We start from the raw sequence: 553,753 nt of genomic DNA, 5'->3' as shown, positions 1-553,753 counted from the left end.
TGGTAAAACATCAAAAACATCCGGGTGTCCCCTGGGCAACGTCCTTGCAGACGGCCAATTCTCTCACTCCAGAAGCAACTCCGGTTGCTCCTGACACACACAAAAAAATTGGACACAGTATTCCAGGTGTGGTCTGACCAAGGCAGAATAGAGGGGGAGGCATGACTTCCCTGGATCTAGACACTATACTCCTATTGATGCAGGCCAGAATCCCGTTGGCTTTTTTAGCAGCCGCATCACATTGTTGACTCATGTTTAACTTGTTGTCTACGAGGACTCCAAGGTCTTTTTCGCACGTACTGCTGTCGAGCCAGGTGTCCCCCATCCTATATCTTTGCATTCCATTTTTTCTGCCAAAGTGAAGTATCTTGCATTTGTCCCTGTTGACCTTCATTTTGTTAGTTTCGGCCCCTCTAATCTGTCAAGATCGTTTTGAATTCTGCTCCTGTCTTCTGGAGTGTTAGCTATTCCTCCCAGTTTGGTGTCATCTGCAAACTTAATGATCGTGCCTTCTAACCCTTCGACTAAGTTGTTAATAAAGATGTTGAACAGAACCGGGCCCAGGATGAAACCCTGCGGCACTCCACTTGTCACTTCTTTCCATGATGAAGACGACGCATTGGTGAGCACCCTTTGGGTTCGTTCACTTAACCAATTACAGATCCACCTAACCATAGTTTTATCTAGCCCACATTTTACTAGTTTGTTTGCCAGAAGGTCGTGGGGGAATTGTCGAAGGCCTTACTGAAATCCAGGTACGCTACATCCACGGCGTTCCCTGCTTGTAACTCTATCTTGTAACTCTATCGAAAAAAGAGATCAGTCTGGCATGACTTGTTTTTGATAAATCCGTGTTGACTATTAGCGATGACCTCATTTGTCATGTTTGCAATGTTTGCAGACCACTTCCTTAACTATATTTTCCAGAATCTTGCCTGGTATCGATGTGAGGCTGACCGGATGGTAATTGTTTGGGCCGTTCTTTTTTCCCTTCTTGAAGATAGAGACCACATTTGCCCTCCTCCAATCTGCTGGGACTTCTGTTCTCCAAGAACTCTCGAAGATAATTGCCAGTGGTTCTGAAATAACTTCTGCTAGTTCCTTGGATGTAGTTGATCTGGTCCTGGGGACTTGAATTCATTTAGAGCAGCCAGGTGAAAGCGGTTTGTGGTTTGCTCTTCTCTACACTCGCATGTTGTGGACTCCCCTTTGTAGCCCCATTTCTTAAGATTGTTTCTGCATCATGTGGTACCAGAGCGCAGTCTGTTCAGTGCCTTCCAAGTTGCCCAGTTTTCTGTGTGCCCAGGAGGGAGCTTCTCATCTGGTATCAACTACTGATTTAGGTTCCGGGTTTTAACCTGCCACTTTTGGACACTCACTTGCTGCAGTGTTCCTGCAAGTATCTCTGTAGATCTTAGGAAGCTATTTCTTTATTTAAGGCATTGGCATGCTGGCTGATATCTGTACAGAGGATGAGCCAGAGATGTCAATGCCTTGGTCCTTTCATTACTGGGGCACAGACATCCTGTGACAATGCAGCATGTCTCATTAAGAGTCACATTCCTTGTTTTGACATGGTGAGATGTATTTCACATCGGGTATGCGTATTCAGCAGCAGAGTAGCAAAGTGCAAGGGCAGATGTCTTCACTGTATCTGGTTGTGATCCCTAGGTTGTGCCAGTCAGCTTTCGTATATTATTTCTAGCACCCACTTTTTGCTTGATAATCAAACAGTGCTTATTGTAAGTTCAGGGTAACTACCAGGTATTTTGGTGTGCTGCCATACTCCAGTGGGAATCCTTCCCAGGTAATCCTCAGGGCTTGAGATGTTTGTCTATCCTTAAGATGAAAAGCACAGATCTGTGTTTTAGATGGATTAGGAATCAGCTGGTTTTCCCTGTAATAGACAGTAAGAGCACCTAAAGCTTTGAAGAGCTTCTGTTAAACCATTTCAAATGAGCGGTGATGGCATGATGGTCAACATAGATGAAACTCTCTGTCCCTTCTGGCAGTGGCTGATCATTTGTGTAAATGTTAAACATTGATGGAGCAAGCACGCTCCCCTGAGGCAGACCTTCTGTTTTCGTCATCTGCTTCTCTGACTCTGGACCTTAACAAAAAAGCTCCTCCAAAAAAGCACCATAGCAGATTTCCTATGAAGTGGGTAAGGTGGTACTCCTTTGTGATATTATAATTTTTTTCTCAGGAGAAGGCAATGATTTACAGTATCATAAGCTGCTGACAGGTCTATGAAGACAGCTCCTGTAATCTGCTACCTTTCAAAACCATCTTCTATATGCTTAGTCAGGTTCAATACTTGCGATGTGCAGCTTTTCCCTTCCTTGAAACCAGCTTACTGTGGAATCATACATGGATCATATTATAATGCAGCTTAAGTTGGATAAATAGTTACTGGTTATATCTCACAATAGCTCAGATGTAGCATAATATTTCCTGAGCAGTAACTCCGGCCTATTTGCCATTAAGTTGTAGATGTTAGTCAAATTTCATTTGAATGCACAGTTCACATATTGAAGATCATTCTGGAATTTCCCCCTGCTTCAGTTAATGTACATGGCCACTATTTACAAGTTATGCTTCACCCGTTTTCTCTTTTCTGGCCAGTGGAGCGGTATATACTTATCCACATTGGTGGCTTCCCTGTACTGTGAGGGGACTAGATTCTACCACAATCCAGTCATGACACAGTTAACTTCAGTTGTCCATTCCCTACGTCTGAACACTAGTGGAACTGCTCATTTGAGAAAAACCCTCTCAGTTTCAGCAGTAAGTAGCACTTAGTAGTTGTGCTCTCAGAGCACATGTAAGAATTCATACTTGTTCTTCTGAGAGATTGTTAACAGCATTGCATATTATGCACATTGAACCCAATAACCCATAGGCACACAAGGACAATTTTATTACATAAATGGCAATCAAATCAACATGACTGCAGTGGTGATCTGAAAATATTATAATAAGGTTTCAAAAGTAGTAAACAACAGGTCCAAATAGAGTGTCCAGTTGCTTCACAATGAAAGGGTTGATGGATTACTTTTTTGGAAAAAAATGATGGGAAATGTTGTGATGTTGGTTAGAATATGGAAGAATAGAGATTTCATTGAAGCTTTTGGAGGAGAACAAGGTAACCAAAGTCCTTAGGACTAGAACCAGGACTTGAGAATAAACTAATGAGATCTTCTGTCCTAATTGGCAGATTCTTGAGAAGGAGTGTAAGAGAGGGGGGAAATCAGTATAAAAAGGAGTTAGCCAGCAGGAAGCATTCAATAGCTAAGACGGGGAGCTTCTAGCAGATGAATAATCTTGATGCCCAGCTGTCTTATACGGATTTTGGGTGGAAAAACCTCCCAACTGAGGCAGATCCTAAGGCAAATGAACCAACAGCATGTGTATGTGTTCATCTTGCTTTCCTGAAATATATTACAGGGTAATTAACAAAAAATGTCTGCATCAATTACTTATCCCACCAGAGGCAAGCTCCATGCCAATACGGCTATTATTTAAATGCAGAAGGTCCATATCTTCTTGTCTAGGATGTATTTAGAAGTAATGTCTGAATCACTGCTCCCCACATGCTGGGAATAGTCAACACTGAATGTTTATTTAGTATTTGCTTTTGAAACTTTACCCTGATATCTCCTGCACATCCAGATAAAGATTTCCTTTTTTAATTCACTATTTAGCACCTCCCCCAAGCATTATTTTCTTTTTAAATAGATTCTAGCTTAACCGGCAATTTTAACACACACACACACACACTTGCATTCTTGACAATGTGTCAAGAAAGACAGGCAGCATACCCATTAGATTTTTATTTAATGGTACAGATATTTATTCTTTTTAAATTCTTCCTGTTCTAGCCTTACCAAAAAAATCTGTTGTAATTTATCCTGTTTACGAAGGAAATTTTGAAAACTGCTATCGCACACTTTAGAATATACAGTGAATTTCCAGCACCAATATAGCATCAACCCTCTATTGCTAACAGGTGGACATAGAGTTGGTTTTGGTTGCCTGATCTGTAAAGCATTGTGACCTTAGCAACACCCTAAAAAGATGGGTTGTAACAACACAAACTGGAACTACGTTATCATAACTCACTGACATGATGCCAGCCAGTAGACAGAGATTGCTTTATATTTTTGATTTTATATCCACTTCTCGCCCAGGACAAACCCCTAGGTGGCTTACAGTGAATTACAAAAAGCACAGCTTTCATAGTAAAAGAAGAAATTTTGCAAAATTACCTTAAAAACTGTGCATGTAGTCACTTACTTTTGGATCAGCATAAGGCTTGCATTTTTAACTGGAGGAAACAGCAGATGCTTCCTGTTAAACTGTAAAGGGTTGCAGTTTAGCCTTTTGTTTTTTCTCTATAATGCAAAGCACAAGTGCACATATTGAGCGACTGACACCAGAATCACAACTATTTGCAGTTACTGATATCACTCCAAGAATTGAGAGGTCAAATAAGAGAGAAAATGTTTTATTCAAACAATTCAGTAATACTGACAGATTTCAGAACAATTTACACTCATACATAAGTGTCCATATAGTTTCCAAGAACAGCTGTATACCAAACTTAATCTGTTGCTGTTATATTTTTTTGCTTGACTACATAAGCCACTTCTAAATAACAGACCACAGCCATGAGTAAGCAAGGTATTGAGATGCTGCTTAAGTTCCAACTTAACATTTGCACACCTCAGAAGGCTCCCAGGAACAATGGGAGGAGAAACAGGACATTGTTCCCAAGAATTTACTATTCTAAAGCAGCTTTGAAAGTTCACTCTCTCAACTGATTATACCACACCATTGTGAACAAGTCCAGGCCAGCAGCTATTTGTTTAGCATACAGCTCAAAAATAACAAGAAATTCTTGTCACAATTCAAACAGGCAGTGTGGAATACAGTTCCATTTCTAGTTACTAGCAAGGAGCTTAATACATAGAAAATAAAGGCTCAGACAATAGCTTTGCTTGCTTTCACTTGTAGCTTAATTGGAATCACTGATCTCTTCAATTCACCACCATATACAGCAGCATCAGGTCTTTTCTTTAAAAAAAAATAATCTTTTTTTTATCAAAAGCAGAAGTCCCCCTAAATGTTCCTTGTGCTTCAGAATTTATCTGTGACAATTCCAAGATTTAAGCAATTAACTACCTGTTTGCCACAAACCATGGTTCTCTGTGCTAATGGGAGGAGGCCATAGCAATCAGGGAACCCTTCTGAATAACATTGTCTCCTACTACCAAAGCTCAGCAAGAGCAGTGATATTTCCTGGAGGAATGAGCTGAGACTAAAAAGAGTTATGGCACAATGACTTTTGCCGCTTTCAGCCACCACTGAGTCTAAGCTCATTAGCATCCCATGGTAGGCAGCACCTTCATCATCATTAGCCAGAGATTTCAGGTCATGTAGCGAGTAATGGCTCTCAGAGCATAAAGCAGTTCTGCCTGCATCCGGGCTTCTATAAGAAGCAAATTGACATGAACCTTTGAAAGAAAAAAGGAAAGAAACACAACTGAGAATGAAGTACATTTTTCATTCAAATCGCTTTAAGCCATGCATAATGTCAGCTACGAGTCAGGACATGCAGCCATGACCATGACCACACAGGCCCAATGCTGCTGATGCACCCTGGGCCACTCAGCCATCTTGTGAAGGGGGTAAGTGTATGAACTGCAATCCCCTGTGAGTACGGACACAGTGGACACAGGCATGTCGTAACTTGCCCTTATGGCATCTCATTGAGGCCAGAAGCAACAGCTTAGCTGTGACTACTTATGAATCAGTTCTGCATCTATAACTCAGACAATAGCAGTTCTCCAAAGATGTAGGCTCAGAAGGAACTAATTTCTTCTGAGCTGACAAATAGTTAATGTTTCCTTTTAAAGGGAGTTTGAGGGAAATCTAATTCATAGCATCCTCCTGCCATACACAGAAAGGCGTGTGGGGAAAACTGTCAGCATATGTCAGCCATGTGAAAGAGTCCGGGAATATAACATGGAAACACTGTGTGCAGCCCTTCTTCCTGAGATCCAAAAATGAGCTAGACATGGACTTGCATTGCAATTGCAAAGTATAGTAGCTAAGCCTTATACTTTAGTGGTCAGGAGCAATGTTAACATATAAAACAAACAAACCTCGAATTACTAATTGTAGAGAAGTATAACATTATTTTTTTCTTCTTGTACTCTGTGAATGCACACTAATGGAGAGACTGCGCTTGCGCGGGCTCCAACGAAAAACTCTTCCAAGCTAAAGTTTGAATTTTTGGCGGTAGCCACGCCCCTCTCCCCGCAGGGCATAAAAGGCAGCCCTGGGCGTCCGCTCTCCAGTTCCTTTTTTTCCGCCACAAGGCACACTTCGAACTCTTCGTTCTTATATCTACGTTGCACATTGACCACGGCTACCGTGTCAACTCGATCCGGGAAGGTGGCCCCCTCCTCGACATCAAGCTCTCTGGCCTCCGTTGCTTCAGTCCGTTCCCACGTGGGATCCCCTCCATCGACCTCGGTGGTGAAGATCGCCTTCAAAAGGGCTCAAGAGGAATCTCGTCGAGCTCAATCTAACTCAGCAGCAGTTCCTCCAACACCAGGCAAATCCATGAGGGCCCCCTCTAAACAACCGCCAGCTAAAAGGCGGATGACTCAATGCTCCTCCTCCTCAGCCTCCTCGAGGAGAGACGTCCCTTCTTCCTCGGCGACTTCGTCAAGGAAGTCTTCGCCGATTGCACTGGCCCAACAGCCTCAAGATATCTCTCAGTCCTCCCTCAGCCCTTGTCTGAAGGTGAATTACTGGTCTCACCCGACCACACCACCCAAACAGTGGTCAGGGTACCGATGCCTGAACCTACCGTACCGCATCGTCATTCTCGACAACAACTTTTCCCCCCAACCTTGACTCCAGAACAGGGAAGACAAACGGCCCACTTAGCCCGAGCGGCTCAAACCTCGGTCTCTAAAGACACTCAGCCACCAACCGCTCCTGCTCTTGAGGCTATGCCTCCTCCAGAGACTGCTTTCATCTCCCCCTCAGTCCCCTCAAGGGGCTGAGGACGATGAGATCAATATCGACCGACAAGATTCTGTCCTCTCCACCTCGGTGATGTCCTTGGACCTCGATCTATCTCCTCCTCACGATGCCTATGAGGTCGACTCTCCTTCACCAACAGATAACATCCGTGCTTTCTCTGATCAGATGGTCAGAATGGCTGGTGCCCTAGCAATGGAAATCAAACAAACTTCCAAAGCAGTGTCCAACCCTGTCTTCAAGAGGGTCCAGGCCCAAGCTCCTCCGGCTACGCTCTTGCCTTTCTTGCCGTATCTGCTGGATGTGATCCAGGCGTCTTGGAAAACACCATCTTCAATACCTCCCACCTCGAAAAGGCTCGAGGCTTGGCACCGTACCGGCGACGATGGCTTAGAATGGCTCAAGCACCATCCCGACCCTAATTCTATGGTCGTCAAAGCTTCTCAATCCTCCGGTCGTCAATCCAACACCCCAGCCAATAGAGAGGGCAAGAGGTTCGATGCTGTCGGTCGAAAACTTTACTCTGGAGCCCTCCTACTCTGTAGGAGGGCTAACTATGGGGCCTGTATGGGCGTCTACCAGCAAATCCTCTGGGAGAAAGCCCAACCCTTCTTTGCGAAGCTCTCTGACGAAGATCGGTCGGTCCTTACCACACTTCAGCAAGAGGCTAACTCTTTAGCTCATCATCAAATCCAAATGGCTAAGCATACTGGCGAGACTGCCGGCAAGATGATTGCCCATGCGGTCGCTATCCGTCGTCACTCCTGGCTGAGGTTGTCGGGGTTATCCTCCTCTTCTAGACAGGTCATTGAGGACTTACCTTTCAATGCGTTGGGCCTATTCAATGCAGGCACTGACGACAAGCTTAAATCCAACCATGATTTTAACATCTTAGCTTCGAAGTGTGGAGTCGAGCAACCTCACACCCAGCGTACTTGGTGGTTTCTTCACTGGTTTCGACACTTCCCCCCGCAGTCCTTCCGGCATCAACCCTTCAGGCGGCCCTCGGGCTCGAACAACCAAAACCACCACCAACCCCGTTGCTCCGCTCAACCTCAGAAGCAGCGCGGTCGGGCCACTCCTGCCGCCGCGCAGTCCCATTGTCGTACCTGACGCCACCCTACCCTGCCAGGCCTCCTTTTTCAATACCAGTGCAGCAGTCACACTGTCCCCGCAATACTCTACTCTACCACCTCCACCTCTTCGCCGATCGTTTAGCTCCCTTCTACCACCAGTGGGAGTCTATCACTACGGATGCTTGGGTTCTCCGAATTGTCCAAGAGGGCTATGCCTTAGAATTCGACGGGCCAGGTCCTCCTCTCCAACCCCTCTCAAGAGATCCTCGCCGAAATCGACTCCCTCCTCACCAAAGGGGCTATTCGGCTTTCTCCATCCGAACAGGACCCTCAAAGCTTCTTTTCCAGATACTTCACGGTCCCGAAGAGAGGCGGACGACTTCGTCCCATCTTAGACTTACGGGCCTTAAACCTCTTCATCCGCCCAACCAAATTCAGAATGGTGTCCATCGCATCCATCCTCCCAATGCTGCAGCGGGGAGATTATTTTGTGTCCATAGACTTGCACGACACATATTTCCGAGTGGCAATACGAAAGGCCCACAGACGCTTTTTCTGTTTCAAGGTCCTCGATCGGACCTACCAGTTTACCGTTTTGCCCTTTGGCCTCGTCACGGCGCCGAGGGTCTTCACCAAGGTCATTGCTGTAGTTGCCGCACACCTCAGACTGCAAGGCGTCACGGTCTTCCCATATTTGGACGACTGGCTTCTTGTCGGGCCTGACCCAGCCCTTCTGGAACACCACATCGATCTCATCCTCCAGCTTCTAAACTCTCTCGGCCTTTAACTCAATCCCGAGAAGTCTCACCTTACCCCATCGAAGAAAATCCGCTTTATCGGCGCCCTCTTCGCCTCCATCATCCAAACTGTCTCCCTTCCATCCAACAGATTCCTCGCCCTCCATCATCAAATCGCACTCTGCGAATGCAACTGGAGAGTTCGGGCCCGATCCATCCAGGTTCTCCTAGGTCACATGGCCTCTACGGTACTGGTCACTCCCTACGCCAGGCTACGCCTCCGTCCCCTGCAGAGGTGGTTTATAGATGTTTTCAAGCCATCCTACCACCACAACTTGAAGTTCCTCTCGATACCGCTTCATGTCCGTCAAGTCTCTCCTCTGGTGGAAGTCTCGGTCCAATGTGTGCAAGGGTCTGCCATTCCATCCAGCCTGCCCTACAGCAACCATAACTACGGACTCCTCCAACTATGCCTGGGGAGCTCACGTGGACAACCTAATGGTCCAAGACCTCTGGTCCCCCCACGAAAGGGACAACCACATAAACTTCCTAGAACTCCTTGCCATTTTCAAAGCCCTGAAGGCTTTTTCCCACTTGATCCGTCAAAAGTCTGTCCTCATCCAAACGGACAACACAGTAGCAGTCTTTTACATCAACAAACAGGGCGGCACAGGCTCGAGGAAACTGATGCTCCTCTCCTCCCACATATGGACCTGGTGCATAGCCCGCAAAATTCAACTGTTCGCACTTCACCTCCCGGGCGTCCAGAATGGCCTGGCAGATGCCCTGAGTAGAATGACACGCTCCTCTCACGAGTGGAGGCTCGACCCAGATACCCTCCACACTCTCTTCCGCGACTGGGGATGGCCTGCTCTAGACTTCTTTGCCTCTCCTCAGAACGCACAACTGCCTCGGTAAGGAGCGAGACTTCCTCCGGCCTCCTTCCCCGGTTGCCTCGGAGAAGCCTTTCTCCTAGACTGGTCGTCGGAGCCGCTTTACCTTTCCTCCCTTTCCTCTGATACCGAGGGTCCTAGAGAAACTTCGCTTGGCCTTGGCCACGGCAATCCTGATAGCCCCGGCCTGGCCACGGCAACCGTGGTACCCGGCCCTCCTTCACCTTTGCAAAGGGACTTTTCGCCCTCTTCCGCTTCTGCCGCACCTTCTATCCAGGGAGAACAGTCAAATCCTCCATCCCAATCTCCCCTCTCTACATCTTACTGCATGGAGGATTCTCGCTTGAGCTCCCCCCCACCGAATCTCCAAGAGGTTCTCCAGGCAGCTCACAAACCAGCCACAATCAAGGCCTATGCCTATAAGATTTATCGCTTTTGTGCCTTTATTCGGTCCTGAGGCATCAACGCCTTTCCGACCTCGGTACCGGTGGTCCTGGACTTCCTGATGACCCTCACGGAGCAAAAGCTCTGTTGCTTCTATGAGGTCCTACCTGGCTGCACTGTCTTGGTGTTTTCAGCGCCACGGACATCCGTCCCTGTTCACGAACCACCTCGTTAAGACCTTCCTGAAGGGCTACAACAATCTTTGTCCCCCGTCTCAACCGTCAGCGCCAGGTTGGAACCTCGAACTCGTGCTCTCCCAGCTCACAACCTCCCCGTTCAAGCCACTGGCATCGACTGACCTTCACCTGCTTTCGTGGAAGGTGGCCTTGATAGCTATAACCTCGGCACGCAGGCCCTCAGAGCTGGCGGCTCTGAGGGTGGACGAACCATACCTTTGCTTCCACCACGACCTTGTGGTCCTTCGCCCAGATATCACCTTTCTCCCTAAGGTGGTCTCGGCCTTTCATCTCAACCAGGACAATTGTCCTCCCTGCCTTCTTTCCCAACCCCTCTTCTCCCTTTGAATGGAGACTTCACCTCCTGTACGTGAGGAGAGCGCTCCTTTTCTATAGGAACCGTACTAGAATGGTATGGAAAACCCCGAGACTCTTTGTCGCCTACGCTCCAGATAAGCTGGGCAACCCAATCTCCTCCCAAAGACTCTCCCACTGGATTGCGCAAGCCATTGAACTCGCTTATGAACTAGCTAAGCATCCTCCTCCGTCTATACGCCCTAGGTCAACTAGAGACCTTTCCCCATCGACTGCCTTTTTCAGGGGTATCCCTCTTGACTATTTGCAAGGCAGCCATTTGGTTGAACCCTTTGACGTTCATCTCTCACTATAGGATAGACTGTAAGGGACTCGGCCTTTGCCAGATCGGTCTTATCCTGATGTTTATCCTGAGGGTTGTTTCCTGGTCTCCCTATGCAACACTTACCTGTCAATGTACCCGTATGTGTTTGTTTATGTGGGATCAGGGGCGTTAACTACCAGTTTAATGGGAAAAGGTCTAAGGTTTTTTCCAAATGTTTTGGCTCATATGGAAATTCTATGTCACAATGTTTTTTGTATTTGCACTACGTTTTTATGTCTTACAAAGTGTTTACCGCTTGGTCCTCTTCTAGGATATGATGCACTGTGCCTTTCTCCTCCATGGAGACGTTCTTCCTTACTTTGCACGATTGCTCGAGCTGACTTGTTGCTCGTTGATCGAGAATTTTCTCTTGACATGTTTATATTTTTCTATGTTCTCTACTCTGGTCTATGTTGACCGTCTGTTTGTGTCCTAATAAAGATGAGTTTGAACATTCACCTTGTTGTCAGGTTTGCCTTGTCCCACCATCCGGAACCTTAGCGTGCTAGTCTCCATTAGTGTGCATTCACAGAGTACACTCGAAGAAACATGGTTACAGGTAAGCAACCTGTCCTTATAAGCTGTAAGATTACTGAAAGTGATAGGATCACAATTTAAACAAAATGCCCTAGGGCATTGTTTTGTGTAATTGTCAATTTCAGCAAGTCGCAGCACATGTAGGCAGGGCATACCTTCTCAGAGTGCTTGAACTGCCTCCAGAAGCTGTCATACATTCTACTTGTGGTTCTCTCAGGAGCACATACCACAGTTTTGATATAAATTTTAAAGCTGCGGTCCAGTAGCTGGTTAATTTCACCATAATCATAATCATCATATCTGGAATCAATGGGAATAAACACATTTAATTTTTGTACCATCACCACTTACGTTCCTATCAAAGTCAACACTTTAGCAATTACCATATGATTGATTATAGTAGATACCTGATATATAGCCATGTGATAGTAGCTTTCTGATTACCTTCCTGTCTTCTTTTCTCTGCACAATACAAGCCACTGTACTTCTAGTGATCTACATATCTCTTCTAACCTTTTCTGTCTTGTCACCTTTTCATTTTATCTTATCCCAATGCACTCAACCAACTACAGATTCCTTAATTGTTTCTTCAGGTCAAAAGAATCATCCCTCATGTAACTTGCATCTTATTTGTTAAAGTGCTAGCTTTTCTAGGTCATGAGGCACATCTATTGAGCCGTTCGTTTTTCAAAACTGAGCAAGTATAACCCTTTATCTTGGAAAACTCCGTAGGGAGTTCCTCTGTTCTAGCTCATATATATAAAAATAATGCCTGCCACCGTTCAGAAGAATAAAATATGGCACAGGATCTTAGTAAAGATGTAATCCAATAATCTGTGACCAGTGTGACGTTTAGTAGTTACGAGACTGTAAGATAAGACTGGTAAGGCTCCATGTTTAAGACAAGCAGCCGTGCCAGGACCCCAGGGGATCTCCCTAGATTCCTGTCCTTTCCAGGTCAAGAGGTGCATCAAATACAGCAGATGTAGTTTCCAAGTACTTCAATGAGCATCCCTTGAGAAACCCTTCAGTTGAAATTGTGGGGCTTTTTGGGGAGAGGTTGGCACTGTCCGACATAACTGCAACAGAGCTCCGTCCCTGTAATTACATCTGATGTTAATAGCAATCTGGATCCTGCATCAAGTCAGTCATATAAAGATACTAAAGTAAGACCAACCTTATTCCAAACATACAGTGGATATAATTCCAGATTGCTCTTCTAAGCATTGAGGTATCCACATCTTTATGCATGGCCATAGTGTTGTAAGTCAAGTTATAGGCGATTTGAAATTTTTCATCAATCAGCTGTCCAACATCTGGGTAGAGACGGTTTACCAGGGAATAGCCATGGTCCTCCCATGAATAGTCCTTAAAGACAAAATAGGCAACTGAGTCCAAGTTCCAAAGCAGAAGGCATGACATTATAAGAGCAATCTCAGAATAACTATAAATCATTTCTAGTTTGGAAAAGAGTGTGTCTTGGGCTGGCATAGCTTAGCTGCAACTCCTAGCAAAATTGCCACTCCCATCTGCCGCCCTAAAGCGGACATGAGGAGCCAGGTTTGTTAAAAAAGGCAATGGGGGTCTTATTCCGCTGCTGCTTTGCCCACCCTGATTTAAGGCATGGTCTAATATATGCAGAACAAAAGTCAAGGCCTCAGTCTCGGCTAAGCACACTTCGTGTGTTATGTGTGCTGTCACTTATTCAAATCTGATTAGCTGCAACTAAGATCTTACCTGAACATGGAAAGTAGGCACATGTGTCCCATGCCTGGAAAAGTCTTTATAACCATAGCTAGTATCCTCAAAGTGGCGAGACACATCTCTTGTTGCTGCCAATTCTTCATCCTCTGTTAAAAATATAAACTATATTCAGAAACACTGAAAATCTAGAAGCACACCCCTGTATTATAATTGATACCATATGAAAGCGATATGGAAAAAAAACATTTTAAAAAGAAAGAATTGAAAAATTTATTCTGAAACTTCATCAGAATGCATTTTAGGAGATAGCATTGTAAATTGCTCTTTATTCTGAGTCTTATAAAAAGGTTGCTTCTAACTGGAGCTGGCAATTCATTACATAGTTGCATCTTAAGTATTTTGGATGGCTGTAATTCATCAAAATATTGCTTCTCTTAATAAGAGATGACAAAACAAACAGGGAAGCATATCATGCTTTAGAAAGTAATCTCAAAATATGAGAAAAGAGCTAGAGGATCACTGGTTAATTGTGCCCATCCTTATTTCTGGTAATAGCATCTTTGCCGTATATTTTAAGCTCTTTTTCTACCATCAGAAAGGCTAGAAATGAGCATCAGTATTTTGAGGGCATTAATCGGACTTTGGCATCACATGCCAGCCCACAGATTGCCTGCCATAGTTCTAGTGGACAAGTCCTTGCATGCGGAAAGGAAATAAACATGTTCTTTACATGACATTAAACTGTTCAAACAAAAGAATCTTAAAATCTTCTAAGAGTTAAGAATTATTATTCCATCTGTAGAAAACACTATCAAATAACAGCAATGTGTTCCATCTAATTTTCACCATAAGATAAAATTTTACTGCAAGATAAGAGGTATAAACAGAATTTAAGATAGGATTAATGACAGAACGATAGCTGGGGATGAGAGAACAATAGTATCAAGCACTGTTTTGTCTAATTATATAGATGTGCTATGTGAAAACAATTCTTGGCACTTACTTGAATACTGGTTTGAGAGCAAATCGGATAGATACAGCAACAAGGTTGTCAGATTTGCAGCCCAAACTAACAGAATAACCTCATGAGGGACCATAAAGTCCCTGTCTCATAAGAGTGTCACAGGTATAGATCCAAGTATAAATTTCACCTGTAATGTTTTCCCTAGTATGAGTGAGAAGAGAAATGGAAAAGAAGCATATACTGCAAAAACTGTATTACTCACAGACAAACAACACTATCACACAGAAAACTGCCTGTTTACTTTAGCTTGCAGGGAGGGGGGAGCCAAAGCCTTTTCTTATGCTGTTAGATGACAGTGGTGAGACCAGGACAATTTAATGGAGGAACTGTTTTCACATGTTTTGCTTTTACAAAGCCATTTATACATATCCAAGCACAGAACTGACTGACTTTTAATTCAGTTTTTCAGTTCTGAAGGAGACTAACAGTTTGTAATAGTTTACAGTGATCAGGAAATGATCAGCATTAGAAGATTTCATTTCATCATAGAAAAGTCTTTCCAGTTGGGGTGGATTAAATCAGTAATGCTATGAGAAATCAAGAAATACATGAATGTTTTTCATATAAGTAGACCAAGTATGTCCTAACCTGAACAACCCACCAACATGCTTTCCCTCTTCTCCTTCTCAAACCGAGTGGCCTTTTCTTCTTGACTGGCTGTAGTTTCATCTCTGGATTCCTGCAGTTGCTTCATTTTTTCCATAAGTGCTTCTACTTCACACAAAGGCTCTGTGGTCTTAAAAGATAAACAACATTCTAAAACACTGGGCAAACATTGGGATGCTGCTTTATTCTTGCCTCACTGCTCATATTATTGTATTCATTGAAAAAAGTGCAGAATAAAGATAAGCCATAAGGATAAGTGAATTATCAAACCAAAATCAAAATACAGATTTGAGGTGTTTCTGTCTTAATGGCCTTTACTATGAAGATTGAAAGTGGCAAGGTTTCCATTGCTAGTTTCATAAATGATCACAAGGTTCAGAGATGATTAAGATGGTAAATTTAAATAGAGTAATTTCTTGCAAGATTAGATGCACAATACATGGATTTTAAAAGTGAAATTGCTGCCTGTTTCATTGATGTTAGGAAGCTTCAAAATTGCAGAATTTTTCCTTGACTTTTTAGCTGTCATGATATGGTGCAAAATTAAGGGTACAATACTGAATTGCCTGCATTTTCTCAATTTTATATATCTCTGATAGCCTTACACATGCATTCAATTGCCTTTTTCAACTCAATTTTCCTCATTTTTGGTGCATGAGATGCAGTCAGACCCAAGCAAAATAATATATATTTCCAGGCGCACATGCTTTACATTAAAACATAGGAATGCACATGTGTCAGTCCACTCATGCACATTCCTTAATGTCTCCTATGCCTTCCTACAAGCCTACTTTTTCTACTGTCTAGAAAGATTTTAGAGTACTTAATCGTAAATATGCCTGAATATCTTAACAGCTCTTCAAGAAATTTAACCCTCTAAATCAAGTTTTCAGAATTACTGGCGAAGTCAGTAGGTTTTCAAGAAATGCATGCTCTGAAACATTCTCCAAACATTGCTAACAAAAGCCAATCACATTTAAAGTTGGTATTAGGGGCTTAGAAAAAAAAAACCCATACATTTTCTTGCTATGTGACCCATTTATCTCAGCCTGCAAGCTGGTATAAAAAAATATCAGGAACAAATGCTCTAAGTCTATACACAGTCTCACTTACATTTCTTGGTTATAGACCAAATATATTTTAAGTAACGTTATTGATTAAACACAGTATAATCTAAGTGTATATTATAGGGGCCTCTGCCTGCTCAAACAGTATACTCTACAACCCTCAATGGCAGTTTCATTGGTAGTTCACATAGCAAATATATTTCAGTTTCAGCTTGTCCTTCTCCAATGATCATCACTATTGTATATGCAAAAAATGATGCATGAATTGTTTTCCTTTGTTTACATTATATTTTTCAAAAAACTCATCTGTGCTTTCTAGTAAACAAAAAAGCAAACAGCCACCCATGCTCGACAATTGTACAAATATATTCCAGTGTTGAGAAAGATAAACATGTAAAGACATTTTAAATACTTACTGTACAATTTGCAGCTGGACCCTGTGCCTCATATGCACCATGGTTTCCATTTGTAATGTCACAAATGCAATAATCACTAACAGAAGGAGGCCTGAATGTGTGACCACCATCACAATGAATTTCTGGATTGATCCCACAACCAAAGGTGAAAGAGGCGAGTGAATGATAGTGTGTAAGGAGAACTACAGCATGGATCAGCTCTGCTAATGACCAGCTATGTTCATCAGTCTTCAGAAGATGCTTCAGGGAGGAAAAAATTAAAGATTTTAAAATTCCATAAGAAATTTTGCTTTGCTTAAAGTAATCTTACACATTTGATTATATTATCAAGAGATTTCCCAGCAAGAGACTAGCCTTTTGAAATGCATTCTAATTACTATTTCCTTTTAGAGCCCACTAAAATGAAGAATACTTTGTAGTTTTGCATTATTTGGCTACTGTAAGAACTACATATGTTATAGTTCACCCTCTTTCAAAGGTCCAGGAGGTGGGGTGGGTTTACATCATTTTAAAACAAAACTGAATAGTAGCTGCCAGCAACCAAGTGTCCTAAACACTAAGCAGAGGCCTTTGAAGCAATGAGTTCTAATTAACTTGAACAGATTTAAAGTCAAATATCCAGAGACAAATTAGTCATATGTACAATAGTATGTCAGGAAGCCAATGGGGAAAAGGCATCCAAGAAGGCATAGCTCTGGCAATACAGATAGAGCTGACTTGGTCTTTTTTAGTTTGGTATCATTAGTGCTAATAAAAAACAAAGAAAACACACAGGTTTTAATAGCTTTTTGCTTTGACAAATGGAAGACAAACCAGATGTTTAATTCTACAGTCGAGAAAAGGACAGCTTTATGTATTTTGGAAGCAGAGTGACCAATATCACTATCAAGACACTACATGCCAAGGGCATGAATCATTGTTTCATAAAACTTGTCCACTGAGAGCTACATGTCACAAATTGTCTAGCTTACACTATGCCATGCTCAACAAAAAGGGCATTACAGTAGTGATCAGCATTTTCCAGTAAGAATAGTTTGTGTTTCTATGAAGATGTCAGAAATGTTTTAGCCTCTTATGACACAACACAACATGAATATACATCCAGGTTACAATGTGGGTGTGCTAGCAGCTGTTACAGAATCATGTAGTGGGGATGTTCCGACCAATCTATACCTTCAGTGCCTTATTTTTATGGTCTCTGTGCCTCCAGCCTTTTCCTTCTGCTACCACTGTCCAAGCTAGTATACTTACATAGGCATAGTATTAAAAAACAACTCCTCGCTTAAATGTACAGATGGAAAGGCAATGGATTTTCAACTCAAACCCAAACTTTTTTAGTACAGGAATACAATACTGTATATATGTACCTCAATATGTTCTTTGGTAATAAGCCATGGTCTGTGTGCCAGGATTTTATTCAATTCACCCAAATTCTGAAGTTTTTGAGGTGCATTCTCTAGACCATTCAGCCACTTAGGATCCCCACCAACATTCAGAAAGTAATTGACATGGAGGTTGACCAAGTAGGAGCACTGATGCCTAGCTGCAGCCTGGGCAAGAAAGCAACAACACACATTTAAGTACAACAGAATATAGAGCAATCTCCTGCAGTGAAACTTCTTGATCAAAATGACAAATATACAGGCACATACTCTGCTCAGGAATTGAAAAAGTATGCACATAAATGTTATCTTCTACAATTATAAAGAAATGTTTCTATTTAGTAGTTTTTGCATGTGCTCGAAATTCAATGATTACTATGACACACGCAACACAACACAATGATCTGATTTAGAATCACAATAATCTAAGAATTTTGGCTTGCTCTTTATGAGATGCATGCTGCCCTATAATTCTTAAAGCAAATGGGAGTAGCTAAAGCAACTAATCTTCTATTCAGAGTTTATTATGAAGCTTCAATGCAGCGTAACTCACCACTCCCAATTTGTTTTTCCCCTGCCAAGTTAGAGTAATAGAAATGTAATATAAGCAACTATAGATCACTCCCCTGGCTTGTAGGTAGAGACACAAACCAGAGTTCAGTAAGAAGAAACATTGTAATACACACTGGATGGAAAGCCTGTTGTTTTGTTTTGGAAATCTGTAACAAAGCCAATGGAACATCCAGGTAGAAAATACAGCACTTTGGGGGCACGAACAACATATATAAATTACTTGGAGATTCATAATTTGGTCTCATTTTCATATTTTGCTTAGGAGCATACGAGAATGGCAGTGCTTGGGGGAAGGTGAACTTCTCCTTGTGCTGCACTTCCCCAAATGGTCTGGATCCATTATACATGCACTGATGACAGACTTCAGTTCTGTGGTTTCTTTTTAAATATGCTATTTGTTTGGGCAAATATCTGAAATTATCATACTGTTACTTTCTGGAGTATGCCAATAGTTATGTATGCATATGTATCTGATCTAGCATAGCCTTTCCCAACATAGTGCCCTCCAAATTTTGGCCAAAGCTTCCAGCTATACTACAAATTAAGGAACCCTGTAACTTTATTTTTTTTCCCTAACAGCAGTCATACTAATTACCTGGTAAAATGTAAAAGGTGTAAAAATAGTAACAAGCCCCAGTGATACCACATGTTCTATAGTTCAACATACCATGATACCTATGTAGTGTCGATAGTGAAGAGGCAGCGGACCATCCATCTGCAACAGATAATGCTGAGTTTTCAGAAAGCTCTCCAGATATTGAGGATGGAAAACCATGATCAAGGTAATGTTGTCCAAATGCCCTAAAGTTGTGAAAGACTCTGCAAACAGAGCATGCATTTGGGGATCTTCAGCACTCATTTGGAGAATCTGTTTGAATTTGAAAGAGAAGAGTAGCAGTATTCTCTAAGCAGTAAAGACATGAAAATCATCCTGCATATTTGATAATAGCTAATAATCCCAAATTAATCCTTATGTTTTCTACATGGATTTGGGCGGACGGAAAAAACAGCTGCTACTCATAACTGTATACGATTTTAGTGCTTTCTTAAATACGACAAATGTGTTCCCACAGGCGTGTCAGCCTTTAAAAAGATTTAAATTGAGATAAATATATAAGGAACAACCATTTAGTGAAAGGCAGTGTGGAAGTTTATTAAAATGTCGCTGCAGCCCGCAAAAAACTATGAGCTATTTGGATAGCTGGCTGGACTGAGACTAATGTTGGGAGAATGTCAGACTTGGTCTCTTATGAACACCAAAATCTTGCCTCGGTCAATGGGTGATGGCAGATTGCCCCATCTATTCTCTTTGAAGTAAAGGGATGCTGCTTAATTAACTGTATGTGTATCTACAATGTAGGAACATGTCAACCTATACTTTAAACAGCTGATATGTAAACATTTTATTCTCACACTCTAACAGAAAATGTTCCATTACATTTCACATAACTTTATTGTTTTCTAATTTATTACCAAACTCAGTATGTTTTGCTGAGCACATCATGGTGTGTGACACTTTGTAGATCAACATCTTTCTTCAGCCAAAATGAGATTTTGAATATTTTCCACCCAACCCCAGCCTATAATATGTACTAGCAAAACAAATATCTCCACACACCTCCATTTCTGGGATGAATCTGCTTGGTCCTTGCCCCAGTGGTCTAGGGATCCTAATGCCAAGTTCCTAGAAAAGAAAATAACATTATCTGGACTTTTATCTATAAACATTTAAGCTGTGGTTTCAGAGGAAAAAGAAGAATTCACCATTGAAACAAACAGAACTCTCCTTGTTTCCAAAGTGCAGTCTAGCAATTTTCTCTCCGTGCTTCATAACAAGCAACTTGTTTACAGTATAACCATACTGCTGCCATTAAAAACAATGAGACCTGGTTCACTGAAACCCAGTTTTGCATAAAGGACTTGGCAAAGTGTCCAGAACAAGGAGTTCAGTACACAGCTGCTAGCAGAGTTATGTCAGCAATACTGCAGGCTTTTGAAGTACATCTGCACATCCGCAAACCACAACCATGAAATCTCTCTGTATCTTTCAGGAAGCAACAGAGCTGTAATCTTATCTAAGGTTTGAGGGGGTGAAGGGAGTGGGGCGCTTTAACCACAAAAGTACATGCAAAACACTTCTAAGTCTGTCAATTTTTAAATGACAAAGAACAAGTAAATAATTTGTCAGATAAATTTGGAATCAACTTGAACCACCATTTACCACAAAGCTTTCACTTAAATAATTGACATGCTTCAGTGCACAGCTACAGGCCGTTGATAGTGGAAATCAGGGTGGGAGAACCACAGTATGTGGATAAAATTGGTGAACTCACCATATGACTTTGCAAGGAATGCCATAAAACCCCACCTGTGTACACCTAACAGTATGACCCAGGGCCAAGTCACAGCTCTGGGCCATATGTATGCATTATGAATCCACCATAAAAAACACAAGATGATTCAATTATTTTGTAATGTGAGATGGCAGCATTAAGTAACTACCTTTATTGTTTCTTCTATCCACCCTCACCCCCTAGTTTACTTTGCCAGGAAAAACAAGATAATTAGGGCCGGCCATTTCTCAAGTTACATATGGGATGGGGTGATGACACACATCAGGGAAAAAATACTTTGTTAAGGTCTGCAAACATCTTTATGTTTCGGGAAGCAGGTTGTAGCAGCGTTCAGCAACTAAACACCTGAGGCAAATTTTCCCATTCAGAGATAACCAGCCCAATACTGTAGTAATAAAGTTTGCCAAAGATTTGGGAGGGAAAAGTGGAGCTATTTTGACCCATTTACCGAGAAAAGCTTTCCATGCCAATTATATGGGAAATTGGTATTTGCAATATAATCTAAGATCACTAGTTAGGAATCAGATGGAATAGATTAAAGATATTTCTTTAAAACTACAATTGTCAGAACTAAGAGCCATCTAAATATCAAGATCAACAGGAAAAACCAAATCTTTTTAGGGTGTATTTGTAATTTCCAACTGCAGAACTGAATTCTATGCATGAGTGCAAAAACAACCTGCTAATGTTCTAATGCAGATCTTTAATACACAGGTAATTCAGAGGCCTGCTGTGTGTTTTTGAAATAAGAAAAAAAAAAACAGCAAAGCCCGTATATTTAATAGCCATATCTGAGGAGTATAACATGGCAACACTTTGCATAAAAATATAATTCTTTGTACGTACCCTGAAATGATTCTTATGCCTGATTAAGTGGACTTACTCCCAGGTAACGTGCTTTAAAATTGCTAGAAAAACTTTGTCTACCCAGGCAAATAGCAACTTACAGCTTTAAAAGAGCTTCATGATTATATTGCAAAAACCTGATCCCAGTACAAACTAAACTAAGAATTGTAGTATTAAAATATAGGTAGTTATTTTCTTAATTTTTAACAACTTAGGATTCAATAAAGAAACAGCCTATATTTACATTAAATTCGAACACCTTTGGGTTTTACTACTTGTTCAGCTTTTGACACTATAATGCCAACAGAAATAAGATAAAACCATGTCTACATCAAATGTTGTCCTTATATGACCATCATTATTCTGATTTGGTGCCCAGCGAGAATAAGCCGATTTTGAGGGAAGGTTGAGAAGGTGGCTATGGCTGTATCACGACGGTTTGGTGCCAGGTGGATAATGGTGCTCAAATTTCTGTTACCTAGTTAAGGCTTCTTCTAGAGAACTGGGAAAGCCACAGCCATCTACCCAACTTCTGCAGCTATTCCCATTATGTGCTAAATGATGCAGCATTATTATACACCCAAGTACGGAGAGTACACTGTAGGTGGCTGGTATACCTAGGCAAGTTACCAAGGCCCAATTGCCCCTCCAAACGCACTACTATTTCTATCACCCTCTCCAACAAGCTTATCCAGCACTGTTAGCAGCACTCTTTGTATGGCAGCCAAGCTGTTTCTCCACACCCATCAGCATCAGATGCTCCTGGGCATCAAGATTTTTAGTGTGACAACCTGCCACCAATTCTCAATTGAAAAATGTACCAGCAACCAGATAAACCGGGAGAAAGAAGAACAGTGGAAAAACTAGAAGAGAAAATTCTGTAGGCACAACAATTGATATTATATCAATTGAGTTGGAAGAGAGGTGGCAAACATCTATGCTAGATGTCCTTGTGACTTCAGGCCGAAAACAATAGCAATATTGCTCTCCTGATTACTATACAGAAACACAGAAACCTGGTACTTCCTCTGGTTATAGGTAATATATGCATGTATTCTACTTTTTTTGCAATTTTGAAGCAGGCTGTTGGTGGCCTTGTATCTTTTGATGTTTTTATGCAATGCCCGTTTGTCTAATATATATCCTCTCTCACACTGAACAAAAGCTCTATAACAAACATGAAGAGTATGGAATAAGTCAATGTCTGGTTGGCATGAGATGAGTAACATTTTGCAGGATCACAGGTTTAGATTCAACTACCTCAGTTTCCCTATTCTGATCTTATGTCGCCATGTACATTTTAAACACTTCTTTTTGGTTTTCTTTATAAAGTGCTTTTCAAATCCTATGATTTCCAGTACTATTTGTACACTGGTGACATACAGCTCTCTATCTCTACCACTCAAATTTCCCTTTTAATTCCATTTCCCCCCACATCTCAAACTAGGGTTGCAAATATTTCTACTTAGATGCCTTGATGTAATTTGAAATTCAATATGTCTACATTTAGACTTGTTATTTTCCTTCAAAGTTCTCTTCTTTTCACACAGTGTCCTTTCCCAGTGTCACCATCCATCTTGCTGGAGAAACACAAACCTTAGTGCAACTTGAAATCTATGTCAGTTCCCTGGATTCCAGTTGATGTGCTTAAAAATATACCAAATAAAGCCAGGCTATAGTCCTAATCTATATGACTAGAAGATGGGAAGAAAACCCTAAGCCACAGATTCCTATCACTTGAATAGAAAGACTAGGCATATCATGTTTACAAAGCCCAGCTCAGAGGATGTCACCTAATTTAGCCCCAAATTTTCAGGGGGGACAGGTTACCACCAAGCAATGAATCAAAATGTGGCCTCCCACACTCATGCTGCTCTTTCCTTTGCCATGAATACCATAGTTGACTTGCCAGTTCAATCAAGTGGAGTCCAGCTCTCCAACTGAGCTTTTTTGGTGGTTGCCAATACATAACTGTAAATTGAAAGCTGTTCTAAGCAACAAGGTTTGTTTCAAGGCCTTCACTGGGGTGGGCAAATTGCCTGCAGACCACATGCAGTCCTTGAGCCCCCTAAGTGTGGTCCATGGGGCCTCCCAGATGCTCTTCAAAGCCCCTAGACCTTCTCATATTTAAAAAAACCAGACTGATAGGTTGAGATACTGTTTTTAACCTTGATGTTGTAAATGAGAAGGTCTCTGTACACCTATTTTCTCCTAAAGATAAATCCTGTCATAAATTGAGATTCTTATCACTGACTACTTGAGATTTCCTATAGTTACCTGATGTAAACAGTACAGTGACACAACAGTAATATTTTCTGTGCAGTACACTCATGGCCCATTTGCTAAACATATCCTTCTCTAACTCCCAAGGTTTTACCATCTCAGATATAATAGTATGAGTGTTCCATGAACACCTACTGTTCTCCATGAATTTGGGAGATCTAATCATATTTAATTTTAAGGGCAGGTAAAATAAGAACAGATTATAAAATTAAGGATAACAACAGCTTATTTATTTATTTTTCAAACTTATATGCTGCCACTCCCCTAGGGCTCGGGACGGCTTACAAGAACCGGCTAAAATCAACAATTTAATAACATCTTAAAAAGATAATCTAGATAAAAGATAATCTAGAACTACCTAGAACATAGTGTCCACAAACCACAGAATCTCTCTATGAATCATGTCAAGAATTTGCTTATGTAACAATAATTCATGTTTTCTTAATTTAAAGTACCCAGGGACCAAAGAATAGCAGGCTACACAGGCTTCTGGTCCTGTATATAACATAAATTATAAAATGATGCATTTTTGCTACTCAAGCATATGAAACAGCAAAACTGACCATATTCTTTATTGTACCATTCAGGGGTTGTAAACATTTTTAATATTTAATGTAGCCTTGGTCCTTGGGTATTTTGCTTTGTTTCCTGGCCAATATACAAACAGTGCTAGATTTCATCTATGACCACAGAGTGATAAGCTCCATACAAACATCAAAGCTTAATTTCAAAGAATTAATTTTATTAATGAGACATAAGAGGGCAAAAAGAAAGATTAAACAGATCTGTATACAATACACTATGAAAAAATTAATCACAGTAGATGTCTCACATTTCAGTATAAAACCATATAATGTTTATTATTTAGTTATGAGGGTGGAATTTGTAACTTCCAAGCCAATCTCATTACAGTAGAGTCTCACTTATCCAACACTCGCTTATCCAACATTCCGGATTATCCAACGCATTTCTGTAGTCAATGTTTTCAATACATCATGATATTTTGATGCTAAATTCGTAAATACAGTAATTACTACATAGCATTACTGCGTATTGAACTACTTTTTCTGTCAAATTTGTTGTATAACATGATGTTTTGGTGCTTAATTTGTAAAATCATAACCTAATTTGATATTTAATAGGCTTTTCCTTAATCCCTGCTTATTATCCAACATATTCGCTTATCCAACGTTCTGCCAGCCCGTTTATGTTGGATAAGTGAGACTCTACTGTATTACTGGAAGAAAATAACTCACTAACCATGAAACTATTAATGCTTGATACTAATTATATAATGATTGGGATCCTATTCCAGGTTATAAATTTAATTTCAGCTGGAAATAATAACACTTTTACCTCTTGAGAGCCTCTTTACTTTGAGATGCTTCCCTTATATACTCTTTCAGATTTTAAAGTCCCCCTGGGGGAAAAGAGCAGTATATAAATTAAATAATAAATAAATTCAATAATAAATAAATGTAAGTTTTGGCAATACTTGTTCTCAGAAGGCACTTGCAGCTCTTGCATATGAATTTAAATGTGCAACTATGTTCGATGTAAAAGCAAGATGTAAAAATATATACTGTCAATGTCAATATATTTTTAACTGAAATTCAAAGGGATATTAAATATACTGTCTGGTTCTCAAAACATCTTTATAAATATTCTCACCTCTGCATAAGTAAAGCACCAAGATCATTGAGATATGTGCAAACTTAATTATATAGGTAAATATGCACAAGACAAAAATATTTAAGTGTAACCAATAGTTAATAAGCTATTTTTTTTGGATGAAATGAAGTTCTAGATTTGACTTCTTCACCAATGTATTAACTGTCATAGCAGATATACTGCAGTTCTTCCCACAATACATAGCTAGCACTTACTGAAAAGGCAGTTTTGAGAAAACTCCAGACACAATGCTAATTTATAGGAGCTGGTGTTAGATGGAATCTTTTATGCCTGAAATGCCTGTATTACAACTTTTTGTACTTCTCCAACCCACATACATTGCAAAATCAGTGTCAACTTTGTGCAAAAGCTACTTGAATTGTTCCAAGATAAAGCAAATTGTTTACAGCTGCAGAATGCTTTAAGGGAACTAACAGTGCCATCTATGAACAAACTATACTAAATGTTTTCAGGGAATGAAATAAACATGAGACCAACCACAGCAATGTATGGTATGCAGTTCTCTCAACAAATTCGGGTTACAGAATGATACCATTTTGCATTTAGATTTGGGAGATCATCCAGTCCCACCCCTACTAAATGCAGGAGGCAATCACAGCATCCCTGACTAATAAACTTTTATGTTTATAGTTTCAGTAAGCACCAGTTCATGAGCTTCCCACTGTCAAACAGGTCCCACCTCCAATGTTTAGGGAAAACTTGTTTCCCTGTGTTTCCACACAGCTAGTTTAATAGTTTGTTCCTGAAAGAAAGTGAACGTTCAAATGGACTGAAGTACTGACACTAATCCTGAAATGCATCAAAGAAATTCAAAAGGTTAAAGTGCTGGGTCTTTTGCTGAGTTTGCCTTGCCCTTTAGCCTGTGTGAAATTATTTTTTCCGCAGTTTTTAAATGATTCAAGATCTTCTAAGTCTTAACTTCTCATCAGTTTATTGAGTTGATCAGACCTGCATACTGCAGCATAGATTGTTTCCAAAAGCTCCAAGCACCACCAACATGGCAAACCAGAAGGTTTGGGTTTAAAAGTAAATCTAAGTGCTTTCATAATGCCTCCAGTAACATCCTGAAGAACTTTCACAGTAAGCAGAGCCTTTTAATGGAAAATGCTTTTCTCAGCTCCGTTTAAAAGCAAGTACCGTGTTTCCCCGAAAATAAGACAGTGTCTTATATTAAGTTTTGCTCCCAAAGATGCTCTAGGTCTTATTTTCAGGGGATGTCTTACTTTTCCATGAAGAAGAATTCACATTTATTGATGAACAAAAAATGAACATTTCTTATATCCTGTACAGTAGTTGTCATCACAAACCAGCATAATCAGACAAACTCTGAATCCTATCAAGAATTTCTTGTTACTACCATTATTTCCATGTACAACAATCTATGGTATGTACATTTACCAAACCTGCATGCTCTGGTGTTCTGTTTGGCTAGCATGCTTCCAAACACAAACGGTTCTAGGTCTTACTTTCGGGGGAGGCCTTATATTTAGCAATTCAGCAAAACCTCTACTAGGTCTTATTTTCTGGGGATGTCTTATTTTAGGGGAAACAGGGTAGCTGAGAAGCTGAAGCGACAAGAGACACCTTAAGATGATAATGTGCAAAGGAGCTGCCTGTTGCTACAAAAAAAGGAAGTGAGGGGGAGGAATCAGCAGCATCATTAATCAGTCAGTCAGGTATTGTATTTGATTAAAAGCCATTACAAAACCTGTAGCATCCAATAGATACATATTAAATGTATACTGTATATACGAATCCTCTAAAACCCAAAACAATATATACTGTACATACATCTGCATCCATACAAAACATCAGATTGCTGAATCCCTTGCACAGCCTAAAGCAACATTTTTCAAGTAAGTCGCATGAATACTTTTAGCAGCTTTAGTGAATAAGGTAGCTATATGGGTAAGAATAATATTATTGGGTTGTTATGAGTTTTCCGGGCTGTATGGCCATGTTTCAGAAGCATTCTTTCTTGACATTTCGCCTGCATCTATGGCAGGCATCATCAGAGGCTGTGAAGTGTTGGAAACTAGTCAAGTGGGGTTTATATATCTGTGGAATGTCAAAGGTGGGAGAAAGAACGCTTGTCTGTTTGAGGCAGGTGTAAATGTTTCAACTGGTCACCTTGATTAGCACTGAATAGCCTTTCAGCTTCAAGGACTGGCTGCTTACTGCCTGTGGGAATCCTTTGTTGGGAGTTGTTAGCTGGCCCTGATTGATTCATGTCTGGAATTCCTCTGTTTTCTGAGTGTTGTTTTTTTATGTACTGTCCTAATTTTAGAGTTTTTAATACTTGTAGCCAGATTTTGTTCATTTTCATGGTTTCCTCCTTTCTGTTGAAATTGTCTACATGCTTGTGGATTTCAATGGCTTCCCTGTGTAGTCTGACATGGCGGTTGTTAAGAGTGGACTAAGCATTTCTGTGTTCTCAAATATGCTGTGAACAAAATCTTGCTACCAGTATTTAAAAAAAAAACCTCTAAAATCAGGACAGTAAATAAAGAACACCACTCAGAAAACCGAGGAATTCCAGAATTCAGGGTCTGCTGACACCTCCCAGCAAAGGATTCCCCCAGACAGGAAGCAGACAGACCTTGAAGCTGAAAGGCTATTCAATGGCAGTCAAGGTGGCCAATTGCAACATTCACATCTGCCGCAAACAGACAAGAGCTCTTTCTCCCACCCTGAATATTCCACGGATATATAAATCCCATTTTCCTCGTTTACAACATATCTCACAACCTCTAAGGAGTCCTGCCATTGATGCGGGCAAAACGACAGGAGAGAATGCTTCTGGAACATGGCCATACAGCCTGAAAGATTCACAGCAACCCAGTGATTCCGGCCATGCAAGCTTCGACAATACAATATTATTATTATTATTATTATTATTATTATTATTATTATTATTATTATTATTATTATTATTATTATTATTACCACCACCGTCTTCTTTTGCTCTTGATCGGATTCTAAGTGAGTCTGAACTTTCCTGGATGAAAGCTAATGCTCAAACACCAGTTTTGCCAGAAGTGAGTCCCTCAGCTCAGAGGTTCTTTATTAACGCCTAAACAAGGAGACTGGGGTTGAGCTGATGGGATAAACAGCAAATAAACAAAACCAGGCAGGCGGATCCAGACCCCTCCACCGCTCTCCTGTTTACCTCGAGGCTCCCACCGCGGCGGCTGTTGCTGTTGCCGCATCCAAGAGCCCTCCTGGGTCCGTATCCCCGGCTGAGCCCCGGCCCGCCTGCCAGCTTCATGCCCACCGGGAAGAAGGGCGCCCGCCAGCGTGAGACCCGCCTCTCCTCTCCGCGCCTCGGAAACAAACAAGCGCCCCGGGCGGCGCGGCGTCCTGGGCGCCACCCGAAGCCCCGCCCCTCGCCCGCCGCCGACCAATGGCGAGCCAGAGTCAGGGCACGCCCACTGGAGGTGTCTGGGGCCTCAGTAAGATCCCCACCAATAAAGTCCCATCCGTAGGCCCCTTAAAAGCCCATCACTCCTTATCCCACATACTTGGGAGACAACTAAACTGGATGAACTTAAAATAATTGTACTATTACACACGGACAGTCAGGGGTGAGACGGGATTTAGAACAGTCTTATTCAAATGCAATGAATGAGATTAGAAACCATGTTATAAGGAAGGAAAAACCTTCATCTCTGGAAAGACCCAATGCTTATGGAAGCTGAAGTGATTTTGGATCACAGGGCAAATGTATGTATAGTATCCCTTATCCAAAATGCTTGGGACTCATAAAAGTGTTATGGAGCCCCCGCTGATGCAATGGGTTAAACCGCTGAGCTGCAGAACTTGCTGACCGAAAGGTCGGTGGTTTGAATCTGTGGAGCAGCGTGAGCTCCCGCTGTTAGCCCCAGCTTCTGCCAACTTAGCAGTTCAAAAATATGCTAATGTGAGTAGATCAATAGGTACCACTCCGGCGGGAAGGTAACGGCGCTCCATGCAGTCATGAAGGCCACATGTCCTTGGAGGCATTTAGGGACAACGTTCGCTCTTTGGGCACGACTAGACTTAATGTCAGGGAAAAACCTTTACCTAACCCATAAAGTGTTTTTGATTTTGGAATACCTGTACTTGCATATACATACATAATAAGATACCTTGGAGATGAGACCCAAGTCTAAACACGAAATGTGTTGATGCTTCATATACACCTTATAGCCTAAAGGTAATTTTATGCACAATATTTTCAATAATGATGGGCATGAAAGGAGGTCTGTGTACACTGAATCATCAGAGAGCAGAGATGTCACTATCTAAGCTACCCTGTAGACAGGTTTGGATGTTGGGAGTCTTTTGGAATCCTGAATAAGGGAGACTCAATCTGTAATTCAACATCCAGTGCCAACTCTTCCAGTTTCTAAACCACATTGAGAGCATGAACAAAGGATCTGAAAAAGCACTTGAGATGTTGTTTTGAAACCAGGCTCTGTCCTGTATAATCTTGCCTCTGCTGGTTGAGCTGGTCATGAAGTAAGTTGCTACAGGCTCAGCCTCCATCATTCCGGAATTTAACAGTACTCCAAAATCCAAAACTGTCTATGTGCATGGCTGAGAGATAGCAACACCTTTGCTTTTTGGTTCAACGGACACAAACTTTGTTTCATGCACAAAATTATTAATATTATATATAATTACCATCAGGCTATTTGTATAAGGTGCATAGACACTGTACATACATTTGCCCTATGATCTAAAATCATTTCAGCTTTTACAACCATTGGACATTTCCAGAGATGAGGTGAGGCCAGGGGGCTTTTCATTTTGTACTTTCAATTGTTTCCTTGTTTGGGGCCCAAATAATTTATTACTTCCATCTTCTCATTGCTAAGGAGTAAGGGCATTTCTGCATCATGTTGTACTTTGACACCAGGAAGGAAAAGGATATAAAATTGCTCAGTTTCCCGCCCATATGCAGGATTCTTTGATTGCAACACAATAAATGATTGTGTTGGTTCAGAGTAAGAGTTGCAAAGTGAAGACGACCCCGTTTTTCAGACAGCACACAGGTCACTATAGGTCTAAACAAGCCTCCCTTGATGCATCCAGACATGAAACTAAAAAGCATTGTGATGGTAAGAAAAATGCAGAGAAGTTACAAATGGAAGTAACTTCATCTGGATCTCTCAGCATCCAACATAGGAACATATTCATCTGATTTTAAAAGTCAGGATAATGTGTACACATTTTATTTCAGACACTGCTACTGATTGCTAACACTAAACTCTCAGAGTTTACATTAGTAAATCAGAGTACCTGAGCTACTTTCCTTTCTGGAAAAAACCAATTTATTGGGATAAGTCTGATCTTAATAACTAAGTTATCTTAAAGATTAAATGTGATGGCATGCCCAAGCCTTTGGGAAAACTATGGTGTCTAGCTTTACTCAGGGGCTATCTGTATACTTTCTATTAAGATCAAGACCCTTAACATACAGAGGCACTTTAGGCAAGATGAAAGTTAACCAAAATGAGTTTACTGAAAACAAGATGAATGAAGGGTTAACTTCCCTCGGAGTTATTCAAAGATAGCTTAAAATATTACATTACAAAAGGAGATTTTGGGAATCCATGAAAATCTTTTGCTCTTGATGTAAAGCGATGGACTTGGTCTTCTACTTTGTGACACCAAACTGAGAGGGATAGCTAACACTCCAGAAGACTCCAGAGTTTTGCTTGCTCTCTAAAGAATGCATGAACTCTGTGTGGGGATTTCTGTACAGCTGGTCCATCGTGTTTACAAGGCATATCTCCCCTAAGGGAGGGAAACTGCTGAAACTGCAAAAACATGTTAGTGCTCATGGTTATGACAGGATGATGGGTATCTAGTCTGCTTGTCATTAAAACTGTTTCAGATGGGTAGCATTTCTCTCAGAAAACGATCTAAATCATTATCATTGATATACATTCACATCTAACCCATGCATATAATTAGTAGGAAAAGAGACCTTAACTACGTTGTTGGAACAACGTACACATGTAAATATGATGTGTTAAGACTGCTTTACACATTATCCTATCTAACACAAATGAATCAACATGTATCTTAGAAATATGTGGGGAAGGCATATATTTAGCTGCTGTGAATTTTGTCTATTTGCAGAACTCTACTAAAAACACCTGTTTATTGTTCTGATTCTTTAATACAAAACACAACAGTGAAGCAGTCCTTTTATCACATCCACAACTGCATTTAGAATGGCCTCCTTCAACTCTGGAAACAAGTGTGGCCAAAAAATCACACACACCCTCTCTCTTGTTACTGACTTCTAATTGTGTAATAGCAACAACAACATGTTTTTTAAACAGCTGCAATGAAGAGAACTTGGTAGGTGTGGACTGAAATTCATTTCTGCTATTGAAAATGAATGTTAAGCTGTAATCCTAAAGCATATGTCTTTTGCCTGAACTCTAGTTGAGGCATCGTCAGATTCTTGAAAAAACAAAACTAAAGCAAAATAGATGAAAGGTCAGATATTTACTTATGTTTGTTGGGCATTGCCACTACAACCTTTTTATAGAACTACTGTAACTTCTGTCATGGAATTAACGCCATTTTTCTCTAGCAAACTTTGCTGGTACATAACTCATTACATTAATTTGACTAATTACCATGTGCTTTCTTCCCCTGCTGTTTCATGCATTTACCTCCTGAACTCATTTCCTCTGGTGCTATGCTCACAGAACTACTGCAGTTTAAGCACACACACACATTTGACATATATGTAACTCTTTCCTATTTAGACAAAGCAAAGCAAAATTATTAACACAGAATAAGAGGAAATATACCCTAGACAAGCGAGGAATTGTGCAGCCTTGCAGATACTGTTGAATTTAAAGTTCCCACAACCATAACCAATTATGAAAAATGCTAGAAGCTGTAATCCAACATCTGGAGGACATTTCGCTATTCCAACCCGTCCTACATGCAATTATATTTGCTTACAGGATACAAGGATCACAGGCCTTCTTAGTAGCAGCTCCTGAACATCAGAATTTCCTCCCTAGAGGATCAACTGTATTCCGGTTTTTGAATAGCCACTGCCTATCCTGAAGAGCTAGCTCCACATAACATTTTAAAATTGCTTACTTAAATTCTTGCAAAAAAAAAAAAAACTAGAGAAGGAGGAAGAGATGCACTAGCATGTTATGCTTTTGTGACAAATTTCACTGGCTCACTCTACAACAAGACCCAAAAATTTTGGGGCTTTTTTAGGGCTTACAGAAAGTGAGGCAAGGAGAACTGAGAAAACAGTTTAAACAGGTCATACTCAAGTCTCTAATTTTGCCAAGAACAAAGACATGAGCCTAGCAACAGTTTTTACCCAATCAGATCAGACAAACAGGTACAAGACCTGGCTTCTCAAAACCTCAGAGCGGCCAGCCTCCTCAAGTAATTTCTAATTTTGTTTCATGTAAAAAAAACCTGACTGAAGTTTTATTTGCTGAATTGAGACACATATTAACAAGTCTTTGCACATTAGACTCCTCTACTTGTTGAATCAAAACAGCAGATGGTGGTGTCTTTAAAAAATCAAATGGAGTGTTGAAGTGAGAATTGTTACATTATAAGACACCCTTATAATATTCTTTGTGTATTTCTAAGAATCACCTTGGTTCAGATATGACTGCTTTATCTGAATGTTTCTATTATAAAATGCCTCATGTTTAACAGATATCACTACAGTATATTCCTGTGTGTAGTTTCCAAAATATTACATCATACTTTTATTGAAGAAAGAAAAATCTGATACTAAGTTTAAAGACGTTCTAAGAAAATTAGGAGTTTCAGAAGCAGATTATATTTATTCATCTGGATATAAGCTTTTAAGATGAGGTTCTTCATTATAACTTACCTTATATCATCATTTCTAATCTAATTGCATTTTAACAGGACTGTTCAGAATCTTGTCTAACCCTGATTACTCATGCATAATAGTACAACTATTTTAAGTTTATTTAGTCCAAAACATGTTTACAGAATAAAGCCAAAACAAGTTTTAAAAGGAATACCACTATCAGTATAAAGCTTTAAATAAACCCCATGAACCCTAGACAGCTTTAAGGAAGATATTTTTAAATAGTTCAACTCAACCATCTTAAAATAGAGTCTAGACCATACAGTATGTATACTGTTTGTATTTTAGTATAATATCTTCTCTTCTTCCATAGGTAAAGATTTCCCCTGACGTTAAGTCCAGTCGTGACTGCCTCGGGGGGTTGGTTCTCATCTCCATTTCTAAGCCGAAGAGCTGGCATTGTCCATAGATACCTCCAAGGTCATGTGGCCGGCATGACTGCATGGAGCGCCGTTACCTTCCCGCCAGAGCGGTACCTATTGATCTACTCACATTTGCATGTTTTCGAACTGCTAGGTTAGCAGGAGCTGGGGCTAACAGCGGGCGCTCATTCCGCTCCCGGGATTTGAACCTGCGACCTTTTGGTCCACAAGTTCAGCAGCTCAGCGCTTTAACACACTGTGCCATCAGGGGCCCCTCTTCTTCCATAGTATGCAATAAAAAGAGATGCTACACTTTGTTTCCAAAATGAAATTGATATAGCATTGATTTATCTAGCATTGTAGGGAGACGCGGTGGCGCAGTGGGTTAAACCCTTTTGCTGGTTGGACTGCTGACCTGAAGGTTCGGTTGCTGACCTGAAGGTTGCCGGTTTGAATCCATGAGATGGGATGAGCTCCCATATGTCAGCTCTAGCTTGTGGGGACATGAGAGAAGCCTCCCATAGGATGGCAACACATCCGGCCATTCCCTGGACAACGTCGCTGTAGACAGCCAATTATCTCATACCAGAAGCGACTTGCAGTATGTTATCAAGTCACTTCTGACACAATTTTAAAAAAATCTGGCATTGTATTGTGTGGATATGTGAAACTATGGAAACTAGTGAACTCTTATTTTCAATTAGACCAGTGCTTCTTAAATTGTGCTATCCAATCCCAAATCGCCCTTAGCTTAATGTTGGAGTCGCAAAAAAATTGGGAGCAATAACTATTTTCTGAATGTCATCTAGTGGCTGTTTTAGATGTTTACATGAAAATGCTGAGCAGTGTTTACAGTGGATTCTGTAGAAGATGCTTCAGCTGTACTTCATAAAAAGGAAAATCAGTCTGTTTAGCAAGTCTTGTAATGTTGATTTGTCATCAGTAATGTTGATATATGTTTGGTGTGTATGTGTGTATATATATATATATAAAGCTATAACTATAACCTCAGTGTCATGTAAAAATTTCTCAGGCCAAAAGGGGTCCCAAATGGAAAAGTGTAAGAAGCCTGGAACTAGACAAACCATGGAGGTACTGAGAAGAGTGTTTAGGTTATACCGAAGGCACTAAGTCAGTGGTTCTTAACCTGTGAGTCCCCAAATGTTTTGGCCTTCAACTCCCAGAAATCCTAACAGCTGGTAAACTGGATGGGATTTCTGGGAGTTGTAGGCCAAAACACTTGGGGCCCCACAGGTTGAGAACCACTGCACCAAGTAAATAAGTGAAACTGGCTAAGTTAAACTGTGCATATACATTCAATGGATATGGGGGCTGTACTATGTTTTCACAACACTCTCATACCATGTAGAAAAAAGAAAGAAAAAAGAATGTCCTTATGTAAAGGAATAGGTGCAATTAGCAACTGTTCACAAAGAAGCACACCGGGGATGTGTGCTTGGGCCAAAGTTGTGGAATGGAACATTTCTCAGTGCTGTACTTTTCCATGCAAAATTTTCCGTACCACATTACAACATATATATGTTTATCATACTTTTATGTACTGCAATCAGCTATGTGAGATGGGCTAAATATAGGATATGAAGTTTTGGTAATTCTTCTAATTTGACAAGTATTGACAAAGTGTAGTGCTCAAAGAAGCAGACAAATGAACACACTGCTAAATTTATTTCTATTTCACAGAAATCTCTTTTTTCTCAGTCAGTGCAAGTAGAAATAGTCAAGACATAATGTGATAAGTTGCAACCGAATCAGTTTTTTTCTCAAATTGAACTGGAACTACTAAGTAGTGTACAAACTGAATCTCATCCAAAAATGGGTTTATTTATTTCGTGTCAAAAGCATTGCATAACAAATACATTTTAAAATGATGGGGGAAAAAAGGAAATCACAAGCAACTAAATAGTTTTAGACCAAAAACGGGCAACAGCAACCGCATTGTCTGTAGCTTTAAACAACTCCTCCTCCGTGCATGAGGCAGGACATTGTGGGCAAGCATACATGTGAGGAGGTGTTTGTTCTGCTCCACAGTCACACAAGGTGGAGGATTCCTCCAGGTAGTGCCACCTTGCCAATTTGTCTTTAGATCTGCCCACTCCACTTCTGAGTCTGTTCAGGGACTTCCAAGTTGCCCATTCTTGGTTTGCCCCTGGAGGAAGAACCTCATGGGGGGCCATCCAGTTAGAATTGCCAGGTTTAGCTGCCCAGAGAGACATCCTTGCTGCTGCTGGAGGAACATCAAGAGGAGTGGTGGTTCTCAGGAAGCCCTTCCTTGATTTGAGTCTGGTGGGAGGAGGGTGATAGTCATGCAGTGGGTGGCTTTCACAATGTTCAACCTTTTCTCTCTCACCGTTAGCAGCAACTTCCCGTCGCACGTCAGGAAGGGCAATGCCAGCTAACTTGTAGAGTTTATCAACGGGTGCAGGTTTAAGGCATTCCGTGATGATTCTGCATGTTTCATTCAGTGTTATGTCCACCTGCTTTGCATGGGCAGACTTGTGCCAAACAGGACAGGCATACTCTGCAGTTGAGTAAGACAAGGCCAGGGCTGATGTTCTTATTACTTGTGGGTCTGCACCCCATGAGCTGCCAGTCAGTTTCCGCAGGATGTTGTTGCGTGCAACTACTTTGTGCTTGGTGTTCATGCAGTGTTTCCTATATGTTAATGTTCGATCTAAGGTGACACCAAGATATTTAGGATAGAAACAGTGTTTGAGTTCTTGGCCTTCCCAAGTAACTTTCAGTTTCCTGTTGGCTTCACGGTTACGTAGGTGGAAAGCACACACTTGTGTCTCGGCAGGGTTAGGATTCAGGTGGTTCTCTTTGTAGTAGGTGGAGAGATCTTTCAAGGCATTAGTGAGTTGCTTTTCAACTGTTTCAAAATCTTTCGCTTGTGTTGTGAGGCCAAGGTCATCAGCATATACAAAACTCTTTGTGATTGGTGGTTGTGGCTGGTCGTTCGTGGAGATGTTAAATAAGGTCGGTGCAAGAATGCTGCCTTGGGGTTAACCATTCTTTTGCCTCCTCCATCTGCTTTTCTGGCCCTGAAACTCCACATAGAAGCTGCGGTTTTCTAGGAAGGTCTGGACAGTTTTTGTAAAATCAAAGTCCCGGGTAATATGGTAAACTTTATGCAGCATTTTTCTATGTTGCACCGTGTCATAGGCTGCCGTAAGGTCCACAAAAACTGTTCCCGTAATGCAGCCTTTCTCATAGCCTTCCTCGATATGCTCAGTCAGATGAAGAATTTGACCTGTACAGTTTTTCCCTGGTCTGAAACCTGCTTGTTGTGGAATAAGCTTGGGTTCGATAACAGGTCCTAGTCGATTTAATAGCACCCTCTCATAGACTTTATATAGATGACATAAGAGGGAGATTGGTCAATAGTTCCTAGCATTGGAGGTATCTTTACCAGGTTTTAAAATGGCAATGATCTTAGTTTTCCTCCATGCTCTGGGAATCTGTTTGTGTGCCAAGCATTGATTGTAGAATTTCAAAAGCCAGTTTTCAGCTTTGGGGCCCAAGTGTTTGATTTGCTCCATCATCAGGTCATCTAGGCCAGGTGCTTTACCAGTTTTACATCGCTTGATGGCTTCTCTGAGTTCTTTCAGGTTTAGAGGAGAAGACAACTGGTGGGTTTCAAGTTCTGGCACCCTGTTGATTTTCATCTTTATTCTACTGTGGTTGTTTTCCCATTCTGAATTAGCTGGTGAGCTATCTGGTCTGGTGTCACGTTTGCGTGTCCATGGTTGACCACAGGATCACTATCCAGGCATCTCAGCAGTTGCCAGGCTTTTCAGCTACTCTTGGACATGTCAAGATTCTCAAGCAGCTCTATCCAACGGTCTTTCTTAGCATTAGCTAAGGCTGTAGATAGTTTTTGACCTGCTGCTATAGTCCCATCACTGTATGGATTCTCTTGAAATAGTCTGAGATATTCCTGTAGCTGATTTAGCGATTCTTCGTTTAGGCCTGGTAGGTAGCTTGTGCGACAGCCTCTAGGGATTGAGAGCCTTGAGGATCTTTTCACAGCTTCTACAAGCAGGTCATAATTTTCTATAGAAGGTTCTATATCAGAAATAGCAGCTTCCATGGTCTCTGTAAACTTTGTCCAGTTAGCTTTATTGAAGTTATATCTTCTGCGGAATGGGACACTTTTTGGTAAAATGGGTAAAATGTTGATTTAAGATGTATCAGGTACAGCTCTCTTAAGGCGCGTGACTTTGGAAAAATTGTGTTCCTTTAGGTCTAGTCATTTTTGTTAAAGATAGGAAAAGTATAAACTATTGTATTAAGCTATCAAAATCTAATATAATAATGTCCATATAAAGTCTTGAATGTATTTAAACACAGTATTTAAACCACTAAATCATATAACATTATTTAGGGCGATAGCACATTTTACACTTTAACTTTTTCAAGAAAAGCCACCTCACTGGTTTACTTTAATTCAACACTGGCGACAGAAATTGTAACCTCATTTGCCCATGCCAGCCTGATACTATAAAGAATTAGGAATACTTGTGACATCACATATTTTCTACAAATGGATTACTCCAAACTCGTAGTAAAAAGCACTCCATCAACTATTCCAAAAATTGTATTTTATGGCAACAAAAGGATTAATTTCTGTTTACCATTGCAGTGTTGTAATGGGTTAAACCCTTGTGCTGGCAGAACTGCTGTCTTGAAGGTTGGCTTGCTGACCTGAAGGTTGCCAGTTTGAATCTCGGGAGAGCGTGAATGTGTCAACTCTAGCTCCATGTGAGGACATGTGAGAAGCCTCCCACAAGATGGTAAAACATCAAACATCCAGGCGTCCCCTGGGCAACATCCTTGCAGACGGCCAATTCCCTCATACCAGAAGCGACTTGCAATTTCTCAAGTTGCTCCTAACACACAAAATAAATCAAACTGCCATCTCTGTTGAAAGCTAGTAATTTTCTGCTACCTGAAATTTAATAACTGTGTTTAATATGAAGATATGGCCGGCTTAGCTTGCCAGGCTACCACTCTCTCCTACTTTAAACTGTACTTTTGGTTTTGTGATCTCTATTCTAGAAGTAACCTCCCATATCATATTATGTAAACTTAGACAAGGGAGTCAGTGGGCTGGATCCCAACTTGGTCACATTTAGGCTAAACTGATATGAGACTTAAGTCAGTTTAACTCCTTTGCCTATCAGACACACAGATTGTTAAAAAAATGTTGACACAGCTTTATGGAAAATTTCTTCCTGGAACTACTTCTTTGGCTTTGCTACTAAAATGAGCAGGCCCAAATATTAGTGAACAGAAACACTGGGCATTTTGTTAGGGTTTTAATGAACAGCATAAGGAGCCACAAAGCTTAAACATGTTCAGCTTGAAGAATACAAAGGAGTAGTGATGAGGCAAACATCAGATATTTTTCTAATCCTATAAACATGTAGCATTTATGACTCCCAGACATTGTTTCTGTACTATACAGCCTCATAACCTTCTTGACAGAAAAATCACATATCCACCTCCACCTGTTGTTTGCTAACTATTGCCAAAACCATCATGCTTTTAAGACCTCCTACATAGGCAAGCTGTCTAGTGACAACTTGTCAAGGACAATTAAATGACTAAGTATCACAGAACTACTTTAGATATGATGTTTACTAAAATATTTACAATAGTTTTTTCTACTCTACAAAAAAGTAACATTTTGTCCCCAAGAAGAAAATTAATGCTTCTGCCCCCCAACAAAAATCAAACATTAAATATGAAGTATATTAAAACAAAACCAACATACACAGATGACAACTTATGCAGGAATTAGGATGAAATCTATCTACAGAAAATCGTTCATGATTACTTCATCACAGTCAAATCATGCATGACTTGCATATGAGGCTAAGTTGCTACATGGAAATAGATTTCTATTCAGGTACATAATGCGTATCAACAAGTAGTCCTAAGAGGTGCCATGCTATCTCATATTCAGCATCCATTTTTATCCTAAGTACTACACCATCACCTCCAGGAGCCCAAACCAAGTATAAACATTGCCTGTGATGAAGTAAACACAATTACTACTGTTAGGTTTTGAAGAGTTTCATTGTACCAGATGGGACTAAGTTGCAAACACAGAGCTTAACCTTTTAAAAAAAGAAAATTCCATATTAAGCATATGCAACTTAAAATATTTATATATGGACAGAATTATCCTGTGGAGTCCACACTCAGATACATAAAATAATTTATAAAGAATATGAAGATTTAAAGCTTATTTGTACTAAAGCTAAAAATGGGATAAAAACCAATTTTAGAGTAGCTATGTGGTGAGTTATTTTGAGGTTGCTAGCTATAAGCACAATTGCAAACGTGTGGCTTAAATGAAGGCTCCTATGCATGTTGATTCTCTAAATTGGTGTTTTTCTAGGTATAGGTTACAACTGCAGACAGGTTACAAATAGTATAAAAAGTGTGTTGTCGAAGGCTTTCATGGCCAGGATAACAGGGTTGTTGTATGTTTTCCGGGCTGTATGGCCATGTTCCAGAAGTATTATCTCCTGATGTTTCTCCCACATCTATGGCAGGCATCCTCAGAGGCTGTGAGGTATAAAAAGCTCCCTTGAAGGATATTTATACAATGAGTGTTTAAAATAGGTTAATGAAAGCTACTTTAATAGAAAGTATTTCTAAATATTATCCAAGTCTGGAAAAGACTGACATATTGCATCTACTGAAACACATGAGCTCAATTCAAGAGTCCGGTATCTTGTTGGTATCGATATAGTTGCACATTTCACAAAGAGAAATTTTATCATGAGAAGTAATTTTTGCTAGAGCCTTCTGAAATTGTTTGTCATCTGGTAACGCTGTCCCACCACTTGATGGCTATTTGTTTAAAAAGTTCCAAAGCCTCTTAGAGCTCACAATTAAATACTTGGATGCTGCACAACTGTTAAATATCATATGGGAATACATAATTCTCCAGGTTTGCACCTCACAATAACTGAATGTGAGACAAATTGCTTGAATGTCATCCTTGCTCTTTAAATTTTTTTTTTGCCTCATACATGTTTTAGATCACTTCAATACCATGCCATATTCCAAATTCTTGTCTGAAGTAGGGTAATTAGAAGAAACACTGGATTTAGCACATCTTCCTTAAAAAAATTAGTACTCTAAAGACTTCAGATCCCTTCTGATCTTGGAATCCCTGCAGGGTCAGCCTGGGTTAGTTCTTGGATGGGACACTGCCAACTACCGTGTGCTGTAGGCTATATTTCAGAGAGAGGAACAGGCAAAACCACTTCTGAGTATTCCTTGCATAAGAAAACCCTATGAAATTCATGGGGCTGCCATAAGTCAACAGGTGACTTGAGATCACATACACAGGGAGTTGCTTTGGTACTATTGCATCATATTTAATATGCCAAAACAGTCACTAAAAACAGCAGCACAAGCCTGAGAGCAGAGAACAATTGAAGTTAAAGAGGAAACTGCCTCCTACTTAGTGGGTTATCTGCCAAACAGAGGAAGTTTTAGACTTTGACAAATTAAAAGTCTCCACAGGAGGTCTCAATTGTTTATTATTAGTTTAAAGTGTAGTGCATCTATAAAGGTTTGGCTGCCCTTCTAAAAGAAGGTGAGTTAACTGTAGCACATTTTGAATTGTACAGTATGTTAATAGACAAGAAGCATACTAGTTTTCAGTGCAAAAATACAAAAGACAGAAGCCTAGAGTTTATTATAAGCTTTTCTAATGGGATCAGCTGCACTAATATTTTTTTCCTTGTGAGTGAAGAAAAGGGAGGTGGCTATAAACATACTTAAAAGTCCGGTTAATGATTCTCCAGATCCTCATGTTGTTTGTAGCCATTACCACTTAAATTTCTCAGTATTAATGTCCAAAAGCCTTAATTTGAGCAATGCTTTTTAATATGTGGTGCCCTCCCAACTTCAGGGTTCCTAGACTGTCTTATTGCTGTTGGTAATGGACTGGATGAAGGTGAATAAACTAAAGCCTAATCCAGACATGATAGTCAGTCAAGAAGCAGATCAGGAACAGGGATTGAGAGTGGTTAACTCTCCTTAAAATCTGAGTTTTGTAGTTTAGGTGTATTCCTGGATTCATTTCTCAGTTTGGAAGCCCAGTTTTCAGAAATGACCAGCCATCTATCAGCTAGTGATCAGCTGTATCATTCCTTCAGTTATAAAAAGGTAAAGGTTTCCCCTGACGTTAAGTCCAGTCATGTCTGACTCTGGGGGTTGGTGCTCATCTCCATTTCTAAGCCGAAGAGCCAACGTTGTCCGTAGACACCTCCAGGGCCATGTGGCCGGCATGCCTTCAGCTATAGATTTGGCCATAGTAGCAAACCATGCATTCTATATGGGGCTGCCTTTGATATCTGTTCAGAAACCTGATCAGGGTGCTTATACAGGTAAATATAAGTTCCCTGTAAGAACAGGTCCAGTGGTCAATTTTGAGGAAAATGCAAAGAGCTGATTGTGGTATAAAAAGGTATAGCTTGTGTCCAGAGGGCCTGAAATATCTTATCTCACTATATGAGCTTAACCAATTCTAAGATATTCAAGAGAGGACTTTCTCCTGGTTCTACCACCATCACAGGTGCACTTGGCGAGAACATGGGAGAGAGCCTTCTCTCTGGCTGCTCTCAAAACTACTGAATTCAGAAATTTCTTGAAAGGTAGATCATACAGACTTTTGAAGATGCCACAGACTATCAATAGACATCAGCTGCACAGTTTTCACTTAGAATCAAAACAGGTTAACCCATGCCTAGTAGAATGTCTTTGTGTGTGAGAAACATGCTTATCTACTTCTGTTTAGAAGTGGCTTATTTAATCTTGTATTTTGATGTGCTGCAGGTGTAACAATGTCTCCTATTAAGCAAAATGCAAATATTTTTTTAAAAAAAACTCTATATTGAACATAATGAAAATATACTGCATTACTTTAAGAAGGAAATTATCCAAAATAACTATGTTAAAGCCCAAACAACTTCCTCCAACACAGGCAACCTGTAATATAAACATACCCTCCAACTGGTCCAATTGGCCAGGATAGTCCTGATTAAACCTTCGTTTTCCCTCTCTTTTCAGTTGCTTTTAAAACGCCCCAGTTTCTCTCTATTTCTCCTGCTTTGATCCATGACTTACTTCAAACATTGCACACTGCATTAAGAATGCTGCAAAAGTAGCTTAAAGTCAATTAACTCAGCAGGAAGGAAAGGACAGGAGGGGGTGGAGTCTTGTCCTTCTCTGTAGACTTGGGCAAAGCAAAGATCTGAAATCTCTCGTAGTGTATGTGTTTATCCTCACTAAGAGCTCTTGCCAAGTTTGATAACATTCTCATATTGCTTGGCCGGACATGTTTCAGTTTTCATTTGTGAAATGACTGAAGGTGCTTATACAGGAGGAGTGAAATGATTGCCCTTTTGTGTCACCTCTTTTTTTCTTTGGTTGATATACTCATCCCCTTTTTGCTTCCTCCCTACTTGCAGAGGTCACTCTCTTTTCTTCCAAAAGTTAGTTAAGTCATTAATGTTCCTTTGTTAAGGAAAGGTAGGTTAATGGGTTTTCTGTCTCAGAATGCCTGGCACCCAAACATGAAAGCTAGCCTTAGGGGGCATTCATCTTTATCTCCTTTTGTATCCCAGGGAAATCTCCTGAAACAGTAAACTAAATATCGTCAATATTTTTCCAGTTTTCTACCACAAGCTCATATTGCACGGGCTACACTGCACTCTGCTTGATATAAATACCACATATTCTCACACTCACAACACTGGAGCATAACTAAAAAGAGTATACTCTCAATCCAAACCAAATCAACTTTTGAAGACACATAGCTGTAAACAACCCATGAAATATGTACTACTGTCAAAAGAAACATTCATTCCCCTTACAGCTAACCCACTCAAATAATTTGCAGAAACTGTAATCATGTTTGTCTGAATATGAGACATTGCATGAAAGGTTTCACTGAAAAGCACAGAGATTCTATCTTATTTTTAGAGGATAAACAGATTCCAGGGGTGTGATTTGCTGCAGCCAATCACAAAGCTAAGGTACAATGCTGCAATTTCTCTATGTCTTATTACAGCAAAGGGAGTCTTGTTTTTCATCCTTTGTCTGGAAACTTCATGATGAATGGCTGCTTCAGGGAAAGATCAAGCTGTGTAGTTGAGATTATGAAAGGCAGATGGAACAAACAAACAGCAAGGGTAATACAGCCATGCTCCTTAAGTTCAGCCACATTTCAGAAAAAAGCACTCTCCTACTGTTCATTTCACTCTAAACCTAAATATTCATGACCAGGCTGGATAGGATAGCCACAGGCTTATCTGCAGCATCAAGTCCTGCATTTTATTTTTTAAAAATATGGTGTTTACAATTTCAAATGCAGTCAGGGCAAGAAGGAACCCTTTCTCTACGCAAGGGGCTTGGTTCCCCCCAAGATGAACAAACTCTCAAAATTATGACTCTATGGCCAGAACAGACCTCTTCAAGGAAGAATAAAATGTCAAAATCAAACAGCTATGATGGTAAAATTGCAGATGTGGAGGATCCAGCACTCTTTTCTAATGATGATGCATTATCAGGACAACCTCCACCCCTGCCACTACAACAAACTTTGCAAAGGGCAGTAGGCTCTTGATTATGGATGGCCACACCGGATCTACGTAGTATACTCCTCTTGAGACATCAAGAAGTAGTAGTAGGAAGAAGTTATAATATATGTTACATAGGTACTCATCTGTAATAGCCTCTACCAAAACAGAGATATATCATTACAATTAATCTTATCAATAGTTTATATTTACATTTAAAGTAATTCCCTTCATATCATTTGCACTGAATACATGTGTACAATTGTGACACGTTAAAAACATACTTATTTCACAATTGTTCTGTCAGGTGTTTTGTAGTAAATGAAGCAATTTCCAAAATGTTCTCATACTTATTATGCTCTTATTGTGAACACACTTTTCTAATATTTGCATAAAATTTAATTTCATACGAAATTATTTTTATGTTAGTTATTTTATCCTACTTCTCAGCCTTCCAGAGGACCTTATAAAACTTATATATAGACTGATATAAAAATTCAGGATGGTTAAGTGACTAAAAATCAATTTATTAAAAACAAAACTTTTTATCTGCAGCATATTTATAGCACATTTTGATTATCTGGAATTAAAAGCAAACTTCTCCAAGTCAGCAGGTATACACACACACATATATATATTTCCAGTTTCTTCTGAAAAAGAGGAAAAACCAATATACATAAAATTTAGCATGTCATTTCTAAAAGCATTTGGCTAATTGATGCCTGAGTTGCTTCAACAGATTTTGTGCCAAAGGAGTTCCTTGAGGAATGGACTGAAGAGAACAACAAGAACCTTGTATAACAAGTACAAACAAGTTTATATCCTTCACAGTTTCTAAATTTAATTAAGTGTTGACATTAAGTGTGGTAGAAATACTACAAATTATGTTTCATATTCTAAATTTCAAGAGGAAAAGCGAAACCATTTTACTCACTTATATAGCTCCCTTGTGTACATCAATCTACAGTTTACAAACAAGCAGAAAACAATGAGGATATTAAAATACTTACAATTCCTACATGTAACTTCTATTTCATAGAAATAAAGATTAAGGCAGGCTTATGAACAGCTTCTCAGTGTGAATTTAGAACGGATTTAAAAGTGAAGATAAATAACTAAAATAGAGCTCTCTTTGTAATATTTATATGTCAAATCAACCCACAAAGGATTTGTAAACAGTCTAAAGGTTGCAACCTCCTGTTGCTAGATTTTACATAACTGAACACCAATGATATATTCAATGCCATTTTAACCGAATAACCTACAGATGCTGATCCCTAATGACATATCTGCCCTTCTGTTGGCTGTTGTATACTGGGAACTGACTGTAGTTAGGGACCTGAAAGGTTTGAAAATCATTGGACTTTACTTTGGAAATACATTCAAGAGTAGCCATGTTCGCCATGTAGCAAAATACATTTCTTTTTTTAAAAAAGCAGTGATAATAACTCCAAATTGGCTAGCCCCAAAACACAAACTATTTAAGCTTTCAAAATTTCATCAGGAAAATAGAGTTCACCTAGAAGGCAGGAACAGTTGCATCTCAAAGGAAACTACTTTTACATAGCTAGGTAAAGGTAAAGGTTTCCCTTGACGTTAAGTCCAGTCATGTCTGACTCTGGGGGTTGGTGCTTATCTCCATTTCTAAGCCGAAGAGCCGGCGTTGTCCGTAGACACCTTCAAGGTCATGTGGCCAGCATGACTGCATGGAGCGCCGTTATCTTCCCGCCGGAGCTAATGAAGTTTAATTTTATTCCATGATTTTTCTTATGCTTTGACCCTGGTCCCCAAATGGCCAAGAAAAGAAGAGGCCTCTGCCAACATTGAGATCCCTCAATGCTCTCTTAACTTGTGACAGCTGCTTGGCATGTGATTCTTAACATTGCCACCTTTTCTCTCCTATAGCATTTTTACCATGGGTTGCTTTGAGTCTTTCAGGCTGTATGGCCATGTTCCAGAAGTTTTCTCTACTGACATTTCGTCCACATCTGTGGCAGGCATCCTCAGAGGAGAGAAAACTTCTGGAATATGACCATACAGCCCAAAAGACTCACAGCAACTCAGTGATTCTGGCCATGAAAGCCTTCAACAATATGTTTTTACCGTGTCTTTTAAAAAGCTAGTGAAGTTTTGAAAGCATGCAATGTATCCTGTGCTTTAAAGCTGGTCCAAAAAAGGCACCACTGCTTTATGGACTTCAGATTTTGTTGTAATTTGCTGAATGGCCAACATAGGATCTCTTGAATATGATTCCTGGATTTGAAGATACCCAGTTTAGGAACCTTAAAACAAAAGGGGGTCAAAATGACTGGGACGTAACTCTTTTTTACTTCCCACAAAGATGAACACTTTCACTGGACTGCAACTGGCACATTTTATTTATACAGCAACTACAAGTGTACTCTGAAGTAATGCCATAAGGAATCCTTGAGAAATGTAAGGTTCTCTGTCTATGAAAGTGACAACTAGCTTCGCACAAGGCAGGGATAAATAGATCTTAAGGGAAGCTACTTTTCTGTTGCTGATGAAGTGGAAATGTTATTTACTGTCTTTTATTGTCCTTTGTCCCTAGTCCCCAAATAATCCCTCAGTACCATTTTTTCCTCTTAACAGAATAAGCCTGAGACTCTAACATGCCTGTCACCTTTTTTAAAAAAAACTGTATGAGTTTCAACATCTTTGCCTGATAAAGAAGTGAGTGAAGCTTTGAAAGTTTGCATAATGTATTTTATGTTCTATGGGATTTTGAATGTTATTGTATTTTTGGACCCATCTTGAAATTTACTGTCAAATAATGTTTCTAAGAGACAAGAGATAGAAGAGAGGCAAACAAAACTGGCTGGAACATATGGAAGGGGATTACTAGAAAGGGTTAAAAGAAGTTGAAAGCCTATTACATATCACTTGCTGCTTTGGGTCCAAAATAGGATATAATACATTTATATCCGCTGGATAATGGAGGAAACAGGGAGTTTCAGAAAAACATCTACTTCTGCTTTATTGACTATTCTAAAGCCTTCGACTGTGTGGATCATAATAAACTATGGCATGTTCTTGGTGGTATGGGGATACCAAGTTACCTTGTTGTCTCCTGAGAAATCTATATAAAGACCAAGTAGCCACAGTAAGAACAGATCACGGAACAACAGACTGGTTCAAGATTGGGAAAGGAGTACGGCAGGGCTGCATACTTTCACCCTCCCTATTCAACTTGTACGCAGAACACATCATGCGACATGCGGGGCTTGAAAAATCCAAGGCCAGAGTTAAAATTGCTGGAAGAAACATTAACAACCTTAGGTATGCAGATGATACCACTCTGATGGCTGAAAGTGATGAAGAGCTGAGGAGCCTTATCACCAAGGTGAAAGAAGAAAGTGCAAAAGCTGGGTTGCAGTTAAACATCAAGAAAACCAAGATCATGGCAACTACACCTATGGATAACTGGCAAATAGAAGGAGAAAACGTGGAGGCAGTGACAGACTTTATATTTCTAGGTGTGAAGATCACTGCAGATGCAGACTGTAGCCAGGAAATCAGAAGACGTTTACTTCTTGGGAGGAGAGCAATGGCCAACCTTGACAAAATAGTGAAAAGCAGAGACATCACACTGGCAACGAAGGTCCGCATAGTCAAAGCAATGGTATTCCCCATAGTAACCTATGGATGCGAGAGCTGGACCATAAGGAAGGCTGAGCGAAGGAAGATAGACGTGTTTGAACTCTGGTGCTGGAGGAAATTCCTGAGAGTGCCTTGGACCGCATGAAGATCCAACCAGTCCATCCTCCAGGAAATAATGCCCGGTTGCTCACTGGAGGGAAGGATATTAGAGGCAAAGATGAAGTATTTTGACCACATCATGAGGAGACAGGAAAGCTTGGAAAAGATCACAATGCTGGGGAAAATGGAAAGAAAAAGGAAGAGAGGCCGACCAAGGGCAAGATGGATGGACGGTATCCTTGAAGTGACTGGCTTGACCTTGAAGGAACTGGGGGCGGTGACGGCCGACAGGGAGCTCTGGCGTGGACTGGTCCATGAGGTCACAAAGAGTCGGAGACGACTAAACGACTGAGCAGCAGCATATTTACATCTAAATAGTCAAGTTATAGGCCCTTCCATTTTCATTCTTCCAAAAATTTTAACAATATTTTAGCATCTAAGTCTTACTGTAAAGATTATTTTGGCCGAAACTCCATTGTTAGTTCTAGTTAGAATACCTTTATTGAATAAAAGAAAATTTAGTAAGCATTTATGTATGTTTCACTGAATCAATTGATTTACTTTTGCTGGACTAGCAGTTGGATTTGGGCCTGTATCACTAGGGAGACTTAGATTCTTTCCTGTCCTCTCTGTGCCGAACAACACAACACATTCCAGCTGGAAAAATCAGTTGATGTTAAAAGGTCACAGAGTATTTTCTGCTGCCACTGTATAAAATAAGAGTTAGAGGGCTTTTCTAGGTCATTAGTCATGACACTTCATTTTAAAGAACAGACTTGAAGGCACCTCTCTGCCACAACTTTCCTTATAAAAAGTTACTGGACAAGCCCTTCTTCACAACCAAGGATTTAACATCTCCCATCAAAATGTGTCCTTGTTGCTTTTTTGTTGGCCTTTATGGAAAATTCAACTCAGACAACACTTCTATTTTGGGTACTAAAAGCAAAAGATGTGAAACAACTTTATTGAAATGAAATGTTCTGCTGAGAAACATGCTATATTGTGTGAGAAGGAGATTTCTTTAATGCACACTTAGGTCATATATTCTACAAAACCAAGGAATTAATACTTTCCTTAACGTGGGGGGGGGGGGGCACCAGCTCCCTTTGAGGTTCTTTTTCCACGGTGTTTCACTTGGCAGCAACCATTCCATTTAGCTCTTCGGCCTACCCTATGTACTCATGCATAAGTCTAAAGATTTTAGTCAAAAAATAACCCAAAAATCTTGGATCAAATTATCTCTGTCAGGGGATGATGGATAGCAGAGTGAAATCCAAAAATTCACCATCCTTCACTCCAGACTGTCTCCCGGTGTGGAAAAACAGCACTGGACAAACACACTCCAGCAGACGAAGATTCGGTTGGAAATCCAACGGCAATAAACTTTTATTTACATTTCTATATACAAACAGAGCAAATCAGTCCTTCTCTCCATGAGTGCTTGCCGAAGCGACTCATGCACACACAGCACACTGCTCTACTGCTCAGGAAACTCCTCTGCATTCCACAGGAACAAGAAAGAAAGTCCCGATCAAAACAAACTTGACCCCATTGGTCCTGTGATACATCAATCATAGCAGACTCTCATTAACTCCATAACTGCTGAAATGCCTTGCTGAAAAACTAACACATAAGGCATTTCTAATAACCCAGATTGATTTTAACATTTCACAATACACAATACCCTGACAATCTCTGGATCAACATGAGTACTGGACCTTAACTCTTATCAGAACAGGAAACATCCCTTTCTCTGAATAGTGATGAATGGCAAGAGCTTAGTCCATCCCAGTAGAACTAAAAAAGAAGTGTGACTTTTGCATTTACTCTTTTCACTGAAGTGTTGCTTCTGGCCTTTTTACATATCTGGGTGGGGAAATGACAAAGGGCAGCTGGCTTCCTAATTCAGCTTGGTGTAAATGACCCTTGACTTATCCATGGGTCACATCAAATCCGTAATTTTGCCCCCCCCCCCCCCAAATTTGCCCTTGACTTATACATGGGGTTGACTTATACATGAGTATATATGGTATATCCAGTTCAGCAGTCATCACAAGAATTGTAACCTATGCTATATTTGCTTTTTGCTTTTTCTCACTTTTTATTGTTTTACATTGCAAGCCAGAAGGCAGGAATTGTCTTTTATTGATTTGTAGACCATTCTGGTTAAAGAGTTGGATGCATTTACTTCAGATAACAGGTGTTCAGTGTACTATAGTACATAAATCCACCTTATTAAACCACTTACTTTTGCATTATAGTTACAGATGATACATATACCTCACAATATCTTTTTGTTAATGTTAGCAGGTCTGCTTGGAAAACAAAGCCATGTCTAGCAGAGGAAATATCCATTTTGCCAAATACCCAATTGCTAGACTATTTTTTCTTTTGTCATCTCACACTTGACCTCATTGTCAATCTTTCAACTTCATTTTAGACTTTAGATTTTTCACTCCCAACAGTAGTAGACCACACTTACACTTATTCCTATATTTAAACCCACTTTCTACAACTGCGGACAGCTATAGAGCTCAAAAAAGTAAAGCTGGCTATGACATGTTACAACTAAATATTTGCTTTCACTACCTGAATATACTGTACATATGAAAACATTCCTATATGTTTAATTATCCACTTTCCACAATACTAACTTGTTCACTTTCATAATGTACCAAAATGATACCAAACCACCTCGTACTCATCATAACTCCTCACTCTTTGTATTGCAATATACAAACTTTTTGAACTATTCCAAAGCATAAAATTGTTTTATTTTAATACTAGTCTCAGTATGAGAGGCAATGTGGTATAGTGGTTTGGGTATTGAAATACACCTCTGAAGATATGACACACTTCTGCGGCCTTCCCAATGGGCTCAGTCTTAGGACCTTATCACACACACACACACACACACACACACCCGTGCTGTATCACCAGAAAGCATGGTGAAACGGCAGGTATGCACTGCTCCAATTCAGCGATTCTTATCGGGGAAGTGTCGTCCAACTGGGGCAGAATGCTTAAATTGGTAAGTGTGATAGGTCCTAAGTGAAAGATTCACAAAAATAACACAACTTCTGAGTCATGTTGTCTGCTCTCAACCTTAGAATTGAAGACAAAACTGCTCTGAACAAATCTTGCCAACTAATCAGTCACCAGAAGTCAGAAGCAACTTGAAGCAATGAAGTCTCACCATAATACTGATATGAGTTATTTTATTTTTTTAAAAAATCAGAAATGAACCACAGACAGAAAAATTGCTCCTAGCTGCATATCAATGGCAACTTCGGTTGCAGTAGTTGCTTATAAAAGTTTGACAACTTCATACATCACCCTCTTAGTTATATATCCGTTAAGCCTGAACCAAATTCATCTAATGGAACACTTCATTAAAAAGAATGAAGTTACAGTGCCCCCCAGTGAAGGGTAAGGTGAAGTATGAGAAGCTTACTAAAAAAAAAAGTGCCTGATGTTTTAACACACAACTGATGGACCTTCCTTTTCAGCAGGTATCATCATGCCCAGGCATTTGCCTCACCAAATTTGGCAAAGTCCCAAATTTAAGTAAAAGAAATATTTGACCCTCACAACATCACACTGGGTGGAGCTCAAAGAACCTATTTTCACTTCCACATAGCACAATTTAAATTCAAATATCATATCTATGTACAGTTCTCATCAATAAAGCGCTAAAGCAGAGGCTGGATGGCCATCTGTTGGGGGTGCTTTGAATGCGATTTCCTGCTTCTTGGCAGGGGGTTGGACTGGATGGCCCATGAGGTCTCTTCCAACTCTACTATTCTATGATTCTATAAACTAATTTAGCCCAACATATCTATCAGATCATTAGATATCCAACAAAAAGATATGCTCAGTGCTTATTTATATTCTTAATTTGCTCAACAACAAAGGTTCACTGCTCAGATTTGTCACTGTTGTGTGCCTTCAAGTTGTTTACAATTTATGACAACACTAATGGGTTTTCTTGGAAAGATTTGTTCAGAGAAGATTTGCCTGCTTCCAAACAAACCTGTGTGAGACTTGCCCAAGGTCATCCAGTGGGCTTTTATGGTTGAGTAAGGATTCAAATCCTGGCCTCTAGAGTTGTATTCTAACACTCAGTACAGAAAGGTTAAAAGTACTATTAAATGCAGTGCAATTATGGACAAACACTACAAGCAAATGCATAAAAAAACCATAAAACTTAAAATGCCTCTGAGAAATTTTTGAGTATTTAAATGTATTTAAAATGTTCAACATCTAAAAATAAAAAAATTAAAAAGTCATTTGTTTTGAACTGCTGTCAAACTCCTATAAATAGTTCTGTAACGTTTCATTGCAGAATGTCAGTTTTGAGAGTGCCTCTGTTCCCTCTGTCTTAAAAAAACAAATATATTACATTTGTATTGTTTTTATTGTTTATTTGTTCAGTTGTTATACTACAGTTACAATAAAAATATTGCATTGTTTTTATTTTTATTGTATTTGTTAGAATTACAAATAAAATAAAATAATGTATTTTATTGTAAAAAAAAAAAAAGCCTCGGAGAAAATAAAAGTTTTTTACTTGACACCAAACCGATAACAGTGTAGGCCTGAGAAATATATCCCTGAGGGCACCACAGCTAAGAACACCTCAAAACAAGCCAAACTGTATTCTAGACATAAATCATATTACAGTATACAATTCTAAGATGCAGCCCAATTTTGGAACTCCGATTTCAGGAAAAAAGATTCCAAGACACACACACCTTTTTGAAACTTCAATATTAGATAAAAGAATTTTCTTTAAATGCTTAGAATATTTTTTTTGCATTTCCTTTGCCTTCCCAACAGTCTAACTACCAAGAGAGGAGAAGGGGTGGGGGGAACAGCTCTTCCAGACCCCACCATTTTGTTCTTGGCCAGTCCAGCTGAGCTAATCATCACTTCCTTTTTCTACTGCCTTCCCAGCAGGCCCACAGATTTAGTGAAAAGGATTCACGCAGAGAACATGAACATGGTGCAAAGAAACCCAAAAATCATGGTGTCTGCATGAATACTTTTCATTATGTCTGGCTGGAGAGACAGCAGAAGCAGAAAGTGGCCTTAGCTCAGCTAGACTGCCTGAGGACAAAGTGGTGGAGGATGGCAGAGCCATTTCTCCTCCTCTTCTTCTGTACAAGTGCATTTTCCCCCTGTTTTAGAGGCCCTCAAAATCCGCAGATCTAAGATGGTATCAACTGTACGATGCAGATGTATGATGGAGAAAAAAGTGTGTCTTACAATAGATACTGTTCTCCAGATTCTAAAGACTGGATGCAATGCACCTGTCTTTCCCTTCATACAGCGTCAAAATTACAACCCTCTTTAAATCCCAAACAGTTTTTTATATTACAGGCAATCTTTCCCAGATAAATTGGAGTGTGGGGATGATACGGTTTTTACACACCATCTTAAGCCTGCCACTTTAATCGCACCAGGCTTATTAAACATGGGTCCAAAGCTAGACTCTTCAGAAACACAGTGCTCAGAGAATAACACCATGTAACAAAATTTGAAAAATGTTCTGTTCCTGGTTTTAAAGTGTTGTTTCTGTTTAATTGTGTGGTACTTACTTTGAAAATAGTTGTTATACTCATGAAACCTCATTTTTGTGGCTGCCACAAACTAGGTTGAATTGGTTGAGACTCTATATGAGAGATTCATTGAAAAACTATAGCAAAATGTTCTGTAGAACGTCCTGCAAAAACAACGTTTTTTTAGTTTAATAAACATTTCCATGTTTTTATGACAGAACCATTAGGAAATTTCATTTATAGCCCAGGAACAAAAATCAGGTTACATAGTGTAATCTCAGCCCACAACATAATTTCAAAAAGTCAAAGACAAAGGAATATCCCTAGGATACACTAGCAATTGCCAGATTTGGAATTGGAGGGAGGCAATGTGGGAGCAAGAAGGAAGCTCTGGTGTACCTGAAATATAAGTCTATTTCATGGAATCACTTGAGATTTCTGGTAGCCTTCAATTTAGACTACAGTTCAGATCCAAACCGATAATGCTTCAGCATCTGGTGTTTAAGACACTCAAGGTGCCTGTTTAATACAACAGGACATTCTGGTATATGATGGGTTAACCATTTTAATATTTCCTGATACTTTGTTCCTAGTTTTAGCAGTATATATCTCATATCAATCTGTATTTGAATGAATGGCTCAGAAATTCTTTATTGATCAATGTAATCAGAAGAGAAATTATCTTTTGATTTGAAGAGGAAACAAAACTTCCCTTCAAATGCTCACAAATGACATACTTCAACAGAACAGCTCTGAAACCAGGTACTACAGAGGAACTATTTTATATTTTCAAAGTAATATGGTTAAGGCATCCTTTTTCCCCAAGTGAGAGCAACAATTAGTATAAATCAACAAAATGATCGTGTTTTGGGCAATTAATGAAAGAGAAGACTGCAAAGCCAACTGAGATTCTAAGTGAAGATACAATAGTTCCAATTAGCTACATAAAAAGAAGTGAAATAAACTGGGGTTTTGTTTCTGAGACACTGCACTGTTGTGCCAATGAACATCAAGGGAGACCCAGGAGCCACAAAAATCAGTAAGGGCCATACCTGTCTTACCAAGAATATAATTCATTTGTTTATGTGAACTGCTGAAACCTTTTTTAAAAGCACTGCATGTAAACTAGGTGACGGAAAATAGCAAGTGCTTAGTTCAGGAAATCACAGATAAATGGTTATATGGCTAACTGAAAAGCAATACTGCATGTTCAATGTGAGAGTATATCAGTTAGGATACTAGATGCACCTGGTAATTTTCACAGCTATTTTACTGCTTTGCACTTAGATGAATATGTACAAACTACCATCCAGTTAATTGTGTACTTTTCTTATCACAATTGCTATGGTGATTGTGTACCCTCCACTGTCTTTCCTCCTGCCTCTCTTTCATTCAGTGGAAAGAAGTGTATTTAGGTTGTTCTGCATGACTAAACCTCTATCCACAATCAAGGAACTAGGCAGCCTTGCAAGATGGGGTCAAACTCTGCCCACAGACAACTAACAGACACCTCAGTCTTTAATTATTTTAATTCAAAAGACGGCATTTGATTTTTTTTAAAATGTCAGAATGCCCCCACCAATCTAGATCAGAACCGTAGCAGAGGACAGAGACAACGCTCCATAGACTGCTAGGATCTGGATCAAGATCTCCATGCTTTCTGTAGTGAAACTTAAGGGGTTGGGAGAAACCAGGGATTGGAACTGTGGCCCCATCAACACTGTCATATAATGCAATGTCAAAATGGAGTTTAACAGTACTAAACTGCATTCTATGAGTCTACATTGCTGTTAAACTGCATAATGAAACGGCATTATATGGCAGTGTAGATGGGGCCTGTGGCATTCTAGAAGCTAAACTGCATTTCCCACCAGCTCTTGTAAATGTCAAAGAAAGTTAAGGAGTTAAGTTCAATAACCTCTGATGAGAATCTAAATTCTAATCCTCATTAACTGATTTTAACAATGTGCATTGTGTGTGTTATAAGCAGGGCCGTCGCCAGAAAAAAATTTCGCGAGGGGTTTTGAAAATTTCAGGGGGGGGTTGAACCCCTAGCACACACCCCTCCCCGCTACAAACCTGTCAATATCTGCTTGAGATAGTGCCTGGAGGGACTCTTAATGTTTTGCATCTCATAGACTTAGCATGGGGATTTGGTTAACCAATTAAAATTCATGAGTAAACGAGATTTTTTTCATAACTTGAAAAATTTCGGGGGGGGGGGTTGAACCCCTAAACCCCCCCCCCCCTCGCTACAGGCCTGGTTATAAGGTATCTCCAAACCTATAAATTTGATTTAAACTGTGTGTCAGGGTAAATGGTATTTCCTGACCGTGCTGTCCATTGAAAAAAATCTATTGAATTAGGGAATCTACTGACAAGTAGAGGGCACTACTTTCATGCTTTGCTGAAAAATGGCACAGGACATTTTGGTCCCAATATGTTGTTGTTGTTTAAAGTACTGCAGCAAAAACAATTGTTTTGGGTTATTTTCTGTTCTGCTTTTTTTTTTAAATGTAAAACACCTCCAGTACAAGACAGCTGTATGAAACCTAGTGATATTGTTTACAGCTGTTCAAAAGCCAGCTCTAGTTCTGTACTGATTCTAAGTCTGTATGTGTAACAAAATGTCATTCTCAGGGATAAAAATGTTCCATTTGATGCATGAAGGTTAAAGTATCATTTCATTTGGCTGGAGTTACACAGAGCTTCCTACTTTGTTCCACGAAAACAGAAATCGTCCATGCAAACTTCACACTGGGTGGGAGGAGGAAGAGAACAAGAACTGACTAAGCCTTTTTGCACTGGATAGCCAGCTGCTGTGTAAACACACATTTCATTATCAGTTGGCAGCAGGTCAACCAACAGACAGCAAGATACAAGGCAACAGAAACTTGTGTTGAATTAATATCACCCCAGGTGCAGAATATGTTAGCACAGACAAAGTCTGTAAACCTAGAAAGGAGACAAGAAGAACATAAACCAATGTTTCCTACCCTCTTAGCTTCAGCAACTATGTAAAAAGTAAACTTTAGGATTGTCTCATCTTCTAATAGTACTTGCATCTATTTCTATCGGTAACAATTAATTCTTTCCTGGATTGAAGCTCAAATATTTAAGGATTTCTTAAGTGAAAATTTAACTAAGAGTAATATTGTAATCAGAATATAGGTTATTTACTGATCATTCCTATACAACTTTAAATAAATAAGTTCAATTACATGCAGGAGAGTTTACCTCCAGATGCCTGTGCATAAGATTGCACCTTTGAACACCTATGTATTTTAGTTACATAGGCTTGCTATATTTTAATAACTAGATTATTAAAAATAGAAGCACAGAAAATTCTTAAATCATATTTACAGAAGCCATACACATATGAAGCATTTGAAGAAATGGTAACACCAGCCTCCATAAAATGAGGCTTGTTAAGCCTACATAAACATTGATATAGGTTTACTTTAAGTATATAACTTAATTTTTATAATTTTTAATTAAATGTTTTAATGCTTTCTTTAGGTTATTGTCGTATGCACTGTTTCATGCTTTGGGATTTATATTACAGAAGCAGTTTAGCAACAAAATAGCCACCTTTCATAATACTGGTTACTCCAAAAATCCATATGGGCAGCTGAGATTGTGATATCTTTGCTTGTTGATGACTCCGTTTATACAAACTTCAATTGATGCACTCAAACTTAGTAAAACATTGTGAATAAAATTACCATCATACTTCATGTATAAAGTGTATATGAAACAAATGAATATCATGTTTCATGAATTTCATGCATAAGCATTTATTCCAAAATCTGGGGAAAAAATCTAAAATATGGAACACTTCTGGTCCCGAGCATTTCAGACAAGGGATACTCAATCTATAATTTAAGAACAAACATACCCTAATTCCATTGAAAAAACTTTATAAAAATAAATCAGGGGGATAACTTACAGCTTTAACACTTTAAACAAAACTTTATTCTGCACAAAACCACATAAAAGATAAGAATTTATTGACAACTAATGTTAAGTTCCTGGAAATCTTTTGTTTTGAAAGAAAACATCTCTTTAGCCAAGTAGTCTTTAGCCAAAATGTGAAACAGCATCTGAAGGAAGAAACCATTCCTTACAAAACCATATTGGAAATGTTGACAGTTTCTTCACGCTGAATGTAGAATGTTTCATTTGGAGAGTCAATGCACCATACTAAGCAGAATACTTTTGAGTTGGCAGAATGGTTGGAAAATTCTGTTCTCAGTTTACACATACTCTTCTTCACAGCATTTCTGCTCTTGCCATCCTAAGAAGAGAGTATTGCTTAAATGCTAACTAAGAATATTTTATTTGTAGCATTTAAAGAGTACTGTCAAAATAAAAATATAGCATAGATGTTGCTCACCAAGGCAATTTGCTGTAAAATATAAAGGCAGATGCAGAAGCAGGCTGGACATTTCTGCCTAAAGACCTTCAGAGTACCTTCGAGCATGCTCAGAGCAGCACCTCTTCTCTGCACAATTCTTTTTCCCAGGAAAGACTTGTGGGGTATATTGGGAGGGGGGCTGTAATTTGCTCAGAAAGAAGAGGTACAGAGGGTCACAAGCTGGGAAATGGGAGCTTAAACTTTTAGCTCTGCCTGCAAACCTACAGACCACTGGCTAATTTCCAGTTTACCTAGCAATGCCTGTTGGGTGCTGGATTTTCCCCAAATGAATGTCAATTTAGCTGCACTGTGTCTTTATCCAGCGCAGCACTCTCTCTTCTCAAGAAAGAATCCATGCTCAAGTTCACTTCACACAGAGGCCCAAGTCAAACAATGCTTTCTCCTTGAACTTTCCCCTATAGCTGGGTACATGACTGCCTCGTTCACCAGGCACACCTATCCCACCAGACATCCACACATGGGTGTAACACAGTAATGGGTTGCATACACAGAAAACCCAAAGTACATTAAAAACCCTTTCTGGATTAGACCAAAACCCTATTTAGCCCAGTCGGAAGTCTACAGGAATTCCACAAAAAAGTTTCAGTTTTCCCTCCCTGCTTTGTGGTTCGCTTTTCACTCCCTCACTGCTTCGTGGTTTTTTTCTGAGTGGTGGCGCATGTGTAAAAGGTGCTAGTTTCCCTTTTGCGCATGCGCCCTCCCTCTCATCGGCACCCAGCCGGTCCACTCTGGATGCCGACAAGAGGGAGGCACATGCTCAAAAGGGAAACTGGCAGGCGCCGGAGAGAAGGCCACTAAGAAGAAGCGCAGGAAGAAGGCTTGTGAAGGGTAGAAAGGCCACCTAACTACTAGTATAATGTGTAAGTATGTATTAAAATAAATATAATGCCCCTACTTCGCGGATTTTCACTTATTGCGGATGGTCCTGGAACGTAACCCCCACAATAAGTGAGGGAACACTGTATAATCACAATAGCACCACCCTGCTTGTGTTTTCTAGCAACTATTAGAGAGGCCCACAATTTCCAACAGTGATTAATATTCAGTCATGATTACCATGAGTTATTTAGAGCCTTATCCTTCCTTGATTTAAGAAACTCAAGACCTACCACTCCAATTGAAAATAGAAACTGCACAATCTTTATTTTTCAAATGTATATGGCCAGTTCAAATATTACTTCCAGAGATGTTACCATTAATGAACAGGACTTTGTATCAATGTATGGTATGATTACAACCAAAATGATCAAGAGGAAAGGTTGAAATACAGTAGAGTCTCACTTATCCAACATAAATGGGCTAGCAGAATGTTGGATAAGCGAATATGTTGGATAATAAGGAGGGATTAAGGAAAAACCTATTACACATCAAATTAAGTTATGATTTTACAAATTAAGCACTAAAACATAATGTTTAACAACAAATTTGACAGAAAAAGTAGTTCAATAGGCAGTAATGCTATGTAGTAATTACTGTATTTACGAATTTAGCACCAAAATATCACGATGTATTGAAAACGTTGACTACAAAAATGCGTTGGATAATCCAGAACGTTGGATAAGCGAGTGTTGGATAAGTGAGACTCTACTGTACTGGGGACTTAGCTGGAGAAAAAGGCAAGTATGACCAGATCTGACAAAGTTGTATAAAATTCTCTACATCACATATGTCTTTACCTAACTATTTCTGTTCCTAATACATAAATGGTACAAAAATAGTTTCCCTCTCGATCTCTCTCACACACACTTTCTCAATACTAAAACTGAAGCGCATCCAATGATGTTGAAAGTTAAATTTGTAGGCTGTTAATCTTTAGAAAAATATGAGTAAAGAAATCATAATTTAAAAGGTAGCATGGTACAGAGAAAATGTACAGGGGGATTCTTTCTTGCATAAAACAAAAACTTGGTATCCATCACTGAAACTGAATGGTGGAAGATTCAGATGAAAGGAAGCACTCTTTCAAGAGGTTCCAAGTTAAACAATGGGATTTGAAATCACATACATTTGGCTAATAATTTAGATCATTTTTAAAAGGAACTGGACAAATTAATGAATAAGGGGACTATCAGCAGCTACTAATCATAATTGATATAAATGCTTTCAAATGTTAGTATCAGTAAAGTCGGGAACATGTGTGGAAAAGTGGCTACTTCCTACTCATCAGGCTTTCTATTGACTATTTGTGTAAAATTGTCATTTTGGTCCAATCTAACATGATCCTGCTTATGTTGTTCTTAAAAATGTGATTATCAGGGCAGACAAAAGGAATAACCTTCACACAATGTAGCCAAAGTGAAATTTGATCACTGAAGATGTGGTGATGGCCATCAGTTAGATGGACTTAAAAGACTGAGTACTTGACAGAGAATATGACAAATGATTACTCATGTGGTAATATCTCTAGTACCAAAGGTATGCCTCTGAATTTCAGGACCAGACAACCCAAAAATGGCCTTCTGCTGGGCTTGCTGCAGCCATCTAGTTGGCTGTCAAAGAAACAGAATGCTTATTTTTTTTAACTTGTAATTCTTATTGGTTAGATCAGGCTAATACAAGCCAGTGAAATTAGCTGAACCCCAATATAAGGCATTAATCTAAAAAATGCCCCTACACGCATCAATCGCTAATCTAAAACAGCTTCAATTTTCATGTCTCCACTGGGTAACAATAGCATGCTTTTAATTTTTAGAAAGTGAAGGACATTATAAAACATAAGCATTCTGCTCCAAATTCACGCAGTATAGAATACATTTTGAGATAATTCTTATCATTAGCAGACACTGCAGGTCTTCGCACTTCATATCTGTCCTTTATCAGGGCAGAAGGTAACATGAAACAAAAGGCTTCCATCCTTACTTGTTATCCCATTTAAGGCCAGGCGAGTGAGATAGGCTTCACACTGTTCGCTAGTTGCCTCAAAGTTTTCAAGGACACTATAACTTGTGTACAACTAGCTGTTACATTTATGATAAATTGTATAAATGCTTAGAGAACATTGTTAAGAAGGAGTTGAAGCGATTATTTTTATTATTATTATTAATGTTTATTTATTCATTTTTCTCTCCATAAGGAGACTCAAAGTGGTTAACATTAAAAGCATTAAAATACAATTTAAAATATACAAATATTAAAACAGTATTAATCATTAGTATTAAAGACAATTCAGATTAAATCCATAAAAACATAAAACCACAGCAGCTCCTGACATGTTTTTAAAAATCGTCTTCTTTAAAAGCTTGCCTGACTAAAAAGATTTGAGCCTGCTGCCGGAAGGACAGCAGGGAGGGGGCCATTCTGGCTTCCCTGGGTAGGGAGTTCCGGAGTCAAGGGGTAGCCACTGAGAAGGCCTGCTCTCTTGTTCCCACCAACCAAGCTTAAGATGGAGGTGGGTCCAAGAGAAGTGCCTCTCCTGAAGATCTTAAAGTTCGGGCAGGTTCATACAAGGGGATGAGGTCAGCCCCACGTAAAGCGCATTACAGCAATCCAGACGGGATGTAACTAAGGCATGTACCACCGTGGCCAGATTTAACTTCTCAAGGAATGAGCAGTTGGCACACAAGTTTTAATTGTGCAAAAGCCCTCCTGGCCATTGCCGACACCTGGGCCTCCAGGTTCAGTACCGAGTCCAGGAGGACCCCCAAATGGCAGACCTTTGTCTTCAGGGGGAATGTAACCCCATCCAGCACTGACTGAATCCCTATTCCATGATCTACCTTCTGACTGACCAGGAGTACCTCTGTCTTGTCTGGATTAAGTTTCAATTTGTTTGTTCTCATCCAGTCTATTACTGATGACAGACACTGGTTTAAGGTCAGGACAGCCTCCTTGGCATTTGGTGGAAAGAAGTAGTAGAGTTGGTTGTTTGCCCAAGCTTTTGATGAGTAAACAATAAAAGTCAACATGGCCTGATTTAAGGATGAAGCATGAAGATCTTGGACGAATGGAATTAATTACAGTATATATATGTTTTTAAGGTTTTTATAATGTATTTTAACACTGTTATTAATGGATCTATATGTATTGCTTTGCTTTTTTTCGTGTCAGGAGCAACCTGAGTTGCTTCTGGTGTGAGAGAATTGGCCGTCTGCAAGGACGTTGCCCAGGGGATGCCCAGATGTTTTGATGTTTTTACCATCCTTGTGGGAGGCTTCTCTCATGTCCCCTGCTTTTATGATTGTATTCTTTGGGCATTAAATTTTGCCAATTTTTGCATGTGGGAACCCCACAGGTAAACAACCAGGAGTTTGAACAGTAGTCCCCCAGCACCACCTTCTGAGTACAGCCCACTACTATTGTCACAGGCAGGGAAATCTTCCCAAAATGGCAGTGGCATTTAAAATAAGAAGCAAACTGGGAAACACAGTTAAACAATTAGGATTAATTTAATCAAAACATCTAACATATCTCGTGAGGAAAAAAAAATCATTTTTCCACTTTTCATGGCTTTAAAAGAACAAGAGCCATGAAAGACTGTTGTGAAGGGGGAATGGACGCGGCTGTGACTATACACACACACACAAACAAATGAAACTGGAGTAACCTGCTCTAGGAACAACTAATCTGACCCTTATACATACCTTGGGTTGCCCATGAGCATTTAGTATTTACGCTGCAAGGACAAAATTCCAGCCCCAACATGTAACAGCAGAACAAGGAATAAAATTATTGTAATACCTAATTTTGTATCTTCAGGATATTTACTGTATTGGTCAGAATTCCTATTAGAATTTCTACATGGGATCCAAGGTGGTTCACAAGAAATTAAAGCAAAGTACGCCTAACATCTTTTTATACAAAAGTTTATGGCTCTAATACAATGGCAAAGCACAGGACTTACATTTCAACCACTCACCCTCAGAGCCTGTTGAGGTAGATTAAATTCACTTTTTATAAGCTTGTCTTGAAAACATGAAGCACTATTTCCGAATAGTTAGTAGTATGGATTGGTTCATTCAAATGAGACAATTCAGGCCAAAAATGTTTCATGTGGCAAATAAGAAGTTTTTTTTTCAACCAATTTACATTTGAAATAAATTAACATATGTGTTTTCAACAACAGCAATAATAATAATACAATTCTTAGCCACCTGTCCCGATGGATCAAAAGACCACTACTTTATCTAAATATACTTCACATGGTATATATTATTCTGCATATTAATTCTAAACAGATTATGACTTCAATCTTAAACCCACTTACCTAGAAGTAATTCTACAGGATTTACTTTAAAGCAGATATATACAGGATTAAGCTGCAAATGCAGCACTCTGCAGTTATACTGCATTTGGTGAGTATCAACTTTTATTCCTACTTTTAAAAGATCTGTAAATCCCTTGGCCATCAAGTAATTTATGAGCACTGCTTATCTCATACGAAGATACACATTCCAGATGAAGTGAATCTGCATCCAAATGCACTGTGATATTCTTACACTAAATACAAAAAGTAAATCCCATTGTCGCTCAGTTTCAAAGGGGAAAAGGCCAAGGGTTTAACACCAAAGCAGAACTTCTGCCTTTATACCATTCCTATATTCAAATTGCTGGTATCACTAGTCAAATCATATCACTGAGAAAAAGCTGAGAAAGATCTCTGACATAGCAAGCAAGGATATAAAGCAGAGGGTTGTGCAATCTGTTTCAGCTGGCCCTCCATATCCATGGACTATATTATCCACAGCTTGAAAATATTTTTTTAAAGTTCCAAAAGCAAATCTTGATTTTACCGCTTTATATAAGGGACACCGTTTTACTACACCATTGTATGCATATAATGGGATGAGCATCCACAGATGTTGGCATCCACAGGGGTCCTGAAACCAAACTCCAGTTGATACTGAAGCCCCTTCAACACAGCTAAACAAAAACCCCACATTTTCTGCTTTGAACTGGAACTCAGTGTGGACTCAGATAACTCAGTTCAAAGCAGATACTGTGGGATTTTCTGCCTTGATGTTCTGGGTTATATAGCTGTGTGAAAGGGCCCTAAGGCAGCTAGGATCACTAGGGGTGTGTGCATCTACACTGTAGAATTAATGTAACGTGACACAATTTTAACTGCTATCCTATGGAACTTTGGGATTTGTAGTTTGATGAGGCACCAGCACTCTTTGGCAGAGAAGGCCAAAGACACTTTAAAACAACAAGTCCCAGGATTCCATTCCATTGAGCCATGGCAGTTAAAGAGGGATCAAACTGCATTAATTCTACAGCGTTGTAACTTTGGGCCTCACTCGAAAGTAGCTATTTTAAAAATAAAAGCAAGTATCTTGTCCTCTTTGGATAACAATCTTGTTAAGCAAGCACAGAGCTTGCATCCTCAGGTCATGCTAAGTACTCTATAGTCGCTCAAAAATATGGCCCAAGGAAATCCCAATATTGGGACAGAAGAGATCTTCCAGAGATACTGAAAACGAGGATCAACCAATGTATGGATCTTCATTCCATCAGGCCCAGAGATTTTCCTGAGTGTAACCACCCCCTGTATCTAATTAAAGTGCCCTCTGAATGTCTCCTGTTCCCACCCACATTCCCTTGGAAGCCAATCTCATGACTTCTCAACACCTAGTACGGTCAAAATGTTCTAGTAATCTCTAAAACTTGCTTAATGTTTTGCAAAAATATTAGCTGGCCTATCTGAAACATAAGAGTTGGAAGGGACCCCAAGGGCCATCCAGTCCAACCTCCTGCCATGCAGGAAAACACAATCAAAGCACCCCTGACAGAAGGGCCATCCAGCCTTTGCTTAAACGCCTTCAGAGAAGGACACTTTAGCAGCAGCTAAAATGGTGTCAAACAGCTCTTACCATTCAGAAGTCCTTCCTAATGTTTAGGTGGAATCTTTCCCTGCAATTTGAATCTGTGGGTGCGTTTATATTATAGAATTAATGTAGTTTGGCACAACTTTAGCTGCTAAAAACTTAAATGCTATGGAATCCAGAGTTGCAGTTTTAGCAGGTCTTTCACCTTTTCTGCTGAAGAGTGCTGGTGCCTCACTAAACTGTAATTCCCAAAATTCCAGAGCATTGAGGCATGGCAGTTAAAGTGGAGGTTTTTTTCACATCAGGAGCGACTTGAGAAACTGCAAGTTTCTTCTGGTGTGAGAAAATTGGCCGCTACCCAGGGGATTCCCGTATATTTGATGTTTTACTATCCTGTGGGAGGCTTCTCTCATGTCCCCACATGGGAAGCTGGAGCTGAAAGACAGGAGCTCACCCTGCTCCCCAGATTCCAACCGCCAGCCTTTCAGTCAGCAGTCCTGCTGGCACAAGGGTTTAACCCAATGCGCCACTGGGGGCTATTAACGGGAGATCAAACTGCATTGATTCTATAGAGTAAATACATCCAGAGTCTCTGGACAAGCAAAAACAAAAACAAAAAACTCATGCTTATTCCATCTTTAAAATGACATTCTTTCAAATATTTAAACAAGATTAAACTTCTTCACCTTCTTTCTCCAAGCTAAACATACCAGTTTCTTTTGTAGGGTTTGGTTTCTACGCCATTCATAGAATCATAGAAGGTGTTTGAGATCTGGTCGGGGGGGGGGGGGGGGACTGTGATTTTAACCTGGAATGTTTGGTGGATTTTAACTGAATGTTTTAATACTGTTTGTGATTAATTCTATTTAATGTTTCTATATTTATATATTTTAAATTGGATACCAATGCTTTTATGTCAAACCGCTTTGTGTCCCTTTGGGGAGAATAATTTATTTATCATGGCAGAAGCAAACTGAGGATACAGTTATAATGTATTTTAAAAACACACAAATTCGATTTGGAGAGATAAAGTGGGATACAAATAAACATAAAAATGAGTTGCTGTGAGTTTTCTGGGCTGTATGGCCATGTTCTAGAAGCAGTCTCTCCTGACATTTCACCCACATCTATTGCTGGCATCCTCAGAGGTTGTGTGGTGCTGGAAAATAGGCAAGTGAGGTTTATAAATCTGTGGAATGTCCAGAGTGGGAGAAAGAACTTTTCTGCCAGAGGCAAGTGTGAATGTTGCAATTGGCCACCTTGAATAGAATAGCCTTGCAGCTTCAAAGCCTGGCTGCTTCCTACCTGGGGAATCCTTTATTGGGAGGTGATTAGCTAGCTGGCCCTGATTGTTTCTTGTCTGGAATTCCCCTGTTTTTGAGTGTTGTTCTTTATTTATTGTCCTGATTTCCAAGTATTTTTAAATAGTGGTAGCTAGATTTTGTTCATTTTCATGATTTCCTCCTTTCTATTGAAATGTTTGTCCATTCAAGGGCCATTCAATGCTAATAAAGGTGGTTAAGTGAAACATTCACAACAGACTACTTTCCAACATACCGCACAACCTCTGAGGATGCCTGCCATAGATATACAGTAGAGTCTCACTTATCCAACATAAACGGGCTGGCAGAACATTGGATAAGCGAATATGTTGGATAATAAGGAGAGATTAAGAAAAAGCCTCAAAATAACATCAAAATAGGTTGTGATTTTACAAATTAAGCACCAAAACATCATGTTATACAACAAATTTGACAGAAAAAGTAGTTCATTACACTTTAATGCTATGTAGTAATTACTGTATTTACGAATTTAGCACCAAAATATCACGATATATTGAAAACATTTGACTACAAAAATGTGTTGGATAATCCAGAACGTTGGATAAGTGAGTGTTGGGTAAGTGAGACTTTACTGTACCTCCATGGAGGGAGAAAGAATTTGTCTGTTGGAAGCAAGTGTGAATGTGCAATTGGCCACCCTGATTAGAACTGGATAGCCTTTCAGCTTCAAAGCCTGGCTGCTTCCTGCTTGGGGAGGGGGTTTCCTTTGTTGGGAGGTGTTAGCTGGCCCTGATTGTTTCGTGTATGAAATTGCTCTGTTTTCAGAGTGTTGTTCTTTACCAGTATTTTTATAAACCTCAAAAAAAATCAGGAGGTGTTAGCTGGCCCTGATTGTTTCCCACCCTGAACATTCCACAAATATATAAACCTCACTGGCCTAGTTCCCAACGTACCTTATAACCTCTGAGGATGCCTGCCATAGATGTGGGAGAGAAGGCTTCTAGGGCAGGCATGGGCGAAGCTGGGGGGCTCCAGGGGTTTTGGACTTCAACTCCCACCATTCCTCACAGTCTCAGGCCCTTTCCTTTCCCCCCTCAGCCGCTTAAGCGGCTGAGGGGGGAAAGGAAGGGGCCTGAGGCTGTGAAGAATGGTGGGAGTTGAAGTCCAAAACACTTGGAGGCCCCTAGCTTTGCCTATGCCTGTTCCAGAACATAGCCTTACAGGCCGAAACACTCACAGCAACCCAATATGACTATGTTTGCCCCTCCTCCCTTTTATTTATGTACGGCCTCCAGTTCCTGTACCTGGACGCTGCCGAGGATGGCCTGGCTCTTCTCCCGGACGTCCCTGAAGGGGCAGCGCTTGGAGAGCATGAGGAGCCGGGCCAGCATGGCGTTGAGGCGGGGCCCCGGGGCCGAGGGAGCGGACCCTCCCGGGCTGCCCTCCTTCTGCTCCTGCTCGTGCCCCGCTTTGGCCACCGCCTCGCTGGCCTTGAGGACGGCGAGCCTGAGGCTGTCGAGGGCGGCCTCCCTGTCGGCTGCGTCCCGGCTCCGGAGCCCGTCCCACCTCGCCTCAGCCATGATCGATCCGCTCTGGAGTCACTGCTCGGGCATGGCAACCCCCCTCCTCGTCTTCTCCCTCCTCAGAGAAAGAGAAACAGCGAGGAAGGCCTCAGTCCCCTCTCCACCCGCTTCATTCCAGTCAGAAACGGCGGCTCTGGGAATAAACAACAACAGGAGGCGCCTCCAAGCTGCCCCGGCCTCCACTTTTCCCCTCACGAAGGAGGGGACGGGAAAGCGGCCTTGGCCCGCCTCTTCCTCTCCCCGCCCCTCTCACACAGATGGGCGGCCCTGCCCACTCGTGCGGACGGCCAGGAGCCGTCCCGCTTTAGGCTCCCCCCCCCCTACACACACACACTTACGTAAAACAATTCCCCACAAGCTACTTTCAGTGGGACAATTAATTCTATGAACAGAAAGATGGAGTAGCCACGGGGAGCTCTCTCTGCCCAGTCATGGCAAATTTCTAGATGGGGCACTTTGAAAAACAAGTCCTAGAAACTGCACCAAAAAAGCCTACTACAGTAGAGTCTCACTTATCCAACACTCGCTTATCCAACGTTCTGGATTATCCAACGCATTTTTGTAGTCAATGTTTTCAATATATCATGATATTTTGGTGCTAAATTCATAAATACAGTAATTACTACATAAAGGTAAAAGGTATAGTTTTTCCCCTGATGTTAAGTCCAGTCGTGACCGACTGGGGGTTGGTGCTCATCTCCATTTCTAAGCCGAAGAGCCGGCGTTGTCCGTAGACACCTCCAAGGTCATGTGGCTGGCATGACTGCATGGAGCGCCATTACCTTCCCACTGGAGCGGTACCTATTGATCTACTCACATTTGCATGTTTTCGAACTGCTAGGTTGGCAAGAGCTGGGGCTAACAGCATACGCTCATTCCGCTCCCGGGATTTGAACCTGGGACCTTTCAGTCTGCAAGTTTAGTGCTTTAACACACTGCGCCACCACCAAAGGCCCCCAATTACTACATAGCATTACTGCATATTAAACTACTTTTTCTGTCAAATTTGTTGTTAAACATGATGTTTTGGTGCTTAATTTGTAAAATCATAACCTAATTTGATGTGTAATAGGCTTTTCCTTAATCCCTCCTTATTATCCAACATATTCACTTATCCAACGTTCTGCAAGCCCGTTTATGTTGGATAAATGAGACTCTATATGGTTCAGATATGTGGGTGATACCTTCACCATTTGGAACCATGGAGAAGAAGAACTCAACAAGTTCCTGGACCACCTCAGCAGCATCCACCCAAACATCCAATTCACCAAGGAAAAAGAAAATGAAGGAAAACTGCCATTTCTAGACGTCCTACTCATCCGCAAACCCAATCAACAATTGGGCCACACAGTTTATGGAAAACCACGGATAGATACCTTCATAAAAACTCCAACCATCACACAGCTCAAAAAAGAAGCACAAAACAAAGCCCTATCAGACTGTGCACAAAGAACCTGCAAACCTCACCTCCACCAAAGGGAACTGAACCACCTAAACTGGGCTCTACAGGCCAATGGAGACTCCACACAGACATTAGAAGAGCTGTAAGACCAAGAACCCCCAGAGGAAAGGTGTTCTTACCATACATCAAGGGAATCACTGACAGCATAGGCAAGCTGATGACGAAACACAACCTACGAACTATCTACGAGCCCACTAAGAAAATCCAACAAATGCTATGTTCAGCAAAAGACAAGAGGGATCCTCTCACCTCTGCAGGAGTCTATCGTATACCATGTAGCTGTGGACAAGTCTACATAGGGACCACCAAACGCATGAATCAAGGAACATGAAAGGCACTGCAGACTATAACTCAACCAGAGAAATCAGTCATAGAAGAGCACTTGATGAACTAACCTGGACACAGAATATTATTTGAGAACACAGAAATGCTGGACAACAACCACCATGTCAGACTACACAGAGAAGCCATTGAAATCCACAAGCATGTGAGCAATTTCAGCAGAAAGGAGGAAACCATGAAAATGAACAAAATCTGGCTACCAGTATTTTAAAAAACTCTAAAATCAGAACAGTAAATAAAGAACACCACTCTGAAAACAAAGGTATTCCAGACATGAAACAATCAGGGACGGCTAACACCGCCCAACAAAAGATTTCTCCCAGGCAGGAAGAAGCCAGCCTTGTAAGCTACAGGGCTATTAATTGCTAATCAAGGTTCCCATCTACTGTTTTGATTTTAGAGTTTTGTAATACTGGTAGCCAGATTTTGTTCATTTTCATGGCTTCTTCCTTTCTGTTGAAGTTGTCCACATGCTTGTGGATTTCAATGGCTTCTCTGTGTAGTCTGACATGATAGTTGTTGGAATGGTCCAGCATTTCTGTGTTCTCAAATAATATACTGTGTCCAGGCTGGTTCATCAAGTGCTCTGCTATGGCTGATTTCTCTGGTTGAATTAGTCTGCAGTGCCTTTCATGTTCTTTGACTCATGTTTGGGCGCTGCATTTGGTGATCCCTATGTATACTTGTCCACAGCTGCATGGTATCCGGTAGACTCCTGCAGAGGAGAGAGGATCCCTCTTGTCCTTCGCTGACCGTAGCATTTGCTGGATTTTCTTTGTGGGTCTGTAGATAGTAGGCTTGTCCGATCGATGGAAAAAATGTTTCAATTCTCGTTTCTAAAGTAGGGGGTGCCGGTGCTTTGATATAGAAATTATTTCTGAATTTTTCACCCAAAATTTTCGGATATTTCCGAAAATTTGTAATGTTTCTAAAATGTTTCTAAAATGGCGGACGCGCATGCGCAATCGCCAAAAAACAGGAAATCGGGGGGGGGACTTTTCTGGGGGTCTCCTGCCTTCATTTCTTGAGCTATTCTCATCAAATTTGGTACAGTGGGGGAACACATTCCACACTCTTTGCTCAACAAATTGCAGAATGTTTCCTGTCTCCTATGATTTTTGGTGAATTTTTATAACTTTTTATAATACACTATTTTTCAATATATGAAGAAACCTGTTCCTGGTTTGAAAGTCTTATTTCCTGTTCAATTGGGTTCTTATCACTGTAAAAGTCCCTCTTCTACTTGTGTAGACTTTGGATTAGAAACGCAGCACACGCCAAGCAATGCCTTGGCAGGAGTGCCACTGTCCTTTGGAAACTATAAATTGCCTTTGAACCTTTTGATCAATGGTGCCACTGGCTGACCTTGTGATTGCAAAAATGAAACTCTGGCTGAAGACTTTGGATTAGAAATGCAGCACACTCCAAGCAATGCCTTGACAGGATTGGCAACGTCCTTTGGAAACTATAAATTGCTGTGGAACCTCTATTGAATCAAATCAATGTCTGACTTTGTGACTGCAGAAATAAAACTCAGCCCAAGGCTTGGGAATAGAAATGGAGCGTGAGGGAAGCAATGCCTTGGCAGGAGTGCCCACGTCCTTTGGAAACTATAAATTGCTGTGGACCCTCTATTGAATCAAATCAATGTCTGACTTTGTGATTGCAGAAATAAAACTCAGCCCAAGGCTTGGGAATAGAAATGGAGCGTGAGGGAAGCAATGCCTTGGCGGGTGCCCCACGTCCTTTGGAAACTATTTCTTCCAATGTACCCTTTAGGTTTGAAAACAATGTGTGTCTTTGTGATTGCTGCAATAACACTCAGCCCGGGGGCTTGGGATTACAAACGGAGCGGGAGGGAAGCAATGCACTTGCAGGAACGCAGACGTCCTTTGGAAACTATTATTTTCAAGTTCCCCCCCCCCCCCCCTTTCAAGATTGCAAAGAAGGGCTGATGTGGTGATTGCTAAATTCCAAAAAAGAAAACAGAAAGGCAAAGGGACTCCCTCTGGAGTAGAAAAGTAAAGCACCCCAAGCTCTGCACTTGCAGGAACGCAGACGTCCTTTGGAAAAAAAAATTCCCTAAAGCCACAGCAAGGACTCTGCAACAAGCCCCAAGCCAATTTCCCCCCAAAAAAACACAATATCAAACCAGCAGTCACTTAGCCCTTTCTCCCCCAAGCAAGAGGGCAGCTTCCCAGCGTGCGCGAAACACCCTCTCTCCTTGGTATCCTAGCCCAGAATGGCTTGGCTCGGTTGCGGAGGGGATTTTTATAGAGATCCTCCACGTGGATGCGGAGGACACTAGCCCCCATCTTTTTCAGCCATCGTGGAAGTCTCTGATTGGCCAGGGAGCGATAGCCATGTTAGGCTGCGCTAGGCTCCCATTCATGTTAGGTTGCAGAAACAAAAAAAAATTTTTTTTTTTAATATTAAAAAAAAAATTTGGAAGGAAAAAATTTAACGAAAATTTTAAGAAACAATTAGAGAATGGGCCAATGATGGTTCGAATTACATTGCCAGTTGCGCCCAGGGAAAACGTTTCAATACTCGTTTCAAAAAACGAGAACAATCCGAAATAATTACAAAACGAGAATCATAACGAAAATTTGGACAACCCTAGTAGATAGTTTGTAGGTTGTGCTTCTTCATCAGTTTGCCTATGCGGTCAGTGGTTCCCTTGATGTATGGTAAGAACACCTTTCTCTGGGTGGATCTTTGTCTTGACTCTCATGGCTTGTTCTTGGCCTTGCAGCTCTTCTGATGTCTGTGGTGGAGTATCCATTGGCCTGTAGAGCCCAGTTTAGGTGGTTGAGTTCACCTTGGAGGAGGTGAGGTTCACAGATTCTTTGTGCACGGTCTGTCAGGGCTTTGATTGTGCTCCTTTTTTGACTTGGGTGATGGTTGGAGTTTTTATGAAGGTATCTATCTGTGTGCGTAGGTTTTCTGTAAACTGTGTGGCCCAATTGTTGATTGGGTTTGCGGATGACCAGAACATCTAGAAAACTCTGAGGGTAGAGGACAGCTAATGACTGAACAAAGGATGCCCCCAGGCAAGAGACAAAAACCTTTCCAATGCTAATTAGGGTGATTAACTGAAACATTAATGCTGGCTTCCCAGTGACAAAGGACTCTTGCCACACCCTGGACTCTACACAGATATATATTCTTTCCTTTCCTTACTTAGTTTATCCATACCTCACAACCTCTGAGGATGCCTGCCATAGATGTGGGCGAAACATCAGGAGAGAATACTTCTGGAACATGGCCACACAGCCCAAAAGACATACAACAAATGGAATGTTGGTGAGCAGGAAAAGAGATTCAAACATGGGTTGAAAGCTAACCTTAAAAACTGTGGCATAGACACTGAGAACTGGGAAACTCTGGCCCTTGAGTGCTCTAGCTGGCAGTCAGCTGTGACCAGTAGTGCCATGGAATTTGAAGAGGCACAAATGGAAGGCGAAAGGATGAACCGTGCCAAGATGAAGGCGCATCAAGCCAATCCTGACCGGGACTGCCTTCCACCTGGAAAGTGATGTCCTCACTGTGAAAGAACATGCGGGTCAAGTACAGGGCTCCACAGTCACCTATGTATCCACTGCCAAGACACTACACTTGGAAGATCATCATGCTCGGACAAGCAATTGTCTAAGTAGTAAGTAAAGTAAGTAAACCTCCGCCTCCCAAAGAGGAATACAGGCAGTCCCCCGGTTACAAACATTTGTAAAAATGGCTCATAGTTAAGAACGGGGATGAGGCAACAGGAAGTGAGAGAAATCTCCCTCTCAGAAGGGAAATTCACTCCTGGAAGAGATATTATCATGAGGAAAAAGGGTCTCTACAGAAGTTTTCTTGTCAATCCTTGTTTCTACAACAAACCATTTTTTTTTCCAAAATCCAATTTTCACAGAGACAGAAAGTGAAGGGATCTCTCCTGAACAGGGGCACAGACAGGAAACCAACACCACAGGGGTATTCACCCTTCCTTATGCTATCGAAATACAAAATATAGTTTTATTTTCAGATGATAAAATAGCCCCAAACAGTGCATTACATGAGCATTTTATTATTATTGTGTGCCTTCAAGTTGCTTTCAGCTTATGGTAACCAGATGAACCGTTCATGGAGTTTCCTGGGAAGACCTTTTCAGAGGATTGCTTTTTTTTTTAAGCGGGGAAACTGGGGCTTCTCCAAGGTCACCCAGAGAGTTTCTATGGCCAAGAAAAGATTGCAATACTAGCTTCCCAGAGTCCAAGGGTATGTCCACACAGTAGAAATAATGCTGTTTGAACCCACTTTAGTTGTCAGGGCTAAATGCTATAGAGTTACGGTTTGGTGAAGTAACCACACTATTTGGCAGAGGAGGCTAATCATCTGCTAAAACTACATCTCCCAGAATTGCATAGCAGTGAGTCCTGGCACCTGAAGTGGTTTCAAACAGCATTCATTCTACGGTGTAGATCAGGCATGGGTAAGATCAGGCCAGTAGGCTGTTAGGAATTGTGGGAGTTGGAGTCCAAAACACTGGGAGGGCCAAAGTTTGCCCATGCCTGGTGTAGATGCACCCTTAGTCCCACACTCAAGTCACTGCACCACACCAACTCTTTCATTTCAGTGAAGTGGTAGGCAATCAATAACAGAGGACTATTCTGTATAATATGCAAATGGTATTTAATTCACTTTTGCTGGTATTGCAGCAGGAAATTAACATGATGGTTCTTGTCTTCAGACTGTGACACCATTCATTCCAGTCTTTTGCAGTATATATAGCTAAAATAGTAAAAATAAGGCTGGAACTGCATTACATGGTCAGTACAGACCCATATAAAGCACTTCACCAGTGTATGTGAAGGGGTTTTACTATACTTTGAATTATTTCCCTGTGCAAAAACCATGGTTAGGCCATTTCTGCTGAAATTGGGGGGAGGGGGTAATAATTGGTAGAGGTGCCTTTTCTTCTGTACTACTCAGATTGAACCCACTACAGAACAGGCTTGAACGTTCAGGTTCACCATCATAAACATACTCCAGCTCTGCCTGTGGATCTATGTCTGCATGTTTGCCATTATAAACAAAGCACACATAACACTGACCAGTCAGTTAAGGTGTGTTGTAACTTATAGGAAATGTAGGAGGAAGTGAGGTTTACAGTACACAAGGCATACTTTGCAAATACTCACAGATGCTCCAAAAGAGCATAACCACAAAGCTGTAGCTGGAAATACACTATCAAGTAATATGGTTTGAAATGCATGATATGGGTCTACACTGACCATATAATGTAGTTCAAACTGCATTATTTGACAGTGTAAATCCAGTCCCTACTTGTCATCAGATTTGGCTGCTGCATTCCAGATTATAAAGAGGCCAGTTTGCTCATGTTTGAAGACAGAAGGCAATAACAAGAGTGGGGTAATCCCCATTTTGCAAATGTCCAGAGGCCAGATGTCAGAGGGCCATGCTCCAAGATGTTATCAACTTACCAGTAAAATTTTCCACCCAGTGCTTCTGACATTAACCTGTTTACTCTATTTTATTGGAGCAGCAAATTACTGTGTAGCAGATCTGGTAGTGGTGGTAGGGAGGGAGACATTGTGTTCCCAGATAACAATTCTGCATCAGTGAAATGGTATTTTACTGCAGTAGTTTAAAACTTTAGTTGAACTTTTAGAAATAGAGTTTATGAATGGAAGGTAGTGGGAACAAAATTACTGAGAGAATGTAAACACAGCAAACATAAAAACCAATAAAAACATAACAATTAAAAGTCCGAACAAATTCACATTTCAAGTCGGAGGACTTCCAGCCCACTCCCACTGACCTGAATAAAAAAGCAAGAACAGCCAGAATTTCTTAGCTGCAAATTAACAATTCTGTAGCCTTGCCTTCAGATCAGCTATTGCTTATTAAATTTCATTAATAATCCCCTTAATGCATATATGGTAGTACAGTATCGTTGATGACAGTGTAAGAAATATTTGGTGCCTGTTTCAGTTAGTGTTTAGCTGTAGCAAAGTTACAGTGTGAATGCCATCTAAGTAACTATAAAGTGAAAAGAGAGCCAGGAGTGCTTTGGGTTTTAAAGAAAAGCAATGACACTGGCATACAAATGAAAGAATAGAGATTCAGGGCCCTTCCACGCAGCCATATAACCCAGAATATCAAGGCAGAAAATCCCACAATATCTGCTTTGAACTGGGTTATCTGAGTCCACACTGCCATATATTCCCCTTCAAAGCAGAAAATGTGGGCTTTTATTCAGCTGTGTGGAAGGGGCCACAGAAAACTTTCCTGAAGCAAGCTAGCTTGCATCATTCTATGAATTTGCCAGATGCACTCCAGAAATTGAGGAACTTTAGCATGCTGAGGAAGCCCCGGGTTTTAGCTGAAAAACACAATAATTCAGGAACCTACTAAAACCTGTACAAAGGAACCTTTCAATGCATGCACACTTTGTATTCTGCAGGACTCACCTATAGTGCATAAAAATTAACTCTTAATTCTACACCTACAGTGTAGAATTACTGCAGTCTGACACCATTTTAACTGCCATGGCTAAATGCTATGGAATATTGAGAGTAGCAGTTTTGCAAGTCTTTAGCCTTCTCTGCCAAAATGTTCTAGTGCATCACCAGAACCACAGCCAGGAAGGGGGGGGGGGGGGGGTTGAAATTTATTTTAGTGAATCATGAAGAGTACTGTAGTTCCATAACGCAAAATAATTTAGAAATTGGGCTCCATAGGTAAACTTCAGTGGACACTCAAGACAGATAAACTTCAGTGGACACTCATGGGGATTTGGTTAATCAGTTAAAATTCATGAGTAAACCAGGTTTTTTTTTAAACCTGAAATTTGGGGGGTTGGTTTGAATCCCCTCCCCTCCCTGCTACTGCCTGTGCCTCACTAAACTAAAATTCACATTATGATATAACATTGAGTCACAGAAGACAAAGTGGCATCAAAATGCATTAATTCTACACTGTAAATGCACCCATAAAAAGTTGAAGAAATTTCAAGCGAACTTCCCAGATTACATGCCTTTTAAGATCATAGTGATGCTAAGGTAAAGGTAAGGTAAAGGTTTTTCCCTGACGTTAAGTCCAGTCGTGACCGACTCTGGGGGTTGGTGCTCATCTCCATTTCTAAGCTGAAGAGCCGGCGTTGTTCATAGCCATGTGGCCAAGGTCATGTGGCCGGCATGACTGCATGGAGCGCCGTTTCCTTCCCGCCGGAGCGGTACCTATTTATCTACTCACATTTGCATGTTTTCGAACTGCTAGGTTGGCAGGAGCTAGGGCTAACAGCAGGCGCTCATTCCGCTCCCAGGATTTGAACCTGGGACCTTTCAGTCTGCAAGTTCAGCAGCTCAGCGCTTTAACACACTGTGCCACCAGGGTAGATAAAAGGGAAAATGTTTGCTATTCAGAGCACCTTGAATTGTGTTTGGGGGGAAATTTACTCCCTTATACCATATTCCTAAATATACAAAGCATTTCAGAATAAAATCTCTGTAAATTACACTAGTTCAACAGGATATTGTCTTATAAAGTTGTAGTGGACAGAAAAGAAATCCCTTTAAATTGAAAGTTTACAAAATAAATAGTTAAGGTTTGCTTAAGAAAAAACACACACATTAGAATTGGCCTATATGTGTAGCTTCTGGGTTCCAGTGATAACAATCACTTGAATTAAGACATCTATCTGCATGTAAGTGGTAGGACTAAACTAGTTAAAAGGCAAATTTGTTCCCTTTGGTGATTTCTAAGGCCCCTTCCACACAACTGTATAAAATCCACATTGAACTGGATTATATGCAGTGTGGACTCAAATTATCCAGTTCAAAGCAGATATTGTGGATTATCTATTTTGATGGTATGGGTTATATGGCTGTGTGAAGGGCCCTTAATTTTACAAATGATTCAATAGTCCATCCACACTGAGGTAATGATAATAGCTTTTGTGCTTCTATAATTATGTAATAAGATGGTGTATACATTCAAATTTCATTGCAGTATAACTACAAAGTGACTGAAATAATTATTTTTTACATTACGGACAAGGTCAAACAAAATTAAGCAAACACTAACCATACTAACATTTATTAACCTGTTGGTTTTAACTCTTCTGCTTAGAGCCTAGCCTTCCTGGTAAGTACTCATCTGCATGCTTCTTTCTTGTTATGGTTGAAACTATTTTATGATTTGTTTTTCTTCTTCTGTTTCCCTTGTGAACTAATGGAAAGTCAGAGGGGAGGAGGAGGAAGCTATTATATTTTTAAATTTCTAAAAGCATAAAGTGTTTTGTAAACAAGAAGAAATAAATGATAAATCCTTTGGTCTTTTATATAACAAAGACGGATAAATTATGAACCCCAAATATCATTGGACTTCAACTCTCAGAAGCCCCAATGTGCATGACAGTGGTAAGGAATTGTGGGAGTTATAGCTGGATAACTTCAGCACCATGTTACTCTTAATTTAGAAGCTAAGAAGCATATTTGTTTCCTTCAGAAGTGCTTACAACATTTCCATAAATTCTTCCCAGTAGTTATGCAACAATTGAATAGCAAAATGATATGCAGAGAGGAGGGAAATAGCTGTTGTTGTTTTTTTAAATAGAAGGTAAAGGTAAAGATTTTCCCCTGACATTAAGTCTAGTCATGTCCGACTCTGGGAGGATAGTACTCATTTCCATTTCTAAGCCGAAGAGTCGGCGTTGTCTGTAGACACCTCAAAGGTCATGTGGCCAGCATGACTGCATGGAGCTCTGCTACCTTCCCAGCAAAGCGGAACCTATTGATTTACTCACATTTGCATGTTTTCAAACTGCTAGGTTGGCAGAAGCTGGGCCAAACAGCGGGAGCTCACCCTGCTCTCCGAATTCGAACCTCTGACCTTTCGGTCAGCAAGTTCAGCAGCTCAGTGGTTTAACCCTCTGACCCACCAGGGCCCTCATTTATTTTCATAACTGTACTATATATCAGAGTCCAATTGCTGTATTTCCCAAACAACTCCCATAGAATAATCTCACAAGGTTGCATTGTGGAGAATGGCTTCTTTTTCAAACTACTTCAGCTTTGTCCTAAGCTACTTTACCCTCTACTTTAATATGTTTCTGTATTCTGGTGGTGCTCTAGTGAATACAGTCTGAGGCCCCTTCTACACTGCCATATGATCCAGATTATCAAATCAGATAATCCACATTATCTGCTTTGAACTGGATTATTTAAGTCTATACTTCCATATAATCCAGTTCAAATCCAATCATCTGGATTTTATATGGCAGTGTAGAAGGGGCCTATAATGTTATTTGGAAGTCTAGTAGTGCTAAACTTGCCTTCTTTTTTTCCTGTGAAATAACCCCTCTGGGCAAAGTAAATATATTTTCCAGATTCTCTTTATTATCAGCTAAGAAGAATGATAGAAACTGATTCAAATACTAATCTCAGCTAGAACAGAACTTTTGTATGTGCAAGTCTCCTTGGTTTAATGGATCTACTATATTTGGAACTAACAATTAAATGTAGCGCCAGGAATCTTAAGAGGTTAAAACAGCACATTCCAGTACAGTGTGCAAGAAAACATTTCCTTCATATCCATTTTCTTCAAACTGAGGCAAATGTCCTAAATCAGTGAGACACCATTCCAAACAGGCAGATCATTTCTCAACAGGATTGTTGTGGTTAATGTAAAACTGAGTTGTAACTTAAGATGCTTCCCTTCCTCCAACTGATTTGTGATGATATATATTATGTTTTATTGCAGAGTTTTGTGCGGGTTGTAAAGTTGGGGGCAAGGAAACAGTGTGGGAATATACAGTTGTTTTTCTCTAACAACTAACACTTCCATCAGGAAGGGTTTTCAAAGAAACCGTCAAATTGGTGTGCAGATGTACAGCCAACTGCTCTGGGTGGAAAAGAACAAGAGAAATGTTTTAGATTCCAATCTGTCCTTGCGAAATGCTTGCCTGCCAGTTGCATAGGCTTTCCAGGACCACAGCCAGAAGAGCAGGGAGTTTCCCAATAGCGCTGCCCATATTGCAACTATTAGCATGGGCTGTTTTTGATTTTTGGAAGGAGGACAGAAACTGTGAATAATTCATTGGACTGAAGGCTGAAATATGGACAAACAAATTTTGTCCGCACCCTAGAAAGCCATTTCTCAGGACTCACATAATTTGATTTCCTTAAAGTTAAGATATGGCCACAATTTCAAACACTTTTTTAAAAGAGTCAACCTTTTAAGAGGAAAGGATTATAATTATGTATGTATTTTATAGAAATATGTTTTAATATGTGTATTCTGTGGTGTGTTTTTAAATGATTATATGTTTTGATTATGTGTTTTAGCAATGATGTAACCAGCCCTGAGCCATGAGAAGAGGTCAGTAAGGAATAAATTATTATTATTATTATTATTATTATTATTATTATTATGAGTACCTATTGTGAAACATGATATTTTAATATTATGAGCAGAATATTTAACTTCAGTGTGTTGTCGAAGGCTTTCATGGCCGGGATCACAGGGTTGTTGTATGTCTTTCGGGCTGTGTGGCCATGTTCCAGAAGCATTCTCTCCTGACGTTTCGCCCACATCTGGGCGAAACGTCAGGAGAGAATGCTTCTGGAACATGGCCACACAGCCCGAAAGACATACAACAACCCCATTTAACTTCAGGTTTGAGGAATTTATGGCACTTTCAATTGTTCACTAATTTATCCAACTAGACATTGAGGCCCCTTCTACACTGCCATATAAAATCCAGATTATCTACGTTGAACTGGATTATATGGCAGTGTGGACTCAGATAATCCAGTTCAAAGCAGTTAATGTGAATTATCTGTTTTGATGTTCCATATTATATGTTGGTGGAGAAGGGACCTGGGTCCCCACTGCCAGATAATCTGGGATCAGATCCTGGGCTATAGGGGCAGTGTGGAAGGGACCTGAGGCCCTTCCACACAGCTGAATAAAATCTCACATTTTCTGCTTTGAACTGGAATATATGGCAGTGTGGGTTCAGATAACCAGATTCAAAGCAGATATTGGGGGATTTTCTGCCTTGATGTTCTGGGATATATGGCTGTGTGGAAGGGCCCCAAGTGAGTCATTCCACACAGCATTATATCTCAGAATATCAAGGTAGAAAATCCCACAATATCTTCTTTGAATCTGGATTAACAGAATCCACACTGCCATATATTCCAGTTCAAAGCAGAAAATGTGGGATTTTATTCAGCTGTGTGGAAGGGGCCTTTGACAGACATGACTCAGTGCTGTGGGATCCTGGAAGCTGTAGTGTGGCAAGGTCTTCAGCCTCCTCTGCCCAAGAAAGCTGGTGTCCAACAAAACTATAAATCCCATGATCCCATAGCATTGAGCCATGGCAGTTAAAGTGGTGTCAAACTGCACTAATTCAACAATATAGGTCAGGCATGTTAGTAATTGTGGGAGTTGAAGTCCAAAACACCTGGAGGGCCAAAGTTTGCCCATGCTTGGTGTAGATGCATCCTCAGGGGGCCTTGCATGCATGTTTGGATGGTTTGCTGAAAGATGTAAGCCAAAATGTGAAAACCAAGATTCCTTGGTGGTGCAATTAACAAGAACTGTAAATTTCATAGAGTAGCCTGGTAGCCAATATGTAGATCTCAATCATCTGATATAGAGGATCTGAAAAGAGAAGAAGAGGAAAGGTTGTGGAAAGCTTTCATGGCCGGAATCACTGGGCTGCAGTGAGTTTTCTGGGCTGTATGGCCATGTTCTAGAAGCATTCTCTTCTGATGTTTCACCCATATCTATGGCAGGCAGTGTCAGAGGTTGTGAGGTCTGTTGGAAAACTAGGCAAGTGGTGTTTGTATATTTGTGGAATGTCCAGGGTTGGAGAAAGAATTCTTGTCTGCTGCTTGGAAGGTGCAATTGGCCACCTTGATTAGCATTGAATGGCCTTGCAGCTTCAAAATCTGGCTTCTTCCTGGCTGGGGGGGGGGGAATCCTTTGTTGGGAGGTGTTAGCTGGCCCTGATTGTTTCCTGTCAGGAATTCCCCTGTTTTCAGACCGTTGTTTTTTATTTACTGTCCTGATTTTGGAGTATTTTTAAATACTGGTAGCCAGAGTTTGTTCATTTTCATTGTTTCTTCCTTTCTGTTGAAATTGTCCACATGCTTGTGGATTTCAGTAGCAGCCTGGCAGCCAATATGTAGATCTCATTCATCGAGAAGAAGAAGAGGAAGGGTTCTTTCGGGCGGAAGTTGGCTGGGTGGCTTCACGGAGGCGGGTCAACGTCCGGGTCACAGGTGAGGCTGGGAGGGCTGGGCGGGAGCCTCCGAGAGCGGGCGGGGAGGCGGTCTGTTCAAAACGGCCCTGGAAGGAAAGGAAAGAAAAGGAAAGGACGCTGCAGTAAGTCGGACGCTTCCTAAAGGCTACTGTGGGGGCTTGGAGGCTGTCGGAGGATGTAATAACACATTTTTCTAAGTCTCTATCTCTCAGATGGGAGTCCCTCCTTCGCTTGGTAATGTTCAAAGAAGTATCAATATTGGTCTATTGCAGGGTAAGAAGGGGGCAAAGGGAAACACGTGGCAGCACCTTTAAGACTCAATGCTCTTTTTTATTTTCACAGGCCCCTTCCACACTGCCCTATATCCCCGGATCTGATCCCAGATTATTTGGCAGTGTAGACTCACATAATCCTACTGGTTGCTAGGAATTGTGGGAGTTGAATTCCAGAACACCTGGAGGGCCAAAGTTTGCCCATGCCTGTTATAAAGCGATATCTCCCAGGATCCCATAGCATTGAGCCATGGCAGTTAAAGTGGGATCAAACTTCATTCTAAAATATAGATGCCATGGCTTTCTTTATTGAGTCCGGGCTTCTGGGGCACACCAACACAGGTACTTAAACCCTGGGGAAGGGGGGGCATTGTTCATTTTTTAAATTGTGCCAGAAGCGAATTGAGAACATACTGTAAGTTGCTTCTGGTGTAAGAGAATTGACCATCTACAGCAGTGGTTCTCAACCTGTGTGGCCCCAGATGTTTTGGCTTTCAACTCCAGAAATCCTAACAGCTGGTAAACTGACTGGGATTTCTGGGAGTTGTAGGCCAAAACACCTGGGATCCCACAGGTTGAGAACCACTGGTCTACAGAGACATTGCCCAGGGGACGCCTGGATTTGTTACCACCCTGCGGGAGGCTTCTCTCATGTCCCCACATGGAAGCTGGGCCTGACAGATGCGAACTCACCTGTCTCATGGATTCAAATTGCCGACCTTCAGATCTTCAGGTTAGCAGTTCAGCTGGCACAAGGGTTTAATCAGACACATGGTGTTTACATGAGATACACAGCTGATTTGAGTTAACACAGTCTGGAAACGCATTAAGAAATGTCATAGGTTGCCCCAAAGTTTCCTTGAGGCTGGATCTGCACTGCCATATAATCCAGTTTCTGAATCCAGATTATGTGCTTTGAACTGGATTATGTGAGTCTACAGTGCCATATAATCTAGTTCAAAGCAGATAATCTGGATTCAGAAACTGGATTATATGGCAGTGTAGATGGGCCCCGAGACGCTGGAGCAAAGTCAGCCTTTGTCCTCATGTAATGAGACATGATCACCACCTTCTTACTGGCTTTTCGTTCACAAATTAAAACCTTTCTGTGGAGCCTGGCCTTCCTAGATGAATGATAATGGGCACTGCCAGTCTGATAAATATTTTGATAATATTTGAAAAATAACTTCAGTGGCCGAAGATTATAGATATCTTTAAATGGTGCTTGCAGTAAGTTTTTAAATTGTTTTATTTGATAAGTTAATTTTTTTATATATCGGATATGATGTTTTGGCTGATTATGTATTGTGGTTGGATGTATTTGTATGAATTTTATACATTGTATGCCACTTTGAATCCCACCCACGGGAGAAAAGCGGGATAGAAATGAATAAATAATAATAATAAATAATAATAATAAACAATTGTGCTGCTCCCAGTACTATTTATATGTCCCCCCACATTCTCTTGGGCTGGGATGGCACAGGCACATAAGATGGCAATTGCCATTTCCTCTCCTTTTCTCATTGTAGTGATGAGCCCCAGCCTCAAAATATCAGGCTGACTCAAATGATGTTGACTGGAATGTAAGTTGGATCAGAGAAGGAGGGGGAAAGGAGGGGGAAAGGAGGGGGCAATTCATCCTTCCACCCCATATCACTCCCTCTTCTGTGTTTCGCTGACACCACAGTCAATGTCATTCCAGTTGGTCAGCAATGTCCACCAGTCATTTTGCACTTGATACTTCTTGTCATGATGAAAGGAAGAAGGAGATGGTGAGGGATACTGTCCAGCAGTATCAAAGTGGGTTTGGTGCCACTGAGTGGTCATGATCCCTTCCTGCTGCTGCAGTCCTAGGGCTGTTCTGGAATTTTCATACTCCAGATTTGTCCTAGGATAAATTGTCCATGTAGTTATGACCCTGGAATGCAGTCTTCCTCTTTTTATATGGCCGTCTACCTTATTAAGCATTATTGTTTTCTTCTTCTTCTAGTGAGTCCCATCTTCCCATTATGTGTCCAAAATAGGACAGTCTCAGTTTAGACATCTTGGCTTCTAGTGAGAAGTCTATTTGTCCATCTTTTTTAGCAGTACACAGTATTTGTAGAACTCTCCTCTAGAACCACATTTCAAAGGAGTTGATTTTCCTCCTGTCAGTTTTCTTCACTGTCCAGCTTTTTTTCACAATAATTGGAAATGCAGTGGCATATACAATCCTAATTTTAGTATCCAATGATATACGTATCTTTACATCTCAGGATCTTGACTGGTTCTTTCATGGCTGACCTTCCAAGGTATAGATTTGACTGCAATCGACATTATGGTGAATATCAAGGCAAATCTTGAAATATTTGAGTGTCTTTATCATCTACTTTAAAGTTAAGAGGGACAGTGAATGCTTCGGTAAAACGCATATTTACACAATTGTGCATATCATACCCCTAAAAATTTAAAGCTTATAAATAAGAAACACTGGTGGTTCCAAGGCAAATTCGGCTGCAGAGGCAAAAAGGCAAAAGAAAGGACAAGGATGTCATGAACTAATGCGCTCATTTATTTGCTCAACACATGACTTTTAAAATGTCAAGGTTTTCTCTGGCTTGGCTTGATTTTTTACTGGGTTGAAGATACATTGCATACTCCAGTCCTATAACAGAGAAATTTGCTACAATGACACAGTACAGTATTTTTTACTTCCCTACTGATGTTGTATAAACAGAGGAATCAAAGCTTGGTTTGTCTGTGTTTCAGTATGAAGCATATTTATTTAGACATGTTGGGTCAACATTACTACAAATAATAAAAGCATAGATTTTATGCCTATGCCTGATGATTATCCAGAAAAAGCAAAAACCAGCATTCTTCTCATATTAATTTTCTTCCCCTCTTGACTAATTTTCTGAAATTTCCCATAAATACACACATGGTTCTTGCTGAAATTTTGGATTCTGCTTTTACTGTTTTCTTAATAAATGCTGATTTTAATCAAATACATTTTTACACACATGCCCATTTTTATTACTGTAATGCTTATTTGTTGGGTGCATAAAGACTGGACGTTCCACAGAATATTTGGGATGGCAGCAGTTCATGGATGTGTGGATACATTGAAGCAGTGACTCCAAAAAAGTAGCAGATAAAAAGAATCATTCACTGAGTTAATATGAAGAATGGGTCCATTTGTAGTCTAAAAAAATTAATTTATGGTAGGCCCTCCATTTTCACAGGGGTTGGGGACACAGGTCCACTGTGGAAATGGAAAAACCATGATTTAAAAAAACCCTATAAATATGAAGATATAGTCAACCTGAGGAAAAAAATATTGCCAGGAAGACCTATAAATGCCTAAAAAAGTATTTTCTCTGGGAATCACTAGGTTTTCCAAGGCTACTTTATGGCCAAGTTGACAGTAGTGTTGTCCTGGAAGCCCTAAAGATTATATTTGATGCATCAGCTTGTTTAAATACTTTTATGTCTTCAATTGAAGAAAATAAATATTAATCATTGACAAAATATTACTGTGACCTAGCCTTCCAAATCAAGACTGCTTCTTTTGTCTTCCCAGGTGAGTGGGGCACTGGATCCTCTGTTATGGAGGTGAGTAATGCAACTTCAGCAGTCCAAATAACTCTCTAGTTCTAAAATAGTATCTTAAGAAGTAAAAATGTTTAAGCCTTTTTATAGTTAGGAAAAATGTATTTAGAACAATTGTGCTGCAGATACTGTTTTTATGGTTAACCTTAAAAATAATCTTTGGGAATCTTAAGGGGTGATTCTTTTGAATTTAAGTGAGACCACTTTCATTTACACTGTTTAACAGACAGAACTGAAAGTGGTTGTTTAAGTCTCTTTTGTTGAATAGAATGATATTATTATATGGAGTTTTCAGTGAAGTTGGGTAGATGTAATAATTCTGGCCTTTCTTCTTTGTAACTTGAGATACCAAAGATTTATGCATTCTGCTTTTTCCTCTTACAGTGCTGTTTAAAAACTATCCCAATACTGCAAACCACTATAATTACAATACTCAGGCTCTAGGTTAATTTTAACCAGGCAGAATACCTGCTTTTCTAAATTAGCAAAACAATTCTAGATGGTCCTCTAGAATTTGAATGAGCACATGGGTGTATTAACATACAGCTCCACGTTGAAACATTTTGCTTTCTGTATACAAATGTGTATTTTGCTAATACACAACAAGGAGATGCAGATGTTTGCAAAATAAGCAGTCACAAAATTGTGTCAACAAAGCCATGTCAAGGGAGTATTTCCACTCATGGTAGACTATCTTGATACTTTTGCAGCCATCGCACTCAGCACTGCATATCACTGAGGAAACACTACTTTGCACACAGTCACAATTAGCAGCCCGATTTTACCCAGGAATAAGCCTATTAAAAAGATGATGCTCCTTGTCTTAATTTTGCCAATAGATTTGTAGGTCAGGTTTATGTGTAGAAAGAAAACCACTAGAGAAAGTAGTATATTCAGACTCACGTAGAACTTATGAACAGCCTTGTGTATCTTTTGTCAGTCTTTTGATAGTGCATCAAAGCATAGCTACATTGGCAGTTTTCTTCAACCTCCAGTTAATATAAGATCTGGCCTTGAGTTAAAGAAGAAAACTATTCCAAAAGACATTCCTGCACCGAACAACCAAGGTAAAGTACCACATACTTAAATATATCTCATGGTTAAGTAAAGGTAAAAGTTTTCCCCTAACATTAAGTCTAGTCATGTCCAACTCTGGGGGTTGGTGCTCATTTCCATTTCTAAGCCGAAAAGCCAGCGTTGTCAGTAGACACCTCCAAGGTCATGTGGCCGGCATGACTGCATGGAGGGCTATTAACTTCCCGTTGGAGCGGTACCTATTGATCTACTTACATTTGCATGTTTTCTGCTAGGTTGGCAGAAGCTGGGGCAACAGCAGGAGCTCACACCGCTTCCTGGACTCGAACTGCTGACCTTTCGGTCAGCAAGCTCAGCAGTTTAACCCACTGCGCCATCGGGAGCTCCCTTGGTTAAATATATATTAATACTAAAAATATTTGGTTTGTGACTGATTGTGAAATATAGTACTAGGCTGAGAACTGGGCTGAGCTCTCAGATTTAAGGAAGAGAGCCTGACAGACCTTGCTGGCTTGAGTTATAGATCTTATAGTAAACAGGTTCTCTGAAAGTGAGAGCCATCTCACTTGTATTTAGGCTACAGCTATATAAATTTGAAAGTGAAAGTTGATACTCACCAAAAAATAGCTTGCACTGACAAATATTTAGAACTAAAACCATGATTTGAGTTTCCAAACAAATAGGTAAAGCATGGTTTCAAGTTGCTTGTCTGTTTCTACACTCTCTGCTCATGGTGCCAGTCTTTGGGTAGCATTTAATGCAAAAACAATACACATTTATAAACGTATTTATCACAACAAACAGATGTTTCTCTTCCTGGTTAGCCAGGCACTCACAATTTTCTTAACTATGATTTCAACTGTTGTCTGAAGTGAAACTGCTTATCTTCTATAAGAAAAAGAAGCAGGTAAACAAGCTTGTTTGATAGGCTGGCACACCCTTAGAAGTTACTTGTAGTAGCGCAATACTCAAACACTTACTGCTTGGAATTCTGATTCCTCAAAATGCTGGCAACAACTTCATCATTGTTTTGGCTGCTGAGAGATTTAGCTTTAACAATATATTGCGGGTGGGGGCACACAGAATTTCCAGCCCTTTAAAACCACGAAGGATTGGATGGCACTGCTTAATTTTTAAAAAGAAAGATCTAAGGGGCCCTTCCAGACAGGTCCTATATCCCAGGATCTGATCCCAGGTTTTAAACTAGATTATATAAATCCACACTGCAAGATAATCTGGGATAAGCAGAAAACCTGGGATCAGATCCTGAGATATAGGACCTATCTGGAAGGGCCCTAAATGATGCCAGTTTTTTGTGAATAGCAGAAAACAAAAGATTCACCTTGTTAAAGGATAATACTGAGCTGAAAGATGCATAAAAATGAAGAGATACATGTCAAAATAGAGTAACAAAGCTATGAAAACAAATAAAATAATCTGGTACATGCTGGGATTTAGATATATGGAAAAGCAAGGCCAAAGCAACTTAACTGAAGAATATTGAACTTAGCACAGTTGATTCCATCACACAAAAACCATGCAGTTGAGGCCCAATAGCGTGTGTGTGTGTTTATACACAAACACACCTGCCTGCATTTTGAGGTTCTCCTTGGTGGTATGGTTGAGAGGACTGTTACTGTAAGGCAGTGGTTCTCAACCTGTAGGTCTACAACCAGAAATCCCAGGCAGTTTTCTGGGAGTTGAAGGCCAAGACATCTGGGGGCCCACAGGTTGAGAACCACTGCTGTAAGGGCTTAGAAATCCACATTTTCCACCATACACTGCATCAGTTGTGCCTAGTTAGATCTAATATTACAGTGTGACTTCTGGTTTTGATGGGGAGCTATTTAATATTTATATATCTGATGCATACATTTCTTCTGACATCTCTTTCTGCAATCTCAACTGCTGGATAAAGCTGACTGATTCTCTTGTAATGCAACAAGTTCCAACAAGGACATTTCTGCTGTGTGGCTCCCTGCAGTAAATTTCTTGATGTCCTGGTTTAACTTGGCATAAGAATAATTTTCTTGTGGCGCAAAAGGAACTGTTAATTTTTTACAAAATGATCAATGATTAAATTATCTGTTCACCAGCTCTAGTGACAGCCCTCAGGACTCTACAAGAAAAGATCCACCGCCTTGAACTGGAACGGTCCCAGGCTGAAGATGACTTGAATGCCCTGTCCAGAGAAGCTGCCCAATACAAAAGAGCCATGCAGCATGAATCAAATGAAAAGGATAAAACACACGGAAAAGTGATGCAAGAGAGGAAAGGTAGCTTCCATTAGCACTGATTTATCTATTTCATGTCAAAAGCATTGCATAAATAAGTACTGTAAGTTTAAAACTGATAAAAAGGGATCACAAGCAGCTAAATAGTTTTGGACCAAAAATGGGCAACAGCGATTGCATTGTCTGTTGCTTTAAACAGTTCTTCCTCTGATTAGCACTGATGAAATCCTGACTCCATTCATATTAAAGAAGTGTTGCTTTTATATATTCTGTTTGCTTTCCCCTCTAATGTGTAATCAGAGCCTGTAATAAATAGGGCCTAAAGATTTCTTTCCTATAAGATCTGTCTATAACTGCTTTATTAGTTACTCTAATTTGCATTTTGTGCTTTTGAGATATTGTACGAAATGTGCAATAATTTGCAGCTTATTCTTATGTTTTCTTTTTTCATTCTTTAATAAAACAAATTTGGATTCTATTATTCATTTTGATAATATAGACTTCAAAGAAGCTGTAAGAATATTTGTAGATTTTATTAAGTACTTTTATGAGTTCCTGATGTTTTAAAGCAGCTGAAACATTTTATGTACCTCAATTGCTAATAAACAGTAAATATAGCCAATGTGAAGGAGACTGAGGCTCCATCTACATTATAGAATTAATGCAGTTTGACAACTCTTGAACTGCCATGGCTCAATGCTATAGAATTCTGGGATTTGTAGTTTGGTGAAGCACCAGTACTCTTTAGCTGACCCTGCAAAACTACAACTCCCATGATTCATAGCATGAGCCTTAGCAGTAAAATAGGTATCAAACTGTATTGATTCTATAGTGTAGATGCACCCTGAGCCTGTGGATCAGGATCTAGCTGTAGTGAAAGTGATAAAGATGCCATATTTGTTGTAACAGAAATGTTGTGCAATATGTTGTGAATTAAAGGATAAACCTATAAGGCAAATTGGGCGTTGTGTTTACTTCTCTGTGACCTTTCTTTTTCTCCCCTCCAGATGTGAGCATTCAGTTAGGGGCAGCGCAAACACGTTGCTCCTTGCTGGAAAAACAACTAGATTACATGAGGAGAATGGTGGTCAGCGCAGAGTTGGAAAAGAAGCAGGTGCTGGAGCAGCAAGTATGCATGTGTTTAATATTCCATATTCCTATGCGTTTTTTCACTCATTTATTGTCCTGTTTCAGAAACACTCTGCCCCAGTTTTGTTAGTGTCATTTTTCATATTTAATTTTGCTTGTCCAAACTGGTAGAACATAAATCATTCAATTACTGTTTCTAGTAGTTCCTGAAGATTCCATAATAATTCATCTGTTTGCTAAATTTACTCCATCACCATATTGCAGATGACAAATATTATCTCTTGCTTCTTGAGCAGATATCAATGGGAATGACTGGACAAATTTGCTGGCTAAATTTCTTGAGACCAGAATTTAATAATACAATTTAATCTTTAAAGTGCTATAGGAGACGCTTTGGTAGAAAATGGGTTTAAATAAAAAATAAGTAGATTGAGACCAGAATTTTCAAGTTCCCCTTTCTAGGACATTTATTGTACTTAAATGGGAAGATTATGGAACCAAATAATGAACAAAATTACGATCAAAATAATTATGAACAAAATCTGCCTGCCAGTATTAAAAAATTATAAAATCAGGACAGTTAATAAAGAACAACATCCAGAAACAGGGGAATTCCAGACAGGAAACAAACAGGGCCAGCTAACACCTCCCAACAAAGAATTCCGCCATGCAGGAAGCAGCCAGGTTTTGAAGTTGCAAGACTATTCTTGAAGCTGCAGCCTGGTGAACACTATATTACCCACTACCACGGGGAACCTCCAAAAGGCTAAACAGGGGGCTGCACAAACACAGCAAGGACCAAGTACAGAGAGCACAATAATCCCAAATAAACAGCTCAGGGGAAGGTCACAAGGGCTTACATGTCTTACACTAATGCACAGAGCATGGGAAATAAGCAAGACGAACTCCAACTTTTAGCACAGCACCACACGTACAATGTCATAGGCATCACTGAAACCTGGTGTGATGACTCCCATCACTGGAATGTAGCCATTGAGGGCTATAACCTCTTTCACAGAAATAGAACAAAGGGCAGAGGAGGGGGAGTAGCTTTATATGTCAAAAACAGTTACGTTGCAGAAGAAATGCAAGACTGTAATCCGGGAAACCTACTACAGACCTCCGATTCAGGATTAAGGACTTGATGAAGTCTTCTGTCAACAGCTGACCAAACAGGCACAAAGAAGAGATACAGTAGTCATGGGCGATTTCAACTATCCTGATATCTGCTGGAAAACAAACTCGGCCTAGAGTACAAAGTCCAACAAATGCCTCACTTGCCTTGCAGACAGTTTTATGGTCCAGAAGGTAGAAGAGGCAACAAGGGAACTGGCTACTCTTGATCTAATCTTAACAAATGTGGAAGACCTGATCAATACAGTCGAAGTGGTCGGATCCTTAGGGGCAAGTGACCATGTGCTTCCTGCAGTTTGTGATACGAAGGAAGGCTGAAACAAAGACAAATCAAACACGCATTCTGGACTTTAAGAGAGCTGACTTCCAAAAAATGAAGGAAATACTGAGCGGCATTCCATGGATGCCAATATTAAAAGACAAGGGAGTTAAGGATGGATTGGAGTTTTTTAAAAGTGAAATACTCAAGGTGCAAATGCAAACAGTGCCAACCAAGAAAAAAAATATGACAAGTGCAAAGAACCCAGAATGGATGTCCAAAGAACTTCTAATCGGGCTAAGTCTCAAAAGAGACATACACAAGAAGTGGAAAAGGGGAGAAATCACCAAAGAAGAATTCAAACATATAGCCAACTCCTGTAGGGAAAATGTTCGCAAAGCTAAAGCACAAAATGAGCTCAGGCTTGCCAGGGACATTAAAAACAACAAAAAAAGGCTTTTTTGCTTACGTTGGTAGAAAAAGGAAGAACAAGGAGGCAATAGTGCCTCTGCGAGGAGAAGATGGGTTGATGGTGACAGGGGACAGGGATAAGGCAGAACTATTGAATGCCTTCTTTACCTCAGTCTTTTCACAAAAAGGAAGCCATCTTCAACCTTAGCAACATGGAATGGACGAAGGATTTGGGGAAATCCAACCCCAAATAGGGAAACAAGTTGTCCAGGAACATCTGGCCGCTCTAAACGAATTCAAGTCCCCAGGGCCAGATCAGCTACATCCAAGAGTATTAAAGGAACTAGCTGAGGTTATTTCAGAACCACTGGCAATTATCTTGGAGAATTCTTTGAGAACAGAAGTCCCAGCAGATTGGAGGAGGGCAAATGTGGTCCCTATCTTCAAGAAGGGAAAAAAGGATGACCCAAACAATTACCGTCTGGTTAGCCTCACGTCGATACCAGGCAAGATTCTGGAAAAGATCATTAAGGAAGTGGTCTGCGAACATTTAGAAGCAAATGCGGTCATTGCTAATAGTCAACATGGATTCACCAAAAACAAGTCATGCCAGACTAATCTGATCTCTTTTTTCGACAGAGTTACGAGTTGGGTCAATAGTAGATGTAGCATACCTGGATTTCAGTAAGGCCTTCAACAAAGTCCCCCACGACCTTCTGGCAAACAAACTAGTAAAATGTGGGCTAGACAAAACTACGGTTAGGTGGATCTGTCATTGGCTAAGCGAACGAACCCAAAGGGTGCTCACCAATGCGTCTTCTTCGTCTTGGAATGAAGTCACGAGTGGAGTGCCACAGGGTTGTGTCCTGGGCCCTGTTTTGTTCAACATCTTTATTAACGACTTAGATGAAGGGTTAAAAGGCACAATCATCAAGTTTGCAGATGACACCAAACTGGGATGGATAACCAACACTCCAGAAGACAGGAGCAGAATTCAAAACGATCTTGACAGACTAGAGAGATGGGCCGAAACTAACAAAATGAAGTTCAACAGGGACAAATGCAAGATACTTCACTTCAGCAGAAAAAATGGAATGCAAAGATACAGAATGGGGGACGCCTGGCTCGACAGCAGTACATGTGAAAAAGATCTTGGAGTTCTTGTAGACAACAAGTTAAACATGAGCCTACAATGTGATGCGGCAGCTAAGAAAGCCAACGGGATTCTGGCCTGCATAAATAGGGGAATAGCGTCTAGATCCAGGGAAGATCCATGCTACCCCTCTATTCTGCCATGGTCAGACCACACCTGGAATACTGTGTCCAGTTCTGGGCACCACAGTTGAAGGGAGATGTTGACAAGCTGGAAAGCGTCCAGAGGAGGGTGACTAAAACGATTAAGGGTTTGGAGAACAAGCCCTATTGAGGAGCAGCTTAAAGACCTGGGCATGGTTAGCCTGCATAAGAGAAGGCTGAGAGGAGACATGATAGCCATGTATAAATACGTGAGGGGAAGTCATAGGGAGGAGGGAGTAAGCTTGTTTTCTGCTGCCCTGCAGACTAGGATGCGGAACAGCTGCTTCAAACTACAGGAAAGGAGATTCCACCTGAACATCAGGAAGAACTTCCTCACTGTGAGAGCTGTTCGGCCTTGGAGCTCTCTGCTCCAGAGTGTGGTGGAGGCTCCTTCTTTGGAGGCTTTTAAGCAGAGGCTGGATGGCCATCTGTCAGGGGTGCTTTGAATGCGATTTCCTGCTTCTTGCAGGGGGTTGGACTGGATGGCCCATGAGGTCTCTTCCAACTCTACTATTCTATGATTCTATGATTCTATTCAATGCTAATCAAGGTGGCCAGTTGCAACATTCATACTTGCCTCAAACAGACAAGCGTTCTGTCTCCCACCCTGGACATTCCACAGATATATACTCCACTTGCCTAGTTTCCAACAGACCTCACAACCTCTGAGGATGCCTGCCATAGATGTGGGCGAAATGTCAGGAGAGAATGCTTCTGGAACATGGCCATACAGCCTGGAAAATTCACAGCAACCCAATTTTCCCTAGTTACAGCCTCTACAAATCAGTTCAAAACTGGCATTTCTGATCCTGATCCAGAGATGATGAAATGCAACAGGGTTTTATATACAAGATGTTTTGAATAACTAGTGTATAATACTTGAATTAATGCCTGGATATTAAGTAAAATAAACATGAATATCTAGATCACAACGTGCATTTCAATCTTCATGGGTACCTCCCATGGAAAGTTCAGTGATCAGCTAGGTGAAATCTATATTTGGTCTTTGACATCCTCCACTTCTTTCTCTACCATCATTTGGTTCATCTATGCGAAGTTGTCTTCAGTGGCAGCTGTCAAGTACAGAAAATAAATTTCTGGGATCTTTCTTTTTTATATGAAGCTTGTGCACATTTTTAAGAATGAACAGTTTCATAGTGGATCACAGTGGTGCTTCTTGCTTAAGAATCAGCATCTGTTGTCTTTGTTGGGATTAAACTTGCTGATCTTTGAAAGTGGAAGAAGGCTTCTTTTCAGTCGTCAAACATGTGCACATTTTTCAGATCCAGCTTCAGAAGGAAAAGGACCAGGATCAAGTGGAGTTATGTGCAAAACTCGACAAGCTTGAAATCCTGGAAAAAGAATGCTGGAGACTTACTAGCACTCAGAAAACGGCAGAAGTAAGTATAATTCTTGCTCCACATTTGCGGGTTTAACTTCTGTGGATTTGATTACTCACCGTTTTGTTGCATAGGTTCTTTCTAGATATCTTTGGATCCTCCAGCGCAACTCCTTGTGTTCTGCTGGAGAACCTAAAGATTTCAAGAGAGAAAATTCCTCAGACATTTGTAGGTCATCCAGCATGATTCTATGGTCAACCTCCAGTAGAAATTGACCATAGAATCACCCTGGAGGACCTAGAGATTCCTCAGGTAAATAATATAGTTGTTTTTTATTTTTTTAAATCCTCTTTTTTCCATTTTCCAGGGGCCTTGCACCTCTAACTCCTGTGAAAGTGGAGGGCCTCCTATAATTACACTAACAATTCATGAGTTGGATTTCTATAACATTTGTAAGACTGGCAGAAGCAGCTATTTAGGTGTTTCTATGTTAAAAGTGAAGAGTGCAGTGTTTTTTGTTCCTGCTTTATACCACAACCTTGGTGCTTATATTGGAAAGCTGTAGTTCCCATTTTCAAAATAATGTCAGTTTTGTCCTCCTAAATGTGATTTAGTTCAATGTATCTTTTGTGTGTTCTTTTTTTTCCCAAAGGAAAAGATCAAACACTTGGAGCAGAAGCTTCAGGAAGAGCAACATCAGCGTAAGCTAATACAAGATAAAGCAGCGCAGGTGAGCAAGGAGGAAAATCTGGTTGCAAAGATAAAAAAGAAGGTTCACATCTCTGCTTTAGATCTACATTATCCAGCCACAATACCGAAGATCAATTGTGCCACAACATACCACTGTATAATTCTCTGATACAATTTTATGGTATGCTTTCAGCCCAAGTATAGTCAAAATCTAGGGTTCATTTTCATCCATGTTTTCAGGTATCCACCATGTGCCTTGGAACATATCCCCCATAAATATGAAGATATACTGTACTCTATTGTATGTGTGTTACTCTGTACCAAATTTGAAGGGAACATATCTCATTTCTGCATTCCTGCCCTGCTTGGTTTTCAGAGCCTCTATGTGTTTTTGTAATGTTCAAAGCCTGTAGAAATTAAATTAGCAATATCGTGCACATTTTCCAAAATACCTGTGCTCTTATCAGTATGGAAGCAACAACCCTTCTCATAAAATGTCTTTGATGCTAAATTTCAAACGTATTTAAGCTTATCTACCATCTCAGAGTGGGCCAAGTTGGCAAAGTTGGCTTAATGCTTATTAATTAGAAAAGACAATTGTTATGTGAGATCTGGTTTTCATAATACTATTGATGTTTGAGTTGTTAATTTGGATATTACTTGGCTGTGAGTATAACACTAGCTTTGTCTAGAGTCTGTGATCATAGTCTCATAAGTTACTGTTTTTTCACCATCAAAATAAGTAGGTGCCAATTATGATCAGTGAATGTGGTTATTCTAAATCCTGTCATAAGTTCAGGGGGCATTGTTGGTATTCAAAGCTAGCAAAAATGCACTGTGGATTTTAATTGAATTAATAAATATCTGATTTTACCTGAGCTGAAGAAGTATATCAACTTGATAAAATATTCTCAATGATCATACAGCAGTAAATCTGCTGGGAAAGACCCAATCACTGCTACTCCATATAGAGATTTGTATTATTTCAATTCCTGCACAGCTGCAGATGGTGTCAGGGCACAGGTCCTATCACACAGAGGCTGCACATCATATATATGACTTGGAAATATAATCGTTTGGAGACTGTAACTGCTAGAATCTCAGAGGAGTAAAGTAAAATTTCTCGTGTTCTGTATGGGTCTGCAAAATTTGTCCCATAAAGCTACATTCTGTATCAAACATTCTTGGTCTAATACACTTGGGAATAGTTTTGTCTTTGCTAGCTTTTTAGGTTAATATATTCTAATGGGATATTATTCATATTCCTGGCCAGGCAAGGTCTTTGTATAGATGTAGTAGCTTTATTGGCCCCAGTTCCCCATCTGTAAATTGATAGATATGGAGCTGTAGAAAAGTATGGCACTGGATAAAAACACCATTAATGCAGTTTGCACCTGAAACGTTCTGTGTAATGGAGGAGATTGCCTATGTCAGCAATGTTGTAAATGTTTGCAATTGCAGGCTGATGGAGATATGCATTATGTGCGAAACAGATGTTGCTAATGAATTCAAACATGTAGAAGTCTGACAGTTTTGTCCTGTGCTAGCAAACATTAAAGTGCATAGTATTTAACCCATTGAAGAAATGAGACTTTTAGACTGATCTTTTTTCAAAATAATAGTTGTACATTACTTGAGATGATATGAAATATTTCTCCCAGTGATCTTGTATATCATTCTGAAGAGATTAGATGCCTGTTACTGATTCTCTTGTGATCAGTTTTTTATGGACATGGAAGGATCTGTTGGTTCTCTTAGTTGTGGATTGAGATATTAGCCTGAATAAGGTCTGCCTTTTTTAAACTTCAGCTGCAAACAGGACTTGAAATGAACAGAATTCTCTTGTCTTCAATTTCGCCACAAAAAGATACAAAAAAGAAGTGCAAGAAGAAGAAAGTTGTAAAGGTGAATTTTAAAAATATATCTTAAAGTTAGGGAAGTAGTATCTTTGTCTTTTATTCATGCAACCATTTCAATAGTACTCCTAAGGTGACTGAGGCCATATCCACATGAGCAAATAGTTGTTTTTTTAGACCCCTTTCTGAGATTTTGATATAGGGCAAGATACAAATATTTTAATGAGTGCAAGAAATCTGTATCTAACCTCAGATTTGTATCCAGTATTCCACAGAGGCCCTTCAGTCTGTCTAGGAAGGCTTTCCTCTCCTTTTTTCATAGAGGACTTTGTATCCTCCAAAAAGGTGCTCCTGGAGATTTGAAAATCCTCAGGAAAGTCTTCATATGTGATGTATGGCATTGAAGTAAAAGAAAAGAATAGTCAAATATTCTTTTGGTGGGAACGAGGGACAGGGCCTTCTCGGTGGTGGCTCCCCGGCTGTGGAACACCCTCCCCAAAGATATACGGCAAGCCCCAACCCTTTTGAGTTTTAGAAAAGCCTTAAAAACATGGCTATGTGCTCAGGCTTTTAACGAATAAATGACAAAGACGACCCAGACTGATGTATGGATAAAGCATGAGGATATTGGATGAAAGGATTTTAACCATATGTTTTATATTTTATACTGTATTTAACTATTTGTAATAGATTTTATATGCTGTTTGTTTTACTGATGTGTCGGCATTGAATTGTTGCCAATTGTACGCCGCCCTGAGTCCCTTCGGGTGAGAAGGGCGGGATAGAAATATTGGAAATAAATAAATAAAATAAATAAATATGCAGTAAAGATAGCTGAAGGAATAGCATTAAGATATTTCCCCATTATTTGTGGGTAACTATTGTTGTTAACAAATAAAGTTTATTTACCATATATGCTTGAGTATAAGCCAAGTTTTTCAGCCCCTTTTTTTAGGGCTGAAAAAGCCCCCCTCGTTTTATACTCGAGCGAGGGACCTGGCCAGCTTTTATTCGAGTCGGCTTATACTCGAGTATATAGGTAATCAGAGTTGGACAGTCTTATCTTAAATTACAGTTTTATGTAAATATTTAAAAACATTTAACCTACTGGTGTCTCAATTAATGTGATTTTATTGGTATCTATTTTTAATTTTTGAAATTTACCAGTATCTGCTGCATTTCTCACCCTCATTTTATACTCCAATCAATAAGTTTTCCCAGTTTTGTGATAAAATTAGGGCCTCGGCTTATATTCAGGTTGGCTTATACTTGAGCATATACGGGTAGTAGTTTCTTCCAGATAAGTGTTTTTTTTTAAAAAAATTAAGCGTTAAGAGATATTCACTTTCCTTTAATTGCACTGAAAAGCTCTCCAGTGTTCAAATGATAAAATATAGACTTTATCTCCAGATCAATATCAGCAAAGATATTTTACTATGATTGTTCTCAAGCTTTTTTTTTTAACTCAAAATGAGGCACATAATAGCATTTACTAACAGATTCAAGGGTGGTTTTCCATAGTTTCCCAGACAGTACAATATAATAGTCAGTATTGACATTGGTGGTATAATGGCAAGTTGGGGACCCCTACACTTTCTATTTCTTGAAAAACAGTAATAAATCTAGTTTTAATTTTCAGAATAATCCAGATTCGCCGAAAACCCATGGCTCACAGCCATCACCACAGACTGGAGTGCTACCTTTCGTTGCCGGGAAGGTAAGCTCTCTGTCTTTTTAAATGACATTTCCTTTAAGTTACTGTTTGTTTAAGAGACTTTCTAATGCACTACTTTTCCTACAAGTCTGCCAGCTCAAGTCACTCTGTTGTTGCAAATGTTCAAAGTGTCCTGCATATGATGAAATATCGTAGTCCATGCGTGACTTCACATTATTCCGAACAAGCTGAAAAGAGGGTTTCAAGGAGGGCTGTTCTGGGCAGACCATCATCTTGCACCACATCTTCTTCAGCGACAGACAGTCTTTCTGATCTTCTCTTGGTCATGCAAGATGAGCTGGGACAAATGAGCTTGTACGTATTTATTTGTCTGTTGGTATGTATAAGTAGCTGGGAATCTATAGGTTTAGAACACACTTTTGAAAGCTGAGAACCATTTATGTGGTTTGAAAAAAGGCACTTTCACAAACATTGCTAAGAATAAATAATATACTTCTGTATTCATCTGCATATTAATACAACATAACAAGCAGAGTACCTCACCTCCCATAAGAAAGGTTTCATGTAGGATGGTTCTATTCGAGGAAAAAAGCATGCAAGTCCAAACTAGCTCTTTGGATCCCAGCCATATTGTTTTGAGTAAGACTTGTTTAAACACCCTACAACTTAGAGGCAAGTTGGGGAAAATTAAATTGCTTGGTGTTTTTTACAGAGCATTTTTACTGCTTTTTGTACAAATGTTTTGCAGGTCTAATTGCTGCTTGCAGTTTTTTTGTAACAGGGCCATTTTCTAGTTGTGTTTGCCACAGAAATAGATCTCAGTACAGTAGAGTCTCACTTATCCAACATAAACGGGCTGGCAGAACGTTGGATAAGCGAATATGTTGGATAATAAGGAGAGATGAAGAAAAAGCCTATTAAACATCAAAATAGGTTATGATTTTACAAATTAAGCACCAAAACATCATGTTACACAACAAACTTGATGGAAAAAGTAGTTCATTACACATTAATGCTATGTAGTAATTACTGTATTTACTAATTTAGCACCAAAATATCACAATGCATTGAAAACATTGACTACAAATATGTGTTGGATAATCTAGAATGTTGGATAAGTGAGACTTTACTGTACTTAGTTTGGTCTCTCAAGTCCCAATGTCAAAAATATCTTGTTAGAAGTACTTGAAATATAAGACTTACAAGATATATTAATAGTTAACTTCTTACTGTGATTAGAGGCATGCTGCATTTAGTCCTAACCGACTACCAAATGTATGCCAAAGTTGAGAAGGTTTCTGCTTCTTGTAGTAGAATCTTGAGTTTCAGCAACTTTACATGACACCTTATTAATTGTTTGTTTTTCAAATGTTTTATTAAAAACATGTCATTTGAAAACGGGTTACTCAAATAATACCCATATAAAGATTACCGTGATTTACCACATTTGTGGGTTTGATTTTTGCAGATTTGATTATTCAGAGATTTGATTAAAGTGTTTTCTCTAGGATTCTCTATGTAGTGTGCTAAGGGAAGGCATGATGTAAGGAGGGAGTGCTATTGCATAGCTGCACTTTAACCATCCCTTGCTTTTTCATACCTGAGGCCCCTTCTACACTGCCATATAATCCAGATTATCAAAGCAAATAATCTGGGTTTTATATGGCAATGTAACTGGAGCCTGGTTAATATTTTCTGATGATGAACAGATGAGAGTAGCCATAGGAAAGACAATGGGTTGATTGATTAAAATTCTGATTATTTTTTTGTTTTCAACAGTGAACATCAAGAATTGTTAAAGCAAATACAAGAAACCCAAGATCAAGACATGCGGGAAGACTTGGAACGTGAACTGGATTGTCTTGTAAAGCATATGGAAATCAAAGGAGAACAAATTTCAAAGCTGAAAAAACACCAAGAACATGTAAGGAAATAGTTCGGAGATAAAGCAAAGGAGTGTACAGTTGGTGCACAATGCCTTGTAGTTTTAAAAAGCTTTTATTCCAATTGTATGAATGGTGCAAAAAGAGCACAATTAAACCTGGTTTTGTAGAGAATGCCTCTTTATCTTTCATATATTTTGCTTCATCCTATTGTGGGAAGAGTTTATATTGTTTTGTTTTGTTATTTAGGTTTTCAAGATGAGGCGGAGTGCTCAAAAGCTGAAGAGAAAAGTAGCTAATGCTGCATCAAACTCAGATGAATTAAAAGGAACCAAAAAGACGGCTGTCACTTTAAGACTTGGAGCCCGCAGTTCTTGTTCTGTAAATAGGAATACAAGTTCTCTTCAGCTCTTAAAATGTGCTCAGAAGCTTCAGTCAGTATTGAAGAAAGATGATATCGTGTGGGAACCATAGCGCTGGAAACTGTATTCACTGCAGACTGTTGACTGGGAATTGATTGTTGAAGTTTGACTCAACCAGATCGCTGGTTGACTCATTAGAGTACCAATTAAACTATAAGATGAATATAGTTTAAAATATAGTTGTGATTATTTTAATGATATGTGTCCACCACTTTTAATTAAAGAACCTATCAATTGATTTAGAGTAATATTGTTTTTTTCCCTTTTAACTTGATAAATAAGATTCATATAATTTTTTCCACATGGCATTATAACTAATTTAGAGTTATGTATAATTTTATTTTTAACAACTTAAAAGGTAAAAGGTAAAGGTTTCCCCTGACGTTAAGTCCAGTCATGACCGACTCTGGAGGTTGATACTCATCTCCATTTCTAAGCCAAAGAGCCGGCATTGTCCATAGACATGTGGCCAGCATGACTGCATGGAGCGCCGTTACCTTCCCGCCGGATCTACTCACATTGATCTACTCACATTTGCATGTTTTCAAACTGCTAGGTTGGCAGGAGCTGGGGCTAACAGCAGGCGCTCATTCCGCTCCTGGGATGTAAGTTGTTTTAACAACTTACATTTCAGTAAAAGAGAAATCCATCCAGATTTAAAACAACTAAAGGGCATTAATTTGACCCATTCCCAGTGCAGAAATGCACAGATAAGGCACCTGCTAAATCTCCAACAAAAGAGCCCATCACCAGTCAAGTAAGTAGTCAGTGCTACTGTCAAAGAGCCTTTTCCTTTAGGAAGTTCCTCATGATGTGTAATCATAACTTCCCCCCTTTCAACTTAAATCTGTTAGTCTAGGTCTTGTCCTCTGGAACAACAAAAAATAAACATCTAACTCAGGAGAGCCACTAAGATATTTAAAAATGGCTATACTGTATTATATCACTTCTTGGTCTTCCTTTCTTTAGGGTAAATATACCCATCTGCCCCAACTAATTTTCATAATGTCCCTTTACTTTCTTGGTGACCTTCTCTATGCATTTCAATGTGTTTTCCTTCTTAAATTGTGGTACCCCAAACTGGAAACAGTACTCCCAAGTGAGATCTGACTCAGGGCGCATCTACACTGAATTAATGCAGTTTGACACCACTTTAACTGCCATGGATGGAATCCTGGGATTTGTAGTTTGGTGAGGCTTCAGTACTCTGGCAGAGAATGCTTGTGACCTCATAAAACGACAAGTCCTCATGACTCCATAGCACTGAGCCAAGGTAGTTAAAGTGATGTCAAACCTTATTAATTCTACAGTGTAGATGTTGTTGTTTATTCATTCAGTCGTTTCCGACTCTTTGTGACCTCATGGACCAGTCCACTCCAGAGCTTCCTGTCGGCCGTCACCGCCCCTAGTTCCTTCAAGGTCAGGCCAGTCATTTCAAGGACACCATCCATCCATCTTGCCCTTGGTCGGCCCCTCTTCCTTTTTTCTTCCATGCAAAGGATTGTTACCTTGATGCCGTGCTGGGGCTTGCGCGCCTTGATGATGCCATGAGCTAAACCGTGAAGGGGCACCCAAGACGGGAAGGTCATGGCAGAGAGGTCAGACTAAATACAGTCCCTGGGGAAGGTAATGGCAACCCACCCCAGTATTCTTGCCATGAAAACTAAATGGATCAGGACAACAGTGTAGATGTATTCTCAGAGATGTAATATCCAAAAGTTTAGAAGCCATGAAAAATTATCTTTTTTTTAGGGTGGGTCCAGAAAAATGGAAACCCCCTCAAATGAAAAAAAAAGCACAAAAATAAACATTTCCCATCTTACTGTGAATTTTGTTTCATTTTGACAAATATATTATGGTTTGTTATTGTTTATATTTTGAATTAGATACATATGGGGCACCAAAATCTTTTAAGTAGGGCCTCCAAATGTCTTAATCCAGCCCTGCCTCTGTAAGTTAAACTCCTTTTTATGTGCTTGTTCCCAGTCTAATTAGAAGTGTTTTAGCAGGGAGGGGTAGGAAGTAGGGCTGGAAAAATACAGACTTTCAGTGTTGAGTAGAAGTAGCATGTCAGCAGTAAGCAATGTATTAAAGATAATGCTGGGAAAGAATGGGATTCAATTTTAACTTATCCTACTGTAGCTGTGTGTTTGCCTACAATAGGCAAGGCAAATAGCAATTGCCTATCATATCCTTTGCTGAACACATACATACAGAAAATTGGGAGAAAGGGGGACAGTAAATAAACCTTCCTCCAAGCTATCCCACAGCATCTTGCATGCCTCTATAAGTTTGGACACCAAAATGGAAATTGTAGGAAAGGTGGCAGCTGGTGAAAGAAATTGTTTTTATCCATGGTCTCTGGAAAGCTCAAAATATTACTTATGCAAGCCTTACTTGACTGATTTGTTTCGTTTCAGACGCACATATTGTAAATCACTAATGAAAGGTTTGCTGAAACATCAAATAGTTCTTTGTGCAGAATAAGGACCGAACCCTGTCATTTATATATTATTTCTACCTCTGGTACCTGCTAAGAAATAATAGCAAAGAACACACTGACTTTGTCAGCTGAGGTATATCTGCATTTATTTTTATTCTTTGGTAGAATGTACTTACCATGTCAGAAGAGAATTGCAAATACAGTTATAATATATAGAAAAACCACAAAGTTAAAAAACTTGGCATTATGCTAAATGTCCATTGACCAGAAGCTGGCCACTTGGAGTGAGAAGGTCCTCCATTGTGCATGTGGCAGGGCTCAGGCTGCATTGTAGTAAGTGGTCTGTGGTTTTTTCTTCTCCACACTCACATGTCGTGGACTCCACTTTGTAGCCCCATTTCCTCATAATTTACTCATTATGGATAAAATGGATCTGTTTTATCTATTAGTGAGAACTATGGTACAGTGGACTCTTGGTTGTATCTGATGGAGTTTGATTGCAGGACTCCCTATGGATTTCAAAATATATTGATGCCGATTCTATACAAACGCATAGTAAAATGGTATCCTTTATAGGAAATGGGGGAAAAAAATCAAGGTTTGTCTTTTGTTTGTTTTTTAATAGTACTTTCAAGTTATTGATGGTTGAATCAGTAAATATAGAGAGCTGACTATATTCTTCAATAGATTCTCTATCTGTATGCTTGTGTGTGAGTGTGTATATACACACTGTAGTTCCTATGGTTACATTCAAGCTCACACAAGCATTGTGAGGAGCACTTCCATTGCTACATTGGCCTTTGATTACTTTTGCTATAGAAACCTGTGAGAGATGCGATTTGCTGGTAGAGTCCCTGATAACATAACAGGGCTTTTCTCTGCTGTTTACCTTCTGCATTTGGGAGACTGTGACCTTGCTGTCCTTGCCAGGTATTGTATTGCTCTTAAGTTGTATGATCTAAGCGAAAACATTTAAAATAGATTGCATCCAACTTGCTTGTTGTTTATCACATAATTATGTGTTACATGTAATCCATTAGATCTGTTCTCTTGTTTGCCAATTTATGCAAAAACTGCTGCAAATAAAAGGGTATTTTAAAGAACTTTACTAATTGTTATGTTGCATATAAGCTTGTACATTGCTTTGCCAAAGCTAAAATTAACTCAAACTTGTATTGATCACTATGGAGGTAAACAGAGGAAGCTGACAAGTTGGTTAAAAGCTTTATATCTGAACTTTAAAAGTTCCTGTTTGGTGTCTTGGCAATTGAATTAGACTCGATAAGAATTTCCTAAATTAGATACAACCAGATACAATAATCCTTTGTCTCCTTTCACAGTTTCTTTTCTTCTCCCTTCATAATAACAAGCACTTCACTAGTATGTGCTTTAAGCGGATAGACAAGTTTATAATGTCATTAATCATGTTGCCTCTGAAATTTTAGACACTACATTTGCAGCTCTGATCCTAATCTCATTACTAATTCAACTTGTTCAATCATGCCTGTGGCCTTTAAAGGAGGCAATAAAACCGATCAGCTATAATTACAGAAAATAATTGAGGTCTAGACCTTGGAAATAAACTAGAATAGATTTGTGTAGTGCTGCAAGTAACAGCTTGTATGTTTAGTTAACAGCAACTGAGTGAAAAATTCGTTTTCTGGGGGGAGATTTCCTGATTTGCCTTTGAGCAGAATGCAGATGAACAGTTACTCCAATTTAATTATGTGCACTTAAAAAAACCCTTTATATTATCTCTTGTATTTGAGCATAACTTGGGTTGTGTCATTTTATCTAAGACAGTGGTTCTCAACCTGTAGATCTCTAGGTCTTTTGGCCTACAACTTCCAGAAATCCCAGCCAGTTAACCAGCTGTTAGGATTTTTGGGAGTTGAACGCCGGGCTGTGGCGCAGCTGTTGAGCAGCTGCCTTAAATCACTCTGACCATGAGGTCATGAGTTCGAGGCCAGCCCGTGGCGGGGTGAGCACCCGTCAATTAAAAATAAAAAATAGCCCCTGCTCGTTGCTGACCTAGCAACCCGAAAGATAGTTGCATCTATCAAGTAGGAGATAAGGTACCACTTATATAGTGGGGAGGCAAGATTAACTAATTTACGACCTGGAATGAGGAAGTGCCGTCAGTGTGGATGATGAAGCAGCTGCTCCCCCCTGTGGCCAGAATCGAACATCCCCTCAGAAGAACGTTAACTTGCCTCTGTGTGTGTCTCTCTGTCTCTGTTTGATGTGTTTATGGGCATTGAATGTTTGCCCTATGTGTGTATAATGTGATCCGCCCTGAGTCCCCTTCGGGGTGAGAAGGGCGGAATATAAATACTGTAAATAAATAAAAATAAAATAAAACATCTGGGGACTCCAGGTTGAGAACCACTGATCTAAGAGATGGGCATGAACCTTTACCAAGCTACAAAGACGTCCACCATGGTTTGGGCAGTTTGCTAGTGTGACAGGAAATGGGCCTCAATCTGTAAGACAACAATGAAAACTCCCTGATGTGGTTACTTACTTTGGTATGTTAAACCCAGCATAAGAAGATTTCTTGGCTGCTCAAAAAAGATGGGGAATTGGGTCTCACTGTAAAATATATGAAAGTTACCATGAGGAAAATACTAGATTATGGAATCTTATTCTAAAAGTAGAAGTGAGTGAGAATCACATCCTAGAGCCACTGCTAAGTGATGGCCCTGAAATATTTTGATCAGTTTATCTATGAAGTTTCCCTTCATTTACCACAATAATGATGAGGAGTGATACCCAGAAAACAACAATGTGAGGAACAGTGAAGATCATTTAACTAGAATTGGGAAGGTTCAGCTCTCTTGTGTGATGATATAAGAAGCCCAAACAGAAGGAATAACTTGATATTCACCTGGCGTTTTAGGGAAATGGTGTGACATGGATCTCCTCTAGTTTTTTTAACGACGTAATACATGCACAGATTGGAAGGCAACCCAAGATATGTTCTTAAGTTGAATTTGTAAATAAGTCGGAACAGGTACATTTTTAAAGTGTAACCCCAGCCAAATATGGGTAGCATAGGGAAGGGTTGACACCCCTGTGGTGTTTGTTTTGCTGTATTTGCCCTTGTTCAGAAGATTTCACCTCACTTTCTGTCCCTATGATAATTGGATTTTGAAAATTTTGGCTTGTTGTGGAAACAAGGACTGGTGATAAAGCTTCAGTGGAGACACCTTTTCCCCATGATAACTTCCAGGAGTTAATTTCCTTTTCGAGGGGGAGATTTCTCTCACTTCCTGTTATTTTATCCCTGTTCTTAACTATGTGTCATTTGTAATTCAGATGTTTATAACTCAGGGACTGGCTATAATGTGGCTTTCCAGCACTGGATACACTGCCTTTTTTTAGTTTCAGAAGAACAGCACAAAACAGATGAGTGAACCTCTGATATGAGCGGAATGTGTAGGTCTGTCCTAACTTCAGGAATATCACAGTTACCAAAGTCTCTGACAAAGAAGCCTCTATTTACATCCATCTTGCCACAATTTATTCCTCATTCCCTGTCTACCTGGGTATTTTTAGCAGCATTGGCATTGGCAATATTGTGAAGGAGGACTGGAGAAACAGATTTTCAACTGCGCAACTAAATCCTGCTGTAGTTGTGTATGCCTGTCTATGACAGGCAAAGCAAAACACTAGATAACTACTTAAATGTGTAAGAGCAAACCAAAGAGAAAAGGGTAGAGCTAATACATCTGCCTCACTGGACATCCCCAGCATGTTAAAGAAAGAATAAATGTGCACGTTTGTCCAGTAAAATGGAAATCACAAGGAAGGTGGAAGCTGATAAAAGGAAAAATCTTTACTGGATGGGGTTGTTGTATGTTTTCCGGGCTGTATGGCCATGTTCCAGAAGTATTCTCTCCTGACATTTTGCCCACATCTATGGCAGGCATCCTCAGAGGTTGTGAGGTATGGAGAAACTAAGCAAGGAAGGTTTATATATCTGTGGAAAGTCCAGGGTGAGAGAAGTACTCTTGTCAGTTGGAGGCCAGTGTGAATGTTGTAGTTAATCACCTTAATTAGCATTGAATAGCTTCATCTCCTGGCTTCTTGCTGCCTGGGGGAATCCTTTGTTCAGAGTCATTATCTGCCCCTGATTGATTCATGGAACTCCTCTGTTTTCAGAGTGTTGTTTCTTATTTACTGTTCTGGTTTTTTAGTTTTTTTATTTTAAAAAACTAAAACCACTCAAAAAAACTAGAATTAATGCAGTTTAGCACCACTCTAAATGCCTTGGCTCAATGGTATGGTATCATGGGATTTGTAGTTTGGTGCGGTATCAGCACTCTGGTAGAGGCTAAGACTGTAAAAGTACAACTCCCATGAGTTCATAGCACTGAATCCATAGCAGTTAGAGTAGTGTCTAACTGCATTAATTCTGCAATGCAGATGGCCCTTGGTTTGGAATGGGCGCTGGCTCCTTGACTCCCATTTTTAATATCCACCAAGGGGCATATTTCTTTTATATCCATGTCTCATAGTGCGGTTTCTGCTTAAGCATCCTGACTCATGAATACCTCCCTCCATTAACTTCTCTCAGTTGCCCCATTAAATATGTCCCAAGCTTGCATGTAGAGCCCTGCCGAGCAGCTATATATTTCTCTGTTAAATAAACCTGTTACTCACGGTACGTGGAGCCTGCGCCTGATAGTCAAGATGCAGCAGGGGATGCATAACCAGATTTACTACCACTGTAAAACTGGATTATGTGTGCAGCCGATTCTCAATTGTACCTTAATTTTCCTTTTTATTAGCACTTTGCCCTTGTCTCTGACTGAGCTGTAATCTTCTCATCCAAGTATTAAATGCTGGTGTTAGCAGCAAATATTGTTTGGCACATTAGAGGACATTCTAATGCAGAGTTGGGAGGCTGGACCATGGCAAAGGCAAACATGCATTATGAGGTTAGATACTCTATGTTTGCTGAAGTTAGCAACTCCCATGAAAGTGAAAAACTGGAAACTAATATAGAATTGCATTGGGAGATCTAGAGCAATGGTGTCACACTTGTTGCTCTCCAGGTGTTTCGAACGTCAACTCCCGGAATGCCATGGCCATTGGACAAGCTGGTACAGGCTGCTGGGAGTTGGAGGCCCAAACATTTGGAGGACCATATGTTTGACACTTTTGCTCTAGAGCAGTGTTTCTCAACCTGGGGTCCCCAGATGTTTTAGCTGGTAAACTGGCTGGGATTTCTGGGAGTTGTAGCCCAAAACACCTGGGGACCCATAGGTTGAGAACCACTACTCTAGAGAGTCCTCGGAGGTGTTCTCTGTAGAAATCTAGGTCCTCCAGCATAAGTTCACCATAGAGTCATATTGGGGGAGTCTAAATATTCATTGAGAGAAAAATAATAATCCAATTCATGAATAATCAAATCTGCAAAAGTCAAAACTATAAATATGGAGGGACAACTTTGTGTTGAAGTTCTGCATTTATGTGTTGAATTCAGACACATAAATATCTTGAAGCAAGCCTCCTTTTTATCCTTCATGCCACAAAAAAAGCCAAAATTGGGGGTTGAGGAATTTGCCACATAAAATAAATAGCCCTTCATAGGAAAGTTCCCAGTGTATAACCCCTCACTCTACAGAGAAATTGCAATTCGGTTCTGGTGTGAGAGAATTGGCCGTCTGCAAGGACGTTGCCCAGGGGATGCCTGGATGTTTTGATGTTTTTACCATCCTTGTTGGAGGCTTCTCTTGATGAGGAACTGAAAAATATGGATTTTTAGACATATAGTATGCACATTAGAAGCAGTGAAATGTAGAAAAATCAGACTCTCTGTGTGTTAGATTTTAGGGATGCACAAGCTGACAGGACAAGCTGTGAGAAGGGGGGCCTGTTTTCTATACATTCCAGTGTGAATTGGTTCCTAGTACAGCTTGACAGGCCAAGAGTGGCCTCTTGATGGATCTCTCTTGGGATCTGTGACTTGCTACAGGCTTTTTAGAGTGCTTAGATAGAAAAATGCTGATTGTGCATATTTATGCCCATGTATGTAAACATGTGAAGTGACATACTGATGACGAGATGTATGTAGAAGCATGTTCTTTGTCTGAAAATGTATAAAAGGCAAGTCAACGCCTTGATCGGAGCTCTGGTTTTTCTTTTGGAAGAAATTCCACTTCCAGAGTCTTCAGCTGAATAAATTAAAATCCTTTCCAGCCTCAACAAAAGGATCTCTCTTGGTGTTATCTCTCCCGTCATCTACAACACACTCATGACCCTGCATGGAGCTGGAGCTGATAAAGGGAGCTCATCTGCACTCTCCCCAGTTTGGATTTGAACCGGCCTGAGAATGTTTGTGAGCTTGCTTAAGAACTACATGGTAAATAAGTTAGACTGAAATGCTCGATTACATGTTGTAATGAGTGTTAAGCTCCTCTTGTATTTCCTTTCTATGGCACCAGGTTAAATGGACGAAATTTACAAGATCTCTTCAACTGAGAGGGTCCAGCAGTTGGAAAAGGAACTAGCATCACAGCTGGCTGAACTGAAGACTGAAATAGAGGGAAATGGGGTTCTGCAGGGATCACTGGACTGGTAAAGATAATTTCTCCCCATGGAAAAATCAGGCTGCAGTGTAAATGAATGAGATTGCTCCAATGTATGCCTCTTCTATACATATGACTGTTGTTTAAGGTGAATTGTATGAATATGGGTTGCACCATTAGATACCAATCAAGCATTGAGCATGCACTGATTTTTCCATTTCGTTTTCTCCATGCAGTTTTCTGCGGTTCCACCTGGTACACAGGTGGAGTATCCTTTATTCAAAATGCTCAGAACAAGTGTTTTGGATTTTGGACTCCTCCCCCCACCCATTTTGGAATATCTGTATTAGCATAAATGTGCATAATGAGATATCTTAGAAATAGGACCCAAGTCTAAATCTGAAATTAATTGATGAACCATATACTCTTTATATACGTAGTCTGAAGGTAATTTTATGCACCGTATTTTTAATAATTTTGCAGATGAAACAAATTTGGGTATGTTGAAATATCAGAAAGGGACTCTCTCAACTGTCCATGTGGACAGTTTTGGATTTTGGAGTATTTCGGATTTGGACATTCTAGATAAGAGATGCCTAACCTGTATTATATTGTATGATTGTCATTGTTGTGACTCAGCAACAACCTCAGAGCGAAGGGGGTGATGGTGATGAGGATTTTGGGATTCAAGGTGGGTTTCAGGATGATTCTGATTATGTGGGGAATTATGGGATTCAGATACAGTCGGGTTCAGAGATGCAGCCTGTTGTTGAAGAGAACCAGATGCAGCCTGTCACTGATGAAAACCAAGGAAGCGTTCCCATGGGAAATAATGAAGATGATGTGTCTCAGGTTCAGGTGCAAGATAACATTAATAAAGGCACCAACCTTGAATGCCAGGCCGAGGCCGAGTGTGAGGCCCCATTGCTTTCTCAAGCTTCTCGTTTACAGTTTAAAGGAATGCTGCGTCAAAGCCTTAGATTAGCTAATAAGAAGGAGGCTAGTGAAGGGGAAAAGAATGCTTTCATGATTTGCTTTTAAAAACAGTTTGCTGAGAGGCAACTCTTTGTCAAAGCAAATCATCACTTCAACAGAGAACTTGGTCTGTGTTTCCGGGCCGTCTTTGCCTTGGATATATTCTTGTTCCTAGATCTTTGTAACTCGTTGAATGGACTACTGTTTTTATCTATGGGGTTTTGGATTTGGATTTCTGGATTCTATTTTGCAACTATTATTGGAACTGTATTTCTGCCTGCTTTGCTACAATATATATATGCTGCTTTTGCTTAATGAACTACAAAAGACTATCATCTGTGTGCTGCTTGGTGTCTACAGCAAGGTGAAGCTATTCTGAGGTGCGACAGTCATTCAGTCTGTAATCCAACATTTTTACCCCATCTTGTAACATGGCATCCACTGATGCAGTGGTTTTCAACATGGGGTCCCCAGATGTTTTTGGCCTTCAACTCCCTGAAATCTCAGCCAGTTTACCAGTTGTTAGGATTTCTGGGAGTTGAAGGCCAAAAACATCTGGGGGCCCGAAGGTTGAGAACCACTGCACTACTGAGTCTCAAAATCAGATATGATCTTGTTATCTTTATCCATGGCAACCCATTCGTGCCATTTCTCCCCTTTCAATTATCCACCCAGTTTCTCCAACTCCTCTTTCTTCAAAGAGTGCCATTGGCACAACCACCTTCTGCAAGGTCATGCCCCAATTATAAGTGGATCTAGATTGCCTAGGTTTGAAATTTTTGTTTTTCTGATTACAGCTCCCATTAATTCTTCCAGAAGGTTATGAAATTGTAATTTAGAAAAGTAACTCTTCAAAGCTTGCATCATGGTTGTGCCTGAATGCCTCCTAAAATAGTAGTATATTCATAACGTGTCCTTTCATTAAGCAATGGATTGTCAGATCAGCAGTTTTTTTTACAAGCCCTTCGGCATGTTCGTTCAGCTGGTTCATATCCTAGTGTTTTATGTTGACAGTGTTTAGCAAGTCAGATGACCCGGTGGTTGCTATGAGCAGAGAGTGAAACAAACCAGCAGTTATCAGCAAAGGCAGAATGTCCACATGCCTTGAGCTGAATGGTTGATAAGGATGGGGATATTGCTGCTTTAAGCAACATTAATTTATTGAGTTTTTCCAGTGGCAGACTAATATATGTTATTCCCCAGCCCCAATTCTCGGCAGCCACACACACTTGCAGTGGCATCACAAACCACATTGGGTGACAACCATCAGAGGGGGAGATGCCAAAATGACTAGTGTCTATATCAGGCATGGGTAAACTTAGGCCCTCCAGGTGTTTTGGACTTCAACTCTCACAATTCCTTACAGCCTACCGCCTATTAGGACTTGTGGGAGTTGAAGTCCAAAATACCTGGAGGGCCCAAGTTTGCCCAAGTTTATACAATTTTTGTGCAGTGTAGAAATTTCTTTTTAAAATAAAATATCCTTCTAATTATAACCACAAAAACATTTTCCGTAATCCTAGTTATGATAATATATCATAATAATAATAACACTTTATTTATACTCTGCCTTCCTCCCCGGGGGGACTCAGAGTGGATTACAACATATAAGCAAACCCAGGCAAACATTCAGTGCCTTGTTACAAATGAAAATACAGTAAAACACAAATACACAGACAATGGCAAAGGCCTTTCATCTCTGGCTCTGGAGGTGGCGCCTTTCTCAATTTTCAAGCTGAGGAGCCTGCATTGTTGTAGACACCTCCTGGTCATATGGCCGGCAAGACTGCTTGGAGCATCTTTTTGCCTTTTTCCGCAGAAGCGGTACCTATTTATCTACCCACATGTTTTAAAACTGCTAGGTTGGCAGGAGCGAGTGCTCATCCTGTCTCGCAGATTCAAACTGCTAATCTTCAGGTCAGTAGTTCAGCAGCACAAGGGTTTAACCCCCTGAGCCACTGAGGTCGCAGTAATTATTAATATATCTATATACAGAACTTAGAAGGCAGTAATTCTCCTGATTTAATTTTTGAACTTTCTAATGTGCATGCACTCAAATCAGAGCACACTTGATTTAATTGTTGAATTTTGAAAAATAGTACCTAATTTTTTCCATATTTTCTGGTATTTTAACTACAATATTAGGATATGGTCTGGCATGTGAAGAGGTCCATGAGTGTGGCACTATGAGCTACCACGTTGAGTGGCCCCAACCCAACTTGGATCTAGATCAGGCCTGGGCCAACTTGGTCCCTCCCTCCAGGTGTTTTGGACTTCAACTCCCACCCTTCCTCACAGCCTCAGGCCCTTTCCTTTCCCCCCTCAGCCACTTAAGCCTGATCTAGATAATCATTTTCCCCATTTCCTTTGGTGCTGCTTCTATACTTATATAATTCCAGTTTCTTTCATCTTTTGTAGCTCTGTTCGCCTTCCAAAAGATATTGATTATTTCAGAAGAGAAAGGGAGTTGGCATTGAAGAAGTGTTTACAGGTGAGTACTGAAAAGTGCTCGTGTGAAAACATCCCAGAACAGTAATGAGGGGATTGGAAAAAGGGGCTCAGATCCTATTGACAAAAGGGAGCTCACCCCGCTCCCTGGATTTGAACCACCGACATTTCGGTCAGCAGTCCTGCCGGCACATGGGTTTAACCCATTGCACCACCAGGGGCTCTTACTCAATGCTGGGTCTATGTGTTGTTGGATTATAGCTCCCATCAGCCTTAGCCTGTGTGGGATTTGCATTCCGTTGATATCTGCAGGGCTAAATTTTCCCCCACTCTACATTAAGGGAAAGGAGCTTCAAAGGAAGCCTGGGTGCAGATATAACCCCAGTGTTGCCCCTGGTAGCAACATGGGATGAAACAGCGTGTCTCATGGCCATCTTGAAGTCCTCTTGGTGCCAGAGACTACAAAACCCATCACCCCCTGATATGCTCATAGATCGATTGGGTCTGCTAACCATCTCAGCCTGAAGGTAAAGGAGGCAACCTCCACTGACATGAGTGTGCAGAAAAATGGAAAGGAAACAAACAAACTGGAAGAAGAAAGATTTCCAGGCAGATTTACACCTGCTTTGTCTGTAGCCAACAATGTCAGGCCTGAAAGGAGCATTTCCTTCTTCCATGGCATCTCTACCATCATTGCAGTGCTCTGCACACTCACCCTGCCATACGGGTGCAATAAAATTAATAGGATTCATGTCCAATCTGTATGAGAAGGGATGATCTGGTGAAGAAAACATGGCCATAAACTTTAAGCTCTATTTGGTCTCTTTGTATGAATCCCCTGACTACAGATAAGTCTAGACAGTGAAAGAGATGTTATATTTTCCTGATCTCAGTCAAAGTAAAACTGAATTTGAATTGGAAAGTGAATTTGACACGACTCAACTGCTGTGTCAATGGGATCCTGAGTGTTGTAATTTTGGGTTGCTGTGAATTTTCTGGGCTGTATGGTCATGTTTTAGAAGAATTCTTTCCTGACATTTCACCCACATCTATGGCAGGCATCCTTAGAGGTTGTGAGGTCTGTTGGATACTAGGCCAGTGGGGTTTATATATCTGTGGAATGTTCAAGGTGGGAGAAAGAACTATTGTCTGTTTGGAGGTATTAGCTGGCCCTTTGAGTCATGTTTGGAATTCCTCTGTTTTCTGAGTGGTATTCTTAATTTTGTTCTCATGTTCACATTTTACAGGTTGCAGAGGCAAAGCCACTTGTAATTCAGGCTGATGTCCTGCAGAGGGAGACAGAGTGCTGTCTAAAAAGAGAACATACCCCAGAAAACTTACCTTTATTACTACACCAGGTAATGTTGGTCTCTTTGACATTTGAAGAATCGTGTAGTATTTGTCAGCATGCATTTTCTGTCATTTGGAATCTTTAAATTAGGTTTCCTGTTCACTGTGGGATCATTATTTTATGTCTGTGCCTTTTGGATCAGTGATTGGAAAGATCTTTTCAGTTTAATGTGATAATAGTGCAGAGAAGAACCTGTTTAAATATAGCAGAAGGTGTGGGCCTTGGTACTTGCTGACCTTAGTTGTTCAGCTGATTGCTTTGCAGGTTGTCAAGGATAAATAATGTATATATCCTGACAAATGTCAGTGTTTGGGATATCATCGAATGATGGAGTTGTAGCTTGATGAGACTTCAGCAGTCTTTGGCAGAGGGGGTGAGGGGGGGAACGAAGGGGCCTGAGGCTGTTAGGAATGGTGAGAGTTGAAGTCCAAAACACCTGGAGGGCCCAAGTTTTAGAAAAAGATTTAAACATTTTTAGGCTGGAGAGCTGGATTAACGGGTCCTTAGCTTGTGATGAAATTCTCTTTTTTTAAAAAAAATGTGAAATAAGAAAGGAAACTTTAAAGTATCAATGCAAAAAATGAGGACACATCCAGATATTATTTTTATGATGTCACTTTATGTTCTGCAAGCAATGTTTGTTGCTTTAATCTCCTTAACCTTCCGGTGAAGTTTTTTACAGACAGAATTACACAATTGGTCCAAAGCAAATATTTGTACATGCTCAGATGGAAGAGATTTTGTCAGCACAGCAGTGTGGTTGAGCAACTCTATCCCTTCTACCAGGTATGAAAATCTCAGAGCCACACAACGTTAAATACAAGAATATGTGTTTTTGTTCAAGAGCTCATAGAATCATAGAATCATAGAATTGGGAGAGACCTCACGGATCATCCAGTCCAACCCCCTGCCAAGAAGCAGGAAAATTGCATTCAAAGCACCCCCGACAGATGGCCATCCAGCTTCTCCTTAAAAGCTTCCAAAGAAGGAGCCTCCACCACACTCCGGGGCAGAGAGTTCCACTGCTGAACAGCTCTCTCTCACAGTGAGGAAGTTCTTCCTAATGTTCATATGGAATCTCTTTTCCTGTAGTTTGAAGCCATTGTTCTGCATCCTAGTCTCCAGGGCAGCAGAAAACAAAAAGCTCCCTCCTCCTTATGACTTCCCCTCACATATTTATCCTTGGCCAGCATGTCTCCTCTCAGCCTTCTCTTCTGCATGCTAAACCTACCCAACTGTGAACATGATTCCATTTCCTTTAAATTTAGGGGCATAGCTTGTAATGATAAGTAAAAGTTTTCTTTCGATTTAACAGAACTTAGATTTATAATCCTAATGGTGACATAATGTACTTCATAAGCAATCATGATGGTCTAGGATTGAACCTGGACCATCTTTTTCCTTTCTGGGCAGGAAGTTCTTCCCTTGTTCACAGAGAGCTAAGATTTTCCTTGATGTACTTCTTTTCTATGTACAGGGATTATTTTGATACATAAATATTAAAAGATTGTACAGCCATACACTGTCCCCCTCCATACACACACTGAAAGCCTGAACTGTTGAAAGCAATGTAAGTGCTGCCCTATGTACCTGCTGTTGGAAATAGCAACCTCCCAAGCCTCTCACTATTTATTTGTTATTGTAGATATTTGCTATCCTGTATTCCATGTAAATGTTGATTTGCCAGTTTGTACCTGTTTGGTGTGGGAGGGGCTTCAGACATGTGGTTGTATTGAGCATGTTCAAACTCAGGACTCCTTTTTGTATTCAGTCTTGCATCCGACCTCAGTGGAGGTGAATGCATGTGTGTGGTTGGCCTTCAATGAAAGCAGGTTGCTGTTTGGACTTCAGCAGAGAAGTCTGTTTAGAGACTTTAATGGGTACAGTATGACGAGTGGACCTCAGTGAGTACAAGTATACTAAAGACTATGAACTATTGATTAAGAAAGATACACTGTGTTCACAACACAGAGAGAAGCTACATTCTATCTGTAAGCGAACTTTAATAAGAAATGCACCTGTATGGTGAGTTAATACAAGATGTTTGTGAGTAAACAAGGTATGTTATTTTTCAAAGAACACTCCTTTTTTATCTGTGAGTGCATAGTTTGAACCAAGAGGTTTCAAGGGAGTGTATATCTTTTAGATATGGGAAAGGGAGGCCAGAATTAATTCGACCTAGGGAGAGGAGGAGATTTCTTGTAGATTTAAAACAGTCTCCTGACATGGTAAACTTGGATACCCAGGCTGGTGGTTCCTCTGGACTAAAGGTGGTGCTGTTGAATGCCAGGTCTGTAAATGGAAAAACTGCAATCATCTAAGACCTTATCTTGGACAAACAAGCAGACCTGGCATGCATAATGGAGACCTGGTTGGATGAGGCGAGTGGGGTCAATCTCACCCAACTCTGTCCTCCTGGGTACTCTGTGCAGATACGGAGGATGGAGAGGCGGTGTCGCAGTGGTCTATAAGGATTCCATCCCCCTGAACAGGTGCCCCATCCTGCAGTCAACCTTGTTTGAATGTGTCCATCTGAGGGTGGGTGACCGGGAAAAATTAGGGATTCTGTTAGTGTATCGACCACCCCGCTGCACTACAGTCTCCCTACCTGAGCTAGAGGGGGTGGTCTTGAGCCTGGCATTGGAGTCCCAGTGGCTTTTGGTGCTGGGGGACTTCAATGTCCATGCTGAGACCATCCTGACTGGCGCAGTTCATGACTTCATGGCCACCATGGCAACCATGGGGCTGTCCCAATTGGTATCTGGTCCCACCCACAGAGCGGGGCACATATTTGACTTGGTTTTCTGCCAGGGATGGGAGGAAGGTGGCGGTGTGGAGGAGCTTACCATCGCTCCTTTGCCATGGACCGACCATCACCTGATCAGGTTTAGGCTGACTGCGCTGCCTAACCTCCGCAGGAGTGGAGGACCTATTAAAATGGTCTGCCCCAGGAGGCTTATGGATCCAGATGGATTCCTGACGGCTCTTGGGGAGTTTCCCACCGCCTCGGTTGATGATCCTGTCAATGCTCTGGTCTCTCTCTGGAATGGGGAGGTGGCCAGGGCAATAGACATGATCTCTCCGGAACGTTCCCTCTCAAGTACGAGCTAAACCATCTCCTTGGTTCACCGAGGAGTTGGCAGCGATGAAGCGAAAGAAGAGGGAACTAGAGTGCGTGTGGCATTTGAAGCAGAACGAATCAGACCAAACACGGCTGTGTTCTTATCTAAGGACATATACCGCAGCAATAGATGCTGCAAAGAATGTTTTCTTTGCAGCTAATATTGCGTCCTCAAAGAACCGTCCAGCGAAGCTCTTTCGAGTTGTCAGAGATTTGTTAAATCCCATCCCTCAAGATGGGATCCCTGACAGCTCGGCAGCCTGCTGTGAAGCATTTGCTCGGTTCTTCGTAGACAAAGTCGCTCTGATCCGCTCCGGTTTTGACACCATATTAACGGCAGTCTCCGAGGATGTAACACGAGCACCTGCTTGTCCCATTTTAATGGATTCTTTTCAATTGGTTGAGCTCGAGGATGTGGACAAGGTGCTTGGAGAGGCAAGGGCTACCACATGCATCCTAGACCCCTGCCCATCCTGGCTGGTGAGAGAAGCCAGAGGGGGATTGGCTGAGTGAGTGGTGGTGGTGAATGCCTCCCTTTGGGAAGGCATACTTCCAGCGAGCCTTAAATTGGCTGTGATCAAACCGCTGTTGAAGAAGCCATCACTGGACCTCACTCAATTGGACAGCTATCGGCCTATTTCCAATCTCCCCTTTTTGGGCAAGGTCGTGGAACGTGTGGTGGCCGTGCAACTGCAGGCATTCTTGGTTGACATTGATTTTCTAGATCCGGCACAGTCTGGCTTCAGGCCGGGACATGGTACCGAGACAGCCTTGGTCGCCTTAGTAGATGATCTATGCCGGGAACTGGACAGGGGGAGTGTGTCCCTGCTGGTTCTGCTGGACCTCTCAGTGGCCTTCTATACCGTCGATCACGGTATCCTTCTGGAAGCCTTGCTGGGATGGGTCTTGGAGGCAATGTTTTGCAGTGGCTTCAGTCCTTCCTGGAGGGTTGTTCCCAGATGGTGTCATTGGGGGACGCCTACTTGGCCCCACAACCATTGTCTTGTGCAGTCCCGCAGGGGTCAATACTGTCCCCCATGCTATTTAACATCTACATGAAGCCAATGAGAGAGATCATCCAGAGTTTCAGGGTGCGGTATCATCTGTACGCAGATGATGTCCAGCTCTGTCACTCCTTCCCTTCTGTCACTAAGGAGGCTGTTCAGGTCCTGAACCAGTGTCTGGCCGCTGTGTCGGACTGGATGAGGGCCAACAAATTGAAATTGAATCCAGACAAGACAGAGGTCCTCCTGGTCAGTCGTAAGGCCGAACAGGGTATAGGAAGGGGTTTGTTGGAAGGGGTCGCACTCCCCCTGAAGACACAGGTTCGCAGTCTGGGGGTTCTCCTGGACTCATCGCTGAGCCTGGAGCCACAGGTTTCAGTGGTGGCAAGGGGAGCATTTGCACAACTAAGACTTGTGCACCAGCTGCGCCCGTACCTTGGGAAGTCTGACTTGGCCACGGTGGTCCATGCTCTGGTTACATCCCACCTGGATTACTGCAATGCGCTCTACGTGGGGCTGCCTTTGAAGATGCCCCAGAAGCTTCAATTAGTACAACGGGCGGCAGCCAGATTAATAACCACGGCGGCATATAGGAAGCGTACTACTTCCCTGTTAAGCCAGCTCCACTGGTTGGCGATATGCTACCGAGCCCAATTCAAAGTGCTGGTTCTGGCCTACAAAGCCCTAAATGGTTCTGGTCCAACTTACCTGTCCGAACGTATCTCCCCTTACAAGCTTATGAGAACTTTAAGATCATCTGGGGAAGCCCTGCTCTTGATCCCACTCGCCTCACAAGTGCGTCTGGTGGGGACGAGAGACAGGGCCTTCTCAGTGGTGGCTCCTCAGCTGTGGCACTCCTTCCCCAGTGACATCCGGCAGGCTCCATCCCTTCTGGGGTTCAGAAAGAAACTGAAGACCTGGCTATGCGCGCAAGCGTACAAAGAGTAAGTTTCCACAGGCTTCGACTTGGTCTGGAATAAGGTTCTTGTACAAGGTCTGGTGGACGAATGGCATAAGCACCTTGCACTGTTTTAAACTTTTTATATTGTATATGATAACTGTTTTAATTGTTTTAATGTTATATTTATTGTATTATGGTGTATCGGCATTAATTGCCAGTTTTGTAAGCCGCCCTGAGTCCCCTCGGGTGAGAAGGGCGGGGTAGAAATGATGGAAATAAATAAATAAATAAAACTGCAACTGCAAAGAAACAACCATTCTCTACTAACAAAATATATTTTTGTAGTGGCATGTCTTTATTCTTTGAAGTTTAAAGACATGATTCTTCAGTTTAACAGCTGAGTTAACTGGGTACCATTACATAAATGTTTATGAATATCACTTGTTCAAATACTTGACTTCTAACAAGGTCACACTTTTCTTGACTAGTGGTTTTCAAAAGGTGGTCTCCACATGTTAATGGAGATTCACATTTGCCAAACGGATGTGACATCATTTTTACCTTTTCAATAAGGTTATGGTGTAGTTATTTCCAATAGGTTATGGGATTTCCAATAGTAACTGATCTCTAACATTGAGGCCCTTTCCACACTGCAATATAAAATCCAGATGGTCTGCTTTGGATTGTCATATATAGCAGTGTAGGCTCATATAATCCAGTTCAAAGCATATAATGTCAATTATCTGCTTTGATTATCTGGATTATATGGCGGTGTAGAAGGGGCCTCAGAATCACCAGGGAAGGCACTGAAACAACAGATGTAAATTATACATATTGTTGGTAGCTGTGTTTTATAGTGCTTAGCCACCCATGCTATAAAAACTCATGATGTCTCCAAAGATTTTTTTAAAGATGAAGCTCTCTCAAAATAATTTCTTAAAAGCTCAGATTTTAGTTTTATAATTTAATTGTCCCCATGAATGTCAACTCCTACTCTTCAGATCCTCTCATTTGGAGAGGAAGGCTAAACTGTATTGCCTTCGTGTTCTAGCTTATTAATTCATTTTTCTGGGAAAACAACGCCTCTCCTTTCTCGCTCCTGCTCTCTCCCTAGAAACAAGTGGCTCACATCATGCAAGAGTACAGTGATGCTGTTCAAAGAGCTCAGAGGCTGTCAAGTGCCAGGGAGAACTTCCTGACGGGAAAGGAAAATCCTACCAATTTAGTGACCCAAGAAGACCTGACCATTTACACACAATGGCTAATATGCCACCTGCACTCACTTAAGGCCGTTCACAACTACCTCCGGGTAAGATGATGGGTACAGATTGTGAAACAGAAGACGGAAACTCTTAACATAACATGTGTAAGCTGAAATCATGGCCACCTAGGAAATGGACAATTTTTTTGCTTTCATCAGCAATATTTATTGGGCCTTTTCTCAGGTTTGTCAAGCTCTTACTAAGAAAGCTGTAAATCTCAGATGTTAAGTGGGTTCATGGGAAGGCAGTTCTCCCTATTTGCAGTATAGCAGACAGATCAGAAACAGGTGGCTCCCATGTCCAAGGAGCGCAAAATAAGATTTGAATGTTAGGCTGCACTTTAAAGAAGCTTTCTGGGATTCTGAACTATGTGTTCCAAACAATTTCAGCATCTTGGATAGTTCCTGGGGAAAAGGCAGGGGGTGGAGAAAGGAAGAGGAAGAAGAACAGTGAACTTTAGTCCTTCTTCCCCTTCTTGAAATAGAAAAGCAGGAGCGTGAGTGAATCTGGATCTCTGGCCCAAGTAAAATGTGGAAAGCCCAATTTTCGTAGGGAGCCAGAGACATCCAAAGAAAACTGATTTCCCCATCTATCATCATCTGGCCCATAAAAGGTGGCTGTGCAGGGGAAAATCTTCTCTCTGTTGTGACTCAGCAACAGCATAGCCTGCAGAGCGAGAGTGAGGATGAAGAAGGGGATTCTGGGTTTCAGATACAAGAGCCAGATGATGGGATGCAAGATGAATTTCAGGATGATGGCATGGGGATGGGAATTATGCAGGCTGATTCAGAGGCTTGAGAAATGCAGCTTGAGCAGAATGAACTCTTGACTCAGCCGGCCATAGATAACAGCCAGGATGACATTCCCATGGGAATTAATGAGCCGGAGATGTCTCAAGCCCCAGTTCAGGTGAGATAACGAGGTACCCGACCTTGAAGGGGCACCATCATTATCTAGGGCTGATTGTTTGTTATAAAAAGGAATGTCTCAGCCTTGTTGGAGTGTAAGGTTGGCTGGGAAGTGAGAGGGCCTCTGAAGGAAAGAGAAATGCATTCTTGGGTTACTTTTAAAACTGTGTTTTGAGACAGATTTTTGTCAAAGCAAATTCTCGCTTCATCTGAGTGGATGTTCCTGCTTCCTGCCTTAGAGAAGTCTCCTGTTCCTGGATCTTTATCATCTTTGGGTCTATGTTCTTTTGGATTTATTGTTTACTGTTTTGCCTATGGACTATTGGATTCATTGGCTCTGGTTTGGCTTACAAACTATTGGATTTTTATTGACTCTTTTACAGCAACTTTGGAAACTTAGATATGCCTGCTTTGATTTATATATATTTGCTTTTGCTCAATAAAACTACAAAAGACTTCCTTCTGTGTGTGACTTGGTGTCCATAGCAAGGTGAACTATTCTGCGGTGCGACACTCTCCTGCCTCCTTTCTGATATTGCTGTGTGTGGGGGTTTAATTACAAATAATTCAGTCAGAGTAATGTTACCAGCTACAAAACAGATAATGACCTCACGGCTCCAGATATACCTCTATATCACCTCACCCACATGTGGCATCATCAGAACCTTCTGTAGGAAACAAGCAGTGATATTCTTAACTTGTTTCATGAAAATAAAGAGTTGTCAATATTTTCTGGAAGTAGCAAAGCCAAAGCTTCTCCTATAAATGTCAAAACTCCAAAACATGCAGAATGTGAATCCCCATGATTTGAAATTTTGAAAGAAGGCCTGAAATCCCCATCCATTCCCATTAGTATAACCTCTATTTTCATGAGAGATATGTTATTGGACATCACATGGATATAAGAAATCCCAGATAATAGCAAACTATTGCAATGAAGGATTTCTGCCCAAACTGTTGTAGATCAACCTGTGTTACCTATGTTAGTGCCTGACATCAATGAGGTTTCTGGGCCTGGGCCTGTGTCTGATTGCAATGGGGTTGATGGTCTTGACCTTGCCTTAGAGCCAGAGGCTTCTTCAGAACAGAGAATAGAGTCACAAGGCCAAATTTTTGAAAGGGGCCGCTTTTTTGAGGGAGATTCTTGAGATACAGATGCAGCTGCAGAGGGTAATGAGCTGGCAGATAGGAGGCAAGACTTTTGTAAACAGAGAATTCCCAGCTTCTTTGTCAGCAGTTTGTCTTAGAGAAAAAAAGAGCAGAAAAATTATCTGCTGAGAAAGTGAAAGAAATGTATTTTTCTCAGGGGAGGAGGTTTTTTAAGGCAAAGGGAAAAGTCTGTTACTTCATTCGGGTCAATGTTGGTACTTCAAGTCAGTCATTCCTGTTCATGCTTTAAGTTTCCTATATGGGTTATGATTCATGGTTCCTGTCATGCCAAGTTTTGCTCTTTGAATCCAAGTGTATTCTTTCCTGGCTCCAGTTTACCAAGTTCGTGCCTTGTGTTTTTGGATTTTACAACCTTATACCTTGTGATTTATTCCTGCACCCTGGAAGTGGTGGACTATTGCTGATATTTTGAAGAAACCTTTTGAGACTTTACCTTTTAATCCTTTTTATTGCTTGGCTTTTATATATATTCTTCAATAAACTGCTTGCTGATATATTCACTAGGTGTAGTGTCTTATGGTCAGAGAGATGTAGTTCTAGAATACAACACGAATAATGCCATACAGTTGCCCTGGGAGAACTACAAAATGCTTAGAAAGGACATATGTTGATGAACATAAATAAATTAAACCAGATATTGGCCCCATTGATATGGGGATAGCACTGTACTACAGTTGCCATAGGTTTTTTTCATGGATTGGGGGTGGGGAACATAAGAGTTAGGCTTGCTCGGTTCCTCAGTGGCACTTGGTACTTGTTCTTTGATCCTTTCTGTGCTTTCAAGACAAGCAATGCCTGTGACATATCTGTGTTCATATCTTGTAGGCACTCCAGTACCTGCCTGTCTCTCACAGGACAGAAGTGTCTGTTGACAGACAACAATCCTGGAATGAGGAGGATGCTTTCAAGACTTTCAACAAAACGGAATTCTTATCGTCCAATATTCAGCTCTTTGTCAGGCCTTGCACATCTGTGCCACATGGTAAGAAATAATTTAATTTACATGCCTTACTCACCTGGATGCACTCCAGCTGCATTGAACTACAATCCTCACCACCCTCAATGGCCATTCAAGTAAAAAAAAATGGTGTCAGTGGAGGTCCAGGCCATTTAGAGAGTATTCTTTTGTGCCAGGCGGTCATTTTCATCACAATAACTCTGTAATTGTTGTGCAAGGTCTTTGTATTTTTCTAGTTACAATTTCTACTCTAAGCAGAGCTTGGAAAAATACCTTTTGGATTGCCACTCCTAGAATTGTCCAATCAACACCCCACGTCTCATGCTACCTTGGGGATTCTGGGCTGTGTAGTCCAAAAGGTAACTTTTTGGAAATCTCTATTGTACAAAACTGCAGTACTGGTTCTGGGGAAAGTGGGTTTGCCCCACTTATCTCCTCTCCTCCCTTTGGCTAAATGGTGGGTGCTGTGCAGTTTGTGTCTGTGTGATATTACAACTAATTTGACTTTTGGTGACTTTTAGTGCAGGAACTCTCTCTCTTCCTTGAAAAGAAGCTAAGGTCATTTCAGGATAGTAGCTGTAGGGGAATATGTAGACTACTCTGTCTGCATCTGGCTATTAACTTTGCAGGGAAAATGGGTTTTTATGGGGACAGAGAGCTAATCAAGATGATTTGTTGCTTTGCTGTTTGCTTTCAGTAACACGTTATCCAGAACCATTTGTTTTAAAGATATTAAATAAAGTCTATCTTCATCTGCTATATAGATCTAAGCTGGATTGATTAAACAGGAAAAATGATTAAGTAAAACATTAAAGGCAATGATAGAGCAAAGTGTAAGATAGGAACACAGATGGCCCATTACTGCCAAGTAATAAGGTAATAAATTAGATTACATATAACTCTACAAACCCTCATGAGCTTTATTGAACTTTAGCAAGTTGTTGCATAGTGATTAAAATTCTTAGTGTGTCAATAAAGGGTTGTGCAAAAGGACATTTGTGACAGTTAATTATATAGTATATATAAGGGTTTTGAAGTGTAACTTGAAAAAGCCTCTCTGCAGAAGTTTATGTGGGGGGAAAAAGGTCCAGCACACCATCAGGTGGGAGGGTGAGGAGTGCCAGGTCAAGGACAGGGTACAGTGATGGCGGCTAAAGTTTGGTGTTTTGGATGGCTTCCTTAAAGCCCCAAGATAAAGTGCTGCCTACATGTGCTTGTAGGATGCTGTCCTATTAACCGTTGTGGAAAATTATTCCTCTTCTGCTGTTTTGACATAAAGGTAAAGGTAAAAGTTTTCCCCTGACATTAAATTTAGTCATGTCCAGCTCTGGGGGTTGGTGCCCATCTCCATTTCTAAGCCGAGGAGCCGGCGTTGTCCGTAGACACCCCCAAGGTCATGTGGCCGGTATGACTACATGGAGCGCTGTTACCCTCCTGTCGGAGTGGTACCTATTGATCTACTCACATGTGCATGGTTTCAAACTGCTAGGTTGGCAGAATAATAATAATAATAATAATAATAATAATAATAATAATAATAATAATAATAATACTTTATTTATACCCCGCCGCCATCTCCCCAGCGGGGACTCGGGGCGGCTAACATGGGGCCATGCCCAGAGCAATACAGTATAATAAAATATAAAAACAGCATGTCATAGCATAATTAAAAGTAATACAATAGATAATAATAAACACCACATCAAGGAATCAAGAAACAGTAAAACAAGAGCAGGCCGCATGAACACAAAGATGGAGTGAGAGGGACAGAGGGGTACTCCAATGTGGACAGGGACATATGAAAGTGGGGCAGTTTAGAGGATAGATGTTCGGGGGGGATGAACACAGAAATATATAACAGAAATTACTCACCGAAAGCACAGCGAAAGAGCCATGTTTTCAGGTCTTTCCTAAAAGCTAACAAAGTGGGAGCTTGCCTGATTTCAGTAGGCAGTGAGTTCCATAGTCGGGGGGCCGCAGCAGAAAAGGCCCTCTCCCTTGTACTCACAAGGCGGGCCTGGGATATAGACAGTGGTGATAAAAGGGCCTCCCCGGATGATCGTAAAGATCGGGCAGGTTTATGGAGGGAGATACGGTCACGGAGGTAGGTGGGTCCCAAACCGTTTAGGGCTTTATAGATGATGGTCTGCACCTTGAATTGGGACCGGAAGATGAACGGCAGCCAGTGGAGCTCCTTAAACAAGGGAGTGGATCTCTCCCTGTAACTTGCCCCCGTTATTAATCTGGCAGCCGAGCGTTGGACCAATTGTAATTTCCGGGCCGTCTTCAAGGGAAGCCCCACGTAGAGCGCATTACAGTAGTCCAGTCTAGAGGTAACTAAGGCATGGACCACCGTGATCAAGTCAGACTGCACGAGGTATGGTCGCAGTTGGTGCACAAGTTTGAGTTGTGCAAAGGCCCTCCCGGCCACTACCGACACCTGTGCTTCAAGCGTCAACGCTGAATCCAGGAGGACCCCCAAACTGCGGACCTGTGGTTTCAGGAGGAGTGCAACCCCATCCAGCACAGGTTGCCACAGGTTGCTGGGGCTAACAGCAGGAGCTCACCCTGCTCCCTGGATTTGAACCACCGACCTTTCAGTCAGCAAGTTCAGCAGCTCAGCAGTTTAATCCGCTGTGCCATCAGGGGCTCGCTTGACATGTATTGCTTTTTATAAATATGGAGATCTGTAAACCAAAGGTTGGGAAACCAAGCCTTACGTTTAGCTTGGAGGGGAAAAGGCAGAGGTGTAATATAATAACCCTTTAAATATCTGAGGGAAGTTATGTATATGATAGAGTCTGCATGTTTTCTGATGCTGCAGAGAACATGAACAAATGGATTCAAATTACAAGAAAAAAGATTCCACCTAAACATTAGAAAGTACTCTCAGCTCTTCCTTTTACTAGAATACTTTCTAGTGAGCTCCCATCTGTCAGCCCCAGTTTCCCATGCAGAGACTTGAGAGAAGCCTCCCACAGGATGGTAACACATCTGGGCATCTCCTGAGCAACATCTCTGTAAACGGCTGACTCTCTTACACCAAAAGCAACTTGCTTGCTTCTGACACGATAAAAAAATTGACAGTACTGTACTTTTTTTTTTTTACTGTGTGAGCTGCTCAACAATTTTTGTAAACAGAGATTGAATAACTATTTTTCCAGAGTTCTTTAATTGGGTCTTTCTCCATGGCAGGGCGTTGGACTAGATGGCGCTTGTGGTCTCTTCCAAGTTTATGATTCTATGGTCTTTAGTGAAAGCTGTGTTTGCACTTCCTAGTTCACTACCTGCAAAACCCTCTCCAAAGTGACCCCAATTCCATGAAGAGAAACAAACTGGAGTGGCAGTTGTATTTCATTTTATCAGTGTAAAGGAGGCAATGCATGCCAGATGCTTCAAGCTTAGCTCAGGATAGTACGTCCATCACACACAAGTTTGTCCTCTCGCAGACTTGGAATGGTTTGAGATGCCATGGAATGGGAAGGTGTTTTACTCTGCCTGGTAGTGGGACTGTCCTTGAACAGATGTCTGATGCCCAAAGCACCCATAGCTGTTTTTAAAAACATGTTTCAGGAACTTATGCCTCCTATGGCTTCACCGTGTGTAATTATTCTTGTGGTGTTTGCATGATTCTGCCCTCTTCCAGGACACTCATCAAAGGAAGCTGCCTCTGCACTTCCCCAACACAATGCAGAAATTGAAGACCTGAAGCCCCAACTCAGACTTTTGCTTTCTCAGTTTGGTATCAGCTATGATGTAGAAGACCTCAGGCATTCTGCTAGTGAGATGGAACTTCTTTCCATGGTAATTTAAATTTCATATTATTTATGCCAACAAAATGCAATAGTGTTTGTGAATCGTGTTCAGTGCTACCTGTAAGGCCTGAATTGACTCTCCGTTTTCTAACACTTAGCATATGATCAGATTCCCATCTTGCATACTTGCATACTATACCAAAGACAAGTACTTCGTTCACTACCAATCCCAAGCAGTAATATTTTTGTTTCTAGTTGTATAGTAAGAGCAGTAATAAATATCTCTAGAGAAAGAAATCTTTTGATAGGATACGAACTTGCTTTATATGATTGACTGACTGTTTTGTCTTCTACATGCTGTTTTGACTTACTGTCACTGCAAATCAGTCCAAAACTGTCAAGTACTTCAACATCAATAAATATTAACAAACTTCTCTTTTGGTAAGGACAATCTAAGAGTTTTGATCTAAATCCAATTGCTAGTTCTAATTATTGTTTTTTTCCCCAGTGAAAGTATAGCTGAGTGATAAATCAACACCCATTAATTTAGTTCAAGGGTGGACAAAGTGTGTCCCTCTAGATGTTGTTGATCTGTAACTCCATATGGCTCTTGCTGATAGAAGTACAATCTGACAACATATGGAGAGTTGCACAATTACTCCCCCACCCTTGATTTAAATTAGATTCAGGCTTCAAGTACAATTAATATTAGTTTTAAATCAACAATTGTCTGCTAAGTAGAAATTATAAGTGTAAATAGCATTTTCTGCCTTCACAGTAATGATGCTACATGAAATAAATAGATTCTGTTTCAGAAACTCTTATATAAACATGGATTAACACTTCCAGTGTCCAGTGGGCATGTGTGTTCTGATTTCTGTAATCTGATGAGCTTTTTTTTTGAGGCACTTAGGTCTTGCAAAAGTTTAGAAGCATTTTCAGTGAGCAACAGACCATGAGAACTTTTCCTGTTTATGATGCTGCAAATCCAGGACTGGAGAGCTGGGGTATGAATCCTAAAATGGCATTGAAAAAGAGAGCCAACTGGATTCCTTTTAAAAAGGTAAAAACAACAGAGTCTGGTGTGTTGATGCATTTCTGTGATCACACTTTAGGAAACTGTCAATAGACTTCCCACTTCCCAAATTTCAGTGACAAATGATTGAGTTCTTCATCTTAAGCTGAAGACTGGAAGGCACAGAGAAACAATAAGACAATACCAATCAGCTGTATAGTGGGAAGATGGGAAAATGCCCACCTAGTCATTTTTTTTGCAAAGTATTCAAGTACACTTGCATTTGAAATCTACAGGCTGCAAGGTTTCCTGTCCTATCTCCCCGCATAACTCCTTTTTGAACACACAACAATCTACCAGCAGAAGACTGATAATCTTCACTAAGGATGGGTATCTTGTTGACATTCAAATGTTGTTGGGTTGCAGTTCTCATTATTTTTCATTTTTCACTATTGTCTATGTTGCCTGGGGCTGATTGGAGTTGTAGTCTTCACCAGGAGGGCCACTAGTTCCCCCACTATTGGTTGCCACTGACCACCGTTGCTGGATTGGGGTCAGGAATGTACTTTCCATGGCATTCTTGTGTGTTTCAGTTCCACATGCATAAGGTCCTTTGTACTAGTTATTCAAGGAGCTGGTGCAAGGCTGACATCCAGACTTTTGTGGGTTAGGCAGCTGCACAAGAAGCCATTGCAATACTTTTATTCAATGGGGTTATCCGGTACAACTGCATTATCTTGAGTAATGTTCATATATGCATGTGCCATTTTCTTTTACATGTCTGTCCTTTGTGTTTGCAGATTAAAGCTAAACAAGATCCATGGCAACAAAAACTACTAATGAAATTGAAACAATGGAAAAAGGTGGATGAAATGCTGCTCATTCAGTCAAACCTTTTAAAGGTAAACAGGACCAAAACAGTTTACAATGTTCAACCATATCTAAGGATGCATTTCTACTGACCAGTGTAGTCCAGTGTAAATCTTGACCAGACCAGGATTTATCAGGTATGTACCAAATCTAGAGTCCGCTTGCTTCTCGTCTTCTTCCTTCATGAATGTCCCATTCTGGTGGCAACATAGGAATGATCCATCTTTTCCCCCTGCACTGGTGTGTGCAGGGAAAAGGTAAGGGCACTAGTGTCAACTATGGACAGTGGATCAGTCTGAATTAGACCTGATACTGCTGTTTAGACCAGGAATGGGAAACTTTCGACCCTCCAGGTGTTTTGGACTTGAACTCCCACAACAACCTACTGGCTGTTAGGAAGTTGAAGTCCAAAACACCTGGACGGCCGAAGTTTGTCCATGCCTGGTTTAGACTGACCCCATGCTTTGGGATATGCCAAGGTTTTCAGTCAAGTTGGTTTTAAAAAAAAACACTGCTGTACTTACCAGAAGTTGATATGTGTCATGAAGACAGACAGCAATCTATTCAGGGTGAGCCTGAGGTTTTGGACTTGTGCAGACCAACTCTAATATAATTGACTGAAAAAGAATCGTACAGCCACTTACAGTACTCTGAAAAATCTCTTCACTCAGGACTTGGGTTTTTTTCATGTCAGGAGTGACTTGAGAAACTTTAAGTTGCTTCTGTTGTGAGAGAATTGGCCATCTGCAAGGACATTGCCCAGGGGATGCCCAGATATTTGATGTTTTACCATTCTTGTGGGAGTCTTCTCTCATGTCCCCACATTGTGAGCTGGAGCTGACAGGGGGAGCTCACTAGCTCTCCCCGGATTTGAACCACCGACCTGTTGGTCAGCAAGTTCTGTCGGCACAAAGGTTTTAACCCATTGTGCCTCTGAGAACTCTGGTGACTTGGTGAGACATCCTTTTCAAATTTTCTATGTCTCTCATATCATGTTTTAGCAATATTGAAATTCTCTATTAAAGCTTTCATTGGCTTTAAAGCTTTTAAAATAAATAAATAAATAAAAACACTACTAAATTAAACCCAACTCAAATTACTGAGACTTGGTTCCTTGAAAACCAATAGAGAGCTAAAATTAAGCCTAAGTCCCATTCATTGTGGTCATTCATTGTGGTGAACAGACTATGGATGTCTGTCTCCAGTCTATTGTCTTTGGTATAAAAAGCAAACACTTCTCTATTACTTGTGTTAATGTTTTACCTTCAGTAATCTGTTTATAGACATTCCCATACTGGAGTTACTTTCTGGAAGCTGTTTCCCCATTTTATTATCCCATTTCTTTTTGGGTGTTGTCCTCCAAAGTAGAAGGCAGTGCTAGACAATCTGTGACCCTTCTCCTAATTTCAAAGGCTTTCTGGAAGTGTTCTCTTCAAACCTCTAATGATAATCTCACTCCATGGGCAGCCTACTGGTTAGGAAGAGAAGGGAAACGTGTGTGTGTGTAAGAAAGAAAGAGACTCTTCTTACTTGTGGTTGTGGTTGCACCCACTACAAATGTCAGTATTGTCTGCTAGAAGATTGCTGACCCAAAAAGTTTAACAGAAAAAATAGGGAAAAATGGTGCCTTCACCTGGGAAATGCACAAAATGTAGAGGCTTGGGCCTTACCAAAATAGAATAAGCTTTGGGAAAATGAGATCCTAAATAAAATACAGTGTTTTCAGTTTTCTATCTAGGGCTATTTCACCATGCTTCCTGATGTCATGAGAGGGTAAACTTGCCAGATTACATATGAAACAATGTAGTCTCTGATATGAACTCTTTTTTTGGTGAACCATGATACATTGTTGTAACCAATTAGGTTTCCAATTTGGAGTGGGTCATGGAGACTCTCCAAGAGCAAGCGGCAGCAGTACTACAACCGAAGCAAAGTACATCAGCTTTTATGACTTTTAATTCACATCAATATGATCAAATCTGGGAAAATGTTTATCACAATCCGGAATTCCACCAGGTAACAGCAAGGGGAGTTTCATTTGAAATTTGTGTGGGTCCCTGTAGGATTTCTACATGCTACTTTGAGAATGAATTTTCTGAAATGGAAATGGGAACTGCAATGCAGGGTAAAGTTCTGATATTGTCATTGAGATGTTTAGTGAACTGTATGAAACCACTGTCCTCTATTATCTTGAAGTTACTGCAGTTTGTTCCACAGTTGTCTGAAGTGATAAAAAGCATTGGCTGATCCTGAATGCATATCTTTTAACAACCAAGAGTTGTGAAACAATGCAGATTACTATCTGTAAGTTTTTTTACTCAATGACTATTGAGTATCAGGTTTGGGGCCAGGCCATCAATCTTGAAAAGTCACTCTTTGAGATCACAATGTTAAATATTCCCTTTGCATATACTGTAATTCATGATGTTATTGATAATGCATGTAAAACTTATACCCAACTGACCTGTTTTCTAAGAGATTTCCTTCTGCTTTCCTTTTTTTGGTTCTTTGATTGTTTTGACAGAGTAAGAGATTCTTAGTCCTTTTAAAAGGTTATCTCAGTGTATGAAAATGTTAATACTTTGAGTTAAATCCATGAAAAATTCACAAAACTGTTCCCCAGCTCAGATAGTTTTACATTTATATATCACTGAAACATGAAAAGCTTGTGTTAAGGAAATGTTGGGCCATAATACTTAATCCTTAAATATGGGTAGGAACTACAAGCAAATGGCGATGATGAAAATCCTGCCACTGCAACTAATGATCAAGGGATGGAAAATAGCTGTCTGAAGAAGGGCTCTAGATTTTCAGGAAAGAAGAAAGACACAAGGTGAAACTAATATTGTTGGTTCTTTTTTCATTGTGCTTGTCTTTTATGCTTAAAAGTGTATGTGTAGCATGTGTAGACAGAAAAATATATACGGCAAAATGTATGAGTACAGCATGCTACTTATCTAATAAGAACAGCAGAAACTCAGGGTTCCTCAGTGGCATATTTTGCTTGTTGATATAGATACATATCTTTAGGGTAATGAAGAACATACCTAGGAATGTCACTCAATGTGATAGTCCCCATCTGATGAGAGTTTATCTTGGGGCTTTATCACATGAGGCAAGTAAATCACAATTTCAACAGGATAACAGTGGGACTTATGACATCGTTCCTCTTCTGTTGTTCTTTCAGTGGGAGACTGCTGGAATGTTTTCCTTTAACAAAAGCAGGTTAACATCAGATTATCTGTGTTTGTAAAAGAAAGACTTTCCATATTGGCTTCCACTAAGAGAATCACAGAAAAGGAACGGCTTCATGTAATGAGGTCCAGGCAAAGACACTGCTGTAATTGCGGTTTACCTACTTTGTGTGATAAACTCCTTGGTCTGCGAACACCCATGCTATAAAAGCTTATGTAATGAGAATGCATTCACTTTTACTTTTCTAAGGTTAAAATTAGATATTAAAATAATACTTTAATAGCTGTCTGGCTCCCCTCCCACACTGGGATTTCCTCAGAGTGCTCCAGAAGTCACACTTGTTGATTCTGACTGTGTTTACATACAAGAAAGCCAAGTGACCAACCACAAAACAAAGCATGCTAAAATACAAGATGCATTATTAGGAAAACCATGTGCTATAACAGACAGTAACTTTCCATCACCAGAAAGAGCTCCTATTTCTTTCACTTTGTCTAGTATAGTGGTTCTCAGCCTGTTGGTCCCCATGTGTTTTGGCCTACAACTTCCAGAAATCCCAGACAGTTTACCAGCTGTTAGGATTTCTGGGAGTTGAAGACCAAAACCCCTGGGGACCCACAGGTTGAGAACCACTGGGCTAGTATATGAATCATTCTTTCTCATATCCTAATGCCTACCGGGAAGTGAGCTGTATGTCTCACCTGCTTCAGGAATTTAGGGGAAATAGTTATGGATAGAGACAGGAAAGAACAGGGCGGGAAATGAGGGAGTGTTACATGCTGTGAAAAGATAAAGGTACTTTCTCTGAATTGAAATATCTTAACCATAACTGGGATGTGTAGACAGGGCCGTAGCCAGAAAAAAATTTCAGGAGGGGTTTTGAAAATTTCGGGGGGGGGGGGGGGGTTGAACCCCTAGCACACACCTCTCCCCGCTACAAACCTGTCAATATCTGCTTGAAATAGTGCCTGGAGGAACTCTTAATGTTTTGTGTCTCATAGACTTAGCATGGGAATTTGGTTAACCAGTTAAAATTCATGAGCAAACCAGGTTTTTTTTTAATAATCTGAAAATTTTGGGGGGGGGGGGGGTTGAACCCCTAAAACCGCCCCCTCGCTACAGGCCTGTGTGTAGAGATTTAGTGCCTTAAATGAGTGCATTGTATTTATATGTGATTGAATATTGTTGTTGTTGTGAGGTTTTCTTGGCAAGATTTGAGCAGAAGAAGTTTCTCTTACTTTCTTTTGGTCTCCCAGTGTCCTAATGCATCATCTTACCAACTAGATCAACAACATAGATGTTCCTTATTTACCGCTTACCACCTAAAATGTGACTGAATCAATATATTTCCTCTTCCTTTGTAAATTTGATGCTGGTGCAGAGTTTTCTGTGTAAGTAACCTCAGTAGGGAGTTCACATCTAGAAAACAAATATAAAGAGATTATTTAATTTAGATGTGTCTTAAAATCTGTTTGAGGAGCAGTGATTAATTAAATTTCTCCTTCTTGGAAAAAACAATATATAGTTATACAACCACTTTGCGGCTGCTGGGGCTAGATGAGGACGTGGAGGCCAGTGCCAAGGACCTTGTCTCAAGAAAAGGAGCCTATTTATCTCTCCTTTATTTGCAGCACTTGAGGATTCGGGAACTGCAGGTAAAAAAAAAGGAAGGAAATCTTGAAAACTTACGATTCAAGGTTATATTGCCTTCCTACTTGTGGTGGTTGTTATGGTTGTTTTAATTTATACATGTTATTGCTGTCCAATTTGTACCAGAGAATTTGCTTGGGAATCCTCAACTACTTCAGATCCATAGAAAGAACACTAACAATCAACACTTCAGGCCTTGCCTTGAATGCTGGCCATTTGGCTTCCACAGCTGAAGACTCCTGTTGGGTAAATGCAGCCAAGGGGGGCATTGGTGCCTTTGGTGGGCTTGACTCACACTCCTATGTGCATTATACGCCAGCAGACTATAAGGTGAGATAATTTGTCACAGAACATCTGCTTAGTATACACAGTGTATTAAAGTACAAGACCACATCAAGGTCTTTATGGGAATTCTCAGTCTTATTTCAAAGGGAATGGGCTTGGCTCTATTTGTGACATGCTCTGTTTAATCAAGCTGACAAAGTATGGTGTGAAAATTCAAGGCTGTTTTCTTTGGGGAAGTTCATCTGGCTGCTCCTTATCCAATTCTAAGCTGCCCTTTCTTAACTGCTAGGCAAGAATATAAAACACAAGCACTACAAAATTCCCTTCCCCAACCCATATTTTTGGAATATAGTAAAGGTAAAGGTTTTCCCCTGACATCAGGTCTAGTTTTGTCCAACTCTGGGGGATGGTGTATCTCAATTTCTAAGCTGAAGAGCCGGTGTTGTCCGTGGACACCTCCAAGGTCATGTGGCCGGCATGACTGAATGGAGTGCCGTTACCTTCCCCCCGGAGCAGGACCTATTGATCTACTCACATTTGCATGTGTTTGAACTGCTAGGTTGGCAGAAGCTGGGGCTAACAGCAGGAGCTCACTCCACTCCCCAGATTCAAACCACCGACCTTTCATTCAGCAAGTTCAGCAGCTCAGCAGTTTAACCCACTACGCTATTGGGGGCTCTATAATTTGGAATATAGACAGTGGAAATGCTTTGCCCTTGTACCTTAATGGTCCAGCAATCCCAATAGGGCTTGATCTTTAGAAATTATACTTTGAATTGCAGCATGATTTTACAGATTAAGCAAGTCTGTAGCATTCTAATTTTACATTGAATTAGAAACGTCTTTCACTGAGGACAAAGAGAGCTGAAGAACGAAAGGAGTCCATACGTGCATGCAAAGCATATCAGAACACCGTTGCATGGGGTGCCAATTTGCAGCCCCTTTTCCCCAAATTGAAGATGGGGTTTTCTAACCTTTAGAGATTAGGAACCCAACAGTAATACAGGATTACTATAATGTCAAAACTTTAGAAGGCCCTTGTAAATAATCTGAATGAGGAGAGTTTTGCTCAATATATAATTCAAAACAAGCAACTTCCAAAACAAGGAGTTCCAGCAGGTACGCTGACTTGAGATTTTACACTGTTTTCTTACATCTCTTTTTGTCCGAATCTTTGTGTAAATTACACTATGGGTAACATGATTTTTGTTCCTGGGTTATAAATATCATTTCTTAATTGGCTCTATCATAAAAACATGGAGAAGGTTTATTAAACTGCAAAATTGTTGTTTTTGTGAGACATCCAGCAGCACATTTTGCAATAGTTTTAATGATTAATTTTAAACTTACATCTTATATTTAATCTCTGTTTTGTGTATTTTAATATGTAATTTGTAGAAATATGTTTCAATATGTGTATTTTAAAGACTGTTTCAGGTGAATATGTGTTTTAACAATACTAAAACCCATCATGAGGAGAGGCGGGCAAGAAATACTACTACTTCTACTTCCTCCTCCTCCTCCTCCTCCTCCTCCTCCTCCTCCTCCTCCTCCCCCTCCCCTCCCCCTCCCTCTCCTCCTCCTCCTCCTCCTCCTCCTCCTCCTCCTCTTCTTCTTCTTCTTCTTCTTCTTCTTCTTCTTCTTCTTCTTCTTCTTCTTCTAGTTTTTCAACGAATATCTCATAAAGCAATGGTTCTCAGCCTATGGGTCCCCAGATGTTTTGGCCTTCAACTCACCAAAATCCTTATAAACTGGTTGGGATTTCTGGGAGTTGTAAGCCAAAACATCTGGGGACCCACAGGTTGAGAACCATTGTCATAGAGTCTCAACCAATTCAACATAGTTTGTGGCAGCCACAAAAACAAATTTTCTGCAGTATAACAAATCCTTTCAAAGTAAGTACCACACAATTAAATAGGGATAACACTTTTAAACCAGGAACCAATTTTTCCCCTAAATTTTGTTGCATGCCCTTTTTACCAAAGTCCCAGTAGCTGACACCCTCACACTAATCAAACAAAACTTCCCAGAAGACATCACAGCCCTGTTTCACCATTGCCTCACCACTAGCTACTTTCAGTGGGACACTGGATTCTATGAACAGAAGGATGGAGTGGCCATGGGGAGCCCTCTCAGCCCAGTAGTAGCAAATTTCTATATGGAATACTTTGAAAAACAGGCCCTAGAAACAGCACCAAAAAAGCCAACTGTTTGGTTCAGATACGTAGATGACACCTTCACGATTTGGAGCCATGGAGAGGAAGAACTCAGCAAGTTCCTGGACCATCTTAACAGCATCCACCCAAACATCCAATTCACCATGGAAAAAGAAAAGGAAGGAAAACTGCCATTTCTAGATGTTCTGGTCATCCGCAAACCCAATCAACAATTGGGCCACACAGTTTACAGAAAACCTACACACACAGATAGATACCTTCATAAAAACTCCAACCATCACCCAAGTCAAAAAAGGAGCACAATCAAAGCCCTGACAGACCGTGCACAAAGAATCTGCGAACCTCACCTCCTCCAAGGTGAACTCAACCACCTAAACTGGGCTCTACAGGCCAATGGATACTCCACCACAGACATCAGAAGAGCTGCAAGGCCAAGAACAAGCCATGAGAGTCAAGACAAAGATCCACCCAGAGGAAAGGTGTTCTTACCATACATCAAGGGAACTACTGACCGCATAGGGAAGCTGATGAAGAAGCACAACCTACAAACCATCTACAGACCCACGAAGAAAATTCAACAAATGCTACGGTCAGCGAAGGACAAGAGGGATCCTCTCTCTTCTGCAGGAGTCTACCGGATACCATGCAGCTGTGGACAAGTCTACATAGGGACCACCAAACGCAGCGCCCAAACAAGAGTCAAAGAACATGAAAGGCACTGCAGACTAATTCAACCAGAGAAATCAGCCATAGCAGAGCATTTGATGAACCAGCCTGGACACAGAATACTATTTGAGAACACAAAAATGCTGGACCATTCTAACAACTATCATGTCAGACTACACAGAGAAGCCATTGAAATCCACAAGCATGTGGACAACTTCAACAGAAAGGAAGAAACCATGAAAATGAACAAAATCTGGCTACCAGTATTAAAAAACTCAAGAATCAGAACAGTAAATAAAAAGCAATACTCTGAAAACAGAGGATTTCCAGACATGAATCAACCTAGGGCAGTTAACGACTCTAAACAAAGGATGCCCCAGAGGCAGGAAGAAGACAGCAGATAAGCTTTTCAATGTTAAGTGATTAACTACACACATTCACACTGACCTCTCTCACCCTAGACTTTCCACAGATATATATTTACCTCTTTGCTTAGTTTTCTCCATACCTCACAACCTCTGAGGATGCCTGCCATAGATGTGGGCGAAACGTCAGGAGAGAATGCTTCTGGAACATGGCCACACAGCCCGAAAGACACACAACAACCCTGTGATCCTGGCCATGAAAGCCTTCGACAACACTTTGTTGCATGCTGTTACTGAAGAGGAGACAGGTTGCTACTCATGCACTGAAAAGAGTACCCTTTTCCTTCCATGGATGCAACTCTCATTCTGTAAATGTGGCCTCTTTCTGCTTACATGAAGAGGTTGGATGCCACTCAAAATTTCCCTGTACATTTGTGTATAAGGGTATTATGTCTACAATGTAAAAGCAATTCAGATACAAGTGTGTTCACATAAAAATAAGCAAGAAGTACTTTCACTATAACATTTACATTTCCTACATTTTGTCTTTCCATATTTGGTTATCATTCACATGTTGGCGATGTGGCAACTATAATATCTTTTCAAAAGTGTTGTTCTGTTGTGTTTTGATTTCCTGTTTTACAGACCCAAACCTGCACCCAAACCCTCCATTAGGCTCATCTTCAAACTCCTCCACTCACTATCAGTCAAGATCATTGAATTGTTTCTCATCACTAACAGAACCTTCTCCCAAATTTCTGGAGATTTGCCAAGAAGATGTGAAAAATACAAACATGTTTTAGTTAGTAGTACACTTTGTAGCCAGCTTTTATTTCTCTCTTAAAAATATGTTTTGTAGGTTCACAGTGTACAGTTCATGGAGTTTGCAGAAGTAGAAAATCATGACGACTTTTACACAGTAGAAGACTTGTACATTCACACACAGGACCAAAGGGGGGCTTTTGTAATATATGATGTAGCCCTCCAAGACCTGAAAGAGCTAGAAGAACAGCTTTTGCTTGTGGCAACCCAGTACATCGAAAGGGAAAGAGGTAAGGTGGTGGTACATTTATTATTTCTGTAATCTCTTCACTGCAACAGTGTAGAAAATGACACAGTCCAAATGTGGTCAATGGATCGAATAAGTCTATTCTCAGACCACCAATGGGATTCAGGTAGGGCTGCCAGATGTAATAAGGGCTGGGCTCCTGCACCCTTAACAGTTAACGTACAAGAGGGAATTCCAGCAAGTATTGATCACTTATCATGCAAGTGGCACCTGCGAAATGTCTTCTTCTACACAACCAATAAATGTACAGGACCCCTGTTCTATATTTCATCTGGCAACCCTAGATTGAAGGCACACATAAAGGTCACACACAGAAAACACATCTGAGATACCACACTTACAGGTGAAATGCTACCCTTCGAATCCCTTGCCACTCCCCCTCGCCTTCATGGGTGCTTCTTGTTGCAACCCGCAACTCACAGATTGGTCCTGGCTACCATCACTTACAAGAAACACTTGTTCTCTTTTCCTGTTCTGAAAGGAGGCAATTTGAATTGGCAAGATACAGTTTCAGATGGAGGTGTTGGTGGGATCTGCAGATGTCATGTTAGGGACTCCAGCTATCATCCAGACTTTGGTGAAACACTTGAAGAAACTTCTATGTGTGTTGGCTACTATTGGGCTGTGTGAAGCAGAGAGACCTTCTGCCAAATTAAAACACAGACCTTGGAGAAAGAAAGCCTACCCAGATCAATTGAGGATCCTCAGCAGTAGGTTTTGTGGCTGCTTGAATATTTGTTTCCTTGGCAATATCTGTTGTGCAATTTTTTTTATTTCCAAGGCCAGAAATCCAGCAGTAATTCCAACAAGAATTCAGGGTGGCCACATGGGTCAGTGGATCGGTTTGCAGTGCTGCTTGACCTTTGGACTTGTGAAACAGGATTCTTGGAAAATAAACGGCAGGTATACATACGTGTGAGCAGCATGTGTATGTGTGGGTGTTTGTGTGTGTATTATTGGGTATAATTGTATGTAGAACTGTACATATCTACATAGGCAAAAAGCTGTTGTTAGCATTTCACAATGGAATTTAATTCAACATCACAAAAAAACCCAGAAGGGTAGGGACTAAGTGCACAGCTTGAGGGCCACTTGGACCTAATGTTATTTATAGAGGCACAGGTGAGATCAATTGCCTGTTGTGCCTTTGATCACCTTTGGTTGATCTGCCAAGTGCATCCCTTTCTGGGCAAGACAGGCTATGGTCAGTTGCACTTGATGCTGGACAGAAGAGTCTTCATCCAATTTGCTGTCCTTTTTACATTTGTGAAGAAGCAAACTGTTCTGTTTCTTTGCAGATTTTTTCCTCCAAAGCTCTCCTCAAATTTCTATATATTTTTAAATTGAGCAATTAAAGCCAAAAGGTGGTTAGGATGTATGCCAAGGCTCTTTGCCTGCTGTACTTTTGTCAAGACCTTTATTTATTTTTAAAGTAGGGCTTTAAATGACAAGCCCCTTGAATTTTGACAGGAAGCATACTTGCAGCCATTGCAAAACTACATGGCAACATTCTCTGGAAATATGGCGTTTGTTATTGAGACCCAAAGATCTAAAGTCTGGAGACCATGTTCTGTGAAGAGCGTCTTAAATATGTGGAAGGAAGAGGGAGCAGGCTTTGTTGTTTGTTTTTTTCTTTTTGCTGCCTTGGAAACTAGGACTCAGAGCAAATGACAGGAAAGGAGATTTGAACATTAGGAAGATCTTCCTGACTGTAAGAGTTGTTCAGCAGGGGAACTCTTTGCCTCGGAGTGTGGTGGAAGCTCCTCCCTTGGAAGTTTTTTAACAGAGGCTGGATGGCCATCAGTTGGGGGTGCTTTGATTGGGCTTTTCCTGAATGGCAGGGAGTTGGACTGGATGGCCCTTGGAAGATCTCTTCCATGTCTATGATTTTAAGAGCTCTCAGACTGAGGATTGTCAACATCCCCCCTAAACTGCAAATCCCAGAATTCCATAAGGTATTCCATAATTACCATGATTACCATGATATTAAAGTGGAATAATAGTGCTATGACATTGTAATGTGATGAGGCTCTGAGTGTAGGACTGGTTCAGATATGACAAAATCTGTGTGAGTGTGTTTAACCTTTTTTTAAAAAAACTCTAAGCAACTATTTGGGCTATGGACCTGTATAGACATTTAATATAAAGAAAATGCTGGGCAAAGAACTGGCAAACTCCCAAAGTATTTATTTCAAACTTCCTAAGTATTTCTTTCATCCTGAAATAATGTTATCATTATTATATAAAATTAATAGGAAGTGGTATAAAAAATACAAAGAAATAAACTTTTCTTTGTTTTAAACATCTTTTCAGCTCCTGGATAGTTACTTTGAAGCATACCAACATGCTTTAGTTTTGGAAGAAAGATTTACTTTGGCCCAAGCAATAACCGATGTCATGTCTAGACGCTCTCGAATTGATTTCCACCTTGGATATTTTGTGAACCTCTATAAGGACGAGTGTGCTTGCCTAAGGCTTCACACACAGCTGGTGAGGGATATATTGAACCAGCAGGTGAGCAGACTTGGAGTTATGCGCAGGACAACAAACGCTCATTGCAACCGAGGTTGTACCAGGTCAGAGCTTGGTAAAGTTTATTTGGGGGAACTGAAGTTCGCAAGCTGTCCCAGTCAGCATGGCCAGTTGGGTGGGCCTTTGACAATGTTGTGTGACATGGGTAATTTTGGTACCAGTTCTCCAAGGAACTATTCAGCCATACATGTTACGATTGTAATTGAAAAACGTAATGGTCCAAGTTGCATATTATTATATGTGAATCTAATTTTCAAAACATGTACATTGTGTAAAAATATTTACCTCATTCTTGACCATTGTGCCAGCACATCACCTGTATCTACAATACTTGTAATGCCATTGATACATTATTTAAGCACGTGTCCTAAAAAATTGCAGCAATCTCTATATTTTGTAGAAAATTTTTGCCTGTTGATTTTCAGATAGATACGCAGCGTGATTATAACCATAAGATTTGGCGTGATGGACCCAAAGGTGGCATCCAAGAATTTGGTTTCCCCCCATATGTTGTTCCAAAACAATTAATTGCAGTTAATAACAGCCAGTGAGTAATATTTGTTTCTCTGCCAATATAATATAATTATAGTGACTCTATTTTAGGAAGCTCATTAAGTTCAGGTAGCTGAGTAGTTCGTAAGCAATAAGCTGCAGCATTTCTATTTCTCATGCCTAACTAAAAATTTAAAAACTAATTATTTTCCCAACACAAACATAGAAACAGGTATGCATGTAATTATTTGTATCTTACACCAGTACATATGCATGCATAATATCTGGGTTGACAATTATTCATTTCTGGTTGATAAAAATAAAGTCTCTGTAATACCAAAATTTGGGTGTTCTTTTAAAAAAAATCTACAATGACATGATTAGTCCAATTAAAAACATCACAGTTATTTCGCTGTATATGAAGTGAAGGATACCTAATAACTTTTATTTTATTCTTTGGGTTTCCTTGTTCATTATTGCTATCATTGCCATGGTGGCACAATAGGTTTGTGCTGGCTGAACTGCTGACCCTGAAGGTTGGGTTGCTGACCTGAAGGTTTCCGGTTCGAATCCATGAGACAGGGTGAGCTCCCGTCTGTCAACTCTAGCTTGTGGGGACATGAGAAAAGCCTCTCAACAGGATGATAACACATCTGCGCATCCCCTGGGTACTTTCTCTGTAGATGGCCAATTCTCTCACACCAGACTTGCCTTAAGTCGCTTCTGACATGATAAAAAATTTCTATCTTGACTATGAAGATCCTCTTGACTTTTTTTAAAAAAACAAGAGCTCCCCTCTATTTCATCATCATAAGTTTTCATCATTCTTTTATCTTTCCCCTTCTTTTTAAAGCACAGCTTTGAAGCACATCTATTTGTTGGAGTTTCACCCATCCCTTGGCCTGATATCTTTAATCCCAAAAGCTTTGGGTCATATCTTCCAAGAGTTCCAGCAAATCTGTAGGCCAAAGACAGCCCAAGAGGCAATTCAACTGGACAAGCAAGTACTTCATCTTGCTCTGGATACATGGCTGACCCTGGAAAGTCCTGGGTCTTTCTATGGCTCTCAAACACAGAAGGAAGTATGCTTGTCTTGCTCTTCAAAATTTTATGGTGAATTAATATTGTTTTGAAATAAATAACACATACTGCTATGTAATTTATATTTAATCTAGGTTAGCTTCACCATTTAGCATAGTTAGATTTCAGTTGTCACAGGAGAGCAACATTTAATGGATCTCTAACTGGGATACTTGAAAGTGATCTTTCATACAAAAAAGAAAGAAAGAAAGAAAGAAAGAAAGAAAGAAAGAAAGAAAGAAAGAAAGAAAGAAAGAAAAGAAAGAAAGAAAGAAAGAAACTGATTTCTGTAGTATGCAAAAAACTCTCCTCCTTGCCAGAACTATTTCACCTCTATTTTGCTATAAAAGCAAAAAAGAAAAAAGGACCTAGCACCGATGGGAATTGCTGCCCAACATGTTCACTACCCTTGCTCAGAAGTCATGTTACCACAAAGTACTTCCTGTTGCAGAACTCAATCAGTGTAGTAAGTGTTTCTTCACTGGTACTATTGGTTTAACATTTACACAAATGACCAGCCACTGCCAGAAGGGACAGAGAGTTTCATCTATGCTGATGATTGTGCCATCACCGTTCAAACAGGGAGCTTTGAAATGATTGAACAGAAGCACTCCAAAGCGTTAGGTTCTCTTACTGCTTGTTACATGAAAACCAGCTGATTCCTAATCCATCTAAAACACAGATGTGTGCTTTTCATTTTAAGTACAGACAAGCATCTCAAGCCCTGAGGATTATCTGGGAAGGAATCCCACTAGAGCATTGCAACACACCAAAATACCTGGGAGTCACTCTAGACTGTGCTCTGACTTACAAGAAGCACTGCCTGACTATTAAGCACAAAGTTAGTGGTAGAAATAATACCATATGAAAGCTGACTGGCACAACTTGGGGATCACAACCAGACACAGTGAAAACATCTATCCTTGCACTTTGCTACTCTGCTGCTGTGTATGCATACCCAGTGTGGAATACATTTCACCACCTTAAAACAGTGAATGTGGCTCTTAATGAGACGTGCCGCATCATCATAGATTTCTGGGCCCTACACCACTGGAACATTATCCTTCTTAGGCAGTATTGCATCACCTGACATCCATTGGGAAGTTGCAGCCTGTAATGAAAGGACCAAGGCATTGACATCCCTGGCCCAACCTCTGTTCAGATATCAGCCAGCAAGCCAATGCCTTTAATCAAGAAACAGCTTCCTAAGATCCACAGAGATATTCACAGGAACACCACAGCAAGCGAGAGTCCAAAAGTGGCAGGCTAAAACCTGGAACCTCAATGCATGGCTGATACAGATGAGAAACTCCCTCCTGGACACAGAAGACTGGGCGATGTGGAAGGCGCTGAACAGACTGCGCTCTGGCACCACGAGATGAAAAGCCAATCTTAGGAAATGAGGCTACAAAGTGGAGTCTGCGACTTGAGTGTGGAGAAGAGCAAACCACAGGCCACTTACTACAATGTGGTCTGAGTCCTGCCATATGCGCAATGGAGGACCTTCTCACAGCGATACCAGAGGCACTTGAAGTGGCTAACTTCTGGTCAAAGGAAATCTAGTATAATGACAAGTTTTTAACTTTGCTTTCATGGATAATTTGATTCCCTACTTTATGTTCCACTGTTAGTTCAAGTTTGGTCTCAGGCACATAACCGGGCTTTTTCTTTTGCTGCAGTTATTTAATTAAATGCCCAATTTCAGTTCTTTTCCTCCTCCTCCCTGCTGTCCTTCCACTCAAAATAAAGCAAAAACTGACCAGATTAGCAGGCATTTGGCCTTAAGGATGTTGACAAACTTGTTTTTCTAGCCAATTCTTCTTTACTACTGTATTTGTTTTTTATATTACCTGCTGTCTTCTGCTTGCTGCTCATTTGGTTTTAATTTTTTTAACGTTTTGTCAAGCTTTTCAGCAGAAATACATGACATCCAATTGTGTTTTATTTTAATATATATGGAACAACAGTAGAAAACAAATTCAAGCAGGTATTTCTTTATAACAGGTGCTATTGTGAGTTACATAAAAATGTTTCCAGACCTAATATTTTTCACTGATATTTTAATATAAAGCATGAAAAGGTATAAAGGATGATGTGACAAAAAGGCCCGTTTTATATATTGATAAAATAAAATGTAGTCTGACTTTCACAGAAGTATTTCCAGGTTAAGATGTAACAGTGTGACCAATTTAATGGCTGTCATAAAATCAACAACACAATTTATTGCATTCTTTGTACTGAAAGTTTATAAGTAAATGTTTCCTTGGTAGCTATTTTCAGGGGTTCTGGTTGAAGATCCGTCTCTTGTAAGGGAGATTGCTGTTTCAGCACTGAAGTCAGTAGCAAAGGAGGAACAGAATAAAGGGAATAAAGAAAAACAAATGTTAATTCTGAACATCTTCTCAAGGCTTCTTGAACTTCTAGTCCTCCGCCATCGATTGGCAGAGGCAGCAATGGAGAGTGCACAGATGGGCAGGTTAGTATTGGGGATGTAGTGTATTCTGTTGAACCCTTTATGATGGGATGGAGAAACCGTGCCCTTTTGTTGTGGATTTCATCACCCGTCACTTGTTAGTGGTCTGCATCAGGACTTATGGGACCATCCGGAGGCCCAGCCATTCCCGACTGCCGCTCTATGAGAGGCAAGCTAGGGCTTGCCCTAAACTATTTTCATGTTGGAGGGGGGGATGGGGAATACATTACTATATAGCAGAGGTCCTCAAACTTTTTAAGCCGAGGGCCGGTCCACAATCCTTCAGATTGTTGAGGGGCCGGATTATCATTTGAAAAAAAAAAATACAAACAAATTCCGATGCACACTGCACATGTCTTATCTGTAGTGCAAAAACAACAACAACAACAACAACAACAACAACAAGAACAATGAAAGAACAATACAATATTTAAAAATAAAAACAATTTTAACCAACATACATTGATCAGGATTTCAATGGGAAGTGTGGTCCTGCTTCTGGCCAATGAGATAGTCAAGTTAATTATGGTTGTTGTTGTTGTTGTTGTTGTTGTTGTTGTTGTGTGCCTACAAGTCATTTCAGACTTTGGGTGACCCTAAGTCTAAAATTTATTATTTATTTATTTACTGCATTTATTTACTACATTTGTATCACACCCTTCTGACCCCAAAGGGGACTCAGAGTGGCTTACAAATTATATGTACATACAATATATTATATTATTAGCATAGCACAATATTAGCATTATATATTACTATATTGAACTATACTACTATACTGTAATATTATTAGTAATATTATATGTAATATAGAATATATAATTAATATTATTATATGGTATTATTATTAGTGTTATATTGTATTACATTATAATATTATTATCAATATTACAATTAATATTATACTATAAAACTGAAGGCGGGGGCCAGGTAAATGACCTCGGAGGGCCGCATCCGGCCCCCGGGCCTTAGTTTGGGGACCCCTGCTATATAGTATGACCAAGGGCAAGATGGATGGTATCTTTGAAGTGACTGGCTTGACCTTGAAGAAACTGGGGGCAGCGACGGCCAACAGGAAGCTCTGAGGTAGGCTGGTCCATGAGGTCACGAAGAGTCAGAAGCGACTGAACGAATAAACAACAACAAACGAGTTCCTTATCCCCATATCTATGGTTTTACTTACCCATGTTCCAAAAAACATCCCCCTCTCCCGAATGTGTTTGTGGGTCTCTCAGGTCCTCCAGTGCAATCCTATGGTATATTTCCCTCCCAAGTGTAGTCAAAATATAGGCTTCATATAACCACAGAGGTTTTTGAAACATGTCTCCTGCAGACACAGGACTCATACTGGATGTTAATATCTGGGTTCCCTGCAACATTAGAACTCTTGTTAATGTGGATCTCTGCTCTCTTGAGTCATTCCAAGTCACTAATGACCAATATGGCTTCTTCAGCTATTACCCACTTGGTAGGGATATCTATTCCCTTCCCTCCATCATTTATCCAGGCACTATATAAAACTCCATTATCTGTACATGAATGGAGAAAATCACATCCCTCTAGTTGTACTGGGATTCCAAGTGACAATGAAAAGATTTGTTGTCTAACAATGATTGGAGGACCACATGATCACCAGCTCAAACAGTATAGCAAACAATTATTGGTTAAGGAAACAACAATAATGTATACATATTAAACGTGCTAAATAAAGTAAGGGCAGAGGGCTTCTGACACTAATGGTGGTCAGATAATTGTTGCAAAGTTAATTAATTAAGCACATAATCCAATTTTAGTCATGATTAGAATGGGCTCATTGAATCAGTGGAAATTACCTATGAGTTGATTCTTCATTCAATGATTGATTGAATAGAGATGCTCTAGTTGGGACTTGTTGTCAGGAATCTTGAATGCCATGTTAGGAGAAAGACAGAATATGAATTGAATATGTACAGTGCATACATATATGTGTCCTGAGTTTAAAAGTCATACTAAGGTATAATGATATATATATCTTAAGACGTATTCTTTTTTCTTTCAGACTGTACAAGGAATTTGCAGGAGAAATGGGTTTTGACGAGTTCCATCTGTACTTAAGACCTGTGTATTTTGAATTTGCAACTCACAATGAAAAAACAGATCAGCTTGCAGCAACATTTATTACTTCTCTTGAACACCAGGACAGTAGTGTTGATAGGTAAGACAGGGCTTTGTGGGTATTTCAGTAATGTTGTATATCACCATGTTTGACATGTCGTGCTCCAGATTAACTTGTAGTGCACTATATACCGTTTTGTATAGAACCGGGATGGCCAAAGTCCAGTTGTGGGCTATGTGCCCCTCTGGGCCAAATTAAGTCCAGGAAATGCCTTTTAAAAATACGAATAGGAAAGTGGCTTCCTGTCTCTTTCCTGGGCCTATAATGGCCCAGGATATCCCCAAAACATAGTGAAAATGACCTCACTGCCTCCATCCAGGATGTTTGGAAGTGTGTGAAGACAAACATTTAACAAAGGTTTTTGCAGAGATGCAAAACCCTCTAAGGCAGTGGTTCTCAACCTGTGAATCCCCAGGTGTTTTGACCTACAACTCCCAGAAATCCCAGCCAGTTTACCAGCTGTTAGGATTTCTGGGAATTGAAAGCCAAAACATCTGGGGACCCACAGGTTGAGAACCACTGCTCCAAGGTCTCCTGGATGTAGCCTCCTAGCCCTCCACAGTGGCTCAACCATTGTGAGCTACTTGCAATCAGTCTTACTATTTTTCAGTTAGTCTTACATTTTTTCTGATTTCAGACATTGATATAAAGAAACCGTAGACTATATTTTCATGTTTTCAAAAGTAATAATATTAAACCCAATATCATTGTTGTAATTTCACAACAGGATGCAATTAAGGAAAATTGTAGAAAAAGTATACAGTTAGAAAGTGTGCTGTGCGTAGAAAAAGAGTGCAGTGCCAGATTCAAAGGCAGTAGACTATCTCTGTATTTCCTAGGTGGCAATATACCATATGTTCATGCTGATACCTGAATATTTATTCCAGTTTAGTTATTACCTTGCTGAGGCTGGAGCTGCCAATTCTGGCCTTATGAGTAATCTTAAGAGGACAGGATATGAATGCTTTACACACATGTGAACACAGTAGAAACGGTTGCTGCTGGCACCTTTCCCAGGCAGCCTTCCAGGTCTCAGTTGTTGGGAGATACACACAGCACTTAGATGTGCTCTACCCACATGCTATGTCAGGTCATGGTGACTCTGAACTTTCCATCTGTTCTTGATAAATTCAAGGGCCTTGCCTGCCTCTACTTGACTCCTTGTACTAAAGGCAGAAATAAAGTCTGTTTGCCAAGATCTGTGATTTTCAGGTTGGGAAGGGTTGCTTTTGTACAGTGTGTGATCTTTTACAGGTACACATCAAAAAATTGCAGCAGTGTACAGAAATAGATGTTTTAATTTATACCAGTCATCTCAAACTGCTCCTCTTTGTAAAAGATAAGCCATGTTGCGCCTTTTAAAATTACTGCTTATATAGTTAGCATTTTCAAGTATTTTTATTCACAACTCCCCAGTTATATGATTGGATGTTTTTTTAAAGAATGAAATCTGTAATCCTTTGCAGTAAGGAAATAAACAGATGATAGACTGAAAGCCAGTAAAATGTTTTCTTTTAATTGCCAGATGGGATACGTTTGCATTTGTGTTTTAATAGCTAAGAAGCATTTCTCTCTCTTACAGATATATTCCGTCCACTTTAATGTTAAGCATCCAGGACATTGACAATCAAATTGGCAAATTTAGTTTTCGCACAAGAGAAAGCATTTTTCAGGTGCCTGAATTGTTTTTTCTCCATTCAACTTGAACACTGTCTTAAGTATTATATTTTAGCACACCCTTTGCTTTGAGTTTTGTTTTTGTTCATCCAGATGTGTATGGGAACAAGCAGTATTTCCGTTATTGTAGAAAAACTGCAACTTGACAACTGCATAGTAGCAGTGGGATGTATTGTACATGCAGCTGATGAGAAGTGCAAGCTAGAGAAGACACAGGCTGGACTTAACAGTGGGAATAGCACTTCAGGCCTATGATCTTTGGTGTCCAGCATGAGTTCAGTCAATCACTGATTTTGCTGTTTTGTCTCTGTACTGCTTGATGGATTTCACATTGCAAATACTCCATTGTTATATCAGTAAATGACCTTCTTAGGACTTCATTGCATGAAACCACCTTCCCACAGCATTTGTGCAATCACTGATCCTGAAAACTTTATGGGACAGACACACTTGTTATCACTACTCTCTGGACTGTTGCAGCTGTGGCACTTTGATGCTCTTTGGTCCCATGGCCATCGTTGTATAGCTGAATGATTTTCAAAACTTATTTTTGCAGTTTCTGCTAAGTTTAGTTATTTGTGTTTTTTTTAAAAAAAAATCTCTTTTAATTACTGTGACTGTGGAGCAGAACAGATAACTCCACATCTGCATGCTTGTCCGCAGTGTCCTGCCTCGTGTACAGAGGACAAATTGTTTGAGGCTACAGACAATGCGATCACTGTTGCCCGTTTTTGGTCAAAAGATATTTAGCCACGTGTGCTCCTTGTATTTCTATCCATTTTATATTAATTTATGCAATGCTTTTGATACGAAATATATAAACTATAAGTGGGCGAGAGGGGGATAGCATAATAGGATAATCCTCCCCCTGATATCACTTCTGTGCTTAGGAGGAGATCATCACACATGTTGGGGCACTGTGGCGTGATCAGGGGACAGGTTTGTTGCAAGGAGCTGATGGAACAGTAATGGGTAGCACATGACATTGTACAATAAAGTCCTTACCCGCTGTTTAGGGGTAGTCCACTGACCATTTCATGGGGTCCTCTAGGACATACACACATGTATATGCCTATTCTTTGTAGGCTCTGTTCAGAAAGTTACAATTATATTTTGAACTAAGAATTAACTGTGGGCTGAACTATTTCACATAATTCTAATTCCTTGTCATATATGTTAAAACTTTTTATTGCTTTGTATTGTACTTAATTATCATTCTAGATTCCATATGGAACAGGATCATCTCTCTGAATTAACACAAAAATATTATATTCTTTGTCAAGCTTATCAATGACAAACACACAAGAATTGTGAAACTTCCCATAGTGGTTGTGTAATAGCTTGTCTTTTTTTGCTTATTCTTCAGATCTTACTGAATCCTTGTGGAATGGAAAATTTGCAGATTGCTCTCGCTTGCCAAATCACTCATAAAAACTTACTCCTTGTGGCTATTCAACAGGCTGCATTTTGCCCTATGGTGCAACCCACACGAAGTATGGGCATAAAGGTTAGAATTTATTCTTTCATCTCACCTGAGGGAAGCAAACAGCACAAAATATGTAGTTACCTGTAACTAAAAGCAGCATGGGCTGCTGATGAGGTATGGAAAGATTTCTGAATGAAAACTAAATGTTATAGACTATTGCTTCATTCTTGAATATATAAAGGAAAGTTTTACCGCTATCCTCTCAATAGGAAGATCTCTATCTCTAATTAGAGACTTGTAGCCCCCATTTTCTTTATTTCAATTGGGAATGAAACATTGTGCAAAATGTTTTCTTCCCTAACACGAAAATATTGAGGTCTTGTTTATATTGCACAATTATAGCTGTCTGAATCCACTTTACTTGCTATGCCTGGATCTTACAGAATACTGAGAGGAACTACTAAAGTTCTATGACAAAGAATTCAAAATATCTTAACCTACTTGAGACACCCCTTATTTATCATCACAACAACCTTGTGAAGTAGGTTGTGTCAAGAGAGAGAGAGAGAGAGAGAGAGAGAAAGATTGATTGTCTTCAGGTTACCTACTAGTGTCCTTCCTGTGTGAATGGGGATTTAAGGCAGAGTTTGAGTCTATTTACCATTAGAAAGAGCTTTCTGGTGGTAAGAGCTGATTGGCAGTGAAATACGCTGCCTTGGAGCATGTTGGAGTTTCCTTCTCTGGAGGTTTTAAGCAGGGGCTGGATGGCCATCTGTTGGGAGTGTTTTGATTGTGCATCCCTGCATGGCAGTAGGGTGGGGATGGATGGCCCTTGCCGCTCCATGATTCTTACTACTCAGATAATGGATACAGAGACAGGCTGAATCAGTTTGTATAAAATATATTCATATGGTGATGAATGTGTTAATTTGAAGTTTATATATACAGCAGTGAATATATGACATGAACAATTTACATTGAAGCGACCTTTATGTGTTTTAAAACGTAGCGGTCAAAAATAAAGCCAGCTAGCTATTTAATCATGGCTTGCATAATTAGATAGATACATGGTTATCTTTCTGTCTATTACAGTTATAAGTAGAGTTCATTATCTGTTTTAGGTAATAAACCTGTGTAAAAAGAAAGTATATACATCTGTTTCAGGAAGGAGCTCTAAGTCTGAGAAGTCAGAGCAGTTCAGCAACTGGAAAGAATTCTACAGCTGGAAATGAACTAGAAGATCAGTTGCTTGCTACTACACCACTGAGTTCATATTTCACTCGACATATTATCGCTGGACACTATAATTTAAGGAGGTAATTTTAAAAACTCAGTACTTTTACTCTCTTAGCAGTAATTAAATAATAATAATAATAATAATAATAATAACATTATTCTTATATCCCACCACCATTTCTCCAAAGGGACTCGAGATGGCTCACAAGCGGGACCAAGCCCAATAACAAAGATTGCAACAAAAAACACATTTAAAAACATAGCAAACATATTGCAATTTAATTAAACAATTAAAAACAGCAGAGTATAAAACAACATTAAAATGAATCAAAGCAAACCTAAATAATCAGAGTCAGGAATAAGGCGGGCAAGGGCAGAAATTAGAGCTGGGCATAGGCTTGTGCAAAAAGCAGATTATAGGGCCAGGGCTGGAGGTAAAGGTCAATCAAACAGTTGGGCTGCTATGGTTGTAGATAATTATATTAACTACAGGAAGCACACTGATCAATCCAAGCTTGGACTGCACTGATACATATTTGATTGCCTCCATGTCCCATAGTATCTAATTTACTGATAATTCAACTTGTTTGTGTGGAAGAAATTTGGACTTCTGGTGAATTAAATGTCCATTGGTTTCTAAGCACAGCAAGTGGCTTTGGGGAGGTTGTGAAGCTAAGACACTGCAAATAAAAGGAAAAAACTTTAATGAAAATCATCATGCCTTTCAAAGAAAAGATGGAAATATTAGATTTTAAGGAGCTTGTTTAGTGGCAAAGTGAAGGCTAGCAAATGTAGCCCTCTTGCAGTGCCTTCCCTATGCCTTCCTTCAGTTCTACCCGGCATAATCCGTGTTGAGGAATTATGAGAACTACCGTCTACAAATATCTGAGGGGCCACATTTGACTTCTGCAGCAAATGTAATTTCTATACCAAAAACTCAGAATAAGGCAACAGTTCTAAACACCAATACTAATGATTTAAAGCTAGTGAAATGGAATTACTGTCTAAATCAATGTCAGAGACTTCATACCAGGCAAGGGCAAACTTCGGCCCTCCAGGTGTTTTGAACTTCAGCTTCCATAGGAGTTGAAGTTCAAGACGCCTGGAGAGCTGAAGTTTGCCCATGCTTGCTCTATACACGCAAAATCACAGCCCATGGAAATCACGACTTTCATACATTCAGAGAATTTTTGTTCTGTCTTAGCTGTTGTAAGTCACCTTGACTCCTAAATTGGGAAAAGGCCAGGATATAAATACATATGATAAAGTAATAGTGGTGGTGGTGGTGATGTTCCTGTAATACATTTCCATCATAATGCTGCAGGGTGTAGATTAATTCAGTAAGCTGAGCCAGTTATGCGGAGTCTTTTTCAGTTTATCATACCCCTCCCTTCTGGTTGATAAGCTGAATGGCAATTTAACTTACCACCTTAGTTAATCACATCTGTCTCTTGCCTTTACTGTTTTCTGCTGCAGGGCAGTGGTAGTAGAAGGCCTACACCATCGACACTGCCTTCAGATGTTTTTAGCTGCCGTCTAAGAACATCTGAGGGGCCACAGTGGATTTCCCCAGAAATAGTGAGATGCAAAGTCTTGGTTGTGTAGTTTCTATACAGAAAACGTAGAATAAGGCAACAGTTGTTAGCCTAAATATGAATTATTTAACTGTACTGAAATGGCATTACTTTCTAAAACAGTACTCAGTAATACTGTCCAAGATTCTACCTATTGCACAACATCCTAAAATACCCACTACCTGTTTGCCACCTCCCTTAATTCCTACATCCCAAACGTAGCCACATGCATGTTTTCATTATGCACAGCTTCTGAGATGAGAAATGTGACAAACTCTTAGCTTTAATCAGGGCAGAGCTCAATTGTACAAAGGAAACCTAATTGTGGAACAAATATTTGCTATTCACTCGTGCAGCTTGTCTCTTAACAGACTAGCACCAGTATTTCTGTCTCAAGGACAGTCATTCATTTATTCTCCAGGAACCACGAAGCTTTTGTTTCCATCCAGTTGGAGAAACAGGGTCCACGGGATGTGATGCTAAATGCATTCATTCAAAAGAAGCACATCTTGGGAAGCAGGATGCAGAATACAGTAAGTCCATCAGGAATGTTTTTCTTTTAGAAATTACATTGTTTTTAGAATAATTTCTGTGGAATAATTTCAGTCTTCTAAGCTGTTAAAAACAAGAATGGGAATTGTGTGGACTGCAACTCCCAGCATCCTTGGCCTGTATTGCCAACACTCAGTGACATCTGAATATCTGCACAAATCTCTTTTTGTGAAATCTAGAGGGCGAACAAAACTTCCACTTTCAAAATAATTGTATCATTATACCTGTGTAAAACTTATCAAGAACAAATGTGTGCATGTTTGTGTGGTTTATTTTTTTTAATCGTGTCAGAAGCGACTTGAGAACATACTGCAAGTCGCTTCTGGTGTGAGAAAATTAGCCGTCAACAGAGACGTTGCCCAGGGAGACTTCCAGATGTGTTACCATCCTGCTGAGAGGCTTCACTCATGTCCCCGCAAGCTTGCGGATTTGAACCATCAACTTTCAGGTCAGCAACCCAACCTTCAGGTTAGCTGTTCAGCCGGCACAAGGGTTTAACCCATTGCGCCACTGTGGTTTAAATTAACAGAACAGTAATGAAATTTGTATAAATTTCCAGTGCTCAAATCACTACATCACACTGGCTCTCTCTATATAAAAGTACTTTGGACTACATCCAGTGTTAGTCCTAACTAGAGTAGACCTATTTAAATGAATTAGAGTTATCAGCTGTAACTCCTGTAAGTTCCACTGATTTGAACGTATGTACTCTTATTGAATTCTCTTCCCTGAATGGCACCAATGTGGTTTTGTACATCTATGTTTCATTTTTATACTTTATCTGATTTACATTTGTATAAATTGCTTCAAAATATTATTTAAAGAACAACATTTGTTGTAGGATGAAGCTGAAAAAGTCAAAAGAGAAGTTATTGTTGAATACTGCCATAAGTAAGTATACTGTATGAAAAATATACAATGTGATCTCCCCAAGAATTTTGTATACAAAACCCTTTTCTCCCATTCTTAGTTTAAGCTAAGACCTGACAGTCCACTGGATCAGGAGTGAGGCAATGTACTTTATTTAGTACTGGAGAAACATCCCCACTCCACTTGCCCAGGAGATGCACAGTTTCAAAGCAGCTAGCATATGGAGGCAAAGAAAACAAACCAATAAGTTTTTCAAAAAACATAAGTTTAACATTCGATATCTTAAAGCAGAGCTTCTTAAACATTTCCACTTGCAACCCCTTTTGGCTTGAGAATTTTTTTGGTGACCCTGGGATATAGGTATATAAAATAGGTATGAAAATCAAACATTTACTGATAACAAAATCAGCATTTTCAAGGCTTCTTAAACAGACCAAATTTCCTTTTTATGAAGTACTAGCTTAAGTATCTGGCAATGTCTGAGCTAGGTCTTTTGAACTGATAAATATTATAAAAATAGTCATTGTTAGTTTTTGAATTTTATGAATGCTCCCATTAGAAAATGCATAAAGATATGGGTAAATTACAACTCCCATCACCATCTGTCATTGCCTTCAAACCACACCAGTTGTTAAAGTTGGTCATGATTGGTATTTGTGCCAAGTTTGGCCTAGATCCATCACCGGTGGGATTCACAGTGCTCTCTGTAAGTGGGAGCCATCCTGGAAAATACATGCGTAGTACATACAAACATATTTTCACTTTTATGTATGAAGAATATTCTGCAGAGTCCACTGTAAACACTGCAAACAGATTCATGTAAGTGTCTAAACAACCACTAGGTAATGTTCAGAAAACATTTACTGTTGCCAGTTTTTTCCAGAGCCCCACATTGAGCGAAGGGGACCTATTTGGCAACTAGACTCACAGTTTAAGGAATGGTGTCTTAAAGTATTGTAACAGATCAATGGGGTGGGGAGAGCAGTCACTAATCTAATCCAATCTGGCTAATTGGATGCCATCTGAAAAGCAAGAGGTTGTATTTGCATTAAGATGAAAATTTATCAAGAAAGCTGCTGTATGACTAAAGTAATATTTTAGGGAATAAAAAATGCAGTTATAGCTGTCAGACAAGCACCCTTTATTCTGGAGTTGAGTTTGTGTATGGGTGTGTGTGTGAGAGTGTGTGTGTGTGCATTACAAAGAAAATGGAGGAAGCGAAAGGGTGACTGAGAGGTTATCTGGACTAGAGAGCAGAACCTGAGGTGCTTCCAGACAGGCCCTATATCCCAGGATCTGATCCCAGGTTTTCTGCTTTAAACTGGATTATATGCCAGATAATCTGGGATAAACAGAAAACCTGGGATCAGATTCTGAGATATAGGGCCTGTCTGGAAGGGCCCATGGAAATATAATATCTCTGGCATATTGAGAACAAGTTTAGCAGTGAAGGTGTTTTCATCTTGGAAACACTTACAGGTATCAGTTTTCAAATGAGTGTGATCGTAATTCATACATAAAGAAAAGAATTATTTTCATTTCAAAATGTATCTACATATGATGAATGCAAAAATGTGAGATTATTTTGCTAATATTTAGTATGTATATCAGGCTTTACCATTTTACATTTCAGAGAGAACAATAATTGAGCAGGGCAGGCACTTTTCTTTTCTAAAATTCTAACTGTGTAGGATGTGATTAACTGTGAAGGCATTGTTTTAAATGTTTTTATTGTCTTAATGTATATATAATTCTATTTTAAATGTTGATTTTAACCGTACATTGTTTTAAGACATTGAATAGTTGCCTACATGTAAAGCTGCCTTGACTCCCTTCTGGGGTTGAGAAAGGTGGGGTGGAAATGTTGTAAATAAATAAAATCTTGCTAATGTTGCATTTTGGAATAATTTAGGTTGAATCATCGTATATCACAGTACTCTCTTCGAAGTCAGATCATTGCCTATTACAATAGCATAAGAGCTATGCTGAATGATTTCCCCAGTGTGAGAGCAAAATACTTCATTATAGGGTTGCCACATGAGAAGAAAGGAGAGGCAGAATTAAAAGGAAAGCTTGGAGATGACCCCAGGTTTGTAACCAATTTAAGCTGTTTCTGATTCCACACTTGTTTGTTTTGTAAATTGGAAAGAAGAGGATTAGTCTTGCTAACCATTGGTTTATTCTGGTATTTATGTTATTTTGTTACTATCAATACATATTATATAATTATACAGGTTGAGAACTTCAAAACCCAGAACATTTTGCCACCAGCCACCCACTTCCACCTTTGGGGAAAGGGGGCAAGTTACATGTCCAGTGTCAGCTGAGTTTTTCTTCCTTGCTCTGCCATTGTCAGAAATTTGATCGGGGAAAGAGAAGTGAGGCAAGAAGGGAGAACTCTGGGTCTCACGTCCCTGTGAAAAGTGGACTTCCCAGATACTAATCCCCTTTCCCCTATCCCTCAATCACTACATATATTTATATACAAATGCATTTATTCCACCCTACCAACCCCCTGCCAACAAAATAATAATAATGTTTGATCACAGATATTTTGGATGAGGGAGACTCAATCTGTATCTTTATTCCCTTTATATCCTGTGTTTTTCTTTCAAGTCATTCCACATGTTTCTGTCTTCTACTCTTTTGCCATTTGGCCTTTGTAACAATCCCAAAAAAGGATGATCCACCCTTATGTCACGCCCTGGCAGCGGAGCACTGGAAACCAATACACAGAGGCCAATAACAGTCTAATATCTTTATTAAGTAATTAATAAATTAGAACAAAAATAAGCAGAATATATAGTTCAGCTTTAGACCTTTCAGGGAAGGTCAAATATAGTCCAGCAAAATATTGTCCAGTATATAATATTAGAGTTCAAAGTTATAATCCAAACCAAAACACACTCAAACTTCCAAGCAGTTTGAGTGGGGAAAATGTCCAAGATTTTCTAGAGTTCAGAGTAAGTCCAAGGCAAGGAATTGAAGACAAGACTGGATTCTTGACACAAAGATGCAAGGCTGGAAACACAGCAAGGTGAGACAAGAAACACGACAAGGCAAGGCACGATGAGACTGGAAGTTAGCGGACTTAAAACGCAGTCCACACTTGGCTGGAGCCGAAGTTAATCCTTCAACTGACTTGTTGACTCCGCAAGGACTAGTCAGTGCGGGGAACTTTTAAAGAACTTCAAATCTTCCTTCAAAGCAGGTGTCCAGTGCTCCTTTTCCCAAGGGAAAAGAGCTGCACCAACATCTTCATCCAGATGCGATCCTCCCTGAAAATTCTCAGGGGAAACGAGCTAATTAACACTCTGTCTGGCTGCTAATCGGGCGCTTTTCCGTGTTTGCGCTTTTTCTGAGCGGCTAGCCTCCCAAAACTCCCTTCTCGCGAAGGGGGGAGAGGTGCTGGGAATAGGTGCCTGTTCAAGGTCTTTTTTAATGAGCTCCGGCCTAAAATTGTCAACAAAAGGCATCAGCCTCTTGCTGAAACGGCAGAAATCCCATGTCTTCATCGCTGTGATCCATAATGGCGCCAGGGTCAGGACCCGGAGGGCCATGGGACATCACACCATAAGATGTTGCTTTATGAGTGGGGTGTGAAACTCGGCCTCCTCTTTCTTATTCCAAGACCATAACTGCCATAACTGGAAAGGACCATACGCAGAGCTTTTTCTATTTCTGCCCCTGCCTTATGGAATGCCTTGCCGCCCTATATGAGAGCCATGCGTGAGTTAGGGCCTTTTACCCTAGCACTCAAGACCTGGCTCTTTACTAGAGCTTTTGATCTATGTTAATTTTATCAATATTTGTATGTATGTATGTATTTTTATCCTTTACAATTTTATCTTGTAAATCGCCTAGAGCATCGTGGATAGAGGGCGATTAATAAGTAATTAAATGATGATGATGATGATGATGATGATACATGTTTTCAGAGACCAAGGATTATGTGAGAAATTGTTGCTTGTGTTTGTTGTCAGTGATAAACCAGAGATTTATGAGCTGGGCTCTTATGAGCCTTAAGAACCAAATATGTCTCTAATAGGATGGTCATAGGGGAGGTCAATTCTTTCTCTCCCTTTTTGCCATAACAATATTGATTTTTCTATGGAAAACTCAAGAGCTAGTTATGGTTATTTCAGAAGTCACCTGTTGAAGTACATGCTGTCCCCAAGTTACAAACAAGACAGGTTTATGAACAAGATAGGTTTACATGAGAGAAGCATCCCAGCTAACACATCCGGGCATCTCCTGGGCAACATCTCTATCGACAGCCACTTCTCTCACACCAGAAATGACTGTTCTCAAGTTGTTCCTGAGACACACAAAAAAATATTTGGATAGCATAAGGAAGGGTTAACACTCCTGCAGCATTTTTTTTTGCTGTCTGTTCCCCTGTTCAGAATATTTCACCTCAGTTTCTGTCTCTGTGATAATTGGAATTTGAAAAATTTGTCTTGTTGTGGATTGGTGAAAAAAGCTTCAATTGAGACACTTTTCCCCCATGATAACAGCTTTTCCAGGAGCGAATTTCCCTTCCGAGCGGTAGATTTCTCTCACTTCCTGTTGTCTCACCCTCATTCTTAACTATGAGCCATTTGTAAGTCAGATGTTTGTAACCTGGGGACTGCCTGTAATAATCATTTCTATGTTTACTCAGTTTCTACTCTTCTGCAGCATCAGATCTCCCCAGAACTTTGCTATTTTTATTCTTATGATGTGGGGCAGTTAGGCTCATCTGTGGTACACAAATTATCATGACAGGAATAGGAATAATTGTCATATTAATCTATCTATATTACTGGGTTGCTAACCTGAAGGCTGCCAGGTTCGAATCCCACCCGGGGAGAGCGCAGATGAGCTCCCTCTATCAGCTCCAGCTCCATGCGGGGACGTGAGAGAAGCCTCCCACAAGGATGGTAAAAACATCAAAATACATCCGGGCGTCCCCTGGGCAACGTCCTTGCAGACGGCCAATTCTCTCACTCCAGAAGCAACTCAAGTTGCTCCTGACACGAAAAAAAAAATCTGTATTACTCATATGTATTGCTTACAGAAAATGAGAAATAGTTGAGTGTGCAACAATGGCAGTCATATGAACCTTGGGTGCCACAGAACTGTGTGATTTGATTATTACCCATGTCATTCATCTTCCTCATGTGACAATTCAGGTCATTCCAGCCACGGCCCCGCTGCTTGCTGTCCTCTGATGGACGATCCTTCTTGAATCTGTGGTTCATTCCTCACCCATCAGAAGTTCTATCTCTCTTCAGAATGCTACCACAGAAGGTCAGTATACTTAAAGCAAAGGTGAGCAAAGTGTGGACCTCCAAATGTTCTTGGACTGCAACAAGTCTCATAAGTCCTAGTAAGTATAGTCAGTGTTGAGGAACACTGGGACTTAAAGTCCAACAACATCTGGAGGGCTATACATTCATCATCCTGATGAATAGTTTTGTTTCCTGAGCTATATAGATTTATCTGGTAATGGTTTCTTGAAGGCACACAATGAAGATATATTCAATGCTGTATGATTGAAACTGCATAAAGGTGTGGGTAAATTATAACGCACAACTGAATGTATAAGCAAGATCAGTGGTTCTCAACCTGTGGGTTCCCAGATGTTTTGGTTTTCAACTCCCAGAAATCCTAACAGCTGGTAAACTGGCTGGGATTTCTGGGAGTTGTAGGCCAAAACACCTGGGGACCCACAGGTTGAGAACCACTGAGAAAAATGTAGGTGCAATCATTTCAATACCTGTAGTGGAAAATATAAGTGATGCCTCCAATGATGGATGATAAATGTTGAAGATTACCTTTAATGGTGATGACAATAAACCAGACATTTTTGCAGATTCTTAGGACTGATTGATCAGTTGATTCATATCAGTAAGTTCCTGTTGAATATCCTTTATCTGAAATGCTTGAGACTGCAACTGTTCAGTATTTCAGATTTTTAAATACTTGCATATACTCAATGAGATCCTGGAAGTGGGGCCCAAATCTAAACATCAAAATGTGTTTATGTTTCTACACATATCCTGAAGATAACCTTATACATAGTATTTTAAAATAATTTTGTGCATGAGACAAATTTTATATACATTGACCTATATGAAAGCGAAAGTGTCACTATCTCAGCTACTCACATGGATAATTTCGGATTTTGGAATTCCAGATAGGGGATTCTTAGTCTGTACCCTCCTTTTTGGCCAAAATATTTCCAATTGGATTTTCAGTTAAAACCCCATACAAAGGTAGACTAGGTTGAATCTAAAGGTCACATGTGAAGAAAACCGCTTACACAATGAGCATGGCTGCCTCTTTCCGTGTTTCCCCAATCACTTTCTGCAGATCTAGGGGATTCTTCTGAACAGTATGGGCTGTAGCGAAGCAGGTTAAAGCAGGAGTGGAGACCCACCACAAATCAGGCTGCTTTACTTTGGTTAGTTCAGTTGCAGATAGTTCTTCTCTTCTGATGTATCCTCCTGTATGATTCAATATAATTAGGTAGATGTTGGCATGTGTGTAGGGGAAAATCTCTCAAACCAGTAAGTTTTTGACTTGTTTTGATGTTTTGTACTTGCTTTTAAAAAAGAAAAATCTCCCTTTTTTGTAAACTTTTTTCCATAGACTGGGTACAGAGCCCTGAAGCAAACCCTTCAACTTGTGGCAGCTTTTCACGACATTATTTCATACATTTTCAGCTTTGTTCAGCTAGGAAGTCCACCAGACTGCTTTGATTACTTCTGTTCTTCTGACCATCTTAGCGCAGACTGGGGAGGAACTGGATGGATTGGTTAGTAGTGTCTTCCTTGTTTTTGGAACTGGTTCTATTCTATTCTATTCTATTGCAAGATTTCAGATGAACAATTGAAACCAATATTTTTGAGGAAAGGAGGACAAAACAAAGCATGTTTACATTTTAAGTCAGGTATTGACCAGGTATGCCTCAGTTAGCTGTGTTCCTAAGCATTACTTCTTTATCAGAAAATTTGGTACTAAAAGCAGCAATGACAAGGAGAAAATAGAGATAGGTTCCTATCCCACAGAAAAAGAAGAACAGAGAGCAGTTCAACATGTTTCAGCAAACATGTGAAATGAAACAACTAGTCAGGTAAATCTTGCATAAGTACCATATACTTTTTTAACTCTCTAGATTAACATGCTGAGGGAACTGGTAAAATGAGCTAACCTGCTTTCCCCTAGAACAGATGGGTCAAGGTAATCAAGGGCCACATCAGCCTTATGGTTGCATTCAAAGGGTTGTTGAATCCATGGATGGAGAATCTGTGGATACAGAGGCCAACAATTTTTTTTCATACTGGTTAGTGCTCCTTAGTGTTATACATCAGCCAGAGTTCACCTTGCCCTTATCACCAATCAGGACTCCAAAAGCAGTCATAAAACAGTTTATTGAAGAAAGTACATATCAAAAGGGAAAATCACCAAAAGGGATAAGAAAGACAAAATCCAACATGTAATCAGAAAAGAAAGTCAATAAATAAACAGCCCAACCAAGCTGGTGAGGAGTAAAACGCTTTAAAGGTAATAATCAAAATAATCCAAAAGGTACAGGAAAACAAGAGTCTCAACATGAGTGTAAATCCAGGGTAACAAGAATCAAAACATGAACATGAATCCAGAAAAACCAAGAACTTAAGCTAAAACATGAACTGGAAATAGGACTTGAGATCCTCGCTAACTAGCAGTGTTGCCTGATCTGAAGTCTCAAAGAGACTCTAATTTAAGGGCCGCAAAACATGAAGGCATTTCGTTGACTTTGACTTTCTGGCTTGTGAGACTTTCTCTGCTCTTCCTTCTCAATGAGCCTTTTGGATTTCCTGAGCTTGATGTTTTTCTCCCTAAGATCCAGCCTGATACCCCTGTCGAATACACCTGCTCTCTCAGGTGAGCTATCTTGGCCTTCCAGGCTTTTATCAGGAATTGCTAACCATTCACTGTCTCTCCCTGTCTGCTGGACAGTTTCACTTTCAAGCCCCATCTCACAGACAGAATTTTGATCTGAAATCCCCCCATTTCCCTCAGTGAAAGAACCATCCACTGCTCTCTCAGGCCCTCCAGGCTCTGGAATCCCAATCCCACCATCTTCATCAGTCTGAATAACAACACCTAGTTTTTATCCAACTTGGGTCCCGAGATGTTATTGAATGACCGCTCCCATCACTTTGTATTATGACATGCAGACTGGGGATAATGGGATTTGCAACCTAACAGCATTTGTGTCTCTGAGGTTGGGAAAAAGTTAAAGGACATTTTAAAGTCAGATATCATACCCACAACCCTTGCATCTAAATTCAAACCCCACTATCCTGACTAAACAGAACAAGTTGCAGCCTCCCAGATGTTACTGTATCATGCCTCCCATCAGCTCTAGTCATGATGAGGAATACAAGAGTTGTAGTCCAATGTTCGGAGGGCCACATAAAATGACGTGGCAGGCTGGATTTGGCTTGTGGCCTTGAGTTTGACACATCTGCTCTAGAATACCTGGAGGACTAATGGTTTCTTCTGGCAAACTTGTTCTACCCTACTTGCCTCTTGTTGGGTTCCAGACCATATCACCGAATTGTATTGATGAACAGTGATTTAGACCAGGGATGGAGGATGCCAGGATATTTAATCGATTGTTCTTGTTGGGATGCTAGGAAATGAGCTGCAAGAACTACAGAAGAAAATAGATTATCTCCACAACCCCACAGATCCTAAGAAAGTTGCTCAGATGTTGAGCATGCACAGAGAACTTTTGCTTCTGCAGTTTGATGCAGCTGTTCGGCATTCAATGCGGTAAGATATCAACGCTCAGAAAGTCAGGTCCTTCCTAATCAGCAGGTGTCTTACAGCTATGTGTTTTTGAGGGGAGGAAAGAAAATTGGTAGTGCCCTATGGTATAATACTTAAAGGGCTGACAGAATTAGGCAAATGCCTCAGGTGTTAGCCTCCCTCCCAACCATTTCCCTCAGTTCAGTGCAAGAGCTATGTTTGTCCAATGGCAATATCAAAATAAGATTCAGCTGCTAGTCGAGTTAGTTGCTGTATATTGGAAAGGCACCTTGATCTTTGCTTTTAGAACCAAGACACTGACATGGGCATGAACGTGCCCATTCTTGTGTCTTTCGGTGACCTTTTAAAATAGCATTTGAAGGGAAAACTTGCATGTCTCTTCTATGGGGAGACAATCATTTCCTAAATGCACATGGACAAGGAAATTGGTAAAACTGAACTAGTGAGAGTAGAACAAGGATTAGAATTATGACAAGAAAATCATGACAAACTGATCTAACTCTTGTAAATGTTAATACTATAGATGACTTCACACTCCCACTTCATTTCAATAACTTTTGTTGCTACAGGAGAAGATTATGAATCATGCAGTCTTTAGGATTCCTATTATCATTCCCCTGAAATGTCAGCCAAAAAACAAGTCATTTTCAGGCAAATTAAAGAGTAAGAATTCTTTTATAGTAACATTGTGTATTTTTCAAGGTGCTCCCTGTCCAGAAAGAGTAAAAACTTAATAAATAGAAACCCAAACAGACCAAAATGGCAACCATGATAATACCATATGGAACTCTGGAACTATAGAGAAACTGAAAATTGGCTAGTTCAATTCACCAGATTCGTAAACCTGCCCAACAATTATGTAGAAGGATGTGTATTTAAATATCATAGGAAAATAAGGTTTCCAGCAAAATGCTTCTATCAACAAAGCAAAGCCTTTGTCAGTCAGAATGAGTAAAATAAATGTTCAGCTCCCTTAAAAAAGTAATATCTCATCAAAGCACAATTCCTGTGTCACTTGCAGGCAAAGTTTTTCATAAATAAAACATTTAACGGAGCTCTTTGAATGGCAGATCAAATACAATATAAGTATTTGCCTTTAAAATGTGATTTATTTATTCTTCTGGCCACTTTTCAGTGAAGCCTTTTTATCCTCTGGGAACATTTGTGCCTATCAGAATATTACGGACAACATTTACCATGGATTGCCTCTTCTAAGTAATGCCGTAGTTGGAAGTCTCTTTGCTTCCCAGTTCCAGCTGCCACAGCCATTAGATCCACATGGCCGCAGAGTGAGTAAAATGGATTTTTAAAGTTATAGATAGAAAATTCTTCCAATCATATGACCTTATTTATTTAGAATGCAGTAGCTTTAACCTATTTTGTGTTTGTGCATCATACAAGATTCATTGGGAGATAGGTTTGGCTGTTCTCTTTCTGGCTGTTGGGGGGGAGGTGACGGCAGCTTTATATGGCAAGCCTATGCCCCCTCTTTTACACTGTCATCATAAGCCCAGATCATGACTCTCACTGCAACTCACAAATGTGGCCGTGTGTGTGCAAAATTGTAATTTCTGCTTATAGTTGGTTATTACTCACTACTAAAATGGGAGCGTCTGTGTGCAGAGGACAACATTGAATGCTAGAAAGAGATGATGCAATCTCTAAAAGGCAGATATGTTTACTTTTGTTGAGCAATGCCATTTCACACAGTTATGGAATAATAATAATAATAATAATAATATTTCTGACAAGTTTCTGGGCTCAATTCAAGGTGCAGGTTACCTATAAAGCCCTACACGCTTCGGGTCCAACCTATCTTTGTGACCGCATCTCTTTCTATGAACCGGAGCAAGCTCTGAAATTGACAGGGGAGACCCTTCTCTTGGTCCCACCACTGTCTCAAGTGCTGTTGGTGGGGACGAGAGAGAGGGCCTTCTCTGTGGTGGTCCCCTGGCTCTGGAATACCCCCAAAAGAGATTAGATTAACCCCACCCTTCAATCTTTCCGTTCCAACCTGAAAACATGGATGTTCAAAGAGGCCTTTGACCTTGAGTAGGCTGAATGGGCCCCTATGAAGTTGACACTTAGCACTTTATGAACTGATGGCTGTTAGTTTTAATTACTATTGCTTTAAAATTGTATTATTTTGATTTTAAGCTAAATGTGTTGACAGGTGTTGTTGTTATAATTTTACATGACTTGTTTTGTACTTTTTTTACCTGTTGTATGTTATATGTGCACCCCAGAGTGCCTTGTAATCCGCCCTGGGGAGATGGTAAAAAGGTAAAGATAAAGGCTTAGAAATGGAGATGAGCACCAACCCCCAGAGTCAGACATGACTGGACTTAACGTCAGGGAAACTTTTACCTTTACCTTTTTAAAGGTTTCCCCTGATGTTAAGTCCAGTCGTGTCCGACTCTGGGGGTTGATGGTTATCTCCATTTCTAAGCCGAAGAGCCAGCGTTGTCCATAGACACCTCCAAGGTCATGTGGCCAGCATGACTGCATGGAGCACCGTTACCTTCCCGCTGGAGCGGTACCTATTGATCTACTCGCATTGGCATGTTTTCGAACTGCTAGGTTGGCAGAAGCTGGAGCTAACAGCGGCCGCTTACGCCGCTCCCGGGGTTTGAACCTGGGACCTTTCGGTCTGCAAGTTCAGCAGCTCAGTGCTTTAATACACTTCGCCACCCAGGCTCCAGGGGAGATGGTAGCAGGATATAAATAAATATCCTGGGGAGATGGTAGCAGGATATAAATAAAGTTTTATTTATTATATATCATTATTTCAGTCTGATGTGGTCCAGTCCATAGTTTTTGCTGATTGAACACATTGGTTTACAACAGAGGCAGGCAAAGTGCAGCCCACAGGGACATGTAGTCCCTAGACTCTACTTCTGCATTCTCAGAAGCTCCTTTTTACAATCCCCATTTTTTTAAATACATGTATGAAAAGCGCAGAAAGTCCCCAAATGCATGAAACACTTGCACCCCCACACAGCTGCATTCCAGCACCTGAAAGATGTCTATTTCTTCCAGAGATCTTCTCAAAATGACTATAAGAAATGATACCACATCACTCCAGCCATTTTGGGAAGGACTCTGGCTAAGGTGCAGGTATTGAGAGTACTGTCAGGGGAAATGCCACACTGGGGTGGTGGAGCAGGACGGGGGCACGGTTGCTGGACCTTCATGCGGTCACCATCTGCATAGGGACAAAACTCAATAGCAATATCAAAAAGGTATTACTCCTTCAGAATCTCTTCATTCCTTTAAAATGAATCTTTAATTCCTCCTGAATCTCCATATGCTCTTCCTTGTTGATGTTTGTCCATGTAGTGCCATGTTGGTGCTAAAGACAAAACAACAGATTGTCCTCTCCATCCACCACTAGACAAGCTGCATAATCCCTAAAGACAGTCAGGCTACTTTTATCCATGGCAGAGAAAAGCCAATAACATCTGGGAATTTATCACATATGGCAGGCAAATTGTAATTACAGCAAGACAACATTGTCTTTTTCTTTGACTTATCACGTGACATCACTTTTTTCTCACTACTCTCCAGTGGGAGACAGTTGGAAGGCTTTTATTTTACAAAAGGAAGCAATTAATTGATTATCTATGTCTGTAAAAGGAGCACCTTCCTGTGGTCTCCTTCTGGATGAGCACTGGGAAAGACATAGTGGCATGTGATAAGTCCAAAGCAAAGATGCTGTTGTACTGCTGTAATTGTGATTTGCCTGTCTTGTGTGATTAAAGCTTCTGTTCTCATTGCTGCCAGTCAGACAATAATAATGCCAAATGAAACAACTGCCCATTTGCTTACCCTTTTTATGACAATTTGTGAAATTGCGGTTTCACTCTGCCTAATGGTTGGCCAGCCCTTGAGAGGAGCAAACATTCTGGTTAGCAAAACTTTATTTATAAACACACACACACACACACACACACGTTCTTGGAGAAATTACTGTTTTTCTGATATTACAATTCTTTATTTTAGGCAGATATGTTATTTCCATGGAGAACCTTTCAAGCAAATAGCAGCTCATTCCCTGTTGTTATTGACAATCTAAATCCCATAGATTACTGCATGCAGGTATGAGCATCCATGGGTTTTAGTATCGAGGGTGTGTGTGTGTGCTGCAACCAAATCTCAGTATTTTAACTCAGATCCTTGTTCCTGTATTAGAATCACCCTCTTAAATAAATACCGTATAAACTCAAGTATAAGATGAGTTTTTAGCCCTTTTTAGGTATCTATAGTATCTATAGCTTATACTCAAGTGAGGGTCCTGGCCAGCTTATATTTGGGTTGGCTTATACTCAAGTATATAGGTAATCAGAGTTAGACAATCTTATCTTATTAAAGTCTTATTACTATTATCTTAAATTGCAGTTTTATGTAAATATCCAAAAACATTTAACGGACTGATGCCTCAATTAATGTAATTTTATTGGTATCTATTTTTATTTTGAAATTTACCAGTAGCTGCTGCATTTCCCACCTTCATCTTGTACTCGAGTCAATAAGTTTTCTCAGTTTTTGTTGGTAAAATTAGGTGCCTCGGCTTATATTCAAGTTGGCTTATACTCAAATATATACAGCATTTTATTAGTTTCTTCTCTTTCTCTCGGAGCTTGGGACCAATTAGGTACAGATAATGTAACTGTCTCCAATGAGTTACCTTTGGAGCACGAATGAGGTGTAAGAAAGTTATATTTAAAAACGAATATGAAAATTTGGGTAGAGGTTACTGGTAGAGGGAACAGGAATGTCTGTCTCATTTTAATTGACTTTTAAATACACGTTAAAAGCATTTTGTTAAGAACGTTCATTGTTATGCTATTCTCTATCTCTTTTTTAAAGTACAGTAGAGTCTCACTTATCCAACATTCTGGATTATCCAATGCATTTTTGTAGTCAATGTTTTCAAAACACAGTGATATTTTGGTGCTAAATTTGTAAATACAGTAATTACTGCGTATTGAACTACTTTTTCTGTCAAATTTGTTGTATAACATGATGTTTTGGTGCTTAATTTGTAAAATCATAACCTAATTTGATGTTTATTAGGCTTTTCCTTAATCCCTCCTTATTATCCAACATATTTGCTTATCCAACGTTCTGCCGGCCCATTTATGTTGGCTAAGTGAGACTCTACTGTAGTAGTTTAATGAGTAACGCAGGTTACTTGTTAAATACTGTAGTACAGAAGAACAATAAATTCTGTTCTAGTCCCTTGGACATGTAAGGATGAACTTTAATTTTGAAAAAAATCATCTGAGATTTTCTTTCTAGGGGCATCTTAAGCAATTAAGTTTTCTATTTTTCTTAGTTATGTCTGTGTGGACTGAATTATGAGGAACGAAAAACTGCTCATGGGGAGCTGGTTGGGATGCAATTCATAATAGAAGATGTCCTCTTGAATAATTATGAAACGCCAAGTGACCTGAGCAGCCAGCAAACATCTTTCAAAAAGGTAAAATTGATAAGATACAGCTTATCATATTTTTAATGTTTAATACATTAGTATGTATAGCCATAGACATTTAAGGAATTCAGTTTAGCTAATATGTTTCACTTTCTTAATTTTGTTTCACTCCTATGTTTTTTACCCAAGAGAGTTAAACCACAAATTCAACAAAATCTCTTGTTGGAATGTATCATAATAGAACACTGTGGGTAGATCACATAGTTCCCCAGTGGGTCTACTCACTTTGTCTATTTGTGACCTTTTTCTGTCCAAGAAATGTTTATGTGATTCTAAGTATATGCATATATAAATAGGTATAAAAATAAAACATTTACTGTACTTCAAAAAATCAGCATTTGCAAGGCTTTCTAAACAGGCTGAATTTTCTTTTTGTGGAGTAGCTGAAGCATTTTCTGCAGAATCCACTGTAAACACTCCACATTGTTGATATCAGATTTGTGTAAATTGGTTGCATTCAGAAACTTTTCATTGTTGCCATTTTTTTCTGGCCCCAACAGTGAGTTAAGGTGACCCCATTTGAGGTCAGGACCCTCAGTTTAAGAAGCACTGCTCTATATGAGGTTAACAACTGGATTTAATCCAAGGTCGTTGTAGTGGTTAAACCACTGGAATATGACTGAAGAGGTTAGGGTTCAAGTTTAGATGTGGTTATTCACTAGAAAATGACCTTCGGATAGTCACAATCTTTCAGCCTAAGCTATTTCACACAGAGCAATTTTGGTGGTAAAAATGGAGCAGAGGACCGTATATCCTACCATTAACTCCTTACAGGAAAGGATTGGATATACATATAATGAGTTAATAAACAAACACAAATCTTGTTGCATTTTCCAAGTCTGTAATTTGCAGCTCTGTCAACAAGTACTGTCTTTAAGGCTATTTCCAAAAATATCTCTGATATTGCATTTTGCAATAATACCTTCAGCTAGATTTGGCAACAATTGCTGAAGCAAGTGGAAAACCCTCAGAAGCACCTTTGGAGCTGCTCAATTCAATGGCCTCATGTGCCCCACAGAAATCTTATCTAATTCTATGGAAGCAGCTTGAAACATTGAAAGCAGAATGGGGAAGACTTAAATTGAAAGTCGAGGATATTAATACAATTGCTCTATATAAACAGTTTTCCGAGCTATATAGGTAAGTTACATTCTGTTGTGAAAATTGCAGTAAAAATATAAAACCACAAAAGTGCAGATGACAATAAATAAATAAAACAATCCTCAGCACTTTTTCGTGTGAGAGGGAGGGTTAAAAAAAGTCTTTCTTTTTCTTATCTGGGATTTCTTTGTCACAGTGTAAGAAGCAAAAACCAAATGCAGAATGCTGAACTGATAAAACAAAGAAACCAGGATTAGATATTTAAATAATACAATGCTTTGTTGTTGTGTGCCTCAGTGTTATTTATGACTTATGATGCTTCGAGGCAAACCTATCACAGGGTTTTCAGATTTTTTAAGAAGAGGTTGAGAGTGTGTGTTTTGCTCAAGATCATGTAGTGAGTTTTAATGTCTTAGTGGGGATTTGAATGTTGGTCTCCCAGTGTCTAATCCAACACTCAAACCACTATTCCATGCTGTGATGCATACAGAAAGCATTAACATCAGGTGACCTGTCTGGTTTCAGCCATGAAGGGCATCATCACATGGGGCTTTTGTCCCATCCTAGGATGCTTTCAGCACAGAGCCGATACAGCCTATCACATGGCATAGTGCTAGTTACATCAGGGCTTTGTGCCGGCTTCATGTTGAAAACATGTTGGGAGGAAGAATTCACAGGTGACTGCCCATGTTCTGATTGAGTGAGCTGGGGACAGTGATGGGGAAAGCCAGACTGCGATGGCTTTCCCCGTGTGATTGGGAAGGAGGCGATGTGGGTGATGCAGGGCACAGGGCGACAGTTTCCTCCATTGCCCCATGGATTTGCCGCGCTGCCCCACAGATTCTTCCTCTGTCGCCTGACTTCAGGACTTCAATGTGATGAGGTCATAAATCTACAGACCCTCAGAAAATATGAACAGACCTTTCTGACATAAATGGAATGGGTGATACTGGTGAGCTGATTCAGGGACTGCTTGAAGGCACCGAACAATAATGACAACATATACATTCCTAGATGCTCTTTTTCTGAACTGCATTAAAATAAAAGTGGATTTCAAATGTGTAGGTGCATTCTGGTTCACTTCTAGGTTTCCACTGCTGAACATGATGAATTCATGCCAATATTGTACCTGGACTAATTCCTCCCACATCCCTACCTTGACATGGTAATATTTTGTATGTGGAGGAATATTTTCAAAAGAAGAAGCATTTAATTTTGCAAGCCTCCTTCTGTAGCCTTAGGTGCAACAAGCTAAGCTTCCCCACTGCTGTGTGAGAGACATTGGAGTACACTTTGGTGTCAATGCAGTTTAGTGCTACAGAGTTAAAATTCTCATTAACAAAGCTGTACTGAATTATATATTTGTGCAAATGATTATGACAAATTAGACTGGAGGACACAATGCCTGTGTCTCTGCATTTTTCTAGTGTTGAAGTTTTGTGTCCAGCTATGAGACGCAGAGGCATAGAAGTTGAATTTGAAGGATTTGGAGCCACATCCCAGTCTGTGTACCCCCTTAAAGAAGCCTCACAAGTTGAGATAAAAACATACCAGGTAAAGTGTGCCTAAGAAAAACAGAGCAGAAGATATCAAAGTTTCATCTTTGCCTTCAAATATAGTATCCTACAGTACCCATTTCTTGTCAGATGTATTATGTTTGAATTTGGCACATGTAAATTTAAAATGATTATGTTCTTACTATTATTAATATTATTGGGAGAATCCTATTTTCCCCCCGATTGCTAAATGAGAAGATAGAAAAACCATTAAATGTTATTTTCTGCTTTTTTAATACTAGCTGCAAAAACTCCTGGAAAGTCTAGAAGTACATATGATTCATGATGTACAAAAGAAAGTCAACAAAGAGATAACATTGGTTATATCTGAAAAAGCAAGACACGAGAGAAACCTCCCTACTGGTAATAACTTGAACATATTTAATATGCAGGTTATCATGCCTCTACCTCTAAGGTTTGCTTAGAAGAGAAGGAAAGGGGGCTGAAGGACTAGCGGGAGTCATATGCCCTGGTGTCTGAAGTCTCTTTCACATGTACATAATTACAGCACTATGATTCCACTTCAACTGCTATGACTGGTTCCTATGGAATTTGGGGTGGTGAGGTTGAGGGTGGACCATTTCAAATTCTCCAGGATGCCAGGGGATTTTGCAGTAGTAAGAAAAGAAGAATCACAGGCCCCCTTGGAATCAGCTGTACTTTGGTTCCAAGACTGCTGTGGATACCATTATGTACAATGGAAAAGTAAAAGAGTGCCTTTTATATAAAATGGCTAAATCAAGGTTTGCTTTTTGTAATATTTTTAAAAAATATTTTTGAGCTGTGAATTCTGAAATTTTTGTGTGTGTTGGGTTAGGGGTGGGGGTATCGCAGAGGCTGATATTCCAACTTCCACAATGACCAAAGCCCTCCCCTCACCATTTAGCAGAATAATTACAGGATACCTTAAACCTACACCTGTTGATAAACTCTACAAGCTAGCTGGCATTGTCCCCCACCCTCGATGTGTAACGGGAAGTTGCTGCTAACTGGGAGAAATAAGGTTGAACACTGTGAAAACCATCCACTGCATGGCTATCAGCCTCCTCCCAGTAGACTCAAATCAAGGAAAAGCTTCATGAGAACCCCCGTTCCTCTAAATATTTCCCCAGCAACAGCAAGAGTGTCCCTCTGGACAGCTAAGCCAGGCAATCCCAACTGGATGGCCCTCCAGGAGGGTCTGCCTACGGAGGCAAGCGAAGAATGGTCAACTTGGAAGTCCCTGAACAGACTCAGAAGCGGAGCGGGAAGATCAAAGACAACCTGGCAAGATGGCGCTACGTAGAAGAATCTTCCACCTTGTGTGACTGTGGAGCAGAACAAACAACTCCACATCTGTGTGCTTGCCCACAATGCCCTGCCTCATGCACAGAGGAAGAATTGTTTAAAGCTACAAACAATGCAGTCGCTGTTGTTCGCTTTTGGTCTAAAACTATCTGCTTGTGATCTCTTTATCAGTTTTAAACTTATTTATTATGCAATGCTTATTACACAAGATAAATAAATACACCATTTAGCCCCTGTAGACCCCCTCCCCTAATGGGACTAGACAAGTATCTGGACAGATCCAAAATGATCACCCTATATACTCATATAAAAGTATAGAAATGTTAATAGAAAAAACAACCCCTTCCCCAAACTGGGTCTCCTTTTCCGCAAGCCTATGTGACTCTACTGTACCTTAACAGAAAAGGAACTACCCACTTCTCTGCATGAGTGGCAGAAGTCAAGAGCTTAGTCCATCCCAGTCAAACCTAAAAGAAACACCAACCACCCCTGCTCTCTTCACTTTTTTGAATGCCTGGGCAAGGAAATGGTGGCAGTGGCTAATGGTGGCTGTGGCCAATGGTGGCTGACTTCCTGAGACAAATATTGCCATTTCCCCTTCCCATGGATTGAACCTCAACTTACCCATAAGTTATATCAAAATCTTCTCTCAATGTATCTGAGATTAACTTCTACATGTGCATATACAGCACACCATCTGCTGAGATCTTGGGAAATCATATTGTTGGTCTACAGTACACAACCTTGATCATTGAGTAGTTAACAGCCACAGATTTTTTTATTTACATTCAAAACTAGGTGAATGAGGTGTATGGGGAACAGTGTATGAGAAAGGAAGATTGCCACAATGCAGTTATTATCACTAGAAACCTTTCCCCTCACCATGCCTAGGTGTGTGTGTGTGTGTGTATTTTTATTATGATTATTGTTGGAAAGGATTATGCTTCATATCTCATATTTTTCAGTCTCAAAGAAATGTACATAATGATGGGATAACTGATAGAATAAAGGTAACAAGAGGGACTAGGCAGAGATGCCCTATGTCACCAATATTATTTGCAGTCACAATAGAATTATTGGTAAACGTAATTAGAAATGACAATAAATTAATAGGGATAGGAAAAGATTCAGATAAAATTAGCTTGTTTGCCGATGACACAACTTTGACTTTAAAAGGAATAGCAGATAAAATGGAAGTAATAGGGGAGCATATAAGGAAGTTTGGAGAAATAACAGGGCTGAAAATAAATTGGAAAAAATCAGAAATGATACTATTTAATTACACAAAGCAAGAAGCGGAAGATTTCAAAAATCGGAGGGAGATCAAAATAACTCTAAAAGAAAATATAAAATATCTAGGAATAGTAGTAACTAAGGACCCAAGTGAAATGGAAAGGAAAAACTTAAAGGCATTGAGGAAAGAGACAGAAAAAAGATTGAATGAATATAACAACATACATTTGTCCTGTTTTGGCAGAATTGCCTTATTCAAAATGAAATTATTACCTAAAGTAAATTTCTTATTTAGAATGATACCCCTCAAAATATCAGAAATTGAACTGAACAAATGGCAACAATTTACAAACAATTTTTTTAATAATGGGAAAAAATAGAATAAAATGCTATTGGTACAAACCACAAAAGGAAGGAGGACTAGGATTACCCAAAATCAAAAGTTATTATGAAGCAAACCAGTTGAGACATGTGGTAGAAGGGATGCTAAATAAAGTGGATATAGACTGGATGGAAACAATTACTAAAGATATAAAAATGAGACTAGAAAAAATATTTTTAAGGAATATTCAAAAAAGGAAATAAACCAAATGGGAAATGTATTATTAAAAAACGTATTAATAACATGGAATAAATATAAATGCCACCTCATTAAAGAGAATTCCAAAATAATGCCAGTGATAAGGGAGAAGAAATTCCCTAAAAACTTAAAAAATGTGTTTGAAAAGGAAGAAATTAGACAAAAGTGGAAGTTGGAGGGAACAAATAAAGGAGAAAAACAACATAAAGGGAATCCTAGGTGACTTAAATATATCATGGCTTCATTGGGCCCAACTAGATCAATGGTTCCAAAATTGGCAAAGAAAGAGGTCGGCTGGAAGAGAACCAACAAAATTTGAAAATATACCGTAGCATTAAAACAACAGACTAAAGAGGGAAATGAATATCCGAAAGGGATAACCAGTATGATATATAAAATATTAATAGAGATTAAAGGGGGGAGGAAAGGGATATTAACATGGGAAATATGGGAGGAAGAACTGGGAATAAAAGTAGGAGAAAGAAATTGGGAAAAAATATGGAAAGCAAGGCATCTCAAAAAATTATCAATTAGAATAAAAGGAAACTACTACAAGATAGTATGGAAGTGGTATTTGACCTCAATAGAGATACATAATATAGATAAGAGCTGTTCAGAAAAATTTTGGAGGGGTTGGCAAGAAAGGGGGACATATATTCATATGTGGTGGGAATGTAAGTATGTACAGAGTTTTTGGGGAAAGGTCATAGTAGAAATAGAGTATCATGAAGAAAAAAATCAATACAAACCCAGCGACTATACTGTTATCTATTTATAAAACATGTGAATGGAAAGAAAATGAAAAGAATTTGATAACAATGTTGCTAACAAGGTTATTAATAGCAAGAAATTAGAAATTAAAATAGAAAATTGGTACAAGTAAATTTGGAAATTAGCAATAAATGATAAATTAACATGCAATTTGAATGTTAAAAAAGGCCTAAGGAAGAAAAATGATTTAAAAAGTATATGGAAGAAATTTATCGAAGAAACATTAAGGAGAGAAGATGGGAATCAACCCCCACCAGAAGAAATGAGGTTCTGGTTGAACTATAAAGAAATGGATTCCGGTGATGGGGAGCACAATGGGTAGAAAGGAAAAAATAATAATTATATGAATTGTAAAGATTTTTCTTTTCTTTGTAACAAAATGAACAGTAATGTAATAAAAAAATATTTTTTTTAAAAAAAGAAATGTACACACACACAACATAATAAGCATGGGCATGGTATAGTAGCTTGTTATGAAATCAAGGTAACATAACTTTTCGTGGTGAACATGTTTGCCCTGGGTTTTTTTTTCCAGAACTCTGGAAGCATCATAGCATGCAAGAAATCTTCTCTGTCACAAGACCAGAAATAGTTGAGTCATTTATACAAAGACTAATGGAAAATCACCAAGAATCAGAAGCAGAGGTACATAGACCATCAATTCCAATGGGTGGAAAGCTTCTAAGATTTGGGGGAATAAAGCATGGGAGCTGAAAAATATTCAGAGCATATAATCCCAGGGTCATTAACCATGGAGGAAGCATGAGAAGCAATTAGATTTCCTTATGTGCATTTAATTGACTGGGCCACTTTAATTTTTCTCCCCAGATTTCCTTTCAGAAAGACCACTTACAAAAGTGCCTCACAGCTCTCGGATGTGATGTCATGGCCAGGGAACGCAGCAACTTTGAAAACTACTCCATGTTTTATGAAAATATACTCCACCGGCAGCATCAGCTCCTCTATAAAAAAGAACAAGTATTTCTCATACTCTCCCTTCTTATGGGGTGAAAGGGGCAGTGTGTTGTACTTTTTGTTTGTCCTGGGATCGGTTCCCTTGTGATTGTTGAATTGAGTGAGTCAAGGGATGTCTGCTAGTAATTTTTAAGGGAGAGCCTACTTAAAATATGTTGTTTGATTCTATTTCAGGAAATGGCTACAACAGAGGACAAGGGGGTAAATGCTGAGCTGAATCTCAGTCAGGTGAGTGGAAGCATTAAGTTTATTATTTTTATTCAGATAACTCCAGATAAACCACAGTGGTGGTGTGTGTGTTGGTCAACAGCTGTAGAGATCATTGTTTGAATTCCCACTCGGCTGTAGAAGCCCATGGGTGACCTTGGGCAAATCACGCAATCTCATCCTCAGAGGAAGGCTACGACAAACCACCTTTGAACAAACCTTGCCCACAAACCCCATGCCTTGGGATGCATACGTTGAAGACACACAACGACCACAGCACCAGAGTTGTCCCTCAGAAATCTTAACTTGTCTTTTTGAGAAACTGAATGATGAAAAGATTTATTAATAGGCTTGTTTGCATAATCTCTCATTCTAACAGGTAGCAGAGATGAATCATGACATGATTATGGAGATAACGGCTCTGAGAGCCAAAACCGCAGATCTCCAAGAAGAAAATCATAGCCTCAGAGAGAAGATAAGAAAGGAAGTACAGGAGGATTATGAAGCATTAGTGCAAAGCATGTTTATGACGTGTGTGCATCTCAAAGTACGTATAGAAGATACACCTGAATGTAAAATATGGAGAATGTCACCTTACTTACTACATGGATGGAACAACTTCATCCCTGGAGTTGATGTGGACCCCAAAACTGGGGGTCTGTTGCCCCTGACTTCCAAAAAGCCCTTCCTCTGACAAAAAAATGGTAAAGTGCCTCTCCTGAAATTCATATTATCAAAGCCATTAAGTATTTAAATATTAAGATTTATTAAAAACTTTAAACAAACACCAAAATACCAATCGCTTAGCATTTAAAGTCCAGTCCTTATCAGTTTGTAAATGCCTGGTGGCAGAGAAATGTGTTCTATTTGTGGTTTGTGTCTGGAAAAGCTATAATTCAGAAAAGTATGGCATATCTAACCATGAACTGCAACCCCATTTGTTTTTGGATTTTATATAGTCTATAATGTTATTTATATAACATTTCTATACCTTTCATTTAACTGCTGAATGAAACTGACTTACCTCCACAGCAGAGAAATTCCTCTGATAGATCTGTGCCAATCTCAATGTTTCATTTAGGCCCTGAATTTATACAGAAAGTGGTTAGGTACCAACTTATATAAAATACATTGATATAGGAATTAATCACATCAACAGTTATGAGATTTTATATTTGCTTATTAAATCTGAAAAATCTTACAGAATTTTATGTCTCTTGTAAACATTTGTATTACTTCAAGCAATGGCTGCACATTTTGGCTCTTGGTTTTGGTTTCAGGGAAAAGTGGATGAATATCGCTTAAGCCTGAGCCAACGCATGTTTGAAATCATCAGTGAAGTGAGAAGAGATGGAGTAGACAAGATGATTGCCCTGAAGAAAAAGTTTGGCTCCACTAAAGATAACAGTGCACTCAAAGAACGCTTGGCTCAGGTAAATTCATGTGTCACAAAGTTGCTTTGATGGTTTTCTAAAGAAGTTTATAGACAAATTAAAAACTCTAGTAACAAAAGGCAGTGCAATCCAATGCAAGCAAGGCACTTGTGGCTGCATTCCTGTCCAGACTCTCTGGACACCACTGGGTTCAGTAGGACTTACTACTGAGTAGATATTTGAAATAGGAGCCCAATGGGTAAGATAGAGCATCCCTAAAGACTACCTTTTTAGGGCTGAAAAAGCCCCCTGGCTTATACTTGAGTGAGGGTCCTGGTCAGCCTATATCTGGGTCGGCTTATACTCGAGTATATAGGTAATCAGAGTTGGACAGTCTTATCTTAGAATACAGTTTTATGTAAATGTTCAAAAATATTTAACTTACTGATGCTTCAATTAATATAATTTTATTGGTTTTTATTTTTATTTTTGAAATTGACCAGTAGCTGCTGCATTTCCCACCCTCGTCTTATACTTGAGTCAATACATTTTCCCAGGATTTTTTGTTGCCTCGGCTTATATTCGGGTTGGCTTAGATTCAGGTATATACAGTAACTGCAGAGGCAAATTTGAACCAGCGCTCTTTGCCACTTCACTACACCAGTGCTTAACACTCATAAAGTCATTTAAAGGTCAGCACTTACAATACAAATCAAACATTACAATAGTTGTCATGGCCAAAGACCAAAGGGTCTTGAGAGAAGCAATGCCTCAGACTTCATGGAAAAACAGAATCTATAAATGGTAAAACATAGTACAGAGGGAGGAAAACTAACCCAGAACTGAGAAAACAGAATTGTGTGTATCATTGTCATCAGTGCAAATACAGCATTTTCAAATCTATTCTCCAGAGAATGATCATCCAGATTCACAGGTTTAGATGACTCTGAACAGAATAATATGTCAACAGCTTCTAAAAGGAGCTTAGTGTAGTTGAAGTGCCTGTAACAGGGCTTGAATTTCTTCCAAGTATAGAGGCTGATGCCAATTCTTAAAATTACACTATCCCCCCCCCCCCAAATGTGAGTAGGTCAGTTTTTTTAAAAAATAGAAATGATGTGCTCTCATTAGCAGGAACAGTTACAGGAGTTACGGGATGAAAATGGCCAGCTGCAAATGTTGGTATTGAAACTGAGGGCCATGAATTACTGGAAGCAAACGGTGCACAAAGCGCACTTGTCAGCCACAGTGAGAGAAGCAGAGAAGGTGAGATCTTTGCAAACCTCCTATCAGTATGTTAGAAGAAAGGGCTTTCCCACAACGCACAAATGTAGCACTGTGATTCTCTTTCGACCACCATGGCATCATGCTATGGAATTATTAGATATACTGCTTTGCTTTTGTTTTAAATGTTGTATTCCTTCAAGAGGAGCCTCTGGTAGCGCAGCGGGTTAAACTGCTGAGCTGCTGAACTTGTGGACCAAAAGGTTGGCGGTTCAAATCCGGGGAGCGGGGTGAGCTCCCGCTGTTAGCCCCAGCTTCTGCCAGCCTTGTAGTTCGAAAACATGCAAATGTGAGTAGATCAGTAGGTACTGCTCCGTCGGGAAGGTTATGGCGCTCCATGCAGTCATATCAGTCACTTGGCCTTGGAAATGTCTATGACAACGCCGGCTCTTTGGCTTAGAAATGGAGATGAGCACCAACCCCCAGAGGCAGACACAATAAGACTTCATGTCAGGGGAAAACATTTACCTTTACCTATTCCTTCAAGTCATTTCCAACTTAGGGTGACTCTTTCACAGGATTTTCATGTCTGGATTTGTTCAAAGAGGTTTGCTTTTGCCTTCCTGTCAAGGATGCTTTGGTTGTGCTTTTCCTGCCTGTCAGAAGGTTGGACTGGAGGGTCCATATTGTTTCTTCCAGTTCTAGGCTGAGAGAGTGGGACTTGCCCAATGTCATTCTATGAGTTTTAATGTCTGAGCAACAGGATGAATTCTAATCCAATATTTAAATTTCACCACACTGGATTTCATTTGTAGTTTAGGGAGAGGAAGATGAAATTGCTTGCTAGAGCATTCTAGTTCTTTTCCACTCTAAAAATTACAAGATCCCACAGAATGCAATCATGACAGTTAAGCTTGATTCAGTGGGCTTCAACTGCGTAGTGTGATGGGATCCTATCTCATTCTAAATCATGAAAGATTCTTGTTTTTAAATTTTAATGGCTAGTATACTGAAATGGTCCAATTCCAATGAACATGTGCATGCATAGCGAACTGCGTGGATTTAGAACAGGCATTAGCAAACCTTGGCCCTCCAGGTGTTTTGGACTGCAACTCCCACCATTCCTAACAGCCTCGGGCCCTTTCCTTTCCCCCATCAGCCGCTTAAGCAGCTGAGGGGAGGGGGGGGAGGAAAGGGCCTGAGGCTGTTAGGAATTGTGGGAGTTGGAGTCCAAAACACCTGGAGGGCCAAAGTTTGCCCATGCCTGATCTAGAAGGTAGCAATGTCAGTTATGTACACACATTTTTAAACAGTGAGCCCCTTTTGCTCCACGATAAATGACATAAACCTTGTAAGACGCTTGCTCATAAGTAACCCTTTGTGGAGAGAAAAAGCGGGGTATAAATCATAACAATAGTAGTAATAATTATTGCAAATTGCTTTTATTTTGCACTTCACAGTCTACTAAATCCATTGCATTCACAGGTGGACAATAAAAATAAAAAAGAATACTTGAAACTGAAGATGATGGCAGAAAAAGAGGCAGTTCTATTTCGTCAGCAACTCAGGTCTGCAAGAAAAGCCTTGGCACAGTCTCAAGCAGAGAATAAAAAACTGAATGGACAGCTAGACAAACAGGTACAGATATGGCTCTGCTACTTCACTGCTTACACAGGAAATCATTTTTTCTCTTTGTTGTGTTGAATTCAGTGCAGTTTTCTCAACTTTTAAGGACCATTTTCCTGTATGTCAGAGGCCCCAATCTTGCATGGCTCAATATAGCATAGTAGTTCTGTTGAGCCATTTACTACTATTCTAATATATGGTTTGAAGGTCCACCCAACCCTTCAGCAAGTCTAGGTTGGGAGGCACTTTGGTTGCCACAAAGGAAGGAGAGGAATACCAACCTCTTCAGCGAAGAAAAGTGGATCTATGTATCTGTGTATGCTGTTAACAATAGTCTAGCCAGAATGGATTCGTTCTTGCTATATGCCATTCCTGTTTATGGCACAGTCAGATAACTCCCTCTGTTTGAAAGGTTCAGGAGTGTGTGTCAGTCCTTGTGTATCTGAAGCATCTGTGTAATTCTTCATGTAAACAAAGTGGCAGCATCCACATACATTAGGTCCGTATGACTTGTCTTGAGGGAACCCCCAAATTTTCAGAAAAGGGGAGGAGTGTGAACATTGCAGTGAGGAATAGTATTAGGAAGTAGATTGCAACATGATCTGTGTGATTTCATGCACAGGGACATTTGCTACAGAAAGTAGAACAGAAAATGAATCAAGAGGTCAGCAGATGGCAGCAGGTTAATTTGATGAAGACAGAAAACTTGGAGAAGATGCTAGAAAACCTTGCCGAGAAAGAAGTGAAACTGCAGAGCTTGACAGAAGAAGCAGAGAAATCCACTAAGATACAACAACTTCAAGGGAAAAGGGTTAAGAAAGAAATCCAGCAAGTAAGATTATAAATACATCTGTTAATGGTAAATAACTGAGTGTGTACCATGGTTTTATATACTAATAATAAGCGTCCACAAGCAATCCCAACTGCAAAACATAAAAATAGATAAATATTACTTAAAACATAGGGAGTTCTCATTCCTTCTCTTATCAGCACTGAGAACGCTCACGAAGGTTGATGCTGCACATCACACCATCTTTTATTTATTACATTCAGCCCTCCACATGGAGCCCCTGGTTGCACAATGGGTTAAGCTCTTGTGCCGGCAGGACTGCTGACTGAAAAGTCAGCGGTTTGAATCCGGAAAGCGGGGTGAGCTCCCGTCTGTCGGCTCTAGCTTCCCATGCAGGGACATGAGAGAAGCCTCCCACAGGATGGTAAAAGATCAAACATCCGGGCATCCCTTGAACAACATCCTTGCAGACAGCCAATTCTTTCACACCAGAAGCGACTTGCAGTTTCTCAAGTTGCTCCTGACATGAAAAATAAAGCCCTACACATTTGCTGTGGTTAGGGGCATAGCAGGCTTGTGAAAGTAAAAAAAAACCCATAAATAAATTGCTTTTTTTAAACTTGAGAGAACAACTTTATGAATTTCTATATCTTCCGTCATGATTGATGCAAGTTGACCATAAAGTCACACTGGAAGACCCAGAGATTCCTAAAAAGAACATAGCAAATTCTGTGAAAGTCAAAACTGCAAATGTGGAGGAACTGTCTTATTTAGGAAAAAATATTTATTGTATGAAGAGGTTTGCCAAGAGTATATGTGACTACAAGTACTCACTTAATTTTTTTGTTTTGGTTGGTTCTTAAAAGATGTAAGTCTAAATTGCTAATTTCAACTCGGAAAGACCTATTAAATCAACAAGAACATGGTTAGTGAACACTTACGTGAATTCCATTGATTCGAATTCCATAGTCCTCTAGCTAGGATTAACAATTAGGCTGTACCATATATTTTTGCAACAAAATATTTTTTTCACAAGGAACAGAAACTCAGTTTGATTTTTTTTTAGTAATGGTGATATTATGGCTTAAGTGAGATTAAAATGTGAAAATATAAATGTTTCAAGTTTTCTATCGTTTTAAAATCAGGGTAGGCAAAAAGTATTTGTGTTGGGTTGATGTTCTAAATTATCATGAACATGGAAGGAGATGTAAAACATAGAATGGTGGGGTTGGAAAAAAGATATATGCTTCCTAACTGAATAACATGTCTTCAATTCCATCTCCAAAAATCTTTTTTCAGGTTCTAATGTTACCTAGCTGCTTCCATGGCCATACTTTTATTTTATTTTTTAAAAATGACCCGGGGTCCTTTATAGCAGTTGCCTGAATGTACAAACTTGTCACTGCTGTATATTTATGGCTTGCTATGCAAACACTGAAAGAATCCTCCAAATTCTTATTTATTGGGAAGCAGCTGCTATGGTCACTGGGGTCTGTTCCAGGTTGAGAAGAGTCTTACTGCTGTCCTCACACTCCACTTCTCACACAAACAATCACCAACATGAGGGGGAAATGCAACAGGGACCCTGCTTCTGTCTGTCACACTGGAGATCACTCAGAGAAGATCCTCTTGATAGTTGCTGCTTCCTGGTATTTAGGAATTGGAGGGATCGGACTCGGATTCACTGCCTAGCACTGTAAGATAGGATTCAAGGTGATATTTACAGCAGGCCTGCATAACCTGTGGCCCACCAGGTGTTTTGAACTTCAGCTCCCAGAATTACTAACCATTGGACATACTGGCTAGGGCTTCTGGGAGTTGGAGTCCCAAAACCAAACGGGATGTGCAGACATGATTTACAGCTCCATGATGCTTACAGAAGCACAAATTCTAAACAGGATTCTGGCAATTAATTTTAATATATGAAATCTTGAAATTATGTTGTTGATTAAGATGTTATTATCTTTTTAGATAAGAAGTCAGTTAACACAGGAGCGCAGTTTAAAGCTGAATGCTTACCAACGGGTAGAAGAGTTGCAGTCTCAACTTTATGACGTGGAAGCTACAACATCCCAGAGAAATTCACCTGGAGGTATAATTGCAATTTGAATTCTATCTGACCCCACCTCTGGATGACATGCTATCATGTGGATGTTTGACATAGGAATAAAGAATAAAAAGCAGCCCCACTCTTGAGGCAGGATGGGTGAGGGATCAGGCATACCACTACAGTAGATATGAGGGTACAAAGTGAAGAGTTTGTTAGACTCCTGTCATTTGGAAGATAACTTGGCACTTATCCTCAATTTTACTGACAATAAAACCCTTCTCTGTCCCAGGTAAGATGTGCCCAGTTCAGAAACAGTTTAGGTGTGCACAGAAAAGATCTGCTTTATAGGTTTTCAGCTGGAACAATTCTGTAGAGAACATTGGAAAAGGTATTGGGCCTTCTTAATTCCTCGTTTAAAGGAGGGTGGGGAGAGATGAAAGAATAACTTGTTTATGGAAAACCTGAGAGATAGTTTTAATAGCAGTGTTTGAAATAAAACATTTGCTTTGCTATAAAAAATGGGTGGCCAGCATATAAATCATGAAAGTGTCACAACCATAGTTGAACAGATGCACACTGAATAGATGTACATTTAATGCAGAAGAGTTTGACCCATACTGCTGGAATCTTCTTTTAGGCTTTCCCAGATACAAGGAAGAGCCATGCCTGTAAAATGTTTGTTATGACCCATACAACTCTGGTCTCCATTCCCTGAAGGGTTGTATTGTCCCATATGAACCTGCCTAGGCTTTGGGGTATTTGGGTGAGGCCTCCCTCTGAGGGCCATCGCGCTGGAAGGAATGTTTGGCGGGATTGCGAAGCAGAGCCTTTCTTGGTGATTCCTCTCAAGTTTTGAAATACCCTTTCAAGGGAGGCTGGACTAGCTCCTTCTTTCTTGTATTTCCATCAATAGGTGAATATATAATATCCCATGTTTCTCCCATTATAGGCCAAGGTGTCCCAGGACAGGCTTTGGAGAACTATTCATAAGAAAGGGTCTTTTAATTGTGAACTGTTCTATTCAGGGCTTTTTAGTGGCTATGTTCTTCATTCTGTAAGTGAGTGGTATGTGTGTTTATAAAGATGCATTTCAAGAAGCCAGTGAATTCACATTGAGCATCTGAACTGAGGCAAGCAAGGATGTTGTTCTATTTGAGAATTAACTATTTTTGTGAGGTCAAATAAATGGCATGATTGGAATTCAAAGGTAGATTTAAGTATCTGCTGCTAAAGCAGATATATAATCCCATAAAGCACAAAACAACCTGTTTACTTACAGAAACATACAGGGTAACATTTCTGCCTTTTCTCATCTCTAAACCACCTCTTCCTCGTGCCTTATGGCTGGCTTGGAGCCATGCCATCAAAGAGTTAAAATAATGACTTAGCTAGTCAGTGGGGTCACAAAGAGGACTAATTAAAGGAGGTGGAAATGGCAGTGAGCGGCTTCCAAAGAGCAACAGGGGAACAGACCCTCGTCATTGTTGCCACTGTTACATTTCTGGATGCCATGTTAGAATTACCAGTACAAAGGAGTGAACCCAGGACTTCCAGCATGCACTGAAACAGATCTTCTTATGGCAAGCTGGTAAAGAGTTAGCTGGAAAACCTTAATACTAGGGAACATGGCTTCCACTTGTGCACATTTCAATATAAGCTAATGAGGGCAATGAGTGACTGCCCCACTTCAACAAACAATTGTGATTCGATCTTGACACTAATCATGACACTAATGAGCTTAGCAGTAGCATGAACCCTGTAGCTACACAGATAGCAGCGCTGAGTATTTCAGATAATTTGCAGCGCTCAGGTACTGGCCTGTTGTTTTCTGTGTTAGCAAAGCTCCATGTTGACATTTGCTCTAATCAGTTTAATTGCGTCTAGTTTTTTAAAATCGGCGTGAAAAACTGGGAATGATGTGATATACTACTCAACCTCTTAAATCACCCCAGGAGTCATATTACGTAGTATTTTACAGTTGAGTCAGAGTTTCAAGTGGATCCAATTTGTTAAATTAATCCTGATTTGGATGGATCCAATAATGAAATCAACAGGATCCAATTTACTGAATTAACCTTATGAGATTAACCTCCACCCCATTAAAACAGCCATAAACCTAGAGCAATCATGTTACAAGAACATTTTTTCAATTACTTAAGAATTAATTAAGCCATAGAACACTTCTAAATTGATAGTACGTTTAGCAAAATATTTTACGTTGATGAAAAAAACCCTAAACCAATCAAGAAAGAAAAAATGTGTACATGTAGATGTGTGCATGCGCCTTCAAGTCGCCTGTTGATTTATAACAATGTCATGGATTTCATGGCGTTTCCTTAGTCAAGGAATAGACAGAGTACTTTTTGCCCCTAATAAAGATATGACCACAGAGCATTGTTCTCTCTTTAGATTGTGGACACTATAGGAGCTTGCTATGAATGATCTATTTGTTTAATATGAGTATCATGAATGAAACAAGTTCAGACCAATGTACAGATTGTGCAAATAAAATGGATTTAGAGAAGAATATATCTTTAATATACTTCGATAAATAGGAGACATGCATTGATATATTTGTGAAAATGTATTTAGTGATGCTTTTTGTAACAACATATTTGTGTGAAAAATAATTCCCTGCTCGTTTTTTCTTTTAAAATATGCATAATAATAATAATAATTTCAAAGATGTAAAGTTAGAACTCAGAATATATGTTTCAGCTATTAAGCCTGAACACCAACCTTCACATTAATTGATTAATTGAAATTAACAAGTAATATTAGGCCATGGTTCGATGTTCAGTCATTATTATTTTGTATGGAATTATTCTAACAAAATATTAGGAGTGTACCCATTTATTTATTTATGTTTCCCTTCTCTCTGAATTTGAAGATCCTTGATATACAACTTTAAATACATACAGTAGAGTCTCACTTATCCAATACTCGCCTATCCAATGTTCTGGATTATCCAACGCATTTTTGTAGTCAATGTTTTCAATACATCGTGATATTTTGGTACTAAATTTGTAAATACAGTAATTACTACATAGCATTACTGCGTATTGAACTACTTTTTCTGCCAAATTTGTTGTATAACATGATGTTTTGGTGCTTAATTTGTAAAATCATAACCTAATTTGATGTTTAATAGGCTTTTCCTTAATCTCTCCTTATTATCCAACATATTAGCTTATCCAACATTCTGCCAGCCCGTTTATGTTGGATAAGTGAGACTCTACTCTATTTGATACACTTTAGAGTTTTTAATCATCTACTTTAAGTTTTGGTAATCTGCTACAAAAAACGATATTGAGGGATCTGTGGTGAAAAAAAAGCTAAGAACCGCTGCATTGCCCTCCTTAGGACAGAGTGTGGTTTCTGATTATAATTCCTGTAGCCAAAACATTTGAACATGACCTCAGGACTGAATAAAATAAAACCTATTATTTATAATCATTCTTCTAGCAATCTCATTTTGGGGGGAAATATCATATACAAGGAAGTATTCTGCTAAAATGTTGCTGACCTTTAGTATTTTTAGGATTTGTGTGGATCCTTCTTACAGATTATCAAATTTATATTCATGTTTTCACAGCAACACGAAGAAAGTCTGCTAATCTTTTACGCAGTAACAGTAGCATATGCCACAATTTTTCAGGTAACAAAGAATATTACTAGTATCAACTTTAATTCTTTAGTATTACAGTATAATGGGTTGAAATCCTGTTGGTGAGTTATACAAACTCTTCCAACCCAATTTCACGGCCGGAATCACAGGATCGTTGTGTGTTTTCCGGGCTTTATGGCCATGTTCCAGAAGTATTTTCTCCTGACATTTCGCCCACATCTATGGCAGGCACCCTCAGAGATTGTGAGGTATGTAGCCCGGAAAACACATAACAGCCCTGAGACCCATTGATCACAGTAGCTACTTCTAATTATGTGGGGATAAGTAGGGGTCGCAGTGGCTCAGCGGGTTAAACCACTAAGTTGGAGAACTTGCTGACCGGAAAGTCGGCAGTTTGAATCTGTGGGACGGGGTGAGCTCCCGTTGTTAGAACCAGCTTCTGCTAACCTAGTAGTTCGAAAATATACAAATGCGAGTATCAGTAGGTACTGCTTTGACGGGAAGGTAACAGCACTCCATGCAGTAATGCCAACCACGTGACTTAGGAGGCATCTATGGACAACGGCAGCTCTTCAGCTTAGAAATTGAGATGAGCACCACCCCCCAGAGTCAGACTCGACTAGACTTAATGTCAAGGGGAAACCTTTACCTTTACCTACAGCCCCTGAGTATCCCACAAAGAAAGGGCACATAGATTCAGTAAATGCAATTAGTGGTGTGAACAAATAACTAATTCATTTGTGGCCTAAACCATTAGGTTTCCACATTAATGCTAACGGCCAGCTAATTTTAAAACATTAAAATTTGTTAAGATAGATGGCTCTTCCTTTGGTAGATAAGGTAAACTGGAAAGGCCAAAGGGCAATTAGGAATTGAGAGAAAGCATTATGTGGTTTTGTTGCTAGGCGGAAAAACCCAGCTGAAGAACAGGAATCAGTTGAAGAGTTGCAACCAGGGAACAATTGGTTTTTTCCTTTCCTCATTTTTGTCTCAATTCCCATTTGGAATGTTACTGTTCACTCACCTCCTCCCTCAATGGAGCACACACTTGTTAAGAGTGAGACAAAGGATATAGATAACAAAATTCAAATTTCATCCGATCCCTGTTTTTGTTTTAGAATGTTTTACCTATGTTTTGAGACATTTGTGCCTTTTTAACATTAATAATAATAATATAAATTATTTCTACCCTGTCACCATCTCCCAAAAGGGACTAGAGGTGGCTTACAAAGCACTCGTAATGTAACAATACATACGGTGCAATAAATACAGATACATCAATATCAAAGGAAAACATAATTCACATCATCAATACATAAGACAATACCACAGTAAAATCAATCACCATATTAACTTTTAATAAAAATGTTGTTTGAAAAGGAAGCAGATATTATACATGTTCAAGACTGGGCGTAAAAAGAGAGATAAAATTGAGGCAGAACTGAACTGAACATGATGTATTCTGAGATACTGTTTGAAACAGCATTTCCAAACCTGAGTTTTCCAATGTGTTGGACGAGCATCTCCAAGACACAACCATATCATGGACTCAGGGCTGTAGCCAGAAAAATTTTGGGGGGGGGGGGGGGTTTGAAAATTTCAGCACACACCCCTCCCCGCTACAAACCTGTCAATATCTGCCTGAGATAGTGCCTGGAGGGACTCTGAATGTTTTGTGTCTCATAGACTTAGCATGGGGATTTGGTTAACCAGTTAAAATTCATGAGTAAACCAGGTTTTTTTTATAACCTGAAAAATTTCGGGGGGGGGGGGTGGGTTGAACCCCTAAAACCGCCCTCTCGCTACAGGCCTGCATGGACTATAGACTATCTTGGAGGGGGATCCAGGTTGAAAGGAAAAAACAATACATCTGAATACATACATTTGCTAAACGCTAAAAGCAAATGTTACAACCTCCTTACCATTCTCTGCAAACTGCACATTCAGGTTCAAATATTATTTTAAATCTTTCTTTAAAGATTGATAGAGCCAAGCTGATGCTGTTGTACAACTCATGCTTCTGTTAGATAAACTGATTTTATAATCAGATCAGCTGTCCCAAATACATCAGTTCATTTACAATTCAATTGTCAGTCACATTTGTTCTAAGAATATTCTAGGGGAAGAAACTCCTTTAAATAAAGTAGTAGGATCAAAAACATGTATTAACAAGGAATACAATACCAGCACTATGTATGCCCTACCATGTTCCAGCAGCTAGTTCTGCATATACTGCACTTCATAGTTTTGTTGCGGAAAATTATCTGAGCCTTGTTCCAACTCTGATCTTGAACTTTTATTGCAAATGAAACTTCAGTAAAAGGCTGAGAAGCTTTTTTGTTTCCAACTATTTATAATGACAGCTGCCTTTAAGCTTTGTCAAGAGAGAAATAAGTATTTGGCTAAATCTGCGAGCAACATGTACAGCTTTTTTCAAGTGCCCTACAGGGACAGAAGTTACTGTGAATATCCCTAATATAGCTATCTATTACAAAGGCTTTCATATTCTGTATGTCCATGTTGCTCGTTTCCTTTATGTAGAGCTGACAAGAAATCACAGTGCAGCATATGTAAAGGCCAAATTATTCAAGATTTTATTTTTATGAATTCACAGAATCATAGAATAGTTGAAAGGGACCATGTGAGGCACCTCCCTGCCCAGTCCAACTCCCTGCCATGCACGAAAAGCGCAAAGTACCCCTGACAGATGGCCATCCAGCCTCTGTTTAAAAGTTTCAAAGGAAGGAGCTTCCACCACACTCGTAATATTCAGGTGGAATCTCCTTTCCTGTAATTTGAACCCATTGCTTCGAGTCCTAGTTTTCAAGACAGCAGAAAACAAGCCTGTTCCCTCTTCCTGATGACATTTCACATGTTTAGGACTATCTTGTCTCCTCTCAACCTTCTCTTCTGCAGACTAAACATACCCAGTTCTTTAAGATGCTTCCCATAGGGCATTGTCTCTAGACCTTTGATAATTGCCCTCCTCTGAACATCTTCCAGCTTGTCAATAGGTGAAGTGTCATCGCCAAGGCAATATTCATCTGCAATTGTGTAACTAGAATTGAATAGCCATAGCCCTCTTGGATTCCTGGTGAATTAGTCAGGTATCTTCTTCATTCACTCAGTCGTTGCCGACTCTTCGTGACCTCATGGACCAGTCCACGCCAGAGTTCCCTGTCGGTTGTCGCCGCCCCCAGCTCCTTCAAGGTCAAGCCAGTCACTAGAAGGATACCATCCAACCATCTTACCCTTGGTCGGCCTCTCTTCCTTTTTCCTTCCATTTTCCCCAGCATCATAATCTTTTCCAAGCTTTCCTGTCTTCTCATGATGTGGCCAAAATACTTCATCTTTGCCTCTAATATCCTTCCCTCCAGTGAGCAGCCGGGCATCATTTCCTGGAGGATGGACTGGTTGGATCTTCTTGCGGTCCAAGGCACTCTCAGGATTTTCCTCCAGCACCAAAGTTCAAAAGCGTCTATCTTCCTTTGCTCAGCTTTCCTTATGGTCCTGCTCTTGCATCCATAGGTTACTATGGGGAATACCATTGCTTTAGCTATGCGGACCTTCGTTGCCAGTGTGATGTCTTTGCTCTCCACTATTTTATCAAGGTTGGCCATTGCTCTCCTCCCATGAAGTAGATGTCTTCTGATTTGCAGTCAGGTATATTTTACCTTCCCTGCTTAAAAACTGCTAAATGCTGCTAAATCCCTACACAGCCTCCTTCTAGCAAGAATAGAGCACCTGCCATGCAACAGGGAGCTGCATGAGCATTGTCACAGCAGGATTCATGTAATATAATATTTAAAATATTTTTAAAAAGAAACAAAAATAGGCCTGATTTACAACAACCTTGTAAATAAGCAGCAACTCCTGACGTTCAATCCTGATGACTGAGTAAAAGTCCCTTGCTTGACAGCTAGTATAAAATATAGGTTACTGGACACTTTCTGGGCTACAAAAATAAAATTGCACCGAATGAACTAGTTGAGGAAGGATGAAGAGTTGAGACCCTTGCCCAATAGTTTGTTCACATACCTGTATAGATTTCTTTGTAGTCATTAATGAATTAGTTAAAGGCAAGACTGCTCTACACATATAACAGGTGGAAGTAAAAGATGTGGTCCTAAACTGTACCATTTCAAACTGTTATATGCTTGTTTAAATTTGGTAGAGCAAACGTACAAGCAGTCCTAGCCAAAGATGCATGTTTTGTGTTCCAGGCACTGCTTCGTGGTGCCAGCAGACAAGACTATCACCATTCATGTTAACCAGGGACATCAGGCACAACCTTTTGACTGCTGACCCTGTGGGTAGGAGCAAGTCAGAGAAGATTCCAAGACCCAAAACAGTATGTAGTGAAGGATCCAAAGAGAGAATGAAAAATGTCAGTGTAACTTTCCTAAGCAAGAAGTGAATTATTCTGCATGTGTTGTTAACCAAGCTTATCTGAACATATACTTTAAAGTAATCATTATCTGTGAACTATTCTGTAAGTTAAAACCCTGTTGGATGGGCTTTGCTCTTGTCCTTCAGAACAATTTCAGGAAAGCAATAATATATATTGGGATCACAGAAGCAAAGTCAGATGCTCCAAAGAAAAAAGTGAAGGTTTGACTGTTGTGTATGACAAAAAATTACAAACACTGTATTTTTATTTACAGGTACCTTCTGGGGGAAGGAACAGTGTCATAGATGCTCTCTTACCTGACCTCAGAGAAGACATCTCAAAAATAAAATATGGTTGTGAAAGTGGTCCAGACATTTAGTTTCACAGCATGATTGATGAGTGAAGTATTTAACTGATAATCCCTTTATTTTTAGGCAAGCCTTTCTTTTATGTTACTGTGGGGGAAGGAATAATTTAATGGGGTATATTTTAAGGTGTTTTTTTTTTTGCTCTTTTGAGCTTTTCAACATTGTAATTTAGTGTTTTTAATTAGAACTTTTTTAAAATTGTGCAAAACAGGTTTTTGTGTACTTTGTTATTAACTTGATGGGAGCTGCCTTGAGCATTGGGAGAAGGTGGGATATGATACAACTTTAAAATAAACCATTTGCCTGTTTACTTAGACGAGTAAGCCTCGCTGAAATTACATAGGATTAATTTCTGAGCAACTTGTGAAAGATTGCTTGCATGCATTTGTGATTTTTAACCGGTAATGAATCACTTTCTACTAGATGTTCTCCTACACATTTTATACTACAAAAATGAAAAAAAATCTTCTAGATATTTGGAAGTGTATTTTGGATGACCCCGTTGGCAAGAAGATATATCTGATCTGTAATAATGCACTAATAAATAATAGTATAGTTCTAACTAAAGCATACATCCCTCTGCTGGAATATCTAGTAGTACAAGCCACCACATGCATACTTGCTGTACCTCTCAAGATTAAGAGGAAGTGCTACAAAAATGGTGCCTCACAAAAGTCTGGCTTGAGAAGAGGCAAAATAAAAGTAATAGGAAATTGTTTTAGACTGCCAGCTTTTTATCTTGCACACAGGGTCAGGCAATTTTATTTTGTCTGTGGGCAGAATGGACTGCCAAATAAAAGCCGCAAGAAAACCAGAAGGGTCTGAACATCCTCTCATTTTGAAGAAGTTTTTTAATTAAAATAATGTAGGGGGCATGTGAACCATTTAAAAGGTGGGTTTCTGCTCCTGCAGGCTTTCAATAAAAGCAGTTTGCCCTCCTTGCAAAAAAGTGTTATCAGAGGCCACAAAAAACAGCCTTCTGGACTGCACTCTGAACCATAACTCTAAAAAATGCTAGCTCTTAGGTGACTTAGTTTTGATAAAAACTGATGTCATGTCAAGCATTCTTTGATATTGAAATTAACAAAATTTAGGTCTCAGAAAAAAAATTCAGGCAGAGAACTTAACATTTGCAGAATTCAGGTGTTGTAGTAGGCTGCACTAATGAGATGTATCCAGCCAGCCACCATGAATGACAGAGGACTTTCGAGTGAATTGCAAGGCACTGTAACTTAGTTTCGGGATATAGCTGGTTGGCACATCATGATGGAAAGTTGGATGCATTGGCATCATGCTGATGGAGCATGGCTGAAGCCCATGGGCAGGGCCCCTAGTCATACACTGCCCAGCACATAGGGAACTAATCATTTGTAAAGGCTTTTTAGAAATTAAGATGAGGGATTTATGCAGTTCAGTCAATCACATTTCAATGCCTGTCATGAATAGCCACACTATGGACAAAATATATCATGTTTGCATTTAACTGAAAATCCTGTTGGAGCTTCTGAAGAGCCATCATACTTGTGTATGTTGTCACAATATTTTTTTCTTTTATGAGGTGGACAGATTAACAGATGCGACAAGCAGGAACATATTCATAAGTGATTTATTTTGGTTTTGTGAATAATAATTTGCATTCCTTCCAATGGAGACAACACATATGCAACACAGTAATCTCTGTAATATATTCCATTCCAAGTGCAATACGCACAAGGGAATTTTAGGGACAATGCTCATAAAAGGATAAAAAAAATCACAATTTACTTACTGCCTTGTATAGTCACATAATCAGCTATTCCACATAGGTACATTTTAAAAGCCTTATTCTGAACTTCAAATAGCAGAAAATAGTGAAAATCTATTACTGTAACTAATGCCAGCCTAGCTGTACTATAAAATTGAGAACAAAATAGTTTTCACCTACTTATTTATAGAAGATAAGAAAGAAAAAAAAACAAGTATATAAGAGGAAATCCTCTCACAGTCTTAAGCCAGAGTTTGGTACATGGTTGAAATAGCATGGTCTAAACATCCAAATGTTATGCCATTACATAAAAATGTGAATGTCTTAAATACATAGATGTATGTTAACAAAGTAGAAAATGTGGACTTCCTGAAGAGTAGCAGCAAAACCTGAATTTCCTAAATTCCTTGGAAAATAGCAACTGCTGGCACAGAGGGACAATCTGAGTGGCTACTTTCCCTCCCTACATTTCTTTGACAGGAATGAGGCCAACATCAGGAAAACTTAAGGCACTTAAAGGAGGATTTTTATGTTTAGCGCAAAATATATATCTGTTTAGTGGTATTTTTGACAGCTACTCTTGGCTCAGTAACAAAATTGGCTCGAATTTCAATCTTTGAATGTGTGTAGCCCTATTACACTTTGGAAACTTCTGCTATAATTTTACAAGACAAAAAATTATCAGCCATTCAAGAATCAGTAAGAAAGGAAACTAAAAAGCTTTTGAGTTTCACTAAGCATAAGCAAGAGCTGAGTAAAGAACACAGATTTTAAACTTCTTAAGTATCTTACTCTTATGTTTATTTCTTAGAATATATTTCTATACTTATATCTGATTTATCAAACTAAAAATGATGGAGAAACTATTATTTTAAGGCCATTGTACCACCCACCCCAGCCATGCCACTTGCTGAAAATTGGGTGGCCATTTTACTGTTTCATACACCTGAGCTTATTGTCTTTTTTTAAGGAGAGAAGTTTCCTGAAAGGTCTTTCAAGTTACAGTACTAAATGTTACAAACTTCCTATACAACATTATTGAAGTGAATACTATTTCAAGCTATAAGGGCTAGAGAAACCGTAATATTAAAATGCACCTAATTTTTTTTACAAGAAGCCAAATACCACTAGCAGTTTAATATCAAGTATAACATTTTCCCCATGAGTTCTATTGCAGCTCATCCAAGAATAACATTTAAACCTACTAAGTTACTAGTATTTAAACTGCATATGTCATGCAGTTTGCAAAATAAACACCAGCAATTGTATTGACAATAAAGCAATCCCAAGGACTCAGTCAGCTCAGCTTTATAATTACAATCAATGCTTTATGAAACTGATGAAAGGGAAACTAGATTGCTAGGTGGGAACAAAATATCATTCACAAAGCACATGTACTATGGCTTGGAAATAATCATAAATGACAAAATAGTACTCTCCCATATATAAAGCCTGTTGCTGTATTTTCCAAGGCAAGTAATCCGAAGACATAACCTTAGAAACATATGAAGGCTGGACACATTGTTTTCTTCCACTTCTATTTCACTAAAATTACTTGAAGATGGCATATGAATTCTTTTTATTCATTTTTCTACCAAAGGTAAGTCGCTGCAAATGGAATGACATTCACTATACCTTGAATAAATAAGGTGGCACAAATACTGCAATTTGCAGCCTACTCATTAAGGCACTGCTCTTTCTTCTTCATGCACCAAGGAATCTGTATTCTCTGATCTTTATTCTTCCTATGGCTGCTTACATTTGAATTACAAAACAATTACCCTTCTGACATCTAGTATAGAAAAATATGGGCTTCCATAATTTCTAAGAAAAAAGATAGTATTCTACAAACCTGTCCCAGACCTCTAGCAGAACATGATATAACTCCATAATTTTCACACAAATAGTAATAGGCAATTCACATTTTAATAATCATATGGGGGGCATTGCATATAAGACTAACTACTTCAGACATTGCAATAATAAGATTACCTAATAAGTACACTGCTGTCACCGAACACAATATGAATTAAAGTCTACATTTGGCATGTCAGGTAAAGGAAAAGATCCCATAGTAGCAGCTGCTACAAAAAAAATTAAGACAGCCAATAAGGATTCATGCAAAATATTCTAAGTAATCTTGCAGAGCAAGACAGGATTCGCACAATCTCCTTCCAAGCATGTTGCAGATATATATTCTTTAAAAAAAACTTTTGAAAAATATTTTGAACTACTGTCTTCTAGAAGGAATAAAGATCTTTTGGTGCAGCTAATCACAAATATTCAGCTATTAGAAGTCCATTAAAAAGCAATATATCCTAGAGAGTATGATAGTTTTGTTCTTTTGACTTGCAAAATTTGTACAGAAAGAAGATAACTGCTTGCAGACCCAGCACAAGGACAATGCCACCAATGAAACTGGCAGCATCAAAGGTGGACCTGTGAGAAGGTGGTTTCGAGGTTGGCTTGTGAGTTACAGGATCTTTGTAAAAAAAGAAAAGAAAGAAAAGGATTACTTATTGATAGGTTGTGCGGTAGCTTTTCTATATTATTTTTAAAAACCAACAATACAATTCTGTATCCAGAATTTTTCTTCATCTTGCAAAACATGCAACAACGTCTTTACCAAAAGAAAATTGGGGCAAAGATAGCCGTTTGTTACCGAGATCTCTTCTAGCTGCTACTTCTAACTGCAGTTAGAATAAAGCATACTTGCTCAACTCTTCCCTTGATATTGTAGACATAACATTTAAATATTTTAGACACAATGCAATTAAATTTTGCTTTTCTTCATTACTGTTCAAGTAACATATTTGGATTATCTAGGTCAACAAAAAGATGAATTAATTTAATTTTGATGTAAATAAAAGATTACCTGGTGTATGTGGAGTTGTAATTACTGTAGCATTAGGAGATGTGGGTCTTACTGGATGCGATGTTGTGTTACCTATTTCCAAAAAAAGTCACCAAATTGATTCACCTTGAAACCCAAGTTGGAGAACTTATGATGTACAATTAACTACCTTTCATAGTATAGATTTTATGTAGTAAATAGAGTAATTGCTTGAATTCTAAGCTGGCCTGCATCTACATCTGGAGATCAGAGCAATTAAAATATCTAAAATATGATTTAAACACATAATATAGGAATAAAAATTAAAATACCTATTGGAATTACTAAGTCTATATAAGGTGATCCAAAATGAAGTATGAGTTTATCATTCATCACAATATTTCTTTTCAAAATTTTAGCCTTTGTGGAACAACAACCTTGTTGGAGAGACTGCTGGTCAGAAGAAGGAACAGGAAACATAACACTTTATTTTGTTATGTTTGGAGGAAGAATCTTGTACATTTTCCTTTCCTGATTTCTCAAATTTTATCACAGAAACAGAAGTTTAACCTAATTTTTCAATCCATTTTTCACCATCAGAATACTATAAATTGTACATACACTTAATCTTACACAATTACTGCAGACAAGGCTCTTTGTGCATGTTCTGTTTACAGTTTCCCCTGGGTATTGCCAGGTAATATATTTCTGCAGTCATGGTCAATCCAGAATATTCAAACATACCCCATTTTTAACCCCCTTCAACCCAGATGGCTCATCTATCGTTACTCTTATTTTTTGTTGCTAGTACAGAGGGGCTACATCTAGGATTGGCCAAGTAGACTTTTGTCTGTGCAGAAAGTCACAGATTGAGTCATATACACAAACAAACTTCAAACATTTCTTATCTAATTTACTGAAAAGGCAAGCAGCAATACTGAATTGCAGTATTCAAAAAGACCTCCTGGAAACTTTTTGGTATATACAATTTTTATATTCAATTAAAACATATTGACTTTGAAGCAAATAACTTTTTTTACCTGTGGTCGGTGGATGAACTGTGGTAGCATTGGCACCTAAAAAAATGGAAAATGGAAAGGATCAGAAATGTACTTTCTGTGCAGATCATGCACTCATTTATTATTCATCTGTTGTATTTACTGCTGCCTCTCGCTCAGTAAAGTTATGCCTCAGTCATGGCACCACAAATGGCTTTTGTACCCACTCTTAATTCTCACAACATCCCTCTAAGGGCCCTTCCACACAACCATATAACCCAGAATATCAAGGCAAAATAACCCACAATATCTGGTTTGAACTGGAATATCTGAGTTCACACTGTCATATATCCCAGTTCAAAGCAGATAACGTGGGATTTTATTCAGTTGTGTGGACGGGGCCTAAGTTGGTCAAAATGAGAAAGTGAGTGGCCCAAAATCACCTAGTGTGTTGCATGGCCAGTGGGAATTCATACTTTCAGTCCAGCATCTTAACAATAGCGCAATGACTAAAGCACCATGCTATACTGATTTTGTAAATGAAATCTCATGTGGATCAGAACAATGACAACTAGATCTAGAAGGCCCAAATCCAGAAGGAGGCTGGGTCTAGGTATCATACTGAATACACTGCTCTGAACAGTCTACCCTTAATTAGACAACTGATTATTATCCCATCTGTTCATCTACTGCTGCCATATGATCATTCTGTAAGGCTGTTAAATGCAGGGAAATGTTACCAGCCAAGACCTCAAACTGTATTAATGTCCTAGCACTTCAAAAACCGGGAGTTTTGTTAAGCCTAATAAAGCCTATATCTAATTAAGATGTCCCATGCAGTATGTGTAAAGACTGCTGACTTCATCTCTGGCTTTAAAATTCCTTTTGTCAGATCTTTGCCCCTGTAGCCAGCATGGTGGAACAAATATGGAACCCACTGTAAATATATTTGGTCACCACTCTAAAAAGAAATACCGTGTAGCTGCAGCAGCAATTACCACCATATTTATTATTCCCACATGCCGTTGGCCTCTACATGCAGTACAGCTTAAGCAATAAAGATTAGGGGTTGCAACCACTGGCACTTGGCACGTTTGGGAGCCCTGCTGTTATGTCCCTACTAGGGATACATAGCACATAATGGCAGATGGTCTAAATAGATGTTCTTGCTGAGTGGCTGCAACAGCAGTGCTATCTTCAACTCAAAAAGGGCTACACAAAGAACAGCTTGCACATGGTGCTTGATCTGGTGGCACCCTTAGCTTCCTTTGTAAAAAGAGTATACTTCAGATAAGTACGTTCATTGGATAGGTAACTTTCATATACAAATCCTTATAGAAGAAGACAAGGAGGTTTGTATACAACAAGCTAGGTGATACACCATAGTTAAAAATGTCTGTAAAAACAATTAGTTCAAAACATATTAGTAGCCTCTCCTTTTTGCTCTACAAGAAGATGAAAATTATTCTTCCACCCAAAGCATAGAAATTTAGCAGGTTCGTAGGGATAAAGAAGCAAATCCCAGGTTCCAACCTACAGAACTTGCTTGGAACCCATTGCCCAGCATCCTGCTCCTTCACCAAGTCTTTCGTTTTTATGACAAAATATCAGTTTCTCACAGTTTGGGGGGGGGGTGCAATGGAGATATACAGAACTAGAAGGCTTGACAACAGAAACTTTCCTGTTGCCTTGAGAATGTCTACGGTTTAGTTTTCCAAGAATGAAAATGAAAAACATACTGTTTTGGCTGTAAGTTCCATTAGAAACGTATCTATACTGCACAAGCAAACTTACACAGCTGTGAACCAGATTTTGAAGCTACTTTTTCACTTTTTCACACATTAATTCCTTGATCTACCAAGTTTTACATAGAACAAAGGTGAAAAAATTGAGGATTCTGTTCATTAAACTAGCAAATCAACTGCAAATTCTTATACAATCTTTTTCCCCACAACAAACTCCAAGCCTTCTGCACAAATTCAGCAAACGAACCTTTCAAATCTTAATGTAAATCAAAGGTTACCTGGTGTTGGCAGAACAGTTGCATTTGTACTTGCTGTAACGTTAGCAGGCATAGTGGTCACTGGATGCAAAGTTGTGTTACCTGTTTCAGAGAAAATGCCACCAAACGTATTCACCTTGAAACTTTATTTAGTTAAAGGACTTATATAGATACATTTAATCTAAAATACCATATATTCAGCTATATATTTTATCCAGGAAATAGAGCAACCACTTGATATTTAAGCCAGTCTTCCTTTACATCTGGAGGGCCAAGGCATTTAAAATACAGTTTGACCATCCCGCTTTCTCTGCAAAACCACTATCCATCGTTTCACTTATCCATGCTCAAAAAAAAATATTCCCCGGGAAATGTTTCTGAGCCTCTCCAGGTTCTCTTGTGCTATTTGCAATGTGCTTCTGGCCCAAGTATAGTCAAAATATAGTGTTAGCTACTATCCTCATTTTCAGGTACCCACAGGAGGTCTTTGAACATATCCCTTACAGATATGGTGAGTCGTATTATGTAAAATGACCAAAAATGAAATGCAGTGACAGGCTACTGTGCATACAGGGGTTTTCTTGGTTAATCGTGTTATCTGCTCTCCACTAATACAAATCTTAATACACATTTCTATTCATTTGCAAATTGTCTCATTCAGTTTACTGAAAAGGCAAACAATATTGAGTTGCAGGCAAGAGCCAATAATCAAGTGTTCATAAAGACCTTTTGGAAACTTTTCAGAAAATAAAACCTTCATATTCCACTAAACAGTTGTGTCTTGGAAACAAATAAGTGTGTTACCTATGGAAGTTACGTTGGTTACTGGGCTCACTGTGGTAGTATTAACAGCATCATCTAAAAAACAAAAAAAGAAATTAATCAGAAGTACTTTGCTATCCAATCCAAAGAGTCACTGCTTTACTGGGATTCAGTTTCAGTTAACTGGTCTTCCTCCAGTCTTTAAAGCCTTATAGTCCCACCTGCCCCCAACAAGAAATTCAGCTGAGGATCATGAGAATACATATGGCATCTCATAGCACAACTTTAAATGATTGCATGATAAATACATGGGGAACGAAATAGGTTGTTAGGAACTGTGGGAGTTAAAGTCCAAAACATCTGGAGGGACAAAGTTTGCCCATGCCTGGGATAGACTAAGAGTCATCCTCTACCCTTGTCACTCAGCAGAACTTGTGGATAAACCACTTACTGCATTTAATTGATCCCTTCTACTTTGATGCTGTGGTCATTGGTAGAAAGTAGTCAAGAGATGCAGGAAGGTCAACAGGGTAACATTCCCCGATTTGTCACCTGGTGTGGGTTGCGAGGGCCAATAATTCAATGTCAAGTATCATACCCTGCCCTAAAACCATAATGAAATCTGTTCAAAAAGCATAGGGATTTAAAAATACAATTTCTGAAGAACTGATTAAAAAGTTTAGAACGTTGTGATTATAAACAAATCAGTTATAATTCACAACCACTAAAATAGATTAGATTCTTATCACAGATTTCTAGAAAACTATGGATTACTAAACAGTTTTGCATAGGATAATGCAAAGACCTGCTGTGCTTTAAGTAAATCTCTTATGCTGTAACAATGGAACTATGTTTAGAAAGAATTTAAGCATTTGAGTATTTTTCTTCTATTTTTATGTTCCTGCTTTTTGTCTTTTTATATATAGTACTTTAAAATAGGGCATTGCATCTCAGGACTTCAGATGTTGCTGAACCACAATCATTATCAATTAATGCTGGAGGGCCCCAAATGGACCTCACTGATGGCAAGGTTGCACCGTATGCATATACTGCTATCCCTCCACATTCACTTGGGTGAGGGATACATGACTTCCGCTAAATGAAACAACTGCACATTAAAAAATGCTGGGTTTTTTTTTACCTGAGAGAACACATCACTAGGAATCTCTAGGTCCTCCAACATGACTTTACAGTCAACTCTCACCTGAAGTTTTAACTTGATAAATTACCAGGAATTAGGTATTAGGCAGTATTAGGCAAATGCTGACTTAAGTATGTGTCGTTAAGAAGGCGGAAGGCAAATTCCATGTTGCACATAATTAGATAAGGAATTAAACTTATACCATAATGTCCTCTTACAAATCCAGGCTACACTTGTATTGACATTAAATTTAATTATTATTTAACAGGCATTTATGATTGAGAATAACATATGTACATTTCTCACAGTATCAATCTGATAACTATGTTCGGAGACATGGTATATTTCGAGATCACATGTGGTGCCAAGCAAGCATAAAGCTGTAACTGAACAAGACAGCCTTATCTTGATGAAACTTCACACCTGTGTTCTTTATACTTTATTTATCAACCTTTCCCTTTGCCAAACCAAAACTACTGACATAGGTCACCTTTTTCCCCAGTTCGGACTCAAAAAACATAGGGTTATCTATTATATGTTTGTACGGCAATCCCAGCTCATTAATTCAGATAAATTGATTAATCCAAATTACACAGCTGTACAGTACTGAATTCTTTTGGATACCTCTCATAGCAATTTTTGGAGTTTATTTTCTCTACGATCAGGTAGAAAGATGAATATCAGAATTCTGGGAGACTCTAAGGAGATTACCTATTTTCCCCTGACCAGAAGTTCTCAATCTTTGGTTCTCCAGATATTTTGGATGCCAACTGGCAGAAGCATTAATTGGCATGGCCTGTGATTAGGGGTGTAGAATTCGAAAACATCTGGAGGACCAAAGGTTCAGAATCACCAACCTAGACTATTCCTAATGGCAGCTCCCACAGTGACAAGGCAAAGTGCTAACACATCATCGGCCAGGGAAGAAGGCAGAAATTAGTTCCATCATCTTTACTGGCCTTCATCATGTGTACTATTGTGAGGAGGGGAAAAACTCAGGCAAAGTAATTGAAAAAAAAATCAATTTCAAGCAATGTCCCAATTAGAAGCATAACTGTGACGGCGCGAGTGGCGCCATCTACATGTCAAACTGTAAGTTGCAAGATTTGAATTGTATCATGCCTGATTTTGCCTTTACCCTGTAAATGTAGTTGGATTAGTTATTTATATCTGTCAATCATTGTTGTTTGCACCAGTTATATTGCTTCCTCAGCTTAATTGTGTGACTCCACCTCTTCCTGGAGTAGAACAGTGTTTCCTCCTTTCATTACACCATCAAGCTCTCTATCAGATGGACGTGAGAGAGAGACTTGGCTCTAAAAGCCCTTGATTAAGTTACCTCTCAACACCAATTCTGAGGTTCTTACCCTTGAGACTTACGCTTCATGTTCAGGGCCAACCTGAATGACGTTGAGGAGTCTCAAGTGCCTTCAAATCAGTCCTTTGGCAAGAGAGGAAGACAGTGTCTTCAAACATAGACCATTTGGACTGAGGCTGAGTTTGCTCCGGCATTCACAGTCATTGAGAAAGAGGGACCTGGAAAAGCTTCTCAGTTACAGAGCTCCTTGGATTTAAAACCAAAAACTGTAAAGTATATTTTCTTTTACCCCTTTGAAACTTCCAGCTTATTGGGATAACCTTTTGTGAACAATAAAACCAGTTTCTGAGTTATCTACAGTGTTTTGGTCCTTGGGAGTTCCAGTTTTCCTAAGGGAGGGCAAGAAGCAATCCCCTGGGGAAAGATGTCACGTCCATGGCTCTTTCGCTAAGAGTTATAGCCCAAAAAACATTGTTTTTGGAAATACATTAGCCCACACTAACTTAATTAATGGGTTGGGTTTTCCTCAAATTCTCTGTGAGATCGCATACACATTGACGTTTGCATTCTACAGTTTTAACAATGATAGGGGAAATGGAAGAAAACCCCTTAAATATGTGTATATATCCCCAAATTAACCAATCAATCCAGCAATCTGGTAAAGAAATTGGGTATCTCTACAGCATCAGAACAAAACAAAGAAGCTAATGCTACTGAAAGGGGGGGGGGCAAAATCTGTGAACTCTCCTACATCTTCCTAACAGAGGCACAAGGAGGGAGAACCTACATTTCCAGGACCAATGTGTTTGGGGATTGCAAATCCTGGGATTTCCCTTCCTTCCAGTTTTCATTCTCACCCATAAAGTCACTTGGCTGTGTACAGACGGGGCCAGAGAAATGGTAAAGGTGGGAAACCTCTCGCCTCCACAGGGCCAAAGATACCCAATTCAGAGCACTCTGGTTCTGGTCAGTGACAAGTTTGCAGGGCACAAACCTGGCACATTAGAGAACAGTAAGTGTCCTGCCCCACACAGAAGCAATGGGCTAGACAAGACCAGAAACCATACCTTATGAGAAACAGTCTGGTATGTGTAATCTCAAGAAGAGAAGGTTAAGAGGTGACATGATAGCCATGTTTAATTATTTGAAATGAAAATAATAATAAGTTTTATTCTTATATCCTGCCACCAGCTACGCAAAGGGATTCGGGGCGGCTTACACACATGGCACAACAGTGCCTAAAAATAGAACATAAAATAAAACACAATATAAAATGCAATTAAATAAAACAAATAGGCATATAAAACAACAATTTAAAACTCAATTAAAACAGTACTCATCTGGCGGTAAGCTACTGTAAACTTGGCTAGGCTATAAACAATGGGCAAGGGAATGGAATAAATGCAAAGGTGCAACCATGGGACAAGGGCATGGGACGTAGTGCAAGACTGCATAACAATTGTGTAGAACAGCTAGGGCCTAGGAAATCTCAAAAGCTTGTTTGAATGTTGAATTCCATGTTGAAGACTATGCAAGCTTGTTTTCCACTGCTCTAGAGACTGGGGCCCCATCTGGCCATTTCGGTGTGGGATCAGATTAGTCTGTGGGCAGCCACAAAGCACACATAGGTTGATCCAGTTTAACATGGGAAAAGCAGCTGCACCCTGGAGTAAAATAACCTGAGGGAATGCACGAACCCTGCACTAGCATTTGGACTTTCCCCTAAGACAATCCAGACAGCTGCAGCTGATTCCTATGTGGATTCACCTGAGAATGTCCTGACACTTATCCCATGCTCCCTGGCCTAAGGCACCCTGGGGACATGAGATGGCCGCCCCCTCCCTGCATGTCACTGCCCATTCTTGTGACCCACGAAGAACGGAATGGGAGGAAGAATGATATTCTTCCCCCACCTCCTCCCAGCCTCCTTCATGAGCTAGGAGGAGGAGGGAGGGAGACCTTCATTGAGAAGGTAGGCCACATATTTGCTGGGACATGAAGGCAGCTCAAGAGATGCTAGTTCTGTTCTGCATTTTTGGGTTGTGCACCTGACTATATAAAGTAAGAGCAGAGCTATTGAAAAATTATAAACACACAATTTTAATAAAACTTTTAAAAAGAAAAGAAAAAATGTAAAAATTTAACTGACAGTAAGATTTGCTCTATGCTGCCTCTTCTGAGTCTGGTGGAGTCTCCTCTTCTGATTTTCGAGGAGAAGCTGGGTGTGTTGTTGAAGGCTTTCATGGCCAGAATCACTGAGTTACTGTGAGTTTTCCAGGCTGTATGGCCATTTTCAAGCATTTTCTCCTAAAATTTCACCCACATCTATGGCAGGCATCCTCAGAGGTAATTAGGTATGTTCGAAACTAGTCAAGTGGGGTTTATGTATCTGTGGAATGTTCAGGGTGGGAGAAAGAACTCGTCAGTTTGAGAAAGGTATGAATGTTGCAATTGGCCACCTTGATTAGCATTGAATAGCCTTACAGCTTCAATTTCTGGCTCCTTACTGCCTGGGGGAATCCTTTGTTGTGAGGTATTAGCAGGCCCTGACTGATTCATGTCTGCAATTTCCATGTTTTCATAGTGTTTTCTTTATTTACTTTATTTTGCTTTTATTTAAATTGTTGTTTCTCCCAATATTATTATTTACACCTACCTTCTCGCTCCACAAAAAAGGGCTTAGTCAAACCAACCGGAATACAATTCAAAACTTTAGAGTTTTATAATACGTTGAGCCAGATGTTGTTCATTTTCATGGCTTCCTCCTTTTTGTTTAACTTGTCCACATGCTTGTGGATTTCAATGGCTTCTCTGTGTAGTCTGATCTGGTGGCTGTTAGAGTGGTCCAGCATTTCTGTGTTCTCAAATAATATGCTGTGTCCAGGTTGGTTCATCAAATGTTCTGCTATGGCTGACTTATCTGGTTGAATTAGTGTGCAGTGCCTTTCATGTTACTTGATTCGTGTTTGGGCAATGCTGTGTTTGGTGGTCCCTATGTAGACTTGTCCACAGCTGCAAGGAATACGGTAGACTCCTGCAGAGGTGAGAGGATCTTTCTTGTCCTTTGCTGAATATGGCATTTGTTGGGTTTTCTTAGTGGGCCTTTAGATAGTTTGCAGCTTGTGTTTCTTGAGCCACAAGAAGGAGGAAGGGAGACCTTCACAAAGAAGGTAAGCCATATATTCGTGGGGACATGTGCAGCCTCTGCTCAAATGGCCGGGCTGTGGCGCAGCTGGTTAGTAGCCAGCTGCAATAAATCACTACTGACCGAGAGGTCATGAGTTTGAAGCCAGCCCGGGTCGGATTGAGCGCCTGACCATTAAAATAGCCCAGCTCGTTGTTTACCTAAGCAACCCGAAAGATAGTTGTATCTATCTACAGGCCCGGGCTGTGGTGCAGGTTGGAGAGCAAGCCAGCTGCAATGAATCACTCTGACCAGGAGGTCATGAGTTCGAGGCCCGCTCGGAGCCTGTATTTGTCTTGTCTTTGTTCTATGTTAAAAGGCATTGAATGTTTGCCTATATGTGTAATGTGATCCGCCCTGAGTCCCCTTTGGGGTGAGAAGGGCGGAATACAAATGCTGTAAATAAATAAATATCAAGTAGGAAATTTAGGTACCACTTATGCGAGGAGGCTAATTTAACTAATTTACGACACCATAAAAATCATCCAGCAGCGTGTGGAAATGAATGAGGAGGTAATCCATCAAGGACTGAGTGTCACAGTGGATAATGAAGCAGCAGCTCCCCTTGTGCTGCCTCTTCTGAGTGTGACTGGATGGCCATCTATGATGAGGAGTTTGATGGTGCAGGGCAGAATGGGCGTGGACTGGATGGCCCTGGAAATCCCTTTCAACTGTAATGCAGTCTGGCACGGTGCCAGTTGCACCCCATGGAACCCTGGGAGTGGTAGGTTCCCAAGGCCTTTAGCTGGGCCTCTCCCAGAAGCGGGCCTTCCTTGGGGCTTGGAGCCTTTCCCCCTTCTCTCCCACCCGCCTTCTCTTTCCCCCGCTCACCTTCTTCGAGGGCCGAGGCGAGAAGCAGCACAAGCAGCGCCCATCCCGCGTTGCCCCAGCAGCTCATGACGGCGAGTCTCAACCAAAGCACTTCCACCTCACGACGAGAAAGAACCGAAAGTGAGCCGCCTCGAAGCGAGCGTCGCGAGCCTGGCGTCAAGTGACGCGGCGGTTGAGCAGCTCGCGCGAGTTAGGCGAAGAAAAAGAAAAAAAAAACTGCCAACGCTTCCTCGTCACGTGACCTCAATCAATCTCGCCTGAGCTGGAAAGATCTCGGAAAAGCGAGAGAGAGAGAGAGAAACGGCGGGGGGGGGGGGGGGGGGGAGAGCGTTGCGAGTGTTACGTCACACGTGACGTCAGACAGGCAGGGTTGGCAGGTGTTGCTAATACAACATTCTCAGAGGAAGCCAGTCCAGTTCCAAAGAACCCAAGAAAGTCTGGTTCATGCTCTTTGAGAAGCCATTGAAATCCACAAGCATGTGGACAGTTTCAACAGAAAGGAGGAAACCATGAAACAAAATCTGGATACCAGTATTTTAAAAACTCTAAAATTAGGACAGTAAATAAAGAACATCACTCAGAAACCAGGGGAATTCCAGACAGGAAACAACCAGGGCCAGCTAATACCTCCCAACAAAGGATTCCCCCAGGCAATAAGCAGCCAGTCCTTAAAGCTGCAAGGCTATTCAATGCTAATCAAAGTGAGCAATTGCAACATTCACACTTGCCTCCAACAGACAAGAGTTCTTTCTCCCACCCTGGACTTTCCACAGATATATAACCCCACTTGCCTATGTGTTGTTGAAGGCTTTCATGGCCGGAATCACAGGATTGTTGTGTGTTTTCTGGGTTGTATGGCCATGTTCCAGAAGCATTCTCTCCTGACGTTTCATCCACATCTATGGCAGGCATCCTCAGAGGTTGTGACCATACAGCCCGAAAAACACATAACGACCCCACTTGCCTAGTTTCCAACAGACTTCACAACCTCTGAGGATGCCTGCCATAGATGTGGGCAAAATATCAGAAGAGAATGCTTCTGGAGCATGGTCATACAGCCCGGAAAACTCACAGCAACCCAGTGATTCCGGGCATGAAAGCTTTCGACAACACATATTTTATATTGTTATAATATTTGCATTTATAAAACACATAGGCAGTGGTGCTCAACCTGTGGCTCCCCAGGTGTTTTGGCCTACAACTCCCAGAAATCCCAGCCAGTTTTCCAGCTGTTCGGATTTGTGGAAGTTGAAGGCCAAAATATCTGGGGACCCACAGGTTGAGAACCACTGGCATAGCGAATATTTTGTAAATAAAGGTACATTTAGCTACAATTTCCCGTTTCCCCCCATGCATGGTGTCTTTGGGGACAGTCTGTATACATAGAGGGACAGTATAAATCTATCTGTATGTATATGTGTGTGTTTGTGTATGTGTATGTGTGTATGCTGTCTCTGTGTGCATATTACAGGTATATAATGTTTGTATGTATATGTATGTATGTATGTATATATAATACGCACACAGTAGAGTCTCACTTATCCAAGCCTCGCTTATCCAAGCTTCTGGATTATCCAAGCCATTTTTGTAGTCAATGTTTTCAATATATCATCATATTTTGGTGCTAAATTTGTAAATACAGTAATTACAACATAACATTACTGCGTATTGAACTACTTTATCAAATTTGTTGTATAACATGATGTTTTGGTGCTTAATTTGTAAAATCATAACCTAATTTGATGTTTAATAGGCTTTTCCTTAATCCCTCCTTATTATCCAAGATAAAGTCCAAAACACCCAGAGGCCTAATGGTGTAGATGCATCCTGCAGCACCCTTCAATAAGCCATCTGCTGTAACATTGCCTTTTCCTTTAACTTCCCAGGCAATTTGTGGGCAATTTCTACCAACAGCTGCAACTTTTTAATATTATCATCCTCTGTTTTTGTTTAATAATAAGTTCAAAAAGTTGCATCCGCTGAGGAGTATGAATTTGGGCCAAAGTATGAATTTTGGAGTACAGTCCTAACAGACCTTATGTTCTCAAGCACTTTCCAAGATACTATTTCCTTTTCATCTTGTCTTTTTTCTCTATGAAACTGCAGAGCTGTAACAAGGCATCTTTTCCCCCTGTCTCTTTCCTTGAAAATAAGCCTCCTTAAATCTCTCCCGTCCATGGTGTGCTGAGTCATATGTGAAGTTGTTAATCTCCTGTGTCATTTCAAAATATTTCCCATGAGCTAGGCAACAAGAATCCCAAAGGAATGGTGGCAAAATAAACACACACACACACACCCTTCTCCTGCTGTGGTGGCCTTTTCAGCAGCCAGGCTCCATGATTTGGCAGCTGATCGCTGCTGCTGCGTAATAGTTGGCGGAGGGAGGATCCTGATGACGGTGACTTCTCAGCAACACTGAGGGTGGCCCTGTTTCCTGCCACTAACGAATAATATGGACATGCCAAACCACATGGGACGTGTGGAAGCAGGCATCTTTGCCAAACATATTTTAACAAATGAAAACCAGCCAACTTGGGCACATTAACAAGTTGACTAGAGGCATGTACTCTTTTAAAAAGAGCTAGCCTGCTGTAGTGGTTTGGTGATGGATTAGGACTCTGGGAGACTCGGATTCAAATCTCTGTTCTGCCATGCAAACACACTGGGCAGTCTTGGGCAGTCACACTCTCTTGGCCTCAGGAAGCCAATGGCAAACCTGAACAGATCTTGCATTTCAGGACCGTGATAGGTTTGCCATAGAATTGCGATAAACTTGAAATTTTATTTATTTTGTGTCAAAAGCATTGTGTAAATAAACAAGTATAAAACTGATAAAATAGAGGGAACACAAGCAGCTGAATAATGAACTTACAATTACTTGAAGGCAGATCTTGCTGGGGGAAAAACCCCACAGTGATAAGATTGCCTTAGGGCAGTGGTTCTCAACCTGTGGGTCCCCAGATGTTTTGGCCTTCAACTCCCAGAAATCCTAACAGCTGGTAAACTGGATGGGATTTCTGGGAGCTGTATGCCAAAACACCTGGAGACCTATAGGTTGAGAACTACTGCCTTAGAGCCAACGTAAGTTAGAAATGAGTTGGAGGCATACAACAGCAGCAGCAATAACAACATGTTATTATTTATCCATAAGCTTAAAAAAAAACTCAGGTATTCTCTCAGGTTAAGCAAAAATAGTGGGGGGTTTTAATTTGTGTTTTTTTTTTCATTTACACAGGACTCATGTGCCCCTAACCTCAGCAAAAGACGGAGTATTGTTGGAAATTACAATGTTCTTCAAGCTTCCTCTAGTAATTTGTTAATTTATGATTCTGTTTGCTTACTGTTTTGTATGTATGTTCTGATATGCAGCTTATTTTGCTCTATGTTTCCTAAAAGGTTGTGGGAGGAGCTTCAGACCACATGATCTGATTGGAGACCACTCAGATCTCAGACTCCATTTTAGAGTCTTCTTAGACTTTGGGACTACTCGGACCAACACATGCCTGCTGTCAATTGTAAGAAATATGTCTTGTGTCATCTGCACACAAAGATTATCTCAAACATATCTGAAACTGGTCTGATAAGCTATGTACCTGTGTTATTCTGAACACATGAAGGTTTTGAGTAAACCAAATATGTTATTTTACCAAAGCCTACTTCATTTTTGTCTCCTGTGTGTATGCTGTAAAACAAATAGTTTTTATGGGCAAGTATATATATTCTTGGGCACTGAAAAACACTTCTGAAACTCTGCTGTTTTTGTGCATTGGCATATTCTCTGTTTTCCTATCATATCAGAGACAATAGGTTCAGTCTAACAACTGAAGATATTGTCTTGCATATTACATTTGGTTGTATGCCACCTGAGAAGGTTCTACTCAAACAGGTTTTTGGCTTTTCTCTGAAAGATCAAACTTTTCCTAAAGGTTATTATCTCCAAATGGTTATGAATGATATTTTCAAAAAGTGTTTATTGTAATTTAGTAGCAGAGTACATATGGTACTTCACTTGCAAATAGTTTGACGTTCATTCCTTGATATTTCCCCTTAATGCAGTGGTTCTCAACCTGTGGGTCCCCAGATGTTTTGGCCTTCAACTCCCAGAAATCTTAACAGCTGGAAAACTGGCTCGAATTTCTGGGAGTTGTAGGCCAAAATACCTGGGGACCCACAGGTTGAGAACCAATGGCAATGGACTGCAGTGGGTGCAGAGCTAAGAATCTCTACCTAAGATCTTGTAGAGTCCCTGCAAGACACAGAAGGTACAGTAACAATGAGGGTGGTTTCTTCAGTTTTAAAACAATTCTGAGATGTCCTGAATAAGAGATACAGGTTCGCAGCTTGGGTGTTTTCCTGGATTCATCGCTGAGCCTGGAACCTCAGGTCTCGGCGGTGACCAGGGGAGCATTTGCACAATTAAGACTTGTGCGCCAGCTGCGCCCGTTCCTTGGGAAGTCTGACTTGGCCACGGTGGTCCACACTCTGGTTACATCCCGTTTGGATTACTGCAGCGCACTCTACGTGGGATTCCCTTTGAAGACGGCCCGGAAGCTCCAATTAGTACAACGGGCGGCAGCCAGATTGATAACTGGGGCGGCATATAGGGAGCATACTACTACTCTGCTACGCCAGCTCTACTGGCTGCTGATATGCTACTGAGCCCAATTCAAAGTGCTGGTTTTCACCTATAAAGCCCTAAATGGCTCTGGTCCAACTTACCTGTCCGAACGGATCTCCTCCTATGAGCCAGCAATGCCCTGCTCTCGGTCCCACCGGTCTTGCAAACACGGCTGGTGGGGACGAGAGACAGGGCCTTCTCGGTAGTGGCTCCTCAGCTGTGGAACGTGGCTATGTGCACAAACATTTGATGAATAAGCACTATGATCCAACATGGTCCAACTAAGGTTTATATGCGAGGTATCTGGATGAATGGACTTAAGTATTTATATGTTTTAAAGCCTTGTATAATGTTTTTATTAAGTATTTAATTGATTTAACTGTGTTGTCTGATTTTATTGAATTCTGTTTTGGGCACTGAATTTTGCCAATTTTTGTAAGCCTCCTTGAGTCCCTTCAGGTGAGAAAGGCAGAGTAGAAATGTTGTAAATAAATAAATAAATAAATAAATAAATAATACCTCAGTCTACATAGAGCCAATTATCTAGTAACACTCACTTATGCAATAGTTAGATTCAAAATACCTGTTTTTAAAAATGTATTAGAGCTCAAGACTGATAATTATTTACCTGTGTCTTAATTGCATTTTTTTCCTTAAGTCTTCCCTCATTTTTATGCATAATACCTACATCTATAAGAATCTGCCTTCCATTCAGCATTATCAATAGTAGATTCTTTTGTGTGTGTTTGCCTGGTTTAGGGACAACAGTAGAATTGATAACCCTAATACAACAACTCCAAATATTTGTTCTATATAAAGAACACATCCGGGTTGGGGGGGGAGGGGGTGGAGGCTGCTAGTAAACAGGGAAGTAACAAAAAATATCACTGTTCTTCTCATCTTCAACAAAAAATACTACTAACCACAAGGGTTTTCCGTTCCAATTGAGCAATTTTAAAATCAGCAGCAATACAAGCCTCAAATTGTTAAAAAAAAAGCATAAAAGAATGGAATGATAAAGGTTTGAAGACTCCGAAAGTAACCATTTCCATAGTTAAGGTTAGGCACAAGGAACTATCTGTATTTCGTTTTGTGCTGGAAGTCACGTCTATACTGCACTGGGGTCAGTGTCAACTCTCATAATGTAGTCCAATGCACTTAAACTTTTAATTTTTAAAAAACTATTTTAGGCTTCAACTTTTTGGCCTTTTATTACAATAGCATGAGAGATGGTACCTAATTGACTAAAATGGGAAAGAAACGCTGTGATATTGGATAAGTTGATGGTAACTTTTTATATAATAATTATTTTTTATTTAGACAGATTAAAACAAATCCTACATACATACATACAAAACAAAAAATGAACAATATTAAAGATTTCTAGAATAATACTGTTACATCCGAAACATAAAAACCACAAACTACAAACAATCTATATTATCTAATCTAAGGGCTTTACATTTCCTGTCTGGTGGTTTTTCCCCCCATCAGGAGCAACTTGAAAAACTGCAAGTCGCTTCTGCAAGGAGATGCCTAGATGTTTTGATGTTTTGCCATTGTTGTGGGAAGCTTCTCTCATGTCCTCACATGGGGACCTCGAGCTGACAGAGGGAGTTCACCCACTCTCCCCAAATTCAATCTATTGGTCAGCAGTCTTGCCGGCACAAGAGTTTAACCCATTGTGTCACCAGGGGCTCTGTCTGGTGGTTTTCACTATTTATTTATTTATTTATTTATTTATTTATTTATTTATTTATTTATAGCATTTATATTCCGCCCTTCTCACCCCAAAGGGGACTCAGGGCGGATCACATTACACATATAGGCAAACATTCAATGCCTTTTAACATAGGTCAAAGACAAACAACATAGCTCCGAGCGGGCCTCTACTGTTTTCTACACCCATTTAATGAAAAGGAACCATTGGTACATCCTTTCTCATATAGTAACACACTTCTAGTCCAAAAAAACAGTGATGGAGATTTGACCCCGTCTTTGCTGGAGGAACACAATAAATGTCTTGCTTGAAGTTAGTGAGAGATTTCTCCTTAATCAACGTAGTAAGTTTATCCCTTTCCGCAAGTTTGCCTATTTTCATAAGCCAATCGCCTTGTGATGGAGTCATTGAGTCTTTCCATCTTTGAACGTAGGTAATTCTTGCTTCTGTTATCATGTGTTGCAATAACCTCCTCCATTTTCCTTCAAGTTGTTCATCTAACATCCCAGGCAGATAGAATTCAGGTTTCATTTCAAATCTGACTTTAACAATTTCTTCTAAAATCGTATGTATTTGTGCCTAGTATTTCTGGGCCTTTTTACATCACCACCACATATGATAAAAAGTGCCCACCTTTTCCCCGCATTTCCAACAATCACTAGAACTATTTTGATGCATTGTTCCGTCCCCCAGAACGATGGTTTGCCTTACTTATTGGTCGTTTGTTTGTTTTCCCTCCTTTGCATTTTGTTTCAGCCTCTGGCTGCAAAAGCCCAGGAAAGGTGGCTTGAAGTCTGCAAGAGCTGGCTGCAGTTTTCTTTGCAATGATTGGTCAAAGAGTACAACATCTTAGGACCGCCCTTTTTACCAGGGTCTAGTCTCCATTTTAGAGTTTCATTCTGGCTATAGTCTTCCAACGTGCTGGAGCTGTGCAAGGCTAACTGGGACAAATCATCCTCAAAACCAGGCCAATCTAAGCCTATCCAAATTAGATAAGTATTGAATTATACTGATCTGGAATAGGGAATCTAGTTAGAGGAGCAGGGTTATTCCGTCGCTTCTAGAACTAATCTTTGCTGTAAAGATAGGGAAGGAAAGAGTTTCTCCTTCTAAAATAGACAGCGTGATTAGGGTATAGTGGTTTTATAATCACCTTTGCCTTCTGGAACCAGGGATAATTCTGCAACTAAAACCTATGGAAATTTGTTTCATTTTCTGCAACTTTAAGATCTGTGCCAGGTTTACAACCTTGTATGAATAAACATCCTTTTTTGAAGTTCTCCAGACTCAGTCGTTCAATATTTTAGGACAGCTTATAGGGATTTGCAGTTCGCCCGGATAAAGGACGGCACGTTTCAGCTTTATAGTTTTTTTTTATTGTCTGGCGGATGGCACAGTTTTGAGGACGATCAGCGGTTTTCCGCTTGAGCTAGCCTGCACGGCCATAGAGACTTTGATTTTGTTGGTCTGTTGCAGTGAAGCTTGCTGCCATTCCTTCAGCCTCTGCAGTATCCTGCTCTTCAGCTGCGGCTGTTTCTGCAATTGCACGGCTGTGCAAAACCCAGCAATCTACCCCGAGCTCCTTCGGTGGCAGGCATCGAGCCGCGGAGCTCCAGCAGTAGGTCCTGGGCTTACACGGAGGTGGTGAGTCCAGAAGCGCTCGGCCGGGACGGTCGCCTGGCGGTGGTGACCTGCCTCATTGTCCTGCGGTGGTGACCTGCCTCATCGTCCTGCGGTGGTGACCTGCCTCATCGTCCTGCGGTGGTGACCTGCATCATCGTCCTGCGGTGGTGACCTGCATCATCGTCCTGCGGTGGTGACCTGCCTCATCGTCCTGCGGTGGTGACCTGCCTCATCGACCTGCGGTGGTGACCTCCCTTCACAGCGGGGAGGAGGCGTCTTTTCTCTCCTCCTTTCCAAAGCCAGCCTCGGTGCTCCTTCGGCGGCAGGCCTCGAGCCGCAGAGCACGAGGTGCTTGAAAATTTGGCGAAGTCGCCATTTTGGCAGTTTACGTCACTCGGGCAAGGGAGGTATCAAGTGGCAAGTTGCTGTCAGTTGGCATTTTGCAGCTTGCCCACCAAAGTCTGGCGCCAAAGGTCACAATCTTTGTAAAGTATAGTTACTTAGTGATATATATTGCTATGGTTAAGTGCTGTGAATTGTATTATATATTGAATTTGCCTTTATTGTAAATTTACTTGCAGGTATATTGCATTTGCCTTTGTTGTAAATTTACTTGCTATTAAGAATACATAATGTCTATGCAATTTCAAGATGATGCAGATGGTATACCTCCTTCTGAGGCTGAAAGTAGGAATGAAAGGCCCCAAAGGATAAAGCACCCTTCAGCCAAGATGCTAGCCCATCTAATAGATGAAAAGGAGCTCCTCCATGTGAGGTTAGGTTCGGCATGGGAGCGAATTGTAACATTAATGGACAGAATTGAGAGCTTGGGTATTACAAGGGTGCCATCCATATTACAGACAGACCTTGAAGAGACCTTCGGTATTTGGAGGGGTTTGGTGTCTAAGATAGTCCAGGTCCTCGAGCGCATTAACGCCAAGGATTCAGAGTTAGAAATAGTGAGTGTCTTAGCTGACACTAATGAGAAAGAAAATAAGGTGAGGGCAATTCTAGATGCCTTGGAATTTAGTTCTCCATCTGTTAATCTAAGGTCTGAGCCAAAAGGAAATCAGTCTTCCTTATGCAGCCGTGAGACCAATCTTTTAAAATCACCTGCTGTGGCACTTAGTCTTAAGTCCAACCGCTCTAGCCAGGTATCTAAACTAAGGGAGTGTGCATCATCTAAACATAGCCACTCTAGCAAGTCTTCTGCTGCTGGGAGTGCCATCTCTTCCCTAGCTGCCTTGCACATTAAGGAGGCTGCACGTCTAGAGCTAAAGAGCAAGGTAGCGGGGGCGGAGGCTGATGCTAAGGCAGCTGATCTCACCCTTCCCTTTAAAGAAGAAGAGCAACGACTGCAAATAGAACAGGCCCGTAGACAAAGCGAAATGCAAATGGAACAGGCCCAAAGGCAAGGTGAAATAGAAATGCTTAGAATAAGGATGGATGCTACTGCCAAAAAGGTAAGGGCTGAGACTTTGGCCAAGGCCCTAATTGAGCCACTCACAGAAGAAAATGTAAGTCAGTTGCCGAAGCAGGACCCTTCTTCCAAGGTGCTTGTGCATCTTAATAGCTTAAACAGCCAGTTTTCGGATGAGGAACAGGAAGACTTCTCTCCTTACCCAGAGCAGGGCCCCAAAGTCACTTTTGAGTTTCCTGCAGAGCAGAGCGTCATAGCGGGGAGCTCACCCTTGCCCGAGCTACCTGTGCCTCCTGCTAAATCCCTAGGTCAGTCAATCAGGGCCTCAAGGCCAAGTGCTAGTTGGCCCTTACAGACAGCTGCACAGGGAGCCACCGATTCGTCAGTGGTCGATGTCATCCCTCCAAGAGGCCAAAGGTTGACGCAAGGTGCACGGTGGGAGTCCACTCCACAACAGCAAACTCCTCAATTGTTCCCTTCGACGCCAGAGTCCCAGCTTGTCTCCATCATCAGAAGCCCCAGAAGAGATCTTAAGGACAAGGGTGTCGAAAAGTTTTCGGACAAGCCTGAGGAATTTCTTCTCTGGAAGGCCACCTTCCAGAGAGCAATCAGAGACTTAAAGTTATTGCCTGAGGAAGAACTGACTCTTCTGGCTGCATGGTTGGGCCCAGCCTCATCCTCACAAGTTAAGAAGATCTACGCAGCCCACGTAGCCGATCCCGACAAAGCCCTGGAAAAGGCCTGGGCCAGGTTGCAGCAGAGGTATGGGGCCAGCACAGAGATTGAAGCATCTCTTATGGACAAGCTCCAAAGGTTCCCAGCTTTGAAACTCAAAGACTTCAAACTCTTGTGGGACCTCAGCGATCTCCTTACGGAATTAGAGTCGGCCAAGGAGAATCCAGAACTGCCCGGTTTGAAGTGCCTCGATCAGCACCTGTCCCAGAGGCAGATCTTGACCAAGCTGCCCTTCACTTTGCAAGAACGCTGGGGACAGGAGGTCTTCAACTACAAGGAGGCCCACTCCCAGGCATACCCTCCATTTTCTCATTTGGTCCAGTTCATCACCAGGGCGGCCAGAGAAAGGAATGATCCGCAGACGGGCCTCCCCACCTTATACCAAGGGACCCAGCCAGAGAAGGCACCTAAAGTGGAGAAAAAACCATCCAGAGAGGCCAAAAGACCGGTTAGTGTTAAGGCTGTTGAAACTCAGCACAGGGCCAACGAATCCAAGTCAGAGGTGAAGGAGGTGCTCTGCCCCATTCACCAAAAGCCTCACAGTTTGGCCAACTGCCGGGAATTTGGCAAGAAGCCTTATAAAGAAAGACAACAGATTGTTCAGAAGCTGGGCATATGTTTTAGGTGCTGTGGAGCTACTCCTCACTTTGCATCCAACTGCAAAGAGGACGTCAAATGCGCAAGGTGTAACAGCCTTAAGCATTGCACCGCGATGCACAACTCTGACGCTGTCTCCCGCGCCAAAGGGGACACGTCTTCCAAAGAAGGGTCATCTACTGAAGCCACCAACATGCAGACCGCGTCACGGATGCAGGAGGATGCTCCATCGGTCGCCTGTACTGAACTATGCTCTGACGTGCACCAGTTCAGAGTCTGCCATCCCATCTGCCTAGCAGATGTATATCCAGCCAGAAGACCTTGGCTTAAAAAGAGACTTTACGTGGCTTTGGATTCACAAAGCGACGCCTCCCTGGCGACTCCAGAGTTTTTCCAACTGTTTGACATAAAAACCCAGACGGTCGACTACACCATGTCCACCTGTGTAGGGAAGAAGAAGTTGCAGGGTCGCATAGCATCCGGCTTTGTTGTCTCCTCTTGTGACCAGAAGAGACTGTTCGAGTTACCAGACCTCATTGAGTGTTCCTCTATTCCCCGGAACAAAAGGCAGATTGTCACCAGAGAAGTCGTGGAAGCCCATCCTCACTTGCGAAAGCTGAAGAACGCCTTACCTGCTTTCCGTCCAGATGTGGACATTGCCCTTCTGCTTGGTGCGGACTGTCCGAACTTGTTCTATGTGAACGACCAAGTTAAGGGACCTCCAGGGGCGCCCATTGCTCAGCTGCTACCACTAGGCTGGACAGTTACAGGCCCAGTGTGCATAAATAGGATGCACCCTCCATCGTCGGTGGGCACTCGTCAAGTGCACGTGCTTCAAGGCAGTCGCCCCACACTAATGCATAGCTGTTTGAGTCATATCTCGGTCTATTGTCAGGGGATAACACCAGAGTATTCTTCCATCTTTGAAGTCTCCGAAAGGGATGAAACTACAGCGCTTTCCAAAGATGAACAGAGGTTTTTAGAGATCATGAACTCTCAAGTTTCCCGGAGTCCAGAGGGAAATTGGATAGCCCCTCTGCCTTTTAAAGCAGAAAAACCCACTTTGCCAAACAACAGGCATGTGGCAGAAAATAGACTCTGGTCACTGAAGAAGAAGATGCAGAAAGACCCCAAGGTAAAGGAGCAAATCGTTGGCTTTATGGAAGACATGTTCCAAAGTAACTACGCCGAGGTCTCTGATCAAAGTGAGGTCAATGAAGAAAACTGGTTCCTGCCTTTCCATAAAGTCACGCATCCCCAAAAGCCTAACAAGGTCCGAATTGTATTCGATGCCAGTGCCGCATGCCAAGGCATTTCTCTTAATAATGTTTTGCTAAAGGGACCAGATCTTTTAAACAGTTTGCTCGGAGTCATCTTGAGATTTAGAGAGAAAGAGTTTGCTGTTATTGCAGACATCCACAAGATGTTTTACGCCTTTTTAGTTCGTCCTGATCATCGCAGGTACCTCAAGTTTTTGTGGTACGCGGACACTCAAAATTTGTGTGACGTTCGGGTTTTTCAGATGCGCGTACATGTCTTTGGAAATACCCCGTCTCCAGCCGTTGCAAACTACTGCCTCAAAAGAACCGCAGATGAGTTTGGGCACCAGTTCAGTCCAGAAGTCGCCAGCATAGTTAACCACAACTTCTACGTGGATGATCTTCTGGTTTCGTTTGACTCCGTTCATCAAGCCATCCAAATAGTGCATGAGCTGCAGGCTTTGTTAAAAGGTGCCAACATTCGCCTGCACAAACTATTATCCAACAGCAGACAAATCTTGCAAGCCTTTCCCTCCGAAGACTTAGCGGAAAGCAATGTTCATGAGTTATTCAAAGGGTTAAGCTCCCAGTCTAGTTTAGGACTTCTCTGGGATGTAAAATCGGACCATCTTTCGTTAAGAGCATCTAAATTTCAGTTTGTGAACACTAAGAGACAGATGCTTTCCGCCATCAATGGGATATTTGATCCCTTAGGCATAGCTGCTCCTGTCCTGATCACTGCTAAACTTCAGTTCAGACAGGTGATCCAAGAAAAAATAGGATGGGATCAAGAGCTGTCTCAATCAATAAAAACGGCTTGGTCAAACTGGACTGCCCAAGCTGAAGGCCTGGAAACCATCGCAGTTCCCAGACAATTTGCGCCCTGTAAGGTAATGATAGAACCCACCACACAACTTCACATCTTCTGTGACGCATCTGAGCGAGCTATAGCAGCTGTGGCATACATGCGACAAAAGGACAGAGATTTTTGTCACGCAGGATTCATCATGGCAAAGGCTAAAATAGCTCCTATGGGAACTTCAATACCCCGGCTGGAATTGTGTGCAGCAGTTCTTGCTGTCCAGCTCTGGCGCATCATCCAGCAAGAGATAGGAGACTTGTTTCAAGATGTCCATTTCCACACGGACAGTACAGTTGTGCTTGGTTACATCAACAACACAACCAAAAGATTCAAGGTGTATGTGGCTAATAGAATCAACAACATTCTATCCAGTTCTACGCCTAGCCAGTGGCACCACGTCGCCACCAGCAACAACCCAGCTGACATCGCTTCCAGAGGAGCTTCAACTCAACGAGTGTTAAGTTCAAGTTGGCTGACAGGCCCCAGATGCTTGACCGAAGTCAATTTTCCATCAGCCTTTTCTCCCACCGATATTACAGAATTGCCCGAGTCCGTTCCAGAGGTGAAAGTTTGCAAGATGACCACAGAAATCAAGATGGGCCAAAGATCTTGCCTGGAACCACACCGTTTTGAATGTTTTTCGGAGTGGCACAGTCTTCTTAGAGCAGTTGCTAGGCTTATACATCGTTTAGCTTGCAAAGATAGTGAGCCTTTACAGGTCCAGGATATGATAAAGGCTAAGAGCGTCATATTCAAGTCAGTACAGAGATCTGCTTTCAAGCAGGAAATAGCTAGGCTAGAGCAAGGGCTCAACATCCCTAATCAAAGTCTTCTAAATGAGTTAAACCCATTTCTAGACAAGGAGGGTATTTTGAGAGTTGGAGGAAGGTTAGCCAAAGCTAAACTCAAGGCGTGCATAAAAAACCCCATCATCATACCCCCTAATAGTCACACTGCATTGCTGCTCGTTCGGCATCACCATGAAAGGATCCATCATCAGGGTAGAACTCTAACTGAGGCAGCCCTTAGAAATGAAGGTCTGTGGGTAGTTAATGCCAAAAGGTTGGTCAACAGTTGTATTTTCAAATGTGTTAAATGCAGGCGCCTTAGGCGAAACTGTCAAAGTCAGTTGATGGCAGAACTACCTCAGGATAGGACTTTGACAGACCCACCCTTTTCCCATGTGGGAATCGATGTGTTTGGTCCTTGGGAGGTTGTCACTAGGAAAACCAGGGGTGGTGTTGTAAATAACAAGAGGTGGGCAGTTTTGTTTACTTGTTTAGTAATACGAGCTGTCCATATAGAAGTCATAGAAGGGATGGACACTTCATCATTTTTAAACGCATTAAAAAGGTTCATAGCCCTCAGAGGGCCAATTAAGTCAATTCGGTCGGACTGTGGCACCAATTTTGTAGGTGCGACCAAAGAACTCAATTGTGTGTCTAGGTTTGGGAGAGACCCAAAGGTTCAGAACTTTACGAATACTGAACAAATTATGTGGACTTTCAATGTTCCTCACGCCTCCCACATGGGTGGTGTTTGGGAGAGGATGATTGGTATTAGTCGCAAAATCCTTAATGCTATGCTTTTGAGTCATAGGTCATTGACGCATGATGTTTTGGTGACACTTATGGCGGAAGTTACCGCAATTATCAACAACCGGCCGCTGGTTCCCCTTACCAGTGACCCTGAGAACTTACAACCACTGACTCCTGCACTTATTTTGACACAAAAGGTGCCAGGATGGAAGGACATCATGTTGCCAGTTCCGGACGGAACTCACCGTGCCCTGTGGAAACAGGTGCAGTCCTTGGCCAACCACTTTTGGAAAAGGTGGAAAGCTGAGTACTTAAGCCAGCTTCAAGCTAGAAGAATCTGGCAAAGCCCACAGGACAACATTGAGGTTAACAACGTTGTGTTGTTAAAGGACAAAGACTTGCCCCGCCATGCGTGGCCCATGGGCATTGTATTAAAGACCTTTCCTTGCCCGGATGGTAAGGTCAGGAAAGTTCAATTAAAGACTTGCAACAGAGACAAAGTGTCCATTTTGGACAGACCAATTAGTGACCTCGTGTTGCTTATTGGAGATGTTTAAAGTTCTAGTGTTTGTATTGTCATATGTGCAAAGGTGTTTGTATGTTTTTGAGTGGTAAATTCCCACATCCTGGGAATTTAAGCGGGGAGTGTTCCGTCCCCCAGAACGATGGTTTGCCTTACTTATTGGTCGTTTGTTTGTTTTCCCTCCTTTGCATTTTGTTTCAGCCTCTGGCTGCAAAAGCCCAGGAAAGGTGGCTTGAAGTCTGCAAGAGCTGGCTGCAGTTTTCTTTGCAATGATTGGTCAAAGAGTACAACATCTTAGGACCGCCCTTTTTACCAGGGTCTAGTCTCCATTTTAGAGTTTCATTCTGGCTATAGTCTTCCAACGTGCTGGAGCTGTGCAAGGCTAACTGGGACAAATCATCCTCAAAACCAGGCCAATCTAAGCCTATCCAAATTAGATAAGTATTGAATTATACTGATCTGGAATAGGGAATCTAGTTAGAGGAGCAGGGTTATTCCGTCGCTTCTAGAACTAATCTTTGCTGTAAAGATAGGGAAGGAAAGAGTTTCTCCTTCTAAAATAGACAGCGTGATTAGGGTATAGTGGTTTTATAATCACCTTTGCCTTCTGGAACCAGGGATAATTCTGCAACTAAAACCTATGGAAATTTGTTTCATTTTCTGCAACTTTAAGATCTGTGCCAGGTTTACAACCTTGTATGAATAAACATCCTTTTTTGAAGTTCTCCAGACTCAGTCGTTCAATATTTTAGGACAGCTTATAGGGATTTGCAGTTCGCCCGGATAAAGGACGGCACGTTTCAGCTTTATAGTTTTTTTTTATTGTCTGGCGGACGGCACATGCATCGTAGCCATCCTTTCTGGTGTCAAGTACCAGCTATACATAATTTTATTTAAAAATTATTTTAAGTCATTACTCAGTCTACATTTCAAAACCTTTCCCATTGTTCCATTTGTATTTGTTTACCAAAACTTTATGCCCACTTAACCATACAATCTTTCACCTGTTCTTCCTCCATTTCATATTTCAACAATTTATACTACTTAGCAATTAAGTGGTCATCTCCAGACTCCAAAACAGTTTCAAGTTCAGGTGTATCAATAACAAATCCAAATAATGTGTTGTTGAAGGTTTTCATGGCCGGAATCACTGGGTTGCTGTGGGTTTTCCAGGCTGTATGGCTATGTTCCAGAACCAGAATCATTCTCTCCTGATGTTTCACCCACATCTATGGCAAGCATCCTCAGAAGCAGCCAGGCTTTGAATTGGCAAGGCCATTAAATGCTAATCAAGTTGATCAATTGCAACATTCACACTTGTCTCAAGCAGACAAGAGTTTTTTCTCCCACCCTGTATTTTCCACAGATATCTAAATGCCCCTTTGACTAGTTTCCAACAGACCTCACACCTCTGAGGATGCCTGTCATAGATGTGGATAAAAAGTCAGGAGAGAATGCTTCTGGAATATGGCCATACAGCCTGGAAAACTCACAGCAATCCAAATAAGTTTTTATCCGTTTTAAATTAAGATAAGGTGATTGAAACTTTAAAACTAGTAGGACTCATCTAAATAATTCTCACTCTGTGCATGTATGTGCAGGTGTGGGGGAGCAAGGGAGATTGCATTCTGCATACTGACAGAGCTCTGCCTAACAGGATTAGAGCTATACAAATACTCTGTTACAAGTATTACAACAAGTAGGACAAAGTCCTTTTACAATGGCAGATAGGAGCTTGTCAAAAAAAAGAAAAAAGAAAGACTGGATTTTAGTGTTTCAAAGAAAATGGAAATATAACCAATATAAGCATGTTTTCATTTGGATATTAAAGAATATGTATTCTACACTTCCTCAGCCTCCTTCCTTTACCTCAGTTTGACCTTGCATCAGATAAAACAAGAGGCAAATGATTAGGCAAACCAGTGAGAGGGGGAAACCAGAATCTGAATGTGTATCAGAAGACATATCAAACGAGATCAAAACAGCCGTAAAGCTTAACAGAAAACAAGAGAGCAGCATAAGCGATTAGGGGTTGGGAATTCAATGTTGTATAAGCAGATTTTTGTTCACACAAGGGGCTTTTCTCCTCGCTGCTGTCCCCTGTGCCCTCATGAAATCTGCTCCAAACAATCCCCGCAAATCTCCAGAGTACATTTTGAGGGCACGTGGGAAGAGAGGGACTGCAAGGGGAGCAGGAAGGAATCCCCTCCCAAATGGTCTCTGTTTTGCTAATGGGGTCAGTCCATCCGCAGCCGTAGCTGACTAATTCCACCCTAAACATCAGAAGCGTTTAGAGATTAATTTACTTCTGGTGGGATGACTGCGTTTTATCTGTTCAGGTGTGCTAGGAGTCACCCCAAAGTGACTTTTAAAGGAATAAAAGTAGTGAATGTTGAGTATCATCATGAATGAAAAAGGATGCTCCAAGTCTAAATTTTCATTCCAATCAGACTGTCTTATCATTTTTATGAATTCTCTGTTTAAACGCAAACTAATGCATACAAAAGGTCAGGTTTTATGTTGTTTGTTGTTTAATAATTTGGGTACTGTCATTCAAAAGCATGTGATTTGCAATTTAATATTTCTAAAGGGAACAGTTTTGTACTGGTAATGGAATCATTTGCACATTTACCTTTTTTAAAAAATTATGGTATACAAAATATTATTTTTGCGATATGTAATTTATGCATCCAGGATGTTCTATAAATTAGTGTTCAGAAGTTCAACATTATTCTTTCTCTTTTTGAAATTGCATTATGAATTCTGCATCCATGGAGGATATGCTCCAAGACTCCTTGTAATATTGAAATACCTGAAACACTGACCCCTGTATTTTGACTATATTTGGGTCAGAAACATACCATACCATAGCACTGAAATACCTAGAGAGGCCCACGAACACTTCTGGGTGGAATATTTTTTGGAGTATCGATAACTGAATGTGTGGATATTGAGTCCCATGGATAAGGGTGGTGAACTGTATACATGCATTTAAATGTAAAGGTGGAAAATAATATAGAACGTGTGGCACAACACTGGGAATGTCTATGTAGATATAAATCTGTATGTCTTAAGCTGCCAATATGTGCACAAGAGTTTGCTTAACTGACCTTTTTGAGAAGTAAGGTAGAAACAAAAGCCAAGGAAAACTCCCAGGTGTGGATCTGAGTCACTGTGCAAACTTTCATAGCTATCTAGGAGCACAAGGAAGCAATGTAGTAAATGCTGAGGAAAGAACAAGATAGGTTTTACATAATCCTACTTTTAAAAAGCAGCTAAAAATTAGAATGACAGGGGATTGATTAATCAGGACTGTTGCCACCAAATGGAGGCAATTGGAGCAAATGGTAAAGATCCATATTCCCACCTGCTTACATATATTTTGAACCTACATCTTAATTTTTGTGTGAAATCTCTCAATACGATCATGTCCAGAAGACAGAATTACTGTCATAGACATAAGCAAATCATTAACTCAGGGAGTTAATATAGATGGGCATGCTTGGTGGCTCTAAGGACCAATTTTATTATTTTATAGCAAACTGCATCACACATTTGGGATCTAAGACAATTTCCTGGTTTCTCTAGGAATTTTGTTGGGCAGTTTTGGCGGTTAGGGGTTGTTTGTCTGGTACCTTTGGAGTTGAGAGCTGGAGTGTTTGGAGATGTTCTGTTTTGCTGGAGGCTTCCAGAATTTGTGCTGAAAACATCCATTTTTTCTTAACATGTGGATTCAGGGTCATGCAGTGCTGAGCAAAGACTGAAGGCTGCAATAAAATAAAATATGGGGGGGGGGGTCATGCAGCCCCCAGGCCATTCTGCCCCCTGAACTAGATATTGGATAATATGAGGGTGTAGTCATTAAGGCTGGACTTGATGCCTGTGGTGCTATCTGAAGCTACCCTCCTTGGTTCTGACTGAGATGGATGCGTTCCAAGGCTTCTTTTCAAATCCACGGCTTGTGGAAGCTCCATTTGGCATTTCACAGTATTGATATTTTTTCGACATTCAGTTCTGGCTGGGTTGAAAGAAGCAGCTCCTGCACCTGCTCTGGTGATTCAGTGAGAAGGGGAAGAACCTACTTTCACTTCTTTGAAACCGTTGTCAGAAAAACAGTTGCTATCTTGGCTGTAGTAGGGCACAACGTTTATATTATGCACGAGCTCTGCAACTGGCAGCTGACTCTTTTGTGCTGCCAGGATGATATTGCTGCAGCTGAGCAATGTTCCTGACTTCCTCCACACTGTACTATTTACAGCCAACATTTGCATTTCTTTGATGTGAATGTTCACATGAGGCATATGAACCTTCACATTGCATTTTGCCAGTGTGTAAGATAAGGGGGCTTCTTGGAGCACTGGACTCAGAAAAAAAAAATCTTCACAAATGTTGCATGAGTAACATGTTATGAGAGGAGAGATTTTGGACTGCTGTGTCATGGATCCATATATGGTGTGTTCAAGACACCAGGACCTTGCTATGAGTTTCTTAACCAAAGTCAACAAATGAAAACATCTGAGCCCTGATTGGGAAGGTCGGGCTGTGGCGCAGGCTGGATAGCGGCCAGCTGCAACAAATCACTCTGACCAAGAGGTCATGAGTTTGAGGCCAGCCCGTGCCTGCGTCTGTCTCTGTCTCTGTTCTATGTTATGGCATTGAATGTTTGCCTTATATGTGTGCAATGTGATCCGCCCTGCGTCCCCTTCGGGGTGAGAAGGGCGGAATATAAATACTGTAAATAAATAAGGAGCTTGATAACATGGACCAGCTCAGACTAGAAGACCTGGAGATGGGATGGAGCTGAGGGGGTGGGGTTTGGGAGACTGAAAATGAGAAGTTGCCCAATTTTTCTTCATTTGTAACTTTGCTGTACAGTAATAACTTCTCATTAAAGAAAATTCCAACATTTCCTTGTCAGTGAATTTTACTGCTACCAAGGTTCTACTATCACCATGTACTGAGTATGTTTTAGCACACAGACATTTAAAAAAAACATAGATCCCTAAAGCCGGGCACTTGGATGCTATTTCTATACATGTTTTTTTTTTTTTTTTTTTTGCTGCAATTAACTTGAAAATGAGTTCTGATTCAATGTTTTGCCAGTGCATTGTGGTCACATCATGATCTCAGTGTGAAATAATATCACTGCTATATTTTTGTCAAGTTTTGGTATGCTCTCATTTCTAGTTTACTGGGCGAAGGAATAGCAAATAGTATCATGCAACGTTTATACAGTCATGCAAGACTCAGTTTCTCTTCTAATTTCATAGCAACTAATTTTTGAGATTCATGAAAGTTTCAAAAGCTGAAAAAAACTGTGAATCTATGTTTAAAATGTACTGTTCCTTAAAAGTATCTAGAATGGTTTTTAAAAATAATAAAGGTCACCTTGGATTAAGGCAGTGATTCTCAGTCTGTTTGTCACCAGATGTTTTGGCCTTCAACTCCCAGAAATCCAAACAGCTGGTAAACTGGCTGGGATTTCTGGGAGTTGTAGGCCAAAACACCTGGAAACCCACAGGCTGAGAATCACTGCACTACGGGATATGTTAGGTTAAATGCATAATCTGCAGGAAATTTAACCTTTTTCCCTTGCCTCTTAATAATGTGAAGTGGAACTATGAGACAAGGTTTAAAAATTCTCATTGATAATTTCTTTTTAATATATCTGTCCCTCTGGGGTGCCAATTAAGTTTACTATTGTTGTTCTTATTTTGCTCCTGCACAGGAGAGAAAGATACAGGAGAAAACAAGCTGGAAGGCAGGGAGGTTTAAGCCTCTCCTGTTCATTTATGGTGGTTCAGTCCTGGACTGGGCTCCTGTCTGCTTACTTGGAGTTACAAAAGGAAGAAAGGAGGCTCCTTGGGTTTTCTCATATCAGGGATGATGGGCAGCTTTCAATAGTCCAGCAGCCAAATTTCCAGGATGAGAACCGACTTAGGGACACACCAAACCCAGAGATTTGTGTGTGTGTGTATGTGTGTTGGGCGGGGGGATCAAAACTGGAAGTGAGGTCTAATTATGGCTACGTGTGTTGGTTCCCTTCTTTAGGTCAAATGCGTTATTCCCAATGGAGGAAAAAATCAGTTTTTCCTGGGGGAACACTGGTATGTCAAATGGCCATCAGGTGCATAAAGAGCTTTAGGAGGTTGCAGTATACCCATTTCATCTACACATTCAACACCTCATATTCTCAAGACTGTGTTTTCCCTGAAGAGAGGGAAAGAACTTCAAGCATATAAAATGTCTTAATGATTCTTTTAATTAGTCAAACATTTTTAACGATCATAACACCTACGATTAGAAAACAATACGCAGTACAATATCTCACTAAATAAAATTAACATTCAGAGTCATGGCTCGAAAACTCCACAGTTAATAATTTTACATTCTACAACTGGCCTCTCATTGAATGTTTCTATTGCTTCCAGTTCCCGGAGAACGTGTGAGCCTTCAAGTACCTGTCTGAAGTAGAGGGGGAACAGAAACAAAGTTACACCACTTCTTCCCTCAGTTCTAAGTTCATGTCATGCTGTGGCAAGCATTTTGTTGTAGCAAAGCCACTGGTTCTCAACCTTCCTAATGCCGCAACCCCTTAATACAGTTCCTCATGTTGTGGTGACCCAAAACCATGAAATTATTTTCATTGCTACTTCATAACTAATTTTGCTACTGTTATGAATCGTAATGTAAATATCTGATACACCCAAATTTGAATACTTTTGTGGTTGGGGGGGGGGGGGGGGAGGTGATTTTGTCATTTTGGAGTTGTAGTTGCTGGGATGTATAGTTCAAAGAGCATTCGGAACTCCACCAGCAATGGAATTGAACCAAACATAGCACAGAACTCCCATGACCAACAGGAAATACTGGAAAGGTTTGATGGGCATTGATCTTGAGTTTGTGAGTTGTAGTTCACCTACATCCAGAGAGCACTGTGGACTCAAACAATGATGGCTCTGGACTAAACTTGGCACAAATTCTCAACATGCCCAAATTTGAACACTGGCCTTGACATTTGGGAATTGTAGTTGCTAGGATTTATAGTTTACCTGCAATCAAAGAGCCCCCTGAATCCCACCAACGATCTAAATGGGCCAAATTTCCCACACAGAACCCCCATGACCAACAGAAAATACTGGTCTTTGGCAACCGCTCTGAACCCCCCCCCCTCAGGGTCCCGACCCCCAGGTTGAGAAACACTGATCTAAACAGACCTAAATGGGAGATCACTTAAGAACCCATTGAATATTGCTTTGGAAGAAAGGTAGTGTAGCGGAAGCCAGACTTCCCCTCTTCTCGGCTTGTGTGTCTGTGCGGACGCAGTGGAAGTAGGAGACAGACAACTGGAGGTTTTTTCCAAAGAAAGCAGTTTACTAAAAGTTTCCTGCAGCTGCAGAGGTTCATCCCACGCACAACTAGATGCTGAAAAGGGAGAACCCCGCAGACAGGGTCGAGTGTCTATTTATACAATTCAGTGGGTTCAGTTTACGACCGCCCACATATCAAACCATTGGTGCATATTTGTGGTGCAGTATTACATTTCATTACTTTCGTTTCTCTCAAAACACATGATTTCAGGGAAACCATGTGATAACCCATCGGCTGTGTTCCTGGCCTGCTCGTACCTCCTTATATGGCCATTTCCTCCTACCCCTTCATTCCTGCCTTATTCCCCCATTTTTTTTTTTTGCGAAGCGTGTATACAAAAGCTGAAGCAAACTAAATGAGCAGACTTATGGGTCCCTCCAATCCCTTCTAGCTTGCAGCCAAGCTATCTTTTCAGTGGAAAATGAGCGCAGAATAGCATTTGTACATAGTTTCATCACCAGAGGTAAACAACACATGAGGATTAAAAATATTAATCCGGTTTTAGAAAGGACATAGTCCACAGTAGAATTCTGATCTAGCCCAGTCATTTGGCTTCTTCCGATGATGGATTAGTTGCTATGGCCAGAGGTGGCCATTCACATACATGTCCAACTTTCAGGTCTTTTCAGTCTTTGGCATAAAGTCAAACTGGGGATGTGTTTCCTCTTCCTTGATCAAAGGAATAATGTTCAGTTAATTTGAAGAAAGTCTCTTTGTCCAATCAAGTCTCTAGTCTCTAAGAATTGTCTCTGTGTAAAGAAAAGTCTGTAAAGAAAATCTCCATCTCTCACAGGGCTTTAGCTGTCATACTTAGTATACCCAGCGTGTGGGTGGGGTAGACTTAAACTGTTTTGGATTCCAAAACAGGCCTTCCAGTAATAATGCCTTATGGATCTCCATTTTTGGAAAACAGGCCTCTCAGTAACAATGCCTTATGGATCTCCAATTTAGGAACAGGAGTCCAAAAAAAAAAAGCTGAAAAAGAAAGCAGGAAGACAGTGAGAGAGAATGGGGGAGGGGGAACGGATTACCCATCTGTCGATCATCCTGTTCGGCATCACTTTTGTCTCAGCCAATCTTGTTGAAATCCCTTGTCTCTCCACGGGTGGGGCAGGTAGGCCACTATTCAGCTCCCAAACGACCCCTCCATGGCCTCTTGAGAAATGATTCCTCCATGGGCCTTCTTTCGCGATCTGCAGTAATCCTTTTTACTCTGGTCCTGCTGCAATGGTTAACTTATTTTATTCTTTGTCACATTGCCTCCGTGCTATATCCTCCTTTTGGCTTAAAAAGCAAGGTTGTTAGATGGCATATGAAAAAGTCCCTCATTGTCTCTCAAATCCGTCAAAAATCCGAATTATTTGCAATGTCCCATTACAAAAGGTCCTATCCAGGAGAGTTGGGTCAAAATAGAAAATTGTATGTTGTTGAGTTGGTCAGCCCTTACAGCCTCCAGCCTTATGCCACACTCCATCACAGCCTTAGCACTCAGCAACACCTATAGGCCCTCCCAGGCCTCTCAATAAACTTGTCTCATAGACTTCTGGGTTTATCCCATACAGGAGTTCAGGACCTGTAGCAAAAAAAACAATGAGAGGGAAAAGAAGGGGAGGGAAATACTCATCCTTCCAGGCTGTATGGCTCTTGAAGCACTCTCTCTAGTCGTTTCGCTCACATCCAAGGCAGGCCTCCTCAGAGGTTGTCCCTTTGACAACACACTCATCTGTCTTGAAATCCAACAAAATCTTTCTTCTCCGCATCTTTTTCTTTTCCTTTCCGCAAACGATTTAACAATCGTGTATCCACTTGCTGCAATGCAATCTTCCACTCCAGTCCTGCTGCAGTGTTAAACTTACTCAATTCCCCTTTTACACCGACTCGTTGAACAGCTCAAAATTTGTTAGTAACACACGTTGAAAAGCCTCCTGCCGCTTCTCAAATCTGGCAAAATCCAGGCTGGGGGCGATGGGAAAAAAAATGCCCCTATTTGCATGATCTAATGTCCCGTTTACAAAAGTCCTAGTCCTTCCTTTCCGTAACCTTTAGAAAGAGTTGGGCCAAAATCACAAAGTCCAGAATCCAAATCTCACAAAATTATTATGAAGCAACATAAGACGTAGCCAATTATATCATGTCTTTGGTTCTCAAAAGGATAACTTTTTATCACTTGGGCACTAGCTCCCTTTTTGAATAAAATGTCAATCAAAAATTTAAAAATCAATGTCAGTTCTTAATCCTTCTGTGTCAGGAATATGGGGTAAATTTTTTTTCAAAAACAAATATATATATATATATTTTCTTGCACTGCCAACTTGTGACAGTTTTCCATACAAAGTCTCTACAACCAATAACTCCTCTCCTTGTATTCCAAAGTGCTGCAAAAAAAAAAAGAACCTCCAACATTTTCCTATAACCTGTAAGGGGTTTAAAGTCTGTAGCACCATGTTCTCTAAAAACACTGAAGCATTGTTCTTTCAAAACAAGGATTTTTTTTTTCTTTTCAAGCCTAAGACCATTTTTTTTCCAAAAAAAATATCTACAGCTTCCGAATTGCTTCTGAACAAATCTACTAACATTGTTTATAACTCTTTATGCATTTTGAATTCAACACATACATCTCATTCACACAAGGTCCACAGGAATTCTGATTAGTGGTTAGTTGTTTAGATAAAGTCACACACTCTATCTCAGCTCATGAAACATTCTCACCCAGTTGTCCCAAAATAAGTCCAAAAGCAAGGATTTAAGATCCAGGTGAAAGACAGAACCCCAATATATATATATATATACACACATTTACATCATCATTTTCTTTCTTTCTTTTTTTCATATTAAATTCACATTACATTTTTACAGCGGCTTTCATTGACCTTGGCTGTCCACTGGAATTCCATTATCTTTCTCTGGGCATTTCTCCTGAGTTTTAACAAGAATAACAGGGAGTTTTTACCTTGAACTGTTGCCAAGATTTTCCCACTATCTTTTTGGCATGAGGCCCAGGTGCAAAGGAAAACTTTTTAAGAAAACAGCCTTTGTTCCTCAGAAATAACAAGGAAAAAAAAAACTTTCTGAGCCTCAACACCACTTTAACTCCCTCCCTTTTTCTCGCCTCTCTGCAGCTTGTCAGCAAAAGCAAACTAACACAGACAGACCCTCTTCGGATCAGATTTTTTCAACCGTAATAAAACATTTCTAGATATTTGTGCTCAACATTTTTTGTGTAAATCTATAGACTCATTTTTCATTTTCACTTCAATATTACCACGAAACATGCAGAACTTGAAACTCATTATTCCCCACACATAACAAAGAAATCAAACAGTTTTTTTTTCCTTTCCCCGGGAGTTGCGACTCCTCATGAGCCCTGCACGACTTGGTCTTGGGGCACCCTCACAAGTCTTGTTCTCTGGGGAATTCCTTCTACGGCTCTACTTGCAACTGAGCCGAAATTGTCTAACATACACTGTAATGGGGTGGTGGATTTGAACCCACTGCCTCCCATCCTGCCTAATAGAGGGGACTGCCTTGGACTGGGCACCTGGACACTCAACGGTGTGTGTCAGGAATAACAAGACAGAACCCCTTTATACCTCCCTGGGAACCTTTGTGTCCCCCCCGGCGCTGTTCCCTTAGTGTCTCATTTTAACCACTATACTTGCCAGATTGCTGTAGACGTCGGACCAACCTTCGCCCCTGGACTTTTCCCTGGATCCTTTTCCCTGCCTGGTTCCTTTGGAACCTCGCTGTCGTTGCGGCTCCCACCGTCGGCCGGCGTTGGCATCAGAGGCAAGTACCGCAGCCGGTCTTACAATATTCAGGGGCCCCTTCTCGTCTCACGGTAGTTGCCTCTGGCCCCCACCGCCGAGTTGGGACCGTCCCGCCAACGGGATCCGTCTCCGATCTCCTGGCCCGTCTTATTGTGGAATCACGTCGGGGTCACCAAAAATGTAGCGGAAGCCAGACTTCCCCTCTTCTCGGCTTGTGTGTCTGTGCGGACGCAGTGGAAGTAGGAGACAGACAACTGGAGGTTTTTTCCAAAGAAAGCAGTTTACTAAAAGTTTCCTGCAGCTGCAGAGGTTCATCCCACGCACAACTAGATGCTGAAAAGGGAGAACCCCGCAGACAGGGTCGAGTGTCTATTTATACAATTCAGTGGGTTCAGTTTACGACCGCCCACATATCAAACCATTGGTGCATATTTGTGGTGCAGTATTACATTTCATTACTTTCGTTTCTCTCAAAACACATGATTTCAGGGAAACCATGTGATAACCCATCGGCTGTGTTCCTGGCCTGCTCGTACCTCCTTATATGGCCATTTCCTCCTACCCCTTCATTCCTGCCTTAGTAGGATGGCACTGTACACAAATAAATAAAAAGAATGTTGCTTTTCCCCAATTTCTCAATTGCAACATTGGTACATGGACTCTGACACAGAACATAGACATACCCAAAAGCCACGTATTTTTCATTCAAGTAAGGCGCTGCTTGTAGTGTGATGTAGAACTGGGATCCATTGCTGTGACGTCCTTTGTTGACCATTCCTAAAACACCTCTTCTGTCATGGCGAACTGCAAAACTTTCATCTAAAAAACGCCAAAACAAACAGTTGGTTAAGATGTGTACAGAATGACTTTACATTTCAGTTTCCATGATTTACATTTTCTAATTTACATCTTCTCACTCGTGCCCTCGTGTGCACTGGCATCAAAGGGTTGGTCTCACTCACTCAGTGTGGCATCACCACTGTGGACCTCCTCCCATACAAGGCAGATCACAATATTGTGGCTAAAACAAAACCAACAAATATGAAAAACCAGCAGCAACTAAAATAACAGTGCATGCATGTAGCGTGTGCAGGCAAAATCATGAGATTCAAAGTGTCATCTGACCAGAGTACATGCACTTTAGAAAGTTCAAAAAGTAAATTAACATAGAATTTTAGTCCTATATATGTATATTGATAAAGTACATGACTTACAAAACCAGTATTTATGTTATTATATCTAACTGCAGATATAATTTTCTCATTTCCTTATCTTTATTCTACTTTGAATTTTCTGACTAAAAGCTGAACAAAATCAGTTACAGCTTGTGAAGAAGTCCTGAATTGCGGAGGGCTTGGCATACATAATGCTTTAAGTTGCCCCTGAGTCTCTTTCATAAATAAAATCTGATCCTTTTTTTGTGGGGAAGTGAAATTGATATAAGGCTGCAATGCAAATGAATGTTCTGGCTAATGAGCACATTTCACATGTGCAGTACAATTCTTAAGGAACAGTAAATCATATAAGAAAACATTAAATCATTCCAATTAATGAGTTAGTAGCAAGTAAATACAGTGCAGAAGTTTGTGCGTCTTCAGTCAGTCAGCCAGTAGAATATATTTTATGTTCAGAAAGTATCTTTGGCTACATCCATGAGGCGTCCTAGTTTGGTCTCACCAGCACATTTCATGCCTACCTTCAAAGATAGGTCCATATATTGACTCGCCTCCATTTCCTTTTCCTTCATGAATGTCTATATTTAAAATAAATAAGTGATTATTAACATTATTGGACTTTTGGATTATGTCCTGTTAGGATCACAACCTAATGGGGATTATGATCTATTAGGATCATAACCTATTGGGTAGCAGAATTTCAGAGGTGTTCCTTTTGTTTATTGGGTAATGGAAGATCACTGGGCACATATATAGATAAAGGTTTTCCCTGACATTTAGTCATGTCCAACTCTGGGGTTGGTGCTCATCTCATTTCTAACCCGAAGAGCTGGTGTTGTCCGTAGATGCCTCCTAGGTCATGAGGCTGGCATGACTGCATGAAGCTCCGTTACCTTCTTGATGGAGCGGTACCATTGATCTACTCACATTTGCATGTTTTTGAACTTCTAGGTTGACAGAAACTGGGGCTAATAGTTTCAGTTTCTCACTCCCCGGATATGAACTGCCGACCTTTCAGTCAGCAAGTTCAGCAGGTCAGCGATTTAACCCACTGCGCCATCAGGGGCTCCAGGCACATATATATCTTGTTTCTATTATAGCCTGGTCACACCCATTTTTGTTATTATGGTTATTGGTTTTTGTTGAACACGGTCTGGTGGAGCCTCAATGCTGCTTTTTTTCTCTTATGTTTAATTGTGTTTATATGGATTGTGGTATTTTAAAAGGTAAAGATTTCCCCTGACGTTAAGTCCAGTCATGTCTGACTCTGGGGGTTGGTGCTCATCTCCATTTCTAACCCGAAGAGCCGGTATTGTCCATAGACACCTCCAAGGTCATGTGGCCAGCATGACTGCATGGAGCGCCAATCTTCTTATTTTATTTTAGTGGTGGTTTTGTTTTAATTGATTGTTTGCTTTTATGTCTGTTGGACTTCTTGTCCCATATGTAAGCTGCCCTGAGTCCCTTCGGGGAGATGGTGGCGGGGAATAAAAATAAAGTAGTAGTAGTAGTAGTAGTTGTTGTTGTTATTATTATTATTATTATTATTATTATTATTATTATTATTTAGACTTCTTTAAAATAATGTGTTCATTTTACTCATAACTTCATGTATTTAAATATACAGGTACATTTCTTGGCAGGTAAAGCTTTAAAATATTTCAGTTTGTATCTTTAACTTATAGTCTTAAAAGTCTCTTCAAAACTATATTGCTCTGTACAGCTCTCTTTCATAACAGTCTACTTCCAAGGGACTCAAGCCTTAACTGTCTTCTAACTCCTATATGAAAATATAATTTCATGACATTAACTAACAAGAGAAGCAAGTGGCAGTTTTTCCCCAAAAATTTGCAGCCTAGTTGCTTGCAGATTTGTTTGCGTAGCCAGTGGTTATTTTCTTAAGTCTGTCTCCATCTGACCAAAATACTTCCCCACAATACTGTCTTTATAAAAAGCTTCTATATGTTTCACCCTGATACCATGATTTATTATCTTTTTTAAAAAACATTCCTGTTCAAACGCATTCTCCCTTTTCCCAGTGAGAAATAAAAATACATTTGGGCCTCCATATCCATAAATTCAACCTGCCACAACTTGAAACCTTGATTTAGTTACATTATATCAAGAGACACAATTTTAATATGTCATTGTATAAATTGGGACTTGAATATCCAAGAATTTTGGTTTTCCATGGTGGGTCCTAGAACCTAGCAGAAGGGATCACTAACAAACAAATAATATCTTTGGGTCTTAGGCACTCATCCAAAACCCTTCTGTAAAGCAGCTCTATTTTCTTTAACAACAAACAAGAACAAAACAACAACAACAACAACAACAACAACAACAACAACAACAACAACAACAACACTTTATTTATACCCGCCACCATCTCCCAATAGGGACTCAGGCGGCTTACAATGCAAGGAAAATCTGAGCATATATCTGTTGCAAATCAGGAGGAGACTCCATTCAAGGTTGCTGTAAAACACTAGCATGGTCTATTTTTAAGATTTCAAAGGGAGAACTACCTTAACCTACTGCACAATGTTACTACTGAATGTATATTACTATTATGTCAAAGGCCTGTTCCACACAGCTGAATAAAACCCCACATTATCTGCTTTGAACTGGAATATATGGCAGTGTGGATTCGGTTAACCCAGTTCGAAGCAGATATTGTGCAGTTTTCTTCCTTGATATTCTGGGTTATATGCCTGTATGAAAAGGCCCAAAGTCTATTTTTTATTTTGATGACAGGTGTGGAGAACACAATAATGTATATTGACTAGGGGACACCGAAGCCTAAGCAGAGTCCATAGGATTCTGGTAAGTCAATGTTTATGTAATGTCCTTTGATTCAGCGCAGTTGGGATTAAAAACCACAATTAGGCCTTGTCACATAAACAGGCTTCTGCACCCACCTCCTCCTTGAATCCAGCCATTTTTGACAATGCGGTGAAAGATAGAATCTTGGTAAGTGAGCACCTTCCCAGTCTCAGCGTTCGCTTTCTCCCCTGTACACAAACATTTGAAATTCCTACATGTCCTGGGGCAGATATCAGAAAAGAGCTGTAAAACGGAGAGAGGAGGAATGCAGTAAGTTTCCACAAGATCAGTCAGAAGAAACTGCCTCATTATATCTGTTGGGAGAGTAGCACTGCATGAACTAAATATATTAGAAAATCTCTGTGCATATCGCATACACCATTTCAGACTTTCAGACTTTTAAAAAGCAAGCTTCTGGTGCCCATGTCTGAAGGTAATAATTTTGAAATGTGAAGAAAGAATCTGCAAGAGATTCAAATGCAGGCCCTCCAGCTGTCAAAGGAATTACAGTATATGCATTTTTGTCACCTCCATGATAACTCACAGTCACTTGCATAATGTTTTTGTGCATTTCATTTGGCCTACTATTTTGTGGATTTTGTATTTGGTTGTAAATTACTTTCCTGCTTCAGTTCAAATGTTCATGACCCTTTTCAACTACCAATATCCAGCAATAAACAAAACAGGAAAGAGGGTTTTCCAGGAACAATTTTCCTGATACTCTCTCTGCTGTCTTTAAGGAGACAATGCCTTTTCTATTACTAAGACCTTTTGTTTGACATTTGCTCTGAAATACAATCTACAGCAGATGGTATTCCTTGCCAGTTTCCCGTCCAAGTAATAACCTGGTCTTCCCAGCTTCCAAGAGCAAAAATACCCTTTCCCCCCGAAAATAAGACATCCCCGAAAAATAAGACCTAGTAGAAGTTTTGCTGAATTGCTAAATATAAGGCCTCCCCCGAAAGTAAGACCTAGCACCGTTTGTGTTTGGAAGCATGCCCACTGAACAGAACACCAGAGCATGCAGGTTTGGTAAATGTACGTACCATAGATTGTTGTACATGGAAATAATGGTAGTAACAAGAAATTCTTGATAGGATACAGAGTTTGTCTGGTTATATTGGTTTGTGATGACAACTACTGTACAGTATATAATAAATGTTCATTTTTTGTTCAACAATAAATGTGAATTTTTCTTCATGGAAAAATAAGACATCCCCTGAAAATAAGACCTAGTGCATCTTTGGGAGCAAAAATTAATATAAGACACTGTCTTATTTTCGGGGAAACATGGTAGTAAGGCCTGGAGGCATTTAATTAATTCATCAAATCTGTGTAGATCAGTGGTTCCCAACCTGGGGTTCCCAGATGTTTTTGGCCTACAACTTCCAGAAATCCCAACCAGTTTACCAGCTGGGTTGTTGTATGTTTTCCGGGCTGTATGACCATGATCTAGAAGTATTCTCTCCTGACGTTTCGCCCACATCTATGGCAACCTCTGAGGATGCCTCACAACCTCTGAGGATGCCTGCCATAGATGTGGGCGAAACGTCAGGAGAGAATACTTCTAGAACATGGCCATACAGCCCAGAAAACATACAACAACCCTGTGGTCCCGGCCATGAAAGCCTTTGACAACACAGTTTACCAGCTGTTAGGATTTCTGGGAGTTGAAGGCCAAAAACATCTGGGGACCCCAGGTTGAGAACCATTGGTATAGATGTTCATAGGTGGGGGAGGAACCATAGTTCTTAATTTAAATAAGTTGTAAGTCAACATGGCTTGAGGCATTCCAAGTTTTAAAACATTTTCCTGTTCCACTAAAAGTGGGAAGGAGTGCCTTGCTCCATGTCAACCTCTGGTGTAAATTTACACTATTAATGGGGGCTGGGGATGACAGCTATGAAACACAAGTGCTGCTTCCACATTACGTATGACTACACCCCACTTTAATAATTTCACTGTCATTATTTTGCCACCAGAACTGAATGCCCTTACCAGTGTGTTCTGCTTCTTGGCCATATATCTTTTGGCATCACAACTCTCACGAAGCTTACTTATTATGATACAGTGCGGCTTCCCAGTTTAACAGCTGTCTCCTTCTTTTATCAAGCCATTTTTGATTTTGCAGCGAAAGATAATATTCCCAACATTGTTATTTTTTTATTGTTGTTAACTGCTCTCAAGTCAACCTCAACACAAGGCAACCCTATTAATGAGAGGTCTCCAAATCTCTTTGTTATCAGCAGTCCAAGTCTTGTAAACTCAAGGCTGCGGCTTCCTTGACTGACTCTATCCCCATGTAATGCGATTTCCCTTTTCTCTTTCTCCTTTTGCCATGTTTTCTACCTTAGCAAGCATAGAATCCAAGTTAGCATAGGACCCATCAAATTCTATACTCCCTCAGTAGTGTAAGTTTTTGAGTGTAAGTTTATGTCCTCCAGCATTTGAAAATTCATTTTAAACAAGTAACATTGCTCTTCTTTAGGGCAAATCTCAAATGCCAAGGTTTGATTGCTCTGGTTCAACTTACCTCAATCAGCAGTTTTCCAATGGTCACCTCCTGAATCGCTATCTCCAGATATACAAATATGTGCTGCCAAGATAACAAGCCCGGAGGTCAAAGTAGAATACACCAAATCATTAAATAAAGACTTCTCCCTTCTGACAATTAGTCATGCTTCAGAAGGTAAAGGACTGAATTCCAATGAGCAAGAAAACAACTAGTTTGTCCTGTACTTCACTCTGCTGCTGTTTTGCAAAGTTGTTTTCAATACCCTTGTTATTAACAAATATGCAAAAAAAGAAAGAAAGAAAAAGACTTCATCTGGATTATTAACATTACTTTTCTTGTTCTGATTACACATTTATAAACTGCCTGTTGTAATTAAAATTAAACCTAGTGTCCAAACATCTTCACAAACTCTTAAGAAAGACAAAAATTACGATTTAAGAGGGATTTTATCATATGACTTGGAAACTCAAGGTGGCATGCAGAGTGTACCCAGACTGTTTTGAACGCTATACCTGCTCAGCTTTGACAAGGGACCCTTCCACACAGCCATATAACCAGAATATCAAGGCAGATAATCCACAATATCTGCTTTGAACTGGATTGTCTGAGTCCACACTGCCATAAATTCCAGTTCACAGCTTTTATTCAGCTGTGTGGAAGGGGTCAAGGCTATGATATGTGCATTAAAAATATGCTCTGGATTTTGACATATGCAATGGACTTCATTGGATCCCCAAGTGAATGTCAGATGTTGAAAGTCCTATATATTAACAATCTGCTACAGTAAGTAAATCAAAATGTGTACAATGTCTGGGACAAACATCCTATGATGATGCAAAAATAAAGTTCAAGCATCCGTTATCCAAAATACTTGACACCTAAAGTATTCTGTATTTTAGATTATTTTTGGATATTGGAATGCTTGTATATAGATGGGATGCAAGTGTATAAGACATAGAGTATATGAAATACTATTTTTTCCATTTATTGCATATCTTATATACACGTAGCCTGAAGGTAATTTTATACACAATATCTTTGTGCATAAAACTAAGTTTGTGTACACTGAACCATCAGAAAACAAAGATGTCTCCCTGTGGGCAATTTTGGATTCTGGATGCCTGCTTCTCATTTCATCTTGCCACAGTTTAATGGGGTGTCAGGCAAACTGACTAATTCTATTCTTCAAATCAGGATTAAGAGTGGGATTGCAAAAGGGTTAGTGCTTATCAAAGTTTGCCTGATTTTGATATCACAGCAAATAATAGACAAAGAAGTTGGATGTGCATGTCTGCAATGTTGGCAGAATGAAGACACATTTCAAAGGAGACGATACAGTAGCCATTTTTTTGTCAACATTGTTTGAAAATCAAGATCCTACCTTCTTGTTTCTCATGTATTTAGTGAGAAAATCCTGTGTAATGGCTTCATAAAGTGCTTCTGATTTAAAGTCTTTATAATCCCAAACATCATAAGCCCACTTGAGTAACATCTTCTCATCTCCAAGGAGCTGGCCATCAACAAAACACATTACGTTGGAAGCATACTCCCATGTTTCTCCTCTCAGCTCCTGTGATGAGAAGGCCAAATGCCAAGTCAATACACATTTAATCATAAAGCAAGATATTCCAGATAAAGATTTTACAGCAATGGGAGCAATAACAATGCAGAGAAGGAGATATCTGAAAAAATGAGACGCATTTCCACTGTGAAGGGCAGACACTTGCAGACGTTCCCTGAGCACTCCAAGGTCAAGATCCTACATTAGGGATTTTGTTGGAGTTATGCATTAATTCTGAGGCACAACAGTATTATGCAACTATACCAGCACAATGGATATCCAGCTATATGCCTAATCAAATGCAAATATGGATATGGGTACAATGGCACTGAATGTGCAATTCTACTTTAAATTAATATAGTTGGTCAATCACTTCCATAAGGAAACTTATATACATGCAAGACAATGACTGTATTCAGGACCAAGCATGTGTATTTGACTGCCCTAAAATCAGATTGCCCATTTGATTTCTACACTTGGAAATATTCCTATAGTCTGCTCCTGGGAAGCACTGCACTTTTGTCTTTTTGGATTCAGACAGCAGTATCATATTATTAATGTGCTTCCGGCAATATTTCTCACAAGAGCTGGATAGTTTGGATATATGTAATAAGGAAAATAGAACACTTCAGGGCTGGCTCATAAGCCAAGATGTCAGCACCTCAGTCTGCAGGTAAAGTTTGTTGTCTTAAGCGCAAGACTATTGTGTCTATCAGTGAGGAAAGCAGGGGTCTCATGGACCTTTTTGGAACTAAAGACCACGAATCTACTTTCAAGCAAATATGCACAGGTTAAACTCTGTAAATCTTTAGTAGTAAATGTCCTAATGTGCTGTTAATGATAGCATTTTTAAAACTGCTCGTGTTTGTTGGAAAAACCTAAAGAGCAAAGGAAGGAAGGAGATAAGTAGAGATAATGGAATTTGGCTTCACAATGTCACTGTGTTCAAAAGCACTGACAATTGTTGTTTGCTCTGTTGGAGCATCTAAGTCCAGCTTGCAAGCTTTAGCATATGGATGTCCCTCACCCTTTTATGACCTGCTCTTTTGGCCATTTCAAATTATTCCTAGGACCCATATGGTTTGTGGTCTTCATATTTGCATGACATTTTTGCAAACATGAGCTGTTTCTTTCTCGCAATCAATTTGGATCCTTCTTGTGGTCAGTACATTATACCGTAGTAGTTTGTGGTGCATCTTTTGTCTTATATAATACAGTATTTGTTCTTAAATGTATGAGTTCTGCATTTAACCATTTTTGATGATGATGATAATTATGTTTTTTATACCCCTTTCTTCTCTCCACAAGGAGACTCAAAGAGGCTTTTTGACAGTTGTCTGGTCTGTAATCCACCAAGTTATACTTTGAGAGCCTCAAGCAAAAACTATCTATCATAATGTTAGAAAAAATAAACACTTATGTGGAATAGAAACTATTTTTGTGCTTAAGCAACATGTTTATACTCAGTATTATACAAATTTATAAATTAAATCTGAACAAGCCATTTGCCTGCAACCATTCAAGGTAGAAACTGCCTGTCACCATTCAAGGAAAGGTAAAAATCTCACTCATTCAGAACAGTTTACTTTTTTTTAGAAGTAGGAAAGTAAGGCGTACTTTCTTTTTCTCCTGTAGATATTCATCCCACGCAAATTGCAGCATTGGAAGTATTTTAGGTTCTGCTATTTTGGTTGGAAAATTTCTCCTCAGAGCCTAGATATTCAAGAAAAGAAAATTATTAAAATGCAAAGTACATATCAACTGATATTTTGTAATATTGCTCTCAAACTACATGTTCTTCCTTCATGTAGTAGTGGGTGGAGAATGGCTGAGAATCATAATATCTTAGAGCTTTTTTTTCCATGTCAGGAGGACGCCCAGATATTTTTTTAATGTTTTTACCATCCTTGTGGGAGGCTTCTCTCATGTCACTGCATGGAGCGGGAGCTGACAGAGGGAGCTCACCCACGCTCTCCTTGGGTTGAATTTGAACTGGCAACCTTAAGGTCAGCAACCCAAACTTAAAGTCATCAGTCCTGCTGGCACAAGGGTTTCACTCACTGCGCCATCAGGGGCTCTATCTTAGAGCTGAAAGGAAATACAAGGGCCATCGAATGCAATCCCCTGCCATGGTGCAAGAGACAACTAAAACACTCCTGAAAGATGCTCATCCAAATTCTATTTAAAGATCTCCAAATATGGAGAGTCCACTATCCTTTGAAGCAGCCAGACACGTTTCATAGTCAACAAGTTCTTTCTAATGTTCAGATGGAATTTTCTTTCTTTTCATTTGAATCTATTTGTGTGTACAGGAAGCCCCCAAGTTACAAACTTCTGATTTACAAATGGCTCACAGTTAAGAGTAGTGGTGAAACAACAGAAAGTAAGATAAATCTACCCCTCGGAAGAGAAATTCACTCCTGAAAGAGTTATTCTCATGAGGAAAAGGTGTCTCTACTGAAGCTTTATCTCCAATCCTTGTTTCCACAACAAGGCAAATGTTTCAAAATCCAATAATCACAGGGACAGAAAGTGAAGTGTAATCTTCTGAACGGGCACAGACAGCAAAACAAATACCACAGGGGTGTTAACCATTCCCTGTGCCATCCATTGCTAATATACACATATTTTTGACTGGAGTTACACTTAAAAATGTACCTGTTGCAACTTACATACAAATTGAGCTTAAACCTACAAAACCTATCTCATTCATAACTTGGGGACTGCCTGTTAATCTAGTTTCTGCAGCAGCGGCAAACAAGCTGCCTCCGTCTTCTATATGGCATCCTGTGAGGTAGGTAAAGTTGGCTATTATACCATCTCTCAGTCTTTTCTCTTCAACATCCTGTTCCCTAATTCATTCCTTGGTTTCTAAATACTTGATTATCTTTATTGCTCTTCTCTGAAAATATTTCAACTTGTTGATATCCTTGTTTGGTGGCACCATGTGCACCCTGCTCTGTGCACAGCTGACCTGCCTCCTTGCCACAGTTAAGCTGTCCCCTGCTATGCATGGGCAAAAGTCATTAATCCCACAACATTCCCATTACCTACCGTGCAGTGTGTTTATCCTGCTTCTGTGACATTATGCCAGCACTGAGGTAACATTAGAGGGCAGGAATCTGAGGTTAGGGATTTAGGACTCCCATGAAAGTGAAAAAAAAATGAATAATAACATAGCTGTTTTTTAACACCACTCTAGGAATTTCTAGTTCTTCCAGCATCTTCTGTTGGATTTTTTGTGTTTGTCAGGAGCGACTTGAGAAACTTCAAGTCACTTCTGGAGTGAGAGAATTGGCCTTCTGCAAGGATGTTACTTGGGACACCTGGATGTTTTTGATGTTTTACCATCCTTGTGGAAGGCTTCTCTTATGCTCCTGCATGGGGAGCTGGAGCTGACATAGGGAGCTCATCCGTGCTCTCCCTGGATTCAAACCGGCAACCTTCCAGTCAGCAACTCAACCTTCAGGTCAGCAGTCCTGTTGGCACAAGGGTTTAACCCATTGTACTACCAGGGGCTCCTGTTGGATGCTGAATATAAAATCACATTGGAAGAAGTAGAGATTCCCAGAGAAGTGTTCTCTTCAGAAACCTCTAAGTCCATCAGCAAGACTGGAGGAAGACGACTATAGAGTCACCTCGACGGACCTAGAGATTCCTAGAGAGTACATTTTTTAATTAAATCCGCTAATAAACAGATGTGCAAGTCAAAACCACTAATGTGGAGAGATAACTGTACTATTCAGTCAGGATCTGAATGGAGTATCTGGTAGAGCAGTAAGAGTGTTTGATAATGGTTAGAAGATGTTTAGAATTGTTATGTTTGGTTATTCCATTTTTTATTTTTTTAAACTATATTTTAAAAATCTATCCAGACAGTATCTGACTTTAATTCAAAAACTGCAACAAAACATCTGTAATGCAATGGGCATATAGTCCATATAAATACGAGATTATAAAATAGAACATCAGATGACGATATCAAGAGGCTTCTACTGCTATTCTATACTGTTGCATTAAAGTAATGTGACACCTCTTTAACTGTCATGGCTTAATGCTGTGGAGTCATGCAGTTGTAGTTAACATCTTTATCCTTCCCTGTCAAGTAGTGCCTTGCTAAACTACAAATACCAAGATTTCATAGCATTGAGCCATGCCAGTTAAAGTAGAGGAGCCCCCAGTCGTACAATGGGTTAAACCAGTGGTTCTCAACCAAGTTGTTTTGGACTTCAACTCTCAGAAATCCTAACAACTGGTAAACTGGGTGGGATTTCTGAGAGTTGTAGGCCAAAACATCAGGGGACCCACAGGTTGAGAACCACTGGGTTAAACCCTTGTGCCAGCAGGACTGATGACCGACAGTTCAGTGGTTCGAATCCAATAAGAGCATGGATGAGCTCCCTCTGTCAGCTCAAGCTCCATGCGGGGACATGAGAGAATCCTCCCACAAGGATGGTTAAACATCAAAACATCCAGGTGTCCCCTGGGTAACATCATTGCAGACAGCAAATTCTCTCACACCAGAAGTGACTTGCAGTTTCTCAAGTCACTCCTGACACGGAAAAATAGTTAAAGTGGTATCAAACTGCATTAATTCTACAGTGGAGATGCACCCATAGTTGCTAGAAGAGAGGCCTGCAGCACGTTACCTCTGCGGCATATGCTGCCATGTGAAAGGCCGGTTCGGTGAGGAGCCCTGCAACTTCCACCTCTTGCAGCCCCAGAGGGGCCATGGCATTCCTGGCCCACATTCTCCGCAAGGGTTTTCCCTCTCCTCTCTTTTCCTTGCTGCTGTTTCACTTGTCTCATCCATGTCATCGAGGAAAAGAACACAAACAATGCCATTCACCGTGGCAACTCCAATGGGATGCAAGCGTTCTGCATAACACTGAGATTTGCTGGCTTGCGATTGGCTCTTGGTTTCTTTTGCATTCACACAACAAATGTAATCACATTGTGTGTATATATGATTTTAACATGGCCGAGATGTTCTCAATTATTCATCATCTCCATACTCATTAAGCAATTGTAATCCTAGCCTTCCTTTCCCCCCTCAGCTGCTTAAGCGGAAAGGGCCTGAGGCTGTGAGGAATGGTGGGAGTAGAAGTCCAAAACACCTGGAGGGAGGGCCCAAGTTTGCCCATGCCTGATCTACACTGTAGAATGAACCCAGTTTGACACCACTTTTAACTGCCATGGTTTAATGCTATAGAATCCAGGGCTTCAAAACCTATAGACAATGTAACGCACTACTCAATAACATGAAACAGTAAGATCTAAAAACAGCACAAAGTTACCCTTCAAGTCATTTAGAAACCTAGCAGAACAACACCATTTTTAAATTGTTTGCCTAGAACTATACAAGGAACTATACAAGGAAGCATTGACGGAAATGAGCATTCTAAAAATCTCACACACACAAGTATTGCAGATAACACAATCTCTTAAGAAAAGCATATAGGCATTTATGAAAACCCAGCTTATGCTGTACTCTGTTGCATGTAAATTCTAATCCTAGCTCTAATCTAAGAAGCACTGATTTCCACATTGTCTACGTGGAAATGGAAAGGAAAAGTTCTATGGATTTAAAAAGGGAAATTATTTATGTGCACCTTTAAATAAATAAATAAATAAATATTTTAAAAAAATCTTTATTTGTACCCTGCCACCATCTCCCCGGGGGGACTCAGTGCAGTTCGCAGAAGCAGTATAGTGCCACATAAATCACAGTACAAACTATACAGATATGCAAGTATAACTATATAACATAAGCATAAAAAACATCAATACATATAAAACCCCAGGAAAAATGTAAGAATTATAAAATTTCCTAAAATGCAGTAAAACATGCAAATAGCTAGCTATCTGCAAAACAAGGTGTGACGTGACATAGTCGGCGGGTCATCAGGCTGACTAGATTACACAGGCTCAAAGGCCTTTCCAAAGAGCTACGTTTTTAAACTTGCCCAAAAGGCTTGAAGGGTGGGGGCTAGACTAATTTCTTTAGACAGGGTATTCCAGAGCCGGGGAGCCACCATTGAGAAGGCTCTCTCTCTCGTCCCCACCAACCGTATTTGAGATGGTGGTGGAACCAAGAGAAGGGCTTCCTCAGCAGATCTCAATGCCCGCGCCGGTTTGTAAAAGGAGATGTGGTCTCGAAGATAGGTTGGACCTAAAGCGTATAAATAAACTGTTCTTGTAACTATGTGGCACAGGTTTCTCCTGCAGTAACAAAAAAAAATCTCATTGATTGAAAGCATACTTATTTATTTTACATTATGCCTGCAAAACATACAATATTTCTAGTTTTAGTCTCCAGAAAACCTTTTATTGAGCAGATATACTGCTCATTAAGCAGGTTTAAGGCATGAATGAGAAACTTCCAGCCCTCCGGATGTTCATAATCTTGGTGTTCAATTCTGCAACATCTGGAGGGGCTCACATACCTCAGTCCTGCTTTAAGGTGAGATACTATGCACAAAGAAAGTAGGTTGGGTTTATATGAAAGCCAACTAGGCTCCTTGATCCCGATTTATTTAGGGCTTGGAGACATACTGCCCAAGATTCAGGTGGATATGTTGGGTTATTTTAGCTATTATGTTTGAATTTATTGTTGTATTTAGGCCTTGAATGTTTGGCTTTTTTGTGGTTGGAATCCGCCCTGAGTCCCTTCGGGGAGATAGGGCAGAATACAAATAAAGTTGTTTGTTGTTATTGTTGTTGTTATTACATCATACACACACATCCAAATGTCACATTTTCACATATTTGCAACTGCTGGCAGTATGCATTTCTGTTTCTATCAATTTGCTCTTCCAGTTTGATTTCTCTTCTACCTCTTCACTTTCATTTGTCTGAGGGTACATTTAGACTGTAGAATGAATGCGGTTTGACTCCATGTTAATGGTAATGGTTCAATGCTATGGAATCATGGGAGTTGCAGTTTGGTGAGGCATTAGTCATCTTTAGAAGAGAAAGCCAAAGGTCTTGTATAACTACTGCTTCCAGGATTCCATAGACTAAGCAATGCCAGTTAAAGTTGTGCCAAACTGTACTAATTCTACAGTATAGATGTACTTTTAGACAACTATTCCTAACGTCTGGTCCAGAGATGGGAAATACATGTTCCCTAGAGCTTGACTGCAATTCTCAACCAGCTCTAAACATTTGGAGGGCCACACATCCCATTATTGGTTGATCTTCCTTTTATGTTCTCAGGAAAATTCGATTTGATTCAACCCCATTCCCCCTTGTCCTCTGCCACTCTTTCACCAGTCCTTAAGTCTTAACAGAAGGCTTTTGGGGGGATTCAGGATTCCTCCTATCAGTAGATTGTTTACACCAGTAGTGGTTATGAGCCATTAGGTGCTGGTTTTCGGAAAGAATGAAACAACTGTAGCCAAAGTACACAAGGATACCCTTTACATACACTGGAAAAACTGGCCAGTCTACTTCAGATAGCTTTGGAAACATTGGCTTAAGCTACATCTAACTTTGCATGTTTCAATATTACAAATAAGTGATAGCAAGTTACGTGACATTGAATCCATTCTGAAATCTGGATTGAGAAGTTATTTTCTGAAATAAAATTTTTATTTTTAATTTTGTGCAAAGATCAATAATTCCTAGGACAAACGAGCACCCGGCTCTTATTCTTGTTGGAAGTATACAGTGAGAAAATCTGACTGTCAATGAGGACGGTAAAGAATATTAAAACTGTATGAGCTTCTGATTAGTCAGTAGAATTCAAAGCATTCAGATAAACTGCACAGACAAAAATACTAGAATAAGTTCATTTACTGTTTTTATTTTTAAAAATTTCCATCTTATGTGTGAGAACACATATGCAGCTTTACATTTTTTACTCACGTCTGATGAAATAACACTTTTAGATTTATTGACTTTATTTTTGCAACTCCATTAGCCACAGCAGAATAATCAGTTTAGAGAAATTAATTTTAGTAGCTAAACTTTCACGTTTTATTTTTCTGCCTTATAGAATTTCCTTCCAAAATTACTTTTCAGTAACATTCTTTCTCCCTCCAATGCCCAAAAGAACATTTACAACTCAGTGTATCAAGCATTTTTTTAATATGGCTTCTAAAAAGCCATTTGCAATACTTGTCTGAATTTTGAAAAATTCTTTATCAGCAACTCATCCACACTTAATCTATCATATTCTCAAGGCAAATGATGACAGCGCTTAAATAAGTGATTTTGTGGTTTGCAGATTCTGAATGTACTTATTTCTAGCACTTAAGCATTCAAGGATAATTCAGTTGCATTGCAGGTGTTTATTCACATGTTGGAGGTGTAACGGCTAAGGCACAGGAAGTTTGCATGATTTGGCAATAACTATATTTATGGCGGAGTCAATAGATGAACTAAAGGTTGTTACTAGCTTTATTCTAATCACCATATATTATTTAATGCCTTAATTTGGTGTTCACATAAGGAACAGAATTGTACAGATCCAAACTGCTGCTTTAACAAAGAATAGATCTGACAAAAACTGTCAAATGCTTCAAAGAATGCAGGTGGTAAGACTGGTTTCTTAGTGAGCATCACATGGGCTGACTGCAAACACATAGTATAGTACTAGTCCAAACATCTAGTTCTTAAAAAGAGTGGCTGAAAAGGCTGGGCACTTCTTGCGGCTCTATCCTTGTGTGCCAATCCTTATCACTTTCTTTGCACACACCTCACTCAACATCACATCCAATTGCTGAGATGACTGATTTCATCTCCGACACGGCCCACTGGGAAAGAAAGGCAACTTCTTTGGACTTTTCCTGATTTCAACTGAATCAGATCTTGCATTAAAAAAAAATGGTAGCTGAACATGCAAAGTTAGGGAAAAGGATACAAGAAGAGACCAAGTGTGAATCAAAAAGCAATATCTCTGCATGGATGTCTAGCAGTACTGCTTTATTTTAAGTGCAACGTGATTTCTCCTTCAGACAGTGCACTAATGCAGACATAAAATCCTTGGTCCACTAAAGCCTGGTTCCTTGGACAGAGAATGAATGAAAGCCTTCATACTTTTTTTACTAGTTAAGATTCTGGTCTGCAAGCCAAAGTGTTGAGAGTTTAGATCAGTTTCCAAGTTTCAATATAATGGGAAACCATAGTTTAAGGAATAGGGAAGGAGGGAGGAGGAAACCTTTATAGTGCTGCTTTGTGGATTGCTAAACTGTGTTCATGGTTGTTATGGCTGGAAAACGACAATACCACAATGCAAAGACAGACAGATAACAGAAGAAGACTGATAAGAATTTGTTTGAAAGACCTCAATTACCTTTTGATAAATATATTTTGAAGCATATAATAAATACATTTCTGAGAAGCAAATGTACTTTAAAAAGTCTGCCTCTCAATATGGACATCATTGGAAGAAGTCTGGTCCACAGTCAGGGATTGTTGAGCTGATTCAGAGATGTGTACAGATTGAGTCGACTCTTTGTTGATCTGGGGAGGTAGGGCAGTGTCTTGACTGATACGATACGAATGGCTAACTTCCTGAGCCACCTGCAAGTGCTGTGTTGGGTGAGATGCTCCTGTTGCGATCTGAAGCACTTCGGCCGGACTTTGGGTGGCATGGAGGTGCTCCAAGTCTTCCTTTGAGAGCGTGATGACATGCATTTGCTCGGCCTGGGCAGGTGTCATTTGGCCACTCACAATGTTGATGTTCCCAATTTGGCCTGATGGTCCTGGCTGGGTTGAAAGGAGCAAGTTCTGCAGCTGCTGTGGGGGCTGAGCAAGAAGAGTAAGATTGTCGGCATGGTCTGTCATCACGTTCTGGGAACCATCCGTCGCGACAACACTGAGACCTTGATTGTGGCTGGGCACAAAATTGATGTTGTGCATTGAATCAGTCACCAGCAACTGGATCTCTTGGGCTCCAGAGGTGGAGAGTTGGTACTGTTGTAGTTGAACCATGTTCCTTATTTCCTCGGCAGCGGTGGTGCTGGCAATAGTAGAAGGACCACCATTTACTTCCTGCAGCTGCTTTTCTTTGATGTGAATCTTTAAGTGAGATTTCAGGTTGTCCAAGCGTGAAAACTGCACATGGCACTCAGAGCAAGAGAAAGGCTTTTTGCCTGTGTGCAAGATGCAGTGTCTCCTCTTAGCACTGGAATCAGAAAAGGATTTCCCACAAATGCTACACGAATATGGCTTTTCTCCCCTGGAAGAGAAGATGTTTTGAATTTGTTAGATAAGTCAATATTGTTTTGAAAACAGAACTTTTACAAGAAAGATACATAGTGTCACCGAGCCAAATGCTGACTGTGGCAAGTTAAATGCAAAGTATGGTACATCTAAGTGACAGCATATAGGAAACTGTGCCCACATTTTCATATCTAGTTTACAAAGCAGGAACAGATAGGCAAAAGAACACTCAATGTAGGCAGGCCTGTAAGGCACTCTATAGTTTTCGCTCAAATATACCATGGGCCCACTGTGCCCTTCCCTCTTCTAAATAAGGAGCAGGACTCATATAGCGATATGCAGTTTCCCAAGGTCTGTTATGGACTCTGCTCCTTCATTTGGAAAAGAGATGAACAAATAGTGTTCCTGGAAATTTAGAAATGTGTACAGTTTGAGTCGGCCCTTTGTGATTCCTCTTCCTCTCACCTCCTTTGGCATCTTTTCACAAAAGTGAAAAATATTCTTGCATCCATTTCTGGTTTTTTCCCCCCTCTTTTTTCCATGGGTGGAATTAATACCTCTGATTTTACAGTCCTATCAGTGTTTGTGGGACCGTGTTTGTGAGGAAGTCTACTGTTTGTAGTGACTGAGGTGCTGTAATTTGCACCAGTACTTAGAGGAATTATACTTACTTGTGAATTCTGATGTGAGTCTGAAGAGAGCTTTTTGCTGTGAAAGATTTGCCACAAATTTCACAAGTAAATGGCCTTTCACCTACAAAAAACACCCCTATTGGTTAGTATAACTGCAGAACAGTTGTGTTAACAGAACAATACTATTAAATAATATTACAATAAAATAGGCACAGACTTAGTCAACCCCACTATAATTTTTCTTCTGCTAGCATATCATTGGTTAGGATAGGCACCTCTAAATGTACAGAAATATTTTCCCCAAAACATGTTACTTTATCTCCATTTGCAGAACTCATAATCTGGTTATAAACAGATTAATAGTGATATCATATCTTTGACTATTCTGAAAGGCTATCAGAAGGATTGCTGTTGTTGTTAACTACCATTAAGACAACTTAAAATTATGGTGAGTCCATAAATGAGAGCTCTCCAAATCACCCTGTTATCAATGGTCCTGCTCAAGTCTTGCAGATTTAGAACCAAGGCTTCCCCTAAGGGGCCTTCTTTTCCTACTGCCATCTATCTTTACAACAGTGGTTCCCAACCTGTGGGTCCTCCAGATGTTTTGGCCTTCAACTCCCAGAAATCCTAACAGCTGGTAAACTGGATGGGATTTCTGGGAGTTGTAGGCCAAAACACCTGGGGACCCACAGGTTGGGAACCATTGCTTTACAAAAAAAGTAAAAGGGTATCAGAAAAAAAGGACCTTTGTTCCCTTTAGCCATATTTTACTAATTGTATTAATAGAGGTTGCATTTGTTAATTTTATATGCCTTGTTTTATGTAAATATGTTATTGATTTTATATATTGATGTATTGCATTTTATGTTTTGTATGGCACCATTTTGTACTATTTGTAAGCCGCCCCAAGTCCCTATGAGAGATGGTGGCGGGGAATAAATACATTTTATTATTATTATTATTATTTCAACATTTTCAACCTCTCAACCTCTGGTCCTTCAGATATTCAGGACTTCAAATCCTAGAAGTTTCAGTCACCATGGCTCAGGGATTATGGGAGTCTATCCAAATCAGGTGGAGAACCAAGAATTAAGAACTGTATTAAGATACATAGAAGGAAGGACTAGAGATAGATCACTCTTAATAATAATAATAATAATAATAATAATAATAATAATAATAATAAAACTTTATTTATACGCCACAAGATTCAAAGTAACAGAGTTTATTAGATTACAGAACTCAAAAATGCCCGTAAAACACAAGGGCCAGGCAGTTTTTGCCTTTAGGAGCAAAAAGGGGCAAAAGTAAATGTTCAAAAGAACACGCCCACGTCTGTCAGTAACAGAGCCATGAGGCTCAATCATAACACCGCCACCATCTCCCCAACGGGGACTCGGGGCGGCTTACATGGGGCCATGCCCAGAACAATACAATATAACAAAATATCAAAAAACAACACATCATAACACATTAAACAATACAATAGATAATAATACACATCACAACGCAAAATCAAGTAAGCATAAAAACAAGGGCGGGTCACATGAACACTAAGTTAAAACTCGGGGTGAGAAAGGAATAAGAATAAAAACTATAATAAAAAACAGGGTCATAAGATAGTGGTACAGTCTAGAGGATAGATGTTGGAGGGGAGCAACAGAAAAGAAGTATATAGTAGTTACTCTCCAAAAGCACAACGGAAGAGCCATGTTTTCAAGTCTTTCTTGAAGGCTAGTAATGTGGGGGCTTGCCTAATCTCAATGGGCAGTGAGTTCCACAATCGGGGGGCCACAGCAGAGAAGGTCCTCTCCCTTGTTCCCACACGGCGGGTCTGAGATATAGGCAGTGGCAACAGGAGAGCCTCCCCTGATGATCGAAGAGATCGGGCAGGTTTATGATAGGAGATACGGTCACGAAGGTAGGTGGGTCCCAAACCGTTTAGGGCTTTATAGATGATGGTCTGCACCTTGAATTGGGACTCTTGTTCTTGTAGCTCCAAGGTCCTCTGATGTTAATGTAGTAGTACGGATGCTGCCATTATCACACACACCTGTTTCCCCATTTCTTTAATTTTGGGAGGTTTTACAGACATGCAAGGAGTCCAAAATGCTTTTTCTGAGAACTTGTCCAATATTATTAACAGTATAGCCTCCCCTCACAAGACTTGGAAGCCCAATGACACCAAGAGAGCATGACATCAGTATTTACATTGGTAGCTCCTACATCAAAGCAATTTCAAAGGGAGATTTCATCATGACTGAGAGAAAATGAGCTATAGAGTTTTGCAAATCAATACACAAATGAGATTGTGATTACCTGTATGTGTTCTTAAATGTTTCTTCAACTGAGCTGCATCCATAAATTTGCGATTGCACAGGTTACATTCTGGCAACGAATGGCCTGATTATGAAAATAAAAAGGTAGTGTCATGTTTTCTCTACATGGATTTCTTTTACCTATTTTTTATTGTGCCTGAACGCGAAACAGACTGTCACGCCAGATCACAATAATAAAAGCATAAACACAAATATTACTTTAGAAACCAAACAAAGCAAGCTAAAAATGGGAAGCAATACTCTTTCCTAGTAATTGGGACAACAGTTTCTGTGCACTTTTAGGTCCTAAAATGAAATTTATTAACACAGTTATAATTTTAGCTCTGGTGTTCAAAGAGATTTGGGTTTACACTTCTTACCAACACAGCATAGCTGTATTAAGGGTTATGACAAAAAGTATTAAGATAGCAATACACCATGATTCCATGCAAGTGTCTATGGATCAAGAGGATAAAGCTTGTTTGTTTCCATCTTTTCTATGAAACACATGTCTAGAGGTAACACAGACATGTTGACATTGCACTACTAAAGACATGAGAAAAGTGTTGCAAGCTATTTGGAAATATAAAAACAGGAACCCAACCCAGCTTTTGCTGCTCTTTCTCTGTCTCAGTTGTGTATATGAAATGTTAAAAGACAAACATGTACACTCTCCTGTAGGGAGTGCATGGCCACTCAAAATGTAAATAGTATTCACACTGCTCACAAGAGAAACACCTGTCGTCCATAGGTTTTTATGGAAATATATTTTTAAAATGCTACCTCCCTGTACTTCCACATCATGTGCAAAGCCACTTTTGATATTTCCTCAGCTCTAGAATATCATACTGACTTGAATTTTTAAACCATTTATTCAATAAATAGCAGTGTTGCCAATTAATACAGAATATATAAATACTTCCTTGTATTATGATACAACTTTCCGTGCATGCCTCCTGTTAAATAATCCAAAGGAAGAAGCCATTCCAAATACTTTTGAAGCATTGAGTAAGTATCTTGCAGTTTTTAAAAAGTATTCAATTTAGATAAATTGGTAAATAAATTATACATGACTTCATTATAATTAGTATTCCAAAATCTAAACATGTTTAAGAAAATGCAACCCTTCTTAAATTTCTTATACCTGTATGAACTCTGTAATGACTCTTAAGTTGCCTTTTCTGGCTGAAATATTTTCCGCACTGATCACAGGTAAAATCCTTCTGACCTGAAAGGAAAACAGCAAAAGATTTCAGAGAGATAGTTCAGACAAATGAGAACAAATGTAGCCGTGTGTCTATAGCAGGCAGTACAGAAAAATATAACAAATGTTAGACAAAGCTAGATTTTGATGTGCAGGAGTAGAATCCTGTGCAAGATTACTCCAAAGTATTCATTTTGGACAGTTTTTGAGTACTTATTCCAAGGAGTAAGGCTGAATAGTATTCTAAGCTTAAAATGTTACTTAACATGAAATTTCCTCTTTAAGATGTGGTGACCAGCATGCGATTAGGCTGACTATTAAAAAGGATCACTGTCAGGTAAGATAAATAATCAGAAAGGCTATTAAGCATATATAATACTGTGTAGCCCTGAATACTAGATGCTAAGATATTCAGAGCAAAAGATATTACTATAAAGCCTTTCAGGAACAGCAATTTGAGCGCAAACCCTCTCTGAAGAAATTCTGCCAAAAAACCAACAACCTGTGAGACATTTCCCTCAAGGCCAACGTAAGCTGGAAATGACTTGAAGGCACACAACAACAATTAGGAACTCTACTATTAGAAATACTGTTGGCCCTAAGAGGTCTTGGCCTGACCTAGACAGTTCTTACTCCCTTCCGTTTGTTTTCTTGGCTAAGCTGTTTCTGACTTACCTGTATGGAGGCTCATGTGTTCCAGGAGTGAGTGTTTTGTTGTTAAAGCCTTATTGCACACAGTGCAGGTGTATGGCCGTTCTCCAGTGTGCATCCGCTCATGGACTTGGAGAGAGTGTTTCTGGGAAAAACCTTTACCACATTCACTACACTTGAACGGGCGATCCCCTAAAAACAAGGTACCAGGTCTGTGAATGGCAAATAGTTAAGACATTTCAAGTTGGTAGAAAAAACATTTCAAACTATAACTTAACAAAGACAGTCCAAATTAACTTATTATAATAGGCACAGGACTCCCATTAAAATGGAAAAATGCAAATAAACACTATCTCTATGTCCTCCAAGGTGTCTCTATGGTCAACTTTTACCAGAACCTGACCATAGAATTGTCCTGGAGACCTAGATATTTCTAGGGAGAACTTATTAATCAAACCCATAAATAATCAAATATGCAAAAGTTAAACCTGCAAATGTGGAGGGCCAATTGTATTGCAGGAAACCAAGATAACGAAATGGTGAAAATAGTGACTGCATAAAAACCAGCTGTCCAAATCTGTGGTCAAGGACATTCAGGTTTACAATATAGAGCTATACAAACTCATATAAGGAATGATATGATAGCATGAATTCCAAAAAACAGCAATTCATTCTTGACCATCATATAAATCTAGCAGCAGTATCTAAAGAAATATATCCATACATTAGAAAGTATTGGGTGACTGTAGAACCATTAGGCGCTCCCCTCCTCCTTGTTAGAAGGATATCTGGCAGATTCTTCACCTTAGAAGTCCGATCTGCCTCAATGAAAGTACAAAGGGAAAGTCTTGACATTGTAGTGAAGTTAATCTGTCACTATTTTGACAGAAGTTGGCCATCACTAAAATAGATGGCAAGAGAGGAGAGAACTAGAAAAAACTTCCTAGAAGGAAACCCTGCTAGTTTGATTTCTCCCAGTGAGCAAAGATCTAAGATGGACTTAACAGGACAATTTCAAGATGGACACCAGTATTATCAAAATCTCTATTAAAATCTCTATTAACCTGCTTTGAGTCCCCATCCGGGAAGAGAAAAGCGGTATTATAAGTGAAGTAAATAAATAAAATGGTGCAGGGAGAAGTGGTAGAGGAAGCAAATAATCCCTGAATAATCAAATTCATGAAACTCAAAACTGCAAATGTGGAGGGATGACTGTATAAACAAATGTTTGGTATACTGTAACTTCATGTGTTATTTAAATTTACATAGCTTTATTTACCTATGAACATTTGAAAAAATTATATGCCTACAGTTAATAATAATATTTCAACCTGTGTAACAGATAGCTGCCTGTATAGAATATTTTATCCTGACATTAAATTGTATAAAGTGATGTTCTGTACTCACCAGTATGAATTCTTTGATGAATAGCTAAAAACTGGTTGTATTTAAATAGTTTCCCACAGTCCTTGCACTCAACCTCTGATCCAGTACGTTTTTTTCTCCCATCAGACCTCTTTTTCAGGCCAGTCTCCTTTTCATCACTAATAAGTTTATAATCTTTGAGTTTGATCGACCGCCTTATCCTACGCTTGCTGTAACGACTTTGGCTGGGCTGTGCACTTGGGCATAGAGGATCGTAGTTCTCATCTTTTTCAGTGGAGACAATCTCTACTGTATCTGAACAGGAGGCACGCTCAGCTTCTCTCACTTCTCCACTTAAAGGAATCACTTCATTGGATTCTCTGTCTTCCTCCACAGCATCTTTTTTCATAAAATTTTGCTTATTCTGAACTGAATTATTCTCTCTCAATTGCACATCTTCAGTAGAAGGTGCCTCCGGTTTTTCCTCTTGGACATATTTCACTTTTCTTGGTCTTCCCCGTTTTCGCTTTGGTGGATCTTCAACCTTCATGTTGTTTGCCAAGAAAGGAACTGCAATTTCCCCATTGGGGCTGGCAGGTAGTGTGTCATTCAAACTACAGTTTTTCTGTTGATCGCTGTATGCCCTCACTAGGTCATTCACTTTGAGAAGATGAGCAGTGGCTAGGATCTGCTCTGTGCTCTTTTCACTGGCCTGAAGACAGCCTGTGTAGACAAATTCCAAGAGTGCCCCAAAGGCATCCGCCACCATCCCTTCCAGCATGTAGATCGACTGGCCAATCTCACCCTCATCGCCAAACATCATTGAGAAATACTCACTGCTTGCAGCCAGCAGAGCTTTGTGGGCTCTGAACTGGACATTTTCTACAATGAGAGTGATATCACACAAAAAATCCTTTCGCCTTTGTTCTTCAAAGTTAGCCAAAATAGTGTCCCTGTGAACCTTGGAATGGATGACGATTAGCTTCTCATTGGGATCAGGGATTGCTTCATTCATTGTTGCTGGAAACAGAGGGGGGGGGAGTTAAAAGCATGTCAACAAAAAGTATATTTTGTGGTAGAAAATAAACCAAGACTAACTGATCAATGTACTAAGGCCCCCTCCAGAGAGGCCCTATATCCCAGGAACTGATCCCAGGTTTTCTGTTTATCCCAGATTATCTGGCAGTGCAGACTCATATAATTCAGTTTAAAACAGAAAACCTGGGATCAGATCCTGGGATATAGGGCCTGTCTGGAAGGCCCCTTGTTCCCTTTTGAACAGATTTCTGTATGTGCATCTAGAGATGCCAAATTGAGCTTTGTGTGACACCAATATAAAGCTCAATATAGATGGATTTGAAAGGCTAAAGCCATAATGTAAGCCTACAGGACTCAGTATTCTGCTATGCCAGTGGTTATCAACCTATGGGTCCCCAGATGTTTTGGCCTTTAATTCGCAGAAATCCTAACAGCTGGTAAACTGGCTGGAATTTCTGGGAGTTGTAAGCCCAAATACCTGGGGACCCACAGGTTGAGAACCACCGTGCTATGCAAAACATAAGCAACTTACAAATATTTCTGTGTAAAGTAAAGAAGCCTTAAACAGCAAAGTGCAATTTGTATGGAAATGTTGAAGTAATAATAATAAAATAAAAAAACCTTGATTTATATCCTGCCACCATCTCCCATAGGGACTTGGGTGGCTTACAAATAGCACAAAATGGTGCCATACAAAACATAAAATGCAAAACATCAATATATAAAATCAATAGCACATTTACATAAAACCAGACATATATAATTAACAAAAGCAACCTCTATTAATAGAGTCAGTAAAATATGGCTATAGCCTTTGATTAAGAGATCCATACAATCAATTTAGCATCCTAGCTGTACTCGGCTATTCTTCAGAGAAATAGATTTAGAAATTTTAATCCATTTTTAAGGATTTAAACTATTTGCTTCTTAATACCATTCATATTTAATTCCGCTTTAATATTTGTATCCATTTAGGTTTCAAATTGTATTCTGCTTGGTTTGACTATAAGCCACTTTGAGCCTCTTTTGTAGAGAGAGAAAGTGGTAAAGGTAAAGGTTTCCCCTGACGTTAAGTCCAGTTATGTCTGACTCTGGGGGTTGGTGCTCATCTCCATTTCTAAGCCAAAGAGCCGGCGTTGTCCGTTGGAGGTCTAGACACCTCCAAGGTCATGTGGCTGGCATGATTGCATGGAACGCCGTTACCTTCCCGCCGGAGCGGTACCTATTGATCTACTCACATTGGCATGTTTTCGAACTGCTAGGTTGGCAGGAGCTGGAGCTAACAGCGGCCGCTCCCGGGGCTTGTACCTGGGACCTTTCGGTCTGCAGCTCAGTGCTTTAACGCACTTTGCCACCGGGGCTCCATTTGAGAGAAAGTGGGCGTAAATAATAATATTGAGAGAAACAACAATTTAAAAAGGTAAGTAAATAAGTAAATAAAGAACACTAAGACGACAGGGGAATTCCAGACAAGAAGCAATCAGGGCCAGTTAACACTTCCCAACAAAGGATTCCCCCAGGCAGGAAGCAGCCAGGCCTTGAAGCTGCCAGGCTATTCAATGATTATTTATTTATTTGTGATATTTCTATCCCGCCCCTCTCTACTTTGAAAGGGACTCAATGTGGCTTTACATAAAGGCAGGAGAGAATGCTTCTAGAACACGGCTATACAGTCTGGAAAACTCACAGCAACCCAGTGATTCTTGGCATGAAAGCTTTGGACAAAACATAGAACTGTCATCCCCTCCCCTGGCAGGGCTCTTTCATGAATGCATTGCAAGCGGGAACAACTGCACAGGTGGTGCTTCCGGCCTGGAGCCTGTTCGGAGTGATTGGGCCTCCTTTCTGGGTATCCCCGGCATCCTGGGCCATGGATATTCCTAGAGAAGAGGCAGCTGGGGAAAGGAGATGCGGGAGGGCGGCCATAACACGACGAAACCCCAAGCAGCGCCGCCCAAAAGCGAGGGCGCCGAAGCAGGCCACTCACCTCACGCTCCGAGCCCAGCGACGAGGCCACCGCGCAGCTGTCGGAAGAGGCCGTGGTGGGCGGGGCAAAGCGGGAGCGGAAGTGGCCGGGAAAGGAAGCCTCTTTCGCGAGAGGAGGCGCTTCCTGTCCTATATCCCCAGTGTCTCCGGGTGTGAGGAAGAGTGCGGTTCGATTCTTTCTTAACTGCCAGTGCACAATTCTACGGAAGCATGGGAGGTGTAGTTTTTAAGGAGGTTTTTAGCCTTCCGTGCCGAAGAGTGTTGGTACCAAACTACAACTCTCAGGATTCAACGGGATTGAGCTAGTCCAAGTGGTGTAAGTCCAGTGGTGTTCTACAGTGTAGACCAGGCCTGGGCCAACTTGGGCCCACCCTCGAGGAGTTTTCCCCCTCGCTTAAGCGCCTGAGGGGGAAAAGGAAGGGGCCTGAGGCTGTGAGGAATGGTGGGAGTTGAAGCTCCAAAACACCTCCAGGGTGGGCCCAAACTGGCCCAGGCCTGGTATAGAAGATGCAAACGCTGGACCCCACCATCGGTAATGCTTGGAGCATTACCTTTTTCGATTATTTTCATTGAAACTCCCAGCATCCCTCCGAAAATGGGGGTGGCTTATTTCCTAGTTGAGGGGTGCCCCCTCTTTCCCTATTGCAGTGGGCCATTTGTTCGTTCCTTTAACTGCAAGGGAAGGCTTGTGTCAGCCAGGCACAATTCTTCACTGACCTGGAAGCGGTATTGAATTTTCCCCCTTGACCTATTTATGTATTTATTTGCTGTATTTATACCCCACCATTCTCAACCCCAAAGGGGACTCAAGGCAGCTTTACAGTTCCTTAAAAGCAATGTACAATTACAATAAACATTAAAATAGAATTTAAAATGCATTAAAACTTTTAGAAATATTACTTTCACTATTAATCACACTATCCAAAATCATAATCCAGGCCATTTCAGAAGTCATTGTACATAATTCTATATCTAATAATAATATAATACACTTTATTTATATTCTGCTATATCTCCCCAAGTGGACTCATAGCCGATTAAAACAGGTTGTGTTGCCGGCATGGCTGCATGGGCATCTTTATTACCTTCATGGCTAAGCGGTATCTACTGATCTACTCAGGTTTGCATGTTTTCAAACTGCTAGGTTGGCTGGAGCTAGGGCTAACAGCAGTAGCTTACCCCGACCCATGGCTTCAAATTGCCAATTTTTAGGTCAGCAGATTTGATAGTTCAACAATTTAACCTGTTGCACCACCACAATACAATTGTTCTCCAAAGGCTTAAACCCAAAGCTATGTTTTCACTCTTTTTTGGAAGGTCTGAACCATGGGTCATTATCAAAATCCATAATTTGGGCCCCAAAACCTGCCCTGGCCTTATACATGAAGTTGACTTGTACATGAGTGTGTATGCGAAATTTATAAGTCTAGGTCAGAACTTACACTATGCAGGATCAAAATGTCTTCCCTACTGTCTAATTTGTTAGGTGCTTTCCACAAGGAATGAACATTCAGTCATGTAGGCACCCATCTGCTGAAGTGGTACAGCACAGCAGTAAGAATTAAGCATGATCATGGTGCAGAAGATACCACAGATCCAGTGAATGCTACTGAATGCCAAATGAAGCGAGAAAGGACTTGTGTGATAAGAAACATGCAAAAGCAACTTTTCCCAAAGAGTGTTGATTGAGAACAACATATAACATCTACTTATTCTTCCTCACTTAAACCAAATACACATGAAAAAGATAGGATGCACATTTGGAAGGTCCTGCCTACCTACGCGACCACATTCCCCCCTATGAACCTGCGATGGCTCTGAGATGGGTCAGGGAGGCCCTCCTCTTGTTCCAACCTCCATCTCAAATACAGTTGATGGGGACAAGAGAAAGGAGGCCTTCTTGGTGGTGACTCCCCCGGCTCTGGAACGCCCTCCCCAGGGAGATTAGGCAAGCCCCCACACTGTCCTCTTTCCATAGGGACCTGAAGGCCTGCCTGTTCAAACAATTTTTTGAGAATGCCTAGGCCCCAATTGACCATAATTTTTATGGAGCCTTGCACTGCATTCCATGCCCTTGTCTCATGGTCATAGTTTTGCACTTATCCCTTGCCTTAGTGTTACAGCCTGGCCACGTTTACCACAGCTAATTGTTATTGGATTGATGAATGTCATTATAAACTGAGCTTTAAGTTGTGGTTTTATATGCTTATTTGTTTTATTCAATGTGTGTTTTATTTTAGATGTACTTTTTGTTTTATATTTTTAGTCACTTTGTTCCAGCTGTAAGCCGCCCCAAGCCCCTTCAAGGAGATGGATGCAAGAATAAATTTATTATTATTATTATTATTATTATTATTATTATTATTATTATTATTATTATATTATTATTATTATTATGGAGGAATGATATGGCCGTATTGCATAATGCTGAAAGGTTGCACAAAATGAACACTCACAATTGTATGTAAATTGCAGTAAAATGCAACAGATAACAGGCTAAATATTGTTTATAACAAATAAAGATTAGTAGTAAATATTTCACCAAATTTGAAAGGAATATATAATAAACCTAACATTTTCTCAGACAATATAAAATACTACAGTAAAATAAAAGACAGAAGATGTTTTAACATAAAAAACATAGCAATAATTTTGCTGTATATTTTAAAAAGTTTTAGCATCATAAAACATTTTTTCAAATGAAGTTGCAGTCTTTCACATGGAAGTGTTATTTATGAGGATTCCATTTTTCAGAATCCCCTACCAGTATTCTGGGAGAAGTATTCCATTAAAGTAGCTTCCCTAAGCTCTGGTCTTAGTCTTCACAGAGGCTAAAGGTCAGCTCGGACCCCTGGACTAAGGCTGGAGATGTGTTCTGACTATGGAAACCCTACACTCAGTCTTGGATTTCTTAACTTTCCACCTGCAATTCTTTCTTCAGCCTCTGATCGCCCGATTTCACGGGAGAGAGAAAAATGGGAAGACTGGAGATACAGCGTGGGGAGAGCAAAGGAAGATTTAAATGGCTATAACCCAAAGCTTTCTGTCGCATCCTGAATACAGGAGAATATTTAGATTAAGCTTAGAGTAGTCTATATGTTTTGCTTGCAATATCAAAACTTATCTTTGAGGAAAAAAGGGGAAAAAAATGGGGAATACTCTTCCTCCTGCCATGAGTTCAACAGTATTTAAGAAATGTTGGGAGTGCTTTTGATTTCATCATCAGATGCCCTGTAAGTGTATTCCTATTACCACTGGTTGAAGATCATATTATGAAGTTCTTGTATTATTATGCCCTCATTGGATATACATTTACTTAGAAATAAAATCAACTGAAATACTTCCATTAGTCATATGTGTTAAATTTTCAAATTGTATTTTACAAAAAAAATCATATTAAAATGCTTGAAGCTATAGGACAGTTTTACAGTTTAGGAAGTGTTAACAACATGACTTGGGTCTACAATCATTTTTATAAGGCAGGGTACACAAATACGAAGCCAGCCTACTGAGAATGAACTTTTCAGATGTGTACATTTCATACAGTTTTCCATTGTGCAGTGTTCAAAAAAATTGGGAAGCTGGATCTACATCTCTGAGAGATAAAAAGGTCTGCAATTTGTGATCAAAGTCAATAGGTCGATTTTGAGGCTCCTTGTATTTCTTTGTCATTTTTATTCCCAGATACGGGATAAGTTCACAGTGATCTATGAACCGTTCCAACTTCCTCTTGTACTTTTTTCGTATATAATCAGAACTTCTGGGGTTATATGCTGGGGAGAAATGAAACAACACTGATTACTTTATGCATTAATTGATGCCATCATGGTACTAAAGTAATACAATAGAAAGAGTTACGGAAACAATTAAGTGCCTACACATTTCTTGCACTGCCACATACTTTTGTGTATTTGACACTAATATGCTTACCTCTTGCTATTAACTAAGATTGTCACTACAATGCTTAATTCCATTATTCTTTTTTGTGTTTTTTTGTGATTCATAAATAGATTGTCTGCACCTGTGCAATGTATCTATCTTTCCTCCTATCCTCTCTGTGCATGACCAGCATGTCCCCCATCTAAACCTTCAGTTCCTTTCTGTCCCTCACAGAAGCAGCGTTGTTAGGGAACAGTTCTTGATCACTTTTGGTTTTCACATATAGTTTTCAGAGTTACAGTTACCCTTTATTTGAATTGGCATTCAGGCTTACCTGTCTCTGTTGGGATGTCTTCTCATTGCACGTCTATTTGGATGTATTACACATTAGTTACAATGGCTTGGTGACTCTCAAAAGTTCCGTGTTGCAAATATCCTTTAGGCTTATACACTCCCAGAATGCCATGAGTCACCCAGTGTCATAACTGACCTTTCATTACTAAGTGCCCTCCACTTGATACCTATGCATCACCTTCTAGAAACAAATCTCTTGATACAAACATAGGACTATCTATTCAACCTCAGCAGCCTTCTCATAGACAGTACAACAAGGTGACGAATTATCCCAGTGCTACTTGCCAGCAGTCCCAGATGGTACCATCATGGCAGCAAGACTCATCTCCATGACTTCCAGTTCAGCCGTGCCCTACAATTTAGCCTGCACAGGAAAGGAAGCTCTCTGAGCCTATCTCTGTTGACCCCTGATCTCCTTCAAACCAGATGGAGATTGGTATGGGTACTATGGAATCTATAGCAGGCAACAGCTATAGGCACAGTGTCAGAGGGTAAGACCATCTTCTCAGAACAGGACCATCAAAGCCTTCCATTGTTTCCTTGGGAGTCAACCTTTCCCCTCTAATTCCTACTTCTCTGCACGGGGACTCAGTGCTGTCACAGGCATTCCTACAAATCACACAATGATCAATCTAGATCCTCGGTTCTCCAACCCGTGAGGATATTGTCCTGTATCTTCTCATTAATATGCCTGTGATCACCATAGACACTCCAGATCTTTTGAATACTGAATGTACTCTTGATATTGCTATCATATCAGGTACTTGTTATTATTGTTGTGACTATGTGTACTATCACTTCTGTATTCGAAGAACAACATAATTCACATATTTGTTGCCAGTACTTGCTACTGGAAGTGATGCCATCAGCCACAGCACCCAATTTGACCACTGTCTGTCTTGATCTAGGACAGTGGTTTTCAGCCTGGGGTCCCCAGATGGTTTTGGCCATCAACTTCCAGAAATCCTAACAGTTGGTAAACTGGCTGGGATTTCTGGGAGTTGTAGGCCAAAAACATCTGGGGACCCCAGGTTGAGAACCACTGATCTAGGACTTCCAGCTGGGTCTCCTTCACATCTCTGAGCCTGCACAACCTGATCTTCCAAGATGGATTTGATCTTGTTCATCCACATTGTCTTGCACTCAGACTCCTTCTACATTGCCATATAAAATCCAGATTATTTGATTTGATAATCTGGATTATATGGCAGTGTAGAAGGAGCCTCTAGCTCCATCTGCAGATCTGGGCTGACTTCCACCTTCAACAGTCTCTCTAGCTTCTTCATTACACAACATATCACAATTGCTCTGATGGGGGTTCTGATTCACCCTCAAAGTCTTTAGACCAGGGATTATCCACCAGTTTTGGTGAATGAACACAATCCATCTACTCTGTAAGATGATGCTCTATCCTTTGCTGATCAGATGTTTAGGATAGCTGTCATGGCAAGCTCAAATAGCAAGAATGAAGAGCTGCTCAACAGGCCAACAGAAGAGATGGAGGCAAGCAGCTCCGATTAGCCTATTAGCCTACTCTCAGCTACTAATAAAGATGAACCTTCAACTGAGGCAAGTACTCCATAGAAATCTGTGAAAGCCCCAGTGAGTAAAGCTGAATATCTGGCGAGCTTCAGAAGGATTAAATATATTCATACTCCTAGAGCTTTGGTTACAGCGAGGAGGACTTCACAAGTTTCTCAGATTGTCTGGAAAATGGTTATTATTGTGGTAACAACTGTGACTTTAAGATATAAGTCTTTTCAGTGGTTTGAATCTTTCACTGCAAACAACACTGTTATTTGATTCAAGTCCAACTCCCATTTGTTTCTGACTTCAAACCTGTCTGTTGCTTTTTTGGCTGGACTGCAAAATAATTATGACTTCAGCTTCTTGGACTTTGAATCTTGATATTGCCTCATGCTTCCCAGTGTTGTTGTTCATTATCACCAGCTGCACCTGAGACGGGGGTGGGACTGAGAGTAGAGCCTCTCCAGCTCATTGTAGGGCTTGCACCTTAAATCGCACCTAGAAGCACATGCTATGTGCTACATGCTGGGGGTTGTTTGCTCCCTGTATGGCGTTCAAAGTCAGGCTCCACTGACAGTATCAGTACTATTGCTACTAGCTGGCCAAAAAGCCCTTGTCAACTCTATCTTCTAGTCTGCCAACATCTAATAAAAGAGGCAGGCTGACTGAGAGTGGTTGAGACTGACTCTGAGTGACCTTTCCATTATCTAAAAGCTACATTCACTGAGCAGAGGCAGATGACCTATTTGTGTGAGTTCATAGATGACCAAAGAACCACAGTTATGAGTAAGCAATCTCTTTTTCTTATTACTTAAATGCAGGCAGGCAGCAGAGGCTGCTCTCTCACTACCAAGGATATAAGACAGAATTTTAATTTCTTTTATATGGCATTCTTAATGCTCTGGACCCTTAGCTTTGTGCTCCCAATCTGAAGTACAGTATAGCATAAATAGCCTTGCTCAGATCTTGCAAACAGAGGGCTATGGCTTAATTATAGAATCATAGAGTTGGAAGAAACCTCGTGGGCCATCCAGTCCAAACTCTGGCCAAGAAGCAAGAAAATAGCATTCAAAGCACCCCCAACAGATGGCCATCCAACCTCTACTTAAAAGCCTCCAAAGAAGGAGCCTCCACCACATTCCGGGGTAGAGAGTTCTAGTGTCAAACATTTCTCACATTTAGGAAGTTCTTCCTAATGTTCAGGTGGAATCTCCTTTCCTATAGTTTGAAGCCATTGTTCCGCATCCTAGTCTCCAGGGCAGCAGCAAACAAGCCTGCTCCCTCCTCCCTATGACTTCCCCTCACATATTTATACATGGCCATAATGTTTCCTCTCAGCCTTCTCTTCTGCAGGCTAAAGATACCCAGCTCTTTAAGCCGCTCCTCATAGGGCTTGTTCTCTAGATCCTTGATCATTTTAGTCGCTCTCCTCTGGACACATTCCAGCTTGTCAACATCTCCCTTCAATTTCTATGCCCAGAATTGGACACAGCATTCCAGATGTGATCTGACCAAGGCAGAACAGAGGGTTAGCATGTCTTCCCTGGATCTAGACACTATACTCCTATTTATGCAGGCCAAAATCCCATTGGCTTTTTTTGCCAACGCATCACATTGTTGGCTCATGTCTAACTTGTTGTCCACAAGGACTCCAAGATCTTTTTCACATGTACTGCTGTTGAGCCGGTCGTCCCCCATTCTGTATCTTTGCATTTCATTTTTTCTGCCTAAGTGAAATATCTTGCATTTGTCCCTGTTGAACTTCATTTAGTTAATTTTGGCTCATCTACCTAATCTGTTCAGAAGACAGGAGCAGAATTCAAAACGATCTTGAGTATTAGCTATCCCTCCCAATTTGGTGTCGTCTGCAAACTTGATAATCGTGCCTTCTAATCCTTCATCTAAGTCATTAATAAAGATGCTGAACAGAATCGGGCCCAGGACAGAACCATGCAGCACTCAACTCATCACTTCTTTTCAGGCTGAAGAGGATGCTTTGGTGAGCACCCTTTGGGTTAGTTCGCTTAGCCAATTACAAATCCACCTAACTGTAGTTTTGCCTAGCCCACATTTGACTAGTTTGTTTGCCAGAAGGTCATGGGGGATCTTGTTGAAGGCCTTACTGAAATCCAGATACACTACATTCACGGTGTTCCCTGCATCTACCCAGCTCATAACCCTATTGAAAAAGGAGATCATATTAGTCAGGCATGACTTGTTTTTGATGAATCCGTGTTGACAATTAGTGATGACTGCATTCCTTTCTAAGTGTTTGCAGACCACTTCCTTAACAATCTTTCTATCCATCTGGAGTGCAGTCCCACTTTTTCATGATGTCTTCTATCTTGCCAAGCATCAATTGTCTTTTCTAGTGAGGCCCATCCACACTGCTGTATAAAATCCACATTGAACTGGATTATATGGCAGTGTGAACTCAGACAATCCAGTTCAAAGCAGATATTATAGATTATCTGACTTTATATTTTGGGTTGTATGTCTGTGTAAAGGGCGCTGAGTCATGCCATCTCATGCAATTTAAATTTGTATTTATATCGTTCATATTATATTATAATTCAAATGTTACTGTACCTTTTAAATGATAGGCGATAAACAGCAGAGCAGTCTTTTTCACACTTACGAATGGAAATTTTGGCTTTAAACACCCTACTTCATTCATTGCTTTTATCAAAGCAGTTGCCACACCCTAGAGCCATAAAAATATCCATGTTAGAAAACCTAATTATATTATTCCATAAACATGGCTTTAGATTTTGCAGTCTGTATTACTTGGTGTTACATGCCACTCTTCCTTGGTTTTTAATATTTCCAATGCCTTCCAGTTTTTTTTAATTACATACTTCTAAATCTGACAAACACGCAGCTCCCTTCTTTAATCAAATCAGCTGTTGAACATACTGAGCTCCTTGAATGAGGTGGAATATTAATTTTTTTTCTATTTCTCAACTTGGAGAGGAAAATTAAGAAACATTACAAGAAACATTCCTTTAAAAACATCCTTTTAAAAAGGATTCTTATATCGTTATTACTGTGGACCACGTGATTTGCTATAACACTGGCTATGTCTCATGCTTAATTTATGAGCAACATGTCTTCCTCTAAAAAATGTCCCCAAAGACTGGATGAATGTAGATATGATCTGCATAGTGTTATAGAAAAGACTAGAAGTATAGTGACTGGAAACATAATCCTATGCGTGTCTATTGGCAATAACTCCTCCTAAGCCCCGTGTATCGTTATTTTATTTATTCATTTAGTTTTTTTTAATCCTGCCTTTCTTCTGACATATGGACTCAAGGTGGCTAACAATAAATATAAAACAATGGTAATTAAAACAATATGAATACATTAAATTAAAAAAAATAAAAATTAAAAAACAATTAAACTATGTTATTAAAACCATTAAACATAAAAATATTAAAATGCATTAAAACTCTAATCTCAAGTGTCTGAAGGGATTACAGCCTTTAATTTTTTATAAAATTGTCCTCTAAAATGTCTTTGTCAAGTCCATCACTTTAGAAAATTTAAGGCAGGCATCAGCTATATTTAAAATGCCAATGAAATAAAAATTAACTCAAGGAAAAGGATATGATCTGAAAAGGATGAATTTTCATTAACTTATACATTCAGAAGCAATTTGTTTATTCTAAATTAGATATTGGAGGGTAATATAGCATATGAAGCAAAAGCATTAATATTTTGACCCTGTCTCCCCATAAACCAAACTTAATTTCTATGTAAATAATATGAACAACATTTTACAAAAGGAACAACCTGTTCAAGATATCCCATCAGAGGAAGAGCTGTCAGCGAGACTGGCTCCTTTATGGGGGGAAGCTTGTTTGGAAGGGTCTGATTCCAGTATTTTTCTGGTAATCTAAATATACAAAAAGTGTTTTAAAATATTTAATTTCAAAATAAAGCAATATTTAAGAATAAAAATGCATTAATATATTCAGTACCTCATAAATTTCTCACGCTTAGCATCACTTTCACATACATATAACTTATTCCGATAAAGTACAGCATATTCAATGTCCCCAGGTACTAGAGCTTCATATCTAAAAAGAGATAGTGAAAGAAATATTATTTTGTCAGCATCGCATCCACCTCATTTATATCTTGGGGATTTTGTTTGTTTTTTGTTTTGCAATTCCAGCCTAAGTTCATCAAATTTTGCAGGGAATTCATATATCATTGTCTCTCATTTGTCATCCTCCCATGTTTTCCAGCTCCCCCCCCCCCCCCCCCACCTCTGTGGAATTATTACACAGAGCCTAAGAGCAATCTCTGCTCTTTAGATGCAACTTCCAGTATTCCTCACCATTGGTTGTGTTGGGGAGGGTACTGGAACTTGCAATCCAATAATATTTGGAGGGCTACATGGAAACTCCCACTATTATAAATCTGTTAGACATGAATCCAATTGACATTGCCAAGAAATTTAGACTGACTGAATTAATGAGGAATTCTTAGCTCAACACTTATATAAGTACAGTAGAGTCTCACTTATCCAAGCCTCACTTATCCAAGCCTCTGGATTATCCAAGCCATTTTTGTAGTCAATGTTTTCAATATATCGTGATATTTTGGTGCTAAATTCGTAAATACAGTAATTACAACATAACATTACTGCATATTGAACTACTTTTTTGGTCAAATTTGTTGTATAACATGATGTTTTGGTGCTTAATTTGTAAAATCATAACCTAATTTGATGTTTAATAGGCTTTCCTTAATCCCTCCTTATTATCCAAGATATTCGCTTATTCAAGCTTCTACCAGCCCGTTTAGCTTGGATAAGTGAGACTCTACTATAAGTTGATTTACTGTAAATGGTTCTGTGCTGGATTTAGGCCTAAGTCATAAGATTACCAAGGGTGAGAACTTCATGTTAATATATATTTTTGATTTCACAGAAATTCTGGAAATGCAAAAATCTTACCTTTGCTTCCCATCCAAATAAGTGACTGGACAATATCCTTGCATTTCAGCTTGCATAGGGAACAAAGCCTTCACATCTGCTGCTGTCAGCTTCTTGGGTAGCTTACTTGGGAGAGGAAGAGCATAAGGTGCCAATGGGGGAACGTATCGTTCTGGATCATTCAGGAATTTCTGCATTGAAAAAAGCAGGCATTTCTAAGAAGAACTATCTTATGTTTTAAATGATCACCAGGCTGCTCATGAAGCTATTAATTTTTTAAAGGAGTAAAGGTATCTTTTTGCTTTCTTAGATCTTATTACCACTTAATATTTATTACCAGCTATGGAATGGAGACATAATTTTTTTTTTGTTTAGAGGACAGGATTCAATTAACAATTAGCCACAAAACACAATTCATCTTTTGCTGTAAAGGAACACTTTGAGATGGGAGGCTATTGAAAAAAAGGTAAGTGTCTGAACATTGCATTTCTTCTTAAAAATCATCTTTCACTCTACTTTGGATGATCTGAAAACAAAACAGTGCAAATGTTCTGACCAATTAAATAAATAATCAGAAACACAAACATATGGCAGATAAAATGCCACAACAATCCAATGACCACAATACGGCTTTATGGAAAAGAGACATTGCTTTTAGTCAGTTGCTACGTATTAATTCCTAGCACTGATAGTGCTTGAAAACATCCCAATAACTTCCAATAACATTTGGCAAATTAGTTTAAGTGCTATATTGCACATGGAGAGAGATGGGGATAGTTTAAGAGAGAATGGCTTGCCTTAAAGCCAACTGGTGGGTTCAAGGACAGAGGTGAGATTTCAACTGACCTTTCATCTCACAGGCTAATCTACTACATGGCACCAACTATTTGTACTTTTGTTTGTACATCCCCTATGCCAGAATCAGGTTATTTCCCATATCAGTAATATATGTGTTCTGCTTGCTGCTAACACTTACATTCAGTTCTTCCTGTCCAGCCATTTTGTAGTACTGTCCTCGAAATTCTGCTGCAAACTGCAGAGATGGAGTTTCAGAACAATCCACAAGCTCTCCCAGTTCTGCAAGGGTGACAGGGCAGTACTGCCCAAACTCCCCCAGTCGAGACAGCAGTTCGTGTGGCATGATACACAGATCAGCAATGCTGGCTGCTTTTCCTGTTAACAGTGGAAACAACAGTGTTGTCTTGTAGCTGTAAGAGTTTGTATTTGAAAGATTATACCTATTCGACCTATAGTTTAAATGAAAAGCTGTTATCTGATATCATGAGAATGGCAAATTGATATTTGTAAATGTGAAGAACAAGAGAATTGCTTCTGGACTTTTTGAACTGAGAAAAGAAAAGAATAAAAACATATTACCCTACCCATTATTAATGTATTGGTATGCTTTGTAGGTGTTAGTTGTACTACCAGTATAATGTTTCATTTGAGGCTCAAAATTTTTTATTTGCTAAATAAATTATTTATTCAGAGAACTGTAAAGCATGATTGGATTTTAACAAAATAGTTTTTCACTAGTTTAAAAACTGAACCAGGAATGTAGTTAGAGGGTTATTCAAATGTCTCTCTCAACAAAAATGAGAAAGAATTTTGGATTCAGTTCCACTGATTTCAATGAGAATTACTTCAAGAAAATTGTATAGAGAATTACAAGAAATATGAGTTGCATTATAGAGATAATGTAGCTTAATAAGAAATGTAAAAGGAGGTACAGTAGAGTCTCACTTATCCAACATTTGCTTATCCAACGTTCTGGATTATCCAATGCATTTTTATAGTCAATGTTTTCAATACATCGTGATATTTTGGTGCTAAATTCATAAATACAGTAATTACTACGTAGCATTACTGCCTATTGAACTAGTTTTTCTGTCAAATTTGTTGTATAACATGATGTTTTAATTTGTAAAATCATAACCTAATTTGGTGTTTAATAGGCTTCTCCTTGATCTCTCCTTATTATCCAACATATTCGCTTATCCAATGTTCTGCCGGTCCGTTTATGTTGGATAAGTGAGAGTCTGCTGTATGTTCTTCCTTCCTGCCGTATATGCCAATTGATTGTGCTAGATTTTTAAAAACACAGTCTCTTTCTCTGATACTGCATTGAACAGGCATGCAGCATGGGATAGCAGTAAAAAAAATGACACATTGAAATAAAAATGCAAAACATGGAGCCAGAATTATATGATCCAGGGATTTTTAATGGTTCAGGTTTTCCTCTGTAAGAAACATTTGACTAGGTCATGAGCTCCCTCCAAAGGGCATCTCTGTGTTTAATCATCAGTGTTACTTCTGATTTTAAGATTAAAAGAAAATCCAATTACAGGCACTCCCCGAGTTACAAACATCCGGATAACAAATGACTTACAGTTAGGAACGGGGGTGAGACAATAGTAAATTGGAGAAATCTACCCCTAGGGAGGAAATTTCACTCCTGAAAGAGTTATCATGGGGAAAAAATGTCTTCACTGAAGCTTTCTCATCAATCCTTGTTTCCACAACAAGCCACATTTTTCAAAATCCAATTTGTGTGGCTGGAATTACACTTACAAATTCAACTTATGAACAAACCTACAAAACCTATCTTGTTCATGACCTGGGGACTGCCTGTATAACATAGCTGATTTCAAACTGTAATTGCATTAGACCCCTGCTAAGTGATCTAAAACAGAATGTTCCACTCACCTTGTCGTATTCTTTCTAGATATGTCTGAATTTGTTTAGTGATTGCTTGTGTTTCCTGAAGCACTTTGTCCCAAATCCACCACTTGCTGTGGAAGGCATCAATCACATACCAGTTCTGGTGCTGCACCTCATAGTATGATCTGATCTCTTCAATTTGTGCTTTGTAACAGGAATGCTTGACAGAAAGAATGTGGGAGCTGTCGTGCATCGGATAGGGTAAACTGAGAAGAAAATTTCATGTGCATTTATACCAGGATTATCCAGATTGCCCCCTAAAAACTATTTTCTACATGTTCTGGTGACTAAAGGCATTATCACACAATGCTGTTATATCCTCATAGCAGTGTCTAAGCCAGTGATTCCCAAAGTGGGCGCTACTGCTCCCTGGTGGGCGCTGCAGCTATCTAGGGGGGCGGTGATGGCACCTATTAGGGGTGGGGCCAGGGGAGGGGCGGGGCCTCTTCCCAAGTGCCCGAGACAGGGCTGAGCCCTTGAGGCGCCTGTTAGGACACAGGGGGCGGAGCTAGAGGAGTGGGCGTGGCTTCTTCCCAAGAGCCCGAGACAGGGCTGAGAGTCTATACCTCTCCTGAGGTGCTTGTTGGGACACAGAGGGCGGAGCTAGGGAAGGGGGCGGGGCCTCCTTCCAAGAGCCCGAGATATGGCTGAGCCTCTACACCTCTCCTGAGGCACTGTTAGAACATGGGGGTGGGATATAGAGGTTCAGCCCCATCAGGCACTTGGGAAGAGATCCCGCCCCCTCCTCTAGCCCCGCCCCCTGTGTCCTGGCAGGTGCCGCAGGACAGGGATAGAAGCTCAGCCCTGCCTCAGAGCTCGTAACTCCACTCATCGCAGTCCTGGCTGCCCATTTGTGGCCTCGCCCACCTCCCCCTCCCAGCCCTGCATCTTGGACTAGGGGAGAGGCTCAGCCCTGCCCTCTTGAGCAGGAGCCATGCCCACCCCTCTAAACCATGCCCCCTTTGCAGGGGGCGCTGAGTAATATTTTTTCTGGAAAGGGGGCAGTAGGCCAGATAAGTCTGGGAACCACTGGTCTAAGCTTTATTGCATGATATCATTGCTCTCCAGGCAGTGTTGCACTGCAGGTTAACTGAAAATGCTTTTTTTTCTACACTGGAAATAATCCCTCACTAACCCTCTTTTTTCTGTTACTAGTTTGGGAATTCAGTTACTAGTTTGGGAGTTAATATTTCATTGTAATTTCTTCTGTAAACGCACCATTAATGGGCATGATGTGAGTATGGCCAGGCTTCCCTCCCTCAAGGATTCCCAAGGAAATTTCTGGCAGAAAAGCCCTGTACCATTACTGGTGCACAGAGAAGGAAGATGGCCTTTCCTGCATGTGTAAACTCCTCTTAATTCCCTCTTAATTTACACTTTTAGTTTGCTGTTATATTGTCATAAAGTGTCCTACTGTCATACTGTTTTGCCATTAAAACACTATTACAGTTACAACTTTTTTTAAAAAAAATGATGAATCGATGAACAAAGCACAAGGGAATTACTAATGATGCCATTAATGCAGATGAAAAAACATGGAAATTATACTCTTAAATTACAAATGCAGCAAAGGTGCTACTGGCTAGGGCAGATATCAAATAGAATAATACGGTATAAAGGATTTGTGTGATAATGCCTTAAATGAGGACTCACAAGTATCTTGGACACTGCACAGTGCAGATAGACCAAAATAATAGAATGAAAAACATTAAGGAAACAAAGTGAATAGCATTTTTTAATCCTTTTTGTAATGACAAATGTTTTTTTTAACTCTCTCCATTTTTAAAATTCCATAAAATTTTAAAATTTGATAACAAAGAGATCAATATCTATCACCCAATTTCTTAAAATAAACAATATAACTACTATAACATATCAGGCATGTACATACATTATCAAATCACTTATAAATGATATAAATAAATAATATATATTTTATTAGCTTTTGTGTTTCTATAACAACATTAATGTGTGCTACACCAAAAATCCAACTGATGGGGGAGACCTCTTAATATTCAGTTCTTGAAAATACATTATGTGTAACAATTAATCTTCCTTCAATTCTCATGTAGCTATATGAAAGTGGTTGCTTAATTTTTCTGCATGTGCAGTTAAGATATCATCCATAAAATAAAAATACTTGGCATTTTCCCAAGTTCTCATAAACTCAGCTCTTGCATTCTTCACAAAAATCTCTATGACTCCAAAGAACTGTTGACAGTCAGTAATGTAAGAAGAGTGGTATACATAACTGGGAAAACTTATGTAGAATGGCAAACAAGAATGTTTACAGTTTACCAGCATTTTTGTTGCAAAATGTCTCTTTAAAACTTTAGATTACACACATTTTGGTGCCTCAAATGTTAGACCTGTTTCTGAGTATATTTGACCTTCCGATTGCAAAAATGGTACCAGTTTCCCTCTATCAGCTCTAGTTTTTGAGATACAGAAGATATGCCATTTACCAGTCACCATGAAGACTAATGATAGCCATATCTAAGAAACTAGAGCTGATGTAGTCTACACAATGCAATTTTCTGAGCGTCTCAAATACCCCTGGAATAGGCCTAAAAACTAAGACAGGCTGTGTTATATTACTAAGGGAGTTGTTTCAAAAGCCTTGTTACTTAATGCCTTTACTAATAGTACCTTTCAGCATTTTGTTTATCCAGTAGTGCTCTTCTGAAAACCTCCTTCACATCCATTTGCAACTCAAAGATTTTTACGGGAATTATTTTAATTTCTTCCAAGAGATTGACTTGCTTTTGTGTTACAGGGTATCCATCGATAACAAATCTTTAGACACAAAAAGAAGAAAACTCTAATTTTGAGTCAGGTTTATTTGGAAACAGTTTCAATTTTTGTACTGCTAACTGTTGTTAATGAAATACATAATGGGCTAAATCTGATTATACCAACTACAGTAAATCTACCAATTCAGTAAAAGTTAACTGGATGTTAATTCGTTGTTCAACAACTGATCCATTGTGTTGCCTGTCAGACTTAAGCAACTGGATTTAAGCCAATATCTGCCAGCATTCTGAAGTAAGAATAAGACCCTAAAGCAGTGGTTCTCAACCTATAGGTCCTCAGATGTTTTGACCTTCAACTCCCAGAAATCCAAACAGGTGGTAAACTGGCTAGGATTTCTGGGAATTGTAGACCAAAACACCTGGGGACCCACAGGTTGAGAACTACTGCCCTAAAGAGAACTTAATAAGATATTCAGATTTCATTATCCCCATCAATTTTAAAAATATATAAAATTATCTTCATAGTATATAATTACCATTTTTAAAGGATACATCATCTGAGTAATGTATTATGTAGGGCTAGAATGAAGCTAGGAAAGCAGAATGTACACAACATCTTACATTACAGAAGCAGTAAAATTGATTGATAGTTAAGGAAGCAAGCATTTTTGAGCTAGCAGGTAACTCTTAAACCTGGTAGGTTTAACTTTGGCTTTGCACCAGGCAAAAAAGTCTTGCTGCATGTTACACGTGGCATAGAGTTTTCGCTCAACTCTCCTCCTCTCTTGCATCCACTGCAGACCCATTGAAATAACGTTCCTGAGGGATAAAGGATCTCTGAAACAGTACAAGACAGATCCAGCAATATGAAATAGAGATTTGCAGTTGCTAAGGGAAGCTGGTAAAAACTGGAAGCTCTCTTTGGATGAGTTTACTGCCGTCTGCTTTTACCATCAGGCAAAAACCACGCTTTTAAATTATAGCATAACAAGAATCATCAACTCTGATTAGCTGTCAAGATTCCAAGTGGCCAGTTGATGAAATTTTATCAGCTGATAAATAATGAGAAAAACAGCTTGTATAAAAATGTTTCTAAGCAAATGATTCCAATATAAAGTCTTGGCATCTGCATTTGTTCAAGTTACCAACTTGTCTGTTTCTAACATTAACTAAATGTTTGCTTTTTTTGTAAACAAATTGATTTAAAAAAAGCAGCAGGTTTTCATTCTTCATTTCCTTAGCCAGAAATACTTTCTTTGCTGTTAATAAACGTCTAACAATGCATAATTTATGCATATTTACTGAGATGTAAGTGTCACTATGTTTAATGGGATTTACTCTCTGGTAAAGTGTACACAGAAGGCTATATTACTTCCTAGCAATTGCATGCAGAGTTTTAAAATATCTTTTCATGTATGTATGTTTGTATAGGATTTATGAAACATCATGCTAGCAAAACACTATGCAGTCTGTAGACATTATTTAAAATAAGCAGGAGATTGTTGGCCGAGAAACAATACTAAAGCATTATTACAATTAAAACTGCTCACCCTGTGGTGTTACACACAGTATCCATCAATATGGTATCGAGAGCCCTGATGGCAAGTTCATCAGGTGCAGTCAATCCTTTATGAAGGTGCCACTTCAGTACAAGGGCCAGCTCAGTCTCTGGCTGATTGTTTAACACCCAGCGGAGAGCATCTCCCATGGAAAGGCGCAGTAATCCATAAGCACTTGCAAATTTTTTGGCAACTGCAAAACAGGTCCGCAATGAATGAGAAGTATATGGTTGCATTATGAATTCTTTTTGGAAGCCAGGTAAGTGAAAATATAGATATTGGATCCATGGATAAGTAGATTTTACTGTATTTTGATTACTGACCTGAATCCAAGGTTTCCTATATTTATTTAGTTAGCTAGTTTTTTATTTATGTATTTATTTATTATCATACCTTTCTTTCGACATGAAAGTCTCTTTCTCCCTATAGCCCTTGGGACCACCCGGAAATAGGCTCCAGATGGTTTCCTAGACCCTCAAAGCATTTCTTGTTGACATCAATATGTTATACATTAAGCAAGCCTGTAAGAAAAGTCTTTCTTTGAGGAAATAAATTAATTTTACAAAACCACAAACAAAACTAAGGAATACAGATCCTTTCCTAAACAGGCCCCCTGCAACCACAGAAAGGTCACTGAGCAGGTGATTAAGTTCAAATATGGCTTGAGCTATTTGGAAAGCATAATAAACTGATCTCCTAGTGAAGGAAGCAAAGTAATTCACAATAGAAAACCACCCAGGAGTCTATTGGGTGACTTGTCACAATGAAAACATATCTGCTTGTGTGAATCCTTCTTCCCTGTTGACACAGGTATACTGCTTTGTTTAAAATGCAATAATATGAAAATGCAGTTGTGTGCCCCTAGAGCCATAATAACTTTAAAATGTTGGGATTCAAATGGGTCAAACCAACATTTTACCTGTTGTCTTTCCAGATTTTGGAGGCCCCACAATTGCAATCTTCACTGGCACAGTAGGCTTAGGTTTAGGCTGACGGAGATATTTAATGGGATTTTTCATAAATGTATCTCTGTTTTCTTTGCTTGTAAAAAAATAAACACAGTTGCGATGGAGAACAGGGAAGCTTGGCGTATCCTGCTGTTGGAAAGGCTTGATAGCATCCCCTTCACTTAGCTGCAATAAATGAAGAATTAGCGATGCCCGGAAAGTTAGCCTGCTTACCTGGAAAGGATTTTCTGCCAGTGACACTTTTGGGTTTGTGCTAGAATGGAGCCATCTTTTAGAATCTACTTATTAGATCATATATTCCCAGCCTGGGGTTTGCAAAGTCCTAGGGATATTAACTAGGACATTTTGGGGTACACAAAACAAATGGAATAACTGTGAGAAAAGGTGCATACTGCATACATCAACAATGTAAGATTAGATACAAGGCAAAAGTCGTGAAATCATGGGAAGGAACATTTGAATTCATAATTAATGACAAAGCCCCAAATTCTTGTTTATGCCTTTTGTTATTATGTGTAGGAATTAATACAAGTATTCACAATTTTAAGAAGCTGTCTTTAAAAGCAAGGAACATTATGTCTCTCTTACCTTGATTGGATCCCACTGACCAAAATTGCTTGGATGTTTATAGGAGAGACCTAACATCTTACGTGCAAGTGTAAAACTTAATGGATAGCATTTCTCAAAAATACTTTCACGATTTTCCACTAGGTTCTTCAGCTTTTTATACAACTGGTAGCACACAATATGTGGTTTACGCTTACAACTAAGAGTTATTTGAGGTATTAATAATTTGTCAAGTTCCTCCTAAAAACAAAAGGAAACAAAAAGGCAGAAATCACTCAAATGGGCCAGGAATTACTATAAATTAGTAGTCTGGTATCTTATTTGGTACAAAAGGGACATCTAATTGGGTTAAGTATCTCCACTGAACAGGAAAGATCTGTGTCTTGGTGCTGTGTCTTGGTGCTGAGGAACCTGGTTCTGCCTACTCAGATCAAACTAGTGAGAAAATCCGTAATATAATACATGCAGACAAATGATATATCACTATATCTCACACAATGAATTTATCAAGACATTTACATTTTTTGCCACAGCACCCTGAGTTTTGGTAAGCAGGAAATGATATACAGTAGAGTCTCACTTATCCAACATTCGCTTATCCAATGTTCTGGATTATCCAACACATTTTTGTAGTCAATGTTTTCAATAAATCATGATATTTTGGTGCTAAATTCGTAAATACAGTAATTACTACGTAGCATTACTGCATATTGAACTACTTTTTCTGTCAAATTTGTTGTACCTAAAATAATCTCATCTTTCTAATTTGATATTTAATAGGCTTCTCCTTAATCTCTCCTTATTATCCAACATATTCGCTTATCCAACGTTCTGCCGGCCCGTTTATGTTGGATAAGTGAGACTTTATTGTAACTATTTTATAGAGCTATCAACAAAGTCTTTAGTAGTGAGTGTAGCACACAAATGCCATAGGACCCCTCTACATTGACCATTTAATGCAGTTCAAAGTTAGCTTTAAATTGCAGTAGCCAGACAACAAACTCCCACAAAAGAAAGCTCTTAATGTGCATCAGTACTCTGTGGTTTGTGTAATCACCATTTGGTCCTCAAACTGATTCCAGGATTTCCTATGTAACCATCTGCACAGTAAGTGTCAAGAGTCAGACGCCAGTTAACATACAAACAGAGTTTATTCTGAAGATAAGCCAGAAAATAACATAAACACAGGAAATATCCTTGAAACACTTCACTTTTCAGTGTTTCGAGAGTAGATTGGACAATAATAACTCAAAAACGAGCCACGCTAATTTCCCATGCTGGCATTCAATAAAAAACTAAATAACGCTTCAATTCAGCTTTGGAAGACAAATAGAGTTAATTGCTGGAAAATAAACAAACTAGAAAAGCAATAAAGCTGCTTCCACAGTGCAGATAAGCCGAAAGCCTCAAAGGGATGATGAATAGCCGTCGTCAGAGGAATCCAAGGTCAGGTCAGGGGGCAGCAGAAATTCCGAAAGACAAACCAATAGTCAGAAGCCGGGAGTAGCCGTCAGTCAGAGGGTGTAGACAGAAGCCAGGTCAAATTCAATCCAAAGTCCGAAGAGGGTGCAGTCATCCAAAACAGGTCCACGATAAGACACAGCGAGAGCCAAGCTAGGTGATATCAGCAGATTCAAATCATAGTCCAAGTCCCGTCTTCATGGAAACACAGAGATCCCAATGGCGCCTCAGCAACACCTTGCCACACGCAAAGTGCAGTGGCCAAACATTCCCATTTTATTCCCCTTCCTCCTGGGTGACCAAACACTCACACCCAAACACCAGGTGTCCCAAATCTACTCAGAGTCTGAACTCCACACAGCTAGAGCTCGTGGATCTGGAGTACCTAGCAATTCGTCGGAGTCCCAATCATCCTGCCCACACTTAGCCCCATGAACACTTAAAGAACCATCCTCCCTTCTCCAAGCATCCCAATTGGGATCAGCTCCTGCAGAAACCCCAGGTTCAGAAGTATCCATAGGCCCCAAATCCCCAGACATCTCCGGTGGCTGTGCCCATTCAGTGCCCACTTCCCCAGCCACCACCTGTTCCTCAGCATCCATCTCCCCATCTGAATCTTCCTCAGAAGATCCCCCATATAGCTCTCTAAGTCGCTTCCTGCGCAACTCCTCCAGTGAACCCTCATCACGAGGGTTTTTTCTTCCTCTTCGAATTCCATCACCATCAACCATAATCCCCGAAGGCGCAGTCACAACAGTAAGACCAATTTCTTCAATGACCAGTGTAGATGGGGCTATAGACTACCCCAGGTCTTTACTTGGTCTGCCATTATAACTCATTTTAAGTACAATATTTTTCATTGCATATAAAACTGCATTAAAATATCCTGATAACCTTTGTTATAATAGTTTGAATTATTTTACTGAAGTCAAATTTTAAGGGCAAAGTCAAAAGGAAGATACATACTGTTTGATATTCAAAGAAGTGATAGATTTATTTTTGGCCTTTGCACCATAACACAGACACATTTTATTTTGTTAGTCTAGATAATTTAACTAAGTGTATTCCTAAAGATGAATAGGTAATCCTACATCCTTCTGAAGCAACAGAATCAAACTAAACACACTCAGGGCTGGTCTATTAAGGTAAATTGCAGAAATGATTCATTTGGGAAGATTCTAATACTCTAGGCAACAGATACCATTTGTTCAAAAATATGGTCAGTCTTATGACAACCCTCCTTTTATCATATCCTGTTGACTGGCACCATTAGGCTTGTAGTTTTACTGGGTAACTAAGTGAAGTAGAGGATTGGCTACCTTAAATAGTTTTATTCTGGAAGCTTGTTTTCTTTCATTGCTAAAATGGATATAATATTGACAATTTCAAAAGAACCATATTCCAGAAATCTCATTTCTGGAAATATAAATCACACTGATTTAGAAAATTAATTTATTTTGAGTTATGAAATAAATTAGAATATAATAATTAAAGAATTCTTTAAATACCTGTACAGTTTGTATATTAGAAATATCTGTTTCATATTTCTCTGCAATCTCAGCTTTTATACGGTCAATGGCATCACTCTCTTGTTCTTCTTCCTCATCTTCAACCTCATCCTCTTCTTTTGGAAATTCTTCTTCCAGAACAGCTTCAATATCATCTTCTTCTTCCTCATCTTCATCTTCATCATCTAGGAACTCACTTTGACGTCTAGCCAGACCATCCTACACAATAAAGTATTTAATGAATGCAACATCCCTACAATGATTTCTGTAAAACAGAATTGACAGCAATTCTTCTCAAATCACCTTTATTCAGTATTTGTATGCTGTTCATTTTTAGAAATGCTGCAATGTGAAACGTATACAGCATTCACACCTAAGCCAAATTTAATACTTATTGGGTGAGATTCAAATTTAGGCTACTGCATCTATTCTCTCTACTATTTCTCTCTATAGCATCCCTTCTAATACTCTAAATATACTACACAAAAAGTTGGAAAGTTTTGTTCTGTTGTGCAGTGGGGTGGGAACTGCCAATCATGCAAAACATCTTCTGGAAGCTTTAACAGTCCAAATTGGGAGATTATCTATCTTTTCCTCTGGAGCATAGCCTATTCCATTTGGTAGATCCTATGGGTAGAATTTTAATGGATTTTAAATACCCAAATCCTTTTTGATCTTGGAAGAAAAGCAAGACAACACTGGTTAGTAATGAATAGAAGACCATGATGAATCCAGGTACTGTATTCATTTCAGAGGAAGCAACAAAAACACCGAACAGCTCCCTTTTGATGAAAGAGTAGGTGGGCTAATTTTAATCACAGACCACAGACGAGTTCTTGGTAAAATATACCTCATATTTTTGCACATCACTCTTCACAGCATATTTACCTGCAACACATGTCTACAACATTTATTTATTTATTTATTTACAGCATTTATATTCTGCCCTTCTCACCCTGAAGGGGACTCAGGGCGGATCACATTACACATATAGGCAAACATTCAATGCCTTTTAACATAGAACAAAGACAAGACAAACATAGGCTCCGAGTGGGCCTCGAACTCATGACCTCCTGGTCAGAGTGATTCATTGCAGCTGGTAGCAGCTGGCTAGCTCTCCAGCCTGCGCCACAGCCCGGAGCCCATCAAATGCCATCTTAGTCTGGGAAAGTCTGCACTATAATGATTGCACCAGAACTAGTTATGAAATATAGTTTGGAAAAGTTAATTTTTAGACCTTATTTCCAAGATCCTTCAGCATGTAAGTTCTAGGACTTTTAATCCCAAAAAACTCCCAAGGTCTGCTTTCAAACACACATATCTGAAAATGGTGCTAATATCGTATGGTGTCACCACTGATTTTTAAAGGAATTTTCCAGTGTGGAAGAAGGCAGGTACCTCTTTGGTCTAGTTAAGTCAGACAATTTCTTAGTCTGATTAATCCTAGTTTAAAGTAAAGCTTTTAGATTTTTCTGTTAAAGCCAAATAAGTTTTATCTACAACAAAATACCCCCTTTTATTAGTTCAGTTACAGCACAATTATCTTTCTATAAACATTTCAAATGCCACAATGAGAGTAATTTTATCATGTAAATGATCATACTCTTTCTTAGCATGAAGTGATTATAATATAGTTAGAAATAAGTGTTCATTAAACAAAATTGTAACCAGTGTGGCTTTCCTACCGCTGCTCTCTTCTTTGCTTCTGCAACAAGCTCTGCTCTTCTTCTGGCAATTTGTTCAATCTGTTAATAAAAGAGGTGAAAGTACTTTTTCTATTTTTAAAAATGGTCAAGCTAAAAAAAACCAAAAAGTTTTTAGAGATCTCTCATCCATAAATCAAAACTTCCTGACAGCAGATAGCAACAACAGAAATCCTAAAATGCTTGTCATTAGATGAGTGAATATATAGAAGGTTGACAGTGTTAGAGAACTGTGCTGCAGTTTGTTTTCATAGATGAACAATTTGAATTTCCATAGCTATACTGCAAGTTCTTAAAACCAGGTTAAACATCTCTGCCACATCTTGTTTCTCTAACCTAGGCTCCAGAAGCTAAAGTAATTATTTTATTCAGAGCTTGGGACAGTTACTTTTCTGTACTATAACTTTCAGTTTTTGTTGAGTGTGTTAATGGCATACAGAATATAAAAAAGAAAACATCTCGAGATAATCAAATGCACATGATACAGATATGCCATTCCCCCAAACTGACACCCATGACTTCAGGCACCAGTGCACTACCCAGTGTAAAACTAATATCTTAAAAAAAACTTTAGCCTTATCTTACCTTAATAAATTTCTCTTGCGACTACTTTAAAATCTATTTTTTTCTTCCTTTCTAGATATCCAAGTGTAAGCCTCCATATCCTAACAAAGTCTTCCTTATTTCCTCCATGAATTCCATTGGCCATTTGGATATATTCTAATAATTTTTATTTCCAGTTCTTTGCTGCTGCTCAGTCACATAGTCGTTTCCGACTCTTTGTGACCTCATAGACCAGTCCACGCCAGAGCTCCCTGTTGGTCGTCGCCGGCCCCAGTTCCTTCAAGGTCAAAGCCAGTCACTTCAAGGATCCCATCCATACATCTTGCCCTTGGTCAGTCTCTCTTCCTTTTTCCTTCCATTTTCCCCAGCATCAAGCTTTCCTGTCTCCTCATGATGTGGCCAAAATACTTCAGCTTTGCCTCCAATATCCTTCCCTCCAGTGAGCAGCCAGGCATTATTTCCTGAATGATGGACTGGTTGGATCTTCTTGTGGTCCAAGGCACTCTCAGGATTCTCCTCCAGCACCAAAGTTCAAAAGTGTCTATCTTCCTTCGCTCAGCCTTCCTTATGGTCCAGCTCTCGCAACCACAGGTTACTATGGGGAATACCATTGCTTTGACTATGTGGACCTTCGTTGCCAGTGTGATGTCTTTGCTCTTCACTATTTTATCAAGGTTGGCCATTGCTCTCCTCCCAAGAAGTAAACGTCTTCTGATTTCCTGGCTACAGTCTGCATCTGCAGTGATCTTCGCGCCTAGAAATGCAAAGTCTGTCACTGCCTCCACGTTTTCTCCTTCTATTTGCCAGTCATCAATAGGTGTAGTTGCCATGATCTTGGTTTTCTTCATGTTTAACTGCAACCCAGCTTTTGCACTTTCTTCTTTCACCTTGGTGATAAGGCTCCTCAGCTCATCCTCACTTTCAGCCATCAGAATGGTATCATCTGCATACCTAAGGTTGTTGATGTTTATTTCAGCAATTTTAACTACGGCCTTGGATTCTTCAAGCCCCGCATGTCGCATGATGTGTTCTGCGTACAAGTTGAATAGGGAGGGTGAAAGTATGCAGCCCTGCCGTACTCCTTTCCCAATCTGGAACCAGTCTGTTGTTCAGTGGTCTGTTCTTACTGTGGCTACTTGGTCTTTCTACAGATTTCTCAGGAGATAGACAAGGTGACATATCATATCACCAAGAACATGCCATAGTTTATTATGATCCACACAGTCGAAGGCTTTAGAATAGTCAATAAAGCAGAAATAGATGTTTTTCTGAAACTCCCTGGCTTCGTCCATTATCCAGCGGATATTGGCAATTTGGTCTCTCGTTCCTCTGCCTTTTCTAAACCCAGCTTGGACATCTGGCAACTCCCGCTCCATGTATTGCTAGAGTCTGCCTTGCAGGATCTTGAGCATTACCTTACTGGCATGGGAAATAAGTGCCACTGTACGAAAGTTTGAGCATTCTTTAGCGTTTTCCTTTTTTGGTATGGGGATATAAATTGATTTTTTTCCAATCTGATGGCCAGTCTTGTGTTTCCATATTTGCTGGCATATGGCATGCATCACCTTGACAGCATTACCTTCCAAGATTTTAAACAACTCAGCTGGGACCCCGTTGTCTCCTGCTGCCATGTTATTACAAATGCTTCTTAAGGCCCATTCAACCTCACTCCTCAGGATGTCTGGTTCTAATTCACTCACCACACCGTCAAAGCTATCCTCTATATTATTATTCTTTCTATACAGATCTTCTGTATATTCTCGCCACCTTTTCTTGATCTCTTCAGCTTTTGTTAGGTCCCTGCCATCTTCGTTTTTGATCATGCCCATTTTTGCCTGAAAGTTGCCTCCGATGTTTCTGATTTTCTGGAAGAGGTCTCTTGTCCTTCCTATTCTGTTGTCTTCTTCCACTTTCATGCATTGCTTGTTTAAAAATAGTTCTTTGTCTCTTCTGGCTAGCCTCTGGAATTGTGCATTTAATTGAGCGTATCTCCCCCTATCGCTGTTTCTTTTCACCTTCCTTCTTTCTTGGGCTACTTTCAGTGTCTCAGCAGACAACCATCTTGCCTTCTTGGTTTTCTTTTTCTTTGGGACGTACTTTGTTGCTGCCTCCTGAACAATGTTGTGGACTTCTGTCCATAGTTCTTCTGGGACTCTATTTATTAAATCTAGTCCCTGAAATCTATTCTTCACCTCCCCTGCATATTCACTAGGAATATTCCAGTTCTTTAGCATTAACTTTTTCCCCCTTTCCAAGATTTTGCTATTACTATTCTCTGCAACGAAACTGTATTGACAGATTTCTACAAATTCTCTACTAATTTTTCACCAAATAGCCCTAAGTGTTGTATCTACTATAATGCATACCATTTAATCAGCATATGCTATGGCTTTGAAAACTTGTACTTTTATTTTCACCCCTTTAATACAGCTATCTTCCCCAATCCTAATATTTAATATTTCTAACATCCATATAAAAGGTAAAGGTGACAGAGGGCACCCTTGTCTTGTTCCTTTTTGGATCTCTATATAATTTGACATTAGGCCATTTATCCTTAATTTGGCTTTTTGTTTTGAGTAAATAGAACTGACCGCTCTTTTAAATTGCTGACCTACCCCATAACAAGCCAATACTTTTTCTATAAACTCCCAACCTACGTTTATCAAAGGCTTTCTCCACATCAGTAACCTCTAGTATGATTAGGACTGTTCTCACATTTTGGTTTAGCTGCTTGTTTTGAAGGAAGTCTGCTTGGTCTTCATGTAAAATCTTAGCTAGAATTAATTTTAATCTATTTGCTAATTGACAGATTATTGAGCTATAGTTCAAAAAAGGTAACTTTTACAAACACTGGTAATAACCATGCTAAAGGATGTACCTTTTCATCTTTTGGTCCTAAAACTGTCTGAACCAATACATCATTTTCTTTTAATATAGCTATGGCATAGCTTTTGGTCTTGATTTAGATTTTTTTCCATACTACTGTTCATACAGTTTTTTTGGGGGGGTGGGGGGTGGGGCGGGAGACATCTTAATAATCATAATAATAATAATTACTCTGATTTTTTCCTTCAGTTCTTTGGCTTGCTGCTTCTTCTCCATTTTCTTATTTTGTTTCTCATGCCATTTTTGCACCCTTATGGGAAGAACTCGGTCAATAACATCATCTTCATCAGCTTCAAGAAAGACTGCAACATCAGGACAAAGCATTCGCTCTGCTAAGTATTGGGTCTCCTCTCCAGTTCGGGGGAAACCATCCAGTACAAACCCTGTAGATCTAAATGAAAAACAATATTCGAAAAATATATAATAATTCTCAACAAGAAAAGAGTAGGCACAGCTGGGTGAAGGAAAGACATTTGTTGTGTGGGCATGAGCGACTAAAGCCTCCCGCCAGCCAACAAACCCAACTAAAAGACACACACTGTGTTGGGATAACAAATGGCCACAACTTGTTTATTGCTTACAGAACAGAATCAGGGTTGGCAGTCCTGCATGGGTCCTGGATCTGTGGATCGGGCAGCCTGCTGCTGTTTGATAACTCTCTTAGCTTTTTAAATTTTAATAGTGTAATTTAGAGAGCAGGAGTAATTTTGTTGCTTTCTCATTAAATCATGGGAAATGCAAATACACATCAGTCTATTGAAAATTATTCAGAGATCTAGCAGCAAAACCCTATGGGGCTTCTGCCCACTTTTTTACATTGCAAGCAGAGAAAACTATGTAAAAACATTGAGGGCAATTGAGGCTGTATTTTATAAGCCCAGATAAAGATGAGGATACGGTTACTGTCAAAGCAGGAAAGTGAACAATTGGGCAAGGTAATATTTGAAATTGTATTTAATTATTAGACATATTTCAGTCACTTAATTATAAAATTAGGAAGGGAGACTGAGGTGGAAGAAGTGTCCCATATGACACAATGGATTTGTGACCCTCATGCCTTCCTGGGCATACCTACTCAATTAAATCCCATTGAGTCTCAGGGGACTAGCTCCCATAAGTGTTTATAAGCTTGCTGTCTAAGAGCTATATGAGCAACAAGAAAATGAATGAGATCACAGTAGTTACCGAAACGGCTCTTTCATCCACCATTCAGGAAGAATATTGTCAAGAACCTCCATGGGCATGGGCTCATTCTCAGTTATGTTTGCCTTGATTGCTTCTTCCTCATCTGTTAATTGCATTTCTTTCAGCTAAAAATGATCCCAAATCCAAATCAGTTCTCAGTTTTGTTTTGCAAATAACAATATTTAGAACTAAAGGATTATACACAATTTGTTTTCGTTACTTAGTGCCTTTTTCTAACAATAACATGCTTGTATTTCTTTTAATTCTTGTTCTGTAAGAATTATATACAGTGGAGCCCTTGATATCCACTCAGATAGGTTCCAGGACACTACCATAGATATCAAAATTCATGTTATATACAATGGCATGAGGGGAGGGGAGGCAAGAAAGAGAAAGAAGGGAAGAGAAATGAAGGAAAGAAAGAAGGGACTATGGAGGGAAGGAAGGAAGAGAAAGAAAGAAAAAAGAAAAGGGGAAGCGTATGAGGGAAACAGAGGAAAGAAAGAAAGAGGCACAAAGAGAACCTGCCCACTATTGCCAGACCATTTTTTATCATGTAAAAGCAAATTGAGAACATACTGCAAGTCGCTTCTGGTGTGAGAGAATCGGCCATCTATAAAGACATTTCCCAAGGGAAGACTGGATGTGTTACCATCCTGTGGGAGGCTTTTCTCATGTCCCCACATGGGAAGCTGGGGCTGACAGATAGGAGCTCACCCGTCTTGCAAATTCGAACCACCAACCTTCAGGTTAGCAGTTCAGCTGGCACAAGGGTTTAACCCACATTGCCATGGAGACTTTGTAAGGTAGGCCTTCTCAGAGCTGAAAAAGCAGGAAGGCAGCGGCCCCCCGGACACCCGGGTAATGTTGAATATATACTCTAATATACCTATATTTATATCTATAAATAATATACCTTTGTCTGAGATCCCTCCTGCCAATTAAAAAACATACACACCCATAGAACAGTGACTCAAGGTACAAGAAGCTCTGTAACACTGTTGATATAACATACGTAATATGCAGGACGTAAACGGAAAACAAGATTAGATTCACAGGAAGCAGGTAAAAAGAAAACATGCCTATGTTTATAAAGTATGTCAAGCCAGAATAGAATAAGCCAAGACCAGATCAGAAAAAGTATAGAGAATCGGTAAAACAGCTTCTAAAACTATAAAAAAGCAAATGTGACTTCAGGTGTGCGAATCCTTGCAAAGATACCAGTTCAACAAGCAAGAAAGACTGTCAAAAGAACGCCATGCTATCTTACAGCTATTGATCAAAGTTGCTGCTTTGTTTCTGTAACCAGAAACCACTATATTATGTAAACTGGCCATTTAATATCTTTCCTTTTCATTGGAAACTATTGAGATATGGCGTTACGTTACCTCTTGGATTCGTTTACTGTCTTCTTCACTCTCAACTTCAGTTGCACTGCCTGGACCTGCTGGAGCAGACCCTACCATTTCCTGCATTGCTGGTGAGACCTCTTCCTCATCTTCATCTTCATCTTCATCTTCTGGTCCAACTCTGTGTCCTGTTTTGAGCATGATCAATTCCTGTAACCGTTCTTCAAATTGAATGTGAAAAATGCCTAGCTTGTCTGCTAACCAACGAGCACAGACCGTTTTTCCTACTCCATGTGTCCCTAAAAGTAATATCCGTATAGGGGGAGCCTAAAAAAACAAAACATCACAGGATAATAATTAACATTATAAGACTGCAGGGTTCTACTGAATGTTACATGAGAATACTCAGCAGATGTCTGAAAAGTATACTGTAAGATGACAGTGTACACTAAGTATTGATAGCAAAAATATATACATCAAGAATTAGAAAGAGAAAATTTCATAAAGTCACTAAAGATATTTAAAAAACACTATTAAAACACTCCTTTATTCAATACATCCCTACACCGATATCTTAGTAAATAAAGTGTAAATAAGAAAATATATCAGTCTAAGACAGTGGTTCTCAACCTGTGAGTCCCCAAATGTTTTGGCCTTCAACTCCCAAAAATCCTAACAGCTGGTTAACTGGCTGGGATTTCTGCGAGTTGTAGGCCAAAACACTTTTGAGAACCACTATAAATACACAGAAATACATACATCATTTCATGTTTGGAGTACAGTTTTTATTTTTCTCACTACCCCAATCACTGGTCATGATGGGGATTAGAATCTGAAAACATCCAGAATGCCATAAGTTTCCCACTTCTGTTTTAACGGAATGCTTATTTTACAATTGAACTAATACAGGACTGGGATATAGCCAGGTGAACTAAATAGTCTGGGAGATTGGTCTCAAAACCAAGTCATAGGAAGGAGGGAGCAAGCTTGTTTTCTGCTGCCTTGGAGACTAGGATGCTGAACAATGGCTTCAAACTACAGGAAAGGAGATTCCACCTGAACATTATTATTTCTCACATTTATATTTTTATTTCTCACATTTATATCCCGCCCTTCTTACCCGAAGGGACTCAGGGCGGCTTACAACAGTGGCAACAATTAGATGCCCATACAAATCAATATAAAATAACACATAAACCAGTTAAAACTATTAAAATACATTATGAATTAAAAATATACATTTCAAACATAAAATCAGATCCGTTCTTCCTCATGCTTTGTCCATAGTTCAGTCTGTGTCATCTTCACCATTTATTGATTAAAACCCTGGGCACACAGCCATGTTTTTAGAGCTTTTCTGAAGCCCAACAGGGTTGGCATTAGACGCATCTCTCTTGGGAGGGTGTTCCATAGCTGGGGAGCCACCACCGAGAAGGCCCTGTCCCTCGTTCCCACCAGCTGCGCCTCCGAGGCAGGTGGGACCGAGAGCAGGGCCTCTCTAGATGATCTCAGGGATCTTGCTGGCTCATAGGAGGAGATATGTTCGGACAAGTAGATTGGGCCGGAACCGTTTAGGGCTTTATAGGTCAAAACCAGCACTTTGAATTGGGCTCGGTAGCATATCGGCAGCCAGTGGAGCTGGCTTAACAAGGGGGTGGTACTCTCCCTGTAAATTGCTCCAGTTATTAATCTGGCTGCCACACATTGTACTAATTGGAGCTTCCAGGCTGTCTTCAAAGGCAACCCCACGTAGAGGGCATTGCAGTAGTCCAAACAGGATGTAACCAGAGCGTGGACCATCGTGGCCAAGTCAGACCTCCCAAGGAACAGGCGCAGCTGGCTCATAAGTCTTAGCTGTGCAAATGCTCCCCTGGCCACTGCCGAAACCTGGGGCTCCAGGCTCAGCGATGAGTCCAGGAGAACCCCCAGACTGCGAACCTGTGTCTTCAGGGGGAGTGCGACCCCATCCAACACAGGCTGTAACCCTATTCCCTGTTCAGCCCTACGACTGACCAGGAGGACCTCTGTCTTGTCTGGATTCAATTTCAATCTGTTCTCCCCCATCCAGTCCGGCACTAGGAAGAACTTCCTCACTGTGAGAGCTGTTCAGCACTGGAACTCTCCGCCCTGGAGTGTGGTGGAGGCTCCTTCCTTGGAGGCTTTTAAGCAGAAGCTGGATGGCCATCTGTTGGGGATGCTTTGAATGCGATTTCCTGCTTCTCGGCAGGGGGTTGGACTGGAAGGCCCGTGAGGTCTCTTCCAACTCTATGATTTTATGATTCTGGCTCATGGGAGAGGGAATATTGATCTTGATCCTGTGACTACTACATAGTGCTAAGTTCTCATTGGCCCAATGGCTATAAATACTAGGAATAAACTGTTGTGTGCATACAGGGCCATGGACTTCTCAGTACTTTTTGACAATCACTCCATAATATAGACTTTAGTGCTGTTTGGCCAAAAATAAGTTTATGTTTATTTATTTATTATTCAAACTTATATACTGCCACTCCCCTAGGGCTCGGGGCGGCTTACAAGAACAAGCTAAAATCTAACAATTTAAAAACATCTTTAAAACATCTTTCAAACATCCTAAAAGCATCTTTTAAAAACATCAATAACAGAAATCAAAAGCCTGCCAAAACAGGTGTGTCTTACATGCCCTGCGAAAGGCTGATAAGTCCCGTAAGGCACGAACTTCAGGTGGCAGAGTGTTCCAGAATGATGGCGCCACTGCTGAAAAGGCTCTGCGTCTAGTTGCTGTTAGACGCAAGGTCTTAAAACTGGAGACTTCTTAAAACTTGGTCCTCAGAACGGAGGGATCTCTGGGGTTTGTAGGGGGTGAGGCGGTCCCTCAGGTACATCGGCCCTAGACCATGTAAGGCCTTAAAGGTAAGTACCATCACTTTGAAAGTGATCCGGTGCTATGTGGCATCTCATCGGGACTCCCGCAAAGAGCCGGGCAGCTGCATTTTGTTCTTGTTCCTTTCACTATATATATCCATCATGAGCTATTCAGTTAAAGGAACTTGCTCCAAGGTTTGGAATTGGATAAAATGATTGACAGCCCATCACCTGCTGAGCCCAACAATGTGTTCTCTTGGTTGATATATACTTGGCGGTGGGCTTTACACAACAATACAAATTCAGCTCAAATAACATCTGAACTATAGTCAGTATTAATATTCATATAATATAGACATATGAAATAGTTTTAAAATGTTGCATACTTTCAGTGGTTCATTGCAAGACACATATTCTTCAGGTTTTTCCAAAAACTTATCTCTGTTTTCTGGAGTTGCAAAATAATAGTACTTTTCTCGATATTTAGCTGCATTTTCAGTTAGTCCTGGATATAGGATAAAATTTTCCTTCAGAACCACTGGACAAAAGTGCTTTGCATCGCCCATATGTCTCTTTCTCATTGCCATTTTTTCTTCATCCTTACAAAAGCAAAATATTTTAGATAAGTCATTGAGTGTTACTATAATGAATCTATTTTTCTGGTCCATTGACCCTGTTTTGGAGAACCCAAATAACAAAAGGCTGAATATCCACTGTTGCATTTAAGGTGGTTTTCATCTATGATGTGATCAATATTGTCAGTTCTGATAATACTGATAACAGGCAAGCAGGGAGGAGAAGGGGTCATGGTAGAGAATGCCTCAAATGAGCCAGGCAAACACTCTTCCTTCTTCTTATGCTGGTCTGACTTGTCTGATTAGGCAGTCCAACTGTTGGCTCTCAGCAGATGGCAAACATAAAGTAGCCAGTCATTCTAGCATTCCCCAGTGCATTTGACAAATTCTAACCACAACCACAACAACAACAACAACAATTTTACTCACCTCCCTCAAGGCGAGGTACAACATTGTTAAAGCAAGAGATAAAAATGGTTCGGATGAGCAAACGTTGTACTCAGCAAATGTGGGCTACGGTTGGTGTGCACGCTAGGATCTTTTCACACTACAAAAATACAGCACTGTGATTCCACTTTAATTATCATGGCTGCATGCTATTGAATCCTGGGACATGTAGTCTGGTGAAGCACTAGAGCTCTCTAGCTGAGAATTCTAAATATTTAAACTTCAAATCCAATTACTCTGCTCATCTATATGACAAAAACAAAGGGCACACTGTACACTGCAGCACAGAACCCTAGGTTGGAGAATATATTTTTAAAGTTACCGCTATAAACAATGTCTCAAATTTAGAACACTGTTTACTTCTTCCTCTTCTTCATCCTCATCCTCATCCTCATCCTCATCTTCCTCCTCCTCTTCCTCTGCCAATGCATCTGCTTCAGCCTGTAAATCTTCTTGTTCTTCATCATCATCTTCAGGACATAATTCCCAGCCATGATACTTGAAAGGTTCTGTTGGAGATTTTCAACTTAAAACCTTTAGTACTTCCCCTCGCATTTCTTTTAAAAAGTAAATATCTACACAATTAAGACCAGAAATTAATTGTGACACATTTTTTAAAAAAGATGGGATATTATATTGTACTGAAATAAATTATTGACTCAGATTCCACATAGAATGGAATCTGTGTGTGTGTGTGTGTGTATACGCACACACACGCATGCATACTTCTGAGATGAATAGGTGTAATTGGCCAGTAAATGTCAGACTTTACACAAAGAAGCATAGATATACTCACATTCCGAGAATAATAACATTGGCATTTCTGGATGACAACTCAATGAGTGTGGCACAAAGAGTGATGAAATGTTGATTCATTGTTGCTACATGTAGCAGTAGCCTACTGCTTGGAAGGTTAAGCTCGAGGTTACATTCCCTCCCATGCAATCTACTAGGGACCACCTTTGCTGCCAGTAGTTGCAGAAGCACAATGTTTCTCTCACCCTTAGGAATGGTAATTGGTTTCCATATGATGTGTGTGCATCTTAGTCATTTTAAGGGGAGTTACTCCCAAACTTAGGCAGAATAATGGCAAAAATTAATGAAGAGTGACGGGGAACTCCTTCTCCAGACTCAGACCTTGATTTCAGTAGGGTCCACTGTGGCAATGATAATTTAGTGGACCAGGTAGAGAGGATGTCTAAGCCAACATACTGGCACTGAGTCAAAGCCTCAAATATATATATATATATATATATATATATATATATATATATATATATGTGTGTGTGTGTGTGTGTGTGTGTGTGTGTGTGTGTGTGTGTGTGACTCAAGAAGATTCTTCATTTGCATGCATGCACACACATAAGGAATATGTTTACTTTTCCATTCTATTCTATTGTCCATTTGGTGGGTATGGAGCATGTACAGTGCATGCTGCATAAAAAATCTACTGGTTTTGGTCTCATGTAGAAAACAATCTTTTTGCACTTACTTTTAAAGAAAAATAACTTTATTAAGTCTATCAAACATTTCCATTTTTTCAGCTTACTATAGCCTGCATTTCTAGATTTTTGAAAACAGTTTCTACCATCAAAGTTTCTTGATTCAGAAGGAATCTAAAATAATGGAATTGCTTACTTTCCATAGCTGAAGTACTCTGTTGAAGTAGCATCTCTGGAGTTTGTCCTTCCATTTCTAATTCATAAGTCTGAACCAAGACTGACTCTCCAGCTGCTGCCTCAATTTTGTGCCAATTTTGCACAAACTGAAGGATCTGCTTTTTAAGTGGTTCCATTTCTGGCACATCTGGGAAACCATCTTCAGGATATTCAGGAAGTTTGACTCCTGTACAAATAAAATTTTATTTCAGAAAACCATTTAAAACTGTATGCATTGTATGAGTTCAGGCACTGTCAGAGCCTCAAAATTTGCTTTCCACAGTAACATTCCATAAATTGCAATTGGGAGAGTTGTGGTGAAGAAAACAAATTTCTCTTTATGGATCTGCACACATCTTTGCATATATTCTAGAACAGGGTTGGGCAGCTGTGGGAACATTTTTCACCCTTCCCCACTTCTCAAAGGTCACAATGGCACACTTCACGTGACTAGGATTGGTGTCACAATTATTGAGCATTGGGATGGCCTTTCCAGGTATGAAGGGCTTCTGTGTTGTGGGGGCCATACTGCTGTGTTTTGCAATGTTTTAAAAGCAATTTGGGGGTGAAAATAACCCATAAAAATTGAGGATTCTGAAAAAATTGGAGGGGGGGGTAGGGCCTCAAAATGTTACCCCAAAGGCTGCACATTCTCTACGTTCTAAGCATTGTAAGATACACTAGAGAGAAGACGAGACCTGACTTTTAGTAAGCTAACAAGATAAAGGGTGCATCTACACTTTAGAATTAATACAGTTTGACACCAATTTAACAACCATAGCACAATGCTATGGAAACCTGGGATTTGGAATTTAGGGAGGTCCCAGAATTCTTTAGCAGAGAAGACTAAAGACATTGTAAAACTACAGGATTCCACAGCATTGGTCCATAGCAGTTAAAGTGGTGTTAAACTGCATTAATTCTGCAGTTTATATGCACCCAAAGTGGAGGGTCCTCCAGTCTCTCACTGAGATTGTGCTTTATATAAACTGTTACTATATAATTTTTGACACAAGGATAGTGCTAAAAGTGTACATGACAAGGCTCACTGTAGCTCATGTCTTAGAGAACTGGTGTTGTGAATGAGCCTTCGGAGACTGTGAATGATAGTGGTGGGATCAGGAGAGGAAGGAAAAACCCTCGAGAGGAGGGCTCGTTGGAGGATTTGGTTAGGAAAAGGGTCAGGGAGACTGATGGGGAGTCTTCTGAGGAGGATTCATGTGGGGATCCTGAGGTGGAAATGGATGCTGGGGAACAGGTGTTAATGGAGGAATTGGGCATGGACTGGGCCCCATGGATACTGCTGATGCTGGGGAAGCTTGGGTGTCTTCAGAAGCAGATCCCACTTGGTCTGCTTGGAGGAGTGAGAGGGGGTCCACAGGTGTGGATAGAGTTGGGCATGGGCAGGATGACTGGGACTCTGATGAGGAACACCTGACCCAAGGGCATTGGCTGTGTGGAGTTCTGATTCAGACTAAGAAGTTGAGACACCTGCTCTTTGGGCGTGGATAGTTTGGAAGCCCAGGGAGACCTGGATATATTGGGGTTGTTTGGCCATTATACCTTGCGTGTGGCAAGGTGTTGCTGGGCGCCATTGGGTTTCCTGTGTGTGTTACTGAAGACTGGACTGGGACTTTGCAACGGATGTAAGTTTAATCTGGGTTATTCTGCAACGGAGGGCTGGAATTGTGTGTGTTTTCCTGGACTGCACTGTTATTACTATTTTGTATTAGCTGCTGTTCGCCCTCGTTGCTTTGGCTCTCTGTGCCATTTCATGTTGTGACCTTCTTGGATGACTTCAACCTCTCGGACCTTGGACCTTGGACTGGAACTTGACTCGGCTTTGTTCTTCACTCTCAATCTGTGGCTTGCCGTCGTTCTCTATTCCGTAGCTGTCTGCTGTTGCTGACTACTACCTTCACTCCTGATACTGACACTGTCTGCTTATCCCGACTTCGGACCGGCTTGACGACGCTTTCCCGCTCTGCTCCTTTAACTCTTGGTTTGGTGTATGTTCCAGCAGCGGTTGCTGCGAACTCGCCAGCGTCTCGCTGTTTCACTGGCTTTGCTGCTCTCAACTGGGAGTTCCCTAGCTCAGTTTGGGCGTTTGTTTGTTTTGAACTCCTATTTGTACTTTTGAGTTTTGGGAAAGGTTTGTGGGCTTCAATACTACTTGCTTTAGTTCATGCCTCCGTTTTTCAGCCCATTGTGAACTTTTGGGTCAAGTTCAAGAACTTTAAATTTAATTCTGATTATATCTCTGGCTAATCCGGATTATTTGCCAGTTCTTGTTTTTTGGGGTTTTACCCGCTTGTTCTACTTAATAACACTGAAAGTTACGTGTTTTAAGTCTTTTTAGTTTGTTGAGCTATTTTTTGGACTGTTGCTTTAATAAACTCTATTTTGCTCTCTAATTGGCGTCTGACTTTTGACAACTGGTGTGAGCATCTACTAAGTTCTATGTCCAGTTTTGCATAATTGACATTGCTCTGTGACAGAAAGGAAAGGATGGCATCTTACTACACCACTATCCCCACAAAAAGCTCAGTGAAGACTGATTCACTCAGTAGCCAAAGATTAATAATTGTGATAAGAAAAAATAACAATTAAAAATTGGGGGCTGGAGGCTGGAAATGAATTATCCTGGAGGAGGACACCATTAATTGTCTCAAATAGCTAAGAGGAGTATTCCATTCAACAATGTTTTGGAACAGTCTCACTTGTAACAGCACAATAGCTGACTATTACTGGTGTTTTCTTCAAATGAATTGTCTTTTTAAATGTAATTACGAGGGCTATCCAGAAAGTAGGCTACGTTTTGGATTTTAAAAAGGACAAAGTATAGGATAAATCATTTACCATATGCAGCCTGAAAGACACATCCCAAAACTACAATCTCATGTAATCCCCATTTAAATTTAGCCATGTTTCTTATAGATAAATGAGTTTAAAAAGTACTGCACCAGTAAATTTGCTGCCTCTCTCCTCCGTTTCCAACAATGGGGGCGTGGCTGGCAGCGCAGCGTTTTGGCTACGCTGCAGGAAGGGAGAAGGGGGAAGAGCTGATGGCACCAGCGGGGAATTTACTGGTGCAGTACTTTTCAAACTCATTTATCTATAAGAAACGTGGCTAAATTTAAATGGGGATTACATGAGATTGTAGTTTTGGGATGTGTCTTTCAGCTGCATATGGTAAATGATTTATCCTATACTTTGTCCTTTTTAAAATCCAAAACGTAGCCTACTTTCTGGATAGCCCTCGTATATGATTTCTTTTTCTTTCTATATTAGAACTAGCTGTGCCCGGCCACGCATTGCTGTGGCGTTGTCTGGTGGTGTTGGTGAGAAATTGTTGAGGTAGTGGTGGTATTGAATGTCTGTTGTATGGTTGTCTTTATGTTTAGTATGCACACTGAAGTGGATTATATGGCAGTGTGGAGTCAAGACAATCCAGTTCAAAGCAGATAATATAAGATTCTAAATGGGTTATATAGCTGTGTGGAAGGGCCTTGAGTCTACGCTGCCATATAATCCAGTTAAAATCTGATAATCTGTGGAAGAGGCCTAAGTGAGGCCTAACTGTGCCTGTCCCCTGGGCTGAGTAGGTTGCTAGGAGACCAAGTGGGCGGAGCTTAGCCTTCAAACTGGCAGCAATTGGATAAAAACTATTATTCCTCTCCCTGTAATTAGGACTTTATTTTTCTTTTCTTTTTGTTGTATCAACCTAGAGCCGTGAATGATGGGTTGTGTTGTCAAATTTCGAGGTTGGGGGGCCTGTAGTTTTGTTGTTTTGTCCGCTGCCCTGATGCCATCACTCTTTTATATATATAGATTACATTTTTCAATAGCCAGGATTCTGTGATACACGAATACTTTTGAGGGGAGGGAGAGAACAATGAAGCTCCTGTAACTTCATTAATTTTGAATGCAGTTAGTTAATTACATAGCAGGCCAAGTGTAAACGTGGGTTTTTATCATATAAAGAAAAGAATTTTGGTAATTATAATTTTAAAAGAGCTATATGCCATTGGATAGTTAAATATAATGGAAGAACTGGTGAATGCAAGGAGTAAAGGGGAAAAATTTAAATTTAACCTAATTCAGATGCAGTGCTTTTTGGTTTTAAATCCAGTGATTCAGACTTTTTGTCACTTTCAATGTGTTCTGTTGATTCTGTGAGAAGACAAAAACAATTATTCTTTTGATACATTTTATATGCAGAACATTTACTCCTCCAGTTGCTTCAAGCTACAGCTCTAATAATCTCCAACCATTGACCAGGCTCTGTGGGGCTGATGGCAATTACAGGTCTAAAGCTTCCCTACTCTGTATTTATAGAGGAATAAGATGTCAGAATACAGGTATACTGCAATTAACAAAGTAGCTGCGTTCCTGGCCATTACTACTTTACCAGAAAATTTGGTAACCAAAGGTAGAGATAACATGGAAAGAATAAAGATAGGTTCCTATACCACAAAAAAGAAGAGTAGTTCAACATATTCCACCAAATTTTTATTCTAAATTCACAGTACAGCTGACAAATAAAACAAGCAGGTCAGGTAATCCTTGCATATACAGACAAATATATTTTGAGCCTTCTACAGGCCACTTCAAACCGTCTTTGAAAATGCATGCAGATATTGTTGGGTTTTTAATTTACTTTCATAGCCTCTATTTTTGTTGTTTTCTGTTTTGATGGTCAAACTTACATTTTTTAGAAAACATCTTGGGGATAACAAGTGAGACAGGTTAATTGTCTTTCCCCATTTCTCTCTATTTTGTTGATTCTACATGGTCAATAAGGGATTCTAGAGACAGCTGCTGTTACTTTGTCTGTTTGTAGTATTATCAGAATAGTCATCTTAGCTACTGCATGTCTGCATGAAGGTGCAGCTATACTGCTTCACTATTACACAGTTGGACTGTGTAAGTGGTGGGATCATAGTGTGATCAAGGTTATTGATGGCTTTCCCCCATCAATAATTGGTGATGGTTTTGTGACAGATTGGTAATAGGTACTGTATCTCATGACATATATATCTGTTTGCCACTTTTATGAGATAAAGTACTTTGTAAAAGAGCAGCTTATTTGACAGCGGCTTTTTCGCAACTGGCTGTGAACATAAGGAAAATGGGCTACAAAGCAAGAGGTACTGAAAAATAAGCAACCAATTCAGTGTTTTGCTCCAGATGTAATGCATTCTAGGATGCACCTCTTATCCTAGAAAATAAAATGAAGCTAACCATTAAAAACATTCTGTATTCTAGGTATGTTAAATGTGTGTCACAGAACGTAAGTATTAGGGCAAGTGGAACACTTCTCCTTCCAAGGCACTGGCTACCTCCAACAGTTTATTCCTGCTTGACTTGTGACTTACAGAATCATAGAATTTGAAGAGACCACATAGACCATGTAGTCCAACCCCCTGCCATGCAGAAAAATCAAAGTACCCCTGACAGATGGCCATCCAACCTCTGTTTAAAAGCCTCCAAAGCTACTGTTTCAACCACATCATGGGAACATGGAACTGCTAGGAATTCTAAATGTCTCCTTAAACTAGTGGTCCCCAATCTTTGGTCCTCCAGGTGTTTTGGACTTCAGCTCCAACAATTCCTAACAGCTGGTAAACTGGCTGGGATTTTTGGTAGTTGAAGTCCAAAACACCAGGAAGACTAATGATTGGGAGCCACGTCTTCAAACTAAGCTATGTCCAAGCCTCACTATATCTTAGCCTGGTGAGTCTTTTTATTTTTGCTTCTTTGCTTTGTTCATATAGCATAGGATGGTGTGACCTTGGAATTTGAAGAAGGCCCTTATTTTGAGGGGTGGGCCAGGTTCAAGTTCCTTCCCATCTCTGAACATGAAATTATCCCCTATTATCCTCTCTGGATGTGTGTGGTGAAAAAAAAAGGCAAAGCCAGCTTTTCTTATGAGAGATTTCCAGTGATCATCAGGAAGGTTGCCTAAGAGAACCCTAAAAAATTCCTGGGATTTTGATAAGTCAAGAGGTGACATACACACAGCCACTATTTTGTCTAGATAGGAACCTAATATTATGACTGCTAGCTGATAGCACTCAGAAGGAAAGATTTTCCTGACTGTACTTGTGACTGCGCTCACTCTTGACTGAAGTGGTTGTTGTTGTGTGTTTTCAAGTAATATCAGATGTATGGCATTCCTGCCATGAGGTTTTTTTGGTAAGATTTATTCAATGAGGCTTTGCCTTTCTTCTAAGGCTGAGAGAGTGTGATTTGCTGAAGGTCACCTGTTAGGTTTCTATTAGCAAGTGGGGATTCATGTTGTAATCCAACACTCAGATCATTACAACATGCTAGCTGCCTGATTAAGATTACTGTATTTTAAAATAGCTCCAGAGCAAAGATGCAGTGTACAGGCAAAATAACAAAAAATCTAGTTCACAATTATTTGTGAGGTGAAATACATTTCATGAGCAAGTGAATAAAAACTAACTTATTATTTAAATGCAAAATCTCACCAGTCTCACCAGAATGCTCTTTCAAATCCATAGATGTTTGTGCTTCACGCTGATCTTCCAATAATTCTGATTCTGGAACTAGAAATATACAAGTTTTAGGCACTGTACTGGGGTTCATTATTTAGTTTTGGTCCCTCTCCACTCTGCAGTGAAACTAAAAATGTAAAACTAAAAAATGTGAGAAAGGTTATAGGATCCCTATGGGAAACTAGGTTTAACTCTCCACTAAATGCAGGAGCTCCAGCCAGTGCATTCCCAGCATTCAACTGTCCAGTTTTTTGTTTTTTGTTTTTTGGGGTTTTTTGGGAAAACATCCAAATAAGGGGACTCCACTATCGCTCTAGGCAATTGGTTCAACTGCCCAATTACTCTCACTATTAAAAGGTTCCTTCTAATGTTCAATTGAAATCTACCGTCTGATAAATTAAAACTATTAGACCTAGTTCTAGCCACTGAGGCAGCAAAGAACATTGCACCTTCCTCTTTGTGGCAACCCTTGAAATGCCATACAAGAACACCCAATCAAAGCACTCCTAACAGATGTCCATCCAGCCTATGAATAAAAATTTCCAGAGAAGGAAACTCCAATATGCTCTGTGGCACCTTTGAAATTATGTGACACATTTGGCAGAATGGCAGTAAGGGACCTGGGCTAGTTATGTACACATAAATACTCCATATGGAAAGCTGTTATTAATTGCTGTTATACAATATTGTGCTGCTGTACTAGTCAGCTACAGCAGGAGACAGTTGGCTTACGAAGTTTCACTTTTGCATGGTAGGTTTAGTACAAAAATCTAAGCTTGTTCTGATACAGAAAAAATTATACCACACAAATCTAACCCTTTTCTTCCTTTTTAGAGTGATCAGACTCAGTCACTTTTACTGTTTGATGCGGTTCACTCTCATCCTGGATTTTAGATTGCGACTCAGATGGTTGCTCTTGGAGATCTATGGATTCTGTAAAAAAAAAAAAAGACAAGCTATTCAAGGTATCATCAGAAAACTATTTTGGATGTTCAGACTGCATATTATATAATACTGTGAGGAAAGACTCTACATATTCACAAGGAAATACAAAATGAAGTCTATAATCAGGTTTGATGCAATTTCACACAGGTTCATAACAGAAGAACACAGAATTATTTTAAGTAAGATTGCAAAAAAAAAAAGTTCTGAATGCTGATATAAAGTTGATTACAACATACTTGTCTACACAAATCAAATATGTCCGGCTTACTGTGAATGGAACAATGTCTTCATGATGCACAGCTTCCTATGATGAGTATCCTGTGGGTTTTATATTTAAACCCATTTTGCCCCAGTTTAGGCAAAGTTGTGGGAAATCCAAGAGTTTTCTGTAAACTCCAGAATATCCTGCAACTTTGGGGCAGTTTGGACAGCTTGAGCAGATCTTATTTGGCCTTATCTGCTATCCAGATGTGACAGTGGTGTCGTCGCCCTTTCCCTCTGTTCAATATCACAAGGAAGGGGGAAGTATGATGCCACTGCAAATGGGGCACTTGCAGAAGGGGCTGATCCCAATTCCTTCTTTCTGATCATACAGGCACTGATGTCAGTGACAGAAAAATGGGGTGCCCTGTGATCAAGGAGAAAGAGGGGTCTCCTCTTTTCTCCCCATTTGTTGTGTGGGCACCCCATTCAGCAGGGGCACCTACAGTGTCCAGTTAAGAGCAGTTGTTTTGGCATCAAGGTGAAAGGAGTGGCTGTACTCTTTGGCTGTGTAAGCAATGATCCTGGATCAAACACAGCCATGCTGGATCCTGGGCTGCTTGGCGCACATTTACACCAGGTTAAACTAACAAACTATAATGTATCAGACATGGTTAATATTGTTAAAAATTGTAAATAGTAGTCAGGAAATTCTGTGTACAATTGGATAGGAAGTTTCATTTTTCCACCCCTGCTGTTATAGTCCAGATTAAAATTATACCCACCCACCCACCCTTTTAAAAAACACAATCTCCTCGGTTACTGTGGAGGATCTTCTGGAGAGTCTAATCTCATCATCAAAAACTATTGCCGAGGCCCAGGCCCATAGCCAGGATTTTGTTTCGGGAGGGGCTGGGATTTTGGTTCGGGGGGGGGGGGCTGAGTCTGAGCGGGAGAGGGTCTACCCTAGCAAACCTTTTGTATTGTTATCCCAATACCCCCATGCATATGGGACATATTGAGCATGATGATCAGACCATGATATGAATAAACGTAACAGTTTAAATAATAAATGTAAGGCCTTCTCGCGGACCACCCTGAGAATATCGGGGGGGGGGGCGGGGCTGAAGCCCCTCAAGCCCCCCCCCCCCGACTACATGCCTGCCGAGGCCTGAAAATGACACTTAGTGGCAAAACTCAGTTTGGTATTTTCAAGGACAGTTGGAATTTACAGTGTTCTAGTTTATAATCCGTAACCTCTAAATACATGTACATTTGTGTAATGGCATTCATTTGTGGAAGAAATGATGCCATGATTCCTCCTAAGTAAATAAATAATATTTTGTTTTCTTTCAGTCCTAATCAAACCTTTCCATTTTTTTTGCTAGATTACCCACAAAATACTCTGATGGATGACACATAACGCAGGCATTTATAAGATCCACTTGAAGTCCTACATAAGTAGTTTGAGGCTCCTGGAGGATCTCTGAGCTTGTGAGGACCCTTCAAACCACGTGAAACCTTTGATAACAGACTGGAAACCATTGTAAGATAAGAGGAGTAATAGAGGGAATCTGCTTCTCTCACACAGATGGATCATCTCCACACAATAATATTGATACACAATGTGAGGACATAGCTGCACATTAAATAATGTGGGATTTGTCTTGTTAAGTACAGGTGGTGTCTGCTCTTCCTCCTTACAATTTAATTTGATTACAGGATGTCTAGCTTTTCAGGTCCTAAATACAGGCCTTTCAACATAAAACAGGATCCCTATTTAGACGTATTACCTGTAACAATGAAGCACATATTTATGTTAAGAGAAAAATATGAATAGCATGTACATAATTCTTTTCCCCAGAAAGTTGTATCACATTGGGAGAAGACTTGAAATCTATGTACCTCTGATGTATATAATATAAATGGCTAATTCATCAGGTATAGGTCAAGCTGACCAAAATGTTCCATCAGTCATTGCTCGATTATGAAAGTAAAATTTAGGATTGAAAAAAATATTTTTATAGCTCAAAAAGCAGTATATCATCAAACAGGGATTGGTGCATGGTTTTTCCTGGATGATTAATTTTTTGAAATTGCACACAAACTAGAAGATTGTGTTTGAAGAGGGGAGCCAGAAAGACAGTTCCATCTTGTCTCCTTTGCCATCAACTGGAGGCGCCTCCCTCCCATCACCAACAGATGCTCTGAGACCAGAGCGAAGAGGAGAGCCAGGAAGACAGTTCCATCTTGTCTCCTTTGCCATCAGTTGGGGGCCACTCCCCCAGTAACATGCTATGTTAATATATATATATATATATATGTAATATACTGTATATATTTTATAATATACAATGTAGTATACAATAATATATATTGTATATATAGGCCTCTTCCACACTGCCTATAAAATACAGATTATCAGATTTTTACTGGATTATATGGCAGTGTAGACTCAAGGTCCTTCCACACAGCTATATAACCCATTTATAATCTTATATTATCTGCTTTGAACTGCATTATCTTGACTCCACATTGCCATATAATCCACTTCAGTGTGCATTTTATCCAGCTGTGAAGAAGGGGCCTCATACAATCCAGTTCTAAGCAGATAATATAAGATTACAAATGGCCAGGTACAGCTAGTTTTATATAAGGAACATCATTTTATATACAGTACACTCTCACTTATCCAACATAAACAGGCCGGCAGAATGTTGGATGTGAATATGTTGGATAATAAAAAGGGATTCAGGAAAAGCCGATTAAACATCAAATTAGGTAATCATTATATAAATTAAGCACCAAAAACATCATGTTATACAACAAATTTGACAGAAAAAGTATCATTATTATTATTATTATTATTATTATTATTATTATTATTATTATTATTTTGCTGTGAACCATGAAAATGAATACAATCTGGCTCCAAGTATTCAAAAACACTAAAATCAGAATATATAAAAATTCCTGTGGTATAATAAAACAGAACAATACAATCTCTAAAATCAGAACACTAAATAAAGAACAACACTCTGAAAACAGGGGAATTCCATACAGGAAACAATCAGGGCCAGCTAACACCTCCCAACAAAGTATTCCCATCACCAAAGTCTGGCAAATCCTCTGTTTTCTGAGGGCCACAGACAGCAGAAGCACATAAAATATCACAAACAACACCATTGCAGAATTCATTCTTGCCTCCAACAGACAAAAAAAACCCCCAGAAATATTGTATATTCACAACCTTTAGGAAATAATATCCCCTGATGGTGCAGCGTGTTAAAGCGCTGAGCTGCTGAACCTCTGGACCGAAAGGTTTGAATTGGAGCAGCAGAGAGAGCCCCCACTGTTAGCCCCAGCTTCTGCCAACCCTAAACTCCAAAAACATGCAAATGAGAGTAGATGAATAGGTACTGCTCCGGCGGGAAGGTAACGGTGCTCCATGCAGTCATGCCACATGACCTTGGAGGAATCTACGGACAACGCCAGCTCTTCCGCTTAGAAATGGAGATGACCACCAACCCTCAAAGCCAGACATGACTGAACTTAATGTTAGGGGAAACCCTTTACCTTAACTACCACCAATTTCTCAATACTTTATTACCCATACCACCATACTTCGCCACAGCAATGCGTGGCCGGGCATAGCTAGTAATATTGATAATAATATTATAATGTAATACAGTACTACTAATAATACAATATAATATTATATATTATATATTGCATGTAATATTACTAATAATATTACAGTATAGTGATATAGTACAGTATAGTAACTTAATGCTAATATTGTGCTATGCTAATAATAAATTGCATGTACATATAATTTGTAAGCCACTCTGAGTCTCTTTTGAGGTGAGAAAGGCAGGATATAAATGTAGCAAATAAATAACACCACAAAAGGTAGGTTTATCTAAGAATCTACATATTCTGAAGGCAAATGCATTTCCTTCAGAATACATGTTTTGGTGAATCATTCAAATGTGTAAAGTTAACAAACAACACCTGTGTCAGTGGGTGACATGAGAGAGCAAAACATCCTTTGCTTTAATAAGAATTGGACTAGATGTTAAGAGTAATATATTATGAACTTTACCTTCCTTCCCACAGTGAGATGAGAATTTTTCTGCTTTAAAAACATTTCTCAAGTTTTCCTGTATCTTCCTGTATATTGTGTGCTTTAATTTTTAAAAGTGTGGATGAGGATTACTTGTGTCTAGTGATATTCTTATTCTTATTACAACAATCCTCGTAAAATGAACCAATGTTGCTTCATTACTAAATCTGAACTAATACAAGCTGAACATAATCTAGAAAGCAATCATCACAATTGTCCGATTGAGAGCAAACATTTCTTTTGTGACTTCCACCAGAAAAAAACAAGAAAGTGGTCAATAAATGTAATCTGCTATTTGTGCATCATGTTGCACAATTGTCCAACTAGTTCCTGTGAGTCAAACAGAGCTCAATTAGACAGCATTAGTTTTTAACACAACTCTTTACCTCTATCTTCAGCCAATTCTTCTTCTTGCAATCTCAACATTTCTTGTAGTTCTCTTCTGCAATTAGAAGATTGCAGAGATTGTTTAATATGATTGAAACAAAGTGATATCTTAATGAATAAATATAAAATACTCTTCACTAGGTTACATAATTCATATCTTTATGTAAATCATCTTCCATCTTAAAAGTCTATACTTTATGGTAAACTATTTTAGATTGTAATCCTATGCAAAACTGAGATGCAAATTCCATTGAGTTCAATGAAGCCTACTTTCCTGCAAAATAGGTTTCACGGAACTCAACACCACTTATTTCTGTAGACATGAATAAGATTGTGTTGTTTGTGTGTGTATCCATAATTCTTAGAGCAAATAAATACTGTTTTTTGAACCACCACTATGTGTGTGTGTGTGTATAGTGTAACAGTTAATTGATAACAAAAGGAAAGCCTTCCAAACATGGCAGAGAGGCATCAACTGTGCTGCTAAGAAAAAGATCTATGCCAGTGCAAAAGCTGAGGTCTAAAGAAGGACCAGAGAACTCAAGAACATCTGGTGGACAAAGAAGGCTGAAGAAATCCAACACTTTGCAGACACCCAGGATGCTCAGGTATTTTTCAAAGCCACAAAGATAATCTACAGATCAAGAAATCATGGCATACAGCCTCTACACTCATCAGATGGAACCAAACTTCTGAAGGACAAAACATCAATTGCACTACGTTGGAAAGAGCACTACCAGAACCTGCTGAATCGCAGCTCCAATGTGGCCGAAGAGGTTCTCTCACAAATCCCGCAACAACAAACCAGGGATGAGCTTGCAGCACTGCCTAGTTTGGAAGAAGTCAGCAATGCCATCAGCCAACAAAAAAACAACAAAGCCAGTGGACTTGATGGGATCCCTGCTGAAATCTTCAAAGAGGGAGGACCTGAGCTGATACAACAACTCCACCAGCTCATTGAAAAAGTGTGAGTGACCAAGAAAATCCCAGCAAACTTCAAGGATGCCACCATCATCACCCTTTTCAAGAAAGGGGGTAGAACAGACTGTGGGAACTATCGCGGTATCTCCCTTCTAACCTCAGCTGGGAAAATCCTCGCAAGAATCCTTGCAAACCGCCTTCTCCCTGTTTCAGAAGACACCCTCCCAGATTCCCAGAATGGCTTCCGCCCCTCCAGAGGAACAGTGGACATGATCTTCACTGCACGACAGCTCCAAGAAAAATGCAGGGAACAAAACCAACCTCTGTACATGGCATTCATTGACCTTGCAAAGGCATTCGACACAGTGAATCACAGCGCTCTCTGGACCATCCTCCAAAAAATCGGGTGCCCTGACAAATTTGTGAACATCCTTCGGCTCCTCCATGAGGACATGATGGCAACAGTCTTGGACAGCAACAGCTCCCAAAGTGACCCATTTAAGGTGGAATCAGGTGTCAAGCAGGTATGTGTTATTGCCCCTACCTTATTTTCCATCTTCATCGCTATACTTCACTTTGTTGATGGGAAGATTCCCACCGGTGTGGAAATTATCTATCGGACAGATGGCAAGCTATTTAACCTCAGCAGACTGAGAGCCAAAACCAAGGTCACCACAACATCTGTTATAGAACTCCAATATGCCAATGACAACGTAGTCTGTGCGCACTCAGAAGAAGACCTACAAGCCACTCTAAACACCTTCGCAGAAGAATACGAGAAGCTCGGTCTCTCACTGAACATCGAGAAAAGTGCTCTTCCAACAGGCACCAGCTAATCCCTCTGCAATGCCAGGAATACAGCTTAATGGTGTAACATTAGAAAACGTTAACCATTTCTGCTACCTTGGCAGCCACCTCTCCACAAAAGTCAACATCGACACTAAAATACAACACCGCCTGAGCTCTACGAGTGCAGTTTTTTTACGTATGAAGCAGAGAGTGTTTGAGGATCTGGACATCCGTAGAGATACCAAGGTGCTTGTTTATAAAGCCATTGTCCTCCCAACCCTGTTCTATGCCTGCGAAACATGGACGGTCTATAGACATCACACTCAACTCCTGGAGCGTTTCCATCAGCATTGCCTCAGAAAATCCTGCAAATCTCTTGGGAAGACAGGCGGACAAATGTCAGTGTGCTTGAGAAAGCAAAGACCACCAGCATTGAAGTGATGCTCCTACGCCATCAACTCCGCTGGACTGACCACGTTGTCCGAATGCCCGATCACCATCTCCCAAAGCAGCTACTCTACTCTGAACTCAAGAATAGGAAACGTAAAGTTGGTGGGCAGGAAAAGAGATTTAAAGATGGGCTTAAAGCCAACCTTAAAAACTGTGGCATAGACACTGGCAACTGGGAAGCCCTGGCCCTTGAGCGCTCTAATTGGAGGTCAGCTGTGACCAGCAGTGCTGCGGAGTTCGAAGAGGCACGAATGGAGGGCTTATGGGAGAAACATGCCAAGAGGAAGGCCTGTCAAGCCAACCCTGACTGGGACCACCTTCCACCTGGAAACCGATGTCCTCACTGCGGGAGAACATGCAGATCAAGAATAGGTTTCTTCAGCCACCTAAGAACCCACCCCCAAGACACCAGAGATGGAAGACAATTGTCCTCAAACTACGGGGATCGCCTAAGTAAGTAAGTAAGTAAGTAAGTAAGTAAGTAGTGTAACTTGTATTAAAGCAATGACACGGTGCTTTTCAAATGTTTTACTTTGCTTCTTCTTCCTCTTGTTTCTTCTTTAAAGCTTCTTCTACTAGTCTTTTTATAATCTTTGCATCAATTTCTTCTTTATGTGCTTGGTACAATCGTGTAAGTAATAACCTTCCTGCAATGGGACAGAAGAGAACAGAATAAGATGCCACAAACATCTTAAAAATTACAGATCTTTTTTAAAAACTCAATTGCATAATATGGGTTAATTTTGTAATATTTAGGAAGGACCTGAAAAAGCAGAATGTTTTGATAACAATGAATGCTTTTGATGCAGTAAACATTATTCAAAAGTGTAATAAATAATAATAATATACTTTATTTATAGTCCTCTCTATCTCCCCGTGGGGACTCAGGGCGGATTACAGAACACATATATGGCAAACATTCAGTGCCGTTATACAGTTAACAAGGATAGACAATACAAAGACAATACATTACCAAGCACTATTTTGTTTTCTAGGAAGTCATGTCTTCCCATGACATGCCCAAAATAAGTCTCAGAGTACTTCTACATTGACCATTTAGGTCAGTGTAGAAGTAGGTCAGGCCTGTGGTGAGTAAAGACCTCATGGAGCTGATCAGGGGAACCCATGGCAAGGGAGTTGCATTCAGCCAGAACCAGCTACAAGAGGGCAGTAGGGGGTTGCCATGGAAAGACCAAAATCATAAAGGTGTAGTCAGTACATGAGGGACAGAGAAACAACTGCATAGTGTTAAATTGTGGTAATTTAAGTTTGTTTATATAACCAACTGAGCTGACTCTAGAATGCCATGGGACAAATCACTCCCAAAGCAAACACAGTAAAATTGCTGCAAACATATAAGACAACTGTGATCCACCAGGGAGAAATTAGTGGGAAAGGCCCAGCTGCAACTCCAAGAGACCACTAGAAGGTTGCTATTGAGACCTCTATCAGGAGGATGTGGTTATTCCATGAGGGACAGAGAAAGTGCTGTTTTGTGTTTCAGTCTGGGGAGAGAACCATCCCTACGATTGTAAAAGAATTACTTTTACTAATAAATACCATTACAAATTGAATACCCAAGCTAGTACAAAATAAACATTTAATTTAGAATGATCAGTTCTTAAAAACCACTAACCATTTTGTTCACTATTCTTTAAACAAATCACAATATCAGGTAGAAGTCCTTTTTCTGACAAAGCTGCCCAGTGCTCTGACAGTGGAGGAAAATTATCTATTACCCATCCTCCTTTAGTTGAAGATCCAGGATATCTGTCCTTATTTGTTTCAGAAAGCTGTAATATAACAACATAATAACATATTTAATGGTCTGAAATTCTGCGAGCAAGTGTGAGTGATCAATGAGTGATCAATTATTTCACTTGCATTTTTGTGGGCCTTGGAATTCTTGTAAAATATAACAGAACACTTTAATAAAGTACACTATCTTATAAGGAAGAAAAAATGGTTTACATTACTGTCACAACCTGAGCTTATTTCCACATTAGCTCTTTTCTCTGGAATTGCTAGCCTATGTTCACTCACTTTAAAAAAAGAATTCAGACAAAATAGTTATGAAATTCTCACTTCCTAGAGGTTTCTGTATTCTTTCCCCACTGCATTCCACCCTTTCCCTAGACCTCTTTTGTGTCATTTTGTGTGTATGAACAAAGCAGAGTTTTGTTCCCTATAAAGCAGTGTGCTTCAGGAATCAATTGAAACTTTTTAAAGGTTCGTGTGTTTTTAATAAAAGGCTTCCTATTGCTTCCCCTTGATCACAGCTGAGGCCTTAAGCATGACTAGGCATTTTTGTTACCCTTTAAATTGACATTCTTAATTTCCACAATGTAATGTCTCTTCTCACTATAGTATACCACTACAGAACAGAAAGTTATATTGTGGCAATTAGTATAGTGTTTACTCAAAAGAGAAGCCCTATTGTGACATTGTTAATCGTAAGTACAGTCAATGTAGAGGAAGAGAGCATGCTGTATCATTGCTTTGTTCTCATGAAAGTCATTGAGTTTGCAGAAGAAAGATTGTTCTATCCATGGAGGTTTGCTGCAAGAGGCAAACCTTTCATGTCCCACATTCTGGCTTGTATGAAAAGCCTTTAGGCTAGAACACTGCTTTTCACTGAAGCACTATGACAACTGAGATAAATGAGCTTAGAGCATTTCTCTTCTCATATGCTGATTAAACATGACTAGGAATTGTTTTTGTCCAGTACATATGTGTGATGACTCATGGGCCATGTAGTCCCGTTCCTAGTATTATTGTGGCAGATGAAGAGGAAAACTTGGGTTTCCCACCTTTTCAGCCAGAATTGGAGCCCTAGCACCTGCAGGATATCTGCCCTCCAGAAGCCAGCCAAACAAGCCTTGAGCAGAAATCTCCCCCATTTTCTCACCGAGATTATTATAATCAACAAAGAGGCGCTCGCGAGGCGACTCGCCAGAGCGCCAGGATCGCTGCCAGACAATTAGATGATTAAGTCTGTTTCCCTTGGGAAACTTTAGGGAGTCATGCATCTGGACACAGAATGGCTTTCGGTTCTTGTTCCCCAGAGAAAGTGTTCTTTGGCGGGAAAACGAGATCCTATTTAGGTGTTTGCCCTCGTAGGAAACCTTGCGGAGTCAATTCGTCAGCTCGTGGAGTGAGATCGTGTGTAGACTTCTACTCCAGTTCCCAGCTCCTGAATCAAGTTCCCAGCCCTGCCTTGTTCCACGGATTTCTATGGACTCAGTTCTTGTTCCACGATTGCCTTGTTTCAAGTTGGACCTTGTTTAGTCTCAAGTCTTGCTTTGCCTTGCGTTTTAACCACGGACCTTGCTTCTCGGATTCAAGCCTTGTTTTCTATTCCTTCGGATTTACCTTAAGCCTCTAAGACTATGGACAGTTCCCCACACTATTGTTTGCCAGATAGTGTGTGTTTCGGTGAAGTGGATTATAACTTTGGGCTTTAATATCATATATTGGACATTGCTTTCCTGGACTATATTTGACCTTTCCTGAAAGGTCTATTTCTGAACTATATCCTACACTTGTTTTTATTGACTTTATATATTCCTTTAATAAAGATATTAGATAGAATCTGGCCTCTGCGCATGGTTATTGGTGCTCTGCAGCCTGGGTCCTGACAGTTTGACTCCGCCACCTTAAGCACCAATTAACCTAGGCCAGAATGTCCACTGGAACCGGGGCGGAAGCCCAACCACTCAGCTATACCATCTCCAAGGATGAAGTGGACAGAATCCGTGATATGCTCCATACGCAGGAGGGAGAAATACGGGGCTTGAAGGAACGTGGAACCCGTCTCCCTGCCCTGGCGTTACCAACCAAGTTTTCCGGGGAAGCTTCCAAGGTTCATGTTTTCCGTCGCCAGTGCCAGGCATACCTAGAAGCCCGTCATGCCGAGTTTCCTCAAGAAGACATCAAGGTAGCGTGGATCTACAGTCTCCTAGACGGGCCAGCGGCCAATTGGGCGACGGCGCTATTTGATGAAGCCTCCCCACACATAAGTTCCGTGCAAAACTTCCTGGATCACCTTAAGGCGACTTGGGGGATCGAGGACAATTTAGAGGCGGCCGGCCACAAACTCCGGCGCCTTCTTCAAGGGGACAGGCCCATGTCCCAGTACATAGCCGAGTTCCGAGTGCTGGCCCAAAACACCGGCTGGAATGACGTAGCCCTCAGGGGACAGTTTCGGGAGGGTCTCAACATCGAGATGTTGGAAGAAATCTCCAAGGTGGATCCCCCAAACTCTCTTGAGAGACTTATTGACCAATGTTTACGAGCCGAAGTCATGCTTGCCAACAGAAAACAGTGGCTCCGAGGCCAGAGTGGAAGAGCAGGAGTAAAACCTCCCGCTCCCGCCGGCATCCAACCACGTCCAATGTGGAGGCTCCCGCCACCAGCCCCATACCCCAGAGGAAGCGAGGAGGTGCCGATGCAATTGGGCAATGTGCGTCCCAGATTAGATGTTGCCGAGAAGGCCCGCCGCCAACGTTTAAACCTTTGTTGGTACTGCGGGAACGGGGGCCACTTTGCCAGAGAGTGTCCAGCCAAAGGAAAGCCCGCCGCTCGTTTGGCAGCGGCATCCTCCGTAGAGACGGAGACGGCCGAGGCGGCAGGCGCAAAGCCGGCGGGGGAAGCCAGTGACCGGGCGTAGAGAGGCTTGCCAACCCGGTCAAAAACCCCACTCAAGAGCCGCAAACCGGGGTCCTATTTCTCCTAGTGGTCACCTTGTGGTCAGCGAAAAAAGGACCCGTCATGATCCATGCCATGATAGACTCAGGAGCAACAAACAATTTCATCGATAGAGAGTATGCCGACTCTCTGGGATTACAATATCACGATTTCAAGAACGCCCGGGTGGTGCAAGCCATAGATGGCCGCCCCCTAAAGACAGGTCCAATAAGCCAATGGTCTGAACCCACCAGAATGTGGATAAGGGAACACATGGAAGAGATTTCCTTCTTTGTTACCGAGGTTCCTCACTTCCCTGTGATTTTGGGAATTCCATGGCTGACACTCCACGACCCCAGCATCTCTTGGGCCAACAGAGAACTGCAGTTTGCTTCTAAATATTGCCAAAACCATTGTCTTGTAGCCAAGGTCTGCCATGCCACAGACGCTGAACCCATCATCACCTTACCCAAGAAACACTCAGACTTTTGGGATGTTTTCAATGAAAAGGAAGCCGAGAAACTACCCCCGCATAGGCCCTATGATTGTGCCATTGACTTGGTGGAGGGGGCCCCGATCCCGCGAGGACACCTCTACTCCCTGACTGAACCAGAGCAAGAAGCTCTCAGGGAGTTCATAGAGTCAAACCTCCGCAAGGGGTTCATCAGACCCTCTCAATCCCCAGCCGCTTCCCCAGTTATGTTTGTGAAAAAGAAGTCAGGGGACCTACGCTTGGTTGTGGACTATAGAGCATTGAACAATATCACTAAACGGAACCGTTATCCCCTGCCTTTGATCTCGGACTTATTAGACCGGCTTCGAGGGGCCAAGATTTACACCAAGCTGGATCTTCGGGGAGCTTACAATCTAGTTCGCATCAGGGAGGGGGACGAGTGGAAAACCGCCTTCCAGACTAAATTCGGATTATTCGAGTCCCTAGTCATGAATTACGGTTTATGTGGAGCTCCCGCAACGTTCCAGCACTTTGTTAATGATATCTTTCAGGATTATCTAGATCGGTTCTTGATCATCTACTTGGACGATTTTTTGGTGTTTTCTAGATCACAATCAGAACATGAGAAACACGTCAGAATGGTGTTACAACGATTGCGGGATCATGGACTATATGCCAAGTTGGAAAAATGCGCTTTTGATCTACAAGAGGTAGAATTCCTGGGATACCGTGTCTCGCCACAAGGGCTCTCCATGGACCCGGCAAAGGTTTCAACAGTATTGGAATGGCGGGCGCCAACCAACAAGAAAGAGGTGCAGCGTTTCTTGGGGTTCGCGAACTCCTACCGCAAGTTCATTCCAGACTTTGCCCGCTGGTCTGATCCAATCACCAGCTGCATCCGTGGAAAACAGCCCTTCCACTGGACGGAGCAAGCAGAGGAAGGGTTCCAGCAACTAAAGAAGCTATTCACGTCCCAGCCAATTTTACAGCACCCTGATCCTAAGACCCCTTTTGTTGTGCAGGCTGACGCCTCCGATGTGGCAATCGGGGCTGTACTCATGCAACCAGTGGGAGAACATCTTCACCCTTGTGCCTTTTACTCCCGTCAACTAACAGCCCCAGAGAGAAATTATGTGGAGCTCCCGCAACGTTCCAGCACTTTGTTAATGATATCTTTCAGGATTATCTAGATCGGTTCTTGATCATCTACTTGGACGATTTTTTGGTGTTTTCTAGATCACAATCAGAACATGAGAAACACGTCAGAATGGTGTTACAACGATTGCGGGATCATGGACTATATGCCAAGTTGGAAAAATGCGCTTTTGATCTACAAGAGGTAGAATTCCTGGGATACCGTGTCTCGCCACAAGGGCTCTCCATGGACCCGGCAAAGGTTTCAACAGTATTGGAATGGCGGGCGCCAACCAACAAGAAAGAGGTGCAGCGTTTCTTGGGGTTTGCGAACTCCTACCGCAAGTTCATTCCAGACTTTGCCCGCTGGTCTGATCCAATCACCAGCTGCATCCGTGGAAAACAGCCCTTCCGCTGGACGGAGCAAGCAGAGGAAGGGTTCCAGCAACTAAAGAAGCTATTCACGTCCCAGCCAATTTTACAGCACCCTGATCCTAAGACCCCTTTTGTTGTGCAGGCTGACGCCTCCGATGTGGCAATCGGGGCTGTACTCATGCAACCAGTGGGAGAACATCTTCACCCTTGTGCCTTTTACTCCCGTCAACTAACAGCCCCAGAGAGAAATTATACTATTTGGGAAAAGGAACTTTTGGCCATAAAGGCAGCCTTTGAAAATTGGAGACATTGGTTAGAAGGGGCCAAATTTCCCATTGAGGTTCATACTGATCATCGTAATTTGGAGCATCTAAGAACTGCCCGCAAGTTAAATCAAAGGCAGCAGCGCTGGGCTTTGTTTTTTGAGCGTTTTGACTTCCAGATCCATTATGTAACCCCTGCTCAGACCAAGCAAGCAGATGCTCTTTCACGAAAACCAGAGTATGCTGCAGGGCGCAGAGAGACCTTCGAATCCCAATTGCTACAGCCTGAAAACTTTGCCACGCTCACAGTGGGAAGCACCAAATCCACTGCAGTTGAACCAACTCCCTCTACCCCAGGACCCCTTTGTGCTCAAGAAATTAGAGCCAGCCAACAGACGGATGCCTGGGCTCAAGACCAAATTCGCCAAGGACTACGTTTTCCTTTCTCACTTAAGGATGGGCTACTATGCTACAGAAATCATGTCTACATCCCTCCAGGACCTGGCAGAGAAAAGGCACTTCATCTATGTCATGACTGCAAGCCAGCAGGGCATTTTGGGCTATTTAAAATCATGCATTTGATCCTACGAGATTTCTGGTGGCCCAAGATCCGTAAGGATGTGGAGAAATATGTCAATACCTGCCCGGTATGCCAGCGTTCCAAGACAAGAAGGGAGAAGCCCTCAGGGCTACTGCATCCCCTTCCTACTCCATCTCGCCCATGGGAGATAATTTCTGCGGATTTTATCACTGACCTACCACCCTCCCTTGGATTCACCACGATCCTAGTGGTGGTGGACCTTTTTACCAAGTTGGCCCATTTCATTCCCTGCGATGGCCTTCCCACGGCCAAAGAGACTGCAGATTTATTCCTTCAGCATGTTTTCAGACTACATGCATTGCCCAAGAGTTTAGTCACAGACCGTGGATCTCAATTCACCTCTCGTTTCTGGAAGGCACTACAAAAACTATTGGGCATAGACTCTCGTTTATCTTCAGCTCACCATCCCCAAACGGATGGACAAACTGAGCGCACCAATGCCACTTTGGAACAATACCTTCGCTGTTATGTAAACTACCAGCAGGACAATTGGGCTTCCCTGTTACCTCTGTCAGAGTTTGCCTACAACAACGGTGTCCAGGCTTCAACTAAAGAAACCCCGTTCTTTGCAAACTACGGCTTCCATCCACGTTTCTTTCCTTCTGTCATTGAAACCTCAGAAGTCCCCGCAGCGGAGGACTGGCTGCAAGAACTCACAGCGGTGCAACAACTATTGCTCCAGCAACTGGACCAAGCCAAGGAGGACTATAAACGCCACGCTGACAGTCATCGCCAGCCGGGCCCCGAGATCAAGGTAGGAGATCGGGTTCTTCTGTCCACTCGCTTTTTGCCCTCCCACCGTCCCTGCCGGAAGCTAGATGCCCGTTTCATTGGTCCCTATCCAGTGGTGGCGCAACTTAACCCCGTGACTTTCAAACTCCAACTTCCGCCTCTATGCGCATTCATCCAGTGTTTCATCGCTCCCTGCTCCTTCCGGCGGATGGTGTGCACCCTGATGCAGACCGGCCGGCCCCCACCCCTGTTTTGGTGGACGGGGAGGAGGAATTCGAGGTTCAGGACATTTTGGATTCCCGCTTCCACCGCCGCCGCCTTCAGTATCTCATTGACTGGGTGGGTTTTGGCCCCGAAGAACGCTCTTGGGAAGACGCCTCCACAGTCCATGCCCCCGACCTAGTCCGCCGCTTCCATCAGGCCTACCCTGCCAAGCCGCGGCCCCACACCTTGGGGAGAGGGCCCATTTTGGAGAGGTGGCTTGAGGAGGGGGATAGTGTGATGACTCATGGGCCATGTAGTCCCGTTCCTAGTATTATTGTGGCAGATGAAGAGGAAAACTTGGGTTTCCCACCGTTTCAGTTCCCCACACTATTGTTTGCCAGATAGTGTGTGTTTCGGTGAAGTGGATTATAACTTTGGGCTTTAATATCATATATTGGACATTGCTTTCCTGGACTATATTTGACCTTTCCTGAAAGGTCTATTTCTGAACTATATCCTACACTTGTTTTTATTGACTTTATATATTCCTTTAATAAAGATATTAGATAGAATCTGGCCTCTGCGCATGGTTATTGGTGCTCTGCAGCCTGGGTCCTGACAATATGTGTGCCTAGCATTAACGGTTCAAAACTGAAACCATGAGGAAGCATTGCAATGTGCATTATCTCCAAATAGAAAAAAAACCTTTAAGCAAAGGACCAGTTCATGGTCTCTCAGACTTTTGGAGAGCTGTACTATAGTTTGAAAGAACATGAATAAATTTCTCATCCTCATGACCAGTGAGGTCAGGAACTGCTTGGCCCCTTCAACATCCACTCTGCTATGTAGGGGGAAGCTGCAATAATGTACTAGTCAAATTGAGAAAGTGATGTTTCCAGCAACATCTCCTCTTTCCCTTTCCCACTCTTGTTGCTTTAATCAAAGTTGAAGCAGGAAGTCAGTAGTAAGTAGTGACTACTGAGTATGTAAGTGAAGGATTTTTAAAACGGCAGACGTTCACTGTTTTAATGCAAAATGAGGGGTTTTTTTTTTGGAAGGGATAAAAACATTTTAAAAAATGAATTCTAGAAGTATGGGGCAGAATGAAAAGACGATGGAAACATCTCAAAAATAGGGGAGTTGGGATCTGGAAATGCTTCTATCACTAAAATTCATGTAAGAATCAAATGTATTAGTTTTTAAGAACAGTCTTTTGGTTAGGAAGGAAATATTTCATTATACTGAAAAGGAGGGGGAAAGTTGAAACAAATGTGAGATTGGAAAAAATACCATTCAACTTGTCTTTTAAAAAGTGGGAAGTAAAGCAATGATTACTACTACTTCCTGAGACATTTTTCCTTGGGAAGAATCTAAAGGCAGTTTTAAAAAAAAGATTGCAACACACACACCAAAATTTCTGAGGGGCAACTTTGCAAAACATAAAAACAAGTTGTTATTCATTTTCAGTTAAGCACCAGCTTTTTCACATTTGTCAATTAAACAATCTTTTTATGTATCATAAATGGACATCAAAGAAACAAAATTGTGGACTGGAGGTGTTATATAAGCTATATCATTTGCTGTGAATTGGAAGGTCTATAACAGAATGACAGGGGAAACAAAAGTTTAAAAGGTTTTGCAGGATGTTGCATATGAGCTGTGTCACTAAAGTATAACTCCAACTTTTTGGCTCTCCTTAATTCTGGCAACTGTAAAGCTCTCACTGAAAAATAATTCTAGGATTTCACTTTAGGACAAAACATTTCATACCCAATAGTATGCAAACATTTCATCTCATGTGGATCTAATAATCACCAATAATCTCAACGACAATATTCTTTCATGAGTATTTTGTCTATCTATATTACACAATGAAATTTTCCAAAGAAAATATATACAGATGCAAATTATTAAAAGGCTTCTTTATAACTATCAATTTCATATGATACTGGCTTTTTTTACCGCTGAAATGGCTTCATCCAATACTTCCATATATGCTTCTGGTGGCAGCAATATTGGAGCTATCATTGCAGCATCTATAGCTTGCTGTACAAATGCTTGAACCTCTGGATTGTCAGGAGGAACATCTGATTCTGTTTGATGAGTTGAGGAATCTGTTAAGTTAGTAGCAAACATGCAAAAGTGAATATTCAGCTGTGTACCTACCAATGGATGAAATGCAATTAGTTTTTTTTTTTTGGCTTACAGAAGGCTTCTTAACAGATAATGTATAAACAGCAATTGTGCTTTTTCCCATCCCAAACACATTCTCAAATTTATAGCAGATGGTTGAGGGATCCTCAGAGCAGATCTGGAAGTGGAGATTGTAGGAAGAAGCAAAGAGCTGTGTGAATTAAGATCTGCTTAATATTTGATGCAACTTCATACAATAATTTGGCCAAATGCTTCATACAGTACTTTTTACTTTTTAAACTAACTATATTATGAACATAGGACTAATATAGGTAGTTAGGAAAATGCATTTTGATACAGAAGAAAACGTTAACAGTATTTATTATTGTGGTGCTCTTAGCGATCTCCTATCTTTTGAGGCAATAATACATGATACCAAAGACCTGGGCAGAAATATGAAGCAAAGGAAAGCACGTTCTGAGAACAAGAGAGCCAGTAGAAGCAAGAAGTGGTAGGTGGGGAGGAGTGGAGGAAATGGAGAAAGTAAATTCTTGACCTAGGCAAGGATTTAAAACTGCCAAAGATACCTAACATCTTGCCAAAGGTCACGGGTGTATTCCTTCTCTTGGGCCGCTAAATACACAGTAAAAGATCAGAGAAAGAATATGTTGACCAGTATTGACTCTGAGAGAAGGTAAATCAGATTATACCATAAAATATAAACATTTCTTAGACTCTCACAAACTAAGCTCTTATTTGGAAAGTTTATTTGATGAAGATATAAAGCCTACCTCTGCAAATTGATCTTAAAAAACAAAGGATTTTATTATATTACTAACTCAAGTTGGGATTAGGCACATGTCATGCCACTCCAAAATGCACCCCAAGATGCATTCAGGACAAGAAAAACGTATACCTTTCAGCATTAAGATATCACAAATATCTTTCTGCATGAATCTACCCATCTGCATCATTTGAATTGAGACAAAAAGTATCAATGATAGCACCTTCTCTGATAAACTGTATTTCTTTGAAACATGCTCTCCAAATGACGTAATTGATATTCACCTGGGCTTTTAGTTTGCATTAGCTTTAGTCTAATAGTTTCCCCTGGCTTTTTGTACAAAGGACCTTTGATGCTCTTTCCCTTTTCCCACACATGAGTTTCTTGATTGAGATTTTGGTAAAGGTAGTAAGTATAATTTGCTTTGAGAAATGTCTAGTCCCTACAAAAATATTGTATCCATTTTGGAAACAAAAAAAATCTACTTCTACCAGGATCACTTTCATTACAAACAATTACTATTTTTAATATGGTTATCAATAATACCAGTTTGAATTGCAGTCTGGGATGAGGACATCTCTTCATTTTCATCATCTTCTTTTATGGTAGAACTCACTACAGAAGTAGATGGAGAAAAACAATGCATGATTATTTATACATGAAATTTTATCCCTTACATTCATGTTCCTGAAGGCAACCATTTTAGAAGTATGTGTAGGGTGAAGGCAGTGATGGGGAGGAGTCTCCCAATTTTTGTTTTATAGCATGAGAGAATGCGTAATTCATCCAGGTCCAGTGAGAATGTGTGCCCCTGCCCCAGATTAAATGATAAAATACCGTAAGCTTAATATTCTACTTGTATCCTGCTGGTATAGACCCTAGCAACAAAGATAATGTATGGTTGGTGAACATATTCAGATGTATAAAAACCTGAGCACTCTAAATGTGCTAAGAGTGGTCAGGTAACTTACAAGTATACTTACTTTGAAGTGACTCTTACTATAGTTCACAAGAATTATGCTATTGTACAAAGCACTACAACCATGGAAGTTGTATAATCCATAGCAGAGTTTCGCAACATGCGCCTGGAATTCTATGGTTCTGTAAAAGATTGCTAAGTGTTCTGTGAAAGATAGTGATTGTCATTTCTAAACTAGCAATATCATAATTTTTATGCATGGGCTTCCTGAAATCTGGAAATTATTTCAAAGCTAAAATTTGAAAAAAGAATTGTGAATATATAAAGTAAGCTCCCAATAAAGATGAAGAAGTGAGGGCCTTATAGTTGAATACAGTGAAAGAACTGCATTATTATATGACCTTTCTGGCTAGCAGACAGTGAAACACTAGGCTGCACTGAACTTCTGTCATCAGTAGGATTGCTGTCTTCATATTCATCTTGGTCCTTTTCAGCAGATTCTTCAGCAGCTAGTAAGGCTGTAGAAGATAATAGGACAAAATCATTTCAATCATTTCATTATTTGTTCCTTTTGTTTAAAACCCACCCTTGAAAAAAGATATAAGAACACAAACTTGAGAGAGGAATGTAAAGTGTGTTTCATGTGAATATACAATTGTGAGTACTTAGATTTATAACTATATTTAAGTGGATATGTTATACGCTCCTGTTAATTCATTATAATTTTCTCAGATGAACTCACCTGAAGAAGACTAAGAGTCAAAACCAGTCGTGTGTTCTACATGCTCTTCAGTTCAACTGATTGATTTCACAAGTGGAAAATGTATGTATAGAGCAAGCATTGTTTAGTTATATATTTATTTAGATGCACGGAGCATTAACATTACAATTGTAAATTCTGCACTTATTGTATTTCATTCAATATAAGTTTATATTTTATACCTGTTTATTGACCATTTACTAGTGCATATTGCTATACTTGTGAGTATATATTAGATAAGACACCTAGTCAGTGAAATGAACTTTTGATAGATAGAAGTACTGTAGTAACTGACTGATGCAGACAGATAGATGTAGTAACAGCCTCCATTTCATTTAGCTCAGAAGAAGGTCTGAGGGATATCTTTGTAATATGGTGCAAACACCTACATGTCTTCAAATTTATACAGAATACCATCACCTTGTTCCTGTAATAGCCGCTGTAGTTCCCGTTTTTCTTTCACTTTAATAATGCCTGCCTCTGTTGCTTCAATACGAGTTTGCTCAATGAGCTCTAGTCTTGCATTTTCATAGTGTCTTTGTAGAAGGACATCCATGTCAAAAACCTAAACAAAGCCACTGAAAATTAAACTGTAGAAAATGGAAGGCAGCTAGATATGTCTACTCCCCTCCCCTGTCCCAGTCTATCTCAAACAAACATGCTTCAGCAACTCTACTTTTCCACAGTCCTTGGTTCAATTGGCATTTCTACTTCCAAATGTCACAGGAACATTTAGGATGCCATAAAGGAAAAATTAAGCTCTATCACTTTAGCCTGCTTTATGTCTTTAGACCCCCTACTGTTGAAAGGTTTCCAAGGGCAGGAAGTGTTGATGATGAAACACACCTCTACCAAGTGAATTCATCTCTTCCACTTGCTGAGAACTCTACATCTGATAGCAGTATTGCTCACAATTATCTTAGCCAAGATGGGAGGAGGACTCAGTGAAAAAAGATTGCTTGATGAAATGGATTATCCCAATCCAGCTTCAGGCCTGGTTATGGAATGGAGGAAATTTTAGTAATCTCAGTGCATGTTCTACACTGTGAATTGGACAGAGGAAGCACATTTCTGTTGTTTCTGCTGGATCTCACAACTGGTTCTATTGGACTAGGATATCCTTCTGGGAGACTATGCTAGGGCCCCTTCTATACTGCCATATAACATCCAGATTATCTGCTTTGAACTGGATTATACTTTGGTGTAGATTCATATAATCCAGCTCAAAGCAGATAATGTAGATTATCTATTTTGATAATCTGTATTATATGACAGTGTAGAAGGGGCCTCAGTGACTGCCCTTAGGTTGTGGAATTCTATACTGGTCCACTATTTCCATTGGCAGGCACACGTCTTATTTGGGCAGGGCTTTGGCTCTTAACATGTTGTGGCAAAATTAGCTTTTAATGGGGTGAGTAAATGTTACTTTTTGTTATGTATTAAATTGATTTTGAACTGTTTTAACTATTTTTTCTAGTAAAATCATAATATGTATGTGTATGTGTATGCGCGCGCATGTGTGTGTGTGTGTATATATATGTATGTGTGTGTGTACTAATTAGATTTTTAGCTGTATTTTGGTTTAGTTTGTTTAAAGATGCCATCGGTCCTGTGAAGGGAAAAAAGTAAAATATATAATAATAATAAATAATAATAAATCATATAAATAATAAATAATAAAAATAAATAGTCCAAAACAACCAAATCATTTCTCATCTTGATAGTTAAGCAAGGATGGAAGGCCACCAAAGAACACCAAGTGCTGTAGGACAACATTTAAGCAGAAGGAATGGGCAAAATTACCTCTTGAGTATTTTTTGGCTAAGGAAATTTCTTGGCTAAGTAAACTTGGCTAAGTTCATGGGTCTACCAAAAGTCAGCAGGCAACTTGAAGGCATATATACACTTACACACACACATGAACACAACCCTCTATTAACATTTAAACCAGCAACTTTATGAATTAGATATAGAAACCAAATAGCAACAAATCTACTGACACCAAGCTTGGAGGAATATGGTCCTTTCTCACATATATCGTGATGATGAAAGTTCATTTTCATTTTGGAAAACTATAATTTTAGTTGAAAACAAGATGCATAACTGCTGTTTAAATCTGAACCTTTGCAATTTAGGTATACAAATTAATTGACACTCACCTTTCCCTGATAATAGTTTGCAATTAAATCACACAGAGTTGATTTGCCAGACAATGGTGGTCCAAGTACTAGAACTTTACAAGGTGGGAGTGGCATAGGTGGCATCAAGTAGGGCCGGGGATTGAGCATAAATTCTTTCTGTGCTTCCTCAGTTGACAAAAGGTACATCTTACCTAAAAAGCTAAGAAGAAAACAAAGGCATTGAACTGCAAGTTTAGAGTGGCAGAGCATATACCAATGCACTCAGGATTTTTGCCTACCTAATGGCAAAATCTGGTGATCCCATGACAATTTCACCACCTTTTAAAGCCACAGGGCATGCCCGTCCCCATCTGCTGCGGCGCCATCTGTATCTTGGAGCTACAAGTTTATAGGCTGCAAGCACCCGAAAAAGTTCATCCTGATAATAAAATGAAACACTTAAAGCATATATATATTTTGCAACTTAAAAAAAATCTGATTGTTTTACCTTAAGACACTTCAAAACATTATTTTACTGATTTTCTATAACACTGATAATTAAAAAATAATGTGTTATGAACAGCACAACATCAATATGATTGAAGTTACAGGACTTATTCAAAACTAAGAAGAAAATTCTTGATAAAAGACAGCTTTCAGTTAGAAAGTTTCAGCTTTAGAAAGTTGGCAAATAAATACAATCGAATTCCAGAAGACATTGTCAACTGTACTGAAACTATTCCTCCAGTAGAGCCATACATTTGAATCTGAGGGTCCTTGAGCCATTTAACCCAGAATATCAAGGCAGATAATCCACAATATCTGCTTTGAACTGGAATATCTGAATCCACACTGCCATACAATCCAGTTCAATGTGGTTTTTGTACAGCTGTGTCGAAGGGCCCCAAGTGCAAACAACAGTTTTGTTACCATATTAACTCCAAGGCCCATCTTATGAGATCAGATGCTATTACTACAGCCAACCAGCCTCACAAATATAAAGCTTACATTCTCCAGTCCCTCCAACATTTCTTCTTCCTCACTTTGCAGCTTGGTGAGAAGTGCTCCATTTCGTTGGCCCATGGATTGAAGGCGGAGTATCACTGACTAAATAAAACCACATGAATTTTAAAAAACAAATTGCCACTGAAATATTCAGTTATTATCATGGGTATGTTTTGAAATAAATAGCCAGTTCAGAAACTTGCTTCAATGCCTTTCAAAAGCCACCAAGACTATTTATTAACTATGTAACCTGAGCCAATAAAAATGCCAGCTGTATGGTGATGCCTTACAAATACCCGTCTTTCCACTTTTGAAAAGCTGCTTGAATAGCTGTGGACGTCCCCACTACAAACAGTGCATAGAATCCAAATGTGCTCTTCAAAACGTTTTGGGCAGTGGAGGTCTATGAAAGCCTTGTTGCCTTGAAGCAGGAGATGACGAGCTATGGAAAGCTCCTTCCAATGAAAGGGTGTGAAGTACCATAGAATCATATAATCTTAGAGTTGGAAGAGACCTCGTGGGCCATCCAGTCCAACCCCCTGCCAAGAAGTAACTGATTTGCTTGTGAAGCAAGTGGAAGGAGTAATGTACTCTAGAAAATATCCATCACTAAAAGAGTTTCAGACCCATTTGACAGTGCCAGAAACCATATGTTAGGTAAATGTTTGTGAGATCACATCAAAACATTAATGAGATTCTAGATCAAAGTATATATGCGTACTGCTAGGGGAGGCAGAATAGATCCTGAGATCTATTGGTAAATCTCTTGGAAGCTTGAAAAAGAGAATAGGGGATTTCTGACTCTTCTTTGTTTTAACTGTGACATCCTCTATCTATTCCTAAATTAAACTTCTCAACTGACATCGGGCCCTTCCACACAGCTATATAACCCAGAATATCAAGCCAGATAATCTACAATACCTGCTTTGAACTGAATTATCTGAGCCCACACTGACATATAATCCAATTCAATGTGGATTTTATATAGCTGCGTGGAAGGGGTCTAGGCATGGATGTTGTATAACAAGACTATGAGTTTACTTTTAATGCTGCAGACAAATCTCTGGGCTCAGAGGCACAGTTGCTTTTCAATTTTAAAAGTATATGCTCTATTACTCCACACAATTGATTTGTATATAGCCATAGTTGATGGATTGGTTGTTTTTATAAATAGCACAGTAGGTCACACAGTTTGTTTGAACCTGTTGAACTGCATATTTATCAGAGTTCTCCATAATACACTTACATCTCTAATACATCACAAAACACTGGTGACTGTTACATGTCAAAGAGCTTAATAGAAATGCTTCCTGTGCATATGAACGTGGCAGGTTCAGCTTAAGTACCACTGCTGGTATTAATAGCAGTTAAAATACATTAATATACACTGTGTGGTAAGATAATGGCTTAGAAAATTATCAAAACAAGATTTTTGGATATAACTATTTCTTGGACTAATATGCTTAACTAATTCATTACATGTTTTATATGCCCAGAAGGTTACTGACAGGCAATGAAATAATTATTTTAATCAGCTTTTGTTTATGACACATACCGTAGAGAGCAAGCAGCCATTTAAACAGAGTGGTGGAGTGGTAATTATTGAATTAGGACAATGGGAGACAAGGGCCATGAAAACCTATTGAGTGATCTTGGACAAGTCACACATTCTGAGCAACAACACAACAACAAAAAGTTTTAAGCTGCAGTAAGGATAATCAGGTTTCTTTTAAAAGTAATATGCAATAATTCCCATTCACTCACTGTAAAAAGTTCTTCTGCAGTCTTATTTCCATCAAGTTCAAAAAGATATTGGGAATCCTGCTCAGCCATTAATTCCTGAATGTTTTAAAAGAAGAACCAAATATTTTTGGTAACTGATTTTAAAAAGTCACATAAGATCACATAAAACTCCACCGCATTTGATGACCACATATTTGAAAGCGTTTTCATAGAATTATAGAGTTGGAAGAGTCCAGCCCCCTTCTATGCAGGAACACCAATCAAAGCACTCCTGTCAGCCTCTGCTTAATAACTTCCAGAGAAGACAACTCCATGATACTTTGATGCAGCATATTCCACTGTAAAACAGCTATAACCACCAAGGCGTTTTTCCTAATGTTTTGGCGTAACCTTTTTTTCCAGCAGTTTGAATCCATTGTTCCACATCTTAGTCTCTGGAGTAGCAGAAAGCAAGATTCCCCTCTCCTCAATGACATCATCTCAAATATTTAAACGTGGCTCTCATGTACCCTTTCAATCTTCTCTTCTCCAAGCTAAACATGCTCAACTCCCAAGACATTCCTCACACAGTTTGCTTTACAAACCTTAGCCAGTTTTTTGCACCAGGATTTTCACTGTAGATTTCTTTAAAAATTGACACATGGACATTGCACTATGCCTGTAGCTTTGCTTGTTTTATAAGAATACTAGCTGTGCCCGGCCACGCGTTGCTGTGGCGAAGTATGGTGGTATGGGAAATAAAGTATTGAGGTATTGGTGGTAATTAAGGTAAAAGGTTAAGGTTTTCCCCTGACATTAAGTTCAGTCGTGTTTGACTCTGGGGGTTGGTGGTCATCTCCATTTCTAAGCCAAAGAGCTGGTGTTGTCCGTAGACTCCTCCAAGGTCATGTGGTATGAGTGCATGGAGCACCTTTACCTTCCCGCCGGAGCAGTACCTATTCATCTAGTTTCATTTGCATGTTTTTGAACTTTAGGGTTGGGAGAAGCTGGGCCTAACAGTGGGGGCTCTCTCTGCTCTCCCAATTCAAACTTGCAACCTTTTGGTCCAGAAGTTCAGCAGCTCAGCGCTTTAACACGCTGTGCCATCAGGAGATATTATTTGCTAAAAGTTGTGAATATACAGTATTTCTGGGTTTTTTTGTCTGTTGGAGGCAAGTATGAATGCTGCAATTAGGTGAAATGATTAGCATTTAATGGCCTTGCAGCTTTAAAGCTTGGCTGATTCCTCTGTGAGTGATTTTTTTGTTGGGAGGTGTTAGCTGGCCCTGATTGTTTCCTGTCTGGAATTGCCTTGTTTTCAGAGTGGTGTTCTTTGCGATATTTTATGTGCTTCTATTGTCTGTGGCCCTAAGAAAACAGGATTTGCCAGAGTTTGGTGATGAGAATACTTTGTTGGGAGGTGTTAGCTGGCCCTGATTGTTTCCTGTGTTGAATTCCCGTTTTCAGAGTGTTGTTCGTTATTTAGTGTTCTGATTTTAGAGATTGTATTGTTCTGTTTTATTATACCACAGGAATTTTTATATATTCTGATTTTAGTGTTTTTGAATACTTGGAGGCAGATTGTATTCATTTTCACAGTTCACAGCAACACAATAATAATAATAATAATAATAATAATAATAATAATAATAATAATAATAATGACTTTGGTAATACACACTGCTTCACTCCCTTCTCAGCTTCCTTTCTGGAAGAATCCTTTCTTGGGAGGTGTTAGCTGGCCCTGATTTTTTCCTTTGTGGAATTCCCAATTTCCCTGCTTTCAGAGTGTTGCTCTTTATTTACTGTCCTGGTTTTAGAGATTATATTGTTCTGTATTACTCTACCACTGTACTTATTTCATATTACAGTAGAATCTCACTTATCGAACATTCGCTTATCCAGTGTTCTGGATTATCCAACGCAGTCTGCCTTTTAGTAGTCAATGTTTTTGTAGTCAGTGTTTTAAATTCATTGTGAAATTTTGGTGGTAAATTTGTAAATACAGTAAATACTACATAGCATTACTGCGCATGGAAGTACTTTTTCTGTCTAATTTGTTGTATAACATGATGTTTTGGTGCTTAATTTGTATAATGATTACCTAATTTGATGTTTAATCGGCTTTTCCTGAATCCCTTTTTATTATCCAACATATTCACATCTAACGTTCTGCCGGCCTGTTTATGTTGGATAAGTGAGAGTGTACTGTATATTTATAACCTTATATTATCTGCTTACAACTCGATTATATGAGGCCCCTTCTACACAGCTGGATAAAATGTACACTGAAGTGGATTATATGGTAGTGTGGAGTCAAGACAATCCAGTTCAAAGCAGATAATATAAGATTATAAATGGGTTATATAGCTGTGTGGAAGGGCCTTGAGACTACACAGCCATATAATCCAGTGAAAATCTGATAATCTGTATTTTATAGGTAGTGTGGAAGAAGGCTGGTTGAAGAGGCCCTGGGCTGAATGGGTTGCTAGGAGACCAAGTGAGCGGAGCTTAGCCTTATAACTGGCAGCAATTGGATAAAAACAGTTATTCCTCTCCTTCTAATTAGCACTTTATTTTTCTTTTCTTTTTGTTGTATTATCCTAGAGGCGTGGATGATGGGTTGTGTTGTCAAATTTTGAGGTTGGGGGGCCTTTAGTTTTGTTGTTTTGTTGGTCGCCGGGATTCCATCACTCTTTTATATATATAGATTTAGCTTGAAGAAAAAAGGCTAAAAAGTGACATAACAGCCATGTTGAAATATTTGAAAGGATATCATACTGAAGACGGAGCAAGCTTGTTTCCTGTTGCCCCAGAGACTAGGACAACGAATTCAAACTACAGGAAAAAAAAAAGATTCCAACCAAATATGAGGAAGAACTTATTAGGAAGACCTTCCTGACTGTAAGACAGTGGAATATGCTGTCTGACAGTGCAATATGCTGCCAGAGTGTGTCTCCTTATCTGGAAGTTTTTAAACAGATGCTGGGTGGCCACCTTTCCAGAGTATCTTGATTATGTATTTCTGCATGAGATGGGATAGGACTGGATGGTCCTTTTGGTATCCTTCAACTGTATACTTTAAAGTTCTTTTAACCACATATGTGACTGCATTCATGCAAATGACTCATAGGGTCTATCATATTAATATAATTTTTTTAGTCTTATTATGTGACAGCTTAGAAATTAACAAGAGGGATGGGGTGCTGGGATAGTAGCATTGAGCAATTGAAAATATACATTAAAAGATGATCTACACTTGTTCTTTTCCTTTTTCTAGATTTTAAGGTGTTTTGTTCTTACCTCCAGAGGATGTAGCATAATATCCTTATAGAGAGTAACTCTCTCTTGCACATTTTCCAAAAAATCTTCTGGTCTCTGCACTAAATATGGCAAAATTTCTGTCAACATGACTTTATCAATAACTGCCTAGGAGAGATGAAATTTTACATGAATTACACATTGTAACAACCTCAGATTACAGCATGATTGGTCCTAGTTCTTCCTCAGGCATTATAAAGAACTACAATTCTGAACAGTAGCACAACTACGTAAGTTATTGTTCAAATTATTGATTTTTTAAAATAAAAACAAAAGCAATGTGTATAATGATTCTTATTGAAGGATGTGGCATTTTAATGTTGAAATCTATGGCAATATCCTAGCACGGTGAAGTACTTTCAGCACTGGCCTAAGATTCTATCAAACAGGGTTCAAATCCCCTTTAGGTCATGAAAGCCTACTAGTTTTTTATTATTATTATTGTGTCAGAAGCGACGTCCAAATTGCTTCTGGTGTGAGAGAACTGGCTGTCTACTGAGACATTGCCCAGGGGACATCGGATGTGCCACTGGGAGGCTTCTTTAATGTCCCCGCAAGCTAGAGATGATAGACGGAAGCTCACTCTGTTTCGCAGATTCGAACCAGCAACCTTCAGATCAGCAATACAATCTTCAGGTCAGCAGTTCACAAGGGTTTAATTCATTGCGCCACTGCGGCTCCTAGCCTACTAAGTAACCGTGTCATATTCTCTCAGCATTAGCGGAAGCAACCTTTCCCACCCATAACAAATGCCAATAAACCCCTCTGATAATTCACCTTAGGATCATCATAAGTCAGAAGTGACTTGAAGACAAACAATTACATAATGCTTTGTACTTAAGTATATAGTGTTTTAATACAAAAATCCATAGCAGAATCCCATAAAGTAAGTAATCAAATTTTTAGATTTTGGGTACAAACTGCACTCCAAATTCCAAAAGAACTTCTCTGTAAGAGAGATGATGATTATGTCACTTTGTTCTACTGAGTGTTGAATGGCCGGGTATACACTGGAACCACCTGAGCATGGCCCTCATTGTTTGAAGACAAAGTAAGATTTCTTATAAAGACAATACAACCAGCTTGGAATGTCAATTATTTCCAAATATCAAAGCAGTGCTATTTCTTCATTACTCTAAACCTAAAATACTCTGACCTCTAAAACAATCCTTGGACACCAAACTGAGGGACTCATATACTGTTTATATCTTTCCAACACTTTTCTCTTTATTTGAACTTGGGAAAATACACAACATCTGCACCTATCACTGACATCTTGCTTAAATGCTCTGATACTAATCACGATGGGTAGCCATCGCATAACCCTGGTTAACAGACCTGGGCCAAACTGATTAAAGGTTGTGGGACAAAAACATGTTCCTTCTTCTTTAAGGCACAACACCCCTTTTCCTACAGAGATGTAATGACCAGTGCATGATGACTAACTTTTTTCCAGTTATGTAACTATTAGTGCATGAGCACTGTTGTAAATCATGTCCTCAAATTTCAGTCACTTACCACATGAATATTTTCAGCAGAAATGTTCCAACAGATCTTAATTTTTTGTGATTGTGGCATTTTTATGTCCTAGCCAGTGTAATGTACATACAGTAGAGTCTTGCTTATCCAACCTTTGCTTATCCAACATTCTGTATTATCCAACGCAGTCTGCCTCTCGCCCACATCCACAGCTGTTTCTCTAGGCAGGCAAGGATCACAGATTTTTAAAAATCTTCACAGGACTGAACTTTTTACGGATTTAACTTTCAACAATGTTGTTACTATAAATTGATGTTATGCTATTCTATCTTTATTTGTAGTCTAAGTAGTTAATGTTTTCAATACATTGCGATGTTCTGGTGCTAAATTCGTAAATACAGTAGTTACTACATAACGTTACTGTGTACTGAACTGTTTTTTTCTGTCAATTTGTTGTAAAACATGATATTTTGGTGCTTAATTTGTAAAATCATAAATAATTTGACGTTTAATAGGCTTTTCCTTAATCTTTCCTTATTATCCAACATTTTCACTTATCCAGCATTCTACTGGCCCATTTATGTTGGGTAAGCAAGACTCCTGTATTAGAACCAAAAACGGCCTATGCTACTTTTCAGCATCTCTTGATGGAATGAAGAAGTGTCACAATGTAGTTATTCATGGGTTGACTACAAGTATCTTTATATGAACAGACTTTCTGCATTCACTTTCTCCTGTAAAATTTATTACATTGTTCTTTTCCACTTCCTCCTATTCACTTTCACTGGAGAATAATAATAATAATAATAATAATAATAATAATAATAATAATAATAATAATAATAAGTTTATTTGTATCCCGCCACCATCTCCCCTGGAGGGGACTCAGGGTGGCTCACAGAAATATCAGATACAAAACAATAACAATGTGCAATACATCAATAAACAATAACATACACCGGTTATAATATTTAAACATTGACCAGAAAAATGAAACATACTTACTAAAAACATAGAATTAAAAACAGCGAGGTTGCAATGATAGATTAGCAAAGTGCACATTATAAGTTGCAAACTCAGAAACATAGATAAAGTGCCACAAATTCGTTTGAGGTCAATTTGGGATGAGAGGAGCCCTGAGCTAATGTCAAGTAACCAGGAGAAATGCGACCAATACAAAAGGTCGAGGAATATAATTATGATTATGATGGGGATGGGCGATCTTAACCAAGGCCTGGGTGAAAAGCCAGGTTTTTAGGTTCTTCCGAAACGCCATCAGGGTGGGGCCTTACCTGATCTCCCTAGGGAGCGAGTTCCAGAGCAGGGGGCCACTACAGAGAAGGCCCTCTCTCTCTTGTCCCCACCAACCTCGCTTGTGATGGCAGCGGAAGCGAGAGGAGGGCCTCCCCTAATGATCGAAGAGATTGTGCAGGTTTGTAGGGGGAGAGACGATCACAAAGGCAGGAGGGTCCCAAACCATTCAGGGCTTTGTAGGTAATCACCTGCACCTTGAATTGGGTCTGGAAAATGAACGGTAGCCAGTGGAGCTCCTTAAACAGGAGAGTTGACTGCTCCCTATATTGGGCTCCAGTTAAAAAACAGGCTGCTGAGCATTGGATAAATTGAAGTTTCCGGGACGTCTTCAAAGGCAGCCCCACGTACAGCGCATTGCAATAGTCCAATCTAGAGGTAACTGAGGCATGGACCACCATGGCCAGATCAGACTTCACGAGGTATGGTCGTAGCTGGCACACAAGTTTTAATTGTGCAAAGGCCCTCCCGGCCACTGCTGACACCTGAGCATCAAGAGTCATTGATGAGTCCAGGAGGACCCCCAAGCTGCAGACCTGCGCCTTCAGGGGGAGTGCAACCCCGTCAAGCACAGGTTGCCACCCAATACCCCGATCAGACATACGACTGACCCGGAGGACCTCTGTCTTGTCAGAATTAAGCTTCAGCTTATTCACCCTCATCCAGCCCATCACAGCCGCCAAGCACTGGTCCAGTATCGGAGAGGCTTCCTTGGAGTTTGGTGGAAAAGAGTAGTAGAGTTGGGTGTCATCTGCGTAGAAATGACACCGCACTCCAAAACTCCGGATGACCTCTCCCAGAGGTTTCATGTAGATGTTAAAAAGCATGGGGGACAGAATGGAACCTTGCGGGTCCCCACAGGTCAATGGACAGGGGTCCAAGCAGGTGTCCCCCAGCTTCACCAACTGGGAACGGCCCTCCAGGAAGGACTGGAGCCACTGCAAAGCAGTATCCCCAATGCCCATCCCGGAGAGCCGACCCAGAAGGATACCATGGTCGATGGTATCAAAAGCCGCTGAGATGTCCAAGAGAACCAGCAGGGTCACACTCCCCCTGTCCAGTTCCTTGCGGAGGTCATCCACCAAGGCGACCAAAGCCGTCTCAGTACTATGACCAGGTCTAAAGCCAGACTGAGAAGGGTCCAGAAAATTGGTGTCATCCAGGAAACCCTGGAGCTGCGAGGCAACCACCCGCTCCAGGACCTTGCCCCAAAAAGTTCGAGATTGGTCTGTAATTGCTCAATTGCTCACGTGGTCGTGTCAAGGGAGGCCTTCTTCAGAATAGGACTCACTATGGCCTGTTTAAGGGCAGATGGAAATTTACCTTGAGCCAATGAGGAGTTAATTATCTTCACAAACCAACCACCCAACCCTCCTCTGGCCGATTTAATTAGTCAAGAGGGGCAAGGATCCATGGCACAAGTAGTCGCTCTCACCACACCAAGGATCCTGTCCACGTCATCCAGGTGAATTGGCATAGTTATCTCAATTCTGCCTTTCTTTCCTTCTCAGAGACACGCTGTGCTGTAGTCCTGTGAGAGCCTCTTATCTCTCTATTGTATACCTAATTGATGTATAAATTTAAATAACTGTTGTGGAAAAGGAATTGCCATGTCTAGTTAGTAGGGCAGGAATAGAAAAACAGTAGTGAAGGGAAGGGGTCTTAAGTGTAAACTGAAAAAGAACACTGATTCCCATCTGGCTGGTTTGGTAAGAGGGGATTAAACTACTGTAAGTAGATTGGTCCTCTCATGCCATCCTGAGAATAGAATGTCTTCGAACGGGGTGCATTAGAATTTTGGGGAGTAAGGAAACAAATACTTCAGTACACATAGGAGTATATAAGAAGGTATGTTTGTTTTATCTGTTTTTTCCTTGTTAACCTTTTTTTCTGGTTCTGATGAGTTAGGATAGAACACACATAGAGTGTTTTTCTATTGTGTAACAAATTATCACAAGGACCAGAAAACACCCATAACTCACATCCCCACAGTGAACATTTCTAATCCTTGTGCATCTGTGTTGATACTGACTTCTCAGGAAACCACAGTAAGATACCTGATTTGTTTCCTCTTCCTCTGCTTCCTCCTCCTCCTCCTCTTCCTCTTCTTCCTCTTCCCCAGTTTTACGAGATTCTTTCTTCTTCTTTCTACGTTTTTCAATAATATCAGGATCCCACTCTTCCCTTTGGAATATTTGTCCTGTTTCAGGGTGTTGTCTTTGTCCAGAGATTCTTTTGCACACATCATTATCAGGACACTAGTTAAAAATAGGATATAACATTTTAATACAAAGAGGACCAACTAAGATAATCCCATAGGAGTCTTTCCAATTCTATAATACTGAATTGCAAGTATAAAAACCAATATTAGCGTATGTGTTTTGAGATAGTGTTTAATATCTAAAATAATAATCTAGTGTGTGTTCGGTAGAGCTAAAATGGCCCAAGATGATATGAATGATATTTGGAAATGTTCACTGTGAACAGTGAAACAGATTCTACCAAAACATTAGGGAAAACTTTTTGACAGTAATAGCTGTTTGACAGTGGAATATGCTGTGCCTCAGTATGGTAGAGTCTTTTTCTTGGGAGTTTTTTTTAAATAGTGGCTAGGTAGCCATTGTCAGGAGTGTATAGCAGGGGGTTGGACTGGATGGTCCTAGGGATCTCTTCCAACTCTATATGATTCTGTGACTTTAAAAGAGCTACACAAGGTGTTGCAGCCTATCACCAAAATAGCACCAATAGTTTAGATGGCTCCTTTAAAATCTGAGCTAAAGTCAAGAGTGAATTCATCATCCCACTGAAATGGAAGTCCCAAGCTAAAAGTGGTTTCCAAACCAGAAGTAAAATCTACTTCAGTTGTGGTATCAGCTATAGCTTTTGAAACAACTAAAATATTAAAATTATATTACATAATTCTACCAGTTGATCACATCTGCAGAGTAAGTACAAAGGTGGCAAATAAATAATCAGAAACTGATATTACCTTAATATTTATCAAGAAATCTGGTTTCAGTTTTAAATTTCTAATTATCTCTATCTGCTCTGGTATACTTAGGAAGTCCTCAGAAAGACTAGGGAAATCACATAGAACATAACCTGCAGAAACACACATACCAAAAAATATTAAATGGAAATATCCAAAATAGGCACATTTAATAGTTGCTTTAAATATATGAGTGTGCTACTTGTGGATGTTCAATAAGGAGGAAAACATATAAGATAAAAAGTGGCTAGTTTCTATACCCCATGCCACAATTAAGTACAAACAATTTCCAGTATCAAATATAACAATTTCCTATTGAGCATTGTTATAGTCACATAACTAGGAATTTGTGGCTATCATCAATTGAACAAAGACACAACAATGGCTGTATTGTTTTCAGAGGCAATCTAAGTATAGGGGATGTGGGTCCTGCCACAAGCAGATGGATTTTGGAGTCCTTCCCAGCATCATGAGCAAATGTTAATAGTGGCATGAAAGAGTTTCTTCCTCTCTTGGTTTAGAAGAGTTGCCCTCCTGTGTGGGGGCCTTTTATCCATCACTTAGATCAGTGGTGAGAATACAATGAAAGAGTACCTTTACCATCCTCTGAGCTCTACTACCTATGGTCTTTACACAAACCATATTACTTACAAAGTCCACAAATTCTGATCTAAGCATTAAAGTAAGGTAAAGGTAAAGGTTTTCCCCTGACATTAAGTTTAGTCATGTCCGACTCTGGGGGTTGGTGCTCATCTCCATTTCTTAGCTGAAGAGCTGGCATTGTAGACACCTCCAAGGTCATGTGGCCAGCATGACTGCATGGAGTGCTGTTACCTTCCTGCTGGAGCTGTACCTATTGATCTACTCACATTTGCATGTTTTCGAACAGCTAGGTTGGCAGAAGATGGGGCTAATAGCAGGAGCACTCCCCTGATTCGAACCGCCAACCTTTCAGTCGGCAAGTTCAGCAGCTTAGCGGTTTAACCCACCGTGCCACAGGGGGCTCCAAGGATTAAAGTAGCCCCACATAATCACAAACAGCTCTAGATAGACTACATGTTATATAACATCGGAAGCTACACTAGCGGTCCTACAGTGATAAGAGAAAAAATACCTTTATCTTTGCAGTTTATTCTGTTGGTATACAACTCTGTTAAAAACATTCTAGTTGGAGGAAATGGAAGGAGCCATTCTTCCTTTTCCTTCACTTCCCCTCTTCACTCTTTATTTTAATAATAATCCTGGAAGTTTGAGAGATGGTTCTGGAAGCTCCTCCAATATTGTAACAAAACAGAAAATAGTGAAAATAGTGGAAAATCAGCAGGACACCTCCTTTCTCATTCAGGCAATGGAAACACTGTTCTTTATCAAAAGTCTCATATTGCCTTTCTCTCACTGGGAGACCTATCAGCAGATCCAATCGAATGACAGAGTCTTCTCTCACTAAAAATAGTAATGATGTGATCAATGCTGCCTGGTAAGAAGGATTGTTCTAGAGACACCTAGTATGAGAACAGTCACATTCAATCAGTTACCTTGTTTCATAAGACAAAAATGGTTAAGTAGAGCCAAATTTGAGATTGACTGTGAGTGTTCATCGTGTGAGTACAAAAGAAAAAGAGTGTGCCATTTTTTTTAATGGAAAAATGTATTCTGCGTACCACTGAGCTTTCAAATACACAATCCAAGAGAAGAATTTCTGTTTGGAATATTTATAATTTCCAAAAGGATTTCAATGTTACTTAACAATAAAACGTTTCCAGGATGATTTCTAATATTAGAGTCAGATTTTTGTTGCTTAGTTACTAACAATACATAGCAATACATAACACTAAAATGTATTCCTTACCATCACGACTATCAAGTATCTAATATACAAATTACAGACCACTTATTTTGCCTCTATAAAAGGAAGCACATTTATAGGACTATGTGGAGCATATTCAATTCACAAGAAACATATACCAAAGTGCACAATCTCTGGAGATTCAAGCTTATTCAGCAGCATCTTTATAAGCAATTCTTCAGGAACACTTTGACCCTGATACAGCAATTCCTTAGCCTGAAGAAAAACAAATAAAACAATGTATTACCATATTTTTATATAGGAAGATATAAATAGTTAACTTAAGAAGCTACCTTATACTGTGTAAGTTCATATAGCCAATATTGTCCAACTGATGCAGATGCCTTCTAGCATCTCTGACAAACTTTTCAAACGTATTTGTTTATTTTTTTAAAAATTATATCTCTCTTTGCATCTGGTGATCTCACCTGTCACAATATGCTTTTCACTGGAGATGGCAGGACCTGAAGCTGCAAACAAAGCATATACTCCAGCATTGAGCTATTGTCTTTTTGCCTACATCCCCAATTCAGACTTCCGTTGTCTTACAGTCAAACCACATAATAATTCAATGCTGCAAGCATCATGATAAACAAGAATTTCTCTAGAAATAATCCTAGCTTTATGAAAGTTTCCAGACTTTCTCTGGAGAAAATAATAGCTTGGAGAGAATAACAGCTTTTAAAAAATACAGATCAAGAGAAGGCACCCAACCCCCAGTTGCAATACAGTATTTACCTGGAGTCCATATTCTGTTTCTGCAGTTACGTTTTCATCTATCAATTCTAAAGCTTGAAAAACACACAACATAAAGAAGTTTGCAGCTGTCTCATAAATGATATATGCATGATATATGCAACAAATTTATCTAATGGATCTTAATTAAGATGATTTTAAAGGGTGATAAATAAAACACAGAATTGCTGTAAAAATGAATATATGCTTCTATTCCACAACATCCCCTCAGTGTAATTTAGAAATGTGGCTATATTGCTAGTACATATTCTCACAATATGGAGATAATGTGATCACAGTATTGAATATCACTCAAAACCATGGAAAGCATGGGTTCTTGAGATTTAAGCTGTCTTTTTAGCATAACATCTGATCATATTTGTAATCCCTTTAGTAAGACTGAAAATTACCCATAATGTCCAGCCTAACATTTTTAGGCAAGGGATTAGTGTGTGTGGTGGCCTCCCAACTCCAGGGGTTTCTGGATGAGATAGATTATCTCTGGATACATTTTAACCTGGTTTCAGACCTGACTATGGGACAGAGACAGCGTTGGTGGGTGACATGTGCAGGGAATTGGACAGGGGGTCCTGTTGGTTCTGCTGGGTCTCTTTTGATACCATCAGCCATGGTATTTTTCTGGACTGTCTCACTAGCATGAAACATGGAAGCACTATTCCTTCATGGTGAGATGAATCTGAAATGTGGTGCTGGGTAAATTCCTGTTTGATCTCCTAGACCTCCTTCAAGGCCTCATATGCTTTGTTCCCCATGCTTTTTAACGTCAACATGAAAACACTGGGAGAGGTCATCTGGAGTTTTGAGGTGCAGTGTCATCCCTATGCAGATGACACCCGCCTTTACTATGCCTTTCTATTCCAATCCGAGGAAATTGTCTGGTCCTCCACCAGTGTCTCCCTAATCAACTGGATGAAGTTAAACAAACTGAAACTCAATCCAGAAAAGACAAGGTTGCTTTTGGTCAGTCAAAAGGGACATCATGTGTTAGATGAAGTTACACTCCCCTCCAAAGACACAGGTTTGCAGTGTACTTCTGGACTCAGCACTGAACCCGGATTCCTAAATTTCTTGGCCAGGGTTGCTTTTGTATATTTAAAGATTGCGCGCTGTATCCATTCTTTGAGATGTCAGACCTTCAGGTGTCATACTTTGGTTATATGATGAGAAGACATGGCTCACTAGTAAAGACCAGAATGTTTGGCAAGATAGAAGGCAGTAGGAAAAGAAGACCACCGCATTACAGATCGATGGATTCAACCAAGGGGACCACATCTCTAAGTCTGTAAGATCTGATGATGATAGGGTGAATTGGAGTTCTCTCAATCATAGTCACCATAAGTTAAAGTTGACTTGACAGCAATAATGAACAAGTAAACTATTGCTAAGCACCAAAAACATTTGGGACCAGATATTTTCTTCTTCAACTTGTTCTTCATCTTCATTAAAAAAGATGTGAAATGAACTTATCCATATTTGCCCTGAAAATATATCTTAAAACACGCACACACTGCTGCTTTACCAGAAAGCCAATTCAGTGGAACCTCTGCTTAAGAGTGTCCCAACTTAAGAGTATTTTGAATTAAGAGCTGTTGCTCCACCTGGGTTTTACTTTGACATAAGAGTAGCATTTTGATTAAGAGCTAGCGCCAGAGTGAGAGTACAGGGCTTTAGGGTTTCAAGGGAGCAGCCTCCGTGCCTTGTGTTCTTGTCTGTTTGGGAAATTGCTGTCTGCTTTGTAGAACTTTGGGTTTGTTAATTTTGTGTTGTTTTTATTCCTGGTATGTTTGGCTTCATGAAGAGAGAGAGAGGGAGAGACAGCAAGAGAGGGAGGGAGGCTGGAATGTATGAAGTATGAAGAAAATGATGCTTCTGCCTCTTCACTTTTTGCTTTGTTGCTTCCTTGCCACAATTTTGTGCTTCTACCATTTTAAAGTTGATCTTTCTTTTTATTGTTCAATGTGAATATGAGTGGATACCCCTGGGGGAGAAGAGCAGTATATAAATTAAATAATTAATTAAATAAATAAACATGCATTTATATATTATTTGGTATTTATAAAGTACATTTTCTTATTTTAAAACATGTAACAAAAATGGGGGGGGTCAGAGGGCTGGAATGGATTAATCATATTTCAATGGGAAATTCTGCTATGAGATAAGAGAATTTTGGGTTAAGAGCTCGGTCACGGAACGAATTAAACTCTTAAGTCAAGGTATCCTTGTATAACGGCGAATCCTCCACTGGAAAAGAATGAAAACAATAAAGAAGGAAAATGATAAATACTCCTTACATCTCACAATATCACCTCTCTAATCTTCCTAGTGGGATTATATGATTTTAAAATAACATTATCTCTTTTTCACCATGATCTTGACCAACAATCAGGACTGCAGTCTTAACCACCAGAGGGCTCCCGTATTTTTTTTTTCTGGTTAATAAAACCTCAAATGTGTAAAGAAAACAGTTAACAGAGCAAAGTTATCACAAGATTCTTCTATAAAACTGCATGGAAAATCAGATTGCAGTTTAAAAATATTAAGACACTAATTGCACAATGGGATTCTTCAGTAAAATCTCAGAGAACCTGGCTCTGTCTTTGAAGACTTTGCCCTTTACTCAAAGGGTTCCCAGATGAGTCCTGAATGAGCAGGAATCCAATCCTGTCTTGCTGTGACATACATTCAATCCACTCTTGAAAAATTAAATCAAGCAACTGCTCCTAGAGGCAAAATCACTATGGGATGTGTGCAGGGCTGGCCCTAGGTAATTTTCAAGTGTAAGCGAACAGAATTCTGGTGCCCCCCCCCCCCCAAAAACCAATCACTGAAAAATAAAAGCGTTGGATAAGCAAAAATGTTGGATAATAAGGAGGGATTAAGGAAAAGCCTATTAAACATCAAATTACATTATGATTTTACGAATTAAGCACCAAAACATGTTTTACAACAAATCAACAGAAAAAGCAGTTCAATACATGGTAAAGTTATGTAGGAATTACTATATTTGCGCATTTAGCACCAAACATTGAACTGGATTATATGGCAGTGTGGACTCAGATAACCCAGTTCAAAGCAGATATTGTGGGTTATTCTGCCTTGATGTTCTGGGTTATATGGCTGTATGGAAGAGGCCTGAGGGTCCTTCCACACAGTCATATAACCAGGAATATCAAGGCAGATAATCCACAAGTATGTTTCAGTCTACTTGGAATACACGAAGCGTGTTTAAGAACCGGTCCAAGAGTCCAGAAGAGCCTTGACTCCCCATATGACCATCATCCCACTTTCTTTGCTAGTTAACTTGAACCCAGTATGCTTTATTATGCTAATTGTTTGCCTTAGATCAGGCATGAGGCAAACTTCGGCCCTCTGGGTGTTTTGGACTCCAACTCTCACAATTCCTAACAGCCTACCAGCTGTTAGGAATTGTGGGAGTTGCATTCCAAACACCCGGAGGGCCAAAGTTTGCCCCATGCCTGCCATAGATAGTTGAGCAAATAGTTTTCATGGTTGCCCCTCGCTGTTAGGAATTGTGGGAGTTGAAGTCCAAAACAACCAGAGGGCAGAATTTTGCCTATGCCTGCTGTAAAGTAAACAAATGCAACTTGGCAGCACTTTTAATTGTCGTGACTCAATACTATAAAATTCTGGGAGTTTTAGAGTCTTCGGGCTGGTAACTCCCTCCCTCAAGCCCAGGTATCTGAAGCAACCAATCAGGAGGCCGTACCTCAGCCCTGCCCGGGAGCACTCGGAGACTCCTTCAACCCCCTCCCAAACCCCCCGCCCTGACTTATGGCGCTGAGGAGTCGGGCAAGGACTTGGAGCTGCTGCAGGAAGCACCACAGGTCAAAGGGGCTGCCCGCCTTGGCCGCTCCATAGGCGCCCCCGTCACCCTGGCCCCCGCTTTCCATGCCGGTGCCCTCCATTCCTCACCAGCACTGAGTGCAAGCTGTGGCCGCCACGCCCGAACTTAAGTGGCCTCCTCCTCAGGCCAGGCCCCGAGGAGGAGAGTTCAACTCCCAACAGCCTCACTGCTTTGGCTGATGCTTGAGGTTGGTGGGAACTGGAGTCCAAAACACCTGGGTCACCACCAAAGCTTGGGAAGCACTTGAAGGAAATGGCTCTGCACCTCTGCTTTAAAGTGAAGGCACCCCAGCGCCACTTTTAACTGCCATGGTGGCTAGGCGGAGGCACCTCAACAGCCCCCCCTAGGTGCCCCCTAGAGGATGGCGCCTTCAGAAACTGCATACTTTGCCTAATGGTTGAACCGCCCCTGGATGTGTGCTTTTTCTCTTTGGGACAGACTAGTTCCTGGGAAGAACTTAACTGAAAAATAAAGAAGCTGAAGTGGTAAGGTTAGCCAATAGTATTTCAGAGAGAAAGTATGTCTCTTTTAAATAACTTCACAGAGGCAAGAAATATTGGAATAAGACTCCATCCCGCCTGTGCTTCCTAGGTCAATGAATTGGGGGGGGGGGGGGGGGAATAAGATGAGAGTAACTGGAGCTACAGGGAAATCTTTTGTTGAAAAGCTCTTGGATGTGCAATCAGTTCTCCAAGGTGGATCCTATATCCTTGGTATAAAGAATGAACACTAATCCTTTAGTGAGCTTTCTAAAAGACAGAAAGAAGTTTTATTATTTAACAAAACATTTAGCGGAGTTTTTTATTTATCATGTCAGAAGCGAATTGAGAATACAGTTATAATGTATAGAAAAACCACAAAGTTAAAAACTTGGCGGTTAAGGAACAGCACTGCGGCATTGGAGAGCCAGATTCTACTTTCCACTTATCCAGAAAACTTGCTAGGTGATCTGGGTCCACTCATCCTGACCCATCTCCCAAGGCTGATGTGAGGATAAAGTATGGAACAGGAACGTCATGTATTCCAATTCAAGCTCACTGGAAGAAAGGTATTATGTATGTGTATCTAACAACTGCAACAACCCTAACATATAATATCCTAAAAAAAATCATAAGGTGATAATGGAAAACATAGTAGATAATTTTATTTCCCTCATAGGCCTTTGGAATGTTAGAAATCATTCAAAAGTACAAGAAATGAAAAATATTAAGCTAAAAAGTTTTAATATTTACCATTTATGAGTGTACACTTCCAAAACTGGGCTATTTTTTTAGCTAGAGTTTTTTTCCCAACACCCTGAAATAAACAAACAAAATAATTGTTTAATGTTATAATACTTTTGTAATGCTGCAGAAGTAATAAAGTACAGTGGAAAGATTATGGCTTATAATATACTGATAGTCAGCAGGGTTTACATCCAAATATGTGTGCTTATGAGGAAGTTTGTGCACACTTAAATAGAAATAAACCTCACTGAACATAGGATAACATATTATCTGAGTAAACACACACTGGATTGGTTTTCATATTAGATTGCCTACATGGTTAATATAGTCAAAATGGCAATTCTTTCCCTTACTGGTTTTCCAAGGATGACAAAACAGGTAGGTTTTGATAGAAGAAAGGCTTGGTCAGTTTCATCTTCATCATATATATCTACAAGAGGGCAAGGCATTTCCTCCTGTTGAGACGTCATAATTAAACCTATATTAGGAAGGGAAAAAGTGTTATTCACTCAGATTACTATAAAGTCTGCACATCAGGGACTTGTTTTACTCATAAGCTACCTGAACCTGCCAACCATCTATACCAGGGGTCCTCAAACTTTTAAAGCAGAGGGCCGGTCCACAATCCTTCAGACTGCTGAGGGGCCGAGTTATCATTTGAAAAAAAAACCGAACAAATTCCTATGCACACTGCACATATCTTATTTGTAGTGCAAAACAACAACAATAACAGTGAAAGACCAATACAATATTTAAAAATGAAAATAATTTTAACCAATATAAACCTATCAGGATTTCAATAGGAAGTGTGGGCCTCCTTCTGGCCAGTGAGATAGTCAGGTTAATTCGGATTGTTGTTGTTGTGTGTCTTCAAGTTATTTCAGATTCTGGGCAAGCCTAAGTCCAAAATTATTTATTTATTCATTTACTACATTTATTTACTACATTTATATCCCGCCTTTCTCACCCCGAAGGGAATTCAGAGCAGTTGTATGTACATACAATATATTATATTATTAGCATAGCACAATATTAGCATTATATATTACTATATTGAACTATACCACTATACTATAATATTATATGTAATATACAACATATAATTAATATTATTATATGGTATTATTATTAGTATTCTATTGTATAAAACGATAATATTATTATCAATATTATATGTATATACAATATATTATATTATTAAAACTGATATAAAATATTATATTATAAATGAGGGCGGGGGCCAGGTAAATGATCTTGGAGGGCCGCATCCGGCCCCTGGGCCTTAGTTTGGGGACCCCTGATCTATACAGTCAGTCCTCCATGTCTATGAATTCTACCATCCAGGGCTTGGAAACATTTTTAAAAATCCAATGATTTTGCTGTTTTATGTAAGACACATAATTTTTCGGTGTCATTGTATATAGTATGACTTGAGCACCCATAGATTTGTGTATTCATGGAACAAAATCCCAGCAGATATCAAGAGTGTGTATTGTTAAACCCCAGTGACCACGGATAAACTCTCGAAAGGCAACCAAGGTGATCAGCCTAGAGCAGTGGTTCCCAATTTTGGGTGCCTAGATCATTTAGACATCAGTTACTAGAATTCTGGATTGTTAGCCAAATTAATTAGAGCTTCTGGGAACTGAAGTCCAAAACATCTGGAGGATCAGCATTTGGGAATCAGTGGCCTAGAGGCAGTTTTAACCTGACAGCAGAGGTATAGGACCTTCTGCCTGACCCATTTTGTGAACTTCTGAACAACTCCCAGAAAGTGGGTTTTCTGGGCTGTATGGCCATGTTCCAGAAGCATTGTCTCCTGACGTTTCGCCCATATCTATGGCAGGCATCCTCAGAGGTTGTGAGGTCTGTTGAAAACTAGGAAAGTGGGGTTTATATATCTGTGGAATGTCCAGGGTGGGAGAAAGAATGCTTGTCTGTTGGAGGCAAGTATTAATATTGCAATTGGCCACCTTGATTAGCAGGGAATAATGTAGCTTCAAAGTCTGGCTGTTTCCAGCCTGGGGGAATTCTTTGTTGGTAGGTGTTAGCTGGCCCTGATTGTTTCATGTCTACAATACCCCTTTCTTCTGAGTGGTGTTCTCTATGTACTGTCCTGATTCTGGCCATGAAAGCCTTTGACAACACAACTCCATGAAAGTTTGTGGTTGGGGGTGAAAACCTGTGGGAGCTGTAATCCAAACTGAGGGAAACTAAAGATTCCCTATCGTTCCTTATAGGTCACGTGGAGTATTGCAAATGGCAAATACATAATGATTTAAGTCGTAATAACAGACCTATGCTCTAGCAATAAGGCACTAAAGTGTGGTTTTATCTGTACTGTAAATTTAATACAGTTCGACGCCCCTTGAACTGCTATGTCTCAATGCTATGGAATCCTGGGAATTGCAGTTTGGAAAGGCACTCTTAGGCAGAGAGGGATAAAGATCTTATAAAACTACAACTACCAGGAATACTTAATATTGGGTGGTGGTGTCAAGCTGCATCTAATCTACATTGTAGATCAAGTATGGGCAAACTTGGGCCCTCCAGGTGTTTTGGACTCCAACTCCTACCGGCTGTTAGGAATTGTTGAAGTTGGTGTCCAAAACATATGGAGGGCCCAAGTTTGCACATGCGTGATGTAGATGAATCTTGCATCAAGGCCACTCAACCCACATTCCGGCGGTAGTGTCCAAATGGGGGTGAAAAGGAGCCCCCACCACAGAAATGGACAGAGGGGCAATCCAGGGAGCACTTACTGCGCGTTGGGCCTGAGCCAGTCCCCAGCCACCCCCTTCAAGCCCACTGAAGTTGGGCCGAAGGAACGGGTAGCCACTGAGGCGCCCTGATTTCTGTTTCCTTGTCACCTAGGAGACCGCGCCCGCCTTGCCCCGCCCCTTTCGGGCCCGCCCCCATTCTCTTCATCCAATCAACGGGGCCGCCGTGCGCGAGGATGGCTCATTTGCAGAATCTGTCTCGTGCCTGACAGAATGGCTTGGGGGGAGAGGGGTGTTTGTTTACTACTGAAAGGGAGATAATGATGATAGTAATAATAATAAAGATTCATGTCTTATTTTAATATGTTGTCCTTCTCCCACTCGATCCATAGGTCCAAGCCAATAATAATAACCATGAGACAAAGGATAACCATCCACTTAGGGCAGGCATGGGCAAACTTGGGCCCTCCAGGTGTTTTGGAGTTAAACGCCCATAATTCCTGGCCTCAGGCCCTTTCCTTTTTCCCCCTCAGCCGCTTAAGCGTTGAACTACAAAACACCTGGCTAATCAAGCTGGCTAATTGCAACATTCACACTTGCCTCCAATAAGAGTTTTTTTCCCCACCCTGGACATTCCACAGATATATAAACACCACTTCACTAGTTTCCAACAGACCTCACAACCTCTGAGGAATGCCTGCCACAGATGTGGACAAAATGTCAGGAGACAATACTTCTAAAACATAGCTATACAACCCGGAAAACTCACGGCAACACAGTGATTCTAGCCATGAAAGCCTTCGACAACACATATGGATTTAAGTATTTATATGTTTTTAAGCATTGTATAATTTTTTTATTAAGTACTGTTAATGTTAATTGATCTAAATGTGTTGCTTGATTGTATTGAATTTTGTTTTGGCATTGAATTTTGCCAGTTTCTGTAAGCCGCCTTGAGTCCCCTTGGGTGAGAAAGGGGGGGGGGTAGAAATGTTGGAAATAAATAAATATGTTGCATTGGTTGAGATATTCATTGAAAGACTACAGCAAAATGTGCTGCAAGATGTTTTGCATAAACAGAATTTTGGCAGTCAAGTAAACTTTTACCATTTTTTAAAATAAATAATTTTATTAAATATAAACACAGATGGAAACGTAGAAAAATCTTTCCCTTTTTTCTTTAAGTACGTATATATAAAACTGACTCCAATGAGTCTGACCAACAAAATATGGGGAAGGTCCAAATGGAAGGGGTTTCTCATCTTCTGGAAAGTGGAAGAAGAGAGAAAAGAAAAAAGGAAAGAAAAAGGGCAGGGGAAGGTAAAGGGATGGGATAGAATAGGGTACTTATTAACTTCCAGTCTCTTTCATCTGGGTTATACTTTCCCCATGTTTTTATGATAGAACCAATTAGGAAACGGCATTTATAATCCAGAAACAAAAACCGTGTTACATAGATGAGCTGTCGTCTTCAAACTTTTATCCTCTGCCTCAGTTTTTAATTATTATTACTAGTACTACCGTGTTTCCCCGAAAATAAGACAGTGTCTTATATTAATTTTTGCTCCCAAAGATGCTCTAGGTCTTATTTTCAGGGGATGTCTTATTTTTCCATGAAGAAGAATTCACATTTATTGTTGAACAAAAAAATGAACATTTATTATATACTCTACAGTAGTTGTCATCACATACCAGCATAACCAGACAAACTGTGAATCCTATCAAGAATTTCTTGTTACTACCATTATTTCCATGTACAGCTGGTATGTACATTTACCAATCCTGCATGCTCTGGTCTTCTGTTTGGCAGGCGCTGGACATGCTTCCAAACAAAAACTTTGCTAGGTCTTACTTTCGGGGGAGGCCTTATATTTAGCAATTCAGCAAAACTTCTACTAGGTCTTATTTTTCGGGGATGTCTTATTTTCGGGGAAACAGGGTATATTATGTAACATATTAAAACATCAGTTCAAAACATATTGCAAAACACCCATTTAAAAAGAGCATTATACACAACACATATTGAAACAATCAGGACACAATCTCCATGGCTGCACCCACCTACACTGTAGCACAGGTTTGAGCACACTTGGGCCCTCTCTCCAGGTGTTTTGGACTTCAACTTCCACAATTCCTTACAGCCTCAGGTCCTTCCCTTTTCCTCTTCAGGGCAAAGGATAAAAGTTTGAACCATCCACTTAGGGTGTTTCTACTAGAGGGGAGCTTATTTCCCTTGGGGAAAAGGAAAGAGCCCGAGTCTGCGAGGAACTGAGAGAGCTGAAGTCCAAAACACCTGGAGGGAGGGCCCAAGTTTGCCCAAACCTGCTCTAGAATGAATGTGACTCAGCACCACTTTGACAACCACGGCCGAATGTTAAGTAACCCTGGGAGTTGTAGTTTGGGGAGCCACCAGCACTCTTTGGCAGGGGAGGACAAAGAGTTTGGGAAGTTTCCCTACAATCAGAGACCATCCATACTGCAGAACTACAGCAGTTTCACGCCGCTTTAACTGTCATGCCTCTGTAAATCTCAGAAAGCCACAAAGCCCAGAATCCCATAGCATTGAGACATGGCATTTAATGGGATGTCCAACTGCATTCATTCTACAGTGTGGATCCTGCTTTGGCTGACAGCTGTTCCCGTGGCAGGTATCCTACACGGAGTGTACTTAGGAGCGGGGCCACACTTAAGGCATTCCTCAGGGAATCCCAAACTCAAAATGGCTGCGGCTGCATCAACGACAGTCACGTGAAGCTCGCGTTGGCCTTCCGGTCGTCGCTGTGCTGCGCCTGCGCAGGATGAGGCGGCACGGCCTTTAGGCCTGTGTGTGAGAGGAGGTTCCGCGTCCAGTATGCTATCAATCTTTGGGGTCTCCCTCGAATCTTGAGGGAAGCGGGAAAAGCTTTGGGGCTCATGCGGCCCTGAGCCGTAGCCTTAGGCTTCCCCGGAAGGAGGGAGGGAAGGAGGCTTCAGGGCCTGGCGCCAGGTGCAGCCCCCTCCCCAGCGGTTGCCATGCCGGCGGCGGCCCCCATCATCAGCTCTGTGCAGAAGCTGGTGCTCTACGAGACCAGAGCAGTAAGTAGCACCCGCAGCGCCTGCTCCTCTCTCCCGCCATTGGCCTAGGACTGGGGGCCCTTCCACACAGCCATATAACCTAGAATATCTGCTTTCAACTGGGTTATCAGAGTCCACTCTGCCATATATCCCAGTTCAAAGCAGAAAATGTGGGATTTTAGTCAGCTGTGTGGAAGGGGCCTGGGGATGCATCTACGCTGTAGAATGAACGCAGTTTGTGACACCACTTGAAATGCCGTGGTGGAAAGCTATGGAGTGAAGTGACTTCTTGTTTTGTGAGCCACCAGCACTCTTTGGCAGAGAAGGCCAAAAGACGTGGAAAACTACAGACCCCAGGATTCCATGGCCATGAACTATAGCCGTTGAAGTGGTGTCCAGCTGCACCCTGGGAAGCAACATTTAGGTGTTGTAGAGATTAAATAAATTAAATAATAGAGATCAAATCATATCGTCGTATGACTCATGTTGTATTCCAGTATACTGTATTTCCTTTCCCTTGCAGGATCCATAGGGACAGGCCTGCAATAATAGTAATTATGATGTTGATAATTGGTGCCCCTCCAATAGCAACATCTTGAACCAACATCCTGAGCTTTTATGGAGTTGGGGGTTGGCTCCAGGACCCAAGATGCCCAAAACTCATTATCTACAATGGTGTAGTACAGGAGTTCTTTTTCAGCCGTGAAGCCGTTTTTGAAGCAAAACTTTCTCATGGAGCCCCAATAAATATTTTTATATATATATATTATTTATTTATTTTTATCACACTTTTAATAATAATAATACTTTATATTCCACTCTTCTCCCCTTGGGGACTCAGAGTGCATTACAATGTAAACAGATATCAGCAAACATTTAATGCAGGGGTCCCCAAACTAAGGCCCGCGGGCCAGATCCGGCCCGCCGGAGCCATTTATCCGGCCCGCGGCAGCTTTCCTCCCTTTCCTGCGTTGTCCCGCTCCCTGCACAAGCCTTGGAGACTTGCCTTTCCGCCTTCCCGGCCACTTTTCTGCTCTATGAGCCTTTGAGCCTCACCTGGCTCCCCACTCTCCCTGCATAAGCTGTGGAGGAGCCTTGCCTTTTACTGCTGATCAAAAGGTATTTTAATTATTATTTAATTAATTATTAATTACTAAGGTGTGTTTCCTCCAGGTTTAGCAATACGTTGATCAGCAATATACTCCGGATTTCTCCCTGGGCTGGAGGCCTTAGTGAGGGAGAGTTTCTTTCTCCACTCAGACTTCCAGTCCAGGGAGAAATCTGGAGTATATTGCTATTCTTGATTAGCAATATACTCCGGATTTCTCCCTGGGCTGGAGGCCTGAGTGAGGGAGAGTTTCTTTCCCCACTCAGACTTCCAGTCCTGGGAGAAATCTGGAGTATATTGCTATTCTTGATTAGCAATATACTCCGGATTTCTCCCTGGGCTGGAGGCCTGAGTGAGGGAGAGTTTCTTTCCCCACTCAGACTTCCAGTCCTGGGAGAAATCTGGAGTATATTGCTATTTCTGATTAGCAATATACTCCGGATTTCTCCCTGGGCTGGAGGCCTGAGTGAGGGAGAGTTTCTTTCCCCACTCAGACTTCCAGTCCTGGGAGAAATCTGGAGTATATTGCTATTTCTGATTAGCAATATACTCCGGATTTCTCCCTGGGCTGGAGGCCTGAGTGAGGGAGAGTTTCTTTCCCCACTCAGACTTCCAGTCCTAGGAGAAATCTGGAGTATATTGCTATTCTTGATTAGCAATATACTCCGGATTTCTCCCAGGACTGGAGACCTGAGTGAGGGAGAGTTTCTTTCCCCACTCAGGCTTCCAGTCCAGGGAGAAATCTGGAGTATATTGCTATTTCGGATTTCTCCCTGGGCTGGAGGCCTTAGTGGGGCCTCTCCAGTATTATTATTATTATTATTATTATTATTATTATTATTATTATTATTATTATTAACATTGAGGATGGGTGGCCATCTGTCAGGTGTGCTTTGCTGTACTTTTGGTGCACAAAGGAAGAAGAGGGTTGGACTAAATGGCCCAAGGGTCTCTTCCAACCCTCTCCATTATTTTATTATTATTAGTAACATTGAGTCTGGGTGGCCATCTGTCAGGGGTGCTTTGCTGTGCTTTTGGTGCACAAAGGCAGAAGAGGGTTGGACTAAATGGCCCAAGGGTCTCTTCCAACCCTCTCCATTGTTGTATTATTATTATTAACATTGAGTCTGGGTGGCCATCTGTCAGGGGTTCCTTGCTGTGCTTTTGGTGCACAAAGGCAGAAGGGGGTTGGACTAAGTGGCCCAAGGGTTTCTTCCAACCTTCTTTATTATTATTATTGTTATTATTATTATTATTATTATTATTAACATTGAGGCAGTATTTGTTTCTTTTTTTAACCTCAAAATAAAATATGTGCCATGCGCATAGGCATTTGTTCATAGTCCGGCCCTCCAACGGTCTGAGGGACTGTTAACTGGCCCCCTGTTTAAAAAGTTTGGGGACCCCTGATTTAATGTCTTGTTAAATACAATGAGACGCACATACAGATAAAGTAAAAGACTTCTCTTTTCATTTCCGGCTTTGGAGACGGTGCTCATTCCTGGCTCTGGGGAAGTACTCTTCTCCATGTTCAAGCTGAGGAGCCTGCATTGTCACCTCCTGGTTGTGTGACCGGCATGACTGCTTGGAGCATCCTTATGCCTTTCCCGCCAAAGCGGTACCTATTTATCTACTCACATTTGCATGTTTGCTAGATTGGCTGGAGCTAGGTATAACAGCAGGAACTCACCCCGTCCTGTGGATTTGAACTGCCAATCTTCAGGTCAGCAGTTTAGCAGCAAAAGGGTTTAACCCATTGCTCTACCATGGCCCTTTTTCTTCCATGGGTGGGATTCAAAGCGACAAACAATATTATATTATATATGATGTCTATCAGCCATAGGCAAATTTTTGGACACAGGCTACCTTGCATTTTAAAATTTAATAGACGGCCAGGCCAGTGGCAGATGTGTTTGTGTGAACTAACTGGAAAAAATTGAACTAATTCCTGTGCACACTACACATATCTTGTTTGTAGTGGAAAAGAAAGAAAGAACAATGTAGTATTTAACATGAAGACAAATTTTAACCAATATAAACTTAATAGTATTTCAGTAGAAGACCCCAGGGGCTATCCAGTCCAACCCCTTTCTGCCATGCAGTAAAAGCACAATCAAGGCACCCCCAACAGATGGCCATCCAGTCTTTGTAATAATAATAAGAGCAAACCCAGGGGGCATGCAGTCCAAAGTGCTTCTGCCATGTAGGAAAAGCACAAAGCAGCCCTTGTAGATGGCAATCCAGCCTCTGTAGTAATAGTAAAAAAGGTAAAGGTTTTCCCCTGATGTTAAGTCCAGTCGTGACCGACTCTGGGGGTTGGTGCTCATATCCATTTCTAAGCTGAAGAGCTGGCGTTGTCTGTAGACACCTCCAAGGTCATGTGGCTGGCATGACTTCATGGAGCGCTGTTACCTTCCCGCAGGAGTGGTACCTATTGATCTACTCACATTTGCATGTTTTCAAACTGCTAGGTTGGCAGGAGCTGGGGCTAACAGCAAGCGCTCATTCCGCTCCCAGGATTTGAATCTGGCACCTTTTGGTCCGCAAGTTCAGCAGCTCAGCGCTTTAACACACTGTGCCACCAGGGCTACTTGCTACTACTGAATGGCAGCTGTTTTCTGGGTACAGATGTCATCAGGCCAGCTACCTGTGCTGCTACTCCTACTTTCATGGCAACTTAAAATACACTGGTTTGCCAGCCACTGCTCCAATGGTGCATTTATTATAGCCTTAGTCCATCTGTGACAAAAAAATGAATATATTATGTGCTGGTTTGAATGGAACTGTATGGAAGATGAATGAATGAAACCTAATAATTTTGAAGAGACCATTCTAAAATATTAAGTCCTGCAATTGTTAACTACTAACTGCTTGCTGAATTGTAATTAAACATTGCTAATAAGACCTGAAATAATGGACCTGTCTGGCAAACTATGATAAGAACTTTGACAGTGATAAGATAAATGTTTACAACTGTTAAGAAGGAAGTCAACACAAGGCCAACACTAATCAAGAAGAGTCAACATCTGGTCCAGGAAACTGAGATGGAGCCAGGATGGAAGACGTCTATAATTAATTTACAACTTTGGTACAACATCAACAAAATATTGCTATATAAGTGACCATATGACGGTCCAGAAAGTCTGACAGATAGCAACACTGTTCACCCGCCATGCTCAGTGGAGATGGTGTATGGGAAAGAGGCAGATTTGCAAGGAAGCAGTCTGGACACTTGCTCCTTTTCTCAAGGGAAGAGGAAGGAGTGCATTTTGGAGTCATGATGTGTAGCAGGGAGTCAGTTCTGCTGTATGGAAAATGGGCCTGATCCTTTGCAATGTTCTTAGGGGAAAAGGATGCATTTTGAAGGTTTGGCGTTTTGGCATTTTGGAACTATGTGTTGGCAGGCTGCAGTGGAAGCTGGGTCTGGCCTAAACAGGTGCTTTTCCAAGGAGGGAGAAAAGAATATGGTAATATTTGTATGCATGAAGATGGATGCATGTTGTGTGTGAATGCTGAGTGAAAATGTAACCCCCCTTTGTTAGCCAATGTTACTGTAGGTCATTTGTGAATCCAATGTAGTTGAATAGAATCTGTATGTCTGCATGTCTAATGTCATTCTTAGTTGTTGTGTAAAAGTTCTGCTATACCTCTCACACTGAAATTGCAATAAAAAGAACCTATGCTTTAAAGTTATTGAAAAGTTATTCATAACAAATCATCAGTAGTTAGATTAACACTCTTCAGGCAGCACTCCATATTTGACTTTTGTGGATTTGATCATTCATGGAACTGGTTAAAATGTTATCTCAAAAAACCTCTGGGTCCTACTGGTCTACGGTCTAATTATACTGGACCTAGAGAATTTAGGCCCCTTCTACATTATCACATAATCCAGATTATCAAAGCAGATAGTCCACATTTTCTGTTTTGAACTGGATTATATGAGTGTAAACTGCCATATAATCCAAAGCAGATAGTCTAGATTTTTCATGGCAATGTAGAAGGGGTCTAAGAGAGTCCCAGAGATAGCACCTCTCTAGGTCTTCCAGCATGATTCTGTTCAATCTGGCATTTCACCACAAGGTCATGCTCTAGATATTCTTAGAGATAAGTTTCTCAGGTTAAAAAAATGCTATTCACAATTTTTCAATTTTATGGGAACCCTGTTCCTCTATTCCTCATGAATGTTATGGGATTGACTGATAAGAAGGAGCAAATCATAACTTGTGAAGCGAGAAGAGAATATACAAGTTTCGTACTTGTTTGGTTAGCACCAAATAATGGATTGACATTAATAACTTCTTAAGCAGAGCCTCTTTCCTAACTGAACTTGCCTTAGAGTGCTGGTAAGTTTGTATACAGAAATAGACTATTTACTGGTTTGACTTGTACTATCGTGAAATGTAAAAGGGATAGAATGCAGGATGGAGCAAAATACCTCCCAGTGGTTTTTGCTAAAAGTTTGAATTATAACAGCCATTATCCCCCAGGTCAGTATGAGTCATAAGAATTTAACGAACATTTAGAAGACCTGTCACTATTGCACATGGCTATGCAACCTGACTAAGACTAAGTTGCAAAGTGTATTAGTTTGAATTAAGTCAAGGATTTAAATTAAGTTGGCTATCAATGTTTCATATTTCTACATAGTATTCATTGGTTAGTTAATCTAGCCAATAAGACAATGTAATGTAAAAATAAATGGTGTTATTCACTTTATTTTATCTTATCGTTTAAATCCCTGACCAGAACCAACCTAGTTTGCAGTTTGGTCTCAGTTTGCAATTTGTATATCCAATATTTTATTAAATTTGGAGTAGATTATAGATGAACAAAGGCTGCAGTGCACTTTCCACATCTCTGAGGAGACTTCCCCAAAGTGCCTGATCCCAAATACTTCTCTTGTTAAAAACGTGTCTATTTTCAAGTGAAACTGGCACAAAATTTCCCAAACCACTATAAAAACATGCTTCCTCTCTGCTTCCTTCTACCCTATAAATCATCCTGAGACCCAGAAAAAAGACATATGTGCAGCTGAAAATTACAAATGGAAGTGATGTTATGCCTCCTGGTTTCATTGAATGTGACATTGTGGCTTGTTGGTTGTTGTAGGGGATAATAAGCCTCTATATACTTTAGACTGGATGTTAAATGTTATGCTATTTAATAGAGAACATTGGCAATCAAAACCTTTGACTCTGCATGTTTTTATACTGATTGCTTTGTGTATTAGACTAAAAGGCCCTTAACTTTCCAGAATCAGGTTGTGGAGCAAGCATTTAATACTGTTAGAATGAAAAACAAATGACTATTTAAAGAGATATTTGTAATATAAAAGCAGCAAACAAGAAACAACCAAAGAGCCTAAAGTCAGGAAACATTGTCACAGTTGTATCTCTGTTCAGGAATTTACATTCTTGAACGTTTACCTGTAGCTTTAAAATTAGCGGGGATGGAAAGTAAGTTCTGTTGCCAGGGTCCTCTAAACCTCTTAAGTTAGTGTTAAAGTCTGTAACCCAACTTGGTTGAATGAAGTTACAGAACTCTTATGGCTGGAAATCAGGGTTTTCGCTTATCATCAGGTCAGTGCTCGATTTGTGAAGGTATAGTTTATTCCTGGGTCCTCAGCTAATATGCGTGTCTGTATGACATGAGGCTTATGTGCCTGCTTCCGTACCCATTTCCAGTTTTAGCATTGTACATGTGCCCATGAAAACCTTAAGTATACTGTTGAGGTAATCTGGAAATTATTAGGTAGCCTACAAGATACACAGAATTAGAATTGTTGTGAAAAAAACTCCTCTATTTCTCCAACACAGCATATGCTCTGTTTTGATATATTTCACAGCCCATGTTTAGCTCATGCTGCAAGATTACCAATTATTGGATCTTTTTATGTAACATGCTTTTATTTCAGTTTAAATTTTAACAGTTTTTTCAAAATAAGATAATTGAATTTTTTTACAAAAACAATTATTTTAAAAATGCTTTTGTGTAACAACTGTACAGTGACTAACCTGTTTAAACAGCTTCTCTGAATAGACGATGTTGTTGAGAGTTGTTTTTCAAACGTTGTTTGATGATTGCCTGCAGAGAAGTCAGCCACAAATTATCCATCAGCCTCAACAGGTTTTAGGCTTGTGTTTGTGGAGCTTTTTTCATTTTTTATTTGTACCTCCTTCCATAGCTTTTAAAAAATTACCCAGAAATGCCTTTTTTATAACAGGCTTTAATGTAAACTATTATTGTTTTTGCTCCACTCTTTAAGAAAATACTCTTTTTCTATTTATCCTTCTGAAAGCATCATGTAATATATCTTTATGTAGTTCTTGATGTGTGTAATATAATGCAGCATGCTTAGCTCTAAGTGCTGTATTTTACTGTCTGCTGTAAAATGACAAGAGCACTTTGTAAACATAATTGTTAGAGAGAGCCAAAAAACTGGATAGGAAGATTAGTTTCTTCTCACTTGCTGAAAGCCAGACTATGCAAAATGGAAATCTTTGACTTATCATTTTGGAGAGGGTGAAATTGCAAATAGCAGTTGGTAGAAGATGCATTTTCAATCAGAAATTATTTATTTTCTCAGAATGAGCAGCCAGCACACCTGAAACGTGTGGTTCCTTTCTCTTGTTTCTTTTACCTGAAGTACTGAGGATTCTTTGCCACTTGTCAAGAAACCTGTATCTGTCTGAAGTTTCTTACAGTCACTTATGGTCTGGGTACCTGATTTTTCATCTTGAGAAAAATGGCATTGATTAGCATCAACACTCCCTTTGGAATAATATTAAGCAATGCTTTAGAATTTCAGGTTACTTAGCTTGGGAGAATAAGCATGTAGGCTGTTTTATTAGTATAAATCAATTGATAAATTACATTTCCATTCTCAGACATAAACATAGACTTCAGTCTAGACACATTATCATATATTGACATCTTACGTAAGGAATCGCAATTTTTACATTTTACAAAGACCACTAACAGGTAACCACATATACTTAATGTTGGTGAGGAATTGCATATCACACACAGCACTATAACATGCTGTATATACATAAAAACACATGTAAAAAAATTGACCCAGAAAACCTGAGTTTACTTATCCTTGGGCCAGCGAAAATACTATATCTTAATCCTTTTTTTTAAAGAACTATCACTTACCTGGCTAGAGCAGTGGTTCCCAACCAGTGGTCTGCAGGCCACCAGTGGTCCGCAAGAATTGCGGGATTTTTTAATTCAGAAAATAGGTGGCAAGGGCAGCACTAATGAATGGGCTGATATAAAATATATGATAGAAGCAGCTCAAGCAAGAGCAGGAAAAATGGGAATTAAAAATGGTTTGAATATTAAGCAGACTATATGCTCTAGGACAGTGGTTCCCAAACTTATTTGGCCTACAGCCCCCTTTCCAGAAAAAATACTACCCAGCACCCTCTGGAGAGGTGGGAGTGGCTTAGAGGGGTGGGCGTGGCTCCTGCTCAAGAGGGCGGGGCTGAACCTCTCTCCTAGTCCAAGATGCAGGGCTGGCAGGGGGAGGTGGGCGGGGCCACAAATGGGCAGCCAGGACTGGGATGGGCGGAGTTAAGAGCTCTGAGGCAGGGCTGAGCTTCTATCCCTGTCCTGCGACACCTGCCAGGACACCGGGGGCGGGGCTAGAGGAGGGGGCGGGATCTCTTCCCAAGTGCCTGATGGGGCTGAACCTCTATACCCCACCCCCATGTTCTAACAGTGCCTCAGGAGAGGTGTAGAGGCTCAGCCATATCTCGGGCTCTTGGAAGGAGGCCCCGCCCCCTTCCCTAGCTCCACCCTCTGTGTCCCAACAAGCACCTCAGGAGAGGTATAGACTCTCAGCCCTGTCTCGGGCTCTTGGAAGGAGGCCCTGCTCCCTTCCCTAGCTCCACCCTCTGTGTCCCAACAAGCGCCTCAGGAGAGGTATAGATTCTCAGCCCTGTCTCGGGCTCTTTGGAAGAAGCCACGGCCACTCCTCTAGCTCCACCCCTTGTGTGTCCTAACAGACCCCTCAGGTGCTCAGCCCTGTCTCCGGCACTTGAGAAGAGGCCCCGCCCCTCCTCTGGCCCCGCCCCTCCTCTGGCCCCGCCCCTCCTCTGGCCCCGCCCCTCCTCTGGCCCCGCCCCCATGTTGTAATAGGTGCCATCACTGCCCCCCAGGATCGCTCCAGCGCCCACCGGGAGGCGGTAATGCCCACTTTGGGAATCACTGCTCTAGGATTATATTTTTAAAAGGATGAAATACACAACATGCTGTTGTAAGAAGAACTGAGACTCGAAATGGGAAATTCTGATAGCTAGAATAAAAGGAAAAAAAATCTAAAGAACCGAATCATGCTCTCTTCATGATAGATCAAGTAAAATAATACTTGAATTGAAGATACAGCTGTTCCTGGCGGGTGGGGAGCGAAGGGAGGGAGGAAAAATATCTGCTGGACACAAGTGGTAAATAAGTATGGGATTGGTAAAGTTAAGAAAATAATACATATTATATTAAGTGAAAATGTAAGTGAAATATCATTATCGAGATTTGTATTCCTCTACTCATGTTTATGATAATAATTAAACAATACTGTGTCATTGTACATAATGGGATTTCAGCATCCACAGATTGTGGTGTCTGTGGGGGTCCTGGAACCAAACCACAGGGGATACCAAATGCTCACTGTACCTTCCACTATACTTCTAGCAGGTCTCCATGGGTAAAATTATATTTTAATGCAGGAAGCATAAAACATAGATTGTGTTTGTCATGATAGACATTATATCAAATTTCAGTATCAAATAGCCTAAATTTCACCAGCAGTTATAGTACTTACCCTGTTTTCCCTGAAAATAAGTCCTAGTAGAGGTTTTGCTGAATTGCTAAATATAAGGCCTCTCCTGAAAGTAAGACCTAGCAAAGTACATACCATAGATTGTTGTATATGGAAGTAATGGAAGTAACAAGAAAGTCTGAATAGGATTCACAGTTTGTTTGGTTATGCTGGTTTGTGATGACAACTACTATACAGTATATCATTTTTTGTTCAACAATAAATGTGAATTCTTCTTCATGGAAAAATAAGCCATCCCCTGAAAATAAAACTTAGTTCATGTTTGGGAACAAAAATTAATATAAGACACTTTTATTTTTGGAGAAACAGGGTATCTTTATTAGTGTGAGGTTTAAAGCTGTATTGATGAGCTAGGAAAGAATAATAATAATAATAATAATAATAACAACAACAACAACAACAACTTTATTTTTATACCCCGCCCCATCTCCCCGAAGGGACTCGGGGCGGCTTACATGGGGCCTTGCCTGATACAACAATATAATAACAATAACAAAACAATAACACAATTATCCCAACAATAAAAACATCAGCATCAATAAAACAGTCATTAAAATCAACATGCAGCATAAAATGTTAAAATCAGGAGACTAATTCATAGATCTAGGCCAAAGTGCAGAATATTCCGAAATGGGGAGAGGTAGTTTCACAGCTAAAATGGACAATAAAGTGCAATGTAATAATAGCAACGCATCAACAATGGAGCTATTTTAGAATGGGCAGATAAATCAAACCCACAACAATTAAACATCAAAGGCCTTTTGGAAGAGCCAGGTTTTTAGGCTCTTCCGGAAGGAGAGGAGGGTAGGGGCCTGTCTGATCTCTCTAGGGAGCGAGTTCCAAAGCTGGGGGGCCACGATGGAGAAGGCCCTCTCTCTCGTCCCCACCAACCGTGACTGCGAGGGGGGTGGGAGCCAGAGAAGGGCCTCCCCCGACGAGCGAAGAGAACGTGCGGGTTCATAGGGGGAGATGCGGTCTCTAAGGTAGGAGGGTCCCAAACCGTTTAGGGCTTTGTAGGTGATAACCTGCACCTTGAATTGGGCCTGGAAAATAAATGGCAGCCAGTGGAGCTCCTTAAACAGAGGCATTGAACGCGCCCTGTAATTCGCTCCAGTTAAAAGCCTCGCTGCATGGCGAGAGTCTCATTGTCAACTGGGTTGAGATTATAAATACTGAAATCTACAATATCTGTGTTGTCCATTCCTAACCTGTGTTAGATACTTTAAAATTAGATAATTTGTAAATGCTTATATATTTTTATTTTGAGCACAAAATTGCCATTATCTCAATGCAGGCTTCATAAAACAGGCATAGTTCACAAAAACCTATGTTGTGATAAACATGTTTGTTTATGGTACCATAAAACTCTTTGTCTATAGTTTTGCTAATTAAGTTGTATTGGTAATTGCAGTTGCATTGATTTAATTCACTTTGTACAACATTTATCACTATTTTCCCCGCTTTTCTTTATTTTTTTAAACAGCGGTATTTTCTTGTTGGAAGCAATCATGCAGAAACAAAATATCGTGTTTTGAAAATTGATCGCACAGAACCAAAGGATTTAGTTGTCATTGATGACAGGGTGAGTACTACTTCATAATTGGACATGTCATTGGGAAAAGAACATAAGTGATCTATAACTTTATCGTATATAGTTATAAACCATTACAGTTTAAATCAAAGGGTGAGATTTTTCATTGGGAGATGTAGATGCAGAGACATAGCTATGACATCCCTCAATATTACCCTTCAAAATTCTGTCTTTATATCCTCCAGTACAACCATTTCAAAGGCATTGGAAAGCAGAGTGATGAGTAATGATGTGTCCAGTCCCCATCCAGTTGCAGGATAGCTAGCCTGTTTATAGATTTAAAAAAACAAACTTTCAACTCAGCACCATTTCTTGAAAACTGAGACTGTACTTGTATCTTCAATAGAAAAGAGCATCTGGAAAGGGTGTATGTTTTCTTTAAACAAGTTTCCTGAGTCCTATAATAACAATGGCTGGGAATGTACTGTTGACTTCAGCAGTTATTAGAGTAGCAGGCACTGCTGTCATTGATGCCTTCAACAAAGCTTTCTTTGTGGTGTAGTGTATGTTAGAAGAGACTGTAGTTATACTGGAGAATAGCCATAAAATTGGTTAGAAAAAGCTTGTACTAGTGAAATTTGATTTTGGAGTAGTATCAGTCAGAAAAGAAAGATAAATTGTGGAAGTGGATTTCATTTACCAAACTTTCAGATTTGGCCTTTCTTTGTCAGTTGAAGCAAAGACTTTAAGCTTTCTTCTTCTTTTGCTGTTTATAGCAATGCACACATTGGAGATTGTAGAGATTGTTTCACAATCTTTTTAAAAAACATATTGAATTATCTGCATTTTTCCACTTGATTTAATATTGTCCATGTAAAAATAAGAAACCTCAGGGCAGATGTATGATAATTGGAGCACAAATTGCAATCTGAGTGAGCTCCTTAAATTTTGTTCCAAAGGCATACAACCCCTCTTCCCCCCCCCCCCCCCCCCAGAACATGTTAACCTGTACACTGAGTTACCATATGAACCCACCTCATTTTACTGGTGTGTATTTCACAATATTACAACAATGGGGATGTGGACAAACTGTAATAAACTGATCAATTTTCTGATAATGTTCAATGTCTATTCTGTATATCAGTACCTGTAAGTATCTAATGCAATTTATAAAGGAATGTATTTTTAGATGATTGTATATCTTCATTTTTAAGCATGTATATACTCAGCAAGAGGTGAGAGAACTACTTGGTCGCTTAGATCTGGGGAATAGAACAAAAATTGGGCAGAAGGGCTCCTCTGGATTATCACGCGCTATCTCTGCTTTTGGTATAGTAGGTAAGACCTTTTGACTATTTATTTACCATGCCGCTATAAAAATAAGGTCTTATACAGTTCCCTGAACCTTGGTCAGTTTTTATTTTGCAAATTTTAAAATGTTAAAATTATTTAGTTGTGTATTACATCTGATACATATTACAATTGGTGCATATTTTAAGACTCAATGCACTTAGTGGGTCTGAAATAGGTGACAAATGAATTGCAAACAGAGATCTTACAAAAGCATAGGTAAATCTTTTATCTTGGTGACCCATCTTCTGGAAAAGGAGAACATTCTAGTGAGTGTGCTGAGATGGCTCTTGGATTCCTGTCAAGAATGAATGTTCCATCCCAATACGTTTAAATATATTTTTAAATATGGAGTGTTCCTTGAGTAGATCTTTGCATTTGAGAACACAAAATTTCAAGTAATCTGTTTCTGATTCCAATCAGAATCCAACTACAGACTTGGAAAGGATTCTTCATTGCTTGGAATGTGATCATACTACAGGGTTCTGGCAGTGTCTGCTTGTTTTCCAGGAAACTCAGGCTGCTGGTATTGAAGCAGTGCTTCTTGGAATTGTGTGGTCTCCACCATTTACCTAGCTTATGAACTTTCCCAGAAGGACCCTCTAGTTCCTATTCATGGCCATCCATTAAGGCTGTGACTGCTTCTTCTGTCTTGTTGAACTGTGGTCTCTTAGAGGATGTCTGCCAAGTAGCTACATGATTGCAATCTTTGACTTTCACTTCTCATTATAGGGTTGATATCCGTTCCAGGACTGATGAGAGGGCAGTTGTGTTTTCCTGTTTGGATTGATGTGGGATATGTATTTTCTTAATTTAACATGACACTCATGCCACCTTTGGCTAGTAGCTAACTAGTTTTCCATTTGTCTGAGTCACACAGACCTCAAAGGAGGAGGACAGGCTGCATATATGTAAGTGTAGTTCTGTAAGAGGTCACTTGTGTACCCACACAACCCCACCCATCCTCCTTTTATTGTGTCCTGCCTTCTTCTTGGTTCTTAGGATGCTACGGTCAGGGTGTCTGTGGAACTGAGGATAACCAGTAAAAACTTAAATAGTAGATCTAAATGATTCTGAATGGTACATTGTGCAGGCACAGATGATCCATTTGTGCGGGTTCACAGATGACCACTCAAAGAATTACAGTATGCAGTCTGTTCTTTTGAGTTTCCATGGTAAATCCAGAAAGATATGCTCCATGAATGTTGGGATTGTACTGTACCACAAGCTTCTACTGCATTTCTTCATCATATCAACTTAGTTAGTTAATCCACAGTTAAGCGTCAGAAATGTTACAGTCCATTTGTGCAGCTGCTTTCTCATGGAAATGATCATCATGTGAAACTACTGTAATGTGTGAAGCTACCTCAGTAGATTTTGTCTATGAGACTGTGGGCCTAGAGGAGAGAAGAAATCACCAATCAGGCAGATAAATTTTGACTACTTGTGTGGGCTCAGAATTTAAACTATTGTCCCCTTCTGAACCTACTGGGGGAGTTTTTTTTTAAGGATGTGGTAAATATTCCCTCATCAAATGTCCTTTCCACTTCTGAAGGTGATGGGTTCACTGGGAACACAGCCTATAATGAAGATTTTATAAACAGACCAGTTGAAAAATAAGTTGATGGGTTGAATATTTGCTCCTCTTTTGCGAGTTGAGCATTCTTATTGTAATGTGGTAACAGGCCAAATTCTGAAATCATGGGTTGTCAAGTGGCTAAATAATTAAGAAATTATAGGAATGAAAAGTTTAACTGATGTGTCATGTAGGTATCATAGAATGTTGGGATATAGAAATAATAGATTTCACTAAACAATCCAAGTCTGTAAAACTGGGTATAGCATTTTATATCCTGCTAGGTAGGATTTATGGTCTATGGAACACTGAAACTTTTTTTCTCATGTGGAAGCTAGAATGCTAGAAAATAATGACCTAGCTATTGCTTATATCGTCACACAGCAGTACTAGACAGTGAAATATGCCATCAGAGTCTAATAAATAGTTGTATAAAGAGGCGAAAAGCCTTTTTGAAAAGCAGTCTTTAATTTACATTAATTAATGATTCAATATAAGATGTAAAAGGAAATGCATATCATTGCAACAAAATGCTATAAATGAGACATTTCCCATCTGTAATTTTATAAGATGTTTGAAAATATTGTATCATTACTGGAAACTTTGAAAGGTTTTGTGATTACTTTTAGCCTTCTAGCAGTATATTGAATTGAAGCTACTTCTTCTGGTTCTTGTAGGTTTTGTCAGATTTTTAGAAGGCTACTACATTGTGCTAATTACAAAGAGGAGAAAGATGGCAGATATTGGAGGACATGCAATATATAAAATAGAAGATACAAGTATGATCTACATTCCAAATGATTTTGTAAGAGTGACGCATCCTGATGAAGCGAGGTAAAATTTTGTGTTTCATAATGTTGTATTGCTTTATATGGTAAGATTACACAGAGAGGATAGATTATTTTCAATGACCTTAGACAGAGATGGCTCGCTGGACATTATATGCCCCCACCCCCGGGCTGTATTTCTATTTCTATTTCTAGAATGTGAAACCAATTGGTTGAATTAGATTACTACGTGGGATTCAGATTATACTATCTCTTAACTCTTCCAGAATATTTAGGATTGTTTTATTCATCTTGTTTTGTCCTTAGGTCACACTCTCAACAATTTTTTTACTTGATTCTTTTCCTTCAATGCTCTTCATCCGGTTGTTGTCCTTTAGCAACTCCTAGTACTCAGTATTCCTGTTGGCCCCACAGATATTTCTGTTACTAGGCTCTCTACTACATTTTGTTTCTCCCAAGGCATTTTGGTGTTTCTGTGTGTGTCACTTAACACTGTGATAAATGCCAATAGCTGGGATGTTTGTACATATTTTGGGAGGTCGGCCAGTTGATGCTTCAGCCTTCCCTACCATATGATTCCTTAACACGTAGTATTTATATTTCCTAATAACACTGACAGTGAAATTAATATGATTTCTGACAAATAACACATTTTAGCTACCTGGTAAAAATAACAGCATTACTGCCAACTATGCAGAAAACATGTAAATATCTTTGAAAGTGTAAACCCAGAAATAACTGTTTAAAGTGAAAGCGATTTGTTTGTTTGTGGAAATGGTCCAGCTGAGATTTCTGATGGAGGAAAGATGGGAGCCTGTTTTTGCCCATTCCTATCCATAGCACTATGTCCGAACTAACTTTACTAGTGTGTTTCAGAAGAAACAAGAATTTGTAGCAATTCTATCACGTACCTCCCCTCTTTTATACCAGTTGTTCAGCTGACAAGGACAAATCATTCATGTGAGGGAATGTGAGACCCAAGAATGCTTGTTTTCTGCTGTCCTAGAACTTGAAGCAATGGGTTCAAAGGAGATTCCACCTGAACATAAGGAAGAACTTCCTGACTGCGAGAGATGCTCAACAGTGGAACTCTGCCTCAGAGTGTGGTGGAAGCTCCTTCTTTGGAGGTTTTAACAGAGGCTAGATGGCCATCTGTCAATGTTACTTTGTGCTTTTCCTGCATGGCAGGGGGTTGAACTATATGGCCCATGTGGTCTCTTTCCATTTTATAATTCTATGAGGGCTTCAGTTCAAACCACAAGCACCAGCTTGTTGACAATGTCACATCTGATAGTGCCAACCATCTTTTTATGAAATACGCGCACAGTGCTAATACAGCAAGGAACACTGCAGAGGTAGTAGAACTAGAATTATTTTCCCTTCTAGCATTATATTCTTGTTGCCTCTATCTATTGTGCATACATTGCCCTTGCTGGACTAGAGCAGAGCTAAAACACTTTAATGATAATTATTAATTTTTCTGTGTATTTCTTCTTCTTATTATTTTTATTTATATCCCGCCTTTCTCCCCCATGGGGACTCAAGGCAGTTAACATCTGTCTACACTAAAGAGTTTTAAAAGAGCAATACAAAAGTTAAAAACAATTAAAGAATAACAGTGTAGTAAAAACAGAATTAAAATACAGCAAATACATTAAAATGGCCTTTAAAACTCCTTTCCCCCAAACTCACCAATTTCTGTTTGCATTCTTCCTGATGTGTGCTTCTAAAGCAGCTTCTCAAACTGCTCCTCCGGATGTTTTGTACTTCACCTCCCATAATTCCTAACAGCTGGTAAGATGGCTGGGATTTCTGAGAGTCCAAAAAAAAAAAAAAAACACCAAGAAGAACACAGTTTGAGAAACACTGTTCTAAAGTAAATTGTATGATAATTCTGTTACTGGAACACAGCACCTTTTTGGAAGTTGTATAGAAGACCTTGGCTGTTTGGGGTGCATGTGTTCAATAACAATTAGCCCCTTAATTCTTGCTGGAACCAATTTTAATGTAGCTTGATTATATATCAAAATTTTGGTTGGTATCAGTATGAAGGAAACAACCCCCATGCGAGGCTGAATGTTATGTGTCAAGTTACCTAGCACCTTTAGATAATTTGTTAGTTCATAAACAAATATTATAATTATGCACACAAATCAAGAATTGATTAAAGTAAGAGCAAATCAGTCACATAGTGCAGCAATGGCATGTTTCACTGCTGGCAGAGTGGCCAAAATTTTAGTGTTTAGTAAACCTTTTGTATATGAATACTAATATAATATCCTGTGTGTATTTTTTTTAGATACCTTCGAATTTTTCAGAATGTAGATTTGTCTAGTAATTTTTATTTCAGGTATGTTTCTTTAATTTTAAGTGATCTTTAAAATATTTGTCTGTGCTATATACAAAATCTTTCTGTGAAGAAGCATGGAAATAATATTTATTTTGATTGCGTTTTATTAACATTGTGTTAAAGATATTTACAACATTTTTGTCAATTATATAAAATATCTACAAACATGTAATGTCTCAATTTCTAATATACTCAATTTTAATAATGTAATCCAGAGTTTCTCAAACTGGCTTCTCCAAATGTTTTAGACTTCAGCGCCCACAATTCCTAACAGCTGGGAAAGCAGTTGGGATTTCTGGAAGCTGAAGTCCAAACACCTGGAGAAGCAAAGTTTGAGAAACACTGGTGTTTCTCTGTCAAATTCTCTTGTAATGTGTACTTTTGTATGTTTTTATTGTATTGTTCACTGTGAGTCTTCATTTTAGGGAAAACAGAATATAAATAGTAATAGTAATAATAATCATCATCATACCTAGACATTCCAATGAGAATTGCTTGTTGTAGCATCAGAGAGGAAAGAAATACTTCTGTATGTATGAGCTCTATTACTTCATTATGGATTTTTAAAGTCAGGAATAGATGAAGTTCAGCTTTTGGCCTTTTCATGGTTCCTAAGGCCCTTAACACACTCAAAATTATTTTGAAAACCCGTTTTGGTTCACTTCCTGCTTGTAATAAATATATTTTATACTGTTTCATTTGGATTTCAGCTACAGCTATGATCTATCTCACTCTCTCCAGTATAACCTTACTGTTTTGAGAATGCCCCTTGATGTACTTAAGACAGAAACAACTCGAACTCGGCAAGAGAGTTTTGATATTTTTGAAGATGAGGGACTTGCAACTCAAGGTGGGAGTGGTGAGTATGAATCAAATTATGCATTTATTGTCAAGAGTCAGACGCCAATTAGCGAACAAAAATAGAGTTTATTCAGCAGATAAGCCAAAAAGTAATGATAACACAGAAAAAACCTTGAAACACTTCACTATCAGTGCTTCAAGAGCAGTTCAAACAAAAATATAATTCAGCAACACAAGCAGGTAAAAACAAAGCTAAACAAACTTAGTGCAAACTGCACTTTCTGAGTCCAAGCCCTGCCAGCCGGCTCTGTAGTTTTCAAAGGAACAGTTCCCAAAAGAAAACACTAAATTGGTCAGGAAACAAACAAACAAACTAAGAATGCAGTAGACTGCTTCCACAATGTGGATAAAGCCAAAGGCTCCAAAAGGATGGTGAAAAGATGTCGTCCGGGATTCCAAGGTCAGGTTAGGAGATAACAGCGGTGTCCAAAGAGCAAGCCAGGAGTCAAAAGCCGATAGTAGTCATCAATCACAGGGCGAAGGCAGTAGCAAGGTCAAATTCCGATCCAAGGTCTGAAGAGGGTGCAGTCATCCAAAACAGGTCCACGATAAGACACAGCGAGAGCCAAGCTAGGTGATAACAGCAGATTCAAATCATAGTCCAAGTCCAGTCTTCATGGAAACACAGAGATCCCAATGGCGCCTCAGCAACACCTTGCCACACGCAAAGTGCAGTGGCCAAACATTCCCATTTTATTCCCCTTCCTCCTGGGTGACCAAACACTCACACCCAAACACCAGGTGTCCCAAATCTACTCAGAGTCTGAGCTCCACACAGCTAGAGCTCGTGGATCTGGAGTACCTAGCAATTCGTCGGAGTCCCAATCATCCTGCCCACACTTAGCCCCATGAACACTTAAAGAACCATCCTCCCTTCTCCAAGCATCCCAATTGGGATCAGCTCCTGCAGAAACCCCAGGTTCAGAAGTATCCATAGACCCCAAATCCCCAGACATCTCCGGTGGCTGTGCCCATTCAGTGCCCGCTTCCCCAGCCGCCACCTCTTCCTCAGCATCCATCTCCCCATCTGAATCTTCCTCAGAAGATCCCCCATATAGCTCTCTAAGTCGCTTCCTGCGCAACTCCTCCAGTGAACCCTCATCACGAGGGTTTTTTCTTCCTCTTCGAATTCCATCCCCATCAACCATAATCCCCGAAGGCGCAGTCACAACATTTATTTTGATAATTTTTCAACAGCTGAAGTGTCTCACTATTTTTATAAATCAGTGCTTTAACAGCTTCAGATTAATATGTATGTAAAGTATAATTTATAGCTAGGGATGTGTTTGTTTTGTTCAGCATTTCTATAAATGATTCATTTTGGTAGAATAGCTACTGGTGCTTGCAATTTTGGACAAATGATTATTTAGAATGTTTTTTTATAACAGATTTCATAGATATGAGTTTTCACCTGAAATACATTCATATTTGGAATATGAATAAATACTGTTGTTTTTTAGTTCAATAGTGCCAAATTTTCATAGGAAAATGTTGTGGTAGTATAGTATTTTTGAGTTGTTATGTTTGAGAATGCTAATAATTTAGGACTCAGCCTTCCCTTTTAAAATCAGTAATATAATATGTTAGAAATTAATTCTTAATCTTACGTTATCACTTCTAACAAGCTACTGAAATATGTTCAAGCCATTTCTTCTATACTCCTCAGTAGGGAGTTTCCTTCCACCCCAGCAGGTCTTTTTGAAGGATTGGCAGTGGTGATTCCATGTGCTGACTCTTCCAAGAGCACCTGCAAATTCCCTGGAGACAAGCTTCGTTGCACTTTTTTCTTGTTTTGCATCATCACTAATATTGGAGAAAACTTTGAATTGATTAGGTAGCTCCCTACTTATAGAACGATTCCTGGTTTTTCTATCCTATGTGTAACATAGGGCCGGGCTGTGGTGCAGGTTGGTGAGCAGCCAGCTGCAACAAATCACTCTGACCAAGAGGTCATGAGATCGAGGCCAGTCGGAGCCTGCATTTGCCTCTGTCTCTGTTCTATGTTAAGGCATTGAATGTTTGCCTTATATGTGTGCAATGTGATCCACCCTGAGTCCCCTTCAGGGTGAGAAGGGTGGAATATAAATACTGTAAATAAATAACATTCCTCCAAGTGTCTACCTCCTGTGTTTGAACACGACATCCTACTCAGAGAAATCTCCTATGTAATTCTCCTGCAAGCTAGTCTGTTTTGCTGGATCCTAAGGCAACCTCTTCCTCCCTAATATGTTGTAGTGTGGTTACGTGGTCCTTGAGGTGCTGGACTTCTCTTCCAATAGAGTCACTCACTTGGACTTGCTGCGGGTACAGCTACCCGTGTCTTCTGGCAAGAACACAAACATTCCACAGCTTTTGCAGGTGACTACATGAGTTCCTTCCATTCCAAACTATTCTCTGAGACTGGAGAGTTGGCTCATTCATTTCTCTGGGCATGGCTACTTTCTCCACTACTATAATCCTCATGTCTTACCATCATGGTTGTCTATAAACCCTGCCAGGTTAGATCAAAAATTAATCAAAGTCCCCTTTTCAATAATAATTAGGCAGATACCTCTCTCATGATGATTGTCTGTTCTGGTTGTATGGTAATAATAGGCTGTAGGCTGTTCCTGTGTGAGTTACATGAGACCCAGGGACAGCCAAAGCTAGTGGACTTTGCTCACCTCTTACTTTCTAATCTAGATACTTTTTCAAGTACATATATGAGTGAGTTAATTTGTAAAAAAAAAAAGAAAAAAAAGCCCCTGTCTAATTGAATCAGGGGCATGTGGTCGTTTCAATTTTTATGAAGGATGATGGTAGCTGCAATGCTACATTATCTGCTGGACCCCATGTTCCCATATTTGAAATAAGTTACATTAAGCAGATATGCTTATTGTTTAATTTATGCATTTTTCAGGTGTATTTGGAATTTGCAGTGAACCCTACACAAAATATGTGTGGAATGGGAAACTACTGGACACTGTTAAAACTGCAGTTCATCGGGATTGGCTCTTGTATATTATTCATGGATTCTGTGGGCAGTCAAGTATCCTTCTACTGTTAGAAATGAATGTTTATTACAGTAACTGAAAATTGCAATTCTAGAAAGCAAAATGAATTATGGTAATATACAATACTGTTGTTGCTGATTAAATCTATTCACACATTAATTAGCTGTCTTTTGTGTAAAAAAAGAACCCCTTGGATCTAAGAGCTGAGAAGTGGAAACAGGAATTCTCAGCTTTCATCTGCTGCATTCATAATGAAACACAATGAAGGGTAATTCTTATTCCGAGCATGCATGTTACGAGAAATTGTGCATGGGGTAATGGTGCCAGTGAAGAAATAAGGGCCAGATAAAGCCTTCGTCTACCTACCACAGTGACTGTGGTGTATACTTAGCTTCACTGTGAAATTGGGTTTCAATAGCATAACTGAACATACTTATTTTGGAGCAAATAGTAGCAGACTGAGTGAACTATCATTTAAAAAAAAAATACCTTACTATTAAAAACATAGTATGGCAGGGGAAATGGAGCAGCCATACTTCAAAATAAATGGAATATATTTTAAAGGTTTGAAGTGTAAATATTCTTGATTGTTCCCTATGCTTTAATTTTGTTCATAAAAGCCTATTTGGTGAAGGCTTTGTAGACTAGAAGCAGATTTCCTTAAGACCCCAGTGTCTGCTTTTGTCAAATCCTTGGCACATTGTGAAAGGCAGGGCAATGAAAAGGTTTCTCTCCATCTAATTCACAAAAACCTAAATAAAACAACTTTCTATGAATGTAAGAACAGTACAATGCTTTTTGTAACATAATACTTTGATGCATTATGGTCTTTATTTGTAGTTGTTTTGTAGTTTTTCTTTATGATCTGTTAATATTAAACTTCACAGGGATTTTGACGTATAACTTCTTTAAATCAGAAGGGGCAGAACTGACAACCCTCCAGATATTGTTGGACTAAAATTACCCCTGAAGAACATAGCCAGCGGTATGAAATGATGGGTGCTGCAGCCCAACAACTTTGAGGAGGGCACATATTTCCCATTGTTGCTTTAAACAGACTTAACTATGCTAGAGATTCAGAAAAAGCATATGAGCGAGAACACTAAAGGTAGACTTGCTTTTGAAAATCATTTATTTTATCACAGATGTTCACCATTATTGTTCTGAAAGTCTGAATTGATGCTAAGTATTACATGGTAAGTATCAACCAGAGCCCTTTGGATCAAGACTTGCTGAATATATGAGTTGTACGGCAAAGTATGGGACTGGATGCTATCTCCAAGCCTGTTTTTTCAACTCCCAGGATAAACAAATGAAGACATTATTTCTTGATCAAAGTAAATGATGAGTTGCTTTCCTTGAAAGTTTCCAGGAATGGCAATTCATTTTTTCAATATGTTTCACATGTCCACAGTTTAATGGTAATGTACCAATTTTTCAAAATTTGTGGCCACTTTTGCAGAGGTGAACATGTATGGATTTTTCACATCTTGAGGAATCCACAGGCTGAAATTAGCTTGCAGGACCATTATAGTTGTTCATGCCAGTGTATGGCAGCTTTCATGTCCTTTTTACAGTGCTCTCAGAGTATATACAATCATAGAGAATAATGTCAGCCCTTGCCCTCTTCACACTATTATTAATATGGATTTTCAGAAATGCTTTTCATGTGATCATGCATTGAAATGATTAAAAGATTATCTTTTTTAGAGTAAGCTGTGAAAAAGATTTAAAATAATTAGAAGTGGGCATTTAAGTGTGTGCCCATATTCTTTGAAATTACGTGTAGGTGCTGTAAAATTAAACTTGATATAGAAATTTTTCAGACAATTGTCTGTTTTCCAACTCCATTACAGATAATCTCTTCCTTTTATTAAAGCCTCTGTTTTTAAGAATATGAATTCAAACTGTTCACCTGGGAAACATGGTTTTAGCAGTTTTAAATATACAGGCAGTTGACAGTTGTATTATTTTCCAGTTTAGCCTGAGGTCTAATTCTTACATATCAGATTTTATGGAATATCCTATACTGTTCCTGTTTGGGCTGTGTTTCCCCACAAGAATCCTTGCACACCTCAGTCATTTGCATGACATTGATGTACAGTAGATCACTGTTGCTAGCTTAATAATGACTATACATCTGGGCCATTAAATATACATTACAGAAAATTCTTGTTCGGTTGTTAAGATCTGGAGAATAATGGTCTTTTTTTATTTGTCAGGCTACAAAAGTATTTCAGTTTTGTATAGATTTCAGTGATATATTTAGAGAGTTCGTATTTCCTGATGGTGATAGTGTCTGATCCATAGAGGATTCTGCCCATGTAGAGTCAGAATCCAACCTACAAAGGTTCCTGAGTCATCCCTTCGCAACCCCTCTCATCTGGGAAAAAGGAATTCCTGCTGTCATTCCTTGATTGAAAATAACAGTGGGGATTTCACTTCCTACCATTCTCCGCTGCAGTGCAGTGTATTCTAATAGCCGTTTTAAAAATACTTATTTATTTATTATTATTCACAATATTTCTATCCTGCCTTTTTCTACCCGAAGGGAACTTGCGCCTAACAGCCAGCTATCTATTTTTGGTATTTTAGAATACCAACTTCAAAGCCTGTATTGAAGTTCTGAGAGGAAATACTGGAATGAAAACTATCTTTTGTAGTCTAAAAGTCATGAATATATAGACATAATTCTGTGTGTTCTTTTGGGTTTACTGTCTTTATTCCATAGGTAGCAAATCTGAAAATTGGCTTTTAAAAAGAACTAAAGTAAGGGGAAGCTTGAGTTCTCTGACATGGCTTTCTTCTATTGGAGGAATCTTTTCCTGTTTTGTTTCCTTAGAATAATTATGGTAGAAGGTAGTGCCAATTTGTAGAAATTTTAAACAGAGAAGAAATAATTACATGTATTTTTATGTATAAATACAATTACCCCACCTTTTTGCTTTTATTAAATAAATTTGTATGTTTTAAATGACATGCTGTTGGATTATGAAAACATTCTATTTTGAAATGAGAACAATTTAGTTGCTTTGTTTATATATATATATTAAAGGCAAGTTAAAAGGAAATAGGAATGTGAAACATATATTGTATTCTATAACCCTTAACTTGGCTTGCAAGAACTTCTCATATATGGCCGTCCTGTGTATGTCACCCTGATAGCTAGAAGATCAAGTAAATTTGCTGGAACACGGTTTCTAAAGAGAGGAGCAAATTGTGAGGTAAAAAAAAAGATAATCCATTATTTTATTGTGTATGGGTGTTTGTAAGATATATATTTTGTATTAGGGAAAACGTTCTCAAAAACATTTTGCTTCAGAGTATGTGTCTTGTGCATTTTGATAACCATCAAAGCAAATCTGAAGCATGCATCTCTTAATAAACTTATATAAGATGTACATATAATTAATGTGATGGAGAAGTCACATCATGTACTGAAATCCTTTAATGAATGAATGAATATTACTCTTAGAATCTAAGCTTAGATACTGATGACTGCTGGACAGACCACAGGTTAATTCAATCCACCATAGCTATCTTGGATTGAATGGTGTAATATTAGAAAATGTTGACCGTTTTCATTACCTTGGCAGCCACTTCTCCTCAAAAGTCAACATCGACACTGAAATATAACACTGTCTCAGCTCTGAGTGCAGCATTTTCTCGAGCAGAGAAGTGTTCAAGAATTGGGACATTCATAGGGATACCAAGATGCTTGTTTATAAAGCTGTTGTCCTCTTCACTCTGTTATATGCCTATGAAACATGGACTGTCTACAGACATTCCACTCAACTTCTGGAACGATTCCATCAGTTTTACCTCCGAAAAATCCTGCAAATCTCTTGGGAAGGCAGGCAGACAAATATCAGTGTGCTGGAAGAAGCCAAGATCACCAGCAGTGAAGTGATGATCCTTCACCATCAACTCAGCTGGACTGGCCACATTGTCCGAATATCCAACTACCATCTCCCAAAGCAGTTACTATACTCTCAATTCAAGAATGGAAAATGGAATGTTGATGGACAGGAAAAGAGATTGAAATATGTGCTTTAAAGCCAACCTTAAAAACTTTGGCATAGACACCGAGAACTGGGAAGCCCTGATCCTTAAGCTTTCTTACTGGAGGTCGACTGTAACCAACAGTGCTGTGGAATTAGAAGAAGCACGAATGGAGGGCGAAAGGGATAAATATGTCAAGAGGATGGCACATTAGGCCACCCGTGACCAGGACTGCCTTCCATCTGGAAACCGATGTCATCACTGTGAAAGAGCATGTAGGTTAAGAATAGGTCTCTACAGTCACCTGTGGACCTACTGTCAAGACCGTACACTTGGAAGGCAATCATACTCTGACACGATGATGATGATGATGATGATGATGATGATGATAATGGTATCTTCTCTACAGTATGTTTTCTCCAGGAAATTGACTTAAAGAGTTCTCATGGGGAAAAGGTATCTCCATGAAAGCTTTATCTCCAATCCTTGTTTCCTCAGCAAGCCAAATTTTTCAAAATCCAATTAACACAGGGACAGAAAGTGAGGTGAAATCTCAGAATAGGGGCACAGACAGCAAAGGAAATACCACGGGGTTGTTAACATTTCCCTATGCTATCCAAAGTCTCCATATATATGGCTGGAGTTACACTTACAAAATGTATGCGTTCCAACTTACATACAAATTCAACTTAACAAACCTACAGAATCAGTCTTGTTCATCATTTGGGTACTGCCTGTTCAGTGTAAGACTGCTATAGTGTAGAAGGAAACAAAACTAAAGTTTTCATGTCATTTTTTTTTGAAGTATATTTGTTTAGGTCTGGAGTTCAAGTCATTTAGGTTGGGTTGTGTTAAGATGAACACAGCAAATAAGTCTTCCTTTAATGAAAATTAAATTTATGAATGGAAGTGTAATGTTCTCTTTTGAGAATGCAGTTAAATATTTGAAGAGGCATAATATGTTCATTGTTTTGTTTGTTGTTTTTTTGTCTAGGGTGATGTAGCAAATGAAGTAGAAACTGAGCAAATATTGTATGATGCTTCAGTGTTGTCATTTTCTGCTGGGAGCTATTCATCTTATGTCCAAGTACGGGGTTCTGTTCCTCTATATTGGTCTCAGGATATCTCAACTATGATGCCAAAACCACCAATTACATGTATGTACAATTTATTAATGATGTTATTTAACAACTTCTACAAATGTATATCAAATGAAATAATGAGAGCCTATTTATTAGTCAGTTGGTTGCTGCAGGGAGTTGACTACATTTTAAAAAAAGAAAGGGGTAAGGAGGGCATGTGAGAAGAGGAGGACAACATGATAAACATGTGACCTGCATGTCACTGGAATAATTCTCATAGTGTGTGTTAAGCAGCATTCTAGGTAACTCATTTCAGTGACACCCCCCTCCCCCCGCTAAAATCCTGTGGAGGACATCCGTGTTTGTTGCCCCACTTTTTTCATTTGTCATGTAGCATTTTTTGAACTGCAGCTTCTTCACGACCTCTATGCCTCAGACACACGAGGTTTCTACCTGCGCAAGATTTTGTTCAGAATTTTCCAGAGCTAAGTAGCTTGGTGGTTTTTTTCTCTTCCCCTCTATACATATTTTAGCTCATCAAGATACATTTTCTCAATTTTGTTTTGTCTGCCAGTTGAACAGCTCTGTTTTAGCGTTCTCCTCTGTATAGCTTTCCCCCTTCTACAACATTGCTATATTCATCATATTTCTACTTCCAATCAGTTTTCTGTTTAAAAAAATACTATATTTCTCAACTGCCTTTCTCCCGCTGAATGCTCCTCCCACCCCTTATTCCTTTGACTGTTTTCTCATTTTATGGCTTCTTTTATGTCTTTATTTAACTTGTGCATTACTAGTAAATTAGAGTTTCTTTATCTGATAAGACACAACAAGTGTCGCTTCTGTTTAGTAGAAAAGCACACAGTTGAAAATTGCTCACTGTAAGGGATTCATATCCCAGAGTGTAAAAACAAGATCCAATAATTTAAAATGCACTGTTGTGAGAAATGCATTCAGGTTTTTTTTGCTGCATAGGACAAACCACTTTTTCAACTTTGTTAATGATTTCTCACCATACGGAAGACTAAGTCCACATTGATAGTACTGAAAGAGCTTCTTACCTTGTCGACACCAACTCTGTCTGACGCATTGGCTTTAACTATGGAGGAATCTGTTACACCACAGCCTATTCATATTTCTGTAGCAGAAGAATCTCAATCCAATCTCAGAGCAATGTTGAGCAAGGCACATTTTAAATCAAGTTGCAAGAGACTATATTCCAAGATGACCATTCTTCTCCTAAAGAGAAGGATGAGGCTCTGAAGAAAAGAAATCAAAACATAATCAATTTAATCTAAACTAGGATATTGTCCTTCCTGCCTGCCTTTCATTTGATACTGACCTTTCCTCTTGAAAGATCCTAGTATTCCTTGCATGTACAGTATGCATTCATATTCTGCATCATCCACCCATAGGAAAAAATTGCTATGGAGGTCATAGGAACAGAAATCAAATTTCATCTCAGCAGATGTCTAAATGGTTGCATAGTATCCAGTTTGCCCATGAGCTAGCCAAATGACCTGTGCCCACATGTTTGAAATCTGCCCTACCTTCCCCATTTTCGGATCCCTGTACATTATATGATGGACTGTGAAACTGAGATAATGGCAGTTTGTTGGGCTAAGAGATGTGTGGTAAGGTGGAGGAGATGGGGGGGGAACACTAAGTCGCTTAGGTCTGGAAAATTCCAAGCAGAGTCTTGCACAGACACAAAACCTACCTGCATGACAGCAGAGATTGTCAGAGAATCACACTTTCAGATAAGCAACCTGTTCATGTATTATCTTGTTAAATGAAGCAATATTTTACATGAAATACATCATAATTCCTTTCCTTTTTTTCTCTTCCTAAATAAATATGGTACTTCAGCAAGACCACCTCTATTTAGAATATAGTTTTCTTGGCCCAATTTGGCTCCAGTACTTTAGTTAACTTTTGTATTTTACTCCTGTTTGCTTTCAAGTCATTTTCAATGTAGGGCAACTGTAAGGTGAACCTATCATGGGATTTTCTGAGGCTGAGATGATGTTACTTGCCCAAAGTCATCCATTGGGTTTCCATGGCCATGCAAGAAATTGATCCTTGGTCTCCTGAATCATGGCCCAGTACTCAAACCACTACACCATGTCATAATAGTCAGTTGCATAACTTTGTTGCCTGAACTTAATAATCAGCTGAAGTAATGTGAGAAAAAATATGATGAAACAAGACATTATATATAGATTTAAGGATAGTATAAACTTGTGTTAGTAGCAAATGATGGGGAATTTGTAAAATTCCTATGCAATGTATTAATTGTGCAGTTAACTAACTTTTGAAAACACTTTATTAGCTGTTACCAAACACATAGGAGAGTCAACATTTCATCTTGTTGCTAAGATCGTCTATAAAACATTTCCTAAGTACCAAATTAGAACCTTATAAGGCCCAGAATTGCTCCTGCTCTGTGTCTATTATTTTGCCATCAAAGAACAATGAGATCTGCCCTGTTGTCAGCTTTCCTGTCCCCTACTAACCAATTATATGAGATGAAAATAGAAAAGTGCAAACCATGATGGTGATTTATCATTTATTGTTTATTTTTAACTCCTTCAAGAAAGAGAGAGCAAGGAGACAGTAGATTGCTGTGCAGTTGGTATCACGCCATGATGGAATGTTCTTCACCTCAAGATCCTGTCAGTAGAACGAAGGAGGCCCTTTTTTAGCAGTTTCATTTTTCTCCTTCAGACCCCAGCACACCCGTCCCTCAAATCTTCTCCACAAGGTTGATATCCTCTTAGTAGCAATGCAGGAAATTGTTTGGAATTCTGCAGGGATCCCCATCCACCTGATACAGTTGGGACAATTATACCAAGAATGGATAAGAATTGAAGGATCCAGATACACCAGGTTCATAGAGACTTATCCAAGAATATTTGCAATTGTAATTATTTCTATTGACTTGGGTTGGTATATGGAAGGAGTTTACATATTTTATGAAAACAAGAAGCATTAATCCAGTTTTCTTTATTTAGGTTTTGTATCAGAAACCTAATATTTTGCATTTGCAGGGTGTTGTCTATCTTTTGTACATCAAGTGGTAATAATGCTAGTCAAATCCATTTCAGTTCCATTCTAACAGAACAACAAAAAATGTGCAAAAAGCATAAAACGGCTTTATACATTTGTTGGTAGTAGAATGTAATAGGATCCAGAGAAAAGCAAATCATGATCTAAATTTTAAAGGCAGGGTGATGTGATACAGGTCTTTCAGACATATACAGTGGTCAGTGCTGATGTGTGAAAGCAATATGTCTGCTTTCCAAAAGTCACCTAGGTTCAAAACTTTCCAGGATGGTTCCTTTTGTTACATGTGTACTAGTGTGGACTCTTGTATTAATTTATGTAGTACAGTGGTTTGTGGGGTCCCCAGATGTTTTGGCCTTCAACTCCCAGAAATCCTAACAGTTGGTAAACTGGCTGGGATTTCTGGGAGTTGTAGGCCAAAACACCTGGGGACCCACAGATTGAGAACCACTGATGTAGTGGAACCGTTGTTTCAAAATACAATAAGTGAGGATCAAATAATATCACCAGTCATGTATATAAGTAAAAAAGTTGTTTTCCTCCCCCAACTTTGTAGTTTTTTCACAAGGAGTGAATTTTAAGCAAGATCCTATAGGCATCATTCTAACAATAATTGCTCTTTTTTAGTGGATCAGGCAGACCCGTATGCACACGTAGCTGCTCTTCATTTTGATCAGATGCTCCAGAGGTTTGGCTCCCCCATCATCATTTTGAATCTTGTGAAGGTAAAGTATCGATAATGAATCTTTTGAGTGTTTGTTTATAATTTCTTGTGATTATTTTTGTCTTTGAGAGAATGTTGCACCCTAGCACTGAAACACCGTTTAATGTTGCACCACACCAAAGTCCAGAGATAATAAAATGTTTACTGAAGAAATTATATAAAAATGGGGAAAGGGCAAATCCAAAAGAGACAGTCAGCATATAAAATGCAATATACAAAAGAAGCCAGAGTTCAGCAACAGTAATTCAAAAATGCCAGGTTACACATCAAAACCAAGGAATCTAGAATCACAGAATTAATCCAAAGGTATATTAACTAACATAAAAGCAGGAACCTCTCCCAGGTAAATTCTCCAAAGGTACATAGGCTTAAACAGGAACATGAAACAGGAACCATGAACTTGGAAGCATGAGCAGGAGACCCATTCCCATTAGCAACGTTGTCTCCTCTGAAAGGCCTGAAGCCAAACCACTTAATTTAAACCCATCCAGGCACCCATGACATCATGTCTAACACATCTGGACTTCAAGGTCTTATCTCGAATCCTCTGAGAATATCTAGTTTGCCTGCTTTTCAAGACCTGCATTCTCAGGTCTAAACTACACTCCCTTGAAACCTCCTCATCTTCCCAAGGCCTTTTCTCAAGGAACTGGCACTTTCATTTTCTCCTGTTGCCTGGGAATGAGCCAAGGAATTTAAAATATCAGCCTCGTCTGCCTGCAATTCCCCCTGAACACTCACAGACTCCTCATTTGGAAGCCCATCATCCCGCTCATCCTCTGAACATTCAGAAAAATTCTCTGATGCTTGCCAGACTACAACAGTGTCCTCCCACCCAGACCATCCCCATGGCCAAGGCTTGGTGGGGTAAGAGCGATGAAAGCTAGCCACCAAGTCCAGGGCATGAACATCGCGGGCATTGACCCTCGAGCGTTCCTCAGGTCTGTAACCAGCCCAGTTAACCAAATACTTCAAGCGACGGCATCTTCGGCATGAGTCTAAAATGTCCTTCACCTCAAACTCCTCTTCCCCTGCTCAAAGAACTGGAGGGGACAGTGTGCCCCATCCCTTGTCTGGCCATACCCCGTCCACCGGACACAGCTGTGACCGGTGAAATACAGGATGGATACGCAGCCCCCGGGGAAGTTGCAATTTGAAAGTCCCACACGATCCCCCGCACAAATGTCTGGTCCCTGTTGCTGATGAGCCACGTGCATGTATTCTTCCTTAGCCTGGTCCAGTTGAGCCTGTAAGACTTCTCACACCACGGTTAATTCCTGAAGCCACTCGTCCACGGTCGGATCTTGGATTCCACTGAAATATTGGCCCTGCACATCTCAGACAATGAGGGATTTCATATCTAGAATGCATCCTAGATATCTAGAGTACCAGTGTATTATTTGAAGGCAGGAAAGAGATGCAAGAGGGAATCTGAGGGAGACGATTTAATATCTATAGGATGGATATCTTCTAGGTCAGACCATTGACTCATCTTGTTCAGTATTGTCTATCCTGACAATGATAGCTCTTCTGATTGTCAGAGAGAAGACTTTTTAAGCTCTATCTAGAAATGGGAGGTATTAAACATGGGACCTCCTGCCAACAAAGTGAGGGCTCTACCACTAAAATATGTAAAAAGCACAATCTCTGAAAGCTAATTGGTAAGTCTGGACTTCTATTAGCTTTACTCTGTTTATCCTAAACTTTAATTTTACTTTTTGTGATTTTAGAAACTTCTGCTTGAACTCTGTAATTATAATTTGGTGACTAAATATTAATACTTATTTGCAAATGCATTCTTAAGCGTAAAGGCAGTTCTAAAACCAGCTCCAACTCTGGCAACTTTCAGACAAAATTTATCTGAAGCTACCTACATTAATGAGTTGAAAATTTGAACTTTCTGGCTTTTCTTGGTAATAATTTAACAGTAATCTTCAACATATATTGCTTTGTGCATTTTCCCCACATTAATTCATAAGCTTTTAATCAAAATAGCCTTTTAATCTCTTCAAAACAATTTAGTCACAGGGAGCTCTGCAGTGAGAAGCAAACTACGCACCCAACCCTAATGGTTAATTTGTTTTCATTTTCTTTGCTCTAGATCTCTTTCAGAATAGCTGCTTAATAGCCAATTTAAAAGTCCAAAAATGATTTGCCTAGTCAGGATATGTAAGTGCTGTAGGAATATCATAATGCTGCAGTTGTGCAGTCTCCAAAAGCTTTTGTTAGAAGCTAAGCCTTGGAGAAAATTAATTCCATTATGTCAAATTGCTGTGAAACTAAATTAAAGAGATACACGTGAGGTTCTACCCAGGGGCTCTAATGAGAACATGGCATAGTCAAGAACAAATTGATTGTTATTATTGTTGTTTCTGTTACTACTACAACTACTACAACTCACTGTAATTCCCCCTGAACACTCACAGACTCCTCACTTGGAAGCCCATCATCCTGCTCATCCTCTGAACATTCATAAAAATCCTCTGATACTTGCCAGACTACAACACTATCCCCCCCCCCCCCCCCACAGGCCATCCCCAATCTGTGGATTGAGACAACCAACTGTTACCTGTGCATGAGTTCAAGAACAAGGAAAACACATGAACTTCTTAGGAAAACATTACTTTAGCTGCTAATGCTGTGATGCATGAAAACAGAGTTAGGAACCATGTGTACTTCCAGAACTGTTGAATTTCAACTGAACAATTCATCACCTTTGGCTGTATTGACTAGGGAGCTGTAGTTCAACAACATCTGGGGAGGCCTTAGACACCTAATCTAGAAGAAGAGCAGAAAAATTCTATTAGACCAAAAGCTGAATTAAATTTAGGAGATGTTTTTGTGTGTTCCATGACTTGCCAGGTGCAGTACGCAAACCATAAATACCCAATATATTTTAGCTCTGAGCTCTTACTACCAGTAACTATACATTAGGAGAAACATTTGAGCCATTTAGAATGTGGAAAATGTACAAAACCTGGAAACCTATCCTGAATTGACATGATGCCCATCTGGTGAACCCCGGGAGGATTATGTTTAACTGCAGGATTTCGGATTCTCCATTCCTGCATTTGAACTGTTTCTTCTTTTCTGCTTTTTCAGTCAGACTTAAGAATACTTTTCCAAAACATGTTTAAAAAATGGATAAAAACAAAATTTGAAAAATCCCACAGTGTTGCAAGAAACAGTGAATATTGAAATTTTCAGCCTTACCTTTTCTACATCTTTAGAAGGGTGCATCTACACTGTAGAATTAATGCAGTTTGACAATGCTTTAGCTGCCAAGGCTCAATGTTATGAATCATAGGAGCTGTAGTTTTACAGCGGAACTTTCCAAACTCTTCATGTTGGTGACATGCTTTTTAAGCATGTATCTTTTTGCATCATAGTAATTCAGTTTTATTAGCAAACCAGAGCTTAAACAAACCCCTTACAAGAGCTTAATATAATATATATATATATACTACATATTAGATATTATGTTTTATATATATATATATATATATATATACACACACACACACACACACACACACACACACATACACACACACACACACACACACAGAGTATATAAGTGTTGTGACTTCGCCTTCGGGGATTGTGGATGATGGTGGTGGGATCAGGAGAGGAAGGAAAAACCTTCGCGAGGAGGGCTCGTTGGAGGATTTGTACAGAAAGAAAATTAGGGATCTCAATGGGGAGTCTTCTGAGGAAGATTCAGAGGGGGAGTTTGTGGAAGAAATGGATGCTGGGGAACAGGTGGTGGCTGAAGAAGTGGGCACTGACTGGGCATGGGCACCGGAGATGCCTGGGGAGGAATCGGGGCCCATGGATACTGCTGACACTGGGGAAGCTTGGGTGTCTTCAGAAGCAGACCCCACTTGGGCTGCTTGGAGGAGTGAGGATGGATCCCCAGGTGTGCACGGTGTTGGGCGTGGGCAGGTTGATTGGGATTCTGATGAAGAATTAGGCATGCCCAACCCACGAGCTTTAGCTATGTGGAGTTCTGATTCGGATTAAGGATTTGGGACACCTGCTCTTTGGGCGTTAGTGTTTGGATACCCAGGGAAAATTGGGTTAAATTGGGAATGTTTAGTCACTTCACTTTGTGTGTGGCAAGGTGTTGCTGGGAGCCACTGGGACTCCTGTACGTGTTAAAGAAGACTGGACTGGGACTTTGCTTCAGATCTGCTGTTGCCTCCGTTGCCTTGGCTCTTTGTGCCATTCTGTTTCGTGGACCTTGAATTGATGACTACAACCCCTGGACCTTGGACTGGAATTCGACTCTTCTTCTGCCTTCGCTCTTTGATTTGTGTCTACCCACGGCTCATGACTCCTGGCTTGCCTCCTAACCTTGCTGCTGTCTCCTTTTCTGGCCCTGGACCAACCTGACGACGTCTCTTCGCTTTATTCCTTGAGCTCCTGGCATTGTCTGCACTCTTGAAGTGGATTATTGCTGCCCCTGCTGTTTTGACTCCGGACCGGTTTGACGACATCTCCTTGCACTGTCTCTTTAAATCCCAAAGCCTGGTGCTGGCCTCAGTAAAGGCTTGGAGCCGCTTTCTCTCCTTTTGCACCGGCTTCCAAGTTTGTTTACAAGCTACTCTCACTGGGGAGCTCCTTTGTCCAGTGTGAGTTTCTGTTTGAGGCTTTAAGTTTGAACTGCTAAGTTTGGGACTTTGGGGAGTTTTTTGGGGGTTTCCAAGTCTTTGCTTTGTTTTGGCTGCTTATTCCAAGCCAACTCAGAACGTTTTGAGCTGAATTGAAGCACCTTTAGTTTAATCTGGATTATTTGCTTGAATAATCCGGTTTATTTGTTAAAGCATATTTTTTGATATATTTTTGTTTGGACTGCCTTAAAACACTGAAGGTTAAGTGTTTTAAGCCATCTTTTATGTTTGTGACTAGCTTTTGGGCTATTTCTTGAATAAATTCTGTTTTGCTCTCTAATTGGCGTCTGAGTTTTGACAATATATGTGTGTGTGTCTTTCCTATTTTTACTTTGTAAATGAGGTTTAGAAATTTTTACTTTACCCTTCTTATGTACAACAGTTTCCTCTATAGCCGCTTCATGGGGTTCATCACAGACATCATTGTCAACAGATTTTTCTCCTCTTAATTAGAAACTTATCCATTTTAGTGGTAATTGCTGAAACTCAATAAACAAATTGTGCCAATTATAAAAGCTATAACAGTAACTACACTTGAACAGCACCAGCATTCCACTTCTGATCAAACCTCTTTGGAAATTTTTGAATCGTGGCTGGATGACTGTCTGTTGGGAGGGCTTTGACTCTGTTTTCCTGCCTGGCTGAAGGGGGTTAGACTGGATGTTTTTTGGGAATTTTTTCCAGTTCTGGCTTCCCTTACCACTGTGGCTCCTCCCTTAAGCCCCTACTTTCCCTCGTTCTCCTCTCCCTCTCCTCCGCCTCCCCACATTGGCTGTTTGGGCTGCTGCCATTCATTGAGGGTGAGGTGAAGAGCCAAGGAAGATAAAGTGGAGGAGGATGGCCGTGCTGCCCAAATGGCTGCTGCTGCTGCTGCTTCCTCCTCCAGGAGTGGCCCGCACGCGCCTTCCAAGTGGCTGTCAGGCAGCCTTTGTTTGTGGGGGCAGGAAAGGGGAGGTTTCATGTGACACAGCTATGGACTACAGGCAACACACACTAGGCTGTCCTGACACACAGTTTGGAAAGCTCTGTTTTATAGTGTCTGGCCTTAGCTACCAAGAAGTGCTGCTACCTCACTAGACTACAAGTCCATGATCCCATGGCCTTGCACTATGACAGTAAAAGTGGTGTCAAACAGCAGTAATTCTACAGTGTAGAAGCTAAGAGGTGAGAACTAGGATAAATGGAGGTTCTCTTTAAACCACTAATAGTTTCTAGTGGCTATTTTTGTCCACATTCTAGAATCCCTCAAAGGCTAATCCTATAGTACTTTTGCTTTGCTTGCATTATCATCTACCTGGGTAAACACTTTTTCTAGGCAGCACAGTTGTGAATAAGTTACATGTGTATAGCATGCTTCGAGTCAAACCAAAATGGAGGCAAGGGTCTGTAGCTAAAAGGGAGATGATTCCCATATGTCATTTTCAAATTACTGTGTCCATATGGTAGAAGAAGACTTGGAGCCAACCCAGGTGCTTCTTGTCATAGTTCTTTCAAAACTAAAAGAGATTTGAGGGAAGTCTGGAAAGAAGATGAATTTTTTTTTGAAATAGTCCAATTAAGACTATGTTCAGCAGTCACAGGGTTTGATCTGCTTAGGAATAAGAAACTTGGAATGGGGAGAATGAAATAGGCAGTCTGAATTGACACTTTTCTCTCATTTGTGGATTCTTTTGTAGGTCACCACTTATTTGCAGTGAAAATATGTGGCGATTCATACTTTGGTTCTGTTATTAAAATATGTTGAGAAGCTAATACAGCATGCTTTTCAAGAGATTGTTTTTTATTCCTGATCCTCTTACTGGGTCAAAGATTTGGTGTGATTCATAACTACCTTTTTTCTATTAGGTTTCTAAATGTCTTTTTTATGTTCTGGCACTATTGTTAAATGTTTCAGCCTGTTAGTTCATCTATGTGTGTGTGTGAAATGCAAGACTTGAACTTTTCAGATCTACAAGATAAAATGTAAACTTTAAATTTTTTTTATAAATGTACCTTTAAGAAGCTCAGCACGAGGCTGTTGTAAACAGTGATGAAAATAGGGTACAGCAAAATGGTTTACTTCTTATATTTTTAGATGGAATTAGAACTGAAATGTGTACCTAGGCACACATGATTGTGCCATGTGAATCATTATGTGTTCTTATTCACAGGGCTAACAATGTGCTTCTCTGTAGGTGCTTAGTACTAGGATATTCAATTAATTTTCTTCTCACGCTTACATATGGAGATGCGAGGAGTATTTTCTTACACGTGTGATTGAGTATTAAATCCATTTCCTAATAGCCAAATGTTTTTCTAATTCAAGAGTCTACAGTTTTGGGAGAATTTTAAAAGGTCAATGAAATCTCTGTTTTGTTTGTTCTAATACGTTTGCTTGTTTAGGATGATATAGAAAGAGATAAAGAGTTGGTAAAGCCTATTCTTGTTATTTATGGAAATATGACTTCCATGGTATTCATTGTAAAAGGTTTTGTATTCTAAAACACAGAGAAAAGTTAAATTATTGGGAAGATGAGCTTCAAATTTTATCTCCCAGATCTTCTATTATGCTTTGAAATGTTGTAATTATAAAACTCATGTGTACATTTTAAAAAAAAAACCAAACCATGTTTCTTTACATTTCTCCAGATTTTTCCCATATATGTATGTGCATCTGTGTCTTTTTCTGAGGATATCTTTTTGTCACATCTACTGCTGTTTTGCATCACTTATGACCCTTTATGCTTTTATTTTCCTGTTCTGTTTCTTATTTTGTGTAAATTATTGGGAGTATTTTTATTTACAGGGTTGTTGTGTGTTTTTCGGGCTGTATGGCCATGTTCCAAAAGTATTTCCCCCTGACGTTTCGCCCACATCTATTTCAGGCATCCTCAGAGGTTATGAGGTATATACCTCACAACCTCTGAGGATGCCTGCCATAGATGTGGACGAAATGTCAGGAAAGAATACTTCTGGAACATGGCCATACAGCCCGGAAAACACACAACAACCCTGTGATTCCGGCCATGAAAGCCTTTGACAGCACATTATTTTAATTTAGTCACTTCTATAATTTGAATTCACAGAGGTTATGCAGTAGAGGCCAGTTTTCAGCCCTTCATGCCTACAATGGACTGCAAGACCATATTTTTCAACTAAATTGGAACAAAAAGTCACTTATTTGGGTATTTGGAGGGCAGTGGAGGCTACTTTATTAGTCTACCATTCCTGGAACCATCACCATTTGGGAATGTTATTGCATTTCAAAACTTTTTTTAAAATGTGCAAAAATGGCCTTGGATCACATGCAACAAAGAGCAACCTTTTCTCAACCTTTGAGGTAAGGTAAGATGTTATAAATAAGGTGAAAGAGGTGAGAGAAGGACAATAGGAAGTGAAAAAACCAAGAGGAGAAAGCTACTATATGGTATCAGTTATTCCATTTATCATTTTCACAATTCCTCTAGTTCTAAGTCTGGTTTATACTGGTGGATGATTCTCTGTTCTATATATATATTTATTATTGGTAAATGTTATTGGGTTTGGAAAATGAGATATTTACTTAAATAAATGAGAATGCTATTTTCGTATAGTTAAATTGTCACAGAATGATGTCTCCAATATGAGTGAATAAAAAGATCACAGGAAATGCAAATAATGTTGTGTGCCTTCATTGCAATAACTCCACACAAAGTCAGCATTTTCTCAAAATATTGGTTGCTTGATGTCTTATATGAGAATTCTATATATTTCTTGCCATAATTATGCTCTAGCATTAGTGCAGGAAATGCAGAACAGAAGGGAGAGAAATCAAAAGTTTTATAAAATGATTATCAAAGAAATATTATTTTTTAAACAAGTGGTAATCTTTAGTGTTTGCATTCATACATATGAAACAAAAATATGAATAAGTATTTTGTTTCATGTACTGTACATATAAAACCAAAATAGGATTCCAATGCCTTTTTGTTTTAGTTGAACAAAATATGCAAGCTGGAAACAAGTTATTCATTTTGTAAGGTCCTTAATGATTTTCCTCACAAAAGGTTCCTTGCCCTTAGTGAAAGGTCAGACTATTCCTGGCTTACAGTAAGTGTTTTAGCAACATATTTTGGTTTTTGGTTTTTGGTTTTATACTTTCTATTTAATGTTTATTTTTGAAGGAGCGTGAAAAAAGAAAACACGAAAGGATACTGAGTGAAGAACTTGTTGCTGCTGTGACCTACCTCAATCAATTTTTACCTCCTGAGCATGCTATTGTATATATTCCTTGGGATATGGCCAAGTATACAAAGAGGTATGTATTTTCTTACCTCTAGAGTAGCACCAGAAATTGCTCTGCGTTTTGCACAAGCCTTGCCCTTCCCTTTCATATCTGAACATGCCCATTTTTTCCAGCACTGATTCTGATGTTTTTTGCTGTATTTTTATGATATTTTTATTTCCGGCTTTTAATTGTTTTTATTACATTGTTTATCTGTTATATGTTTTTAATTATGTAACTTTAAATTCCTTGGGCATGCTAGACTTGGTTCCCATGTAAGCCGCCCCGAGTAACTTCCAGGAGATGGGGACGGGTTATAAGAATAAAGTAGTAGTAGTTGTTGTTGTTGTCGTTGTTATGGCAGCATTCAAGGAGAGTCCTAATAATTGTTTGTGTCATTGTGACACATTCTAGACCAGTTTGTTAAAACTGACATTTTGTAGAAGAATGTAAACATGGAGTTCCAGTCCAGCATTTTTTTTTGCTTCCTGCACATTTAAATTGACTGTGATTCATTTGTATTAGTAGTGTTAGAAAACCAGAGACTCCTTATTTATCTTATGCCTTAAAGCACTTCAGGAGTCCACTTGATCACCTTCATTTTCTTTGGGATGGCTTATTCAGCATTCTTCTGACATTGCTATAAATCTCATTCTGCAGGGATAAGTAGTTATGATTTTACTAATAGTATGTGAATTTCAAGGGGTTTTATCCTTCTAAAATTCTGTATCAAAATAGAACTTTGCACTTTGCACAGTTAATTAAAGACATAATTCAACAGAGAGAATTAAATTTATTTTTTTCCTTTTATTCCCAAATAGCAAACTCTGTAATGTCCTTGACAGACTGAATGTGATTGCAGAGAATGTGGTGAAGAAAACTGGTTTCTTTGTAAATCGCCCTGATTCCTACTGCAGTGTCTTGCGCCCAGATGAAAAGTATGTAGTGTATGTAGTGATGAAAAGAGCAGTGTTAAATGTAATGATTTTAAAAGATGGCTACATTTGTTCTTTTTAATGACAACATACATATCAAACGTGAAATTAAGCGTCACATATTTTTGTTATAATGAAGGGTAACCCTTTTCATTGTTTGACATACAGTAATGTTTTATGAATTATTATATGTCCTTTCAAAGTCTCCTGTCAGTCCATTAACTTTGTAAGATTTTCTTCAGCAAGAAATACTCAGAGAAGGTTTTGTCAAATACTTCCACTGAAATATACCCTAAGTACCTGATACTCATTGGTAGTCTCCCATCCAGATACTAACTAGGGCTAACCCTGCTTGACCTTCCAAGATCAGCCAAGGTCTGTTACCTTTAAGGTACTTAAAACATGTTAGGAAATTTTTATTAACTTCCATTTTATTCAGTTTTTTGCTTAACTGACAGATGATGACAAACAGTTCTAACATTGTTGACATACATAAACTGGTTTGTAGTTAATTGTAAAGCAGAAATTATTAAATTTCTCTGACAGCTTCAGGAATGTTGAGCTTATGCTCTTTTAAGTAGTCTAAATCAATAAGACATTTTACTTGAGGCATTACTCTGCATTTCTATGGTTACATTCAAAGCAGTCTAAATAGAAAACTCATTATCTTTGAGATCACTCAAATTTAACCAGTCTGAAGCTCATTTTGTGAATGACAATACCAAAGATATCAAGGATATTGAGCATTAGTCACACCTCATGGATGTTTATGCAATTGATTAGTGGTAGCTAAATAGTTTTGAACATGTGGCTGATTAATATTTATTTATTTATTTATTTCAATTATTTATACCCCGCCCTTCTCACCCGAGGGGACTCAGGGTGGCTTACAAGTGGCAATTGATGCCGTTACACTGATATACAATGAACTAAAACATTAAAACAGTTTAAACAGTCATAAAATACAATATACAAAGTTTAAAACAATGCAAAGTGCTTATGCCATTCATCCACCAGACCTTATACAAGAGCCGTAATTCAGACCGCGTCGAAGCCAACACCTGCTTATTCTTCAAATGCCTGCGTACATTTTTGTTTCATGTTCCAAGAATGCTGATTTTTTTATAGTGCAAATTGTATTAGGACTAACTCGACATTGATTATTTCCAGTCATTAGCTTTTCACTCTATGCTGTTATCAACATGCTATTAGAGACAGTTGAGTTTAGTTACTTGCATGATAGTCTAATTGTAATCGCCTTTGTATGCTCAACAAATACCTTTTTAAGATGGTGCATCTGTTAATCCAGCATTTTTAAAGCTTCAGCCCTGGATTTTAGAGCCTTTTACAGTATAAAACAAATGGTTCGATAAATACTTTGAAGGAAGAAGAGATCAGCTTTAGGAAGGCACCAATCCAAATCTAGGTGCCAAACAATAATGCCAAACATCTGTAAGGCATTTTCATTTCCACCATCAAAAGAATAAGGTCCTTACATTTCTTTCGGAATCTCCTATTCCTCCAGGGCAAGTATAAGGGTAACCTCCACCAGAACTTGACCATAAAGTTGCCTTTGAAGACCTGGAGGTTCCTGGAGAGAACATAGTAATAAAATCTATCAATAAACAAATCCACAATATGGAGGGTCCAGTAATAGCAAGCCCAGATACTTGACAGTGGATCCATGCAAATTTACACCCATACCATAGGTGTGCATGATTTAATATTTTTATACATTGTTGCTAAAAAAAGGTTTTACAGTAAACTGTTATTTATATATTTTTATTATTCACATAATCCACTGCCATTCAAGTTAATGATTTTACTAAATCATTACCAAACATTTTGTGAGGCCACTTTCCCTTTTTGTGTGATTTTTTTTGTTTCACTTTTTCCATTAATTAGGAATCTCGATACTACATATCTTCCTATAAAGGTTAAGTAAATATACATTAAAATTAAAATATTTTTCAAAGTCATAGAGAATTCAAAGCAGGACACATGATATATGTGAGGCATGAGGAATCATGAAGTCCTCTCAGTTTTGTCAGGCTGCACGTTGAAGAAGGATAGCGGATTCAGTAGAACAACATATCAAAAGTAACACAATTAGTATCACAGGTTTAAAGTAGTAATAAATAGTTTTGCAAGCATTGGTGTGAAGGATTGCTAAACAGCAAATCGATTGCTGTTGATAGACTGAAACTTACACCAAGGAAGAAGGTTATTCAGTGGTGCCTACAGTGAACCTGAATTGAAAACTAATCCTATATTATAGTTTTTATTAACTGACTTTTTCTCTGCCTGGTTGAGGTTTACTGCACCCATTCAAGTCTTCTATAGAACCATATTTCTACAGAATTATCTCCTAGAATTTAGTTCATGAGGTATAAATTGATGTGGAGGTATCTTATGGGATTTTACTTTATTGGGTAAAGATAGATTAAATCTAATTCTTACTATATAAATGCATTGTAAGATATAGTGTTCTGTCTCACAGGTGGAATGAGCTGGGAGGATTTGTGGTTCCCACTGGCCGCCTACAGGTATTGAAATGGAATTAATTTTTAAAGTGATATTATTATGAACCAATATGTGCTAAATTTCTGACATAGACAGAAATATTTTTATATGATCACCTTATCTTAAGGCTGGTGCCTTACTCTTCCCTTTAGATACAGTTGTTCCTAAATATCCCTTTTGTTGTTTTTTGCTGTTAGGTTAGCTTTGACATGTTCACTTCCAAAGGCTCTAGTCATTAGCATCCCTGCTCAGGTCATGTAAACTGAGGGCAGTGACTTCTTTATTTGAGGATATCCACATGTACTGCATTCTTCTAATTTACTTCGGCTTTGTAGCATATTGTCAGCCTAGTTCCAAGTCAGGTATTGGAAACTGGTATAAATCCATTTTTATTGTCAACTAAAATAGATTAATTGAATCAGTGGTGATTTGGTAACACTTTTGCAAGTGCCATTGATTCATTGGGTTGTACTCTAGTCAGGACTAACGTTAAGATTTGGGCCTATCTCTGCAGGCTAGTTGTGTGCAGAAGTGAGGAAATGGATTACTGGAAAGTAAGGCATAGATCTATGTAGAACTGTCATATGCTATCTTCTATATATCAATGCAATGTTAGAGTTAATTATTGTAGTTTAAATGCAAACACAACAGCTCTAATGATAATGCGAAGATTGGTTAGCTAAACTATATTCCTAATTAGTCTGATAGACACAGGTAAAATTGCACGAACTTCATATTTTGTTGAACGCAATGAATAGAAAGAAAACTATCCTCACAGAAACCTTTTCATTGAGTGGAAACCCCTATACATATAGATATTGATTTGCGGTCCGTTGTCATAAAACATAGCAAAAACCTGAACTATGTACCAAGCACACTGATACACACTATGCACATTGAACAAATTTTTAGTCTGTGGAAATGGCTTGCATGGGTTGTGAGTAGAAGGTGTGGGAAAACGTGTACTAGGGAGTCATGTGAATCATTTTCTCAACTATGGTCCATTGGTGCTGTGTATCTTACCCCACATAATTATATCCTAAAGAATAATTTGCTATTTCAAATTATAGGCCTTGTGTATGTTTCATTTCTTTCTTAGACTGGAATTCTTCGAACTAATTGTGTAGACTGTCTGGATCGCACAAACACAGCCCAGTTTATGGTTGGGAAATGTGCATTGGCCTATCAGCTTTATTCTTTAGGATTGATTGACAAACCCAACCTGCTGTTTGATACAGATGCTGTTAGGTAAGGTTTATACAATTTTTTTCCTGTAAAAATGGATATAAATTAAGCATTTTTCCTTTTTGTTGTTACTTGTTGTTGACACTTGTCTTGTTACTGTGTATCATTTAAGGTCAATAGGAATATTTGTTTTTAGCTCCTGGAAATCTGATTCACTGCAGATCCTTCAGTTTATGTCATTGTATATCTTGTTTTGTTTGTGACTTTTGTTGTTTACTCACAGGTTTTTTGTTTACTTACATTTTTTAATCTGATCATTTATATGTAATAGTGTAGTCAGCTTTATGTTATGTTTTCCTGTATAATAAAACTTTAAAATTCAAAAATAGTATTAACATCCAACTTCAGGTGCAAATTTTGTGTAATAATTCAGAGGCCTCTTTCTAACTTTGTTCTTTTATGACATTATCTCTGGTTCTGTGATGCCCAACATACTTAAAGAACTGTCAGTGATCATAAATAAATGTTTTATTTTTTCAGTTGAAAACCTCTCCAAACTAGCATGCAACATAGGCATGAATTGCCTTTATATATCTTTAGAATGGAGGAGAGGGAGAAGATGGTGGTAGATTTATAAATTGCATGTTCGCCCTGGGAGAGAACTAAGACGATATACGCTGAAGGCTTTTGAACTTACAAAAACCAAGGATCAAAGAAAAATCGCATTTTAAATGGAATTAAAGAGTAACAAAACAAAGTATTAAAATGCTGACAGGATAGGACTAGCTTTATAACCTGTCTGAAGCATAATAAAGAAAGAACCAGTTCCTTTGGCTGGAACATCCCAACAGTTCAGGTGTTACTATAAGGCCTCAGGTACTTTCTAGGTAATGTGACAAATAATGGAATTATGTTGATTATAAGTCATAGATAGGTTTATGTCGAAGAAGGCAGTCCTTCAGATATCTGAACCAATTGCTACTTTGAAGGTGAAATTATTCCCTTAAATTGAGCCTAGAAACAAACTGGATGCCAATTGATTTGGTGTATTGTGGAATACAAAAGGTCTAACCACCACATTTTTCATTAAGGAGTCCCAAGAAAACATTGCATTTGTTTAAATGAGTGGTGATTAAGGCATGAGTCACTCTAGAAAAATCTTCCTAACTAAAAAGAAATTGTGCCTGGTGCACCAAATGAAACTGAATAAAGACATTTTTGGCTATCACCAATCTGCAGTGTTCTAAGTGAGCCCAAGAGTGTTTCCATGTTGCAGACATAATAGTAAAATATTCTTCTTGTCTTCCCACATTTGGAAGTGGGGGAGCAAAGGAAGATGATTTTCCACCATCAAAAGAATAAGGTCCTTACATTTCTTTAGGAATCTCCTATATCTCCAGGGCAAGTATAAGGGTAACCTCCACCCTGGACAGGGTACAACCCTGGACCCACTGTGTCACATCACCCTGCTTTTGAAAGTTTGAATTAGCTCTGTGTCCTGATGTGTTCTTGTCTGCTCTGATCTGTGTTGTAATGTATATGATTATTTTTGTACTATTATATTGTGTTATGATATATTGTTTTATTTTGTTATATTGTATGGTGTCTGGGCATGGCCCCATGTAAGCCGCCCCGAGTCCCCATTGGGGAGATGGTGGCGGGTTATAAATAAAGTTTTATTATTATTATTATTATTATTATTGCATGCCTAGGAAATGGTCCATAGTATGCTGTGTTCCCCATGTGGGAATTCCTCACCATTCTTTTTGGTTTAGATTGTTTGAAGAATTGTATGAAGACCATGGGGATACCCTGTCACTCCAGTATGGTGGTTCTCAGCTTGTTCACCGAGTAAAAACCTACAGAAAGATAGCACCCTGGACCCAGCATTCGAAAGATATTATGCAAACTCTTTCAAGATACTACAGTAATGCATTTTCAGGTAAATTGCACTACCTTTCAGGTAGAATGTCTTCACTTTCTGCAGCCTCCCCTCCAATTGCTTGCTAATACTCCCTGCATAAATATCCCCCTTGTTGTGTTATAGTAATTACTAACAGCAGTCAGTCTTCACAAAGTGAGAACTATGTTTTTAAAAAGAACTTTAACAACTAGCCACCTAGTGTTTTTTGAATTTTTATGATAAAACTAAAATTGGGTCAAGCTAAGATAATGACAGCATACAGAGTATTTGGGTCAGGCCAAACTTCAAAATTAGTAGTACAGATACTGCATTAAGGCCTAAAGAAGGAAGGACATTGGTGTTATAATGCAGTAACAGCAGCACAATGGTTCACAGCTAGATGTCCTTTTGGTTTGTTTGTTTATTAAAAATATTTCTGTTCCTTTAACTTTATCATGACATAATTTCAACAATTCTAAATTACAATAAATAATTCTTGTACAAGATAAAAACAGAATAGTTCATTCAAACAGAGTTTTAAAGAGCAGAGTTTTAAAAGCATTTACATGTTTAAAAGGAAATTAAACACCAAAAGCTTCAACAGAAAGCCTTATGTTCACCTGGCATGAAAAAGAAACCGACGTTGGTACCAGTTGTGGCTCCTAGGGGAGAGTATTTATTTATTTATTTATTTATTTATTTATTTATTTACTACATTTATATCCCACCTTTCTCTACCCTGAGGCGGACTCAAGGCGGCTTACAAATGGCACTTATGCAGTACCTTGGGCATAAAAACACAGACATGGAATAGAATTATTAAAATTGAAACAGACATAAAACGTGTGCTATTTATCAAAGGCCTGTTCCCAAAGCCAAGTTTTTAACTCTCTTCCTAAAGGTTAGGAGGGAGGGGACTGATCTAATATTGCTATGGAGGGAGTTCCACAGCCGGGGGCCCACCACTGAGAAGGCCCTGTCTCTCGTCCCCACCCGTTGCGCTTGAGAAGGAGGTGGGGTCGAGAGCAGGGCCTCCCCAGGTGATCTTAAACTCAACAAGTGAGGTGGCTCTTAGCCAAGAGGATCTTCTGTTGTGTTTTCTTCCCCTTATATTGTTCCCACAGGTGGGATATATTTTAGCTGAGAATATCCAAAAGGGAAAAGCATTCGGCCCACTGGAGTGTTGTGTGGTTTCCAGGCTGTATGGCCATGTTCTAGCAGCATTTTCTCCTGACGTTTCACCTGCATTTGTGGCTGGCATCTTCAAAGGATCTGATGGTAGTTAAGCAGTATAATGGAGTATAACCCGGAAACTAGACAACACTCCAGTGATTCCGACCATGAAAGCCTTTGGCCAAACAGTCCACCCACTATTTACAAACTTACTTCTTAGAAGGTGGTAGACAGAATTTCACAAAATAAATGCAACATATATAGGTTAGAATGAATAATGATATAAAAGTTATCTTATTAATATCATGCCAATCCCAAATTAAGCAGAATGGAGTTTGTCCATCACTGGAGATAAGTAGCCTTTCAAGGGTTTGTGGCTTTCCAAGTGTAAGGTAGATACTGAAAAATGTTAGGTGCCAAACCAAGAAAACTCCGGAATTATTAAAACAAGGAATTGTGTTATTTCTGTTGATCTTATTTTTAAAAGTGTCCTTTCCAAATAGCTAGCAATGTTAAAAATGTGATTATTCTAACATTATAAATGTGAGTTCTTTCACTTAATGTTGTCAGGTAAATTAGAAGAGCCAATTTTAAAACGACATTTCTGATCTGTATAGAAAGGGCAATGATCACTGCAAATTTGAAATGTTAATAATACCACATTTCATGTTAGAGATTTCTGGAATCTAAAACAGTTCATTTATCCAGAAGCAGGACTGGGTTATCAATTTCCTTTTAGCCGGTGATCTGATTATTTCATCTTGTTAATCCTTGTGCACTCCGTTCTAGTCACACTACGCCTGGTATTTGAGGGTTTGTGGGGGCACTGAAGTGTTTAGACAAATTTAATTACTTCGGCTCATTAGTTCTGGTTATGTCTCTTTCTGTAAACATCATACAAAAATGTGCTATACCACACGTAGATACAATGATGATTTTTTTAATGGCTATGCAGGATTTTTCTAAATGTAGTGTTTACTTTCTGGACCTGTTGCTAAGTGAGAACTACAGCCATTTTCATCCATGCTTCAATTTGCATTGCTTCTTTTTAATGAAATAAAAATTTTAAAGCATTGTTTATCTGTTGGAAACAATTAGTTTGGTAACCTATTTTCACTTGAACAGTCAACACTAATTCTTTGAGGCAACACTTGTTTATTGGCGTGCTGCTATCTTTTTCCTATTTATATAATGCCAATTGAATTTTTCAGTTTTGTGTACTTTTCTAAAACTGTGGCACATCTTTTGATGTAATTATAGTCTCCATCCCAGAGTGGGCAATAGTCAGAAATTGGGCAGTTTTGTTGTTCAGCAGGGACATTGAGAGCCATACCGCCCTTCTGGGTCACCCATTCCCACTTAAAAAAAAAACCAAACCTATTTTTGGTTCAAAATGCCTTTCAGAGTTCCCTGTTGGGCTTTGCTCATGTTTGTGGTGAGAGTGGAGTGAGGACAAGACTGTTGTTGGTTCTTTTAAAATAGGAAGCAAATCAGAAAATAATGTCAATTTCACTTCGTGATTAAATTAAAGGTTGCTCTTGCACCTAAATCAGATAAGTGGGGGAAGTTGAAAATTTGACCCTTGTGTTCCTTGGTGGACATTTCAGGGAAATTTTGTCAAAAACAAAATCTCTTTAATTTTGGAGAGGACCTTAAGATGTACATTTCCTCAGTCTTATTCTTAGCTAATTCTACAATTTCATTTTGGACTGTCACTCTTTTCTTCGAGAGAGATGGGTTCCAAAGCAAGATACCCTAAATGAAATGAGAACTGAAATGACTGATAGGTGGAGGAAAGAGGTTTACAAATGCACTGGGAAGGGTTATCTTTTATCATTTTAGTTCCCCTATTTTTTTTTAAAAAAAACAACACTTCTAGCATCCTTGGGATGATAGTTGTGAGACAGTTGAATCTGTGCATGCAAAGAGAAGGTTCCACCTGGGGTTTTTTCAATTGCAGAAACTTTTGCTGCTGTTTTTCCTCTCCTACCAAGGTCTGACTAAGCAGAAGAAGATGGAGAAGACTAAACCATGACTAGTACTTGAAATGTGATATATGATGCATCTACATCTTAGTCCAAAGCTATCAAATAATTAAAAATAACAATTGCAGGATGGGAAGCTGACAGGTCGAATGGTAGCTTATTTCTTCTTCTCTTGCTGGCGACATATGGAAGTATGGGATGGCTTCGGATCCAATGTATCAAAGATTTCTGTCAGTACTAGCTTATCTCCATCCTCTTTCTACTAAGTTAGACTTTTTTTTATGAAGAATGGGGATAGGAGCTAAATGAAGATGACTCTCTGCAAAAAAATATGTGGAGTCATATAATTCACTCACAGAGGCAACATGGTATAGTGGTTTGAGTATTGGATTATGATTCTAAAGAACAGAGTTAGAATAACCTGTTGGCTATAGAAACCCAAAGACAAAAATCTTGCCAAGGAAATTACATGATAGCCATTTAAGGCTTGCCATAATTTAGTAAGGAGTGAAGGAAGATAGACTCTTTTGAACTGTGGTGTTGGAAGAAAATTCTGAGAGTGCCTTGGACTGCAAGAAGATCCAACCCGCCCACACTCCAGGAAATAATGCCTGACTGCTTACTGGAGGGAAGGTTATTAGAGGCAAAAATGAAGTACTTTGACCACATAATGAGAAGACAGGAAAACTTGGAGAAGAGAATGATGCTGGGGAAAGTGGAATGAAAAAGGAAGAGGGGCCAACCAAGGGCAAGATGGATGGATAGTATCCTTGAAGTGACTGGCTTGACCTTGAAGGAGCTGGGGGTGGTGATGGCCAACAAGAGCTCTGGCGTGGGGTGGTCCATGAAGTCATGAAGAATCGGAAGCGACTGAATGAGTATACAACAACATAATACAGTAAAAAACCTGAAGACAAATAACACAACCATTCACCCACAAATTTATCTGCATAAAATCCTTTAGGCTTGAAATTGATAAGAGCCGATTTCAGTCCTCAAAACCAGAGGTAAGAAAACTCCAGATGTTTCAAATTTGAGCCCCATAATAATTGTCTGAATTGACTGGTGCATGACAGTTGTACTCCAGAACATCTGAAGGACATTCATTTGCCTTCCCTTGCTCCAAATGATAAAAATGAATACATCAATCATTGGTATGTGTATGTGTGATGTAAATGACACATCTCTTCTAGATGCTGATAGGCAAGATTCAATTAATCTGTTCCTGGGAGTATTTCAGCCTGAGGAAGGGAAGCCTCACCTCTGGGAGCTTCCTACTGATTTTTACTTGCACCAGAAGGACACAATGAATCTTCTTCAGACAAGGCGAAGGTAATTATTGCTCTATGAAATATACAGATAATTTAAGAGCTCAAAGACAATTTTATGTGCTCTAAATATACATTTTAGCATTTGTGAAAGTACTACCCCTTCCAATCTATTTTATTAAGTGGGAGGATCCTGGCACATTTGAGAGGATTATGGAGTGGAGATAAAGATCTGAATGTTAAACTTAGTTTTTTAAAAATAATCTGTCTAGATGTATGCTTCAAGATAAAAAGTAAATGTCCAGAAATTTGTGTTGTCTGGTTTTATTAGAAAGCATTTCTTTAAAATGTTACACAGAGAGCTATAAGCAACACATAAAGTGCAAATGGAGCAAAACTGATCAAACAAAATAAAACAACAACCATTAAAACAACTATTTTTTCCTGAAAAAATGAGGCAAACATGAGTCAAAAGGTAAAAGAGTTTAAAGGTCTTGCATCATTTCCAGTAGACAGATTGCCACAACTTAGAAGTACACAGTAAATGCTCAACTTCTATCCATTCAAGCTGGCATAATGGAAGCCTATTGTGTGGGACCTAGTGTTTGGACTGTGACTGACATAAAGGCTTTTGGTGAGAAAACAGCTCCTTCATTATGTGGGTCCCATACTTTGCAGGATGTTGAGATCAAAAAATGAAACAGCAAGCCACTCAAAGAGGCAGGAAGCCTCCAGATACATAGAATGAGGCTGTTAATCTGTTTTGCATATCAGTCTCTATTGAGTAGAAATCTATATTCTGCTTTCCCCCCCTAGATATTGATGCTACTGTGCCTTAACCCTTCTCCCCTCCCTGAAAGCTCAGAACTTTAATTAGGCCAATAAATGTATTACACTTTTTATCTTAGTGCAAGTTATTACAAATGTGGTGAGTGGTTACATGTTGTCAGGATTCAAGACAAAGGGGAAAAAATTAAAATATGACTAAAATGGATGGCTTCTAAAGATTATTAGAGCAATTCATGTAGGATGAGCCTATCTGTCCTTATTTGGTGTCAGGCCCATATACAATATTATATGTCAAAAGCAATCCTTCTGAAAAGGTGTTAAACAGAGAGAGAAGACCATTATCCCTATGCCCAGCTTCTGGAATTCCCATTGGCAACTGTGTGATCAGATTGTTAGGCTACATAGGAAGCCTACCTGGTCTATTCTGACAAGGCTTCTCTTAAACTATTTGTTAAGGAGCCCCCGGTGGAGTAGTGGATTAAAGCCTCGTGACTTGAAGATTGGGTTACTGACCTGAAGTCTGCCAGGTTCGAATCCCACCTGGGGAGAGCGCGAATGAGCTCCCTCTATCAGCTCCAGCTCCATGCAGGGACATGTGAGAAGCCTCCCACAAGGATGGTAAAAACATCAAAACATCCAGGCGTCCCCTGGGCAACGTCCTTGCAGACGACCAATTCTCTCACTCCAGAGGCAACTCAAGTTGCTCCTGACACGAAAAAAAAACTTTGTTTTCTTTCTCTTTTGGTAGTTTCACTTATATACAAGTATGGGTATATTTTCATAAAAAGAAAGATCAGGTCCCTTCTCTGGGGAGCTCAAAACTGAGATAAAAGTAAATGGGGAAGTTTATTACTTTACTTAGGGTGAATCACCACTCTAGAAATAATGTAATTTGGAGTTGACCTGTTGTGTAATTTATAGCAGGGCAAAATTAGACTTAGGGTGTATTTACACTATAGAATTTATATGGAATTATGGAAGCTGTAACTTAACAAGGTCTTTAGCTTTCTCTGCCTAAGAGTATTGGTGTCTCACCAAACTTCAGCTCCCGTGATTCCATAGCATTGAGCATTAATCCTAGAATGTGTAGAGGTACTCTTAGTTTGAGTAGGTTATAAGGATTAAAGCAGTGGATATTGAGGGGAAATTTAAAAGGAGTATGTACATCATACAGTTGTTATGAAAGGCAGCTCTGGGCACAACAGGTTTCAAAAGAGACAGACTGATGTATGCAGCTTCAGGAGATCTTTCAGAACGTTTTAAAAAAGATTGTACTTTTTGTTCTATTTCTAAGCTACACTTTCTGGTGGACTCCAGGTGTACTGAAATACTTACCACTCCCTTACGATGAAGGTAAGTTTCATTTTTTTACTTATTTTAAAGAATGAGCACAATTTTCTTACAACAGCAACATAAAAATCATTAAACTAATAATTGCATAAAACAAAATATTTCTCTTACCTAAAGTGTTGTTGTCATTTATTTCTGTTCCCCCTTTTCCCCCAACATAGGAACTCAAAGTCATTCATATCTTTTAAAAAATACAGTTTAAAATATACAAATAATAAAATAGCATTAAACTGATTATAATACTAAAATAATTCAAACCAGAATGCAAGAAAAAAAATGTCCTTTAAAAAGATATGAACAGTTCAGGTAAAACAGCACAGCTCCCCTGAGCTTGTTCTTTAAATATTTCTGTTTTAAAAGCCTGTCTAACCAAAAAGGTTTCAGTCTGCTGAGGAAAGGACAGTAAAGGGGCAAGACATTTTAGCTTCCCTGGGAAAGAAGGTTCCAGAATCCAGGGGCAATTACCGAGAAGGCTCTTTCATTCCCACCAACCATGCTTGTATTTCTGGTGGGACTGAGAGAGGGCTTCTCCTGATGGTCTCAGAGCCTGGGCTAGCTCGTTCGGGGAGACATAGTGAACCGAGTAGCCTGGATGTGATCCATATAGGGCTTTATAGGTCATAACTAGCACTTTGAGTTGTGCCCAGAAACAAACTGCCAGCTGGTCTGTGTTCTGAAATCATCAGGGGAGGCTTTTCTCAAGAATGGTTGGTGGGGATGTCAGAGAGGACCTTCTTGGTGGCTGTCCCACTAGAGCTCTAGCAATCAAAGAAGTTGTGTGATCTGTTTAGCCATCCCTCAGTTAGCAATCTGGCTGCAACTCTTTGGACCAGCTGAAGTTAGCAAACATTCTTCAACCGTAGCCCTAAACACAGGCATTGTACAGTAATCCAAATGAAATGTAACTCAGTCATATACTGTCATGGCCAGATCTGACATCTCAAGGAATAGGTGCATTTGGCACACAAGCTTGAAGCATCAGTATCAGCAGTGGGGCCTTCAAAGACTCCGGTTGGGACGTTGACAGTGGCCCAGTAATGCAAATCCTGAATGTAGCTGAATTCCTAGAGACACCAGTGTTTATTGAGGGATCAGTTTCCATTCAGTCCTTCATGTGGGTGTGGTGTTTGACATTTTAAATATTAGTTCAATTAATTGAGTATTATACTGTGTGTTGCTGCTGTTTAGGGGGTTATAGCTCTGCTTTTTTGCACTCCTCATTTTTCAAAAACCACTTTAGTTAGCAGCGCCCCCCACCGCCCGAAGTATAAATTAATAAATACATGTTTGCCTATACCTATATCAAATCAGTGACATAAAATGGTGCTGCAGTAGGTTTTTTCTCATACCCACTGCTGAGATTAGTCAGGTAAATTAATGTAAAGATGTTGAAATGAAGAGAAATTAACAGTTCACAATACTTCGACAGTAATGATAATAATAATAATAATACATTTATTATTACCCGTCTCTCCCTGTGGTTGTACACACATGCACACTCCTACTTACTTGTAATTTCAAGATGTACTTACTTATAAGAGATTTCCTTTGGAATTAGATGTTTTTCTGTGTGTTTTTTTTAGTGATATGTGCTGAAAATAGAAGGAAGCTAATGGTGAAGAAATTTCATAAGTTTGATGAAGAAGTTGACATTCATAATGAATTTTTTCGGCCTTATGAACTTAGCAGTTTTGATGAAACGTTTTGCTTGGCCATGACAAATTCAACACGGTAGGCCTATTTTATTTTTGAACATGTAATTTTGAGTCAGCTTCTGTAATTTCAAAAGTGACTTTCATTAAGTAGCATAAATTCCATTTGCAGACTTATACAGGAGAAAATGGGCTGTTAAAATTCACATACATCTGCAACCAAATGTGAGTGCACATCTCCATGGTCAACTAAAGTTGTGACTATGGACAATAGACAACAACACATATTGCACTTATGCAGTCATGCACAAAAAAGCCACAGGTGCAACTCTGCTTCTATAGCATTGAACTAATGCAGTATTTCCACATACCATTGTCTAGCCTCTTCTTTGAGGAAGCTTATGCACCAACAGACAGAATAGGATTATTTGGATGTTGATCCTGATATATAGCCGCCTCCACCATAGAACTATTTTCAGATGCTGTTCATTTGAGAATAGGTGCAGTCACCTGTTCATGTTGCTCAGCTATAAAGAAGTGAGTCCTATCCTGTGTTTCTTATACACAGCAACACCATTTATTAAATATATAATATTGGGTCTTTGAGACAGTTAGCCCAAACATAAATACACTTCTTAGCCCAAACCAACTTTAAAGATTTCTTACGTTAACTATAGTCCTCCCCCTCCTACTTTACACCAATGTGCATTGTTCATTGAAGCTATTTCATATTTTTACATTGCCAATATTTATTAATTTAAACTACAACAAATGTTGGTTTATGCACTGAATATGTATTTTAGCAATGTCATCATCATACATAATTTGGTTTGTTTCTACTTTACTTTTTGGTACAGAGTAATTTCTTCCTTCAATTTCTGTCCTACCTTCTCTCTATGGAGCTCAAGGTAGTATACATGGCTATCCTCCTTATTTTTTTTCTCCTTACAGCTTTATGAAGTAAGTTAGGCAGAGATTGATTGATTTGTGTCTTATTATGGAACCCAAGACAACTGATAACAAAGTAAATACGACAGGAAAAAATTAAAACATTAAAATAATTAACTGAAACGTGAAGAATGACCTGTACAGATTATAAGTAAAACTGATACCTACCCAAAGGTTGCCCAGTGGGCTTTATGACTCGGAAAGATTTAAACCCCTCCAATCTCTTAATCCATATTGGATCTTAAATTGTGCCTGATGTAACTGTTCATTCTGTTTAACAAGAAACTGTTTTCACAGAGGTAACTGAACTTTTTCTTGAATTACTGATTCCCCCTTCCTTTTTTCTTCTTCAGAGATTTTATGCCTAAGAACATTGGCATTGATCCCAGCCCATTTACTGTACGTAAACCTGATGAAACTGGAAAATCTGTTTTGGGGTAAGAAAATGTATGGTTTTATACCCTTTTATATATGTTGTTTGTTTTATTTCTTTACTTACACAAATTCTACATTAATGTTGGACATAATTATATGAAATCCCTAAATTAGATTTATCAATCAAAATGGCCAATGTTTCCTGCTGTAGATAAGATTTAGAAGGCGCTTGGGTAAAATGCACACAAAACATTGTTACTTTAGATCCTTGATTCAGGATCTTGGATTAAGAAAACCTCAAAAATTTCAATAAGAAAGCATAGGAAAATAAATAATAATTTTAAAAATGTATTTATATTCTGCCCTCTCTCCCCAAGGGGACTCAGGGCCGATTCCAACAAAAAATGGCAAACATTCATTGCCAAACGCATTCACAAATAAAAAATACAAAAGCAAACGAATCAAATAACAAAAGGAAACAACAACATTGAAAAAATTGAACAAAAATTAAATAAAAACATAACCTATTAATTATCTTACATCAGTGGTTCTCAACCTGGGGTCTCATTAAGATATAGTCATTCCCTTGTGAAAAATGGTTGGCTACAGAGCCTCAAATGATTTAGTTATACAATCATAGAGTTGGAAAAGAGCTTGTGGGCCATCCAGTCCAACCCCAACAATTATCTAATTGTTTGCTGAAATACAGTATTAATTCACTTCCTGTTTATATTGAAAGGAGATCAGTAACAATGTTTCCTGTTCCTCTTGTTTCTCTTTATACTGTCTGAAAAAGGCAGTTGTGTTCCCTTTTTGTGTACTACCCTTTGTATATAAATGGCATTCTGATAGTTGGAGGTTGGAAATATGGTAGTGTCTACTACACACATCCCTTCATAACCAAATTACTGATTATATATGTTGCAGTAGTGATGCTCAGAGGTGTTTTACAGTTTCCATATTAATTTTAGTGGATCTGAGGCTTCTTCCTTGCATGTACAAATAAAATTACTTTCCAAACAGAATTCATAAGTGCTAGCAAGTAGTGGAAAAAAATAATTTCTGTGATCTGCTGTAGTAACTGTTTTTAACTTTGTGCTGGGACGTCTCTGAACTTGTATTGCTCTTTCCAGTTATTCTTGAATTTTTGTAATGCTTTGTAAAAAATAGTTCCCATTTGTATCTTCATGATTGCTGTGTTTGAAATACAAGAACTCCTTGTCCTTTTGACTGTGTGTAAGAATCTGTTCTGAGGTCTTTAATTCTTTAAATCTGTCCTCTTCGATTTCTGGTTGCTATCCTTTTCTTTAAGGATCATCCTGATGCAGTTTCGTTATTACTTCTCTCTTGTTTGTCTCTCAAACCCTATTTGCCAAAAGCACATTCTGTATTTCTAAGGAAGAAATTACTTCAGTATGTGCATAAAATCAATGACTATCTTTTCTCAGAATCCTAAAGTGAAACTATATGCTTAATATTTCAGAAGCAGTAGACTAGTTCAGTTGTATTATTTGCTTGAAACAGCTCCAATTTTTTAGGGTTTTTTTCCCCAAAGTGTAACGGTATCAAAATGTTCTTCTCCTGGTCTGGAGACACTGTACATATTGTTCACTAGCTAGCAATTTATAGTTTTCTAGGATTCTACTGTAAGTATCTTGAAAGACTTTATCTGTTGTATTTGCAGTATAATTCTCTCCAATAATAAAGCCATTTTAATTGAGCGTTTTTTGTAGCTCGGTTTAAGATGTGGTAGTCAGTGTCCACAAAAGAATGACAAAAAAGTTCAAATAGTCCTGTATAGTGATAATAATAAAAAGCAAAGAGTAGTTTGTTAGGAACAGTTAAAAATCAACCCAGGGACTAACGCTCTGACAGGCCAATGGAACAAAAAGTGGCAAAAAATGGACTGATATAGAAGAGTTTGTGGAGTATTTTGTGAAGCCCTGTGACAGATAATTGATGTTGATTTAAAATTCTTCAGGACTGTTTTGTCCTTGTTTCCATCTTCCAGGTCCATACTCAGACTTCCCCTAGCAGATTAACTCATGACCTGGATGGAATGAGAAAGAGCGAAACATAGACTTCCTCCCATTTCATAGTCAATAATTCCAATAATACTGAATACTCAGAATCAGGAGTAGTCTGCAAGTCTGTGTGCTCCCTTCCTAAACCTTCCCTTTGACATGAAGATTGCCCACCACTACTGGTGTCCAGCTTTTACCTTTGACCAGACCCAAAGATTGGAATGTTACCAGAGAAGCCTTAGCATTCTCTTTCATTCACACTTTATGATCCGGCACAATTGTTAAGATCTTCTCAGAAAGCTCTGCTCTCATCCCACCCCCATTGCAGGCGTGATTGGCGGGGACGGGAGATAGGACCTTCTCGATGGTAGCCCTGTGGTTGTGGAACTCTCTCCCCAATGACATAAGAACAGCACCCTCACTCTTAAGCTTCAGGGAAAATCTTGACCTGGCTATTTAAGCAAGTGTTTGGGGATTAACATGACCCAGAACTATGATGGAAGCTGTATAAAAACGGTGAAAGCAATTGGTTTAATGTTGGTAAAGTTGAGTTGGTGTTAGATGTTTGATATGTTTTAATCATCTGAAAGATTACTTATAATTGATATGTACAGTGTTCCCTCACTACTTCGCGGTTCACTTTTCGCGGATTCGCTGTTTCGCGGTTTTCAATAAACTCTAAAAGACTATTATAAATCATAAAAAATTACAATTTAGAGCCTAATGAAGGGAGGAAGGAGAAGCCAAAGGGAGAGAAAAGGAGCCCAAGCGGCAACGGGAGGAGAAGGAGGCGATTTATCAACACACGATTGGTTGATAAAGACTTAAAATAGTGTATAACTTCTAAAATAATGTATAAATATTAAAATAAATATAGTGTCCCTACTTTGCGGATTTTCACTTATTGCGCGTGGTCCTGGAACCTAACCCCATCAATAAGTGAGGGAACACTGTATATGTTTTTATCATTTTATAATACAGTGTTCCCTCACTTATTGTGGGGGTTACGTTCCAGGACCACCCGCGAAAAGTGAAAATCTGCAAAGTAGGGATGCTATACAATCTCACTGGCAAGTAGCGTCTCTGTCCTCGCCTCTCAAGCACACACATGCCTTGTGAGGCAAAAACAAAGCTGCTTTAGCCTCCCTTTCTCTCCCTTTTCTCTCCTGCAAAACAGCGAGGATGTGAAAAGCAAACCGCGAAATAGTGAGGGAACACTGTACTGTGTTTTACTGTGTCTCAGGAGTGAGAAGGGCGGGGTTTAAGTACAGTAAATTCATTAATTACTTAATTAATGATCTCTCTTGAAGTAGAGTGGAGAGGGTTAAACCCATTAGGTTTCAACATAAGGTGCTTATTTCAACATTAACATTAGGAATTATAGAACTGATGGAGGCATCACAACCTCTGAGGATGCCTGCCATAAATGTGGGCAAAACGTCAGGAGAGAATACTTCTGGAATATGGCCATACAGCCTGGAAAACATACAACACATTGACATTAGTTTGGTTAATATCATTGCCCACAATGGCAGATTTCTTGTTGGTGCTCTCAAAGTGCTGTTTGGGGAATTTAAGTTGTCTTCGCCAGCTTGGCACTTTCCAGATTTATACAAATCCCACAGTTTTCTGTTTGTTTATGGTTGGTGTGATATGTAGTCCAAGGAGAAGGTTGTAGTTTGTCAACCTATACCATTAAGTTGTGCCACTTATCAACCCCATCTCTTCTTTTTACCCACTACACTCCTGGCCTCATTTATACTAACCTTCAGACTAAAAAAAAGTCAAATGCTTCTAAAGCCAGGATTTGAAATTATATTTAAAACAACCAAATAACTAAAATAAACTATTTATTACTTGAACATACTCAACATTGTCATCACTTCTTTCAGTACTTTAGAAAGATACCTTCACTATGCCCTTGTTTTTCTTGTTCCATTAGAGCATTACTTTAATCTGTTACTTCCTATCTCTGCACAAATTATCCTTTCCTGGTCAGGATTTGTTGTCATAAACGGTAGCCGTGTAAAGCATGGCTGGTGGGATTTGCTCGAGAGAGAAGAAAACCCAAGAAACAAACGTAAGAAAGGGAGCATTTAATCCTACCTCACTCCCAATCCTTTAATGGGAGATCTAGACAAAGCTAAATATTGGGCCCACCTAAGAAAGAGAATTAGCCTTGTCTTGCCCTTGCCTTGCTAATGGCTCATTGCAATTGTAGTGAAAGAAACTAATGCATAATTACTCTTATTATCTTAGGAACAAAAGTAACAGAGAAGAAACTGTGCTGCAGCGCAAAACGGCGGCTAGTGCTCCCCCACCCCCCAGTGAAGAGGCTGTGTCAAGCAGCTCTGAGGATGATTCTGGGACAGATAAGGAAGACGAGGGGGCTGTGTCTCAGCGTTCAACACCTGTGAAAATAACAGATACAGGAGATAATACCAAAATAACAGAAGTAAGTCATAGTTTTAACCTATGTGTAGGTTCTGGAGTTGTGTTTCACATGCATTTAAGATTGCTTGGACATACATGTCTGGCTTGTGTAGTGCGTTTGAGATATTTCACTCACTAGATAGGAAGATTATAATGTATGTATATATATGTGTGTGTGTGTATGTATATGTGTGTGTGTGTATATATATATGTGTGTGTGTGTGTGTGTGTGTGTGTGTGTGGAGGCCATAAACATTGAAATAGGGTCTTCAGAAGCATCTGTATTTCTTTAAAAGTTATTGAAATAAACATCTTATAACTCATTAGATTTCAAGCTTAAAATCTATTGTTAAGGACTAATTTGTATCAGGCTCTTAAAGTAATCTAGGTAAGTGAACTATGAATGAAAAATGGGTTAACAGGGGATTGACTTAATGTAGAAATATGGTTTAATAAAGAAGTTCCAAATTTGAGCACTAATTTTGCCAAATGATGCTTTTGTGTTCTTCAGAACCATTATAATAGCTCAATATCTGGGGATGTGAATGAAGATTTATAAAACACAATAACCGGAGACAGCTTAGCAATTTTAAATTGCAGCCTGGATTTTTAAATGGCAGAGGGAATGAACACAGACAATTCCTAGTAGGATGAATGCCAATTATGATGCCATTTGAGCTGGAAAAAAGGGAAAACCAGAGAGGGATCTCACGTCTCTGGCTAGTTTGCTCCACAATCAGTGCCTGAATATAGTCTGCTTGCTCTGGGGGAATGTGGTATTGTTTGGAGAATATTCACTATTTCCAAGGGTTGTCAGATTGACCCAAATCATTCATCATTCTAAGCAGCTGCACTACAGGATCTGATGTAAAGTTGTGAGAGATAAATTCATTTTTATATTACATCTTCTGCATTAGAGTAACAGATACTGTTTCCACCGCTCCACTTGACCTCAGGGAGGGCAAGGCTGGCCTTTTCCCTTTAATTACGGCAAAGGAGGAGTAATGGGGTGGGATTACTTCTTTCATGGCCCTCTTCAACAAGAAAGACTTCTTGCCTCTGCTTCTTGGCAGTATGCTTTCCTCGTTCTTCTGTCCCTCCCTGTTTTTTTCTGGTCATATTCTCATATTCTCATTCCTTTTCCTCATTTATATTATTTTCCCTATCTGTATTTGTTTAGATGTAGACATTTTAAGGTTAGCATCTGAAAATCACAATAAAAGTCAGCAGTGTTCCTTTCCACTTCCAAACTTCACATTCTTATATACTCAGTTTCCCCCAAAATAAGACCTCTCCTGAATATAAGACCTAGTAGAAGTTTTGCTGAATTGCTAAACGTAAGCCCTCCCCTGAAAGTAAGACCTAGCAAAGTTTTTGTTGTGAAGCATGCCCGCGGAACAGAACACCAGAGCATGCAGGATTGGTAAATGTACATACCATAGATTGTTGTACATGGAAATAATGGTAGTAACAAGAAATTCGTGATAGGATTCACAGTTTGTCTTGTCATGCTGGTTTGTGATGACAAGTACTGTACAGTATATAATAAATGTTAATTTTTTTGTTCAACAATAAATGTGAATTCTTCTTCATGGAAAAATAAGACATCCCCTGAAAATAAGACCCAAGTGCATTTTTGGGAGCAAAAATTAATTAATTAATTAAGACTGTCTCTCATATATATATATATATATAGAGAGAGAGAGAGAGAGAGAGAGAGAGAGGGGGGGGGTCTTTTATTTTGGTACTTACCAAAATGATTTAGGGAACTGTTAGCTGAGTTGCTCTTCTATCTATCTATAAGCTACAGTAAAATATGAAAACATTCCAGGAATTTGAAAGAAATAAATGTCGGTGAATTTCTTGAAGGATAAGATTAAAAGATGAAGGCTTGTTATACTGACACATCCAGCACTGAAATATAATTTAATGCTGCAACTAATTTATACTTATTACACAGTTCTGCAGTTTCATTAAATAAAATCATTAGAAAATTCAAAAGAAATTACCATTGTTTTATTCCTGTGTACTATACCTCACACAAAAATAGCCGTTCTTTCCTAAATTCTTTTCTAAACTGAAAGGATGTGAAATGTTTACCCCAAATGATCTAGCACAGTGATTCTCAACCTGTGGTCCCCAGATGTTTTGGCCTTCAACTCCAAGAAATCCTAACAGCTGGTAAACTGGCTGAGACCAAAAACACCTGGGGACCCACAGGTTGAGAACCGCTGATGTAGCATCTCTAAACATTTTCATCTGAGAACTCAAAATTTGCATTTTTCTTTTCTTTTTTCATACACAAACACATTTCCCTATTACTTCTTTTGCCATAGAACAAATTAATCAGTATATTTCAAATTAATTAAAATAAAATATATTTAAAGCACCACCTGCTGAGATTCGAAAAGCACCTTTTTATGTCAGACCAGTTAAACTACTAAGGCAAATGAAGGCTTTACTGTTGCCTGTGTTATGGAAGATAGATTGCACAGCAATTCGAGAAGACTGTGAAATCATCTTTGTAGCAGTTGAGATATAAAACTGGCATCTTTTAAAAAGACAGCAGCTGCTGAAGTCAAATTTGCGGTTCTTTGTGGCTGCTGAGTCAATTGTGTTGCATGATTACCATGCAATATGTTTTATTTTTTAATGTTGCTGTCTTGGAAGTCACCTTGCCTTTAGGAGAAAGAAGTTATAAATGTTTAAACAAGCATGGAGTCCAAGACTAATTTTTACTGGGATCTCTGTCTCTTTTCCTCCTCAGAATGTAGTACAGCCTATAAAAGATGTATATGGTATTAATCTCTCAGAATCTCCTTCAGAAGATGATCTCAGCATATACACAAGGTAATATGTTTCAAGTTATGTTGGTGATGTCGACAGTAAACAGGTTTTATTTATTTATGCATATTTAAGTCTCATTTATTTCAATAGGACGGTCAATAAATTAAATAGATTTATACATACCTTTATATTTTAGCTGCATTGTGTCCAGCGATTCTATATAATGAATGTTTATGTATGTGTATATAAAGCTGTGCATCCACCCCATATATTTTTAAAAGATCCTATTCTTTCTCCAAGAGCTCAGTTCTTCTACTAACATTATTTTTAAAGGAATCGTATGGGTAGAAAAAGGGAGAGCTAGCTATTAGCCTTAGGTTACAATAAGAATTTCAAATCAGATTTTCCCATTCCTGTTTTCTAGATGTTGTTGTACATATTGGTTCTGAGCAGAAGTAAACAACTTCCCTAGATCCAAGGACTATGTACATAATTTCCCCGGACCTAGAAGGACCTTACTTTGTATGCCTTATACTGTAGGGGTTTTCTCTAGTGAGAGATTCTTGACCCATGAATTGTATGGATCATGACCATAATTTAATCAGAATTTTAGGTTCCATGTGTTTGTTTTAAGCCTGGGGAGGACTTTTTCTCAAATAGAAAACAGCAAGCTATTATGCTTATCAACTGGCTGTATTGTCCTGTTGTATGTTGAGGAGAATGTTATCACACTTTTTCTACAGTTAGAATGAATGAATGTATGTTTTGTTTCCTCACTAGAGAACTTTGAGCACAGTCTTAGGTTGTCATCTTCTTGGGGAAATTCTGTTTTTGCATTTCCTTCATGAACCATGTTGATGGATAAGACACATTTAAAATTTCCTTGCATTTATTGTTTCTTGCCATTTGAAATATGAGGTTAGATTTAATAATAATAATAATAATAATAATAATAATTTTATTTTTGTACCCCGCCACCATCTCCCCAGAGGGACTCGGGCGGCTCACAGATATAAAACCAGCATACAGTGATATCAAATATAAATATCAAATACAAAAACACACAAATAAATTTAAAAGGCATTAAAAAATCACAATCATTATAAAACACATGAAAACCACAGCAATAAAAACATAAAATGAGCTGGGCAAAGTGCACTGAGTGAAACTTGTAAACAAGAAGGAAATTAAGGTGCTACAAGGTCATGGGAAGAGCCTTAAACTGGGGTGAACTCTGAGGCTATGTCAAGGAGTTAACCAGCAGGTACAACTGGTCAGAAGAAACCGCTAGTACAAGTGTTTAGCATACAGTGGGCGGTACTTCTTCAAAGGCCTGTTTGAAGAGCCAGGTTTTTAGGCTCTTCCTGAACACTTCCAAGGTGGCAGCTTGCCTAATTTCCCTGGGGAGCGCATTCCAGAGCCGGGGGGCCGCCACGGAGAAGGCCCTCTCCCTCGTCCCCACCAACCACACTTGTGATGGAGGCGGAAGCTAGAGGAGGGCCTCCCCCGATGAACGAAGGGATCGTGCGGGTTCATAGGGGGAGATGCGGTCAGAAAGGTAAGTGGGTCCCAAACCGTTCAGGGCTTTGTAGGTCAACACCTGCACCTTGAATTGGGTCCGGAAAATAAACGGCAGCCAGTGGAGCTCCTTAAACAGGGGAGTGGACCGCTCCCTGTAATTTGCTCCTGTTAAGAGATTTCCCTTACATTAGAAATATAGGTTAGATGTCAAGGACAGAACGCCACAAGATTCAAAGTAACAGAGTTGCAACAGTCCTGCCTCTTTAAGATCACTTTACGTGTTGCCCAATCTACTTGTGGGTTTACTACAGCTAGCCAATCCATCCCCAGGATCACATCATATCTAGGCAAGCTCGTAATATCCCACACAAACGTTCCCGTTACTCCCTGCACCTCCCACGTTACTGCTGAGGTTTCATGGTTAACCACCCCAGTCTCCAGCAGTCTCCCATCTGCTCCTTCCACCCACACGTCGCATGCCTTGCGCACTCTAGGAATGCCATGCTTCTTAGCAAACTCAATATCTACATAGGAGACCGTTGCCCCTGAGTCCAGCAGTGCCAAAGTAGAAACAAGTTCCCTTCCCCCAACAGATAATGTAATGGGTACGAAAACATGCTTCCTCCCCTCAGTTGACTGCTTGAGGAGCCCTAGTGCGTTGGACTCACGTCGCACTAGGGCTGGCCTTTTCCCGAAAGCTGGGAAGGTTTCACATTACAATTTTTGGCAAAATGCCCAGCATTCCCACAGTACAAACACAAGCCCAGCTGCCTCCTACGGCTCTTTTCCTCTGTAGGCAGCTTTTTAAAGACCCCAAGCTCCATGGGCTCTTCCCCCATCACCACAGGTGCCCTGGTTACATGCATGGGTGGCGCACACATTGCTTTTGAGTGTTTACGAGCCTCGAACCTTGCGTCTAAACGCAGCACCTTAGCTACTAAGGCGTCCCAGCTTTCAGCCGGCTCCAAGCGTGCTAATTCATCCTGGAGCATATCACTTAACCCGGCAGTAAATAAAAGCATGAATGCATTTTCCCCCCAATCCAGCTGGTGGCGATACAGGTTAAACTTATTTAAGTAATCCAAAACAGTCCCCTTTCCCTGTTTCAACCGATACAGAGCCCACCCAGCGTTCTCCGTGCGGAGAGGATCCCCAAAAGTATCAGTTAACAACTTTTTGAAATTATTCAAATTGTCCTTGACTGGGTCATTTCCCAAAATTAAATTAGTGGCCCATTGTCCTGCGGGACCGGTCAACAAACTCAAAATAAAGGCCACCTTGCTAGTGTCTGTAGGAAAAGCATGAGCACTGAGCTGAGAAAAATAAAGCTCCACTTGTGCCAAAAAGGTTGGCAACTTGCACCTGGTTCCGTCAAAGCGTTCAGGAGTCAAAACATGTCCTTTCACAGCCTGAGCTGTTTGGCTAACGGTAAAAGCCGTTTGCAATTGGTCTACTTTGGCCCTTAACTCATCCATCGTCTTCCTGACGGGTTTATTGCTGCAATAAACTTTTTATGGGCGTTGGGCAATCTGTCAAGGACAGAACGCCACAAGATTCAAAGTAACAGAGTTTATTAGATTACAGAACTCAAAAATGCCCGTAAAACACAAGGGCCAGGCAGTTTTTGCCTTTAGGAGCAAAAAGGGGCAAAAGTAAATGTTCAAAAGATAAACCGGATTAAACCGGAGTTTAATCCGGGTAAAAACAAACTGCTTTCTTCAGCCTGGGTATAAACGAAACGAAAGCCAAGGAACAAAAGATACAAAGGATGCAACTAATTGGCAGCAGATTCCTCTCTGCTGCCAACACTGTGCTTAGAGTAACTTGCGTCGCTCCCCCACACACACACACAGCAGACAGGATCTCCAACACGAGTAAAACAGCCAAGGATTGTAGCAGTTGAGTAGACCAGTTCCGTTCCGTAGATCAAAGCCAGAAGCAGACGTTTGTAGTTTTTCCAAGTCCAAGAAGGGGGGAAGACAAGCCGTGGTCAGTTCAGTCCGAGTTCTCAAAGCAGGAGATGGCGTCCGTCAAGAAGACGACGGAGGGTCAAGCTAATAAGAGTAAGCACAGGTTTGCACAAACAAATGCCCACACAATCCCTCCCGCCGTCTGACCCTGGATTCCAATCAACTTACGTCACAGCACAGGAAAGCACACAAGTCTTCAGGGAAGCGTCCCACACACACACGGATCCCAAGCGTTTGCCCAGATTACCTTGCCCAACGCAATTTGCAATTGCTCCCAAGCCCCATTTTATGCCAGTTACAAATCTTCATCACTGTCAGCTGTCCTCCTTAACCCGGGCGTTTCCTCATCACTTTCCTCGTCAGAGCTGGAACACCTCTGACTACGCCCAACAGCATCTCCAGCTGTGGATCCCGTCCCATCCCTCCAGCTAAACCATGGGTCTAATCCTGAAGGTCCCCATTCATCTTCTGTCCCATCATGGCCAGTGGCACCCACTTCCTCCCTTACCCGAGTCCAATCCATCTCATCCTCCTCTGAGCTAACCAGCCCCTCCTCCATTCTCTCCGTAAACCCTTCGAAAGACTCCTCGTCAGATGGTGCTGCAAATATGTCTCGCAGTCTTTTTCTCTCTCGCTCCTCGAGAGTATCTGACTCTCGAGGAGTCTTACGCCCACGTCTGTCAGTAACAGAGCCATGAGGCTCAATCATAACACTATCCCCTCTCACAAAGGCCTCCTCCCCCGATGGCGGAGAAGTGGCAGTGATACCCTCCGCTATAGCACCACGACGACTAGAGGTATCAAGTTTCAACAGCGAACGATGAAAGACTGGATGGACCTTTAAACTAGACGGTAAACGCAAACGAAACGCAACAGAAGAAATCTTTTTAACGATAGGAAAGGGACCCAAATACCGAGGCGCAAACTTTCCCCCAGCCTGTTTAATATGTTTGGAAGATAACCACACCAAATCCCCTTCTTCCAACTCCTCCCCTGCCTGCCTGTGGCGGTCAGCCTGAGTCTTCTGCGTTGCCTTAGCTTCCAACAGTAAGCGACGGGCAACATCATGCAATGCAGCCATTTCCGAAGAGCGGTACACAGGGTCCGAAGAGACCACATTGGTCGACGGCGCCACACCTCCCCGTGGGTGAAAACCATAAGTAAGCTCAAATGGCGTATGCTGACTAGACGTGTGCACCGCATTGTTGTAAGCAAATTCCGCCACCGGTAACCACTTTACCCAAGCCGTGGGTTGATCTAAACAAAAACAACGCAGATACTGCTCTAAGAGCCCATTAACCCGTTCCGACTGTCCATCCGTTTGCGGATGGAAAGCTGAAGACACGTTTAACTTAGTCCCCAAACACTCATGGAAGTGTTTCCAAAAGCGTGACACAAATTGCGGAGCCCTATCTGAAATAATCACCTCGGGTGCTCCGTGCAAACGATAGATGTGCTTTGTAAATAGTAAGGCCAACGTAGGGGCCGCCGGAATGGTTGAACAAGGAATAAAATGAGCCAGTTTACTAAATAAATCCACCACCACCCAAATACAAGTATAACCCCCAGACTTAGGCAAATCTGAAATAAAATCCATGGAAATGATTTGCCATGGCCTCTCCGGAACAGGTAAAGACGATAACAACCCTCTGGGGCGCCCAACAGGCGTCTTACTCTGCTGACAAACGGCGCAGCTGTCACAAAAGCGCAGAATGTCTTGCCGCATCTTTGGCCACCAGTAGCTCCTGGTGATAAGCTGTACGGTCTTGAACCTGCCAAAGTGCCCAGCCATGGGTTCGTCATGGTGGGCTCTAATCACCTCCAACCTGAGGGCCCCCACTGGTACGTAGACCTGCCCCCTGCGTACCAATACCCCGTCTTGATCCTGGAGATGCGGCAGTATGGTACGGTTACCTGCAGAGAGCAGCATCAGTTGCTCCTGAGTCCACACATCATCCTTCTGAGCCTCAAGGATCTGGTCATGTAACCCAAGCTCATTATCTACAACACACAGAGAGGCAGTAGGCAAGATGGTCTGACATACTACCTGCTCATTGGTCTTAAATTCCGGCTTGCGGGATAAAGCATCGGCCCGCAAGTTTGCCTTCCCCTCCACGAACTGCACCTTGAAGTTAAACCTGGAGAAAAACAAAGCCCAGCGGATTTGACGCTGGTTTAACTTCTTTGCTGTTTGCAAGTGCTCTAAGTTCTTGTGATCAGATCTGACCACGATCTGGTGCCGTGCCCCTTCAAGCCAGTGCCGCCACACCTCAAACGCCACCTTAATCGCCAACAACTCCTTCTCCCATATGGTATAGTTCTGCTCGAAGGGTGTTAGTTGCCGCGAGTAAAATCCACAGGGACGCAAGGTCCCTGAGGAATCCTTCTGAGACAATACAGCCCCCAACGCGTAGCTAGAAGCGTCCGCTTCTACCACGAACGGTCTGTCAACATCAGGATGGGTTAGTATGTTGTCCGATTGAAAACTAGACTTTAGTTGTAGAAACGCCTCGTGAGCTTCCCGCCCCCACACAAATGGCTGTTTCTTGCGCAGAAGCTGCGTCAAAGGTACCGTGAGCTTTGCAAAATTCGGAATAAACTCCCGGTAGTAATTAGCGAAACCCAAGAACCTTTGTACATCCTTCTTAGTCTTCAGCTCCTGCCATGAGTTGACGGCGTCAACCTTATGTGGGTCCATTTTAAGTTTCCTACCTGACACTACATGACCTAGGAACTCCACTTCAGGCACATGAAAGACGCACTTGGAAGCCTTGGCGAAAAGCCCATTAGCCCGCAGTCGGTGCAGAACCTGCTTGACATGTTGACGATGTTCTTTCTCGTCCTTAGAAAAAATCAAGATATCATCCAAATAAATCACTAAAAATTGGTCAATTAGGTCCCTGAACACATCGTTCATGAACCTCTGGAATACCGCAGGAGCATTACAAAGCCCAAAAGGCATGACTCGGAACTCGTGGCATCCGAAACACGTGTTAAATGCCGTCTTCCATTCATCCCCTTCCCGTATACGGATTAAGTTATAGGCCCCCCGCAGGTCAAGCTTGGTAAAGACCTTAGCCCCTTGCACCCTTGATAACAGTTCCGAGATTAAAGGGAGCGGGTACCTATCCCGAATGGTGTATTTGTTTAGGATCCGATAGTCACAGACCAGCCTAAGTTCCCCAGTCTTTTTGGCTACAAAGAATACTGGTGCCGCAGTTGGAGAACTAGATGGGCGAATAAACCCCTTGGCTAAATTTTCATCTAGAAACTCCCGCAAAGCTTGCCTTTCCGGTACAGTCAAGGCATACAGCCTCCCTGCTGGCAGTTTCGCACCTTCTGCCAACTTGATGGCGCAATCATATGGCCTGTGCGGTGGTAATTTGTCCGCTTCTCTTTTACAAAATACATCAGAGAACTCCCCATACTCAGCAGGCACTCCCTCCATATCAGAATGAGTAACATTTAGAGTGCAACAGTCCTGCCTCTTTAAGATCACTTTACGTGTTGCCCAATCTACTTGTGGGTTTACTACAGCTAGCCAATCCATCCCCAGGATCACATCATATCTAGGCAAGCTCGTAATATCCCACACAAACGTTCCCGTTACTCCCTGCACCTCCCACGTTACTGCTGAGGTTTCATGGTTAACCACCCCAGTCTCCAGCAGTCTCCCATCTGCTCCTTCCACCCACACGTCGCATGCCTTGCGCACTCTAGGAATGCCATGCTTCTTAGCAAACTCAATATCTACATAGGAGACCGTTGCCCCTGAGTCCAGCAGTGCCAAAGTAGAAACAAGTTCCCTTCCCCCAACAGATAATGTAATGGGTACGAAAACATGCTTCCTCCCCTCAGTTGACTGCTTGAGGAGCCCTAGTGCGTTGGACTCACGTCGCACTAGGGCTGGCCTTTTCCCGAAAGCTGGGAAGGTTTCACATTACAATTTTTGGCAAAATGCCCAGCATTCCCACAGTACAAACACAAGCCCAGCTGCCTCCTACGGCTCTTTTCCTCTGTAGGCAGCTTTTTAAAGACCCCAAGCTCCATGGGCTCTTCCCCCATCACCACAGGTGCCCTGGTTACATGCATGGGTGGCGCACACATTGCTTTTGAGTGTTTACGAGCCTCGAACCTTGCGTCTAAACGCAGCACCTTAGCTACTAAGGCGTCCCAGCTTTCAGCCGGCTCCAAGCGTGCTAATTCATCCTGGAGCATATCACTTAACCCGGCAGTAAATAAAAGCATGAATGCATTTTCCCCCCAATCCAGCTGGTGGCGATACAGGTTAAACTTATTTAAGTAATCCAAAACAGTCCCCTTTCCCTGTTTCAACCGATACAGAGCCCACCCAGCGTTCTCCGTGCGGAGAGGATCCCCAAAAGTATCAGTTAACAACTTTTTGAAATTATTCAAATTGTCCTTGACTGGGTCATTTCCCAAAATTAAATTAGTGGCCCATTGTCCTGCGGGACCGGTCAACAAACTCAAAATAAAGGCCACCTTGCTAGTGTCTGTAGGAAAAGCATGAGCACTGAGCTGAGAAAAATAAAGCTCCACTTGTGCCAAAAAGGTTGGCAACTTGCACCTGGTTCCGTCAAAGCGTTCAGGAGTCAAAACATGTCCTTTCACAGCCTGAGCTGTTTGGCTAACGGTAAAAGCCGTTTGCAATTGGTCTACTTTGGCCCTTAACTCATCCATCGTCTTCCTGACGGGTTTATTGCTGCAATAAACTTTTTATGGGCGTTGGGCAATCTGTCAAGGACAGAACGCCACAAGATTCAAAGTAACAGAGTTTATTAGATTACAGAACTCAAAAATGCCCGTAAAACACAAGGGCCAGGCAGTTTTTGCCTTTAGGAGCAAAAAGGGGCAAAAGTAAATGTTCAAAAGATAAACCGGATTAAACCGGAGTTTAATCCGGGTAAAAACAAACTGCTTTCTTCAGCCTGGGTATAAACGAAACGAAAGCCAAGGAACAAAAGATACAAAGGATGCAACTAATTGGCAGCAGATTCCTCTCTGCTGCCAACACTGTGCTTAGAGTAACTTGCGTCGCTCCCCCACACACACACACAGCAGACAGGATCTCCAACACGAGTAAAACAGCCAAGGATTGTAGCAGTTGAGTAGACCAGTTCCGTTCCGTAGATCAAAGCCAGAAGCAGACGTTTGTAGTTTTTCCAAGTCCAAGAAGGGGGGAAGACAAGCCGTGGTCAGTTCAGTCCGAGTTCTCAAAGCAGGAGATGGCGTCCGTCAAGAAGACGACGGAGGGTCAAGCTAATAAGAGTAAGCACAGGTTTGCACAAACAAATGCCCACACAATCCCTCCCGCCGTCTGACCCTGGATTCCAATCAACTTACGTCACAGCACAGGAAAGCACACAAGTCTTCAGGGAAGCGTCCCACACACACACGGATCCCAAGCGTTTGCCCAGATTACCTTGCCCAACGCAATTTGCAATTGCTCCCAAGCCCCATTTTATGCCAGTTACAAATCTTCATCACTGTCAGCTGTCCTCCTTAACCCGGGCGTTTCCTCATCACTTTCCTCGTCAGAGCTGGAACACCTCTGACTACGCCCAACAGCATCTCCAGCTGTGGATCCCGTCCCATCCCTCCAGCTAAACCATGGGTCTAATCCTGAAGGTCCCCATTCATCTTCTGTCCCATCATGGCCAGTGGCACCCACTTCCTCCCTTACCCGAGTCCAATCCATCTCATCCTCCTCTGAGCTAACCAGCCCCTCCTCCATTCTCTCCGTAAACCCTTCGAAAGACTCCTCGTCAGATGGTGCTGCAAATATGTCTCGCAGTCTTTTTCTCTCTCGCTCCTCGAGAGTATCTGACTCTCGAGGAGTCTTACGCCCACGTCTGTCAGTAACAGAGCCATGAGGCTCAATCATAACACTAGATGTGTGCCATGGTATGTTACATGGTTGTTGCATTCACTTCAGCTTTTCAAAATCTTCTTTTGCTGTCAGTTTTCATTTTAAAAAAGGAAGTCTTACAAATCTTCAAATTGCTAATACTAAAGCAGACATTTGTAAAAATAGTTCAGAACTTCAACATTACTCACCAACAAAATAAGGCTGTATGTTCTAGTGTCCTTAATAGAACTTGGTGTCCCTTAGTGAAAACTGTATGACTCTTATAGATTCTGCAAGAGACATTTTATCTTCATTATTTCAGAAAGTTCCTTTCCTATTGTGCTTTTTTGCTTCTATTCCTAGGTTTGTTCAGTTGGGGCAGAGTCAACACAAACAAGCCAAGAGTCATCAGCCTCTTTGTTCTAAACACTTAGATGGGGTTATACATTTGTAAGTACTGGTCATTCTGTATACTCACACTATTTCAAAATCTTTTTCTCAGCCTTGTCGCTTGTGTTAATAATAGTGCAGAGTGGTGTTTGTAGATTTTAATTGGACTCTGCAGTTTCCAGAACTGCTCTGACATAAAACAGCTGGTAAAATCCAAAGTAGTATGTGAAAAAACAACATTGATTTAGGGTTACAATACAACCATACATTATAATTCTCCATAGCCATGTAATATACATATAAGCTTTTTGCACAAACTTTCGTGCTTAAGCTGATGTTTAGTTGCAAATCAGGAGGGTAAAGATTTGCAGAAGCCCTAAGGCTTCACAGTAGTCCCTCAGTACTATCTTCTAGACATATTACATCCAAAAGGAGAACTAGGCTTGTTGCAAAACAATATCCTTAAGTCCTTTATCAACCAAATGGCCAAGAAGGATATCATGATCAATGGAATTGAATGCCACTGGAATGCTATGCAGAACCAGTGGGACACACTGGCTTGGACTGGTTCCCTGTGTTGGTGACCAGGGCTGTTTCTTTCCCACAACCACATCTAAATACATTTGAAATAAAAGGGGGTAATCAATTTCCTCTGGCAGTTCTAATCAGCTAAAAATTGGTATGTATATTTAAAAAAACAGATGGATTGCCTCACCTCTGTGCCTGACACAAAAGGGGTTTTGTATCCACCACAATAGATCCCTAAAGCATGTAAGGCTGATGTCACTCATCCACCTTGTATGTACACAGTTAGGCAGTAGAATTATCTGTGTCTGTCTGTAGAAGTTTTTTTCCAGTTGAATCTCTGACATGTGGTTTTAATTTAATGCTGCCTTTGTTTGTTTATGTATTTGTTGCTTTTTCTAGAACACACATTTCCGCTTTCTCTCAAGACAACATTTATGAAGTCCAGCCTCCTAAAGTTGACAGAAAATCTATTGAGATCTTTCACGCTCATATCCAGGCTGCAAAGGGCATAATGCAGCCGTTGGGAAAAGATGATATCCTTCTGTATCGAGAATATATTAGAAACAGATACATGTGAAGAAATCATTGTGCTCAGTTTCTCTGGCTGCTGTATTTCTGAGTCCCCAATATGCCTTGAAAAGGCTACCATCAGGAATGCACTATAAATGCCTCTTACTTATATAGGTTTCCCCATATGAGGAGTTGTATATAGCTTTGCTGCACTTTAGTATTTTCTTATATGAATGAAGTGTAAATTAAAACACAGAACTTGTTCTTAACTGTCTATGTTGTATAAGTCAAATTAAATAAAGCAATGGGTATGGCTGAAGTTCTTTTTCTATGGTAATGATGTTTTTAGCCTTTTTGAATTTTTCTAACTGGAATTCTTTATGTGTTCAGCCTATGTTTCCATTAGAATCTTTGGGGAAAAAACAAACAAATAGGTGTTAGATACTTTCACCAAGATGTCTGTATCACATAATCTGAGGATTTTTAAAATGTGTGGTGAAATCTTTTTGATTGATAGAAGCCAAGAAGACCCACCAGGCTACGTTTTCATGCTGAGAATAGAAATGGCACTTGGTATTTGGTCCATTCCTTTCCTTCTAACTGCTGTGGGCAGACTCTCAGAGGCCTCTCTAGAAATATTATTGCTTGCTGCAGAGTAATTTCTAAAGCTTCCCTCTAAGAGAGGAGTGTCATTAAAATTTCATTTGATAAAGCAGTGATGTGTTTTGTGATTAGATAATAAAGATGAGAACATGCTGTGGTTTGAAAGTGATGGATTACTGCAGTTATGTACCTGTTGGTCTATTGAAAGGTTGTAATTCTAGAATATAAGTGTTTTCTTTCCTATATAAAAAATATGATCAAGAAATAAGAGAAGTCTTCTTGATTGGTAAAGAGTTTCTGTCTTCCTCACCAGTATCTTGTTCTTTGAAAGACATTCTATATTGTGATGTCTGATGCCTCTTGTTAATGACTGTCTTGCTTTGACATTCAGCAGCTATTTTCCAGTCTACTCTTCAGCCAAATTCATCTGATTTTTCAAAACTGTCATTTACACCTGGAGAAATGATCTTATCAGGAAGCTGTCAGTTGCTAACTAGATTCTATCCCAAGCATAGGCAAACTTCGGCCCTCCGGGTGTTTTGGACTTCAACTCCCACAATTCCTAATAGCCAGTAAGCTGGCTGGGCTTTCTGCAAGACATCCGGACGGCCAAAGTTTCTCGTGCTGTCTAGCCACAACAATATTTTTGTCCTCAAATGGTATTTCTGAGAGAGAAAAAACTTGATGAATTTTAAAAGCAGGGATGTATTGCCACAGAAGATGCATTATGGAAAGGGACCAAGATGTTAGATGAAACCTCCCACTTGGGATAAAAATTTTTCACAGATTGCAACCACCAAGTAAGGCATTGCCCATCTGAGGTAGTGTAACAGATGGATTTTGTTTCCAATGACAAATGATTTGCAAGTTCAAGTCAGTAGACACTTGCCTTGGGAACCAGCTTACATGATGCTTGTCAATAGTTAGAAAGCTGATGGCATGGCAAAGATTTTGCTGTTGTGTGGTACTCTGCTGTTTTATCTTCATAATAATGATAATAATTGTGGCTTGAGACAGGGTACAACTTGGTTAAAAACTGTGAGATAAAACAGTATTAAAATGCATATAACAAATATACACAGATAAAATGCAGATTAAAATTCACCCTGCATTCATAAGTAAAAACACTGGGTAGGCCTGCCGGAAGAGATAGTTCTTCAGTTGTGTTTTAAATTAATAGACCATTTATCTGTTGGAGTTCTAGGCAGGTCATTCCACAATCTTGGGGCAGCCGATGATGAAACGGTCTTCTGAGTGACAGTTGCCAGTCGGGTTCTGACTGACTGCATGACCTCAGTGTCTGGGGCGGATTGTAAGGGAGAAGGATATCCTGTAGGTAACCTGGACCCAAACCATATAGGGCTGTACTTAATAAGGAGTTCAGGCTTGCTTAGCACATTTGAAATCAGAGCCTTGCATATGGGGCAACAAGGGAGAAATCCAAATGTTAACTCTCTTTTCCTTAAGATCAGTCTTTTTCCTGCCTACTGCTAATAATAATTGACTATTATAATTGTATATTTATATTACATGCAATATTACTAATAATATTGCGATATAGTTGTATAATATAATGTATGTATATATACTTGTAAACCGCCCTGAGTCCCCTTCGGGGTGAGAAGGGCGGTATATAAATGTCGCAAATAAATAAATAAATAAATAAATCTTCTGTTCTGCTTCATCACTGCAGCCACTTGTTTTCTGCTGCCCTTGAAACTAAGACTAGGAGCAATGGGTTCAAATTACAGGAAAGGAGATTCCATCAGAATATTAGGAAGAATTTCCTGACTGTACTAGCTATTCATTAGTGGAACTCTGCCTCAGAGTGTGATGAAAACTCCTTCCTTATAAACTTTTAAACAGAAGCTGGATGGTGATCTGTCAGGGATACTTTGATTGTGCTTTTTCCTCATGGCAGGGGGTTGGACTAGATGGCCCATGTAGTCTCTTCCAACTCTATGATTCTATGATTCTCATAGACTAAAGTCACCAGTACTCAAGACATGAAATCTATTAGCAATGTTTGCTGTCAGCTTTTGTGTCTTGAAGACCAAGTGAAGAAAGTGTGGTTTTGCATCTTGCAGCAATGAACACAGACCACATTTTGTTGGAATAGAAAATTTGACAGCCTTATTGGCTATAGCTTTAGTCTTTGCCAAGAAAATTAGTCCGGATCAAGGCTTTAGTTGACCCACCAGTTTGGCCAATGGAAACGTAATTTATTATACAATTATCCCGCTTTCTGGGTAGCACTGAAATAATAGACATAGGAATCCACCCAGGCAGAAGCCATTGTGTAATTCAATGTGTTGTTGAAGGCTTTCATGGCTGGGATCACAGGATTGTTGTGTGTTTTCCGGACTGTATGGCCATGTGCCAGAAGTATTCTCTCCCGATGTTTCGCCCACATCTATGGCAGGCATCCTCAGAGGTTGTGAGGTACAACCTCTCAACCTTTGAGGATGCCTGCCTTAGATGTGGGCGAAACGTCAGGAGAGAATACATCTGGAACATGGCCATACAGCCCGGAAAACACACAACACTCTGTAATCCACCTGCCAATGAATGTGAGGCAGACTCATTTGTCCCCATTGTGGACATGACCTGGTTGTATACAGTCAAAAGGACACCCTACATTGGAAATGCTATGCTTCAAATTGGATCTGTGCCTCTGTCAAAACTGTCTAAAGTTGTTGACAATCTTAGTTGTGTGATATCCCCAACAACAAAATTGTCTATACAACCCCCCCAGCAGTCCCTGAGTTACAAACATTCAACTTACAAACGATTCATATTTAAGAACGGGAGTGAGACAACAGAAAGTGAGAGAAATTTACCCCTCGGAAGGGAAATTCACTCCTGAAAGAGTTATTATCATGGGGAAAAGGTATCTCAACTGAAGCTTTATTACCAATCTTTGTGTCTACAAAAAGCCATTTTTTTCAAAATCCACTTACCACAGAGACAGAAAATGCTGTGAAATCTTCTGAACAGGGGCACCTACAGCAACCAACACACTGCAGGGCTGTTAACCCTTCCCTATGCTATCCAAAGCGTGTGTGTGTGTGTATGTATATGTGTGTGTGTGTGTGTATATATACACTAAAAAATGTACCTGTTCCAACTTACAAATTCGATTTACGAACAAACATACAGAACAAACCTATCTTGTTTATAACTAGTTTCATTTTGAAAAGCATAATGTTCAAAACAGTTTTGTTGTTTGCCAGTATTATTATTTTTGTAATAAAAAGCTTAAAATATAAAGGTAAATGTTTTCCTCTGACATTAAGTCTAGTTGTGTCTGACTCTGGGGGTTGGAGCTCATCTCCATTTCTAAGCCAAAGAGCCGGCGTTGTCCGGAGACACCTCCAAGGTCATGTGGCCGGCATGACTGCATGGAGCGCTGTTACCTAACCGCCGGAGAGGTACCTATTGATCTACTCACATTTGCTTGTTGGCTAAGTTGGCAGAAGCTGGGGCTAACAGTGGGAGCTCACCCCACTCGGATTCGAACCAACCTTTTGGCCAGCAAGTTCAGCAGCTCAGTGGTTTACCTCCGCTCTGCTGCCAGGGGTTCCGAATAAAAGGCTTACGAACATCTAATTATAATACATCGATACAGTGATACCTTGACTTAACCATTCAATTTGTTCTGTGACTGAGCTCTTAATTCAAAATGCTCTTATCTCAAAGTTAATTTTCCTATTGATATGCTAATCTGTGCCATCCTCCGAATACCCCCATTTTTGTTACGTGTTTTTAAATAAGAAAATATACTTTATAAATAACAAATAATGTATAAATGCACATTCACATAGAACAATACAAAAGAAAGATCTGCTTTAAAATGGTAGAAGCAAAAAGTTGTGGCTTGGAAGCACAAAGAACAAAACAAAGAGGCAGAAGCACCATTTTCTTCATATGGTATTCATTCCAGCCTCCCTCCCTCTCTTGCTCTCTCTCCTTCTCCATGAAGCCAAACATACCAGCAATAAAAACTACAAAAAAATCAACTAACCCAAAGTTCCTCAAAGTGGACAAGAGCAAAGCAGACAAGAGCACAAGGCACAGAGACATGAGGGCTGCTCCCTTGAAGCCCTAAAGGGCTTGTGTTCCTCCTGACACTAGCTTTTAACTCAAAGTGATGCTCTTTTGTTAAAGCAAAATGTGGGCTGAGTGACAGCTCTTAACTCAAAATGCTCTGAAGTTGGGATGCTCTTAAGTAGAGGTTTCAATGTACTTCCAACATAGAGAATTATAGTGTGGGAAATTTTAAAAGACGATATTTACTGTGTTGTCAAAGGCTTTCATGGCCAGAATCACTGGATTATTGTGAGTTTTCTGGGCTGTATGGCCATGTTCCAGAAGCATTATTTCCTGACATTTTGCCCACATCTATAGCAAGTATCCTCAGAGGTGTTTTCTTGTCCTTAAAAGCCCTTTGCAATGCCGAATAATTATAAGAATAACACTTAAGCTGATGAAAATGGGAAGTACAGCAGTGAAAATAGAGTTTATATCTTTAATGCCATTAAATATAATATTTTCAGAATACTAGCTATGGGTTGGAGTGGGTTTTTTTAATTTGCCCATGGAAATTGAAGATCTATCAATGTGTGTTAACTATAATAAGCTACTGACAATGAACTGAAAATATATATTGTTGGCAATATCCATTACTGATGTGTTTTCTCCTAGAGAATTGAGTTAAGCCATTATTATTTCATGTGATAAATGTTCTTTTTTGCCATACTGCGGAATGTTTTCCTTTTAGCTACATTGAAAAGGCTCATATTAGAATTATCTCTATTCTCTCATACCATTAGATATTTTACCTGTGTTGTGCTTATATAGTCAATTACCATTTTTTCTAACTCTGGCCTATTCTTGCCCCTGCCTAATGTAATTACTACTAAACAGCAGTTTAGCATATTGGTGATTTTCATTTTAATTAAACAACTGCTATTTCCCTGCGGTCATATGAATGTTCATTTTACACTGTAGTAATTACTGTTCTATAAGTCCCAAGAGGCACCTTCTACACTTGTTTTACTGTAAATCAGCTTTTTTCTGTCTTTACTTAACTGTAATGGCTGTTCCTCAGATTTGGATTGAGGAGTTATTTCTATATTATGATTAATATCTTATATTAAATGAATGTATGCAAAGTAGCGGGACTTTTTAACCTGCACAATAGAGGGCCAGGTCAGACCTAATAGAAAGGCAGTGTGCCAAGACAAAGGGAGGAGACAAATCATAGACCACCCCATCTATTTACATAATGATATTATATATCATTATGTAAAACTCGGGGACTCTGGCTTGTCTTTATCCAGACAAACTAGAACAGGCATGGGCAAACGTCAGTACTCTAGGTGTTTTGAACTTCAACTTCCAGAAATCCCAACCATCTTATCAGCTGTTAGGAATTGTGGGAGTTGAAGTCCAAAATACCTGGAGGGTCAAAGTTTTCCCGTGCCTGAACTAGAACCATAATTCCTGGTTTGTTCTGGACTTATTACTCAGGCTTGTTTGAGGAGAAACAAATTAGGATTACATATTCATATTTCACTAGGATAAATACAGTGAAGCACCATCAGAGTGTGGCCAAGATGGCAAAGGTCATTAATGAAGAGCAGGGTGAAATTGTAGCAGTTTGCTTTTGCTAGAACATACTGAAAAGAGAAAGATTTGTTTCCCTTCTCTTCCCCCTAGTGCAGTGGTCCTCAAGGACTAAAATATGGTCCATGAAACATTTAAAATTTTAAACTTTTATTCGTTTCAATGAATCTCTTGCAGCACCAGCGAATGGGACGTCGGGCAAGTGCAAGAGCCCAGGGGGAGGGCAAGCGATTGACATCACGTGTCACATACTTGTGCCACCCAGCTTCAGTCAGTAGCACACATTCTTTTGTCTTGGTTGGCAGTGTCAGTGATTCTGTTTTGCTGTTTAGTGATTCACGGCTCCAGTAGTTTTACTGACCATGAGTCCTCAATATTGATAGTAATTTTTGACTTTTTAAATGATGATAGAAATGTTGGAGAGGTCGCAGAAGAAATTCAGGAAGAGCTCATTGAAGTTCAAAATGAAAGAAACTGCAAGAATGCGTTTGAATCTGATTCTCTTGAGGAGTTTTCGTGTAAAAAAGCATTTTTATACTAAAATTTGAGGACTTGCCTTGCACCATCTTATGCTCTTCTCCACAACTTCTTTATGCGAACAAGAGTTTTCTGCTTTGCTGATAATTAAAAACAAGACCAGGAAGCGATTGAAAGTAAGTGATGATATGCATGTAGCTTTGAGCAATAATATTAGCCCCAGGATTACCCAACCTGTAAAGAAGATACAAGCTCAAAAATTACATTGATGCAAACCAAATTTAATTTTCTATTTAAAATGTCCTTTTTATATTATAATAGTATTCATAACTCATGTTACTTTTAAGTTTAACAAATATGTTAAAAGTTTTGATTTACGTTTATTTGTAGATTAACATAATGTATTATTGCTAACAACAAAAATATTAAAGTGGTCCCTGGTTAAAAAAAAAAAAAGGTTGGGAACCACTGCCCTAGTGAAATTAATTGTAAAAAAAAAGTACTTTTGCTCTCAATTTTTAGCAATGGAAGTAAGCTGAAGATAAAGGAGAAAAATGAGAAGATAGATAAACTGGAGTATTTTCACAGAATTGAATGAGTGGAACAAAAGAGGGCTAATTGGGACTCCCTGACAAATCAGGACAACTCGGAAAAACATAGGAAGATCTGTGGTTTGTTTGTTCCTTATGTGTTGAAGGAGCCAGTAGAAGACATCAAGTAGCACATACCAATATTCGTGTTGAGAGCACTGCTACCTGAAAGAATACCTGAAAACTTCCATTTTCAGTCTTCCATAAGCAATTGTTATTAAGTATTGTGTTCAACAGCAGCTTACAGGTATTGTTAGTGTGCAAAAAACTTGCCAAATCTACTCAATTATAAACCACCAGTAAAAAACATATGACTGAAAACTCTGGAGAAGCAATACAACCTTTGCTTAAACACCACTTTTCATCTCCCTGTAGGAAGAGCAGAGGTGTCTGGAGAAACATATACAGTAGAGTCTCACTTATCCAACATAAACGGGTCGGCAGAATGTTGGATAAGTGAATATGTTGGATAATAAGGAGAGATTAAGGAGAAGCTTATTAAACATCAAATTAGGTTATGATTTTACAAATGAAGCACCAAAACATCAGGTTATACAACAAATTTGGCAGAAAAAGTAGTTCAATACGCAGTAATGCTATGTAGTAATTACTGTATTTATTAATTTAGCACCAAAATAACATGATATATTGAAAACATTGACTACAAAAATGCGTTGGATAATCCAGAACGTTGGATAAGCGAGTGTTGGATAAGTGAGACTCTACTGTACATCCCGATATTATGTACATTGATATCTGAAGCCATGACTGTTTTGGAACTCTATAATAAGTTCTGGGCAAAAATAGAGGGGAATAGAGAAGAGAAGCAGAACATGGCTGTACACGTGTCATATTGTCTACTTAACCTCAGGAGTTCACCATAATACAATAAGGCGTAAGCTGCCCCTATTACAGGGTGCGCTTTCAAAAGCAGAGGTAATAAGTCTATTTCCTTCTGCAAGTAATTCCTGAAAAAAAGGTATTGTATAAAATGAACAGAAATCATTAAAGCTATTTATCATTTCGCAATTGCATATTTTCTAGATCTCAAATCTTTACAACCGAGCAGGGAAAAATGGGGAGGGATCAACCTCATTATTCTGCTTTGCAGAGTCAACCATAATATTCTAAAGAGCTTTGAAAACCACTGACATTTTGACATTATTATATTCTTTTGAAGGAACATATGATCATTGCCTTACCTGACCCAAGATTTAAAATAACATTTAAATTTCATTTTCTAGCTTTATCAGCCTGCGAAACCTTGATGAGATAATGTAATAAAGCTAAAACAGAAACTAAATGTCCTAATCGACCAGCAAGGGATCAGAGGTTCAAAGGAATAATAGCTACCAGTGTGACAAGTCTCCATACACACATTTGGAAGTGATATTTTTCTCTTTAAATGTATACATAATTTCTGTACTGCCGTAGCCTTGCTTCACTATGATTATTTTCTATTCAACAAATGATTCTAATTAAGCTATTTGTTGTTCGCAGTCAACATTTAACTCTCACTATGTACTGGTTTGGTAACAATTATCTGTAGTTTTCATAGCAAAACTGATTTGCCTTCATGTTGTTTCCTGGTCCTTGGGTTGCTCAACATTTTTGTAAGTGACCTGAGAGAGTCACAGAGGTGTCACTTTTTGAATTTATAGGTGGCACAAATATAAAAGACATAAGGCTATGCCCCAGAAAACATGATCGAAATTCAAGAAAGTCTAGACGTGCTGAAACTAACAAGATTCAGCAGGGACAAATGTCTTGCTTTTAATTCAAACACAACCGAAGACACAAATATGAGACCTCTTTAGACCTATTTACATGTAAAAAGTACTAGGCTTTTTAAAAGTTAAGGCTGTGCATTCTTGGGCCATATTAACAGAAACATAGTTTCAAGCCCTTTCACACTGCAGTTATAGCACTATGATTCAACTGCAGTCCTCTGTGGAATCTTGGAATTTGTAATTTAGCAATGTGCTATAGTTATCTGACTGAAATTTCTAAACACCCCTTTTTAAACAGCACATCTCAAGTTTCCATAAGACATATAATTGCATAATGGAAAAGGGACCCATGTCTCTGGATATAATAGTTCCCCTCTATTCTGTGGAAGTCAAGCCATATTTGGAGGATAGTATTCACTGCTAAAAGTCACATTTTAAAAGGCTGTTGCAACCCTCTGCACCAGGGAGGAGTACGCATGCCACGCATTGTGTCCGTGACCTTGTGGAGTACACGTGTGTCGCTTTGAGTCTGCCTGTCTGTCTCTCGTGTGCCATGTGTACCAGTGAACCCAATAAAGTAATGTGCCTCAAACCAAAAAAAATCCTAGGCTATCCAAGGAAACACAACCAAAATGTTGAGTGATCTGGAAACCATATTGTAAGGAACAGTTGGAAGAAATTAATAAGAAAGAACTGGTATGACAGAGACCTTAACTGGGGAAAACTACATAAAACATTTCGGCTTGAGAGTATCATACAGCAAAATGTTACTGCAGTTTGAGCTTCGAAAAGAATAGAAAAACCTATCTAGATATATTATTGGGTGGCAACCTGTGCTCAACGGGATTGCACACAGGTCTGCAGTTTGGGGGTCCTCCTGGACTCAGAACTGACGCTTGATGCTCACGTGTTGGCGGTGGCCGGGAGGGCCTTTGCACAATTGAAACTTGTGCACCAGCTGCGACCATACCTCATGAAGTCTGATCTGGCCACAGTGGTCCATGCCTTAGTCACCTCTAGATTGGACTATTGCAATGCGCTCTATGTGGGGCTGCCCTTGAAGACAGCCCTGAAACTTCAACTGATCCAACGTTCAGCAGCCAGGCTACTAACCGGGGTGAATTATAGGAACTGGTCAACCCCTCTGTTTAAGGAGCTCCATTGGCTGCCGTTCATCTTCCGGGCCCAATTCAAAGTGCAGGTTATCACCTACAAAGCCCTGAACAGTTCGGGCCCCGACTACCTTTGTGACTGCATTTCCTCCTATGAACCTGCACAATTTCTTCGTTTGTTGGGGGAGGCCCTCCTCTCGCTTCCACCTCTGTCACAAGTGTGGTTGGTGGGGATGTGTGAGAGAGAGCCTTCTCCGTGATGGAGACGAGAAGGCTGAGAGGAGACATGATAGCCATGTACAAATATGTGAGGGGAAGTCATAGGGAGGAGGAAGCAGCCTTGTTTTCTGTTGCCCTGCAGACTAGGATGCGGAACAATGGCTTCAAACTACAGGAAAGGAGACTCCACCTGAACATCAGGAAGAACTTCCTCACTGTGAGAGCTGTTCGGCAGTGGAGCTCTCTGCCCCGGACTGTGGTGGAGGCTCCTTCCTTGTAGGCTTTTAAGCAGAGGCTGGATGGCCATCTGTCAGGGGTGCTATGAATGGCCATCTGTCAGGGGTGCTATGCTTCTTGCAGGGGGTTGGACTGGATGACCCTTGAGGTCTTTTCCAACTCTATGATTCTATGATTCTATGGCCCCCTGGCTCTGGAATTCGCTCCCCAGGGAGATTAGGCAAGCCCCCACCCTGCTAGCTTTTAGAGAAAGTTTTAAAACCTGGCTTTTCCAGCATGCTTTTGGAGAATTAATTTTCATCCTCATGATAGATCCCGTACCAGTGACCATTACTTTATCTGATGCACTTTACTTTATTCCATCAGTTGGAAACAGCCCCAGTGTCCACCCCATCCAAGTCTCTTCTTGTTTGCAGCACTTTAGTCATCTACCTCATCCCCTCTGTTTACAACACTCACTCTGCGCACTTTGGCCCAGCTCGTTTTTATGACTTTTACTCTGGTGTCTAAACTATGTTTAACTATACTATGGTCACCATTTTAATTTTACCATGTTAATATGTATAATTTTGTACTTTTATTTTGATGTGTTTTATTCTGTTTATTGGAATTACCCGGGCTTGGCCCCATGTAAGCTGCCCTGAATCCCTTTGGGGAGATGGTACAAAAATAAAGTTGTTGTTATTGTTGTTGTTGTTGTTGTTGTTGTTGTTGTTGTTATTATTATTATTATTATTATTATTATTATTATTATTATTATTATATTTCTCAATCTCAGAGGAAGGCAAAAGCCAACCTTCTCTGAGTAAATATTTCCAAGAGAACCCTCTTAAAGGCACACAATAACGAGATACTACTTGGCAATCATGCTGAAGCTTTTCACTTCCAGGAAAATAAAATATAGCTCAGGGATCTGTTTTCTAATTGAAACGATAGATTAACGGGAATTAGACAATAGCTGTTTCACCTTGATTTCAACAAATAAGCCTTTTGCCATTATACAGCACAGGAATGTTTCTTTGCGATAGTTTTTAAAAATATTTAACAATGAATAAAGTTCCTTGCTTCAATCAACACTCTTGATTTAACTTCCTAAGTCTTTAATAGAAAATAGGATAGAGTGCTGAAACGTAAGCCAGATCTATAGACCTCGTGAAACTGAATCATCCCATTTGCCAGCCTCCAAAAATCAAAACTGGATATATCTACTTCCAGTAAACTAAAATGTTTATTCTTTGAAGGGAGAGCACATAACTTATTTTAAATGGAGGATCAATCAAGTCTTCCTTTTTCTGTCTGTCTATCCATTTGTCAACCAACTCACCCATCTGTTTGGTGGGAATGCTTTTGCAAAACTGGCCACAGAACAGCATGTAGCCTATAGGTGGGATAATCTCAACTTTTCTACCTCAATCTCCCACAATGTCTTCCCTCCAAAAAGCATGCCAGATGCCTTTCTTCATGGAACTTGATTTCTATTTTTTTTTTGGTGTGTCAGGTGTGACTTGAGAAACTGTAAGTCACTTCTGGTGTGAGAGAATTGGCCGTCTACAAGGGCATTGCCCAGGGGATGGATTGGATTCGAACTGGGTTGGATTTGAACTGGCACCTTCAGGTTAGCAACTCAACCTTCAAGCCAGCAGTCCTGCCATTGCACCATCGGGGGCTCCTATTTTGTGAACACTTTACATTGGACTCTTGGTATATTCTGGAGTTCCAGGACTATGTGTGGATTCTACAATCCATGGATAACCAAGTCCCATTATATGCAATGGCATAGTAGAATGATGCCCCTTATATAAAATGATGAAATCACGGGGGGGGGGGGGGGATGTTGTGGGTGGAGCCTTTTAAAAATATTCCAGTTGCAGATAATTTAATCCATCTATACAGAATCCATGAATACAGAGAACTGTATATTGTAATCCTAGTTGGTCTAAATGTGGGAAGGGAAGTGTGCCTCCTAAGCTGCTCTTGAGAGAAGGGGAAGCGCAAACATTCATACAAAAGGCACCTCATTCACTTGCAATGCCCAGCTCTGCCCCCCCCCCCCCCCGAAATGCCCATGGACTCAATGCAAGCAATACTGAAGGAGATTGTCCAGTCGCCTGAGTTTGTATGAGGCAGCTTCATGTACTACTAAAATGCTTTCTTTCAGCCAGTTACGATACTTGCATTGATCTCCATTTCTTGTTGACCTGCCCCTTGCTTTGGCATCTATTTGCCTCACTCCCAAAGTCCCAGGGCAACATGTGTTGGCTATTACAGTTCATCCTATTACTTCTCAGTCTTTGCTTGCTTATTCAGAGAGGGCAGGTGGGCTGGTAGTGATACTATGAAAGATAAATGGGATTAGGATGATTCAGGGACAAGCAGGTGCCCGAGGAGCCATGGTGGCGCAATGCGTTAAACCCTTGTGCCAGCTGAGTTGCTGACGTGAAGGTCGGCAGTTTGAATCCGCAAGATGGGGTGAGCTCCCGCCTGTCAGCCCCAGCTTCCCATGTGGGGACATGAGAGAAGCCTCCCACAGGATGGTAACACATCCTGGCGTCCCCTGGGCAACAGTTTTGTAGACGGACAGTTCTCTCACACCAGAAGTGACTTGCAGTATTCTCAATTTGCTTTTGACACAATAAAAAAGGCAGATGCCCAATGATGCCCCCAAGACAAACTATGGTCTCATAACCTATATCATAAACTTTAAAAGAGAACTTATTTACTCAAAATTGAACTCCTTGTGACTTTCAACAGGAAGCTGGTAGCATAGCCTTTCATAGCTTAAGCAACTTTATTCTCTTGGTCACACTGTAAGGTTTGACAAAATTCCTTTGCATACTGATATTCCAAACTAACATACCTGCCACTTTTATTTCAAAAGTAAATGTGCTGCCCAGTGATAATTTTTCCAAAAACAACGTCATTTAAAATTGTACTAGGCAACATCTTCCTACATTTACATTGCATTTTTAAACTTGTTATCAGAAATGCTTTGTAAAAAGCAATTTTACCTTGTATCCTTAAGATACAACTTGCCAATGGTTGAATTCCAATTAAGTAGTGGTGGTCCACATTTCACCTATGACTTAACAAACTTGTATACTTTTAGTAGCAACGTCAGGACTTGGCCAAGTAAAATGTGTCCTGATTCTTTGTAAAGTTTTTTTTTCTGATAAAATAGAGGACCAAAGGCTTCTAGGCTGAAATGAAGACAGGGAAAGATTTAATTCATGTGAGCTTCCCATGAATAGTATTTTAACACATTACATTACCTGAAGCCCAGATCAACATAACACAAGGCTTACATTTAGAAAGCCAATATTAATGACTAGATTTTTTTTTTTTTGCCATCATGGAGTTCAGCAGTAAACTTATGGACTTGGATTTATAACCTTTTAGCCAAAGTTTTAATTGTATGTGTAAATGTCTTTATTTTTATGGCATTGAACGTTTGCCATATTTTTGCATTATATTTGGAAGCTTCCGTGAGTCCCTTCGGAGAGAAAGCTGAGGGTTAGAAATAAATAAATAAACGAATGAGCAAATAAATAAATAAATAAATAAATATTATTATTATTAAGAGACAGTTGAACCAATAAGGGAGACATGAGAGCCCAAGCATCATTGAAGAGCCAAAGGTCGTAAGCCGAAATACAGGAGATTGACCTGCCTGAGACCCATAACCTTGGACTAGCACTAATAAACTCTGAATGGCAACAGTATAGCTGGCATGAGCTCTGAATGGCAACACCATGTTCACCTGATGTGCTATGCTCCAAACCAAATGCATATTTCTTTAAGGAACCCAATTTATGGGAAAGGGTCCATAAATGGAGGGTTAGTTTCACTTAAGAGGAAGGACCTCAGTTGAACATGAGATTCCATTGAAGCAGGTTGCTCACTAACAATGCCTTCATACTAGAGCTTTAAAGTGGGCAGCCCCATATTGCTGCCACTTGCAGCATTCTGTAAAATGTAGTTTAGGGTAGGACATTTTGAATACTTGGGTACAGAAGTCTTCACCTTCCCAAACTACATTCCCCAGAATTCTGCAGGCGGCAGAAATGAGGGGCTGCCCACTTTAAAACCCTGGTGTGATAATGTGGTTAGCCTCTGTTATCCGACCTTAATCACTTCCACTAAACCAGCTGTTCTCAGCCTGGGGGTTGGGAATAAGGCAGGAATGAAGGGGTAGGAGGAAATGGCCATATAAGGAGGTACGAGCAGGCCAGGTACACAGCCGATGGGTTATCACATGATTTCCCCGAAATCATGTGTTTTGAGAGAAACGAAAGTAATGACGAAATGTAATACTGCACCACAAATATGCACCAATGGTTTGATATGTGGGCGGTCGTAAACCGAACCCATTGAATTGTATAAATAGACACTTGGCCCTGTCGGCGGGGTTCTCCCTTTTCAGCACCTAGTTGTGCGTGGGATGAACCTCTGCAGCTGCATGAACTTTAGTAAACTGCTTTCTTTGGAAAAAACTTCAGTTGTCTGTCTCCTACTTCCACTGCGTCCGTACAGACACACGAGAAGAGGGGAAGTCTGGCTTCCGCTACATTTTCTGGTGACCCCGACGTGATTCCACAATAAGACGGGCCAGGAGGTCGGAGACGGATCCCGTTGGCGGGACGGTCCCAACTCGGCGGTGGGGGCTGGAGGCAACTACCGTGAGACGAGAAGGGGCCCCTGAATATTGCAAGACCGGCTGCGGTGCTTGCCTCTGATGCCAACGCCGGCCGACGGTGGGAGCCGCAACGCCAGTGAGGTTCCAAAGAAACCAGACAGGAGGAAAAGGATCCAGGGAAAAGTCCAGGGGTGAAGGTTGGTCCGACGTCTACAGAAATCTGGCAAGTATAGTGGTCAAGTAAGACACTAGGGAACACCGGCGCCGGGAGGGACACACAAAGGTTCCCAGGGAGGTAGAAAGGGGTTCTGTCTTGTGATTCCTGACGCATACCATTGAGTGTCCGGGTGCCCAGGCCAAGGCAGTCCCCTCTATTAGGAAGGATGGGAGGCAGTGGGTTCAAATCCACCACCCCATTACAGTGTATGTTAGACAATTTCGGCTCAGTTGCAAGTAGAGCCGTAGAAGGAATTCCCCAGAGAACAAGACTTGTGAGGGTGCCCCAAGACCAAGTCGTGCAGGACTCATGAGGATGCAAATCCATTCAAAGACTGAGTCGCAACTCCCGGGGAAAGGAAGAAAAAAAAAATGAAAAGAGGGAAGGTGGCATACCCTTTTGAAAAAAAAAACTGTTTGATTTCTTTGTCATGTGTGGGGAATAATGAGTTTCAAGTTCTGCATGTTTCGTGGTAATATTGAAGTGAAAATGAAAAAATGAGTCTATAGATTTATACAAAAAATGTTGAGCACAAATATCTAGAGATGTTTTATTACGGTTGAAAAAATCTGATTCGAAGAGGGTCTGTCTGTGTTGTTAGTTTACTTTTGCTGACAAGCTGCAGAGAGGCCAGAAAAAGGGAGGGAGGCTGTTAAAATTGTGTTGAGGTTCAGAGACTGTCTTTCAAAAGAGAGCCTTTGATGAGGACTTTGTGTGTGCAAGAAAACTGGAATTATTTTGAGTTACTTGGCATAAATGGAAACTAAGCATATAATTTCTATGAGAAATGTTTAAAAGGTTAAATTGTGTTTCAAAAGAGTTTTCCTTGTTATTTCTGAGAAACAAAGGCTGTTTTCTTAAAAAGTTTTTTTTGCATCTGGGCCTCATGCCAAAAAAGATAGTGGGAAAATCTTGGCAGACAGTCCAAGGTAAAAACGATAAGTTATGAACTTGTTAACTGTGTCTTAAAAAAAAAAAAAACCTGATCCAAGTTTGTTAGAATATTTCTTCCCTCAGGCTAAATGCCCAGAGAAAGATAATGGAATTCCAGTGGACAGCCAAGGTCAACGAAAGCCGCTGTGAACTAGTGGAGTTTTAAAAATGTAATGTGAATTTAATATGAGGGAAAAAAAAAGAAAGAAAAATGATGATAAATGAGTGATGATGTAAATGTATATATATATATATTGGGGTTCTGTCTTTCACCTGGATCTTAAATCTTTGCTTTGGACTTGTTTTGGGACAACTGGGTGAGAATGTTTCATGAGCTGAGAGAGAGTGTGTGACTTTATCTAAACAACTAACCACTAATCAGAATTCCTGTTGACCTTGTGTGAATGAGATGTATGTGTTGAATTCAAAATGCATAAAGAGTTATAAACAATGTTAGTAGATTTTAAAATGTATGTTGGACATGTGAATTTAATGAAAAAAGATGACAATTGAGTGATGTGATTCTAAATAAGAGATGTAGAGTGTTTTTGGTTAAATCATTCTGTGTGTAAATATCTGCTATTTCCTGAAATGAGAAAAAATCCTGGTTTCTGTGTGCTGTGCATTCTGACCTGGGAAAATGTCTTGAGAAAAAGCCAACATGTTTGTTCAGAGGCAATTCGGAAGCTGTAGATATCTTTTTTTTGAAAAAAAAATGGTCTTAGGCTTGAAAAAAAAATCCTTGTTTTGAAAGAACAATGCTTCAGTGTTTTTGGAGAACATGGTGATACAACAGATAAGAGCTGGACATTTGCCCAGAAATTGAATCTCAAGAAAAAAAAATGAGCCTGAACAAGTGTACTTTTGAAAACTCAAGCCTCTGTGGGCTACTTCCCCCTTTTTCTGTTCGACAGACTGTTTAAACCCCTCACAGGTTATAGGGAAATGTTAAAAGTTCTTTTTTGCAGCACTTTGGAATACAAGTAATCTTGGTAAGTCAAGAAGAAGGAGAAGGAATGTGAATGAATGTTTTGGAGAGGAGATGGATACTGAAAAGAGAGGACAAGGAGAGGAGTTACTAGTTGTGGAGACTTTGTATGGAAAACTGTCACAAGGTGGCAGTGCAAAAAATATATATTTATTTTTGGAAAAAAATTGATCCCATATTCCTGACACAGAAGGATTAAGAACTGACATTGATTTTTAAATTTTTGATTGACATTTTATTCAAAAAGGGAGCTAGTGCCCAAGTGATAAAAAGTTATCCTTTTGAGAACCAAAGGCATGATATAATTGGCTACATCTCATGTTGCTTCATAATAATTTTGTGAGATTTGGATTCTGGACTTTGTGATTTTGGCCCAGCTCTTTCTAAAGGTTACGGAAAGGGAGGACTAGGACTTTTGTAAACGGGACATTAGATCATGCAAATAGGGGCATTTTTTCCATCGCCCCCAGCCTGGATTTTGCCAGATTTGAGAAGCGGCAGGAGGCTTTTCAACGTGTGTTACTAACAAATTTTGATCTGTTAAAGCTGAAGAAAAAGAATGTAGCAACGAGTCGGTGTAAAAGGGGAATTGAGTAAGTTTAACACTGCAGCAGGACTGGAGTGGAAGATTGCATTGCAGCAAGTGGATAGACGATTGTTAAATCGTTTGCGGAAAAGAAAAGAAAAAGATGCAGAGAAGAAAGATTTTGTTGGATTTCAAGACAGATGAGTGTGTTGTCGAAGGCACAACCTCTGAGGAGGCCTGCCGTGGATGTGAGCGAAACGACTAGAGAGAGTGCTTCAAGAGCCATACAGCCTGGAAGAATGAGTATTTCCCTCCCCTTCTTTTCCCTCTCATTGTTTTTTGCTACAGGTCCTGAACTCCTGTATGGGATAAACCCAGAAGTCTATGAGACATGTTTATTGAGAGGCCTGGGAAGGCCTATAGGTGTTGCTGAGTGCTAAGGCTGTGATGGAGTGTGGCATCAGGCTGGAGGCTGTAAGGGCTGACCAACTCAACAACATACAATTTTCTATTTTGATCCAACTCTCCTGGTTAGGACCTTTTGTAACGGGACATTGCAAATAATTCGGATTTTTGCCGGATTTGAGAGACAATGAGGGACTTTTTCATATGCCATCTAACAACCTTGCTTTTTAAGCCAAAAGGAGGATATAGCACGGAGACAATGTGACAAAGAATAAAATAAGTTAACCATTGCAGCAGGACCAGAGTAAAAAGGATTGCTGCAGATCGCGAAAGAAGGCCCATGGATGAATCGTTTCTCAAGAGGCCATGGAGGGGTCGTTTGGGAGCTGAATAGTGGCCTACCTGCCCCACCCGTGGAGAGACAAGGGATTTCAACAAGATTGGCTGAGACAAAAGTGATGCCGAACAGGATGATCGACAGATGGGTAATCCGTCCCCCCCCCTTCTCTCTCACTATCTTTCTGCTTTCTTTTTCAGCTTTTTGGACTCCTGTTCCTAAATTGGAGATCCATAAGGCATTGTTACTGAGAGGCCTGTTTTCCAAAATGGAGATCCATAAGGCATTATTACTGGAAGGCCTGTTTTGGAATCCAAAACCCGCAGGAGTTGAGTCTACCCCACACCACACGCTGGGTATACTGGGTATGACAGCTAAAGCCCTGTGAGAGATGGAGATTTTCTTTACAGACTTTTCTTTACACAGAGACAATTCTTAGAGACTAGAGACTTGATTGGACGAAAAGAGACTTTCTTCAAATTAACTGAACATTATTCCTTTGATCAAGGAAGAGGAAACACACCCCCAGTTTGACTTTATGCCAAAGACTGAAAAGACCTGAAAGTTGGACATGTATGTGAATGGCCATAGCAACAAATCCATCATCGGAAGAAGCCAAATGACTGGGCTAGATCAGAATTCTACTGTGGACTATATCCTTTCTAAAACCTGATTAATATTTTTAATCCTCATGTGTTGTTTACCTCTGGTGATGAAACTATGTACAAATGCTATTCTGCGCTCATTTTCCACTGAAAAGATAGCTCGGCTGCAAGCTAGAAGGGATTGGAGGGACCCATAAGTCTGCTCATTCGGTTTGCTTCAGCTTTTGTATACACGCTTCGCAAAAAAAAAATGGGGGAATAAGGCAGGAATGAAGGGGTAGGAGGAAATGGCCATATAAGGAGGTACGAGCAGGCCAGGTACACACAAAAATCATGTGTTTTGAGAGAAACGAAAGTAATGATGAAATGTAATACTGCACCACAAATATGCACCAATGGATTGATATGTGGGCGGTCGTAAACCGAACCCATTGAATTGTATAAATAGACACTTGGCCCTGTCGGCGGGGTTCTCCCTTTTCAGCACCTAGTTGTGCGTGGGATGAACCTCTGCAGCTGCATGAACTTTAGTAAACTGCTTTCTTTGGAAAAAACTTCAGTTGTCTGTCTCCTACTTCCACTGCGTCCGCACAGACACACAAGAAGCCGAGAAGAGGGGAAGTCTGGCTTCCGCTACAGGAACTCTAGAGGGGTCGTGAGAGGGGTTCAGGGGGGTTGCCAAAGACCAGTATTTTCAATTGGTCATGGGGATTCTGTGTGGGAAGTCTTGCCCAATTCAATCATTTGTGGGGTTCAAGGGGTTCTTTGATTGTAGGTGAACTATAAATCCCAGCAACTACAACTCCCAAATGTCAAGGTCTATTTTTCCCAAACTCCACCAGTGTTCAAATTTGGACATATTGAGTATTTGTGCCAAGTTTTGGTCCAGATCCATCATTGTTTGAGTCCACAGTGCTCTCTGGATGTAGGTGAACTACAACTCACAAACTCAAGGTCAATGCCCACCAAACCTTTCCAGTATTTTCTGTTGGTCATGGGAGTTCTGTGTGCCAAATTTGGTTCAGTTCCATCATTGGTGGAGTTCAGAATGATCTTTGATTGTAGGTGAACTTTAAATCCCAGCAACTACAACTCCCAAATGACAAAATCATTCCCTACCCCCCAACCCCACCAAATTTGGGTGTATGGGGTATTTGTGCCAAATTTGGTGCAGTGAATGAAAATACATCCTGCATATTAAATATTTACCTTATGATTCAGAACAGTGGCAAAACTACAGTTATAAAGTAGCAATGAAAATAATTTTATGTTTGGGGTCACCATAACATGAGGAACTGTATCAAGGGGCTGTGGCATTGGGACGGTTGAGAATTACTGCACTAAACCAAACATAATACTTCCCCTCTTAAACCATTCATGGGACAAAATCATTAGCAGAGCCTTTGACTTGATTTAACTTGTGTTGCTACCAAACATTTTTCAGGTCATTTCAGGGTGTCATTTCATACCTTTGTATTTTCAAGAGAGCACTTGAAAAATGATCCTGGATGATGTCTAGTTTCCATCGCCATTTCTTTGGCGCCACATCATAATCTGTGACATTTTTAATGTGTCTAGTCTCACCACCCCAAATCCCAGACTCTTGATTTCCTTTTTCTTTCTCTTCCATTTACTGATATCCTTCACTGCTGGGATTCTCCTGTATTGATAGTGCTCACCGCATGAAACCTGTCGTGGATTTCTTTCTCCCATACTCTCAAGAGGCATTTTGAAAGAATCTACTATCTATATAACATACCTGAAAATGTTTGTGCCTTGTTTGTGCTTGACGAAATGTACCTGACTTTGATTTATGCCACAGTGGGCCACAAACCGATTAGGACTGTGTGAGTTTCTGCTTCTCCTCCTTCAGTGATTGCAAAAGGTTAGGCTGTCAAAGGGCTGCAAGTCAGAAACCTACATTTTAGCTTGTTTTTTCTTTGAAATATTGCATCAAACCCCTTCAGTATCAGTAAAGTGTGCAATACTTTTAAAATTGATCATTTCCTTGCTTCAATCAAGTGAATAAAAATGTAACAGAAAACTGCGCACATTGAATCTCCTTGTGGAGAGAAAAAGCGGGGTATAAATAAACATAACCATAAAAACCTTGATGTGCATACGAAAGTCACAAACATCAGATTATCTTTAGATAATACATACATATCTGTATGTAAATTGACCTCTGAAAGTCCTCCACCATATCTGTGCTCAGAGAAGTTTGGCTCTCATAATCAGAAGTGGCAGAACCATACCTTATTCCTCCCACCCCTTCAGGTCTTCCTTCCTTCCCGTTGCAATTGCTGAAAATAGGGAAAGCAATAATGATCTTAGGAGCTACCAGCTTGCAACTTCTACATGTGAGCATCGTTCTGGGGCACAGAGTGGGAACACTGTTTAATTTTTTTTTTAATATGGTTGAGCACATGTGGATAAAATTCTGTAAGGTGCTGCTCTTTTTCTTAGGAGGTGAGAACAAATAATTACTGACATTTTGTCTGAAAGATTTATGCTAATACAGCTATAGTTACAGTTAGTTGTATCTCGACATCATATTTTGAATATTTTGAATATTCTATTTAGAATAGAATGAAATCTGATTTATATATACAGTGTTCCCTCACTACTTCGCGGTTCGCTTTTTGTGGATTCGCTGTTTTGTGGATTTTCAATAAACTCTAAAAGAATATTATAAATCATAAAAATTTCAATTTACAGCCTAAGGAAGGGAGGAAGAAGAAGCTGAAGGGAGAGAAAAGGAGCCCAAGCGGCAACGGGAGGAGAAGGGGGCAATTTATCAACACACGATTGGTTGATAAAATCTTAAAATAGTGTATAACTACTAAAATAATGTATAAATATATAGTGTCCCTACTTCATGGATTTTCACTTATTGCGGGTGGTCCTGGAACCTAACCCCCACAATAAGTAAGGGAATACTGTATATATTTAATTCTATATAGCAATAGAGTTAGTAGGTCTACTCTAGCTGGGACAAGCAATTATATTTAGGCCAGTGTTAGGAAAGACCAGGTGTTGGATTGGAACTCCCAGTAGCCCTAAGCAATATAGGAATGCTGGGAGCTGTAGTGTAGCAACATCTGGAGGCTTGCATGATTCCCACCACAAATTCAGGTCATAGTCTTTAGTGCTACCTTTCTAGGTATGACTACACCTGGATCCAGTCCATGAAATTGCTATGTATAAATCCATTGTTATCTGTCCATCAGCCTAATGTAACTAAGCTTGTGCTTCACCTGAAGCTAAACACAAAGCATTGCTAAGTGTGTAATGTTTTCTTTTTGTTCATTGCACTATTGCTAGTGCCGTTGTCATCTGCACTCTCAGATGTTTAGCCAGGGATACTGAAAACTGAAGTGTGAAACAATTTTTTCCCCCACAGCAAAACTACCTTGTTTTATAATGATGGGAAACCTGTTGTTTTCTCTGCTTTTAATGTCTGTGTCCAATCATCAGAAACACACAACCCACTAAATCAATTTCCCTGAAAACAGTCTCTTCAGGAGCATCAGCCCCAGCAAAATTCTAGCTTATGTAATTACCTTTACATTTCTCCTGGGTTTCCACGAAAATATGTTTTTGGAAACATTATTTTGATCTCCTCAGTTCCAATGTGTTCATACTCATATGAATTTGGGACAATTGGGGAAGGCAACAAGAGCAGAAAGGGCTGGCTCTACTATTAGATAGAGCAAGGCAGCCGTCTCAAAGGCAGTAGATTCCAGATGGCATGACATGGCAGCAGATTGTTAGTGACTGAATTTGCTTTATCGCTAGAGATGGGAAGAGCTTCTTGAGCGAATTCTTTGTTCTTGCACCAAATTAGGCTGGCTTTTAAGGTAGTATGTATCTTACCCTCCATGTAAATGTAACACTATTTCCTTTTTGTACATTTGTGCCTTGAAATCACCTGTTGACTTATGACCATACCATGAATTTCATAGGCAAGGGATATTCAGAGATGGTTTTGCCAGTTCCTTCTTCTGAAATGTAGTCACAGCACCTGATATTTATGAGAAGTTTCGCATCCAAGTATTCCAGTGGTTCGCAACATGTAGGTCCCCAAGTGTTTTGGGTTACAACTCCCAGAAATCCCAGCCAGTCTAACAGCTGTTAGGATTTCTGGGAGCTGAAGGTCAAAACATCTGGAGACCTCAGGTTGAGAACCACCAAAGTATTCCAAGATTCAACTTTGGGGTATTTAGGTCCCAGGGTACAAAGCGTGTCTTGAGCTTGCTAGCACTACATAGTACTCACATTTTGCTCTCTAGGATGAAACTGTATTAATTTGACCTCTTCAAAATATGCAACAAATGAGATTACAGGTTGAGCAGCTCTTATCTGGAATTCCAAATCCCAGATACTCCAAAATCGCTCACCTGAATGGTTTTACTGTCTGTACACGTGCTTTGTTAAATGCACATTTTAAATAATGATTAAGGGTGTGCAGAATTCCGTTGATTTGACTTTCGGGAACATTCGGCGATCCGGCCTACTGAGCCTACCTCCTTCAGGACCCAAGTGAGAGGCCTTGTAACTTAACTAACACAGGATCTCATTTGTCCTAAATTCAGTACTGCATTTTTGGCTAGTTCTTATCACATAATTTCATGTCTCTTTTTGCTGCTTTGCATTTCAGTTATAGGTGGAGCACCTCTTGTCATTGACTGGAAAATCCATCAATGGTTCCAATATTTCTGTTGTTCCCATACTGCCTCTGATATGATTGGTCTCTTCCACAGCAGTTTCAATATTCTCAGTCATGTTTGTGAGTGAGCATGATTCTCTTTTTCTTCCTCTCAATAGTCCCAATTAAGTTAAAGTTGCTTTTGGAGTAAAATTAAAAGAATATTCTCTCTCTCCCGCCCCCCCGCCCCCCAATCATCTCAATCTCTCTCTCTCTCTCTCTCTCTCTCTCTCTCTCTCTCTCTCTCTCTCTCTCTCTATATATATATATATATATATATATATATATATATAGCTGGTGTGTGTGTGTGTGTGTGTGTGTGTGTATATATATATATATATATATATATATATATATATATATATAGCAAAAGTAAATTTTAAACCCAAAAGCTAGGTAGGTTGGAAACTGATTTTGGGACCATGTGTTTCCAAACCAACACTATAACATAATTGCAGGGAAGAGTAATAATGGCTGATTTCATGCTGGTATACTTCCATCTGCTTCTACAATGTGATAATGCCCTTAGAGAATTTGTTCTCAACCTGTGGGTACCCAGATGCTTTGGCCTTCAATTCCCAGAGGCCTTCAATTCCCAGAAATCCTAACAGCTGGTAAATTGGCTGGGATTTCTGGGAGTTGTAGGCCAAAACACCTGGGACCCCACAGGTTGAGAATCACTGCCTTGGAGCTTGAAAGTGAAATACTTGAAGCTTGGGCTGAAGAGGGATCTGTGTCTCAGGATTAAAGTAGACAGAGCTTTAGTAGAGGTAAAATCTAAATTTCTTATGCTGCAAATGTTATATTTGGATAAAGAAAAGAGAAATCAATAAACTAAAGACAGATCTCTGAAAAGATGTTCTCCTTGTTCATGGTAAGGACATTATTTATCTGGAATCAAGTGTGTCAGGTCCCATTATAAGCTTGCAAAGACCCAAATGTTGATGTACTTAGATTAATGTGCCTCTCAGCTAAGCTAGTACATTGGCAAGAGTGAGACTGATGGGAGGTTTTACAAACAGTTCCCAGGAATGCAATCAGGAGAAAGCCTGGCTGCTGTTACTGATTTAGCCAGTAGCAAACAGAAGTCATTGTTGAAAGAATAAGTAAAAGGACAGGTTACTGGCAGGGGTAGAATAATACAACATTAGAGATTAATAATTACTGCAAATGAAGTTGAAAGCAATCAAAATGTTCAGCTGTGCCTTGCATCTAAAAAGGCAGTGATAATGTGGAAATTCAGTCTGACTGAATGCATGGTTTTTAACATGTCATAAATATTATTACAGAAATAAATGCTCTGTAGCCTTTAAAATGTTTGGTTGAAATTCTTACCCACTAGAAATTATTGGTCTATAATAATATAAATAAATAAATAAATAAAACTTTATTTATATACCGCCCTATCTCCTGGAAGGGACTTAGGGCGGTTTCCAATCATAAAAACAACACAAACATTACATAGCAACATAATAACACATTATTAAGCAAAGTAAAATAATACAATTATAGCAATAACACTTACATGACCTGTATGCTGAATGTGCAAAGTCAATCTCTTCTTATCTTCATAATAAATATGTTGATGTATACACTTGTAAATTTCAGACATGTTAATTGGCAAAGGGTAGGATACATACATACAATTGCACCAAAAAGGAATCAGCAGGGTTTTTTTTTCCTTATTTTTCTGTCTGGAGTTTCATTGTTGCTATGGTTTCTGTTTCAAGGCATTGCAATTTTAAAAAATTGAAGAGAAATTGGAAACAATCAAAGGTGACTTGGGTAAATGCACTCTTGTTTACCTTGAGAATCATATGCAGCAAACTGATTATAATCAGTTATCATCCCAGAACTCTTGTTTCAAGCCACTCCTGAAACCGTACAATTGAATCTAACAGAATATATTTTTTAAATTCTCTATCATTACTCTGCAGAGGCCAGGTATACAAAAAGCAAATTTATATACCGGAGCAACTAACACTCCAATACAGCCTAAGAGGTTTCTGATGTGACTCTTACCTCTGCCATGAACCCATTAAATTTCTTTCACCAAGTCACTCTCAGACTCAGTGCCATCGGCAATAAGATTTACCTCCCACTTACAGTGTTCTTCTGAAGCAAGGAAGGGCAAGACCAGATTAAAGTAGGGTTGCTGTGAGTTTTTTGGGCTGTATGGTCATGTTCCAGTAGCATTCTCTCCTAATGGCCATACAGTCTGAAAAACTCACAGCAAGCCAGTGATTCTGGCCATGGAAGCCTTCAACAACACAGATTAAAATAGTTGGGGCTCTGGAGCTGCTCAAAAGAAACACCACCTAATAAATAGTGTCTTAATTTAAAATAAGTTAAAACAATCTTATTTATTATTTATTTATTACAACATTTGTACCCCGCCCTTCTCACCCAAAAGGGGACTCAGGGCGGCTTACAATAAAACACACATATATAAAAATATAAAATACAATGCAAATAAATTAAAATTAGTAACTAATTAATTACAACAACATTCATAAAATACAATATTAAATAAGCAGATGGGCACAATCAGATCTAGAAATACGAGTCTATCAAATTGAGTTCCAGCACACATAATAATACTTAATGCTGCTATTGTTGTTCGAAGGCCTAGTCCCACGATGAGGTCTTAACTTTCCTATGAAAGGATAAGAGGGAGGGAGCCTGCCTGTCTTCACTTGGGAGGGCGTTCCATAGGTGGGGAACCACTACTGAAAAAGCCCTGTCTCTCGTCCCCGCCAGCCACACCTGTGAAGCTGGCGGGAGCAAGTGCAGGGCCTCACCTGAAGATCTTAAACTTCGAGGTGGGTTGTAGCGGGAGACAGGCTTGGACAGATAAGATGGGCTGGAACCATTTAGAGTTTTAAAGGTTAAAGCCAGCACTTTGAATTGTGCTCGGTAGCTGATCGGCAGCCAGTGGAGTTGACGTAACAGAGGAGTAGTACACTACCTGTACGCTACTCTGGTTATCAACTTGGCTGCCTCCTGTTGGACTAATTGAAGCTTCCGAACAGTCTTCAAAGGCAGCCCCACGTAGAGCATGTTGCAGTAGTCTAATCGGGATGTAACAAGAGCATGGACCACCGTGGCCAAGTCAGGCTTCCCAAGGTACGGGCGCAGCTGCCACATGAATTTTAACTGTGCGAAGGCTCCCCCAGCCACCGCCAAGACCTGGGGTTCCAGGCTCAACGATGAGTCTAGGATCACCCCCAGACTGCGAACCTGAGCCTTCAGGGGGAGTGTGACCCCATCCAGCACAGGCTGTAACCCTATAACCTGTTCGGCCTTCCGACTGACCACGAGGACCGCTGTCTTGTCTGGATTCAGTTTCAATTTGTTGACCCTCATCCAGTTCAACACAGCGGCCAAGCACTGGTTCAGGACCTGAACAGCCTCCTTAGTGACAGGTGGAAAGGAGTGACAGAGTTGGACATCATCTGCATACAGATGACACTGCACCCCGAAACTCCTGATGATCTCTCCCTGCGGCTTCATGTAGATGTTAAACAACATGGGGAACTGTCGTGACACAGCCGCCTCTTAGAAAGCCACACACATAAAGGAAAGTTCTTAAATGTTTATTAAATAATATTTTAAACTCAGAAACACTTAACTGCAGTGTTTCTTTTCAAAAGTAAATGTCTTCGTTCAAAAGGAGTCAAAAGCAAGAACAAAAGGATAAACCGGATTATCTGGCTTGATAATTCGCAGCAAATGTAACAGAAATGTTACCAGAACTGATGCTACTCAATGCTGTGGCGCAAAGGGCTGGAAAAGAGTAAAACGCTCCAAAAGGCAGCAAGCAGAATCGTAGTCGAAGCCAGGCCGAGTTCCAAAGACCAAAGGGAGAAAACCGGAGATGCCAAGCCAGGAGCAAGCACAGACGAAGGTCAGAAGCCAGCCTGGGTTCAGAAGCCAGGAAAGCCGAAGTAAGAGCGCCAAAGCAGGGACGCCAAAGCAGGGACGCCAACGCTAACGCCGAACTGGAAACGCTGGAGCAGAAATGCCAAGGCAAACGCCAAGCTGGAAGTGCTGGATCAGAAACGCCAAGGCAAACGCCGAACTGGAAACGCTGAACTGGAACGTCATTGTCAAGATCCGAACAGGAGTCAGAAGCCAGGATCACTGAAGCAGGATTCAAACCGGATTATCAGGAAGCTGTACAGCCAGGACCCAAGGAGAACAGGCAGCGACAAAGCAATGTCCCCAAAACAACACCTTGCCTTCTGCAAGGCAATAGTTCTCCAAACTCTACTTTTAACTTACTCATTGGAGTCTGATGCTGATGAGACCTCCGCCCTTTCCTCATCAACCACAGCTGATCTTGATCTTGTTAATGGACCTTGCCTCCCATCCCTCCAGCCTCTCCATCTCTGTTCAAGACTTAGATCTCCCCATGTCCCAGAAGTATGAGAGGCTTGCCAATCCCCTGATGCAGCCCCATGGGCTGGCTCATCATACACATTAACTTGAGTCCAGTCAGTATTCTCCATCTCACTCCCAGACTCATCATTCCCAGAGAATCCCTCAAAAGTCTCCTCATCCGTGGGAGCAGTGAGTATATCCCGGATCTTTTTCCTTTCTCTTTCCTCATCCGACTCCTGCTCTCGAGTAGACCTTTTAGTTCCTCTACTCTCTGCGAAATCATCATCTAGCATGGACTCCTCATCACTAGAAAACCCATAAAATGTCTCATCCTCTCAAGGAGCCATAAGTATTTCCCGGACCCGCTTTACTTGTTGTTCTTCATCAAACACCTGCTCTCTATTAGCCCTTTTTCTCCTTCTAGCTGTTTCACCCCTAGAACCATTACTGCCCCTTGGCCCAACTACAACAGGGTCAGTACCGAACCCTGCAGGACCCCACAAGACAATGGTTGTGGGGCCGAGCAGGCGTCCCCCAATGACACCATCTGGGACCAACCTTCCAGGAATGAGTAGAGCCACTGCAAAACAGTACCTCCAAGACCCATCCCTGCGAGTTGTCCCAGAAGGATACTGTGATTGATGGTATCGAAGGCCGCTGAGAGGTCCAGCAGAACCAGCAGGGACACACTCCCCCTGTCCAGTTCCCGGCGAAGATCAACTAAGGCGACCAAGGCTGTCTCGGTACCATGCCCCGGCCTAAAGCCAGACTGTGCCGGATCCAGAAAATAAGTGTCATCCAAGAATCCCTGGAGCTGCAAGGCCACCACATGTTCCAAGACCTTGCCCAAATAGGGGAGATTGGAAATAGGCCGAAAGTTTCCAAATTGAGTGGGATCCAGTGATGGCTTCTTCAACAGCGGCTTGATCACAGCCATTTTTAGGCTCGCTGAAAACTTGCCCTCCCGAAGGGAGGCATTCACCACCACCACTCACTCAGCCAATCCCCCTCTGGCTTCTCTCACCAGCCAGGATGGGCAGGGGTCCACGATGCATGTGGTTGGTCTCGACTCTCCAAGGATCTTGTCCACGTCCTCAAGCTCAACCAATTGAAATGAATCCATCAAAACTGGACAAGCAGGTGCTCTCGTTACATCCTCAGAGATTGCCGTTAATATGGCGTCAAAGTCAGAGCGGATCAGAGCAACTTTGTCCGCAAAGAACCGAGGAAATGCTTCACAGCGGGCTGCCGAGCTATCAGGGCTCCCACCTTGATTGGTGGGAGTTAACAACCCTCTGATAACATGGAACAGCGCCACCGGACGGTTCTTTGTGGACGCAATGTTGGCCGCAAGGTGGACTCTCCTTGCAGCTTTGATTGCCGCAGCATATGCCCTAAGATAGGAGCCTAGCCGTGTTCGGTCTGACTCGTTATACTTTGATCGCCACATGCACTCTAGTTCCGTCTTCTTTCACTTGATCGCTGCCAGTTCCTCAGTGAACCAAGGAGCTGGTTTAGCTCGGTTACTCGAGAGGGGACATTCCGGAGCAATCGTTTCTATTGCCCTAGTCATCTCCCCATTCCAGAGAGAGACTAGAGCATCGACAGGATCACCTGCCAAGGAGGCGAGAAACTCCCCAAGAGCCGTCAGGAATCCTTCTGGATCCATAAGTCTCCTGGGGCAGACCATTTTAGGTCCACCACCCCTGCAGAGGTTAGGGGGCACAGTGAGTCTAAACCTTGACGAAGACAACCATAAAAATGTGCACCTTGAATACAATAGGTTTGTCCAAAGGCTTTAATAAAAAGCTAGGTTTCAACTTGGTGTTGAAAAGATTCTAATGTTGATGCCAATCAATGAACATTTGTAGATATCAACCCACTTCCTCAGATGAAATGACTCGACACCAGGTTGACTCTGCATTTTGAGGTAGCTTCAACTTCTAAACATATCTAAAGACAGTCCCAAGAGCTCCTTACAGTAGTCTAATTGAGAGGTAACTAACAAAGGGTGTAGCCGATGCACCAACCAATTGGGAAAAAGTGTTTCTGGCTGCTGCTTTCCAGGCGTACGACTGAATCCAAGATCACTCCCAAGTTATGAACCTAACCTTTCAGAGGGGATACATACAGAACACACTCATTTCTTTGAGGTAAGAGAATTGGGCTTCAGATTACATGGAAATCCTATGATGTGAATGATGCTGGAATGGATCCCCTGTGTCCTATTGTATGTGTTAATTTAAGAAAGCGCAAAGAAGCTCTCTGCAAACTTCACATCTTACTTCTGGAACAATGTGAATGGGGCATGAGGGTCCTGGGAAGAACTTAATATTTAACTAAATTTAGGATCCAAGCCACATTTTGAGAAGTTGTCCTCTTCCTTCAGAAAGAGAAACTGCTAACTGACTACATTTTCTCCGTTACACCGTTCTGCCGGTGATTGTTTCCAAATGGAAGCAAGTGGCAGAGTCATGTGCAGGGTCCTTGTTTAAAAGGTAAGGAATAGAAGGTGCATTCCTCTCATCTATAAGGTTACACCAAACCTCTCAGCCCCCAGGAATAAGTAATATTTGTAAATTGTTTAAAAAGATTAGAAAATCCATCCCCAACATTGGAGGGGGGCACTGTTGACCTGGAAATGATCTATTATTCTATCAAACTCTTTCCAAAGTCCAAGTAATCTCAATATTTTTTAGAAACAATTTCTTGTCAATATGAACCTAATAACATCCTCACCCCTCCCTAGCTGCTAGTGAAACTGTAACCTGAAGAATGATAAGTGGAACCGTGCAAGGCATTTCCCCCTATATATCAGCAACAATGATTTTGTTCTCAGCTGTTTGAGGTTGTCTTCAGTTTCTTTAAAATGTCATTTAAAATGAAATTGTTAGGCGTATACTTAAATGAAGCTAATTTGCTACATTTTCAGTTTTGTCTATTCAGAAATTGTCCTAATATTGATATGCTGAGGCATTCAAAGGCAAAGTAGTGCCTGGTGGGACTGCCAGCTAAACCCTTTTGAACACAAATGACAGCAGCATGTTATTGCCACTTTCTCAAGTGGGTCCATAACAGCCTCCCCAAAACTCACACCTCCAGTTGTATGGACAGAAAGTCCCACAACCCCCATCAATTGGATTTGTGAGTAATGTATGACTAGGATTTTTTTTGAAAATGTGAAACATCCGAGATCAAATATCTTTTATGCCTGATATTCAATACTGCAGTTACAGATTCATAACTGCTAGAGTCCTTTTGTAGTCAATAAGATTATGTAGTCTTATTGTAAGACTATATAAATGCCACCTGGACAACCTTAACAATTATAAGCCAGATCAGGTGAAGGAGTTACATTTGAGGGGGAACAAGAATGATGTTTCTACCTCTCTTTCGAATGAAGGCTGCAACTATCAGAAACAAGATCCTTATTAAAGCCTTGCTTACTAGCAGGAGGGAAAACGTCCTCTTTTTGTGCCTCAATCAGAAGCTGAATGGACCTTCTTGCCCTGAACTGACTGCTGGGGACAGTGGTGGGGAGGAGATGTTAGTTACATCTCCTTAACTAATTTAGGCTACTTAGATTTACATTTTTACATATTTATTTAATGTGTGCACAGTCTGGATCACACCTGCAGCAAGTTTGCTGGGGTGATAGAAAATGTGGTCCAAAATACCGGAGAGTGTCAAGGTGAGGAAGGATATCCTATATCAGGTGTGGGCAAACTTTGGCCCTCTCAGTGTTTTGGACTCTCACAATTTCTGGCCTCAGGCCCCCTCCTTAAGCAGCTAAGGGAGAAAAGGAAAGGGCCTGAGGCCAGGAATTGTGGAAGTTGAAGTCCAAAACACCTGGAAGGCCAAAGTTTGCCCATGCCTGTTCTATAGGATAGTGCCACAGGTGGAGGAGATGCTCAATTGTACACTGTGCTATTTATATCAATGCCGCACACATCCACTGCAAAGTCAAGTTGCATTCCCTTGAGAGTACAGCGTATTTTTAAAAGACAAGTGTTTAACAATTTAAAAACAAAATAACCATGCAGAGTTGGGTGTATGAGAGTATGCTTTTTTAAATTTCGTGTCAAAAGCATTGCATAATAAATAAGTTTAAAAGTGATAAAATAATGGAACCATAAACAGCTAAATAACTCCACCACAGACATCAGAAGAGCTGCAAGGCGAAGAACAAGCCATGAGAGTCAAGACAAAGATCCACCCAGAGGAAAGGTGTTTTTACCATACATCAAGGGAACCATTGACCGCATAGGCAAACTGATGAAGAAGCACAACCTACAAACTATCTACAGACCCACAAAGAAAATCCAACAAATGCTACATTCAGCGAAGGACAAGAGGGATCCTCTCTCCTCTACAGGAGTCTACCGGATACCATGCAGCTGTGGACAAGTCTACATAGGGACCACCAAACGCAGTGCCCAAACAAGAGTCAAAGAACATGAAAGGCACTGCAGACTAACTCAACCAGAGAAATCAGCCATAGCAGAGCATTTGATGAACCAATCTGGACACAGGATATTATTTGAGAACACAGAAATGCTGGACCATTCCAACAACTATCATGTCAGACTACACAGAGAAGCCATTGAAATCCACAAGCATGTGGACAACTTCAACAGAAAGGAAGAAACCATGAAAATGAACAAAATCTGGCTACCAGTATTACAAAACTCTAAAATCAAAACAGTAGATGGGAACCAACACTCTGAGGGCTAATGACTGAACAAAGGATGCCCCCAGGCAAGAGACCAAAACCTTTCCAATGCTAATTAGGGTGATTAACTGAAACATTACTGCTGGCTTCCCAGTGACAAAGGACTCTTGCCACACCCTGGACTCTACACAGATATATATTCTTTCCTTTCCTTACTTAGTTTATCCATACTTCACAACCTCTGAGGATGCCTGCCATAGATGTGGGCGAAACGTCAGGAGAGAATACTTCTGGAACATGGCCACACAACCCAAACACATACAACAAACAGCTAAATAGTTTTGGACCAAAAGCAGGCAATAGCAATCGCATTGTCTGAGAGTATGCTATAACACTATGTAACAAAATCTGGAAAAAAATCTGTTACTGGTATGAAAGCATTATTCCTGTTTCATTGTGCAGAACTTACTTTGAAGTGAGTTGTTTTTGTTTTTGTTTTTGTGGCTGCCACAAGCTATGTTGAATTGGTTGAGATGCTTTTTTTGCAGTTTAATAAACTTCCCATGTTTTTCTGATAGAACCAATCAGGAAATGACATTTATAACCCAGGAACAAACATCATGTTATATAGTATAATATATATTTGAATCCAAGGCTAAAGTTAAAATTGCTGGGAGAAACATTAACAACCTTAGATATGCAAATGATACCACTCTGATGACTGAAAGCAAGGAGGAGCTGAGGAGCCTTATCACCAAGGTGAAAGAAGAAAGTGCAAAAGTTGGGTTGCAGTTAAACATCAAGAAAACCAAGATTATAGCAACCAGACTGATTGATAACTGGCAAATAGAGGGAGAAAACGTGGAGGCAGTGACAGACTTCATATTTCTAGGAGCGAAGATCACTGCAGATCCAGACTGCAGCCAGGAAATCAGAAGATGCTTACTTCTTGGGAGGAGAGCAATGGCCAACCTCAATAAAATAGTGAAGAGCAGAGACATCACACTGGCAACAAAGGTCCGCATAGTTAAAGCAATGGTATTCCCCGTAGTAACCTATGGATGCAAAAGCTAGACCATAAAGCTGAGTGAAGGCTGAGTGAAGGAAGACAGACGCTTTTGAACTTTGATGCTGGAGGAAAATTCTGAGAGTGCCTTGGACCACAAGAAGATTCAACCAGTGCATACTCCAGGAAATAATGCCTGACTGCTCACTGGAAAGAAGGATATTAGAGGCAAAGATGAAGTACTTTGGCCACATCATGAGAACACAGGAAAGCTTGGAGAAGAAAATGATGCTGAGGAAAATGGAAGGAAAAATGAAGAGGGTCCGACCAAGGGCAATGTGGATGGATGGTGCCCTTGAAGTGACTGGCTTGACCTTGAGGGAGCTGGAGGTGGCAACAGCTGTCAGGGAGTTCTGTTGTGGGCTGATCCATAAGGTCATGATGAGTTGGAAATGACTGAATGAATAAACAACAAATATCTTTGATTTTTTTAAAATAAGAAAAATGCCCTCTGGGATATTGACTCTGGCAATTGCCACTGAATGCTCCAGGGCAATAGAGGCATAATCAGAATATTTAAAATGGCACTCTCCCAAGAACTACAGCAGCAGATAAGAGCATTTATTCTGCCTGCATATTTCCTTAATATAATAACATGCTGAGGCCATCCATAACTAAGCAATGGTATAACAATGCCCTGCACTCCATTGTAATATATTACAATAGAACAAGATCAGTATTATATCATATTATATCATTCCAAGCCCTTTGTGGAAAAATCAGATGTATGAAAATGAGATGATTGGTGCTTCTGTGACTTGTGTAATATATGAATACAACTCTTCCTGTATATTTCAAGTGCTTTTACAAATTCTTCTTTGGAGAATTGCTCAGCTGTTTATGACACCTGTGGCGAGAAAAGTCATGTTCCGTACTCTTTGAGTTCCTGTCATTTCATTTCATGCACCATTCCTGTATGAAACATCAAGCACTTACCTGAATGCATGTTTTCCTATTGCTGGGAAATTTGCTGTATTTGTTCTCTTTATTTTATTTTATTTTGCCAGAGGCTACATTCTGCCTAACAGCCTTCATACTTATTTTCTGTGGAAGTGACATGCAGCTTAATATACTGTGTCACGTTAGCCGTCTTTTCCACAGGATGCAAGTGGTGCACGGCAAGGAAGGAAATAGACCCTCTCTGTTTGTGAGGTGCCATAGCAAGCCAGGGCTGGCTTTGGTCACACAAAGAAACTATGCAATATTTTTCAGAATTTCTCTGTAAGTCAAGCAGAGAGGAAGAATTGTATTTTCCCCCAAAAAACCCAGTCCCTGCCATTCTTTTGCACTCTGATTTGCACATCCTGCTGCTACAACATGCTGGTTTTCCGAAATACTCTACTTCCATTGCAGACAATCCTTTACCTGCCTGTCTGTGTTTTCAAATACCTAAAGTGAATCATTGCAGTATCCAAGCAACGGGAAAGAGAACAATATTGGATGCTGCCAAGACAGGTATGCTACTTGCACACTCTGAAAACCCTAAAGCATCAAAAAGAAGCCAGTTTCCATCCCATCATTCCCTGCCCACCCCTCCCATGTGCAGTGACAGAGGTCTCCTAATGTAGACAGCTAATATCACACTGAGGGCTCAATATGACTTTTCTGGAATGTGCCAGAGCTTAATGCCAAGTTCAATATCTGGCCTTGCCATTTAAGAGCATCCCAAATAATAGGCCTATAAAACACTTCTGTCTTTCGAGCTTCAGCCAAAAAAAAAAAGATGCTGGCTAGATGGAGCAATGCTCTGATTCATTGTAAGGATCAACTGAACCAGTCTCTGGCAGATTCGTAATTGTCTAACCCAAGGGTGCCATTTTGTTTGTTCTAAATGGCCTTCTTTTAGCGCCAGCTATTTTGAGCAGCTGTTTTGGTCCTAACAGACTTGTTGCTCAACACATTTTAGAATAGCAGAAGAGACGGTGAAAGAGCAATCCATTACACACAAGATATTTTTCTGTGCCAGCTACCAAGGCAGGAAAAGAATACTAAAAAAGACACCCCACAAAACATCTAATAATGAATAGTCATCATCTCAATCTGAGTTGAAAGCTAGCTTCAGAGCATATATGACAGGTGGGGAAAATGAAAGCTATGGAGTCCATGAGGCCTCCAAGGTTGTTTTTGAGGGCCCTGAGTCCCAACTCTTCTTTTGAAAACCTCCCTCCCTCCCTCCCTCCCTCCCCTCCTCCCTCCCTCCCTCCCCTCCTCCCTCCCTCCCCTCTTCCTTCCTTCCTTCCTTCCAAAAAGAAAAAAAAATCGCTGGCTGTGCCAGATTCAGGAGAGACTCTTTGTTTGTGTTGTCAAGGCTTTCAGGGCCGGAATCACTGGGTTGCTGTGAGTTTTTCAAGCTGTATGGCCATGTTCCAGAGCATTCTCTCCTGACATTTTGCCTGCATCTTAGGCTGGCATCTTCAGAAATTCTGAATAAACCTCTGAGAAACCTTGCCACAGATGCAGACAAAACGTCAGAAGAGAATGCTACTGGATCATGGCCATACAGCCCGAAAAATTCACAGCAAGCCAGATTATTCATTTATTTATTTGCTTACTTTATATATCACACTTCTCCCAATATGAGACCCATGGTGTGACAGAATATTTGTTCCAATCTGGAGTCAAAAGGAAGTTGAGTTGAAAGCTGGATGATCTTCTGTGAAAAGGGAGCTTCTTTTGGCCCTAAATAGTCGACCCCCCTCTCAAAAAATTCCCTCATGCAACATAGGCATTTGGATTAAAGTTCCCCTCCCAAAAATGGGGTGAGGGCATATTGAAAAACTCCCCCCCCCCCCAGAAGATACAGGTTCACAGTTTGGGGGTCCTCCTGGACTCGGCATTGAACATAAAGGCCCAAGTATCTGTGGTGGCCAGGAGGACCTTTGCACAATTAAAACTTGTGTGCCAACTGTGCCCGTTCCTTGAGAAGCCAGATCTGGCCACAGTGGTACATGCCTTAGTTACATCCCATCTGGATTACTGTAATGCACTCTACAAGGGGCTGTCTATGAAGACTGCTCAGAAACGTCAGGTAGTCCAAAGAACTGCAGTCACATTACTCACTGGGGCTGGTTGCGGGGAGCCGACAATCCCCCTGTTGTGGCAGCTCCTCAGGCTGCTAGTCTGTTTCTGAGCAAAATTGAACAGGCTGGTTATGACCTTTAAAGCCCTAGACAGTTCAGGTTCAGGCCCAGGCTATTTGTCCACTGCATCCCCTTGTACTAACCTGCCCAGGCCGTGAGATCTTCAGGAGAGGCCTTTCTCTCAGTCCCACCTCCATCTCAAGCTCTGTTGGTGGGAACGAGAGAGTGGGCCTTCCTTCTCGGTGGCTGTCCCTTGACTCTGGAACTCCCTGCTCATGGAAGCCAAAATGGCCCACTCCCTGCTGTCCTTCTGGCGGCAGGCTAAAACCTTTTTATTTAGGCAGGCTTTTAAAGACAAAGGTGTTTAGATGATGATGATGATGATGATGATGATGAGCAGCTTCCCAATGTCCAAGTCCATGACAGTTTCCTGTACCTATTATAAAATATAGAAGTATGTATCTAAGAACCTCCAAAATTTGAAAAAGCCAAATGTTTTTGGATTTGGGGACTCCAAAAAGTAACTTTTCCAAGTTTGGGGTTTTTTTAATCGTGTCAGAAGCAACTTGAGAACATACTGCAAGTCGCTTCTGGTGTAAGACAATTGGCTGTCTACAGAGACGTTGCCCAGGGGATGCCCAGATGTGTTACCATCTTGCTGGGATGCTTCTCTCATGTCCCCGCACATCCCGTCTCATGGATTCAAACTGGCAACCTTCAGGTCAGTAGCCCAACCTTCAGGTCAGTAGGGGTTTCATCCATTGCACCCCCATGGCTCCTCCATGTTTTGGTGATCACCAAGGAATATCTTCTGCCACTCTAGTAAAAAAAAAAGTAGCAAATAGGAGAACTATTCACCAGCTTTTCTGCTTCAATATAATAACCATCAACATTTTCAGGCATGGGATGGTCCAAGACATTTTTCTGCCTGAGGTGAAGCGTTAAAGGACACTTTTTCCCCAACCCAACTCAAGGTACATCGTACATAGGACCTAAAGGCAAGCAAGTTGTTTTGGCACATGAGTCAAATAACCTAAAAGCACTTCTCTTTCTTCCTGATAAAACAATTATAGCAACAAGCAAACAACTAAATATTTGCTGACTTTAACATTACACAAAATATACTTCCTGAGGCACCCACTTCACTCTGTCTAATGGGAGAGCCAGACCAATCTGTCTCGTCACCAGTGAGCATCGTTTACTCAGTTAGAAACACAAATTAATGATTAAAAATATTGGTTCAAGAGAAGGTGGGGTGGGGAGAGATCTGAACTGAAAAAGGGAGATTGGATAATCTCATGGGACCACACAAAGAAGTTGAGATAGACACTCAGTGCAGCACCCCATCTGTAAGAAAGTGTTGGATGCAACCCCTTCTTAGCACAGTCCTATCAGCAACTTGACCACTGCTTATCCTTTTTTTGCCTCTTCCCCAGAACAAACAGTTTCAAGGTCAAGAGCCCTTTCCCTTCTGATGCCTGCTCTATTTCTGGGACTGGTAGAGACAGAGAGTTCTTGGGTACCAATTGTGCCTGCCTGTTTCAAGAGACGCTGAGGTAACAGGAGGCCAACAGGCTTCTCCAGGAAGTGATTGATTCCAGCAGCTGCTGTAGCCTGATCCCCTCTTTACCGAACTTCACTGAAAAGTCATGCAAGTCAACACAGAGTTCTTCCTCAGTAGCAAATTTATTCATCAACCAAATGTGATGCTGCCCAGTTCTACAGCAGGTGCATCACCAGGATCGTATTTAGGGTCGGGAAATCAATCATTTCTGCTTTTCTCTGTTCTTTCTATCACAGTCATGAAGAAACATACGAATTTGGATAGAATCATATGAATATCAACTCAAATGAAATTTTAAGCTTGTTCAAATTTAAGAGAGATAGTTATCCACATCATAGATAGGGTCAAAGCCTCATCCCATTGTTAGTACAGTGAGTTCTTGGTGCCCCTTGGGGTTTGGCACTAGGGCCCCCATGGGTAATAAACACCATGGATACTCAAATCTTATTATATACAATGGTGTAGTAAAATGGTGTCCCTTACATAAAATGGCAAATGCAACATTGCTTTTTGGAATATTGTTGGATGGATATTTTCAAGCTGTGAGTGGGTGAACCCATGAATAGAAAACTCTGGATACTCCCTATCCTGACTGTACCAACCTAAGGAGACTCATTGAATTAATTTCTTTATGAGGATTGAGGTCAGATTTGGCTCTAAAAGAAGGAAGAGAGAGAGAGAGAGAGAGAGAGAGAGAGAGAGAGAGAGAGAGAGAGAGAGAGAGAGAGAGAGAGAGAGAGAGAGAGAGAGAGAGATCTGTTTATATTTTCCACATCTATATCGCAAACACTGTCAAAATGTGTTGTCGAAGACTTTCATGGCTGGAATCACTGGGTTGTGTGAGTTTTCTGGGCTGTATGGCCATGTTCCAGAAGCATTCTCTCCTTATGTTTTGCCCACATCTATGGCAGGCATCCTCAGAGATTGTGAGGATGCCTGCCATAGATGTGAGCGAAATGTCAGGAGAGAAAGCTTCTGGAACATGGCCATACAGCCCAGAAAACTCACAGTAAGCCACTGTCAAAATGTCTTTTAAAACTTCCCACCCTTTCTCATATCTTATAGACTCTCACAAATCACAGCAGTATATCAAAGTTGTACACATTTGTTTCTTCAAAATATGTAAAGATAAGTGTTGGATTATTAACTGAGAAAATGGTTCGTGCCATCTTTTCTCAGTCCTGCCTCTTGATATTTCCACCTATAGTTCCTCTGGTATTTTCAAATAAAGAGGGAAGAATTCCAAATCATTGGAGGGAAAATGAGGGAATAATTCCAGATAACAGTAATATCTTAGTACTATGATTACAGAGAGATGAAATTTTATTTGACAGGATAAAAATCTAAAGTGCCGATAATGGAACAATGGAGAAGCAGAGATAAATTAATGCTGTCGGTTTGAACTGAGCATATCTTTTTAAAGGAAGTAAGCAATACATATGTCAGCTCTGCCTGAGACGACAACACTCTTCAATTAGTTCTGGTGAAAACTTGAAAAGAGAGCTGAAAATTGTTTGGCAGAATGGTCTTGGTTCTTAGTGTACACACATGTCTTTTACTGTGAGGCTGCCTTGGGTCAAATTGATTTGGAAAGTCTTCAAATCAACATCAAAGCATCCAAAATCTACCCACCAGAGGTGAATAGGTGATATGGTTGCACATATCACCAGCAACAATTCATATTTCAAACTGTCTATAATTCCCTGACAGGAAGAGCCAGGGGGAGGGACTATTGTTATTGTTTAGCCTGAAATGTACATTGTAAAACTCTTGACCCAATGAAGAAAATGCCTTTTGAAAAACTGTGACTGAGCAAAGGGGGCTGTCCTTGGTCCTGAACTATCCTTGTCCGTGACTCAAGCAAAATGGTACCAAGGGATGGGAAACTCAGGGCATTAAAATGGCAATTAGAGTTTGTATAAATAAATGTAATATGATGATTGCACTAGGGTAAATAACTATTATTGCTACTACCACTATAACAGCAGTGATGCATTGGGTCAAAAAACAATCACTGCTACTAACAGTACTACTGCAGATCCCATTCTTGGATCTCAGAAGAGCTTAAAAACAGCTATTTGGGATCAGGCTGAATGACCATCTAGTCCATGGACCAACAGGGAAATTTGCAAGCAGGATGTGACTGTGAGAGCGCCTCCCCCTCATGCTTCCCAGCAACTAATTTGCAATGATTCACTCTCTTTGATACTGAAAGAAATATGTAGGCCATCACAACAAGTTTGTACAGATATTGTCATCCTCCATGAATTGGCCCAGTCACCCTTTCATAGAATCATAGAATCATAGAGTTGGAAGAGACCTCATGGGCCATCTAGTCCAACCCCCTGCCAAGAAGCAGGAAAATCACATTCAGAGCACCCTGGACAGATGGTCATCCAGTCTCTGAAAGCCTCCAAAGAAGGAGCCTCCACCATACTCCGGGGAAGAGAGTTCCACTGCTGAACAGCTCTCACAATGAGGAATCTATTTATTTATTTATCTATTTTATTATTTATTTACAATATTTATATCTTCCTAATGTTCAGGTGGAATATCCTTTTCTGAAGTTTGAAGCCATTGTTCTGTGTCCTAGTCTCCAGGGCAGCAGACAACAAGTTTGCACGCTCCTCCCTATGACTCTCCTCCCATATTGATACATGGCCATCATGTCTCCTCTCAGCCTTCTCTTCTGCAGGCTAAACATGCCCAGCTCTTTAAGCTGCTCCTCGTAGAGCTTGTTCTCCAGACCCTTGATCATGTTAGTTGCCCTCTTCTGGACACCTTCCAGCTTGTCAACATCTCCCTTAGATTGTGGTGCCCAACATTGGACACAACATTCCAGGTGTGGTCTGACCAAGGCAGAATAGAGGGGGAGCATGACTTCCCAGGATCCAGAAACTATACTCCCTTTTTATGCAGGCCAAAATGCCATTAGCTTTTTTAGTCATCGCGTCACATTGTTGGCTCATGTTTAATTTGTTGTCCACTAGGACTTTAAAACTAGCAAGCTGTGGAGCCATCAACCCCCTTTGTGATGATAAATTCTACAATAACTGTGCACTATGAAAAGTATAGTCACCTCTCTACATCTGCGGGTTTTACTTTTGGGGGTTTGATTATCAATGCATTTGATTAATATGTTCTCTAGATCTTCCATCATGACTCTGTGGTCAACTCTCTAGGACAATGGTTCTCAACCTGTGGGTCCCCAGGTGTTTTGACCTACAACTCCCAGAAATCCCAATCAGTTTACCAGCTGTTAGGATTTCTGGAAGTTGAAGGCCAAAATATGTGGGGACAGGTTGAAAATCACTGCGCTAGGACCTACAGATTCTTAGAAAAGTTAACAGAACAGCATTCTTTAAATTTGTGGTTTTCCTACTTTTGCAAGAGTCCTACACCCCTAACCCCGGAGAATGTGGACGTCTGACTGTGTTTCCATTTATTTTTTCTTTATCTAACATCTTCTACTCAGTGGATAAACCTAGGATCTAGTATTATAAGGATGAAGGTGACACTGGCAGTTTTATTTTTGATTCCTTTTCTATTTTAGCCCAACATGGAGTTTTCTTTTCTTATGTCTGCTAAATGCACTTGCTTGATATTTTCATTGCATTATCCATCACAATCTCAAGATCCTTTTCTTGGCCAGTCGTTATCCATTCAGATCACTTCAGTGTATATGTGACATTGACATTTCTTTGCCCTGAGACTCATCATCTTTCTTTTTTGCTCTGCATCTTATCCAGTGAATGGCTTGTAATCTGTAATGACTTCTCTTCCTATCAGATTACAGTTATGGTTTTTCAAGAGTTTTTGGTGAAGACCTTTGTCTGAAACCCTTTGGAAATTCTGATAAACAATGCGTACTACCAGATCATTCCTCTGTGCATATTGAGTGACACTTTTAAAGAACTCTACAAGGTTAGGGAGACATAACTTGCCCCTTCAGAAGCCGTATTGATCCTTTTCTCCTTTAATGTGCTTAGAAAGGTCATCCTTAAGAACACTTTTCATAGTGAGGGCTGGCTCTTTGGATCTCTTTGAATGAGGATTAGACAGGTTCATGAACGGTAAAGCCATGGCTGCTGACAATGATAGCTATATATATATAATGTAAATGTTTTACCTTCAGAAGAGGAGCCCCAGGTGGTGCAATGAGTTAATCCCTTTTGCCGGCAGGACTGCTGACTGAAAGGTCAGAGGTTCAAATCCTGAGATCGGGGTGAGCTACCCTCTATCAGCTCTAGCCCCCCATGGGGGGACATGAGAGAAGACTCCCGCAGGACGGTAAAAACATCAAAACATCCAGGTATCCCATGGGGAATGTCCTTGCAGACGGTCAATCTCTCACACCAGAAGTGACTTGCAGTTTCTCAAGTCACTCTGGACGCAAGAAAAACCCCTCAGAAGACACTATCCTTCTACATACCAGTTTCTGGGATGCTAGTGTGGTGGGAGAGGGGTGCTATAGCACTATTAGACTGTCAAATGAGACTAAACTTTAATCCAATTAAGTGGAAATTTTATGTTGATCTTATTAACATGTGACATTCAAAGCATTGCTTTAGTCATGTGTTCTGTTTATGTTTTCACATGACAGTTAAGCCAGAGTTACAACTGAATCCTGGCTTATTATGTTACACGGTTATACATATGAGCTGTTTACTCTTGTCTCCCTTTTTCTATTAGCACAAACAGGAAATTGATTTTTTTCACATGATATACAAACACAGAATAATAACACAGAATAAACCAGAATAATAAATCAGGGATAAATTACAGTTAGTTGGTGACTATAAATCCTGACTCATTTCAACAACACAAACAAGGATGCCAAGATAATTCACTAGCTCATACTAGCAAGAATTAGCATGAAGAGATGTGTTTTATGTATAAACATGCTGATTCTTCATGGTTAGCCAGCTTTCAGCTTAACATTATGTGTGAATGCAGCCAGTGTCAAAGCTTTGGCATGTAGTAGCAGACAGCTGGGACAATATTTGACAAATGACATGTAACTACAGACAGTATTTGACATTTTTCTGGTGCGTAACCTGTATTTTAAACTAGGTGTGCAGTAGTCATTAACATTTAACAATTATGATGGTGTGACAGTTTGTGTATATTTGTAACTGGAGGTTAACTGACAACATAATTTAATAAATAATATATTGACTTTACTCATTCATTCATTTATTCATGCATTTTAAAATATTTATGCCAAACTTCAAATGTTGACATTACAAGCTGATATGTGACATTTGAAATTGATGTATGTCTCAATGTGGTGAAATCATTATTTTACCAGTAGCTTCCCGTTCTTCACATTTTGAGAAAACCCACATGTTGTTCTTGCCATCATTTGCCATCTTTCCTCAGCCCTGAAGCCACTTTCTGCCAAGTTGGGAATGAGACCAGGGAGAGTAGTGTAGGTCTGAAGGTCTTTGAGTACGAAGTGGGTTTAGAAACAAATCAGTGTCGTTGCTGCAAATGACTGTACGTGAGTGAAAACACACCACAGGCAATACCAGCACAAAAACATTAATTGGCCATGTTTCCATAGAAACACACCATTGTGAATGTTAGAATGTTCCTGCTAAGTAGGATGCTCAATTTATTTAGTAGATCTGCAAGAAAGGTCTTCTATTTGGCATCCGAACTGAGCACATTCTAGGAAAGAGACCTTCTATTTTATGCAGAGCTGCTGTAAGGGATGCTATGATGACTGCAACCTTATTCAGCTTGTAAACTAATGGGCGCTCCAGGTCTAATATTAGATGTTCCTGCAGAGCATGCAAACTTGCACCTAGGGCCTGTTTCCTAGGTGACCAGTGATTGGTTTACCAGGTGACAGGACTAGCTCAATTTGAGGAATGTGCCCTTTGAAAGCATCTCAGTCACAATGATTCATCAAAAACACCGGACTAGCAGCGATTCAGAGAGCAACATTTATTTTATGCTAGGTGGCAATGACCTCTGTGGTTGTTTTCCCAATGTGTTCTGTGTTCCTCTTTCCCGCTTCCTGGCCTTTCACTGGGATCAAATGCCAGCGGAAAGGCCATGGAGTGATCTGCGCCATTTCTAGGGCACCTTAACTCTGTCGCAGGATGGAGGATGCCGTTTCATTCTTCACTTTATTCCTCACTATTTAGCAGGGTGCTGGGTAGACTACTCTGCATCCTATTGCTCCAGTTTGCCAACATATTTGATGTAGGTCATAGTCACTGACTCTAGCTCCTTCCACTGCAAATATTTTGAATGTTATAGCCAAAAAAATCCTACTATCTAAATGAATGGCCAAACAAGTTACTTTGGGGATGAAAATTCTTACAATTCCTACATGGTGGACATTTTCAAAAATACATTTAATTTTCCACTGTCTAAGATCTTGTATTTTGTACTATTTGAGGAGTGCATTCAAAAAAGAGATTCCATGCCTTTCATAAACAAGCAATATTCAGAGGCTGTTTGATAGGTGCTTCCTTTGAAATAAAAGGGAAAAGTTTTCCCCTGATGTTAAGTCCAGTCATGACCGACTCTGGGGGTTGGTGCTCATCTCCATTTCTAAGCCGAAGAGCCAATGTTGTCTGTAGATACCTCTAAAGTTATGGGGCAGGCATGACTGCATGGAGCGCCGTTACCTTCCCGCCAAAATGGTACTTATTGATCTACTCACATTTGCATGTTTTTGAACTGCCAGGTTGGCAGAAGCTGGGGCTAACAGTGGGAGCTCACCCATTCCTTGGATTTGAACTGGCAATCTTTCGGTTGGCAAGTTCAGCAGGTCAGCGGTTTAATCTGCTGCGCCACCGGGGGCTCCTCCTTTGAAATACTGGTGTTCAAAACCTTGCTTTTGACACCTTATTTCTGACAACTCACTCAGTTCACTTTTTTGTCAGCTCTTCTTGCCCATGAGGCTCGCTTGGGACTGTTTGCATGCATGTGCAAGACCCCGAGGCTTGCCTATGAGAAGTGTGCTCTTTTGTTGGTTCTTCTTGCCCATGAGGCTTGCTTGGGACTGCTTGCATGTATGGACATGATCCCAAGGCTTGCCTATGAAAAGTGCAGACCTTTCACACCTATGCCAGAAGTATTTCCAATCAAGCTGGAAGAGGTATGCAGTACAGTTTAATTCTACAGATAGGGTTTTTTTTCTGAAAAACATATATATGTCAACAAAGCATCATCATCATTGGGTTTTTGTGCATTTTCCGGGCTGTATGGCTGTCGCACCTCAGAATAGTTCACCTTGCTTTAGACACCCAGTCACACACAGAAGAAAGTCTTTTGTAGTTTTATTGAACAAAAGCAAATATATATCAAAGCAGGCAGTTATAAGGTTTTCAAAGTTGCAGTAAAAGACTCAATAGAAATCCATTAGTTCATAAGTCATAAAAATCCATTAGTCCATAAGCCATAGAAGTCCAATAATTCTTAAGCCAAAAAAGTAGACGATAGATCCTAAAGAACAAAGGCCCAAAGGTTACAAAGATCCAGGAAACTTCTCTTAGGCATGAAGCAGGAACATCCACTCAGATGAAGTGAGAATTTGCTTTGACAAGAATCTATCTCAAAACACACACTTTTAAAAGCAACCCGAAAATGCATTTCTCTTTCCCATGGAGGCCTCTCTCTTCCCTGCCAATCTTACGCTCCTTCGAAGCTGTACTCCCTTCCATAACAACCAGTCCGCCCTAGATAATGATGGCGCCCCTTCAAGGTCCTAGTTATCTTGTACCTGAACCAGGACTGGAGACACCGGGGCTTGAAAGCTCTCTTGCTCATTAATTCCCATGGGAATGTCATCCTGGCTGTTATCTATGGCCGACTGGGTCAATAGTTCATTCTGCTCAAGCTGCATTTCTCTAGCCGCTGAATCAGCCTGCATCATTCCCATTCCCATGCCATCATCCTGAAATTCATCCTGAAATTCATCCTGCATCCCATCATCTGGCTCTTGTATCTGAAACCCAGAATCCCCTTCTTCATCCTCACTCTGGCTATGCTGTGGCTGAGTCACAACAATGGCCATGTTCCAGAAGCATTCTCTCCTGACGTTTGGTCCACATCTATGGCAGGCATCCTCAGACCTCTCAGGATGCCTGCCATAGATGTGGGTGAAATGTCAGGAGGGAATGCTTCTGGAACATGGACATACAGCCCGGAAAATGCACAACCCAGTGATTCCGGCCATGAAAGCTTTCGACATCATCATCATTTATTAACTCCAGTTACATAAAGTGGGAGGCAGGAATAAGAAGATGGAGTGATTTAGCCATAAATTGACAATTTTTCCTGAATTTTCTGCCCAGTTTCTGTTTTCTATGATCTAGATCTAGCAAGGTCACCCACTGGTTTTTTTTTTCTTCCCACAGCCATAGAAAAGTTTCTAAAGCACTTCATTTTATGGGCATGCTGATAAGGAAGGATCCAAGCTGCTTTTATCTAGCTTTCAAGTCCTGTTCCTATTTTTAGATACATTGGCTTGATGCGAGAAAGTGATTCCATCTGTCTTTCTCATCATAGCTGAATGCTTTTGTTGACATTAGCAATCAAATGGTGTTTGCAGAGCCGAGGCGCAGAGCCTTGTCACTGTGACCATTTGAATGGATTTGCTAGGTCATCCCGCAAATTTCATCCCTGACACACTTTGTAGCTTTTGTCCGCATTCCCAGCAGAAGGTTTGCAAGTTGTGTAAGGGTGGAATATTTTATTAATCTCATATGAGCCTGCAGAAATATCAAGTGCCCCTTCAGAAATCATTTGGCCATTCAGCATGCTATGGGTTGCTGAAAAGCAAGAGAAATTAGTTACTTTGTTTTAGCTCAAACAAAAGGGAGTACTGAAATTATGCGCCAACAAAATAAACCAGAGATCCTAAGTCTATAAAAAAAAACCCTCTAAAGGACCAAACCCTTTGTTAGAAAAAAATACTTCTCAGTTAATGCTATATAATGTGTAAACTTGTGTAAACTTGCCAGCATGTTATAAAGGTTTGAGTGCTGGGTTTGGACTCTAGAAAACAACGGTTCAAACCCACACTCAGTCATGGAGACTCAGTGGGTGACCTTGGGCACGGCACACCCTCTCATTCTCAGAGGAAGGCAATGGCAAGCCTTCTCTGAACCAAACTTGCCAATATATCAGTGTATGTCAGGATAGTAAAAACATCAAAAACATCTGGGCGTCCCCTGGGCAATATCCTTGCAGACGGGCAATTCTCTCACACCAGAAGCAACTTGCAGTTTCTCAAGTTGCTCCTGACATGAAAAAAAAACTTGATTGTAAGAACTCGTAAAATGTTACAAGTAGCTGCAACATAAATATAATGTAATATTTATTTGCTCAATTTATATTCCATCTTTGTCCCAAAATGGAATCTATGTTTGCAGGGTAACGAGGGCATAATGATGGACCTGTTAAAAAAACAAGATAATGTTGTTGCTTTTAAAGCATATCAAGCAATGTTAATCCTAAATCACAATGGCTGGAATCCTTTATAGAAGTTACGAATTCATAGCTTGCTATTACATACTAGTGACGGTTATGTATACTACATAGCCCTGAATTTAGGGGCTACACAGGGATCATAAAAGTTTCCCAGTCCCCAGGGCCGTAGCCAGAAAAAAAATTTCAGGGAGGGTTTTGAAATTGGGGGGGGGGGGGGAGGCGTTTGAACCCCTAACCCCCCCCCCCCTCCCTGGGCTACAGACCAGTTAATATCTTCTTGAGATAGTGCCTGGAGGGACTCTTATTTTTGTGTGTCTCATAGACTTAGCATGGGGATTTGATTAACCAGTTAAAATTCATGAGTAAACCAGGGGTTATTTTTAACCTGAAAAAAATTCAGGGGGGGGGGGGGTTGAACCCCTAAACCCACCCACCCCAGGCCTGCCAGTCCCCAATTATTGTGAAACAGCTGTTCTTATCAATGGGGATCTGTTTTTGTATTCTTTGGGAAGTAGTTGTCAACTTTCTGCTAGCAAACAAATGTTGTTTCCTCTCCCAGTAGGCTTTTGGCAACTGCCTGGCTACAGAAAAAAAGAGTTTTAATGTATTTTTTAATGATGTGTTTTAATTCAACCATGCTTGAGCTTTGTTGTTCCATAAATTGTGCTTTTAAACATTTATGTTTCTTTGCTTTACTTGTGCCCCCTTATACAGCTTTTTAAAAGTTTCTGGTTGGCATTTTGATCTTATGGTGTTCTATTTTGAATCCCTCATTTCCAGTCCTGAGAAAAAGAAAGAGAAGAAAAGGAAGAAAAAAAAGGAAAGAAAAAGGGGATAAAAGACACTCTGCTCTGGGTGTCATTTGCTGTATAATGCTGGAAAGTGGCACATCCCATATTATTGTGTTGCCTTTATTATTCAGCTAGCCAGCTCATCTTGGCCAAGAAGGTCAGAAGCTAAACAGGTTAAGGAAATCCTCTTTCAGGACTCAGGAGTGATAAAAGCAACAGCAGGGGAAGAAAGAGAAAGACTGGAGTGATGCATACCTGAGACAGACATGACTTTTAAAAAAACAAAACAGATTTTTTTCTGGCCTTTGTAAACTGCCAGCATATTGTGCCAAATGGAAAGGTTAATATATTAATTAGTCACTTTTCTGTGTATTTCCCTTTCTTTTGTTTCTCTGATTTCTTTTTTATATGATGGCTTAGCCACACATTGACATATTTTCCTGAAGTTTCTTCCAGTGCTTCAGTCTATAATCCTCATTTGAAAGGGTGGTACCATGGTTGCACAATGGGTTATACCCTTGTGCCAGCTAAACTGCTGACCTGAAGATCTGAAGGTCGGTGGTTCGAATCCGCAAGACAGGGTGAGTCCCCATCTGTCAGCCCTCGCTTCCCATGTGGGGACATGAGAGAAGCCTCACACAGGATGGTAACACATCAAGGCATCCCCTGGGCAACATCTCTGTAGAATGCCGATTCTTTGACACCAGAAGCAACTTGCTGTATATTCTCAATTAGCTTCTGATACGATTAAAAAAATTGAAAGGGTTACCCAAAAATGTTTGCATTCTGAGGCACTGTAGGTTAGCTGCTATAGGTTAGTAGCTTACCTTGAAATCCTTTGGAAATCACAATGAAGAAGGTTATTTCAGCAGGCTCAGAAAGAAATATAGACATGTTTTTTTCTCTCTCAAAAAGAACACGTAATAGAATCATAGTATTATAGAACTGGAAGAGATCACAAGGGCCATGCAGTATGCTGAATGTAGATCTATACATAGATTAAAACTATGACTTACTACTGTTATTTTGGTATTATCTCCCATAGCTGTCATTTTCACTGGAGTTGAATGCTGCGGCACAGCCCCCGCAACTTCTTTATTACTCCCAGAATCATCCTCAGAGCTGCTTCATGCAATTTCTTCATTGGGGGAGCACTAGCATCCGTTTTACACCACAACACTGTTTCCTCTCTATAACATTTGTTCCAAGAAAACTGGAGTAATTGTGCTTTAGTTTCTTTCACTACAATTCTTCTTCTTCTTCTTCTTCTTCTTCTTCTTCTTCTTCTTCTTCTTCTTCTTCTTCTTCTTCTTCTTCTTCTTCTTCTTCTTCTTCTTTTGGTCAGTCGTTTCCCCAGTTCCTTCAAGTTCATGCCAGTCACTTCAAGGATACCGTCCATCCATCTCGCCCTTGGTCAGCCTCACTTCCTTTTTCCTTCCATTTGCCCCAGCATCATGATTTTTTCCAAACTTTCCTGTCTTCTCATGATGTGGCCAAAGTACTTCATCTTTGCCTCTAGTATCCTTCCCCCCAGTGAGCAGTCGGGCATTATTTCCTGGAGGATGGACTGGTTGGATCTTCTTGCAGTCCAAGGCACTCTCAGGATTTTCCATCCAGCACCAGAGTTCAAAAGCGTCTATCTTCCTTCACTCAGCCTTCCTTATGGTCCAGCTCTCGCATCCATAGGTTACTATGGGATATACCATTGCTTTAACTATGCGGACCTTCGTTGCCATTGTGATGTCTCTGCTTTTCACTATTCTATTGAGGATGGCTATTGCTCTCCTCCCAAGAAGTAAACGTCTTCTGATTTCCTGGCTACAGTCTGCATTTGCAGTGATCTTCGCGCCTAGAAAGACAGTCTGTCACTGCCTCCACGTTTTCTCCTTCTATTTACCAGTCATTAATAAGTGTAGTTGCCATGATCTTGGTTTTCTTCATGTTTAACTGCAACCCAGCTTTTGCACTTTCTTCTTTCACTTTGGTGATAAGGCTCCTCAGCTCTTCCTCACTTTCAGCCATCAGAGTTGTATCATCTGCATACCTAAGGTTGTTGATGTTTCTTCCAGCAATTTTAACTCCAGCTTTGGAATCGTCAAGCCCTTCACATCGCATGATGTCTTCTGCGTACAAGTTGAATAGGGAGGGTGAAAGTATGTAGCCCTGCCGTACTCCTTTCCCAATCTTGAACTAGTCTGTTGTTCCGTGGTCTGTTCTTACTGTGGCTACTTGGTCTTTATACAGATTTCTCAGGAGACAGACAAGGTGACTTGGTATCCCCATACCACAGTTTATTATGATCCACACAGTCGAAGGCTTTAGAATAGTCAATAAAGCAGAAGTAGATGTTATTCTGAAATTTCCTGGCTTCCTCCGTTATCCAGCGAATATTGGCAATTTGGTCTCTTGTTCCTCTGCCTTTTCTAAACCCAGCTTGGACATCTGGCAACTCCATGTATTGCTGGAGTCTGCCTTGCAGGATCTAGAGCATAACCTTACTGACATGTGAAATAAGTGCCACTGAACGGAAGTTTGCGCATTCTTTAGCGTTCCCTTTTTGGATATAGGTATATAAATTGATTTTTTCCAATCTGATGGCCAATCTTGTATTTCCCATTTTTGCTGGCATATGGCATGCATTATCTTGACAACATCATCTTTCAAGATTTTAAACAACTCCGCTGGGATCCCGTCGTCTCCTGCTGCCTTGTTATAAGCAATGCTTCTTAAGGCCCATTCAACCTCACTCCTCAGGATGTCTGGTTCTAATTCACTCACCACACTGTCAAAGCTATCCTCTATATTATTATCCTTCCTATACAGATCTTCTGTATATTCTCGCCACCTTTTCTTGATCAATTCAGCTTCTGTTAGGTCCTTGCTGTCTTTGTTTTTGATCATTCCCATTTTTGCCTGAAATTTGCCTCAGATGTTTCTGATTTTCTGGAAGAGGTCTCTTGTCCTTCCTATTCTGTTGTCTTCCTCCACTTCCATGCATTGCTTGTTTAAAAATAGTTCCTTGTCTCCTCTGGTTAACCTCTGGGATTGTGAATTTAATTGGGCATATCTCCCCCTATCACTATTTCCTTTCGCCTTCCTTCTTCTTGGGCTACTTCCAGTGCCTCAGCAGACAACCAGGGCTGTAGCCAGAAAATTTTTTCAGGAGGGTTTTGAAAATTGGGGGGGGGGGGGGTTGAACCCCTAGGACACACACACACACATACACACCGCTACAAACCTGTCAATATCTGCTTGAGATAGTGCCTGGAGGGACTCTTAATGTTTTGCATCTCATAGACTTAGCATGGGGATTTGGTTAACCAGTTAAAATTCATGAGTAAACCAGGTTTTTTTTATAACCTGAAAAATTTCGGAGAGGGGGTACCCCTAACCCCCCCCCTCGCTACAGACCTGCAGACAACCATCTTGCCTTCTTGGTTTTCTTTTTCTTTGGGACGTACTTTGTTGCCGCCTCCTGAACAATGTTGTGAACTTCTGTCCATAGTTCTTCTGGGACTCTATTTATTACATCTAGTCCCTGAAATTACATCTAGTCACTACAATTACAGTCCAGCAATAGCAACGTAAGGGCAAAGAAATTAAAGTCCTCTCTCTTAGGTGAGCCCAATGTTTTGCTTCCCCTAGATTCCTCATTAAAGAGTTAGGCATGAAGCCATAGGGTTGAGTTCTCTTGTCTTACGTTGCTTTCCCAGGTTGTCAACTCTCTTGAGCAAATCCCATCACACAATTACTGTTCATGACAGCACAAGCCTTAGGAAATCCTGAAAGAATGGAATTCTCTCCCCAGGGAAATTAGGCTAGCACCCACACTGTCCACTTTCCATAGGGATCTCAAAACCTGGATGTTCCAGTGCGCATTTGATAGTGATTAGGCCCCTGTCAATGAATGCTTATCCCAAACTGCCATTATAATGAGATCAGCACTTTACCCCAACTTCAGCACTTTTTGCACAAGCCCATGCTGCTGCTGCTGGTGGTGGTGGTGGTGGTGGTTGTTGTTGTTATTATTATTATTATTATTATTATTATTATTATTATTATTATTATTAACACAACAAGATGAGTTCACAGCAGACACTCTTCTGGCTGTTGTATTGGATCACACACCGGACATTTCCCAAGTGTCTAGGACTGTATGATGTATCGGCAAATAATGCGTGCAGATCCCAGTAAGGTGGCCTTCTGCAGCTGGCAGGTGGTAATTTTGTCAGCACCGATTGTGTTTAAGTGCAAGCCAAGGTCTTTAGGCACTGCACCCAGTGTGCCGATCACCACTGGGACTATCTTGACTGGCTTGTGCCAGAGTCTTTGTAATTAAATCTTTAAATCCTCATATTGTGCCAGCTTTTCCAGTTGTTTCTCATCAATCCTGCTGTCACCTGGGATTGCAACATCGACAATCCATATTTTGTTTTTTAACATGATCGTGAGGTCAGGAGTATTGTGCTCCAAAGCTCTGTCTGTCTGAATTCGGAAGTCCCAGAGTAGCTTGACATGTTCATTCTCTATAACGTTTTCTGGCTTGTGAGCCCACTAGTTCTTTGTCGCAGGCAGATGGTTTTTGTGGCAAAAGTCCTAATGAATCATCTGAAAAACAGTGTTATGCCTCTGCTTGTAGTCTGTCTCTACGATCGTCTTGCAGCAGCTGAGGATGTGATCTATGGTTTCATCTGCTTCCTTGCAGAGTCTACATTCGGGATCTGTTGTCGACTTTTCAATTTTGGCTTTGATGGCATTGGTTCTAATGGCTTGTTCTTGGGCTGCCAGAATCAGGCCCTCTGTCTCCTTTTTCAAAGTTCCATTTGTGAGCCACAGCCATGTTTTTTCTTTGTCAATTTGGCTCTCAATTTTTCCCAGGAACTGTCCGTGGAGAGCCTTCTTTCGCCAGTTTTCTCTTCTCTCAATTGTGTTTTTATGGTATTTCATAGTATTTTTACGGTATTTTATATTATCATCATAATCATCATCATAATCATCATCATCATCATCATCATCATCATCATCATTTGGAAAGTGCCATGTTGAGGGAGGCAACTTAAATTTCAGAAAGAGCAGTTTTGAGAGCACCAATAAGAAAGCTAACATTGTGGGCAATGATATCAATCAAAGAAATGCCATTTTCTCCACCCATTCTAAAGTGCGAATGTTAATAGTGACACAAGAAGCACTTAATTGGTTAGAACTCTCTCCACTCTACTTTATGGGAGTTCAGGTAAGGTTAATGAAATATCTTAAGGCTTCTCCAAATATTCCAGTCTCTGGGTTTGTATTAAGATAAAAAGCTGGCAGGAACAGTGATGGTGGTGGGAAGGCTTGAGAAGGGAGCACACAAACCTGCAGACTATTCCTAATGATTCTGATTCTTAGTATGTTATTGGAGTTATTGACAATAAAAAGTCAGTCAGCCTGTGTTTCTCTCGTTCACAATCCATCCAGGTCATGAGTAAATCATACAAACATAGATTTGGAGTAGATCACAAGGACCATCTATCTAATGCCCTGCCATGCAGGAACATTTAGGTAATCAAAACACTCCCAGAGACTTCACCACACTTCAAGGGAGCATATTCCACTGTCTTCCTTAGATTCAGATGAACTCTTTTCCCCATGTGCCTCATCACACTAGAGTATGGATCCAGTTGCTGCTTGTATTTTAGTGATGCCCAAGACTTGTCTGGCTAAGCATTTTAAAGGCCCTTCACTAAACTAAAGGTAAAGGTTTCCCTTGACGTTAAGTCCAGTCATGTCTGACTCTGGGGGTTGGTGCTCATCTCCATTTCTAAGCTGAAGAGCCAGCGTTGTCCATAGACACCTCCAAGGTCATGTGGCCAGCATGACTGCATGGAGCGCAGTTACCTTCCCACCGGAGCGGTACCTATTGATCTACTCACATTGGCATGTTTTCGAACTGCTAGGTTGGCAGAAGCTGGAGCTAACAGCGGGCGCTCATTCCGCTCCCGGGATTTGAACCTGCAAACTTTCGGTCTGAAAGTTCAGCAGCTCAGTGTTTTCACACACTTCGCCACCGGGGTTCCTTCACTAAATTACAAGCCCTAGAATTCTGCAGGAGGCATCAACTGGATTTAAAGTGGATCCATGCTCTAGTGTGATGAGGTCACTATAAATCTTAGTTTCTGGAACAGCAGAAAAATGCTTGCTCCATCTTCAATATGTTCAGCTCCCTAGGCCACCTCTCATAGGGCTTGGCTTCCAACACTTTTATCATTTTGGTCACAATTCTCTTGACATGTTCCAGCCTTTTCTTTAAATGTGGTGCACAAAACTGGACATAGTATTCCAGGCAATGTCTGACTCAATAAGAATAGAGTGGCACAATTATTTCCACTGTTATAGATACTATACTACTATTGGTGAAGCCTGGAAATTATTGCTTTTCTAACTGCCATATCAGTGTTGACTCATGATCAACTTGTGGCCTAATATGACTCCTAGATTCCTTTCAAGTTCTGTTTTCAAGTCAGATGTCATCCATCCTATATTTTTGCATTTCATTTTTTTCTGCCTAAGTGTAGTACGCTACAGTTCTCTCTGTTGAAATTCATTTTGATAGTTTTGGCCCAGCTCTCCAATTTGTTAAAGTAATTTTGGATTCTGATGCTGTCCTTTGGGATATTAGCTATCCCTCCCAATTTGAAGTCATCTGCAGATTTGAAAAGCATGCCGTCTCTTCCATCATCCAAGTCATTGATAAGGACGTTGAATAGCACTGGGCCCAGCACAGAAACTTGTAGTCATTTCTCTCCAGGAAGAGGTAAGCACTCTTTGGGTTCTGTGAAAAACCAATTCTCAATCCACCTAACTGTAGCATTTTCTAGCCCTGTTTTACTAGCTTCTTGTAAGAATGTCATGGGAGAGCTCGTTAAAGGCCTTACTGAAATCAGCATATGCTATATTCACAGTATTCCCTTCCACTCTCTCAAAAACAAGCTAAGAAAACTGAGCTCAAAAGACTGAAGTAGTAATTAAATAGAGTGAGTGGTTGGGAAAGAACAAACAAAAGTCCTCATAGACACCTTCTCATAACAGTCAAGGAATCAAAGATGACCTCCGAAACATAGCACATGCTGGAGTCCAAAATCTACCTTCCTTGAAAACACGAAAAGCTATGTTTAAAAAGCAATTCATTCCCCTTTGTCCTTATAGTGTTTATAAAGGGAGTAGTGGTCACTACTTGTGATGGTTTTTAGAAAGTAACTTATTTCCTTGCTCACTTAGTTACTTTTAATACTTTGAGGAGGGAAACTTAGGAAGGCTGAAAGAACATCACTGAATAAGAAAAACACAGTGAAATGCTACTAAAATACTTTAAATACCCTTTAAAACTAAGTCTGAAAATAAACTTGAAATGATTACTCATTATATTAATAAAATAAGACTATTCCCCCACATTTCTTTAGAAATATAAGTTCATTAAGCCGTCATAACACCTACCCACACACAATAATAATCGCTGCAGGTAACTATTATTGCTCAGCTTTCTTGTGGTTTCTGCCATCACCATTATTTGTGTGGAAGATCTGGGGAGCCTCTGGAATGGAATCCCACGATGTGTGTGTGTGTGTGTGTGTGTATAAAAAGGCCACAGTCATCTCAAGAATGCTGAACCTCCTTATGGCAGTGAAATGGAATCCCTCTCTATCTAGTGTTTCAGCTCTGAGGACCATTGCTTATATGGCCAATGTTGCTATGGAGCAGTGGTTCTCAACCTGTGGTCCCTCAGGTGTTTTGGCCTGCAACTCCCAGAAATCCCAGCCAATTTACCAGCTGTTAGGATTTCTGGGAGTTGAAGGACAAAACATCTGGAGACCCACATGTTGAGAACTACTGCTATGAAGAAATCTACAGCATAAATACTCTTGGACTGGGTGGCCCTTGTGGAGCAGCAGGAAACAAATTTACTCCATTTGCTAAACAAAAGCCTTTAGGATATTTAGCTGTCATATCACTTCTCAATTGACTTGTTTCAGGGATAAACATACCTATCCCTGTATAGGCTAGTTCCTAGACCTTTAATCATCTTGACATATTTCAGCTTGTCAATTTTTTTCTTAAACTGTGGTGCACAAATCTGGACACAGTAATTCAGGTGACATCCAGTCAAAGCAGAGAGATCTTCAATCTACTGATATAGAATTGTATTTGCATTTTGGACACATTACACTATAGGTTCATGTTTAGCTTGTGGTGCACTAGAAATAAACACAAAGCATATTTTAAAGCTAAGCAGTTTTCAAAGATAGCTTGTGAGGGGGGAAACTTATAATAATAATAATAATAATAATAATTTTATTCTTATATCCCGCCTCATCTCCCCGGAGGGACTCGGGGCGGCTTACATGGGGCCATGCCCAGACACGACAGCACAAATCAGATAAAACATTAAACCGAGCAGTAAAACTTCAACATGATTAAAAACAGTCATAAAAGTCAATATACACAATAATATTAAAATCCCGATTTGGGTCAAAAGATCCAGGCCAAGGTGCAAAGCAATATCAAGTTATCAGGGAGGGATAATTATACAGCAGGTGTAATACTTAAAGTGCTGAATGAATCCTAAAAACAATCCAGAGGGTCTACTGCTTAATAGGTAAATAACATGATCCCACAAGGATCAGTCAACAAAGGCCTTCTGGAATAGCCAAGTTTTCAGGCTCTTCCTGAATGAGAGTAGGGTAGGGGCCTGCCTAATCTCCCTGGGGAGCGAGTTCCACAGCCGGGGGGCCACGGCGGAGAAGGCCCTCTCCCTCGTCCCCACCAACCGCAACTGCGAAGTTGGTGGAAGCGAGAGGAGGGCCTCCCCCGACGAGCGAAGAGGTCGTGCGGGTTCATAGGGGGAAATGCGGTCTCGAAGGTAGGTGGGTCCCAAACCGTTAAGGGCTTTGTAGGTGATAACCTGCACCTTGAATTGGGCTCGGAAAATAAATGGCAGCCAGTGGAGCTCTTTAAACAGCAGCGTTGAGCGCGTCCTGTAATCTGCCCCAGTTAGAAACCTGGCTGCCGATCGTTGTACTAGTTGTAATTTCCGAGCCGTCTTCAAAGGCAGCCCCACGTAGAGCGCATTGCAGTAATCCAGTCTAGAGGTAACTAAGGCATGGACCACCATGGTCAGATCTGACTTCTCGAGGTATGGTCGCAGCTGGCGCACAAGTTTTAGTTGTGCAAAGGCCCTCCCAGCCACGGCCGACACCTGGGCCTCAAGTGTCAGCGCAGTGTCCAGGAGGACCCCCAAGCTGCGGACCTGCGCCTTCAGGGGGAGTGCAACCCCGTCAAGCACAGGGTTGCACTTCCTTCTGTGTGTCACATTCTTCCAAGGATCTGCTTCCTGTGTTTCTCAATTGTCCTTCATCTTCATAGTATCCCTTATGTGTTGCTCAAGCCAGTGCCATCCATCCCAAATGTATGCATTTACATTTTCCTGCCAAAGCCTTATATTTATTTCTGTTGAAATTCATTTTGCTGCTTTTAGCCCAGCTCTCCAATCTGATAACATCATTTTGGATCCCAATTCTGTCCTCTGAAGTAGGTAAAGGTAAAGGTTTCCCCTGATGTTAAGTCCAGTCATGTCTGACTCTGGGGGTTGGTGCTCATCTCCATTTCTAAGCTGAAGAGCCGGCATTGTCCGTAGACACCTCCAAGGTCATGTGGCCAGCATGACTGCATGGAGCGCAGTTACCTTCCCGCCGGAGCGGTACCTATTGATCTACTCACATTGGCATGTTTTCGAACTAGTAGGTTGGCAGAAGTTGGAGATAATAGCGGGCGCTCAATCCGCTCCCGGGATTTGAACCTGTGACCTTTTGGTCTGCAAGTTCACCAGCTCAGTGCTTTAACACACTTCGCCACCGGGGCTCCTGTCCTCTGAAGTATTAACTCCCTAATTTGGTGTTATCTGCAAATTTGTCAAGTATGTCCTCTATGCTATCATAGAGTAATTCATGAAGATGTTGAAAAGAACACTATGCCCCAAATGGAATCCTTTGACACCTATCTAATCATTAGGATGAAGATGAACTGTTCAGGTGGAGAATAATTACACTATCCCCCAGAGTAATTCAGGGGGTGCCAGCAAGATTGAATGAATAATAGAATTAGTCTGTGTCTGGCTATGGAGGCATAGCCAAATGCTCCTCTGATCCCACTGCACTCTCCATCAGCAACTGAATGGCTATGGTGGTGAAATGGTGTCTGAGGGGTGAGATGAAAGATGAAGCATACATATGTTACTGGAGTGTTTATACAGGATCTCAGCCTAAAAACCCAAATGTGTTTTTGACTGCATTTTCCTCCGCTTTCCCTCTGTATTAAACACATCTTGGGAAAATGTGGTCTCTTCCTCCTTCCAGCCCATTAACCAGTTCTTCCTTGTTGATTAGGATCAAATCCAAAATAAGTAATCCCCTTGTTGCCTCCTCCACTTTCTGGACAACACTGCTGTCAAAAGGACAAATGAGGAATTTGTTGGACCTTACATTCTAGAGAGAATTTAATGCCCAATAAATATAAAGGGAGTTAATGTTTCCCTTTACTACTATACCCTCTAGAGGTTTTAGAAAATGTTGTCATCAATGTGCATCAAATATAGCAGTGGTTCCCAACTAGTGGTCCGTGGACCAGCAGTGGTTCACAAGAACTAAAATATGATCTGTGGCTTCACAATTACTACTTCGGATAATAACATAGCAAAAACAAAACAAAAAAATCTTGGTGTCTTCGTTTTTAGGCCTGTTCCTGGGGTTTTTTAGGGTTCTGATTCAGAAAATTGCACTGGATAGACCACATCAGCTCTAGATTATTAAATATGGTTTTCTGTGGGTGAGCAGATAGCGACTACTGGATGGTATATATTCTGTATCAGAAACTAGAGCTGATGTGGTCTATCCAATGCAATTTTCTAAATCAGCACCACAAATAACCAAACTGAATCTAAAGTTGACCTTTTGATTCGTAACCCTTTTGGTCCTAATGTTGGAGAGTGGTCCCTGTTCAAGTGGTCCTTGGTCAAAAAAGGTTGGGAACCACTGAACTATGGGGACATGGCTGAATGCATTTCTGCTACTCTGTGCTCTTGACTGGTCAATTAACTGTCATGGGGATGTCCCTCCAGAATGAAAAAAGAACACATGCTACTAATTAGAAAGCCAGTCCATATTTACTTTCTGTGGTAAAAATCCAAGTTGTTGTTGTCATCATTATCTCATAGTTCGTTGTTGTGCCATATCTCCAATTTCACCTGTATCACTGATATTTTCCATACGTTATCCCCTGCCCTCTGTCTTACTGCCTCTTTGCCTCACATAATTCCTTTTTAAGCCTTTTGTTCAGTTTTACAAAACTCGTAGAAAATACAGTCTTACTGATTACTGGGTGGTGCAACCCATCTTGTAGCAGTCGTCATTCATGGCGGCACAGACTGTGTGAACTCTTTCCTCGTAGCATGTCCTGTGGAGCCAGTTGTTCACTTCCAGTATTCTCCTTCTTTCACCGCTTGGGCCATCACCACCAACCAGAAGGACGGATGAGATAAAAAGCTTTGCCCTAAGCTTTTCAGCTTCCTACCAAAAGCTTTACAGTCCCTTGTGATATCTTAAAGGCTATAGCTAGCATTAAGGGATGTGCTTGTTTAAATTATTCATTCTCCCATAGGGGAACAAGTGATTTTAACAGCTTTATCCCCCCTGCATGAATATCTTTTAAAACTAAGGCTGTTTTCAAAGATGACTTGTAAGGGGGAAAACTTTCTTCTGTGTGCCACACTCTTTCAAGGACCTGCCTCTTGTGTTTCTCAACTGTCCTTCTCCTTCTCGGTATCCCTTGTGTGTTCCTCTCCTCTGTCCTCTTGTCACTCTTTTTGGTACATTTAGGTACGGTTATATAGTCCTCAGGCTGTTTCACCTTCTCTTTAAACCAGGGCAGTTAACTTGTACTTGTTCAGGTATAGCTCCTCACATCCTTAGGCAAGAAAACAAAAACAGCACAGTTTATTACAGCCCAGTGCAGCAGCTCCCTCACAATCCCTGTTTTCATGTTTATCCTTGACAGGGAGGTGAAGCCAATCAGACTTCCTTGAATGACCACAGGGTTTTCTCATTTACAGACTATATTCTAGGTGGTCACTTGAAAAAAATCACAGCTGTGCACCTAAAATCACTTGTAAATGGGAATCTTAAACTTGACATATGTGAGGAATTTGCAATGAGTGTATCCTTAAGATCAGTGTTTCTCAACCTGGGGGTCGGGACCCCTGGGGAGGTTGCAAGGGGGTGTCAGAGGAATTGCCAAAGACCATCAGAAAACACATTCACATTTGGGCATATTGAGTATTCATGCCAAGTTTGGTCCAGATCCATTATTGTTTGAGCTCTCTGGATGTAGGTGAACTACAACTCCAAAACTCAAGGTCAATACCCACCAAACCCTTCCAGTATTTTCTGTTGGCCATGGGAGTTTTGTGTGCCAAGTTTGGTTCAATTCCATCATTGGTGGAATTCAGAATTCTGTATTGTCGAAGACTTTCATGGCCAGGATCACAGGCTGGTTGTGTGTTTTCTGGGCAGTATGGCCATGTTCCAGAAGTATTCTCTCCTGACGTTTCGCCCACATGTATGGCAGGCATCCTCACAACCTCACAACCTTTCTGGGCCATACTTCCCAGAAAACACACAACAACCCTATTCAGAATTCTCTTTGATTGAAGGTGAACTATAAATCCCAGCTACTACAACTCCCAAATGACAAAATCAATCCCCCTCAACCCCACCAGTATTCAAATCTGGGCATATCGGGTATTTGTGCCAAATTTGGTCCAGTGAATGAAAATACATCCTGCATATCAGATATTTACATTGCGAATCATAACAGATGCAAAATTACAGTTATGAAGTAGCAATGAAAATAATTTTATGGTTGGAGGTCACCACAACATGAGGAACTGTATCACTGTCATGGCATTAGGAATGTTAATCACTGCTTAAGTTGAAGATTTGCATTCTGGAGGAAGTAGTAATAGACCTGATAACCCAGGTCTAAATCTGTCTGATCCATTTGATGGTAATGACATATCCACATGCCCCATTAAATACTGTGCGATAACTTTAGTGACACTGCTGTTCCTAATTATTTTTCATTTGGCTGTCCAACCAAATTAAATCAGGAAGTACATTTCTAGAATGTGAAATAGCTTTTAATGCCTTAATTGTGCATTGGTCTTGTCTGAGACCTTCTCTGTCATGAAAACATACATTTGAAGCTATTTTGCTTTGTTCTCTTTAGCTGAATGTTGTACAGCAATAGACAAACTTCACCTTGAACCATACTGGGTGCATTCCTCTCACTTTACCTGAAAGAAATATCCTTTTGCAGAAGAAGCAGTACTGGCTGTGAGACAGCCCAGCCATGTAGCTACTTGATCAATAGAAATATTATCAACCTCGGGTAGGTGGTAATCAGATGACTTACAGGAGTCATGGGGATGCAAGGCTGATGAAATGCTATAAATAGAGCACCAGAGCTCTGCTGGATCACACCAAGGATCCATCTATGCCAGAATCCTATTTTCAACTCTGACCAGAGAAATGTCTCATGGAAACTCACAGCAAAAGATGAAGGCAACACCCACAGATATAAGTACCACACTGCCTCCAAAAATTGACCTCCCATTTAGCTACCATAGCTCATGCCCTCTTTCCTCAACCTAGTATCCTCCAACACATTTAGAGTTCAGCTCTCATGAGGCCTAACTAGACTCATCAATGGTCAAGCATTATAGGAACAGTAGGCCAAAACATCTGGATGGCACTAAATTGGATTAGACCAGGCACGGGCAAACTTCAACCTTCCTGGTGTCTTGGACTTCAACTTCCACAGTTGGGAGGGGGGAAAGGAAAAAGCCTAACAATTGTTAGGAATTGTGAGAGTTGAAGTCCAAAACACTTGGAGGTCTGAAGTTTGCCCATGCCCAGATTAGACCCATTCTCCTAATTTGGCTTTAGGCATTTTTAATACATGAAAATGTGTACATATTTTGACATTTTCCCATGCATTATTCTTATTATGCACTAAAGTATAACACATAACTCAAACAAGGAGGCAAAGAAGACAGCACCTGGCTAGTGTGATAAAGTCCTTAGTGTTGCAATCTTACTTACAACTGACAAGTAACAATACGTAGCTTCTTTCCACAAACATTTTGGAAGGGAAAAATTAGTTAAAATAGACACCAAAAATGACATGAATCACTTCCAGTGTGGCTCATGGGAGTGATGCAAAGTGGATATTAACTCTTACCGGGTTTCCCTCTTATTGTGCTTTGTGTCATGGCTCCATGGGCCATAGATGTGCAATGCCTTTAGAAGTCACAAATTCTTACCCGCCCCCACACCATAGCAGGCTTGTTGAAACACTTAATTCACACAATCCTGTTTATTGTCTTTTATGTGGAAATTGCAAGAGCAAAGAAGGATCACCCTTTAGTCTCCTAGGATGGCTGGCTAACAGGGGATGACCCAATAAATGAGTCATGCTCACTTGTCAGATTGGAGAAAATTGTGGAGGTGGGTAGCAAGCAGGATTACTGACCTATCTGGCCATCAGGATAGAATATATTTCTTTTCAGTCCTACATGTTTGCAATTGTTTAGATCCTAGAAGTGAAGTAGAATTCGTCAATTTTGTCACCCTTGTAAGAAATGTTCATAGGTCCATGTTCATATAAATGGTTTTACTTCTGAGTCATCAGCTGACCACCATTTCCAGATGAGGGAAGGAAGGATAAGGCAAGGGGATGGGAATCATTACTGACCCAAAGCAGGGAATATTCTTACTGATGACAGACTTTTAGAATTTGAAGACTTTGAAAATACTTCTAGTTTTCCAATCTCTTTTGTTCACAATCCAATTCAATTAAAAGGTACTTCTCTGGAAGGTGAACCCTGGCCCGTGCTTTACCATAAAGACATATTGCATTGCCATGGAAACCTTGTCTTTCTTTGGAGTTCAGTTGGTCCTGCTCTTTCATGCCCCATAAAGGGATGTCATTCACGGCAGGTGAGCAGCACAAAGCAGCACCAAAATGAGGAGGACAGGCCAAGTAAATTGCTTCTCAAGTTTGGCCCAGCAGCAGGTTAATGAAATAATTCCCATTACAAGGCAGGCAATGCAAGATTTGTGTTTTAATCTAGTGTCACTCTGAAGTGTAAATTCCATTTCATAAAGTAATGTTGCACTATAGGAAATATATTTGTTGCAGACCAAAATGTCTGGGTAAAATATCCAAACTGGACTACAGAACATCAAAATCAAGATAAACATTTTTTTTCTGTAGCTAAAATGTATTTCTTATGTGAATCTATATGTATACAGAGATTGAGAGATACAGCCAATAAGCCATGGAGATGTAAGATGAATGGGTCTGAATAAGAACAAAGGCTGACATCCTGAACTTCTACAGATCCATAATTGCTCTGTATTTAGGATGATATGGATTCTTGATTACAAACGTCACCCAAAGTGAACCTTCACTGCATACAAAATGCTAAAAAGCAATTCAACTATTGTGACATTAAAACCAATTAAAATGCAAATAAAAAACAAACAAATAAGAGTCCAAGACATTAAAAATTGGTTGTTTCCCCTTTTATAAAAATCAATCAAAAGCCTGCAGGGTTTTTTTTTAAAAAAAAGGTTTGCAACCTGCAGAAAGATAGCAAGGAGGGTGCCAGTCTAACCTCTTTAGAAATGTAGTCCCATAGCCTGGAGGCAGCCACTGAGAAGGCTCTTTCCTATGTTCCCATCAAGTGTACCTGTGAGGTTTGCGGGACAGAGAGCAGGACTCCCCCATAAGTTTATAATGCAACTGTTTGCCATAGCAGTCACTTTTGTACAATGGTATTACTCACAGCAAACAGTATGAAGGTCTGCTGTGCTTTCCAAATTCACAGGAAGACGTTTCAGAAGAATGTACAAAATGTGCCATTCGCACAATGTGTGTAGCTATAACCCTTACCATGCAGCCACATAGGAGATGCTTTTCCAGTACCATCCTATGTGGTGAATGGCTGCATGCAAATGACAAAGTTCTGGACAGATTATGTGGGTCATTCCCATGAAAACAACATGAGTTGACACTTCTAGGACCCTTTCACATTGCACAATTATAGTACTAAGGGCTTTATCACACGAGGCAAGCAAATCGGCATCGCAGCTGGACCATCACCTTTGGTGACAATCCCTATTGCACAATGCCAGTGCATCCTACTCTTTGTCTGCTCGTCTCCATGATTCTGGTGCTATTGATAGGTAAAACAATCCTGTCACCAACCTTAGTATGATGGATCCCTTCCACTTCTGTGCTGGCATGATATTAGTGACACCAGGAGAATTGCACAATTGTGCTAATAATAATAATCATCATCATCATCATCATCATCATCTGCCAACTGCAAAAGGCCACCCTGCTGGGATCTGCACGCATCATCCGAAAATACATCACACCGTCCTAGACACTTGGGAAGTGTTCGACTTGTGATTTTGTAATATGAAATCCAGCATATCTATCTTGTTTGCTGTGTCATAATGAAATAATAATAATAATAATAATAATAATAATAATAATAATAATAATAATAATAATACAGCACATAGTCCTACAGACTTGGGAGTGTCTGATGTGTGATCCAATACAAAAGCCAACATAGTGATCTTGTCTGCTGTGTACTAATCTTGTTGTGTATCAAATAATAATAATGAACAGCTAAGGAAAAGCAGTAGTGTGGGACATATTAGGGTACATGGATACACAATAGTGGAATATAAACTGGAGAATTTGTGCAATTGTGCTAATGATGAGCGATACAATATTGAAGATGCTCAATGCAGTATGTATCCACTATCAATAACAATGTGACTGTAGTGGAACAATGGGTTCATGTAAGGAAGTCCTTTGGTTCCAGTTTAAAAGTGATTTTACAGATATTTTGCCAATGCTAGTACTTCCACTCAGTATGGACATCTGATTTAAAATGGGTAGAGTGTTTTTTGATTTCAGTATGGAAAACACTCTCTACTTTCATAATGCAAGCCAATTCAATCTTACAAATGTAGGAGAGCTACTCTTTTGGACTATGATGCCCAGAATCCCCCCCACTAGCCTCTGGAATGTTTTAAAAAGTAACACCATCCATGATCTGTAAAATGAACAGATTAGCCCAATCTACTAAAGCGCCTCCGTTATACAGACAGTCTCCAAATGATTGTAGTGTTTGGTATTTTAATAAAAATGACTAGAGTGATGAATTCTCTAGTACAAATCACTAATTGTGGGCAATGAGGGTTGGCATTATCTTGTGGTTAGGAAGGGAAACTTCAATTAAGCAATATGATTAATAATTGCAATAAGGGCAGGCTTGAAATGTTTTTAAATGGATTTTAATAGAAGCTATTTTCTACTCAATTCTTTTTTTCCAAGGAGTAATCACTGTGGAGGAATTAACTCTACCCCTGCAGAGGAAGTTCTGTCTTTTTGTAAATATGCAGTCAGTTAATAAAGCAATTCTATAATAAATGTTCAGTAATAATAATTATTTTCTTACTTAGGTGATTCTTCATTGTTCAAGCCTTCCAAGGGTAGTGTCTTGGCGGTGGATGCGTAGGTAGAGCCCTATTCTTGACCCGCATGTTCTTCCGCAGTGAGGGCATCAGTTTCCAGGTGGAAGGCAGTCCCAATCAGGGTTAGCTTGACACACTTTCTTCTTGGCATGTTTCTCCCTTTCACCCTCCATTTGTGCCTCTTCAAATTCCACAACACTGCTGGTCACAGCTGACCTCCAGCTAGCGTGCTCAAGGGCCAGGACTTCGCAGTTCTAGGTGTCTATGCTACAGTTTTTAAGGTTGGCTTTGAGCCCATCTTTAAATCTCTTTTCCTGTCCAACAACATTCCATTTTCCATTCTTGAGTTGGGAGTAGAGTAACTGCTTTGGGAGATGGTGATCGGGCATTCGTACAATGTGGCCTTCAGTACAGTGGAGTTGATGGTGTAGGAGCCTTGCTTCAGTGCTGGTGGTGTTTGCTTCTTCTAGCATGCTGACATACTGTAGTAGTAATAATAATAATAATAATAATAATAATAATAATAATAATAATAAAAAAGACCGAGCTTTTGGATCCTACAAAACATTATAGATTCTATGTCTTCCATTGTGAACGACAATGAGTGCTTCAAATCCCAGATTTCTTCCTGTTCTTTTTGATTTTATATTGGGTTAAAATAAACTGACCTGGGAAACTGGTATAGAAAGTTTCTGATCATATTGGGAGCTGACAGAAAATATTCTGGAATGAACAAAATATATACAGTATATGGATCTCAAAATAAATTCAGAAAGATTGTGAACAAAATTTGGGACTTTCTGGTCTTTTAAAAATCAGTCCAGATGTGCCCACACAAACATCCCAGCCAAGTTTTTTAAAAGGTAATGGAAATGTAAGTGGCAGTGTCCAGATTTTCAAAATAATGGCCATGATTTGTCATCCTCCCTCCCAAGCCTACTCTTTTCAACCTGCTGTTACTCCAGCCAAATCATTTCCAAGGTGCTTCTGACTGTGTGCTAGGAAATGATGTCTGTGGTGCTCCTTGGGGTCCTGCTCCAATTGCTTCTCTCAGTGTGCTCTTGACTAGGAGAACACTGTAGATGTCATTTCCCAGCACCCAGATTGCAAAGCCTTGGAAATCACTTGTGTTGGGCACTGCTTGGCTGTAAAGGTAGGTTTTGGGCATTATGTTAAGTCATTAATGAACATAAATGTAAACTCCCAAAGTTACAAGATAAAAGGTTATCAGACATTTTTGAAAAAGAACCATAAACTGACAATAGTGGAAGGGTGCATGGAAAAAATACATTTCAAGAAATAATGTACACTTAAGGACATTTTTAAAGACATTTTACAATATTTTGTTGCATTTCTGTGTGTTTCCTTCTTGCATCTCTCTCTCTCTGTTTGACATATCTCTCCTGAGTATCCTGGAGTCCTTGGATAAGAACTAGACTATTACATTCAGAAAAAGTGGTCATAGAGCAGCTTGCTTCAAACCTGATTGACTCTCACATTCTCGTAATCTTTTCTGACTAGCCTTTAGGGATGACTGTTTCTTAAGGGAGCAGTTAGAGTAAGGCTACCTTGAAAACAGCAGAGCTAACCCCATATTTTGGATTGTAGCTCCAATAGCACCCCCTAAACCAACATGGCCCAGTGGAGCATTTTACTATTCTGGAGTCACATGGCTCCTCTGGTCGGGAGAGAATGCTTCTGGAACATGGTCATACAGCCATAAAACTCACAGCAACCCAATGCATTTGTGATTTAGTATATTTTCTGGTGTCAAACAGTACAGGTATGTAACATGTTTAAAAGGTAAATTTTTACTTCTAGAGTTTTCCAGAAGTAAAAATGTACCATCATTCTCCCTCTCCCCCTCTTTTTTTCTCTCCCTCTCTTCCTTTTGGGGGTCCTGAAAGTGTCATCCTTTGGGGTCCACATGCAAGCCTAGGGCCACACATGCCCAACTTCTACTTTAGGCTGAGATCCACACTAGACCTTGGTATTTGATGCTAGTGGCTTTCATTCTGGTTTCCTCCCGCTGCAGCCACTGTTTCTTTAAGCTTGGGGTGCACAGGGTGGGTTTTTAGGAAAGAGGGGGGGCTAATATTTCTGGGGGAAGCAACAAGATCTTGATGAAGTACAGCATTTAATGTTGGCTTCATTGGCATCTTGTCTGTTTTTCTAAATCTTGGCTAACAGATCCATACCAAATCATGTGTAAATAGTAATAATATAGTGTCATTAAAGAAAGCAGGGGGTAAGGGCTTTTCTGCCTTTGGAGTATTAAACAGATTGCTTCACATGCTTCTTGTGGGGAACATTGAGAAGTGCAGAGACTTCAATTTTATTTGCAATATCCAATTATCCTCTGCCAAGTGGGAGGTAATGAAAGCCCATATTCCTCTTCAAGACATTGATTTAGCAGCTACATGTGCTTTTTAATCTGTAGTGGTGGCAATGGCTACATTATTTCAATCAGTTCTGTATGTCAGTCCACCTGACTGTGTCATATTGTGATGAATAATATTGAAGAAGCCACGTTGCTAAGAAGTGGGAGGGGCAGTGAAGAGGAGAAGTCTCGATAACCATCCATTAGAAGAACAAAGAAGTGCATGATAATTATGTATGCAGGGTGATGCATTTCTTCCAAAGCACACTCAAGACTAAATGGAAGATTCAGCCTCCAATTCTTTCATGTCTTTTAAGTAGAAGCTGAAGGCTCAAGTTGACTGTGGCGAAGAGTACCTCAGGAACACATGATGTACATTGTATATTTTTGAACACCTGCTGGGGGCTCCTTTCTCATTTTCCAAAGATGACAAAATGGTTAGCTGCAAGCGTCAGATTATTTTACTATGATTCTGTTACAACTGCCAACCTCCTCTTCTTTTTCTTCATTTTTTTCCACCCTCTTCATCTTTTTTACAATTCTTTTTCTCAAGCTTTTGCCATGGGATTCCACCCAGTATTTCCTTGAATTGGTTAAAATTAGTGTTCCTGAAATCTAAGCTCTGTGTTTGACATATTTTCCTAAGGCCACTCAAGGGTTTCCACGTCTGAGTGAGAATTTGGACCCTGGTTTCCCGAATCATAGCCAACACTGAGACTACTACACCACACTGGCTCTCGTAAGAAATCCCTTTGAAAGATGACGCTACAAATCAATTAACCTTTCAAAATTGTAGCAAGCTGTTGCTCTATTAAGTGAGCTAGAATTTTGCATATGACTTATTCCTCTTGCCTGGAGATGGCTGGAGAATTTGCACTCCATCTCCTGCAAATGACCCCCAAAACCAGGGACTCAGAACCAGGCCTATATGTGGGTACAAGCAAGCTATAGCATAGCAATCCTGAATAAAATAGAATTGGGTTGCTGTGAGTTTTCCGGGCTGTATGGCCATGTTCCAGAAGCATTGTTTCTGACGTTTCACATGCATCTATAGCAGGCATCCTCAAAGGTTGTGAAGTCTGTTGAAAACTAGACAAGAGGGGTTTATAAATTTGAGGAAAGTCGAGGGTGGGAGAAAGAACTCTTGTCTGTTTGTGGCAAGTGTTAATGTAGCAATTGGCCACCTTGATTAGCATTGAAAAGCCTTGCAGTTTCAAGGACTGGCTGCTTCCTGCCTGGAGAAAATCTTTGTTAGGAGGTGTTAGCTGCCCTGATTGTTTTCTGTCTGGAATTCTCCTGCTTTTTTTAGTGTTGTTCTTTATTTACTGTTCCAATTTTAGAGTTTTTTTAATACTGGTAGTCAGATTTTGTCCATTTCATGGTTTCCTTCTCTCTGTTGAAATTGTCCAGATGCTTGTGGATTTCAATGACTTTTCTGTGTAGTCTGACATGGTAGTTGTTAGAATAGAATTGTTAGAATAGAATCAAATAGAATTGTCTGGTGACACTCCAGAAAATCACAAAAGCATTGCTGCCTAGTTAATGACCCTTGAAATGCACTAGGAATTTCCAGGCATGGAGAGGACAGCTTGTCAATTATACATACAAATGCTGAAGCATGTTACCAAGTTTTAATTTGGGGTGTATTAACATAGAAACATTTTATAGATCCTTTATTCAGAGCCATGTTCAGCTTACTGACTGGACCATTTTGTGAGGGTTTGTATAAAAAAGCATTGCCTTGGACTTTTAATGTTCTTTAGAATAATCTGCTCATTATATAGAATCATAAAATCCTAGAGTTGGAAGAGACCTTGTAGCAATTCAGTCCAAGCCCCTGCCAAGAAGCAGGAAAATCACATTCAAAGCACCCCTGACAGATGGCCATCCAGCCTCTGCTTAAGAGCCTCCAAAGAAGAAGCCTCCACCACACTCTGAGGCAAAGAGTTCCACTGCTGATCAGCTCTCACAGTGAGGAAGTTCTTCCTAATGTTCAGGTGGAATCTCCTTTCCTGTAGTTTGAAGGCACTGTTCCGCATCCTAGTCTCCAGGGCAGCAGAAAACAAGCTTGCTCCCTTCTCCCTATGACTTCCCCTCATACATGGCCATCATTACAGTTATTTAGTGAAAAATAATGAACGTGAAGATGTGCAGCTCAAATATTTCACCAAAGTTCAAGAGAGCCTCTCATGACCTTGATACAAGGACAGCTGCTGAAAATCACTGAGCTTCACTTTCTTCCTAAAGATATCTACACTTCAAGACCTTGTCACACTTTGGCCAGAAACCTGCTAATGAGGTGCACAGGCAAAAGTGCTGTTGCTGCCTTTGCTGATGTAGGAGAGCTGTTGAGAGCTGCACTCAGTCTGTGAACACATTTTCTTTCCCTTCTGTGTCCAGAAGGAAGCTTTTCATTGCCTGGCTTACCTTATACCCCTCTGTCTCCCTCCAGAGGAAGCAGCAAACTTATCAGCTGCAGGAGGGACACAAGGGTTAAAAGACCTTGGCCCACAGCTCCCTCCTCCAAAGACTGACACAAGATTTCACAGCTTCATGCTCCACCTGCCTAGTATAGGGCCTCGGTTTTTTCTTATCTTTTCATCTGCACACCAAAAAGGGTAACATATGAAAGCAGTAGCAAGGCTCTGCAAACACATGTACCTCACATCCAGGAGCATTAGTCACAGTTCCTTCCGATCAAAACCACATTGGGTTGCAATTGGAAAAGTCTCAGGTGCTAGTGCAGGCATGAGCAAACTTTGTTCCTCCAGGTGTTGTGGACTTCAACTCTCACAATTCCTAAGAGCCTACCGGCTGTTAGAAATTGTGGGAGTTGAAGTCCAAAACACCTGGAGGAACAAAGTTTGCCCATGCCTATACTAGAGGAATCCCCCTGTCCAGTTGTTTCACTAATAAACCAGCAGAAATGATAAGAATTGTTTGGGACTCAAGTGTTAGAGAACATGAGCTGGAAGGCACCACAAGGCCCCCAGTCCTCCCCTGTGGGTGCTGGGGGTGTCTCCCTTTGCCTTCAGCTATTTCTTTGCCTTCAGCCCCCTCTTTGCTTTCCTCGCTGCCCTGCTGATGAAGCCAGAAGTGGCACGAGGTCACCACTTCAGGCATCTGTGTCAGGATGTTGGAAATAGCAACCTCTCAACCATCTCACTATTTGTTTATTAAGGTATATATTTGCTAACCTATAGTCTATGTGTAAGCTGATTTGCCATTTTGACTGTATCTCTTTGGTGTGGGAGGAGGTATAGATGTATGATTGTACTGAGCATGTTCTGACTCAAGACTTCATTTTTAAATTTAGTTTGCATCAGACCTCAGTGGAGGTGGATGCATGTATGTGTTTGCTCTTCAGTGAAAGCAGGTGTAATAAGTTTGCTTTACACCTCAATGAAGGTGGATGCATGTTGCAGTTTATAGTCTTCAATTGATGCATGTATGCTTAATGGCTTTCAGTAAGTGCAACTATACCTAAAGACTATGGACTATTAATTAAGAATGATACCCTGTGTACTTAACACACAGAGAAGCTACATCCGATCCATAACTGAACTTTAATAAGAAATGTGCCTGTATGATGAATTAATACAAGATGTTTGTGAGTAAACAAGATATGTTATTTTCAAAGAAGACTTTATTTTTTATCTTTGAGTGCATATTTTAAACTAAGAGTTTTTGAGGGAGTTTATATCTTTTGGACAACTGCAATTACAATTACAACTGCAACTGCAACATCAAAGAAGCAACAATCCTCTGCTAACCAAATACATTTTTGTAGTGGCATGTCTTTGTCCTTGGCAGTCCAAGATATGGTTTTTCAGTTTAACAGCTGAGTTACCTGTGTGACATTACATGAATGCTTGTGAAGATCACTTGTTCAAAGAGCTGACTTATTTATTTATTTATTTATTTACAGCATTCTTATCCCGCCTTTCTCACCTGAGGGGACTCATGACTCATGGGCCGGGCTGTGGCACAGGCTGGTTAGCAGCCATCCGCAACAAATTACTCTGACCAAGAGGTCATGAGTTCGAGGCCCGCCCGTGCCCGTGCCTGCGTCTGTCTCTGTTCTATGTTATGGCATTGAATGTTTGCCTTATATGTGTGCAATGTGATCCGCCCTGAGTCCTCTTCGGGGTGAGAAGGGCGGAATATAAATACTGTAAATAAATAAATAAATGACTTCTAATATGGTCATGCTTTTCTTGACTAGTGGTTTTCAAAAGGCATTCTCCACATGTTCATGGAGATTCACATTTGCCAAAGAGATGTGAGATCGTGTTGTCGAAGGCATTTTTATCTTTTCAATAAGGTTAGGATTTGAATGCAATTTACTGTTTCTTGACAGGGGGTTGGACTGGATGGCCCATGAGGTCTCTTCCGACTCTATGATTATATCATTCGAGGATTGCCATTTATTTCCAAAGAAATATGTGCCCAGAGACTGGGTGCAGTTATTTTCAATGGGCCAGAGGCGACACCAGGTCACCACTCCATGCATCCAGGCCAGGAAACGGAAACCAATAGTAAGATACACGAGCTGATGGCAGGGTGGCCTGGGTGTCTGAATGGCGTCTTCCTCCTCAGCCCCCCAAAGGGGTCTCCAGCCCTGACTCTCTCTGGCCTTCCGTCACCTTAGTGCCAAGGCTTTTCCTGCCTGGACTTGGGCGCCCCCTCCTCCCGCCTCTCCTGCCAGTCCACGTGCCCCTTCCCTCCCCTTTTTTGCATTGCGCTCCCTTTCTCCTCCCAGTCAAGGCGGAAGGAGGGAGGGGGGTCTTTGAGGCCAAGCCCCCCGCCTTTGCCTTCCCGCGGGGAGCCACTTCCGCCCTGCCCTCGCCCGGCTGGCATTGACGTCAGACTGGCAGCCTCTGAGCCTCTGCTCGCGCCTTCCTCCGCTCAGTCGCTCGCCAGCCACAGCCACGCGAGGAGGAAGGAAGCCTCGCAGCCCCCGAGAGAGAGAGGGAGAGAGGGAGGACCTTGGCAGACGGGCGGGCGAGCGTGCCCTCAGCCTGGTGGGCCAGACGGACAGAGCGCGGAGCCGGGATTCAGCACCTCGGACAGCGCTAGCAGGCGGGCGGGCGGGGGGGGGAGCCGGGCTTCAGCACCTCGGGCAGCGCTAGCAAGCGGACGGGCGAGGAGCCGGGCTTCAGCACCTCGGGCAGCGCTCACCAGCCCTTCCCTTCCCGGCTCTTGCCACAACAGCCCATGCGGACCTCGCTCCGGGGTCTCGGGCTTCTCCTTCCTGACCTTGCCTCCTTCCCTCTCTGGTAAGATGCCCTCTTCTTGCCCTAAACAAGTTTCCCTTGGCTTCGCGCAGGTCCTCCCTCTCCTTCTGCGCCTTCCTCCTTACTTGCGCCACTTACTTCTGAAGTGTTCAGAGAGCATAGGCTTATGGGTTGCTGTGAGTTTTCCGGGCTGTATGGCCATGTTCCAGAAGCATTCTCTCCTGACGTTTCACCCACATCTATGGCAGGCATCCTCAGAGGGTGTGAGGTCTATTGGAAACTATTTTGAACTTTAACATGTCCATTTGTATTTTAGAATGTTTTCATGAATGTTGATGTAAGTTAATAATTTTTAATTTGATTTATAGTGTATTGTATAATTTTTATATGTGTGTTTATTGTAAGCCACCCTGAGTCCCCTCTCAGGTGAGAAGGGCAGGATATAAATGTTGTAATAAATAAGTAAATAACTAGGCAAGTGGGGTTTATATATGTGTGGACTGTTCATGGTGGGAGAAAGAACTCTTGTCTGTTGGAGGAAAGTGTGAATGTTGCAATTGGCCAGCTTGATTAGCATTGAATAGCCTTTCAACTTCAAGGTCTGGCTGCTTCCTGCCTTGGGGCAATCGTTTGTTGGGAGGTGTTAACTGGCCCTGATTGTTTCATGCCTGGAATTCCTCTGTTTTCTGAGTGTTGTTCTTTATTTACTGTCCTGATTATAGAGTTTTTTTAATACTCTAAAATCAGGAAAGAATGCTTCTAGAACATGGCCATACAGCCCGGAAAACTCACAGCAATCCAGTGATTCCAGACATGAAAGCCTTTGACAACACATAGCATAGCCTTATGTTTTTAACATTTCTTTTCTCCTTCTTTTTCTCCTTCCCCTTTCCTTTCTCTTCCTCCTCCTTCACCATTCTACTTCCTTTCCTTCTTCTTCTTCTTCCTCTTCTTCCCCTCTCTTCTTCTTTCTTGTCACTTTCATTTCCCTCTTGTTCTCCTTCCCCTTCTTTTTCCTCCTCCTTTTTCTTCATCTCCTTCTCCTTCCCCTTCTTCTCTTCCCCTTCCTCTCCTCATCCTTCTACATTCTTCTACTTCTTCTCCTTCTTTCTCCCCCCTCTCCTTCTTTCTCCTCACCTTCGTCTTCCTCTTTTTCCTCCTCCTCCTCCTCTTCCTTCTCCTTCTTTTTCTCCTTCTCCTTTTCCTTCTCCTCCTCCTCCTCCTCCTCCTCCTCCTCCTCCTCCTCCACCTCCATCTCTATCCATCTCCATCTCCATTGCCTCCTCCTCCTCCTCTCCTCCTCCTCCTCCTCCTCCTTCCTCTTCCTCTTCCTCTTCCTCCAGGTGGCAGGCCTGGCAGTGGCAGAAATGAATGAGAGCACCCCCTCCAACGAGACAGGGGCCCCTGCCCCCTGGATCCAAGCCAGTGCTGGCAACTCCTCCCTGGAGCTTTCCTCCAGGCTCCCCATCTTCCTCATCAACCCTTGGGATATTATGCTCTGCATCTCTGGAACCATCATTGCCTGTGAAAATGCCATTGTAGTGGCCATCATCTTCTACACTCCCAGCCTGAGAACTCCAATGTTTGTGCTGATTGGGAGCCTGGCCACCGCAGACCTCCTGGCCGGCGTGGGCCTCATCCTCAATTTTGTGTTCCAGTATTTGATCCAGTCAGAAACCATCAGCCTTATCACCGTTGGCTTTCTTGTTGCCTCTTTCACAGCCTCCGTGAGTAGTTTGCTAGCCATCACGGTCGATCGGTACCTTTCCCTGTACAACGCACTGACTTACTACTCCGAGAGGACTGTTCTCTGCATCCATATGATGCTGATCATCACCTGGGGGGTTTCCCTCTGCTTGGGGCTGCTGCCTGTCCTGGGCTGGAATTGTCTGGAAGATTATTCTTCCTGCAGTATTGTCAGACCTTTGACCAAAAGCAATGTGACTTTGCTGTCAGCCTCCTTCTTCTTCATCTTCATCCTCATGCTCCACCTGTACATTAAAATCTGCAAAATCGTTTGCAGGCATGCACACCAGATAGCCCTCCAGCAGCATTTCCTGACTGCTTCCCACTATGTAGCAACCAAAAAGGGGGTTTCCACACTGGCTATTATCCTTGGGACCTTTGGAGCCAGTTGGTTGCCTTTTGCCATCTATTGTGTAGTTGGGAAGCCCCAGTATCCCGCTGTGTACACTTATGCCACACTTCTACCTGCCACGTACAACTCCATGATCAATCCTATAATTTATGCCTACAGGAACCAAGAAATCCAGCGGTCCATGTGGGTTCTCTTTTGCGGCTGCTTTCAGGCTAAAGTGCCCTTCCGTTCAAGATCTCCCAGCGATGTCTGAGCAGCTTCCTTCTCTGTGCAGTTTTGCACAAAGGGACAATCTTTGACTTTTGTGAATTACAGTGCCTGGTGTGAACCAGATCCATGTCGTGAAATTGTTTTTCCGGGGGGAGGGAATGTTTAAACAGTAGCACTTTATGTATGTGTACCCTTGAGAATGTGAAAGATACGGGGCTTTTGGTTGTGTAAACCTAAACATCACAAGCAAAACAAAACTCAGTGTGGTTGTCTAAATGATTGTGTATCACATTTGTGAAGTGGAGGCATTCCAAGACTACGTAATTATAGCACTTTATTTTTAGCTGCTGAGCTGCCAAACCAGTATTGCCATTTTCGTAAAGGCCAGAAACTGAGTGAAAGGAAGTGAAATGTTGTCTGGTTATTTTGGGATGTGAGCGATAATATATTTTGCTGCACAATATTGATAAATTATGACATTTTGTACAAAAATAAACAAATTCAAAACATAACATGATTTTGTGTAATTAATTAATTTAATAGTTTCAATCTTGTTTACCTGCAAAGGTACATCTACCTGAATTAAATTAGTTAGGCAGAGAAATCATAAAATAAGTACATAATATACAATTCTTTCCATTTTCCCATAGAAATAGAATGAAATAAAATCCCTATAGAATACTATTACCTTTCAGTCCTCAGTAAGTCTAATCAGAGATTCAAATAGCAAAAGAAAACATTTCAAAAAAAGAAGCAGCTTCCAGAGTGTTATTCTGATTCTCAAATATTGGTTGTGAACCACTGGGAATTTTCCCTGCAAAGTGCCCTTAACATTTATTTTCAAAACAGTGAAAATGAATTCCCATGGATCTGAGAGAAAAATAAATCTCTATATGTTCCATTTGTCTTCACTTGACATCTTCATGCAAGTTAGCAATATATTGTTTTCTGTGTTAGTTCACAGAAAACTGCCTCTTTTTGTTTCTCTATCTCAGTGATTCTTCAGTTGTAGAATTCTGCACAATTTGTGAGCTGAATGTGTTAAAAACACATTGCAATATAAGCCATTTACTTATAGAAAACAGTTTTGCCAGGAGCAGCAAGTGAACAACATATCCTCTTGGGAGACTTGCGATTTGAATCAAAATAGATCAGTAAATGAATATGCTTACACTATACAGCAGGTATGGGCAAACTTCGGCCCTCCATGTGTTTTGGACTTCAACTCCCACCATTCCTAACAGCCTCAGGCCCCTCTCAGCTGCTTAAGCTATTAAAGAGTACCATTTCTCTGGAAGTTAAATGATTATTTATTTTAGTTTGTGTTTGAATAACAATTGAAAACTTTCTGTTCCAAAAAGCTTTCTGGGCCATACATTTTGTGTATGTTTTAATATAGGCTTCTTCTCTTCTAAAATATGTAGTTGAGGTCAAATCTTCAAACATCTAGCAGTGGGAGGTGATGTGAAAACAAGGCTAATTGCACCGTAATTGTGATCCAATACCATTCCAATGGGGGGATGGCATGTCAAAAAAAGGGACATGAGATGAAATGTTCCAGTCTGATGGAAATGGGTATTCATGCACAAATCCCTTGCAAGTTGAGCTCCGCATGGCATTGGAAGGAAAGATCTATGTGCACTTTCTTGCTGCCTTTGAGGGGATGGTGGCACACTCAGCCCGTGAAAGCTCTGATTTATACAGTGGCAATCACCTGCTAAGGAGGCACAAGGGACTGTCCTGCTCTTACATTTTTTTTGCCTCCATGATGCTGAGCCAATAAACAAAGTGCCAAACAAAGTGCCATACTATCAAAATGAACAGATACATTAATTACATCAGCAGCCAAAAATGCAGCCAAAGATGCATAACCGAAGGAGTACTTCTCCCACCTTCAGCCAGACAGCCAGATGTGTGCCTCAACACATACATCATCACTGGATATGAAACTACACTTCTACAACCCTGAACTGGATGCAGGTGTTGTGCATCTCACAAACATGTCCAACCATTTCTGCAACAAGATCCTGGCAATGGAATGAACACACTTAATACTGCACTTGTTTATCAAATTGTTTAGTTTCACTTTATAGCCTTTTATGACCTTTGGTCTTTCATAATCAGATCGATTGACACTGTTTTGAGTGACTCCTTCTATCACACATCTTCACCAATACCAAATAATATTGGAAAACATATTTCTCCATCTGCAATATAATATTATTTATGGAATAATGAATTGTACACAAATCAACAAGAGCTGACAGTTCTACTTGTCACTGTCTAATTCTTTAATGCATATAATTTGGTTAATAATGCTGAAAAATGGTTGGCAACATCTTTTACAGGACATTTAAATGCCCATTAAATATTAAGATGTTAGGACAAAGATAGAAACATTATTTTATTACATAATATGAAAACATATACTGTTGTTATTGTAGTGAAGCAACCACTACATCCAACATGTGCTCTGGGAAGGGAGAGGGAAGCACATAGCCACAAAATACAAAAAAATGATGGGAAGATGACAGACACACCTAGGCAGTCATGAAAACTGCCAGCACCCTATAGTAAGTGTCGATGAAAATGCCGATACTTGCACAATAAGAGAGCCAGATCCTAAGTAAAGACCACTGGCATTGACGCAATGTGTTAAATCCTTGTGAACTGCTGACCTGAAGGTTGGGTTACTGACCTGAAGGTTGTTGGTTCAAATCCGTGAGACAGGGTGAGCTTCTGTCTGTCAGCTCTAGCTTGCAGGGACATGAGAGAAGCACATCTGGGCATCCCTGGGCAACGTCTCTGTAGACGGCCAATGCACTCACACCAGAAGCAACTTGCAGAATGTTCTCAAGTCACTTCTGAGACAATTAAAAATACCATGTAACCATGCAGAGGACAATGTTTCAACTTTCCCTGTTCCCCATCCCTCGGTCCCAGTGGCACCAGTAGAAATGACCAGACAAGGCTCCAGGCTTCCCTACAGATAAGGGTTTTAGTTCCCCTGTTCTCCTCACATCCTCTGTTTTGTCATCAGAAGTAGAGAATAGGATGCCCTGACATCTCTCTGGGCAGGATACTTGTAAATAGTGGCCACAGTTTTCCTGGAGCCAAGGTAAAATTAGGAAGGAAAAGACTATTTTGCAATCAGGCCTGTTGTGGATTCTGACAGTTGTAATTTTAAAAATAGATTTTTTTTCATGCTCAGGGAGTGACTAGAATTGGTAGAAAAGGGAGCCATTGCAAAGAACTGTGTTCTCTTACAGCAACACAGGTGGGTTGTCTATTAATGGCAGGCAGGTGGCTTTTTCATAGACAATTATTATTTTATTATGTCACAGCAAACAAGATAGATATGCTGGACTATTATTATTATTATTATTATTATTATTATTATTATTATTATTAAAATCTCCACACCCCACAGAAGTAAAAACATTGTGATAGAAGAGATTATGACATCCTGATTTCCTAAGTGTCTAAAAAGACATGACATCACCTACACAATATCTTTTCAGCAATGACCCTTTGGACTCTTAATTCCTCTCTGGCCTTTCTGTAATTGTTCCTTGTCGATCTGACTTGTTCTAACTGTACAGCCTATGTACTAAAATTATAAGGCAACAAAGAACATGTGCAACAAAATTATCATTGGTAGAGATGGGAGGCTTGCAACAAAAATTGCAGCACAAGGCCATTCTCTCATCTAGCTACCTATCCATCTTCCCTCTTCTCTTTGCTTTCCATCCCAGCAACTCAATGCACTGAGTCTGCATTAGACTGTTGGGGTGGGGTCTTCCCCCTAAGACCTCCCCTAGATATTTTGTACTCCTGTGAACTTCTGGCTTCTCCCAGGCCCTCTCCTGCCTCTGTTTATGTGTCATGGGGGTAACCTGGGTACAAAAGTATTAGCACTTACAGTCTGAATATTCCAAACAAAGGCGCAAAGGTGTTTTTAATTAAATGTACTCCAATGACATTCATAATTGCTGACTCAGTTCTGAATTGAAATGAAAGGAGTTCACCATCAGTAATTAGGCAGCAGTATGAGGGAGGAAAGATAGGGAAACAAGGACTATGTTCTCCTTTCTTCTTCAGATCTCACTGCTGCCGTACAGTGGATGCTATCAGATCCTTTACTGCTAATTTGTGCCTGCCTGATCCCCAAACCCCCCCCCCCCAATTCCACCTAAGAGGCATCTGCTGCTAAGACTCTTATTTTTTATATCTTTTGTCCACAAGGATGTCCATTGTCCTGGGGGGGAAATTGTACAAAACCATTTCAGTTGCATAAGATTTGAAAATTATGCAGGTATGTATCTATTTTGCTAAGTGTTTGTACACTGTTTAGGAACACACTATCGATTATACAATGAGTAGTTAGTCAGCAAAACAGACCTTGGCATTATCTTTATAAATGATTGAACTTTATTTGTGTATCTTTCTCTTTCTCTCTCAGTCTTTCTCGCCCTCCCCATACACACAGACTTCATATGATCACTCACCTGCACAGGACAATCGTGTGGAGCAGATCTTAGATTTCATACTCCTTGACAACATCTTTCATTATAAGGTAAGGGTGAGCAGTAGAGGCACTCCAAATGCTGTTAGATCTCACCTCTCAGCATTCCTTACTATTGGCTAAGCTGCCTAGGTCTAATACGGTAGGAATTGCAGACCAACAATCTCTGGAAAATAATGTTGTTGTTTATTTTTTCAGTTGCTTCCAACTCTTCGTGACCTCATGGACCAACCCACACCAGAGCTCCCTGTCAGCCATTGCCACCACCAGCTCCTTCAAGGTCAAGCCAGTCACTTCAAGGATAACAACCACCCACCTTGCCCCTGGTCGGCCCCTCTTCCATTTTCCTTCCATTTTTCCCATCATCGTTATCTTCTCCAAGCTTTCCTGTCTTCTCATTTTGTGGCCAAAGTACTTCATCTTTGCCTCTAATATCCTTCCCTCCAGTGAGTAATCGGGCCTTATTTCAGTTCAAAAGCATCTATCTTCCTTTGCTCAAACTTCCTTATGGTCCAACTCTTGTATTCATAGGTTATTATGGGGAATGCCATTACTTTCACTATGTGGACCTTCATTGCCAGTGTAATGTCTCTGCTTTTCACTATTTTATTGAGGTTGGCCATTGCTCTTCTCCCAAGAAGTAAACGTCTTCTAATTTCCTGGCTGCAGTCTGCACCTACAGTAATCTTCGCCCCTAGAAATACAAAATCTGTCACTGCCTCCACATTTTCTCCCTCTATTTGCCAGTTGTCAATCAGTCTGGTTGTCATAATCTTGGTTTCCTTGATGTTTAACTGCAACCCAGCTTTTGCGCTTTTTTCTTTCACCTTGGTGATAAGGCTCCTCAGCTCCTCCTCGCTTTCAGTCATCAAATTGGTATCATCTGCATATCTAAGGTTGTCAGTGTTTCTTCCAGCAATTTTAACTCCAGGCTTGGATTCATAAAGTCCTGCACGTCACATGATGTGTTCTGCATACAAGTTGAATAGGTTGGGTGAGTGTAGACAAGCAAACCATACTCCTTTCCCAATCAATTTGTTGTTCTGTGGTCTTTTGCTACTTGGTCGTTATACAGATCCCTCAGGAAAAAGACAAGATGACTTGCTATCCCCATACCACCAAGAACTTGCCACAATTTATGATGATCCACACATAGTCAACGGCTTTGGAATCGTCAATAAAACAGTAATAGATGTTTTTCTGAAACTTTCCTCCATTATCCAGATATTGGCAATTTGGTCTCTTGTTCCTCTGCCTTTTCTAAACCCAGCTTGTACATCTAGCAACTCTTTCTCCATGTATAGTTGTAGCATAGAGGATTCATAGTGGAGAGCTCCACAGCCACATCAGCATACTCATACGTCCCTATACATTTTAAGTAATTTCTCAGTCATTGATGATGGTGTGGAGAGATGACAGGCTAAGATCTACTGACATATCTTTCCATGGTTTGCCATAGTTTGGGCAAGGCATTCTGGTTCCTATTTATTTAACAATAGCATCCAGGCCGTGTGTGTGTGTGTGTGTGTGTGTGTGTGTGTGTGTGTGTGTGTGTGATCTAGGCTGTTGAAGGGATGACTGGCTATGGATTTCTGTGTGACCTGGCAGTAAAAATTAATAATTTCAGGGCTTTGAATGTGCTCAGGAACATCCTGTTCTTTGTTTCTAAGTGTGTGTTTTACATCTGGTACTGACTGTTTGATCATGAAATTCTAGTTAAAACAATATAAATAATAACAGAGCCAACAGTTCTGAAATTTGCCCACTCTGATCTATAGTATTAAAACCTCTCATTGTCCTGAACAAATGATCCAGGGGTTAATGTAGGGGAAATTCTCCTGATTCTACATAGCGGACCAAACATCTGAACTCATTAAGAAGCAAACACATGGTTTTATGTATATACTATGTGAAGAAATCCCAACTCATTAACTGTTTCTGGGAAAGAATAATCCTAAAAGGAGAGGGCATTTCAGTTTTCTTCTAGTTAACTCTTGGACTAGAATTGACGTCAATCTAGTTGCAGTAAAAGGATGGCCTTCCATTTCCACACACAGTTCTGATCTGCAGGGATACCTGAGCAGAATAATATTAGCATCACTACAATGTTTTTGCCTTTCCAAATCAGAGAAAGCCTCTGGTTATATGCAAATGCTGAAAGCTCATTTTGGACAAAATAATACACACAATTTAATTTTGCAAGGTCTATTTCTTTAAAACCACTTCATCTTTTTTTCCCTTGAAGGACTGTTAAAACTGTGGAGCAAGACCCCCCTCCCCCCCGCAGCATGGAATCACTGCACTGGAAATCTATCAGCAAATTGGTTTCTACTTGATTTGCGCATGTTCACTACCAAGAGGTTCCTTGATATCACAAGTTTTAAATAATCAGGGTCTTTTCCTGTTCACTGTTTACTGTTGTCATGAATCACTGACTTCCATGATCTTAGAGGCATATGAGAAGAACAGACTTGATTTTGCTCCCTTCACTATCCCACACTGTTTTACATGTATCCGTTTGAAAAGGGATTTACATGGATACAAATGCATGCAGTGCAGAACTGAGAAAGAAATCCGGTAATGGCCAAAATCCTGTTGCTAGCACATTGTCTTGTGAAGCCAGTGTTTCTTGATCATTGCAAAAGAATGTATCTGGTATCTTCGGGTGCAATGACTCCTACCTGCATGATCCCATTGCTTTGGCACTGGGACACATCCCATGCTCTTACTGGGGCAGGGGACTTCTGGGGAAAAGGAATACTTACTGCTCTCACAAACCTGCAGCTTTCTCTCTGGCAGTCTGTGAATGCAAGACCTTCCTTCTACCTAGAATCATAGAATCATAGAATAGTAGAGTTGGAAGAGACCTCATGGGCCATCCAGTCCAATCCCCCGCTAAGAAGCAGGAAATCGCATTCAAAGCACCCCTGACAGATGGCCATCCAGCCTCTGCTTAAAAGCCTCCAAAGAAGAAGCCTCCACCACACTCTGAGGCAAAGAGTTCCACAGCTGAACAGCCCTCACAGTGAGGAAGTTCTTCCTGATGTTCAGGTGGAATCTCCTTTCCTGTAGTTTGAAGCCATTGTTCCGCGTCCTAGTCTGCAGGGCAGCAGAAAACAAGCTTGCTCCCTGGCTGCAAAGTTGTAGCCAAGGCGCCAAAAGCCAGCCACCCATGGCCACTCATTGGCTGTGGGTGTGCACACACATCATTGCTGTAAAACTGCTGTGGACCAGAGTGCCCAAAAACTGTGTATTTTGGGGGGGGGGGACACCTTTGTGGAGCATTAAGCTTCATCAGTGAGATGAGTCTCATGACTAGGATGTACAATTATTGGCATCTGCTGGGGTTTGGGTGCAGGACCCCTTGTAGATACCAAACTGTGTGGGTGCTCATGTCCTGTTATACACAATGGCATAGTAAAAAGGTGCACCTTATGCATAATGGTGAAATCAATTATTGCCTGATATAGATATAGATATGAATGGTAATCTGTGAGGAGTGTTTTCTGTGTGGCTGAGGATTGGGCCAGATGACACTTACGGTCTTTTCCATTTCTATGATTCTATAGAAAATTTGGTGGGAATTTGTAAGTGTGTATACACATACACTTTGCTCTACATTATTATAGATATTGTGCATTTTTCGCTTCTTCCACAATGTACCCAGGGATGATTTCTCCTTCACCAGCCTCCCCTTTTCTTGTGATTTCCATTTTAGAAGTCATGCTTGAAGATCCCTGCTGATGGTAGCTGCTGAGGCAGGTATTATTATTATCTGCTCTCCCCTTTCCCTCTGTTCACAACTGTTCAGAAAGAGATTCCTGTAGGCAGGCACACACAGCTGGAGCACAATCCCTGTCTTTCCAGTTAAGGCTTGATTGTATTGTTTACTACAGACATACCACTGCAGCACAACACCCAAATTTGGTGTTTCTCCAGCCCTGCTTCAGCATCCTTCCCATATCAATGCTGGTAAAAAGATTCCCAGCCAGCCAGAAAATGAAAAGGGAAAGGGAGTGGGCTAAGGGGGATTACAATATAATCCAACAAAATGTTTAAATTATGTATTTTATTATGATATTGTTATTTTAGTTCTTAGTTTTTTTATATTGTTGTATATGTATTTATTCTATTTTTGTTTTGGTTTTATACTGTGTCTTATCATTTATAAGCTGCCCCGAGTCCTGTTTGGAGAGGGGGTAGGATATAAATAAAGATTGTTGTTGTTGTTGTTGTTACCAGGTTTTATAAAAATTAGCTTCACAATCAGGGGCTTTGTTGACTGAGTTACACCTTTATTTGTATGCAAGCCCCTGGTGCACAGTGTGTTAAAGCGCTGAGCTGCTGAACTTGCAGACCGAAAGGTCGCAGGTTCGAATCCGGGGAACTGAGTGGGAGCTCGCTGTTAGCCCCAGCTTCTGCCAACCAAGCAGTTCAAAAACATGCAAATGTGAGTACATCAATAGGTACAGCTCTGGTGGGAAGGTAACAGCGCTCCATGCAGTCATGCCAGCCACATGACCTTGGAGGTGTCTACTGACAACACCAGCTCTTCAGCTTAGAAATGGAGATGAGCACCAACCCCCAGAGTTGGACACAACTGGACATAATGTCAGGGGAAAAACCTTTACCTTTACAACCCTTAGGCCAGTGTAAGTCATTGAAAGGCATCTGATTTCATAGTTTTAAAAAATGTGAATCCAAAGCAACTTACCATGACTTTTAACTCTTACTGTTTTCAAAAGGATAGATTTTCTACTTCAGTGGGACCTGAACGTTCTTAACTTTGGTTGGATCATGTGTAATGATATTAGAATCTCAGCACAGAAACTGGCTATGGAGTGATGCCTCCATAATAGTTGAAATTGCCTCTAATTGTTACTTGTCATCTTTTATTAGATTTTAATCACAATCAACCTATTTATATGGATAGAGAGGGGGGAAGAATGTGTTGAAGCACGTTTCCACCAAAAGAAACAAAGAGAGAGAAGCAATTGAATTGAACCATCCTACACACATCCATCCATAAAACATGGGCTTTTACCATTTAAATGGATGAACCTGGTAAACTTCTACCTCTGTTCTGCATCAATTTATGTCACATATAAGTAAATGAATAAATTGACAGGACTCCAAAGCCAAGCACTTTATTATATAAGCTATACCAGTGGGGTAAATGCTAGAGCCTTATCCTTATCCAACAGGAGTTTTGCCTAAGGATACAGCTGAAGGATTCACAAAGGACTGCTAATGTTGTATTAAAACCTACAATGCAAATAACACTAATGTGCAGAATCTAAGGGGACCATCCAGCCCATGTGAATCACCTTAACATTGTGAGTGCATTGCTTCTGTAGGTAAACATTAAAGCCCAAGTTAAGTAAATATTAGGCAAATTCCAGTGTTACTCATAAATGGAGTAATAAATGGAACCTACTAAAGCTAACTTAAACCTTATTTATTTCAGTGGGTCTGTCCTAGATGGGACTCACATTGGCTTTGGCCCATAAATCCCAGTTGAAAAGAGCTACAGTTGCCTCTCCATATCCATTGATCTGCATCCATGGATTCAGCCATTCACAGTTTGAAAATATTTTATAAAAAATCAAAAAGCAAACCTTGATTTTGCAATTTTATATAAGGGATATGGTTTTACAGCACCATTAAATAAATTGGAATCGACAAGGAGTCCTGGAACCAAACCCCAGCAAATACCAAGGGCTCACTGTATGGAGCCCCTTCCCCACAGATGAATAAAATCCCACATTTTCTGCTTTGAACTGGAATATATGGCAGCATGGACTGAGATAACCCATCTCAAAGCAGATATTGTGGGATTTTCTACCTTGATATTCTGGGTTATGTGGCTGTGTGGAAGGGCCCTAAGAGAAACTGAAGTTTTTTAAACAGGATAGAAATTGAGTTGGAGAAATGGGGACCTGATTAAATATACTGTGCTTAAATATGCCAAATGCCTTTAATGTCAAGGGTTGTTATGAGACTACTTGGTAGGAGGTGCTCTGAATTCTTGTTGATCTAACAAATTGAATACCTTCTCCCCAAGCTGTTGAAAGACTGCATGAAAATAAAGTATGAGAAATGTGAGTTTATGATACAGACTTAACTTGCAGTCCAGCTATAAGTATGTCCTATTAATTTATGTGGAAGAATTTGTGCATTTTTAACCCTCCCACTAAAACTAATAGGATATTAAAGAGCCTGATTTTAGCAAGATCGCACCCATTATTTACAGAATGCAGTGATTCTAGGCTACATTAATTCAAGTATAGTATCGGGATTGAGAGAAGTCACAGTCTCACTCTATTCTGCTTTGGTGGGACCTTACCTGCAATACTGTGTCCAGTATCAAGAGGATACTGCTGTGGCGCAGCTGTTGAGCAGCTGCCTTAAATCACTCTGACCATGAGGTCATGAGTTTGAGGCCAGCCCGTGGCGGGGTGAGCACCCGTCAATTAAAAATAAAAAATAGCCCCTGCTCGTTGCTGACCTAGCAACCCGAAAGATAGTTGCATCTATCAAGTAGGAGATAAGGTACCACTTATAAAGTGGGGAGGCAAGATTAACTAATTTACGACCTGGAATGAGGAAGTGCCATCAGTGTGGATGATGAAGCAGCTGCTCCCCCCTGTGGCCAGAATCGAACATCCCCTCAGAAGAAGGTTAACTTGCCTCTGCGTGTGTCTCTCAGTCTCTGTTTGATGTGTTTATGGGCATTGAATGTTTGCCCTATGTGTGTTATAATGTGATCCGCCCTGAGTCCCCTTCGGGGTGAGAAGGGCGGAATATAAATACTGTAAATAAATAAATAAATAAATAAAATGATCAAAGGTCTGGAGACCATACCCTGTGAGGAGCAGTTTAAAGCGATGGACGTGTTTAGCCTGCAGAAGAGAAGATTGTTAGCAGGCATGATAGCCATATTTAAATACATGAAAGGAGGTTACATTGAGAAGGTACAAGCTTGTTTTTACTGCTTGAGGTATAGAGCAATGGAGCAATGGATTCAAATGGCAGGAAAAGAGATTCCACCTAAACACCAGAAAGAACCTCTCCGAAGGTTCGACATGGCAGGACTGTTGGATTGGTTGGCCTTGTGGGCCTTTGCAACTCTACAATTCTCCGATTCTATATATCAGTTCAGATATTCAGATTTCAGAGAAGGGTCATATCACAGTGTTAATGCCTATGCTTTGTACGTAAAAGGTTTCAGGTTTATGTTTCAAAGAGGCTGGGAAAGGTACTCATTTAACAACTTAGGCTTTATGAGGTCATGTAAACATTTTTTGGACTAACTATCTGACTCAGGACAAAATTGCATCCTACATCCAATATATTAGCACAAGCCAGAGTGATAATAGAGAGAAACTGAAACCAAAATAAGATGGCAACAAGAAAAGGACTCTCTGCTATGCAGAAACATGATAAACAAAGGTTGAAAATGATGCAGTAGTCTAAAAATTTCACATACAATCTCGGCAGTCCTAGTCAACAATTGGCAATAGTGAGAAATACTGGGAACTGTGGACCATAAACAACAGGTAGAGATCCATGATTTCTTCACAGGTGCTTCTTCGGAAAAAACAAGAAAGGACCTTCTCAGGCCACATCTACACTCTCATAAAAATCCAGATTATATGGTCTGAACTGGATTATATAGCAGTGTAGACTCATATAATCCAATTCAAAGCAGATAATCTGCATTATTTGCTTTGATAATCTGGATTATATGACAGTGTAGATCCAGCCACTGTGGCTGCCCTCAGACTCAGGACCTCCTTTTGCAGAGAAGGTAGACGGCCACTCAAAAACTGTACTCACCTCATGTTTATGTCTCTAATGAGGTGCCAGTGATTTGTCTGTGGCTTTCCTCTGCATACATTTCACACATCACAGTGCTATAATTTTAGTAATAACAATAGAAAAATAGTGTGAATAACGTAATGCTAGTAATGTAGAACAGGGGGAAAGAGGTGGATGAGGAGACAGTTGTTTTAGTTTTTCATGGAATCCCAAAAAATACAGCTTTTCCTTGCCTATAAAAAGCAAAGAGAAGACACAAACTGAGTTCACCTTTGTGTTTTCCTGGATAATGCATAATGTTAGGTTAGAGATATGTTCTGTCCAGGATGGTGATGTTAAAGGTCTTTAATAATAAAATTTTGCATATTTTTCAGGGGGGAAAATCACAGGATGTCTATTTTTTAATTATAACTCTAATACATTTTGTCCCTTAGAAAGTAATCATGCGCTGAATATTCTTCCAAGAATTGTACCTAGCTTGTTTCAGAATAAACTAGTGACCTCTTTTGTTTGTTCCAAAATATAATTATCTATTATGTACTAGAGGTATTATTCAAAGTGAATCATGGGAGGGGGTTGCGTAAGGAATATGTAGTAAGGAATCGTGGTTGTCTTGTACAATATGATTTGCCATTTGAGTAAAACCTTCAGCTTCATTCTAATATGTTATTAAACACAAGGCAGGTTTAGAATGATTATATATTTGCCACAATGGTAATAGTAGTGGGTTACCCTATGTAGCACGAAAAAACAGCGTGATCTCTATACCTGCAGGCTGACATGATTTGTCACTACTAGTTAATGTTATTTACCGCAGATAAAACCGAATCTAGTTACCACGATGTTACATGCTGAAAAGGGAGTCTTTCTTCACAAGATCTAAAAGGTAAGAAAATCCAATTAGTCTAAATTCATTAATGGGCTTTCTACAGGGTTAACGCGTTCAGCTTATGTACTTTTCTTTTGATTTCCATAAAGTAAGCATTAAAACATGGAATGAGTGTTACAGATAGACCAGTCTTATTTCCCAGCCTAGTGCATAATATTTTGGCCAAGAGCCAAAGGAACATGCAATTAGTGTCAGGCATCCAAGGGAACTTTGGACTTTGGACTTCCACTTCCTAGCAGCAGCCTTATGTATCCTGTGATAAATTGCTTGTGAAGCCCATCTACTGAGCCAGGCCTTTTTCTCCTGCCCATGGCATTTTGGTCTGTCGTTGTCCACAGTCTGACATTCGAACACATAGGTAAATAATATTTGACCTAAATCTTCTTTCTCATAATAACAACAACCAATGATATTTTGTCATTAGACCTAACTGTAGATTATTGAGCATTGCTAATCAAGGCGGTAGTCCCATACTAGTGCTGGTAACGGACAATTTTCCAGCAAAGGAATAAACAACTATAGCCAATGGACACCATGCAGGGGAAAAAGAATAGCTAGTATCCTTGTTAGATAGACTGAAAAGCTTTATTCTAGAACAGAGGAAAGCTATAAGTTGCCAATAGGATGTATTCAGCCCCTAAAACAATTCTTGTGGGCCAAGGACCACATCCCCAAAAGGTCATGATTTTGGGAGGTAATATTTATTTCAGAGAACTCTTTTTTGCATCAGAAATAATAATAATAATAATAATAATAATAATAATAATAATAATAATAATAATCTTTATTTATATACCGCCTTATCTCCCGGATGGGACTCAGGGCGGTTTACAGTCACAAAAGCAACACAAACATTACATAACAAACATAATAACACATTATTAAACAAAGTAAAATAATACAATTTTAACAATAAATAACACTTACATGACCAGATCAAGGGGATGGGAACCATAAACCCAATGTATTAAAATGCATCATTTTAGGCTAGGGAAATCTTGTGCAATATATTCAGGCCCAGAAATCGGCGGTAGTCCAATGTAATTACTCAAAAACCTGCCGACACCACCAGGTCTTCAGTTCCTTACGGAAATTGGATAATGTAGGGGATTGCCTGATCTCTTTTGGCAGTGCATTCCAGAGCCGGGGGGCCACTGCTGAGAAGGCTCGTTCCCTCGTCCCCACCAGCCGCACTTGAGACGGTGGTGGGAGCGTGAGAAGAGCCTCCCCGGATGATCTCAAGGTCCGCACTGGCTCATAGGGGGAGATGCGATCACAGAGATAGGTTGGGCCTGAACCGTATAGGGCTTTATAGGTCAAAACCTGCAGCTTGAATTGGGCCCGGCAGTTTATCGGCAGCCAGTGGAGCTGCTTTAATAGGGGTAGTGTGTGCTCCCTATAGCCGGCTCCCGTTAGAAATCTGGCTGCCGATCTTTGAACCAGTTGGAGTTTCCGGGCCGTCTTCAGGGGCAGCCCCACGTAGAGAGCATTGCAGTAATCCAGTCTGGATGTAACTAAGGCATGGACCACCGTGGCCAAGTCAGACTTCTCGAGAAATACCCAAACGTGATCTCTAGGGGGTGCAGAGGGCATTTTCACAGGTGTAGAGTCCCAGAGACTACCAACAGAAGACTAAGGGCCCTTCTACATTGCCATATAATCCAGAAATCAAGGCAAATATTTCACATTATCTGCTTTGAACTGGATTATCCAATTCTACACTGCCAGATAATCCTTCACACAGCCATATAACCCAGAATATCAAGGCAGAAAATCCCACAATATCTGCTTTGAACTGGGTTATCTGAGCCCACACAGCCATATATTCCAATTCTATCTCATGTGGGATTTCCTGCCTTGATATTCTGGGTTATATGGCTGCGTGGAAGAGCCCCCAGTTCAAAGCAGATAATCTAGATCAGGGATCCTCAAACTTTTTAAGCCGAGGGCCGGTCCACAATCCTTCAGACTGTTGAGGGGCTGGATTATCATTTGAAAAAAAAAATACAAACAAATTCCAATACACACTGCACATGTCTTATTTGTAGTGCAACAACAACAACAACAACAACAATGAAAGAACAATACAATATTTAAAAATAAAAATAATTTTAACCAACATACATTTATCAGGATTTCAATGGGAAGTGTGGTCCTGCTTTTAGCCAATGAGATAGTCAAGTTAATTAGGGTTGTTGTTGTTGTTGTTGTTGTGTGCCTTCAAGTCATTTCAGTCTTTGGGCGAGCCTAAATCTAAAATGTATTTATTTATTATTTATTTATTTACTGCATTTATTTACTACATTTGTATCACACCCTTCTCACCCCAAAGGGGACTCAGAGTGGCTTACAAATTATATGTACATACAATATATTATATTATTAGTATAGCACAATATTAGCATTATATATTACTATATTGAACTATACTACTATACTGTAATATTAGAATTATTATATGTAATATAGAATATATAATTAATATTATTATATGGTATTATTATTAGAGTTATATTGTATTACATTATAATATTATTATCAATATTATATGTATATACAATATATTATATTATAAAACTGAGGGCGGGAGCCAGATAAATGACCTCGGAGGGCCGCATCCGGCCCCCGGGCCTTAGTTTGGGGACCCCTGATCTAGATTTTATACAACTATGTGGAAGGGTCCTGAATGGAGCAAATTAATATAAGGAATTGTGGGTGGGAAGATTGGCTGATTAGTACAATTGGAGAAGTTAGAAGGGATGGAACAGTGCGAGAGGGAGAAAGATTGTGTTAATAAATACAGCTACTTAAAATATCCGATTAGTGGAATCTAGGGGGGACACGGAAAGAGCCTCCCCGAAGATTGAGTGAATTCAGTCGGGCGTCTCCTGGGCAACGTTTCTTGTAAGCGGCCGATCTTTCCAAACCCAAAAGCATTGGATGAATGGATGAATACCAAAGGTCTTTATCAAGACCATTGCTAATGATTATGTCTATTAATATAGAAGGTTTGTCACTTGCTAAGGAAGAACTATTAGCCAAAATGTCTGAGGACATCTCGTGTGACATCCTATATATACAGGAAACACACAGAGACATCACAATGAGAAGACCAAAAATTCTTGGAATGCAGCTGGCAGTGGAACGACCTCACAGACAATATGGCAGTGCCATTTTTGTACGATCTGGTGTAGCAATCTCTGCAACTTCCCTCACAGAAGTGAACAACATTGAAATCTTATCTGTGGAACTTGATAGTTGCACCGTATCATCACTCTATAAACCACCTGGGGCTGATTTCTATTTTACACCCCCAACCAGCTGCCACAATCATGAAGCCCATTTTGTTGTGGGAGATTTCAATAGCCATAGCTGTGTCTGGGGCTATGACGAAGATGATAGAAATGGCGAAGCAGTTCTAACGTGGGCCGACAACAGTAGAATGAGCCTCCTTCATGACAGTAAATTACCACCATCATTTAATAGCAGCCGATGGAAGCGTGGTTATAACCCTGATCTGATTTTTGTAAAAGAAAGCATAAGCCACCAATGCACCAAAAGGGTATTAAACCCAATACCTAACACACAACACAGACCAATATGCTGCGTAGCATATGCAGCTGTAAGACCGAAAAGTGTCCCATTCCGCAGAAGATATAACTTCAATAAAGCTAACTGGACAAAGTTTACAGAGACCTTGGAAGCTGCTATTTCTGTTATAGAACCTTCTATAGAAAACTATGACCTGTTTGTAGAAGCTGTGAAAAGATCCTCGAGGCTCTCAATCCCTAGAGGCTGTCGCACAAGCTACCTACCAGGCCTAAACGAAGAATCACTAAATCAGCTACAAGAATATCTCAGATTATTTCAAGAGAACCCATACAGTGATGGGACTATAGCAGCAGGCCAAAAACTATCTACAGCCTTAGCTAATGCTAAGAAAGACAGTTGGATAGAGCTGCTTGAGAACCTGGACATGTCCTAGAGTAGCCGAAAAGCCTGGCAATTGCTGAGACGCCTGGATAGTGACCCTCTGGTCAACCCTGGACACGCGAACGTGACACCAGATCAGATAGCTCACCAGCTAATTCAGAATGGGAAAACCAACTGCAGCAGAATAAAGATGAAAATCAACAGGGTGCCAGAACTTGAAACCCACCAGTTGTCTTCTCCTCCTGTTAGAATCTAGTACAGTATATGTAGATTCAGTGTTTACAAACAAAAGGAACTGTAAATAAATTAAACATGGCTTTTCTCCCCTTTGGTCAAAATAAAAAACCGCCCTGAGTCCCTTTTGGGAGAGAGGGCGGTATACAAATAAACTTTTACTTACTACTTACTACTTACTCTAAACCTGAAAGAACTCAGAGAAGCCATCAAGCGATGTAAGACTGGTAAAGCACCTGGCCTAGATGACCTGATGATGGAGCAAATCAAACACTTGGGCCCCAAAGCTGAAAACTGGCTTTTGAAATTCTACAATCAATGCCTGGCACACAAACAGATTCCCAGAGCATGGAGGAAAGCTAAGATCATTGCCATTTTAAAACCTGGTAAAGATGCCTCCAATGCCAGGAACTATCGACCAATCTCCCTCTTATGTCATCTATATAAAGTCTATGAGAGGATGCTATTAAATCGACTAGGGCCTGTTATCGAACCCAAGCTTATTGCACAACAAGCAGGTTTCAGACCAGGGAAAAACTGTACAGGTCAAATTCTTCATCTGACTGAACATATCGAGGAAGGCTATGAGAAAGGCTGCATTACGGGAACAGTTTTTGTGGACCTTACGGCAGCCTATGACACGGTGCAACATAGAAAAATGCTGCATAAAGTCTACCATATCACCCGGGACTTTGACTTCACAAAAACTGTCCAGACCCTCTTAAAAAACAGCAGCTTCTATGTGGAGTTTCAGGGCCGGAAAAGCAGATGGAGGAGGCAAAAGAATGGTTTACCCCAAGGCAGCGTTCTTGCACCGACCTTATTTAATATCTTCACGAACGATCAGCCACAACCTCCACTCACAAAGAGCTTTATATATGCTGATGACCTTGGCCTTACAACACAAGCAAAAGATTTTGAAACAGTTGAAAAGCAACTCACCAATGCCTTGAAAGATCTCTCCAGCTACTACAAAGAGAACCACCTGAAGCCTAACCCTGCCAAGACACAAGTGTGTGCTTTCCACCTACGTTAAACCGCGAAGCCAACAGGAAACTGAAAGTTACTTGGGAAGGCCAAGAGCTTGAACACTGTTTCCATCCTAAATAACTTGGTGTCACCTTAGATTGAACACTAACATATAGGAAACACTGCATGAACACCAAGCACAAAGTAGCTGCACGCAATAACATCCTGCGGAAACTGACTGGCAGCGCATGAGGTGCAGACCCACAAGTAGTAAGAACATCAGCCCTGGCCTTGTCTTTCTCAACTGCAGAGTATGCCTGTCCTGTTTGGCACAAGTCTGCCCATGCAAAGCAGGTGGACATAGCACTGAATGAAACATGCAGAATCATCACGGGATGCCTTAAACCTACACCTGTTGATAAACTCTACAAGTTAGCTGGCATTGCCCCTCCTGACGTGCGACGGGAAGTTGCTGCTAATGGTGAGAGAAAAAAGGTCGAACATTGTGAAAGCCACCCACTGCATGACTATCACCCTCCTCCCACCAGACTCAAATCAAGGAAGGGCTTCATGAGAACCACCACTCCTCTTGATGTTCCTCCAGCAGCAGCAAGGATGTCTCTCTGGGCAGCTAAACTTGGCAATTCTAACTGGATGCCCCCCATGAGGGTCTTCTTCCAGGGGCAAACCAAGAATGGGCAACTTGGAAGTCCCTGAACAGACTCAGAAGCGGAGTGGGCAGATCAAAAGACAACTTGGCAAGGTGGCACTACCTGGAGGAATCCTCCACCTTGTGTGACTGTGGAGCTGAACAAACAACTCAGCATATGTATGCTTGCCCACAATGCCCTGCCTCATGTACGGAGGAGGAGTTGTTTAAAGCTACAGACAATGCGGTTGCTGTTGCCCGCTTTTGGTCCAAAACTATTTAGTTGCTTGTGATTTCTTTTTTTTCTTTTTTTAAAATTTTATTTTTATTTCCATTATTTGAAATGTACAATGCTTTTGACACGAAATAAATAAAGTGGAATCTAGGATAACATATTGTACACAACTTTCTCACACTTAACTACACAATCAAGCAGAAGAGAAGATTAAGAGGAGACATGATAGCCATGTATAAATATGTGAAAGGCTGTCTTAAGGAAGAGGGAGCAGATTTGTTTTCTGTTGCTCTGGAGACTAGCAACGGGTTCAAATTACAAGTAAGAAGATTTCACCTGAACATTAGGAAGTACTTCCTGACTGTAAGAACTGTTCATCAGTGGAACTCCCTGCCTAGGAGTGTGGTGGAGGCTCCTCCTTTGTAGGCTTGCAATCAGAGGCTGCATGGCCATCTTTGGGGTGCTTTGATTGTGCCTTTCCTGCATGACAAGAGGTTGGGCAAGATGGCTCATGTGGCCTCTTTCAACTCTATGATTCTTTAGGGGAGTCTCATTGCTCTCTAGAACTCAATAGGTAGCAGGAGCAACATAGTACTATGGCTGAAGCTCAAGATACGAGCCACATGTGGAGGTCACCTATTGTGGGAGATCCTAATAAGTCAAAATACTTACACAATGAACCATTGCATGAGTATTTTGCTCTCAGACAGATATATCGCTTCATTTCTTGTTATAAGAACTAGGTTAGAGGAGTAATGACACAGCTTGGACAAGCTGATTTTTTTTTTTGGACTATATCTCCAAGAACCTTTCTGTGTGCACACCTTCAAGTCACCCACCAACTTCTGGCAACCCCACAAATTTCACAGGGTTTTTAATGACAAGGAATACTTAGCAGTGGTTTGCCAGTTCCTTCCTCTGAAATACAGCCTACAACCTGGTATTTGATGGTGGTCTCCCATCCAAGTACTAACCAGGGCTTAGCAGGTGCATTTAGGATGTAGGGTCCAAAAACATAGTTTAGGTAAAGGTTTTCCCCTACGTTAAGTCCAGTCATGTCTGACTCTGGGGGTTGGTGCTCATCTCCATTTCTCAGCTGAAGAACCGGCGTTGTCCATAGACACCTCCAAGGTCATGTGGCCAGCATGACTGCATGGAGCGCTGTTACCTTCCTGCCGGAGCGGTACCTATTGATCTACTCACATTGGCATGTTTTCGAACTGCTAGGTTGGCAGGAGCTGGAGCTAACAGCGGCCGCTCATGCCGCTCCCGGGGTTTGAACCTGCGACCTTTCAGTCTCCAGCTCAGTGCTTTAACGCACTTCGCCACTGGGGCTCCTTACCAATCCATAAAATGAAACATACCAATCCAGAAAAGTCTATTTTACAGGTTCTGGATTCAGGGGGACATCGCAATCCTAGGTGGTACTTTATTGGGGTGGTTGGTTGGTTGGTTGAGGAGGCTGAGGCACAAAGGTAAGGATTGTTATTTCCCCTAAAAATCGCTACTCCTTGCATTTTTGCATATAATTTTGAATGCTCCCAGAATGGATCGAGGAATGAACACTGAACTAAATAGTAATCGGATACTGGTCTTTTCTCCAGATTTTTGTAGCATGAACTTTATATCCACCCACATACTGGCATATCACCATAACTACTCAGTTGCCATCTTGCTATTTCCCCACTGAATATACATAAAACCCAATCTGTGCTAATCCTTTGGTTGGCCAGATCCTAGAGGATGCAATAAGACACAGGAAAATCAATTTTTTTATCAACACATGGTATTCAGTGACTAACTGCTAAAACATTTATTTAATGGCAGCATATGGAAAGGCTGGACTATTGGGGGAGGGATGAAACCTCTCTTTCTCAGAGAGGGAGGAGAGAGAGGGGGGAGGGAGGGAAGGGGGAGGAGGAGGGGGGGGACACTGAAAACAATGCACTGCAAAATTTCTTGATAATGCTTCCCAAACCACACAGCTTATTGAGTTCTGGATTCTGGCCTCGCTATGCCTCCAACACATCATTACAATAGTGTCAACGTTAATTATGCTAATTTATTATCCCACTGACATTTCATACTTGGAAACTCACCATTGGCATTGACTCATGATAACAATGGCATCACATCCAAAGATACCTTGCTGTTAACGTTGCTCCTTTCTAATTCCTCATTGAATTTTCATCCTGAAGCGTATTAGATTTCGAACTGAAATGTAATCTCAAATGGGTAAAATGATGGGGCGCGGTGGCTCAATGTGTCCCTCCAAGGTCATTTACCTGGCCCCCACCCTCAGTTTTTGATTTAGGCTCACCCAAAGTCTGAAATGACTTGAAGTCACACAACAACAACAATCTTAATTAACTTGACTATCTCATTGGCCAGAACCAGGCCCATTGAATCCTGGTAGGTTTATGTTGGTTAAAATTGTTCTTATTTTTAAATATTGTATTGTTCCTTCATGATTTTTTTTGCACTACAAATAAGACATGTGCAGGGCCGGGCTGTGGCGCAGGCTGTTGAGCAACCAGCTGCAGCCAGCTGCAACAAATCACTCTGACCAAGAGGTCATGCAGTCAAGGCCAGCTCGGAGCCCCGTATTTGTCTTGTCTTTGTTCTATGTTAAGGCATTGAATGTTTGCCTTATATGTGTAATGTGATCCGCCCTGAGTCCCCTTCGGGGAGAGAAGGGCGGAATATAAATACTGTAAATAAATAAGTGTGCATAGGAATTTCTTCTGGTTTTTTTTTCCAAACTATAGTCCGTCCCCCCAACACTCTGAGGGATCGTGGATCGGCCCTCTGCTTTAAAGGTCTGGGGGCCTCTGGGCTAATCCCTTGTACTGCTGAGTCTGCTAACCTGAAGATTAGCAATTGGAATTCACAAGATGGGATTGAGCTCCTGTCTATCAGCCCTAGCTCCTTGCCAACCTAGCCATTCAAAAACATGCAAATGCGAGTAGATAAATAGGTACTGCTTCTGCAGCAAAAGAGACGCTTCAAGCAATCTTGGTGGCCACATGATCTGGAAGTAACATCGCAGGCTCCTGGCTTGAACATGGAGAAAGATCACCTCCCAGAGCCAGAAATGAGCATCGCCTCCAAAGCCGGAAATGAAAGGAGAAGAATTTGCCTTTGTCTGTGTTGTAGGTCTCATTGTATGTTTGTAAAATATGACACTGAATGTTTGCCTTTGTTTGCTCTATGATACTGTAATCTGCTCTGAGTCCCTCCGGGGAGAAGGGAAGAATGTAAATAAAGATTATTATTATTATTATTATTATTATTATTATTATTGACATAAAGACATAGTATGACACAGAAAACAAGATAGATATGCTGGATTTCATATCACAAAATCACAAGTCGAACACTTCCCAAGTGTCTAGAACTGTGTGATGTATTTTTGGATGATGTGTGCAGATCCCAGTAGGGTGGCCTTTTGCAGTTGACAGATCGTAATTTTGTCAATGTCTATTGTTTCCAAATGACGGCTGAGATCTTTTGGCACGGCACCCAGTGTGCCCATCACCACCGGGACCACATGTACTGGTTTCTGGCAGAGTCTTTGAAGTTCAATCTTGAGGTCCTGAAAGCAGCTGAGCTTTTCCTGTTGTTTTTCATCAATTCGACTGTTACCTGGTATGGCGACATCAATAATCTAACCCTTTTTCTTTTCCACAACTGTGATGTCTGGTGTGTTATGTTCCAGAACTTTGTCAGTCTGCATTATCTTTGCAGGTTTGTGATCCCACCAGTTCTTTACTGCTGGGAGGTGGTACTTGAGGCATAAGTTCCAATGAATCATTTGGGCCACATAGTTGTGCCTCTGTTTGTAGTCAGTCTGTGCGGTTTTCTTACAACAGCTGAGGATATGATCAATGGTTTCGTCAGCTTACTTGGGTCATTAGCTGATTTTTCGATCTTGGCCTTGATTGCATTTGTCCTGATGGCTTGCTCCTGGGCTGCAAGGATCAGGCCTTCTGTCTCCTTCTGTCTCCCATTCATGAGCCATAGCCAGGTCTTCTCCTTATCAGCTTTTCCTTTAATTTTGTCAAGGAACTTTCCATGCAATGTTTTGTTATTTATTAATTTATTATTATTATTATTATTATTATTATTATTATTATTATTATTTCCTTGCATTTCACTTTGAGAGAAAGGTGGGATATCAATTCAATAAATAAAACAAATAAATAACGACTAAACCATGTTATCAACCAACCTGCCACGAAAACAGCTGCTTGTCATCATAGACTGTTCCTTAAACTACGTGCCTTTGAGCTGGGATTTGCAATTTTTCATAAGACTGATATCCAATTTAAAGAGCAAGCATAAATTGGAGAGGTGCTGCCAGCCAAGGTTGTCCTTCTGCCAGCAGCCAAATACATGTACCTTTTTATTCAGCAAAGCAATTGGTTCTTTGCTAAAAACAGGCATTTAGTGGATGGGAACACTGTTTCTAGATTGCTGTTTTATTGCATATGTATTTTCATGTTATAATTGGTTTCGCAATATTTTCGATATGATGGTTCCCAGAGTTTTTAAGCTATTTTTCTTGTGAGCAGTCTTGTAACATTGCCAAATTGAGAGCATATCAGGTCCTCAGATATCGGCTTAAACCCTGAGACCTAGAGACAGTGGTTAGTGGTTTTTGAGAAGAGAAGGGCAAGAGAAATAAGCCAAGTTGACACCTTTGAGTGTCTACAGCAGCCCTTCCAAAGCTGTTCACAACAAGGCAAGCAATATACAGAAATATACCTGTACACACACACACACACACACACACACACACCTCTCTCTCTCTCTCTCTCTCTCTCTCTCTTTCTCTCTCTCTCTCTCTCCCTCCCTCCCCCCCCCCCCTCTGTCTCTCTCTCTTCTCAGCATGAGATGCCTTATCCTTGTCCTGAGGACCAGAGAAGATCTGATAGTTCTTGAATCCCAGTTTTGGGAGAAAGAAGGGATACAATTTAATTTGTGTGTATATATATAAATAAGTCTCACTATGTGTTTGAATATGTTTGTGTGTGTGTGTGTGTGTGTGTGTGTGTGTAATATATGTATTATGCTGTAATTCCAGCTTCCCTTGCCTAGCAAATGTATAATTATTTAAATGTCTGTGTGTATATTCTGCTCAATAGAAGTTTGACAGCACCTCCTTCTTACTGCCAGGGTTCACTATTTTTAAACGCTTGAATCATCATGTAGGAAAATGAAAAAAAATTAAGTTGAACTGACTGACTTTGGAGGTACATTTTGGCCCTAGGGAATCTTGATGTCTAAAGATGTCTCTTATGCACGGGAATGTTTGTGGACGTAGAGTGAAAGGAATTATGCAATAGTCCAGAAACCAAAACCAGAAAATACATGACCAAACAAGTTATATCATTTTTTTGAGAGCTGACAGACCTCATTTCCTGCATTTTAAAAAAAAATAACAAAGTAAAAATAACCAGCAGTTACAGTATCCTAGCACTATTTTCAATTCGAAACAAATAGACATAAAACCCTTCATTTCCAACACAAAAAATAGGAAATAAATATAACCACTGAAGAAAAACAGCTGTTCTTATTTTCTTACAAGAGGATCTAGCATTAATTGTCACATGGAACAATTTTCTATCCCAATGATAAAATAGTCTCTGCCGAGGGAACTGTCCCTCAAAGAAAGGCCATACTCCATGTAGCCGCTCTATACACAACCACAGTGTCTGTTATTTGGATGCTGCAATGATTCTTGCAAGAAGATATCCGCACTCAGTACACTGTGAGCTGATTTTCTCATCTACTATCCCATGGCTTATTCTATGGTATGACTTATTCTGTCATAAGCTGGGGGTTTGGGTTGCCAGAGCTTCTGCTAGTTCTAAGCTGCTGAAAAAAAATTTACGCAATGTTTAATTCAGAGTGAAAATATGGTTTAAGTAGTGTTGTGATCACACTCTGGTCAAGCTCGGCCTGCCCTTCTTAGGTAAATGTTTTCTTTTGGATGATGTTGACTGCAATCCTACATAGCAAGACATGAATTTGGCATGTCTCATGGTACCAGCTACTCATCTCTGGAGATTTAGCAATAAACTGAATGTATATCTCCCAATAGAACTGTTTCTATAGGTGGAAGAACTTCAGGTTAAAACTTTTTTCCCCTTTTGTGTGTATGAGCATCTCAGTATTTGATTGGCTTCTCTGTAGTATGTTTCAACTAGGTTCTCAGTGGTTCTCAACATGTGGGTCCCCAGGTGTTTTGGCTTACAACTCCCAGAATCCTATCCAGTTTACCAGCTGTTAGGATTTCTGGGAGTTGAAGGCCAAAACATTTGGGGACCCACAGGTTGAGAATCACTAGTGTAACTAATTTGGCCAAATTCCAAATAAGAAAGTAAAAGTAAAGGTAAAGGTTTTCCCTTGACATTAAGTCTAATTGTGTCCGACTCTGGGGTGGTGGTGGTGGTGGTGCTCATTTCTATTTCTAAGCTGAAGAGCCGGCATTGTCCGTAAACACCTCCAACGTCATGTGCCCTGCATAACTGCATGGAGTGCCATTACTTTTCTGCCAAAGCGGTATCTATTGATCTACTCACATTTGCATGTTTTCGAACTGCTAGGTTGGCAGAAGCTGGTCAGAACTGCTGACCTTCCGATCAGTAAGTTCTGCAGTTTAGCAGTTTAACTCACTGCACCACCATGGCCCCTTCAAAATAACGAAGTGTATTGGTCTAATTTTAGTAAATCTGCATGAGATCCGGATTGGAATGAAATGATCTGATTTCATTTTAGAATACAGCAGGCCCAGTTTGAAGTGTTATGAACCATTTTGGAGAAATAAATGTAAACATTTCCTGTGGGAAACCCAAATTTTATACTTCTATCATGACAATTTAAGAAAATACCAAGATGCCATGGTGTAGAAGAGAGAGAAGAAAGTTTGAATTTGCTGTATGGTATAACTTGGGGCGAGAATTTCACCAGCTCTCTCCAATCACAGTGCTTATCCAATAGGATTATGTGAGGTTAATGTAGTTACATAATTGATTTCTCTGTTCAATGTTACTAGCCAGTTGTAAAAAAAACGTGACAAAGGCTACACAGTTGTTTACTCTCATCTGAATTGGGCCTGCTCTCTGTTAATTTCCTTTTGTTTTGTTTTGTTGAGTAATCTAGTTAATCTTCTGTTAGTTGTTCTTGTTAATTTGTTCATATAATTAATCTCTGTGTATTTTTGACAATGAAATTCATCCATACCACGTGCCCCTGATGGTTGTTATTCTTGTTGTTGCCACTCAGGTGTGCGATACACAGCAGATCAGCACAGCAAAGCTAGAAATGCCTTGTCTGGGACCTCTTTGAGGTGGGAGCACATTCAAGGATTCCTATCTGCCTTCATTATAAACAACAAATACACTGGGATAATCTTATAGCACCTACAATCTGTTCCAACTATGAAGAGACAGGACAAGCAAGGTTGACCAAAACAGGGAGAAAAGTCCCAATAACCAGGTAGCAGAAGCAAGATGCAAAGGGCAAGAACAAAGAGTGATGGAAGTAGCAGAAGCTCTCGTTCTCTCCTCCTCACCTTCCCAAGAGAAGTAGGAAGGCACCTCTGGAAGAGATGGCGTGGAAGTACAGAACCATGGAAATGAGACTTCCAATACTAAATCCATTTTTAACTATGAATTTTAAAGTCACGTCATGAGTCTACTGTATTTTAATCTTTGTTTTGTGTATGCATATTTTATAGAAATATGTTTTAATATATGTCTTTTACTGAATGTTTTTATGAGAGAGTGTTTTTGACTACATATTGAACTATTGCATTATGACCTGTTAGGATCATAACCTATTAGGTAGCAGAGTTTCGGGAGTGTTCCTTTAGTTTATTGGGTAATGGGAGATCACTGGGCGCATAAACATCTTGTTTCTATTCGACGCTCTCAGCAGACGAAGATTCAAGTAGACTTCTTTAAAATAATGTGTTTGTTTTGCTTATAACTTCATGTATCATATACAGGTACATTTCTTGTCAGGTTAAGCTTTAAAACGTTTCAGTTTCTATCTTTAACTTATAGTCTTTAACAGTCTCTTCAAAACTATTTTGCTCTGTACAGCTCTCTTTAATAACGGTCTACTTCCAAGGAACCCAAGCCTCAACTGGCTTCTAACTTCCTACACTGGCTTCTGTACTCAAAACAGACTAAAGCCTCAACTGTCATTCCTCAACTGTCATCCTTTTAAACTGCATTCTAAACAGTCACTGAACCAATCACATGGTCTGCAGCCCCTCCCACTGCCTCAAGCACACAGAGCTATGAAAACGGCAAACCAAAGCAGACATACACTTTAGGAAGTAAACGACACATTATAAACAGACATAACATTAGATAGAGGAGGCTTGAGAAGGTTGCTATCTCCAGCACGTCGAGCCGTGAGGAGAGGTGGGTAAGAAATAACATTTGTTGTTATTATTATTATAAATGCCATACAAAGAATAGGAGATTCAGGGAGAGGAGGTCTATTAGTTGGATCGCTGGTATCATAGAGTTGGAAGACATCACAAGAAACACCCAGTCCAAACCCATGGTAATAAATACACCATTTTGTTCCCTTGTTGTACATCAGCATCACTACAGTTCATCAGCTGATTTGCTGGTCAAAGAAAGGAAAAGAAAGTACTGTCTCTTTAGGAAGAGTGCTCTTTTATTGTCACTTTCATAAACATTAGTTAAATGTCAACAAATTATCTAGCTGATCATCTAAACCAAGAATGAGCAAACTTTGGCCCTCGAGGTGTTTTGGACTTCAACCCCCACCATTTCTCACAGCCTCAGGCCCCTTCTTTTTCCCCCTCGGCTGCTTAAGTGGCTGAGGGGGGAAAGGAAGAGACCCGAGGCTGTGAGGAATGGTGGGAGTTGAAGTCCAAAGCACCTGGAGGGCCAAAGTTTGCCCATGCCTGCTCTAAACATACAGCATCAGGACCAAAATAGAAAAAAGCCAACAATGAGATGCGGCTGCTAAAAAAGACAATGGTATTCTGGCCTGCATAAATAGGGGTAAAGCATCTAGATCCAGGGAAGTCATGCTATCCCTCTATTCTGCCTTGGTCAGACCACACCTGGAATCACACTGTGTCCAATTCTGAGCACCACAGTTGAAGGGAGACGTTGACAAGCTGGAAAGTGTCCAGAGGAGGGCAACTAAAATGATCAAGGGTCTGAAGAACAAGCCCTATGAGGAGCAGCTTAAAGAACTGGGCATGTTTAGCCTGCAGAAGAGAAGGCTGAGAGGAGACATAATAGCCATGTACCAATACATGAAGGGAAGTCATAAGGAGGAGAGAGCAAGCTTGTTTTTTTGCTGCCTTGCAGACTAGGACACGGAATAATGGCTTCAAACTGCAGGAATGGAGATTTCACCTGAACATCAGGAAGAACTTCCTCACTGTGAGGGCTGTTCAGCAGTGGAACTCTCTCCCCCGGACTGTGGTGGAGGCTCCTTCTTTGGAGGCTTTTAAGCAGAAGCTGGATGGCCATCTGTCGGGGGTGCTTTGATTTCCTGCTTCTTAGCAGGGGGTTGGACTGGATGGCCCATGAGGTCTCTTCCAACTCTACTATTCTATGATTCTATGATTCTATGAAAGTTAATTACTAAGAACGAGCAATCAAGAGTCAAGAATAATTTGATTGTTTTTTTGAAAACCGGACATCTTTACAGGTGCCGAATATGAAAACTTGAGTCACATATCTGAAATCTGGAGAAGTAAATCCCTGGTTCTACTATGTCTCCAAATTTTATGTGGATATGTGGGTGGGGATTTATCATTATTTTTGGCTTCTTTATTTAAGTCAGTGGGAGATGACTGGTGATCCCAGTTCCTGAATCTCAGTTTAAATTTTGGGTGCAAATACAAGCAGGTTGGCTCTTGATTAATGCAGAGTTGAAGACCAAATTGGACAGAGGTGCAAAACACTGAATTGGAGTCCAAACCGATCTTGGGTGAATATGACATAGAGCCTTCTTTTATCCCAACGCACAACATTATTTGTGACAAAAAGCAATCCCAATGGCAAAATGTAACAGATTTATCAAGGCACATTCTGTTCAGTTGTTCTTTTGTATCCATTTCTAAAAAGGAAAACTGCTTGGCAGGTGGCTGACACTCCAGGACATTGTTTCAAACACTTGAGGTGACAATGCCATAAATTGCTTACCTCTGAAGTCTCCTTCTGTGTGAATTTTACAACAAAATATGATTCTGGGGTGCTAAAATGTCCTGTCTACCTAATTAAAGGTCACAGTGGATTTCAAGCACCTTGACTCCTGCACTCATCCTTCTAAAACTTTTCAGTGTTCTGGTCTGGCACATTTCTCTTATAAGTGTCATTTTCAAGGAGAGTTAAAGAAGATTCTCCTACTCCATATTTTTTCCCATAAGAACTTCCTTTCCATGTGAACTGCCCCATCTATCCTAACACTTTGCAGATTTGTTACTTGGTAATACCTCTATCTTTCTGCCACTTTCATAGCAATGGTTTGCAAAAAAAAACCCAGAAAGGTGAATCTATATTAGTCGCAGCTAGAGTAGACTGGTTTCAATAAACGGGATTTCCCTACACATTGACTCACCATTTAATAAACTATTCAATGGATTTTCTCTAGTTGGCAAAAATCAACAGAATTTAGACCCAAGAGGTTCCCCTTTGGAAAAATTGCTCCCCTCCCCAAATGAATTAAAATAAAATCATAGAATCATAGAGTTGGAAGAGACCTCGTAGGCCATCCAGTCCAATTCAGTGTCAAGAAGCAGGAAAATCACATTCAAAATAGCCCTGACAGATGGCCATCCAGCCTCTGTTTAAAAGCCTCCAAATAAGGAGCCTCCAGCACACTCCGGGGCAGAGAGTTCCACTGCTGAACAGCTCTCACAGTAAGGAAGTTCTTCCTAATGTTCAGGTGGAATCTTCTTTCCTACAGTTTGAAGCCATTGTTCCACGTCCTGGTCTCCAGGGCATCAGAGCTGAGCTGAAACCCTCTCCTAATGAATTACTAAATAATTGGTTATCTTCCAATTGAGCAAGGAAATATTGGGGAAAACTACATGCGTGAACTCACTCCAATTTGGCCAAGGATAAATGGGCTGTATTTAGAAGTGCTGAATTGAGGTCGGAACTGAATTTGGATGCAATGCAGTGTACCTAATGCAGTACAACACACCTGGGGGCAGTGGGTAGAAAGAAATGCATTAATTGAAACCCACAGTGAGGATTAGAGCTAAGAAACTTAGAAAGTAGAACTTGATTGAATGATAGGATAATTTTCCAACAGAGTTACTTGTTTGCAAAGGACCATTGGATGCTTCCCTCAGTCGACACGCCAGCACCTTGAGAACTAGGATTGGTGGAAGAAGGTGCCCTTCCCTGCTTAGTCCAGTGACTACAAACCTCCAAGAAGAGAAGCAATAGCCATATGTTTCTGAACATGTTTAGGCCCCAGATTTCTCGCATCAAGGAAAAGTTAGCTGTCTGTTGGTGATATATTTATGTATAGCTCACCCTTTTCCTAAACTTTAAAAAGTTCATCATACAAAAGTGTTGTTGCGTGTTTTCCAGGCTGTATGGCCATGTTCCAGAAGTATTCTCTCCTGATGTTTCATCCACATCTATGGCAGGCATCCTCAGAGGTTGTGAGGATGCCTGCTATAGATGTGGGTGAAACGTCAGGAGACAATACTTCTGGAACATGGCCGTACAGCCCAGAAAACATGCAACAACCCTGTGATCCCGGCCATGAAAACCTTCGAGAACACATCATACAAAAGTTACTTATACAATAGAACAATCTGTAAAATTAAAAGTAATTAAAACAAACCATTAAAAAGGACAACAAATATAAACAGCAATGTTTGTGACAGACCTTCTCCCTCTGAAAAATCAACCCTCCAAAGCCAGCTGAAATAAAAAGGTCTTCACCTGTCCGTGGTAAGATAACAAAGAGTGTGCAAGTCTAACCCGTCTAAAAATGAAGTCTAGAGCCTGGGACCAGCCACTGAGAGCTCTCTCTCTTGCTCCCACCAGATGTACCTGTGGCATAGAGAAGATCCTGCCTAGAAGATCTCAAAACACAGTGACACTCATATGGAGGAAGACAGTCCTTCAGATTCCCTGGATCTAAGCCATTATACTTAATGTTTGACAAGAATCCGCCAAGGCTATGATTTTATGGTCCTCTTTCTGAGAACCAGGCATCTAAATTAATGGGGAATTATACAGATACAAAAGGCACCCAGCTTAAGAACAACACCTACAAAACACAGAGAGTGTGGTAGAGTGGAATGGAGCGAGTGTGATTGACTTCAGATACTCATTGCACATTGAAACAACATTGCACCAGGATGTGCGTCTATATCAGGGGTTTCAAACTCATTTTTACTGAGGGCCACATCAGCGTTATGTTTGCCTTCAAAGGACCATTTGTAAGTGTCAGACTGTATAAATGTAAATATGTTGCCCTAGCATTGAAAGCCTCATGAGCCATAGATAACGCTGTAGTGGGCCGGATTTGGACTGCAGGACTTGCATTTGACATGTGTTGTCTATATACATCAATCAGTGCCTTTCAGAAAAGTTGGAAAAGTTATTTCTTTGTATTACAACTGCCAGAATCCCCTAGCAATCTTAGCTACTGACTCAATGGTTCTGGGATTTATCTTCCAGAACCATAATTTTCTCAGGCTCTGTTATCTTCTGCCACACTTTCTTCCTTGTGTGCCCTCTCTCTGCCTGAGCACCTATCACGCAAAGTAAGACCAATTGATTTATCATCATCTTCCTAGCGTATCATTCACCAAGCAAGAGTCTCCTTGTGGAGAGAAAAAGAGGGGTATAAATAAATAAATAAATAAATAATAATAGGCACATTGGGTGCCATGCCAAAAGATCTCAGCCGGCATTTGGAAACAATAGACATTGACAAAATTACGATCTGCCAGCTGCAAAAGGCCACCCTGCTGGGATCTGCGCGCATCATCCGAAAATACATCACACAGTCCTAGACACTTGGGAAGTGTTCGACTTGTGATTTTGTGATATGAAATCCAGCATATCTATCTTGTTTGCTGTGTCATAATAAAATAAATAATAGGGATCTGCACGCATCATCCGAAAATACATTACACAGTCCTAAACGCTTGGGAAGTGTTCAACTTGTGATTTTGTCATACAAAATCCAGCATATCTATTTTGTTTACTGTGTCAGACTATGTCGTCGTGTCAATAATAATAATAATAATTTATGCAACACTTCCTCCCAGAAAGTCTTTTCTGGAGATTATTCAGTGTTGTTGTGTCTATCCTCATGTTGATGCCATTAGATGGGTGCTGTTCCAATATTGAGAAAGACATGGTCCAGGCTTGCATTTTCTCTTCTCCTTGCCCATTGCTTTGTATTAATCTGTACATAGACGATAAAAAAAATCTTTTCCCTGAAAATGCTGCTTAACACAGGCAAATTTGTCATCAGAGACAATGGTAAAAAGGCATGTGAAGATGATCAATGACTCCAATCACAAACCAATTAAATGGAAGAATGTCTGTTACAAACTGATGGATGGCTCAGTTCCAAACACACTGTCTGGAACTTGGTCCTACCAGGCCCTATAATATGGTCCTCTCAGAAATGTGCTTAGAATCAAGATGACAATTCTCTTGGTTTTTGTGAGGCTACAGGTGGACCAGGGTGGACAGCCCAGAAGCAATAACATAATGGTGGCCATTTTACATCATCACCACCACCACCATGATCACACCATAAACCATCATCCCTGCCACACAGAAAAGACAGGAACTGGAGATTCCCAGGTTATGAGATATTCTGCTTTCTATGGACCAAAATGTTTGATACCAAAGGTAGTAAAATATATTCTATTCAGGCCCATAGCCAGGATTTTGATTTGGGGGGGGGGGGGGAGCTGAGTCTGAGTGGGAGAGGATCTACCCTAGCAAACCTTTTTTATCGTTAGCCCAATACTCGCGGGCCACCCTGAGAATTTGGGGGGGGGGGGGGTGAAGCCCCTCAGCCCCCCCCCCCCAGCTACATGCCTGATTCCATTGTTTAAGAAGGGAAAATATGCACTACCTCACTGCAGTCTGCTGCTGACACTATCAGGCTAAAGGCCTGATTCCTACCAACCACCAAAGACCATATGATAGCTCGTTATGACCAATTTGCAAGACATTTTGTAAATAAACTCTTTAAAAATAGTAATTACAAGAGTTATGATAGGGTAAGTCAGTAACTCCATTGGGCAGAGAATTCGCTTTGTATGTACAGTAGAACAAAATAGCTGAATCATGGTGAAATTCTGTTCTGAATCTCTACCTAATAGCCATTACTAAATAATAATCTTATGATAATCTCCCTGGGATGGGAAAAGGACAGCCTGTGGACTGAATATTCTTTTACAAACTGTTTTTATGGGCCCCGAGTCCCCCATCAGTCCCTCCAAATTCCTCAATTCTCCCATTTAAAATTTGGCATGAAAACATATTCATTACCTAGAATCACCCAGAGACCATTTTGTCCATATCTTTTCCCAAATGGCAACTGGAAAATACATGACTGGAAAAGGGATGTCAAGAGGTAATCTATGGGTCCTGTCCTGGTTAGTTTCAGGCCAAAGCATTAGTTCTTGAATCATAGAATCATAGAATCATAGAGTTGGAAGAGACCTCACGGGCCATCCAGTCCAACCCCCAGCAAGAAGCAGGAAAATCTCATTCAAAGCACCCCCGACAGATGGCCATCCAGCCTCTTCTTAAAAGCCTCCAAAGAAGGAGCCTCCACCAGACTCTGGGGCAGAGAGTTCCACTGCCGAACAGCTCTCTCTCACAGTGAGGAAGTTCTTCGTCATGTTCAGATGGAATCTCCTTTCCTGTAGTATGAAGCCATTGTTTCGGGTCCTAGTCTGCAGGGCAGCAGAAAACAAGCTTGCTCCCTCCACCCTATGACTTCCCCTCACATATTTGTACATGGCTATCATGTCTCCTCTCAGCCTTCTCTTCTGCAGGCTAAACATACCCAGCTCTTTAAGCCGCTCCTCATAGGGTTTGTTTTCCAGACCCTTGATCATTTTAGCCACCCTCCTCTGGACGCTTTCCAGCTTGTCAACATCTCCCTTCAATTGTGGTGCCCAGAATTGGTCAAAGTATTCCAGGTGTGGTCTGACCAAGGCAGAATAGAGGGGGAGCATGATTTCCCTGGATCTAGATGCTATACCCCCATTTATGCAGGCCAGAATCCCATTGGCTTTTTTCGCTGCCGCATCACAGTGTAGGCTCATGTTTAACTTGTTGTCCATGAGGACTCCAAGATCTTTTTCACATGTACTGCTGTTGAGCCAGGCATCTTCCCCCATTCTGTATCTTTGCATTTCATTTTTTCTGCCGAAGTGAAGTATCTTTCATTTGTCCCTGTTGAACTTCATTTTGTTAGTTTCAAATGGTGAGTTAATGTGTAAATAAATCCCTTTGATTTGATGGATCTTCTCTAATAGAGACTGACGATAGGATTCTTTTCCAGGGAATTAGAATATAAATTAATCTATGAGAACACTTGGGATCCCTACCCCCATGTAGCTCCTTGTTCTTACCTGTCCTGAACTTCAGACTTTCACAGCATTTTGTTCTATGTCTGTGTAGCAAATGAACCACATGGAGGAGGAGTTCGTACATACAGTACAGGGAATAACTTTTCAGATTCTGTCTCAGTGCCCATTTTTCATTTATGAAGTCAATGCTCAGCCAGCTGGGTGACCTGAAGTAACTCTTTTCAGAGTGATTACCATGGGCCCCTGCTGCCATCCCATATGAAATTAATTTTAAAACTCTTACCTCAGACAAAAGGTTGCTTTTTATTTGATGGCTAGACCTGGCATATTTTTATGAGAATGATGGCCATACACGATTCTTCAAGCAGTTCTATGCATGAACCGCAAATTCAGATTTCTGCCAGTTTTGCAGAAGTGATAGATTTACTAATCCATCAGGACAAACTATTCACCAGCACAACGGTTTCTTGGCTTGGTGATGAGGATGCTAAATTCTTGGTAGTTCTGACGATCAAAACCAGAACAAAAAATTTCAACTGACTCACAAAGTGTGGGATATTTTCCAGAGAATCTGGAAGGAACAAGCTCCAAGATGTAATGTCTTATAGGTGGCATCACTAAAGTTGATGTCATCCAGTTGGTGTCAACTCCATGGACACCTTCTAGTACCAGACCATACCGAATCTATGTTTTTATGCTAGGAAAAAAAAGGGGGTCAGGGAACTACTCACCAGCCAAGGTGGTAGAGAGAAAGGAGGGGGGAGGTCCCAAAAAGTAACATCCTTTCCACATTTTCCCTCCCCAACTGAGCAGGTGGCATGAAGTAACGGAGGGTATCACACCAAAGAGAACTGAGGCGGTTATTAAGAGTTGAAGGCATTGTGCAAGCCAGTGTTGTGGTGGAGAGAGCACACATGACTTTGGGGGTCACCAAAAATCCACATGTGGGAGAGGACTGAGAAGGAAGCCATGCCTGACTGGACATGGTACCACAGATATTTTTTATTAAAGAAATAATATTTTTTGATGAAACAGTGCACAATTTTATAGAATTTCATTTTGATGTCGCCTGGTGGGCAATTATAGACAGACATTTTGGTGTCTGGCAATATCACTCAGTGTAGTCCACATCTCCATGCAGATTTCTAGTGATGCCATTGAGTTTGTGATGAATACTTCCATCCATCCAGGCCAGCTTTGTGAATGGTTGTTGGACTAAATATGGATAGTTTAGGATGTTTCGGATGGCAAGATAACTTAGGCTGTGGCTTTACTCAGAATCAATTAAGGTGCTGATACCTGTCTGCATTTTGACTGAACATTTTCATCAGCTGCCCCACAACTGTGGAATGACCTGCTGGAAGAGCTCCGACAGCTAAATCAGCTTTCAGAATTTAAAACATAACTAAAGACCTATCTCTTCCATCAGGCCTATCCAGACAGTTTTAACTTGTGAATTTTAACCCGCGTTTTATTTGTCAATTTTAACCTGCATTTTACATCTGTGAATTTGTTTAATGTATTTTAATAGTGCTTTGTTTTACTTTGCTGTTTTAACTATGTCGTACTATGCCTCGAACCACAAGGAGACATGGGAAATAAATAAATAAATATGATTATTATTTAAAATAATTGGGCTAGCTAACAAGAGAGGCAAAGCATTCTGAGTAGTGTCTGCAACTTGTGTTCCTGTTTTGAATGATGTCTGCTGGGCTTCCCCACTGCAGGCCTACTTTGGTCTATGACTCTACTTGACAAGGACCTTTATCACACATACACTCCCTCTCCCCCAATGCCGTTTCACCGGCAAGCTCAGGTGTGGCAAGGTACCAATTGGAGCCAGCACAACACAGGAGCCTCCCCTTGTTGATGGGGAAACATCTTAGGATGCATCCATACTGGTTGGGGGCAGGGATTCCACCAGAAGATGAGGGATGTTGTGTGATGGGCTTTGTGCTATCCATCCCTCAACTGACTGGCAAGCATCCTAGGATGTTTAAATTAGTATGTGTGATGAGGTCCTGAGCCCACTGTTTACATTATTCTAAAATTGAATTTGAGGTTATCATTTCTTTGATGATGAGTCATATTGTTTTGCGGGTTGTTGTTTTTTTTACAAAATGGTTATTAATCTTGTCAATATGTCAGCCTGGGAATATTTTACTTTTTATCATTGTTACTTTTAAGATGCACTTTGTTTTAATCTGCAGTTATTTAGTCTGCTCTGCCTTGGGTTGCTCTGCCATGTTGGAAGTGAGATATCAGTTAAATAAATGAATATTTTTATCTTAGGGATGAACAACATGAGAGCCTCCAAGTATTGCTGTACTGTAGTTACTGGCAGTCTTTCCAGCAGAGTCAATGGTAATGAATGATGAGAGCTTCTGTCCAGTAATATCTGGAAATCAGAGGTTGATTGGTTTGCCAGAAAAGACAGCTTATAAAGCTTTTAAATATATACATTTGGAACATTGCAGCTAAAATGTCTACAGCTTTGCCTAGTGTTGGCAAATATGCCAATGTTAAATCAAATTTTAAGATCCCCAAGATGCCTAATTATGAATAGGGTTTTTAAGAGCATGATTTCGGTTGGTTGGAGCCCCCTATATTTCTTCAGGTCTCCCTCTTTCAACGTTTGATGGTAAAGTGTTATATTGATCTGCTTGCTGCACTGGGATCATGGTGTTAAGATCGAACAAATCTGAATCTGCAGCTCACTTCTACAAAAAGAAACAGGAGAAATATTACTCTGTTCAATTTCTTGTTAAGCCCTATTTCTCAGGAGCATCTTCTTTTCACTACATTCCTCAAATAGGTTTGCCTTCATTCACTTTTACATCCCAAGCCTTTAAAAATATTGGATGGGAGCATTAAAGGATGGTAAAATACTCCCTCATCTCTACTACCATGCAAATATTAAATTCCTAGAAAATGAATAAATTTGAATTCAGTCCCATTGGTCTTCATCTGTACAATGGTCCGTTTCTCTATTGCTCTGCTGATACTAAAGATGTTTGTGGGATTAGGTTCTTTACACCAAATAACCTAATTTGCACCTTTTGGATTCATGTGTTGATGAAAACACAGCTATGCAACAGATCTTGCATTTCTATGAACGTTGCCACACAAGTTCCTGACAAAGTGTGTTTTAAGGAATTTCAAAATGTATTAAATACATCTGTCGAAAGGCTTTTTTTAAAAGCAAATAATGGATAAAAACATAGGAAACAGATTAGAGCTAGATAGACACATTTATTCCCATTTGAAATGAATCAACTGACAGTGAGAGTCGAAGAGACTTAATTTAAAGATAACAGAAATACCTAAAATTTACATGGAGAGAAAGCTAGGTTCTTTCACATTGTAAAATTGGCACTAAAGATCGATCTAGATGATCCCAGATTATCTGTTTATCTCTGATTATCTGGCAGTGTAGACTCATATAATCCTGTTCAAAGCAGATAATCTGGGATCAGATCCTGGGATATAGTAAAGGTTTCCCCTTGACATTAAGTCCAGTCATGTCTGACTCTGGGGATTGGTGCTCATCTCCATTTCTAAGCCAAAGAGCTGGCGTTGTCCGTAGACGCCTCCAAGGTCATGTGGCCAGCATGACTGCATGGAGCACCGTTATCTTCCTCCTGGAGTAGTACCTATTGATCTACTCACATTTGCATGTATTCAAACTCCTAGGTTAGCAGAAACTAGGGCTAACAGCGGGAGCTCACTCCACTCCCCAGATTCAAACTGCTGATCTTTTGGTGAGCAAGTTCAGCAGCTCAGCTGTTTAACCTACTGTGCCACCTGGGATATAGGGCAGTGTAGACCCAGCCAAGGAGTAACTGCCTTTCCTCCATCCTATGAAATCCTAGGGTTTGTAATGTAAGGACAAATGTTCAGCCTGAGAGCTTTAGTGCCTCCCAACTACAAATCCTGGGAATTCCACAGGATGCAGCTAAGGCAGTTAAAGTAGAGTCAAAGCTCATTCTTAAAGTTAGAGCAAGAGAACATAGCTCTTAGAGACATCAAGTTGGTGCATAATAAAAGGTAGTTCTGTTTCCTCTATTAGCCTGTAATGTATAAATTCAAAGAAACTTACAATCTCCATTCTATTCCACTTTCCTATGTGTGTCATGTCCTTAATTTAGATCCCCTGCAATCATATCGCCTAGTATGAATACAATAAGGTGCTTGCATGGCAAAATCTTTAGCATGTCTCCTGAGAAAGTAAAGCCCATCAGATTCAATAAGCCTATAGATGTGTATAGGATCGCAATAATGGCACCACACACAGCATGTGTGTAACTTGGAAAGTAGAGACATTTGCCAAGGAGTAATCGGATAATAGACAGAATGTATGATTAAAATGTATAAATACACTATGATAACAATTCGTCATGCACTCAACATCCCGCTGTCACCAATGATATTGGTGTCCTGGTGCCAAAACTGAAGCTGGTTGAGCCAAACTCTTTCAAAGCCATCCACGAGTTGCCATCTCATTTGCAGTCAAGCAGCAGACTGTGCAGCCAGTATGTATAGATCTCTGGACTTTGTTTATTTCCCTTTAATAGCTTCCTGTAGACACATGTTGGACAGAGTGGCCGCATACTACCAATCAAACACGTGCGGAGAAGGTAACTCGTTAATGATTTCCCCGGGGCGTCTCTGTCCAGCAGAGCTTGATCTTGTTACACAGAAATGACTGGAGTTTTTTTAGAGACATCTGTACACCAGTGTCTTGGCTGTGGCCTAAGAAACATAATATTTAACGCATTCTCCTGAGGACTTCAGCTACAAGGAAGAGGAGGAAAATAAACCATATGTCTTCAGACTCCTTCACCCAACTCCTATGTCATGTTTTAGAAGCACTGGTGATTTAAAAGTGAGGAAGTAGACAGTAACATTCAGCAATAGATTGCTTTTTGAACTCCAGGTACTGCAGTAATGATCAGTCTGCATGGAGTAGCTGACATATCTGTTTGCTGCATATGTGTCTCCAATACACGCTGGTCTCCTGCTAGGATTGCCATCTTTTTTGCTTTTAAATATGTTAGTCCTTATCCCAGCCAGAACCTGTTACCAATAATGAGTTATTCGTAATACATTTCTTTTCCCAAGAGGTAGATAAAACATGACAAGCAGGCTATAGCCTTGTGGATATCTTGAGGGGGGGGGGGGATGAGAGCAATACCTCATTTCCAAGCAGACCTTACAGTTTTTGGCTTGTAGAGAGTGAGACACTGGAAATTCTTCACTACTACAACTCTTACATTTATTGTATTTGCATTCCTTTGGTCACTTTAGTAAAGGTAAAGGTTTTCCTCTGATGTTAAGTCTAGTCGTGTCCGACTCTGGGTTGGTGCTCATCTCCATTTCTAAGCCGAAGAGTCGGCATTGTCCGTAGACACCTCCAAAGTCATGTGACTGGCATGACTGCATGGAGCATCATTGCCTTCTTGCCAGAGCAGTACCTATTGATCTAATCACATTTGCCTGTTTTCAAACTGCTAGGTTGGCAGAAGCTGGGGCTAACAGCAGGAGCTCACTCCACTTCCTGGATTCGAACCACCAACCTCTCGGTCAGTAAGTTCAGCAGCTCAGCAGTTTAATCTGCTGCACCACCGGGGGCTTCCTTGGTCACTTTACCTGCCTCTTTTCTTTGAATTACTAAAGTGTATTTCTAAACAGTCAAGTGTCAAGTTACTGCATAATATCCGTAATGCTAAATATTTAGGAACTAACAAAAATATTGACTGGTGAAGTGGAATTCTTATTTGCGGAAACACTGTCAGTTCCTCCTCCCCCAGCTCCCCTCCCCGCTGTGCCCCCATTTTTGCAACCCCAGACTTCAACAGAGGCCCCTTCTACACTGCCATATAATCCAGATTCTCAAAGCAGATAATCCACATCATCTGCTTTGAACTGGATTATATGAGTATACACTGGATTATATGAGTCTACATTGCCCTGCAGACTAGGACGCGGAACAATGGCCTCAAACTACAGGAAAGGAGATTCCACCTGAACATCAGGAAGAACTTCCTCACTGTGAGAGCTCTTCAGCAGTGGAACTCTCTCCCCCGGACTGTGGTGGAGGCTCCTTCTTTGGAGGCTTTTAAGCAGAGGCTGGATGGCCATCTGTCGGGGGTGCTTTGAATGTGATTTCCTGCTTCTTAGTGGGGGGGTGGACTAGATTGCCCATGAGGTCTCTTCCAACTCTACTATTCTAGAAACACTGCCATGTAATCCAGTTCAGAGCAAATAATCTGGATTTTATATGGCAGTATAGATGGGGCCAGAGTCTCCTACTGATGAGGGGAGAGCTTTCTGCTCCTGGGGTTCAAGGATTGGCAGATTTTGCATAAAATATTTATTTATTTATTTATTTATTTATTTATTTATTTATTTATTTACAGTATTTATATTCTGCACTTCTCACCCCGAAAAGGATTCAGGGCGGATCACATTATATACATATAGGGCAAACATTTAATGCCCATATACACATAGAACCGAGACAGAGACAGACGCAGAGGCAATTTAACCTTCTCCTGAGGGGATGTTCGATTCTGGACACAGGGGGGAGCAGCTGCTTCATCATCCACTGTGATGGCACTTCCTCATTCCAATGTCGTTAATTAGTTAAATTTGCCTCCCCACTTTATAAGTGGTACCTTATTTCCTACTTGATAGATGCAACTATCTTTCGGGTTGCTAGGTCAGCAACGAACAGGGGATATTTTTTATTTTTTAATTGATGGGTGCTCACCCCGCCACAGGCTGGCCTCGAACTCATGACTTCATGGTCAGAGTGATTTATTGCAGCAGGCTGCTAACCAGCCTGCGCCACAGCCTGCCCCCTCCCCTGTGCCACAGATCAGTTTCCCACCCCATCCTAGCTCAGAAAAGACCCTGAAATATAAAAAAAATCAAAAATAGAAGTACATGCAGACTCCGCTTTTTTGTGGGTTATACTGAACATTTGGCCCCAGGCTTATCAAAGTTCTAAAGTTGTCCTGAATGAAAGTGTACTTAGATTATATTATGACCATAATTTAATAAGGGATTACTTCTTTTTTTTATTGTCCCATTACTTTAGAACAGTGGTTCCCAACCTGTGGTCCATGGACCATCAGTGGTCTCCAAGAACTAAAATATGGTCTGTGGCCTAACTGTTATTACACTGTTGCAACGAGAACGAGGCAAGGCAACGGGAATGTTGGGAGGGGAGAGGCTGGCTACCCACGAAAGGTGTGACAACAAGCCTCCTGACTGCTGCTTCTCCTCTTCCTCCCTCCCTCTTAGCAGAACTGTTCCATATGGAGCCTGGAAGTGAGGGCACCTTGGTGTCCTCATTTTTAGGCCTGTTCCTGGGGTCATTTGGGGTGCTGATTTAGAAAATTGCATTGGATAGACCATATCAGCTCTACATTATTAAAAATGGTTTCTGTTGGCGAGCAGATGACAACTATTGAATGGCATATGTTCTGTATCAGAAACTAGAGCTGATGTGGTCTATCCAAAGCAATTTTCTGAATCAGCAGCCCAAATAACCAAATTGAATCTAAAGTTGACCAAAAACTGATTTGTAACCCCTTTGCTACTAATATTGGAGAATGGTCCCTGGTCAATGTGGTCCCTGGTTAAAGAAGGTTGAGAACCACTGATTTAGAGCTAAAAGAGGTACACATCCTCATTAAATGGCAAAAGGGGAAAATTGCATGATTCATGTGCTATCTCATGATACACCTCATGTTGCTGTGAGTGAAAAATATGTTTAAATAAATAAATTTATTATTCCTTGTTAATCTGTTAAGAAATGAGTAAGTGAATAGTCATTTAAAAATTGCAGCCATGATGGTAACTACAGTATGGTCTCTGTATCTGTAGGGGATATGTTCCAAGACCCCCTTGGATACCTAAAACTGGAAAATTGGGAATCTTTTATTTTGACTATACTTGAACTGGAAGTTGAAATTTTTGGAAATGCATGACCTTGTTAGAGATCATAACCTTTTGCAAAACCAGCATCTCCAAAGCCATTTGGAAGTGTGACTCTTTTTCGAGATTAATTGACATTCACACTATTTGGAATAATCATAACCTTTTTTTAAAGCACGATCTTCTTGAGAAAAGTTAAAAACTCACTTGAGTCAATTTTTTCCTTAGTGGTAAACATCCACTAGTATTCATGCAAGGCAAATTTGGTTTCTCTGCTATTAGACTGATATGCCTGGTTATCTCTTTGAACTGTTAGGAACAAAGATATGCCAATACATAAATATATAGCAGATCTTCAAAAGTGTTATTTCAGTTGCCCAAAAAAATATCTACTCTCCCATAAAGTCTATTGCTTTCAAATCAGGCTCTCAAGAGACGAACAACAAATAGTCTTTGTTTAAAGTTAACATAGTTGATTTACTTACAATCTTCATGTATTAGCATACAGGTACATTGCTTATTGGTTTTATGTTAACTGACAGTCTCTTCAGTCTAATACATTACTGAACATTGACTTAATATAAACTGACTACTCATTGCGGTATACTGTACTATACTCAACTATACTCAACTTCTAATGCTGACTCATACTCTGACATCAACTGACTTCTGATTCAAACAGACTCACACCAACTGACTTCTAAAATGGAGTCTCACTCTGAACATTCTCAGATCTGGGTCACATGGTCTGTAGTCCCTCCCACAACTTCAAAGAACATAGAGTTAAGGGAAAACTGCATACCAATATATACATACAATATAGTAAACAGTCTCAATTATATGCATAACAAATAACCAGTATAAGAGGCTTGTAGAAAGTTGCTATTTCCATCCAAAAATGAAGTTGTGCAAATGGCAAGGATTAGGGGTTTGGTCCTTTACATGAGTGTTCTTTGCAGCCCTGATTCTCCCAGTCCCACCCCGATTGGCCCTTTTTGCTTGGAGATGAAGCTCCTGATGAACAGAGATTGTGAGACGAATATTCTGGAAAAGCACTTCTTCTAGAAATAAGTGAGAAAGGTCACACTCATTATAAAGGTCAGAAAGAACAAACAAAGAACATACTACTTGGTTCAAAGATCTTCCATACTGGGTGAAATATTAAAACAAATAAGCATAGGAACAATATGTAATAAATCATCAGAAAACCAGTTTCTTTAGTGAGAAACAGTGAGCAATCATGAATATGGGTCATATTGGGTAAAATCAATACCTTCTTGGTCAATCTTTGAAGTAAGATGGGGAAAAAAGCAAATATTTGTCTAGGTGTTTATTAAGACTTTCAGCAGTTGGTCGTGTAGGGCGGGGGGCTGGGGGAACAGATAGAAACCAGACTGATTGAGATAATTGTGCTCCCATGAAGGAAGTTGTGAAATCATCTCACAGAAGAAATTAATACAGGAAATAGAAAAAGATAAGTTGTAGAATACACAAGGCCACAGTGTTCAGGAAAAAAATTACCACACAAAAGCCATTCCATGTATCCGTTCTTCTATGTTTTAGAACATTCCTCAGAACACTAGCACAAGCCCACATCTTTCTACTCCTTCAAATCCTTTTTCAGACGTTATTGCTTTTTGTTTCTCATTGGGACCAATATCTCCCTGAGGCTGTTCATGTTGAGGGACTAAGCTTAAAACAGCTGTTTTGTAGCACCAGGTAGGGTCCCATTGGATCCTTCTGTTACTTGACATCCCAACTCATGCAAAACTGGCAGTGGCAATACTACTTCCTGCCAACCTGTGATGGTGCAACACGAGCACAGGTAGCTATGCCTTTGGGAGAGAAACAAAGACATCTGGAACCCACTACTAACATTTCCCAGGAAGATGCTTTAATGAGGAATCTGTATTATAACACACTATTTGTAACTGAGCGGTATAGAATCATAGAATCATAGAATAGTAGAGTTGGAAGAGACCACATGGGCCATCCAGTCCAACCCCCTGCTAAGAAGCAGGAAATCGCATTCAAAGGAAGAAGGAAGATGTTCTGGGAACACTGCTTAGCTATAAATGGCTTCATTCATTTTAAGAGTAGCAGATTATGCTTTGCTTTGTATCTTTAGGGCTTCAATCCTCATTCACAATTAGAGTAAAGGGCCAGTGATCCATGATCTAAGTAGGTGCGATGATCAGAATACAAACATAACCAATAATAATAATAATAATAATAATAATAATAATAATAATAATAATAATAATAACTTTATTTTTGTACCCCACCTCCATCTCCCCGAAGGGACTCGGGGCGGCTTACATGGGGGCAAGCCCAAATAATTACAATAAACAAAATACATTATAACAAAATACAGACGCAAATATGAAATCCATTTTGATGTATTCATCACCTGCTTGCCCCTTCCTTCCTTCCTTCCTTCCTTCCTTCCTTCCTTCTGCTGTATAATTAATTATCTCTGTCTCTGTCTTGAGTCAGAGAACTGGCTTCACAATTACACAGGGGTCAAAAAAGTATGCTTCTTAAACTTCGGGGCCAAGCCCTGGATCAATCCTATAAAATATTGACTCAAAAGAAGGCTCTCGTTGATGGCCGTGAAACTAAGGACACAGGGCAAGGGAGCCTGAGTGCCTTTTTCCAGCTTCCCTTCCTTATTTATTTGTTGATGCTGGAGACTGCCTTGTGATGTAAGAAGGTGTCTGGCTGAGCTGGAGGAGCAGATGAATGCCACACATGTAAGCACACATGACAAGGGAAGATGATGCTATACTACATCAGATACCAAGGAAGACAATCTGTGCAATTGGTATCTCTCTTAATGGTGTTTACTTTCTTTTCAATATGAGTAAATAAAGATCTTTTGAACTGGCACGTGCCTGGCAACGGGAATCTGCATTTTTCTGACAGCAGTTACAATTCTCTGTCCAAAAGATGCCAGCTGAGGAAGTCCTAAATAGTTTTCTCCCTTGGGTGCTTTTAAAAGAAGTATTAAAAAGAGTGACTGCACAAAAACATGATGCAGTCACAAACACAACATTTATATTGACAGCAACAGACGGATCAGCACACAATAATTAAGAGAACAATTGGCAATAAAAGCAAAGCACTTTTATTGTCATTTGGAAAATTTAAAACTGGGAAGATGGTTGAGTCTTGGCTATGTTTGCTTTTGCAAACAATATGGAACAGATAGTTATTCATTTTAACAAAACGTGACAGTTTGTTTCCACTGACTGCCATGCTTCTCAGTTTATCAATAAGCCTCTCCATTGTTTCATTTGGGAAACATATAGGCATTATATAGGTAAGAATTGCCAAATGTAGGTCAATGAAATGGTTTTGCATTTGTTGGAAACATCATCCTCAAAAGCCCCAGTCCCTTGGTTCCCTCCTGTTTGAGCCTCCCTGTTGCATTTGATATCATCGAGTCCAGAAAATATATTCGGGTCATAGCCATCTTGGCCATATAGAGCAAAATTCCCAAATTAGCTATACCTTTCAGAGCTCCACTGGCTTTTTCATCTGGCAGAGATGTCAAAATCATGCAGCTGAAGAAGAAAAAAATACTATTTGAGTGTCACACGTCTAAATTTTTATCTTAAGATGCTATCTTTGTTGTCAGATAATCAGTGCAAGTGGTCATGATGGGAAACAAAGTGCCTTAGAATCCAGGCAATAACATTTCAATCCCTTTAACAATAGAAAAACTAACTTCCTTTGAGATCCAGGCTATATCCATTCTGAGTCTGTTTCTAAGCAGTCCATCTGAATGTGGCTTAATCTTGTCACTATTCACTGAGTTGAAAATGATTTGGGAAATCATGTAGTCTAACCCTTTGCTTAATGCAAGATCTGCAGTGTAGAGTGAAACAACGTCATCCACCTGAGAGATGGCTACTCAAAATAAATAAAAAACCCTACAGAAAAAGAGATTCCACCTAAATATTAGGAAGAACTTCCTGACAGAAATAGCTGTTCAATGGTGGAGCATGCTGCTGGTTAGGAGTGTGGTGGAGGCTCCTTTTCTGGAAATTTTTAAATAGTGGCTGGACTGTTGAGAGTCCTTTCGGTGTTCCTGCAGGGCATAATGGGGTTGAACTGGATAGCTCTTGCGGTTTCTTCCCACTCTGTGATTCCAGATTGGTGGAATGCATCAAAAGAATTTCAGTCCAAATATTTGGAGGGGAACTATCTTTTTTCTGTTAAATCATCTGTTTGTTGAGATGCCTCAGTACACTTGGGAGTTTTCAGACAAGGTAAATTATTGAGGAGCACCTCTGCCACCTACACTAAATTTTGTAGGATTCCACTCCAGATGGTCCCATGTTACATTGGTAACCTTTCATTAGTTACTTCTTTCCACAAAAACAAAAACAAATCCACATTAAGGACTAAGGGTTAGAACAACTGCATGTTAGTATTTAATTGGCATGTTGAGAGTTGTGGTAATAGATGGCAGTTGGGCCATCAAGCTATTCTCCTTCTTTGGAGGATGGGCTTCAGCACTCTGGACAACTCCTTTGAAGTGTAGACTATGGCTGCATCTACACTGAAGAATCAAAGCAGTCTGACATTATTTTAACTGCCATAGCTCAATGTCATGAAATCCTGGGACGTGTAGTTTGGAGAGACACCAGCATTATTTTGCATAGAACAGTGGTTCTCAACCTGAGGTCCCCAGATATCTTTGGCCTACAACTCCCAGAAATCCCAGCTAGTTTACCAGCTGTTAGGATTTCTGGGAGTTGAAGGCCAAAAATATTTGGGGACCCCAGGTTGAAAACCACTGACATAGAAGATTATTATTATTATTATTATTATTATTATTATTATTATTATTATTATTATTACACAGCAAAAAAGATAGATATGCTGGATTTCATATCACAAAATCACAAGTCGAACACTTCCCAAGTGTCTAGGACTGTGTGATGTATTTTCGGATGATGCGTGCAGATCCCAGTAGGGTGGCCTTTTGCAGTTGGCAGATCGTGATTTTGTCAATGACTATTGTTTCCAAATACCGGCTGAGATCTTTTGGCACAGCACCCAGTGTGCCCATCACCACTGGGACACCTGCACTGGTTTCTGCCAGAGTCTTTGAAGTTCAATCTTGAGGTCCTGATAGTGACATGTCAAATGCAAGTCCTGCAATCCAAATCTGGCCCACTACAGCATTTTCTATGGCTCATGAGGCCATAGAAAATGATGTGGATCACCGACAGAAGAAGGCCAATGTAGAGGGTGTTACAGTAGTCCAGTCTTGAGATGACCGTGGCCTGGATTACCATGGCTAGGTCGTCTCTAGACAGATAGGGGGCCAGCCGTCTAGCCTGCCGCAAATGGAAAAAGGCAGTTCTGCTAATGGTGGAGACCTGGGCCTCCATCGTCAACAGAGGGTCCAAAAGGACTCCCAGACTCTTTACCAGTGATGGCGGAGGTAGTGCCTCGCCATCCAGGGTAGGCAACTGGATATCCCCACTGCTCAGTCGGCCCAGCAATAGGATCTCCGTCTTTGCTGGATTCACCCTCAAATGCTGGCACATAGCCATCCAGTAACGGCCTCGAGGCATTGATAAAAGTTATCGGGTACAGAGTCCGGTCAGCCTTCCATCTTCAACACAAGCTGAGTGTCATCAACGTACTGGTAGCACTCAAACCCAAAATCTCAAACCAGCTGAGCAAGTGGTTGCATATAGATGTTAAACAACAGAGGGGAGAGAATGGCCCCCTGAGGGACCCCACAAAGTAGAGGGGACCTTTCAGAGACCAGGCCTCCCCTCTCCACTCGCTGTCCACGGTTGTGAAGGAAGGAGGTCAGCCAATTTAAAGCTGTCCCCCTGACTCCAACAACAGCACGGCGGTGGGTCAAAAGATTGTAATCGACTGTGTCAAATGCTGCTGTGAGATCCAATAACACGAGCAGAGCTGACCCGCCCTGGTCAAGCTGGCATCAAAGATGATCCATGATGGAGACCAACACAGTCTCAGTCCCATGCCCCGCACGGAAGCCGGACTGGAAGGGATCTAGTCCGGCTGTGTAGTCTAGGCACTGCTGCAACTGCTCCGCTACTGCCCTCTCAATCACCTTGCCCAGAAACAAAAGATTCGAAACTGGGCGGTAGCTGGAGGGAATGTCATTCATATATGAATGACATTTTGTAAATAAAGTGACATTGAGCTACAATTTCTCATTTTCCCTTTGTATGACGACTTTTGGGACACCCTGTGTTATAAAGACATATGGAGACACAGGATTTCTGCATTCACCTGTGGGGATAAAATGTCATGTAAAGCAATTGCTCCTACAATACTGTGGACAGCTTCAAAGAGCTCCAGAGTGTGTAAAGCATGGAGATGCTGCCACCTGTTGGTGTACATCTTGATCATAAGAGAGGATGCTAATTTTTTACTCCATAATTTCCATCTTCCATTGGATGTTTTAAAATTTAGCTGTACAAGTTTACTTACTGGTAGGAGCTTAGTGGGAATTATCTCTGAACAGACAGTACAGCTGAAATCCTATTGGGATCCAACACAAAAAGGGCTTCTCTGGTGCACCTGCTCCAAATTTATATGCAGTGACACAAGTAGTCCCAAAAGGGACTTCCTGGCAAATTTCATGGACCAATCTGTGGCCATCAAGGCCAAGTTTTTATTCATCAGGCACTATTAGCACAAGATGGTATAAGATACTCTCTTATACAAGGTCATAAAAAGTAAAACTGCCAGTGCAACAGGGAGTTGCATCAACAGAGAACTGCAGTAGGACAAAACAAGCAAGCATGAATCATAGAATCATAGAATAGTAGAGTTGGAAGAGACCTCATGGGCCATCCAGTCCAACCCCCTGCTAAGAAGCAGGAAATCGCATTCAAAGCACCCCCGACAGATGGCCATCCAGCCTCTGCTTAAAAGCCTCCAAAGAAGGAACCTCCACCACGGCCCGGGGGAGAGAGTTCCACTGTCGAACAGCTCTCACAGTGAGGAAGTTCTTCCTGATGTTCAGGTGGAATCTCCTTTCCTGTAGTTTGAAGCCATTGTTCCGTGTCCTAGTCTGCAGGGCCGCAGAAAACAAGCTTGCTCCCTCCTCCCTATGACTTCCCTTCACGTATTTGTACATGGCTATCATGTCTCCTCTCAGCCTTCTCTTCTGCAGGCTAAACATGCCCAGCTCTTTAAGCCGCTCCTCATAGGGCTTGTTCTCCAGACCCTTAATCATTTTAGTCGCCCTCCTCTGGACGCTTTCCAGCTTGTCAACATCTCCCTTCAACTGCGGTGCCCAAAATTGGACACAGTATTCCAGGTGTGGTCTGACCAAGGCAGAATAGAGGGGGAGCATAACTTCCCTGGATCTAGACGCTATACCCCTATTGATGCAGGCCAGAATCCCGTTGGCTTTTTTAGCTGCTGCATCACATTGTTGGCTCATGTTTAACTTGTTGTCCACGAGGACTCCAAGGTCTTTTTCGCACACACTGCTGTCAAGCCAGGCGTCCCCCAATCTGTATCTTTGATTTCCATTTTTTCTGCCGAAGTGAAGTATCTTGCATTTGTCCCTGTTGAACTTCATTTTGTTAGTTTTGGCCCATCTCTCTAGTCTGTCAAGATCGTTTTGAATTCTGCTCCTGTCTTCTGGAGTGTTAGCTATCCATCCCAGTTTTGTGTCGTCTGCAAACTTGATGATCGTGCCTTCTAACCCTTCGTCTAAGTCGTTAATAAAGATGTTGAACAGAACCGGGCCCAGGACGGAGCCCTGCGGCACTCCACTTGTCACTTCTTTCCATGATGAAGACGATGCATTGGTGAGAGCACCCTTTGGGTTCGTTCGCTTAGCCAATTACAGATCCACCTAACCGTAGTTTTGTCTAGCCCACATTTTACTAGTTTGTTTGCCAGAAGGTCGTGGGGGACTTTGTCCAGGCCTTACTGAAATCCAGGTACGCTACATCCACAGCATTCCCTGTATCGACCCAACTCGTAACTCTATCGAAAAAAGAGATCAGATCAGTCTGGCATGACTTGTTTTTGGTAAATCCGTGTTGACTATTAGCAATGACCGCATTTGTTTCTAAGTGTTCATAGACCACTTCCTTAATGATCTTTTCCAGAATCTTGCCTGGTATCGATGTGAGGCTGACCGGACGGTAATTGTTTGGGTCGTTCTTTTTTCCCTTCTTGAAGATAGGGACCACATTCGCCCTCCTCCAATCTGCTGGGACTTCTCCCGTTCTCCAAGAACTCTCAAAGATAATTGCTAGTGGTTCTGAAATAACTTCCGCTAGTTCCTTCAATACTCTTGGATGTAGCTGATCTGGCCCTGGGGACTTGAATTCGTTTAGAGTGGCCAGGTGTTCCTGGACAACTTGTTTCCCTATTTGAGGTTGAATTTCCCCCAATCCTTCGTCCATTCCACGTTGCTGAGGTTGAAGATGGCTTTCTTTTTGTGAGAAGACCGAGGCAAAGAAGGCATTAAGCAGTTCTGCCTTTTCCCTATCCCCTGTCACCATCACCCCATCTTCTCCTTGCAGTGGCCCTATTGCCTCCTTTTTCTTCCTTTTTCTACCAACGTAAGCAAAAAAGCTTTTTTTGTTGTTTTTTATGTCCCTGGCAAGCCTGAGCTCATTTTGCGCTTTAGCCTTGCGAACCTTTTCCCTACAGGTGTTGGCTATACGTTTGAATTCTTCTTTGGTGATTTCTCCCCTTTTCCACTTCTTGTGCATGTCACTTTTGAGCTTTAGCTCAGTTAGAAGTTCTTTGGACATCCATTCTGGCTTCTTTGCACTTGTCTTATTTTTCTTCTTTGTTGGCACTGTTTGCATTTGCGCCTTGAGTATTTCACTTTTGAAAAACTCCCATCCATCCTTAACTCCCTTGTTTTTTTAATATTGGCGTCCATGGAATGCCGCTCAGTAATTCCTTCATTTTTTGGAAGTCAGCTCTCTTAAAGTCCAGAATGCGTGTTTGACTTGTATCCATCTGTCTCTATCTATCACAAAACATTATGTTTATTACTCAGAAGTCCAATTGAGATTAAACAAATAAACTATTGCAAAGTTCTGGAAGGAGTTGCCCTCTTTCCCAAGTAGCCAAAAGCATCACAAAGTTTATTGTATTTTATTTTAATTACTTGGAAGCTGACTTCCAAAAAATGAAGGAATTACTGAATTACTGCTTTGAATGCGATTTCCTGCTTCTTAGCAGGGGGTTGGACTAGATGGCCCATGTGGTCTCTTCCAACTCTACTATTCTATGATTCTATGATTCTATGATTCTACCCACCTTTCTTCTGATATGGGATTCAAGGTGGCTAATGATAAACATAAAACAATGCTAATAAAATAACAGATAAAAGAAAGCTTTACTTTAAAGTAAGATAGATTACTTTAGAGCCTCCAATGGTGCAGCGGGTTATACCGTTGAGCTGGTTAACTTGCTCTCCGAAAGGTTAGCAGTTTGAATCCGGGGGCTGGGTGAGCTCCCGCTGTTAGCCCCAGCTTCTGCCAACCTAGCAGTTCAAAAAACATGTACATGTGAGTAGATCAATAGGTACCATTCCGGCTGGAAGGTAACGGCACTCCATGCAGTCATGCTGGCCACATGACCATAGAGGTGTAAACGGACAACACTGGCTCTTTGGCTAAGAAATGGAGATGAGCACCACCCCTTAGAGTCGAACACGACTAAACTTAATATCTAGGGGAACGTTTACCTTTACTAAGATGGCTTAAGATTTATGGTATTACACCTTGCATCATTTTTTACCAGATAATAGCTGAAGAAGCTGCAAATTTACAAGAAATAAGGTACATTTTAAAACATCTTGAAATGGATAACTAGCTAAAGTAATATATT

General features: G+C 40.4%; 9 protein-coding genes and 3 long non-coding RNA genes across 40 annotated transcripts; 6 read left to right on the top strand and 6 right to left on the bottom strand.

Annotated features, from left to right (window-relative positions):
* Positions 1–4,491: 4,491 nt before the first annotated feature.
* Positions 4,492–67,988, bottom strand: sesn1 (sestrin 1). 3 transcript variants are annotated; one of them, XM_003215637.4, is made up of 10 exons: positions 67,491–67,988; positions 19,989–20,054; positions 19,038–19,238; positions 17,783–17,965; positions 16,416–16,655; positions 14,915–15,062; positions 13,336–13,448; positions 12,776–12,966; positions 11,754–11,898; positions 4,492–5,516 (listed from the first exon to the last, which is right to left on the bottom strand). In XM_003215637.4, exons 1-10 carry the CDS (start codon positions 67,764–67,766, stop codon positions 5,430–5,432), a joined length of 1,650 nt encoding a protein of 549 aa, XP_003215685.1. In that variant the 5' UTR covers positions 67,767–67,988; the 3' UTR covers positions 4,492–5,429. The 3 variants fall into 3 exon arrangements, with proteins under 3 accessions (XP_003215685.1, XP_008119113.1, XP_008119120.1); XM_008120906.3 differs by lacking the exon at positions 67,491–67,988 and adding an exon at positions 28,715–28,879; XM_008120913.3 differs by lacking the exon at positions 16,416–16,655 and having other exon boundaries at positions 67,491–67,986.
* A 10,902-nt stretch (positions 67,989–78,890) lies between these two features.
* Positions 78,891–101,281, top strand: cep57l1 (centrosomal protein 57 like 1). Of its 12 annotated transcripts, XM_062969016.1 has the most exons (15): positions 78,904–79,840; positions 79,926–79,959; positions 81,755–81,872; positions 84,384–84,448; positions 85,691–85,722; positions 86,660–86,786; positions 88,851–89,030; positions 89,996–90,117; positions 94,461–94,577; positions 95,170–95,247; positions 97,017–97,112; positions 98,703–98,780; positions 98,866–99,092; positions 100,518–100,662; positions 100,871–101,281. In XM_062969016.1, exons 2-15 carry the CDS (start codon positions 79,950–79,952, stop codon positions 101,093–101,095), a joined length of 1,620 nt encoding a protein of 539 aa, XP_062825086.1. In that variant the 5' UTR covers positions 78,904–79,840; positions 79,926–79,949; the 3' UTR covers positions 101,096–101,281. The 12 variants fall into 12 exon arrangements, with proteins under 12 accessions (XP_062825091.1, XP_062825086.1, XP_008119146.2 ...); XM_008120939.3 differs by having other exon boundaries at positions 78,904–79,959; XM_062969017.1 differs by lacking the exon at positions 78,904–79,840 and having other exon boundaries at positions 79,935–79,959; positions 81,758–81,872.
* Positions 101,282–101,412: 131 nt separating this feature from the next.
* Positions 101,413–193,005, top strand: ccdc162 (coiled-coil domain containing 162). 6 transcript variants are annotated; one of them, XM_062969011.1, is made up of 48 exons: positions 101,413–104,416; positions 109,939–110,071; positions 113,416–113,488; positions 114,693–114,803; positions 115,469–115,582; positions 120,937–121,131; positions 123,988–124,144; positions 127,767–127,924; positions 128,789–128,938; positions 129,691–129,792; positions 131,624–131,776; positions 132,478–132,593; positions 134,481–134,610; positions 134,732–134,935; positions 138,958–139,150; positions 139,949–140,070; positions 141,481–141,681; positions 142,125–142,246; positions 143,045–143,273; positions 145,542–145,747; positions 147,783–147,938; positions 149,482–149,572; positions 150,943–151,083; positions 152,167–152,318; positions 154,234–154,345; positions 155,206–155,255; positions 157,147–157,323; positions 160,409–160,526; positions 161,871–162,036; positions 163,907–164,045; positions 165,178–165,331; positions 168,045–168,140; positions 169,381–169,524; positions 170,465–170,676; positions 172,065–172,191; positions 172,436–172,556; positions 176,600–176,709; positions 176,893–177,042; positions 177,214–177,267; positions 177,626–177,793; positions 178,527–178,679; positions 179,754–179,885; positions 181,329–181,481; positions 182,092–182,301; positions 184,231–184,351; positions 187,905–187,967; positions 192,161–192,288; positions 192,602–193,005. In XM_062969011.1, exons 2-48 carry the CDS (start codon positions 109,944–109,946, stop codon positions 192,704–192,706), a joined length of 6,567 nt encoding a protein of 2,188 aa, XP_062825081.1. In that variant the 5' UTR covers positions 101,413–104,416; positions 109,939–109,943; the 3' UTR covers positions 192,707–193,005. The 6 variants fall into 6 exon arrangements, with proteins under 6 accessions (XP_062825081.1, XP_062825080.1, XP_062825083.1 ...); XM_062969010.1 differs by having other exon boundaries at positions 179,751–179,885; XM_062969013.1 differs by lacking the exon at positions 168,045–168,140 and having other exon boundaries at positions 179,751–179,885.
* Positions 193,006–194,285: 1,280 nt separating this feature from the next.
* On the bottom strand, positions 194,286–207,771 carry cd164 (CD164 molecule). The gene is made up of 6 exons (XM_003215615.4): positions 207,509–207,771; positions 201,077–201,130; positions 200,294–200,374; positions 198,313–198,348; positions 197,315–197,386; positions 194,286–196,921 (listed from the first exon to the last, which is right to left on the bottom strand). The coding sequence occupies exons 1-6, from the start codon at positions 207,573–207,575 to the stop codon at positions 196,758–196,760; spliced, it is 474 nt and encodes a 157-aa protein (XP_003215663.1). The 5' UTR covers positions 207,576–207,771; the 3' UTR covers positions 194,286–196,757.
* Positions 207,772–228,642: 20,871 nt separating this feature from the next.
* ppil6 (peptidylprolyl isomerase like 6) lies at positions 228,643–246,463 on the bottom strand. 3 transcript variants are annotated; one of them, XM_062969008.1, is made up of 8 exons: positions 246,268–246,460; positions 243,236–243,331; positions 241,439–241,627; positions 240,076–240,138; positions 237,638–237,785; positions 235,238–235,294; positions 234,225–234,360; positions 228,643–228,864 (listed from the first exon to the last, which is right to left on the bottom strand). In XM_062969008.1, the coding sequence occupies exons 1-8, from the start codon at positions 246,367–246,369 to the stop codon at positions 228,822–228,824; spliced, it is 834 nt and encodes a 277-aa protein (XP_062825078.1). In that variant the 5' UTR covers positions 246,370–246,460; the 3' UTR covers positions 228,643–228,821. The 3 variants fall into 3 exon arrangements, with proteins under 3 accessions (XP_062825078.1, XP_003215664.1, XP_062825077.1); XM_003215616.3 differs by having other exon boundaries at positions 228,643–228,868; positions 246,268–246,454; XM_062969007.1 differs by lacking the exon at positions 235,238–235,294 and having other exon boundaries at positions 228,643–228,868; positions 246,268–246,463.
* Positions 246,464–249,405: 2,942 nt separating this feature from the next.
* Positions 249,406–261,128, bottom strand: zbtb24 (zinc finger and BTB domain containing 24). Of its 3 annotated transcripts, none has more exons than XM_062969005.1 (7): positions 260,987–261,128; positions 258,004–258,981; positions 256,621–256,788; positions 255,886–255,969; positions 254,743–254,826; positions 252,460–252,541; positions 249,406–251,804 (listed from the first exon to the last, which is right to left on the bottom strand). In XM_062969005.1, the coding sequence occupies exons 2-7, from the start codon at positions 258,974–258,976 to the stop codon at positions 250,976–250,978; spliced, it is 2,220 nt and encodes a 739-aa protein (XP_062825075.1). In that variant the 5' UTR covers positions 258,977–258,981; positions 260,987–261,128; the 3' UTR covers positions 249,406–250,975. The 3 variants fall into 3 exon arrangements, with proteins under 3 accessions (XP_062825075.1, XP_062825074.1, XP_062825076.1); XM_062969004.1 differs by lacking the exon at positions 260,987–261,128 and adding an exon at positions 260,687–260,916; XM_062969006.1 differs by lacking the exons at positions 249,406–251,804; positions 252,460–252,541; positions 254,743–254,826; positions 255,886–255,969; positions 260,987–261,128 and adding an exon at positions 260,687–260,933 and having other exon boundaries at positions 256,673–256,808.
* On the top strand, positions 261,010–264,327 carry LOC134295692 (uncharacterized). The gene is made up of 2 exons (XR_010002325.1): positions 261,010–261,301; positions 263,927–264,327. It is a non-coding gene; the product is annotated as an uncharacterized LOC134295692 (long non-coding RNA).
* A 13-nt stretch (positions 264,328–264,340) lies between these two features.
* Positions 264,341–348,384, bottom strand: ak9 (adenylate kinase 9). Of its 7 annotated transcripts, none has more exons than XM_062968997.1 (41): positions 348,229–348,384; positions 345,820–345,944; positions 345,473–345,536; positions 340,358–340,410; positions 339,739–339,835; positions 337,774–337,886; positions 336,842–337,042; positions 331,977–332,102; positions 328,716–328,790; positions 326,955–327,053; positions 326,246–326,385; positions 325,986–326,166; positions 324,247–324,391; positions 323,468–323,584; positions 322,694–322,762; positions 321,193–321,344; positions 312,418–312,574; positions 311,314–311,428; positions 308,621–308,676; positions 303,779–303,895; positions 302,936–303,013; positions 300,534–300,611; positions 296,419–296,625; positions 295,141–295,289; positions 294,145–294,357; positions 290,954–291,241; positions 289,566–289,690; positions 288,552–288,771; positions 284,913–284,972; positions 283,228–283,446; positions 280,280–280,498; positions 279,643–279,856; positions 278,715–278,916; positions 277,061–277,207; positions 274,397–274,617; positions 272,667–272,863; positions 271,712–271,881; positions 270,729–270,827; positions 270,541–270,643; positions 269,335–269,449; positions 264,341–264,758 (listed from the first exon to the last, which is right to left on the bottom strand). In XM_062968997.1, the coding sequence occupies exons 2-41, from the start codon at positions 345,934–345,936 to the stop codon at positions 264,550–264,552; spliced, it is 5,727 nt and encodes a 1,908-aa protein (XP_062825067.1). In that variant the 5' UTR covers positions 345,937–345,944; positions 348,229–348,384; the 3' UTR covers positions 264,341–264,549. The 7 variants fall into 7 exon arrangements, 6 of the variants coding, with proteins under 6 accessions (XP_062825067.1, XP_062825068.1, XP_062825070.1 ...); XM_062968998.1 differs by having other exon boundaries at positions 302,945–303,013; XM_062969000.1 differs by lacking the exon at positions 294,145–294,357.
* LOC134295693 (uncharacterized) lies at positions 302,088–306,170 on the top strand. The gene is made up of 3 exons (XR_010002326.1): positions 302,088–302,174; positions 303,797–303,927; positions 305,497–306,170. It is a non-coding gene; the product is annotated as an uncharacterized LOC134295693 (long non-coding RNA).
* A 2,584-nt stretch (positions 348,385–350,968) lies between the features above and the next one.
* Positions 350,969–426,825, top strand: fig4 (FIG4 phosphoinositide 5-phosphatase). Its single transcript, XM_003215643.4, has 23 exons — positions 350,969–351,261; positions 362,677–362,775; positions 363,939–364,062; positions 366,328–366,484; positions 368,738–368,788; positions 369,499–369,647; positions 372,549–372,677; positions 375,766–375,866; positions 377,639–377,801; positions 381,420–381,517; positions 390,332–390,465; positions 391,254–391,370; positions 393,868–393,913; positions 394,990–395,138; positions 396,851–397,017; positions 401,330–401,468; positions 403,488–403,546; positions 405,127–405,274; positions 406,497–406,580; positions 410,802–410,997; positions 413,743–413,825; positions 423,486–423,572; positions 424,440–426,825. The coding sequence occupies exons 1-23, from the start codon at positions 351,199–351,201 to the stop codon at positions 424,615–424,617; spliced, it is 2,721 nt and encodes a 906-aa protein (XP_003215691.2). The 5' UTR covers positions 350,969–351,198; the 3' UTR covers positions 424,618–426,825.
* Positions 426,826–490,956: 64,131 nt separating this feature from the next.
* Positions 490,957–500,145, bottom strand: LOC134298791 (uncharacterized). The gene is made up of 2 exons (XR_010005874.1): positions 499,907–500,145; positions 490,957–491,634 (listed from the first exon to the last, which is right to left on the bottom strand). It is a non-coding gene; the product is annotated as an uncharacterized LOC134298791 (long non-coding RNA).
* Positions 498,341–501,589, top strand: gpr6 (G protein-coupled receptor 6). The gene is made up of 2 exons (XM_008121041.3): positions 498,341–498,811; positions 500,113–501,589. The coding sequence occupies exon 2, from the start codon at positions 500,137–500,139 to the stop codon at positions 501,118–501,120; it is 984 nt and encodes a 327-aa protein (XP_008119248.2). The 5' UTR covers positions 498,341–498,811; positions 500,113–500,136; the 3' UTR covers positions 501,121–501,589.
* The last annotated feature ends 52,164 nt before the right edge of the window (positions 501,590–553,753 follow it).

This window comes from Anolis carolinensis, chromosome 1, assembly GCF_035594765.1.
Source record: "Anolis carolinensis isolate JA03-04 chromosome 1, rAnoCar3.1.pri, whole genome shotgun sequence".
Taxonomy (NCBI): domain Eukaryota; kingdom Metazoa; phylum Chordata; class Lepidosauria; order Squamata; family Dactyloidae; genus Anolis; species Anolis carolinensis.
This window is presented reverse-complemented; position numbering and strand designations above follow the sequence as displayed.

Excerpts from the sequence above, each read along its gene's own strand:
- gpr6 (XM_008121041.3), top strand. The coding sequence starts at position 500,137 with ATGAATGAGAGCACCCCCTCCAACGAGACAGGGGCCCCTGCCCCCTGG.
- ppil6 (XM_003215616.3), bottom strand. The coding sequence starts at position 246,369 with ATGTGGGCCAGGAATGCCATGGCCCCTCTGGGGCTGCAAGAGGTGGAA. Across the intron at positions 241,628-243,235 it reads ATCTACAGGAGAAAAAGAAA|GAGCTGAGAGGAGAAACATG; the intron begins GTACGCCTTACT and ends TTCTCATCACAG. Across the intron at positions 240,139-241,438 it reads AATACATGAGAAACAAGAAG|CACATATTTGTATATCTGGA; the intron begins GTAGGATCTTGA and ends TTATCTTGGCAG.
- sesn1 (XM_003215637.4), bottom strand. The coding sequence starts at position 67,766 with ATGGCTGAGGCGAGGTGGGACGGGCTCCGGAGCCGGGACGCAGCCGAC. Across the intron at positions 20,055-67,490 it reads CCATCCTCGGCAGCGTCCAG|GAACTTGGCATTAGGATCCC; the intron begins GTACAGGAACTG and ends TTTCTTTTCTAG. Across the intron at positions 13,449-14,914 it reads CATGTTGGTGGGTTGTTCAG|AGGATGAAGAATTGGCAGCA; the intron begins GTTAGGACATAC and ends TATTTTTAACAG.
- ccdc162 (XM_062969010.1), top strand. The coding sequence starts at position 109,944 with ATGGACGAAATTTACAAGATCTCTTCAACTGAGAGGGTCCAGCAGTTG. Across the intron at positions 143,274-145,541 it reads GCTCTCAAACACAGAAGGAA|CTATTTTCAGGGGTTCTGGT; the intron begins GTATGCTTGTCT and ends TTTCCTTGGTAG. Across the intron at positions 162,037-163,906 it reads GGGAGGAACTGGATGGATTG|GAAATGAGCTGCAAGAACTA; the intron begins GTTAGTAGTGTC and ends TTGGGATGCTAG.
- cd164 (XM_003215615.4), bottom strand. The coding sequence starts at position 207,575 with ATGAGCTGCTGGGGCAACGCGGGATGGGCGCTGCTTGTGCTGCTTCTC. Across the intron at positions 200,375-201,076 it reads AACCAACGTAACTTCCATAG|GTAACACAACTTTGCATCCA; the intron begins GTAACACACTTA and ends TCTCTGAAACAG. Across the intron at positions 197,387-198,312 it reads AGTTCATCCACCGACCACAG|GTAACACAACATCGCATCCA; the intron begins GTAAAAAAAGTT and ends TTTTGGAAATAG.
- cep57l1 (XM_062969016.1), top strand. Across the intron at positions 97,113-98,702 it reads AGAAGAAGAAAGTTGTAAAG|AATAATCCAGATTCGCCGAA; the intron begins GTGAATTTTAAA and ends TTTAATTTTCAG. Across the intron at positions 98,781-98,865 it reads TACCTTTCGTTGCCGGGAAG|TCTGCCAGCTCAAGTCACTC; the intron begins GTAAGCTCTCTG and ends TTTTCCTACAAG.
- ak9 (XM_062968997.1), bottom strand. The coding sequence starts at position 345,936 with ATGACGTCTCAACAGGAGGAAATGCCTTGCCCTCTTGTAGATATATAT. Across the intron at positions 289,691-290,953 it reads ACAGTAAACGAATCCAAGAG|CTGAAAGAAATGCAATTAAC; the intron begins GTAACGTAACGC and ends GATCATTTTTAG. Across the intron at positions 283,447-284,912 it reads AAGCAAAGAAGAGAGCAGCG|GATGGTCTGGCTAGACGTCA; the intron begins GTAGGAAAGCCA and ends TTTATTGTGTAG.
- fig4 (XM_003215643.4), top strand. The coding sequence starts at position 351,199 with ATGCCGGCGGCGGCCCCCATCATCAGCTCTGTGCAGAAGCTGGTGCTC. Across the intron at positions 366,485-368,737 it reads ACGCATCCTGATGAAGCGAG|ATACCTTCGAATTTTTCAGA; the intron begins GTAAAATTTTGT and ends TATTTTTTTTAG. Across the intron at positions 381,518-390,331 it reads TCATTTTGAATCTTGTGAAG|GAGCGTGAAAAAAGAAAACA; the intron begins GTAAAGTATCGA and ends TTATTTTTGAAG.
- zbtb24 (XM_062969004.1), bottom strand. The coding sequence starts at position 260,729 with ATGTTTTGTCCAAAGCTTTCATGCCAAGAATCACTGGGTTGCT. Across the intron at positions 258,982-260,686 it reads CCAAGAATCACTGGGTTGCT|CAACAATGAATGAAGCAATC; the intron begins GTGAGTTTTCCA and ends CTCTGTTTCCAG. Across the intron at positions 256,789-258,003 it reads TCATCAAAGAATTCATACTG|GGGATCGCCCGTTCAAGTGT; the intron begins GTGAGTACAGAA and ends CCTTGTTTTTAG.